Raw genomic sequence first — 576,716 nt, 5'->3', positions numbered from 1 at the left:
CTTTAATACTCTGGCTGTCCAGAAATGCTTAGTAGGCTGAAGCGCTTTGCTCACATTGTCAACACTTGGTCATGAGTGACCTGCATTTGTCTCAGGAAAGCAGATTCTACCTTTATTATTCATTAAAACAAAACAGTTCACTTGACCTGTAACATAAGCTCCATTCACAATGAGGCTATGCTAAGCCATTTCTTCACTAAAGCTTCATTATCATAGCCATCATTATAAAATCAGACACTTTCTTCTACCACACTTCAATTTTTATTGAGATCCCAGTATATACTGTAAAAAAATGAAAAAATGAAACTTTCAATTTTGAGTTGTTTGAACTTCAAATAATAAGCTGAAAGGGCATAAAACAGATTCTTGTTTCATTAACTTACTATTCAAAATTCAGGCTTTCCCTTTGTTTTCACGTAAATACGATCTTCAGTGGGAGCCAAGGTCAGTGCAGCATTTTCCACGAAACACAGAACTTCCTTTCTGATTGGTTATTGCCACCCCGTGTCAGTGCTCATTTGCGTAAAGTGAGCTGAACTTCATTGTGTTGCTCAGATCCTTAAATCCCCCAGTGATGCTGCAGTAGTCTGTAGAGGAAAATCTTCCAGACTAGGACAATCTTCTTCTGATAATGAATCTAGAAGGGTCGACTCTGAGAGGGTGAAGAACTTGTCTCTGGTGTCCATATTGTGATGAATAAAGACAGAATTGCAGAATTGCTGTTTTCATTACAGTTTGTCTGAGGTAAGAATCATGTTAATGTTAGCTTGGTAGCGTTTATTAGCCTACATATCATTGCTTAGGCTAACAGTCAGGATTAGTTGACACCACAGGAATTTTCAATGGTTGTAAGGTGCATTTGCATAATGCATGCCATGCTGTAGTGCATAAAACCATGATTTCTGTCAAAAATTGATGAGGTTTAGGAATATAATGTTGCAGTGCTGAGTATTAAAATATTAATAATAATAATAATAATAATAATAATAATAATATGTATACAGTGCTTTTCATACCAGTGGCAGCTCAAAGTGCTTTACAGACAGGTAATAAAGCTTAACAGTAATAGACATAACAATGACAGATCACGTTAAAAGTAAATACCAAAGAGATGTAGAATTTTAATTGAACAGCAAGTTAAAGAGATCCATTTTCAAATGTTTCTTAAACATGTGAACTGAGCTTGACTGTCTAATAAAAAGTGGAACTGAGTTCCACAGTTCAGAAGAATAATAACTGAAAGACGTCCCTCTACATTTTCTGTATTTTAAGGGAAGGTATTTGCAGAAGGCCAGTACCTGCAGATCTAAGATCACATGCTGGAACATAAACAGACAGACATTCTGTGATGTAAGCAGCTGTATTAAGGTCAGTTAGAGCTTTAAAAACGAGAAGCAGAAATTTAAAATCTATCCTGAATGATACAGGTAGCCAGTGCAGTTCTTTCAAAACGGGAGTGATAAGACCTCTCTGTTTGTTTTTGGTAGAATGCGTGCTGATGCATTTTGTACGAGTTGTAAGGGATGTATTGTTTTATTAGGTTTTAGTACCAACAATCAGTATTTCCATTTTTTTGATTATTAAGCTGTATGAAAGTTTGTGAAATCCACTGAGAAATATCTGACACAGCTGGTTAGTCTGTCTACAGAGTCTTGATCATCAGGAATCAAAATGTATAACTGTCATCAGCATAGCTATGAAAATTTATATTATGTTTCCTAATGACATCACCTAAAGATACCGCACAAAGAGAAGAGCAAGGGCCCTAAAACTGAACATGGAGGGACTCCACAAAAATGAAAAAATCTCTCCGATGAATGATTTCCCATTGAAACCAAGAATTTTTCAATGCATCAAATGTGATTTAAACCATTCTAAAACTGTGCCTGAAGGGCCTACCCAACATTAAAGGCGGTGTATTAGAATCTTGAGATCAACGGTATCAAAAGCTGCAATAAGATCCATTAAGACCAGAATAAAAGGATTTTGTGCATCAGCACTAAGACTTTACTTAAAAAAGGAAGATGAGAAATGAGTCTAAAATTATTTAGTATGGAAGGATCCATGCTATTATTTTTCAGTAGGGGCTTCACTAAGGGAGATTTAAAAGCATCTGGAAAAGCCCCTGTTGACAGAGAACAGTTTACAGTAGTTGAGACATTATTTTGAACACAATTAAAAACCCTTTTAAGGAATGAAGTAGGAACAGGGTCAAGATCACATGTGGACAAACTTAATTTGTTCATAAGATTTGTAAGCTCCTGATGACTGATAACACAGAAAGATGTCATCACTGATGTAGGTGGCTTATCAGGAAGGTTTCAGTCAGCTGAGTTTTGATCTGTCTTATTAAGTCATTTTATTTTGAAAATGAATTGCAAACTCTTTGCAGATTTTAGAAGATAAAGCACCATCCACCACACTAGCAGAACATTTAGCGTTAATTAGTCGATCTAAAAGGAAAAAAGGACTTTGGTATTAACTTTGTGTTCATTAATTACACTAGAGAGGTATGACTGTCTGAATGTTTTCATTGCATTATTATAGGTGGAGATCTGCTCTTTGAGAATATCATAATGTACCTGCAGCTTAGTTTTCCTCCATAAGCACTCTGATTTACGAGTTTCTCTTGAGCTGGTGTATTTCAACATTCAACCCCAGATTTTTACGAGTACGCTTGTTTTCCTTCCATTTGACTGGAGCTAGAGTGTCAAGAGTTTCCTTTAATATAATATTCAAATGAGACCAGATCATTACAGTAAGGAGTTGGAGCTGTATTTCCTGCACTATTATAAATACTTTTTAAAGTTCTCAATTGTTTCTGAGTTAAGGTAACGCTTTTTCAAATAGTTTTCCGACCCTTTCTTCCTTACTTCTACACTGACCTGAAAGAAAATACAGAAACAATCAGATATGAAAACATCGGAGATTTGGGACACGTTTGTGTTTAAACCTTTAGTGATTACCAGATCCAGGATGTGACCGAGCTTGTGGGTAGAGCTGTCCATGTGCTACTTCAATCAAATGTCTCTACATATCTGATGAATTCTAATGCATTATTGTCTGATGGATTATCACTATGCAAGTTGAAGTCTCCAGAAATAAATATTTTATCATAGCTTGTGGATACAATTGATATTAGTTCCAAAAAAGTACCATTTTGCCTTGGAGGTCTGTATATCAGAATTAATAACATGGAAATGTTGGTAAAAAGGTTGACCACAACATACTCACAAGACATAAATTCACCTGCAGTATTTGCAGTAGTTTTTGCAGTTAAGATCCACTATTATAGATGCGTGCCACTCCTCCACCCTGCCTGCCCTGTCTTACTGCATGCATTAATCTGTGGTTTTCAGGAGCAGCTTCAAGTAAAGTTTTCATGCTCTTCAATAAGATCTCAATTCAGAAGAGTTTTGCTATTTAGTGACTGTGGATTGAGTAAAGCAAGATTTAATTTATCGCTTACTGCTATATGTGTTCTGGGTGGACTCGTCTTTTGTAAAAAAAAAAACATTATTGGCATTTTGGCCACGCATGTTTATCTTTGATTTTCTAATTGCATAAGGTTTAATGACTCTAATGGTGTCCTGGAACAAATCTTCTTACTTTTTTTTGTGTTTTATCTGTCTCAGTATTGTGGGAATTGTTTGAACTGTCCTTAATGACCAGTTTAGGCATCCTTCTCCCTTCATAGCTAGAGGAAGCTTTAGTATTGCGACAGCACAGAAAAGGGGGAATGGCAGAAATTCAGGTAACATAGTCAATAGCATTAAAAGTATTATATCTCTACGTTCATGGACAGGATGATAGACCCACGGTGGCTGGGGTGTAGTCTGTCCCTGCGGCAGAGGGCTGATCACTCCCTGAAAGCACTCCAGTTACTCACGTAGCCTGCTGAACACCTACCTTCCTCTCCTGTAGGCGGTCAGAGGTCCTGAGATGAAGATCCTGGTAATGCTCCTTGAGGTGTCACTCTGACGGGATGAGATGTCGTTCACCCTCGACCTTCACCCATTGACCATGGTGCAGACGTCCTCATTTTTGTTTAGAGCCACGGGAAACCACTTGGACATAAAAACACAACAAATAACATTAACCTCTGGTTTAAGGATGGAATGCCCCTTTAAATTAGGTTTATATAATTTATTACATTAAACTTGAAATTTATTTGCATGTAATAGATATTTTGAATGTTAAAGACAAGCAGAGCATCTACAAAGCATCTACAGTGGACCCTCAAATTAACCTCTTAAAATCACGGGCTTATTACAAACTAAGGCTTATACAGTAACTACAGGGACTTCAGTGCAAACTGGTTGAGTTATTTTTAGGTCATAGAAATGAGAAATAAAACTTTTGGCCCGCTGACAGGCCCTAACCATGTTACCAGTAATCCTAAATTTGACCTGAACTTAACGGGGGAGGGTAGTTTTACTCTTTTCTTTACTTTTTCTTATGTTCCTTAATTTGGAAAGTCCTTCAGTAAGTCTCTACAACTGTTCAAGCTCTATACAAACTAGCTTATATAGCTGCACTGCAGTGACTCCAATTAATTGTAGCCGCTGCTGAAGCAGACATGACAGGCAGGAGGAAGCCTGTCAAAAACTTGGCACATCACTATTCTACTTCAGCAGGTATAAGGAGAGAGACATGCTTCTGTCTGCTGCTCATTTGTTCAAAAAAGGCAAGGCTGAGCACACAATCTCACAGTTTTCACACCTAGTTCGTGGACTCTCTTATTTCTCCAGAAGACCAGGACGGGTCAAAAAGGACAGAACGCACAAGTGCCTAAACAGACACGTCACTTAAAAGCAGCCAGAAGGACGATGTTTTTGACACAATTCCTTTGACAGAAGCTGTTAGCTTCATCTTCATCTGTTTGAGGAAACAGCATGAGATCATAGCCTCAATTTCAAAGCATTGCGTTCTCTGAAATAACATTTTCACAAAAACAGTGTGCCCTCTTGCCTTAAGACATCTGCACAGAGCTGAAAGAATAGGAGAGGTCTATTAAGAGACGAAACCCACTCAAAGTCTATTAATTTTTCCTTATATCACGTTTGTATAACAATACCTCATATAGTCAACATGGCAACATTTCTGGAAAAGAAAAAACACTGAGTTGTCTTCTCACAGTGGAAGGATGGACAGAAACACCTGTGGATTTTTCAGATCTGAAGCAAGAGTGGAGCTTGATTTTCTCCTCTCGTTCAAAGATAAAGCTTCAAGCACTGGTTATCTGATGGAGTTTTGGGGGTCTACATGGTTCTTTTTTCACTTATTTTTCTTAGCCTTTCTCCTTCCTCATGCAAGTTCATTATCTTCTCCTTAGAAATAGCTCTTGAAAAACAGAATAATCTCCATCTCCATTTTTTCTCCATTTTTTTGTTGATGTTTATGTTAGCACAACACCTGTCCTTTACATTGTGTCAACATTTCAGGACAAATGCACAAGCAGGAATGGTCCAAAGTCACTTGGAACAAAATATTGTTACATTAACTTCATATATCAAAGTTGGATGTGCCTTTCATACCTGAGAACACATTTGTCATTCTTTCTTGCTCAGTCCTTTATGAGTGACTGTTTAGTCTTTTTGACACTGTGACAATAGTCTAATTTTAACAGCTTTCTCAAACTATAACACAAAACATCTTTTGTCTCATACTGTCCAGGAAGTCCTGCAATGTGTTACTTGACAAAGCTTTTCATCTGTCAAATAACAGTTGAGGGAGTTTCAGTGACTGAATCTACAGTAAACACTGGAATGAACATAAACAGCGCTACACTCATATGCACACTCCAAAAAATAAATTGAACTTAAATTAACTTAATTCAGTTGTTCATATTTCCACTTAATTGAATAGTGTCAGTATACATTTGTTTACTTCAACATAAAGTTCAATTTTTTGGTGAACAAAATGGAAACATTTCAGTGCATCTTATTTAGGCTTTACTAGAATTAAATTCTTTTTGGATCAAAACTGTTTTAATTTACTGAAATGTACTTCTAGTAATTTTTGTCCATTTTATGTAAGGAACTATTTAAAGACAACACAATCCATTTATTATTGACATATTTCAGTTTGTAAGTGCAAAAGTTTGAATACTCTCAGTCAAATTACACATTGTGTTGATTTTCTAATTGAAAATAACACAGCCTCTACAGAGAACACACTTAATTATGGCATTTTTCTACACATTTTGGAGGACATTTTCTGTTAATGTGCTGAGTTTTATATATTTATGTTCATTTTATAAATGCATATATATACAGCTCATTAACAGAAATGTGTAGAAAATGCCATATTTAAGTGTTTTGCACATTTTTACATCTTTTGTTTTATTTATTTTTTGTGTTCATATGTTAAAGTCAGCAAATAAACAGTAAACATGAAAGAGTGGTCTCTGTAGAGAATGTGTGAACTTATTTTACTTCAATTCAACAAAACATGTAATCTGATCATGGGCGTCCACACTTTTGCATGTAACTGTACATTAACAGCTAAGAATGCTTTTTCCTTCTCCTGTAAAGTTACCATTTTGGAGATACATGGTGTGTCAGCATCACAAATGTCTGTCTAGTAGGATTGTTATCAACAGACGGCATCAATTAATAACATCAAATCTCAGCATCAGCCCACAATTCCCGTATCAGTGCATCTCTAGAATGTAATGGCATTTTATTAATTTATTTATTCAAGTCATTTGGGATCACTGCTGTTGGTCCATTCATCATGAAATGTTCACACTTTGTTCAAAATGTTCTTTAAATGGTGTAAAAAACTACAGAAATGAAAAATATTTTAAACAACAGCAATGATACACATATGATAGTACATGTTTATGAATGTGTCACTGCTATGACAGTATATGGAGGTTTCACATCTATATGAGCACAGAGGCAGCCATCGCCAGCATGAATAATTGAAGTGTGGAACGCTCATCACGGAGCTTTTCACCACTCATCACCACGACTGTCACCGGATCAAGAGCAGAGCAGCGGAGCGGAGAGCAATGTCATCATCCCACCAGCGTCCCTACGCTTCTCCTCTATGATCTGTGACGGACAAGGACAGAAAGCATGTCTTATGACCTTATCTGTCATCCATCAACTGATCTATTCTCGGTCTAGTCATTGGGCCACCTCTCTGACCGCCATGGCGTCGTTACCACCTAAACTGAGAGCTACGTTCAAAGATATGTTAGATCATTGTAAGATTTTAGCACCAAATCTATGGGTAAATGTAGAACAGAGAAAGAAAGAGAGTGGGAGAAAGAGTCTCTGGGGCATGTTCCTCCCTTAGGCTTAGTGGCTTCATTAGCCCTACATGTAGCTCTAACCTACACTATACTGAGCAAGAGGCTAAAAATAGCACATTTTAGAGAGAGAGAGAGAGAGAGAGGAGAGAGAGAGAGAGAGAGAGAGAGAGAGCACTCACTCATCTCATCTGTTCCCCTCTGTGACAAACTGTTCCTTTTCACATTCAGGTTGAGGCTTTCGCTGCAATCTAGGTCTCAAGTTCAGTTTCATTTACCCTGACATTTTTTCCTCCTTTTTTGGGTTAACCCTTTAAAGGAACACTCCAGCATTTTTAAACGTATTTCTATCTGCTGAATCTGTATCATATGGTTGATTACCACAGACAATTCTTATAACTGTACTTAGAAAAGAACAGAAGACATATTCACTTAAAACACACTGATGCAACTGCCCATTGACTTCTACTGTAAGAGTATTTAGATTCAGCAGGTTTCCTGCTCTTTTTCTAAGCACAGGGAAAGCATCAAAACGTGGTAATCCACAGTTCGCTACAGATGTGACAGATACTGATTAGGTTGAAAACACACATGAATAATTGTCATCATGTCAGTTTGATTTTGTATTCAAAATATGAGCGAAATCTCACCTTTCAGTGAAGCAGAATTATTCAAAAGACAAAAATATGCACTTAAGAAATTAACATTTTCCTAAAAACATCATAATCACTTTTTAATCAAATAGTTTCTATTAAAAGTGTGCTTTAATCAATGGGTTTTCTGTTCTTTTACTAAATGACATCAAAATGTCTGTCTATGGTGAGTGACCGTATGCTGCAGATGCAGCAGAAAAAAAAATGTTTTTTATTATTCAGTAACTGCTATACGTTACTACAAAGATGTTTCAGACCCTTTATTTCTTCATATTTACTTGTACATTATGGAAAACCGCCTCCAGTGAACAGGCTTCAATAAGCTCATGGCTCCATGACCTTGGAAAGATCAAACCTTGGTGTTCACTACAGTATGGTGCCAAATTCCCAGCAGTGACACCAGCAAGAAAGCAAAATTGTGCTGAAGAGCCTTCAGCCAGAAGCTGGTAGGTGAAAGTGTCCTTTGTATGAAAATATTTGAGAATCCCTTTTGAAAAGCAGGCCTGCAGTGTGCTCTATATCTGGGGGCAAGAAAAAAAACTTGTAAAGGATTTTAGAGTGAAAGCTGAAGCTGTTCATCTTAAATGCCACGCCGATGAGCAAAAACAAACTCACTCCTTCTGCCCTACAGTCAGATCTGACTTATTCTGCACTGGGACACGGTCATGTGCTTATGAGAGAGTGTAAGACAAAAACAGAGAAAGAAAGCAAGTGATCAACTCAGCACTAATAAAAATACTGGCTGGGATAATAACCATAACTGGACAACATTTACATTTACAGCATTTAGCAGACGCTCTTATCCACAGTGACTTACAAAAAGGGCTTTGTCTACCTAGAGAAAGTATCTTTGCTAGTTACAAATAGGCTAGAGAGAAAGCTGGTCCTGAGCTCAGATATTGCCCATGTTGATACCTAGAGAGAAAGGAACAGAACTAAACACTGAACAGTGCAATATACTTCCATAAGTGCAGTACAATACATTACAATAAATACAAGAAAGTTCATGTTTACTTCAAGGGAAAGGTAGCACTTAACACCTTTACACATTTTTAATCATTTTTTCAACTGAGACGTTTGCAAATTTTTTAAGCCAAATTTCTAGACTGCACTGTGAAAATGAAGTTTCTACCAGTTGCATTACTTTTACAGTAATTTACTGTACCGTATTACTAATAAATAACAGTAAAATAGCAACTATATACTGTGAGTCCACTTTCACCTGGATCACAACATTACTGTAATGTAACTCTGCTGTACACTTACAGTAATCAGCTTACAGTTTACTGACAGCAATCAGTATATTAATTCAGTATATTCTGTATTTTTAGATAACAACGGTAAAGGTAAGGAATTTTCTGTAAACATATAAATTAAAAATCTGACTTTTAATTTGACCAGACCTATAAATATGTTCATTACAGCCTAAAAGTCTTCAAAACACCAAAATCTGAATTGTCAAAATAAAAATAGCCAAAATGTTTTGTGTAAAATATGTGGTAGAGCTCAACCTCTGCCTCACTGTAATTTACTGTGTTACTACACAAAATATCAAGATGAGTTGATGTCACAATAAAATGATAAGCACAGTATTTTACTGTAAACAATTAGTATTAAATATTGTGTAATCTTGGCAGTAATTAAGAAGCAGATAAAGACCAGCACTTTACAAATTAAGCCATTGCCTCACATAATCCCTGTTGGTTCACACAATGGTGAGCTTTCTTTAATCTTGCATCAATTGTTCCGTCGCTGTAGTTCAAATGAATTCATCAGTGTTTTCCAAACCAATCTCTGTCTGCCACATCTGTAGCATACGGTCGATTACCATGGACAGTCATTTTCCTGCACTTAGAACAGAACAGAAGGTGAAACACAGTCAGAAGCTTGAGCATCTTCTCATTGATTTCTATTCTGAACGTGTTTTGAGTTTCTCCCAGATCCATTTCTCTGTTCTGAGGAACATGTTAAACTGATTGTCCATGGTCATTGACCACATGCTCAAGATGTGGCAGATAGGGATTGAGTTGAAAAATGCTGAAGTACTGTTTTAGTGTAATATTCCAGCTAGCATGCTGATCCTTAACTTCTTAAGTAGCTTCCTCAGAGGTAAACACACATCCACCTAGATTCTCTCATCAATATTTATGAACAGGATGTCTGTGGATTTCTCTCTTGTATTGTTTGTGTCCCAAATTCAGGTCTGTCATATTTTTAGGGGCTCATTGAGTAGGACATGTTATGAATAAAAGAAAACAGTGAAGAAGGCTCATGTAAAAGGCTCTTTTATTCTGTAAATAAAAAGGAGGCAGGCCTGTTCACCATGAATACTTCACTTGCAGGGCAGTGAACAAGACTATGCTTTGTTTTGTGAATGAAGAATGTGTTCCATGTCTGACAGTGTCCATTTACTCAAACAGTTTCAATGAAACCAAAACTCAGCTAGAATCACAATAAGCTGTCCTCCTCATCATTAATAGAACAGATTATAATACCATCCCAAAACTGAAAAATCCACACGTGTTTCTGTCCATCCTTCTTACTGTGAGACTTGTAGCTGTCAAGAAGCCATTATTGACCAATCAAGCAGAAAAAAAAGAAGAAAACTTGGAGATAAAACAAAGGAGCTGCTGGCATTCTCAGGACAATGGACTGACCACCACAGAGTCCAGACCTCAACATCACTGAAAGTGTTTGGAATTACTTGAATCATGAGAAGCAGCATATGCAACCAGCTTCTAAGACTGAACTTTAGAGGTGTGGAAAAATAGAGAGTGTCCTCAGCATAAATAGCAACACAGGTAGTCTGGACACAGACCAGACCACCTTTTACTTCACCTTCACTTTCAAGTTAAACTTTTCAGTGATAGAGAGATAATGACATAATGATGATAATGACTTAGCATAAAAGCCCATAGTATGTTGCACTATGTATTTGTGAGGAAAAACTCCCAAACACTAAAAACTTGCTGTAGAGTATGAAGTTTTGTTTAGACAGCTCCGTCACATCATTACCATCTGCCAACTGCAGTTACTGTTGCATAAGCTGCCTTTCTATTAACAGCTCCAGCTGAACTGATAACCCACCTTTACCCCTGAAAACCTGGCTGACAGCTTACTGTCTTGAATTTTTCCTGGTGTTTTTTGAACAAAAAAACATTTGCTTCATTTGAATGAAAAATTAAATTCTCGTTCTTTTTCTAGGCTGAGACTGGGCTAAACCACTGAAAGTTACATAGAGGGGCCCACTGGAGGGGCGACCGAATGCACTGCATTGGCAAAGCATTGCCGTTGGCACTGTATCTAAAACTAGTCTTTAGTTATTACTTATTGAGTAAAGTGTTTCAATAAAGAATATTTTAGTACGCCAAGAAATCATAAAGTGGTACAATCTTTGACGGCCTTAGAATCAACCAAATCTCTCCTCCACCTCGTGGCACCCCTGGAGTTAGCAAATGGTGGATGTAGATGTTAAGAAGCAGGAGAAAGGCTGCTACTTTGTCATAACGCTGGGAAACTGTGTGTGCGTGTGTGTGTATGTGTATATATGTGTGTGCGCATGTTTGCTTTTGTTCGAGGCCAGCATTTAGAATTTCCTCCCACGAGGCCTGACACGTCATGTCAACTTGTGTGTGTGCGCATGTGTATTGTGTACAATCTCTCCCACATAAAGTCTGAATTTAAATCAAATATAATCCCAAGGTCATTGGGCTTTCTCTCTCTCTCTCTCTCTCTCTTCTGCACACACACACTAATTGGCTGGCGCTGAAAAGCACCCCTGCTCTGACACCACAGCTGTAAACACCTCGGAAGCAACTTATCGTCATGACAACACATCATAGCAAGACGTCCCCACTATCTATCAAAGTGCCTATTTTATAATCAACTAGATCTTTGCCAACAAAAAGGGAAAAAACACACCACCAAAGAAAGCAACATCCATCCAAAACACACCGGTCATGACGGCGCATCTCAATTGCATCATTAGCGTGCCACCATGGCTGTCAGTGTTGACACTGGTGTTTGATTGATGGCTCCTAATCTGGCTTGTCTGCGCTGAAGATGTGTGGAGCCTCATTGTAACGTCAGTGCTAATGGGGAGATTAAGGCAGAACGGTCTGGAAAGATCGTGTTCGTTTTTCTGGATTTTGATCTGCATGTGAGACACATTGTACGCGTGAGGGAAACACTCTCAGATGCAAAGACAGTGACAGGATTAGCGGATATGCTTAGCGGGAGAGAGTGGAGGGAAACTGGATTCATTTTACAGTATGGGAGGAGGGTGTGAGTGTGTACAGTGTCTGGTTGGATCTGGCAACGAGTGCCAGTGTGTTTAACTCTTTGAATTCTAGGATTATTATTAAGTTATTGTTTTATAGCTTATTCAGTAACTACTTTGAATTATGCGGAAACTACTGTGAACCTAGAATGGAGAAAAGGTCAAACAGACAAAATGGCCATTAAATACAATTACAAACACATTCAGTGACGTTGAGGTCTGGACTCAGAGGTGGTCAGTCCATTGCTCTGAGAACACCAGCAGCTTCTTTGTTTATTTTGAAAATGTTTTTTGTATGTTAATGTTTCTCATTATTGGCTTCTTGTCAGCTACACATCCTTTCAGGCTCATAGTGTTGAGTTGTCTTCTCGCAGTGGAATAATGGACAGAAACACCTTTAGCTTTTTTCAGATCTGAAGCAAGAGTGGAGCTTGATTTTCTCCTCTCCCTCAAATATGAAAGCTTAAAGTACTGTTTATCTGATGACAGATTTGGTGATTCTTTATCGTTGTTTAGACTCCCATTTTCTCTATATCTGATCATTTTTTGAAAATTTCTGTTTTTTCTCTTTTTTACATTTGACTTTCCCTTTCCTTTTTCAAGTGGATTATTCTGTATCTAATTTCTACTGAAATAAAATGAAAAGCTCGTACATAATGATAGGAAAGTGAATAAATGAACGGTAGTCTGTGTACTGTATGCACAGTACTGTATATCGTTTCTGTCCAAAGAAAACCATGTATCTCAATTTTTGCCAGTTTTTTTCTACATCATTTCAACACAACAGCTGTGCTTTACGTTGTGTGAAAATTTCATGACGAATGGATGAATAGAAATGCTCAAACATCACTTGGCATAAAATTTCTTTACATTAACTTACATTGAAAGTTGAGTGTTTTTGCCTTCTCCTGTGGAGCTACTATTTTGGGGATACTTGTTTTTCTTTAAGACAGCGACGATATGTAGGTTATCCCATTTTTCTACTTAGGAATTTTCCTGTGTTTTCAATCTCTGTCTTCTACATTTGTTACACATGGTCACTTACCAAGACAGTAATTTCCCTGTGCTTAGAAATGAACAGAAAACCTGTTGACTCAAAACCTACTTACAATAGTTGCCAGTGGGACAATTTTGTCTAAATGACTGTCTGTGGTAACTGACCATATACTACAGATGCAGCAAATAGAGATAAGGTTGAAAAATATATCGAGTGGTTGCTGTGGAATCATATGCTTTATTCTAGACCTGTGTTTAATCTCCTATTGTGCTTAAAATTAAGATTTGAACAGACAAAGCTGATTCTACATCAGCAAAAAAAAATTCATTCCAAATGAAAGGATGGACAGAACGATCTGAGTTCGCCGAGTCAGGGTGCTGTCCATGGTGCTATTCTTTTCTCCAAACCTTCTGTAGCTCTGCAGAGAAAGCTTTTCAGACCATACTATAGGTCTATGAACACTTTCCATGACTTAATCATGCATTCTCCTGCAAAATAGCCTAGGTCTTTATATATAGAAGAAGGACGGAAGAGAACCAGCGGGGGGGCTATTGTCTGGAAGCCATTCAGTTAAATCCTCCTATTCATTCTCTCTCCAAAGTCAAGTGCTAACCCAAGCTATCAGACACATTTCCCCCAGTGTGGGGGAATGATTACCTTGCATTGGAATCCGTCCAGCGAGTATTTCATTCCGCATTTGCAGTTAAACACAAAGCAACCATTGCTCCCCAGACATGAGCAGCATTACATAACAGCCCACATCCACTTTGTCTGAGCTCTCCCTCGGGCTGTCTAGACTTTCGGGGTCATCCATCAATGCAAGCAGCCCCACAACAAAGCCTTTAACACCCCGTCTTTGATCATAAACCTTCACCTTGACTTTCCTCCGCCCACTGTAGTAAAGTGTTCACTACGAACCGTCTGCATTGAGCATGGGAGAAAAGGCACCTGCCTCTTGCCCCGTTAAGGAAGGGTGCATGCATTTGTCCAGGGATTGAGTATATTGATCTATGGAGAGGTTATCTGTGAGGGGGATTGTATGCTGCAGTTATTGTTGCTCTTGTACAAGAGCTTTGTAAGGTAATGGATGGGCATTTGAGGATGTGAAGAGAAGGGGGGGGGTAGAGAAGGGTGAAAACTTGGGTTTCTACGGTTGCCTCTGGTGTATTAAAGCAATAAGCTATGAGAAGATATGCGTTGCAGTGAATTTATGGTTAAGGACTGTTATTAGGCATAATGATAAGAATAATAATAATCTTTATTTATATGAAACTTTTAATTTTAGTTATACAATCTCAAAGTGCTTTACAACTGCAAGACAAACAAAACTTTGGAATGATGAAATAAATATCCCTCTGAATCCCTCTGAAAACCTCCTTAACTGCAGTAAAGTCACAGATAAAGAGACCAAAAGAGAAAAACACAAACCTTAGAAAACCTTTTTGACCGTGGTAGAATCACGGAACAAAACAACAAAAAAAGAAAAGAACAAAACCTTGGAAAACCTCCTTAACTACAGTAAAATCACAGAATAAAATGACAAAAAGAGAAAAAAGTACCCTCAGAAAACTGTGGTGAAAATCACAGACAAAATGACAAAAAGAGAACAAAAGAGAACCTGAAAATCTGCTTAACCTTGGTAAAATCACTGAAAAAACAGACAACAAAGAAAAAAGAGTCCTCTGGTAAACTGTAGTAAAATCACTGTATAGCGCATTATAATAAAATGCACTAGCATGCAGTAAAAAATTAATTTGTTGTTCATTAAAAACCCACTGAGCAATTCTTCCATTAAACAGTACTTTGCTAAGACAATGGTCAGACATTATTCCATGAACAAAACAATGGCTATTAATAACTTGGTACAATTCAGTTAATGTGTGCAGTCATACATGTATACTGAGTATTATACAATAGCCTTGAGTGTTGCTCAGCCAATCAGATTGTAGAACTGGAACTTGGATATTCATGAACACAAGTCTTTACCAGATAGTGTCAGATACAAAAACACATCAGAACACTTCATGCACTGCAACATGTCTATATAGTGAATGATGTGTCCGGTCCAGTTAGGCCATTTTCAGACCATATGGATTCCTGAGTTGTCCCTACAGAGATGCTCTCGCATGGTTGATGAGGGTAATGATGCATGACTAACATTACAGTAGACACAGATTACGGCAGAATGCAGCAGAGTGTGAGTGCATGTACAATGTGCATGTGCTCCTCCTCTTTTTTTTCTACCCTCCGAAGGCACTGCAGCTAGTGGCGGCGCAGCATGCAGCGAGCGCTCATAATAAAACCCTTCTGCATTAGTCTCATGTGACTCACTGTGCGAGCTCACATGCATGAGGAGTCATGCTCGGTTTAGAAACCTGCCTCTCTCTACCTGAACAATGGCTTCGGCCAGTATGAGTAAAACCTGTCTCAGGTCGAGGTAACCTCACTGGTAGTAGAGAGAGCGAGTCTTAATAGAGCTACAGAGAGATTACAGGTCTGACAGAGGAAGGAGAAAAAAAAGGCGAAGTCTCCACTGGATCCCGTCTTTGCATCACCTCATAGTGCCTCATGCTGAGGGCCCGGGCATTTATATGAGGACCCGGGGCCACGCAGACTCACCAAGCTCACGGCAAGGCAACCCTCCACAACAGTAAGTCAGACTATGAGCCTACTGAACTATACTAACCTCACCACGCTTCATTTGCATGTTTCTCAATATACACTGAAAACGTGCATGCATTTAATTTACTTCATTTAAAATGATCATTTCCACATGATGGGACACAATTTTGTCTTTCAGTTTACTTACTTTTTGGCAGTATGTGTGCAGATGTGATATATTTTATTCATGTGGAAATGATGTATGCATTTAAATCAAGTACATTCAAAGCATCACTGTATTTTTTTATCGCTTAGGCATAGTAAAATGCTTCAGGCAGTTGGTGTGTTTAATTAGAACGGATGTAAGAAGCAGACAAATGGGCTAAGACTGCAGCTATGTAAATCAGAATGCAAGCTTTTAAGTGGCGCTCAACGTGCTGGTTTTAAACGCTTTCTAGTGGAAATGGCTGAGGAAAATCTGGGTTTCCCTGGCTGGTTTTGGTTAATGTTCACAGAAAAACTCACTTTGTTTACGTATTCATTATTCTCATAGCTCTTATTGCAATTGTTCTGTTATTATTTTGCTCAATCACAGGAGGATGGGTTCCACTTTTGAGTCTTGGTTCTTCTAAGGTTCCTTTCTCTCAATCTGTGTGAGTTTTTACACTTGGCTTGTTTTTAGTGGCTTGGACCTGGATATCCACAAAGCTGCTTTGTGACAACACCCATTGTTTAAATCACTAAATAGCCCAATGAACTGAATGAAAACTGCCCACACTCATCAAAATAAAAGAGCTAAAAAGTGTTTTTTCTAGAGATGTCAGAAGAACCACTTTCGGTTCCTTAAAGACCCTTTCAATACACTGATCTTTAAAGAACTAGTTTTGTAATTGGAATGTCTCAGTGAGATGAACCTTTTTAAAATACATGGAATCTAATGTACAGTTGAGGTTTTTCCCCAGAATTCAAGCCAGGAACCGCTGAAGAACCCTGATTTTTGAGAGTGTAGTGCTGAACTGACTCATGCCCAACTGCGCAAAAATGGACACTGTTGGAATTCATTGCACACTGAGGGTCTGACTGGGCAGCTGGTGTCTTGCCTGCGTGTCCAGTTCTTGCTGCCTCAGATCGTCCCAATGCTGCAGAAAACTTAAGCTTCAGTGTTCCAGCATTTCTATTAACTGCAATGTAATTGGAGCCAATAAGAGCCAACGGCAGTTCATCTTCCTGCTGAAGGAAACAGCAGCGTGGTCGTTTGGGGGGGGTTTAATGTGATGTGCTTCAGCTTGAGAGGGGAGCTTCGGTGAAGATGAGGAGGAGGAGGAGGAGGAGGAGCGAGAGGAGGGGCAGCAGCAGGAGGAGGAGTCTGCACGAATTGGCCCATGGAGAAAAGCAGCGCACGGGGCGAACTCATTCTGGCTCCTCCTCCTCCTTCTGCGGCTCCTCCTTCTCCACCTCCTCCTCCTCATCCTCTCCAAAGCGCCCCTTGTTCTGGCCGTGATAAAGCGGCTGTCCGGCGATGTCCGTCGCCGCGGTGAGGATGCAGAGCGCCGCGACTAAGACCAAAGCTTCGAGATGAAGAGAATGAACGTAAGCTGTGCTCCTGTGTCTGTGTCTGTATGTGTGTGCGCGCGCGTATGTGTGTGCTTCAGGCTCGAGCTCGGGCTGCACGCGATCGTTTGGAGAGATGAGGAGGATGCAAAATGCGAAGTGTGTGGCGTTACAGCAGCCTGTGTGTGAGTGAGAGAGAGAGAGAGGTTTAACTGTATCTGCTGAGCTGCAGTTCTCTTGGAGGCTACACGGAGTGTTTACAGCGTGCGTGCACATGCATTAAGACTGGGGGGAGGGGGGAGTGAGCAGGTGATGGCATTTCTCTTGGCTCGCCGAGGGCAGCAGCGCTCAGTCCGATTAGAATGCGCTCATTTACTGAGTGAGCAGCATCAGCCGCGCTCAAAGTGAATTTCAGGGACATGTGCGTGCGCGTGCGCGTTTTTAGGGGCTGAATTATGCAAAACAGGAAAATGTTTGATGTTGTGAGGGCATTTGGCTGGCCAGGCGAAAAAACACAGCTTTTATTTGAAAAAAGTAAAACAGCAGAAGGTTTATTTTTGCTCAGTGAGGTTAAGGTTAATGCTGGGTTCAGCAGAGCGCAGCAGCGGCAGTCAGCCTGCATTAACACACTGATACACTAATACAGTAATACAGTAGTAAGACATGGATGCAAACTTGTGTGTGATGCGCATGTTTAAGTTTTAATTTTTATATAGTTTCTTTTACTGAAAGTGTGCTAAACACGGAGAATCCCTTGCCTTCTATGTGTTTCTGCAGCCGCGCTGGAAGTCGCCCCCCATGTGGCCGGCCGGGGTGGGCAGCAGGCTGCCGTGTCCGCGCGACTCCGCGCTGCGCAGGGCTGCCATCAGCGGGAATGTGCTCGCGCTGCCGCCACAGCACGTGCCCACGGGCAGGAGCGTGCGCGTCTTCATCTGCGCCAACCCTGACGGTAAGAGACACACACAGAGTGCATGCACTCACGCAGGGGGAGTGTGTGTGTGTGTGTGTGTGTGAGAGAGAGAGAGAGAGGGAGAGAGGAAAGAGTGTGTGTCCGTGTCTGTGTGGGTGTATATGTCAGTGTGCGCGCGCCCGTGTGTGCGTATGTGAGTGGTTGTGGAAGAACCTTCTTGAATCGTGAGTCACGCGGGTCGTAAGCCGCTCGAGCCGTCACGAGACTCCTGAGTCAAGTCGCTAATGAAGCAGAGTGGCAGGAACGAATCCGGGTGACTCGGACAAAAACACGTCGCTGGGTTTCGTAAGCCGTGCGTGAACGCATGTGTGTGTGTGTGTGTGTGTAAGAGCCGCGTGTTCCGCGCGCTGGGACGTGAGCTGTTGTGACAGCAGTCAGAGGCGAGTGGCTGCACATGGCACAGAATATGGCAGCGCGGGATGAGCGCGCGCACTGCTGCATCAGCCAAGGGCGCCCTCAGAGAGCCGCGCGCTCTCTCACTCGCGCTCATTAGGGCCATCAGGCACTCGGCTGCCTCACGCCGAGCTGTGTGTAGCGGAGGGCTGTGACGATACATAACCTTCAGCTTCGATATGGCTGTCGATTCTGAGGACAAGATTCAATTCAGCTTCCGATTTTTTACTGTCTTGATGCTGTAGAGCTCTAGCTGAGGGGTTCTGTCCCAAAACACGTTATAGACCACTTTCAAGAACGTGCTTTATTTCCTGATATATGTTGGAAGTGGGACTCTACACATACAATTAATACCAGTCTCATATTATGATTAATACCACCTTTATTAGAAAACAAAAAGTGTATTTTCCATTATACATCAATTATTATTCTTTACACAAAGTCATTCTGTTCAATATTGCTGCAAATGAATATGTAGAACTTTGGAATGAAACTCTTCAGTTACACACTACACAGATTGGTTTGGCTCAAGAAAAATACTAGACATGAAAAATTATACGTGCTAAAAATAATTAGCACACGCTTGTGCAAAATAGTGGTCTGATAAAACTGTACAGCTGAGCTAAAAACAATGCAAAAACCTGAAGTATATAGCATTTTCACACCACCCCCCCCTCCTCGACCAAAAGAATAAACATTTTACCAGGTCAGAAAAGTGCAATTTAAATATGTGCAAAGTCTGAGGCTGAGTCTGTGTTATAGTAAGCATTAACTATAACCAGGGTAGAAATGAGCCACAACTCACTGGAAACCTGTTCTGGGAGTAAAGGTCGAGATGAAACGGCATTTTAGCTCAGATCTAGATAAACCGCACTCTTAGGGAAACTTTACTCAGTTCTAAAGTGTGTGTATGAAATGAAGCACACCTCAAGTTCAACCTACAGCCCAATCAGCCAACAGAAAGTCACCGTGCTGTAGCCAGGGTCCGCCCACCCAGTCTCCATGGTGATGCCTGTCAGTGTGTGTGGAACATGAAGTCAGCCAAGAAACACCACAACTGGTAATTAAAGTGACGTTTTGCTTTCTAATTTTCCTCAAACCGTGGTGGCTTTTGTTGGATGTGCGGTCTACTCAGTGTAATTAATATTGTTTGATTATCTGTGTGTTTATGCTGAAAATTTCAGTGGGCTCAGTTTAAAATGTCCACTATAATGTAGCTAGTTAGTTAATGCAAATTGAATATAAGGTCACCCTGATACTGATACCCAGCTAGCCAGCCTGCTAATGTCAGCCATTCATTGCAAGCTAGGTGTCTAAATATTTGTTGGTTGATTGTCAAAATCCATGGATGGAAAGGCCATTTTTAAGGTGTACTTCAATGTGAAAATGCAGGCAATGTGAAAAATAGGCAACTTAGGATGGGTTTTGCACAAAAAACCTAGCCTGTCTGGCCCTTTTCACCCCTGAATCACCCCATCAATTTTTCCATGTTTTTCTTTAAAGACGGCAAATGAGAGAACATCAGAAGAGACTGAAAGACGTATTGTCGATAAAATTATAATTTCAGTATGCTTTTCTGAATGGGCCTTTTTTCAGTTGTATGATATTGTATTGAATTTGTTACACCTTTAGCATTTACACTCTTTCTTTGCAGTGTATCTTATGTATCTATTTCTAAAGCCAGAAAAAGCAGGTTTTTTGAAGATTACCCCAAAGGACAGGTAAGAACAAACACTGCTGAGGAACAGTGCATCAGTCATAGGTGCACAAAAGCGGAGACCATGCAGTTTTAGATTTGAATAGAAGCTGCGGGGAGACCTTAAAATAGGGCTTCTAATCTGGGAGTAAACATGGCAAAGGGAAGGGGAAGCTGGGTGGGGGGAGAAAGAGAGAGAGAGAGAGAGAGAGAGAGAGAGAGAGAGAGAGACAGTGGAGCGAAGTGAGGTGAGAATAAGACAAAGAGATTGAGGATTGCACTCTTACATTGGAACTAATAATAAACCTTTGGCACATTACTGCAGTGGGTGTCCTCATAGCTGTTAGAGTGCATCCTCACAGCTCTACACTGGCACCCTCTCTTCTCACCCTGCACCACCTGTAGCTCCACACACACGCCTGAATGAGCTTTCCGTTCACATTTCCGTACGCCAAAACTGCCTCAGTGCCGCACTGGAAGCTGAGTGCATGCCACTGTCGCACAACCTCGATTCACCTTCTCACCAGTCACCTTAACATCTTTATTGGACCCCTTATATCAGTTCTTATGCAATTTTATACTCATGACTAATGGGTAGCTTAATAAGATGCTCCAACCATTAGCTTAAATTACAGCAGTGATTTCATTGAGACACAGCAATAGCAAGTAAACCAGCAAATCACATTCTTTTTTAATTCATTTAAGCTCCATTTTTTTGCACAGCACTGCTTCACACCATCCCCCCAGACCGTCACCTTAGACTGTGTCAAAAAGCATCAGGAAAGCCGGAAAGGTCTTTGATCAAAATGGCAACGATCGCATCAAAAATGCAGAGGTGCAGAGACATAGGCCATAAATCCTTGCAGATTCTCTGGGTACTTTCTATCTGTTTGGCTTCCACTGTTTGCACATCTTTGTAAGCATCTGCTAAATGAATAAATGTAAAATATGTATTGGTAGAGATTTTCTGATATAGTAAATGGTATTTTGGGGCATTCTGCTTAAAAGCATGACGATGCAGCGAAACTAACAGAGCGAACGTGGCCTATTTCTTTCACAGATGGCCACAGTTTTCCTCACGCATCTCTATTTGAACACAATCCCGGCCTGCTTGAGATGAATAAAAACAAAGATTTGTGTTCTTAGACAGTGGAAATGGGCACAGGCAGAGAGATACACCCTTAAAAGTGAAGGTTCCAAAATGAATCTTAGCTTTGATGCACAGTTCTCAGGAAAAATATTTAATTGGTCTAGAACCTGTACATGTGGAGGATTTCAATTCTAAAAGTAGTTCTTTGAAGAATCCTCCATTTAAAGGTACTGTAGGGAGCCAAAAATGGTTCTTCTATGGCATTGCAACCCTTTTGGGCACCTTCATTTTTAATAAGGGCCCATATAATGGAAAAACAACGTTTTCTCATTTTTTTATGTTAAACGGTTTGAAATATTATAAATTGCTTATAAATGCTTCAAAACATACTGTTCACTCCCCAGTCCATACATGGAAACTAGGCTACAAAAACAGTATGAATGTATTGGGTTGGCACTGTCTACAAAAGCAGACACTCTTACATATATCCACCTATTCTGCATAGCAGATAGCCCCGCCCATTCGGGTTGAAGTTATAAGGAATGTTTCAGCCTAGACTGCTTCTTTTAGACAGGCACTATGCAGGTCAACCTATCAGAACAGAAGTTATTTTGCATATATCAGTCGTAAAGGCACAGTAACACAAAACTGCCTGTTTCATTCTAAGTGATAAAGTGAGGCTGGAAATTGGTCATATGAAATTAATTTTGGCTGTTTTTGGTACATAAAACAACACAGATGTTATAAATGAATGCCATGTAATATAAATGTAAAATACAAGAAAAATAGAAGATATGGGGCCAGTTAAAGCAGGAGCAGAGCTTCTCTCCTGCAGTTGCGTGACTAGAGGGATTCCCGGCCAGCAGTGGACAGCTTCAGGACGAGCTCAGTGGAAGGGATTAGAGAGCTGAAAGGAAAAAAGGAATGAGTGGTGAGGGAATGTGCAAACTGCAGAGGGAAACTGCAGGGTGTTATTATGTACACCGTGTGTGTTATATGTATGAATATTAAGTGGGCTCAGATTGGTCTTTCCTCTCACGTTTAGTCGTGTTCTTGTCTCTTGCTTTCTATTCAATGCTCATCCCGCTTGAGCACTAGAGGGTGCAATTAATTCATCAGAAATTCAGCCACTGAGGGATTTGAAGTCACCGCATACACACATGCACAACTCGTAATACAAAGAAAACTCAGGTTCTCAGTCCAGCCCTCGAGACCTTAAGCCAGTCTATGTTTGTGTTTTGTTACATTTTTACCTACAAAACACCATAGAATATTTTTTATATTCCTTTTTTAAACAAACAAAGACCATCAGAGGCTACTGAATGGTGATTACATGGCTCCAGTGTGTCAGAAATGGGGCTACAATTAACAGTTAGCTCTATAACTAACTAAGATATTGACTATTATGCAATTAATCCACTAACCAAACTATTATATCACCTGCTGTTTCCTCTCACTTGCACTGTTGCAGTATCATGATCATTCAAACACTTTTTAAAGGGGAATTCCACTGATTTTCTACATTTCTGAATAATTCAATCACTGAGATGTGAACAGAGTCATTGAGAGAGCTTTGATGTGAAATGATTAATTGTAGAGAAATGTACAGACTCTGATTCCTTTACAATAGAGGCGATAATGACCAGGGGTTGTGATCTACAATGTAGCCATTTTATTTACTATTTATGTATTATTCTGCTTTATAACACCCTGCATGTACCTCTCCACCCAAAATGAATTTTAAAAAATACATTTTAGACCAAAAACCTTTCATAAACTATCCTAAAACAACATCTTAAACATTAGGCAGCGTACATAACCATTTTGTGTACTAACCGTCTATGATGTAGCTTTCAGAGGCAGCAAATGTTTTAGATGTCTGGTTCCTATCACCACTGTAGTGAAAAATTCTGTGTTTCAGACGGAGATTGGAAAATGGAGCACTTCGCATCAAACTACTCTGACCTTGTTTACATGGCGATGATTCAATTGTGCAGAAATTTTGAAAAATTGGTGGAATTCCCCTTACAATAAAAGGCACATCACCCCCACCAGCTCCTGTAGTGAACCTGTGCTTCATATGAATATTATGGAATATTATTTTTAAATAAACAAAGTGTCAACACGATGACCCTTTTTCCACAATCAAGGTCATCAATTACTAATCAGCTTTGCTGGCTAACCATTGCAGCTGTAGTCAAGAGTTTAAACAGAACTAGAATCAGCTGGAGGACCCTGAGGGTTGTGTTGGGAACCTCTGTCATAGTAGGTCTGTTAAAATCTCCTTAATAGTCCTTTACCTTGAAGCTCCTTTCTCTGTTGCTATGATCCTGATCCGTGCTGTGGCCCCGCAATGCTTCAGTGTGATTTAATGTCTCGGCTGTGTGTAAGAAGGGTAGCAGCTGCAGAGCTGCAGTGGAAGTTGAAACGGCGGCTTTGAGGAAATGGGAGTAATAACATTTACACGCTTGTTTGGCTCTCCTGTTTCTCTCTAGGGCAACTCAGGGTGCTTAGGGTTTTATGAGCACTGCTTTTTTTCTCAAAAAAATGGAGGAAGGGATGTAATATTTAAGGTCTTCTTCTGTGGTCATTCAGCAGCACAATACAGGACCTGGCCTGTATTCATTATGGTTGTTAAACCAAGGTGCAGATCTGGGATCAGTTTTCCACTGCCTTTATCCTGAATAGATCTGCCTGTACACCAGCACTGTTAATGCATAACAGGAGAGCAATATGGACCATACAACTGTCTGTGTGTGCATATACACCAATCAGCCATAACATTAAAACCACCTCTTTGTATCTACACTCATTGCCCATTTTATCAGCTCCACTTACTATGCAGGAGCACTTTGTAGTTCTACAATTACAGACTGTAGACCGTCTGCTTCACTGCATACTTTGTTAGCCCCCCTTTACCCTGTTCTTCAGTGGTCAGGACCCCCACAGGACCACCACAGAGCAATTTGGGTGGTGGATTATTCTTAGTACTGCAGTGACACTGACGTGGTGGCGTGTTAGTGTGTGCTGCGCTGGTACAAGTGGATCAGACTCAGCATATATATATATATATATATATATATATATATATATATATATATATATATATATATATTTGTTGATCTATATATATATATATATATATATATATATATATATATACATGTTTGTCTACTGGTCATTAAATGTCCACACAATGTATAGAGCAGCCAGCATTTTCAGACGTTGTATAAATAGACCTGAAAAATGATTTGTTTTAAAAACAGCAGTGAAGTATAGACTTATCATCACTTTCACACAAAAGCCTTGTATCTCAATTTTGACTTTAACTTTTTTTACACAATTTGAACATTCCAGTTACCCCTTTGTGTGTCCAAAAATAATGCTCCAAATTTATTTGGAAAAAATCTTATTACATTAACTTCCATTACAAGAATGTTTTCCTTCTCCTTTAAAGTTACAAGAAACAAGATTTTGTTCTGACAGCGATATTATACTTGTATATAACATTTTTAAGTTTTTAATGTAATGTTAACAATCAGATGTGTGCCTGTCAGACACATGGACTAAACTGTCTGTTTCTGTTGTGGCGTCAAACATGAGTGCCATTAAACAGGTTGTTCAATATAAAATAAATAACAGGCGTTTTAAAATGACATTTCCTGTGCTTTTTCTGTGCATCTTGTGAGGAGGAGAGGAGGCCTTAGGTAACCTAGCCTATCCGAGATCAGACACTGTCAGTGTAAAGCTCATCTGTATGCATGCATGAATGCGGAGCACTCACTGCTCGTAAACGTGCATGCATATTTCCTCAGAGAGAGAGAGAGCGTTTAAGCTTTACTCAAAGCAATGAGTAAGGAGTAATGAAGAAAAATGCACATGCTTAAACACTCAGTTCAGATTTACTGAGGCTTCAATTTACTGAGGAGTTGCATTCTGGTTCTCAAAACACTAATAATAATAATAATAATAATCACACTTTGCCAGAAAGTGTTCTTTGGAGTGATGCCATAGAAGAACCACTTTTGATTCCATGAAGAAACAATGGCTGGTTCCTCATGGATAGTTCTTTAAATTCTTTAGGGAAACATTTTTGTAAATGATACTGTGTGTGTGAGTGTGAAAAACCTTTTTAAAGTTTAAAGAACCACCACATAAGGTGGAGGAAGAACCATAAGAAGAGCCCTTACACTGGTACAGAACCATTTACATTATGTGAAGGTTCTCTAAACTTTTAAAAGGTTCTTCACAATCACACTTTTTTCAAACATGGTTCTTTAGGGAACCGAAAGTGGTTCTTCTATGGCATCGCTTAAAGAACCCATTGTGGTGCCTTTTTAAAGAGTGAATAATTCATGTGGTGACTTTTTTGCATTAGTTGCTTTGAGATTTCTTTAAAGTCACTTTAATTAGAAGCTCTTTCAAGAGTTTCAGTAACAATTTTACTATCATATAAAAAGTTGCAAAATATGGAAATGTCATTATTTTTTGTTCGACTTATGTAACTACATATGGATCCTACAACGCTAATAATTATAGTGTTTGCTGTGTAGTTAGAACCTGTAGTTCATATGACCTTCTGACAGTTCCGGTGTGTTTTACGTTTTCAGAGGAAAAAAGGTGAGAAATGCACAAAAGCTTCACTTTAGACTGGGTTATTGTATGATGGTTAGCTGCATGTTCCGCTGAGGCCTTTGAGAGAATCTCATAGAGTGGTCTCTAAAAGTGTTCAATAAAGGACTGTTTTATTTCATTCGATTCTCCTCCATCCCGCGAGACTGAAAAGATGTTTAATGGCAGTCTTTTGAAGCTTGAATGAGGCTACAGGGCTTTATGGGAGAAATTGAAAGTCTCGTTCATTTATTTTATTTCTCTGCTGCCCTTCCCTCCCTCCCTCTCTCCCTCCCTCCCTCCCTCTCTCCCTCCCTCCCTCTCCCGTGCACCCCCCCGTTCCCTCCGCCTGGCTAACCCTCTCCCTCCCCCATTCAATCCAATCTAGTTCAATAATGCTTTATTGGCACTGTTCTCTCTCTCTCTTTCTCTCTCCCTCTCTCTCTATCTGCCCAGCTTCTCTCTCTCTCTCCCTCTCTTTCTCTCTCTCGCTTTCTAACTCTCTCTCTCTCTCTCTCTCTCTCTCTCTCTCTCTCTCAGGAATGATCTCACCAGTTTTTGCTCCTTTTTTCTCCCGCCTGTTTTACAACCAATCGTCATTAATCATGTCAAACGTTTAAGCCGTGAGATCCATAAAGTCAGAGTGAAAGCTACAGCTCCGGCCAATTCAGGCTCCAGCCTGCTGCCAGGGACAGCGCGCATGCATGAGTGAGAGAGATAGGAGTGGTAGCAGATACTGTAGTTGATAGATGTATTGTCAGAGAGAGCGATAGCGAGTGAGAAGGATATGAGCGGATGTGCCTCTTAACCTGTTGCGAGATTGCAGCGTGCGTGAAGTGGCACATTTACACCTTCCCTGACAAAAAGCAAGGCAACAAATCATAGACTTTTCACTACAAGACAGTCATATAAGAGTAAGACAAATATCGTCGCTGTCATATCAAAACCTCATAAGTTTTTTTTAAATTCCTTTTATGTAACTTGATAACAGCATCTGTCTTTCACATTTTGTGAAAATTTCCAAATTTACAGTAAATAAAATCTGGTTTTGTTAACGTACATTAAAGGTTTTTTCTTCTCCTATAAAGTTACCATTTCAGAGATACAAGGTTTTGTTACAACACTGATGATATAATGACCTTGTGTACAGAAACAAACAGACCTGCCTTCAGATATACTTCACCACACACTTGAAAACACATTGTGTAACCTGCTTTTTATTTGCCTCTGCAGTTATTTGTGTATTTATTTTGACTAGAGCTCTCTTTCAATACTCTTTCAACACATTCACAAACATCAGATTCATCTGCTTGTTGGGATCCAAAGCACATCCCATGTTACAAAATATTTTTCCACATGTTGCATGCAGTTACATTTGCACCAGAGAGGTCTCCAAATCTCCAAATCATACATAGTGCAGCTTTAAAAAGGCTAGCCAAGATCTCTAGACATTAGTCCAACAGCAGCAGATAAAGTGAACATTTTGATAAGGGTGGGCAATATGAGAATATTTTATCACTATTGTGATAAATTACATTAAAATATGCTTTTCTGAGCATGTCTTGGATATCATTAGTGCTTAAAGAACACTGATAAACTGTATGTTTTATTAATAGGAGTGCAGTGCAGGATGTAAAACATTGATTAAAATCACTGTACTGTAGTTTTAATAGCATTTTTTCTAATGTGGCACCACTGGTTCTTTTTGTCTCTTCCAAGTTATCAAGGCACGGCAAGAGAAGGCAAAAGAAGTTTATTTATATATCACATTTTACACACCAAGTCAATTTCAAGTGCTTTACATAAATAAATGTAAAAAGAACAGCCTCATCAGACCTCAGAAATACTGTGATATGTGTTATGTATCAGGATGTTATATTTATGCTATATCACCCAGCTCTATATTCCGATTGCCTTGGTGATCCTTTTTTGCCATTGTGGAGATGATCTTGCCCATGACGTTCAGTTCTTGGCTGGTATCAGATAAAGAAAGAAAGGAACAAGTAAATGACTTGATATTAAAACCAATATTATACCAATATTAGTTTTCAAAACTGCAGCCTTGCCTACATATCATTCTAGGTTGGCTATTTCTTCCTGGTAGGTTAACATGGTCATTATTTATGACATTTTTATTCTTTTGTATGCATTTTGAGGCATAAATCAATTGCGAGTGGGTGCTATAATAGTCGCTAGGTGACTGAAGCTGAATAATATATGAGCAGCTCCTACAGATCTCTCAGCTGCTTTAATGATGCAATAACATGCTGAATATCCCTGATGATGTATTTAGTGCAACTGTGTGCAATGAACGTGGGCCAGGTGAGGATAGATTATGAGAGAGAGAGAGAGAGAGAGAGAGAGACAGAGAGAGACAGAGAGACAGAGGGAGAGAGAGGAGTTATCAGGACAAAAGGTTCAAACAGACAGGGATCAGTTGGAAGGAATGAGTCGATAGAGGTTTCCACCACTCTTCATTGAACAGACTCACAGAGAACAAATATAGAATGTATAGGAGACAGAAATAATGAACTGAGTCTATAGTATAGAAGGGAGCTAAAAACAACACAACAGGGAAATAACAAGCAGAAGAAGAAGAAAGAAAGAAAGAAGAAGAAAATTTAAAACTCTGTTTAGACATATTTTACTACTGAAAGGTCAGATTGTGGTCAGTAGTGAGATTTAAATATTGATATTAGGAGCAATGTTGTGCTGATTTTCACTGAACCTGTTTTTTTTTTTCTTTTTTGAGATGCATACTTTTTGTTTCAAATTTTAGATTACCAATTTTTGTTATGAGTATAACAAAGACACTGTGATTATATTATGATAAATATTGTCGTAATATTCTTTTTTCATTGTTACATTTTGGTTGGAAACTAAAAGGTTAAAAGCTTGAAACTTTCAATCAGAATTTTTTTCTTCTATGGTATCTTTCTTTCAGAAGCTGAAAAGAAGCCTTACATGCTACATTAACTAAGCATTAGGAAGTGACAGTGGGGGGGGGGATTCAACCAATCACATTCTGTTTTACATGGAGCAGGACCAGAAAATGTCACACTAGGCCTTCTGGAAGTTGTAGATACGTGTTGTACACTGGATGTGAATATGCATAAAAATGCTACATACAAGGTTAAATATATGTTTCTATTTTGAGAAGGTTCAAATATAACATGGCTTCTCTTTCACAAGCTTCAGATTTCTATGTTTAATCTGGAATGGCCAAAAATGTTCATGTGCACCAGCGTTAGTATGGCACTAACATACAACTAAAAATCCCATAGAGGTGCTGACAGAAATAAGCATTAACATAGAGTGGTCTTGTTGTTGTTGTTGTTCTTCTTCTTCTTTTCTCTCTTTTTTTACCTTCATGGCCTGAACTAACAGCTTAGTTGTAACAGCACAGCACAGTCTATTAGTAATTGTGTAATGAGTCAGTTCTGGTTGTTTTGGCTCTGGAATGAGTTCCTGTGAGGTTAAAGTGCAGACTGTCTACTGTAATTTGAGAGTATTTACATTTATATTAGATGAACCATATAAGAACAACAAGCAATTTTATACAAAATGCTCCATTTCAGAGCACCATAAGTAACTGGACAGTTGGCTGTTTAGTTTTTCTTGGCCAGCTATGTGATGTTGAATTGTTACTTCATACACAAGAGAACAAACAAAAGATCTAGAGCTGATTCTGAATGTGATGTTTGCTGAATGGCTCTGATGTAATCCTTACACAGCATGCTGACGGGAAACAGTGGTGACCTATCAACATGTTTATCCAACTTTGGTTATGTATACATATGTTGCTTATCACTGACAGCATTTATTATTAAAAATGACATATTGTACTGCCTATTACATACGTAATGTACGCAACAGGCAGTGTACTTTAATATGCGTTTGACTAGGTGGCCTGCATACTGTTCCCGCAAACTCAAACGTGTTGTGCCTTATGCCTTCCTCATGACTCTTATGAGTCAGTGGCCTGACTGTATCTGAGCCGAAGGCTGATGCCTTACCCTTGATGATGTAGATATGTAAACACACGCTTGACAAACGATAAAAGAGTGGATGATAGAGATCATAGGAGAGTAAACCAACAGGTTTTGACTAGAGTTTGTCACATGGACAAGAAATGATCAAACGCAGGCTACATGAGGTAGAAAAATGTCACCTTAGAAAACACCACTGTTTTGCTGAACTAAAAGAGAGTCTTTGTTTCTGTGTTTTTGTGTTTTCTGTTGCAGATACGGAAGCAGAGAGAAATGCTCTGAAAGAACATGTCTACCCCAAACTGAGAGACTTCTGTAGAGAGAATTATGGCATTGAGTTCCAGGTAACACATATTTTTGCTATGTGCATGCACTCTTCCTGTCCCAGCAGAGCCGCCGGGGCTTTCTTGATCTCCTGGAAATAATATTACTGAGCTGTGCAGTGTCCACTTCAACCGCATTACTTAGAGGAATGGTATGACTAAGTCTTTCTGTCTCTTTTATACTCCGTCTCATTCCCTCTGTCCCTCCCTCCCTCCCTCAATCTGGCGCGAAATGATAAAGCTTGCTTAGGGACTACTGCTGGATATCGCCGCAGATAAGCACGGGACGCAGCTCTCCTTTTGTTTCGTCCTCAGGTCCCTCCTCTACTTCCAGCGCTTATGGAGGATCATTTACAATGCAAATTGTTTGCATTGGGCGAGCAAAGAGAGAGAAAGGGAGAGATATCTATCGAGGGTGTTTGTTAAACAAATCCAGAAGGGCTAGGAGAGACGGTGGCCAGCGGCTGAAGCAGATGCCAGAGATTGGACGAAAGCAACACAGGCTTGGGGCTTGTCCTGGGTTAGAAAGCTTTTCCTCCAGCCTCTCTCAAACTTATGTAAACAATTCATGGCCTATTTAATAGCATTTCTCAAAAATCATTGTATCTTCACTATCCTTAGACGTACTCAGTTGCGGCCTCTGCTGCAGAAGCCAGCTGGAAATCTTTCTGAATGAGCTTAGTTTAGCTCCAAGGACCAATAACTGAGGTCCAGGTTCAATATCTTCTGCTTTTTCTCTTTTATCCAACATTTTAATTCTTAAATAAGTATTTCCAGTTAATGTGACAGTGCTACATTATTCCTGAATGCTTTAGGGCTGCAATAAATGTTTGACACTATTTTGTAAATTCAGTAATTAAAATATAAAAAAAAATAGATGTCATTTGAATAAATGACACATTTACTGCGTTTACAAACCCACGCACTTTCATGGGAAAACATTTGTTTATCAAGCTAAATGCTAGCTTGTCACCAGAAGCAGCAGTTGCAAGCACTTGACTCATTGGTCTCAGCTGGTTAGACTCTCACAGTTTGAGGAAACAATGAGTTTTAACTACTGGTGCAGTCAAAAAAAGTTTTCTACTGCTCTGGATTGCTAGCTAGCTTGTTTTTAAGCAAGAATAAATGAACATGCTCATCACTCCCTCATTTATTCACAAGAGTTGACCATAAAGTTGATGGTTAAAAAGATTTTCGTTAAAAAGATGCTGTTTCCTCCGCTCTCTTGCGCCGTTCACTGCTGTTCACAAAGAGCCAGAAACCTGATCAGAGTTGCTAGATATGGTTTAGCATTTTAATGTCATACGCTATGGAAAAAATTAGTGATGTTTTTTCATTACCTTGTAGTTTTTGAACAAAATTTTATTAAAATACAAAACAAACATAATGTATGCAAAATAATGTAGATAATTAATTACATACTACTACTACTACTTCTACTAATAATAATAATAATGGAAAAACCTGTATCCATTCAGAAATTAAAGTGTAACGTCTTGAGCTTTTCTTGTTCTTATAGAATATTTGAATATTTGAGATAATATTTGATAGAATATTTGAAAAATAAAAATATTAAATAGTTGCTGCACTAGAATACATCCAGGTGCATTACCAGATCACTCATGGATCCCAGTTCTTTGACTACTATTTAAATGAAAGGTTCCTAAATGTTTCTTAGCTTAAATATACAGTTCTAGCAAAATCCACTAATTGGTGTAGAATTATAGAATTATTTATAGCGTCTACTATTGTGGTCCTGGAGGGCTGGCATCTAGCAAAGTTTGGCACCGATTTCTCTGCTGAAACACACCTACTAAAGCTGGCACTGAACAGATGAGTTAAACCAGGTGTGCTTAAGCAGAGAAATTGCCAAACTGTGCTGAACACCAGCCCCCAGGACAGGAACTGAAGACCCCTTCTTCACAATGTGTAAATTCTAAAACGCTTCTTCACACTCACATATCTCATTTACAAAAATTATTTCAGGAACTCACGATTGAAAAGGTCTTATGTAGCATTGTTCCAAAAATACTTCCTGGCATCTTTAAGAGTGACATTGGGGCTTCCAGAATTTGACCGGACAGTTCATTGTTTATCACTATACCTTTCTTAAAGCCTCGATTAGATTCTGGCTTGGGATTTGCAAGGCAATGTCTGTGACTCACATCATATGCTGTACGGATAGATATGCAAAACAGAGTTTAAAAGTTCAAAAAGGATGATCAATATTCACATCCATATGGTGGCATTTTTGGTTTACTGCCCATCAAGCTTCGTTTGCATTAGTAGAAAGAGTGAGAGAAAGAGAGAGAGAAAGAGTGAGAGAGAGAGAGAGAGAGAGAGAGAGAGAGAGAGAGAGAGTGAGAGAGAGAGACAGAGCGAGAGAGAGAGAGACAGAGGGAGGGAGATGGGGAATGAGGGGGTAGCCGATTCCCTCAGCTGGCAAATGTGATGTGGCAAATCGCGATTCTCTCTGGTCACCATTATTTGATTCTATTTCCTGTGGCATTCCTGAAAGGGACGGATGTTGGAGTAAATCTGTGTGTGCATGTGTGTACATGTGTGGTGTGTGTGTGCAGCAGTGAGAGAGAGAGAGAGAGAGAGAGAGAGAAACAGAGAGAATGCCTTAGGCAGTGTCCTTGTTCAGTTGAATCATTCCACACACACACACACACACACACATACATCGGGTGAGTTTAGCGGTGTGGAGGAGAACGGTTCTGAAAGCCACCAAGATGACAGAAGCGCTGTGATGGTGTTACAGTATGGAGAGAATTACAGCAGTCTGAGTATGGGGTTATATGGGGAGCCTCATATTGATATGATTATGTATGAGTGTATGGAAGCAGAGTGGATTGGTTATGATGGCAGTAGAGTAATACAGAGGTGATTCAGTGGTTTCTTCACTTCATTTCACCATGGTACCAAGTCTTGTTATAGGGTCTTTAGGCTATTGGAAAGAGAAATATGTGAGGAATGTATAAAGTCTGCAGTTGGTGGTAAGTGTAAGATGAAACAGAGGTAGAGGAAAAGAGAGAGAGGAGAGGAGAAGCTACTGTTAACACAGTATATCACAGCAGTAATCAGAGTAAGGCCGATGGACTTAGTACAGTAAACTGGTTATTAACTGTGTAACGACTTAAACACAGTATAAAAAAGACGTTCAAAACAGTGTATTGAAATTTAAAACTGTATCACTGATATGCCCCTCTGACTCTTCTCTCATTCGCTGTCTTTCATGGAATACACTGTCAATGATCAAAACCAGGCATCTGGATACATCCTATCAATGTTTATATTGTTTATAGCTCAGTTGTAGTGTTTTGTCAGATCACTGTTTTGCATAAGGATAAGCTACTTTGCTAACTTTTATTTTAAAATACAATTTATATTAAATTTAGTTTATATAATTAATATAATTTGTATCGTATTAGTTTTATTACATGCCTGTGACATTTTTAACACATAAAATATCAAAATCAACACAGTTCAAAGTTCAAATCATATCAAATCTGAACATCGAACCTCTATTGCTAATTTATCCTCACTACTATCATAAAACAGTGTATCCTCAAAATGGTAACTTTTTAGGTGAATTACTTTCGGAATATCTGGAATAACTTCAAAGGATGTTTGTGTAAAAGGAAATTCAATTGCAAGTCATTTTAGAACATTTCTGTTGGTCCATTTGTCATGAAATGCCTACACGATATACAGGGTAGCTGCTGTTAAAACAAAAAAACGATATGACGGTTTGTAATATTGCACATTACGTAGTATTTGTCTACTAAATAAATTACAAGCATCAATTCAAGGCAAAAGATTTTAAATGTTAATTCCTGTGGAAGCTGCAAATTAAGTTTTACACATGAGCAACTCATGACTGCATTGTTAACATTCAAGCCACAGGTTTCCCCTCACTGTCTCAACCCCACCAGAAAACATAAAACCACAACCATTAAATTTGCACACATTCTTCTTCCTAATCACATCAACACACATGCACTGTCACATGTATACTCGGACACATACAGAAGCACACTAAACCTTGTTTTCATATAAACAACACCTTTTAATGATGGGCTAAATAATCCAGGCAGGGAGCGAGGGGACCGCAGGCGCTAGCCAATCGCCACTAATGAACGTGGGCTGCCATGACGACGATAACCACTGTGTGCTGTGATTGCAGGCTTGTTGATACAGTCGGAGGGGGAGAGGTTTAATGGCTGTCTTTCAAAATTAGTCTGCAGATATGGTGTGTGAAAAAAATGAAACTAGGCCAAGAGTAACGCTATAGAGGAGGTGGCTCATAAGGGAGCGGAATTGGCGCTTATACTCCAGTATAAAGCAACTGCCCAGTGTCCTCTGATATGAGTGAACAGTTTTTCTGTTCTTTTACTAAGTATGGAGGAAAGTGTGAAAATTATCATCTATGATAATCAACCATATGCAAGATGTAGCCGATTGACACTAGGTCAGAAAACACTGAATATTCCTTTAAGCTTTTTAGGTTAAATATTGCTGGAGTATTCCTTTAAATGACCCATATCCTACATTTTTCGCATTGTTTCCCCTGAGGACCACTTATAATGTTTGTGTGGTTGTAGGTACCAAAAAGAGGCATAACACATAATTATATGACCATTTTCCCAACTCTCTTTAACCCTTAGAATTAAACAGGCTGTTTTTATTACTGTACCTTTACGACTGACATACGCAAATGTTTGAACACCCCCATCAATTTATATGTTGATGATACATGTGAAAATAAGTTAATACACATTCTGGAGGGAACAAACTTAAATATTTATTTTGCATTTTTTCTGCAAATTTTAGTTTAGTTTCTATTTACTTGCTGAATTTAACATTGTGGAAAAAAATAAAATATAAAATGTGCTATAACCTTTGCACAGGCCCATTTAATGTTTTTTATTTCTTTCCTAAGATGTTAAATTCAGTAAATAAACAGTCATTCTGCACTAAACTGTGCAGATACTGTGTTCTCTGTGTAAGATGTGTTAACTTATTTTCACAATTTGACCAGGGACACCCAAAAATTTGCATATGACTGTATGTAAATGATCATTATTCTGACTGGCTGCCCTGTTTTGCGACTCAAAAAGCAGTCTGGGCTGAAACACTCATAACATCAGTGTGAATGTGTGGGGCTAAACTGCTATAGGCTGAATAGGTGAATATATGTAAATGTGTTTTCATGATATCATATAAACAGTGCAAAACAGGATCTCTTTGCAGTTTTCTTTCCAAATGTGGACTGTATGGACTGGGGAGTGACTGGCATGGTTATATACTACATCAAACTCTTTTATGAAAGTGCTATAGACCTTTTAAGCTTAGGTTAAAACCCCTCAAAGTAGATCTTTGGAGTCCTCTGTGACTGCATTGACATACGTGAATAAATAAATAAATAAACTGGATTCTTGAAATGCATGACACATCACGGAAAAAGACTGAAAGAAAGCGTAAAATCTGGCAAAAAATGACAACAAAAAAGAGCACAAATGTATGCATATAAGTGTTTCTATTTTTCTATTCAAAATCATGGCAAGTTGTGTAAGTGCTCCATTTTCCTGTCATTTCCACATCAGGGCTTCTCCTCTATAGGGACATCAGATAGAAGATGATTGGAGAAGAGAAGGAAATCAGCCAAAGGGTGGCAGAGACAGAGAGAGAGATAAAAAGCGAGAAACAGATGCTCAGCTTGCTGGGGGTTTTGCTAGATTTCTCATTGATCTGCCAGCTTGTGTGGAATTAAAATGGTTTCAGCATACGGTCTTCAAGCATATCGATTAGTCATTTGCAAAAAAGAAATTAACATTTTCATCCGGGCATGAGGATGATTGATGGAAATCATGCACACTTTGAGCATTGTGCTGTTCTCCCTCAGCCTGGTTCTCCTCTTCATTCACAATGAATTATTAATCGACATTGACTCTTCGTTTTCCACTGGATAGGAGAAGATGGGTTTAATCAGGCGCTTCTTGTAGTTTAGGTATCGGTTACATTATTAGTGGACTTTGGAATTGTTAAGGCATTCTTTCTCCCTCTCTCTCCCTCTCTCTCTCTCTCTCTCTCTCTCTCTCTCTCTGTCTATCTCATAAATTGAAAAGGCAGGCAGGCTAGGTGGCTGGTTGCCATAGCAGTAGTCTAATTGCAGAGGCACTCAAGGCACAGTGCATTCTGGGTAGCCTAGCCTAGCCTTGTAAATCAGGAGAACTTTGACAGCCCTTTTAATTTTTCTTTCTCTCTGTCTCTCTCCCTCTTGTATTTCTCCCCCGGCCTGCTTCGCACATCTATTGCTTTTTATCTTGAAGCAAGCCTCTCTCTCCCTGTCTGCTCTTCACTACTGCTCATAATTGACCATGTTAACGTGTCATATTTCTTCTCTAATTGCCCCTAAATGGAGGCTATCAGTACTATAATTTGTCTGTTCTTAAAATGACACATCCACGTATAATCAGTGGCTGGAAGGGTGCCTAGCCAACACTCGTGAGCTCCACTGTGAGGTGATTTGAGCAGTAAATCATTGTATTAATAGAGTACTGTGGGTGTCTTAGACTGTAAAATGTTGTTTTGGGTGGGAAGAGATTTAATCTATTTAGGTCTTGTCTTGTACCGTGAACAGCCAAATTTACAGCCAAATTCTGTTAGGATAGTACAAATTTCTAACTCACTCTTCTAGTAATTAACAATTAGAATATGTCAAAAGTGGTTAATTTAAGAGACAGTAAACAGACTATGCTAACTTGTGCTATTGCTTTTTTAAAGGCTCATACTAGCTGAGCTTTAATCTATGTATTATATGCATATCTTAATACGTCAAATAAAAAAGATGGAAATGGAAAAGGCAAATGTCAAAAAGAATTGCTAAATGTGATAAATTATGACAGCAATATGTTTGCCAAATAAATACTGTAAATGCGAACAGAATAAAATCATAGGACTGATGACATGTTTCTGTATTTGTCCACAACAGCTGAATAGAAACCTGGCTACTGTTGGTCCAGGACCAAAGTCTTCAAATTAGTACCCAGAACTGAATCCTGGCCTGTATTTTGTAAACATTGCTAGCTATAGCACTAAGTGGCTGATCACTTATATCAGTAAGCTACCAGTCGTTGGTGGCTGGTGGTGAAGTTTGGGTACTATGCACTATGGCAAGGACAAAATAGCTAACATTATCAAGGTAAAATTAGCTATAACAGTCTCAGCCTCCCAAACGGAAATGGAGTGTCTGATATGTGTTTTATCATTCGGACAGAAAACAAAGTACTGTTTTTCCAGCTACATTCTAACCAGCAATAGCGAACAGCTGTCTGCACTGGGCATTATGATGAGAGTTCCACAATCACCTGCCCCTACATGCAACAGCAAAACAACAGGCTGTGATTGGTCATTTTGCAATCCAGTCAAATGGTCTCTTCTTGACAAAGTAGGCAGTTTTTGGCCATGTTATGCATTGAAAAGCACCAAACTGGCTTGCGAGACAACATTTTGGAATATTTATCCCCATATTGCAAATATTCTAACAGAAATGCAGTTATTTAAGGACAAAAACATCTAAACCATATTTGAAATTTCAAGCTGTGGATGTCTTTGATGACTCCTCTTCTTCCTCTACATATGACAGCCATGGCTGCTGAGTACAAACAGCGTGAACACTGCATTTATTCAGGTATATACAATACAGCACATCCTGTTTCATTTTCCAGTGTGGATGCACTACTTAATGCACTAAAAGTGGCTAGTCTGCAACACCTCGATTTGAGACCCAGGGCTTCTAACAGGTATGAAATGCTAAACTTATGGGTACAATGTTCTGCTTAAATCAGTTTGAATGGATGCTGTGATTACAGTGGATGCAATGGTAGCTTGACTGTAGTGACTAAAAGCACCCACATATTACTGTGCGTTTTATTGAAATCCCTTCACAGCATGTTAAGTAATGAATGGAATTAAGCACTAAACGGCATTCAATCATAACACACATGTATTGCATCCAGCTATCTACATAATGGGTTTCACAATTGATTAAGAGCTTAATGTCTCTTTTAGTCTCAGAATGAAATGTTTTGTTTAATGACTTAATTGCTTAATTAAGCAGACCTAAACTGACCCATCACTTACTGTACAGTAGTTAGAGCATTTGGAGTTTAGTGCTGAATGTGGTGCACTGGTATAGATAGACATACAGATTATGGACAGACATACAGTATGGGGTGTATAGAAGAGTAGCTTTGAATATTATGTATTCTAGTCAGCGATTAAGCTGTTAACTACAGTCTTTGCAGCCTGCTGCCTGTGATATATCTATATTTGTATTAGCCCTCCTGCTAAGGCTGCTCTGTTGGTTGTTTTCTCTCTCTGTTTTCTGCCTGGCTTCATCCCCAGCTCTCTAAGGCATACTCATAAATTCCTCGGCATAACCATGAAGCCTAATGATTATGCCTTCAGCAAATATGAATTATTCCTCACACTTGACATGCTATAAACGGTAGCAATGCTCCAAAGAGAAAGAAACTGAGCGATAGAGCAAGACAGAGGGAGAGAGAGATAGAGAGAGAGAGAGAGAGAGAGCTGGCTAAAGCCTTTAACTCCACAGTTAGATTCACATTTTAAATGATAGACTTTCTGTGGAATGTTCCCTAAAGTGTCTCTTGACCTCAGCACTAACACACGGATACACTACTTTACACTACTGATAGTGTATATTCGGTATCTCTTCTCCAAAGATGGGCATGGTTAAATCCTCTGGCAGCCTCCATGAGGGATTTACATAAAAATAAGCACACAAATCCTCGGATCAATGCTTGCTATGACACTGCACAGGGTAATTATTATGCAAATACATATTTGCCTTTCGTTATGAAGTTCTGTGTCTATTGGCCAGTCTTTTAAGCCTAAGCCTAGTCCTAGATTGGTTTTCTGTGGAGTTTCTACATTCAAAGTTACATTCTTTAAGCCAAAATGACTATTATTACCTGATTAAATCTACATTACAGGCTAAAAGTATGGAGCCAAGCAATTCATTTTTAAAGCTTCGAAAATGTTTAAAGTTATGTCAGTTTTCCAACAACAAACAAAACACATTAATTGCCATCAAGCATAAGCAAATAAGTTGTTTTCCCAAATATTCCACTGGTTTACAGCGATTTATTGACCAGTTTTTAAGGGGGGCCATAGTCTGTGTTTTATATTATGTGGACAGCTTTATACACACTGGATGCCACCCATAATCAAGCGTGTAAAACGTTATAATTTTCTCACCACAAAATGGGCAAAAGTGACACTGGGTAGGCTATTTTCCATTTTGAAAAAGCGAAAGAATAGAAAAGAAATGTAGAGATGTACAGTAGAAAATTGAAGGTGAATAGTGTACATTGAAATATCTCTTCTGAACCAAGAAGGCTTTCACCAGATATGTTCTTAAATATTTATCCAGCCCACTAAGGAACATGCCCCACCTAGCTATTCAAGATTTCTACATTGTTTTTCAGCTTGGACTAATTATGGGATCAAATCAGCTTACAAGAGCTTGAAGATATGATTTTAAGCAGGGATAAACAATGATATCATATTTGTATTCATATCAGTACTGGCAGATATTTTATAAAAATACTATCATCAGACAAATGTTTAATCTAGCCGATATTTCAAACTGATATTTCATGGCGTATTTATTGGTGTACTGGAAGAGTGGAGCGTTTATGCGACACTGGGTTATTGTGCTAAAATGTCAGCATTTTATTTATTTTATGCATTTGTAACCCTACAGAAGTAACGGTTATATTTCTCTTTAATGCTAATCCAGGTGGATGCAATCCTAACCCCTATTTTTATAAATCATGTATAAGTTCATGTATAAGATCTGCAGATGCACATAAAAGATCCTGGATGGCATCGGCCCACAACTCCCATATGGGTGCGTTCCTAATTTAAGGCCACAGTTTCAAAGAACACTCAGCAATGTGATGTGCTGAACTGATGTAGTCAGTTATAAAGACAGATTAGTAACTAATGCGGTTCAAATGATTAGTGTCGGACATCACTGTCACAGAAAGCACTAATCTGCTTAGATTAATTGTGCTCCTGGTTTATTAACAGCTCTCTGTTATGAGAGGGATCGAACAGCTTGTCACACTGTCAGCTTCGCTAGCTGCTTCTCCATAGCTGCTTCTACAAAGAGCTTCAGCTACATGCTCATTATCTACCTGTGTAGTCCCTCTCTCACTGGAAAGCCCAGACAAACTTCAGAAGATTGAGCTGGTCATTAGTCGTGTCCAGATGTTTCTGTACCGTGTTGCGAGTGAGTCTCTGGGGCTTTCCTGTCACTTCCTAATTGCCTGTTTTGTTAATACTTCAATTCTTCCAGCTCACTTTAAATGAAAGGTTGGTGTGTGCGTGTGTCTCCTTAGATAAATGAGGAATGTGCTGTCCCAGATGTGTTGGGGATAAAGGTTGGTTGAATTGTTCCCTAATGGTGAAGTATGGTTGGGCGGGTGGATTTAGAAGTCAGCATTTGTCATAAGAAACTATGTCAGACTTGCCTCAGTGAGAAGGCTGTTTCAAAGGTTAAATCACTAGAGAGGGCTAGGGGCTGTGTGTGTGTGCGCTTGCATGTGTGTGTCTTATTAAGAGAATAAAAAGAAACCTGGATGTGTGTGCAGAGAAAAAAGTCTCAGCCAATTAGAGGAGAGCTGACTGTTGTTATCTGCAAATCACAGTTCAAAACAGAGCCATGTAGCCTTTCCACTGACAGCCCATTGGTTGTTGAAATGCAGAAGTGTGAATGTCAGTCAAAGCAAATATTTATACCCACAATTCCCACAAAGCCAGAGCACACTGACCAAACAAACAACAGACAGAAATGCTTGATGGTGTGTCTACCTGTGTTTGTTTGTTGGGAGGCTCTAGAATGCTCTCTTTCCATTCTTACTGGTTCCTCAGTGTTTGTTGTAGAATATGTGGTCACTGTGCTCCAGCCTTAATGTCAAAAACAGTATGTTTTTTACTGTTACAGTTAATTAGTACTGATCAGCCAAATGAACCTGTGCAAATGGAGAAAAACATATATAGAACATTATAGAACCATGTAAATTGTGAAGAACATTGTAGAATAGATCATTCTAGAACAGAGTGAATGATGGGAAGCATTCTAGAACTGTGTGAATGAAGAAAACACTCTAGAACAGATGAGTGGAGGAGAGCATTGTAGAACAGTGGGGATAGGGGAGTACTTTCCAGTGTGAATGTGGAGAATATTCTAGAACCATGTGAATTGTGGAGAACATTCTAGGTTAGTATAAATGGAGTAGAATATCGTGAATAGAACATTCTAGATTAGTATGAATGGAGGAAAACATTCTAGGACAGGGTGAATGAGGGTAACATTCTAGAACTGAGGACAATGTTCTAGAACAGTCTGAATGGGAGAGAGTGTGTTGAGCAGCCTGAGTATGGGAGACCCTTTTAGAGCAGTGTGAATAAGGAAGAACATTCTAGAACAATGTGAGTAGAGAAAAACATTCAAGAACAGTGTGAATGGAGAACATTTAAGAACAATGTGAATGGAGAATGGCATTCTAGAAGAGTGTGAATGGAAGATAAATCCTAGACCAGTCTGAATGGAGTAAGATTGTCAAGCTGAAGTTGAAAAGGAATGTGAATAACAGACATGCGGTTCTTCAAAGTGAGCATGAAAGAAGTTCAGATTTTTAGGAGCTATAATAAGCTGCAGGCTGTTTCTCAGAGAGGTATTCACGTTTCCACAGATTTTGTGTATCACAGAAATCTGGAGTGTTCACTTCTTCAGATACTGATGTCAGACTCGCATGTTTTTGTGTGTGATCTTGGATGTGAGCCATAACTGTGCTCTTTGAATGAAACTTAAAAGCGAAAATAAATGGATTGCTGCCTGCTTTGGGTTTGTAGATTAAGCTGGAGAAGACAGATACACACACACACACACACACACACACACACACACAGTCTCCTCTGGCTGGTGCTTGCAGAATCACCATAAACCAAAGCTCTCTAACAGATCTGTACACAAACATTTTGAGGGGGCAGAGGCTCAAGTGGAAAAAGCAGCAACATGAACATGAATTAAACTGATTTTAATTTACAGCATATTGCAAGTAGTCTTATCAGGAGAGACACTGTAATCATGTTTCAGAGGAAACCAGTGTAAAGAGTTTTTCCCAAGGAAGCCAAAAATACTAGCTTTACTACCCAAACAGTGATTTGAACTCATCTCCAACATGCAGTTGTATGCAAAAGTTTTAATATCCATGGTCAAATGACATGTTTTGTTGATTGAAGTCAAAACATATTAAATGCATCCTCTATAGGGAACAAATCTAAAAGATGACACTTTTCTGTAAATTTTAGTGCGGAGTTAAACTGATTGGAAAAAAAACAAGACACAAAATATAAAATGTGCCATAATTTTTGCACTGGCCAAATGTTATGTTTTATTTTTTCACCAAATAAACAAATAATAAACAGTAATTGTGCATTGAAATGTGTAGAAATGTGTCCTCTGCACAGGATGTGTACATATTTTCTCAATCAACAAAACATGTAAAATGCATATGACTGTGCAAGGATACTATGTAATACTAAGTAATACTATCCTTAGTAATACTAAGGATACTGCATGAACATATACAAGGATACCCACTAAACTAAACTTTTTCCATTCCCATACTCCCTCAGACATTAAACCTCCTGCTGTGTACCCCCTTTCGCTTCTTATATATATATTCTTTGCCTCTATATATACATGGTGCAATGACAACATATCAGATACAACAGATATTTTTGTTAATGTTTACCTTAAAATGAATAACACTTAATAAATAAATAATTTTAAGGATGTTTCTGTTCTACTGTACTCTAGGTGTGGGTCACTATAGTTCCTGTCAGAGCTCAGGGTGACAGAGTAATCATAAAGGCTCAGCATTAATATGAGGGAACATAGACTCACCCAGCACTTTATTAGGAACACCTGTACACCTACTCTTCTGCAATTATATGTTGAGCCAATCATGTGGCAGCAGTGCAGTGCATGAAATAATGCAGAAATGGGCCAGCAGCTTCAGGTGATGTTCACATCAACCATCAGAATGGGGGAAAAATGTGATCTCAGTGATTTTGACCGTGGCATGATTGTTGGTGCAAGACAATTGAGTATGTCTATAACCGCTGATCTCCTAGGATTTTCACACACAAAGCGTCTGTAGAGTTTTTCCACTCAGAATGGTGCAGTAAAGAAAAAAACTGTAAGTGAGCATGGGTTCTGTGGACAGAAATGTCTTGTTGATGAAAGAGGTCAATGGAGAATGGCCAGACTAGTTTAAGCTGATCAAACAGCTATGGTAACTCATATAACCTCTCTGTATAAATGTGGTGAGCAGAAAAGCATCTCAGAAAGCACAACACATCGAACTTTGAGATGGATGGGCAACAACAGCAGAAGACCATGCCGGGTTCCACTTCTGTCAGCCAAGAACAGAAAACTGGGGCTGCAGTGGACACAAGCTCACCAAAACTGGACAGTTGAAGATTGGAAAAATGTAGCCTTGTCTGAATCTCAATTTCTGCTGAGTCACACAGATGGCAGAGTCAAAATCTGGCACCAACAGCATAAATCCATGGACCCAATTTGCTTTGTGTCAACAGATCAGGCTAGTGGAGGTGGTGTAATGGTGCAGGGAATGTTTTCTTGACACACTGGGTCTGTTAATACCATCATCATTCATTGCTTGAATGCCACAGCCTATTTGAGTACTGTTGCTAACCACGTGTATACCTTCATGTCCACAATTTACCCATTCCCATGCCTTCCCAGTCACCAGATCTGAATCCAATAGAACACCTCTGGGATGTGGTGAAATGGAAGATTCACAGAATGAAAATGTACCTGAAAGAATGGACCAGAATCTCAAAGGAATGTTTTCAACATCTTGTGGAATCGATGCCATGAAGAATTGAGGCTGTTTTGAGAGCTAAGAGAGGCCCTACTCAGTATTAGTATAGTGTTCCTAATAAAGTGCGGTGAGTGTATGTGTAAGAGAGTCTGTGGCTGAAAATAGTAGCATCATCCACTCAGAATATAACAGCACTACAAACACTTAAACAAAATGCTAATAGCTAAGCACTAATCATAGCAGCTACAAACTAAGAATTCACCAAAATTACGATCCAAACCACGTCTCCAAAAGTGTCCGAAAGTGACTCAAACTAACTCCATTGCTTGACTAACAAGCATCATGCAGACCATAACAACATTTAGTAAAGAATACTCACTTCATTCATGCACACACCAGTGCACTATAAACTAATTTAACTGTGCTGTTTTTAGTTTCTCCTGAATGTGCTGCACTCAGAAGGAAACACTTTCTCTTCTAATAAGCTTTTATGATGAAAGAGTTTGTCATGTGCTGGTTATCAGTGTTATCAGGGCTTTACTGATGGGATTCCAAGAGCTCTGGTGACGCATGCCTTCGGCACTGACAGGTTGGAGTGGTTGATACTGCACCAGAGGGGGGCGCCCAGGAGTGATAAAATTTGTGAACCCTGAGCTGATACCATGGTGGGAACACTGCACATTAACGTAGATTAAACGAAGATTACCAGCGTATTTTACTGCTTGTACGATGTGAGGCATTGCAGCACTTTTATCTCATTTACATGCACCGGTAGCAATTCATAACATGTTACAATCCTGCAAAAAATAAGCCTGAACTACTCTGGTGGTAATTTTCCCTGGTAAACCTTGTAACTGCTGCTCTAGGAGTACATAAGGAGGAAGACGACTAGCAGATTGACAGATTTAACTGGCACTGTACTAAAAACAGCCTCTTCTTCCTGTGGCAAATTTGATGTTTGGCGAATCCCCCTGTGTTTAGCTTGTAACCCAAATAAGTGAAGAGTAATTTGACATGTTGAGATTCTAATTACATTGAATTGATTTCTTTGCAAGCAGTTTTAGCTTTTAATGCTGTTTTTCTATTTTCAACAAATTTTACAAAGGAATTAAATTCACACGTGAAAATTATATTTTTAGTAAAAAGCAAATTTTTAATAGTCAAAATTTTTTATTTACTGATGTAGTTTTAATTTTCACATATGCACACTGAATTCTTGCTAATTAAAAAAGCTTGAATTTTTAGCAGTGAGAAATGACATTTTACGTCCTAAAATATGCACTGGTGCACTAATCACAACCACGGTAACTTTATGAATTAACTTTATGAAGTCTTTCTTACCGTGCCGCACGGTGTAGCATTGTCACCACCCAATTATAGGAATCTGGCCCATAAGCACAAATTTGAAGCCACAGCTGTGTTCTTTAAACAAAAGTTAAAATCATCTTACTTTTGCTGCATGGAATGCTGCATGGTCTGGAAGATTAAACTGGAGGGGAATGTAAACTGGAGAGGAATGCACATACATACTACACACTAGGGCTGGGCAATCTCGTCTGGCTGGTGCTTGCAGAATCACCAAAAACCAAACCTCTCTAACACACCAGAATTCAAATGCATACACACACACATACAAATCCCCAGCCGGAGTGACAGAGATTCCCCCTACAGCGTGTTTGCTGTTTGAATTATCTGCACCAGCGACACTGATTCTGACAAATGCGTCCAGGGACATCCCCGAGCTTGGCCATTCTGGTGCTCAGGAAATGTCCTGTCTCTCTTCATTACACCCCTGTTACCCACCCCCACACACACAGCGTCTCTGTCTAACACCCTCTCGCTCCTGTACACAAATGCACACATACCTGAAACCTTCTCAGGTGCATTTATATGTGTGCATGTATGTTGTATCCAGATGGCCCAGCTTTCTCTCGCTCTATTGAGGACCTGAGAGTGTAAAAGGCTCTGCAGGAGACTGGTACACTGCTGCTGGCTCATTTAGTGATCTGCCACTTTACACTTCCTACCAGCCTCTCCCTAGCTAACCCACACTTTCCTTTCAACAGACTACAGGCTGCAGAAACATGGCCATGGCAAACAACAAGCAACACAAATACAAGCCTGAGAGAGAAGAAAAAAAGCGTCAAATTGCGTTCACAAAGAGTCCACCCTCTCTCCTCTCTCTACCTGCTCATTTGACGCCATTCATTTCTAGCAGTGTGCTGTCAAATCTGTTCGTTATGTGCAAGCGCGGTTAAGCTCCCTGTTGAGACAGTCCCTGTAGATCCCCTTTTCTTCTTATCTCTCTCCACACTTCTTTCTCTTTCTCTTGTGTTTTTTCTCTCTCTCTCCCTAGCCCTGTTCTTTAAAGTAGCAATGTGCACTGCATGGGTTTGAAAAATATAACAAGGCAATTAAAGTTCTCCAGGAATAAGAGAATTAAATAGTTTTTTAAAGAAGTAATAATTATAATTAACCCATGTACTGTTCTCTACTGTCAACTGATTAAAGTCAATGTATTCTGTAATCTTTTTTCAGGAAGGGAGCCCTAAGCCTTGAAAATGATTCATTCTACCCTCTTTTTTTATTTATTTGTACACGATTTTTCTCATCTGCTTAGTCATGGCCAATAGACCTTCATTCTGTAGTTGATGCCACGCCCCTATTAGGAACTCCAGGTCTAAGCCAGATTTGCCATTGGGAAAAAGACACTACTGTCATAAACAACTATGTTCCACACCAATACAGTTTGCCGTACAACATTTTTCCTCTGAATTGCTGGATCCTCTGAATTCTGACACAAACCAGCAAGCTTTGTAAAATGTGATAGTTGGCAGCAGTAGCTTACAGTGTGATTAATTTGTGTTGTTATAAAAATAGTGTTTAAGTTAGCCCCTTAAAATCCCATGCTTATTATATACTTATTATTCAGTAACTACAGGGACTTCAATGCAACCTAGTTGAGCTATTCTTAGGTTATAGAAGTGTGTAATGAAACTTTGGGCCCCCAAGTGGACCCTGGCTACTGAAGGGGTTAAATAGTAGACTTCCTTTTGTACAATGTCATTTCAATGTGCAGGAGGGGTAGCTTGCTTTAGAATATATGCAGCATTAATCATGGTCTGGCCTCATAATTCAGAGAATCCAGCGACGTTCTGGGGGAATATATATGTAAGACAAAATGCATCTGGTTTGGAAGCATTGTTTACCACAGGACACAATAGTATCAATTTTTAAAAAAATGCCATTTCTTCTCTGCTTAGAGGAGCTTGTAGAAGAAGTAAAGCATGTAGTTTAATAAGTTAAAAACTTTCTTTTAAAGTGTAGACACTGGGGTCCTGCATAAAAGGGATCCAGATTCCTCTCTTGTGGACTAAATGTTGTACTGATGTGGATATGTAGGACACTTATGCTTTTTGTCCATTTGTTTTCCTCAGGTGGTGGACTTGTACTGGGGGGTTGACCCAGAAGAGTGGGACAGTCCAGAACTACAGAGACTGCGGATGAAGCTTCTGGAAGAATGTCTGAAAACGTCTGCAGGTCCATGCTTTGTTGTGGGTATATATGACTTTCTATCCACCCTTAAAAATGAAACATAAAACATTTGTACACATTATACCTCAGAGCACATTTGTATTCCTTAACTGTGAATACTCAATTTTACCTTAGTCATAAGGCCTAATTACCCAGCCATTGTTTTATATAAAACTGTGATTGGGTAACTAGCCCTTATAATAAAAGCACTTTTATATAGACATTGTAAATGAAACTAATGTACCTCATTTAAAACACCCCGCAAAAGCGAATTAAGCTTAATATACTGTCATCTAAATGTATGCCTTCATTCCAGGATGAAATTAAGCACAGCGTGTGTTAATACAGTATGCTTAGCTACCGTTTTTGTGAATATGGAGATCGATTACATTTATTTGCTTCTCTTATCTTCATGGCTGTTTGCCCACATATAGAGAAATGCAATAGATGTACATTATGAATAATGATTCTTCTGAAATTAGGCATACTAATAGGGAGTTTGTACTAGATGTTGGCACATTGCTGTGAGAATTTGACCACATTCAGTCACAAGAACATTAGTGAGGTCGGGTACTGATGATTAGTTCTGGATCACTCCAGTACTCATCTCAAAGGTATTGGATGGAGCTCCATCACTCCAGAGAATGTAATTCTCCACAGCCTAGTGCTGAGGGGCTTTATACCCCTCTAGTGCATCCTTGACATTGGCCATGGTGACCTTAGGCTCATGTGCTTTTGCTCCAGAGCATCCCATTCTATTAGCAAAGCTTTTCTAAGGAGATTGTACTGTACAGAACTGAATGTCTGTGTTAGCAATGGGCGGACCTTAAATTAACTGAGTTCACTAAACAGAAAGGGTGTCTGCATAAATCTAGGTAAAAGCTCTGTGGCATGATGATAACATGCAAGTTTCTTTTCATTTAAGTGGAGCTTAGTATTACAGACAGGCCCTTTAGGAGGCCCATATTAGCAGTGCATCACTTTAGTTCACTCATTCTGTGCAGCATGCATACACACAGACACACATGTACAAAAGTGATCACAGCTTCAGGTTTTGAAATTGAGAAAAGATCAATAAAACAGAAGCACACAAATACAATAGAGCTGGCCCTTAAGTGAATAATTTGATGTCACATTACAAAAACATTGTGATACTCTACAGTACTATGTAAAAGTATTACGTTAGCATCCCTTCCCCCCAACATGAGGGCTCACAGTGTTTTTATGCAGTCATAATTTACAGGTGTGGTGCACAATCAGGCAAATGAAAAGTTCCTCCACACTATCTGCAGATCTGATGGCAGCCTGTGTGACCTCCATTTCAGAAGCACGGTCCACCAGTTAGAGTGCTAGCTATAGGTTAAGGATAAACCTATCGGACACGATATGGTCATGATCAACGTGCCATGAGATGAAAGTCTGAGTTCTCAAACAATAGCTGCAAAATCTAATTAGATCTCCAAAATGATTGTTAAACAGACTTTTTAGACTTTTTACTCACTATTCAGAGGGTGGTCGGGAAGAGTGAAGTGGTCTGTTTTTCTTCTGGGGGTGGAGGGGGGCAGATCACACTGATCCAGCCTACTGCGTGTACCATCTTTAGCATCATTGATGCTGTCACTCACCACTGCAACTGGTGCTGGGTTGCCCCACTGTCCATCATTATGTGATCTGACACGCCCACACAGTTCTGAGCTGGAAGCAGTGTGGAATTTTTGAATCATTTATCTACTGTTTGAGTAATTAATGTGTATGTATTTCTTGAATATAACACTGGTAAACACTTTTTCTACAGCATATCTTTACACAGAATTTTCAATATTCAAACCCATGTTGACAGGGCATTAGCATGTGCAAGTTAATAGAGCAAGATTTTTTCATCCAAGTGATTATGGACCATTTCTATTGGTCCATTCATCCTGAAATGTTCACATAATGTAAAAGTCAGATGGCTGTGTAAGTGTTTTTGTGGGTGGTGTGTTCTTTTCTGGAAGAATACTTTCACTTGAATATAGATTTTTGGTATTCTTTCCGCCACCGGGGTGTGTGAGCGCATGCATTAAGACGACACAATTAATTGTATGCTAATCGAAATCTGTCTCTGCAATTAACGTGTTCTTTTAGCAGCGTGCCTGTTGCATCGTAATGGAGAATTTGTAGTTAAGAATGGAGCTGTTCATCAAACCAGTGTTGAGACAAGCCACAGGAGTGTTCTAGCCAATCTCACATGTTGCTGTTCAGCATCTGGACAAATCCCAGGTGCGGTACACAGCCTGATGAACTGGAGGTATTTCAGGAGAATGTGCTGCCACAAGTACCAATCATTGTCCTTCACATTTAATAATGGTAATCACAATATCACTGAGGAAAAAAGGAAACAGTTTTATAATAATCAGACTGCTGTAGGGTGTGTAGGTGTGTGTGTGTGTGTGTGTGTGAGAGAGAGTGTGTGTAGTCCTGACCGCTTTCAGGTCTAGTGCAGAGGATAGATCAGTGCTCAGGTGTGGATGAGATTGATTTTAAATGATTAAAATGTAAATGAGTGATGTAGGTGAGGGGGAAGAGGATAATTGGAGTCGGAGAGTGAAGTGGGAGGTGAGGCTTAGAGAGTGAGAAACAGAGCAGGGAATACTTCTCTCTCTCTCTCTCGCTCTCTCTCTCTCTCTTTCTCACCCACACATTCTCTGTCTACAGTCCTATTCGAGCTGGATTACTTTAACCTGAAGAGAGACTATAATAAGTGATTACCGAGATCTGAAATTTAAATCCAGTGTGAATCTGTAATGTCTGTAGTTCTTTGAGTCTGACTATGATAATTCTGGGGTAATTTACCTTCTCTAATTCACTGAACCTGCAGATCCCTCAGTAATAGTAGCTCTGTTATTGTTCTTCAGCAATAAAGATAAAGGGCTACTGGAGCTGGATTAGTTTTACCTGGGACATAATTTAAGTGAATACTTTCAAAATCCAAAATTTTAATCCAGTATGAATCTGTAATGTTCTTAGTTTTTACAGGTTTGACAGCAATAATTCTGGAGTGAATGACACTCTCTAATTCGTAATAAAAATGCACAAATACACATCCACACTTCTGTTTTTGAGACCAGAAGAGAAGACACATATAATAGAACACAATTTGACTTCTTTATCCTCAGTTCATATCTGCTGTAAACTGCAACATTTATGCGTTTTCTATTTATTTTTCGTTGCTGGCCGTGCTCCGTGTTGTTATTGTCAGTGAATCTGGCACTCTGTTGTGTAAAGCTCCACCTACAGGTGCATTCTTTCATAGATACTGTAGCTAGGTGGGAAAATACTGAATGTTGGCTTTCAAGATAACAAGTAATTAGTGAACAACTAAATTTTGGCATCTTGATTTTATTGACTTTTCATGTAATCATGCTAATGTTAGCATGATGGCAAATTCATTAGCGTGCCTAGTTTTGATTAGGTTAAACATAGTCCAGTTGGCTAGCATAGCATTTAAAACAGTCCATATCATGGAAAACATGTAAGACTTCCTTGTAGTGAACATAAATATTGGAATTTCAAAATGTACCGTTCACTCCTCAGTCCATATAGTCCATAGACAGAAAACAGCAAAAACAGCCCAATATGAATCCATTGTTTTTATGATGTCACATTATGTCATTTATCTATACTCATCTATTCAGCCTACAGCAATTTAGCTCTGCCCCTTCACAATGAGGTTATGATGAGTGTTTCAGTCTGGATTACTTTTTGAATGAGACAAATTACAGAGCAGCCAATCAGAACAGAGGCAATTTACATAAATCAGTCTTAAAGGCACAGTAATAAAATCAGTCTATTTATTTCTAACGGATAAAGATAGGTTGGAAGATGGTCATATGAAATTAATTATAACTGTGTTTGGTAGCAAACTTGCAAGATGCATACTTGGATAAATTACACAAATACTTTAGTCATGCTAATATGAGTCAATCTCCACAAATTAAGTTAAAATAATCGAGCTCAGTGCTACAGTCTCAAAGAAAATTCTCTCTTCACACTGACTATCTCTTTCTCCCTGTTTCTCTCTCACACACCCACAATAAACAATTCTCTCTCTCTCACTCACACACAAACACACGTACACACACTCACACAAAAACAATTCTCTCACTCTGTCTCTCTCTATTTGTCTTGCTATCTCTCATCTTGCTGCGTTGTCTTTCATAACCCTTTCCTGAACGCTCAAACGTCCCCCCTTTCGTTTTCATCTAGGCTTCTCATTTTCTCCCTCTTTCTCCCTCTTTCATTGTTGTTTTCACTCATCTATCCCTCTTGCTCTCACACCAAGAGGTCTTCACTGCTCTCTTATGTCTGTCCCTGATGTCCTTCCATATTTCTTCCTCACTCTTTCTAGCATCTCTCCACTGAGGCCCAAGCTCCTTTGGCCCCCTCTCTTAATCCCTCTTTTTCATGCTCTCTCTCTCTTGATCAGCTCTATGAAATGTATGACCTCCTTGCATGCAGGGCGAAGCATGCTAAAACCCCATTAGTTTGAGTCCTGGGTACAAGGTCATTTTTAACCATATGAAGGAAAAAATGACGGCTGCTGCTGTTGATAATGCAAGGTTGTCTGTAGATCATTAACCCTTAGAAGTCATCGTTATGGCCTGTGATAACTACAGCTTGGTGTAATTTTAGGTGAACTATTCCTCACTTGTAATTCATTGGAACAAGCAGAGAAATTCGGTTGAAACTTTCAATCAATACTATAAACATTCTTTACCGTTTTGCTGTGTTTGTCATTTTTTGACATCTAAACTAACAGAATTGTGTAGATGCAAACTTGTCTCTAAAATAAAACAAGAGTAAATAAAATTATTTGACCTTTCCATGTTTGGCCCTCAAACATGTGCTTTCGCAGCAACAGCTGCTAGGTTGGACAAGCCTTAAGGAAAGATGGAAAAGATCATATTCAATGTAAAGAGAAATTGTAGCAATTTTTGTTTAGATTCACTCCAAAACATTTAAAATGACACATTGTTGAGTTGCACCGTGTCATTGTAGCTAATGGAAACTACAACGGTTGGAAACTTTAGCAATGATCTTGCTCTTCGCTTGACTGCATGACAAAAAAAAAATCGGTCTTATTTTATTTGGATAGTCCACTATAGTCCCCTGTAGATTAACTAAAGATGTTCAAATTGTTAAAAAACTATATGCTGAAACTTGATTCTAAACAGTGGTGAGGTTAGGGTTAGGGCTAGGACCAGGGTGAGAGTTGGGTTTAGAGCCAGGTTTAGAGTTAAAGAAATTATAATCAATTTATTAGATATTTAGTTGAATGTAACTTAAAAGTAAATTACGTATCTACATTTACAGCATTTGGCAGACGGTCTTAACCAGAGAAACTTACAATTTAATCATTTTTACACAGGTAGGCGAAGGTAGTGTTAGGAGTCTTGCCCAAGAACTCTTATTGGTATAGTGTAGGGTGCTTACCCAGGCGGAGATTGAACCCCAGTCTACAGCGTAGAAGTCAGAGGTGTTACCCACTACACTACACCAACCACAGCTAAAGTGGACTATCTAAATAAAGTGTTACCAAAACATCTGATCTATCCTAACAGTGTGACCTTTCACAAAATGTTATTTGAAGTTAATATTGCACTCAAAATGAAACAACTGTCACATGCTACAATTTCTCATTACGCTGAATTGGACTTTTGTAAATGTTCTGTAAAGCTTGTCCAACCTGGCAACACTTGCTACAGTAGAACTCATCTGTGGTTGGAGCATGGATAGGTCAGTTACATAAACTATATAATTAGATTTAAATAACTACATAATGTAATCAGAATATGTAGTAAAACTACACTGTAAGGGACAAATTCTCATGCCAATAGTCGATATCTAGCCCAAACAACAACTTTTTTGAGTAAACACTTTTCTGGCTAAAGCACTCAAACATGTGGCAGTGCATCTTTCCTCTCATCTGCCTTCACAGTTAGTGAGCAGCTTCTTTCTGAGGCATTCTGTTTGAGCTGAGCCCCAGCTCAGAGACTGGGGATGCCCCAGCTAGCCAGCTGTAGCCAAAAACGAGCTTTGCTATTCCGCCAGAGCCGGAGGTCAGCGCTCAGAGCTGAGAGATTTCACCTTAAAGCCCAGACGAGGAGGTCCGGAGCAAGCAGAGGTTCAAAGAAAAGCTCTCTGGATTTCCGTGCCTTGGACACCACCAGCAAGTGCTGACCTATATGCAGCTGTGCAAAGCACTGATTCGCAATTGAGATTTCTTGGGCAGCGCTCCAGGAAAAGTTGGATCCTGCAGCAAAACAGGATGACAACAGACTTTCCCCGAGACCCCCCAAGTGTGTTTTTAGATACTTTATGTAGGTACATCAGTATCTGGAAACAGTGACAGGCGACGCCCTCGCCGCTGTTGTTGCGATGTTGCTGGGAGCTATGTATTCAGGTCTGTTTATTGTAAACTGGGGACAAAGTCTTAGATCAGAGCGAGCAAGAGGAGAGAGTAGGGGTTTGCAGTTGACAGTTCTGGGTTGCATGTGTCAGTTCGAGTCTCAGGAGAGGGTCTCTGGGCAGATTGGCACTGTTTAATCTGACTGTGACAGGCTGAGAGAGAGAGAGAGAGAAAGAGAGAGAGAGAAAAAGAGAAAGAGAGAGAAGAAGTGAAGAGATATAAACATAAAAATAAACATCAGTGGCGCTGAAACTCGATCTGGCATAGCCTCCACTTTTTTACCCTTAGACTGCAGCCATATTTAGTTTGTAATCTTAACCACACTCTTAAAAAAGATGGTTATTCAGGGTTCTTCAGTAAAGACAGTGGTTCTATGCACAACCATGAACACTCAAAGAATCTTTTACATGGTAAAATGGTTCTTCAGACTGATGAGCAGACTGATGATTATTATTAATAATAAACTCAATAAACAGTTCTTTCAAGATTATTTTATGAATGGCACAGTGTGTTTTACTAAATTGGTGCTGCAAAAGTGGCTCAAACAATCAGATTTTAGAACCAAGACTATCCGTTTTATGAAACATTACTTATTTATCAGTTGTCTAGTAATTATCTAATACATTATAGTAATTACTAAATAATAACTGAATAATAATCTTGAATAATAACTGAATAGTAAGCCTGCGTTTTAAGTGGTGGGGAGGTATTATCCAGTTAAAACAAGATATTATAAATTACTATGGAATGAATATGTAAAGTTATGTAGTTATGAGAATCAAGAGCTTAAGTGTGGACCCACATATAGACCCTTATAGTTTAAAAGAATTAAAGCGATTCTGGGTGCAGATGAGCTATGTGAGCTCCTCTTGCAGAGTGTACATCGTTTGAAGCAGATTGGTGTGTATTATGAGAGATTTTAAAAAGCCCTTATCTCTAGGTGTTTTAATAAAATCAGAAAGCAACAACCCACATCCCTGAAAAATATTCTGAAATTCTCAGAAAGTGTCCTGCAGGATGGGGCACTTCTGCCACACCTCACCAAAACACTTCAGCCCCTGAATCCATCCCCCAGTTTACCAAGTAACATCCAGAGGCTCCTGCAGCCACTCACTTCAGACAGAAACATCAAAGAGCACAGCTTAGAGGAGAAACACAGCTGACACACAGCCACTGAGCCTCAAGCAGAGAGACAGAGAGAGAGGGAGAGACAGAGAGAGAGGAGCAGGGGTGTAGCCAAAACTTCCATAATGGGGTGGTCAGGTTAGACCCTGTAAATTTATTGGGGTGGCAAAGGAAAACAGCAGTTCATAACATTCCTCTGAGTGTATATTAGGGCTGCATTATTAAAATAACATAAAATGTGTTGAATTTATTCATAGTTATTTCACTCAACAACAACAACAACAATAATAATAATAATAATAATAAGAGGAAACTATGCACTCTTCCTTCATCTTTTCCATCTGGTTCTCAAAAATCCTGGAGCTTTGTGAGCTGATGATTATTATTCCAAGTCAGATTTGAAAAAATATTCAGATGGAGCTAAAAGCTATAAAAGCTCCACTTCTCTGACTGATCGGCATGGTCGAGAACACGTGGTCACTGTAACCATGGCAACACAGACAACCCATGGCAGCTGGTATTTTACATTTTGTTTTTTTTTAATTCTGTTTTAATGTTTTATTTTCTGGCATAGGATTCAATCAAATTATGGAGGAAAATTTCTTTTGACCCAGAATGACTACAGTCACTGAGACAAAGTTGTAGATTGCTTCTTCTTCACCAGCTCATACAAATTTTTCATTCCACCTTAATTGTGTAGCAGTTGCAGGCACCTGGAGAAGATTCTGGCTGCAGACATGCACTCTCAGCCTGACATGCACTGCCAGCCTATTAATGACGTCAGTGCACGATCTGCCGCGGCAACGTTTTGGCTGTTTGATTAGCGTTGTCATACTGATAATAAAGGAATTAAATAGTATGATAATTTACAAAATAAAACCTGACATGACGATAAGACATTATGTTGGGTTTATTTTTAAGGACACAGGCTACTGCTGAAACGCATGGAAAATACATTAAATGGAATTCTTTAGCTATGTTATGTGCAGAAAAACTGCACTGTTTTAAGATCCTCTGTACTCGCTAAGCAGAAGCAGCCAAATGTTGACGTGCCGTTGAGCCACTTCTGCCATAGGCCACTGTAGTCGTGTGCCATTCTGTAGTCCACACTGTGCCTATATTAGGAACTGTGGATCTAAACTCCATTTCTCTATAGCCAGAATGAATGGGGTTTACGAAAAATCACCTCTGTCACACCCTGTGTTAAATATAAATCTTGAGAACTTCATACGTTTTGTCCTGTGTACATTTTTCTCCCAAATTTCGCTGGACCCTCTGAATTATGAGGTCGTTGAAGAGCCTTTGTACTAATATTGCTGCATTCGAGCTAAAGAGAATGAAGGAGAGAGAAAGAGAAAGGAGGGCGTGAGGATGATATAGAATGAGAGAAGGACAGAGAGAGAGAGAGTGACAGAGAGAGGAGGAAAGGGAGAGAGAAGAGAAGGGATGAGGATGAGAGAGTCTTAGAGAGGGAGAGAGAGAAGAAAAGGGGATTGGGAAAAGAAAGAGAGGGGTAGCGGAGTACAGTTGACACACCACTTCAAAGGGCAGCTGCAGTACATGACTGTGTATCACAAGCAAAGGAACGCACGAGATGAAAGAAACATTTCTCAGCTTATGCCATGCTATGCTCAGTTCTGCTCAGCACAACAAAACAGCACCTGTAAGCTGCACAGAACCCAGATATGGCTGAGCTAACCCCTTAAACTGCTGCCTCATTATTCAGTCATGACTGTTACGACGAGGTATGTATGTATGAGAGCGAGGAACCGAAGTGTGACCCCACATATGACACATCATGTGGACTGCTGGCCGGCAGACACTGTCAGGCCATCAAACGCTGACAGTTTAGTGTTGGTGGCTGACCCTCGCCTTTAGTTTGCGTGTGTCCCACACCACTGACTCTAGTCGGCTCTCATAGGCGCTGTTTTGGTCAATTCAACATGTATAACTAACACTACCTGTAGAGCTTTATAGTGACTTGGATAGAAACATGTATAACTAACACCAACTGTAGAGCTTATATTGACTTATATAGAAGCATGTATAACTAACTAACACTAACTCCAGAACTTTATATTGACTTATATGGAGGCATGTATAACTAACTAGCACAGAGCAATGGCAGCAGTATTTATACCTGTAGAGCTTTATAGCATGCACCAGATCCAAACTGTCTCAAGTAACACACAGCTGTGACCACATACTATGCTAATTATTTTCAGGAAATGGTATCCTGTCCAAAAGCAGGTGGTACAGCAGGACTGTTACACACACACACTCTCCCGCTCAAAGCCCAGTGGTGTAAATAATGGTGTGTTTCCCCAGCAGCCGGAAGCAGCAGGTTGCCGTGGCAATGGAGATGTCAATGACCTTCTAGATTAAGCATGACAATGATCTATGTTTCTGTTTCCCTCTCAGACACGGTGTAGAGTTCCACATTCTTCTAAAGGTGTGTATGTCATGGCAGAGGTACATCTCACACAGGGGCTTTACAGTTGCTCTTCCAGTTTTCCTTCTTTTCTTTCTAATCTTCCTATTCTCAGCTGCTAGTTCAGACAGTGGTATAAATCTCACTGTGCTGAAAGCGCAATGTGACCTATTTCCTAAAATACACAACACATGAAATGCTATGCTGGTATTTCCCTTCCTCTTACAACTTTGTTGCAGTTTTTTGCATTGTAGCTTATTTATTTAAAGGGACCATATCATGGAAAACTGTATTTTCCTCACTAAAAATAAAAGTATGTAAACATTATTAAAGTTTCAAAGCATTCCATTGGCTCCCCAGTCCATTCGATCCATATATGGAAGCCAATCTGCAAAACGGCTGGTTTTAAATACACTGTTTTTGAGATGTTGCATCGCATAAGGAGATTTTCAGCTTGGACTGCTTTTCGAATGAGTCACAATATAGGACAGTCAATCAGAACTTGCATATATCAGTCTTAAACCCATGGTAATGTAAACAATTCTGAGGAATGAAGAGAGGTTGGAAAATGGTCATGTAAAAATGAATTATGGATGTTTTTGGTACATAAAACCATACATGTAGGCTTCAGGGGACCAAATAAAATACAAGAATAATGAATGATGTCGGCCCTTTAATGCACTGTCCTTCCTTTATTATCTGAATTGGCTTCTAAGTCAGTGGAGTACCTGGTGCTGAAATTAGCAGGGAAGTATATTGAGAAGTATATTGTTCCATTAAATACAGTTACAACTCTCAGAGTGCTCTTGTTTCAGAGGCTGAAAGACAGAGGCAGCACAGTGCAGCAGAGGTGTTAAGCTTGATAATACTACACATAGAACATGACTTCAAATGCTAACGCAATATTCTGGACTCTAGTCAAATTTCTGGCAGTAGGTTATCCCCAGTTTGAAATGATAAAATATAGTGGTCTATCGGTGCATAATGACATTGTGATTTTGCAATGCAAAAATGTGAGAATGCATTGTGGAAAATGGGCATTCTATTAAAGGTGGATTCCTCACCCAAATTAGCACTTAATAAGTTACTTGTCATCTTATGTAATATGCTATATCATAGCATTGCATCCATCAGCCTCATCAGTTTTTCAGAATTAATAGTTTTGTATTTCTGTCCATCATTGTTCTCTCACTACAATACCCAGCATGCATTATGGATATACCTCATACAACCATTGGTTAATGATTAATAAATACAGATGTGAAATTTTGCTTCTTAGCAGTAACATCAGCTATCTGGCTTTTTCAGATAGCCTATGCTCAAGTTTCTGCCCCAAAGCAATTATAGCTTTTTAAAACGTCCTCCAACCTTCAAGATACATCACCACAAGGAGGTTTTCCTAGTCTTTAAACCAGAAAATCTCACTCTAGAGTACTGCAGCACTGCAGATCACAACAGATGAAGCAAAGATTAAATTTCACTTTGGCTGAAGTGTCTTTTTAATCATCTACTCTAATGCAGCTGCATTGACTGACTACCAAAGCTTGCAAACAACCATCACAAATCAGCTACTCATTCATATTTAAAAATACACAATGCTGTAGTATTAAGTGTGAAAAAGAAATTCCAACATAGAGGGAAACAGTCTGCTCTCAATAAGGAATAGGAAAAAATTATAATACAGATAAACTGTCCAGATAGAAAACTGCCCAAGACATGTTGCCTTATTGTGGTTTAGGTAGGGTTTTATAGTTGTACCAGGTTGCAGAGTTACACCCATGCCCTAAAGCCTAGCTCCTGATTTAGACTAGACCTTATCTGATGAGCACCTGAAAATGAAACCTGTGATTTTGTGTCATGGAATTGCCTAGAGCTGAATGTCCCAACCATCTTCTTTCATTTCACTGTTTGTCAAGGTTTCTTGAGGCTACTGCAAGAGAAACTTCACTGTTAAATATAAAGGTTCCTATGTAGTTCTTGGCTTAGATGTATGGTCCTAGGACAAAACTACAATTTCTATAGAACCCTTTACATGATGTGGAGGTGCTTTAAACTTAAAAAAGTTTTCACAATTCACAAAACAGTTCTTCAAAAGTGGCTTTTATTTAAAAGTTATTGAAAAGTGATTCTCCAAAGACCTCTTTCTGACACTTCTATTTTTTAATAGTATATAGTATTAATGCCTCTATGTGTATAAAGAGGTTTTGTGAAGAAAAAAGAAATGGGTGAATTATCAGTTCTGCTCTGAATCCTCTGTGAAACTAAGTTTGGAGTTATGGGGTGATTTGCCTAAGAATACAGCACCAATTGGGCCAATTTTCTGTTATTAAACTTTCTCTTTTTGAAGTTTTAGGTGCACTTTTTAACTTGCATTTTAAACTACATTTTTTTTTACTTAAAACTTTCCTCTTTCAGTTCTCCTCCCTCATAGAGCAGGGTGAGCGAGAGAGAGAGAAAGAGAGACAGGCGTTTCGCTTCGTCACCCCCACTGCTTTAATCTAGCTGGCAAAGCTCCATATTCTTAATACTCCTCAGTACCACATTCCAGAGGCATGGGTGATAAAGTTGGCAATGATAACATGTCTGTTTCACTGGGTGAGAGTGTGTGTGTATGCGAGAAAGAGAGAGAGAGCAAAAACAGCAACACATACTAGAGAATGCATCGATCTGATACCCATTGTCAGTATCAAGCGACACCAGCAGAAAAGGTTGGTGCGGATACAGAAAAAAGGAAATAATTTTTTGCTTTAAACAGCATCATTTTGCACACATTTGTACTGTACGTTTACATTTATACATTTAGCAGACGTTCCCATCCAGAGCAACTTATGATTTAATCATGTTACAGTGGGCGAATGCAGTGTAAGGAGACTTGCCCAAGGACTCTTATTGGTGTAATGTGGTGTGCTTGACCGGGCAGGGAATCAAACCCCCATCTGGGGGTTGCAGTGCAACTTATTACTCAGTAAAGAGTTTGTAGATGTAGTTATATGTAGATTTGTATGTTGTTGATTGTGTATGTGTATATCGTCGTGTAGAGTCGCAGAGTGTATGTCAGCAGTTTGAGCATGGTACTTTTAAATGAACATCTTAAGTGCTTCAACTAAAAACAACAATAGAATTGTGCCGTCCAGTAGCACCACCAGGGCTGTTTTGGATGGCCATGACAAATGTTCGGTTGGACTGAACCCTGAATTCTCTCTCGCAGGTGGTGGCTACAGCTAATTAGCAATGTAAACTCAACTATGAGGCATCTACTAGGCTTTAGCTTTAAAAGAGGTGAAAATCTGAAACTAAAGTGCAGAAAACTCAAAACTCATAGTAGAAAAAAAAACTCACTTTGCACAAGTTGAAGTAATAATGTTACATAAACAATGGACTCGTAATTTATCTCTAATATTATGCCATTCATATCTTTGAATTTAATGAACCATGTTAAGTCTTAAAATAATTAATGTTATATTGGTTCTATTCTGTGTTCAAAACTATAAGCAAACACTTTATAGCTATAGGGATTTTGATAGGTCAATTTTAAAACAGACTTTTTATAGAATATTATGTTGATTTAGTGGATTTGACTTATTTATTAATAATAAAGTGCATTTGAGCGGTCATTTTGGGTAGGCTGTTGACAAATGTGGGTGGGCCCTGGCCCGCTAGGCCCAATCTAACTTTTGTCACCAATGCCCATTGCCTCTTCTGCTGTATAGGGACATCAGCAGTAGGGAATAATCTTCACACCGACAGTTTGATCTCTGTGGCCAAAAATGAATGGTAAAGATCCAGTGTTTTAGGTGATGTGCAATCTAAAGACCTGTTAGACACATAGACTGGCATTGTGAATGTGTTTTGCTGCCATTGTTTAACACAGTTCCAGGAGGCTTGTAGGCTATAGTAGCAAAATTCTAAGCTTTCCAGTATCATTGTTTTGCCTCATTGATGACAGGCATGCCATAATGTGCAAATGAATCCTCCTAATTGTGTCTTCTCTAATGATTTGGCCATCACTCTGAAGCTCTCCTGTGTGGTGGAAAATGTGAAATGGATGTCCCTGCTGGTGTGTAATGCGATTATACGTGGATGGAGAATTATGCTGATCATAACGGGTTTAAATGTAATGTGAAATACTGGATGGCCATGTAGCAAATCTGAGAAAAGATGATCTGACAATGGCACTGGCTGTAGCACGTTTCATGACTTGTTTAATGGTCATAGCATCGTTTACTAGTCTCTTTCTCTTTTTCTCTCTCCCTCTCTCTCTCTCAGGGTTTGGTGGGGGAGAAGTATGGAAGTATTCGGGTTCCGGGGGAGGTGGAGTCGGCTGAGTTTGAGATGATCCTGGATGCGGCAGTGGAAGCAGGTCTGGACACGCGGCTCCTGGAGGAATGGTACTGCCGGGATGAAAACTCAGTACCGCCGGCATACTACCTCAAACCCAAAGCCCAGATGCTGAAGAACTATCAGAACTCGGTAAAGACAGGACAGGATGGGATGGATATATTTAGCATGTCTCAAGTGCTGTGATTGTGTTGTTAGGGTACTCTGGAACGATGCCATAGTAAAAACAAGGTCCTTTAAACACTCCCGTGTTTTTAGCCTATGTTTCATATGGTTTCTATAGCATACATTCATATTTCAAGGTTTGAGCACCCCTGGGCAAATTAAATGTTTTGTTGATTTTCCAAGTGAAAATAAAAGAATACATCCTTCACAGCAGTGGTCACCAACCCTGCTCCTGGAGATCTACCTTCCTGTGGTGTTTAGTTCCAACCACAGTCTGCCGGACCTGCTCCAGCTAATTAACTTCTTCAGAAGTCTTTGACTGGCTTTATCAAATGCATTAGGTAGGTGGGGGACAGCATGTTAGATGCAGGTTGGAACTAAGCTCTGAGGAAAAGCAGATCTCCAGGAGGACAGTTTGTGACCACTGCTCTACAGAGAACACGCTTCTACTGTTTATTAATTGAATGTAATATATTGGGAAAACAGCATAAAGCAAAGTGGCTTTACTCCAAAGAACTCTTTTAGTATCTTTATATTTAAGCGAGTACTCAATTTGTATTGTTATAAGAGCGGTATAACACACAAAAGAAGACAGAATAAGTACAATTTTCCTAGCTAAACTACATGTATTCAACTCAATGTCACTGCATTCAATTCAAGCCTATCAATGAGAAAAGATATGATATGAAACACTAGAGATCAAAAACAGAACTGCTCTGGGCTGTGATTTGCCATTCCAAAATCAGTTTGGCTCAAATAGATCATAGATGACAGCAAATCTGCTATAAGAAAAGTGAAAAAGCCATCCTTATGTCAGCTTGACAATTAAAAAAAAAATCGACTTCCTCATGGTAGCATAACATTACAAACTCAGCATGTCTGAGTCAGAGAGCAACTTTAGTACAGACTACTGCAGGACTCGAGGGATCTTCAAGATTCCCTTGGGAACAGGACAGAAAATAAATGACATCCCCTAGGACAGGACAGGACAAATACAGCAGCACTAGTGGATTAGATCCTGCAGGTTAGGAATTTAACAGGAATGAAGAATGAAAATCGGACGCATTTCCATAATGTAATTAATAATTGTTTTTCAGTGAAATGTACACAGAGAGTATTTTTTGGGTATTTGAAGCATTAATGTTAAGTGGCCATATATATATATATATATATATATATATATACAAACATATACACAAAGCTTGAAAAAGGATAATATTAGAGACATAGAACCCACAGTGCTGTACAATTTCTTCTATATCATACTCTAATCTGAGTGACTCTGGAATACATAAAAAAAACAATTACAAAAGTAAGCATAACATTACTTAACAGTAAGAACACATCATGTAGTGGTTCTTTAAACTTAAAAATGTTCTTCACACTCAACACATCTCAAAAAATCTCTTTAAAGAACCATTTACTATAAGGTTCTCTAGGGAACCAAAAGTAGTTCTCCTATGCTAGCGGTCTAATGACCCCTTTTTGGCACCTTCACACATTTCATTACACTTAATACCTTTATACACCCCTTTTTGTTTCGCACTCACAACTTCATATCTCACATATTAGTTTCATAGTATTTGAGTAGCTCAATAAATCATAGTACTTATGAATAATGAGTCCCTAGGCTTATTATTCTGTTATTAATCCTGAAACTTAATATTATGTAATATTATCTATTTTCTCATCTAGTAACTACTATGAAACTAATATGTAAGTTGTGTAGTTTTATAAAATGCATAGTTCTGCTTTGAGAGTCTGTGTGCCTGTTTACACCGTGCATCAACATGTATTTCATATGATGCATTTCAAGCCATCGGCTCATGTTTGGATTCCACTTGAAAAGCCAGGTGTAAACACGCAGGACACACTGTGATCAGATCATAAACGGATTACTTTACCACATTCCGAGGTTCAACACGATATCCATATACAATTATCTGAGTGGAAATGACTGTCTGAGTAGCGAGTGAGAGGATAAAGAAGGAAATGAAGGACAGAGGATACACAAGGCTAGAGTTATCACCAAATTAAAAGCAAATTTAAAATGTACATTCTGGGCTGATGAAATTGTCCAAGCCAAGCTTGTCGTGATGATCAATGTGATAAAGAGAGAAAAAGTAAACAAGAGTAAAACAGAAACGATGCATGTGTTAATGTGCTTTTTTACACCGGAAAGTACAACTGGATCTCATCTGGTGACAGTAGGCACGATATTTAGTTAAAACTGTAACTGTAATCCAGCCAAAGTATATCCACACGGTAAAAATGATTCAGTGTTTTCACTTAAAAACTTTAGATTTTTAAATTTTTTACGCTAATTAAAAACATCAGTTGCCTCTTAGGTTTTGTGAACATTTTATGATGAATTACTAGAAATAAAATCTTACTCAGTTAACACTTCCTAAGACAACACTATGCTTACAAAGCAAGCAACAACCTCAGCCAATCCGCATACAGTGTTCTTTACCTTATATGCCCGTACAGGATTTGAATCAATATTTGAACCCAGCTTGTCCATGCAGGTGTGGTTTTAGTTTAAAGCGAGTCTGACATGTCCCCTACACACAGATACATCCTGTAAATGTCAGTGTGTGCCAGGCAGGCCAGTGTCTCAGCAGCTTTTAGGTGGCGTGCTATGAAAATGGCTGACCCAAGAGAGCGAAGCGTCAGCCTGCGGGAGAGTTTATTAGCCTCATAAATTTAGTTTGTCTTTCATTAAACCTTAGTGAAAGTGCAGGCGCTAGCGCTCGTTAGTTCTTGCTCTGTTTTTCTCTCTGACGTTTGGTCTCCCTGTTTGTTCCCTCTCTCTCCCTGTCCCCTCTGTACTGTAGTTCTCTAGAACATGCACTCAGTTACACTTATATTCGCAGACAATTACCTTCTTCCTCTCTCTTTTGCCTCTCCATCTCACTTTATCACACACTCGCACTCAGACACGCACACACCCAGTCTCACATCATGGTGTGTATATAAATCAGGTCGTAACACACGGTGGCTACAGTTTGAAGGGGGTTGTGTGTGAGGCTGAGTGGCTCTGCTGGACTAAAATGAGAAAAGCAGCAGGGTCTCAGTTTCTACCTGAACTCAGCAAAATCACCCACTGATCTGGCCCAAAGCAGCCTGTCCCCCTTTCCCAAAGCAGACTGTCTCCTTCTCTCTCCCTCCCTCTCCTTCTCCTTCTGTTTCTCCTACTCGCTCACCCAACTTTAGTTTGAGTACAGGGAGTATTCCTATTAAAACTTATTACAAAATGTAAAATTTCATAAAGTCATGGTAAAACTTTAATATTCTAATCTCTAGGGTTCATATTCAGTTATTAATCTTACATTCTCTGCATAAAAAGGGTAACGTATTGATGTGTAGTACTAAAAGGGTTAGTTAGGTATAAAGGCATAAAGCATAGCATAACAAGGCATAAAGGTTATGCTTTGTAACAATAACAGAACCCTTCTTGGTACCATATACAACTAGTACATGTACATGTAAAATAAGTATTAAAATAAGTCTTTTCTGAGCTGCAAAGAACCATTTAAGCATTCAGATGGATCTTTGAGTTGTTAGGACTCTATATATAGTTGTATGCAAAAGTTATGGCACATTTCATATATATATATTTTTTTCCCCAATACCACTGAACCATTGAAGCACCATTTTTGAAAGCGTGTAGGAGCAGTATTATTCAGTAAATGAGGTTCTGACACTTTTTACGAAATCATTTTCTAGAACTTTTCCAGGAAAAACTCCAGGACTATTTCCTTGATTACATATATGACAGCTGTTGCTCACTAAATTACAATAGGTATAAATGGACACTCAAACTGAAAAAGAATACAAAGAATAGAAGAAATAATATGCTAAAATATGTAAAGAGCTTAATGTCCCAACTTTAAATCTTTTCATGACTTTTGTTTTTGTAAATTTTGTGTCAATCTGACTGAGGCTTTAATGGCCAAATCATCTAGGCACAAATGTAGTCTAATTCTTAACCAGAGAACGAATTATCTCACTACATTGGCAGATGATAATCTTACAACAAGCAAAATGCTATGCCAAAATAGTGAGATAATTTGACTTACTAAAATCGCTTAAAACAAGTATAAAAATGTCTAGAAATAATCTTACAACAATCTCAAAATGAGAAATATTAGATGTATTGAATACACTATGAGCAAAAAGGGTTCTGTATAGTACTAAAAAGGGTTCTTTGGCTTGTAACAATAGTGGAAGCATCTACAGCACATTCTCCATCAATCTGAAGAACCTCTTCACTATTCAAAGAACCATTTAATCATGCAAAGGGTTCTTTGAGTGTTAATGGTTCTATATAGAATCACTTTCTTTACTAAAAAACATTGAAGAACCTTCTTTTTTAAGAGTGTAGACTTAAGATAATTTCACTTGCCCAAATGTATTTTTTGTACTGTTCAAACAGCCATGAAGTCTCAGTTTAAATTTTAGTCAGAGAAGCTTGATCAGTCTGTTTGAAAATCGGCAAACTGCACTGACAGTGATTTCTTCCTCTCTCACAGATGGAGTCAAGCAGTGCTGCAAAGTCTAAGAATGATAAGGCCTGGAGGGCAGTCTCTGAAGAGATCAAGAAAATCTTCAGAACTGCAGTTCTACAACTACAGGAGAAGGGAACCATGAAGAGCGCACAGGCCAAGAAATTCCTCTGCTCAGGTAAGTCTGTTCAAGTCACCTCAAATCTGCATTCTTCTGTTGAAGGATAAGGACTGCTCAGTCCAGGGTTTTTACTGCTTCAACACTATCAAGGGCTTGATAACTAACAGACAGAGGAGTTGAATCGGGTCTGCTCTGTACTTGGCTCTCGAGGACCAGCTCACTCTAGTCTTAACATTACAAAAGGTATTTTCATTGCAGAAGTCAATAATTTGAAATAAACATAAAATGCATAGCAAAGAAAATAACTGACAGGGATTTAAAGTACAAAGAACACAGATGAATACATTTTTGTTATTATGTTAAGAGTCTATTTCAAATTCAAGGTCCAACAAACTTCTAGGGTTGAGCATTCAGCACTTTACCTACCTCTTCATTAACCTTTTAAGGCAAATGCAAAAAGCAGCTACTTGGCCTTTTTATCTTTTCCATTAATATCATGATTTGTCAGTATTTTTGTGCCATTTCTTTGTTGTGTAAAGAACATGATCAAACAAGGCTGCAGATTCATAGATTTTTATTTTGTTTGTGTTACAAACTACATTTTTGATCAAGCAAACACATCGGTTGCAGGTCGCATGTTTACTCTGGCTAAACCAGTCAATAATAAGTGCATTCGGTTGCTCAGAAAATATTGCAGTGCATCCAACAAAAAAGGCAGCATGGTGCTCCTTTTATATAATGATAGAGATAATGGTAGTACACTGGCAGTCACATGCTGATATATTTTGCTATGCTGAATGTGGACATGCACAAGGCCCAACTACTCTGGCGACGAATTTAAACAAGTTAAAGTGCACAAAGTCCAAGTCTCTGAATGTAATGCTGGTGAGACATTAAGTTTAATAGGGCTAACACACATTCCAAGAATGAAATGACAATAGTTAAAACTTATTCAAAATTTAATTAAAATAACTCTTTACTCTATGCTTTCAGACAGAAGCAGTGTTTAAACATATAGAGATGAAGAATGAAAATGTAAATGTCCCTTTATTCCGCTCTCCCTTTAAAGTTATGAGTGAATAGAAATCTCTGACATTAGGCAGCATTAGAGGAGATCTAATCAGACTAACTTAATTCATTCAGGTTAATCCAATGATCCAGTTAAGTCTCACCACCAGACCCTATTATATGGACTGTGGCTTGGTATAAAGAGAAAGAACAGACTTACTTCTGGATTTAAAAAAAAAAAAGTCATTTGTCTGCCCTAAGAACTCAGTTGAGCTATAGTAAATGGCTTTAGCCTCGTAAGAACAACACCAGCCTACCAGTTACAGTAGTTCCTGACTGAGGCTTTGGTGGCCCACTTTCCTGAGCATGGATCAAGCCCCTAATTGTTATACATGGCTTGCTTAAATGAAGTTTGGTTCTTAGAAACTTTGTCTTGTCAACTTGTCTTTGTCTTGTCTTTCAAATTTACATTGAAATTAAATTGTGTCTTTTGGGTTTTGAGTTTTGTTACACTTCAGAAAATAGACTAATGGGCCACTAATTGAGATTGTTGGGTTGCCTCTTGCTGTGCTCCAGTGTGTTCTCTCTGTTGTGTGAAGAGGGAGGTGACCTCTTTGTAAAACTTTCAACACTGACAGTTTTAAGTTGTCAAGAGAGGCCAGACATCTGTTTGCATGATTATTGCCAAATTCACAATAGCCCTCTGTAATTTTTATAAAATTGACTGTTAACAATCAGCTTTGCTATTGGTCACAAAGCACCACTGGACCACAAGTTACAGCAAGAGCACACAGACCCCAAAAAGACCAATATTCTATTGTTCGCAGTTGTTTTATAATGTGAATGGAGGAGAATATTGTAGACAGTGGTGAAATGGAGAGCATCCTAGAGCAGCATAAAGGGAACAGTGTAAATGTAGAACATTCTATAACAGAGTGAACAGAGGACAACATTCTAGAACAGTTTAAAAGGAGGACAACATTCTAGAACTCTGTGAATAGGATACAGCATTCTTGAACAGTGTGAATGGAGGGGAACATTGTAGAACAGTGTGAATGAAGAAGAACGTTGTAGAACAGGATGAAATGGAGAGAACATTCTAGAACAGGGTGTAGGGGGAGAACATTCTAGAGTCTTCCAACAATTATGAACAGGTGGAGTCCCCATCCAAATGTTTGGGTCCGTTGGTGCTTGGTAGCTTGCTTCGGCCTTTAGTTGAGCCTCAGCTAAGTCAAAATGACTAATTAATGCAGGAAACACTTGCACCTTGCTTAAGGGCATTATGCTTGGAATCAAACCTATGACCATTATGAATCTTAAACTAGCACACTGTTCCACTAACCACTTTGAAATAAGGGAAAGATATTAGGCTAATTACAATTCTGCTTTTTTCAAATGACCACTAATACTTCAGTGTAAGAAAAATCCATGTGGGACTTAATTGAGGTTGCGGCTTCCAAGGGGGAGCTTTTCCAGCCACTCTTCTCTCCTCCGTTCGTCCCCTCATCTTCTCGTTAACAAGGCAAGCTGTGAGCTTGCGATACTAAGCTGACAGGGTTGGCAGGCTATCAGTGGAACTTTCTCTTTGGAGGTCTTTGATAAGGCGCGGCAATGCTGGATTAAGAGATCGTATCAAATATGTTTTGCCTTAAAGGCGGCTTTAGGAGACGCATCTAATCACATGCTAAAGACTGCCAAAAACGCAGGGTGCTTTCATCTCATGACAGCAAATTGTGTATAAGGTTTTATAAAGATCCACTGAAGTGCTTTAAAACAACAAATGCTTCAAAAACATGAATGAAAAGCTATTCTTTTGGCAAGTAATAAGTCCTCTCTCTTTCCCTCCTAGCGCTAGAAGACGAACTGGACTTTGCTTTAGGAAAACAAACTCCAGCCTTCCTGAAGAAGTGTGTGTGCTACATTCGCAAAATCTCCAACTTCGACCGCTTTGCCAAGTTACCAGAGATGGCGCGCTATATGGACATTGTCACGAGTGGGGACCGCATCATGAGGAACCAGGAGGCCTACGAGAGGCTTCTAAAAGTCAGAGATGAGTTCATCCCCACTGTAGTTGCAGCGTCCAACCTCCGCGTCTATTCCTCAGTCACCCACTGTGACATGAAGCTGGGCTATTCCCAAGAGGTGGAAAGCCACTATGTGGAAGGCCTGTGTAAGCAGTTCTATGAAGACATGGTGGACATCATTCAGGCTACAGTACAACAAAACTTTGATACAGAGACCGATCCGCTATATGACGAGATCATACAGCACCTTTCACTCTGCAAGACCTATTCCTCATTCTATGTCTATAAGAGTGAGGCACTGGATATGGTGCTGGAGTACCTGTACCCCTCCAAAGGAGGGAGGATAATGCCCCTAGTGGTGTATGGAGGACCTTGCACAGGGAAGACATTGTTGCTTGCTGAGGTGGCTAAACAGGTGAGAGCCATATGTATCCATATGTACTTGTGTGCATGCATGTATGTTTGAAAAAGAACATGCTGCCCTGTATATTTGATGGCCATCTGGACACCTAGATGTATTAGGGTCATGTTGCAGAGTGCCTGCAAGGTTGCCTTAAGCTGTGCACTGCTCCCATGAGCTTAGTAATTGCTGCCACACAATAAGGCTGGGATTAAGATGAAGGTTCTGCTACAATGCTACTACAGTCAGCCTTCCAACATAAATGATGCTTGTGCCTCCACAAGAGCTCCAAGCAGTTTCTGGTACACATACAATCGTTTGGTTGTTTACTAATGAATTAAAAGAACAGTAATAATTCTGACGAATGTGGTCGTGTTTGTAGAGACGATGGGTGTTTACTCTGAGCCGCCAGTCTGTTAGCTACACATACCTTGTACGTACACTGAGTGGCCGTTTATCATATATTATTATATATAGGCATGTGAGATTGTGTGCCGTATATTATCATCTGATTGAAGCATCTAACTGTCGCTGATTGACAATAGTATTGTGAATGCCCATGTGGCAGTCAAGCAAAAACCACTTTCCCAAAAAATCGTTAATATCTCAAAGAGATTTGCGTGCATATGCACCACAACTGACAGGAGAAAGGAGCCATGATTATTGACTGAGAGCTCTTAGCCCTACCACTTTTTGTCCAGTGAGCCATTTCAGCGTGGCTGGTAATGTGGTAACACCACACAGAAACCTGCTTAAACCAGAGAAAATAAATACGCTTTCATTTCTGGTCAAAAACCTTTAAACTTTGTTCTTGGTGTGGCTTGGTATTTCTTACTATTTGTTTCTGTAGGTTTAATAAAACCTGCATTTACAGACTATAACTCTTGATTAAACACATAAAAAAGCTACTGCTTACTCATAACCTACAAGCTACTATTGAATCCTATTATTGTTATTAAACTGGACTACATTAAATTGCAAAATTTAGCCAGTCCCTGTTAGTCAGCTAATTTCACCCACATTAACTTTCCAAATTTCCTTGCTAATGTCAATTTGGATTTGAGATTATTGTGAATCGAATAGCCCTACCTGAATGTCCCTGATGGGTTGAGACTAACACTATCTGTGCATCATCTGTAGTCTCTATATCATCTCCGTATAGTCTCAGTCTGTTTCTGTGTTGTGGGTCAAAGCAGGTCAGGCCGATAGGTTGACATAGCAGGGCGCATTATAAAAGAGAAAGGTTAGTGTTGACATTTCCCGTCGCCCCTAGCAGCCCACCACAGAGCTCAGTTACTAATGTTAGCTCACAGACGATGAGTCTCAGGACCTCGACTAACTCTCTTGTGTAATTTATCCCTCTGTCTCCCTCTCTGTCTCTCACTTAGTTCTACTAATAGACACATTAATATTATATAATAAAATATAGTTTTTAGTTATTGTCAGACCAAATCTTAAGCAAACATCCATTCAAACACATGAACTACCAAGCAGATTTTACAGCCTTAGTGTACGCGTCATGGAAGTTTATGCAAATATGTCACTCCTTAAGAGGTCATGCACAGAACTCTTTACACACATTGAAGACACATATAGTGTACAAAGAGCAAGTATTTAAAACCAGTGACATCAATATGCAACTTACATCAGCAACACAAAAACATTCAAATAAATCATTTGAACATTTATAAGAACATTTATAGAAATGCAGTTCCAGCATAAGGATGATGACATCTTTTAAGCAGTGGGTTTGAGATTTCACTGTGCTGTTAAATTCAGCACTAAAAAGAGGTATTTATTTCATATCTGCTGACACCAAGTAATATTGGGGAGGACTGTGGGTAGACTAGTCTAATTTGTAATAGTAATCATGCAGGTAACATTAGCATACCAGCTAATGCCAAGGAAACAACCTGGTATTGTATTTCAGTCATGTTGCAGGGTAGGTCTATTAATAGTCACAGCTGTTTCTTAGGCTACTGATGATGGGTATGACTTTGGTTAAACATTTAAAAAGAAAGAAAAATGTTTTTTGCATTTCTGTCCGAATCCAATGAAATAATTTTGGGGAAGGGATGTGGACATATAAGCAAGAACTGTGGGTGAACATATTTCATTTATTAATAATTTATTTCATCTTCCTTATCATACATGTTTGTAAAAGTTATATAGTTGTGGTGCCTCACCACCATTATACTGCACATAGGGAAGGGACTGCCCATTGAACTGGCCCTGTCAATTCAGGCTAAGCTTTGGCAGGTAGCCTTTTTCATCGGTTCACACGCTGACACTCTGCCCCTTTACACTAATAAACAGCATTGTTTTTAATTCAGCTGCAACTTCATCTCCCCATTATTTGCCATCCTGGTTACAAAGGGATCTTTCAGCTTCAATGACTTTACTGAAAGGTATAGCAACCAGGAGACAAATGTCATTAACAACACAGCAGCAGGAATCAAAGCTTCAAGCAATAAACTTCAGGTATATTTCAGTCAAGTTTGATTCATTTCTAAATGAATCAGAAATAAAGGCGTTTACCAGAGAAGTGAAGAGATAAAGTAGATAATGTGATGGCCATCACCATCATCTCTTGTGAGCAGATCATATAACAGGAAAATTAGGAAATCAAGTAAATTAGCCATTTGCCCTTGATAAATATGCTCTGAATCAATTCAAATGATTCATGTTTCACTATCAAGTGAAATTATTTAGCTAAAGCTAAACCTCACCAGCTAAGTCAGCTAAACATCATGCTGTACCAGTGTTTTTCTCTGTCACAGAAGACCAACATGCCAGGCTACGGCCGTAAAACAGCAGCTTTTCTGGTTGCCGTAGTGTCCCTGCATGCTTAAAATTCCTACTGTGGTACTTTAGCAACTTTAGTTTTAGGGAGGCCAGTGACCCAGTCCCCCCCCCAATACTGGGTGTCCCAAAAAAATTGACATAATTTGAGATGTGAATATCTGAGTAACTACATGTCCTAGGCAAACACAATTAAATAAGTTTCATGGTGAACAATACAAGATTTATTTATCAAAATTTGAACAAGAAATTCAGAGGGATGTAGATTTTATAGCGGATTTCACAAAGCTTCACTAATGTAATATCTTCCGATACTGGATGTCGTCCAGATCCCTTTTCCCGGCACAGACAGCCTTCCTCTCTGAATTTTTTGTGCCATGTCCAAATCTGGTTAGTTGTTAAATTGGTTAGTTTTTACATTTTGTTAATTTTTTTTTTATTTTGTTAAAATTTGAGATCATTTGAGGGAGAATTGGCTATGTTACTAGACTATGAAATGATGTCAATTTTTTTGGGACACCCTGTAGTTGGTACCTATGTGGCTAACACCAAATGTTGAACTGTGGATGCTCTGATATTCAAGCACATTTCTGTAGTGACCCATAGTACATACCAGCTTTCAAGACGAAGTCACCAGCATCAGTCAAGCTAAAGCATTGCAAAACAATCATAGTATTGTATTTTGTCCACACACATGCACACACGTCTTACCCATGTGTAGTGTGTGCTCATTAAATATTTATATATAAATCCAGGGAGAGACTGCAGTGAATTGCAGTAATAAATGCAGAGCACAACACCAGAACACTTGTAATGAACACACACTCAATAAAACATTCACTTTGGTTTTCTTTCATGTGGGCATGTGCGCACAAACACAGACAAGGGGCCCCTTAGGCAGTCACAGATTTAGAAAGGCATTTTATTTTTATTGGTCAATCTCTCCAGACTGAAAAAAATAATGTTAAAAGTTTCCTAGAAACCGAGATCTCTCTTGACTGCACTCATGAATAAAAAAGTTCAGAGAATGAAGGAGTTCTGTGGAATTGGTTTAGGAAAACCATTGTCACAGTAGGGTAAGACATCTGATGCTGCAAATACTGCTTTTGAGAACATATTATTATTAGCTTTATTCTGCCATTATCCTTGTTTCCCTCTGTCACTGCTACACATAGGTCTTGTCAAGGACAGTTAAACTGGGTTTAATACATAATGGATGGTATTTAGTCAAGTTCTGTTTGCCAGAGTCAAGCTTTTAGGCATGTAGAATTTTACACCTGACTGCACTGTGTCATTACAGCAGCAGGATACAAGGTCTTGTTTAACCTTAGGCAAGACTATAGAGTTTCTTTGTTTATATAATGAACTCTGTGTTTTAAGTTGTGTAATGTTCTGAAGATCTTTTGGATCAGCATCTTTATTTTAACCCAAAATTACCTTTCTGAAATAGAAGAAATTATTTACCTATATGGTATATAATTTCACCTATTTAAGTCACAGAATCACCGAATGATTATTCTTTTTTGTTGTTCCAGGCCTACTCATGTCTTCAGAAAGAAATGGGGCCAGAAACAGATCCTGTGGTCATTGTTCGCTTCATTGGCTCCTCTGACCTCTCTACAGACCTTCGTAACTTTCTCCAAAGTATCTGTGAGCAGATTGCCATCAACTACCGCTGCTTGATCCATTTTTTACCACACAAGATCCAGGAAATGAGAGAATTGCTGGTTAACCTACTGGGAGAGTCATCCTTCCACCGTCCCCTAGTCATCATCTTGGATGCCTTGGAACAGCTGTCAGATGCAGACGACGCTCGCAAACTTTGGTGGCTGCCTATCCACCTTCCTCGAACAGTTCGCATTGTGGTATCAACCCTGCCCAACAAGCACGGGATACTACAGAAATTGCGTTGCCTGATTCATGATGAGGACTGTTACGTAGAGCTGATGCAAAGGGACCGCAAGGCATGTAGCCAGACACTCAAACAACAACTTCTGGGTGTCAAACGAAAGGTAACCTCAGGTCAACAGATATATGTAAATGAAGCACTGGCTAAATGTACACTGCCCATGTTTGTCAACCTTATTTATCGTGAGGTGGTACACTGGCGGTCACACAAAGATGTAGATGACAAGTCCCTGTGCTCAACGGTACATGAGAGTATAGAGCAGCTCTTCTATTCCATAGAGAGGAAGCTAGGGTCTCGCTTTGTCTTCCGTGCATTGGGCTACATTACAATGGCACGTGCAGGGTTGACAGAAGTGGAACTGGAGGACATATTGTCTTTGGACAATAGTGTACTTGGTGACATCATGGTCAGCTCAAATCTAAAGAGTCCGCTTCGAATCTCCTATGATCTCATTGCTCGACTAAAAGAAGAGCTGGAGGGTTACTTGGTGGAGAGACAGGTTCGTAATGTAACTCTGATGGTTTGGGCGAACCGGCATCTGCATCTTATTGCACAAAAACTGTACCTCAGTAATGAAGAGGATGTGCATCAGATGCACAGCCTTTTGGCTGAGTACTTCCTTGGCGCATGGGCAGGTGGTAGAAAGAAGATCTTCCACTGCGACAACAATCACTTTGCCTCATTAAACATCTCTCAGCATCGGAATCCTCATCACCAACAGAGCCTTCATGGGCATGACAAAGCATCTGCTGACAAGCACTCTTATGACCGACAATCTCCTGAACAACCCTGGGTGTTCCAGTGCAACTTGCTCGAGCCAGATATCTTCTTTGTCAATCACAGAAAAATGACAGAATTGCTGTTTCATTTGACAAGGAGTGGGCGGACAGATGACCTAATGTATGGTGTAATCATGAATTTCAGTTGGCTCTATACCATGATAAAAATTGGGCAATTTGACAAGGCCTTGATGGACATTGACATGGCTTACAGCTACACACAAGAAAAGGAGCTCAAGTTTCTTGCTAGCACACTACGCAGTATAAAGGTCAAGGTGACCAAGAACCCTGCGTCACTGTCTGCTGAACTTCAGCAAAGGCTTCTTCCTGTAGTTACATCCCTTCCCAAACTCAGACATCTCTTACTAGAGTGTGACAAGGACGGACCCAAATACTGCTCCATAGTGCCGCTCCACTCTTCCATGGATGTCACTTACAGTCCTGAGAGACTCCCGCTGTGCTCTAGCTACATGCAAATTGTGGAAATTCTACCCACATTGGCCCCCAACATTGTAATCGCAGCTCTTGAGGATGGCTCCATCAGTACATGGGATGTAGAGAGCAGACAGTTGCTGAGACAGATAGACACAGCAAGGTCAGTTGTTCTTGGTGTTAGGCTCACTACAGATGAGAAGTACCTTGTGGTTGCTACCACAAAAAACACACTACTCATTTATGACAACCATAAATCCTGTTTGTTGTCAGAGGTGGATATTAAAGGCTCAAAGCACTGTGGCATCACAGGAGGAGTTGCATTCATCAATGGGTTTACCTTGTCCAGCCACCATGCCTTAGCTTGGTTGGAGGCCAGCAAGGATGTCAATGTGATTGACCTGCTCTATGGCTGGCCGCTGTATCAGTTCCATTGCTGGTATGAGGTAACCTGCGTTGAATGCTCCCCAGATGGAATGTATGCTTTCTGTGGGCAATACCTAAACACCACTACCATTTTCCACCTTGGAAGTGGAGACAAACTTGCCACAATGACCTCTGAGTTTTCTGGGGGATTTGTGAAGTCCATCCTGGTTCTAGACACAATCCACCAAATGGTGATGATTGACAATGAAGGCAGCCTTTCTGTTTGGAATACCAAAGATATCACAAATCCCAGGCTTATGGAGGACTATGACTGTCGAGGGGATGAAAGTGAGGTGGTAGGGATAGAACTGTCAGAGGATCAAAGATCCATACTTATTTGCAAAGCAAGAAGCATTGAGGTGCTTGATACTAAGCTTTGGAAGATGGTAGAAAAGTTCAGGGCCAAGCGTAGCGAAAAATTTGTGGCTGCTGTGCTCTCAAAAAACGGCCAAAGTATTGTGGCATCCATGGAAAACACCTCATCCATATTTGTGTGGAGAAGAGACAGTGGTCAGTGTATGGCTAGTTTGATAGAGATATCAGGAGCCATTGTCAAGTTGATCAAGTCAGCACATCATAACTTGCTCTTGTCTGTAGCTAGCAGTGGGGTTCTCTCAGTTTGGGACATTGACATCATTACAGCAATGTCAAACATTGACAAAACAGGAAAACGAATCCAAAGTGTTCAGCTATCAGGCAGAGAGGACTTTGTGTACACAATGGATGGGTCCGAAGCCATTCATAAGTGGAACTTCAGCACAGGTTTCATTGAGATGGTGTTTAAGCATGAAGGGCTTGTGGAGAACTGTGTTCTTACCACATCCGGTGACCTCATGGTAACATCCGATGACAAATGTAGCCAGTACATCTGGCACACAACCACAGGAGAGAATATCTTCCGGATCAATGGCCAAAAGATATCCCAACTTCTCATCACCCACAATGACCAATTTGTGGTCTCTCTCTGTGAGCAAAATGCTTCTCGTGTCTGGAGACTTGCTACAGGACACAAAGTGTGCAACATCCTGGTAACTCTCCAGCATGCTCTCATCACCACAGCAAACACTTTCCTAGTTGGCACAACAAAAAACAAGCTGTTGGCCGTTAGCTTGTGGTCAGGCAGTGTATCCAAGAAGTTTATCTGTGATGATGGCATCACAATCATAAACTTTAAGCTAATTCCAGACAGTCCAGACTATGTAGTCTTCATCACGTCAACAGAGACTGTTTTCATATGGAGCGTAGCTGACGAGTCTGTCTGTAGAAGGGTGCAGCTACCAAGCAACTTCTTGAAGAACTTGGAAGACTTCCAAATCTCACCAAATGGGAAGCTGGGCATTGTGTCCAAAGGAGATGAGAACATTAATGTCCTAGATTTGCACAGTGGCAAACTCCGCCTTGTCCATGCTGCTGGCATAATATGGAGGCAGAAGCTGTCACGGGATGGACGGTACTTGGTGTACATCTGTTTCCGTAACTGTGACGAGGATGATGACGCAGGCGTGGTTTCTAGTTTAATTGTCATGCGACTCGCTGATGGGAAGAGTATTGGTACCTGTTCTCTCTACAAGACACCAACCTACTTGTGCCTGTCACAACGAGCACTCAACATTATCGTTGGCTTTGAGGATGGCAGCATCGGCACCTACACAGTTGTGGACCGTGTGGATGCAGCCCTTAAAATCAAGATTGCCACCTCCAACAGCCGCCAGATCGTTAACAATGCCTCACAAAAAGTGCGACCCAAGTGTAGCACCAATGCCTTCAAGACCGTTGCTGATTGCGTGTGGAGGGAGTCCACTGAAGTCTTCTCTAGAGATAGCCCCATCAATGTCTCAGACAGTGGGGAGCCAGAGACTACAACACCCACAAAGAAGAGTGAAGTACTGCAGTGAGAGTGCCCTCTTCAGGATGGTAGAGATTTATGTGAATGGGGCCAGATTTGGATGCAGTTGATTCTTGTTTACAGCAACCTTGTGACTTGTTCAGTTGCACAAATCCGTCCTCAGTTGTTGTTGTTACTGGCCATTTACTATAAAAGCTGCACTCAATCAAGCCACTTTCATTCTGTTGTCCCTTGTCGGTTGACATGACTCAGCATATTACATGTGTAATTTCAGAAATATCAGTGTTACATAGATCTTTTACATTGCTCTATTCATTCTGATGGGCTTTATCATGTTTTTCCTATGTAAGTACATATATTTTCAGATGCATTGTTTCATTCAAATCAAGCCATAATGTTACTTTATACAGAAATACATAGAAATGTTATATATTTGTAGCCATAAAACATTTGCTGCCACTTTTTCTTTTTTTAATGTTTAGTCATCTCTTTTTCTTAATGTCGTCTGGAAGTATATGATAAAGAAAACTTGTGTACATGTGTACATATCTATTTTGGCTGCTGCAATTTGTGCAACTCCTTAACAATGTTATGTTGTGCTTAATGCAATCAAAGAGAGTGCCTGGATTTTAAGACCTTTTTCTTATAAATACTAATGACTAAAAAGATGCAGGGAATTTGTAAAACAAAACTATCTTGATACTGATATTCATCAATACAATAAAACATACTACGATGAAACAAACAACAAATAAATCTGATTCATTCAAAGTTGCTGATCATCACAGCAGAATTATTTCAGGAAACAATGTTATAAAGGCTGTTTATAGTGTTATGTTATTGCATTTATTGTATTAAATTGAAAATAAGGATGGAATGGAAATTTTCGCAAGCTGAAAATGTTGCATATTGGTAGTTGGATTAAACCATTACTGAGTATTTAACATTTGAGCATTGTGTGTAGCATCTCGCCAGGAGTATCTACGCCTTAAAAAGTGGTGTCATAAGTTATGCCAAGTTTTGTTTGTTGCTGTTTTTCATGTCTCTAGTGAGGTAAAGTGTGAATGTGTGATAGTTGAAAAAGAATACTTTGTACTTTCATGTAATAAATAACTTGCATAGAAACGTATAGATACGTGTTATTAAAGACAAGGTTGACACAAGCCAGTTTTAGGGATTGCACTTTATTTTTGAACAGTTGTTTACCACAGTTGACTTCTATTGAGTGTAGGCTATGACGCAAATACTCATCTACTAACTGGTGGTTTAGTATGGCCTGTGAAGATTTGCATTTTGCCTTCAGTTATGGGTATATTCCGGCATGCTCAACACAATTATTAGTCATGCCCCATTCAATCTCCTCCATAACTCTAAGGGCTATTCCGACAAATTGTATGTTTACCTCTGGAATTGTTGAGAAATAGGCCCATTTTCGACTAATAACCTGTAGCATTATTCAGGTTTGCCACACTTCACCCCTCAAAGTGCAAATTTTCAAAACTCAGAAATATTATATGGTACTTTGCCAAAGTTTTTTCCTTTCTTGTGTTAAAATATTTGTGTTATCATTTGTGACTTAATTGAACATCATCTTTTATGGCTTTATTGTACCTCCCAGTGTGACTTATGTTAACTATAATAGAAGAAATGTATTATCTTTGCTAAGAAGTTTGAGAAGAAGTCCATATTGTATTGGAATGCTAGTTTTAGAGTATATCTGAATGTCACTATGAGAGCAGAACATGGCATATTGTACGTTATGTGACTTGAATGACTTTTAATTATATACATGTTTGCAAAACATAGTTGGCATACTGGTACTGAATGTGTTTACTGTATTCTTTGTATAGTCAGGACTGAATTCCCTGTTTAGAGATTTCTATATTTTCATAAATGTTGTACTTACATTTTGTTACAAAGTTGTTTTAAAGAAAAAAGAGAAAAAAAACTTCTGTCTGAAGCAATATGAACTAGTGTGTATGCATTGTTTGTATGAAACATTTTAATGTAATAAAATGGTTCTCTTTTTGCCTCTTAACTCGAGTCTTTGTCATTATACTTGTAGCCTTTATTAAGACTAAATACATGTTGATACATTAAACATTGATATCACTAATAGATAAATATTCCTAATGTTCTATTCCTTCTTTTCTAATTGCGTAGTAATTGTTAGAACTGCGTTTAGACAGAGTTCCAACACAGCACAAATACAAACCTGATATAACATGATTTGATAGCAATATAATTGCTTTCCTCCCCAGTGCAGTGAGCAGCCGACAAGCATGTTAATATTTTCCAAACACTGAGCAGGTGCCACATTATGTCAATATCATACTTTGCACTCAGCACCTGGATTCCCCCACTTACACAAACATACTAAAGTAAGCAAGCAAAGTAAACAAGGATCAGTCTTGATGTAAGGCACGTTGCTCACAGTTTGTAGTCTCCATAGCAACTGCTGACCTGAGAGTGGCCCAACTAGACCCTCCTACCATTATGATAACAGCCAAGTAGCACCGTCTTAGTTCTGAGGAAATGCCTAGGAAAAATGACCACACTCAACGAATTGTGTTCCTTTTCTCCGCAAAGTCAGCCTAGCATCTCATACATACTGCTTACCCACATGCAGACGCTGATATGAATATTTAAACAACTGGTATCACATAACCTTTTACAACTCTATTTATAGCTTTTACTTCCTCAGAGTTGACTGGCAATAAATGAATCACCAACCTGTAAGCACTAATTATATATTACACACATTAGCCTTTATCCTTGATGGAAATGATTCATCTGCCGGCTGATATCCAATACAAAAGCTTTAGTTGTACGCAAACGTTTGGGCGCTCCTAGTCAAATTACATTTTGTGATTTTGTTGAAGTAAAAATCCTTCAACTCACTTCTGCACATTTTATTTTAATGCACAATCACTGTTTCTTTGCTGAATTTAAAGGGGACTTCTACCAATTCAAATTGTATGCATATATAAATCATTGATATGCAAACAAAGAGAGGTTGCAGAGTGCAGAGCAGTTTGATGTGAGATGCTCCATTCCAAAGAAACTTGCCTGAGTTGTTTACAGTGGTGGTGTTAGGAATGAGACGTCTGAAGCGTTTAATGCCTCTAAAAGCCGCCTCACATGAAGTTATTGCACAAAATGGTTACAAATACGCTACCTGAAGCCTGATGATACTTTGGAAATAAGATTTTGGCCTGGAACCCATTTTCTAAAATACATTCAGTTTGTCTTACAACACCCTTCAATAAATGCAGGGTGTTGTAAGACAAACTAGTCCCCAGGCAAAAGTTAAATATAAAATCTCAGAAGACAAATGTAGGTTCACTGGTCTTTTTTTTTTTTTGCATTGTAGACATTGTGACCCAATCACCTGTTCCTATTACCACCAGTATAAAGAATTCTGAGTCAGTACGTTTCTCTAAAATTAATAATTTCACTGAATCAAACCACTCTGAATGATATCTCAATGATTGAATTATACAGAAATTATTGAAAAATCAATGAGATTCTCCTATATCACCTTGGGAAAAAATATAAAACATAACATGTGGCCTGTGCAAAAGTTAAGGCACATTTCATATTTTATGTTTCATTTTCTTCCAATTTGTTAATTCACCAAATAAACAGAAATTAAAATTAGCAGCAAAAATGAAAATGTCACATTTAGGTTTGTTCTCTGCTAACTTATTTTTACTTAAAAAATTAACAGAGCATGTAATTCAAGTGGGGGTGTTCAAACTTCTGTATATGACTGTGCAGCCATGTAGTACTGCATACATTCATTCCAGCGTTTACTGTAGATTCAGCCCCTGAAAGACCCTAGTTATTTGTCAGATGAAAAACCCTTGTCAAGTAACAGATTGCAGAAATTCCCAGACATCATGGGACAAAAGAAGTTTTGTCTTAAAGATTGAGGAAGGTGTCAAAATTAGGCCACAGCCACAATGTCAAAAAACTAAATGTACAGTCACTCCTAAAGGAATGCACAAGCAGGAATGACAAACATATTCTCAGGTATGAAAGGCATGTCCTGACTAAAAGGTCCCAGATGGTAATGTCATTTTCAGTTTTCGGACATGAGCACTCTTACGAATTTGTATGTCTGCATATTTTAATAGTCCACCATTTCAGTAGTAACCATATAATGGCTAACATGAGCTTCTTTTTTAATCAAAGTTAATCTGTCAGATAAAGTTCTGATTTGTCATCAGTATTTAGTGTTGGCTAGATAACTTAAGAGATGTAATGTTACTGACTACAAATGAAAAGTGTAATGTAATCTTGGACTATTTTTGATCTAACTACATTATTTGGTTTCCAAAAGTTTGAATTATATAGATACACATCCCCTCCCAGTTCCTTCTTCTCCTAAAACCACACGCAACTACTGTTACCAGTCACAGTGACACAGCTATTATGGAGATTATGAGCATGCTTATAAAGACTGATTTTTTGAAAATGCCTTAACAAAAATAATCCTTATAAACAGAAACACACTAACTAGTAACTAATCTGATTATGCATATTTCAAAGGTATCTTATTATTATTACTAGTGCTGGATTATTGTAGTCAGATTGCACAGTCCAAATAACATGGTCCATTATTAAACAAAACTGTTTTGCTTACATAAAAATGCTGCACTGTAAAAAAAATCATTCAATGTTTTAACTTAGAAAAATGTAATATGGCTGCTTTAAAATTTTGAGTTCTTTGTAGTTAATAAGCACATAATAAGCATAAAGTAAAATGTAGATTATTTGTTTGTTAACTTACTATTACAAGTTCAATTAATTCAAACTTTCAAGGCAACCAGTCTACTTACTTTTTAAGTTAAACATCAAATCATTGTTTACAGTGTGGTATTATAAAGTATGACATATTTAAAGTCTGTCAACCTTTTGCAGGCTGTTAAACCATATACCTCAAATGTCAGTACATGTCAGTTTTGACTGAGAAACTAAACCACCACCATTTCAAACTTATTTCAACTATGCACAGTGCTGAGACCATCATGGACAATAGTAGTGTCTGACTGAGCGTTTGAACACTGAGGTTGGTGTAGGAGTGGCACATTTACCTACAGTGTTTACCTAACCAGCCTGTTTAAAATCTAGTTTGAGGAAGAGCAGTTATTTTTGGTTCTACATGTAGCACCATCCTTTCACCAATATTTGTTCTTCCACTGTATCCTTTTTACAGTGGAATATTAGTGGTGTTCAGTTCGGCTGTTAGCTGACCTGCTTTTATCTTGGGATGATTTCTATCATTAGAATGGCTTTGGCTGACCATACAGGCAGAAAAATCCATATATGTGTTTATGAAAACATCTTTACTAATCTGCTGTCTAGAATGTGACTCAAATGCACCTTTATTAGGCAATAGTTTGTCTTTCCACACACACACACACACACACACACACACACTTACCAACTGGTGACGACAAGCCTGTGGCATCCTGTTGTTTTCTGGCTTTGTGCCAACATCTTTGCTCTTCATCCTAGAGTGTCACAAGGATTGTATTTCTATGAAAAACAGAAACGAAAAAAAAATCTCACATATCAAGTAATAAGCTGCCTGGAAGGCAAGTCAAGCTGTTCAATGTTTTGCAGTATTTCAATTTACCGCTATTACTCTACAGTGTCTCGAAAAAAAACAAAACAAGGACCTTATTTTCTTTAGCAGATTTCTGTGTTGAGTATTTAAAAGGCCCATATTCTACTTTTTTCTACTCTATTTTCCCCCTGAGCTCCATTATGACATTTGTGTGTTTTTTTGTACCATAATTCATTCATCTATTCATCCCAGGCTGAAACACTCTATACAACATCACTGTGAATGGATGGGGCAAAACTGCTGTAGGTTGAATAGGAGGCTTTATATAAATGAGTTAGTTTTCATGACATCCCAAAAACAGTGAATTCAAAACTGGCTGTTTTTGCAGCTAAGTTTCCATATATGGACTGACTAGAATGTTATGAAATTTTATCAGCATTTACATACTACATCACTACTTCAAAGAAACAAGAAAAATTCAGTTTTCCACACTATGGGCCTTTGAAGGCAAGAATGATATACTCATCAAAGATTTTCATTAAATTTGGACTGTGCCTGAAGTACACATTGCAGATGAAGCTACACTGATCAAATTCATATGTTTTCACCTGTGGACGTGTCAGGATACTGTTCATACTGACAGGAGGCCTCATCAGTGAATGATTATAATCACGTACTCATAGATTCACACAAAGCCCTGGATGGATGTAACTTAGTCTGTATTCCTTTGCAAAGAGGATGCTTATGATGTTTGAAATGGATAATGCTAGCCTAAGGGCAACACCTCTGAGAGGAACATATCAGTTTCCTGTTCCCCTTTTTTCATCCAATAATCCACAGGAAAAAGTCAGTATAGAACAGAAGCGCGAATAGGCAACAGTGTCACATAGAGACAGGATTTTAGGACTGTTGCACAACATATAGATCATCACAGCTAGAATCCATAGTATAAACAATGTACATCCACGAGCCATGTCTATTCAAGGCAGATTTCATGAAGGACATAAGGCATTTTTGCATTCACTGCACTGTTACTGTACTTTATGTCCTAGCAATGTTGCATTATTCATATTTGTACAGTCTATTACTGCACTATTCATATTTGCACAGTTACTGTACATTTTTTTACTCTGCATACTTATCATTTGACATATGCTGCTTAGTACACACCACCTACATTTGCATTCTCTCCACTCACTCTGTATATATGTTCATTACATTTATACTTGCAACATCCATTTTTTTTTACCACTCTACTGTCCTTATTTGTACATATCATAACTGTCAATTGTTTACTGTTACTTGTTTTATTTTTTTGCACTTTATATGTAAATTATACTGTATTTTGCACTTCTGGTTAGATGCTAAATGCATTTCATTGGCTCTGTACCTGAACTCTGCACAATGACAAAGAAGTTGAATCTAATCTAATCTAAAAAAATACTATCTATCTCCACTGGAAATGAATCATTTTGGGGAAGAAAAGTACTGAAATTTTATATTAGATCTACTTCACTTTACTTAGTTTGTATGTCAACACAACTTTTATATTTACAGCATATTTACTTATCTTTGATATTCATCTCAGCATTGCTATATTTCATGAAAGCAAGCAGTCATTTACATTACAGAAAAGATCTTACAACCTGCCACTAACTGGATTATTCATTATCTGTAATGAAAAAACCCACTACAGCTTTCAACTTTTCAGTGCTCATAATAGTAAGTTATTTTTTAATTATTAGCAACACTCTATTCTTAATATCCTTGTAGTTTTCCAGAGCCTCAGTCCACTTACTATGGCTGCGTACACTGTGATTTCCATGAGCTAGTGCAGCCTTAGCTGCTGTGTTATAAGCAGACTTGTGCAGAGAACTGAATACTCAGAATAATTGAACTGACTACTCAGAATAATTGAATATTCTCTCCCCCTGGGGTAGCATTCGTATTAATCTCAATGTTAGAGAGTACTGAAGGTCAAAGCACTAGAAAAACATGTCAAAGAAACTTTCAGGATGTATATGTGTCCTTTCATAGCAAGACTAAAATAAAATACATTTAGATGTAAGAATATGATGAATTTACTGCTTGAATACCCACATTAACTCACATGTAGATGTGACTTGGAGTTTAAAAAGGTTCAGTGTTTGGCCCATTGGAGCTAAGCATCACACACTGTGTACCTGTGTATCATTGACACTTTCAATGCAAATCTCTCACCATGCCAGAAATAAAGTAGAATGTGTGTTATGCAACTTCTGTAGCCCTGCTATCTTGCTGAAAGCAGCCTAGTCAAATTATTCATTTGGTAAAAATGAGTTTGTGGTAACTTACGTAATATATACACATGGCAGTATTAGACCAATGACGTATAAGGAAGAGATGGATGCTATTTGTTTCTATTCACCACATGTTTTTGCTCTGTGTATACTCCAAATGTTTTGGGGGCTATTTATGTAGCCCACAACATACACCATGTGTCCAAAAGTTTGACACCCCTTCTAATGAGTGAATTCAGCTACTTGAAGGTGCATGCATTACTGACACGGGTGTTTAAGTATGTACACTCACAGCTCCATAGAAAAGCACTGCCAATACAATGGGACGCTCTGCAGCATCTGAGCGTGAGGTCACCATGCTTAGTGCCAAGCGTCAGCTAGAGGGGTATAAAGCCCCCCAGCACTGGGTTGTGAAGCAGTGGAACTGCATTGTCTGGAGTGATGGAGCTCCATCCAATACCTTTGCGATGAGTTTGAGAAGTTTGTGATCCAGAATTAATCATCTAACATCAGTACCTGAACTTACTAATGCTCTTGTGGCTGAAGGCAATGAAATCCTCACAGCAATATTGCAAAGCCTGCCAAGAAAGCTAGAGGCTGTTACCACAGCCAAGGAGGCACAACCTCCCTATTAATACCCCTGATTCAGAGTCATTTTTAGGCTCTGAGTCTGGTTCTGGTTCTCGTAACTTCTTGCTCTGGTTAAAAAGGCTGTTGTCCAGTCTGCAAAGTCTCTGTCTGAACTTGGTTGACCTGAGCTGTCGCCAACGTGCCGTGTGAAGCCTTTATGCTCAAAGGGGCAGTTCTTTCCCCACCCGTATTCCGACAGACCCCGCCCAATTGTACTCGGATTTGCTAGTAGTACACCACCACCTCCACCACCTACGTAAGGACTGGCTAGTATTGTGTTGCCATCAACACATAAACGCCATCATAGTGCTGTATTTACTAGCGGGAACTCGGATTTTCTATGAACCCCTAGTTTCCGAGTTGGGAGAGTGTCAACAAAAAAGCAGTCACTGATAACCTGGTTGTATTTCATTAATTCAGTAGCCACACAGTAACATTGCAGACTAAAATCATACCCACAGGAAAAAAAACTGATATAAGCACACGTTATGTGATGCTTCTAACTGGATAAAAACATTATAAGCATCATCTGCAATTAATTTTGCTATACGGCAAAATAAGCAGACTCTCTTCGATGGCAGAAGCACAAAAGTGAATACATTATTTCCAGCGCATCTATCCACTCCAACACAAACCAAGTCGTACTCACGACCTCCGAAGTCGTAAGCAGGAACTTCCTCTGAGGACCTGAGGGCAGCGTTATTCTCCAATCCACACAGGATTGGCTAGTAGTTCCTGAAGCAGGCCGGCAGGAGGCGGGGCTTGTCGGAATACAGGTGGGAAAAGAAAGTACCGCCGCTCGGGGCCCTCTGTGTTTTGGATAGCACTCCCATCTGAAATTCAAATAGACGTGTCGAGGAGACATGGGAGTCCGGAGTCACCCGGGACCTTCCCTCCTCAAGAGGAGCGAGCCAAGGAGAAAACACAGCGAGCGGAATCAGAGCCGCAAAGCCGGCCGTGTGTGAGGAGGAAGAAAGTCAGTGCGATGCTCCTTACTTCCAGGAGAAGTCTTTGGACTTCTTCGTATCTCTTTGATTTTGTTTACCTCAGGAGACTAACCACAGGAGAAGTAAATGAACACTTGGGGTTATCCGTGAAAATACAGCACCTCCGGCAAACGCTCGCCACACCTTCATCATCACTCTAACAGGTAACCACCGCTGAGGGTCTGTAACTGAAACTGAGGCGTTCAGGCTAAACTTTCTGAGAGTTTTCCCCTTATTATGCTCACAACACTGGAGAGAAAGGACAAATACACTTTCTAATCATTTCTGACTCGACATTCTTCACTTGTCGAGCTCTTCTCACCTGTTGCCTCCATGTTTCAGCTCACGGTAGCACCGAGTGAAGCTGTAGGCTACTGACCGAGGAGTTCTTTCTACTGAATGGCTCACCACATTAGCCTTGCGAAGCTGTAGCTGCTTTTTGGAGGCTTTTGCCTTATTTTGTTTATTTTGTTACAACAAGTCGAACAAATGTTCAAGCCTAACCTTCCCAAAGGTGCAGCAGATGGCTGTAAAGGTTTGTGTTGCTCGAGGCTAATTGAGCCTGAGCGTGTTCAGGTGTTCAGCAGGTCGTTTTGAGAGCAGTCGGAGGATATTTCCTTCTATATATTTGTTTTTTGAGCTTTGAATCGTCCAGAAGTTTGTTTACGTTGGCCTGTCTAGTTAAGCAGCTCTTGTGTCGGCTCTGGTCAGACCTGTAGGACCAACTTGAGCTCATGGACGTGCCTGAGGGGAAGTTCCGTGCTCAGTGCTCGATTTCAGATATTATTGCCTCAGGCTCCTTGAAACATTTTCCTAATGATAATTTTAGATGTAATTTTAATAGTCTGCTTTGGCAAAGGCTAGAAAAGTACGCAGGAGATGTTAAATATACACTGCTCAGATGTAGACCTTTTATTATTCAGAGACCATTTCATACCACTGTAAAGGATTATGGTGGAAAGCTGTGTTTGTGCCTGTTACCTGCATTAGGCTTGTTATTTGCTGTTCGTTTGAGGGGCTGAGCAGGTAAATGCAGTTTGCCTGCATGTTTACTTTGAGAGACTGTTTACAGTGTTGTGGATACTAAGGTGTGGTCACTAGGGTGCTTTGAAGAGCCGAGCCGACCGTATACTATTCTTGGAAGAGGACGTTTGCATTAAGCTCAGGTACTTCAAGAGTTCACACTTTCCATGTATGCATATGAGTGTATAGCCTGCCCTTTGACGGGAAGACAAACATACGTTTCATGACTTTCAGGAAAAAGAACTTTGGTTTTCCTTTAACTACCAGCATACATTCATTATCAGATGCAAACACGGTTCTCTCCCTCTCTTTCTCTTCCTTCTCAGTCCTTCCTTCCATAACAAGCCTGGAAATGTGGGCAGCTTTATGGATAAGAGTTTTTACATGTTTGTTTCTTTGTTTGCTGAAGGAATCTTCTCCCCACTGGAGGTACCTAAATAAAACAACATTCTTACGGCATCATCTCCACATGATGTACACCTGCCCATAATCTTCACTTTATGCCTCCCATTCTTATAGTATCCTGGCAGTGGCAATCAAAACTGTGCAACAGGGCTAAGTTCCCCCTTTGACAGAGCTGTTGACACATTCTCCCTGTTGACACAACAGCTTGACCTTGATAAAAAGATCTTCTTAAGTGCACATTGTTAAACTGTGTTAGCATGCCTGCTACAACCAGCATGCAAATACAAATGGAAATGAAGTCCTTGTCAACAAATTGCGCTTACGTAGTTAGAACGTGCTGGTCAGTACTTTTGTGTTAAGGCAAAGAACAAACAAGGAAGTTGGACTGATGCTTACTGATGTAAATCGCCTTACAGTAATTAGAATGTTTAATCATAGATGTGAATGAATTGTTGCCAGTAACATTTTAAGATACAGCTGCTGTGTCATGTACTTCCTTACAGTCTTGGAAATAAGCAAAGCAGACTGAGAGTAGAGTACCCTCTTAAAGCTTCCAAAGAGGGCTTTTTGTAGGAGTGCCATCAAAGAACCACTTTTGATTCACTAAGGCACATTTCTGTGGGTGGTTCTTTAAAATTTCTAAAGTTTAAAGAACCTCCATATAATGTGAAATTTCAATGTCAAGCAAACGTTGTTCACACTTGTGTCTTCTGAGTTTTTATATGTAAATCTCTGCCAAAAATAGATATATTTCAGCCTAAAGCATACCTCACTATCATAAAACAGTGGCTCAGACACTGGTGAGTGTATTCATAACTGTTTTATATATTAGCTTTCGCGAAGCACCTGTCACCACCACTGTGAACAGTTCTGAGTCAGTAAGGAGCATTTTCACATTTCATTTTACTTTGAGTATATCTTAACCACATAATTACGCAGGAATTTTGAAAAATCACTGGAATTTCCCTTTAAGAGTGTAGAAAGAAGGTGATCTAAATATCAAGTAAAGAAACAAACTTTAAATTAAAAGGAAAACTGTCAAGATTAAAAAAATCTTCAAAAATCTGCAAAGTTTCTCCTCTTAAATAGCACAATTTGTTAAGTTAAGAATAACTCAGCCAGTCTCTGTTGTTTTCACTGTAGTTACTGAATAATAAACCATAGGTCATAATAAGCATGTCAATTTAAGGGGTTAAATCACATTGTTTCATGTGAAAACTGTCTACTGATGTATTATAACTCAGAAACCTCAGAAGAATGCACTGAAAAAGTGTTTCAGGATTTTAAGGTGGTTTCACACAAAAAAATCTGTTACCTCTACACAGTCGCTTTCTTCAAATTTACTTCTTTTGGCAATTATTGTGTTCAAGTAATACATTTTATTCATGTGTTACCACTTGAAACAGTTAAAAGCACAGTTGTTGGGCAATAATGTGACAGAGCCTGTACAGGATTTACTCTCTGTATGAATCCATATAGGCCACAGTGAGATCTAGTGTCAGTGTGGAGCATTTTCACCTAGACATGAATACCTTGAATGTAGTATGGCATGTGTTTGTCCATTGGAAGGACAAAACATAATTTCATGAGCTATGCAATACACAGTATGTTTTGACTCATGCAGACCAGGTTACACCACAGTAAGCTTGAGCTTGATGGTTAAGGACAGCGATCCCTTTTGTGTATCAACTGAGCAGATGCACACAGGAAGCACTGCTGATGAACGTCTTTTGTTTTGTGTGTTTAGCAGCCAATTAAGTGATGTGGACCCTCTCCAGAGGGCTTACTCTGTATGGCTTGGTCGCCATGAAACAAGGTCTTAGCAACAGACTCCAGGGCAACACACCTACCCTACCTGTCTTAAACACCAGTATGCTGCATGAAGCTTGAACAGGTCAATATATGACCATGACTTATACGCCGTCCTCAGTTCTGAATAACGCTGGATAATAAAGGACGCACACACACACGTATACACGTACAAAAGGAGAAAGTGGAGAGAGAGAAGCAGACTGTGGGTGGAAGAAGAGAAGAGCTAATAGACAGAAAGAGATGTGAAAAGAGGGAGATGTTAGACCAGTTTGCGCACCATTCAGATGAATCTGATGTCCCTGAACAGTCACACGTCAAGACAGTTGAAAAGCATCCTTAACCTTGAAACAGATTTTATAAATCTGCAGTGTAACACCCAGATCTAGGATGATCTTTAAGACCATTTCAGTTAGATATTTGATATTTCAGGTTCATCCGTATTCACTCAGTAAAATGAAACCAAGGCTTGAAAATATGTCAAAATGAAGTGCAATAGCATTTTATATTGAGGTAACAAAAGTCTGTATATATTATCTCTGTTTGATTAGATGACGTGTGCCATAGTTACATGTCAGCTTATATGACTAGAGTGAATCTGATCAGTGTCTGTTCACACACAGATAACCATTTGAAAAGCACTCCTAACATTTAGCAAACCTAAACTAACTTCACTACTACCATTTTTGCGGCAAACGTAAGGGCTGTACTGCTTTTCTTGGCCTTCTTTTGATGTAAAACATGTATATACCATGTTAGTGAATAGTGGAATTTCATTAAAACCTTTTCAGAACTTTATAGGAACTTATGAAGAATTGTTAAATATTATTTTTTATTCTGGCCCCTACTGGATTTACCATCCTGTTATTGCCAATAAATTTTATTGTCTTACATTGTGTCAGCTTCACTTTTGAAGTTCAGTAAAATCTAAATTTTAGGGTTAAACAGATTAACTTACATTTTTTAGCCCCTTAAAATCCGAGGCTTGTTACATCCTAAGGTTTATTATTAAGTAACTACATGAACCGCAATGCAAACTAGGGGAATTCTTCAAAATTTCTGCATACTTAAATGGTTAAAATGCAAACAAAGTCTTAAAGGCAGCATGGTCTGATGTGAAATGCACTATCGTAGAGAAACTTACCGAGTCAGGATTGTTCACAGTGGTGGCGATAGGAACCAGATGTCTGATGTCTGCTTTCAATGCCTCTGAAAGCTCCCTCACAAAAAGTTATTACATGAAATGGTTACAGATATGCTGCCTGATGATGTATTTTTGGTCGAAAGTGTATTTTTTTAAAACCATTTCTGGAGGACAGGTACACGCAGGGCGTTGTATGGCAAAATAGTTCCCAAAGAAAACTTATTTTTTTGGATTCACACCTATCAGTATTATAAAAATTTAGAAGACATGTAGGTTTACTGGTTGTTTTGTATAGTAAATAAAAAGGCTATATCTGCGTGGCAGACATCATAACCCTTGGTTCCTGTCACCACCACTGTAAAGAAATATAATTCAGTAAGTTTCTCTGGAACGGACCATCTTACATCAAAACAGTCTAAATGGCTTTGTTTACATCTCAATGACTAAATTATGCAGAAATGTAGAAAAATTGACCGAATTCTCCTTGAAGAAATGTTGTAATAATAGTCCATTTAAGGGGATTAAGTTAGAACAGCAAATTATTTTTACAGTATGTGGCAAATCATTTTTATAGTATGTACCTGCACATCTGACTACTAATCAATAAAAGTTCAGTATGAAACTTGAAAATCATTTCGGCATTTCATTACATGTAAAAGTTTTTAACCCAAACAGTTGACAAATTTGTGTTCAGTCCACTGTTACACAAAGCATAGGTTAGAAAAGACATCACAATACACAAATGGGGCAAAAATTCGGTGAATGAAGAATACAGAAAGCAAAGGAAAAGCACACAAGGTGTACAGAAAAAATAGCTCTGAAAGTGAATGATACACTGAAAACCTTTTAGAGTTTAACTAACTAAAAACAGCTATCTGCTTGACATCGCAATGAAAAAGAAATAGTTTTATGACTTACACTTTAATAACTGCTTTAATGAATTCCACGTGACATTAGCCAAACAACAACCACTGAATCAACAAGGAACAAAGCAGTTTTGCTAAAGTGAGCATAGAGAGCTCTTCACATGCATTAGCAAATAACTCTCATGAGGAAAAGATTCTTGCAGGTGTTTCAGAGAAAACCCTCTGTCAAAACACATCTTCTGTATTCAACAGCAGATTTTCTTTAATCTGTCTCCACAAAAACAAACGAAATGAAAACATATTGTTGATAACACTAACTGATTTGGGATTCTTTAGTGCTAAGGTGTGCTAGTGCTTGTACAATTGCATCGGCAGGTAAATGACTGTACCATCACAGGTATTTGTGCACTACAAACCAGTAATGTGAGAACAGCAAACAACTTTACTCTTTTTGCAGAAATGATTTACAAAAGCACTGAAAAGCATTTTGTTTTAAATATGTAAGCACACATGCTTGCCCATATCACATGTGCATGTGTGTGAGGGCTTAAAATTCCCTCAGGAGGAGAATAAAGCCTAAGGTAATGCTTCGTTCTGCAGCAGGATATAAAGCATTCGTCTCTTTCAGTAAGCCATCTAGAACACAGAGCTGGAGGCCATGGCTTGTGCCGAGATGAGAAATTCCCTCTGCCCATAAATTCCAACGGAGAAATGACTGCCAATGCTATAGGCTCCAAATTTCAATCTGCCTCACTTTGAGCTGGCAATCTTGAGCAATCTTACTTTTTTCACCTCTTTCCTTTTTCCAAGATGGAGCATTTCAATTTCCACAGAGGCCCAGGAGATGGTGTGAAATCCTTGATCTTTTTATATGTAATCTCCTAATCTGTTTCAATCCCTTGGTTATGTAAATAAAGAAGATGACGCAATCCGATGATAACCTGAAGCCTTTGTAAAAGGCAGGTAGTTGTCTCTCACAGAGTTTCCACTGAGTCATGATTAATGTCCTATGAAATATTGAAAGTTGACCGAAGAGGATTAGGTAGAGTAGCCTAAAGCCATACTCAAGTAAAAGAATTGTTAATTCTGTAAAATAATGACTCAAGTAGAAGTTGAGTTTTTAAAAAATAACTGGGGCAGAAGTACAAAAGTAGCAGATCAAAAAACTACTTAAGTACTGAGTAACTTACAGAACTGCTTAGAACTTCAATTGCTGTTGGCATAGGAACTAAAATATGTTAGGCTCCATTCTTCTCTTTTGTTCAGTCAAAAATAAAAAGACAAACTTCAGAAGTCAAAGCTTCGACCAATCACAAAGTGGGATAGATGCGGTCACGAACGTAATAATGAAATTAATTAGAAAAAAGAATTAGTAACTAAATGTTAACGACTGATGCAACTTTTTTCATAATATACTTGCATAGAAGGACAGTACTATGCGAAAGTGCAAGACCACCCTCCATTTATTTAATTTCCGTTCAAAATGGCCTTTAAATACAAATTAGTAATTTTTCAGCATCTGAAAAAAAATCTGAAAAAAACATACGTGTAGCAGAAACCTACACAGAAGCCTTAAACTAAATATAATATCAGTTTTTCAGTATTTAGTGTGTTTTGCTTTCAGTTTTTCAAATGAAATCTGCAGAGATATTTTTCTATACCTCCAAAGTTCAGTCGTTGGTTGTATTTTCTGTTTTTCATGATTCAAATAATCTCAAACACATTCAGTGAGCTCAGTGTTGAGGTCTTTAATAGTTGTTAGAACCCCAGTTTTGGAGACTCCTGGCTTTTCACTTATTTTCCTTTGACTTTCTCCTTATATTAGTGGATTATCTTATATCTAATCTCCTCTGAAATATCTCCTAAACAATTAATGACCATTAATAAATTAATTAATGACTTTATGAGCATTTTTACTAGAAATTAAATGAATGGTGGTCTCTGACTTTTGTACAGTACTGCATTATCATTTGAAAATACTCAAGAAAGTACAAATCCATCAGAATTTTATTAGAGTAAAACAGCACATATAACAGTAAATTGAAGTAGTTACTACCCTCCCTTGATTATATGATAGTGTAGTATTTATAATGTCTGATGGAATGTGGGTTTTTCAGTGTAGTTTAGAGTAGCTTAACCAGTTTCTCTCTCCCTCCTCCTCCTCCTCTCTGTCTCTCTCTCTATTGTGAGCTGTGTACTCTGTAGACATAATGATGAGGCCAAAAATTTGCCTTTGGCGTAAAGGGAAAAAGCATGTCTCTAAAAAGGGGCTGTATCCTTATTGTAATAAGGGTTACCTTTGTGTCAGCAAGCCAGCTGCACTATATCATAAAATCATACCCACTAATGTCAGTCATCTTTTATCTTAGCCTGTTATAATCGGTCTGCTGTCATAGTTTATAATGTATAGAATTTCAAACGGAGAAGGATGTGATGCTGTTCTGTTTCCTTGTTGCACCACGTAAGCAGCCATTTTACTTTAAATACCCCTCATGACCTCACCTTTTGTTCTCTCAGTTGACTCACAGTCTTTACCCTGTTTTTGACAAAACCAAGAACATTCTGCTTGGTTTAGTATTCACAAAGAGTCATTCTGGGGCGTCTGAAGGGCACTCCAGGACTGTATAGAATGGAAAGTGTTGAATGGCCAGTGCTGTTTAATGGCCGGTGTAACGCGCCATGCATCTGGCAGCAGATGAGGAAGTGCCCAGCTGCTGCAGTAATCCTTCTGTGATAACCAGCCCATGCTACAGCCAGACAGGTGTCTTGAAGTACATGCTTTAGGAGTCTAATCATCACTTTAGCCACCATATTAGACCTTTTCTAGAATATTCTGGTCCTGAGCAATCTGGGAACTTCAGATTGTGGAGTTTATTTTGACTTGGCCTTCGTCATTTATATTCACCACTAGCAGTGGGAGGAGCATTCTTAAAAAAAAGAGGTCAACAAATAGTTGTAAAGAATGTGTTTTTTTATGTAATGTAAAGGTTATTTACCTATTTAAGGGCTCCTCCTAGAACCTTTAAATTGTGTGGAATTATGTGGAAAAGTTTCTTCATACTGCATTTACAAAAACAACTCTCTGAAGAACCATTAATATTTAAATGTTTCTTAGGGAATCAAAAGTGATTTTTCAGTGGCATCACACAAAATGCTTTTTAGCAGCTTTATGTTTAAGAGGGCCTATCAGTGTAAAAGTGAACACTGATATGTCATTGTCCTATGATATGGATTTTACCACAACGCAGATACTTTAATAAGCCCCAACGCAGCGTATCATACACAGCCCTGCCTCCAAAGTAAACAACATGAGCTTGAATAACTTAAATAGTTCCTATGAACTCAACAAAGCAGTGTAAACTGTATCTTATGCTTTTTTGTTGAGTTTACAGCCTGTTTGCAAGTGGGAGGAGACTTCCTTATGAACTAATCATTATACTGTTGTTATTATTCTTGTTGTTGCTGTTATTGTTCATGTTTTGCATACTGTAATACTTAGGGCTGGCATTTCACATGCTTCGAATACACAGTATTTCCAAAAGAGTACTCGAATACTCAGCCTTATAATCACCCTTAAAAAGAGAGCTGATATTCCTGCCTGAAGAGGTCACATGACCGGGTTTAGTCAGAGACAGTTTGGATTGGATGCATGGCAGTACTCCAAATGTATTAATTTTAAATAATAAATAATAGGCATGTGCATTCACACTCATTTTGATATTTGAGTATCCATAAGAGTTCATGAATGGATATTTGGTTAACCGTAGAGAAGGGGGAAAAAACAACGGCAAACAGAAAAAAATGGATTTTGGCTGAAATTAATACAGAGCTGTGACTTACATTTTTAGGTGACAATACTGGTGTTGTACAAATGTTTAACATCTACAGAGGAATATGTTGTGGAGTGGCAAAATATAACATAACATACATGCTCACAAATATGAGCAAAACGTTTACATTAAGTGTTCTTTTACAGCATAAAACAGATTTGTTGTTTTCTTTGTCTTCTCACATAACGAATACCAGAATGGTGTTTTCAGTATTAAAATACTAGCACCTCGAATGGTTAACTGAGTACTTGAGAACATGTGCACATCCGTACTAAATAGATAATTGAATACCAACATAACAAAGAAATACTCAAGTATTGAAATGATTTGTACTAGTGAAAATATCATTATTGTCTGATGGGTAGAAAATATTGTGGTACACATATTGCCCAGACCTCTTCACCATCCTCTGACCTTGAACTTTAAATGGGTAGCCTTGACTTTAAAAAGGGGTGCATTATCCTGCACCTCATTATGATTCTTTAGGAAATGTTTCAGTACATCACAAATTCTCAAATGTTGCCCAATTTGATTTTATTTGATTTGGTTTTTTTTGCTTGGTTTTTTAAAAAATACACATAATACACAAATGTGACTGGATGAACTATTTACACAGTAGTGCAGTACAGACAAGAAGAACAATAGACCAAGATTTTTTCCTAGAGTTTTTATTTTAAAAAAAGCCTGAGAATTTTATTTTGAAAAAATAACAAAAAACTGAGCCCATACATTATTATATTACATTAATCAGTTGAATATTATTTTAATCAGTTGATACTAGCACTCCAGAACCAATTCATTTTATACCTCCTGAAAACAAAATAAAGTACTGAATCATCCAAAAATTGTCATTATGGCAAAAATGTCTTGAATGTGAATTCAGAATTTAGTTCAGGATGCAGATCTAAATGTACGAAATGAGGAAATCTTGTAGCAGGAGCTTTCTTTCTCTTTCTCTCTTTCTGTTCATCAGGAAGGAGTGAAGAAAGAAGGGAGAAAAAGAGCAGTGTGTCCTTGCTCTATTAGAAAGACACTTTCCCAGACTAACCCATCAATTATTTACCAGTCATTTGGCCATAAAGAGCAGAAGAAATGGCAAAGCCTGCAGGTAGAGGAAAGGTCAGCGCATCTGCACCGATTCTCACTCAATAACCACGTATTGATAGCACCGCTTATTGGGCTGGACGCGGTGGGGAACTATCCGGAATGTCACAGACACGTGTTTGTCTCTCACCACTTGGAAGAGTCCAGCCATGACCGCTACCTGACAGTTTGATATGTCAGAGCCATATGTCAAATCAATACCGGACATATTTTTTCCATCCCAGTCTTCCCTCTAAGCCCGAAAATAATGTTACTGAAAGGTTAGATGCATTGGGTGGGGGTTGTCCTCTTGATTTCTAGCTTGGAGCTATGTGGATTGTGTGGTCACAATGCTTCTATCGAGGCTGCTTATGCACTGACGCAATGGTGGTCACTGTTTTGCTTCAGCTGCAGTAAGGCTGAAGGGAAGTCTTAGCTTACTTAATGAATAGCATGTCACTGAGATGTTCAGCTCCAGTGAGCACTAAATGATCAAGCCACCTGACATCCCTGTCCGAATACACATGCTATTCTTACCACAACACTTTAATTGTACAGACATATATGCAACATTTTTGTCACTTTTACCAAGACTTAGTAGCCTCTTGGCTGGTTATTTATCAAATGTATGTTATGAAAGACACCTGTGCTCAAAAGATGCCCTCTTCTGTCTCTTCTCAGCTCCACTATCCAGCTGTCCAGATGGGGTGCAGATGCTGTAGGATGATAAAAAGGTAAGTCTGAACAAACAGAATTACTGATGGTCACTTCAGGCCAGTGACAAAACCTCTCTGTATCCTGCTGGATTTTGTAAATGTCAAGTCTGTCAGAGAGTTGGGTGGAGGAGAAAAAGGTGGTTTTGAAACACCGATGATTCAAAATTTGCAGTTTGAAATTGTAGTTTTTTTTTGTTTGATTTTGAATTGATTTGTATTATTTGTTCTTTGCTTGCAGTAACAGTGGTTAGAGTTTTCCTTCGTTTTCTTGTTTGTATGTCATTTTAAAACAGCTGTCAAAATCCTGTGTGTTTAGTTTTCTTGAAAGGACTTTTCTCTCATTCATTTGAAAGGAGGAATATTTAAAGATTTGATATGACTGCACACAAGCAGGTTTACAGCACATTGGCTTGTTGTTCAAGATCTAGTTGCAATAAAAGGGGATAAAATTGGATTCTTTTATGTACCAACTGACCACACTATTCATCAGAAAAAGATTGTCATAAATTGGTTGCAAAAATTATATGAAAGTCACTATTCAATGTTGCTATGCGGTTGTCTGCTATGCGGTTATTATTAAACACATCAGTGCAAAAAAAGAAATACTACTGTTCACTCTTGAGCCCTGTTTTTTTTTGTTTTTTTTAATTTAACCCGATTTTCTCCCCTATTTAGTCATCCAGTCCCACCCGCTAGTGGGGGGGGTGGGGGTGGACAGCCATCCCACCCACCCAGAGAGCGTGAGGCCAGTTGTGCTCTCTCGGACTCCCAGCTACGGATGGCTGTAGCATCACCAGGGATCGAACTCGCGATCTCCTGATGATAGGGCCAACGCTAAGATGGTTGCGCCTTAAGCCCTGTTTGAGCCAAATCAATTTAACCTTGGGAGGTGCTGTTTAATATAATAATTCCAGAGTGAATGACCTTCCATAGTTCTCTGAACCAGAAGCTCCTTCAGTCCTAACTAAATTGACCTAATGTAATGTAAAAAGAAAATGTGCCAGTAGATGTAGCCATATTGTTATTGTTATTGAGTGTTGTGGCTGCTGCTTAACACTGATGTAGGTTTCTGGGCTATGAAGTTTCAGTTTCATAGATACTTAATCACGTACGCATCGGGCACTAAAAACCTGACAAATGACATGACATTATCTCCTCTGGTAAAACTAATCCAGCTTTAAATTTGCTTAGTGTATATTAGTGTGCATCACTTTAATGAATTTAGCCAAGCCGGTGTTAACTGTGTCTGTAGCGTCTTATTCTGCTACTGTGTAAGTGGTATGAACTGTGTAGTTTCATTGTTTATGAAGCACTGTGGAAAGTATGCATAATGCAGAGGACACACACACGTACACGCTGAAACTGCCACCTAATTACTCAAGAGTGTCAAATGTCTGGGCTTAGCTTTAGCTGCCTCAATAGATCGGCTCATGTGCAAATACCGCACAAACGTGTGAGCAGACACACACACTTAACCAAAGAAAAACGTTGTTCCTCTGTATTTAATCATTCCCCTCCTTTATTCATGACCATATTAAATGCGTCTTCATTTTCTCATAGCAACAGTATTTCATGCACTGAGTGTAAATTAATGGCTTGCTTTGTGGCTGTTACAGTGTTTACATATTGTGTCAGCAACACAGTCCACTGTAGTTCTATAGATCCCTTTAATCTGCAGGGTTCAGGCCTGTGTGCTGTATACAGGGAGATCATCTAATTATTTTCAGGCTGTCCTGAAGTGAAAATCCACAAATCTCTCTCTCTTCACAATTACCGAAGAAAATGAAAGCTTGGGTCTCTTTAAATACACAGGACTCATTTTCCTCTCAACTTTGACTGGCCACATTAGTCTGAGTGTCATTACTAAGTTTGCCATCTAGCTCTTATTGGGAGTCTTTATGAAACATTTGTACTGCCTGTGTGTTGGTCATTAGCTCATATTTTAGTGCCCTGAACAAAAAATAAATGTTTGCAAGTCAAAGCAGCACTGAGTGACAAAGACAGTTGATGCAAGAGACATTAGACTAGGATATGTACTGTTTTAATACATGTCAGTTACACTGTATCGACAAAAGTATTGGGACACCTACATATTATACCTACAGGAGCTTTTATGACATCCCATTCTAAATCCATAGTCCCTTTTTCTCAGCTCCACTCTTCTGGGAAGCTCTCTACAAGATTTTGGAGTGTCTGTGGGAATTTTTGCCCATTCATCCAGAAGAGCATTTGTGATGTCAGTGACTGATGTTGGACGAGAGGGCCTGGCTCACAATCTCTGTACTAGTTTATCCCAAAGGTGTTTGATGGGGTTGAGGTCAGGACCCAGGACCCACTGCGCGCCAGTCAAGTTCTTCCACAACAAACTCACCCAGCCATGCCTTTATGGAGTTGCTTTGTGCCCTGGGGCTCAGTCATGCTGGAACAGAAAAGGGTCTTCCACAAACTCTTCCCACAAAGTTGGAAGCATACAATTGTCCAAAATGTCTTGGTCTGCTAAGGCATTAAGATTTCCCTTCACTGGAACTAAGGGGCCTAGACCAACCCCTGAAAAACAACCCCATAGCATTATCCCTCATCTACCAAACTTTACAGTTGGCACAGTGCAGTCAGGCAGGTAATGTTCTCCTGGCATTCGCCAAACCCAGACTCGTCCATCAGACTGCCAGATAGAGAAGCATAATTCGTCACTTAACAGAAACAGAAACAAGCTACGAGGCTAACAAGGGTTGGAAGCGTACAGCCCCCAATTTATCTTCATGCAAAGCATATGCCTAAAGCATTTATCATCTAAAACTGTGTTGAGTTGATAAGTAATCACAAGTATATTTTCTTGCAAAAGATTGGGCACCCATGGTCAAATTACATGTTTTGTTGATTTTCTAAGTGAAAATGTTACACATCCTCTGCAAAAAGGCACTTCTGTACATTTTAATGGACAATTTCTGCTAAATTTAACATATTGGTGGAAAAAAAACATAAAATGTGTCCTTTGCAAAAGTTATGGGACATTTTATATTTAGTTTTTTTTTTTCCAGTATGTTAAACTCAGCAATAAATAGAAATTGTACACTAACATTTGCACACGTTTGCCCCCTGTAGAGGATGTGTTAATTACTTTTACAGAAAATCAATCAACAAAACATCATTTGATCAGAGGTGTTCAAACTTTAGCATATGACTGCAGGTCCTTGCTTATAAAATACACAAAATATTGGCTTAAATTGGCTATTACTACTATTTTGAGCTGTGTAGCATTTTTTTGTCTGTTTTACATAACAAACAAGCAACACATAAACAAGCCTATTTGAGATTACTAAACAATGCAACACAGATTAAGGGAAGTGTGAGATGATTTAGGCAAGCAGTTTGCACAACACTAAACTGGTGTCTATAAGCTTCCATTACTTTCAAAACTAGTGATACGAACTTCGGAGACCAAACACGTCTGACTAACTTAATTTGTGATTAAGCGGGTGATTAAATTGTATACATTAGATTTTTGATAAAACCACAGACACACTTATAGTACAGATTATATACAGGCCCACTATACAATGATATAAAGACATATAGAAATATAGACAGAAACAACCATAATACAAACAAACAGGCATGTATGCTAATGTGGAGATCAACAGATTGACATTGGCCAAGTTCAGTGTCTTCACTCTCCTGGTGAGGCTTGCTGTGCCTAGCACTGTGGGTACTCTCTCTCTCTGTCTCCTTCTCCCTCTCCTTCTCTCTCTCTTTCTCCCCCGGGTGGTCGTGCGGGCTTTCGGTTGGTAGAGGGTGTGAAGGGCAGAAGGAGCTCCGCAGGAAATGTCTGACAGCCCTCACCACCATCCATAAATACACCAGCCCCCCGCTGCAACACATACACACACACACACCCCCCTGTGCTGGGGACCTGTACTGTTTTCCTCGCATCTCAGCCCTCATGACCCAAACTGCCTGTTAACAGGTGGGTTTCTGTGCTAGTCAGGCATGTGGGTTGTTGCATATTCCTTATTAGAGGATAAAAATACTTTGTGAGGCTTTTGAGATGTAAAGGTCATTGTGAACATAGTTACAGCAAAGACTAAAAAAACATATGTATTCATAGACCTGCAGATCACGATTGTAAGCTCATTGCACAGAGCACTAGTGCGTCAGAAAATGTGTAATGCAAACATGACTAATGCAAATTTTGTGTGCAGTCAAATCTACTGGCTTGACATATCAAGTCGTAAAAGAGGCAAATAGCCAGCTTTTTGTTTGCAGTAACAATGGTTAGTCTCTCTCTCTTTCTCTCTCTCTCGCTCTCAACTAATTAGGGGTGTTGTAACTGATTAGGGCTATAAAAATGCATTCATGAATCACCACAATTCCATCGGTTTTGGAATATTATGATTGATTATAATTAATTATAATAATATTATATTATGTAAACAGTACTAATTAAAATAGTGATATTTTCAAATGTAAACATCCAAAAACGACTTGGTGTACTCTATTTATTGTCAGTACTGCCCATTATGTATAGTTCCTTCAGGCAAGTTAGTGTATTTATTTAAACAATATTTATTTAAAAATACCAAATACCAAAACAGTTAAATCAAATTGAAATCAGAGGTTTCATGATACATTAAATAATTTCCGAAAGAGAATGATTGTGAGTCAGACATGTTCATCCCTGCAGTTAATAGATTATCATTGAACAAGACAAACTTGGCTGCTAACATCATTTTATCACCAAGCTGTATCAGAGTTTTACCTTGTGTTGTTTTATGTTGGTCAGGACCTGCACACAGGATTAAACTTTTATTACACACTTCTAAACTTAAGGATAACTCAGCTAGTTTGCATTGTAGTCCATGTAGTTATTGAATAATAAGCCTTTGGAAGTAAAAAGCCTGGGATTTAAAGGGCTAATCATCTCTCTTACTCTCTTGCAGTTACATCTATGACCCCTCGGTGCCTGTAGATGGCCAAGGGCTCAAGCAGGACCCGTCCAATAACTCCTTGGTACCTCCTTACCAATGTCACACACTGCCGGACGAGGTCAACCACAAAAAACAAGGTTTCCACAACCTGGGCTTCACCAGCAACACCAGCCCCACCAAACTTGACATTGACAACAACCACATCAACCGACTCCATGTTAACAACCAGGCTAGATCCAGCCTACCTCAGGCAACAGGGGGCGACTCTACCCTCTATATTCTGCAGCCTGAGGCAGAAAGAACCCCCATAAGAACAACTTCTACTGTTCCCAGTGCCCCTCCCATATACAGCATCCCAATGCTGGGAACAGAGCCTGGTAAACGAACGGAAAGGTTCAGAGACTCTGGCCTAGGGAACGGAGGGATGACGGATGGAATCGATGGGTCGGATGGATACTTGTGCGGACAGGAGGAGGAAGAAGAAGACAAACGGAGACAGAAGACAGCTGTAACTTCAGAATATGTTGGGGACACAGCCGATGAAGAGAGTGTGATCTCAGTGGACATTCACACTAGCAGCACCAGCCTCTCCTCAGCTGACACCAAGCTTGTGGTGGAGGACACTGTAGAGGAAGATTTGTCGCTTTCCAGGAGAGAGGGAGTGACAGAGAAAGAAACAGAGGATTGTATAAGTGTCACAGACTCTATGGTGGCCGAAGCACTTGCTGCCTTGGAGGCGGCCACTGCAGGAGAAGAGTATGACTGAGAACTGACTAATGGTCGTGGAGCCTGAAGTTGACAGAAATTATATATTGCTCATCAAGCTTTCATCTGAATGCTGGACATAGCCAAAATGATATTTTTCATGATAAAACATTTTTTTGATGGCTAAATATGAACAACACTTCTAAACTTGACAAATTGCCTGCTATTTGTTTACAAGAAGATGTGGATTTCTTATAAGATGGATTATATTTTGCCAAGTAACTAGCATGGAGTGTATTTTCAGTGCATACACTGGACTGTTGCTTTGTAAACTTGCTATATATATCTGCATTTTTTATAGTCTATACTACTACAATAGGCCTTACCTTTTCCAGTTTAGTTGTAGACAAGTCCCAATATTCTCTGCTTTTGCACAATGATACTACCTGACTAGCAGGACACTCATGTCTGCTCCAATGCATATGAAGGCTTTTCAAACCACTATTCACTGCTATGCACTTAACCACGCTTAGAGGAGAATGCTAAGCATTCAACTACAGCATGTGGACATGCACATGACCAAAGGGCTAGTCTGTCCTTCTCAGAATGTGACCAGTTATGTCAAACTTGGGTGCTTCTTAGGTGTGCCTTTCACCAGTGCACCACCAGAGAGAGCCTTATTCTCCAAGTAACATTACAAACTCAGCAATGTAAAGATGTCTGTGCTGTCTTGCCTTGTACTCTTAAATAATAATGGTGCTGCAAAGACTTCCTTGGAGCGATGCCATAGAAAAACTACCACTGGTTCCATTAAGAAACACTCCGCTGAAAGGTTCTTAGGGAACCAAAAGTGGTTCATCTATGGCAGAGGTCTTCAAATCCAGATCTTGAATCCTGCCTCCGGTCCCGAATTTTGTAATCACTCGTAGATATGACTCTAGGTGGCCAATCAGTTACATTGGTAGTTCAGTTAAGTTTCAGTAACTACAAAATCTAGGACAAAAAACTGGATTCAAGGTCCAAATCTGAAGACCTCTGTTCTGTTGTATTGCTTCAAAGAACCCTTTTGTTCACCTTTAGTGAACCATCCCTTCAACTTCACCAAAAAAAAAAAGTTTTTTTTTTCAAGGGTAAAGAGTAAAGAGAAGGGTTATATTTAGAACCATAAGTTCTATAAAGAACCATTTCATGCTTAAATGGTTCTTTGCATGGTGAAATCGTTTTTCATATTGATGGGGATTGTGTTGTATATATGCCCTGCGATGGACTGGCGAACTGTCCAGGGTGTATCCTGCCTTCCACCCAATGACTGCTGGGATAGGCCCAGGACCCCCCCGCGACCAAGAAGGATAAGTGGTTTAGAAAAAGTGTGTGTCTGTGTGTGTTGTATATGGTTCTAGAAATAGCCTTTTTGAAAATTATTCTATATAGCACCAATAGGGTTTTGCTATTGTTACAGTGTCAAGCTTATAACGATAAAACAATGCTTTTTGGTGCTGTACAGAACCATTTTTAAAAAGGTTCTATATAGAACCATATACAAACACGTTCTTCATCAGTATAAGAACGATTTCACCAAGCAAAAAAAAATCATTTAAGCATGAAATGGTACTATATAGAACTCATGGTTCTAAATATAACCATTCCCTTTACTGAAGAACCCTTGAAGAACATCTTTTTTGGATCTGACTGTTGACATTTGCCATGAATGTCAGAAAAGGCCTGGAGTGACCCCAGCTCGTCTGGGTTCTCTAGCTTTTTAAACTGCTGGAAGAAAACGAATGACCTGTTTGAAACGCACTCTGACCCTCTTCAGAGTGGAAAAGGCAGTACAAGGTTGATGCCTTGAATGTCTTGAATGTTTCTCTGGGAAAACTCTAGCAATGCCTGCCTTAAACACAGACCCTATCCTTTCACAACTGCCTGAAGTCACAGAGAGAGAGAGAGAGAGAGACTGCATCTACATTTCAATCATATTTTAATAAGAAAACTATAATCTGTGTTATTTATACTGCTAATTAGTGTACTGTTACTTGTGCATTTGATTTAGTTGGGCCAATGACAGTAGCTGACCTAAAGTACTTAGAGATTCAAAACTAAGGTTATCCAACTGAGGCCTGGCGAGTTTTCTGACTACTGCATCACTAAATGAAGGACTGATGAGTCTTTAACAGCACTGGATGTAAACATTGTGTTTCCACGTACATATATGGTCACTGTCGTAAGAAAACCTTTTATCTCTGAATCAGCAACTTTATAGGAAAACTATCTGTATGTAAACGTACTTGGAAACCACTTGAAAGACTGAATGTGGTTTTTGAGAGAACAATTTTTTATAAAGGAGATATGTAAGTATGAAGAACCCTTTTTAAAGAACCTCCATATAATGTAAAGGTTCTAGGAAAAACCATTAAATTGGTGATGATGAGAAGATTCCTTAAATCTTTAAAGTTCTTCACATTCACACATCTCTTTTTCAAACATGGTTTTTCACAGGGAACCAAAAGTAGTTGTTCTATGGCATCACTCAAGAACTCTGTGACCATTTTAAGGCTGTAGGTTTTCTTATGATTAAAATACAACACATAAACGTGAAAATATATTATCAGCTGTACTATTTTCTCAGATTCTCAAACGGTACTTTTGGAAAAAAAAATATGTTTTTGGAAGTTAATCTTTCATTCTGTCTTCATATTTTAACCCAAACCTTTTTTTTTTTTTAAAAAAAAGAAACAAACAGGAAATAAAAACTATGTAAAAAAAAGTATGTCTCTGCCCAAATGGCCACAGTTTTAGTTTTACTGCCTTGTGGTTGTATCATCTTTTTATTTGTCCTTTTCTAAATGTAGAACACTTCTTTCAGTTAATAAAAGGAGACAGTAAGAGGTAGGAATTTGTCACATGGATGACAGAAAAAATAAAACAATTGGCTGAGATCATAAGACTGGATATGTAATCTGCTATCATTAATATCTTTAATGAATATGCCGCAGGCCTTTTACAATGAGGGCAATGATAAGAACAGGCCCAAGTGTTCCGTCCTCTATGCTTGTTTGTTCAGACTTCATACGAAAGTGTGGCTTTGTATACACGGTGCACGAATGTGTGTAACATCTCTATGATGTGGCCCCATCGCCTAGTGCTGTTCTTTGAATGATAAAGAAGCTCTATGACAAGTTGCTCTACACTTTGCCTATTATTTTATTCTTTTACAGCACAGACATTTCAATGAATGTTATCTAGACACTTATTTTAAAATATCATTGTATATGGTCAAGGATGTCTTGAAAAATAAGAAACTGATGTCAAATTCAGTAAATAAAACTGTTGCAATGATGTCATTTGTGTGTGTGTGACAAGTGAGAAAAGACTATTGTGGAAGACAGTGCACTTTGGCTGCTTTAACTGATTTGAACACAACAGAAAATATGAAGTTATTAGCTTTATAGCATAATTCCACCTTATGCATAATACTCAGAACACTAACACTGGACACATCAAGGTAAAGGTTTGTAACTTCAAAGTAGATAATGAGCATAAAATTCCATGTATTTGGGTAACACTTTACATACAAAAACACCTTAAAAAGGCGAATTTTGGACACTACAAGAGTGGAATCACTGTTTAAAAGTTGTTTTCAATAGAAAACCAGTTTTGTTGCAGGAAATGTATAAAATGATTCTGTTAGTCTTGTGCAATGTCATGCAACTTCAAGGATTCAAATAGTGAGAAGCTATGAAGCTGTAAAATAAAACAATAAAAAAAACGAATGAATTATAAAAATCAATGATAAAAAATGTAAAAACAGCAAGAATGAAGTATAAAATAAAATAATTATCCAGAAAGCCTCATTTATCAAAATAGGAGACAAATCTCAAGGCAAACCTGACAAAAATACTGAAAAAAAATACTAAAAACTGAGAATGTCAGTATATAATTAATAATTTCGTTACTTCTTATTGACACTAAAATACTGGTGTCTAGTCTGTATTTTTTAAATATACATTATGTACGTTATTACAGATAATAACAAAGTTTTGGCCAACACTGATAGTGACATTATTCCTTTAAAAACTACGAAGTTATTAACTGAAGCACTTCCCTTAAGACGAGCATCTAAAAGTGGGCTATCATGCTGAAACTCCTCAAACCTCTCCACTACCCCACAGGAAGCAAGACACAGCTAACAACAACTTCGTCACATTACACAATCTGAGTGTGTGATATTTCACACTAGATTTATTAAAGAACTGAATCAGATTAATTATTGTTCCCCCTCTGATCTCCTGATCCAGCATATCTGCTGATATTCGCCTGATTCTATAGCCATTCATCTGCCACCATTAGTTGTTATTGCATATAACAAAAGTTGTGATTAACAAAAACTGTGGAAAAAGTGATTCCAAACTTCTGAACAGTGGTGTACACTGTGTCTTAATGCAGACTATAAAAGCGAATGAGAGATTGCTGTGTAAATGCCCAATTTGAATTATGGTTGTGGCACTATAAAAATGTCGAAATGTGATACTCTATTACACCTATTTTTACTTTCATACAAGTCATTAATTAATTGTGCTAATGTATGCGAAACTCTTCGGATGTGTGCTGTTAATGTCAGAATGAGTGAAGTGTCTCTTCCAGGTCCATGTGGGAGGGAGTTAATAATTCACAGGTCCTAAAATACTCCGAACTAATAATACATTACAGTCCGTTAACCATTCATGAGCTGCTCATATGCAAACTCCACACATGAATTAGTTACTTTAAACTTTTGGTCAGTGAGTAATGTGAACTGATATTGTTTTCATGGAAGTTCTACAGTAAATAACAAAAAGTGCATGCATATGCAATGGGAAGTTTATATATATAAAGAATAAGAGGAACAGAGTCAATAAAAATACCCATCCTAAATGCACAAATGTATACGTTTGTGGTCACTAGCCTTTTTCTGTTGAGAGCCAGTGGACGCACATTCCCTGAAGTCCAAAAATAGAGGGTTAATGGTTTGGAGAAGAAAGCCATTTGGTGTTTGAGTTTTGGGAATGAGCCAGTTTCCAAGGTCATCTGCACCACTCTGATGACCTATTAACAGACAGCTGTCATTTATTACCCAAAGTGCCCAGTCGATTAACCTGCTGGACCAGCATTCCTGGTGCTCAAGAAGTAAATTACGGAAAAAAAACAGAGTTGGAATAGAAAGATTGTATCACACACCAAGTTAGCTTTTAATCTTTTTAATGTATAATTTTTTTGTGGATACAAAAATGTCCATTAAGACATAAAATATGTTGTTCTATAACATGGCCTCTTTTAAACAGTGTAAAACAACTTTATTAGTGTTCCAACATTCCATTACATTTGTTCATTCTTAAACACTTTGCATTTATTTAAACTGTTTAAAATTGTCATTAATCGTCCTAATATCAACGAATGAATGAATTCAGGAATATATCACCCCCCAAAAGCTAAAATGGCTATGAAAAATGATAAATACAGACCAGTTAACATGTTCTCATTGGTAATAATATATAGATATTGCTAAATGCCCCCCAGACAGTCATACTGACTAGGAACATTTTTTCTTGTTTGTTTTGGTGGGGGCAGAGTTGAAGAATTGCTTTAACTAAGTTCCAAATACCTGCTTTGGCACAAAATATCTGGATACAAGTCTTTCGTCACATAAATCCACATTACTCATAATATGCCATTGTACAAGACTGGGCATATCAAGGGTAAAACAGACTTTTGCAGCTGTTTAAATTAGATTATGAACATGAAACACTGAATTGTGTAATTTTTGGGTAACATTTTAACAACAAATTTACACTAAAAACAAGGCAAATCTTAATTTTCCTATACAGTTTATATAATAAATAATAAATGGTTTGGCAAATTTATTTTGGCTAAATAATAAGAACGCTTTCAACCTGTCAGCAGCTCAAGTAAGGCCACTGTTACTCTTTCTGAGGTTACAATTTATTTTAAAACACTCGTGTCTGAGTAACTACAGAATAGCAACAGACCTACTTACTATAGAATGTGGGTAGACATATTATTTGTGTTTGTATATTGTATTCATTAAGTCACTGTATTAGCACATGATAGATGTTTTACTCTGTGAGGGAACTTGATGAGCACATGATGGTGAATAAGCAGGACATGCAGGTTGTAAAGATGAGGGCAATGCAGTGCAGCCAATAAATGTAATGAATCTCATTTTTCAAAGGTGCTAGTGAAAGCAGGTAGATAGGCCACTTTGTGCTCAATGGTGATATTATACATAACATATTTTACATAATAATTTTCTTTGCAAAGCCTTTTAAATGTACATATATGCATATTTTTTCTATAATATACTCTTTTGGTTTTTCATAGGAGATGTTCAGAAAAATACGGAGTGCTAATCATGATTGGAACTATTCCTGTCCCAACAAGAGGATATTATTTCTCATAGATAGGTAGATAGAGAGATAGATAGATACTTAAGTTAGCTGGCTTTAGATGAAGGATCATGACACTTAACATACTTATTTTAAGGCAGAAAAAGTTTGTCCTACGAAGGCAAAAATGAAAAAGACAATGAAAATGAACACAAACATATGGCAGACAGGTGCAATGGCGATAGTCCATCTTATGGGTCCAAGACTGTGTCTGAGGTCTGATGTCTTTTTTTTGTGCTTTTTTTGTTCTTCACAGTAACCAAAAGGAAAAACATTTCAACTTCCTGGAAGTAACCCACTGAGTCAGATGATCGATAATTTGTTTGACCAGGGATTAAGAACTGACCCACTCCTGGTCATTAACAAGGATGAATTGACGCCAACCACGGTTAAAGATGACGCGCGAGTGTTTGTAAAGGGACTGTTGGCATGGCGATGGAATAAAACTACAATGAACTGTACACGTTCCTTATCATTTTCCAGATACACAAACACACCCTGGTGGCAGGAGAGTGGAATGTAATAGTGCAGTTCAGTTTAAAAGGCTTCTTCTTTTCCCCCCTCATTTCCACCATTTTACCTCTCTCTTGCACTCCTGATACTCATATCGTCCCAGAGTAGGTGACTCTGTCCCTCTCTGCTGCGACGTCTGTGTGATTTTTGGTATAAAACGCATTTAAAATTCTCAGTTTTCTGTACTTGAAGCAGATGCCATGGCTTCAGTCATGTCATTTTTTAACAGCCCCCTCCGCCTTAAGAAAGAAAACAGCAAATGATTACTCTAAAAGGTCACATATTACACAGATGTACTGTCTACAGGTAAGTCAAGACACATACACACATCCTTACTCATTCATTCGCCCACCCAAACACACACATTCTCATCCACACTCTTGCATACACTAAGCTGCCAGTTTAATACAAAAAACACCTGCACTGGCATTCAAAAGTTTGAAATGTTTTCAACAATATAAAAGCACATTTGTTGCAGACCAGTGTCTCTTTTGCAACCTCAGAACTAGGAAGCTATAAATAAATATTAAGACATTTTTGGTGTGTCCTAAATGCTGAAGATTTTAAAATTACTGTGAAAGCTGTATAACATCAAGAATTAAGTTATAATAAAATGAACATAGAGAATTTTTCACACATAGAAAAGTGAAGATCAAATCTCGGGCAAACAATTAATGCAAATACACTTACGAGCCAAAACATTATGACCTAATAGGCTGTTGATCCTTCAACCAAAATGGCTCCGAGCCGCTGAGGCATGGACTCTACAAGACCTCTGAAGGTGCCTTGAGGTATCTGGCACCAAGACGTTAGCAGCAGATCCTTTGAGTCTTGTAAGTTGTGAGGTGCCACCACCAGCGATCAGACTTGTTTCAGCACAGATGCTGGATTGGACTGAGATTGAGAATGTGGAGGCCAGGGTAACACTATGAACTCTTCGTCATGTTTCTCAAACCATTTCCTAACAATATGTGCAGTGTGGCAGGGTGCATAATGAAAGAGGTCACTGCTGAGAGAGGCCACCACCTCACACATTGTCCAGAGCCCCACACACCCTTCAGTGGGTTGTCTTCTTCCCACAGTCCATCCTGGCGCCATCACTTCCTCAGATGAACGCTGCACACGTACCTGGCTGTCCACTTGAGGTAAAAGAAAACTGGACTCATCGGACCTGGCAACCTGCTTCCACTTGCTGTTTCAGAGAACCTCAAACCCAGTCTAACCATAATGATTTGGCCCTTGTCAAAGTCGCTCAGGTCTTCACAGCTGCCCATTTCTCCCACATCCAACATGCAGACTATGAGGACCGACTATTCGCATACATGTATAACATACACCTGACCTTGACATGTGCTGTTGTTACGAAATAATCAATGTTATTTGCTGGTCATAATGTTTTGCTTATCAGTGCAGATAATTACAGCATATTATTTATCAGTCAATACCATCCTATTCACAGATTTCTTGAAATACTGAAAAAAATATCTAAAATTTAAAAAAAAGTTTTGTGCATGCTGCTGAAGGCCTGAGTAGGCTCGTAACACATCGGGAGAACCATTTAACTTTGACAGCTTTGCCATGTATTAATAAAGGCTTCTTATATTTCCTCAAAGATGGAGCAGCCAGGATTATTTTTGCTCTGGGGGTTGTTTATATTTTTGGGATGCACATGGATTACATTACATTTACAACACTTACTGCAACATTCTTTCTTTGCATCTAAAATTACCTTTCGGCAAATAGGTGCAACATTTAAATCCACATTATACAAGTTATTATCGCATATAAACTATAAAAAATTGTGAATATGGCAAGTGATTCAAAACTTTTGAATGCCAGTGTACTTTGTATCTACACTCATTGGCCATTTTATCAGAAACACAGAACGATATATTCCTTCCAACACAACACACTCTACCTGTGTGTGTCCCCTGTGGAGCTCACCTGAGGCTGTGAGGGTGTGTTGCTGCTCAGTGGGCCTGCCTCCGCCTTTGCAGGAGATGTCGGCACACTCCCGTTGGGCTCAGTGATCAGCAGGGTGCGTCTGACAGGGTGCCTGGGGTCACTCTTTGTCACGCGGAACCTGAAATTAACCCCCAACTTTTAAAGCACTGGTTTGACAGAAAGTCTAATTACACAATTTTCCTATTACCCTAAATATAGTCGACATTTTACTCATTTAGTCTACTTCTTTAGCTTTGCACTGGAAGCTAATGCAGCAGTTTAGCTTCATGGAAATAGCACATTTATACATCTTCACTTACCAAATGCTGTCAAGTTGTTCAGATATCTTAACTAGACAGGATTATGCAGTTTCTGACACTGAATAATGTAATGTTATTTATAGGCTTCAAGATGGCTGCTACTACTTTTGTCCATTTTCTCTTTTAGACAACAGAATCTCTGGCAAGGTAACATGCCTGGATAGCATAACTTGACTAATCAACTACATTTGCAGGAAGGGGAAAACCGCATAAATGTAATTTCTGGTTGAACCACTGCCTTAAAAGAGAATTAGTCAATTATTCTAAATTTCTGCGTAATTCAACCGGCTGGGATGTAAACCAAGCCAACAAAGTGGTTTGATGTGAAATGGTACAGACTTGGAAAAAACAATTTCTGTACAGTGGTGGCACTAGAAACTGGGGTCGTGATGCTTAAAACACAAACATAGCCATTTTATTTACTATACGAAATGAACAGTGAACCTACACATGTCCTGAGTTTTAGATGTAATACAGATAACAATAAAAGTTTTCTTTGGGCTCTGTTTTGCCTTAAAATGCCCTGCATGTACCTCTCCACCAAGAATGGAATTTAAGAAACACATTTTGGGCAAAATCCTCATATTAAAACTATGGTAAAACTCAGGCAGTGTATACATAACTATTTTGTATAATAATGTTCTGTGATATGGTGCATTACAGGCATTAAACACTTCAGAGGTCTAGTTCCTATCACTACCACTGTGAACAATTCTCAAGAAAGGAGCATTTTGCATCAAACCATTCTGAATGATTTTTTTTTTTACTTTACACATCTTAACCACTTAATTATACAGAAAAGTTGGAAAACCTGCAGAATTCCCCTTGAAGTCTTATTAAAAACCATTTGAGCTTAAAACCATTAGAGGCTCCAGTAATATACCGATTTACAAACACAGAAGTATACATATAAATATATATTCACTTCACAAATAGTAATTAAATGAGGGAAATTCATTTAGATGTGCATTTGCACCCACTCATCCACACCCACTCAAGCTGGTCAGACTGATATAAATTCTCATTTATCTGAATGGACAAATGAAAAGTGTTCAACTAGCACTCAAAGCACATACTCTCCAGCAGAGAACACAGAAGCATAAATGATATGATGTCATTTAAAGAGAAGAAAAAGCCTTGAATGTGCATGTTTGCAGATACAACTATCACAATGAAAGGTAAAACAAAAACATATTGTGCTCCACAATATTACAATATTTATTATGTGATTTCTTTTAAAGATTTTCATGAACTCAATGTTGCAAAGCCTACATGTCTATATTATAACTGCTTTCTGAATTGGATGGGGCTAGAAAACAGCATGTAAAAGTGAATTATGACTGTTGTTGGTACAAAAACCTACACAAACATAAGTGAACCTCAGGAGAGAATAATAAAACACAAGAAAAATGAAATATATGGGTCCTTTAAAAGGTTGTCCAGTCAGGTTTATGCACGCACATATACTCAGCCAGCACCACAAACACTGCTTAAAATGAGCACAGTCATTTGCATGAGCCTGCTTTCCAGATGCATCCCTACTCACACACACACACACACACACACACACACAAACACACAAATAAACCTCCTCACACGGCGGGAATGGTAATCAAATAAAGGGAATTAATTTCCACGTTCAGGTGAGCATGACCCTGACATACACCCTCATTCATCTGAATGAACAAATCAGAAACAACTCACTTAGTATTCAAAACCCAATCTCAGGGATAACACACACTCCCATGCATTCCCTCCTCTGCAAATACGCCCCCATTAATCCTTTCTCACACACCTGCCCACTGACAGCACAGTGACCTCTCCAACGTGGCTGCGGCGGTCCATCTTCTTGTTGGAGCCACGCCGCATGAGTGGCCATTTCTTGTGGTTGCAGCGGTTGCAGATGTTCTTCTGCCCCCCGATTCCTCCGATGGTGTGCAGGTGGTTACAGGTGTGTTTAGCCGCTGAGGGAGGAGCCCCGGGTGACACTGGGGTTGTGGGCGAGGTGGGGGTCACTGGAGCACTAGAGTAATATCAAACATAAACAGAAAAAAGGGACAAAAAATTAGGAATTAAGAAAATGAGAAGGAGACTTAGAGGAAAGAGCAGCCAGACTAGCCACAAGATATAAACAATACTAGAAGCAACAGCAACAAAGATGCTTTGGCCATTGCATTTACTGATGCCTTTGATGTATTTATTGTTCATATTTACTTTATTAAAGTAATAGTTTGACAAAATATCAAATTTAAATCTAAAATATAGTCAATGAAATGGCTGCTACTACTGTTTTTAGCTATATAACATATATTTGTTACTTTTCGAAAAAAACAGTAGTAAAGATTCAATATCAGAAACCACATAAGCAAGTCTACTTAATATTACTCACCAATTTTATGTGCTTTGAATTAATTGCATGTGGTTTAGGCACGTAGTTTGCATGATGCTTACTAGTGGACATAAGTTTCATTGCTTGTTAGCTACATCAGTCTTGTAAAACCAACGCAAACCCTAAAGAAGTAAAATTCAGACACCAAACATGTCTTCGCTGATGACATCTGGGATAAGGGGGAACTTCAGGAACTTTCATTTCAATAACCGTCCATTTAGAAAATCCTCTGTATGGTTTAATATCGTTTAATATCCTGTGTTAGGACATTGTTTGGAGAGTAGCATAAGTCGATATTTAAGACTCTTCAGTTTCTCTCCCCTTCTCTCCATCTGCTAACAGTTAAGTGGAGATGCTGTGCTGTCGCTCTGCTGACTATCTGAGGAAAACACACCATGTTAAAATACACTACAAGACACTGCTGCATGTGAGCATATGTGTAATAGGTCCTCCTTGCATGGCAATATTTGGTCAGGAATATGTTGAGTAAACAACCACCTGCAGAAGCTGTGTGTGTGTGAGAGAGAGAGAGAGAGAGAGAGAGAGAGAGAGAGAGAGAGAGAGAGAGAGAGAGAGAGAGACAGCGCGTGAGAGGGAGAGGGAGGGCGCTATATACTTCCTGACACACTTGCACAACAGTGGGCAGGGGTAGGTGTGAGTCTTGAGGGTGTAAAGAGAACAGTAAGCCTCGAGAAAATGAACAACTCAGAATTCAAATATAAACAAACACTCTACATTACCTGTGAAAGTTTTGAAAACTCTTTGTCTTTTCAAGACTTGCCTACTTTATACCAATGCTGGTTTTCTCTACATCCTCATCCTTCCACGGCTCACTGTAAGCTTCTGACATCGTAAATCATGACATTTATTTTAAGATTTTAATCCTCAGGTATGACTGCCTTAGCTCTTGATTGGTTTCTGTCCAATCTAACTAACAGGCAACACTTAATTCTCTACACATATATACAAGTCATCCACTGCTCTGGTCTCTTAGATTACATCATTCACAGTCATGGTCTTGCACTTCACTGTTATGCTGATGACGTTCAGATTTACATTAGAACTGCATCTCCCACGGTTTCATCCCAGTCACTGAGTGCATGTATCAGAGATTTAAAACACTAGTTGCATAATTTCTTGAGTGTAGACAAAACTGAAGTTCTGTTAGTAGGCCCTAAACTTTGGCTTCACCTATGATTCATCACTTTTGAGCCCCATATTAGGTCAATCAAAAAGACTGCATTTAGTCATCTGTGACGTACAGCACGTCTCCGCCCTCTGCTCCACAGAAGTGACGCAGAAAGGCTGGTTAATGCTTTCAATCTCTCCCGCACTGAGTACTGCAACTGCTAAGGTTTGAGTGCTGATAAGTCACTTCACAGCAAGAAGATAAAATGTGAGGCATTTTTCACAAGGTAGTACTGTCACATACAGTGTTGTGAAAAAGTATGTACCTCCTTCCCAATTTGTTCTATTTTTGCATATTTGTCAAACCTGAATGTTTCAGATCATCAGACTACTTTTAATATTAGACAAAGATAACCCAAGTAAACATAAAATGTTTTTAATGTATGATTTCATTTATTGAATGAAAAATGCTCTTAGGCCCTACCTGGTCCTATGTGAAAAAATAATTGCTCCTTTAGGTACTAAATCAAACAGTTAACCAAATTCAATTGATTATTGGGTTAAATTTCACTAGCCACACCCAGGCATGACTACTGCCAGACCTGCTGAATCTAAACATCACTTAAATAGAACCTGTCTGGCAATGTGAAGCAGGCTAGAAGATCTCAAAAAGCAGCACATTCTAAAGTGATTCAAACACAGATCCGAAACAAAGTCAGTGAAATCTTACAGTCTGGAAAGGGTTACAAAGCCATTGTTACGGCTCTGACACTCCATCCAACCAAAGTGACAGCCATTATCCATAAATGGAGAAAACATGGAACAGTGGAGAAGCTTCCCAGGAGTGGCTGTGTAACCAAAACTTCACCAAAAGGGCATCGGCCCCCAAGACTTTTGGGATAATATTCTGTGGACTGATGAGTGAAAAGTGGAACTTTTTGGAAGACATGGTTCCTGTTACATCTGGTGTAAAGCAAACACCACATTCCACCATAAGAACATCATACCAACAGTCAAACATGGTGGTGGTAGTGTGATGATCTGGTAAAAGACTATAACAAGTTATCACAAGCGTTTGATTGCAGTTGTTATTACTAAGTTTAGGGAGGCACTTAATTCTTTGCATGGGTGATATAGGTTTTGAATAAATTAAATGATCATTTAAAAGCTGCATTTTGTGTTTTCATGTGTCGTCTTTATCTTATATTAAAATTAGTTGGAGGATCTGAGACATTTGTGACAAATAAGCAAAAGTAGAAGAAATTGGGTGAGGGGCAAATACGTTTTGACAGCACTGTATTTTCTCTTCAAAATATATATAGTTTTTAACATATTAAGTTATTACAAATGACAAAGAAAACATGCTCATTTAGCTATTAGAAGCATTCATAGCTATGTGTCCCAGGCGTGTCTTTTGCACGGGCTTGAATACGACTTGCACATTGGGCAAAATAACGCCACAAAGAAGGTGTATCCACTTTTCCTTGATGTAAAGCATCCAGAAAGATCCAACCCTATGCCCAACAACAGACTCTCTCTCTCTCTCTCTAACCCATCAATCAACTCTAGCCCAACCCCTCTGCCCCGCCTCCATCTGGCTGTGGCTCCCTGACTCCACCCTGCTACCTCTCTAAGTGTTCCTCTGGCTCTCCGCCAACAGCCAGGCAGGAAACGAGAGCGGTCTGCCCAGTGTCGCCGCTCTGAAACACCCATCCTGCAGCTAATCTGTCCCTTCCACTCGTCCATGCACTCTGTTTCTCGCTGTCCCTCATTTGTTCTCTCTCACTGCTCCATACTGTACTAATAATGACATCTTCCATCTTCCCCAATCTGCATGTGTTTATTCGTGGGTATGCATGGGTTTCTTAATGAACCATTTTCGTAAGTCATTCAGAGTGGTTATGTGAAATGCTACATTCTATCAAAACACTTACAGTGGTGACAGAAGCCAGACTATTTATTTATTTTAAACAGTAAATAAAATTGCTATATTTGTATGACAGACATTGCAACTACTGGTTCCTATCACCACTACTTTAAAAAAATTACAGTTGCTAAGTTTCACATTAAACTACTCTGAATGATTCTATTTACATCTAAACCATTGAATTATTCAGAAAGTTTGAAAATAGGTGGAATTCCCCTTTAAAACCGTATCTTCTTCAGATTCCGCGCAAGCCTTTCCTTCCTCACCTAGCTTATTTTTGTTTTTGCCTTTCTTTCTCCTCTAAAATTTCCTTCCCTTCCACCACACTCTTATACACCTGCATTCACTCCTCAAGGACGCACAGGCTCACTCTTGCACTTTGCTTGAGAATGGAGGTCAAGAAAAGAAAGACCTTGATGCGTTGGCCAACTCACACAGAGCCCACAAGTCTATTGAAAAATATCTGAAAGAGCATCAAGGCTGAAGGATCTTAAGGAGAAACAGAAATCATTTCTCCGCATCTGTTTGTGAGACTGTCAAGAGCGGTCTCTAAGGCCATATGCAAGGATGATTCGGTTTCAGACTGACATGCAATGGATGGAAATGAGCAGTTGTATAATATGAGCGGGTGATGCAAGCCATCACAATGCATGATGACTGACTTGAAAATATCCATGCATGAGCCAGTTCTGCCCGTGTTGTTTTGCATTTAGAGAAGGGAAAACAATGTAGAAAGATCTTGAACAATGCTGGCCCAACTCAAACTTTAGTTCCTACACCAATTTTCAAAGTTATTCATTCTTTTGTCTGCATGTTAATCTCATGCTTAGAGTATTAACCCATTCAATTGCAAGGGCTCATATGTAGGCCCGATTCCTCACTCTCATAACTATAACTTACGTATTATTTTCATGGTAGTTACAAAATATTTGAAACTGAATAAGGCCTGGAGTTTAAAGGGTTAAAATCTTTTTACTTAAAGTAAGAAGGGTTAAATGTTTTCAGACTGAAGAGTTTTAAAGAGAATGTAGTTTTCAAGTCAGCATAAAAACTCTAGTCTAACTCTAACCAGTTTAACACTTACAATAACCATATCCATTATTATACAGCAAAATCAGAAACCCAAAATGATTTGCTTCCTTCCAAGCTGTTGCTATTTTAAAGGTTACATTGCCACCTTGTGGCCACAAGAATTATCGCCTAGAAAATGAGCATGTTTTGCATAACAATGAAACGTCTTCCATTCAATACTGATAAATGAACTCCTATGGCTAAAACACGCTATTGCTTTTCTCCATTACCACCAGGAAGTATATGTTCAAAGAGGTTTTAAGTACATATTGTGTTGATGCATGCAATGCCATCTTACCCGTCAGAGTCTATACTGTTCTCGGTCACCATGGCCTTCAGGGCATCTGTGTTAGCTGAGGAGAGAAAGAGAGACAGACAATTGATACTGCAAACAAATAGTTTAATAAGTCTGTGGTACATTTGACAAAGAACTGCTTCTAAACCTGGGGAAACAAGGGCTGCTCCAAAAGAGAAAATGTTTAATGAAATAGTTGTGCTCCTGATTCGCCCCTAACACAATTAAGCTGGGTACTGCTTGCAATTATAATGAGAACAAAGAAACCTCAAGCAATTTACTGCCTTTATACAAATGAATGCAGCCAGAAGCACTTCTATTTGGGGATAATGTGGCATTTAACAGCTGAGGTTATGACACCAGTACCAGTATAGTTAAAAAAAATAAAAAAGATTCAGTATAGCAGGGGCTGCGACTTGTCCAGGCCAATAATAAAGTCAGATTTCAGGGTTTATTTTTAGGATGAAGACAACAACTATGGACAATTGAATCAAGAGATGGAAAAACATCTCTGAAAAGAACAGCTAAACCCTGAACAGCTCACATGAAGTCATCTTCAAAGGATGAGAATAGCACAGTAATTGAGCAAGCAAGGCTAAAAAGGTGACCCATCTTTCACAACACTTTCATTTCCCTTTGTTCACCCAGAAGAACACCATTACTCACGCCAGCAGAAGGCTGGCATCTTTTTGAGTGTGTTTATATCTAGTGAGGCCAGTGAATAGACAAAATGAGCCTACGTGTGAAAAGGGTATTATTTGAAAGCAGGGAAATGCATGGGAGTTTCTCATGAAGGTTTCGGTTCAACTGCGTAGGTGAGAAACTGGACGAGGCTGTGAAAAGATCAAACTGACGTGACTGACGCTGGCACACAAAGGCAGGCGGCTAACACACTTCCTGTCTAAAACTCACGAGATCTTTCTGGTTTCACAAATACAGAAAAAAAAAAGAATAAAAAAAGAGAAATAAAGAGAAGCAGAAAGGGAAACTTTTTTTCCTGATCTAAACTACACCATTGAACAGATGAAAAAAGGGAGACAAAGGATTTACTCTCTAGCATCTAGGGCTCGATTTGAGGAGGGATACAAGGAGAGGAAACTCCTCCTGGTCACACAAACAAAAACAAAATGAAAAAATAGTAGAAAAATCATTCCACTTGTACAATTACCATCTCTACATTCCACAATATATGTATTAATGTAGAATTATATATGTGTGACATCACCTATGACATTTAATATTATTATTTTAACTGTATCTATATTGGAAATTAAGGTCTTTATGCAATGAAAAAAAAATCACTGCAAGTTTGTCAGAAGCTTGGTTGTAGCTGATAAACTAAAACAGATTCCAAAACTGGTATTAAAACAAATATGGTAAATAAACATAAATGATTGCATGTCTGAAAAGGCTTAGAAGGAAACTGTATTTTGTTTAATAGATTTTGTGAACATAATAAGGGCAAGAAGTAGTTGTTGGTAATATGACAATGTTAAATTGTTACTAAATCTTTTCTGAGCCTATTGTGGATATCGTCTGTACTTTGAAAACACTGACCAATTGCATTTTTCATTACAGTGAGAGCATAATTAGTCCTGTTTTATTGGTTTTCTGTAGCACTGCTCCACTTTATCAAACCGCAGAAAAAACAAAATATCACGATACACATTGTGTTTTGTAGAAATGCCACCAAATGTTGTGATTTTTGCCATAACGCCCACCCCTAGCAAGAGTCATGTCACCATTTTGCTCCAAGTTCATGTACCTAGTCATTCTAAAGTGTATCTTGCTATAGGTAATCCAGGCTTTAACCAAATAAAATCATTTTTAAATGAACAGCATCCAAGTGTAGCATGACTAGACTGCTGTTGCTGGGTGGAGAGGTGAGGCAGCAACACACTGTCATTGATCATTATGAGTTTGGTCAGAATGTGATGGAGCGTGAACAGACCTCTGCTGATCCTAACTCCGTGAATAACAGCCAGAGTGACGCGGGAAACACGAGAGCTCTGTGCATGTGTGTGTGTGACCTGCTTTGACGTCAGCCTTTGTAAGCATGTCCTCATCTTTCCTAAAACTACCTTGCTCAGAGGTCAGTGTGAGCAAGAAGCAAGACGTTTAACCCACTGTGACCAAGGTTAAATGTGAAACTCCAACTTCCTCCTCAGGTCACTAAAACAACCGCTTTCTGTAGTGAATAACATGTAACCCCTGTGATTTGTGCTGAACAGACAGTAATGCCATGTAGAACACAGAACATGACATTTGTCCTGTTATTATTTTGTCAATAGGAGACACTTATGGTCATGGTGGGTATTACCAGTGGCTGAATTGTGAAACATTTTCAAGGTGTTAAAAGGTTCAGAAAGGGTAACGCTTTCATTTACAGTCCCTTAAGTTGTAGGTACAAACCAGGTAAATCTGAGGTACAAACTCCAAAGCACTAGGTAATTTTGATGGTGAGGTTTCAAGAGAGTTTAAATAAATTACACTGAAATGCCAAACAGGTTTTTGTTGTTAACCGGTACAGTGGTACAAACTCCACTATACTGTGTAATTATTTTGACTAAAAAGTACCGGGTAGTTATATGACATAATCATATCATTTCAGTCCTAATCACTTTTTATATTGCCATATATGTAGGTACCTAGGTAAAAAGAGAGTATTAATAGAACTCTAGTCAAGTAACCAATGTAGATTAATCATAGCTTCAGCTTATCTTACAGTAAGCCTGAGAAATCAGTCTTCCAACCTTTAAACACTGACCAATACACTGAATGTTTGACTAAGATCACAATAATAACTTGCATGCTGGATGGGATACAGACCTTAGGATACAACTGGCAGACTAGCGTTTGCTTCATAGCATTCAGTTTTTAATGTGTGATTCCCTCAATTTCAAGTTTTGAAAAATCTAGTTTCACATTTAAAGATGCACTCAATTCAGTACGTCTAAAGTGCGATTTAAAAAAAGCAACTGAAACTTTTAAAAAGTGCCATTATATAAATCATGTTATGAGGATTAAAAAAGAGTAAATGCGTTTAGGTCTCAGCATGGTTAATTGCTCAGAGCTCCTTCTGTGCTGAGAATCTACCACATTCAAACCTCCATCACTGGTGTAGCTGCAGAACAACAGAATAATTCAGCGAAACGTGCACTCATTCATTCACACACTCCTACCTTCATTTTTCATGATGTAGTGAACGATCTGGCCCACAGTGTCCGTGTTGCCCTCGCTGTAGGTGTCATTCAGTTCTAGACGCAGAGAGAATGAAGGAGAGAGAGAAGATATTCAGAATCAAGCCAGAAATGCTGATCAATTTGAGATGAATCAATCAGCTAGGTTTCATGAGTTAGTGTGAAGCAGTATGTCATCTTAGAAGATAAACAGAAGCCATCGACCAAAGTTCTGACAGTCAGAGACTTCAGCTTTGTTGCCTTTTGATCATTAAAATCAGCCCTCAGAGAAGTTACAGTGTGCATTTCATGTTGGGCAGTGAAATGTGCCATCATGCAGAATTGGAGTTTTCTGTGTGCTACAGTTTCCTATCGCTGTATAAAGACACACCATGCTGGCTCTTTGAATACACTGTGATAGTTTGTTTAAGTGTTTAGTAGGGAGGCACCAATCATGAATGTTAAAGGCCAATTCTAATACCGAATTCTTCACAGTCAAATTGGCTGTTGGGTGATTTTTTTTTTTAATCAAAGCTCACACTGTGCAGGCAAAATGAACAGATAAAACACATTTCTAGTACCTTTTATTAATAAAATTTGCAATATAAAATGACATTATTTGCCCTTTAATGGTCCAAACTGGTGTTTAAATGGCATTTAATTCTTAAACGAAAAATCAGTTGCCTAAGCAATTGACGCGAATAAAATGAAGTGCAAAAAAGCAAAAGGCAAATGGCTATTTACCACATTTAATCATGCATAATTATGCTACAACATGGTGGTGAAGGTAGGGCTGTCATGATCATGACATTTCAGCTGAAGCCTAAATAACTGTGATTGATTGTCTTTCTTGTTCATTGTACATAACTATGAATGTAGAAGCCTATAGTGACTAAACTGGCTGCTTAGCCATCTTACTTACTAACTGCTTCCTTAGCTAAAACTGGTAAGTCAGGTCAAAGGTTACTTGTATCATTTTCACCAGGTGTTGTCACAAAGCAGCTTTACAGAAAATCTGGGTCCAAGCCCCAACAAGGAAGACAAAGGTGACAGTGGCACAGAAAAACTCCCTAAGAGCAAGAGGAAGAAACCTTGAGAGGAATTCAAAAGGGGAACCCATCCTCCTCTGGTCGATACCAGATGGCAAAACAAAAACACAGGAGCAAAATGAACAGAGGATAAGATTTTACAGGTAAAAATGACATACTACATTGTTGTGTACCCACACTCACACAAATGTGGACAGCTACACACAATCATGTGTCAAAGTCAAAGCTTATATTTTTTCTTGAGAGCACAAACATAAGCAAAAAAAACCCCACTCATTCTTTACACACTAAAATCGTTCAAATGAGCTACATAGCTAATAAACAAACAAACAAACAAACAAACATTACTCAGTGCTGCCCTCTAAACATTAGAGCACCAGGTTAGAAGTCACAACTTTTTTTTGTTGTTGTCATAAATTCCATGATGCATCTTTATGAACACATTTACTGCTTTCTTTATCTGACTCATCCCAATATACCCACAGTTAGTTTGCTGCAGAATATGATGATTGTGAAATCTAACAATTGGAAAATCAGCTTAAATAACTGTGATAATCTCAAATAATTGTGATTAGACAATCATTTAACAATTGTGGCACGCCTAGGTATAGGTGTAGCAGCAGCATTCAAATACTGCTGAGTCACATTTATGTCATAAATTGCAACACAGATCGGCCAAAATCAAAATAATACACTAGTCAACTGTCAATCAAGTGTTTGGAACAAATATGTGATTTCAACTGTGCATCTCTAGTGCAAAGTATACTATTTATACATTCACTTCCTTAAAGTAGTTTATGACAGAAGCAAAATCAAAATGCACACATTTTTAGCTTTGCTGCATCATGTTCTTTACATATAAAAATAAACGACAACAGCCCTGATTATGTTCTTAATGAAGAGGAGTAGATGAAGGGCAGAAACAGACAGACGCTTTCTTGTGTCCGCATTAAATGGTTACATATCTAAATCCTTGTTTTGATATAAAATGAAAAAAAGTAGTTTCCAGTAGTTGAATAACTGTACATCTTAATGTGATGTCTACATAATACACCTGGCTGGCCACGTGTGCTGTTTTCAGGAGCTGCTCTCGAACACTGAGGAGCTAAGTTGATATTCCAGGAATAAAAGTACTTCTGACTGTTGTAGCACTGCAGAAAACATAACACACTCTTTCTCACACTCAAAAAGGATTCTAAAAGTACTCTCAGGGCTGCTGCACAACTTGTAAAATCAAATTCAGTGCTTTCTAAGACTCACACAGCACAAATAACACCACATAACAGCACACACAAACGCAAATACAGCATGTGTTAACGTCTTATTTTGTTCAAGACAGTTGAAGAAGAATACGCTTTGAGATTGCATGATCCTTACACAGTCTTCTCAGTGTGTTTGACTTTTTGATTTAATTTTGCGGTCCTCTAGTCCTTCATCAGAGGACAGTTTCTGTGTATTGTTCAACATATAAAATGACCTTTTCTTTATAAACTAAAAACTTGACTTAACTTTAATGAGGGATGTTCCAACTCGTTCCATTTCCATCCAATCAAAGTCAGCTCTGTTAGATCATCTATTAAGCATTCAACTTTTTCACCTCACAAGCAAATAGTCTTGTAACGTTTACGTGTGTACTTTATAGACTGATAACAAATCTAATCATATGGCATCATTAGCACAGAGCAAATTGAGGAAAACACTGCGCTTTCTAGTAAATGCTCTTTTACTTTGAACAGGCACTTCAACAGAGGCAGAGAAACGCCCGGCCCAGCATTCACAACAACATGTTCCTTTTAACTTGGAGCATGGTGCGCTCCGAGAGCCACTTTGCACAGCCACACCCCCTAAACTCCTCACAAAGAGCAGAGCCCAAGGCAGACACCACAATACCATGCTAAATTAAATCCCTCCACGTAAAACGAAATACTCTTCAACTTAATCATCAAGCACTCTGTAGTAACTGAGATCTAGTAAAAGATGATTCATGGCTTATGACACTCACACTTGCTTAGTAGTTTTGTGTGTGTGTGTGTGTAAATTTGTCATTTAGTCTGTCACATGCTAGTCTGCTTAACAAGGACATAGACTGTCCTACTGATTATTGTAGATAGATAAATTTATGACAATTAGATAAAATACAGTATTGCATTCACACAGAAGTTACAAGAATTTAAAATGATTGAGGATGAAAACACAAAGCTCACAGACTCTTTTCTATTGTGGTCCTCATAAAAGATACAAGATGACAGCTTGTAATAGTCAGACAAGAACAGTGAGTGAAAACTGATATAAGTAATACCAGTACATAATATCACACATTTAGGAGCCATTTTTTCAAAACACATTTAAAGCTCCCCTTAACTTTTTTTTGTTTTAATTTTTAGGAAGTCTGTTCCACATTTGTGGCCATCCATCTAGCTGCATAGTTGTGAAGATCTCTTTCAGTGTTAGAAAGGCTAGGTAGGTAGTTTGGTACTAATTTATTAAGAATTTTACGAGGAAATCTAAACTTCATTTCATTTACTTTTTTCTCTACCTGAAGAAGGTTGAGTTGTTTAAAATGATCTGCTTCCAAATGTGCACAAGGAGATATTTTCAGTACAACACTAATCGACTTATTTTGTGCCATCAATAATCTATTCTTAATAAATTTAGAAGAATGGCTACATTAGAAATTGGCTGCATAATCAAAATGGCCTTACATTAATGCCCCAGCCAACATTCTTAAAGTTGACACATTTAGCAGTCCAATTTTAATGAATGCTTTGTGAGCCACTGCATCCCCTGATAACTGATTATCTCAAACACAACTAATAATAAATAATAAATAAATAATAAATAATTCACTGCTGATTTGTTAGAAACTGGAACCTTTACTGTAAAACCCACTGAATTCTTATGCCTACCTCGAGAGCCAAGCAGGATTGCCTCTGCTTTCCCTGAATGAAGAGACAGTTTGTCAGCCAATCAAGTAGAAGGTTTTTAAAGCTCAATACTTAATCTAGTTTCTACCCCAGTTTTACCTTAATGAGACACTACAAATGCAGCAGCATCAGCACAAAGAAAAAGGTTGCATGAACGAGACATTTTCAAATCATTAATATACAAAAAATACATAAATAAATAAATAAATAAATGCTCAAGAACACTTCCCTGAGGCACTCCACATGCAATATCCCTGAAATTTGAACGTTTCTATTTATTTCTACCCTTTAAGTGTGTTAAATATTATCACGCAGGAAGAACTTAATGGCCATCTCCCTAAAATCTATAGCTTTTAATTTACATAGCAAAATGCTGTGATCTACAGTATCAAAGTCCAACATAACCATACCACAGAAATGCCCTGTCCTCCTTCCTAATAATATTAGTCAAATACAACAGACAAGTTTCTGTGGAACGGAATCTTCTGAATCCAGACTCTAGCCCGAGACTGCAGACCATACAACATACTATGGCTTGTGATGAATTCTTCAATCTGCTCATAAATGATCGTCTCCATAACCTCGGACAAAATACACAAAACGTAGACTGATCTATAATTCCCTCCTTCTAGCTTACTTCCCTTTTTAAAAAGAGGAACAATTCACGCAATCTTAAATTCCTTTGAGACCTTTCCCAAATTAATAATATGGGTAAGACACAGTGTTATTGCTTTTGCAGAATCTTGAAGAAACCTAGCAGGAATCTCATGTAAACCAGTTGCTTAACTGGGTCTATTCCATCATATATTCATAGATTTTTACACCCCATGCATGACTCGCACATACACTGTCTGACTGACGTACACACAAACACGCCCACACACACACTCCACCATGTCCTTCCTATTAAAGTGATGACCCCTACTGAGCAGGAAATGTTTGAACATTTTTCATTAAATTCCTTATAAGCAACAGGACTGACAGGCTGGTCTAGCTGAGCCATCACTAGAACCTCAGCAAGACGTCATGGAAGAGCTCACTGAAACCACACTACCTATTTTAAGTCACTAGCCATCATAAAATGAACCAGGCCTAACTTCACTTCTGTTGCATTCCATTTCAAAAAGCTGACTTGGGATCAGTTTTCACAGTTCATAGGGCTGAAAGATTTATCGTTTTTATATCGAAATCACAATTTTTAATATAGGTTTATAGTCTATTATCAACAACATCAATACAATGTAAGTTTTAAGCAGGGAACCTAATAACATAACTACTTGTGAATTCCTGACGCACTGTGTTAAGAGTTGAAGTCTCAAGCCAGAAAAAATATACGCTGATCGCTTCTAGCCCAAAAAAGGCCCATACCACAATTTATACCTCAATTATAAACAATTGCAATTTAAATCATAATCGATCAATATTGGTCAGAGAAAATTGCAATTAGATATTTTGCCAAAATCGTTCAGCCCTAAAAGTCCACATATTGTGTTCAGTCAAGTATTTAAAATTTTTTAAATAAATTAATAAAAAACAGAACACCAAACTAGAAATGTATCCTGGAAAAAACACTGAAATTCACAACCAGAACTGTCAGTACATATTCCTCTAAAACATTCCTACAACTGCTGTATATTGCAGATTAGTATGGATGTAATAATACAAAGCAAATGCTACTTTAATCAATGTTTAAGTCCACACCATCTGCTCTAGACATGTGTCTTACAGCCATCAAAACACAAGCCTTTCTGGCCTGTCACATTTTATTTTCTAGTAAAATCCTACTTCCCCATTTTCTTGCATTGTAAGGTATATTTAAAATAACAATTCACTTAAGTGTGATGATCTTACTGGTGTGGTAGCTGCAGAGCAGCTCCTGTGCTGTAGTAACAGGGGCTACTTTACTTTGATACCGACAGCAGTAAAAACTTCTGACTGTAATTATGTCAAACAGATCTGCTGTTTGTCCTGTCAGATTTAAAAGTTAGAAAACTGTTTTATTAGAAAAGGGGAAAAAGAGCTGATATTCCCACCTGAAGCAGCTATGTGATGCCACTGTGTTAGAGCAGAGTAAACTGGACGCATGGCAGTACTCGGGTAAGTGACACTATCCTTATTTATTTCAGATGACTCATCCATGTTAAAGTAACCTATTACGTATTTTTTGCTCTTATCATCTGATAATTTAAAGTGCCAGCCCTAAACACAGCATATTGTATTTTATCGTTATATCGACTGGCATGTTGCCTTTTGGCTAGCAAGTTAGACTGGGGCAAACATATCAGCTTGTGGCTAGAGCATTAGATTGAAACAAAATCACAGCTTTTAATTCGAATATTGCACTTTCACAATACTGACTGCGCTACTGAACTTTTAATGGAAACATTAACATCAGACACATTTTAGCAATACCTTATTTTTTCACTATAACGCAACAGATAAGGGGATGTAAGGGTGCCAACATTTAAAATTTTTGTTGTGTTCATGTTATGCACTTCTTTTTTTTCTAACCTAAAGACCATTTAATTTTCAATAATCACGTTTTACACCAGTTTGCCGTCTATATGGATTATGAGTAAACATGGACTACAACAAGGTTATGTGTTAAAAACTCACAACATTACTTTATCAAATACAAACAAGTTCACTGTGGACTGGAGGAAAATTTAATTGCAGTGGGAAAATGATTATGATATGTTGATACTGGCAAAGGTCCCATTTTCCCTTCCCTGTGGTTAACCAAACATCCAGCTTCTTACTGATGCATGAATATCAAAATTATTCAGAACGGGCAAGAGATATGCCTTGGGAAAGGTACTCAACCCCCCACTGCCCCAGGCAGCGCTGCTCTGCTGGTGGCTGTGCTGCTCCCAGACTGCGCATAGTTAGGCAGTAAAATTACAAATTTCCCTTCAAGGATTAATAAAGTACATAACATAGTAAGCACGTCTATTGACACAAATTAGATTAAATCACACCTTAGAGAGTGAAGATGGCCCATGTCTGTCTGTATGACAGTGGAACTTGTTTTGAGAAAATATGATAAATGGCTAAAAACACATCAGTGTAGTACGTTCTAACAAATCTTCTAATAAATACAGATTACTGGGTAATACTGGGTAATAAATGACATTACCAGTACACTGTAAAACAATGTTTGGTGACTTCAATCTAATACATGTACTTCATGTGGTATCAAGCATCTTATCTGGTTTTAGTGAAGTCAAATAAATACTTTAAAACAAAACAAAACAAAACAATAGTTCAGATGGACAAAAGCTATATTTCGCAATCTAAATCTCACACTCCAAATCGACCTCTGCTTGACTTGACTTCTTTAGTCAATCAGAATAAGACCAGTCCTGGCTGAAATCCGGCCAGGATTTTCGTGTTATGGTGCACGTAATCAAAGCGCTGCTCAATACTTCTAACATGAGCTCTACAGCTGGAGGTCAGGCTTGGGTCCTGTATGAAGTCTCCAGAGATACAACTGGCCATGTTCTCATTGAGTGAGTAAGTCAGCAGTGATACACATACGCACACATGCTGCCTGACCAGCAGCTTGAAAAGACAGAATGCTCATGCACTGGTCAGCAGGTCAAGTGTCACGATAAAGCAGAGGCCCCCACTACCCTGGAAACTGGTTACGAATACATAAAAGAATAGAATAAAAGGAAAAAAGGAGCAAAAATGTTAATGAGTAGGGATGCACAAAGTTGTTAATGGGAATTTTGGGCTGGAGCCAATATCTGATATTTTTGATGTATATATATCAACCAATGTCAATACATAAATATTTATAAAATGAAGACATTGGAACTAGCTCCACGTAGATTATCAGTACAGAGAAATGTAACACTTATTTGTAGAGGGTTAAAAATGCAATAAAACAAATACAAATTCATACATTTTTCCACAGTGGCACCTATCTATTCTGCTCCTCCAGAGAACAATAAATACAATATCAAATATCGGTCAAATCTAAACATCGCTCTCATGGCGATTTGTTTTAAAACAAACATCTGCCGAGGACAATATTATTGTGCATCCCCATTAATGAGTATGACAATTTGCTTTCATTTTGTATAAATTATAAATTAAATTATAAATTGTATAAATGATAAATTAGGGAACTCTTTACTTGGCAGATGTCATATGCTATCATGAGTTATCACGTTATATTTCGGTAATATAACAGTGTCATGGTACTAGTCCTGTCACAATTATTACACAATCACTTGATTGCAATTATTTGAACTTTTTCAATTACTTAAGCTGAGCACAATTATTGTCCAAAGTTGTTAATGACTGTATGTTTATGTCGCCACAAACAGAATGTGAATTATGTGCTTTTTCGATCATTGGGTTGAGGCAAATTCATGTAAATAAAGGAAAGAAGAAAATGCTTTTATTGATGTTATGGGTCTAACAAAAACAACAAGTTCTAACTTCTGACTGGTGCTATAACACATTTAGAGAACGGTAGTGAGTAATGTTTATTAGAGCTCCAACTGTTTCTGTCATCAATTGGGAGCTACTAGGTATTAACAGCTAGGAAGCAACATAAGCCAATTTGGCTTTAAGCTTGTACTGTAATAGCTACACACTGTAAACTAAGAAAAGACAACTGGTAATTATTTACACAATTATTTCTATGGCAATTAATCATCAGCTGAAATTTGATGATTGTGACAGGCCTACATGTAACCATTACCAGTAAATGTCATGACAAATGTCTTAAGGTTTGATGGCATGATGGTGAACTAGAGAACAAAGGAGAAATGAACATGTGATAGAAGCTGTCATGACATCACACATTATGGCAATGGTGATCGGTTACTGATAACAGTAATGACATTGTTATATTACTGAACAAAATTTGTCAAGGCAACTCGTGACAGCATACGACATCTGGCATGATATGTTCATGGCATGGTTACGTAAATGTTATGTAGCTTGGTTCAAGAAAAGTGTTACCAAGAGCTATTTTATCAGACGAAAAATAAAAAAAATATCTTAGAGAAAGAATGCGCAGACGGGAAGGAACAGGACGAACAAATGGAAAACAGAGAGAAAGGAAAAAGACAATGGTCAAAATGGGTTGTGGACAAAACACTGATTTGAATAAGGAGTGTATCTGTGTTTGGGGGGTGTGTGTGTGTGTGTGTGTGTGTGTGTGTGTGCAAAGGCTAAGCCACAGGGTGTGGTAGTGTTGTAATGTGCAATGTGTAAGCTCATTCAAAGCCTACCACTATCAACAACAATTATACAGTGCAATTACTATTATATACTCCTTTAGAATATAATTCATATGCCTGTTCTTCAATTCTTCCACATTACTCTTTAAAAAAAAACAAAAAACAAAAAACAAAAAACAAAAAAAAAAACATTTTCCCCACAAATGGGGCGTAGTTTCCTGCAGTAACGCTCCGTCTCGACTGATAAGCTCTAGACTCAATTACACATCTCATAACCAATCACTGCCTTCACAATGTCAACATGCTGTACCACTCTGTTCCAAATGGCCGTTTATTCCTCCCAGCCAAACCTGCTATACCATCATCCAAAAAACACAAAAGAGAAGGCAGCGTCATTGCTAATTACTGTATACACAATCACACAATCTAACTCTGTCTCTCTCGCTCTCTCTCTCTGTTTTCTCTCTGTCTCAATAGTGCAGGTTTCCAGTTACAGCAGGTAAATTTCTTCACAATTGAAAATCTAGGTCTATCACTCCTCTGTTGTACAATACTTGTGACATTCATATCAATGGGCTGCAGTCATTAATGCATATCAATGTCCTAAAAAGGAAACTGTGTCAGAAAGACGAGAACGATTTCCTATCTTTTTTTTATACAAACACACTCCACCCTTCCTTCCCACCCTAACTCAACGACCATGTGTCAGTTTTAGATCATCAGAAGACTGGTCACTATCATTCACAAGACAACTAATTAGCATTATCCAACACAATGACAGATGGAAAACCACTCTAAGATTGCACTCTATCCAGTGTAACGTTTACAACAGTCATTTTGCCATGTAGGTCTTTCACAGGAAGGAGTAAAAGCAAAAGGAGTCACACATTTCTGTAAATCTCCTCCTATGATTTTCACTATGAAACACAACAATGTTGAGATGAAGAGACAGCTCACCACCAAAAAGCTCACCAAAAAAAAAACTGTATAATTTATATAATGTGTAATTTTACAGTTTCCAATTTGCCCCAAATGTAGTCAATTAGCCAAGACATCTTCAATGTCCAAAGATGGTCTCATTAGTTTATAATAAAAGTTTATAATAAAAAAATGTGGATGGCACAGACTTCCATTACTTGTTACTTTGCTGGTGCAAATCTAAAGAAGCAAACTTCAGACACCAAACATGTCTTGGCTGATCTACAACATTTACATTTTGTGTAAGAGGAAAATTGTGTGAATTTTTTGTGGTGAAGAATTCCTTCAAAACGGCCTACAGTGAACATTTTCTTTATATTCTAAATTTTATTTTTCCCCTTAGAATATCTGAACACTGTTATGCAGCAAAAATGATCATAATCTGTTTTGATATGACATTTCAACCTCTTTAAAGTTTAGTTTTTTTTTATCTTAAAACTAAACAGACCATTTTTGCTACTGTGCCTTTAAGACTGATACATGTACATGGCCTGTTCTGATTGAAGTTTAGACTGGAATTCTTAGGGATCTCAGAAATAATAAACTTTGGTCACTCCTTTTGGATGAAGTGGTGCATTTGCTTTCTGACAGGCAGGAACAGGACAATGTTTAATCATCTTTGCCTGCATCTTCCATTCCAACAACTCTGCTACAAACTTTCTGCAGTAACAACACCTCTTATCACTTCAACATCATGCTAAACTGCTGTAGGCTGAATGGGCCATCATATGCACAACTGATCATGGTTGCTGTAAATTACTCTGAATTTAAAAGGGGCTGTTTTTGCTGTCAGTTTAAGAGTAAACTGTATATTAGAAACTTTAAAAATGTTTACTTTTATTTCAAAAAGTGCAAGGAAAATTCGGTTTTCCATGATATTGGCTCATTAATGTCTGCACAGACATCTTCTCCCCACCTTCTTCCTCCAGGTGCTTCTCCTCTTCTCCCTCCAGCTCGTCATCCTCTTCAGCATCAGTGGTGCAGCGGTAGCCCTTCTTCTTCAGCACATGGCAGATAAGCACGCCCAGCAGGCCCAGGAGGAAGAAGACCAGCACTATCACAAAGGCAATGTACCCAGGGGTTCCCGTGTCAAGATTCCCACTGCCCAATGTGGTGTTTGCTGCAGACAGATAAACACAAATCAGAGCAGTATTAGATTAAAATTTGAAATTTTCTGAGAGGGGTGATTTGACCGCATCAATTTTGGCATGTTATAATTCATTAGAATCAATTTTAACACTATTCAGCAAACAATGAACTCATTATTTTGGTCTGAATCTTTAGTTATTTATAACTATATACATGGATTCTTACTGTCTCTATTGCCTGTATTGTTCTTATTGTCTATATTACACAACTGTACGTAGTAAACAGTTGTTCCATTCTTATTTGTGCATTCAGTATATTTAAAAAAATATAATACTTAAAAATCTAAAAAATTCTAAATACACCGAAAATAATTTCCATGAGGCACTGAATACTTTCCTAAAGAATCATAACTGATTTGAATTGTGAGGCCACAGATTTGTAGGCTACCTGTATCACTGAGGATTTCGAGCTCTCGTACACATAATTTTAATAATGTATTTTCTTATTTAACAGTGTAAAATGTTACACAAATGTCTTTTAAGTCTATTCAGGTTTAAAATAACACCTAACCATTAATCCCATATTATATCCCATATTATATCCAACAATCTAGAGAGCAAAGGCTAACTTAGGCCATGCTAAGTGGAAAGTCATTATCTGCTTCTGCAGAACTGGAACAGTATCCCACATGAATACTGCTCAGTTGCTGACGAGCAACTGTACACCAGCAGGAGGTCATTAAGGGTCAAAGCATGATGGTAGAGCAAACCGTGACATTCCTGAATCTACTAACACACATACTCTCCACCCTCTCTGTGTGTTTTACAGGCAGAAGTGTGTGACAGTGTAATGGACAGAGAGAGACAATGCTGTCTAATAGTCAGGGCTGAAGAACTGTACAGTAGAGTGTTGAAGAAAGTGGACACTATGCTGACTCAGGCCTCTAGTAACACCTTGACTGTCCTGTTGGGTTCTCCCATTACCTTGTCCTTTTCTCTTTTCCTCTAGTTTTTCTAGCATTCAAAAACACTGTGAGAAAAAGGGTATGGTACACATAGAAAGAATGTATAAGTGTACCCCAACGGTCTTAAGTCCTAGCTGTGTACCTAAAATGAGATTTAAAAGGTACACTATATTTATTTTCCGAGGGAATAACTATTTTTAAATAGGAAAGTAGGAAACCGGAAATTAGGAAATAATCACAAAGTGACTCTTAATAGAGTCAATGCAGCTTAAAAAAAAAGAATGGCAACAGAATATGCTTATAGTCACTGTCCAAAGAAAAACAAGTATCTACAAAATGGCAACTTTACAGGAGAGGGGAAAACATTCTTTACTTTTAATGTAAGATAATATGAAGAGATTTTATTTCAAGCAATTTTGGAGCATTTCTGTTGGTCCATTCATCATGAAATTTTCATACAATGTGAAGGGCAGTTGAGTTCAAATTATGCAAAAAAAAAACCTAAAAACTGTAAATGGAGATACTCTTTTTTTGGACAGCAATGTCACCCAAGATAATTTTTGAGTGCTACTCCATTGACAGTTTTTCCGAGAGTGAAGGTATTATGAGTTGCCAGATCAGCCCAGAAATTCCATATCTGTGCATCCCTAAGCAGAGCAAGACTATGGAAGGAGTGAGACAAAGAAAGAGACAAGGCAATGGCAGATCCAACTGGAAAATCAAGGTCTAACCACAGGGCTTAGTCAGCATAGAGTCCAATTTCTTCACAATACTTTTCCCTTTCTTCTAACTATACTCCATACATGATGAGCACTGAGTGAGACAGGATAAATGGTTAATAAACAGAGCACTGATTCATTTTACATAAGCAGTTACATATCTAACACGTCTCAAGCGAACATGACATTTATCACGTTTCCATTTACATATGTAGTAGATACTCTTATCCAGAGTGATTTACAAAAAGTATGTATCAGCCTTCACATTAGGTGAGACACGTATTGCTATAGTACTTGAGTCCAGCCTCATGTTTCGAGGCCACAAACGAGCAGTCCCGGTCTCGTCTTAATCGCAACCTTATTTGGAGGTATCAAGGTAACATGGACTCGAAAAAAAGTTGTCGAGATCAGCCGAGTTTGACGCCTCTGTCTGATGTAACTGGAGGCTGAATTATTATTAAATATCAACAAAAGCACAATAAAAAAGCTAACACGGATTAAACCAATCAGATTGTTTTCTTCTGACTCACCTAATGTGAAGGCTGATTTGGCAGCTACAGACAGCTGGATGTCATAAAGAGTGCAGAGGCTGAAGAGAGGAAAGCTGTAAAACGGAATTCTGGCTCAATTCAACAAGTTTAGATATCTATTTACTGTGTTTAGTCTCAGAGTGATGGTATAAGTTGTTGGGTTTCAAGGCTTTATTTAAAAAGATCCCTGAGCTGTAGTTACTCGTTTTCAGTTCTCACACACATGAAGCACAGAGCTACATATTCAGAGCTGTATTTACTTCATTTTGGTTTTGCTTGCACTGAAAATATATAACTACTGTTTAAACAATGAGAACAATGAGCGCAACATAAATGTTTTATTCTTGCAAATAATCAAAAATATTTGTCATATTTAAAATTAAGCATGGTTAAATATTTGTATTGTAATAAATTTTTGCATAAAGAAAAAAATGCATTACTTCCATGGCCCACTGGGCCCACAGGTTGAAAGGCACTGCTGTACAGGTTTTAATAAAATCTGCTTTCATGAGCATTTCACAGGGGTTCTGAAGTGGGTACTTGAGATGTTGCAAATTATTCTTAGGGTTTCTTGGATGTTCAGTACAACTTTCAACCCAATCCAGTGAAAAAAGTAAGCAAGAAAGTGAGGCTTAGAGTGCACATACAAAGAATTGCAAAATTTCAAACTTCAAAAATTGATATCTAAAAAAGTACTTGGAGTGGAGCTATAGGATTTTGCATGGTCTCATGAATTGAAGCTTTAAGTTTATTTTTTCAAAAAATTCCACGAGCAGACAAAGAGTCCACATCAAAATCCAACGTTGGACCATTTCCCTGGCCTATTTTTGAGTAAAAAACAATGATTTCAAATGTTAACTACAGTGATGATTTAAAAACTAAGCCTACAGTCCTGTGCTAATTTTGGCATTCGACTGGCGTTCGATAACTCGAACAATTAAAATAATTCAGAATGCACATCCCTAGCATGCAATGAGTTGAGATAAAACAGAAATTTTCCCAATTATCTGTGAATAATATTTCACCTCCCTCAATATAACAGACCCTCTTATTCCTGCTTTTTTTCCTGCTCTGAGTTGGATGAATTCCACCCCATTGCAGGCCAAGCCCAAATCCCTCAGCATCCTGTGGTTTTGTTTGCAATGAATTTCAGCTCTTTTGCCTCTTCACTGCTTACTGAGAGACGTCAGTCAATTCTCCAAAAGCAGCACTCACTCACAGATACAGATGAGCAAGCACACATTTACATACCCAAACTTTATGAAGATGCACATTCTGCCTGAACCAGAACATTTCTTATTTAAATACACTAGGCTCTCTGCTGCACTGCAGATAAGAGGTCAATTCAATCCCTGATCAAAGGTCATGCACTATATCAGTCTTATGTACGGACCTGTCCTGTTTGTCCGTCTGAATTCTGCTCCCAGTCTCGTGCTCATTCTTCCAGCGAGTCAGCTGAACACACTGACAACGAGCCCTTTGTAAGCCCATGTCTGTCACTGCACCTCAGCATGACATGCATATGTGAAGTGATGTGTCTGCCACTACAAACAGTCTTCATGCAGACAGGCATCTGAGTTAACGTTCAGTACGGGTGTACGAGAGGTAGAGCCGGTTACTGATATTCAGTACTTTAAATGTACCGACCAAATGACCTCAACTGAAAACTCCATGTCATTCAATATCAAATTTCAGCGTCAGTGAGCGAACAAGCACGCTTGGTCCAAAATGACATTCCGACACACATTATTACCGTCAGCGATTCTTGATTAGTCTGTGCTCTACTGCGGTGAGTAAATATACTCTTTCCACCACCACACACTCCAGACTGCTTTAAACACATTTTCAGACTTCAATTAAAAAGAAGGTATTGAAAAAAGTATTGTTCAGAAATCTGTATCAATGTATCGATATTCGCACTGATTTTGAACAAATTTTAAACAATATCAGTCCTAATGATATAGATTACGGCACAATTCTCATTTATGAGTATATTGTGAGTATGGCCAGTAGTTTTAGACCACTGAACAACTGCAGGCATCATAAAAAGAGCCTGTAAACAACAACAATAACAACCAGTGAAAAGCAGCTATGTAAACTGCACAGAAACAAGTAGCAGATAGGATAATTGAACATTATGCCACTATCTTGTCCGTAACTTTTTTTTGCAACAATTTTTTCCCCAATTGTATGATTGTACTTACTCATTTTTTCTAAATATTGATACTATGATACATCAACAGTAGTAGGCAGTACAGACAAATATGTATATAATGGTATAATTAAAGTCACTGACACATTTGGTTTATCAGAAAATGCACACACACACACACACACACACACACACGCTACTTCATTAAGTACACCTCCTTGTATCTGCACTTTGTAGTTCTACAATCACAGACTTTAGTCCATCTGTTTCTCTGCATACTCTTTTAGACCCCTGTTCTCCAGTGTCCATTTACTGTCCACTCTATTAGTGGTCCACCTTGTAGATGTAAAGTCAGAGACGACAGCTCATCTATTGCTGCACAGTTTGTGTTGGTCATCCTCTAGTCCTTCATCAGTTGTAACAGGATGCTGTTGGCTGGACATTTTTGTTGGTAGACTATTCTCAGCCCAGCAGCGACACTGAGGTATTTAAAAACTCCAGCAGCACTGCTGTGTTTGATTCACTCAGACCAGCGCAACACACACTAATGCACCACTACCACGTCAGTGTCACTGCAGTTCTGAGAATGATTCACCACCCAAATAGTACCTGCTCTGTGGCGGTCCTGACCACTGAAGAACAGGGTGAAAAGGGGCTATCAAAGTATGCAGAGAAACAGATGGACTACGGTCTGCAATTGTACGAAGTGCAGCGATGTGGTACGTGGAGCTGATAAAATGGACGATGAGTGTAGAAACAAGGAAGTGTACTTAGTGAAGTGGTCTGTCAGTTTATAGACTGATAAAAGCATTTAAGATGCTTGAGTAAACCTATATTTGTAGGTTAACAGTGGTAATTATTCTGGGATGTCCCATCACATTAAACTAGAAAAATCTTTATCATTATTATTATGAAATAAATTTAAACATTTTTATTGTGAAAAATATCAAAAACTCAACCACACACAGATAAACCTATGTCGGCACTGCTCTTTAACCCAGAAATTAACACGCAGAAGCTACTCTGGCTTCTATGCTAAATGTTGTCTCGTGCCTGAATGTCTCATTCATGCTGAACACTCGTGCTTACATCTATGCCTGCCCGCCTCTGCTGGAATTTGGAAAATAACAAGTAATTTATGCTTACAATACAGATAGCTGAGACTGAGGCACCATTTGATGCATCTGAAGCATCCATGCAGGCGGGGTGAGAGCAAACAGAAGCACAGCTAGTAGGCTGGTTTCCATGCTAGGCTAAAAAGCCTGGAAACCATGTTACACACCTATGCCCACTGCCTCAAAAACAAACTAGACTACCTCAGACTGTAACTGACTACTGACAGCGATAGGTGATCAATTGATTATATTTTTGGTATACTGCCCACTCCCCCATGTACTGAACAGTAGTGGATGTGATGGCCTGAGTAAAGACAGAGCAGAAAAACTGACATCCCTTTGAGTTGTGACTCACCTAAGAGATCAATAAACATGTCAAATACCCACTGAACACTATAACCAAATAGGGAGAGGCAAAGGTTAAGAGGTCAGACTACTGTGACAGAAACAGTAGCTATAAACATCTGTCAATTAGACATGTTAAAAAAACTCTGTATTCTTGTGGATACACTGATGCACAGTGATCATGATTTAAATGCAGGAATTTTGCTTTACATTAGGCTGAATGCCATTTTTTCACCAAGTCCATTTTTTAGGTTTGAGGTTTGAACGCCGAATGTAGTTTGCCAGCCTGCCAGCTCACAAACTCTGTGTTATTAGGTTAACTTTTCCCAGTTCCCAAATTTAAGACAACACTGGATCGTGTAGGTTCTAATAAATTGCCTCTTCTGCGATTTGAAAATTGCATTCTTTTAAATTGTGATTTCAATATAAAAATGACTAATCCTTCATGTCAACAGCCCATTTCTGGTCACAAGACTGCAGGTTAAGTAGTAATGTCGCCAAGTGTCAATTAATATGGCAATACAAAACCAGATACAATGAAGAATTCCCACATACAAGTTTAAAACAGATTGTTAACCAACATAATTTGGAACAGGTTTTATGATGTACTGCAAGAATGCATTGAACAACCAGCATTTGAGCCACTCTCCTGGACAAAGCACTGAGAGGAAGCACCAGTGATGTACACATGACGACCTAACTGCAGCCGAAGACACTGTGAAACTTTTTGGGACTGTAAAAATGGCAATGTCACACACAAAAGGCAACAGCCTACTGTGTGGAGGGTTAAACCACTTCAGCTACTTAACTACAATGGTTAAAGATCTCAAGGGCCGATACATGGATGGTCAGCAAGTGCTGTACAAAGCAGAAGGTCCACAATTTACAATCCATCCTAATTGCCAGAAGAGGTCTGAGCTGCCAGCTTTAGGAGTCTGACATAAAGAGCTGTGCATGACAGGACCAAAATGTAAATGAATGACCATAAATAAGATGGTGATATCGTTATCGTAAGTTCTGTCACGATACACAGTGAGTGCCACCATCTATACTGACAGCCTATGTTAGCCAGATTGGTTTCCGTTGTTACTAACGTTACTGGTTGTATGTTATTATGATAACGTTTTCCTTAGGTTGGTTTAGAACATGTTTCCGAATCTAAGAAGTCAAATATACACACTGTAGATAATATCTTTCTAGACATGCAGTGGCCTCAAAAAGTATCAGGACATTAATGCCATAGTTAAAAATTAAAGAGTCTATAATCAGTTTGAGTTTGAGCAAACATAATTTTATTTCATATTTTATTAAGTAACCAAAATAACATCATTCAAGTTTACCAGTGGTTTTAAATAGTGCCCACATACCACTATATAATAAGGAGCTGAACAATAACGACATCATGGCAGAACAGAAACTGCTATAAAAATTAATGATTAACAATTAATAAAAATTAATAAAAAATGTCATCTGTGTCCAGAGTTTACTCCGATTCCCTCTGCATATATTTTGGCTACATTGGATACTGGGTTAAACAGCACTGAGCTTTTTACAGCAATCATGCTGTAAAAATATCTTTTTTTCATCACTTTTATCAAATACTTTTAAAAAAAGTGCAGTACTGGCTACTGAAACTAACAAGTTGGGCATATTCTTAAATAACCTTTAAAAGACCACTAAGCACAACATATACACAGAAACCATAAGAATATAGCTCTCTGACAATTTAGCCAACACATGAAATAAGCCTTTAAAACAGGACAAATACACTGGAGTGGATCACAAAGCAAGGACATGCTCTCTCACACTCTCTCTAACTTGAGATGGCAATTAGTCTATAATGACATAAATCAGTGGATTAGCCGTCCTCTCCAGCGGGCAGCTGCAGCAATGACACATCAATGACACAAATAAAGGATTCAGAAGAAAAGCAGAAATAGGAACTTTCAAGCGATAAACAACAGGCCACTGCTTCAGTTTTCCATTAAAAGGCCACTTTCAAGGTTAAGCGCTATATGAGGTGTAGGCCCACTCCTATTCCGTCTCCACAGGCATAAAGGCAGGAAACACATGCCAAGCTCTTGGCAGGATCGGTGTCTTATGCAATAATACAATGCACCGTATAGCAAGTCAGTGACATGACAATTTACAATATAATAGTTCCAGCAACCTGAAGAACAGGGTAGCAACACTGCCTTCTAAGTTTTGCTCGGTTACAATTTAGTCATTCACATTTAATTACTACTTCCCTTTTCTGTTTAATTTATGTAATAGCCTGTGGCATAACTAGGACCTGATAGGCCCCAGTCTCAAAAAATAACCATGCAAAAAATAACTTTCAATGAAAAAAATAGAAGAGGACAATATAATCTGCTTGTTCAGTCTCTATTATCTCTGCCACTATCACTCAAACAAGCTCATGCTCTAAAGCACATGTGTCAGGCTCCGGTCCTCACAGGCCAAAACACTGCAGACTTAAGCACACTGCCTCATTAAACACACCGAATTCAGCTCATTAGCTAATTAGCAAGGCCTTCATGAACTGAATTCAGAGTGTTAGATGAGGGTAAATGCTAATCTCTGCAGCACTTTGGCCCGAAAGTCCCCAGTTTGACATGCCTGCTCTAAAGGCATGCCAAGCACTACCACCTTATGCTAATTTTTCATGGCAGACTTTTTAAGATTGTATTAAAATAAGAAACAATTATTATACAACATGTTGCAGTGGTGTGAAGGACTGTTACCATGGATGAGCTGCATTATGAATGAGAGGGAGATAAACAGACGTTGAGGCTGTCTGTGCAGCGTTGATGGAAATTAACTGCTGATGTGTTGTTAATGAACCAAATCTTTCTATGCTCACTATATAAGTATCTAGGAGGGTCCCAATAAAGATTTTAGGTGGCCCAATCACCATGAGCCCTCCTTTGCCACGGGTCACAGTGTGACTGCCCCTCACACCATCACCCTCAGTAGTTACTCCACTGGCAAAAGAATTTGTACTGCTTTGTTGTGACTTTGAAGCTTTAGCATTTTATTCTTATTTTAGACCAGTGCTAACAGAGAATAATAGAGCCTAATAAACTTCAGCCTCCATGCTGATGGATGCTGGATGTTCCACCGCAGTTCTTTAAGTACTCTATTAGTGTTTTACAGGCTTCTTTTGTACTTTTACTCAAGTTGTGTTTTGAAAAAGTGCTTTTACTTCCACAAGTTATTATTCCATTAAATAAACTTGAGTATGGGTTTGCGCTACTTTACACACCTCTGCTTAGGTCTGTCACAATCAATTGAATTTCACAGCAATATAAACATATAATTGTGAAAGCTAACAACTGTGGAAAATAATTAAGATCAGCTAAAATAACAGTGATTCTCTCAAATAATTGCAATCAGGCAACTGTGTAATAACTGTGACAGGCATACCTTTATTAGGTAAAACTGCAAAAAGGTAAAATCAGAGAGATGAAGCTGTGCTGTCACCTAGGGCAGTACTTTGAGGATTCACGCCGTCATTAAATTAGGTGTTCTTTATGTCTCAAATAACCTGTTAAGCTAAAGTATATTTTCTATTTTGGCTGGAGGAGTCGCACTAGGAATTTTAAAAAAAAACTTCTGAGAAATTATTGAGAAACTTATTGATACATGTCAAGGATGGAAGATCCTACAGAACATTGGACGGTTGTACACAAGAGTAAATTACATTGTGCCAATACACCAAATCAAAACAAAGAACTACACATACATGCAAACTTTGTGGCCTTGACCACCACAACAGAGTCTACAGAGAGAACAGCTGAGAGGACAGTCAGTGATGGGGGACACTTGGCGAACTTTTTCCTACAGACAAGCCTTGCTGTAGCTTACTTTGGTGCAAAGCAGTCTGTCCCGTACATGCATACATATATATACACACACACACAAACTGCGCCATGTATCATCCTGTTTAGAGTTGGGCTGCACTGTCTCAACTACTGCAGTCTTTCCTGACCACAGTCTGTAAGAGGGTCCTGGCTAGATGTGGCCTGATCTGGTACTGACACGATGTTGGCTACAAAGAATAAAAAGACATAAAGGCTACTTACATGAAGAATCCGCCATCTGCCTCCAGGAAAGCTGTGGGTTTGCTCAGCCGAGTCAGACTAACTGAGAGAGTCCCTGGTGTGTTCAGAGCGCAGTGTCCGAGCGGTGCGGGTCTGCAGTGCTAGTTAAGTCAAGGCTGCAGGTTTGCTCTGGTTTCCTTATTCTCAACGAGCTACGAGGAACAGCCCACTTTTAACGTTCAAGCTCGAACATCACCACACCCCCACAGCTCGAGGGTCCTCTGAGGAACGACCCGTTTAAAATATAAACGACATACAAATTAGACACAAATTACACTGGCTTTGTTGTTAAGAACAGTCGTGTTTGTGTGTGTGTGTGTGTGTGTGTGTGTGTGTGTGTTAATGAAAGAAACACACACTGGCGGGTACTACACGTCTCCTCCACAGCAATAGATGGTGGTGGAGGCAGAAAAACGTTTCCTGCGAAGCGTAGAGTGGAAGGAAGTTGTCAGTGGGGAGTGATGGGAAATGTAGTGCCACCCGAGCAATGGCACGTAAAGACTCACTTCCGTTAAACTACGTTGAGATTTGTGGAGAAGCTTAAAGTATTGTCTACCATTACTTCTAATGAATTTCATAGATACTTTGTCCCACATCAAAATATTTTAAGGAGCTATCTGATTTAGTTCACCAGTGACTGGAAACTGACAATGTTGTGTGCTTAGGTTTTAAATCTGCTAAAAGGAAATTGTTGGATGTTTTTGCAACTGTAGACATTTTCAGGTCATGGCAGATAAATTTTCAGGAGGATAAAGGATGATTAGTGTCATAACACACTGACAAATGTGAATTAGTTACTAAATGTACTGAGCTAAAGTAATTTATGAAGCATATTTAGGGTTAAAATACCAATTTTATTCATTCACCCACACCTGTGATTTTAATTTCCAGATATAAAAATACATTACTGAACTATCTCTTGTCAATTAAAACGCCACTGAATAAATGTTCAGTCAAAAGCCTTTTCTAATACATACTGTTGTTGATCAGTCATTTATGTCTCTTAATATGTATGTGCCCCTACCACAACACTGACCAAATGACCTAAAATAAAGTTGTTGTTATTGTTTTTTTTTTTTTCTCAAAGACAAACAACTCTACTTTCAATTGTAACATAAGTTACATGGACAAGAGTGCTGGAAAACTAACCTAGGTGTCTCTGGATTTGCAGAAAAGCAGAGCAAATATTATCTTAAATATCTTTAATGTTTAACCTTGCCATACAATTTATAACTACTGATTTAAATTAGACTTTAAAAAAAGTTTTAGATAGATACATACATAAATACATACAAACACATATCGCTGGTATCAGAACAAAACCTTGTATATCACTTTTTGACAATTTGAAAATATCTGTTGCCCTTTACATTGTATGTACATTTTATGATGAATGGACCAAATGAAATTGTCCAAAATGTCTTGGAAAAAAGTCTGGTTCCACTGATTTACATTAGAAGTGAAGTAAGTTATTTTTCTTCTCCTCTAAAGTTAATCATTTTGGAGATACAAGGTTCTGTTCCAAAAACAGCGATATATATATATATATATATATATATATATATATATATATATATTTTTTATCTCTACGCTCATTGTCCATTTTATCAGCTCCACTTACTATATAGGTGCACTTTGTAGTTCTACAATTACAGACTGTAGTCCATCTGTTTCTCTGCATACATGGACCCTCACAGAGCAGGTACTATTTGTGTGATGGATCATTCTCAGCACTGCAGTAACACTGATGTGGTGGTGGTGCGTTAACGTGTGTTGTGCTGGTATGAGTGGATCAGACATAGCAGTGCTGCTGGAGTTTTTAAACACTATGTCCACTCTATTAGACACTCCTACCTTGTAAGTCCACCTTGTACATGTAAAGTCAGAGAAGATAGCTCATCTGCTGCTGCACAGTTTGTGTTGGTCATTCTTTAGTCCTTCATCAGTGGTCACAGGATGCTGCCCACAGGGCACTGTTGGATGGATATTTGAAGAACTGGATATAAAGAAGAAGTCTCAGCCATCCAGCCAACAGACAGGGTGTTTATAAACTGTGCAGTTAACAGGGCTACAGTCGACAATTGTAAATCTATGAAGTGCACCTGTATGGTAGATGCTTCTGATAAAATGGCCAGTGAGGGTGGACTTTCCATTTTGTACACCCCCCTGTACGTACAAGACATTCACTCTTAGGTCCAGCGTCTGGCTATCACATTTGATTTTTTCCCCATTTCAAAAACACCGATCCCTTTAAAGACTTACCGCTGGAGGGAGGACACACTTACAAACAGCTGACTGATGCATAAGATCAGCAAGATGTGGCAGTAATTTTTATCTAGAGTATGAGACCAGAGAGGTCTAAAAGAAGAAATTAGTGCACAATGTAGCGCCACCAAGGCAGATCAATCAGCTTTTTCAATTTAAGCAGTTCTCCTAAGGAATTCCATACCTTCTCCACAACAAAATGCACTGACTGTAATTATTTTGCACTTCAGTTCATCTTTGCTTGCAATAATCGTATTATAATTAAATGTATCAGAATGTTGTGTTGTTTTTCTAGCTTGTACTGTGAAATTTTAACCTTTGTTTAATATGTTTTTAAATGTGTGTTGTGTTGCGAACATGCTGTTTATTTAAATGCATCACTTGTTTTCTGGAAGCAGATGAAATTCAGATTGTGGATAACTTCAGGACAAACGTATAAACTGACCACTGAGAAATAAATGGAAACATAAAAAAATTACCACTTAAACAAAATCACTTGCTTTTTAATAAAACACAAGATGTTAAATTTCTTTATAATTGGTATAAAATAAGGACACAGTTAGAAACTTCCATAAGATTTTTATATTGGGTCAAGAAAGTTACTACAATAAATAACCAAAAGGAGAAAGAAACAGGCTAAAAACAGGTACAAATACAAACTGAGGTTCACCTGATCAAACCACACTGCACCAAAAAATGTTGATGTTACCATTTTGTAGGCACCCTCAGGGAGAGCTGTCAGTATTACATAAACTGCAGCCCAGCTGGCCGACAATTTGAGGCTGTACATAAAGCCTCTCAGTTTGAAGATATTGAACCTGAGTCTTTCCTCAGTATGGACTCTCTCTCTCTCAAACACGCCATGATTTTCATTTTATCTAAACGGCATTTCACTCATTTTGTGACTACCACTTTGGTGAATCTACTGCATAAGACGACTTTTCCTTGTGGCAGAGGACATTTTTTTATACCTGTGTCTTGTCTTCCTGTCTCATTGGCACAAACAAAACAGTAGCTTCAAGTGAATTCAAACCATGGCTAGAGAGTTCAATTAACTTTCTTTAAAAACATGTCGTGTCAGACTATCCACTTCCATCTATCCATCCAACTATCCGTTTCTCCGCCTTCTGGAGCAGTTTTTCTAGCCGTCCTCCTTTCCTCCTGTTTTGCTCAGCTGTGATAGAGGTTAGTCATCAAATGTATTAGTCAAAGGAAGTGTGAAAATAGACACATTAGATGCATGAAGAAACATTAGCATCAACAGCTCTTTAAGTATACTTACATGCTTTTTGAAGAATGAAGAAAATCAGCAGCATATGAACAGAAAAAAACAGCATATGATTAGAATTCGTCTGCTTTTAAAACAATTTAGTTCAACTGAAATAATGCAAATCACAAATTACCTTTATAACATCAACCCAATTCCAACCTCTGGGCAGTTCACCCTTGTTATCTGTTGATTGCAAAGAGCAATTACATGAATGTATATAAAACAGTCCATCCACATTGACCAAGCTATTTGCTCAGTAGTTTTAGATAAAAAAAAAAAACAATGCTGTATTTAAGATCAAAAGGCCTTATTCATACTTGTCTTACTCAGTCTACAATTCTGCATATCATTCTTTGTATAAGCTTACCAGTTCTCCCAATCATTTTCCGTTTCTGCGCCTTTGTTAGCTGTTCTTTCTTCTCCTTTTTCTTTGTGACAGAGACTGGACTATTTGTATCGGTGTTTGAGGTCAAAGTCTAGGCAGAACAGAAAAAGCAGTTAGGCTAAAGCACAGTTTAGCAAAAGAGAAATAGCATCCTAAAGGCCTGCCATTAAAGTGATGACCAAAATCAAATTACAATTTTCTTCCTATCCCAAATGCAGTCAATCGGACAAGTTATGTTTGGTATCTGTAGTTTATGGCAGCCGCAAGGCTAATGTAGCTAATCAGTAATGATAGTTAAGCTTAGTGTCATTATCCAGATTTGCTTATGTGGTTTTTGACACTGTATGAAAAACTACAATCTACAAAAATGGACAAAAGTAAGGCAAAATTCAGGTGTCAGTGCGGCTGCTACTACTGCTTTTAGTTCAGCGTTTCAAAGTTGCAATTTTTTTTTTGGTTAATTTTTTTTTTGTGAAAAACAATAAAATATGGTGTCTGTGCGCTGCTGCTAATCACCCTGTAAAAACTTGAAATGGTGTTCGGTTAATACATACATCTAACATTAACGTCATTAACGTACATTAACGTCAAGACAAAGTCCAGCTCAATGTTCAGGTCTTAAATGCAACATCAGCGTTATACTGAAGAAGATCTGATCACAATAGTAGATACGTCACATCCCCAGAAGACACGTCTCTCACCAAGAGGAGAACTCCAAGAGGAGTTCTCTTTGAATACTTTTAACTTGCTCAATCATCAGATTCATCCGCTCAAGGAAGGGATCAGAAGCATTTTGACATTACAAATGTGCAATTACACATTTACACCAGAGGTGTCTCAAAATCCCCCCAAATTACTTAACATAGTTTTAAATTTTAAACATGTGTTCTTTGTTTTTCTACAGTATTTTATACAATCAGTCACACATCAGTAAAACTATTTGAAATTACTAAGCAAACATAAAACACCAAACAAGTCTAAGTGGATTTACAACATTTTGGGTAAGGAAAAAAAAATGTTTTTGGACAAAAAAAAGCTGTCTAAGCAGCTTTTTACAGCAGAAGTATTCATGTTAGGTAAGACACTGACCACGGCAGACATTACAGGCTGGTGATTTTCCATGAGCATCTCCTGGTTTTCTTTGGCCCACTCGAACAGAGTGTACATCATTGCAGTGCCAAGGTTTACCTCCACCTGCTCTTGTAACTTGGAGATTATAAACTGCTTGGTCTCTGCAGAGCTAAAGATCAAGACATATCCAGTTTACAATGAAAACCTGATACCACAATTTACTGAGATAATAAGTGAGAGAATGTCTTGCTGCATCTGTAATCTCTATTTCATGAAGTCTACACATAACCTACGTAATCCCAACAGTCATCATAACCATAAACTCCAGAAAGAAGAGCATAGGTTTTACAAGTGAATTGTGATGATCAGAGAAAATAATTTCAGCTGGCTTCATCTTTAAATGATTTAAAGTTCTGCAGTATTTCAAGCATGGCAACAAAAAAGAAAAATGGCCACAAAAACAGCAATGTGAATACAACTTACAGTCTGTTGTTGAAAAAGGCATCTAAGGACAAATGAGGTGCAGTTTCAGGATACGTCTCTGGCCACGAGACATCCAGCAGGAATGATTTGGATTCATCATGATCTCCTACCTGCAGAAGATGATATACAGAGAAGTGTTACAATTTTACTGTGGACCAACTTCTTACAAACACAAGAAAATGCCAGCTAACATAATATGTACATATCAACTCTACGTACTAGAGGTATTGTGATATGCACATTGATACGCAGATGATATTCATAACATTTCTAAAAGAAAAACTACAAAAGCAAAAAAATCCCACATAAATGTCTACTGGATGAAGAAACAAGCAAACAACAGTATGCTTAGCTTTAATTTATGAATGAAAAGTAAGAGATGAAAAAGAAAGGGACAGTGGCGTGAAAAACAGATCAGTACTTTTCATCAATACTCAAACCTGTGTAAACAGCCTGGGGCGTACAGTGGCATGACAAAGGAGAATACCAGCGAACTACATCTTACTACTACGCACAAGTGACTCTAGCCAGCACAGAACAAAGGTTTCTGGAAATACTGTAACTTTGAAACTGTTTGGAAAATAGTTTTGAAATTTGCAAGGACAAACACAGTTACCCTGAACTGGAAGGAAACCGGGCTGAGCTCTTTGAAGCAATCATCTCCTTCATAAATTGAACGCAGAGCCTCCAACTCCATCTGCAAGAAAAGGTATTAAACATTAACTAAGAACATGTACAGAGTAGTTTTTGACGATATATCTCCATACCATGTATACCAATATGCTGTGATATTGCTTTTCAGTGTTCGTGAACTTTTTTAAGAGACAAATGAAATTATATTTATTATATACTACAACTACATCCATGACATTATAGCAGTGTCTCTGTTGCAAAGCAGTTTGCTTCCATTTTGTGCACTTCACTCATGACAGTTAAATGCTGTGTATGCCATTTGCAGTTTAAGATCTATAAAAATGAAAAAAATAGTGAACAGTCTGAGTAAGTTTAGCCCAGCTTCTCCAGCAGTGGTACACAGTCCCTAATAATATCTGTTTGCGGAGCCACAAAGCCACAGTTTCACGTCAGCAGGTTCAAGTCAGTGGCATTCAGCGCATGCACCGACATTTGGTTTGGTTTTTCTTAGCGAGTTTGAGGCTAATCGACATTTTAGTTTTTGAACGTATATCTGCTGAAAAAATCCATAGAAACCATGTAGTGTTTTGTTTTGGTTTCCGACTTTGTTTTGGCTTATGGTTTAACCGGTTCGCAATGGCCGGTTCGTGTATTGGCAACGGTATCGCTTCCTGAATGGTAATGTGCATGGCAACACATACAACCACCACAAACAGTCGCTGTTTACATCAGAGACGTTATAAGTAAGGAGACCAGTCGCTGGTTGAAATACGAGTAGGAACGTCCGTGACGCTCAACTTTCGCATAAGGACTTTGTTTACATGGCACTATCGCGCTGTCCTACTGCGCATGCGTTCCACTGGCCTGAAACTACTGGGGTTAAACTATGGGTAAACTATGGGTGTAAACCAGCGGCTCCGCAGTCAGACCCTCTCACACAGTCTGGGCAAGTGTAGCCTGGCTTCTCCAGCAGCATTACATAGTCTAGGTAAGTTTAGCCCTGGCTTCTCCAGCCGAGGTACACAGTCTGGGTTAATTAAGCCCGGCTTTCCAGCAGCGGTACATAGTCTGAGTAAGTTTAGCCGGCCTTCTAACTATCTGTCCTACCGAGCATGCGCGTGTAGTATTTTAGCTAACGTTAGTGTTTTAAATGTATTATTGTGCTTTTAATGTTAATTCAGTACAGACTCAGCTTAATACCCCTACTTAGCCCGTGATAAGAAAATTTAGGCTGTCAAAATGTCTTCATTATTCTTTTCATGCTGGTAAAATTTTCTGATAAAGACTTTAGGCTATCAAACTATCCTACCAGTATATTTCAAAGCAGGTAGAATATTTATTTGGGTGACTTAGGCTAGTAAGATAGCCTACCTACGCTTTTATGTAGGGAGCTACCTATAAATATGTTCTACGGTAGGACTTTCGGACAAAATGGCACAATTTGTCAGAACACCGGGGAGGAGCTGAAGAGAAGCTGTAGCGCCGAGATTAGCATTAGCTCACCCAGTAGCACTACCCAGTTAACTAGGTACCCTGGAAGTTTCAGCGTGGCTGCTGAAGGTTCGGTGTTGTTGTTTGAACACTGACCGTCGGCTAAAGCATATATTCAGCTACTCAAAAGTCTGGCTGCACGTCAAGATCACCTGGCTGTCTGGTTAACTTGTTTAGCTATCAAATGCTAGCAGGCTAGCTCTCTCACCTCTTGCTCCTCGTTGGCAGTCATGTTTTATTCTTTAGAAGTCCGTCAGTCCAGCCGTTTAACCTTCTGCTTAACAAACCCAACTAACCAGCTATTTCTGTGGTCTACAACAAAGGTAAGTTTTATACGGACAGCCTGAAGAACTCATGCTGTCCACCAGATGAGGCAGTTTTTCAGTGAACTCTGCAGCCCGGCTCAGATAAAGCTCAGAGGAGACACGCAGTACTGCCTCTACTGGAGTGGAGGGGCAATGAGGCAGCATGTGGGCTACCTCACACTGTGTACTATACTCGCTTTATTTTACCACACTTTAATGAGCTGCACTCCACCCTACCGATTCCACAATGAAGCCAGACAGGTCCTATGTCTCTCAGTTAGATCGTACTGCGTTAAGACTGTGAAATATTTATATATGTTTTTTATTGTAATTACTAATTTTTAAACATACAGACAATATGCAATATCATAGATATTCACTAGATGTCAGCCAAGGTCAGTTAAAAATCGCATTGTTTTTTTTCAAAGGGCTCTTTTACACACACACACACACATACATATACACATATGCATATGTATGTGTATACACACATTGTCGCTGTCCAAAGAAGTATCTATTTATTTGTGATTTTTACTTTTTCTGCATCACTTGAACACAGTTGCTGTACTGTACATTGTGTCAAAATTTCATGATAAATGGACCAATGGAAATGATCCAAAATTACTTAAAAGAAAACCTCATCACACTGATTTACACTAAAGTAAAGAGCTTTTTTGCCTTCTCCTGTATTATTATCATTTTGGATATCAGTATGCAAGGTTAAAATTCATTATGTAAGGTTAAAATTAGGATGATGATTTCTTCAAAAGATGATTTGTTATTAGTTATGTGTGAAGGAAGCATGGGGCTTTTTCATTTCATGGGTCAAATTCTTTCTTTGAGAGCTTCACCACCTGCTGTGCTCAGCCCAATCAAAACGTAATGAGCGAAACAGCAGGGCAAGAATGTCACAATAAAAAAACAACTTTCATCACTTTTTTATTAAAATTCACCTACCATATCCACATTTGTGTCTGTTTCATCAGTCTGGAACATGTGCGCTGTAAACCACCACACATATTTAGAGTATGTTTAGTTTTAGTCCATAAAGGAATCTGGATGGAGATCTCTTTTCTAGAGAAAAGATTAAAGCTAAGCTAACCCACTGTGTATAGTGGAGATCAGAGGTTTCACATTGCCCAAGTCTGATGGCCCTGATGCAACATCGGCTGCAGCACAGATTTGTTGGTCTAATTTCCAGTCTACTTCACCCTGAACCCAAACAGCCCTGAAACAGGCTGTCTGATAGCTTAATGACTTTCATACAAGACACCCAAGCAGAGTCACTACTGTCTTTACCTATTTATCTTTGCCAACTTTGCAAGGGGTAAAAAATCAGCACAAAAGGTGGACTTACATAGTCCATGCTGAGGCAGTTCTTTTTACAGAGGATTTTGAAATAAATAATGCAGTTCAGGTCCCCTAAGAAAGTAAGACAAGATTTTTTCAAACTCTGGACAGTTAATTGCACTCGTAAAAGATTTGTTACTGTGAACAGAACCGTTCCAAAGACCTCACAAAAGTTGACAGTGTGAGAATCACTTATGAAAAGCTGCAGTTCCACATTTAGAACATTGTGATTTTGCTTGTGAAATGTATTTTCAGTTCATACAATTTAGTTAATTGTGCAGGTGCATTAGAGAACATTATAAACTTGGAACAAAAGTGCTCTGTGAACGTTTTCAACATCTATTGTGAATCCATGATACATTTCCCTAAGTGCATGAGCATGGCGTGTTCCAAGGTGTAAGGTGCAGCTTGCAGGAGCACAGCCACACATTTCTGCCAACTCTGATGGTGCTTCTACTGGTTTGTTTACAACAGTCATCTAGATGGCATCTTTACAATAAATAAACCAATAAATAAAAGTCAGTGGGTCAGTTGTGTGACTGTCATAACAGTGTCCCCAAAGTAGCTGCAGCTCACTGAAGTGACTGAGAAAGCTAACTCCCACACTAAACGAGGAGTTCAGGCTAAGTGAGCGCTTGAGCTTAGTAAAATGTTATGACTGCACTTTGTCAAGTATTTTGCAATTGCCTGTCCTTTGGTTTTAAAATCAAGCAGGTATTCCCGATTACTGTGCAATCTTTTATCAGCTTTTATGACCCCGCTTTGTCTCTGGAACTGTCCCATTCAGGGTAAAATCCATCAGCACAAGATGAGTAAGATCAGATCCTCTTTAAGCACATGCAGCTTTGAGTGAAAAAATAAATAGAAAATATTTCAGCACAGCACAGCGCATGTTTAAATGACACTAATATCACTTAAATTGCAGTTAATTGGTTTATATGGTTTACCAAAAATGTCCCACTTTTCTTGAATTGAGTTTACACTTGTCCTTAGTTCAGCTTTCTCCTTGTGCCCTCACAGGCAGCCATATGAGATGGAATTAATGCTCTATGATGGTAGATTATATGATGGTAGATCACATTTCATTCCCAGTCTGATTTATGTCAGTTTAAAGGACCCATATTCTACATTTTTCTTACATTTCATTTATCCCTTGAGGTCCACCTGTAACACTTTTGTGATTTTATGCACCAAAAATGCATAATTCATTTTTCCAAACGCTCTTTATCCCTTAGAATTAAACAGGCTCTTTTTGTTACTGTGCTGATATAAGACTAGTATAAGTGATCTCTGTTCTGATTGGTTGTCTCATTCAAAAAGTAGGAGAGCTAAACAGTCATAACTTCAGCTTGAATGGGTGGGGCTAAGCTGCTGCAGGCTGAATAGGTGCGTATGTAAATAAGTTGGTTCTTGTGACATCACAGAAACAATAATGTCAAAACAGGGTGGTCTTTGCAGCAAGGTTTCCATATATGGACTCTAGTCCTCGAGTGCCCTTAAATTTGGTTTTATGTGATATGGGCCCTTTAATATTATTACACAAGTCCGCATTTACAAGTTTTCAGATCATATCAGGACATTAGCCTTTGCTTCTCAACCGGATTGAAAAGAAAAACCCTAAACTGGGTTCCCAAATTAGCTACTCACTGACTCTGAAAATCAGCTCCCTGTAAACATGTACTTACTTTTAACCCCTAAGGACCCGTATGTAGGTCCACACTTAAGTTCCTCACTCTCACAACTCGAACACCCTATTAGTTTCATAGTAGTTACTGAATAGTAAATCTTAAGATTAAGAACCGAGCGATGCGCCTGGTGATTAGGGGGTTTTACTGTGTCAGAAGTGAGTAAATACTTAATCTGAGCCTGGAAAGCTCTCAAAACCGCTTTATTCATCCATGCGCGTGCACCCTGGATTGCCGCGTGGTTGAGCTGCCGCTCAGAGGCAGTTCAGAAGTCCTGAAGAGGCTCATCACTTCTACACGTTACCGTGAGACGGCAGGGCTTCTCTGAGGGGAGGGGAGGGGAGGGGAGGGGAGAGGAGAGGAGGCTCCGGTCCGTTTCTCTTTTCTCTCACGCCGGGGAGAGGAGAGGAGAGAGAGAAGCGGCAGTCGGCTAGTGGCCGCAGGGATGTACACCAAACACAGGCAGAAAAATGGACACAGCTTACTGCCGAGAAACGTGCGAATCCTCTTCACTGTGCTGCTGCTGAACGGCTTGTTGGAAAGCGGGGACGGCGAGCTGGGAGCCGGAGGAGGTGAGAAAGGCAAAAGGCTGCTCGAAAAGTTGTCCGGTTTAACATCTACCAGTTGCGCGCAACAGATGAGGTGGTCCGCGAGGCTGGAGTTGGCGTCTTATTTGAATTTTCCGTTCCTCCTTAAATGGTGTGGCAGTAACACTCGGGGGTCTGTACAGGCTCCGCTTAAGCGGCACCATTTAAGGTGGAACGGAAAAATAATTCGAAAAACAAGCCAACTTAGGCTTAGTAACTTATGCAGTTGGCGAGAAAGAAATCATACTAGTACTCGTTGTTTAGCCCGCAGGAAAGTGTTTATGAGTTAGCATGTTTAGCGGCCAGTGAAGGCTGGAGACTGTCTCTTCATTGTGTGGCAAAGCCATAAATGGATGGATGTCGATTACATTGACGAGAGAGAGAGAGAGAGAGACGCGGGTTGTTTTGTTCCCTTTTTCACTCTGAAGTGGGTAACTACATGTCGTTAGTCTTAGACGAGCTTAGCACCTCTGCCGCAGAGCTCAGTGAAAAGGGAAAACTGTTTGGATTAATTCACCGTTTTACTGTCCAGCGGCGGCCTGAGAGCTGCAGTAGGAGCTCGTCTCCTGCAGTTTGACGACTTTTAAAAAGTGGTACTCCGTCTGTTTGACGGACAGTCACTGATTTAACTGAAGGAAATTCAGCCTAATCAAGTCGAGGTTGTTCAACAGTCTGAATTGTACTCACTTTAAAAGTTATAACCTGACCAGTATCCGTTAGTCGGCTTTCTCACCAACAAAGAAAAAACGCGCACCAGGTTTTTTAGCGTTGGCAGTCTAAAACGGTCATTATCGTTAGTCGTTGCTAATGAGTTTAGGCTAATCCTTAAACCCATTTAGGCAGTTTCTACTCTTTTTCTGTATGTGAAATGTATGTATGACTGATTAATTACACTCACAACATTGACAACAATGCCTGCATTACCTTCATTTACTTATTTTACACATTACACATCAGTAATAAACAGATTTTATTACTTCAAAATAAAATGCAATTGTTAGTGGAATGAAATTTAACCTTTCAGTGCAATTTGTTTGGCTTTCAGTTTTCTTTTAACCAAAGTAAATACTTTATTTAATATTTTATTAAATAAAATGTACTTTGATTAAAAGACTCCTATTCTAGTTTTTTTGTCTCTCAGGTCCACTCATGTATGGTGTTATATACCTAAAACCTTACGTACCAAAAACGTAATTCATTTTTACATGACTGTTTTCCAACTTCCCTGTATCCCTTAGAACTGAACACGCTATTTCTGTTCCTGTGCCTTTAAGATTAATATATGTAAACAGCCTCTGTTCTGATTGGCTGCCCCGTACTGCGCGGTATTCAAAACGCAGTCCAGGCTGATACACTCTTTATAACTTCCATATGAATGAGTGAGGCTAACCTGCTGTTAGCCGAATAGGTGGATATACGTAAATGTATTGGTTTTTGTGACAACATTGAATTAAAAACAGGCTGTTTTTGCTGTTTATGCTGTGTTCGGGTATTAGGGAAAGGCTGTATGTACCAGATGGTTAACTTGTAAATCCGTTCGGGTGCTTGTTGAAAGACATGCCCACCACATGGAAAAATAAAGCAAGGATGTCTGGACAAAACATATCCTGCTGTTTTGCTTTGTCAGAAGGACATAAATCCAATAGAAAGGCTTCAGCTGTGTTTTTTTCACATTTTCTGCCAAGTTTACTGTTTTTACCAGAAAGTTGGTGGTGTGTGTCACATTATCTACACACTTAAAAATGATGGTTCTTAAAGGGTTCTTTAGAAAATGGTTCTATATAGAACCATGAACACAAAGAACTAGGGGTGCAGGAAAAAATAGATTCTTAGATGCATCGCGATGCGGACGTGAACGATTCTGAATCGATTCACAAATGTCAAAAATTGACTTTGTAAATATTTAATTTATAACATAATGTTGACGGAACGCAAAAGGTTGAACCTTTAAGTGGGTAAGTGCAACGCCCAGACAGTCTGTGGCGGCACATAACAAAACCACAACTGAATGAGCGAGAAATCCGACCAGCTCCCTCTACATTAAAAGCCAGGTTAGGTCAGGAGTCACAACACAAATGATAAGAAGAGACATTTTGTCCTTTCAACAAAAATCAAACCACCTTGGGAGCCACAACATTTAATGTCCAGTATGTTTCAGTATGTGATAATGTCCTAGTATAGACTAAACAATATAAATGAAAACGCAGATCTACTCTAAGCTTTAGCTTTAGCCGCTTTCCTCCCATCTCCGCCAGAAAACTTTTCCTCAAAAGTTTAATAGTTTCTTGTAAAATGTCTCTCAAAGCTCGACTGTTTTATGAGGCTGAAGTCGCTTCTTATTCGAATTTTCCTGTTCCACCTTAAATTCTGCCTGCGGTGCCAGAACGTAAACGCGGCACTATTTAAGGTGGAACGGGAAACTTCGAAAGAGAAGCGACTTCAGCTGTGCGACTTTTTAGTGTTTGACAGTTTCTTGTTGCAGATTTAACGTACCAGGAAACCAACTGCGCTGCTTATAAATGCGAATTTGCCTCCAAATGTTCATCTGTCTTTCGCTTTTCCTTTTTTGTTCACTATTCGCTCTGCGAAACCTTGTTGCTAGATGACCTGCAGTCTGCACGCCAGTTCTCAGTCGTTGCGAAACAAGGCTTACGTGCTATGTTGCACACGTCCCGTCTCGAAGATATTTTACTGACACAGCGATCCCCCAACTCTCTACAACGAGACCAAAACTGAAGTTATAAAATTACTGAATTAAACAGGTAGGACGGCTGTAACGTGCTGCGTGGACATCTATTACCACTGGATCTTATTTCACCCTAACAGCGCATTTTTTTGCAGATGAGTGGCAGCAGCGTCTCTTGGGCTCCAAACAAGAGCAGTGAATGAGAGCCTTCCAGTTCACTTGCCACATCACTCCCATGTGTTCTACTGATAAAAGATATTGGAAGTAAATGCATTATGGATCATTACAAATACTTTGTTTTAAAACTACCAAGTCTTCAGACAGTAAGAAAATAGAAATCATGTATAGAAAAAAACGATGCATTGATAATCGTTTTATAATCGCATCACGGCCCTCTGAATCGTAATCGAATTGTATCGTGAGGTGCCTAGAGATTCCCACCCCTACAAAGAACCCTTTGCATGATTAAAGGGTTTTTTGCATTATGAAATGGTTCTTCAGATTGATGGAGAATGTGTTGAATATGGTTCTATATATAACCTTTTTGAAAAGGGATCTATATAGCACCCAAAAAAGGGTTATTCTATTGCTATGACATAAGTCTTGTAAAAATAGAACCCTTGTTGGTGCTCTATAGAACCCTTTTCAAAAAGGTTCTATGTAGAACCATGTTCAACACATTCTCCATCAATCTGTAGAGCCCTTTCACCATACAAAGGGTTCTTTGAGCATTCATGGTTTTGTATAGAACCATTTTCTTTGTTAAGGAACCCTTGAAGAACCATCATTTTTGAGTGTGTAGCAGTTTCCTGCTTGTAAATACAATGTTCTCGACTGTTTGAGTGTGATTTACACAAGGAAAATTAGGTATTTTCCAGTTTCTGGCACCGCTTAAACATAGCATTTGTTTCCATATATGGACTTTGTGGACTAGGGAGAGAATAGTATGTTTTAAAACTTGAACAATGTTCAAAAAACAAGTAAAATATTGTTTTTCATTATATTGGCCTTTTAATTCTTGTCCAATTTGCATTGAAAAAAATACTTAGAAGCAGCACAATTCTTTTATTTTAAAGGTCAAACAACCTTGTTTGTTCTTTTTTATTTTTGGGTCTTGATTGTACACTCAAAATAAAGGACAAAAAATAATGAAAGTATATGTTAATAAAAACTGTTTGTTTTGATCCAAAGAGGATTTCTTTTGCAAAGAAACCCAAGTAAATTGCACTGAATTGTTTCCATTTTGTTCCATCAACAAAGGAATTTTATACTGAGATAACAAAGTCTGTGTATACTGACTCTTTTCTATCTGATTGAATGGAAATGTGTGGGATAATCAAATTAAGTTTATACAACGTTTATTTCTCAGTGTGTACTGTGTCTCTTCCCATATGTTGCTATTCATGCTCAAAAATCTAGCCAGTCTGTTCTCTGATTCCCACTTTGATGCCCATTCTTCTCCAGTTAGTTCAGTACTTTCTCACTTCCAGTTCCCCATATTCAGCACTGTACATGAGCCGCAACTCCCCAAGATTTGACCTGGGACTCTGGGACTTCAATTGAAGTTCGCTTCCATTTTTGTCAGCAGACTTTTTAATGCATTTCTAACAAGGCTACAGATGTTATCTGCTATGCTTGCGTACAGCATTTACAAAGGCTTTCATAGAGTAAGCCTTTATGCTTACCTTGCCTCGCCTTGCTTTGCCTTACAAGTGATCATAGTACCACTCTAAATAACACAAGGCATTAGGAGCTCGTCCTCCGCTGCCTGTTCAGATCAGGCTGAGATTACACAAATGATATCTGTGATAAAACTGATAATGCCGTGATGCGTCATCCCAAACGGGCTGTTAGGTTTGGTTGAGAACTTGCTCTCAGGCTTGTTATGCTGTTGCATTTTTAGAGGTCTAATTCTCTGACTCATTCAACCCCAGTGCTCTCTGCATGCATACTCTGCTATTCTGGAGCAAGAGGAATTTTAAAATGGGACAAGTACTCTTGTCCATTGGGCTGATGAGGAGGTCTGTGCTGTACTTGCTCAAAGAGCTGGAAAGCTATTAGTGACCTGTTTTTAGGGTACTTACTTTAAGAGCCAGAAAGCTACTAGTGATCTTTCTTTTTAATGAGCTAGAAATGATTTCTTCTCTGTATTCCACTGTCAACAAAGCATTTATGAGAATAGCTCAGGTCTATGTCATTTCCGTTTATTTAGAATATTTACATAGCATTACAGAGCTAAAAAGAACAGTCAGGCTTTTTCAGCAGCTTTCCCATGGAGCTCACTGCTCTGCATAGCCGCTTCAGTTAGTTATGGTGCCATTACTCATTTATATGCCTTATGTTTATGCGATGAGAGGCAAGATAGATGACTTTTGGGGTTTCATCAGTATGTCTAAAAAGCCCCTAATTTCTAGAATGTTCCATTAGCCACTGGCCTATGGCGCTTTTGTCTCAAGATAATGACTCCACATAAACCCTCTCCAATATTAGATATGGTACACGTTCCCTGTGAGAGCAGTTAAGAGCGGTGTGGTCTGAGCAATAGCATAACGGTATTCTTTTTTTTTTTGTACCTAATCATCTAGGATCAATTTGGTTTATCCATTTTGAAAAACTAAGGCATTTATGAATATCCCATTTTCGCGATGGACTTTTTTGCCCTGCATAAACATTCGCTATGAAAATCCATTTTTGCTTGGTGTATTTATCAAACACGCACACAGCTACAAAATATTGTTTTGACTTTTCTTATGAACAAAATCCTCTATTTTAATAACCATTATTATAATTCCTCAATACAGATTGGATGTGCAAACTGCTGTATTGCTGTGTTTGGTAGCTCTTGTAGGAGGAGTACAGAAGGATGCATGAGGCAGACTGGATTATGGGCAAACTGGTTCCCTTGTGCTGCACTGTTGAAGGAAGCGAGAGAATGAAATAACAGATAAATACACAGATAGAGAAAGACACTAAAAGAGAGTGCAGAGAAACAGGGAGTGAGCGAAGCAGAGGGATGAAAGAGGGAAATTGGAAGAATTTAGAGTATTATTCGTTTGTGAAGGTGCCGGAGCAGTGTTGGTGTGGTTTTGTGAGCTGTCAGTGTGGAGTCTGGTCCCTGGGGCGCTTTGAGATTGCACTTGCTTTAAACGGCACCCTGGAAACAGCGATAGAAACAGCTTCATTCAGGCCATCCTCTAGCACTCCTACAGCAAACCCCATTCAAGGCCATCCCCTTACATTCCAGCACCAAACCTCGGCCAGACCATCTTCTCGTGCTCTTGGACCAAACCTCATTCCAGCCAAAGATCCCTTTAACCAATGTAACATTAGTATATTCCATCATATTTACACCACATCCTTAATCTTTTGCCCATAGAAGTAAAGAGTGATTACTTTTGTTTTGCTACAGTATTCAGTTGTAATTATGTAATTACACATTTATATTCAGTTTACATTCTGTGTCAACAGATTTGAGTCGAGCAATGACAAAAACGCAGCAAAAATGTAAAGGTTTTTTCTTTGTGCCAAACAGTGCACTGCTATTTTATCAAAAATAGTTTTTTATCAAATTCAAATCATATTAAAATTTTGCCTCTTCTGCTTGTGAACATTTATGTGGTATTAATTGAAATTTGTTTCAATGAGAATGAGAAGTAATTAATATTAAATAACATGCTTTTTGACTTCTAAGGGTTATTTTTTTAAAACTTCTGACTCTGCTATTTTTTGGTGCTTTTGGTGCTGCACTGTTTTTACTCTATGTAGGCCTGCATGATGTGCACAAAATTCCCTATTATGATTATATTGCTAGATATTGCACCGTTAATGATTCTGATTTGTTTCGAGTGAGTGTTCAACGTTTGGGTTGAAAAACGAAATGTATTTACCATACTGTGAAAAAGTATTTGCCCCAATGTGTTCTGTTTTTGTGAATGTGTCACATTTAAATGTTTCAGATCCCGCAACTAATTTTAATATAAGATGAGACAACACAAGTAAAGACAAAATGCAGCTTTTAATGATCATTTCATCTGTTGAAGATTTATTCAAAACCTATATCACCCATGTAAAAAAGTAATTGCCCCCTTGTACCTAATAACTGGTTGTGCCAACTGCAATGAAATGCTTGCGATAACTTTTCTCTTCTTTGCAGAATTGTTTTAATTCGGCTACATTCGAGGGTTTTTGAGCATGAACTACCTGTTTAAGGTCTTGCCACAGCATCTCAATGGGGTTCAAGTCAGGACTTTGACTTGGACACTACAAAACCTTAATTTTGTTTCTTTTGAGCCATTCAGTAGTGGACTTACGTGTGTGCTTCGGATCATTGTCCTGCTGCATAACCCAACTGTGTTTCTAGCTTTAGGTCACAAGCTGATGGGCTGACATTTTCAAATGCGAGATGAGCCTTTGTGTTCTTTGGTCAGCAGTGATTTTGACCATTTCGACTCGCTCATTGATGCCATTTTTGCCCAACATCTTTCTTATTGTGGAGTCGTATATATTGACCTTAACTGAGGCAAGTGAGGCCTGCAGTTCTTTAGATGTTCGTCTGGGTTCTTTGTGACCTCCTGGATGAGTTGTCATTGCGCTCTTTTTGAAATTTTGGTAGGCTGGCCACTCCTGGGAAGCTTCTCCACTGTTGCAAGTTTTCTCCCTTTGTGGACAATGGCTGTCACTGTGGTTCGCTGGAGTCCAGTGGCTTTGTAACCCTTTCCAGACTGGTAGATTTCAATGACTTTGTTTTGCATTTGTCTTTAAATCTCAGAACGTGGCATCATGTGCTGCGTAATGAGACCTTTGAGCCTGCTTCACATTGCCAGACAGGTTCTATTTAATGATGATTTATTTTGATGTTTTGATTCAACAGATCTGCCAGTCGTGTAGGGGTGTGGCTAGTGAAATTGAACCCACAAGTCAGCTGAATTCGGTTAACTGGTTGATTTAGTAGCTAAAGGAGCAATTACTTTTTCCACATAGGGCCAAGTAGGGCCAACAGCGTTTTTCATTCAGTAAATGAAATCATCATTCAAAAACAGCGCTTTGTGTTTACTTGGGTTATCTTTGTCTAATATTAAAATTGTTTTGATGATCTGAAACATTCAAGTGTGACAAATATGCAAAACTAGAAGAAATTGGGAAGGGGGGAATACTTTTTCACAGCACTGTGTAAATCACAAAATTACACATTGAAATGCTGCAATTTTCAAATTGTATGAGCTACAGTTTTAATTACAGCCTATATTATCAACACCTGTGTTGAAAGAGAAAAAATTAAACCTACTAACATGAAGCTTGTTAGCTACCTGTAGGTGAGTTAGATGAATAAGAAGCTTGACAACACAGGACACATGATAACTTCAAGGCAGAAAAGTAGATATGTTGGCGCTCTTCACCAAATAAATGGGCCTGGACCTCAATTTGTAGAAAATAATCGCAGTTTAAATTCCAGTCACAGTATTCTTCAGACAAATTGCAGTTAGGTATTTTCTCCAAATTGTTTAGCCCTGTTTACAGCTAATTCAAAATCAGACTCATTTGCGTTAAGAAATTTGAATAGCAAAAATAGTTAAAATGCCATTCCTGCTTCCAAGTTCTTTTTATAAGCCAAAGCAGCAGTGGGTAAAAAGAATAATATATGCTCTGCCTGTGTGCTTAAGTGGTTCACTTTATTTAGCACATTGTGACAGGTTAAAAAGCTCATTTTGCAATATCAGTATTGCACAGGCCAGGACCATAATAAACAAACAATACATTGTGCAACCGTCATTCGAAGTCAGTTCCTCTCTATAAGCAATTGACTTACTCATTTGCTTATAGAGAGGAACTCAAGCCCGGTAAACTGCAGATTGAGCCTTTTCTTGTGCAACAGGAGGGTGAGATTGTCGTTCTGCTAGCAGAGAGCATTGCTTTTTAGTCGTTTTCTCTGAGAGGATGTTGAAAAGGAAGTCCTTGAAGGGCTGTTGATGTTCGACTGTTAAGAGAGCTTGAATTGCGTTCCCTCCCCACTGTCTCGCTCCCCTTGATATTGAAGTAATGATGAAGGGATCTAAGAGGGAGTGGAATGTCGGAATCGCCCTATCCATTTATCTCATTGCTCTATAATGAAGTCTGTGTTGATGATCAATAGGTAATCATAACCGCCCGGTTGCTTTTATAAAATTTAATGAGTTTTCCCTGGGAGAGATGTGGGTTTATGTGCTTTTGGACCCTTTTATTTGACATACTGACTAATGTACACATGGAAATATTTCTCACTCTAAAGCTGAAACTGGTTCACTAGTTCTTGGTGATTTTAAAAAAAATTCACTTCCTGCCATTTCCAAAGAACTGACCTATATAATTAGATACTCATGACCTTCCCATCAGGTCCTAAATCAGGAAAAATTTCTCATGCAGTCAAGATTATTATGATGTCAGTGTAATTCAGAGTTATTTGGACTTCCAACTTTTGGTTCCTCAGTTTGAGGAGTTGAAGAGTTGCTTGGTAGAAGAAAGTGAATGATTCCAGCTGTGAATGTTTTCATGATAAATTATGTCGCAATATGCTTTTCTGAGTATATCATGGGTATCATCAGTACTTCTAGACCATTCAGCAACTGTATGTGTCAAAAAAGTGTTTTTCCACTGTACGTTCGAAAATAAGAACTCACTCAAATGGGAACCAACTGGCAAATGGCTCTAGCTCTAGTTGATTTTCCACCTGCTTGTGAGACAGCTGGAACCATCATAATAACATAGAAGTTACTAGTCTTATTCACAAAGGTCCTGATGTGGTTGCAGGTTTTCATTCCAGTCAAGGAGACTCACACCTGATCCCTCCTGGTTCTTGTTTAATCAGTTGGTCTCAGTTGAATAGTTATATGAAATGTGCTCTTGGCTGGTTAGAATGAAAGCCTTGAGCCATATCGTTCCTTTACTGGTAAGAGTGGTGACCCTGCAGTAACCACTTAAGAGTAATCTAATTTGGCTAATTAGCTATGTTGCTTGCTTAATTGTTAGCTTAATTTAAAATTAAATGGCATTATGAATTGCAAATGATATGGAACAAATATATTGCAATGTTTTGTGCACACATGCTCACAAAAATGCTTACATTTACACAGATTACACACACTTGTTCTATGGAGACTATCATAAATGCCAATAAATTTGCTTTAACTTTCTAAGTAGTGTACCTTAGTGATAGCTTTATAAGGAAATAATTATATAAATTGCAATTGGTACATCAACATACCATTCTAGTTTATATCCTGGTGCACTTACTGGTCATGTAATAGTGCTTGGTGACTTTATCGCTACCTGGAAAAGTTAATCATTTGTAAAATTGTCATTGGCCTGCAAGCGTTACCAAGGCAGAATATAACACTCTGAAGTAGCATTAGGTCCTGTTGGTACCAATATTTAACAGGTACCAAAAACCATAAAACTAGAACCTTTGGCAGCGGACAGTTCCAGTTTTCTTGTGCCAAAACACACATAAAACAGCAACAAGTAGTGTATAGTAACCCAATGTACTGACGGATTTTCATAGCCCTTTTTTAAACTGATGCTAGTGTGTTGTTTTTCCAAGTTCTAACTTGTTAACAAACATCAGATAAACTTAATATCGCCATTGACCCTCCTGACAGACTCAAATTATTTAATCATAGCCATTGCTTTTCCTGCATTTTCCCCTTTTCTGTATCTTATACTAATGGTCAAACCTTATTCTCTGCTCTTATTGCTCTTGTGTTATTGTTTTGCTGTCCAGAAGAGGATGGGTTCCCCTTTTGAGTCTTGGTTCCTCAAAGTTTCTTCCTCTTGTTCTTAGGGAGTTTTTTTGCCACTGTTGCCATTGGCAACGCTCATGGGGGTCTTAGACCTGGATTTTTCTGTAAAGCTGCTTTGTGACAGCGCCTGTTGTAAAAAGTGCTATAAAAATAAACTTTGACTTGACTTGACTTGAATACCATGGTACATGTAGTGACAATGTGTTTAAGTATTGTGATGTTACATTTTTGCTGTATCGCCCATCCCTAACAAAAGAGAGAGAGAGACAGAGACAGAGAGACGTGGAGAGAGGGAGAGGAAGAGTGAGAATCGCCTTTCTCATGAAAGAAGGATCTCTAAAATTTCACCCAAGTCATGTAATTTAAAAACCTGGTCAGAGGAGTGAGACCACTTCAGAGAATCTCAGTGGAAAGTGGTGCACAATTGAATACCCAGGGGAGTGTGGATGTGTCAAGAAGAGAAAGGTCATTCTTTCAGTCTTTCTATGTTTGGCTAGCAGTTAGCCCCAATCCTGCTTTGGCCTTCTCCGAAATCTCTTTCTCTCTCCCTCTCTCCCCTTGTTGATGGCACAGTGTCATGTGTTAGCTCATGGCAAACGCTTCTCTTAAACCCATTAGGTTTGGTAAATGGTTTTCTCAGTGGGAGGTCAGATGTTGGGATGATGGAGCATATACGTGGAATATTGTTCACTAAGCAACAGGTCATGCTGAGACCTACAGCTATGACTCGGCTATTGTGTTGACTTGTGAAATATGCATTGCTGAGAAAGCTATGAGCAAACATTAAGACTTTATGATTGACAGGTTAGAGTGATTTTAGGGGCTGCTAAAAACAGATAAAAGAAGAGATGTGAAGGATCAGAAGAATAAAGAGATGAAAAGAAACTAAAGAGAATGTGGATCTGAGAGAGACTCTCATGCACGCCTCTCTTCGATCAATTCCATTGCTTCCTTTTTAGTCGCTGAGGTATTTCATCAACTCAGGCCATAAATGGATATTGCAAGGACGGTAATGATCTTATTTTTCCACATTTGTGCTGGTGACAGCCCTGGGTGAAGAGCTGTTATGGACAGATAAGCTTGAGTTTGTGTAGGGAGGGGGAACGCTTATGTGTTTCTCTTGGCAGTATGAGCTGCCCATTAAACGTGGCTGTCATAGGGAGTCAGAGAAAGAGCAGGAGAGAAAGAGATTTCTTGGCCCATGGTAACCTGAACTCACCTTCATCTTCTAAAGAAATCTGAGAGCAGTTATTGATATTCAGAAAGAAGAATACCCGATTTATCTCCACTGTTGTTGGAATCCCCAGGTTTGGGTATTCAGCCTCAGAGTCTAATGCTCAAGTCAAGACGCGTATAAAGGCTCCAAGAATGACAGTTCTATGAAATGATTCATGTTGTTGAATATTCCCCCTAATTGCTCATGATTAATAGAACCCAAAAGTTTGACCCATTGACCACAATTAAATTTCTCTCCAGAGCTGATGAGTCTAATAGCAAGCCTAAGCCAATTAGGCATTGTAGTGAGCAATATGGATGAGCTTGACCTTAAAATGTGGTTCAAGGCGTCTTTGATTTCCAGAAAAATGAGTTCTATTAGCCTAATTTATTCTCATATGCTGCAAAACATGCTTTCTAAGTCCAATAATTTTAAGATGATTATGTGACAAATAGGTTATGAAAAGACTGACAAGGCAGTGAGTAATAAATGTATAAATGTAAATTGAACATCATTAGTCTTTCTGCCCATGAAATCATGTGTGTGACTTTGCTTCAGCAGGGAAGGACCGAGGGCGGAGAGTAAAGGCCCATTGGCTGACCAGCAACATGGTACTGAAAGATACAGAAGCACCTCTACAGGTAAGGTTTACACTTTTAATCAGTCAAGCAGTTATTTCTTTAATTGAAGTATCTGTGTCATGTAAATATATTTTTATTCACTTTTTAAAATAAAAGAGTTTAATGTACACTGTAAAGAAAAATCTGTAAAAAAGGGGTAAAAAGTCCAACAGCAAGGGTGCCAGACAAAACCTGTTAATAAACAGTAAAAATATGTTTTCTCAGTGATGGTAAAAATCTGTAAAATTAATTTAAATTAAGTTGAATTCTTAGATATACTGCCTTTTGCTGTTATACAACAGCTTCACTCGTTTAACTAGTTATTCTGACATACAGCATTTTACCATAACAATAACAACCATTAAGATAAATGCAAATGTCTGTACTAAGGTAATAATTTGTTTTTGAGATTTTAATTTCTATTGAACAGTTGCAGTGTTAAGATACATACAGAATATGTATGGTTTACATGTATGCAGTTACATGTATTTAATCTTCTTTTTATAAAACCGGTATTGACCATTACATTTTACAGTACTTTGACAGTAAAATACTTTTTTTTACGTATAATGTAAATCATATAATGTCTACACCTATTAAGCCTACAGAAGTTTAGACCCTTTCATTCACATTGAAATTTTAGCCTTCACTGCTTTCTGAATGAGGCATAGAACATGGCGCAGCCAATCAGAACACAGAGCACATTACATATATCAGTTATAAATTTGCAAAAAGCAGACTGTTTTTTTCTAAGGGCCAAAAAGAGGCTCGAAGATTGTGATATAAAAAAGTGAAAAAAGCAAATAAATGTAGGATTTAGGCTCCTGAAGAGGTTTGTCCATTGACAAAAAATGAAGAGTCAGACTTTTTTTATGACTTTTATGTTTACTTTTATGTTTTATGTTTACTTATGTTTACTTTTTGCACATAAAATTACTGAAAGATTCACACTGAGCCTCTCTTTTTGAATCTTTAAGTGTGTTCTAAGAAATATGAACCCTGTTCTTCCATTCTCTAAGCATGTAAGTGGAAGCTGCCTTTCTGCAAAGATTTGTATGTCCTGCTGTCGTTTCCGCTCTCCCCGGAATTGAACCCATATATCTGAGACTGTCTTCTGCTTTTGTTCAGTTTCTTTTTCTTAGAAAAAGAGATGTGATTATTATTTCCTGTGAGAAAAGTGCTTCCTGCACACAGTCAAATCTATAGGCTTACTACCCTGTTTCAAGACAGGAGATGGCTAAGACTGTCCACAGATGCGAACATACACAAATATAAATACTCACAGACACATCTGACACAGACAAAACCAATTCTACCACCTCTTGCCTGTCATCAGAGCCTTTCCTCACATATTGACATATTTACTAGCATAGATTGAGTGACCTTTGCACACTTCTGACCTACTGGACTTATTGGGAAGCGCCAAACAGCCTGGAAATGTCAGACTAAACAAAGATCATGAATGACAAAAGGAGACGATGTGTATAAAATTCATATGACACACGTTTTTGCACACTTGCAAGAATATGTGACATTCATATGGCATGTCTAAGAACGTATGGATGCCACTCAGTATTGGTCTCTGTATGTGGGTGTCCACAAACATGTGGCAGAGTTGGGATGAATAAAAGAGATAGGAGTGGTTTGGCCTGCGTGCGTGTGGTTGTGGTACACTACATACCTGATTTGTGTGGTCAGAGTGCTCATTTTGCCCTAGTTTGGTAACTGCCTGTGGCCCAGATGTTGATGGAACAGAGTGCTGATGTTGAGTATTATTAAAGTAAACCCAAAAGGCAGCTCCTTTTGTAGCAAGGCTGTGCAATCAATCTTGTAAACCAAACACAGCACTTGTAATATATAACAAATCACAAGTAATAACTTTTCTTTTGTTTATAGCTTTTATAGTTCTGAATAGTGGGTAGATTTAATTTGCATCAGGATGACTGCTTCATCTGGCAGTGAGGCCAGAGATTACTGCTGGAATGACTGTGTTCACTGACAGCTATACACAATGAGAAAAAGGCTATATTTTCATAACAGATCTTATTGCTCATTTCTGATCTACCTTGACGGTTCACATTCGTGTATGTAAGTGACTCATATCTGTCTGTAGCATGAATAAAGTACTGTGCTAAAGTCAGAGATGTCCGGTCATTTATTTAATTTTTAAAGTAATAAAATCTAATAAGGATAAGCATAGAGAAAGTCCAAAGACTATGAGTGAAAAAATTGGGCTTCCAAACTGGAGTTTTGAATTTTGGAAAGGTATAGAGAAAATGGGACTCCTAGCAATTGTACAAGACTTTGTAGACCACCTAAACTGGCATCATCAGATTAACAGTACTTTAGCTTTAGCTTCAGAGAGAGAGGAGAAAATCAAGCTTCACTCTTGCTTCAGATTAGAAAAAATCTATAAGTGTTTCTGTTCATCCTTCCGCTGTGAGAAGGCAACTTAACACTATTAGAAAGAAAAGGATGTGGAGCTGACAAGAAGCCGTTATTAAGAAAAGGTAACAGATAAAAAACAAGCAAAGAAACTGCTGATGTTCTCAGAACAATGAACTGTCTACCCCAGAGCCCAGACCTCAGCATCACTGAAAGTGTTTGGAATTACTTGGATTGCGAAACGCAACCAACTTCTAAGACTGAATTTTGGAGGTGTGGAAAAATATCCCTGTAGATTTCTTTGAAAATCTAAAAGCAAGTCTCCTGAAAAGCCAAAGGATAGACACACTAAATACTAAAAAATATATATTTAGTATATTTAGCTTTTGTGTAATTTTCTATGTTTTCTGCTTTTTTTGCCCCAATTCTTACTTTTTCACAGTACATTTCATGCCTGAAAGGACCAACATAGTTATGTCTTAATCAGTAACATCACATGAATGATCCACATGTGTCATAAACAACAATAACAGTGAATGAAACAATAACAGTGAACAAAGTCGGAGCGCAAGCCTTCAAAGATTCTTGGCTCTGAATAGCTCTTAGCTGTTCATGATTAGGGCAAGAAGGTGAAAAAGGTCAGATTCTTTTTTGCTTTTTCAGTTATTCCTGGCACTAACTTCAAGTTTGCTGCTGTTGCCAATACTGGATGAGGGCGGCAATATGTGCATGCACAGTGAAAAAAGAACATCAATCCGATTACTCATTATGGTCGTGTGGCCACAATTTGGATATGTCTGATGTAGGACGGTAGATAAAGGTGACTGAGTTAAAAAGATGAGATTTTTGCATTCACTTTTGCGCTTTGCGTTCATTTTTGAGTTTTTGTGAAAACATCAGATCTGTGCAAAATATTGGATTTGTGCCACTTCAACCTTCAATGTGAACAGAGTGAAGGTCACACAGTGTCCAGTTCATGGGTTGAAATGGACGTAGACATAGCTGTATGCAAGTGCTGGTTTACCAGACATGGATTAAACTCTGTCTTAGACAAAATCGAAGTGCCACAGGTAATTACATTTTTTTAACTTTTTTTTGACTTAAGGGAAAATGGCCCTAAATATAAGAGCAAAGTAAATGTAATGTAAAATCAAAGGGGAATGATATTCAGTTTACTCAGTGAAGAGATCAGACACCCCCTCTCTGTAGTTCGTAAAGCCTTACGTTTTTGCAGCTGCTGTGGTGGAGTGGAAACATATTGAGCACAAGCCACACCTACCTAACTGTGCTGGGTGCGGACTGAGGCCACCCAGCACTGCTGTTCAAACGAGCGCAGTAGGAAATCACAGGAACATCTGTTGTCTGCACTGCACTATGAGGGCATCTGACCAGTCACCCAGATGCTTGCTTTGTTGAATATTTTGTGACTGTTCTGTTCTACTTTATATCATGAACAAGTTCTAGAGTGTACTGAATGCTAATTATCATTAATTATAGGCCCAGGATCACTCAAAATAATCTGTGTTGTCATTTTTGTCCAAAAAAGGCAATGTTCATGTCTTCTTTGCTAAGAATAGCAGTAGTCAGTCATAGATTTGAGCTGTAATTCTTTGAATTGCAGTCTCTCTCTCTCTCTCTCTCTCTCTCTCTCTGTTTTTCTGATTCTCACTCACACTCTCGCAGTCCCCTCTCTCACTCAAGTTCACTCAAGCAGTTGGCCTCACACATGCACTCACAGATCATGAGAGATTTTGGCCTCTTGGCTGGACTTGTTGCTGTTCTGCTGATGAGGTAATGAGTCACGGAGCTGTTTGGAGTGGAACTGAATGCATGTCATGCGGATGTAATTTTACGCACACACACACACAGACACACACGAGCATGCTCCTCCCTGAGAATAGGGGCCAGAGAGCAGGCTGTCTGCCAGACTACTCAGAAACAGAAAACCGTTAGAGAGAGAGAAGTAGCCTCCCGCTTGCCTTCTTTCCAGTGTGCGCTGGGATTAGAGCTCCAGTTTTACTTTTCAAATGCGCTTACAAGTAAACTCTCCCTTACTCTAACTCCCTCCCTCACTCTGCTCTATTCATGGGTATAAATACAGTTTCACATGGAGCATTATTTATTGGGAATATACTGACTGTGAATTTTCCTGACAATTTAATCTTCCTGTGGATGTCTTAATTTATTTTTATTTTTTCATTTTATATTTATATTTTTAATTTTTTGGCCAATTTAAGTAGTCAAAGTGTTCTTTTTTGAATGCATCAGACACTAGAAATTGTTTATTTGCTTTTTACCGGTGGCCAAGACATTTGGTGCTAAATGAATAAACTAATAAGGACCACAAGTCCGGTGACAGAGTTAGCTTGAATTATTTATGTCATAATGGGTCAAAATAAAAATGAATTGGCTGATTAATGATCACTTGTTAGGCGTGAATATCAGTTGATTCTGACCTTGGGCAATTACAGTTATGCATACCTACCATTTATGACCGGTATTATTTTTAACATCCCTTATTATGTTATAAAACTTATAAATACAGTGCTGTGCAGAAGTCAGAGGCCACCCTTCATTTCTTTAAACCCTCGATGACGCTAAATCTTGATCTTTTTGGCATGCAGTATACCTGTACAGTCTATGTTCTGTGAAAATTTTTCCCATGGCCAAAATTCTCTCTCAATGTAAACTGGGCAGTCCTAATCTTGATTATAGCCTCCAATCACATGGCTGATTTGGGTTGTCCTGCATGGCTGATTTGGGTTGTCCCTCCCACACCAGTCAGCCATGTGATTGGAGGCTTTAATAAAATTGAGTTCCTTTATGGTCTCTCTGTGTTTGAGTCGGAGAAAGTTACAAAAAGAAAGTCAACGACTAAGCGAAAGCTAATTTAGAATGCGTACCTGGCCATCAATGTATCTCATCCATCTGCCTGTCGTCTGTTTGTTTGATTGTCTGTTCATTCATTCAGTTGTTCAGCAGGCCACACCAGCATTCCCTGGAAGCAAATATATCAGTAAAGTGAACAAGAACCTTACCTTCTTTAAGACATTGTATTTTAAAAGCAGAATAATGTTACTAGTGAGTCATGAACAGAGTGGAGCCATCTACAATCCCCAGTGTTTATGCAGAGCTCATTTCACTCATTTCTCACCACTTTGCTAGTGCTGTTGTGTTAGTTCTGCTTCCGTGACATAGAAGGCTGGGAGTGTTGGACTGAGGGTGCTTAATCACACAAGCTCATCAGAATATTAGAACCACACCCATCATATTTTTGTTGTTTTTCTCATTCAGTCTTTGTTAGACAGGTATGTTATTACAACACTCAGTTTTAGTATCATACAGACATTTTTAATATTTTATGTTGTGTTCCCTAGGATTTTAATTTCTAGTCAAAATGTACATTAAGTGCAAGTTATTTTTAGGATACATTTCTGTGAAGATATAAGATAATTTACTTGCACAAAGAAGGGGAAGTCTAAGGTTTCCAAAACTGGAGGTTTTTCCACAGATGTTTCTGTACATCCTTCCACTGTTACAAGACAACTCAGCATTGTGGATCTGAAAGGATTTGTAGCTGTCAAAAAGCCGTCACTCAGAAAAGGATACAGACAAAAAAGAGGAAACTGTAAATCAAAGAAGCTGCTGGTGTTTTCAGAACAATGGACTGATCAGACCTTAGCCTCACTGAATGTGTTTGAGATTATTTGGATTCTGAGGTGCAGAAAATGCAACCAACTTCTAAGACTGAACTTTGTAGGTTGTGTCCCTGCCGATTTCTTTGAAAAATTGAAAGAAAGTCTTTTGAAAATAACAAAAATTGCAATAATGACAAAATATTGAAAAATGTAATAGTATATTTAGTTGTTGAGGTTATGTTGAGTAATTTTCTATTAGATGTATGTTTTATTCATTTTACCTGATTTTGAAAAATGAAAAACCTGTATTTAATGATCTTTACAATGGAAACTAGATAAATGCAGGGTGGGGTCTGACTTGCACAGTACTATATGTTCCTAGATTAAACAGCGTAAGGAACAAAGACAAGCTCCTTGCTTTCCATTAATTTGCACCACCATCATTGTAGACTACAATATCATCATAAATCAAAGAATGACAATGTATTGAAGGACAGTATCATCAAATATCAAAACATGTCTTGATTACATTCATGTTGAGTTATTGGGGGAAATGAGAGACTGACTGATAACAGTTGACGCGTTATAATAGTTCTTATTTACTTTTTCTGATCAATAAAACAGAGGTTTACCTTCAATAGTTGAAAACCTAGTACCCTTGCAACCCCACAGCTTCTCAGATCCCTTTAGAATTCTCTTTGACATGAAATAGAATCATAGCCTTGCCTTCCACTTTCTGTTTCCCTGAAATGTTGACCAGGGTCCAAGAAGACGAAAGAGTAGGAGATAAACAGACAAAGAAAAAAAGAGGCGGAAGGAGAAAGAACAGGGATGGGTAGGAGGAGAGAGGGAAAGCCATCAGTGCAGCTTTTCACTTTTGTTGTTTTATCACGTGACTGGCAAGGAACTATGATCATATATAAACATTACTGCAGTCAGTATACAGAGGGGACCAAAGCCAGCCAAAGAAAGAAAAAGAAAGACAGGCAGAAAAGAAAGACAGACTGCAAGGTTATTTGGGAAGAGACCTGAGGAACAAAAATAAGCACTCTTGACATCCGCAATCTGCATGTATACACCCCCCACCCCCTCTCTCTTTCAGCCTATTTCACTTCTCCTGTTTAGTGTTAGGCAATAAAATCATCTGTATTGGTATTGTTTTTCCACAGCAATACTGATACTTAGTTTTATCAGTATGAATAGAACAAAAGAGCAAAAAGTTACCTATATATGTGATTTGCTTCAGATTGTTTTGATAGAACTGTTCAAAATGCATGAAATCCAGTGGTGAACTGTGACTATTAGAGCGAGACCCTCAGTCTGGACCATAAATGTCAAAACTCAGTCAAAAACTGGGACGAAAACACCGTTCCCATGAACATTTTTGCTCTATATACTTTATTTGAAGATGGTAACAGACATTAACATATATTTCATTATATGTTACTTTTACATTATATGTTACATTATATGTTATTTTCATTGCAATGTCTTTTTCAGTAAGGAGCCCAGTCAAAAAGCTGCCGGTGTTTTCCATTTCAAACAACTGAACCCTGGTTAAGCTACCATTGGTATTTACAGTCAGGGGCATATCTAGGATTTCCAGAAGACCTACAGCAAGATTTTCTCCCAAAATTTGTCCCACCCAAATGTAAATCAAATGTGATGAGTTGATTCCTCTGTCACATTCTAATTATGTTAATAGTTAATCTAATCGGTAAGGCTGTCTGTCCAGCTCCTGAAGGCCTAACCAAAAGGCAAGCAAGGTTGGCTGTATCTACCTAGATACCGCAGAGATAAAATTTAAATGGACAATTTTCTGTTTGATGTTTCATGATTTTAATTCTACTGTTAAAATCTTAACAAAAAAAAAAGACTTGTACTATGATACTTGCAGAGTTTAAATGCAAAAAGAATGATGATTCTATTAAATAAAGATCAACTACAAATTACACACTTTTTTTTTTTTTTACTTATTCCACAGATATCATGCAGTCTTCTCTTCAGGCCTAGAAGGCCCTAAGGGTTCCTCACTGATAAAAATCTAAAGAAATAGTATACGTTTTATTTTTGAAAATCTGATTTCTGGTTGATGTTTATAATACTGTGTAATATTTCGTTTGGTGTAATTTTTAAAAGAAACAGAACAAAACAGTCCCTATGTCCCTTCAAAACAAGCTATGTAAGACATTCTTTTAGCATAGTATAGCAGTACTCAGCAACTTACTAAAATAAACTCAAATATCATCTAATACAATATGTTAATTTTATCATTGCTGCCCAGCAGTACTTCCATGTCAGCTTATCTACATATATGGCTCCCTGTTTGGTCTTCACTCTCTGGTTTCTCAATCCTTGTCCATTTCTTTCTCATCAAACACTGTTCTCTTTCCTTTACCATGCTCTGAATTGGTTTCACTTCATGAGCAGTCCAGGAAATCTTATTCGGTGGAGGTGCTATTTGGATTAGGGTTGAAGTTATGCCCCACTTAGACGCTCATGTGTTGTTCAGGCCGGCGCTGTTTGTGCTCCTCAGGACAAGCAGTGAAAAAAAGAGGCTGTGTTCTAGTTGTGTGTTTTTTTTACTCCCTCCACTGGTCCTGAGCTTGAACACATTTGACGTGTATGTATTCATGTTAGAGCTTTGCACAAAAGAAAAAAATGTGTTTCAGAACTGGCTAGTCGGTGTTAGCGTATTATTCTGTGTAAATAAGTGTATGTGTGTGTGTATGCGGTGGTGAGTGTGTTTTTATTCATTCAAGTGTGTTTGTGTTTACATTGCTCTGCTTGGCCCAGTCATTAACAGCATTGATAAGCTACAGAATAACACAGACTGGAGCAAGTCTGTGGGCACTGGCTGAAAGGCCTCTTTTGTGCAAGCCAAGCTAATCTTATATAAAGTGACGAGAGGAGTGTAGCAATGAGGCCAGTGAATGCACAACACATACACGGGAGGCTAATAGAGCTTGACGAAGGACAGCTAGCTGGCCATTCCAGTGTTCAGCACTTTTACGTAATGTTTTCTTTTTTTTTTTGTCTCTTTCTCATTCTGCACTGATAAGTCAAGCAGGTCAAGCAGCGACCCACTTTTCTGAGGTTATGATTTGTAAGGGGAGAAATGAATGAGGTTTTCTTTTAGTCACTGAAAGGCTTCCTATTGCATTGGAGTCTTTGCACAAGTTATTAAGGAAAGCTATGAAATGTTAGCAGAATAACAGCAGCCTCAAATGCTGTTGATTGTTTCAGTGAATAAAGCCAGTGTGTGTTTTAAAGTGCTTAAATTGACTCAGTACTATTCACGAAACACTCCAAAAAATGTAGAATTGCAGCTCATTTCTAAGAAGATGGACAGGCTGTGATTGGGCTTGAATTGCAGCTGTTAGGACTATGCAATCTCATCTTTTTGTGAGACCACTGGAATTCAAAAGTTGAGGCTTCATTGAAAAGACAGCTCAGAGCTTTGGTGATGTTTTAATACACCAAGGTGAATGGGATGACTTTTAAATCTGCCCTACAGTGTCTGTCGCCTACATGTTTCTGTGCTCCTTCTGCCAAGGTTGTGTATGTGTGTGTATGGTCTCCCACACAGTCTTCTCTCCCACTCTATATTCCAGAACTGTTGGAGGCTAAATGTAAAGCTTAGCTAAACATTTGCTTCGCTACAATTATCATGATATGCTCTATGTTTGCTAATTTCCTCAAGGAGTTTATTTGGAAAGGGTGCAAGGCAGTAACAACCACAGTGTTATAAACAAGTATATATATCATCATACGCAGTCTCAAGGTGCTTGGTAAGGTCTAGAGCTGCTACGATTATTCAAGTTAATGTTATTATTATTATTACCGTTGATTAAAAACTATTTTCTTGACAAATTGGTGATGATTGGTTAGCAGTTTACCTGTTAATATTTAGGGGTAGACATTGTCTACTGCCTGGTGTCAGTGGCCACAACATTTCACATATTGGCCCAAAAATGCAGAGCCTGAGTGGCCTCTTGATATTTTTCCATTCTTTTTTCCCTTTTAACAAACTTGTTGGATTGGAACTTCTTGAATTGATTAACTGTGACCATTGTGATATCTAACATGATGGTGTGGTGACCATGGTGGTTCGCATGGCATCACGGATGCTGTTCCGCTGGCTGAAGTAATATCACTCTATGAAATAATGTTTTATGTAAAACAAGGCAGTACATAAGCTGATGTTACACGGAGAGGACACCTTTTCCTGCATAGTGTTATATGTATTTTTAATGAATGATTGTTTTTTAATAGCTTCCTATTTTATCTAGTTCCAGTAAGCACTAGTATGCTCTTAAAAATGAGATGCCATAAAAGGTTCTTAAAAAGAATGTGGAATAACCACTTGTGGTTCCCCAAAAAAAAAAACTTCTTCTTTAGAGAACTATTATGGTCAGGGGGATGTGTGAGTAAGAATAACCTTTTTAAAGTTTAAAGAACTGCCACAAACTATAAAGGTTGTTGGAAAAACCCTTGGTTTTGTTGTAGAACTTTTTTTCATTATGTGAAGCTTATGTAAACTTTAAATCGTTTAACACACTCACAGATCTATTTCTCAAACATGGCTCTTTAGAGAAACCAAAAGAGTTTTTTTTTTGCTGTGGCTTTGCTCAAGAACACCTTCATGGCGCTTAAAAAAAATGTGATTTTCTCAAATGCAGCAAAAACTCTGGACTGTAGTGAGAATAGTCAACAATTCTTTATTCTGAGGAGTCTGGAGTTAGGCTGTATACCTTCGGAAGGCCCTAAATCAGATCTGCTGATTTAAAATTGTTCCACAAACCAGTGGAAAAAGCGCAATGCTGCTGGCAAATGAGCAGCAGAGGTCCAACACTGCAGCAGCTTCTTCAGGAACATAGTGCTGAGGCGGAATCTGGGCTTGGGTTTTAGGGCAGGGTGATGGGTTGGGGCTCATTTTTCAGTGTCATTTGGAAACACGGCGGTGCAAATTTGCCATATTTCTCCACTTCGAAATTCTCTTTAGAGACAGCGCAACACAAAGCATGAATGATGGTGGGTCAGGCAGGGCTGAATGTCATGGGGTGGCGGTGGTAAATATGATCTGGGAGTAACAAAGACAGACAATGGCAGACAGGTCATATTAAATAGGTCTGTGCCAGAACTGTCTCTGCACCAGGTACTGTTCTGTGTGCTTCAGCGGACTTCCAGCTGAGCTACTTCAAAATGCCAACTGAACATAATTTCTCATTTTCCTCACTCAGAATCCCTCCTTTTCACTGTTTTTCTAGTGCTAAGGATGTTGTGCACTGTAAGACTAAACTATGCAAGTAGGCTAGTAGCTATCTTGCTAAGATGTTATGTATGTGTTGCTCACAAGCTTATGAACACACAAAATAATGGTGGTTATGTAAATGAGAGTGGTTTTGGGCAGAGAATTATGTGGCCTGTTAGAGGAGAGAGGGTTGTTTTAGTGTAATTGGGTGGTGTGAGTGTCCTTTAATGAAATTTCTCAGTTGTCCTTGACTGCTATTGTGTGTTATAATTGCCCCTAATCATCTTAAAAAGGATCCCATGCTGTCAACCCACTTAGGTGACCTATGAGCGTCAGTGAAAGCTGAATACCCATCACTCTTACTCCCTCATTTCAATACACAGCCCTTTTATAAAACCTCCCAAAATTGCAGGAGTGTTTTTGTATTTTCACTGTGATAGCTAGAAGGCAGCGTAGGTTGGTGCTTTATTCTCATTGCAGAATTTACATTTTAACTTTACATCCTGCTTTGACTGTTTACCTCTTTGATGCTCTAAGAGATGTTCTACACTGCTGATCCTCTAAAAGTGATGCTTCGAGCGTGGGATTCCACAGGGAGCATGTTTTGAATGGATTATTTTTCAGTACATTAGGTTTTATATATATAACCACTGTCAGAAGAAAACCTTGTATCTCAGAAATGGTAGGCTTATATGAAAAGGAAGAAAATGTTCTTAACTTTAATGTGTGATAATGTACTGAGATTTTATCCCAGGTAATTTTCGGAGCATTTCTATTGTTCCATTCATCATAATATGGATTGAAACATTAATATATTAACGTGAGGAAGATTTCCATGCATATATTTTTGTCTAAAGATTTGTAGACACCTGCTTCTGTGTTCTGAAATGAAGGGTTTTAGTAGGAAGTTTGTCCTCCCTTTGCTGCAGTTACAACCTCTACTCTTCTGGGAAGGCGTTACACTAGATTTTGGAACATGCTGTGAGTATTTGATTGCATTCAGCCTCAAGAGCATTAATGAGGTCGGGTACTGATGTTGGACACCACTCCAACTCATCCCAAAGGTATTGAATGATGCTCCGTCAGTTTAGAGAACACAGTTCCACTGTTCCACAGCCCAATACTGGGGACTCTGTAACCCTTTAGCTGATGCTTGGCATTGGGCGTGGTGACCTGACATGGATATATCATTGAGCTTTTGCATCTTTGGTGCTATATAAGGAGCCTTTCTTGTCTATGCAGTGTGCCTCTCTCTTGCTGTGCGAGCTCCAGCTGGGCTAGGTGGCTTAGCGCTAGTATGGCTCCCCCAGCAGGGTGCAGTCCTTCAGGCTGGTGAAGCGGCTCTACAGCTCAGTGTGTGCTCTCTGTCAGTGGGCACCTTGTACTGGGCGCCAGGCTCTGCGGATCTGCACTCCTCTTTCATTTGTCATGCAGACGTAATCATGTCAGCAGTGGAGCGACCGAGTCCACCCATATAAATATTTATCCCCTGGCAGTGGAGAATATTCAGGCGCATCAGACTGTGTGTTCACATTGAGGTGTTGGTTGTGGTGGCTGGAGAAAATGATTTTTCTCCAATTTCTGTTTTAAATGTAGTTGATTGGATGTCTGTCGAGGACGATACGAACTGAGATTTCGCAAAAGCTCATCTGCAAAATATGTCTCAAAATATGGAAGTCATTTGGTGACCAGGAAGAAGAATAATTCCAGTCAGTTATCTTTACCCCACCTCACACCCTTTATTCTAGGGCTGTACAATATGGACACAGTACCATTATGCTGCATATTGTAATTGTGATATGCCTTGCAGTATATTAAAAACACGTTGGTCAATCCTTGGTGTGATATAATGTGATATGGTAAAAATAGAAATCCACCTGCTTTAGTTTTGACCAAAATGATTTATGTAGTGTTTGTCAGATCACCTGAATGGCTTCATTTATCTTAACAACCATATAAATTCATCTAGATCAGCGGTGTTCAATCTTGTGTACAAAGGGCTGGTGTGACTGCTGGTTTTCATTCCAAACAAGCAGAAGCACACCTGATTCCACTTGTTTAATCAGTTGAGTCTTCAAACAGTTGACCATGCATGCTCCTACTTTGTTGAACAAAAACGTGCAGCCACATCAGCCCTTTGCACACAAGATTGGACACCCCTGCTTTAGATGTGAGGCTGGTCAGGATGCTCATGGTGAAAAAAGAGGACGCCATTTGCAATATCACATTGCACAGGCCAGGGTTGCACTGATTAACAAACAATATTTTGCATAGCCCTTATTCCAACCAATGTCTCTTCAACTTTTAGGGATGAGATGGTCTGATTGTAATATCTGTGACAAAAATTATTACCATTTTTGTATTACTACCATATTGTTACAATATACTCAAAGTGTTCAAAATGCTCTAATACACACTGTGACCAGCAAATTGAATGTAAGTGAAAATGCCAGTGTTTCGCAGTAGTTGGCTTTTATAAGGGCAAAAATTAAACATTAGACATTAAAATCAGTTCACCATATTATATTGATAGACTTTTTAAATGAATCTCAGAAAATCGTCTACAGTTGAAAGAAATATGAAAGTATTGTCAGCAACACTTTTGTTATCAAAAGTTTTTTATGTTAAAATTTTAGCACCTCAACAAAACAAAAACAAACAGTAAAACAAGAGCAACTGACAACTGAGACAAAACCAGGGGGAAAAAATGCAAAAAGTAATGGAAGTTACAAGGACATTCATCACCTTAATTGAGTTTGTCTTGCAGTTCAAATGCTGCATAAAGTCTAGACATGTGATGCAAATAACATTTTACTTTGTATTACAACTTAAACCAAGATTTGGATTAATTCATAGTACATGTGCATGGATTACATGTGTAGTTCATTTAGATTAGGCCAGGTAAAACAGAATTTATGTAATTCCAAAAGTATATAGCCTCAGGACATTCCCAAAATATGTGAAAGAATGTATCATCAGAACTACGTCTGTGTACTGTACTCTAAATATATAAATATGTCATCTTGGTCCATGTTTTGCCAGAAGACTGTAGTGCTAGGCTATTTTCTTCCACTGTGACGCTGTGACAGTAATCAGCGTTATCGGAATTTTAATTAGTCTGGTCTTTCTTGGGTTTTATACTTCAGTATTTAGACAGGTAACCGTACCATCCCTACTCGAGACCCTCTTCTAATCTCCCCTGCTCTTATCCTCTTCCACCTCCTCCATCACATCCCTTCTTCCCCCTCTCCTCCAGCACTGTGAGGCCTCTTAGAATCACTAAGTGATTGCATACTCAAGGTACGATCTCATCTCCCCCCTCTCTTTCTCTCTCTCTCTCCCTCCCTCGCTCTCCCCCATCTCAACCTTTTCCCAGTTTGTGTTCGAGCCTGAATTGCTCTCAAGGCTTCTCCATCTCCTCTCTCCTCTTATCCCACTGAGCCGGGCTCTTCAGCCCATAATATTCTCACTTAGATCTAAATATACAGCGCTGTACTTTCAGCGCATTAAACTGACATTAATTATGCATCTCTATATTAAATACTGTCCTAGGGAGTGCTATTAGCCTGAGTTAACTCTCAAAGTTCTCTCCATGTGCATTGCGTGAAGGCCTATGAGATATACTGTATCTCAAAAAATAAAAGTTAGATCATTTTCATGAAGCACACATTTTGATAGGATTAAAACCTTAAGCACTGCTGTGCTATGGTAGGCCTACAACACAGGTAATCTCATACCTTAATCTGACATACCAGCATTATAGCAAGGAGATCATCCTTAAAAAACATGTTTAGACTTGTCCCTGATAATTCACTTGCAGCTCAGTCAAGTCTGGGTTGTCCATAGTGAGGCTGTTTATAGAATGTTCTAGGCATTTTGGTTGCTGCTGGCTCGAAAGCATTTCTATCCTCCTCTCTTGTTGTATCTCTCCAGGCTGGAGGGCCGGAGGGGGGAAGAGCTTGTCTATTGATGGGGGCTTCTTGGAAAAGGGATACATGTTTGATGAAAACCCTCAGCCTCCTACTCAATGGCGCTCTTTTTATCAGCTAGCACAGCTAACCACATGCAATGCATATAGAGCAAAGAGGAACGGAATAGCTAGCAGCTAGTGCTCGTGTGCTCTCTACAGTGGCTTGTTTTTCATAATGACTGAGTTTAAGTGTATTGCTGGCACTAAAATAAGTCAGTTTTTGCCTGAAAGGCAATGTTTTGTTCTGGTTGATGAGTGGGGAAAACACTTTTTTTCCCCTCACAGTCCATGTTAATTTTGGTTGTTTTGATACTAAAAAACCTTGTTGTCAATGTGTCTTGGTCATGGCATTTGGAGAGCAACATTATAATACGTGAGCATGGTAAATTAGTTAATAAAAAACATATTGGGTTCTGTTTTCCTGGGGCGATTCTCAAAGACCACAGACTGCAAATAGTAATTGGATGTAATGAGCCTGCTAGTTTCAGTGGGTTTTCATTGTTATATACCGTATATATGTAGTCAGACTTTTTAAAAAAAAATTGTGGACCATAATTTAAATGAAGTGAACAGCAAGAGAAAAATCCTGCCTGATAAGGACTGTATAAGCATTTCACACTGCATGCTAAATGAGGGTTGAATGGCCACGGCAACATAAACAACCCTTCAGCAGCTTTTATTCTGTGGTAGAAGTTGAAATTTGAGTTTGTGTAAGATATCAGATTACAGGGGTAAAGTTCTGTTCAACCAGGAGTGACTGCAGTATCTGTGGTGATACAACAAACTTTGTAGAATGTGAGCTCTCTGCCAAGCAGCTCTAACATCCAGCCACGTTAGTGGGAGAGAAGGAAAAAGACCACCTCCATCAAGGTGCTCTACAAAACTCAATTTTTACATTTTGTGAAATTGTGGGACTGACATTTCGTAAAGTAGAGCTTAACAGTGATTTTATCACATTTAAGGATTGGTTCTAAAATTCTAGATAGGTTACTCATTGGTAGTTGGTCAGGCACTACTAAAGAGACTTGTGGTTTGTGTGGGGTGGTTCTGTTTTAAAGGCCTGCTTATGCAAAATATGCTCTTATTCTGATTGGTTTGAGGGATCACTTGACCTCTGCAGCTTCCAACATAGTCCCACCCAGCTTAAATCCAACAAAGAAAAAAACTGCCAAAATCTCTCATTTTAAGCAACACATATTGCTATTTGGCACTCATTGATACATACAGGAACCCATAGGTTAACAAAATATGTTGACAAGTCTTTTAATTAGATATATTTGTACCACTTTATTTTGACAGAGTCTGCTATAGATGCTTTGTGGATGCACACATTGCCTTTACATATTATTCAACTAAATAATTATTAAATATTAACTGAACTTTCATTTGAATATAATAGATTCTATAAAATCTAATCCTTGATCTAAACCTAACACTAACCTTAACTTCAGCCCAGAATCTAAACCTCTAGGTGATTATCGAAATAAAGTGTGGCCAATATACATTTCCACCAGAGATTCTTTTTCAGCGCAGCACAGTCCGTCAAGGTTGCAGCTGTGTAATGTTGTCCTAATATGTACAGTTAACCCCTTAAAATCCCAGGCTTGTTACGTAGGATTATTGTTCAGTAACTACAGGGACTTCAATGCAAACTGGTTGAGCTGTTCGTAGAAGTGTGTAATGAAACTTTGGGTCAAATGATAAAATTAGCTTTTAGGAGTACCTTTTTTAATTGAACACAACCTGGACTAATGGATGTCAGTTAAGAGTTTCTCTCAAATGGGTGTCTCTAGTGCTGAGAAGCTCAAAAAACCTTACTTCCGCTGCCTCAAGCAAAAAGTCCTGTCCAAATGAGTGTGCAAAGCAGACCAGAAAGAGGAGGGCATGGTCATTAATTAGGATCCCAACCCATCAGATTACTCCAGTTACACACTTAACCAACTGTGCTAAGCTCAATGTCTATTTCCAAAAATGCTTCATTAGAGAGGCAGCCCTCACTAAATATGAGTGTGAGAGGCGTACCAGAGCAAATGTTTGCCTCATTCTATTCGCCATAATGTATTCCATTACTCTACTAAACCAGAGCAAATTAGGTGGACTGTTGAGTAGAAAGTGGTAGTCACGCCATGCAGTGAAGGAGAATAGAAAAGCCCATCTGAGTCTTACATTTTTGGCACAGCTCTGGAAACTTGTGAGCATGAGTTTGGAGTATTTTGAGGTTAAAGGTATACTCCAGCGGCTGTCAACCTAGTTTTTCTGCCACATCTTCAGTATATGGGCAGTTACTGTGTACAAAGATTTTCTTTCACTTAGAAAAAACAGAAAATGTGTTTCCAGTGAATGACTATTTTATTTTTTTACTAAGTACTGGGAAACACATTGAAATTACTGTCCGTAGTAATTGACCTTATGTTATAGATATTACATATTGACAGATTATGTTGAAAAACCCTTTAAGACCTTTCTTCAAGCCCTTTTTTAGGTTCATCAGATAAGTGTATTGCTAGTTAGCACTCTTTTCTTGTAGCTTGCAATTAATTTGTTTTTTCAGCTCTGTTATAAAGGATGTCTGTCCTATAACTGTACGTAATCATATCTATCTACTACAACACAGTATGATAACTATAATTATCAAGGCCGTTATTGCATGACCCACTGGAATTGCTGCACATTTCCAGCAGGCATTTTATTGGTGGAATCACAAAATGATCTGACTGTGCTGGGTCAGGAGAGGCTCCTTAGTATTCCAACCACAATGACTGAAATTCCCACAAAAATCCCATCACCCCATTTTGTGCTCTCTTTTTTTCATGGAACTGTTTGCTGCTCCAACTCTCCCACCACTACACACTATGCATTGTGCAGGACATAAAATGATCAAAATGACTGAAGACAGTATATTGTAGCGACACTCTTTGAACACTCATGAAAAGATAACAATAAAGCGAACAATAACTGTCAGTTATGGAATCAACAAGTTCATATCTACGCCTACAAGTGAAATCATTGATTACTTTGACATTATAAGTTGAATAATATCATATGTCAGTTATCCTATAACGACATTGTGAGTGTTAACAAAGGGGTGGGCAATATGACAACATGTTAATGTTCTCATGATAAATTATGCCACAATATTTTTTTCTGATTATTTCATGGGTGTCAACAATATTGTCAGCAACATCAGTATATATCTTAAAAATAATGAAAAAAGTGTGCCACTATTTTTTTTAGTAGTGCTACAATAAAAAATATGACAAAAACTATGAGTACAGTGATTTTTTTAATGTTTCACAGACTGTGCTGCACTAAATCCAATTTAACAGGAAAACTTATGCTGTCTTTGTAATGATTCATGCAGTTTTTCAGTGTTCTTTAAGTACTGACAATATCCACAATATGATCAGAAAAGTGTATTGGAACGCAATGTGGTGTAATTGGTCAAGATATCAATAAATATTGTATACCTCTACTTTAAACAACAACTACCAGTGTAGTAGCTACATAAACTCTGTAGTAACAAGTAGCTGATTGGATGTCAGCCCATTGTGCCTTTATGTTAATTCATTTTTACCAAATGCAGATCAGTAGTTGTTGAATTAAACAAAAGCTTTTGTACTCATAGTTTCTCATAACCTTTTTTTTTAATGTGGCACTATTGTTTTGCTGCAGCATTTTGTCTGATCTAACTAAAATATTATGATGCCTATTGTGTATTCTGAAAATGCCTTAAAGTATCATCATGTTAGAACTCTGCCTTATCACCTTCCCTTGTGTTAAAATGTCTGTATGCCCATGTCTGTATGCTCTATGTGTGTAGGAGCAGTTTCCAGTGAGGGGTGAGATTCTGGTCTCAGCACGGGATCTGGAGCTGGTGCTGGAAGTCGAACGCAATCAGTAAGTTTCCCCATTCAGCTTGAAAACGCATTGCCAAGACATGACATTTGGGAATGTATGGATACAACTATAATAAATAAGATGTTTTATTTATAAAGTGTCTTTCACAAATATAAAAAAAAACATGTACTACAAAGTAACAAGAAAAGTCTTCAAGGGAGTTTTGAAGGAAGAAGTAGAGGTGCAGTCTCTGACTAGCATAGGGAATTCTGAAGTTTAGAGGCTAAAACAAGGACATGTATAAGGACACGTACAGCATATGTAGCGTACTGCTCATCTGTCGGCTTCAAAGCCTTAGCCGTTGGTTCTCAGCAGGAACAGACAGTTGCCACGCTACTTGGCAACATTAGCTTAGCCCATTCTTCAGCTGTCACTGTGCTGCCAGCTTTTGATGAAATATACTCTTTGTTAATAAAGATTGAGGACGACAGCCCTGGTATATTATGAGAAATATTCCTTATTGTAGTTGAAGGCAGTTGAAAGATGTATGAGTAAGAGAGTAACTGTGCAGCCAAATTTAACCCTTAGAAGTCAAGAGATATTACATTAATTTATACATTCAAATACACCATTCGAATATAATTATTCAATAACATACTTAATTACATAGTTACATAACAAATTACATTTACATTGTGTACTAACAAGTTCAAAACTGCACTTGCAGCTTTCTTCCAGTCGTTTTAATGTCAAGCAGTGACAAAAACATATTAAACATGTAAGGTTTTTCTTTCTGCAGAACAAGATCGTACTCACAATGATAACTTTTCATCAAATTCAAATCATAATCAAAATTTTTATCTACTACTTACAAACACAAACATATCAATTGAAAGTTTAGAATATGCACATTTGACAGAATTTCCATGCTTGTTTTTCTCAAGCTTCTTGTTAGAAATGATTAATATTGATACATAATTATTACTGGTGAGAACTGTGACTCCTAAGGGTTTAATGTTCTCTGTTATTTTCATAAAGACAACAATGATGCTTATGTTGCTGCATGGGGCCCAGCTGCCTAATGAATGTTAATAGGAGGAAGCTGTATTACTGTGCGAGATTTCATCTGATTCTGGGAAGGCAGCCCGGACAGTGCAGGAAATGTGCTGGACGTTAGACGGACTGTAAATGGCTTCAGTTGTAGATCACATGACAGGGAAAAACAGGCCAGGTACCTCCATCACAGGCTGATTGATTAGCCAAATGCTGACAAATAACCATGGAGTTCTGTTGAGAATGGCAGCAAGGAAGCCTTGGAGGATAGATTTGGTTTCTGCAGAGACTCAGGGCTCGCATTAATGTCACTTGGCAGGGTATATGTTTGTGTTAACCCCATGTGATGACTCGTTTTCCCTCACTGTCTCGTCTGCTGTGGTTCTTGAAATGTAGGTCAGGACATACACACTCGTACACGGTCACGGACTGCAGCCAGAGGCCAAAAGGAACCCCAAAAACCTTTTTTGGACTTTTCAAGTCTAAGTACTTTCCCAAGCAGGTCAAAGTGAAGTAGAGAGATGTTAAAAGAGGAGACAGAGGACAGAGGGATGGCTAAGAATTTAGATCACGTCCTAACTTTAATGGGTCTTGGGACAGGGGAAAAGGCTCCAGGCCATTTGATGAATTGACTCCAGTCAAGATTTTTTTTTAACCATTTCCTGCCCTATTATCTTCCAGTATAGTCATAGCCAATTCCCAGCAGCTCTCTCCCCAATGCACATCATCAGGTCTGGGAGAACAGTGAGTATGTAGCCCGCCATTACTGAGCTAATGGCTGCACGCCTCCGCACACTTGATGAGTAAACACTAATCACTTGACCCTGCCATGTGACCATTCAGATCCCTGACCTGACTTACACTTTCATCCCAAAAGCACATTCAAAAATAAGTAGAGCAGCATACAACTAGCACATAAAAGAACAGGAAGCTGATATATATATTGAGACCACATGGGCTGTGACGTAGGAGTGAATCTGCTCCAAAAATGATCTTTTGCTCAATTTTCAGAAGAACTGCACCAGCCCAGAGGTTGTTGCCTAAACCCATATACAACTATTGTTAAATATTAAATAATATTAAATATTGTTACTTCAGTGAAACAGTGACTGACGTAGCCTAGCCAAAAAATCAAAAAAGGGGTACACCTAGAAAGAGTGCTTTTGTTCTCTTGCTTGGATGTATCCTCTGCTTGGTAGGGCAGCCTTTGGTTTTAACTTACACTATTTGCTAGTCTCTGTTACCTTCATGGTTGTTCTACTGTACTAATGTACTTAGGTATGACCCCCAAGTAGGCCCGTTTTCCCTTGTAAAGAAACACAATATAACCTTAAGGGCTTTGTTGTGTCTTTGAGAATATATTTTTTATTGTTTGAACCTTGGGGGACTAAAATGTGTCTGGACAGTACCCTTTTTTCTGACAGTGTACCCTTTCTGACATTATAGTATAGTACATCCATCCAGTAATGGATGGATTTGCTAAGAATTAGTTTTTGTTTTTTCTAAAGTGAAATGATAAAGTTCTAAGGTCAGAAATGTGAGCAAGAGCAAAGCAGTCAAATTGTTAAACCAACAGAACTGAATGAAACCAAATGCAATCAGTAACATCAGCAAGAAAGGCTAAAGTTCAACTGAGAAAAAAGTAGATACCTTTTGTCAAAAATACACTTTCTTCATTTGACCATGCTGAGAGAAGCACAAATCCATTAAAACTGTACTTAAGTGCATGTAACTGAGTAAAAGTAATTAGTTAATACCCACCTCTGCACCACCCCTCTATTACTTCTATCATTGATATTGGCTTGTGTTTCTACGAGTCCGTCTCTTGGCAATATCTGTTTTCCTTTACAAAACACATTAGTAATTTCTTTAAAAAACAAAACATCATTTCTATGCTTTTTGCCTGTTTCACTTAAATGAGTCAGGGGACTTGAGCAAAGCGCTCTGCAGTCTCTGGGCTTTACTGTATGCTTTTAGTTAATGATATAGAGTTTGTTTTTCTTGAGTCTGGGATTAGTGTGATAAGTCAATAAATGCTGCATTAAGTCAGCTAATCTGAAGAATCGAAACAGTAGATGAGAACAGCAGCCTTGTATTAAATGTGTGCATTTTTTAAAAATGTTTCTTGGGTTAGACGTACCGTTCTAAGGAAAACTTTAATTGATATTGAACCTTCTTTACACACACACACATCCCATTTACAACAATCCATTGAAAGGTTTTTTAAGGAAACAAGAATGGTTCTTCTGTTGCAGTAGACCAGCCCTGGTCCTGGAGATCTACCTTCCTGCAGAGTCTAGTTCCAACCTCAGTCTACCACACCTGATCCAGCTAATTAACTTCATTAGAACTCCTTGACTGGCTGAATCAGATGTGTTAGTGTTAGGTAAGGAGGGGGCAACATGTTAAAGCTACACTGTGTAGTTTTTGGGGCCATCTTAATTGAAAATGTGCGCTTTGGACCCCCTCCCCGAGTGGATGAATCTGATTGCAAGTGCACTGAAAGAAAATACAGAGAACTCAAAACTTGGTCAAAACTTGGTGATGCGTGTGTCTTCTAGATTTGACATGGCGTGCATGATAATGCAGTGTCCACATGACAGTAGATGCAGGTTAGAACTTCTCAGAGGAAAAAATTAATTGCTCAAATGTTGGTCATTGATGGCTCTATAGACAAAATGGTAATTCTCTCAAAATTCCATAGAATAAATAGCTTTAGACAAAAAGAGGACATGAGATACAGGAGGAAGAAGGAGAGGTAAGAGCATAGTTGCAAATAAATCTAAGCACGATTTGTGACTTTATTGAGATCTCTACTAAAACTCAAGGAGACAGGCGCGAGAGGTATTTTTCTCAGAAAAATAAATCTGAGCACCAGAAGACTTAGGAGTCTCCCATTGGGTTTCCATCTGATCTCATTGGGCCAATTCACCAGTGTTTCACCAATGGGGACATTCACCAATGTTTTCATATTTGGCATTTGTTCATAGGTAAGAACATAATCTACACACAGTCAAGAGCACAAAGGTGTGAACAGTTCTGCTGTTTAAGAACACATCATGAATCTCACTTTTTCTTAGAACCTTTTTCAAGAACAAGTTTAAGAAAAAACTTAGGAAGATATTGATACATGAGGTCCATTGCTGTCTAGAAAAAAACTACAGAGATATTTTTTTTTCCCTATGGGTAAACTATTGCAGGAAAGTAGATCTCCAGGAGTAGGGTTACTGACCATTGTTCTGTGGCATCACTCCAAAAGTCCATTTATGGCAACTCCACTTTTAAGAGTGTATGTATAATAATATGCGTAATATATATACTGTCCTGTTCACTGGTTAGTTTGAACACAACTTAAATGAAAGTTAATTTGTGGGAAAATCAGCAGGGGTTGTGGTGTGCCCTTTAAGACATTTGAGAAAGGAAAGTCGAAGAGACCAATATAATCTGACCTCTGACGTCTCCCAGCTCAAGTTCAGAGGTCTGCAGTCTGATGGCTCTGAGGCACAGAAGACTCCTAACCTGACCCTAAGCGCGGTCTATTAAAGTGAACATATTAAGAGTCTTGTATTTGTAATGCATTTTTTAGTTACAATTCTTGTGCGTGCATTATCATATCAATAGGAACTATCATAACAATTGTTCATATCTTTCATTTGTTTTGATTGGAAAAAATCCATTACATCTTAGATTCTTCTCCCTATCTTTCACTTTTTTACATCCGAAAAAGACAAAGTGAGCAAAAGAGACAGAAAGGAAGCAGGCTTTTCAGTGAGGCACTAGGAGGTTGCATTTCATTTTAATTTCAAATTCACGCACAGGATTAGATTACATTGCTCAATTTATGGTAATGAAGAGGTTTTGGCATCTATTATGTCCTCTCCTGAGATGGCTGCACTGTAGCTGTAACCATGCATGTAGGCAAGTGTGTGTTAGCGTGTGTATGTGTGTGTTGTGTGTCTTTGTGTGTCTGTGCTGAGTATGTAAGTGGATGGCTAGCAGACAGTTTACAGTGAGCAAGTGAATTTCTGGGGTATAATCAAACGGCATCTAAGCTTTAGGCAGTGGTTTTAACCCCGAGTAATGAGTTTTAATCTCCTGCGAGTCAGACTTTACACGATAACTTTTAAATTGGATTTTTTTAAAAGCTTATTCCACTGATTTCCTTATCTTTAAATGGAATCAGTCTCCTTAGAAATTAAGTTTGCTTGAACCTGTCTGCACAGTTGGCATTTAGAGTTTTATTGTGATTTAAATTTAGCACAAGCCTTTGATTGTGTGATGTAACTAATCTTAAAAGAGGGTAGTGGTTGCCTGAGCGTTTTTTTTTAAGAAGGTGACCTGGAGTAGTGCCTGCTGTGCTTCAGAGGGAGCATCAAAAAGAGCATTTGGAAAAGTGTAGAAGAGGTGAGGAAAGTGCTTCAAGGTAATGGCAATGTATAAGCACTTATATAAGACTGCAGGGGAAAGAGAGGGGAAAGGAACGAGAGGAGAGATAGAATGGCTAAGATGAGAGGTGTGTAAGAGAGCGACAGAGGTAAGGAAGACTTGAAGTGTGAAGAATGGTGATAAAGGCAAGAAGAGAAGAGAACAAGCGGAGTGAGGAGCATGGAGTGAAATGATAAGGAGTGAGAGAAGACAGGAATTGAGAAGCAGTGAAGAGAAATAAAAGGTGGTTCCGCTGGTCGGTTGCATAAGACAATTGTAACTTTCCACATTTGACCTCAAATGGTAGCTTAATTAAAGCCAGTGACCTACATAGTGGAAATTCTTCCCCCCATGGCCAAATACTAAAATCTTTATTTTATATAGTAAAGTTCAGGGCTTGACTTGTATTTTAACCCAATCTCCAGAAGTAACAGTGAAAACTGTCCACATCAAGGCCTCCCCTTGTAGCAGTTTGTGTTTGACTGTTAATATGTCAGTGTTTGCTGTGTTCACACCCTGTTGACAGATTTATGTAGATTCTTAGCCTGTGGGTGTTAAGTGTGTCACGTTTGCGGTAGCCTTGCAGTCACTTCTGAACCAAGTGTGGCCATCTGTTGCCTTATATAGTGGTAAACTCAGTAGTTTTCTTAAGAATTCTTGATAAAGAAAGTTAGCTCACCGATGTAAACAATGCCAGCGAGCGCAGCCACAGTAAGCACTCTTTAAGCTGAAAAATGAATGTCCTGCCCAGCTTAGAGTAGGAAACAATGCAGGATCTCACAATGTATGTATGTCTCCAGTTACAAATTGTGAGTATATGGATAAAAAAAACAAAAAGAAAACTAAACATGTCCCTAAGTAAGAATTAGATGTTTTTTTTTTATCAACCAGCTTGACAGAATGCTAAAAGGCTAACAGACTAATCCAGTAATATTCAGTTATTACTACAAAGCATATATGGATGATAAAAATATGTCACTGGAATGTATGTTACAAGCTTTATGTTACAACCTATGTGTTAGAATGTCTATGTATGGTATTGAACTCAGTGTGAAAAAGTGAATATACACCACCATTAGATTGGCATTAGCATAACGTGACAAATAACATAGCAAATGCCATAAGGGGGTTAGCGGAAATTGTTAAAGCGGATAAAGTTATGTTGGTACAGTACAAGTACTAGTGTGTTCTATGCTGTATTTTATGTTGGAGCATGTTTATTTTATTTCTAATACACATCATATATGAACAACCATGAGCACAATATTTTTAAAATTTGTTTACCCATCTTTTATTTTAGTTGATATTTACAGCATAAAATCTTTGGCACATGTCTACTTTAACATAAGATTTGGCAGTGATCTTGAATCTTGGTCATTCTTAGGCCAGCTTAAACAAGAATTTTCTACCCAGGTCAGTTAACGACACCACTGTTGATTGTAAATCTATACTAAGTTTATTGACTAGATTAGCACTCCTGATTCCCAGTGTAGTCTTTGTGGGGATTTATACCCCCCTTTTTGTCTGTAGATCCTGCTGACCTTTAAGATAATGAGAGGATGGCTGTGTGTCCCTCAGGATTCTTATCAGCATCGGAGCTGTGGAGTCCTTTCTGTGGTTGTCCATGGGGGTTGGGTTGGATTGTTCATTTGAAGGAAGACCGTCTTTAAAACCTCTCTGGAAGAGAATGGACCTGGGCAGTTCCATTTGTGTTTCCAAATCCCAGAGCATCTGTATCTTAGTTATAGTTTGTAAATAATTATATTAATGATGGGCTGCTTTTTGCAGTAGATGTTATTTGCTAGACTGTTGATTAAGGCCAGGCTTTACAAAGCAGAAAGATCATGTGATATATCAGAAGGCATCAATGAGTTCATCCATTTCTGCTAATGAGTGCATCTATTTCAGCTAGTTCTCCAGCGCAGGAAGTAGCACTGACGCAAATAAATTAAGCTATAAGCACTGCTTAGCGTAAGTGTTTTCCAATACCATCAATTCTAGAGAACAGTTTCTTAGAAAAGCTAAAGGTAAATAACAGGTCTAATGTGTCTGCCTGTGGGTAACGGTGTTGTGAGAAAAGTGCCTATATGTTTTTGTTTTCGCACTGTTTGACTCACAATGACTAAGTGTTTATAAATGCTTTCTTTGGCGCTGACAACAACATCTGCACGTCTGGCCCAAGGAGACTGACTCATTTTGGGGCTCTGTGCCTCTCCCAGTCTTTCTGTATAAGGCAGATTCTGTCCCGCTCAGAAGCAGCAGACGATGTTTATGTAATATGACTCCTCCCCATCTGTGCTTCTATATTCAAAGGAATGGTAACTTGTCAGCCATAACATACTGTCGTAGTTAATAAGGGCTCAGTTTGGGATAGTATTTCAGTTGAATGCACTCTAGCAGTGCCAGTCACTGTTCACTAAATGTAATATATGAGAAAAAAGGCCTGTAATTGCAATATTTGAGGCAACCATGAAACTTAGTGCTTAAAGGGTATGCTAACTTTAGTATGTAAGCACTCAAGTTTCAAAATGTTCAGTCCCCAGTCCATATTTCAAAAAAAAATAAGCTGATATCATAATAACTATCCTATTTACATAAATCCCTGTCGTCAATATTTTGTGATGCCATTTCAGCCTGCAGCAGGTTAGTTCACGCATTCACACTTATAAGGAGTGTTTCAGCCTGGAAAGAATGGAAAAGGGTCATGTAAAATGACTGTTTTTGGAACATAAAGCCACACAAACGTCATAAGTAGACCTTGTGGAAAAAAAAGAAAAATGTGGGATATGGACTCTAAGTTAAAGAGGCTTACATTACAAGGTTGAAGTGGCACAAATCTGATTTGAATACAAAAATATGATTTAAAATCTGATCTCTGGTCCAAATTTTAAATCTAATCTGTGGTCCAAGACTGGATACATGTCTCATATATGGTCATTCATTTCAGGGCTGAGGTCACACTAATGAAACATATGGGCCACTTGCAAACACAAATCTGAACCACCAAGGCAGACAGATCTGACCTGAACAAAAAATCTCACATTACGGCCTGTAATGTGAACATAGCCATAGAGAAGCGAGTACCATAAATAACAGCTATACTTGAAACTTTTTAAGTGATTCATGAGAAAAGGAAAACGTGAGAACGCTGGTGTCAGCTGCAAGTGTGATATATAGCTTGTAAATGATACTGCAAAATGAAGCGTTTTGAATATTGCTCAGCTGTGCTGGACAGTGTAAGTGTTCTTCCTGCCAGTACAAACTGTCACTGTAGTACGTTAAGTCCTCGCTGTGCCAGAGCCATGTGAGCGGAACACAGTTCACTGTTCCAGTCAAATCTAACTGCTCATCCAGAATCATGTTTTTGGATGAGAAATCCACGGCGGAACGGTTCTCAGAAACCTTCTTCAGCAGTGACTGTTTCCAAACTTTCTGGCTGCTCTGCTTGTGTAACTGATCCTCTGCTGGAAAGGAGGCTTTGCAGTACAGAGAACTTGGAGCCTGTAGGTATGGAGTTTGTGTTTTCCTCACTGGGGAACAGTGCGTATGATTGTTTGAGCATGAAGCCAGCAGGCTTACAGTGCGCAGCTAACTCACTGTATTGTTAGCACTGAAATATTTATAGTCCCTCCCCCACCCTGCCCCCAATATCCTGCCACGTCTCTAGCCTTAGCCCAAAAGGAGCACTCACGGTGGAAGAGAAGAACGAGAGAAAGAAGGAAGGAGAAAAAAGTGAACTTGGTTTTATCGCCTTCCTTCCTTTCTTTTTCTTTCTTTCTTTCGTTTTTTTACTGTCTCTCTCTCCCTCATTCTCTCTCTATATATAGATCTTTCTCCCCCATTCTTTCTCTCCCTCTCTCCCCATTCTCAGTGTCTGTCTCTCATTCTCTCTCTCCCCTAATTTTCTTTCTGTCTCTCTCCTCCCCTCATTTTCTCTCTCTCTCTCTCTCTCTCTCTCTCTCTCTCTCTCTCTATTCCTCTCTCTTTCTCTCACCCTGTCTCTCTCTCCCCCTCATTCCCTCTACCCCTAATTCTCTCTCTCTATGTCTGTCCCCTCATTCCACCTCCCCCTTACGTTCCCTCTCTCTCTCTCTCTCTCTCTCTCTCTCTCTCTCTCTCTCTCTCTTCCTCTCTCTGACTCACAGCTTTTGTCTTAACTATTATGGTTCATGTTGTATGAGCTGATTGCCCACAGATGGTGCTGCTTAAAAGAGGGAAGGAATGTTATGCCCTTAGTGGGTCACTGGGTCATTTCTCTACACATATACTACACATCTCTCTCTCTCGCTCTCCCACTTTCTCTCTCTCACTCGCTCGCTCACTCACTCAGATTTGGCACCATTTCACCTTCAGACAGCTTGCAGCTGGCCTCTCTATGTCCACTGTGTTTGAAAACCTGGAAATGAGCACCATGTTTTGACACAATGAAAAAGAGAACATTTGCTGTACAGGATGTCACTGTGTGTGTGTGTGTGTGTGTGTGTGTGTGTGTGTGTGTGTGTGTGTAAAGTGTGCTTCTTGCTGAGCTAATGTTCTCTTTATCCCCGAACTGATTTATCATATTGTCCTGTCTGGGCGGAAATACCCCACCGCCGTAGATAAAGTTATTTGTTTCAATAAACATCACAATGTGATCTGCTAATCCAGTATAGAGCATTCCGATATTCTGTCATCCGTCACTTTGACTTCCAGCAGAGCTTGTCAAAGCTGCAGATGCATTCAATAATACAGTCGGGGAAAAATAGCAGACTTTCAAAGATGACTGACAAAGAAAACAAGGCAAAGTATGGGTTTCTATTAAGTCACCCCCAAGCTCTCCAAGAGTCAGTCTCTCCTAAATCTGTCTAACATTAAATGACGCCTTTTGCATTTTCTTATTTTTCTGTAGGGTTTTCTCTAAACGAGAGAAAGAAAGGAAAAAGAGCAGTCTGGAAAGATTTTTTTTTTCATGCCAAGACAGCTTGCTAAAGGGACAAAGCATTAGACGTTCACGCATTCAGATTAATGTTTGGTAAAATGTCATTTACCGTTTCCTTATTTGTATCAACAGAAATAAATAAATTGTGTTTATTGATACCAGTATGTCATACTGGTATCAGAAACAACATAAGCAAGTCTATTTACATATTCCACTTTTTTCAGCTTTCAGCTTGAGTAGGTTTATGTACCAGCAGCAGTCGGTATTTACTTTTACATGACCATTTACAACCTCTTTTTATTTGTTGAAACACTCCTTATAACTTCAGCATGAATGGGTGTTAAATAGGGACATGCATTACAACTAATTTTAGTATTTGATTATCCACAAGAGTTGATAAACAGATGTCCAGTTAACCACACTGAAGGAAAAAAAAACATGAAAAACAACCAAAAATAGGTATTTCGGTTTAAGTTAACTGAGGGCTGAAGGTGTTACAAGGCTAAAAATCAGTAGCACAAAAGTGTAGCAGTGAGCAGATAAATACATGTTTTTTATTCAAATAAATAATAAAAAAATGTAGTTTTTGTGTTGGATAAGTAACAGTTCAGATGTCATCAGGGCTGATGAGGACTTACCATTTTACATGGCATCTTCTCTCTTCAATGGACAATATACCAACATGTAGGTTTGTCACAGAAATGTGTTTTCACTGTTTCTGGACATAGCTAATGTCAGGCAGAGTAGCCTATTCAGCATTTAAGCTGCACTACATCTGTCATAATTAACTATACGTCTTGGCAACATACTCATGTTTAGGCACTCCTGTTTCAGAGTGTGATATACAGTCTCCTGTAAAACCATTGGAATATCAAGGCCAATTCTTTTGTTTTCGCTTTGTGCTGAAGACATTTGGGTTTAAGATCAAAAGATGAAAAGAGAAGACGATAGATCAGAATTTCATCTTTTGTTTTCTGATATTTACATCTAGATGTGTTAAACAACTTAGAATATATATATTAGCTTTTGTTACAGCCATTTTTCAACTGAACAAAAATATTGGAACATGTGACTGACAGGGGTTTCTTGTTGCCAAAGTGTGCCCTGTTAAATTTATTGTTTAAACAATAATAGCTCTGAATGTTGACTCTTGGTTTGAGCCCTGGGTTTCACCTTTGAAGATTGGATTTGTTGTTAAAAATGAGAAACCAACATGAAGACTGAGAGAAGAAATACAGAGACCATACCACAAGATGCAAACTGCACATCAGCAGTAAGAATCTGAAGGCCAGATTGGAATTCACAAAGAAATGCTAATGGATGGATGCTACTGATGTTATATTAGCCTTGTAACTAAAAAACTAAAGAAACAAACCTTAGACACCAAAAAATATTACTGATTGACTGAAGGGAAAAACTTTTTTATTTTACCAGAACCCCATAGCTGATGCTTGCTACCGTTACTAATAAAAGTAACCACACCTCCTATGTGGTGAGCCGTTAAAACTGGGTTGTGGTGCACCGGCGGTAGTAGATGTGTGGTGAACATGAGTTTCATTTTCTATTCACACCCACATAGATTTCCTGCTTACACCTGTTTTGTTGCTAAGCAAAAAGGAAATGCAGCCATTTTCAGTACTTTGTAAGGCATAGTGGCAGGCCTTGTTATTGCATTATGAACTGCTTTTGTATGTAGCCCTCCACAAATAGCAAAACAGGAGAGAGATGAATGACGTTTTTTGCCCACTCCAGTACATCTCACTCCAGCCTGGCATTTCCTGTTTACCGTGCCACACACACACTGGCTTTATTAGGTGCGGTAAACAGAAGGAGAAGGGAAGGTGGACTGAGCTGTGCTTTCATACTCCGCACTAAAGAAAGATGGTCTGGGCTCTCTCAGGGCATCCATTCATTTGGAGGAAGTAAACCGTTTCAAATGAGGGTGGTGAGTAATTTCCACATACTGCTGATTAATAAAGTGCACCTGTTTTAATTCTGGCAGAGAGATACGCACACACTCTCACACACACACTCTCACACACACTCTTACACACACAGTCCCACACACAAAACTGTCCTAGAATCTTCTGTGCAGCTGCACATAAACAAAGACATTAATCTACAAAGCCCACTGGACAGCTCTTCCAGACTCAAAATAGCGTTCAAAATAGCGCTGTAGAATACACACACACACACACACACACACACACACACACACACACACTTTCAGTATCTTATTTTCTCTACTCAGTCTCTTGATTTCTGTAACTGTATGCTTTCTTACCAAGGCACCACCCTAGCTCGCTCGCTCTCTCTCTCTCTCTCTCTCTCTCTCTGATCATCAATGCAGAACACTAAATTAAATTATTTAGCGGATTATGAGTAAAGAAAAAGAGTGAAAGAAGTTACAATAAGTGATAATCAATAAGAACAACAATGACAACAATCACAATAATAATAATAATAATAATAATAATTATCTCTCGTCTTTTTTTCTTTCCTTTTTTGTTTTTTCTTTTTCTGTCTCTATATTCTCTTCCTCTTTTTTCTCTCTGGTCTCTGTCTGGTTTTCTCTCTTCTCACTCTCTTTCTTTCTCTTTCTCTTTATCTCTCTCTCTCTCTCTCCCTCTCTCTCTCTCTCCTAGGCCCAACTTCATGCCCCCAAGATAAATTGATTGACACTTTCTCTCCTTTCGGCCTCTCTCCCCGTCTCTCTCTTTATTCCCTCTTTCACTATCTCTCTCCTTCACTATTTAACATGCCCCTAGCTGGACTGATCATCATCATCATTAGCAGGAGGAGCAGATTACAGCACAAACACTCTCCCCCACACACACATACACATGCTCTTACAGAGAGCAGCGTCCGGTTAAGAAGTGTCGCGTGGCTCGGGCCTGCTCATTAAAAGGAATTACATCAGCTGAGCAGAGTTTAATTCCAAAGAAGCCACTATCTCCTCCTGCCCAGCGCTCATATGCTGAAATATTGAGCTCCAGGCTTGGCGCGGAATACTTTTAGCCCCATTAAAGCACAAGTGCAACCAGAGACACTACTTGCCATTCCACATGGATAGAGCAGAGGTGTCTAACCTGCAAAGCATGATCCAACGCAGCTGTGTCACAACAGTTAGCCGATAACAGTGATCTGAATGTAAATACAGTGTGAGGATAATTTGAATGTTGAATGTAAATGTGTTTTTGGGTTGGATTTATCAAAGGGACAAATTATGGCCATATAGTCTTTGGTGGCTCTAAAAAAAGACCAATTAAGCATAATACATGAAATATATGTAGCAATACCTTCCTCAACAGATCCTTTGTTTACCTAACACATTTAATAGATGCACCAAGTGCCACTTAGAATTCTTGTATTTGTTTTCACAAGCGAGTACATTTTGTTCTATATGTACCATATGATACATCAAACATGCATTTGAATTTAAACATGGAGTATTAACTGAAAATAAAGAAATAAATAAAGAACTTACTCAGTTGTTAACTTGTTGATGTGGTAGTTGCAGAGCAGCTCTATAATTTATTCATTTTTAGCATTTTCCATATACTGTATTTACAATAACTGTTTTATCAAAGGCCTTTGCTGATTAAATTTATTGTGGGCTGTTAGGATGCTGTTTTGTGTCTTAAAGAATGGTGATTGATAGATAAATAAATACCAATATAACAGACAAATACTTGAATATTCAAATTATTCAGCCCAGCCCAGCTGGTTAATGCTATTAACCTACTGAAGTGTTATAATTACTTTCTGTTTTGAATCATTTGGAGACTTCTGTACTGTAAAACGCTCCTCTGGTGTTGATCTGGGAGCAGGCTGGCTCTTTCACTTTGAGGCCCATGAAAAATGTGACTATTTCTGCTATGTAATCTACTCCTTTCCGTTAATGATGTGATTTCTCAGCAATGCTATTATATGTATTTAATATGTAAAAATGTGATCTAACAAAGCCATAAATGTGTACATTTATATTTAGTTTGGAAAAAAAGCCATACATCAGTCATGTTTCATCATTAATCTGAATAAGTGAATCAGTAATAAGTGCTTATGGATCCATTTGTAAAAGCACTCTGAAAAAATCCAGTGTATCCAACTATAAAGGAAACCTCATGCATCTTTTGTACAGTGATAGAAAACACTGTAGCACACAGAAAGCTCTGATTACATATGCTGATCTTTTTTACTACGGGCACTGTGGACATGCATGTGCCATAACCCCTGTGGTGGCAAATTTACACGAGTTAAAGAGGCCATCGCCGAAGTCAGTGAGTCGCCAGTGAGACATTCGCTTTGATAGGATTAAGTACAGGATTGGCAGAGAAGAAGCTGAACCTAAATCAGCAGGAACGCCACAGGAGAGCGTATGTGGCCAGAAAGCAGTGCGTGATAGTGCGCTCTACACAATTTAAAGTGCTTTGATGCTCTCAGCAGCAGAGGGCTTGTTGTTGCTATTATCTGTCTTCCCTCTGGTTGTGTTTGGAGAGCACATAGCTGTTTACCCACATGCCTTTGGGAGCTGCCGCTCTCTCCGCGCTAAGCCTGGGCTAATTGGAGGAGCTAATCAGAGGCTTTCTTAGACCAGGGTGTTGCTGGGCTTTTGTGCAGCTGAGAGCAGGTGAAACTGTGGGGCGGTCCCCTTGTTCTGCTGCTGGAATAACACACTGGGAGCACTGCCCACTGACCTTTAAAAGAAGTACTTGACAAGTTAACCCATTGAAGGAAAAGTTCACTGAAAAATCAACTACTCTAGCTGATGTAAGCTAAGTCCAGAAACAATGAAACTCTTTTTGTCAGACAAATAACATGTTGGCACATTATCCACTGAAGAGAAAATAGCTCCTGTAGCCCTCATCAGTATCCGACATGACACCAGTTTCTTCTGTTAGCTCAATAGCTTGTCTGAAGAGGCATTCTCTGTTACTCATTCAATGTGAAAACCTACCAATTTCCCTTGACTGTTTTTGAATAATAAAACATTTTCCAGTATATTCCTCTGCATGGTGCTATATTGTTGTCCAACACCAGTGCATTCTAATGCAGTCCATTACTTTTTTCGCAGGGGTTGGGGGTAGGGGTTGGTGGGATTGTGGAGGCATTGTCATTCCTTACCTGCAGTTTACTAGATATCTATTTATGAACTCTTAAAGATGCTCAAATATCAAAATTAGTTGGAATGCACATCCCTAGCCACTATTCTATAGGCTAATAAACATAACCAAGCTACAATTAGTGCAATTCACCCTGGTCATCGAACAAAATCGTAAAGTAAACAGTGATTCTATCTGAATACCAGACACAAGTTGTTACCCTCTCAGTCAGAGAAAAGAACCCAAACTGAGGTACGGTATCTAGATACCCTGCTACCTTGCTAACTTTAGCTTTTAGCTTGTTATCCTTTTCATCTAATGATTCATTTCAGTAATCCATTCTCTCCATTGTAATGAAGATTTGAGGACAGTTACCACTGTTATGTGGATATTTAGGATATTTAGCTTCCTACACTCTGAAAAAAGTTCCCACGAAAGGTTCTTTGAAAGATGCCATAAAAGAACCATTTTTGGATCCATGAAGAACCATCCTTGAGAAAAGAGTTTGTGAGTTGTGAAGAACCTTTTATTGTATAATGTAAATGTTATTTACCAATTTAAGGATTTTTCCTAAAACATTTACTTTATGTGGGGGTTCTTTAAACTATAAAAGGCTTGTTCACATCCACACTCATTTGCAAACATGTTTTTCAAAAGAACTATTTATTGAAAGGTTCTTTAGGGGACCATAAATAGTTTTTCTAGGGCAACGCACAAAGAACCCTTTTTTGCACCTTTGCACCATTTTCAAGAGTGTGTCAGGAATATTAGCTATCTGCTTTCTTTCTGTATTCACCAGCTAATGAGAAAAAACAACAGTTTAAAACAACCTGCCCTCAAAATTCCAACCCACCTTCTAGATACATCGTCAGAAAGGTTTCTTTGCTTTACTTGTTAGATATTATTTTAACTGTAAGTTAAAATGCAAAACTAAAGAAGCAAACTTCAGACACTAAACACATCTTGTCACAACACAAACGCCTTGACCGATTTATGTTTCTGAATTTTACCTTTATGTCTTGGTGTTGTTCTATTTATTAATTAATATATTTGTTTATTAAGGCTTTTTTTGTTTCTTATTGTTAAAAAGAGTTCCTACTTTAAATATAATGTTAGTTTTGTACGTTCAGGTCTTTTGCTTTAACCTTTTGTTCTAAATTATTTTTAATCTTTCTCTATAAACTCTTGTAAAAGAGGGGTTGTTTCCTGAGTATAAAGGTTAAATGAACAAATGAATGAAATCGAAAAACAGCATTCTGTGGTTCAAAATGTCACAGACCTCCACTCCTCATGAACTTCATGCCTTCACACTAACACACACACATCAGTCTCCCAAATCACAGTGGCAGTCTGCATTGACATCGCAGCTCGGCGACGAAGCATTATTTTGCGTTTGCTGAGTGCTAAAGGTCATGTTGTCTGGTGATTGCTACAGTCATATTGGGAGATTTATTTCAGTCCTCTCTACATTTCTGACAGCTTCAGACTTCTATTCATTGTCCTGTGTCATATGATTTCACACTCTGTCGTTTTGGTGTCGTTTTCATGTTTTATTTTCCAGTGTTTCGAAGGTTTGAAAGCTGCAGTGCAATTTCATACAACCGAATATTGGATTTAAACCTGCTGTGAATGTAAACCTGCTGTGTATGAAAGCGCTGGTCACGGATACAGCATGTATTAGGAAATGGCAATTCTCTCTTCTTGTTCTCTACACACACACATAGATAGATTTTCTATTCACATATAGTTGTTTACTATTAGTTGTCGCTCAGTTATTGCAGGAAGTCCTGCAATGTATAATTTATTTTCCATTAAGATCGGCACTGGCGGGTAATGACTAGTGCACAGGGGTGATATGTCAACGGTTGTGCTTCAGTCTCTACCAGCTGCACTTATGATGCCTATTTATTTGTGGCTGTGGTGGGGAATTGGGCATCATGCAAATGCAGCACTATTTTAGCCAAAAAGCCATCTATCACCCCCACCGCCATGTCCAGCAATCCGAGCCAAGAGATTGCAATTACAACAGCTTGAGCTTGATGCTCCACTGCCACATATGTTATAGCATAGGGGTGTGTGTGTGTCTTTGTGCATGGGTGTTTGTGTGTATTGGTGAGGGGGGAGTGGGCTTAATGTCATTACGTCTGCATGTACGCATTGATGTCCACTCTACAGTGTTTCTGTTTGTGTGTATGTAGCCATATATTTAGCTCAGTTTGGGGACCGATAATCCTATTATGAGAAAAATCATGGTCTTTTTGTCACCATGTGGACTGGGCTGGTTAAAAAAGGAAAATAAAGGGCTGATATTCGAAAAACATAAATGTTGACTCGCAACTCAACTCACTATTAACTAACTCATGAATTGACTCGAGACTTATAGCTCAGCACTGTAACTCGCTCAGTGTCATGCCTCTCTCCGGCCTCTCTGAAACTATGGCCAATGGGCCGCCCAGGATTCCAATTCCCAGAACTCCTTGCCGCATCACATGACTCTGGAGTCTCACCGATCCACCTGTCAGTGCTCCTCATCTCCGGACTACTGATTACACTCACACCTGTTCCTTGTTTACTTTGTTAGTTTAGTATATAAGCCCAGGTTTATAGCTTAGGTTCCTTGCAAAGTATTGTCACATGTATGTGCATACTGAGTGCTGCACTTGTGTTTCTGACTGCTATCCTGTGTATGACCCGTTTTCTGTTTATTAACTCGATTCTAGCTATACCCTTTTGCTCTGTTTTGGTTTTCTGATTTTCGGCTGTCTGCTTCTGTTTACCAACTGTGATTTTGGACAACCTCTTTGGTATTAAAGTTCTTAACTAAAGCCTCTGCTGTGAGCGTCTGGTTCCGTCTGCCACCGTTACAATCAGTGGCTTGATATTTGCTACATTCAGTGGATGGGTAGCAATGCTTATGGTGCAGTTTAAGATAGATGTCAGTTTAGCAACAGAACCTAAGCTATCAGTTACCTATTGCCAGAAAATCCTACCAGCAGTGTGACTTTCCAACACATTTATACAGTATAATCTGAACTAATCATAAGAATAAGAAATACTACTACTCATAAGAAATATTAACCTATGAAAATACTTGAATTACTGGACTGTTCCACTGTGTCCAGGAATTAAATAATGTTTTTTCCTGGACAGGCAGCCAAAAACCTGGACAATACAGGGAAATTCTGGATGGGTAACAACCCTCAGAAACAACATGAACAAAATAAATTCAATTAGGGCCACCAACCTTAGTGTGGTAAAGGAATAAAACATTTGACATTTAGTATAAGTTTCTTTTGTACAATGCCATCCCTCCAGCTAATATCGAGTCTAAACTAAATTTCTGTCCTTAAGACTCGTGACTTGACTTGCATGAAGAATCATAATGCTTATATGTATGTGTCGAAAATATTTTGTAATATGTGTTGGGGGGCTTTGTCATGTATATGTATGTGTTTATATCCATTCTACAACATATTGTTGCTTTATTTTTATTTTCTACATCATTTGGAGACCAGCTGTGCTGTAAATTATGGGAAAAATTCATAATGAATGGACCAATAGAAACACTCCAAAAAATGCTTGGAATAAAATCTCTTTACATGAGCTGACATTAAAAGTAAAGAATGTTTTTGCCTTCACCTGTAAAGTTTTGATTTTGGAGATGCTTGTATTATGTTGGCTGATATGTGTGCTTGCCTGTGTGTGTATAGGAGAGAGAGAGAGAGAGAGGAGAGAGCGAGGTGAAGAATAAATGTGGTGATTAGGCTGCAGAGCAGATCCTCACATTTTCCACTCCGTCTCCCTCTAATCATAGCCTCTCTCTGACAGGATCACGGCCGTCTCTCTCTTTTTCTCCCCTCATTCTGAAGCCTGAGCACCACACCACTGTACTGTAGCTTGGGCCATTCTCTTCTTATCATGCTTGTGTTTTGTGAAAGCATGATGAGAAAGATTTCACTTCTAAAGTGGAGGATTGATGGAATAGAGGAGAAGTGGTGGCGGCTGGGATCAGCATGCTCTCTGATCAGGGAACGCTCTGCTTTGAAGCTCGGGGAGCTTCTAAAGGGGGGAAGGAAAGTGTTTTGTAGATCGGTTTCACATCTGAATGTAGAGCAAGTATTAGTCAGAAAGGTGCAAGAGCACAACGCCCATTCTTCATCTTACTGGACCGTCCAGTTGCTGTTGTTCATGGCCGTCCTTCTCGTAACATGATGAATTTGGCTGAGGAGAAGGTAGAATATTGTGGCCAGGCAAAACATCTTATCGTTGCAACAAAAGGTTTTGATCAAAATCACATGGTTTGCCAAGACCGTGGCTCTCTGCTATAGAAGAAATATGTTCAAGAAGATTGTGAGCGATAAGGCTGTTTGACCAGAAAAATATTCTGGGCTGTTTTCAGTGTGAATGTTTTCATGAGTAAAAATTAAAGTAAACAGTTGTCTTTGTTTATTTCTGTGTGTGTGTGTGTGTGTGTGTGTGTGTGTGTGTGTGTGTGTGTGTGTGTGTGTATGTTAGGGAACTTCTGGGAAAAGACTTCACTGCAACTCACTATGAAGACGGCCAGCCTGTAACCCACACAGCCAATCACTCTGTAAGCAAAGATTTATGCTCTCTCTTTTTCTCTTTCTTTATCACTCCCTCTAGGGTGCAAATTACAGAGGGTTTGAGAGGATTCTAACCTCTTAATTAAGACATTAACCCCACCGAAAGAATAAAAGAGAATAGAAAAATACAGCAAACACTGTAAAAATGGGTTAACTGCCTTGTGAATTCTTTTGCCACATCAATTTTTGTGTAGCGTGCTGCTTCGATATATGATAGTGGACTTCTTGCTAGCTAGACATTAGATCGGTACCATAAGCATATTTTTATACGTGTACACACACACACACACACACATTTATATATATATATAGTGATGCCCCAATACTGACACCATATTGTTATCAGCACCTATACTGGCACTTAATCGCAGTATCGGTATGGACGATGGAGATACCGATACCTATGACCGACACCAACTAGTGTCCACTAGACTCTGTCGGTGAGCTGTATCATTCAGCAGCGGGGTCTCGCGGCCCATTGCTTCGACGAAGCCATAAAAAACACAGAGTCGCTGCTACTGACACCATGAACGACGGTGACATTTACTGAACTCCAGCAGAATCTGCCACTCAGAGATGTAGGGATTAAACAAGACGCACATATGAGACAAAGAACTTGAAAAATTTGGATGCAGAACAATGTGTAGCACCGTTTTTGGCAAGCCAGAGAACCTGCTGTGTACTTATGTGTACACACCACAGGTTTAACTATAAATTGTATAGTTCTCTTTTCAACTATTTTGCACAATAAAGATATTTTCATTTACTTATTTACTAATTATATAATAGTAAATGCTGAATATATATAGTAAATAAACAAAAAAAGGTTTTCTAAAGCAGCTAATATATATAATTCTGCAGTAAATGCCATTTGCATCAAGTATATATAATCCAACAAGTAAATGCCATTTAGTCAAGCTAAGTATATTCCATTTGGGACAAAGAACATAGATTTTACCAAAATAAAATATTTTAAAAATGTAATTGTAAATATCAGGACTTATAGGTTAGTTAGGTTAGATAGAGTTAGCTTCGGTGTCAGCACTCGGTATCGGCATATATTTAAGGATCATCTCTCTCTCTCTCATTTCAACAAGATGGTGATCCCAAACATACAGCCAAAAGAATTCAAGAATCTTTTCTAAAAAAAGGAAAGGATGTTTGACAGACCTAGGCAATCTCCTGACGGAAAATGTATAGAGATTTTTGAAATTGCGAGTCCAACAAAGGTACATTTGTAACCTCAGGGAACTGAAGGTGGTTTGCTTAGGGGAACGGGCCAAATTTGAAGTACAATGCTGCCAAAAAGCTAATTGCTTCTTACTGTAGATGACATACAAAGTCAAAATACATTATGTGTGTAAATTTCAGCATTTGTATGTGCTCTGAAAAATAACAGAAACAGAAGTGTCTGAATACTTGTTTCCCCAACTGTATGTTTGCTATATCAAAAATTACACTGAATCAAGGCACCACTGTATCGTAACAAATCAAATTCTGAATTTTGTGAATAGTGACACCCCTACTGTCTATCTCCCAAGCTAGCTGTAAAAACTACAATGAGTTTTGTATTCCATAATTGCTCTCTAAGAACTGTCTGCGTCAAACTATCTGGCTAGAATATCAGTAACTAAAGAGAATAAATTAAAATGAATATTGTTGGGGAAAAGGCAATGTATGTCATTGTATAATTCACCCTCTGTCTCTCTCTATCTCACTATTTCTCTCTCTGCATTTATCTTTCTGTTCCATTTGTCATTAATGTTTCTGTTCTGACTCTCGTCTGCTCTCCCTTCTCCCTCCCAAGGGCATCATTCTCACATAAGCCACATGTTCTCATGACCGTATAGTTGAAAGACAGCAGAGCTGCTCATAAACTGATAGCACATGCTCTTCACTCACATACGCTCTCACATTTAGCCATGAACACTAAATACCATCGAGGGCAACCCATTCTGCTGAGAACATTCTTTTTGCTATTGTTGAAAGCTTCAAAACACGCAGTTCAAAGTCACAGCAGACTTTTTGTTGGCCCTTTTTTTCACAATATTTTTTTGCTGCCGACTGCAGTTTTATTTGGGCCATTTTATTGCACACTCTTGCAGAAAGGTGTGAAGAGTTGTCACCTGTGTTCTTGTTGTACAACAGTGAGGTGTGAGCTGCCAGGTTCAATTAAGATGAGAAAATGATGCACCGTAGAGTGTGTAACACATCCTGCACACATCTGGCCTTGATGCCCTTGCAAGGTGCATTTTTTCGGTCTGTGTATGCGAATAAATATCATGCGAATAAATAGGATGTGGCTTCAGATTTTTTTTGCACACAAAATTTTGAAGAGCAAGGTTTCATGAATAAAACCCTCCCACCATTTTCAACCATTTTCAAGAGAAAATAAGTTCTATTCTAAGAAAGTGGAATAGAGTGCATGTCTTGTTCGCTTTAAACAGTTCTTCAGCAGTTTTCAGGATGACAGCAAATTGCCATGATCCACATATTTATGACCAGTATGTTCAAGATGGAACATTGTTCGTTTCTGGGAGTGATCAGATTGCCTGTCACTAAGCAAGGAGACATAACTTAATAAAATCAAAACAAAGACAAAAACGATGAAGTGCTGGGTGCAAGTATAAAAAGCTAACAAGAAATTACAGTAAATGTTTTAAAATCAAAATTTTACACACACACACATATATATATATATATATATATATATATATGTATATATATATATATATATATATATATGTGTGTGTGTGTGTGTGTGTGTAGTTTTGTCCTTTTGTTTGATACTTGAGGTAAAAAAAAATCCATATTATGAAACAAATAGATTTGATTCCAGAGTCTAAGCTGCGTATGAAGTGGTAAAAAAAGCAATGACTTGGTTGTCTGAAAATTTGAGTTCATTAAACTTACAACGCAAATTATTGTGCTGAGAACTTACTGTTACAAGGGAACTCAACATTTTAAGGCTCCACTTTTTTACATTAAAACATCAAACCATTTATTACTGTGCGAGACTGCACACATCAACTTAATTATGCTTTAAACTTATTATATACCATTGTGCTGCTGGATTATCTTTTGCCTGTGAAACTGAAAACTAATAAATAATGAAAATAATAAATAAATTGGGACAAAATAGCAATACACATCAATACCTTTACTATTTAAACAGCATTTCAAAGTAACATTCAGATAAAGTACATTCAGAATATATAGGACAGTTTCTATTTGTGGCCTTTACATTTGAGTTTCACATCAAAACAAAAGACAGTTGTCATGTAAAAATGTAACTTTTATACCATCTTTCATATCTGAGCTAGCAGTTGCTTATAGATGCTTATGATTTGTTCACTCTCTTTAGTATTTGGAGCTTTGAAGCAGATCCTTGAGCATACACAGCACCTGCTTTGTAGTTTCAGGTCTTTTTTAGCAGAATGGGCTGTTATCTAGTGTCTGCATCTTTGAGTCACACTGGCTAAAAGAATTTTTTTTTTTTCTGTTTGTACTCAATGAGTGTATTTCCTTTTTTCTCTTTGTCTTCTTGTGTGTCTTCTATGCTAACTGATATTAATATTGTTAAAATAACCCCTACCCACATGTGCACATGCATTCATACCTATTCAGGGATAAGGACTGGTTGTATTTTTCAGTGTCAATGAAAAAGTAATACGTTAGAGGAAATCAAATGAATGTGAGTCGTGCCGTTGGCAAATCACACTGTCATCACACAGAGCCACACATTATTAGAACTCAATTTTATATGTCAGGCCTGGATATTAAAGCCAATTCAGATTTATTCTAATTCGCTGGCATAAAGCAAGTCGGTAATTAGACGATGCATGGCTGTGAAAATGTTAACGTGCTTGTGGACAGAGAGGAAATGTGTGGCCTTTGGCCAGTAGTCATTATTTCATATTGAATGTCTTCCGAGCACTACTCTCTGTCTCTTTATTAGGAAACATCTGCTTCAGCTGTTAAAGGGGAGGCTAAGCAGGAACTGCAGCTGTTAATTTCAGTCATGTGGCTCTGTTATTGCACTGGCCTGAAGACACTGCCCTCCTTTTTTAAAAGGGCTTGGTCTGGTGTTTTGTAAGAGGAACAATTATCCCCGTATAAAAACGTTTTTGATGTCTTGTTGCCAGTTTAGGTTGCGTTTGATTTGAATAAATCTGCATAGTGTCAGTGAGGTGACTCTAAAATGTGTAGGTGTAATGATATACAAAATCACAGCATATTAACACATTAACATATTAACGTTGCCCTCAGCAAGTGAAATGCTTAGTTAGGACAGCAGTGTTAAAAAATCACTGGCTCAGTCGGGCAAGCAAACAAGCTGACGTTTTTGGGGACAAACTATTCAGGGAACAACTTGATGTTGCTTTCATTCACTTTTATGTCCAAACACCCTCGCACCATGGAAAAAATAGTTTAATCCAGTTGTGCATCAAATTAAATCTAGCAATCTCATTTTACTTTTTGTTGGTGAAACACACACACATAAATAAAGGTAAAATTTATATTTGTATATAATTATATAATGTAAACTGTAGATATTTATGATTATAAATACAATAATGATAATAATAACCAATAGCTTTTATTTTAAGAATTACAAAAAATTATTCAGAACAGTATAACCTCTTTACGGAACAGTAAACTTTCAGCTCACTTGCCCAATCAGGCAAGTTGGGGAAAACTTGAACTGGTGTATTGGTGTTTTTTTTGTTTGATTGTTTGTATTTTGTGTTTGTTTGTTTTTTCCACCGTAAGAAGAAAAAAAATGGCAAAGATATATACAGTCATGGGCAAAAGTTCTAAGTGACTTTTACATACCACTGTACACACACATATATAGAAATATAGGTCATTTAATTTTTGGGTGAAGTCCAACAGCCAAAACAAGACTGCAGCACTTGGTAAAAGTCTAATGTCACTGTCAGATCAAAACTGTTTTTAACGTTATTTTAAAAGTCCCAGTCCCCTTCACATTGTGCAGATATTTCATTATGCAGAGACAAATAGAAATGGTCCACAATCACTCAATCAAATCCTGTCACATGAAAAGTTAAAAACATATATTTTCCTTCTCCAATAAAGTTACCATTTTGGAGATATGATGTTTTGTTGCGACAGCAGTGATAATTAACATGTAATTTCATGTGCATGTTCAAGTACATGTAATTTACTTGGAAGACAGAAATTTCATTGTGAGAGTATAAATGGTTTGGGGTGCAGCGCAGAGGAGCAACCGCCATATCTAAAAAAAAAGGTTATATGTATCGTAGCACCCTCACTAACATGAGAAACAAATGAAGAGATTGTGAGACAAACATGACAGCTGTGGCCCCTGACAGTACCCTGTGTATCCAGAGTGTAACTCCAATCCACCAGCAAGTACTCATGCTGCGTACACTGCTTAGAATCCATGTCCTTTGTACTGGTAATACAGTGTGTGTATCTCTTCCTAAAAATCTCGAGGCATATCCCCGTGTTCAGTTTGGTCTGATTGGCAAATAGCTAATTTGACACTAATGTACAGCATTTACTGCATAATTTAGTTTCTGTTCAGATTGACTCCGCAGGCAAGAATGTAATGAAGACACAGTGAATTGGGGTTTAACTACATCATCATTTTAAGGCGTCTTAATTGATGTACTATTGGATTAGCAACCAGGGCCAAATATTGGTAGGTTTGCACAGCACCTTTAGACAGGGAAGTTGGAAGTTTTTCATAAAACCTCTCTGAATGTATTCTTTGCTGCTCTCTCTCTCTCTCTGTGCCTCACCACACATACACACACACACACACACACACAAACATACAATTCCCAGCTGTTCAGAGTCTGCAACCTTGTGGTTATAAATGTCAGGCACTTTACCACTGAAGTCTTATTGGAAAGCTCACAGGACTCGCTATCATTACGTTGTTTATTTTTAAGCCTGCTGTTGTGCAGGTTCTTCTTTTTGTTACACTGTTTTTAGTCCTAAGTGTTTTGGTGGTATGCACATATAACTAAAGCAGTTATAAGTGCTATATTGTTTCAATGGTTGTTATTGTTTAAAGGGGAATCGCACCAATTTTTCAAAATATCTATATAATTCAGTCATTCAGATGCAATTCTGAAAAAAAAATTCAGACTGGTTTGATCTGAAATTGATTGTGGTTGATTGTAGAGGAACTTACTGATTTTCTTTACAATAGTGGTGATAGGAACCAGAGGTTATGATGTCTACAACACAAACATCACAAATATAGCCAGTTTGCTATCCAAAACCACCAATAAACAAGTGTGTTCTGAGTTTGTATATGTGGATGACACAGTGAAGTAGTGGCAAATCAAAAAAATGATATTTAGGTTTGCATTAATCAAATGAATGAAACCAAAATTTCTGGGTACTCTACGATAAAATGTCTTACAAATGTGACAGCTTGTTTTGTTCTGTTTTCTTCTTTAAGTAACACCAAAGCAAGTCTCACATAGTGTATTTCTATCAGCAGTACAACAGGAATCTCACTGTTTTGTGGAATAAAATATGAAAATAGTGCTTGTATTCTAGTAAAATAGCTAAAGCAAAATCAGTATTTTTGTGTGACTCCCATATATACTGGTAGAAAAAGAACCCGTTTTATATGAAGCTTGCACCTTTAGAGACCTCCTAGGTATACATTAGTCTGGAACACTCCTGTTGGTGCAGTGGCGACTGAATAGCCAATGAGATACGCAGCAGTCTAGATTGTCAGCCAGTGTCTCCAGTGACAGCTGATTTGTGTGTCCGCTGCGCATGAGTGTCCCGCCTTGCTTCCTCTCTGTTCAAATAAATGAGCTAATTTCACGCTCCAATCGTTCGAAGGAGCTCTTTAAATAGCCAAAGACGCTCACGCACAATTTGGATCTGTTTCAGAAAAATTAAGTGGAGCAATTATTTTCCAAATGCTAGTAGAAGACTCGGGGGGAGTGATTATTATGAGGGCGTACCCAAAAGATGTCAAAGGTCGATAATAGCACACTTTTCTGTTCCAACTGAGACACCGTCAGCATGTCTGTTGATAAAAACAGGGTGGAAAATCCCGTTTTATTTATAAATATCACCACGAGAGCAGCTATTGATTAGACTGTTCCACCGGATTATTTTAGTTTCAAATGTCACCCCAGCTGAAAGGCTTCTGTTTTCTGTTTTCAAAAGAACATACTGGATCTAGACATGTAGCATTGATTTCTAGCCCTGCTGCCCCAACCTCAAGGCCTGGCTCACCAAACTCTCTCCTCATTTCTCTCTCTCTCTCTCTCTCTCTCTTTTTCTCTCTCTCCTTCTAGGACCATTGCTTCTATCATGGGCACGTTAGAGACCACTCCTCGTCCTGGGTTGCTCTGAGCACATGCTCTGGAGTAAGGTATGTCCTGGATGCTTCTACTAATTTGGTTCTCTTGGTTCCACACGAGGCCACAATGAGTTCAATTCATTTGTGTCTCATGAATTTCTGTGGTTGATGACACAAGCTAGTGGCAAGGAAAATGCATGAACTGCTGTTGTATTGCTGCTTTGTATTGCATTAGTGTCACAATAGTTGCATGATTGTTTACGAGTTATGTGCATGTATGTGTGCCTTGGGCCCAGTCACATGCAGTTTTCTGAAGAAAGCATCCGTTTTCACATACAAACACATGCACATAGTCATATCTTGTGAGGATGTGGGGTTACAAAAATGATTTCTATTCAACATTTTATATATTGCACTGTAATAAGTCCAGTTGCTCAGTATTCGACTGAATTTACCTCTCATTTTTTTAAGTAAAAGAGTTTAAAGTAGTATGTATGGTAAACTTTCAAAACATCCCCTTTACTTCACAGTCCATATAATCCAGATATAAAAATTAAGCTGCGAATACAGCCCATTTCGAATTAATTGTTTTTGTGATGTCATACATCCGTCTGCTAAGGCTACGACAATTTAGCCCTGCTATTCACGCTGAAGTTACAAGACTGTTTCAGCGCAGGCTGCTTTCTGAATGATACATAATACAGGGCAGCCAACCAGCTCTGTTGTATTTACTTATATCAGTCTCAAGGGCACAGTAACAAAAACAGCCAGTTTAATTCTACGGGATACAGAGAGTTTGGAAGAAAATCATGTAAGTAGTATTTATGACAGTAAGACAGCAAAATGCACAAAAATATAGGATATGGGCCCGTTAAGTAAGGACAATATCCACAATATACTTTGAAAAGCACATGATAAAATTTAGCACAAGAATGATAAAATATCGTCATATTGCCCACCACGATAATTTCCATAATCTATCAATTGGTTTATTACTAAAGGAATATTTGATTAATTAAGAAAAGAAAAGGTGTAGCTATGCTCTTTCAAGCACAAAACACATACCCTATAGTGTAAATCATATTTACAAAAAAGGGACTTTTATCAAAAGCATAACAACCGCTCTTCTGCATCGCTCTTGAAGGTGCTATTTTAATCAGCATAAAGGGGGGGGGAGAAATAATAAAGAAACATATTTTACCCTCTAATAATAAAACAAAGCTAAATCAGAATCAGATCTAATCAGTTCTAAAACAAAGATAAATGAATTAGCTTCCATATACACTATAAACAAACCTGATATTACTTACCACACAGACAGCTTGCACAGTCCTGAAGCTCATTACAGCAAAGAAGCGCATGAGGCTGGCATTTTCATGCAGATTCGTTCAGTGGTAATGGAGTAGCATCGTTTAGCCATGCAGTTTAGACGAACATCAAAATATAACTCTTTAATAATTCAGCCAGCATTGTTTATTTTTTATTCACCAATTGCTCAGTGAAAAGCAGAAAGTGACATTATTTTTGATTTGTGATTACAGTTTTAGCGTCTTAGTTATTCACCATACTGAGCTTCTGCTATGAATACAGAATGTTCTGTCCAAGTTATTCATGTATATCAGTTCTGCTGCTGAGCTAGGTGAGCAGGTACAGGTAACCGTCTTTTAGATGATGTTAAAGTGAAGTGTTGGCATGTTTTTGAGATGTTTCGTGCACGACCCCACGCTGTAGTCTCTGCCATCTGTTTTTCCTTTTTGAATCAAGTGATATAAATTGGAAATTCAAAAATCCCCAAAGCAAAGTTATTAATAACAAGATTTGTTGCCATTTGTTTTTTTTATTATCCATGTTATTGATGATGATGCTTATTTATTTTTTTCGAGGAGAGATTTGAACATGGTTAAATGAACACATTGACATACATTAAATGAATAATTATTATATTAAAGGGCCTATATCCTACAGCTTTCTTGTATTTTATTTTGTTCTTTGAGGTCCACTTAAAACATTTATGTGGTTTTATATACCAAAATGATTGTATTTCATTTTTACCTGACCATTTTCGAACCTCTCTTTATCCCGTAGAGTTAAACAGGCAGTTTTGGTTCTTGTGCCTTTAAGACTGAGAGAAGATAAATGATCTCTGCTTGCAATGTGGTTTATTCAAGAAGCACTTAGAGCTGAAACACACCTTATAACTTCAGTGTGAACAGCTGAACTGCTGTAGGCTGAATAGGGTGGTTGAATGTAAGAGTTGGTTCTCATGAGATCACAGAAACAGTGAATTCAAACATGCTGTTTGCAGTTTAGTTTCCATATATGGACTGGGTAGTGAATGGTACTTTTTGAAACTTTGACAGTGTTTACATATTACTCCAAACTCCTTTATTTCATAAGATCAAGGGAAATTTGGTTTTCCATGATAATGGTCGTTTAATAGGAATTGTGTTTATTCTAATGCTTAAAGCTCAGAAAAAGACACTTTTTATACAGATGATTAAATGTGAGCACAGTACTGTATGTGACGTGAGTTACCAAAAAGAAACATTTTTGTCTGACATTGTAGGTCAACTCTGTTTTCCGTGGACATTTCTCTTAAAAATGAATGAATGAAAATACAAATATCGGTGCTTGTTTCACCCTGTGCTAAACTCTAGCTTGATGTGTACCTTGTATAAATGAGTCTTCAATTGTTTTCCTTATTTCACAAATTGCCCAGACATTACTGCTGAATTTGTGCCCTCTCTGACCTCTAAAACAAGTCTTAGATGAATTTACTATTCTAAAAACATGCTATGTTTATCAGTCATTTTTGATATTTCACATTACGAAGCACCACACTTCTACAAAGGAAAATTGTCCTTTTTATGGAAATTCTCCGTAGTGACCTTGAACACTCAAATACTGATAACAAACACAAGCATTAGTTTGCACATATTCATCCGTGTTTCACATTTCAATGAGCAAGTTTGTGTTCGTTCATATAAACAAAAAGCTTAAGATGACCAAGGCTGGCCGTTGCCTCCCTCTTGAGTTAAATCAGTTGGACCCTACCACTATGCTAACTTCCAAGCGTGTACTAGTGCTATGCATACCGATCCTCACATAGAGAGTTAAATTTATATATGTGGAGAATAGCAGCCATTGAAAAATAAAAGGTCATGGAATATAAAGCAGTCAAAACACAGTCATGCATAACAGCCAGAGGCAACTCTATTGTGTATTGTGCTATTATTGAACACACACTGCTGATGTTCAGTTCCAAATTCTGGGTTTTGGTTGAGCTGAATCATATTCGAGCCAGCATTAGAGAAGGGGGTTATTGGCGGGTTCCATATACAATGATTGAAAAACACTGTGTGGGAGAGAAAGAGCTTGGAGAGGTTTGGAATGAACGCCATAAAGCAGTGCTTAAGTCGTGCATATAAAATGAAGTGAGTTCATCCACAGTGACTGAGGACACACTCTACACCAGTCATCACTCACCAGACATTCTCTCTGTTCTCTACGATGTTCAGACTATTAGAATGTATTTGATAGTGATATTAAAACGACAGCGTTATTAAGTGCAAACTGCAGGAGGCTGTCTCTAGAGATATTGCCAAAGGACTTTCAATTAACAGACAGAGAAAACAGATTGAGTAATAATAGTTAATTCTGAAGCCTTTGGTAGAACCAGAGTAGTAAAAGTTTTCATTTCATCTTTTGTAGACTCTTTTAAAGGGTCCATATCACAGGATTTTTTTTTTTTTGCTTTTTTTTGAATAAAAGTTGTATTAAACATTGTTAACATTTCAAAACATATGATTGTCCACAGTTTCATACAGTACATATGTTTTTGTGATGTCATCCCGCGACCCAGAAGGATAAGCGGTTTAGAAAATGTGTGTGTGTGATTTCATGAAAACCAATGCATTTACATAGAGTTGCCTATTCAGCCTACAGTAGTTTAGCCCTGACCATTTGGGTCGAAATTAAAGGAATATTTTAGCCTGGCCTGCTTAATGAATAAGGCACAACATAGGGCAGCCAATCAGAACAGAGATCATATACATAAATCAGTCTTTAACGCAGAATCAAAAAGAGCCTGTTTTATTTTAAGGGATGAAGCGAGGTTGGACAACTGTAATATAAATATATGTGGCAGTATGACGTTGTTGTTATATTATTATGATTGTTTTTGGCACATAAACCAACACAAAAATCAAAAGTAGACCAGAGAAAAAAAAGGACTGGTTTTGTTACTGTGCTTTTAGGACTTATGTGTAATGAGTTCTATTCTGATTGACTGCCCTGTATTGTGCCTCATTTAGAAAGCAGACCAGGGTGAAACACTCCTTATAACTATAGCATGAATAGGCAGAGCTAAACTGCTGTAGGCTGAATAGGTGGATATAAGTAAAAGCGTTGGTTTTCAAGACAGCACAGAAACAATAAGGAGCACCAAGAGAAAATCATTGTCCATCTGGTACCTGGCAAAAGATGTTGATTCTGATTCTAAAGGAATTTAAGACAGTCTGTTTTTGCAGCTTAATTTCCATATATGTATCTCATGGATTAGGTGAGTGGGATTCACTACATTTTAATACTAAGTGTTTATGTCCTACATCAGAACCTTTCACTTCAAAAAAGCAAGGAAATGTTGGGGAAATTGTAACACATCATATTTACATTGTTGCATAATCTTATTACAATTTCAGTTTCTTTGGAGTCATGCCACTGGAGTCAGTGGATTCGAAAATGTGTATTTCACTGTAGCGCTGAAGAAATGAAGGAAGAATTAGAAAATTTGGCGCTTATGAAAAGAAATGATTTTTAAAATATAATAAGGGTCATGCCAAAGCAATTAAAAGCAAAGCCAAACTTGCCTGAGGCCTTAGTGACCAGAATCTGCGTCAAGCAATGTTCAACATAATTTGCCCCTGTTTGAGACTTTGCCAGCTGGTTAAGCAAGACGCACTCAGAGTTTTAGGCCTTCAAGCATAAACAGAATTTGTCTTCAGTCAATTACCAAATAAATACGTTTGGAGAATGTTAATAAGCAGCGAATATTTTAACTTGTTGCTCAATATTTCAGATCAAATTTAAGATTTCTACGATTGTACCATGTGTGACAACGCTTAAAGCATCTCACTCACTACAGAAGATGTGATCACCATGAGTAACATTGTTGTATGACACCTTTAAAAACCTCATTAACCTTCAGTGTTGTTGCTGCTATAGGGGAGCATCTAAGTAATGGTCCATGCATGGCTTTCTGAGTGGCTTTTTCACTCACTTTGATTGGAAAACATATAGCTACCATTACAGTAAAGCCCACTCCACTCACGACCAATTACCAGTCACACTGGGGCCAGATAAAGGACTCAGAGTTATTAAAATTCCACTCACTACACTGTGTGTGTGCATGTCTGCATGTACGTGTAGTAATTGGAAGAGAGAGATTGTGTGACAGAAACAGCCACCGTTAAACATTGAATTGAGTGTCACCAGCAATTACAGAAGAGCCATTTAAACTTCTAGTTACTTTACTTTTAATTGTCATGATTTAGTACTTTTGCCAGAGGGCAAAACCATGATAACCATCTGCTCTTTTAGGAGCCCCCTGCTGATGGCTAATAGAAAAGCAACACTTTTGCTATGTCTGTCGCCCTCAGCGAAGTGTGTTATAAAAGAGTGCTGTCTGGCTGTTAGACACCTTTTTGACATGCTGTCTCTAGGGTTGTCATTAACGAATATATATTATTAATCAAGTAATCTACGGATTATTTTGATGATTAATTCAGTAATCATTGCTAAAAAGGCTGAACCATAAAACTGACTGAAGTGAACAATAACAAACTGTGGATTGTCTTTTAACTCTTTCCTTTGAGGTCCACTTATAACACTTATAACACTTGTCTAGGTTTAGGTACCAAAAACAAGAATTCACTTTTACATGGCCATTTTCTCTTTATCCTTTAGAATTAAACAGGCTGTTTTATTGCTGTGCCTTTAAGACTGATGTGGAAAGCAGTCTGGACAGAAATACTCCTGATGTCTTCAGCGTGAATGTGCAGGGCTAAACTGCTGTAGGCTGAATAGGAGGATAAATGTAAATGTGTTGATTTTTGTGACATCACAAATTAAGTGAATTCAAAACAGGCTGTTTTTGCAGCTTAATTCTCATATATGAAACTGGGGAGTAACTGATATATTTTGAAATTTTACACAGTTTATGAAACTCTTTTACTTAAAAAAGCAAATAAAATGTGTTTTGTGCATTTATTGTGAAGGAGTACATGCAAGGCATTTAAATTATGCATTATCATCATGCAGATTACTAACCAATCATTGCTGATTTATTGAGAAAGTGAATTTTAATCAATGTTTTTTTTGTAGTTTAATTGAGTAAATGTCCCAGTGCCCTAACTGCCTCTTATTTCTTAGGGGCCTGATTGCGCTGAGCTCCAACGAAACATACTACCTGGAGCCAGAGGGAGAGCAGGAGATTCTCCACCACACTTTCTACCACACGGATGACCTGCCAGTCAAAGGTGGCACATGTGGACATGGCCTTCAAACTGGACATGAGAACCTGTTCGGTGGTCCCCTTAAACCTTTGCATCAAAGGGTTAGTTACTCTATGCAATACCAGAGTTTTATAAATGCTATTATTAATGTTATTATTATGCACTTATCAAAGAGACCTATATTCTTATGAGCTTCTTACTCATAAGAATAGCTTCTTCTGTTACTCTGAACTGCTGTCCCTGTTAGTATTGCATGGACACATCCATCGATATTTGCATATAGGAAAAATGTCATTTGGAAGGCAGTATTCTGGAAGCAGAGTGAAAAGCTTATCCTTTTACTTCTGAGGCAGAATGTGACCTTCTGTTCTTTCAGCCTCTTTTCTTTTATTAATGTTATTTCTTCCTTTTTTGTGGATTTTTTTATTGTGTTTGTGTCACAAATGATCATTTTGATAAAACAACCATGAATAGGAATTAGGGATGCAAATATTGACGAATTCTTTTGACTGCTAAGCAGTTGTCATTAGTCAGTGATTAATCATTGAACAGCAAGCCTAAAATCAAGCACACGACCCATCAGAATTTTAATTATGAAACCAATAGTTCCAGTTCTGAAATGTGATTGCCTGTGGTGACAAGATATTAAAAAGTTCTGTATATTGACTGTGGAATGTAGTACTGATAGATAGGGCCATGCATAAATGTGTATATAAGTAAATGGCCTGAGATAATAAACAAACCTTACATAATAACCCTACTCTTCCCTACTGTACATCGTTGTAGCTGTGCTGTCGTCCTCTTGAAAAGTGGTCCTGAACACCACCAATGCTCACTTAATTTTTTGTAGGCATATCTAGTGAAACCAATTGCCTACAGTGCCCTCATGCACACAGTGTAAAAACATTCATAAATTTGAATAATAAAACTACCTATTCAAATAGAAACTGTTGTTTCTTGGAAATGAAATGAAACGTAAATGAACGTTTTATTTTTTAACGTTACAACGTTACGTTTTTTTAACTGGTAGGATTGGTCGGTTAACCGCTTAAATCCCTAATAAGAGTACACTTCACACTTCAATTGCCTTTTATTGTTACTCTGGTGAAAGAAATAAAAATTAAGCGCGTAGAGATCTGAATTCTATTTTCACTCAGAAACTACTGCAGCGTGTTCAACAATAAAGGCATCATTATGTTTCTTTTATGCAGTGATAGAAAACACAGTAGTACACAGAAATCTCCAGTCATTCATGCAGTTCCTCACATTATACTATGAGTTAAAGGAGACAAAGATAAGAGTTAAATTATGAAGCACCAGAAGCACCTATCTCAGCATAATATATCTGTGAGTCTCTTTAGATTCGTAACAATGAGTCATCATCATCGAACTGACTTTCTTCGCTTCATGGCTTCAATTGCATGCGATGTAATAAAAGAGGCATTCTCTCTCACACACGCAGTTGAGTGACAGTATAGCCGTGCTTTCTGTGCTGCCATGGTTATGTTCTTATTGAACCAGGACCACTCATGTACAGGAACATTTAGTTCTGCTGAGAAAGGGAGCCGCTTGCTCTGCGATTAACTGCAGGCAGTTTTTAGCCATTTTGGGACACATTATAGGACCCCACACTCAAAGCTAAACTGAGGGGCTTGGTGTTTTAGAGCCTGCTTAAGCCCAGTTTAACCGTTAAGACCGAAAAAGAGCCTGACCAGAGCTAGTGATAGGTGCAAGAGTCAGGATTCTGGCATCTGCTGTGTGTTTGTCATTTTTTATGCTTGCTTACACAGTAATCCTGTTTCCTTAGGGAAGCAAAAGCTCCTCATGTTTTCTGCTCTAAATAAGCAGCACAAGGTCAGCCATAAGCCAGTAAACAGAATGGACCCATTCTGCTGTCTTCATTAGTTAAAATTGCTTGGATGTGTCATATTCAATTCAGTCGTTAATATTTGGGTAAAAATTTGGGTCTCTGTTGAGAACAGCAAGTATGACATTCTGATGCAGGCATTTTAAGTTAATGAGCAGTGCTTTGGTCCATTGTTTTGGCTCACTAGAACCCCAGGAAACCAAACAGCTCATTTTTTCAAGGAGAAAATACACAAGCCTGAAAGTTCGCGAAACAGTTCTAAGCTGTGATGCTAATGAGAAGTTCTGAATGGTGTTTGGTTGCGAAAGACGGATTTCCCTCTAGATCTTTACAGACGCAGCAAAGCCATTCACATAGTAGATTATTCCTGACTGGATCATGTTTTTTGGCCTGCTGTTGGGGAAGATACATCAAAATCTACTCTCATATTCTGAGATTGAATCAATGACTCACGTATGCAAATCAGACTAATTACTTCTTCTCTTTCACTCGTCTTTTGCTTGAAAGACATATTTTATAGAACACGCTCCAGCTCACTCAGATTTAAATGACCAGCCTTGGCGGACTTAATGAGGCTTTGAGATGAGTGGACACTTTTCATTACATCTTAGTAAAAACAAGCTCGTCTCCATCGTGCTGTGGGACAGTGAGACAGAATCAGTCTGGCAGATTAGTATAGATGGAGATTCTGGGAAATGACACAGGAACAGCAGTACTGCTGACTCTGTCATTGATGGCCACTCTATAACAATTACCTTTGTTCAGTGGCATATTCCAGGGCCTTTCCTGCATTCACTGCCTTTCTAAACATCCTTTCTTCCTCTCTGGTGTATCTACTTCCTATTAAATTCAGTTCATTATGATTGCCATGAATGCTCCATCCGAATGGCAGTGCAAACCAAATGTTTATACAGAATAAGCATATTGTGGCTGCCATATAAGAACCTCAATTCAATTTATTTTCATATTCTTACTTGATTTGAAAGTGAAAAGCTGCCTTTTACATTGTGTGAACATTTCATGATGATTGGACTAATACAAATAGTGAAAAATTGGAACAAAATCTCATAGCTTTAGCCAATAGTTTTTAGTTTTATATACAAAAGTTTTTATTCATTTAAGAAACTGTATTTTCTAAGTGAAAATAACTACAGGTAACACACTTAAATATGGTCTTTTCTATTATGGTCCAATATAAAATGTGCCATAACTTTTGGACAGGCCACATTTTATGTTTTATTTTTTATCCCAATATGCATCAGTAAACAAACTGTAACTGTGCATTAAAATGTCCAAAAATATGTTGGTGTTATTTTTTTATAAAGGATTTGTACTTGTTTTCACTTAGAAAATCAGCAAAATAAATCATTTGACCAGGGGTGTTCAAACTTTTGCATATGTTTGTCCAAAAATATCCAGAAACCCCTGCTAATTACTGAAATCAGCTACTTTAAGGTGTACCTATTGCTAACACAGGTGTTCAACTGTGCACACAGACAGCTTGTATAATCTCCACAGACAAGCATTTTCAATAGAATGGGATGCTCTGAAGCAGCCTCACATGAACCACACATGAATCCTTTTGATTCCATAAAGAAACATTGGATGATCAGGTGACTTCAAATGTCTAGACACAGAGGGTCTGGTGTAAATTTATATGCAGTATTGTGTAGGCCTGTGCCTGTTGACGGTTAACTGAGTGACCACAGTTACAGCCCCCAGCGATGGTAAAAACTCATTTTCAGCCAGTTTAAAAACCTATTGTACATTTATTGATTGATTTTATTCAAACCATAACAAAATACTAAGATACCCACACATGAACATAATAATTTCTTTTGTGTTTGTGAAAATATTTTTACTAAGCATTTTCAGTTTAAAAACAGACAATCCAACAAACAGACATACGCGAAGACGCACAGTTAATTAGAAATAAATTACACAAGATCCTGGCCCAAACTTTTTTGATAGAGTCAATTGCCACAAACCAAGCACAGTATCAGCTTTTGCTTGATTCAGTCTGGCAGTGGCCTTCTCCAGTACCATGGCATCCATAAAATGGAGCAAGAATGTGGTGCATGCTCTGTTCTGTACAAAACTTCAAAATTGCTTTCTTCACTGCTATCAGAGAAGCCATTACTATTTTCTTTTGACTGGATTTCAAGTTAAGTACTGAAATATCTCCAAGCAGAAACAAAGCTGGATATGAGGCCAGGTCTACTTGTAAAAGCAGTGAGCAAAGAAGCTGTCGTTTCCCAGAGATGCATCACTGGAGGGCACTGCCAGAAAATATGAATAAATGTTCCGAGAGAGTCTGAAGAGCATTTAGAGCAAAGTTTATCAGTGGAAGGTTTCATTTGGAATACCTGGTAAGGAATTATATAAAATCTGTGTGCAAATTTATAGTGTGTCTTTTAAACATGTTGGGTGATATTGTCCATTAATGCCATATGTATCGTACCATCACATAGATTGACAGATTGATAATATATTAATAATAAATAATAATAATAGGTTTCATTTATATAGCACATTTCACAATCCCAAGGTCGCTTTAAATAACAAAGAACACAAAAAAAGAAAGAAAGGTAAGACTAAGCAGTAAAGGAGAGAGAGAAATGCTGATTAAAAATGAAAAATCTTTAGGTCAGATTTGAAAGTAGAGAATGAAGAGCAGTTACAGAGAGATTGAGGAAGAGAGTTATGCAGATTATGCAGGGCTTTGAAAGTGAGACGTAGAGGGTAAAGATAAAGTGAAGATAACTTTATACAGGACAGGACAGTGTAGAAGAGAGCGGATGGGGGCGATTTTGCATAGACTTTACAGGGGGACCAATGAAGAGGGAGTTACAGTAATCAATACAAGACCTATTGAAGGAATGAACCAATGTTTGTGCATCATTATCAGTCAGAAATGAGCGAAAACGAGCAGATGTAGAAACCCAGCTGTTGAGCTGGGGTGTTTGAGCACACACAAGGGTAGGCACTGTGTGCCAGGGCAGCAGGCTGCTCTCTGAGATTAATTTTTATCAAATAAAAGGGAAAGCAAAGGAAAAGAATACTTGATTTAATTCAATGAAGGATCAAAATTAGTCAAACCGGGTATTGGACTGTAAATACAAATACTGGACTTCCTGAAGGAGAGACTGACATTTATGTTTATTGTAATTTTAATGTTTGTTTATGTTTTTTTTTTAATAAAAGCTGAGATAAATCATTTTACCTGTATTCTGAGATGCCTAAGATGTTACAAAAATACTAACATACAATCCAGTCTAAGGGGCTACTTTGAAATTAATTTTCAGTACTGCCCATCCTGTTATGTTACTCATATCCATCTATTAACCCCTTAAAATGCCAGACTTATTACATACTAAGGCTTATTATTCAATAACTACAGGGACTTCCCCGCAGACTGGTGAAAGTATTCATAGGTTATAGAAGTGTGTAATAAAACTTGGGGCCTGTCAGTGGGCCCTGGCCATGTGAGAGGTTAAAGTATTTCATACGCCTTCCATGGTGAGCATAATATTGAAACATTATGTATGTAAAAAAGAAGTGAAAGTGTACTCTGATCTGACCAGAGTAACCACTTACCCTTAAGTCTGTTTACTTTTACAGGTGAAACGAAATGCCAGGGGCACGACCAAGTACATGGAGCTTTATATAGTAGCTGACAACGCACTGGTAAGCCCATGATCCTTTTGCACCCACAGCTTTGTTAATTACAGCTTATACGGCGGAGGAAATGATATGCACTGTTCACACCCAAAACTCAGCAACAGCTAATCTGAGTCTTAGAATGAAGGGAGAGGAAAAGCAGACTTGGGCTTTGAATGTGATATTAGCAAAGGTTTAAGAAGGATTGCCTTCTTTATGTACAGTAACCGAGCCAATAGTATTTTAGTAGTGTTTGACTTTCTCTCTTCCTCTCCTTATCTCTCTTCTCTGTATGCTCAGCAGTGGAGATACTGTTAGTGTCAGTGATGAAAAGAGAGCTACCAAGCAGTTTAATTATTTTCACAGAGTCGCAATTAAATAGTTAGATTTCCATCCTTAAACCCGCAACCCATAACATTCAGTCAGCTGTTTAATAGTCCATTTATTATGTAAATATTTTATCAATTGTCAGTATATCTCTTTAGACCAATGCTGATCTAATTTGTCTTGATGTTGCCCCTAATCAGCTGGTACACTACCAGTCAAAAATTTTGGATCACTTTTCAAATTAATAATTTTGTTATTTTATATACATTTATATACATATAAAGAACAACTTACATGCATACAGTGCAGATTTAAATACACTTGACAGTGATTGATCTGTTCAATAAGTATTTTAACAACAAGAAGTTATTCAAGGATAAATAATATACCATAATTATTTATTTAGATGATTTTTTGTCAAGTTATCTGAGTTGAGGTGTGATTCTCACATCATGCAGTCATTTTTAAATGATCTGCATATCTGATCATCATTCTCTAAAATTTCCTTTTTATTAATGAATCAATTCTTTTAATTATTACAGATTTCTACTCATTATTTTCAATTATATTAATATGCACAGCACTGGTATATTAGAAGCGTGTTATATGTTTATATGCCACCATAGTAGTTCTTTTGAACAATGATTCCAAAAGTTTGAATAGTAGTTTATTTGTCCTTTGGTTGCGACAGGTTTCATAATGTCTGTTGAAGGGTACATGACATAGTTCTTGTATCTTGTATTTTGTTGTGTATTTTTAACAGTGCATTTTAAACATACCTAAATATTTATGCATGCTTAATAATTAAGTATTATAATTCAATTTATTAATTTTGAGTGGGCATCAAACAGTGTTTATCTCATTATGTCTTTCTGTTTTATTAGTACAAAAAGCAAAACAAGGACTTTGAAAAAACTAAACGAAGAATCATGGAAATCGCCAATTACGTTGATAAGGTTTGTGTGAGCAACAATTTATTCACTGCTTTCTTGCTGTTTTGTTGCTGACTCAGTGGGTGGAACATTTAAAATTTGGAAATGTCTGTTACTCTGCATGGATGAATTCATGTCACTCTCTTTTTTGTCATAAAGCTGCAGCGGTAATAATCCATAAGTCATGCCACTTTTAACAACATAGTTAAAAGTGTTTTCAATTGGTCAGTTCTACAGAGCTCTCAATATCCGAGTCCCTCTGATTGGTCTGGAGGTGTGGACAGAACGGGATCAGTGCATCATCAGTGAGGAACCCAACGCCACTCTGTGGTCTTTCCTTCAGTGGAGACAGAAGCTCAAGTCCCGGAAGAAACACGACAACGCACAGCTCCTCACGTTAGTCTCACTCTCTAAAAATGTTATCCTTCATTATTTCATTCACATCTGTGTTTGTTCATTAAGCAGGGGAAGTGTAACAGTGCTCTCAGCCCACCATTTGAATCATCTAAATACTGGGTTCACAATTTATTATTCTCACAGTATTTATCCTTGTATTTTGTATACTTTGGTATATTTGTTTCTGTTCAATTTCACCTACAGTATTTCTGTAAAGTTATAAATTAGGGAAAGAAATCCTGCAAATGTATGTAAACCTTTGTATTTCCTTTTCTTCCATAGTCATATCTATATATATATACATACACTACTGTTCAATATTTCAACAGTTCTGCAAATGAGTGAATAAAATGATGAATCATAAACTGTCATTATCTTTATATATTCATTTTTTGTCATCTGCCTTTGATCTCTACTTTTGAAATATGATGAATTCTGGATATTCTTGATGCTATACAGCTCTTCCAATCATTTGATAATCTTTTTCTCCATCACTCTGGACACTCTGGATAATATAAAAATTTGCATACAACTGTAACATTTCTTAATTTTATTTACAGATTCCTAGTGTCCTATTAATTATTTGCAACCTGTGAAGTTATAACCATTTTATTCAATGTTCATTTTTATTTATATTGAAAACATCAATTCCAAACTTTTGAATGGTAGTGTATGTTTTTCTGTAAGCACACTTAGACATCCAATTGCAATCTTATTATTAGCTTTGAATGCCTGCGATGTTTCGTTGACCAGTAATTGCAAACATATATTTACACTAATTCACCACCACACTCAAACACGTAGCTTTAAAAACAGATTCCACCCCCTCTCTTGCTTTATCGGTGATCGATAACTGCTCCTTTCTTTTTGTGCGCTCACATCAGAAGCTTCATATGACTCCACAGTGATTGTACATCTGCCGCATGGCGTGATCACACTCTCATGTTTATTGATATGTTTTTCTTTTCTTCCTGCCAGCGGGGTGATATTCAAGGGCACCACCATCGGCATGGCGCCCCTGGAGGGCATGTGCAGTCTTGAGAACTCGGGCGGCATCAACGTGGTAAGACAGCACATGGACATCTTGTTGGACTTTACTCTTATACGGTTATAATCGTTGTGCATGTGTGTAAGTGTGCGTATGTGTATGCGTGTAATTCTGGTGTACAAGGGGGTCTGATTAAGAGATCAATATCTCTCACACAGCTGATTAGGCTCTAATGGGCTCTATTAGCTTGCTCAGTAGCAGAGAAGAGGCTTTGTGGAATACTAATAGGGAGCGATGGATGCTAGTTTTGCACTAAAAGTGCACAGATTCATGTTAATGAAAAAATGTAGTGATCATTTCAGTGAGCATAGCATTTATAATACTTTTTACCCAATAAGGCATGTATAATGTCGAATGTAAGTGTATTGTTTGCTGTACACAGGAAACATGTTATGATGTATGATTAACCCCTCAAACCCTTCATACCTCATGCTTCAGTTTGCTTCAATGTAGTAACTGTATAATAACTTTTACAGTGAATAACTGAATAAGCCTAGGGTTCAAGAGTTTCTCTGTGACAATGATTTCTCAACTGCACTCGCTCTAGATTAAATATCACAGGTACAATATCATTTTCAAGACTCTGTAGTGAGGTGCCAACCTCATAAAGGCGGGGGAAGTGTAATACCGCTGCTGTATTTCATCTTTGATCTCATAAAGACAAACGGAGATGGTGTTGATGCTGCTGTTCACAAAATCAATGCTACAGGCTCATCATCACTGGGTTATCAGATTGTGTCCCCTACAGTGAAGAGAGAGGGACAGAGAAAGACAATGTCACACAGAGATAAAAGAAAGGGCATTTTGTTTGTGCAGGCTTGATATGAATTGTGCCTCCTGCAGGACTAAAGCAAATCCCAGCCTTTTCTAAGACTTCTTGTTAAAAAACATGTCTACAGTTTACCTGCTAAGCAATAAAACTTCAGAATTGTGCCATTGCACAGCATTATTTCCACCTTTTTAACTCTAAGAGCAAACATGCTGCCCATAATCATTTGTAAAGTGAAGAGGCAAGTGCATGCTCTGTTTTCTCTCACACTTACTCAGAAAGATTGTTCGGCACAGGCATTTAATAAAACCTGAATGAATAAATTCTGCCTAAAAAAGAACAATGCAGAATGTTACTGACTTGTTAAATGTAAATACTGAATTAATTATTTAACTGAATTAGGGCTGTCAAACAATTAAAGGGTCCATATCCTGTATTTGTCTTGAATTTTATTTTTTCCCTTAAGATCCATTTATTACATTTGTATGATTTTATGTACCAAAGTTAGTCGTAGTTCATTTTTACATGACAATTTTACAACTTTTCGCTATCCCTTAGAATAAAACAGGCTGTTTTTGTTTCTGTACCTTAAAGACTAATATAAGATGAACAGTTTCTGTTCTAATCGGCTGTCCTGTATTGTGCCTCATTCAAAAAGCATTCAGAGCTGATACACCCCTTATAACTTCAATATGAATGGGCAGAGCTAAACTGCTGTAGGCTGAATAGGTTGATAGATGTAAATGTGCTGGTTCCCATGACATCACAGAAACAGCGAGTTCAAAAATAGGCTGTTATTGCTGCATGGTTTCCATGATTGGACTGTATGTACTGGGAAGTGCATGATATTTAGCATGGTATTAAATCTTTTGAATGTTTACATCTCTTTGAACTCCATAGTTAAAAAAAAAAGCGAGGGAAATTTTGTATTCCATTATATGAGCCCTTTAACATTATCACATGCCTCTCTGTAGTTAAACTATGATTAGTCACATTTGTCTCATTTGCTAAAATTTGACCCTAAAGAGAGTTACAAAAGCAGTGCTTTTTTGTTATAGCTATATGCATAGATTAATAATTATTTTCAATAATTCAATAACATTATGAATGCAGAGTTTATATCAACCTGAACCTGAAAATCATGTGATTCCCATAGGATCAGTGGGGTTTGTAGTTTGACCATGTTTACTGTTCCTCTACGACTGTAGCACGCTCACTTTCATTTTGCTATGTTATGTCTTGTTTCAAGGGAAAGTGTATTTTACCACTTTGCCGTTGCTTTTGTTAATTTGCTGTTCATTGATTTATCCATAATTCTTTCTTGAGCCCTGTCCAGTGTAGTCTGCTGAATTACTGATATTGCCAGCATTAGCGGTGGATTTTGCCTGTAAATGAAACTTCAGACTGGATGTACTTTGCTGTTCATGGCATGGCAGTAATTGAAAATAACTTTGTTTTTATCAAGAGGGATAAGCTGGCTGCAATGAAAGCTGCCATTTCAAAGCTGTATTAGAACTAGATGGCTACAATCATGGGTTTCAGAGTGGAACTACAAATGGTTTGAAGGGTAATGCTAGGAAGTTGTATTAACAACACTTCAAAAATTAGTGGCATTTATCATTTATTACATTTACACATTATTAACATGTTGACTTTCACATCACTAGCTTAAATACAATTCTGTAAATTACTGGGACAGTGCTAGTTTCACTATCCATACCTTTTGTGGTATGGTTATTTTTATGATATAGGAGGTTTATCAGAAAGTTTTTCTTTAAGGAAGAAAAATAATAAAATGCTTCCATTGAAAGATGACCAAGGCTAGACGGGAATGCAGCCTGAACACCTTCAGAATCCTAAGTGGCTTGTCTAACTCTAATGGCCTCTAATAGCATAGGGATATGTTGTAATCTCTGTAAACTTAATCACCATTAACAGCATATTCCAAGTGGCCGCTTGCCCCATAGCAAGTGTCCATTCCCAGCAGCTGCAAATAGCAAATGATTGATGTGGAACTGTCTAATCGCCAAGTGGAGGCTTCCAACTGCAAAACTGACTCATATGTACAATGAGTATGCTAGACCACGTATAAGCACAGGTGCCCCTGCACAAAACTAGACTTGAGTAAGACACTGGAACTTTCCTAACACAAGCCAGTTCAAATCCTGACAAAACTCTGCCAGAAGACTAGTTTTAGGAATCATTTAAGTAGCCTGGAACTTCATGAGACTGCCTATAGTTTACAAGGACCATAACATGCTATTTGTTTTATGGTCCATGTCCTGAAAAAGCCATCCCAACACTGTCAGTCCCTTTGAAAAAAACACCCTGTTCCTACTAGAACACTCAATTTCTGCTGGATTGAGGTCAACGTGCTGTACATTCTTCCTGTACATTTGCCCAAGAATCATATTTTTGTCATCATATATTCAGCTTTTATATATAGCTACACTACAGGCCAAAAGTATGTAAACACAGAAATGTGACTTTAGTCCACCCACTAGTTAAGTGTTCCCCAAATGATGCTACCAAGCTGGAAGGGTGAGGACTAGCATGTGCTTTCTCTGAGAAACATGAAGTCAGCCACCTCATCTTTTTGAACTGCTGTTAATGCTTTTTCAACATGCCTGGAGGAGAACGCTAACTGCCAGTTCTGTAACGTCAACTAACAGACCCCCACCTTGGCTAGCACTGGACTGAGTGATTGAGGGAGAGGGAGGATCATCTTACCCACCCAGAGAGAGTGAGGCCTGTTATGCTTTCTTGAACTCCAGGACATGGATGGCTGTGGCATCGCAGGGTTACATTTGTGTTACAGCCTTTGGCCTGTAGTGTACACTTAACTTGATTAAAAAGTGTACATAATTTCCATGTGAATAAAATATATCAACACAGTTTTACCTTCTACTTTACTTGCCTTTGGCAGTAATTGTGTTATGTGATATATTTTACTTATGTGGAAATCACGTACACATTTGAAGCTTTTAAATTCAGTGCGTCACTTTATTTCAGTGTATATTCTGTAATTCCTACAGGACCATTCAGAACTGCCCATTGGGGCAGCTGCCACCATGGCCCATGAGATTGGCCATAACTTTGGCATGAGTCACGACCATGAGGGCTGCTGCGTGGAGGCCACAGCAGAACAGGGAGGTTGTGTGATGGCAGCAGCTACAGGGTAAGCACCATCACACTCCTCTGTGCTGGGCAAACTCTACTGTTTCCACATGCTGTAATGGTCTGCTGCACTCTGCCAGAGTTCGCTCCATCTATATTCGCCTTTTATCTTGTACTTATCTTGCCATTTCACATGCCCGACAGGCATCCATTCCCTAAGGTATTCAGCCGCTGTAGCAAGAAGGACCTGGACAACTACTTTCAAAAAGGAGGGGGAATGTGCCTGTTCAACATGCCGAACATGAAGGACCTGGTTGGGGGAAAGAGATGTGGGAACGGCTTTGTAGAGGATGGAGAGGAATGTGACTGCGGAGAGCCAGAGGTAACAAACACACGCTCTACGTGTGTCTGACTCAAACAAACTTACCTGCTTTTGATTAATCATAAAGTAAACTAATGCTGAGCCAAAAGTGGCAGTTTCTGCCTTTTAATATACTCTTATCCTTTGAATTCTGGAGTCCATCTTTTGTATAGTGACAGAAAACGTGTTGGCACACAGAAAGCTCTGTATGCTGAAACATTTTATTATGCCAAACGTGGACATGGACACAACCAAGCTACTCTGGAGCCAGATTTCAATGAGTTAAAGAGGATATTGCTGACAAAACATTAGGTGAGGTAGAATAAAACATGGATTATATAAAAATGATAAGTGTTTACTCATTTTTTGCAAACACTTTGTATTACTGACAACACTTTTAATCAACAAAATGATGATTGTAAACAAACAATAATCAATTATTATGTGTGAATCTAATTGGAATGCTTATTTTTTTGAGTAATTATTTATGACTAATTTTTAGGATTTGTTGTTTTTGTGAACATTGGGGGAAAAGTGGTAAATCAAATGTTCTTAAATGCAATTACACAAACTGTAATGCAGAAAATAGGATGCACAACAATGAATGACAGAAATGTGGTGGGGAGAGAAAATCTCACCTTCCTGCAAAGCTGAAATTGGCAGGCTGTCAGTGCTCATATCATGGGTGGATGGGTTGCCATCTGGTGTAGGTAGACTTTAGTTGAGACTCCAAATCCTAATTATACATTAACACCTGGACTCTTCTTATGAATCTTATATACTGCACTATCTATATCTACTGAGTATTGTGCTGAAAGAGTTGTTGTTCATTGTGCACAGCAGTTCTTCCCAGTACTTGTGCTGGTGGAACTACCCCTGCACTTCAAATTTTAGTGTTTCCTTGCTCTAACACAGCTGAGGCATAGCATTACCGAATCATCAAGCCCTTCTTGAGCTGAATTAGGTGCGTTTGGTCTGGGAAACCACAAAACAAAGCAGTACATGGAGGTTTTTGTGATTGGAGTTAGAAAAACACTGCTTTAACGTGTCCTTTTAAGGTTATGAAAGGTCTATTAATCAGCTAATGCATTCAGTGAGGTTTAGGGCTGGGCAGTATGCTTTAAAAATCACCACATTTTTTTCAGCCTTTTGGAAAATAAACAGTTGATAACTTAATATTTATGCATTCTCTCTGAAGTCGCTTTGAAGACTGTTTAGTTTTTTGTAATGGTAGATGATCATAAATCGTTTGTATTAGTTCCATGCAATCTACAAGTAATACTGTTTGGGCTAGTAAACAGGTTAATGAGGTTTCCCCATCTCTCAGTAAAATAGGACTTAGGACGTAGCAAGCACTTCTGTACAGACTTGGGGAGCAAATGTAACAATTAATTATACAATTAATCATGCAGCCCTAATGCTCAAACTGGCAAAACACAGGGGAAGATCACAAGACTTGTAACAGCCTTCAGGTAAATCAGATGCCTGCATGAAATGTGTATTAAAATAACCTCATAATTAACGGTTTTCTCCAAAAAATAATCACAAGTATATTGCAAATATTCAATACATTGTCCTGCCCTAGTCAGGTGTGTCTGGAGTGGGATAACACTAAAACGTGCTGCACCTGGTGGGAACCTCTGACTTACATATGTAAATAGTACAGATTGCAAACAGCACATTGTAAGAAATTGGTTAGAAAATGTTTGGATATTTCAAGGACACCACTTATTGTGATCCTGTGCGCTTTCTGCTTGTTGTGCTATGAGGAAATTAATGTTTGTATTGCTGCAGTGACCCTCAGGCCACCTTTCAACACGCCACACTTATCTGGCTGCCCTAACCTCCAGCTCCAGACAGATTTATTGGCGCTGGTCCTGCCATGCAGTTGTTGTGGGTGTGTTAATTACTCCTAATGGTGCTTAGTCGCTCATTGTTTCTGTCACCTGCTCTTTTTAGTTATTCAGGAAATCTCAGAGAAAACAGCGGCAGATGTGGAAACTTTGCTTAGCCAGTGTGCATGTGCTGTGTTTGCGAACACATCTGCATGTGCACACTACACTAAGCATTTTAAAATTCACCCATGCGCATGTCTTTGTAATCTTTTTTCCATATGTCCACCTCTGCTGTAAAATTGATGTCTGTCAAAAGCCCTGAGCGTATGGAAGTAACCCCACATGCACCCCAGTGAAAATGCAGGTGGCAGGCATCATTTAGCATCCGACTCCCAGAGTTCAGTCTTTTTTTTTCCTTGCCATTTCTACTTCCTCTGACACAGCGATCAAGAAAACTATTCCGTTCACCACCCACAGTCTATGTGCAGGCGGCATGTATGTGTGCTGGATAAGGCCTGAGCTAGCTGTGAATATCTCAACTTGCACTAAGTGACTGACTGTGTGGGTACAGGGTCACACATTTATGCGCTTCAGCAGCCAGTAACAAAAGCAGAGAGGTGGCTTACGTGTGTGAATGTGTGTGTTTGTGTGTGTGTGTTTTCATCTTCCTACAGGAGTGTACGAATGACTGCTGCCACGCCAGTAACTGCACGCTGAAGGAAGACGCTCAGTGTGCCCACGGTGTCTGCTGTGAAGGCTGCAAGGTGTCCAACTGTCCTCACTCTATTTATGTCTCTGTCTATCCTTCCTCTTGGCCCTTTCTCTTCCTCCACTCCATATTCTCTTTCTGTTCTCTATCGCTCTTCCCTGTCTGTTTCCAAGTCTCCAATTGTCTCTCTCTCTCTCCTTGTCACAGTCACATACACATATTGCTGTGTCTCTGGTTCCTTTCCATCATTTCTTGCCCATTATGCTCTGACCTCACCTGAAATCACGTTCTTATTCTATCCCTATTCATTTTAGGCATTATCATCATATCATATTATTAAAAAGACAAAACTCTTGATCAGGATACTGTGACTTTTTTCTATCTCGAAAACACCTTATGCTTTTTGATTATATCACAATGCACCATTGGGGTGGGGAAAAAAATATTAACTCATAATATCATGTTTCACTTCCCCCTCCCACAACCCCCACTTATCATGAAGTGAGAACACTTAGCTACCTCAGAGACCCCTTTTCACTCTGAAATACATCACAGTATGAAAGGAATATGCATCATATCTGATTCATTTTGACTTTAAAACTGTCTCCTCCCTCTGCTCTTTCTTTTTAAAGTCAAGGTAAATTAGAAATCATTATGCACGGTATCAGGGAGGGCCAGCATTTTCTTTCAGTGGTCTCTGACTGACTGAATTGTGCAATATTTTCAAGTGAAGAATCAGTTAGTCATTTAGAATCCTTTTTCTCTTGAAAAAGAAAAATACCATTAGATGTGCAGTGTTTGTGTTACTTCCAAATGCTTGCTCCATAGTGTATATTCTGATAAATCATATAAACACATCCATTAATATTGATATCTGTATATCTGACCCTCTGCCCCTCAGCTGAAGCAGGCAGGCACTATGTGCCGTGATCCGGCCGGTTCATGTGATCTCCCAGAGTACTGCACTGGAGGATCACCTTACTGCCCCTCTAACGTTTACCTGCTGGACGGCTCCTCCTGCCAGTATGGCAACGCCTACTGCTATAATGGCATGTGTCTTACTCATGAACAACAGTGCCTGCAGCTCTGGGGCTACGGTGAGAGCACACACCTAAAATACTCTACTATATACTATACTAGTGTGTTTAATATTTTACTGTAAAGTGTGTATTCATGATACATTTTCTGCTTTATGTTGAAAAAATTACATAACATCTTTAGTATTTTTATGTATTTATGTATTTTTATACAATAGTTGAACTAATATAGTAATATGGATTTCATACTAAAACAATACTGTAGTGATTATATGAATGGTATCAGATAAAGCATTCTGTCTCAATGGATTGATTGTAATGGTAGCTTAAACTTGGAAGTTACATTGTCCATGACTTATTGCTATCTTATGATCTTTATTTATTATTTTATTACCATTTGAAAACACCAGCATTTTGAAATGTTGAAAAGCAAACTTTTTTTTTTTACATTAACAGATATTAACTTAAGAATCTTTTTCCCCATCTCCTATATAAAGTTACTGTTTCAAAGATACAAGATTTTCAAAAATAATGACCATTTGTTTGTCTGCTGTAGTTCACAGCATTTACATGTGGAATAATAAGACAGGTTTGCAGGCAATCACAGATCTTGGGTTGGTTTTCTTGCCTGCTGTGTTGTCTGCTAAGCTAAATTCTGGAAGTTGGGACTGGTTAAATTTCCCTGGGTCCTGGTGGGAAGACAGCTGTTTAAATTACTTAGAAGAAGGCAAGTCATTTCCTGAAATTTGAAGCTGACTGGAGCATTATATCCCTCTGATGGCTGATTGAGTGAAGCGCTGATTTGGGGTGCTTGTAGATGACGCAGCTGTCTGGGCATAAGGGTTTTGTTTACAAACATGAAATAGGTCTGCAGATTTGATTCATCAAGAATCTGGATTTGCATGTTTTGATTCTCTGGCTTCATTTTAGTCGTATCAGTTCTTTGTTTGGTCTGGTTGCAGAAACATAGTTTAGACCCAAATCCCCTAAATCAATCACCTTCCAACAACAAAAAAAATCCTCTCAAGAAGCACCACTTTTGCTCTAAACAGTAATTAAACACTTTTGGGATTTTGTCAGCCTTGCTGATGAAACGCTGGTTAAAGATTGTGGTGGTGAAACTCCTCTCCAGCTGGCTGTGGCATCCAGTCCAGTCAGGCTTGTAGTTAACAACACACAAATCAGACCGGACACGCACCATTATCCTTAGAGTCACCACATGAATCGCTTAATGTGTGTGGTGCATGACAGATATTTTCATATCAGCACATGCAGTATTAATGATGATACATTAAGCAACGGGGAATAATGTTGATGAAATGGCAAAATGTTTAGCATGTGAAGTTAAAATATCTCACATCTGGGCAGTAATTTTTTTACTGGCCTTCCTAAGAAAACAATATATCCTCTACCACACAGCGGCATGGATTCTAATAAAAAAGAGAACTCGTATCACCCCTGTCTGAAAGAACCACACTGGCTGCCTGTATCTTGTAGAGTAGATGTTACAGTTCTTTTACTTGTTCTTGAAAGCTCTAAATGACCTTAAAGCACCTGCATACCTCACAGAGTGTCTGTTTATGTTCCAAAATGAAATCTTAGATCTGCAGAATCTGGCCATCTGCAAATACTGTCCATAAAATAGAGAAAAAACATGGAGAGGCCTGTTTATGTTACTATGCATCTAAACTGAGGTACTCAATTCCACCTTTTATTAAACAGTCAAGCTTATGACCCACACTGACCCACAAGATTTTTTTTCAGAGGTTTTCAACCTATTCTTATTTTGCCACATCTGTAACGTACAGTTGATTACCACGCACAGTAGTTTCAGTACCTTCCCCTGTACATATTAAAAGAGCAGAAAACCCATTGACTCAAAACATACTAGTGGGCAGGTACTGAAGCCTCCAAGTGCAGAGAAACGCATCCATATTATTGTCTTGGTGCATGTGCTGTACGTACTGTTCGCCACAAAGAAATTAGATTGAGAAACACCTTTTAAGTAAGTGAGCATGACAGTGTTGCAGATTAAGGTTGAAAAATGAATTTGATTTGTCCAGGTGCACGGCCTGCACACGATGCCTGTTTCCAGGATGTGAATGCAGCAGGAAACGCCTTCGGAAACTGCGGCAAGGATGCGCATGGCAACTACATGAAGTGTGAGAAAAGGTAAGGGAAATGATATGAGCACGCATTAGCATAAGGCAAAGAGATGGTTGATCATGGTGAAAGTTAACTGATGAAATGATTCTACTCTGTTCTACTCATTTGAAACCTAAGCATTCCTTATTTTCAGGCAGATAATGGAGGCTAGCTCTGTAATATTATCTCCATTGTGATATTTGGCAAGTCAGTGTCAGTGATGTAGAATTATCTCCTGCAGTTCGGCTGTTCATTGTGCTCACTTCTGTAGAGGATAAATGAGGAGAAATCTGAAATTTGCTTGCGTAAAACCGTCTCGATTTAACTCTTTCCCACAGTGATGCCAAGTGTGGGAAGATTCAGTGCCACAGTGCTGCCAAGAAGCCAAAGGGCACCAACGCTGTATCTATCGACACCACCATCCGCACAGATGGAATCGAGGTGAAGTGCCGTGGCACTTATGTGTATAGCACCCAGGATGGCCAAGGAGACCTACCAGATCCTGGCCTTGTCATGACTGGAACCAAGTGTGGAGAGGGCAAGGCAAGTAAAGCAGGTTGAGCAAATGTTGCAGTTTTAGTGGAGCTGCGAAACTGACAACAAAGCACAATGGAGTTCAGTTTTCACAACTGTTGCTGCCATGTCATAGTGGTGAAATAAACCAGATGTTGATGTTTTGGGAAACATAAGTGCAGAACAGCTTGTAGTTGAAGTCTAGGCATACCTGGAAATGTACAACGAAACTCAAACTGACAAAATGCAGCATTAGATGACAAACATTTATCTGTGCAAAACACTTCATAAGATGGCATCGTGGATACCACAGCCATTGATTGTGTATTGTTGTTGTTTATCTCAGTCCTGCAGTGAGGCATGGAATGATGTTTTATTCATGTCAATGCAGCATAACTCTCAATGATAATAATAATAATGCATATTTTAGTCACTGCACTTTAAAGTGTAATTTTCACCTCTAATTAAGATGAGGTTTGAGCAACTGAACTTGAGCTGATGCTAAAACTAGCACTTGATTGAAGAAAACTAATACTAATGTTGTTTTGTAGTGTTAGTTATCATTAGCCGTGATATTAAAACGAGCGTTAGAAAACACAGTAACCCAGAAAAAGTTAAGCTTGCCTTAGAGCCTGTTCATAGTTTTGACATTGAACTGTGATTGTTGTCTTCCACATAGTTAAATCCAAAGCTTTTTCAGCTTGAGAAAAATGAAAACAGCTCCAGATAAACAGCATAGCATGTGTCTGAATTACACATTCCACAGCAACACCATTTCTTTCAGCATCTCTTAGCCTAATAATTCTGACTAATTTCTGGCAGCCCTGTTCTCACTTGAGATTTGTGCTAAGAATGTTTCAGTGTCATTACTTGATAAATTAGTAAGGCAGCACTGGATATGCTGGTCGATATGCTACAAGCAATTCAGAATAAAAGGTTAATCTAGGTTAAAAATCACAATTTAATATGAATCCTGGTGTGCAACACTGGATGATAACATACATAGCAATGATAACATGTTTAAGAAATCAGTGGTTGAAGGCTGTGAAATTACATACAACAGGGTGAGATAATTTCATACCTATTTACAGGTTTATAGGTTCAAGTATCTTGTCAGTGGTTAGGATATCATGTATCATTCTTCATGTTTAATGTTGGGAGCACCATCATGTTTATCAGCCACCAAAACTGAGTGTCTCAATTGTTTCCATGTTAAAGCTATAGTTTTTTCCGCTTTTCCAGGTGTGCAAAGATCGCCGGTGCCAGAACGCCTCTTTCACTGAGCTGGAGGCTTGTATAGCTCGCTGCAATGGTCATGGGGTAAGATTTCCTTTGTGAAGCACTTGGTTATCCCAAATAATGATTTTAAAACTGGTCTCTTCCTTTATGATGGCAGTCCAAACTAAATGAAACTTAACTCACCAACATTATGAGCATAAACTTTAGTATTCTCCCCCTCTCTAAGCTCTTCTTAACCCTGACTGAGTCAGGACAAATTTCACACCTCTAAATCCTTTAATACCACCCCCTGGGCCGCTTAGATTTCTGCCCCTGCTGGCACTCCTAAAGACGAACATTTTCTTACATCAGCCAACCTATTGCTAAGTTGATTCGTGTGTGTTTTCGGTCAAATGGTCCTAAACAGCCTTCCAGCAGCATAAACACCCAACTCTGTCTTCCTTAATCCTTTCGCCTTTCCTCTCTTTCTCAGTTTTTTCTTCCTTTCTCTCATTTTTATTTCTCACTTGTTTACTCTGTCAGGTTTCAAAAGGGCAGCCAAACAAGAATGGGCTTTGAGGGTGGATTAGTGACTCGAAAAAGCCCTTTTTTATTATTCATTTGCATTGTCATTTGATTCCTATTGATCCTGTGGCTTAGCAGCAGTTGCGGATCGTGAGCAAAGTATGCAGCATTATTGCAATACCTCAGGCTTCTGCTTTTTTCCTTTGTAGGCCTCTGGATTTGGGTTTATATTAGACATGAAACGAGTTGTGAATATGAAACATTCCATTTAGAGGGAAAGGGAAGGGATTGTTAGTATATACCTTTTAAAAAAAGAACAATGGCAATAACAGAAAAGCAGTAGAATAGATTATATGTAGATTAGAATTGACTGTTGCAGCCATTTGCCGTTAAGGTAACAAGCCCCAAATGTAGTTGATCAGCCAAGATATGTTCAGTGTTCAAGGTTTGCTTCTTCAGTTTAGTGCTGGACAAGGCTAACTTTGCTTACAAACACTGGAAGTTAATAGTCATCAATTTTTTTTCTGTAAATAGAGCCCTAAAACTTTCTCAACCTGCTTAAACTGCAACTAGGTTTTCATTTATGTCAGTGTGGTTAATTAGAGAATAGTCTGACTTACTATGAATTATAAAATTTAAAAAAGCACTGTGCAGTTTAACGCTGCAGGCAGCTATGTTAGACATTGGTTTTGTGCTGAATCCTGCCTCCCCCACAGAATCTGACTCTCCTTAGCGTGCATCCACAGAATGCAGTAATATGGAGGCTAGATTACATTTGACATTGCTTTTGTTCATATTTTAAAACATATATCTTCTGTTTGAAAATTCAAGATCAAACAGTTATTCATGAATAGAAACAACAGAAATTAGAAACATTACAGCGTCCAGCGACAAACTTAAGTTTTGTTCATTATTATAGTCCAAAGTAAGTCATACTGTGTCCTAAAACATGTTGACAAGACTGCACGGCCTTAGTGAAGAGCTGGTTGTGGTTTGAGCAGGTTGAGAGAGGCTTTGGGGATGTATTTACGGAAAATGTTTGGGTACTATTGACTTCTAGTTTTAGCAGCATTAGCCTTGTAGCTGTAGCAAATTTTTATAGCAACAGTGTCTTGGCTGATGGACTATCTGGGGTAAGTGGAAATTTGTGTAAAGTAGTTTCTTCACCAAACAGTTTCTTTAATTTATAGTAACACAAAGAATTCTCTTCTATTGAAGAAAGCAGGCATATCTGCACTTGTGCAAAAAAAAGCATCTCACTAAATGGATTTTGTGTGTTTGTCTCGGGCCAGCTGAACACACAGCGATACAACGAAAAAAGCAGAAGGCAGATGAAAGTCATGCTCAGATCAGACTGAAGGTGATTTCTATTTGTCCTTATTCACTGTAATGTGCTGGTTTGTATGCAGGTGTGCAACAGTAATGGGAACTGTCACTGTAACCGCGGCTGGGCGCCGCCCTATTGTGACAAACCTGGGCTGGGAGGCAGTGTGGACAGCGGGCCGGTGCAGTACGACAGTGAGCTTCACCTTCACTCCTTCTACCATTCTCTGCTTTCTCTCCCTTTCCTCCCTCTGAAAGATTAATATCACCATGATTTTATCTCTTATTCTCTCGCTATCCGGTCTCCCATCACTCTCTTTCTCTCTCTCCCTCACTCACTCACCTTTTATCAGAATGTCACCTTCTCTATTAATCTCTATCCTCCCAGTGTTTCTGTTTTTTTACCTATCTCAAGGTGACAAGGGCTTTGACGTTTTTGCTAAATTTCAAGCTCACGTCTCAGTAATTTATAATACGGTATGTTATGGTTCTGTGTAATGATTGCCTGCAGACTGTTATTTTGATATTTAGGGGTCCACACGACTCAATGAAAGTGGTACTTAGGTCTGTCTGAAAAGCTCCTCTCTGTATTTGCTGTGTGCTCTCAGGTCAGGTGGGGCTGGTGGTTGGCCTGCTCTTTGCTTTTCTGGTGCTGCTGCCTGCTGTTCTCATTGCCTTTTACTGCATCAAGATCAAGACCTCCTATTACCACAAGTGGCTGTCACAGAGAGAAAAGAACAAGGCTAACAGGTATTACAGTCAACAGGGCGATGAAAGTGGTTCTGTGAGAATAAATGGAAGAACTAAACGATTTTGATCAAGGAAATTTATGACAGATTCAGGTTATCCGACTCTTATCAGACCAGGACTTCAGAAATGAATTATTACGATTATTCAGTTAGGACAGCAGCAGAAACAACCAAGTGTTAAGATGTTAGGAGAGGAGCCTAATTCCCATAAGATGAATGAGGTGGGTCCAGTAAACTGGTGGTGAACATGTGAAGTTTGTGCATGAAAGACACTACAGTTCTAAAAGGGTACAAAGTCAGAGTTCAAATCCCATTTCAGACTTTTAAATGAATTGGACCGTAGACTAAATCATTTAGCTTTGAACGACCCTGCACTTTCTGTTTATTTTATTAAAATAAATGACTGAACACTCAACATTCATACCACTTCTGAAACTTTATTTAATGTTTTGTTGTTGACTGTTTTTGTAGTGACAGTTTTAGCTAATTTTAACCATAGCATAGAAACATTAACCAGTATATGACTAGTTGTACTTCGTATAATCACGAAAGTGACATGAAAACATGGAACAATATTTTGTCAATCATTTTTTTTTTATAAATTAAACTCTCAAATCTGAATCTTTAAACTAAAAGAACTCAAGATAATCTTGAAAGATTAATTGTCCGTATAGTGTTTAAAAAGGTTATTTGACAAGAGCAGTATGGTATAGAATATTATAGTATGTATTGTCCCTATAGTATTTTAAAAAGGGTATTTGACTTGTAACAAGAGAAGAACTTTTTTGGTGCTGTAAAGAAACATTTGTAAAAGGTTCTTTAAAGATTCAAATACAACAGATTTTTTACAGTTATATATATAAGTTGCAGTTATAGCCAGTAATAGCAAAAACCTGTAATTCAATATTAACTATTTCTCACTAATCGCTCACTGAAGCACAGTTTTGTTATGCAGAGAGAAAAATGTCTTGACATTTTTGCCATGGTTTTGTCATTGCTCAGCAAACAGAAAAGCTGGTGATACAGAATTTAATCAAATGTAAATGTAAAATTCATGGTGTAAAGTTATTGTTATTAAATATGTAATAAAGTAATTGCATTTGAATAGTGTAGCAAAAACCCTAATATTTCTCATTCTCTAAGGGATAGTCCAGGATTTGCTTAGAGTGCTTCCATGTAAGATGATGTTTCATAATAATAATAATAATAATAATAGTAATAATAGTTATAGAGCTTTTTTATGCTGTGACAGCTCAAACTGCTTCACAGACAGGTGATAAAGCTTGACAGTAATAGAACAAAGTCCTATTTGTTTAGTACTTTTAAAGAGTAATGTTCTTTAAAAGTCTGCACTGTTTGATTAAAGGTGGAATTGAGTTCCACAGTTTAGAGACATAATAACCAAAAAATACCAGTATTTTGTAGATGTGGTACAGAATATTGCCACTTGAACAGAGGGTGAACTAACACACTAAAATCCGATGGGAACAGTTTAATCCAATGTGGTCTTCATGTGGTCCAGTGCAGTCTATATGTAAGTCAAGATGTTTGTTGGAGCATACTTCAACAAGTGGAACTGTTCTATCTTCAGTTATAGCAGCACACACTGAAACACAAACAGTTCAGTCCTCAAAAGATAATTCTAATAAACTTTCATATTCAGACCTAAAATGTCCTAGGCATATGCTGCTGTTGTGGATAGTTCAGAGTTTCAAGGACTACATGCTCTGTTTGCTGGAAGGCATTTGTGTCGCTGGCCTTCACAGACCAGTGAGAGTTTAATTTATGTTTGGAAAAACTCTGCTGAAAAAAAAAATAACATTCAGAATGCACCAACATTTCTCTATAGAGTCCTGTGAAATAGACTGAATGTCCTTCAGAAGTCCTTTTTCTTGTCACATAACTCTGTCTGTTTGTGTGTGTGTGTGTGTGTGTGTGTGTGTGTGTGTGTGTGTGTGTGTGTGTGTGTGTGCGCGTATGTGGCGTCTTACCTCAGTAGACATGAGAACTCTATAGAAAAGGGAAAGAATGGACACTTAAACCCGGCTTTCCATCTGAAAGTGGTGGGACCCTCCAACAAAAGCACCAATCTCAAGGTACAGAGCAGTAACACTAGTGATTAAAATGCAGCCTAACATTATTATTATTTTGTTCAGAGATCCTGTCCTGTTACCACAAGTTACTGACCATCTGCTGACCAACTATCTATTGGTACTGAATTATCCAATTATTATCCAGTTATCCAAGGAAAATAATTTTAAGAGACAAATACTTTTACCTTGGTGTAGCATTAAAGGAATAATTTTGTGAAAGATCAGATTTACACAGTTTTGCATTTCTCCCAATGTAGTTGATCAGCTTAGACATGTTTGTTGTCTGAAGTTTGCTTCTTTAGTTTTATTCTTGAGCTGTCAGGCTAATGGAGCTAACATGTAATAGAAGCTTATATCAGCCAGTAAGTACTGTGCCAACCCCCTTTCCTCAAAGTCATCTAGTAATCTACAAAAGTATAGACAAAGTTATCTTATTATCAGCCAACAGGGTAACTGCTACTACTGTTTCAGCTACATACATCATTTTTAGAGATAACAGTAAGCCGTACAGTGTCAGAAAACAAATCTATTTGAGACTTAACAACTCAACGTGGTGTGAGGCAAATGTATGATGATTTAGGCCTGCAGTTTTTACAGTGCTACACTAGCATTGTTGCTCCAGACCACAAAAAGCACAAACTACAGAACTCAACTATCAGATATAGATATCAAACGTAAGATTGATTACATTTTGAGGTAAGGGGAAATTTGAAGAAAGTAGATTTTTTTGCTACTACTCTAATGATTATAGAAATATTGAGTATTCATATTTTTTTCTCTTTAGCTACCTCACACCAGTAAGGAGGTTCTCCCACTCCGACCAGGCCTCGCTTCTAACGGCACCCAGCCAGTCAACGTTGTCCGTCCCCTTCGTCCCGCCCCCTCTCCGCACCTTCGCGATGTCAAAGTGCCTCGGCCTCCCCCTCCCATCAGCAAACCTCTGGAGGCAGCCAAGTCCAGCCCTACTGCTCCCAAACTCAGCCCACCCAAGAAACCCCTGCCACTCAACCCCACACGCAACCCAGTGGTAAGGACCCAGTCCATTCTTTGATTTGTTCATGCAGATTCACGAAGAGGGCTACTAGTTCTGCACAAGCGGTCTGGAGATTTTTTTTTTACTGTTAGAGGTTTTCCAGGATCTGCGCTGCAGTTTAACACATTTAGTTTATCTGCTGCTTGTCAGGCCTTCATGATTTCACACAGGTGTGTTAAGGCCTTTTCACATGAGCGTGATTGATTCAGACATCAGTAAATACATTGAACAAATTAGAATGTGCATGTAACTGATGTCCTTGCACACCACATGTTCACAGATGGTGAAAATGTGAAATTTTTTATTCGCCCTCTATCCAATTTTTGTACCTTTAATAGGCGACAAGAACTTGACCAATCACTGTTAGCTCTACTGTTGGCATGGCGACAGCCAAGAAGACTATTCAACAGTACTTTCAGAACATTTGATTGTCCTTTGCTTCATCATGTATGGTGCTGCATCACCAAAAACAATGACACACACAATGAGTTGCGTACAAAGTTTTAGCATCCAGATGAGATGATAAAACTCTTCATGCTCTTTTTACTTTTCCAAATGAAAGTAGCCTCACCATTTGCCCACGGTTTTTGTGAGGAGCTAAGGATGTCTTTCTGTCACTTTGAAGACATTCTGCTTGTTTGTTTTATTCATGACTGCACAACACGAAGAAACCAAAAAAATAAAAAACTGTTGCACCAGCTTTGTCAGAACATTTTTGTGACCATTTATTTAGTGCGTAAAGGCCTTCACAGCAGGGAACCACTGATGTGTGCAGGCCAGTGGGTTGAAAAAGCAGACTTCCAGTGTTCTTATGTCACAAGTGCAACAGTGCAATGCAAACTCATTCCCAAGGCTGCAAGAGGGCTGTACTTACTTTGCATCGCTCAGAATTGTCATGAAAGCTAGAGACAACAGATGCATGTCTGTTTCCATGCAAAGGTACATTAGTGTGCATTTGTTTGTCACATTGGATTTAATCCTTTTTTCATTTGACCCAGGGCTGAGCAATATCACAGTGTTTATTGTGTTAAATAACTTCACAATATGGCGCAATATGCTTTTTATGTCATAGATATCGTCAGTACATCGCAGATGTTTTATTACAAAGAGAGAATAATTAGGCCTGGTTAATTTAATTTAGTGCAGAACAGTAGATGAAATGCTAAACACACACACACACACACACACACACACACACATTATCTAAGCCACTTATCCTTCTGGGTCGCAGGGGGTGCTGGAGCCTGTCTCATTATATTCATATTTTTTGATAGCGCTTTTTAAATATGGCACTACATTTTCTGTTCCAACTTGTCAGATATCAGAAAAGCTAAATATTGTGACATCATGTGTCCTGAAGTCTTGAAGTATCATTGATATTACATATTAGCCATTTTTTCAATTACTGCTGCAAGTTTTGGATAAGACTAAATTTTCATTTAAACTAAGAAGAAACTGTACACACGACCCGGTTCATCTCAAAATACCCACATTTACAGTGTTATCAGTTTCAAATGATTTGTATCATGGATGCTTGTTTCACATTGTGAGGATGGACCAGCTGTAGTTGTACTCTTTCTTCCCTCCTCGCTCTTTTCCGATTCTCTTTTTCTCTCTCTCTCTCTCTCGCTCAGGCATCAGAGCTATATCCGAAACCTTCCCCCACACCCCCCCAGAGGCCTCTCCCTGTGAGCCCTGCGCGAGGAACCCAAGCCAAACCCTCCAGCGGGGGGCTGCTGGTGATGATGCCCCCTGCTGTGGGCTCCAAGCCCGTGGGCAAGGTGACCGCCATCCCCCCTCTCAGAGCACTCAGGTGAGAAAGCCCCAGCGCACCACTCTTCAAGTATTTCAGTAATGAATGTGACATTTCCCTTATGTCTATGTCATGTGAGCATAGAGGTCCTTCAGCTGAGACACATAATCAGATAACGCACATGACATGAATCTCCTACAAGTCTCCTGTACCTGACCTAGATGGAAGAGTCCAAAATACAATTCTGTGTCCTTTTAGTATCATTTGTCAAGGACCTTCGAAGTGGACAGGGTCCATTCACAACACTGCACCAAAATAACACCGAACAGGGATAGATAACCCCGCAGCCACTGACCTGACTGGCCCACAGCTTTCAATCCATTATCTTCTGACACAAAAGCTTCCAGTCTAAGAGAAAAGAAACAGCACCTCCATTCTAGACTTCTATCAGTTGATCACTAACCTTCTACAATCGCATCAACAAAGTCCTCAGAGATCAGAGTTGCCATAGCAAATAGAGCTTAAGCTTTCAGATAAGAGTGCTTTTACGTCTCTCCATGAATATCTGAGGCTCTGAGTAGAAGCTGCCCTTTTATGCAGATGAAAGAGCAGGTCTGCCTGTCTGCATCCAAATCTTAGGCATTGGGGGGAAAAAGCTTTGGAGGTGGTGCTTCCACCAACGTTGTGCAATAAAATATGGATTACAATGAGAAGCTGCAGTAGCAATCGGTCGTTGGTGCCACCATGACTCCTAAGAATCAGCCACACATTGTGAGAGCTGGATTTTATTTTGATAAGCTCAGTGGGGTGTCCATCTTGTATTCTGTGTTTTGTGTGTGTGGTGGTGGGTGTGTGAGTACACACAATAGGCAGTTATTATTTTGCTTCTCTGTACATGAGCATAGACAGGATTGGAATGGAAAAGAAGTGATTCAGCTGAGTTTCGAGTCAAGGTCAGCACCAGAAAGATGCACAATAATGAGGCCCATCACCACTGCAGTGCATCATGAAGCAAAAGATCAACATAAATTCTAAAGAAAGTCTTGAAGAATGCACAGTTTATTTATTTATTTATTTTAAAGGGGGTAGTATGTAATTCAAAGAGCTGCTAGTGAAGTGGCCCTGTTCACTGATTAGCTTGCTTGTCCACAACTGAGTAAGGCATGGGATCGATATAGTTATGTTGTGGCTATGACTTAGTAATGCATGGGAACAATATAGTTAAGTCTTGGCATGAAATAGTAAGGCCTGAGAATTATATAATCAAGTCATGGCCATGACTTGGAAAGGTGTGGGAACCAAATAATTCTGTTTTGATAGTTTGAGTGTGGCCACAACTCAGTAAGACATTCACAGCTTTCATAAAACCCATGATGTGTCTGAATAAATGTGTTTCTGTTTTCTTTTATTTACATGCACTTGCTTTACCAGATGAAAACACACCCAATTCACGTTCCGTTTGTTGCTGTAAACATGATTGTGAACGCTAACAACTATGGAAAATAACTGCAGTCCTAAATAATTGCGAGCAGCTAAAAAAAGCTGTTTATCAGTTGTGACAAGCCTAATTACATGAAACATAAAAATGTATCCATGTAGGTTTTAAGTGGTTTACATGATGTTTAATAATACATTATTATGAAGATACGTTTTAAGAAACCAACATATTGTTCGATATTTTTTTTCTCTTTCAGACCTGTTCCAGGACCCAAGCCAAACACAGTCTCACAGTCACCTTTTCGAAAATGACCTTTGTAGGATCAACTGTAAAATACAGCAGCCAGCCTTTTTTGCACTATATAAAGGCCTTTGATTAGAGACCGACTCTGGTACTAGATTGGAAGAGTAGAAGGACAGAAGAGTACGGTGCTAAGGCCGGAATTTCCCAGGCCTCACTTATTTAAGCCAGAGTACAATCCAGCCCAACATAAGAGGAGACGCAGTTTTGCATAGATGAAAATGCAGACTGAGACAAGATGATTCTGGTGGGCCATCACATTGCCAAAACCTTGATTTTTGTTGTTTGTTGTTTGTTTTGTTTTGTTTTTTGCTTTTTTAACTTTACAGTTTCCTGTTCGAAGTGTTGATTGTTCTATTATGCCATTGTCCTGTTTACATTTTTTGTCATCTGCCAAAGATGTTGTTTGTTTGTTGACTTAATTTGTTCTTTGCTGTATGGATTTTTGCATTTGTTATATAAAATACCCCATTACAAGTTTTTACTTAAAACAGTGCTGTTGAGTATTTGTGATGATGTATTCGTACACCATAGACGGGAGAGACATGCAACAGACAATGCATGATCAGGCTGGAACCTGTAAAAACTTTACATGCAATGCTATGCTGGTAACATATTAGCACTCATACTTTCCTCTAGAAAATTTGTCTCAGGTGTAAAGGTGCAACACTCTTCAGCAAAAGGGTCAGGTGACATCTGAAAAAGGCCCTTGCATGTAGGCCAAAATGTCATGTTTTAACCAGATAAGTTACCCTTTAGCTGAGGATAGAGTGAGTGTTGAACCATTACACCTCAGACCCCCCTTCTTGAATTTTGGTAGCAGGTGGAAGCACTTTTTCCCTTATCTGGAAAACTAGTCCCATTTCTGACAGAATTCATTGTACATGTTCACACGTTTACTGACAGAATTCAGAAAGCGCCCAAATGCTGTTATTTTTTTTTCTTTTCTAAGTACAAATCAAAATGATTATCTACATTATCTACATTAATCATATGCAACAAATGCAGCAGATGAGGTTGAAACCCTGTGGAGGTAACAGAAGGGTTGCTGAACTAAACCCAGACGACCACACATTTGTAGACATGCGTGCTGTGCCAGACAGAACCCCAGCCCCTCACTTCAGGCAGAGGCAGGAGAGCTGGAACTGTCCAGCTTTAGAAACAGCAGACAGAAGACTTGGGGAGAATAAGGGCCAGAGCACGTGGGGAGTGCTAGAAGGAACTGGACGTTGCACAAACTCACTCTAGCCAGGCTTTTCTGTCCATAATGGATTCCAGCGAACAGAAAATGAAATCTCTACAAGCCTCCATCTCTTCTCTCTGGAGAGTAATGTATTTGGAGAGTGCGAAGCTTCGGAGTGGTCCGGCGGGGGAGCTAGATTTATTGACGCAGACGTTTTCCAAGCCATTACCAAGACGCCCCAACAGCCCCCAAGGCGGGACCCACTGCGTTGGTGATGTGATCTAAATGAAATATGGGCTGTTTGCCAAGATGCGGGAAACTAATCATAAGGTCCGGCTCTTAAATGTGATACAAGAATGGATGTGTGATAGCAGAGTCTTTTCATGAGAAGACCATGGACAGCCAAATGTCTGAGTGGACACTTGCCAGACATAGCCGTAAGGCTACTTAAAAGGTGAAGCTATGGACCATAACTCAAGCGTGCACAAGCTTTTGACCTACTCAGAGCAAAACAGCCATAGTTTAGTGGAGCATTTCAGTCAACCAGGTGTGAATGTGGGGGTCAGTAAACACAGTTTCTTGGGCTCAAACTTCCTCCTGGGAACCACTGAGAAGCAACACAGAGCTGCTCCTCACTAATATTAAAGCTGCACTTACTGCCTTACTGGTGTGCAGTAGATACAGAGAGCAATAAAACGCAAAGTATATATATATTATTGGATAACTAAACCAATAGTTTGGGGAAAAATCAAAGGCCATTTTTCCACTATCCCAAGTGAAGTTGACTGGCCAAGATATGTTTGATGTCTGAAGTTTGCTTCTTTACTTTTGCACTGGAGTGACGAGGCTAATGTAGCTAATAAGTAATGGAAGCTTTTGACAACCAAAAGCATTGTATATTCAAGATAATCGCTAACACTGTTTTTAGCTCTGTACTTTTGCATGGATTTTTTGGATAACATTATGGATATTATAACATTGTGGATAACATCGCTGTCCAAAAAACATTTAAAACATGATCCAAAATGGTAACTTTACAGGAGAAGGCATTCTTAACATTAATGCAAGTTAATGTAATTTCGTTTTATTTTATTTATTAAGTCCTTTTGGAGCATTTCTATTGGTCCATTCAAAGATTGCTGCTGGAGTTTTGGACAGCAACAGTAAGAAATGCTGTTTGAGGTTATTTAACAACTCAATGCAGTGAGGCAAATGTGTGCTTATTTCAGTACACAGTTAAGACACATACTAATTAATGGGGTACAAGATCCCTGTATTTATTAACTACTTTGTCCTCACAGATCCAGGGTGGAACTAAAGAGGCGAAAGGAAAAATTTTTATCATACTTGATGTTTCACCAAAGTGTCACTTTAAGAGAGGATGAGTAGTGTTGGTTAGTATTCATTTGCACGACACTGTAGCAGCTGTGTGGCCATGAGTCTCGAACGCATTCAAGTTCTGACACTGAAAACACTCGAGTCCTATTAAGTGCACCTATAAACCAGATTTAGTGACTGTATTGCAGGGGCATGGAAAGAAAACAAGAATCCACCACAGACGAAATGTAGGCCGACTCCCTCATTTGTTGTTTCACTCATTTGGTCTGCTGAGGAGTGAATCAACAAGCAAGCAGAGATGGGTACTAGTTACATTTACTCAGTTATATGTACTCAAAATCTTAATGGATTTTCAATTTACACAAGTATATATCTGAGGAAATTAATCTACTTTTCACATTTTAGTCATAAACATTTATTTATAAACAGCTATTTTTGTTTTTATTGTGTTTTTCTGTACTTTATTACGTTCCGTTGTGAGTGGTCACTCGGGTTTGTTGTCACACCTCTGACTTTTGAAGTTTATCATTTTATTTTAGACCAAGAGTGCACCGAAAAGAGAATAGAGCCTAACACACTTCAGTTCTGACAGATGTTGGAAGTACTAATAGGTTCCACTATCGTTCTATACGCCATGTAGTTTTTACTGATACTCCGGGTGTTTTTGGAACGGTACTTTGACTTGAACCACTGTTTCATAGAAGCACTAATTCTTTTACCCACTTCCACAAACAAGCAAGTGAGCTACTGCACAGTACGGCCCTGTCCCATTTCACGCCTTGCCCTTCCACTTAACTCTTACCCCTCCATTTCGTGTGTTCGTGCTTAGGGCTAGGGTGTCCCGATTAGTGTTGAGATAGAGGGGTAGGACGAAGAGTTGAAACTCCTAACGGAGTGTTTTTTCAGAGGTACAGTCCAAACAGAGTGGTATGAAATAAAAGAAAAACCGACATGAAGGCTGCGCAAAGAAACCCACAAATGTAAGCTAAGTATTTTTTCAGTTACAAAATAGTGTTAACCAGTGTATTTTCTACGGAGCCCCGGAGATAAAAAAAAAATAATTTGAGCGAACGTTTAGCAGTTCGTACGCACGTTTTCTTTTATTCGTGTTCACGATTTCTTAAATCGTTCCCTCGTTTTCTTTTAAACGTGCGCACGTTTTTTTTTACTTCGTGGGTACCTTTTTGTTTATTCGTAATCACGATTTTCTAATTCGTTCTCTCGTTTTAATCATTGTCATATTTCATTTTTAACTGAACACACGTTTATTTTTTGATTCGTGCGCAAAATCAATGTAGTAGATACAGGTCGTTTTATTTGTCCGGTGCAGAAACAGCTAACAGCTCCCTGAGACTGTCTCACGGGTTTTGATGAGTTAGATTGATGAGATGATGGACAGAGATGCTCATCAGGTCTGATTTTGATTTGGGCATTATGAAGAAACTGCAGCTCCTCTTCAAAGCAAACGGCCCTCAGATTCATCAGTGCAGCTGCACTTTGGTGGTGAAATGAAGGAAGACAACAAACTACAACCACAATCTTCACTTAGCGCTGGTTCTGCTCCCGCGATAAGCTGTAGTGTTAGAGACCATCACACAATTACAGTTACAATTGTTTGATGGTCTCTAACACCGCAATTTGACCGGGAGCAGAAACACCGTGGGCCGTTTGCTGTGAAGAGGAGCTGCAGTTTAACCCCCCCAAATCAAAATCTAACCTGATGAGCATCTCTGTTCATTATCATCAATCTAACTCATCAAAACCCGTCAGACAGTCTCAGGGAGCTGTTATCAAAATACAAACAACGTGCATTCAGTTAAAAATAAAACATGACCACGGTTAAGAGAAAACGAGAGAACGAATTAGAAAATCGTGATCACAAATAAAAAAAAAACGTACCCACGAAGTAAAGAAAACGTGCGCATGATTAAAAGGAAAAGAGGGAACGATTAAACAAATCGTGACCACGAATAAGAGAAAACGTGCGTACGAACTGCAAAACGTTCACTCGAATTATTATTGTTATTATTTTTTTTTACCTCTGTCCCCTCCGGGGCTCCGTAATTTTCTTAGTTTAATGTCGTTTCAATGTTTTATGGTCATTTTCTTCGTAGCAAACTTAAAAATTGCTAGTAGTATACTGATGTCTTGCTAGCTAGCTAGCTAATTTTAAATGGTGCAGCAGTATTCTTGTGTCTTAGGCATCAGAACTGCTGCACCATTTAAGGTGGAACGGGGAAATTCGAACTAGAAGTTGGCGAATAGTTGACTCCAGCTCCATATCACTGAAGGATTAGGGGTGGGCGATAATAAATAATTGTCGCACCCCCCTTTGAAGTCATATGCTGTCCTAAAGTTAACTAAAGACCAGCAGCGAGGTTGCTGAACTTTACCGCTCCTCTGCTGTCACTCCAGACTGGCAGAGCACCGCTAGTAGCCTGTTAATGAAGTAATGTACTTCTTTATTTGAGAGTTTTCCCATTTCAAAGAGTTATATTTCCACCACTACAACTTGACACTCAATTCCAAGGGGCAAGGTGACACTCAAAAACCAGGGAGAGGGGTAAAAATAAGAAATGGGGTCATCCTTGGGGCTCAGGTAAAGCATATATCCCACTAACATCTTTGGAGACACAATGCTGAATGTCCTGCAACACTTACTCCAGCGCTGCTGACTGGTCTCTTTTGCTCACAGATCAGTCCAGCGTTCTGTGTAGAGGGACTAAGTTCTGCTTCCTCAAAAGGACAGGCAGCTCACATTATCCGAACTTAAGACTAGAGTAAGTCAGGCCTCAAATTGCCTCGTAATTTCTCTTAACTTTGGCCTAGAGGGTCCTTTTATTGTTTGCAATAAGAGGACACTTTTAGTGGGATATTTCTTACAGCCCACTTTTACAGCATATTTTTTCCTCTGCTGTGCGGAGGTTGTCTCAGCCCTGATCTGGGACCGGCGTCGCCCATTACAAATGAATCTGCCAAGAAGACGAAAGGTGGTTGTAAAAGGGCAGTCCTGTAGCAGCACTGTTTTCAGACTAGAAGCTGTTCTTATTGTGCTATTATGTTCAGCTTCCTGCAGGATGTTTTGATGGAAGGTGGGCAGCTGGGAGAGAAGAACAGTCTCAGAGTCGTTAAGTGAAACACCCAAAGGAATCAAATACATTACATTATGTTGTCAACATATTTCAAAATATATTTAAAAAAGAGTGCATTATCAATGCCATAGCATTTCATGATGAATGGATCAATAGAAATGGCCCAAAATTATTTCTTGTTGCCTTAACTTGCATCATAGTTAAAGGGAAATTCTGCTGATTTTTCAAAATTTCTGCACAATTAAATGGTTAAGATACAAACAAGGTCATTCAGAGCGGTTTTGTGTGAAATGCTCTGTTATAGAGGAAGTTACATGCCAGAACTGTTCACCATGGTGGAACCAGACATCTTATATATATATATATATATATATATATATATATATATATATATCCACACAAATATATGGATATAACCTAAAGAATTTTTTTTTCCCAGATCACTTTTTCCCATTATCTAAATTGCTTATCATTCTGTGTGGCGGGGCCTGCTGGAGCCTATCCCAGCGGTCATTGGGTGGATGGCAAGAAACACCCTGGGCAGGTCACCGGGCAGACACACAGACAAATACAATGAGGAACACACTCAGAAGGCACATGTAGGTTCATTTTGGAAAAATTGAAAAAAAAGGCTATATTGTGTTGTATGCATTGTGACTCCTGGTTCCTATCACCACCACTGAAAGAAATCTGGTCGCTAAGTTTCTCTTCAATAAACCATTTCAAGTCTAAGCAGCTAAAAAAAGGGATGCTGAACTTCCATTAAGAATCACAGTGAGAAGCATCTATTTTAGAAAATGACGAGTAAGCTGTGTACTCTGCTTTATCCTCACAGCCTACTTCTATATATAGCCTTAAACTCTTTTTCTCTAAGGCACAAATGTAACATCTTAACCTCTCCGAGTGTTGTCACCAGCATTCAGCGCTTCTGAATCGCAGGCCCTTGAAAAGCTTGTGTTGATTTGCAGCGTTACTGATTCTGCTTTGCCTCGCCTCACTTCTTTTCATAAGGCACAATAAAGTTCCTCTGACAGCGAGTGTCTGGTGAACACTGGAGCTCAGCGTAGAACAGAAAATCTCCTGTCAGCAGAAAAACTCATCACCCCCCCCAAACTGACGAGCACCTTCACACTGCATTCATTTTTTTTTTCTTTTCTTGGAAATAAAACTTGCGAAGTGGTCGGGCCATTTCCAGCTCTCTCTGCTGACCTGGCAGATCTAACCCAGCTCTGTGCATTGTATTGTATTGGTTTTAATTAAATTCAGTTACTCGCTTTCTCCGGCTGCCCTACAGTCGATGTCTCCGGGGTCGGTGGGAGATGGGGTGTGATTAATTACGAAGAGAGAGAGAGAGAGAGAGAGAGGTGCTAAGCCAGGTGCCACAGGAGTTGCATAGAACGAGACACAAAGTCAGCAGGCAGTGTAATGGAAAATCAAAGTGGAATCATTCTTCCTCTTCTCATTCATTTACTCCTGCTCTCTGTGTTAAAGAACGATGGCCCTTCTTGGCTGTGGCAAAGCTGGAGAGTGGCTTATTTCAAACCCATCAGAAGATTTAGGAAGATGGAGGAAACTACTTCACTCAGAAAAAAGGGTAAAAGGAAACTATCCATTGAAATGATATTTTCTAAGTTGTATACCCGTCTCGTCTCCAGGATTTTTATTTTATTGTTATGTTTTGTGAAGGTACAAATACGTACTTTTCACCTGGGAAAAACTTATTTAAGGTACACAATTGGCCCTTAAAAGCACTGTTGTACTTTTGAGGGTACATTTACATTGTTTGTACCTTGATGAAGGAAAAATGTACCAGTGTTTGATATGCCTTTTAGCAGGTTGACTCAACTTCATTTGAATATCGCCTGGATCTTCTGAACAGATTAAAGTTCACATGGGCTGCTACATTTTGACACCACTGTGCTGATGGAGAATCATTTAATTAAAGGTGTGATTTGCATTTGCTCAGGTGTGGGAAATCTTTTCAAAATAAAGGTGCTGACAAGGGTTCTCTGGAGCAATGCCACGGAAGAACCCCTTTAATTTCCCAATAACCTCAGGTGGACAGTTGCTGAAAAAATTAGTTTTGCAAATGAGATAAGTGTGAAGAACATTTCGGCCAGTTTCCAGTTTCTCAGACACAGATTGAGTTTAGTCTTGGACTAAATTGGTGTGTCAGTTGGAAATTCTTTTTTTATGCAAGGCTTAGACTTAATCTGGAGCCTATTCCAGCTGTCATTGGACGCAAGGCAGGATACACCCTGGACAGGTTGCCAGTCCATTGCAAGGCAGACAGATTCTCACGCACACTCATGCCTAGGGGCAATTTAGTGTGTCCAATTGGCCTGACCACGTCTTTGGACTGTGGGAGGAAACCGGAGCACCTGGAGGAAACCCACGCAGACACAGGGAGAACATGCAAACTCCACACAGAAAGAACCCTGGTCATCCAGCCAGGAATAGAACCCAGGCCCTTCTTGCGGTGAGGCGACAGCGCTACCCATATCCTACATTATTCTTGGATTTTTTTTCTCACCCAAAAGCCACTTAAGACATTTTTGTGGTTTTATGTGCCAAAATCAGTAGTAATTTATTTTTACAAGACCTGTTTTTGTACATTAAACAGGCTGTTTTTGTTACTGTGCCTTTAAGACTGATGTATGTAAATGGTCTCTGTTCTGATTGGTTGCCCTGTATTGCACCTTTTTTTAAAAAGCCATTTGGGATGAAATAGTCCTTGGGTGAAGTTAAACTGCTGTATAGGATGAATAGGTGACATAATGTTTTGGCTTTCGAGACATCACAAAACAAACAAATTCAAAACGCAGCTTAGTTTCCATATGTTTTACATTAGGTGTGTTTTGAAACTGACAATGTTATTATATTATACTCTATAATGTTTTATATTATATGAAATGGAATATGTATAATGGAAATTGAGTTTTAAGACTGGACTGAGTGCAGGAAAATAGACAAAACCTCCACAGGTTAATTGAGAAGCTGAGCTCAGTGCTGTTGCCAGTTGTTTAATACTATGGATTTTAGCCATGCCTCTTGGGAAGAGGTTTATTGGGGGCTTTCTGTTACCACATCAGATAAATGTGTTTAGTTTTAGTTTGAGATTGTACAAAACAAGTTCAGAAATGTATTAGGCAATAAAGTGGAGCTGAATAATGCATTACAACTTACCCAACACTCAAGGAAAACCTTCCCTGTGGATTTGTGCTAGCATTTAAAAAATAGTGGGCACACTTTACCTTTTGAGAGTAGGCAAGAGCAGAACTTGGCAGACCTTGGATGGAGCTCTGTTCTGTGCACCATCATATAATTAAATCTATTTTTAACATATAGATGAACATATATATAAAAGTGCACTAAGCTATTTGAAGAGCACATTCTGGCTTGACTGCTGTACTTCTGTTCTCATTTTGATCCTTAGAGATGCATCTTTGATCCTCAGAGAGAAGTCATCACTATTTCTGTGCTGGCTACAGATTGAGCACAAAGCCAGGAGCGTGTTATGATGCAAACATGGCTAACTTTTAAAACACTGTGCTGGCTGACGTATGCACGTCCATTTTTCAGCCTGCGGCACTGTAGGTCCACTGTGGTCCACTGACAGGTCAGCTGCATGCTCCTGGAGCCACAGCTCAGGGGTAGGGAGTGGACCTGCATGGCCCTCTAGAACTTTCTTAAAACTTTCTTAAAACTTTCTGATGCCAAACTGCTGTAGGTCTGGTAGGTCTGCTGTGTGCTGCCAGGGGTACTGAATTATGATAATATATTTCTGCTGGGGAGATGACTTTTGTGGCAAAAGACATATCTAATATTAATAATACTATATCATTTCTTTCTCAATCGTAGCTGTATGTGCATAACCATAATACATATATTTCACTTTATTTTCTCGTTCAAGCACTACCAAGCTTCCAAAGGGCTGTAGCTACTGCCCTGGCTGAACTACTAAAATGCAATGTACAGCAAAAGCACCATGGCAGAGCACACCCAAGAAAATAGAACTGCGTCTAAGTAATGCAGTGCTTTAAATTGTTACAGCAAACAAAATGCAAAATTTTATTGACAAAATGTCATTAAAATAGAAGGTAGGTGACAAAATAAATGCCCACATATAAAATAAATGCCCACATATAAATAGCTCTGAGTAAGATCTTGGCTTTTAAATTTCAGCAAGCTGTAATGCACAAAGCATATTTAATCCCACACTCTTAAAAGTAAAGTTTCTTAAAGGCTTCTTGGCTTATACATTTAGTTATAGGACAAACTTGTCGTTGGTAAACAAAAACCCGTACATTATATGAAGATTCTTTAAACGTTAAAAAGATTCTTCCCACTCAGTCACTTTTACAAAAATGGTTCTTTGAAGAATTCAATTGAAAGCTTATGTAGGGACCCAAAAGTGGTTGTTTTTTCTATGGCAGATTTTCCCAACGTGGTCCTAAGGGACCCCACATTATTGCTCCAACACAATACACAAGACAGATGAGGGAAAATGTGGACTGTCTGATGGGAACCGAGGACCAGGTTGGGAACCACTATTCTACGAGATTGCAGAAGTCAACATCAAACACATCAAGTGTAAAATAGGATACAAAGAGTTAATATCATCATTATTGTTATACTGTTGTAGACGCCCGTATTTAAAATCAAATAAACACATGACAGCCATTTTAGATTTTTATTTTCTTTTACATTCTAACTTTTATTCAGTTTTCAAAAATAATAGCACCCTCACCACTTCCCACAATTATGGACAGTGATATACTGAGCTGTATTCAACATTTAACTCATGCTCAAGAGAATGTACAGTATATATTAATAACTGATGTTTACCATCAAGCTTATAAACCTGAATGTTAGTATGCTATTGTAAACCTGATCAAACCTGCCTCTGTAGGCTGCCAATTTGAGGCTGAATTGGAGACAGCAGCAGATGGCACCCAGAGCCTGTCAGCCTCTTCAACCAGAGAGAAAAAAAAACAGAACAGCTGATCACTGAAGTGACTGTTCATGTGAGAAAGACAATGCCAGGTATTTTACCATGACTGTGCCACCACAACACCACATCTATAGCTTTAGAAACAGTTTTACAAATATTCTTTCCACACAGTATCAGTTTATCCAGGTCACAGCACCCTGAGCTCCATCAGTGAGCATCCGCTGTTTTCTTTGCTGCTTTGTGGAAAGAGCCTCAAATTGCTGCAAATAGAATGACCATCTCCGTATTTGGTTCATTTGGTTTTAAGCTGTACGTCCTTGATCATGACAAAAGAATTTTTCCGAAGATGTGATGACAGCCAAAGAGGTTAAGGAGTTCTATCTCGACAAGTTTGAAGAAATAAGTCATCAAGTTTGAAAATGGTACCGTTTCACAGGGCTCCTACTGGCCGGCAGAGCGGACATTATCTCCAGGGTAATACCACTTTAGATTGGAAATGGATAGAATATGTGCAGAGCAAACAGACTTTTATGACACCATGTTTGCCACAGATAAAATGTTACTTGCATCTTGCTGCAGTCTGGTCACTAGGGGTTTGACAGTGCTGATGACACACGTGCACCTCCTTGTGTTTACCTAAGGTGTGAAGGTCCATCTTGATTTGCAACAAAATGAATGTCTATGTTGTCATATTCAGGTAGAGCGTCTAAAAGATCCCATGTGTTCAGTCATAGTGGAAATTTGCAAGGATTCCTGCCCTTGTCAAGATCCAGGACACATTATATTGCCTTCCAGGATCTGTAGGAGATTCAGAATGTCATGTTAGCAGCCAAAGGGGGCACTCATGAGCGCCCTCTAAGTGCCTTAGGTGCAAGCCTTTGGCGAGGACTGCATCAATGCAGACTCAGCCATGGCCTCTTATGCAGAATTCCTTGAGACACAGGCTAGGACCCATCAGAGTGGATTGGTTCATTTTCAACTGACTGACCACTATGCAGAGAAGGAGGTATTCAACTCTGAAATAAAATGCAATCATTTATTTATTTAACTTGTCATTGAACTGCATTATAATTGTAATGTAGATTGAGCAACTGGAGATGAGAAAATGAGCTGACTAAAAATAAACTAATATGTCAATAACAAAATCTTGCCTGGTACAGTATACCCTGCTAGAAAAACCAACATAGTGCAGCATGCCTGGTCACCAGTAATACCAGCATAAGATGTGTTTTGGATGCTGGTATGCTGGTCAACCAGCATCACTCTGCTGGGTGACCAGCTTAGACCAGGATGGAATTTAAAATCAGTACCCTTGAGGACTCTTGCCCTATATGTTTGCATGTTGTTGACAGTCTTAGGAATTTATTCACAGTTTGACAAACTAGATGCTCCTAATGGCATTGCTGTTATTAGCTGTTACGGTTCAAGGTGGACATTTGATTCTTCTTATGTTGATAACTACACGATTTACTGGACTGTGTATGTTTAGCACTGACATATTACTATGTAACTAATTCAAATGTATAGAAGTTTTGAAGTTATATTGAAAACATATTGAACTTCCTGTTGTTTTGAAGACTTGTCAGACATGTCAGAATGATGTGCGTGCAAACAGGACAAATGAACAGATTTTTGCTCAACTGAGTTAGGTAGATTTGATAATCTTTGTATTATATTTTACTGTTGTTTATGGGATTTTTTTACTCTCATATTAATAACCTTATTCATTACTATCAGTAGTCCACAATTGAGTATTGCAGTCATTTCATGACCTTTTTATTTTTTGTTGTATAATCATGAACATGCAGCAGCCACACATAATATAGCACGGTTTAATAAAGAAATGTATGAGTGACGTGGTCTGTTGTGAAGCTGTGAAAGTCCATACCACCTTGTTATTTAAAGTTGCTGAAGTATCAACTGGGTGAACCCACTCCAGTGCCACTCTGAGACCTGAAACTTCCTCAGTTTTATTTAGTTGAAGGATCTATATGGCTTACATTTTATTACTTTTTGTTCCCCTGAGTTCCACTTGGAGTTCCGCTATGGTTGTGGTGGTAAACCACATTTACATGACCATATTTTACCCCATATTTATACCTTAGAAACAATCAGGCAGTTTTTTCTTAGAGCACTGGTGTGAATAAGCGGATTAATCCGCTGTGGGCTGAATAGGAGAATATATGTAAATGTATTGGCTTTTGTATCAAAAACACTGAATTCAAAACAGGCTGTTTTTACAGATTACTTTCCATATATGACTGTATGTATGTAGTTGGTCTAGGAAAAACACTTCAATAGGTGCAGAACTTTTACATTTGGTGGAGGCTTTAAACTCTAAGACACAAATGATAAACTTACACATCTCATTTATAAAACTTCTTCAAAGGACTGTCCATTGAAATGTTCTTTAGGGAACCAAAAGTGGTTCCAAAGACCCATGCAGGTACACTATATGCACTATAAAGTATGTGGACACCTGACCATCACACCTATATGAGCTTGTTGGACACACCATGATGGAGTTGGTCCAGCCTCCACTCTTTTGGGAAGGCTAAGTCAGGTGTTTAGTGGGGTTGAGTTCAGGGGTCAGACTCTGTACAGACCACTGGAATTCCTCTATACCAAACCCGTCAAACTGTGTCTTTGCTGCAACTGCTAGGCCAAGGCAAGCTATTTTATTAAGCTCCTGATCCACAGATCTTGTGATGATTTTGCTTCAAGAGGCAGTTTGAAACTGTAGTGAATGATGCAACAGAGGATAAGTTGCCCTGCTCTGTGAGTCAGTGTGGTCTACTGCTTTGTGTCTGAGATTTTGTTGCTCATAGATGCTTCCATTTCTCAATAATAGCACTGACAGTTGGCCAGGACAGATCTAGCAGGGCAGACATTTAACAGACTGACTTGGGGCAAAGGCGGCATCCTCAGAGAGTACCAGGTTTAAAGTCACTGAGCTCTTCGGTATGACTCATTTTACTGCCAATGTTCATCTATAGAGGTTGCATGGCTATGTGCTTGATTTAAAACGCCTGTTAGAATTAAGTGCAGCTGAACACCTCAGTTCAATAATTAGGAAGGGGTGTCCACATACTTTTGACCATATCGTGTACCTTCATTTTTAAGAGCGTACCTTTCATGACTGTAGTTTAGCCTGATAATGTACAGTCATCATTGAACACATTAACAGTTTTCCTACAATACAGTGGTGTTCACACCACAACAAACTTTTTAGGAAAGCTGGTCATGAACAGGCCGTGCTCACTCTAAATTGCTTCTGTGCAGCTTACCAAGAGAATGACTCCTTCTGGACGTGTGAGCCCTCTATCAAATCACAATGAGCTGTTTGTTGTTAGGTTGAGTTGATTGTTGTGGCGTTAGGCCATGAGCTGCAAAGGGTTTTGTATTCTGTCCGAGTTGAGGTCCGTTGGGTTGTGTTTTGAGATGCTGTATGCACACAGTGCCTTCACAGATATGCTGGTAGAATACCATTTCTGAGATATTGCTCTTTGGGAATGCTTTTTTTCTAGTTTCAGCCACTGTTGCTCATGAAACAGAGATAGTTAAGAACAAACAAGCCCATTTCATTATTTATTTGTTATCCAGAACAAATAGATAATTAAAAAGAGTAATAGTTGATGAGCTTGTTTGTGTTAGCATGTGTTCTTTAGCTCTGTACATCAGCACATTGGATTTGAAATGAAACAAGCTAGGTGGTTAAACTGTACAGTAGCTCTTCCCTGGCCTATAATTTAGAAGTTGCTGCTTGCCTTCGGTGAGTGAAATGCATGGACAGTGGTGTCCAGGCTGGGGGCACTGAAGTGAATATTACACTTTTTGGCCCAAAAAAACTCCAAAGATGCTTTACTAGAGGGTGAAACACTATTCACTGAGCTTTCAGGCATTTGGTTGGATCAGAGGAGTTAAGATGCTTCTGTACATTTCAGAATTCCTCCTGCTGTCACCATTGGCAGTTCATCATCTATAAAGAAAAATGAGCTAGTTTCACTGGCAGCCATATGGGCGTCTGCCACTTTTCCCGTTATATCCCATATGGAAAAGAAATACATAGGCAAGAATTTTTTGTGTGAGATACATTTCAAATACATTGTTTCATTCCAAAATTTATTTTAAACACTAAAGCACATTAAGCAAAAATAAATATTTAGCCATTTTCATATATTTTCAAATGTCAGCATAAATAAATGTATAAATACACAACATATATTTCTTCTTCATATGGAATGCTTTGATCGCTTTATTTTCCCACATTTTTATTCATTCTATCATTTTAGTGAAACTTTCTCGTCTGTAAGACGTCCAGTATTCAGGCCTTTTAAATTACTGCTTAGCACTAATGAGGTTAGTAATAGCTTGTTCTGTACTATTAATAATTGTGAGGTTAGCAATAACTTCTTATAATTTACCTTTAGTTTTGGTGAGGTAAGCAAGAGCTTCTTTATTAGTAATAGCTTTTTTTATTTACTTCATATCACTGGTGAGGTATAGCTGTTTTATGTACTTTTAGCACTCGTGAGGTTAGCGATAGCTTTTTTTTAAATTTACCTCTTACCACCGGTGAGGTTAGCTATAGCTTTTTTATTTCCTTCTCACCACTGGTAAGGAATAGCTTTTTAAATTTACCTTCAGCACTGGTGAGTTTAGCAATAGCTTTTTAATTTACTTCTTAGCACCCGTTGGCAAGCTTTTTAAATTTACTCAAGGCACTGGTGATGTTAACAGCTTTTTTATTTACTTTTAGCACAGGTCAGCAATAGCTGTTTTTTTACGTCTTAGCAAACTTCTTAGTTCTTAAAGCTTACTTGTGATTTGATCTCGCTAACACATTAGCTTACTGTTCTTCACTTTCTAAGTCTTCCATAAATTTGTTCTTGGCCTGTTCAACAGTTTTATTTAATAAAAAAAAGTATTTTCCAATCATCTGCTGAACAGATTCTTCACTACAGCTAAGCTTACCAGTGTGTTCTTAATTCTTTACAATGCAGCAAACAGTTAACTCTGAAACACCTCTTGTTTTGGTTCTGTCTTTATTGTTTTTCAGCGTTGCGGTGCCCTGCTTTACTGTCACTGACCTCCTGAAACAACAGCATCAGACTCTAAATGTAAGTGCCATTCAGAATCAACCCTAGGCTTTTTGTTAGCTCAGCAATGCAACTGCACACAGCAGGCCAAGAAACAACAGCTAAACACCTAATTACTTGTAATCCTCTGAAATGGGGGATTACGCATAAAAAGGCCTGTGATTCGCATATGGTTCACCTGTGTAATACCTGACATTTTGCACATTAACATTACAGTCACTGCTTTCCATCCCTGTCCATTTTACTTAAAGTCGTCACTGTATATAAGCCCAGTGTTTACCTAATGTTTTATCATCATGTCATTTCTGGTGCTCATGAGCTTGCATTAGCTTATCATAGCGCTCTAATGACTTTAGGCTTATCTGCAGACTGCCACTACCACTCCTATGCAAGAATAATTACCTGTGGAAAACCAATTAACTTTGCATTGTAATAGACCCCAGATTACAGACATAATTAATTTTCAATTATAAACAAGCACCAACAAAACGATCATAGCAAGACTACCTCAGCAATTGGGTTCATTTGTGTGTCAAGTAAATATTTTGCGTACATGCATCATCTTGAAGTGCGGCCATTATTTGGCTGGAGGGGGGAAAAAAACACTCAGTTTGTCAGGTTTACATTTACGTTTAATTTTCTTTGATCGTGTTCAATACTTGCAGTCATCCAAAGAATGTTCGTGAACAGTTCACACAACAAATCACAAAATGAACTATACATCCAAACAGCTGTACATGGATTGCAATCTGGAGAAATCTAGAAGCATGTATCATCATGCACTGGTCCCCTTAAAAGAGTAAAAGGATATTCATTCATTCATTGCTATGAGTTGTTGGCATTTTGAGCGGAAGGCTGCAGGGGCAGGCCTGTAGATTCTTGGCGGGAGGAGCGGCGGGGCCCGGACAGTGGTAGGTCCAGCAGGGACTGGACTGTGACGGCGATGCGGTTCAGACCCTCTTCCTCCAGGATCAGCTGAGATGGACACAGTGAGTCCTGGAGGAGTTTGGAGGACACAGGACACATGAGCTTGAAATTGGCATGTGGAATCATGCAACTCATAATGAGAGACTTGGGCACTTCATATGCACATGCACATGGTCACTAATATGTGGAAGAAAACATTGACATGGCTTTGCATTGAACAGGCTGCATTTGTAATTCTCAGATGCAGTTCTAAGGACCCCTGCACTGCAAAGTGTACTTTCCCTGCTGTTTTGGCTAAATGGTTGAGGCGTGTTTGGCTGTATTCACAGCCCAAATTCAGTTAAATTTGCCTATGTGTGGAGTCAGATTGTTTTTTAATGACATCTCGTTTGAACAGCAAAAACACATAGAATCAGAATTTTACAAATCCAGTCTAAAACACTTCTGTATGCAGATTCAAATGTGTTAATGGAGACGTATTTTAGTCCGAATGTTCACTTACTCTGCCACTGATGATGGAAGTTGGGGCGGAGCTACATGTTTTATCCACTTTTCAGTGGCTGCCATTTCTCACTAACTCTAGCCTTTCTCAGTAACAATCTATTATTAGCTTGTCACTCTATTATTAGCTTGACAATCCATGATTTTTCACTAACTACAGCCCATGGTTCTCAGTAACTGGCTCTTATATCACATTAACTATCTACATCCATTTGCCTTTGAATCAGGATGTGACGCATTACATTATTCCATAGCAGTAATCACATGAAACACTGAAAATATATAAAGTAGTTTTTAATGCCTTGTATCTACATTAATGCAGTGGTTGTCAAATTCGCCCACATGACTCCCCAGATGGTCCACATATTTTCTCCAACAGTCAACACATCAAGAAAAATGGCCCGTCTAGGGGGGACTAGTTTGAAAACCACTGCATTAACATGATGGCTGATCTCTACATCGCTATATATGATGGGCCAATAGACGGCAGGGCTAGATGGTTAACTCCACCCATATTTAACTCCTAGGGACACATATTTTACCCTGTCCCAACTGGTGCACTTGCATATAAGGTACCCCATTTCTCAATTTTCTTTAACTGCCCTTTATTTATGTGGCCTTTGACAAGGGCTAAATCAGTGCTAACACAGCAGTGGTCTCATACTCGAAATTCCTTGAGATACAGGCGAGGACCATCAGAGTGGAGTTTTAAGTAACAGACCAACATGGTGAAGAAGATATGCATGTGTGAGTTAAATGCCTTTGTTTATTAATTTTATAATTCATTTTAAGCTCTTTTAAAAAATGACTCGCTAACAACTTAGCCTGTACATTGCATGAATCTGTCCCAAATGCACTCTTATTCCTGACCCCCTTAAGCTCTCTTGCGCTATAGAGTATGGTGCAAAGGTCAGAGACCACCCTTCATTTACTTAAATTCCAGTCAAAACAGCCATTAAGTTCGGGTTTTTCCTTTTTCCAGGTATTTATCCAGGAGATATTTCTGAGGACATTAAATATAAGATACTACACCTACATAAGGAAGGGAAAAGTCAAAGGAAAATAAATCCAAAGAGTTCAAAAAATGATTAAAAGATATAGAGAACACAGCACTCAACCACGCAAGACCTGGTAGACCACCAAAACTGTTACCATCATCTGCTTTCATTTCAGAGAAAGAGGAGAAAATCAAACTCCACTGTTGGTTTATCTCTGAAAAACCTGTGAAGACAACTCAACACTAAAGGATGATAGGATAGTCTGAAAGGATGTGTAGCTGTCAAGAAGCCCTTACTTAGAAAAAGAAACAGACATCGTTGAAGCCTCTGTGTAATTTCCTATTAAGCGTTTTCTGCTTTTTTACCTGACGCTGAAAAATGAATAACTTACTTAATGGCCGTTTTGACTGTATTAAATAAATTGAGTGATCTCTGATTTTGCACAGAACTGTATGTCTGCATGTTGTTGATGTCGCCAAAGTACTTGAAGAAGGATAACAAGGCTCAGGGTGCCTTTTGACATCATGATGCCACAAGCAGTTTTTATAACATTATTTATGATATTGCACATGAGGGTCCTGCACATTAATGGATGATAGTGATTCTATTTAGTTATTTAACTGCACTATTTGTAAATAGAATCACTATCATCCATAATGTGCAGGACCCTCATGTGCAATATCATAGCTCCTATATTCATGCTTCTTTATTTTACTTTTTAGTTAAAATTATATATTTTTTATTATTTTAAATTGTATCACTTAAATTATATAGCCTTTTCCTTTATGATATTAATCTTGCATCTTATATCAGCTTATATTTTTCTTTTATTCCTATTTTAATGTTTTTTGTTAATGCACTGTTAAGATTGCTGCCCAATTTCGTTTGTGCTCATTGCAATGACACAGTACCTTATCTTATGATGGTGGTATGCAGTATATGAGAAATGTAGCTCTTATATACCGTATGAAAATAACTAAAGTGCAGAGGCCCCCACAACTAGTACTGAAACATCTTAATCAGTCACAGGATTAGTCAAGAAAAGACGTGCAAAGCAACACTAAGAGCATGCACATGACCTAATCCCAGTTCATTTCCTGTGGTGAAGTCTACATGGAAATGTAGCCACCTGTGCATCTGTACAGCAAGAAAACTGTGGCTTCTCTCCACACTGCGAAGCTGGAGGAGGGCATTCCGCATCACTCAGAAGCGCAAGATATTAGAACATGTCACAACAAGATTCAAACCCATGCACCCTGTTTCTGTAATTCAGTCCATTCTTATAGCAAGAATGAATTAAACACTTACCTTCACTGTAAGGAAACAGTGGCTACAGATGTAAAAGCTATTGACAAAACCCTGAGGGAAGACTACTGGGTGAGAGAAAGATGAGCAGAGAAAGGCTGAAACAAACACAATTGCAGGCGTAACACAATAGAAGAAACGTTACATAAATGCACACTGAAAGCAGCACACAAAGTACAATCCTTTTTTCTTTTTTAATAATTTCTTTACAACAAAAAAAAGAAACAATCTATATAAACTTAGAATTGACTTCCTTAAATACATAAGCAGGATATAAATATTACAAAATACATCATCTTTGTTTCTTTAACAATTTCTCTTAAGATCAAAATTCAACCCTAAACCAGTGAGTTTGGTGCTTTTGCAATTTGCTTCACTACATTAGACATTTTGGTTGAAACATTATTGCAAATCTCTTTCCAACAGAAACTGACCATGTGCATCTAAAGTAGGTGAAAGAAGATGAGCAGGGCAGTATATTTTCTAAGAGAATAATGTTCTATACTAATGCAACATCCCTATTCTGTACAGCTAGCATAGCTCATCTATAGCAGCTGATTTACTGTTGAGATGAGCCCTTCCAATAATTTCATTTCTGTACACTGAAAATGTGATTAAAAATCTGCTATTTCAGCTGTGACTTTACAGTGGAATCTGTAGAATGCTCTATAAATATTTTGCATCCATACATATTACGTGTTTAAGCTCCTTTAAAATGTGCTTAAAACATTAAACACTTTATTGCGAGGGGTTCTGCGATAATTAGAATAAGTGAAAATTAACCCATTTCTGCACACTCCGTTCTCTTCCCTCACATTCCCATTCTTTCAACCTCCCTTCTGTTTGTCCTTGCCTTTCTCTCCCTCTCTCTTCCCTCCTATGTGCCCTTATCACTCTCTCCAGATGAACGTCTGCTCGTTAGTCAACTGTCTGCAAAGCTGCTAAATCACATTAAGTATGCAGGGAACACAAAAGCAACAGCAGCATACAGTACTGGGGGAACATGGTTACTCACAACACATTACGGGCCTAAAAACAACACTACTGACACATTTAGAATCCGGCAACAGAGGCTTAGGAAGGTTTTAGCGTAGTGTAATTCAATGGAGATCTTAATTTGAAGCATTTTTACACGTTTCATTAAAATGTGTCATTTGTAAGTCACTCATATGTATGCAGAAATGCAGAAAACATCAAAAGATACAAGCCCATATTTACTGATCTAGAAAATGTTTTTACCTTTAATGTACTCGGAAATGCTTTTACATATAGTCGTATGTGAAAGTTTGAACACTTGTAGTCAAATGACGTGTTTTTTTATTTACTATGTGAAAATAGCTCCACATCCTCTACAGGGAACAAACTTGTATATTACATTTTGCAGGAGAATGCCAAACACAGTTTGCTGCGTTTAACATACTGGAAAAAATACAACATAAAATATAAAATGTGCCTTTTTGCACAGGCCACATTTTTGTAGTGTTCCCCCCAATACTGTAATTTTGGCAAATAAACAGTAATTGTGTATTCAAATGTGCAGAAGTGTGATCTCTTTAGAGGATAAGTTAATTTATTTTCATTTAGAAAATCAACAAATCGTGTAGTTTGATTAGGGGTGCCTAAACCTTTGCATACAACTGTATATCAGTCTTTTCCTGACCACCGTAGGCAACTATTCCAAACTCAGACATATTTAATTAAGTGTTAAAGGCCCCAGAAAATCTGAAAAGAGTTCAAAGGTAAAGATGTGATTGGTATATCAGTATGTATTCATGTTATGAGCTCTTGCTTCACCCAATACTGCTGCTCAACACAGGAATGCATGAATAAATAAACAATAACTTAATCAGTTACTTGTAACACAGTAAGCTGACAGGAACAAACATAAAAACAAAAAACAACACAGCTTTCAAACATTACTGTATTCTGTACCATAAGACATAGAGATTAGCTTTGAGTGCAGTTATACAACACCACTGCCCCCTGGTGGTCACAGTCAAAAGGACAACAAAGAACCGCAAACATTTCATTCCAGTCTCTGAACCCGGCAACATTTGAAAGAAGTGTTACTGTTAAAATTTCATAACTGACAATCAATAGGAACTTTAACTATGTACACATTGTGCCAATATGAATATGTAATAGTAGTGAATGGGCCCTAAAGAGACTGGAACAGACACTAAAGTAGCTTTAGTCAGACACTGGAGGCACTTACATTTGCAAGCACTAAGAGAAAGTTTAAACTTTGAAGCCCTTTAAACAGGTGTGAGGAGACTTTACTATTCACGCCAGCATATTACAGGACAAAAGCAGTCTTTATAAAAGACACTCCTCCTCGCGTACAAAATACTACAGCATCCTGAAAGACTGACTGAGCGTATGCTAAGGCAAAGCGGTGGAGAAGCCCTTTGGAAAGTGGACACTAAAAACAGCTACAATTTTTAAAAGCAAGCACTCATTTTCAGATCAAGTTCATAGAGTCCTGATGGACCTCATAGCTTTCAGGGGTTACACTGATGCATTTAGTGTTGTTAATTTGTGAGTTTAAAATCATGAGAATAGATTCAACAAAAGTCTCTGTTAACAGACAACAGCAAATTCTTAAACATAAAGGTGCTAAAAAGGTTTCACGGAGTGACGAAACACGTTTGGGTCTTTGTAGAATCTTTCAATAGATGAGTCTTTAAAAAACACTTTTGTACATGTGTAAGTGTGAAAACCTTAAACATAATGTAAAGGTTCTATACCACTTAAAGGGCCTTTCCTAGAATCATACGTCCAAGCCGAGAACAACTGAGGAACCTTTTTTTTTCTTTCTGGAAAATGTAAATTATGTGAAGGTTCAAATTTAAAAAATATTCTATACCTACTCAAAGTTCTTCCTAGAACCCTACACCCAAGGGAGGAACCATTTAGGAACCCATATTTTCAAGAGTGTACTAAACATTTCAATTATGTGAAGGGGAATTCCATCAATTTTTCAAAAATTCTCCATAATTAAATATAGTAAAGATGTAAACAAAGTGTTGTTTGATATGAAATGCTCTGTTTTGAGAAACTTTCCAAGTCAGAATGTGATGGGAACAGTAGTGGTGATAGGAACCAGATGTCCAAAGAGTTTAATGCCTCTAAAAGCTCCCTCAGAGAATGTTATTACATGAAATGGTTATGAATACACTGCCTGATGTCTGAGACATTGTTTTATGATACTCTTGAGAATGTTTTGGCCTAAAACATGTTTTTAAAATATATTAAATGTGGAGACTTGCATGCAATGTGCTGTAAGGTAAAATAGTGCCCAAAGAAAACTTTTTTCCAGATTTATCACTATACATACACTAGACACTATGACATAAAAATTTACAACACATATGAAGGTGCACTGGTCATTTTGGATTGTAAATACAATGTCTATATTTGTGTTGCAGATACTGTGAACCCTGGTTTCTATCAACACCACTAAAGAAATGTTGGTAAGTCTCTCTTTAATGAACCATTTCACATCAAATCACTCTGAATTGCTTATATCACAAGGACTGAATTACGCAGAAGTTTTGAAACCTTTACAAAAGTAATTTTTTAAAGAAACATCCATTGAAAGGTTCTGTAGGGGAAGCAAAAGTGGCTCCTCTATGGCACTGCTCCAAAAGAACCCTTTTTGGCACCTTTATTTTTAAGAGCATATCATGAAGATTAATTTTGCAGCCGTTTCTGTAACAGTATTCTACATTTTATATACAACTCTGGTAAGAGAGATAATCTACAGCATAAAACAGTCACTGTGTTCATTCTGTGCCTATTTACTGCAGTGTAACAGTGCAGTACTGGGTTTAAGTGTGCACACTGCGTCAGTGCCAGGCTATGTGGATGGCAGTGCCCTTACATATGCTCATTTAGTTTTGCATTTCCATCCTGCTCCGTCCTGTGGTGAGCAGCATATGCCTCATAGGTCACAGCTTGTGCCAGCTCTGTGGAAGTGCACTGCTGGGAAGCTTTGTTAATGTGTGAAAGCGACACACACTGATTAGGACACAGTCGCACACTCTTGCATACACACACACGCGCACGCACACACAGTCTATGCAGTTAGGTGCTGGTAGAGCAGGTAGAGCAGGGCCATGGCGAGGCAGTAGAAGAGCAGGAAGCCGGTGGGAACGATGGAGAAGGGAGAGGGTGAGGGAGATAAAGCTTTCTCCTCCTCCTTCAGCTCCTCCTCTCCTCCTCCTATCGCCAACAGAGCCTCCACACAGCGCTGTACTGCACGCAGCTTGCTGCACAGGATATCAGACGCTAAACAAACCTCCGTCTGAGAGAGAGAGAGAGAGAGAGAGAGAGATAGAAAGAAAGAAAGCAAGCAAGAGAGAGAGAAATGAAAGAAAGAAAAGAGGGAGGGAGAAGAGGGAGAAAAAGGGGGAGAAAAATGGGGAAAAGAGAGAGAGAAAGAATGAGAGTGAGTGAGAAAGACAGTGTAAAAGAGAACAAAAAATAGAGAGGGGGAGTAGGGGAAGAGAGATGAGTAGAGGGAAAGAGGGGCACAGAGAGGGAGAGAGTGATAGAGAGGGAGATGGGAGAGAGAGAGACAGTGAAAGAAAGATAAAGAAAAAAATACAAAAAAGGACAATAGTACGGGGGAGTTGGGGAGAGAAGGAAAGAGACAAAGAGAGAGGAAGAGAGGGAGAAAAAAAGGAGAGAGGGAGACAGAGACAGAACGAGAGAGAGAGAGAGAGAATGTGGAGAGGAGATAGCGGAGTTGGAGGAAGGGAGGGATGAGGTTATGAGGGAGCAGAGAGAGATTGATGGAGGGAATGTGAATTGAAAGCCAAGAGAGAGAAACAGCAAAACGTGTTGAATGAGCGTAAAGCACAATGCATCAAGGACATTGAGTGCAATTATACAATGACAACAAAACAAACAAAACAAACAAGTAGAACAAGACTCATACATTAACAAGCCACACACTTCAGACAACACAGCACAGAGAAAAGAGTGCAGAAAACAAAAGAGAGTCAGGCAGGAAGACAGGAAGTTCATTTACCTCAGGAACACCCAACTTGCGGCAGGCAGCGATGAAATTTTCAACGTTGAGGCGACATTTGGCAGCGCTCAGTTTTGGCTTTGAATGGAACAAAGTAAAAAAAAACAGCGTGATTTGACTTGTCTGGTAAAATATACATGATTTGATCAAAAATGATCCATGATAAGCATCAGAATATTTACATACAGACGCAATGTACAAGAATGTGTCGCATTTAAAATAGTAAAATGATTTTTGAGTTTTACAATGATTTTTATTCAGCATTTCACATTCTGTGCTGCACTGCATCCAATTAAACAAGACCAACTATACTCTCTTTGCAATGAAAATGCAGCTGGTCAGTGTTTTCCAAGTACAGACTATATGACCAGAAAAGCACATTGTTCATCAAAGGAACAAAATTTATCTTGATAATGATAAAATATTGTTATACTGCCCACCTTGCATAGTTTCACAGTAGTTAATGAGAAATAGTAGTAGTTATTGGAGGTAATTTTAATAGGTCATAGGTATTAAGATAATAACTGAATGATAAGCCAACAGTTTAAGAGATTAAACTAGAGAGAAAGATTAAGATTAGTGAGAACTCACCACTGCGGGGGAGGGAATGTGGATGATTGACACAGATCGAGGGCGTACATGATTGGCTAGCTGGCAGAGGACTGTGCCGTTAGACAATGCTTCCCCCAAGTCTTCAGGAAGAGTGATCTTCAGACGAGACTCCAGAGACTGAGAGAGAAACAGAGGTCTGCAGTTAACTAAGGATATGCATGTATTTTAAATAGTGCTGTCATTATCAACTATACGCATAATCAAGTAATCTGCTGTTTATTTTGATGATGAGGGGAGAATGGGATATATCGCACTAGTGGGTAAAATGAGCCACACTTTATTTTTTCACTGTATTTAGGCAACCATAGAAATACCCATGTGATCACAGATTCAGGAAGAATAGTTCATTTCACATGAATTCTGATTAAGATGAACATGTGAAGAGATTGGTGAGCTAACCAGAGCAAAAAAAATATGATTTTTTTATGCCAAATGAAATTATAAAGGGTTTAGATGTCATTAGTCTTGCATGTAAGAAGAAACAGATAGACTTAGAATACTTTTACATATTAGTTTATGGCAGTATAAGCCTCAACATGAGGTCATAAACGAAGAATAACTGTGAGTCTGAATTCATTTAAGGAGCAATTTTCTCAGAATAGGGGTTTGTGGGGTAAATCGTGCCACTGGTCTTATGTATATTCACTAAATATAATTAGGTAAAATGCATTCATGCATGTTGTACGGTAGTAATATAGCAGAATCTCCTTCATGCCAAGAAGCCACAAATGTAAAACCAGTATGCAGAGTCCCATTGGAGGATCTGAGAAGCAGCAATCAGAAGGGAAGTCTATTTGGTCTGCTGCAGAGGAGGAAAGGATAGAATGACACTAAAACGATACACTGAGAAACTTGTTCAAGGAGAAATTCCCAGTCCAGGTTATTACAGACTAGCAAAGGCTCATCAGATTTTTGATGAAAAGACGGAGGAGCAGGTTCACCAGTTACTTTGTTCTCTTTTAAATCATACCTATAAATTACATAGCGAACGCAACCTCTCTTCTTTTAATACTACTGCTTTGATTAAAATGAACTAGATTGGAGATTCACTGGAGTGATTTTATTTTGTTTTTTATATAGGTAGGTTATTTAAATGTGGCACTTTTTACCCCCATTAGGCTCAACTTTCCCCCTCCCTGAGCTCAAGTTACCCATGTATGCAACTTTTTTTAATGGGTCATACTTCTAAAGCTGTAATAGCTGAACATAATTTTTTAAAATCTATGGATGCACAACAACCCTAAATATACATAGAAACTACTATCTGGAATAAATACACATCTGTTTTACTGTAAAATCTGCAAAAGAATTATAAAAAGTGGCTTGTTATGCCCTGTTCTCCCTTAGTATGCATAGCCCAATATAAATTATTAGAAAAGAAAAGAAAAGAAAAGAAAAAAAAAGGAAAAGAAAAGAAAGACAAAAACTGTGTGTTAAAGTGAACCTGACAGAGAACTGGCCGCAAATGTCCTCAGTGCTTTCTGTGTTCACAGTGTGAGTAAACTTTACAGGGACTCTGATCTCTTTCCAAGCCTATTTAGCATTTACGAGATCCCAATCTACTTGTTCACTCCAAAACTCCTTTAGAACTCAGACCCCACCTGGGTAAAGCCAAATTACGTGTAGTGTTGTTCAAGTACATGATGCAACAGATCTGATGTTCAAAGCCATGGTAAAATACTCCAGTAGCACCAAGCTATTAAAAACCATTAAAGGTTACCAGTGTTCATGAAATCACCCTTGATCTAAATGATTTGGCATTTTTGTTTTCATAATGCACAAATAATCAGACCAGTAAACAAACCACAACAAGCTGTACTGAGACCACCTCAAAAGCATTCACCTCAAGAGGTAAGAGGGTCCAGTAGAGATTTTTTTTTCATTTCAGCAACAGTTTCTTTCAGATCAAACAACTGAGTATAAAGTTTATGTAAACTGGAATGCGGAGCTGAGCATCTCGGTCAGTGATTGGTGGGGGTAATAAAACATTATATCAGTTACTTTTCCCCACCCATTGGTGCACAGTGATGTCACCAAAATTCAGAAGACATTTTTGAGGTAGGTAAGGAAGATTATGGAAAAATGGGAATTAAGTCTCTTAAATGATATGATGTGATGAATTGGGCTTAATATGACCAGAGACATGAACTGAGGTAAAAAGAAGGTCCAATGATTTCAGGTTGACTCTCATCAAGTAATCGCATTCAAAATGCACTATAAAATGAAAACAATAACTGAGGGTGTATAAAGAAAGGTGTTGAGTCGAGCTGTCAGCAGGACAAACTGAATAAAATGTGAGATGGATAAAGTGAGGAATGAGGAGATGTAACGAAAGTGATCTTTACCTTGCGTAAGTGAGAGACGTCTGCTCTCTCCTCTCGTGGTGATTTGAGCGTAGAACGAGACTCACTGCGACCAGACTCAGCCAAACACTGCACAGAGCCTGAAAGAAACACAACAAAATACAATAAGTATAACAATACCAGTGGTCTTAAAGAGGGCTTCATTTATGCAGGAACAAGTTGGACCCAGATCAGACACCTTCCAGATTAGATCCAGCATCTATTTTAGTGGATCGGACACCTTCCTCACATGTACAGATGTATCTTTAATAATAACTTTAATAACAAAATTTTCTACAAACAATTAGGCTGCATGTAAGTGAGTGTGTGTTTGCACCTGAAGGCTTGACATTGCAGCGTGAAGAAGTACGGAAGAGGAAGCTGTTGGGTTTGGGAGTAGAGCCAGTGGGAGAGCAGGGCTTAGTGGAGGGAACATCTGAAAACAAACCAGAAGAAACACCTCAGAAAAAAGCTTTCATGCTGTGTGAGGATCTCATACACACTGATGGAAGACTGATCTCTGCGTAACTGTTTGCAAACAGTGCAGCATTCTTTACCTGTGCGGCTTGCTGAGCGCTGCAGGGATACTGACTGAAAGGTGGAGCTCATCTGATCCGCACTCTGTAAGAAGAGCTATCACTGTCAACATCTTATTAACTGAGTAACCTACAGACTATTCTGATGATTAACCAAGTTTTTTCAGCTCCCAAAATAATTAGCTGTTAAACTGAGAAGGCTTTTAAAAAGTCTTCAGGTAAAAAATGAAAACATCATGTAGCAAACAATGCATTTAATGTTTTTTTTTTAATCAAGCACTGAGGTTCAGCTGAATAACTGCCCTAAATGAAATGAGAGAGAAACACAGAGATGAAATGAAATGAAAGAGACTGACCGCACATCTCTGTCTGAGTCCATTAACAGAGGCACTGCTTTCTGTAGACTCACCACTAGAGGGAGACAGAGACAGCTTAAGTGTTGAACAGGTCACAGAAAAATCCAAAACACTCCTATATAGAGGATTCATGCTTTCACTTAACTATTTTTACCAAAACCCATTTTTGTCCAACATTTCATCTTGTTAGGACAGTATACCTACGACAGCCTGTGCCTCACACTGGACTGTGTATTAAAAAGCAATAATTTAATGATACTGACCAATTTACTGTACCAATGTTATAATACAACAGTACAGTATTGAAAGACTGTGTTGTTTTTTTATATAAACAAATACATAAATATATATATTTTATATAGATTAAGATATTTTTGAGCGAAGTGAAAGATTTAGAGTTTAATTCTTACATAAAAAAAACTTCATTCAAAAAATGCTGTCTAACGTTTTCATGTCCAAAAAACAGTTTCAGTCCTCAGGCGGAACCTTATTTTAGCCACACCCCTGCAATTTAGAGCAGGAAGTGAGACTGCATCCCTGCCCCTAATGGCCACAAGGTGAGCAGTTAGATCACACTGTTTTGAAATAAATGTGTCTCCAAGTCTGGAAATCAGTGTGTAATCTTAAGAATTGTCACTACTGATACATATTTTCTGCAGTGACGTAAAGTTTTTGTGCTGTGATGAAAAATATTATGATTTCATGCATATACAACTGTTCAAAGCCGTGTTTGTTCGTCACATCTTGGCTAAAGTTTTTAAGTTAAATTAACAAAAATTGTCAATACCGAAACAGTCACTATCATTCAGTGAAGTTCGTCCATGGTCCATAAAATTTTAATCAGTATCGGAGTCAAAGTATAGGCATTGGTATCAGTCTCGAAACATTCAGAATGATACCCAGCCCTACTCCCAAATGTCAGTGGCTTTCCTTTTGCTACCAAGGCTGGGGTGAAACTGACAGAACTCAAACTAGAACAGACATGCTTGCGCACATTCAGTCAACCACAGAACACAACGCAGGCCTCAGCTCTCTTACCCTGAGACACTTCCTGTTCCTGTCTGTTTGGCTGTCACCACCGAGTGACTTCCTGTTTTCACTGCCATCTTCTGCAAACTGGAACAAAGTAACACACTTTAAAAATCAAAGAAATCTAAATAAAGCTGCATCAAAACTAATAAGGGAATCTCTAGTTTAGTATAACAGTGTGTGGCACTATCCACGCACTCGCCGGTGTCGTCGTGTGAGCATTATCAGTGTTTTGTTCTGTTGGCACAGTTAGCTTTCGATACCTATCATTCTGCTTTGATGCATGATGCAACAGACTAATGAAGTAACATTGTGAGTCATCAAATATCTGGTTTCCTGCAGAGCTGAACATAATGTTATGCAGTGCACTTTATGTAATTATTTATGGATTATTTAATGTAGGAATCTGTGTTTATTCATCCAGACATCAACCCTCCTCATCCCAAGCAGCTCTCTGTACTGTTTCCTGATGAGGTGTATTTCTCCCTTTGGGATTCCAGTTATGTCTCAGAGTATTTTATCTTTCTGTAACCCAGTCAACCTCCCTGCACTCACGTGCTGTCCCGGGCCCTCTCTCGCTGCTGCTGCGCTCGTTCTCTCTCCTGCCACAGCTGCAGCGTTCCAGGCCTTTTCTTCTCCTCCAGCGTAGGACTGGATGGAGAGCCTTCTGCTGAGTCACTGCCCACACATCTCCTGCAGAGACAGACAGAGAGAGAGAAAGAGAGAGAGAGAGAGAGAGGGAGAGAGAGGGAGAGAAGTGGGAGAGAGAGAACATTGTTAGGTGAAGGGCACAATGTTCCTTTGGCTGTCCAATATGTAAAAGAACGCCACAGCTTGACATGGTTATATTATAGTTCTACTGTTATATTATATTGTCATACTTAGTATATGCTGTGCATCAGGCCTAAATTTTGGATCCAAGCCTAACAAAAATCTGCCCAAACCTACTGTTTCAGTCCCACCATTTTCTTTCACACACATCCACTGGCCTTGTGAATCTCACAACCAACAACACAAGTCTAGTGCAACACATTCAAAATTCTCTATGGTTAAAAAAAGGACAGAGGAAGGATAGGGAAGAGATAAGTCCTTATAGGAAAGTCTGTCATACAAGACCTCTCTCTATCTCTAAAAACTCAAAACTGAAGGTCAACTTACCTTACATTCAAAAATATATTTAAAATCACTGTTAAAATCTGACAAAAAGGTCATAAACAGTTTGTACCCTTTGGTTCAAATAAAAGCACAAAAACATGTTTTATGGGTTGTTCTAACTACTGCACTTGCACAGGTCTCCACAACCAAGAGGGGCTTTTAGCACTTGCAGTTTTACCAAACAAATGGGTCTTTTTATTGGCTCTTTCTCTGTTCACACACCATGTTGAGCATTCTGAGCTTTCCCATTCATTTTCCAACCAGTGGCCTGTCTCCTCCTTTATAATGTAAAACCTAAAGCAGGGTTAATGCTAAAATCCATTAAAGGTGGATTTCAGAAACCTGAATGTAATAATCAAATAATCAGCAGGACATTAAGAAGCTAGAATGATGCATCTAGAATGATGAATATAGAAAGCTGTACAGCATCGAGGATTAAACTAAAATACAATTAACATCCAGAATCCATCATATTAAAAAAAAGTGGAGATCAAATCCCATGGGCAAAAATCTCAACGTCACAAAAATTGAATGCAAACAGATAATTACAGTGTATTATTTAGCATTTTGTTCACTTCTTGTTTACAGAAATCTTGAAATATTGAATAAAATATCCAACATTCAATTTTTGTCGACACTTTATAATATTTCAATCCACAGTAGTTTAATTACTGTGTATAAAATAACAAAACATTTTAATATAGAAATTGGTTTTAAACTTTTAAACAGTAGTATATATAAATGTGTGTGTGTGTGTATTGACTGATTAATAGATTCATGCATGATAATTAGATTTAAATGCTACAGCAACGTGCGATGGCAACACTGATTTAATATGGTCATGCCAATAAAGCTTTGTTGACTTAAGAAGAGAGCATATGAGAGAGAGAGAACAAGAAAGAGAGAGAGAAAGAGAAAGAAAGAAAGAGACAGACAGACAGAGAGAGAGAGAGAGAGAGAGAGAGAGAAAGAGAGAGAGAGAGAGAGAGAGAGAGAGAGAAAGCAAGAAGGGTGGTGCAGAGGGAGGGCCAGAGATGATGAACAGAGAAACCACGCCCTTAAAAGAATAACCATGACTATGAACCTCCAGTCATCAGAAATGCCAGCAGCAGCATTTGGGGGTTTTTAGTCTTATGACTGGAACTGTGAAAAACAGCTGAACAAGAGGACCTGCACACACAACCATAACCCAGTCCAGTCTCAGCCTCTTTTACACTGGAATATGAAAAGAACAACACTGTGCTTATATCAGCACTGTGAATGTGAACACGCTGGGTTGATGGCAGAGGAAATCAGCAAAACCTGGATTTACATATGGCAGAATGGGGAACTGAAAGAAAAGGTCTGAAACAGTGATTGAACAGTCAGAGTGAGCCTTCATGTTTGTAGTGTAAAGGCTGAACGCCTGCTGCCAGTATGGCTAGTCTTTAGTGAATAACCTACAACCAGTGTTTGCAGTCATGCCGTCATGGACTCTGAGAAGAAACCTAACTACACAAAAAAACCCACTGTTGACTTTTCCCAGATCCGCAAACACACACTGAGAGGTTGACCTTGTCAAACACATGAAGGAAAACAGGAGGGGGCAGGGAGGAAGAAGGGAAGAAGATAGGCAAGAATCCTTTTTCTCTAATGAAATGTTTTTGTAAGTAAACCCCATGTGATAAACAACAATTATTTAAAAAGATTCATGTAATTCAACTAACCAAAAGCATCACCAGGCTTCCCACAAACTGGCTATTACCCATAATGATGAGGTCATGTTGTCATTGCAGAGTGTACATGGAGATTTACCTGCTGCCTACGGAGTCTGGGCTTTGGGAGGGTGTGGTCCTGCTGCTTTCAGTCTTCTCCTGAAAAACACAAACCAAAGGAATGATACACACTCCTACACAGTGAGATACAGTGAAAATTTGCCATTTTAATAAGATTAGCCATTTGAAAATCCACATTTTTTTGAATGAATACTATACAAACATCCAAGAAAACATATTTAAAATGCTGTTATGAATAAATAACAAAATTATGGAAGTTTCAACACTCCTTTATTGCATTTGGTTGACTTTGTCATCTTCTTGCTTTTGGCCTATGTAATTTGATATACTATCAGTTGCCTGGTAGAAATGTAACAATAACACACATTACATTTATCATCATCATCAAAACATATAATCAAACAAAAGAAGCTACTCTAGATCTTAGAACAATGGACTTCCCACCCCAGAATTCAGACCTCAACATCACTGAATATGATTACTTGAAAGGTGATGAGCAGAAAATGCAATCAACCTCTAAGACTGAACTTTGGAGGTGTAGAAAAATATTTGACAGAAAGTCTCCTGAATGGAAAAATGGAAGCTGTAATAAAGGCAAGGATGGACACCCTAAATACTGAAAAACTGTTAGACATGGAATGATGTTAGACATGCAATGTCAGTGTCCTCCTGACCTGTGGGGGTGATGTTTGTGGAGGACTAGGAGGCTCCGGCTTGCAGCTCTCATCCTCCTCTTCTGTTACACTGTTGTCAATAAAATCCACCTGCTCTATATCTCCATTCACCACTGAAAGAGGACGGGAGAGAGAAGAGACACAACAGAGAGGCCAGTACTTCCTATATGCACTTTCAGCCAATATGTAACACATTGTAACCAACTTTTTTATATTTGTGTTTGAGATGGTAAGCACCTTTGGGTGTTTTCAGCAGCCTATCTTTCTCCTCTTCTTCCTGTAGATTTGTGTGCTCACGGGAAATTTCAGGCATTCGCAGAGATCGCTCTGAGAAATCATCAGCAGACTGAAGAGAGACACAAACATGCTCACTTTGCTTAATGTATAATTAAGCAATAGAACACAGGAGGGAGTGAGTTACTGTGAATAACATCATGGTTTCATTTGGTCACAGGCAAAAGCCAAAGGAGAGTACCACAGACCATCACAGTGATATACTCCCTCTCGCATTCTGTTTCTTTTATACATTTCTGCAAATTAAAGAAAAAACACAAAGCAAACAAACCCCAAACTTTGTATCACTTGTGCTTTAATATTGGCAATTCCTTCCGCCAACAAAAGTAGTAGCCTTTTGTATTATGGCTAGAGTCAAAAAAGGTTCAACTCCACTTTTTTCTGGTTTTGTTCTAGCCATTCTGTATAGTATTTTTGCTCATCTTGTTTGCCAAACTGTATTCTAATCCTGTCTGGCTAATTCCAGCTCGTTTAGTTGTTCTGCTATCATAGAAGTAGACCAAAAATCTTGCTTAGGAGCCACGACAGATTTAGAATTTACTCTTCTTCAGAAATCTCACCAAACGGGCTGCAGGTCAAATATTATCTTACAGAGGTTATGTTTGAACAGCATCCTATTATCATATCTAACAGCATGGGTAAAATGCTTCTCAACAATCAGACTGTGTCATCAGAACTAAATGTATGACATTGTGATAAGACATAAGTCTTATGTAAACAAATCATTAGAGCTGAAATGTAGCTAAAGTTTATTAAACTGCCATTCTCCTAGTCCTTACCTCATTTCCTGACCATCTCTTGCTGCCACTGTCCACACTGTTGAAGCCAGAGTCCAGCCCACTATACTGACCAAGAAACAGCTCCTGATCTGAAAGACTAGAAGGAGAGAACACACAGACAGGGATCTGGTTCAGTGCTCCTCTTCTACTGATATCCGTCTCATCTTCTCTAAGCTCCTCCAGTGACATCTGTACATTGTTTTCCAGTCGTGTTCTCATTTGCCACTACTAAAAAACAGTGCCTCAAAAACACATTTGGTGGAGACTGATTCAACTCTGTAAAGAATATGCTTATGAACTGAAACTAAGAATTTATGATTAGATACAAAATACTGATCAGAATGCTTTGAGAGTGGACTCTTGACTGTTAGTTATTCTCTCAGCGACTAAGATTAGATCGAAAATTCGGACGAAAAATAACAATTCTGTGAGATCTGGACAACATTTACAGTGCCCACAGTTTACAAGAGCAAATTTAGGATTTTGGAACCAGGGGTGGATAAAACATAATACATCTGTTTTAAAAGTAAAAAACAAAAACAAAAAAAAACAAAAAACAGTAAAAGCAGTAATAATCTTACATAGGTATGCAATATAAAAATGAAGGGCAGATGCCAATATCTGATAGTTTTCATGTACTACTGATGCCAATAGATTTATAAAATGTTAAAACTGGGACTTAATCCACCTGGATTAGCATTTCAGCAAATTATTACATTTATTTCTGTAGGGTTAGAGATGCAGAATAAAATGCAGCCCAGTACAACCTAAACATTCTTCTCATCTGGGCTACAACACATACATCAAATATGGGTTAGAAATATTGGTCAAATCTAAACTTCTGTCCTACAAGCAAACATCTGTCTACAACAACATGATTCCAATATCTTGCATCCCTAATATTACACAAATTCTATATATTTTTCTATTTGAATAAAAGTACAAAAGCACTTGCTTAAGAACGAACTTAAGAATCAAAAGCAAAAGCACTTGGAGTTATTGTAGATATTGTGTTATATTATTTTGATTAACAAGTTTGCAAATGCAAGTACACAAGTCTCCCAAATAGAACTTGTTAATCAAAATAACACAACACAATGTCTATTACAACACAAAGTACTTTTGATACTGAATTACATTCACAAGCAAATATAATTGTACTTTAACGCAAGTATAAATACTTGTACTTAAATAATATTTTATCAAAAGTATTCCTTTTTTTACTCAAGTATAGAAGTATTGTCTTGTCCACCCACGCTTAGAATTCAGCCAAATGCCTTGTGTAAAACTGCAGCATAAGAATACTTATTCAATGATGCCAAAACTTAAACTGATAGAAATACACCACCTGCCACCATCAATCTCTCCCTCGATCAGACATTCTTCAGTTAATGAAACATTTTTCCACCACCAGCACTGCCACCAAATATCTTTCACTCTCACATCTGTTTTCTCCGCCCCCCCATCCCTATGTCCTGTCTCACCAGCTGTTGAAGCCGCTGGGCCGCAAAGCTCTCTCCAGCTGGTCCTGGCTCCTCTTGCACGCCTCCATGTTCAGGTACTTGAAGATGTGAACCTTCCCTTTGGAGCAGATCTGGGCCGGGGGCATCTGCAGAGGGTTATTGTCCAAAGAGATGGTCTGCAGATGCTGCAGATGCCGATAGCATACTGGAACATGGGAGATGCGGTTGCATGAAACATCCAAGCGTACGAGCGGCAGCTCAGACAATTCTGTGGAAAAAGGGGTACAAATGAGGTTGCTACATATAGTGTTTTCTATTAGGGTCAGGCAATAATAATGATTATATTATCGTGATAAATTACATTCTATGCTTTTCTGAATACATCAGGGGTATCTTCAGTACTTTAAGAACATTGAACATCTGCGTGTATCATAAAAAGGACAAATTTAGATCATTTATAGCAAGTCTGTAAACAACAACAACCAGTGTAATAGCTATATAAACTGTATAATAACAGGTAGCTGTTTGGATGTCAACCCATTATGCAATTATTTTATTATTTAATCAAATTATTTAACAGTTGTTAGATTTTTCATCCTGTTCCTTTTAAGCAGTCTATCTTACAAACTCTGTTTGTTAAATAAATAAATAAATAAATAAAGCCTTTATTTATTCGCTGCCATTTGCTTGCGAATTTTGTCTGCTCCGACTAGGTTTCAAACCTCAGCTAAACCAAATATTACAAAGCATATCATGTATCGTGAAAATGACTCCTGTGATGTTATATTTTTGCCATATCGTCTAGTCTTATTTTCAGTGTTTGATTGTGGCTGAAACCTCACAGTAAATGGTAATGCACTGGAGACTTGACAAAAGCTTTAGTAAGCCCAGTCCTGTCAGCAGCATTGCCCTTAGGCATTGGCAGGTACAGTAAAACAGGTTGCTGACTGTTGTCTAGCTTCACGTCCCCACAGAGATGGGCCTTTGGTGTGCATATAATGTATGAGACAATGATGATCTAACCCTCTGGCAGGGTGGTGAGTTGGTTTCTCCTCAAGTTCAAATCCCGTAAACACTCCAGCTGACCCAGCTCCACTGGCAAACTCTGCAGCTCATTACAGCTCACATCCTGCAGACAAAGAAAACAAGGAGGCACAGCCTGTAGAAACCAGCAATTACAGTATTTCAGATCCGATTTCCATTCGATATTTAAACATTAGCTTTTAAGGATATTACCAGCAACAACAAAAACATGATGTACTTCGATATTAATAATTTCTCACTCACAGCCCATTGAAAAAAGTAGAGAAATTCTGTTGGAAGCGCAGATTCTAAACTTTCAATCAATCCAACATTTGTACGTGTAAGAAGAAGAGATATTTTGTTATGATTTGAATTTGATTTGTTTTGTGAAAAGAAAAACATACTGTAGGTTTTGCCACATTTTTAACATTTCTCGATATTGATGGAAAAATGTCAAAAGTGCAGATTTCTGTCAATACAAAATGTAAATTAAACATAAATGTAATTCATTGCGTAAATATTTATTTATACAACTTGAATAGTATAGCAGAAAAAAGTAATTCTCGACTTCTGAGGAACAAAGATTAAATTAGGTACACTGCAAACAGAATACATCAACAAATGTGAAGGGGGAATAGAATGAACAGAAAGAAAATAGAAACAGGTAGAATGAGAATCACAGAGAGAGAGTGTGCAAGACAGAGTGAAGGAGAGTGAGAGAAATCTGACACAGTGGTGCGAGTTGTACATACCAGTTGTCGGAGGTGTGTCAGAGTGTGTATGGAAGCTGGGAGGACTGATAATTTGTTGTTGCTGATGATAAGGACTCGCAGCAGGGGGAGCTGACATATGGACGGGGGCAAACTGGACAGCTGATTACGACTGAAACACACATACACAAACCTATAAGTTCACTGTGCGTGGCTTAAACATCCATCAAAACAGCAATGTTACAGTCATAAGCAGGGTAAACTTTTAAAACATTACTGGAGTAAAAGTGCACAGCAGGCTTTGGTGATTTCCAGGAAACACAGTACAGCAGGGTATTATTTTATATCGCATGCATTCACCAGTTACAATACCTTCTACAATCAAATCTAAGATGTATTTCTGTCTTATTTATGTATTAGATGTTAAAACACACCATTGTGCCTCCAAAAATTCATCAAATTCTAGCCTGATGTTGGAGTAATTCTGATACTTAAGGTATAAATATCAAGCAAATAAAACACATACATATAGATAACATGCTATAGTATACAGTAGCATACAGTAGCATACAGTAGTGGAGTATTTCTACCCCTTTACTCTCCAATCCTGTTTGTAGCTATCTGAAGAGCTGACAAGCACTTAAAGGAATAGTTTTCTTCATACCTCAAATGCAGTCATTCAGCCAATGCATGTTTGGTGCCTGACGTTTGCTTTTTTTAGATTTAGACTGGACCTATTAGGCTAATGTACCCAACAGCAAAGCACTGTGCAACTTGCACATCTAAATCATCACACGCTTAACCATGTTGAGTTGTTAGATAATCATCAACAAACTTGGTTATGTGGTATCTGGCACTGCATGACGTGGTGTTTTTTTTTAACAACTATCGAAAGTACGTTGCATAGGTGAAAACAGTAGCAGCGACCATCTTTAACCTGAATTACGTTAGCACTTCTGTCCGTTTTATTTTTATTTATTTATTTATTTTTTTTGTATAAAAGCTTCCATTACTTAGCTGCATTAGCCTTGTAACTTAAATGAAAAACTAAAGAAGAGAATTTTGAATACCAAACATGTCCTCGCTGTTTGATACATTTGGAGTACTTCTGTATACTTTTCTGCCAAACTATTGATTTAGAGGTCGACACCTGACACCAGATCACTTGTAATTAACCTGTGAATAAACATGTGAGTCTGTGAGATACTGCTGTAGCCAACGGCCAATAAGATCAGTTGTGTGAGTATGTGTGACTTTGATGTAGGTAAGGCCCTGTAGACTGTGTGCAGCTGTGTACCTGAGGTTGAGGTAGGTGAGGGCCTGTAGCTGACAGAGCGACGCGGGCAGAGAACGCACACAGTTGTGGTAGATGCTGAGTGTCTCCAGAGAGATGAACTGGCACAGCTCCTCTGACAGCTCACACAGCCGGTTCTTCGACAGGTCTGAGGGACAAAATGAAGATGAAATGACAAACTGATATTTTCAATTTAGTCAGTACAGCATCACCAATGTGACCCAGGCTGAATGCTCATCCAGAACATTTACATCAGCAGTCAATATTGGTAACACCAAATAACACTGGTAATATCAAACCAGTGCTGATATGGTGGCGTTAATCAACAATCATAACATTATTAACAATATCATCAAGCAACAGTAAGTGAAATAGAACAGTTTGCAAAATACATGGTGTAGTGTATAGAGGTGGGCGTTACTGCAAAAATATAATACTGCGATACTTCAAGAAATTTTCACGTTGTACGATATGCCACAGTATTTATTTATTTAAAAACTATGAATACAACAATTTTTATAAAATATTTCACATACGGTGTTGTGCTAAATCCAGTTAAACAGGACTTTTGCACTCTTTATAATGAAACATGCAGTTGGTCTGTGTTCTATGAGCACTGACAATATCCACAATATGTTCAGATTATAATACAGTGGTGTGAGAGAGAGAGAGAGAGAGAGAGAGAGAGAGAGAGAGACAGTAAGAGAGACAGTAAGAGAGACAGTGAGAGAGAGAGAGAGAGAGAGAGAGAGAGAGAGAGAGAGAGAGAGAGACAGACTGAGGTCAAATCTATTGTGCTGCTCGGGCTAGTCCACACATGACGACCATTATGAGATTTCATTCAATGACAACAGTCCAACCAACAGAGAGGAGGAAATACACCATAAACAATCGCACACTTATTGTTTAACACCACTGCACAAGTTCATTCTCAATGCTGGAGATGTTTTCAATTTTGCGTGCAAACAGAATTCACTGACAGGAAAAAACTAAACGGAAAGTAGAAACATTCTCTGGAAACGAACAAAGACTTTTTGAAAGATTTAAGGAAACTGTACTGTGTTGCTATTTTCATTTATGACAGCACACTGAGTGTTGCCAAAAATAGCCACTTTTGTCCAATAATAAATCCAAACTATTTCAATTTCCTACATTTGCCTCCCAGTATGACCTCTTCTGGATCTTACTGCTGCCAAACAGAGGAGCTATATGATCTCTCTTTATTTCTCACACACCAAGTCAAACTCCTTTGCATGCTCTATTACTCCTCTGGAGCTGTGTGTGTTTTCTGTAGTTTCTCACAGCCTCGCTCCCACATGTGTGCACACATACACACCCACACACACGCCCTTTCTTTCTGTGTGCCTCTGGTCGCAGGGTCATGGTGTATTTATGGAGAAGAGCGGATGTTAATTACAAGCCCTGAGAGAGTCCAGAACCACCACCGTCATTACGACTGTGTGTGTGTGTCTGTGTGTGTGAGTGAATTTAGCAAAGCAATAAGTGTACAGTTCAATAGTAACTACTGCTAGCGTGATGTTCACAGGGCTAGAAATGTCTATATTGTATATTGTCTGGTGCCCTGGCCACAACATTTCACGTTTTGGCCACTAAAATGCAGAAACAGAGGCTCGAGCAGACATTTGCTTTGGAATTGTTTTTATTTTAAATCTAGTAGCAGAATCTTTACACATTCACAAAAATTCACCATTAATAACAAAATAACTACTTTTTACTAGGCCTGGGCAATTTCGAAAAACTAATAGCACAATATTTTCTTGTTAAACACACATGATCTGCCGCAGCTTAGACCTACTTTCTATAATATCTTTAGCTTAAAAGCTTTTTAAACAAACTGATTTGATGAAAATCTTCAATTAACTCACATTAACTAAAAACATTACGTATATTAATTAAAATTAAATCTTAAAATTCTGGTAATAAAGTATTTCACCTCTTGTTTTGAAAGATGTGACTGCAAACAGACATGCATTAGTGAGATCCTCCTGTGTAGGTTCACGGCTTCGGGTTACTCTCTCTTTATTCATGCACACAAGAGTGGCTTGCTACGCTAAGAGTTCCCCCTTGTGGAGAAACTTCTGACTGCTAAATGTGCTTGAGTGAGTGCACATTTTTATTAGTGTAACTTTCTAATGAATATTTCCTTTTAAACAGCAAAACCTGACTGTTTTTTGGTAATGAAGCATGTTTGTTAATTGTAAATACATGCATATATAATACAATGTTTCTAAAATTTTGATCACAGTTTGGTTATCTTGACTTACTTTTGGCCTCTAGCTCTGTGATGACCACAACAAACAGATAAAGAATGTATTCAAAGAGACAGCGTGATCATGGAACAATAGGTGAACAGTTGTGTGTGAGCGCATGTGTCCTTGCTCTCCTCTCCCTAGACTCTCAGTCCATGTCTTTTGTTCAGCTGTTTAATTTGGCAAGGAAGCGCTTCCCTCCTGCCCCACACATGCGCACACACGCTTACTTTCCCAGTTCCATAAGGGATTGTGGATTCCCAAGAGTAGAACAAATTTCCCATCAGCTCTGCTGCACTTTGTACCCATAACACCCAAACATGGTAGAGATTAGAGCAGACCAATGAGGTGACATTACAGTCATGCAGCAACACAACTCACAGAAGAAAACGAAGAGCTTTATTTGCAAAGGCAAATCCACTTATTCACTCGTACAAAATGTGCAACACAAAAACTACCACAGAGGATGCAGAAAACAAAAACAACAGAAAACCCGCTCACTCAAAACATATACAACAGGAGCTGGTGGTGCAATGATATGGGAATTGTGGGCCGATGCACATATCCAGTATTTCTCAGGTATGTGTCTGCTGATGGCGATATCGATATAAACATCTATAAAATAGAGAGTCTGGGACTCAGTCTTTTAGTTCCTTTAAAGTCAACATGAACTGAAAATCAGGAGCATTCTTCTTCTTTTAATGCGCTGTATTTCTGAGTAAAACAGGATATTCAGGAGGGAAATAATTAGAAGCGAGACTTAAATATTCATCGGGATTTCACTGGATTGTGAAAAGCGGGTGTTCCAAAATGAACATGGAGACCCGAATGCTAGTCTACAATCCATCTTAGAGAACCACTTACTTCCTGCAACACCTCTGGCACCTGCACTGGAGGAAGCAAACAAAATCCTGGGAGTACAGGAGGTGCAGAAAGAGCAGAAAGAGGGGGAACATGCCATGATATTATTGTTTAGTATAATTTTTCCCCACCCCTGGTGTACGGTAATGTAATGAATTTTCAGAAGGCCTTTAAAAGTGGGCTAAATTCACTACACTTCTGTTAAAGACTACAAAAAATAAGAATTTTATCTTTTAATTGATCAGATGAATTGTGCTTAATATTACAAAGGACATGAACAAACAATGTAAAATGTCTATTTTGATTTCAGGCTAACTTTAGCGTGCAACAGATGAGTCAACTCTGTAGAACCATAAAAGGAAAACATGCTAATTAAACATATAAAAACGTCCTACAGATTCAAGTTTAAGACAAAAATGGAAAAAGGAGCAAGCAGCCTAATTCAGGAATTGCAAATAAAGAACATGCAATCTATTCCAGAAAAACACAGTGAACACCTCACACATGAGGTCACCAGAACTGCAAATCCTCTCACAAAATCTGACTTAAGAATACTAATTTAGGCAAGACACAAACTCACCAGCACTCCTTCTATTTTAACACTGTCTCAAGAGTCTTCCAGTTTCCTTTCACTTGGTGTGCGTGCCTGTATGTGTGTAGACTGGTGTGTGCGTGTGTGTATGTGTGTGTGTGTGTGTGTGTGTGTGTGTGTGTGTGTGTGTTAGTTAAGACTCACAACAGATGCAAAGCCATCTTATGTTACACCAGAGAGAAATAACCAGCAACAAAAAAATACTCCCATAAGCATTACATGGATGGATGGATAGGACAGAAAATGAGAGAGAGAGCAAGAGAGAGAGAAAGCAGAGGAGAGAGAGGAGAGAGAGAAACAGAGAGAGAGAGAGAGAGAGAGAGAGAGAGAGAGAGAGAGAAAATGTATGAGTGTGCAAAATCCACTACATAAAAAACACTCATTAGAGGGCCTGATGTTGCACACTTTACGTAGCAGACCTGAGAGACAGAAAGCATGTTTGTAGGTGAGCAAGAGGGAGACAAACCAAAGGAGGGAACCACCTGCCATCCCACACACACACACACAAATATAAACTGGCTCCACCGCTTGTCCTCCCTAGAAGATTAGTTAGAGCTGATTAGGCAGAAGGATAAAAAACTCCTTGTACTCCCTCACTGTTACTGAAATAGGCACAGACACATGAGGGAGCCTGTGCCTGGAAACTAATCACACATCATCAATCCTAACAGAGATGGAATATCTGTATGAATGGGTACCGGTACTGGGCCAATATCAACAGAAAATGCTGGAAGGGACATCGGAGAGGAAAAAAAATGAATCTGATCCAATCTAGCCTGAAATATCATAGGCTCACGTTGTGTGATCTGATGGTGTTAGTAGGGGTGGGCAAAATGGCAAAAAAAGATATACATAAACATTTTCACAACACACAATAAGGATCAGGATATTTTGACACACTGGCACACCGTACACGTAGTTCTACTTTTAAAAACAGCAGTACAATGATTAATATTCATAATTCTTCATAATTTATACTGCACTAAATCTAACTAAACAGACCTAATTACACTATTTTAATGAAACATGCAGTTAGTCAGTATTCTTTAAGTACTGACGATATCCATGATATCCAGACCCACATGGTGTATCACAATAATAGAATTTATCACAGTAATAATAAAATATCATATTGCTCACCTATAGTTGTTAGCTGTGTATATATGTGTGGGAGTAATAGCTCACTTTTAGATGCTCATCATAAGTGACGTGCTTCAATTAAATCAATTTTTTCTGTGTCACAAAAAGTGGTATTGTGTTATCTCTAAAACCTAGTAATCATACACATTTATCACATTGACCTTCACTCTCAATCATCAAGACTGTGTGTTTTGTATATTGTTGTAAACAACAGTTCGAAAGCAAAGAGTTCTATTTCATTAAAAGTGCAGAGGCCTTTAATGTTCCTGCACACAGGTCAAGATGAATAACACCAACAAAGACAAGGAGTGTATGATATACGACACAGCCAGTGAAAGAAATACCCTTTAAAAACAAACAGTCGTCTCGTAGATCACAACTGACTGAGAATTCTGATGGTCATCCTTATTCACAGAACCACAAATGCTAGCATTCTATTTCATTCCTGATGATATCCAGCATTAGTGCAAAGGGCAGTGGATGACAAACACTAAAAAGTCATAAAGAGTGGAACACATCAACAGCAAAACAGAGATAGCTCCTGGTATCATTGCTGAGTTCGCTGAGTTCATTGCAGAAGATGAGGCCACAATGACTTCCTGAACAAGAAGAATGCACAGGGCGTTGAACAAGGAGGTGCTGCACAGACATTCACCAGGGAGGCACCCTTTGGCACTGCCCAGGATGAAGATTATAGTCTGAAAAGGGTGACAAGACTCCAGCCCTGCTGTTAGCTGCTGAATGCATCTGCACACCCTAGAAATGATCGCCATCACTCAGAGTGAAAGCCTGTTTGGAGAGAGCAGCCTTTTCCTCCTTAATACCAGTTATTATTTGTTAGAAGTTCACATAAACCGTCATTATGTCTTGCTTGACAGTGAAGGAAGCCAACTGCACAAAATGATATCTTAGCAAGCAACAACATCTTAAATTTAGTCATGGTATGGTTGAATATTCTTACAATGTCCATACTGAAAAATATATAATATATAATGATAATTGACTAGATTTCACAGGATTTCATTTGCTATTATATGATTTGTATAGTCCATTCAATGATTCAATGATTTATATATTAAGAGAGGATAAACTAAAGAAAAAATGCTGCATTAGCCATAGTGCGACCCTGGAGCGGGACTCTACTGCCCCCTTGGTGGCTCCACCCTCACCATGTCATCTGACCTTATCAAAATACAGCAGTGCCACCAAACTGGCAGGAAGTGTCTCAATGCCAAGTGAGCAGTGTGAAACTCCAGCTGTTTGATTTGTTCTAAGGCAGCGGTTCTGAACTCTGGTCCTTGAGGCCACCTGACCTGCACATTTGAGTGTTTTCCCTGCTTCAGCACAGCAGATTCAACTCATCAGCTAATTCCTGAGCTGCACTTCTGTGTTAGAACAGGAAAAGCTAAAATGAGGAGGGCCGGAGGCCTCTAGGACCAGAGCTGAGGACCACCGTTTGAGGGCAACTCCTTACTGAAGCTAAACCACCATGTATCAATCTGCAAAACTCATCACAGTGTGCAAACGTAAGCCCGGCAGCCACAATAGCAAGGAAGATAACTGCTATAGCTGCAAACATCAAGCCTAATAAACACAAGAAAGTGAGAACTGCAATGTGGCTGCACACCCTGACGTAGGAAATGAACTCTACTCCTGACTGACAGTCTCCCTACACTTGACAGGCTTCGGAAAACCCAGTGTATCCATTAATGTTTGTCCCCTTTTGGGACATATGTGAACGCTGTTTAGATAAGGAAGAATTCTCTCTTTGATTTCCATGGGAACTGTGCACCCTACACATACCTTGTAAATACCAAGCATTTAAGAATTAAATGAGTCTGCAAGCTAAAAAATGGCAGCAGTTAGATTAAGTGGCAGGCTTCCATAGAGACCCCTCAGTAGCTCTACAAAGCTAGCTAGATGTCGCAGCTACCACTAGAACTGAGCAGGAGGAATTAGCTTTTGTGATAAGGCAGCAATATTGGGGCTAAAAACCCACTGCAGAGAGACCAGCGGAATGGTAACTTTGGTGTTAGTGAGGGGACTGTTCTGCGGAAACCAGCAAAAGGAGACCATGGCACAAGTAGGCCAGTTTCTACCCTTTGGAGACCAGCAGTAGGACCACCCCAGCTAGTAATATCAGTGCATGTGAAGGAGCTACTCTGGAAAAATCAGCAGAGCAGAGGAAGTTGATCTTGTAATCTAACTAGCAAGGGGCTAGAAATAATAAAGAACAAGGATGCTGCTCTGGGGAAACTTGCAGTAGGGCATCCTGAGCTAGCACTGTTGGTGCTAGCCAGGGGTCTACCCATGTTAATGAAGTCACTGTTCTTACAGCCTGTAAGCAGCAGTGCTAGCATCCAAAACCCAGAGCTGTAGAAAACCAAAATGATTTTAGTGTGTTTTAATTCTTTTGTTATAATACATCCTTGTATTTTCCAGAAATAAATTCAGCTGTGTTAAAGGGGAATTTCCTTTGAAGACAGCTTACATTTTGTGCATAATTCAATCTCTGTGATATAAACTCTAAACAGTAATTCAGAGTGGTCTAATGTGAACTGGTGGATTGCAGAGAAATGCATCAATTTCTTTACAACAAACGTGAAAGGAACCAGTCGTCATGGTATCTACAATGCAAATACAGCCACTTCATTTGCTCTACAATATGTTTAATAAACCTGCATGTGTATTTTGTAAGTAATGCTGATGATGATAAAATAGTGGTACGAAACACTTCTTTGGGTACTATTGCATGTAATGGCCCGCATGTACCTCTCCACCATTAATTGATTCTAAAATGTTGTTTTTAGGTCAAAGCTGTATCTAAAAAGTAACACAAAACAATATGTCAGACATCGAGCAGCATTTTTGGAACCAGTTTGTTAATTAATTGTGAGGTAGTTTTAGTGGGAAATTCAGGTTCCTTTCATAACTACTGTGAACAATTCAGACTTGGCAAGTTTTCCAGAATAGTACAATTCAAATCAAGCCATTCTGAATAACTGTGTTTAGATCTTATTAATGTACAACCCCGTTTCCCAAAAACTTGGGACGCTGTGCAAAATGTAAATAAAAAACAGAATGCAATAATGTGCAAATCATTTAAACCGTGCATCCACAAATGCAAGTTAAAACTATACCTTACAAAGAAGAAAGCATACATAAACAGGGCCCAGAAACACCGTCGCCTTCTCTGGGCCTAAGCTTATTTAAGATGTATTGAGGCGAAGTGAAAAAGTGTCCTGTGGTCCGATGAATCAAAATTTGAAATTCTTTTTAGAAATCGTGGACGCAGTGCTAAGGAGGAGTGGGACCATCCGGCTTATCAGTGCACACTTCCACAGCCAGCATCCAAGATGGTATGGGGGAGCATTAGTGGACATGGAATGGTTGATTTTCATCTGTGAAGGCACCATTAATGCTGAACAACATATACAGGTTTTGGAACAAAATATGTCATTTTCAAGGAAGGCCTTGCTTATTTCAGCGAGACCAGATCACATTCCAGATCACATTCTGTGCATATTAAATATTTTTTAAATATTTTGATAAATATATATTTCTTCTGTATGGATTGGCACACAAGGAGTATACAATGTGCTTTGCTGGTATTCAGTAGAAATAAAATACAACTTTTAAGAGTTAGAGCAGCAAACTAAAGTCATGTCACAAGGATTTACTCTCCTACCTGCTGCCAGTGAACTGCAAACATCCAACAGCATGACACAGAAACCTAACACTACAAGTGTGCATGGCAGATTAAGAGACGTGATGCGTCATGGTTTGAGTCACTGGTTTAGAGGGAGGAGTGAGAGACAGAGGGAACACAGGGGGTGAATGAGTAACAGAACCATGACAATGCCAGGGAAAGCATGAAAAAGACCCTGAAATGAGGGAAAAAAAGAAGAAAAGGAGGGGGGGAAAGGGGGTGAAAGAACAAAACACAGGGCAGTGTGACTCAACTGAACTGCCAATACACCACTGAAGGCAAAAGAGTGTGAGAATGTGTGCGTTAGCCAGAAAGCGATGCGAAACCAATTGTTGCATGAGACAGGCCAGTATTAGATTTAGATAAGAGAACACATTTCTCCCTTTTTCAGTTTTCTTCAGTTCTCTTTACCATGTAGTCTACCCTCTTTAATCTTTCAAGAGCCACTAATTGAAAACTGTTCAAAAACAGCAAAAGAGGTTTACACTGCAACATTCTTAAACAGCAAACTCAGACTTCTTATAGGTAAACTACCCTTGTCTGAGGTAACCTAATGATATTCCAAATTTGCAACCCCCAGAACCCCTAGAAAAAAGCCCAGTCATATGACCATAGGTACATGCAAAGCAAAAGCCCTTCCCCCGCTCTCCTCACTTTACTGTGATAGGATCCACCCAGATGCCTACTTTTGATTACTGACAGAGGTTTCCACTAAAGATGGTTAATGAGAGACCCTCGTAAGACACAGAGAGGCGTATTGGTGATACAGTTTCAAATTTCTTTTGTTACAATTTAGGTGCACTTATGTATGTTACATAACAAAAAAAACAGAATTATTTGTTCATTAAATCTGTCATAAACATGCCTACTTCCATCGTACAGCAGTGCCACAGTAGCCTCTAAAATGAGATTTTCTGGTTTAAAAGATGACGAAAACCCCCCTTCTGATGATGCATCTAGAAGGTGGGAGGAACTTGTTAAAAAATGCAACGGCAAACACTTGAAATGTTGCTGTTTGAATGTTTTTTCCACAAGCAATGAGAATGAAGCCAGATAGCTAACATTACTTCAATAAAGCCACATTTCGCATCTGTATTTATTAGCTACTACAACAGTCACTACACTAGCAGGCAGGATTTCTTTATGGCAGTGGGGGAATTCCCAATGGTTATATGAAACTGATGAATGAAAACAAAACACAAAATTGTGAATTCTGTCAAACCGATGAGGCTGAGGAGTGCAACGCTGCACTTTAGAATATTAATATAGTATGACAAATAACATATGAAATGCTTGTTTGAGGCCAGACTATATCTTTTTAATTTAGGCTGTTAGGCTAAATCTATTGGCAACACATCAAAATCATGCTCTACTCAAACAAAGCATGCCAAACAGCTGAGATAGAAAAATCCACCCTGGAGAGTACAGTAACACATGTGGGCTTGTGTCTTTCTGTAGAACACCAAAATAAATTTCCCAAGAGCATCTTAATGCTTGGGGAGTACACAGACCTGTTTGTGTTAAGCGTTGCCAATGACAACACCAGGCTGCCCTGAGCTTTGTGTATTTGATGATATCACTTGACAGCTGAGACTTCCTACAGGAGCCACCATAAGGCAGAGTTCTACACTGCACTCAGATACTCAATGAACAGAGGGTCTACAAGCAAGTCTGTGTACGTTCAATAAAGCAAAACTCAGAATACAGTGTATTCTTTGTCTTCAACATCAATGAGGGCCTCCAAATATTTAAGAGGGCCCACTTTATCAACAGAACAGGCCCTTACGGCCAAAGTGTGTACGTATCAAAGTATTTATTAGTTGCCACCTGCTACGTCAGCTTCTTAATGTAAAAAAAAAAAACAAAATAAAACGAAGCAAAAAAAAAACAAAACAAAAAAAAAAACAGATCTACTATGGACAAAAGTAGTTCACATTCAGAATAGAGGCACTGTATCAGCGCCTATGCAAACTCTTCTGTGTCAGCATGCAAAAATGAAGCCAGCAAGCAGGGAATGCCAAAGCTCTGACTGCACATACAAAAGGCTTGTTTATGGTAACATTCTAGCAACTTAGGGTGTACAAATACAAACATTTTAAAGTTTGATGATTTTCAATTCTGAGGTCAAAATTCAAATAAATTTTCAATATTTTATGAGTTAAAAATACCTTTATTCTACTCAGCATTATATCTCACACAGATTTTACTCAAAAAATAAACATTTATTTATTTAAAAACAAAAGCCAGCAAAGTGGTTTGTCCTTGTAAGGATAAGGATCTTGTAAAACAGTGTGACTGAGCCATAAACAATATAAAAATACACGGGACGGGCCTAGATGCCTACTTTTGATCACTGTTGGAAGAGGCCAAGGGGTGTTTCTGTGATGTAGTTCTAAATTTTGATATACCGTTTCAAACATTCATTTTTAATTTTTAACGCTGCTTTTAAAATCATTACACCTTGCTAGCAACACTTCCCTGCTCACTCAAAAGCTAACACAAGACATAAAGGCAGCAGCAAGTACAGATGTGAATGGGGTCCAATGTGTCTCAAAGACACATTGTGATTTGATCACTCAAACCACCTTTATGGCAGACAAGTAGAAAAGGTAGAAATATTCTTACAACTCCATTTCCAAAAAGGTTGGGATGCTGTGCAAAATGTAAATAAAAACAGAATGCAGTGATGTGCAAATCATTTAAACCCTATGTTCAATTGAAACTAGTACCAAGTACAACATATCAAATGCTGAAACTGAGAAATTGTATTGTTTTTTGAAAAATGGATGCCCATTCTGAATTTGATGACAGTAACATGTTTCAAAAAAGTTGGGACAAAGACAACAAAAGACTGGTAAAATTGTGTAATGCTTAAAAAAACCTAGTGGAACATCTGATAACTTATTAAGTGAATCAGTAACATGATATGGGTATAAAAACAACATTCCAGAGAGGCTGAGTCTTTAAGAAATAAAGATGGGGAGGGGTTCACCACTCTGTGTAAGACTAAACAGGCAAATAGTGCAACAATTCAAGAATAACGTTTCTCAATGCAGAATAGCAAAGAACATTGGAAATTCATAATTTATGATACACAATATCATTAAAAGATATAGAGAATCTGGAGAAATCTCTGTATGCAAGGGAACAGGACAAAAAACAATATTGGCTGGCCATGATTTGCAGGCACTCAGGTGGCACTGGATGGACTGAGGTGAAGTGGAAAAGTGTTCTGTGGTCCAATGAACATAAAATTTGAAATTCTTTTTGGAAATTATGGACGCAGCGTCCTCCAGGCTAAAGAGGAGAGGGAGTATCTGGCCTGTTATCAGCACACAGTTATGTCAGCAAGACAATGCCAAACCACATTCTGCACATATTACAACAGTATAGCTTTGAAGTAAAAGAGTCTGGGTGCTACACTGGCCTGCCTGCAGTCCAGACCTGTTACCTATTGAAAACATTAAGCACATTATAAAACTAAAAATATGACAAAGGAGTCCCTGAAATGTTGAGCAACTGAAATCCTATTTCAAGAATGGGAAAACAATTCACTTTCAAAACTAACTAAACTAATTGGTGTCCTCAGTTCCCAAACCTAAACAGAGTGTTGTTAACAGAAGACTTGATGCAACACTGTGGTAAACATGCCCCTGTCCCAACTTTTTTGTTGCTGGCATTAAATTCAAAATGGTCATCTATTTTTCAAAAACAATACAGATTCTCAGTTTCAACATTTGATATGTTGTCTTTGTACTATTTTCAAAATTAAATATAGGGTTTAAATGATTTGCACATCATTGCATTTTGTTTTTATTTACATTTTGCACAGCATCCCAACTTTTTTAGAAACAGGGTCGTATTTCATTGTTAAGTTTGGTTTGAAAATAAAAGGGTTAAAATCTTGAAATGCCCAGTGCAAATATGTTCAATCAGGATTTTTATGGATCTAGGTAGATAAAACAAAGCTAGCTCTCCCATTGGTTAGGGCTTCAGAAGCTGGACAGAAGGTCTTAGACATTAGATTAACATTAATTAATTATAGAGAAAACAACCAATCATGCTTTGATTTACAATGGGTGGGACTAATGTTGTGACTAAGAACATCACTCTAGGTCATCTGGAAGTCCTAGATGTGTCAATGAGCATGAACGCAAGTTGTAACCTAACCAGGTTTCAGTTCATTTTTAGAAATAAGAAAAAGAGGCTGCAACTCTGTAAAAATATTAATAATACTACTAATACTAAGGTAAAACCTAAGCAGAAGTCTTCTGCAAGCATCAAATAAAACTATTGGATGTCTTCTGAAAGCTTTATATGTCCATGTTTATTCTGCAACAGAAAAAAATAGTTTTTGTGCACCATTGTTACCTTAGTACTAACACACTAGAAACCTCACAAAGGCACTGGCATTATCAGAGAGATGGTTTTCTTGTTTTTGACAGTTTTAAAATTTATGGTCCAACCTGAAAACCTAGTTCTAATAGTCATGGTTCACCACTGATACCAGGTATGAACAGGACCAAACTGTTAACTTTCATCCATCAAGACAAAAAAACTGACATAACTGATATTAGATCAGAATTAAGTGGTCAGTCAACAATAAACAGCTCCTAGGTTCACTGTTCTCTTGCAGTAGCCAGGCTTGTCAAATGAGCTGGGCCTAATTTAATGCTGCAGTCTCAGTGCTAATAGCAAACAAACCAGTTCATCCAGAACAACTTAAACCACCTCTGATGAGGCTGGATGTTGTGTAATGTAATGACGTCCTACCTCAAACAAAAAGACTATTATAATCAAACAAGTACAACCTGCAAACTGACATACTGGCAAGAGAAAAGATCTCACATTCAGGCAGTGCTTCTAATATAACTTTTTGTGAGATATTTCTAAGATCATTACAACATTATTATATCTAGACATTGGTAGAGAACTTTGTTTCTACAAGATTTTTCAGTGTATAAAGTTTATTACATTAATGATGTTTTTACTTGCCAAGACATTATTTCTGACAGCATTATGTCTAAATTTAGCATCTCAAAATATTAATAAGTCATTTTCTCAAAATACTGACTTATTTGTGAGAGATGGAATTCTGAAATTCAATGTCAAAATAACAATTATTACATTTCATGTATATTTCAAAGTAAATCATTATTATAACAGCAAATTTAAATAACATCTTTTGAGATAGTAAGTCATGATTTCAAGATATTAACTCAAAATGTGAAGACTGCAGCCAGAAACAGAGAAGGAGAAAGACAATTTCAACCAATCTTTTCTTCTCTACTTGGTGAGAATGGGCTTCCATATTGAAGAGAAGCTGTATAACTGAATTGGCATTCTTTAATTTAAGCCATCTTTGTATTAATGTGGAGTGAATTGAAGATTTGTATTTGTTTCATCCTTTTAAGCTGTGAATATTCCAGAAGTAATCTGGGCACATCACTATCATTCACAGGAAAGCCATTTCTCACACAGACCTGAAGAATCAACCTTGTGCAAGTGAACATGTGGTTAGAGGAGGCATCCGGTTACCATAGCGACCAAATCATCAAATGTCAAAACAAGAGCAAGGCTGTGAAACAGTGATCATCTGGTCTGCCCCACGATGAAGCATACTTGATGCTGGTTCATATGTAAAATCAGTGACTTCTGTGAATATGATAAGGGTAGAAACTGGAAAAAATTCCTTTTTTGGGCAGAATTGATGTGCCTGCTTTAAATGAGAAACAGACGAGCTTCAGAAACACAGTTTGTGCCTTCTGGAAAACAAAAAGCACAAACCTGAGTCTTAAAACCCACATCACAGCTCAGGATTCCATAGTCAATAAAAGCAGGTTCATGGCGTGTCACATTTTAATGGAGTGTTGATATGAAACTTGGAAGAGACCTTTAAAGGATTCTTTCTGAACAGAGTGCTTAAGAGCAACATGCACTGAGCTGCCACTCTTAAAAACACACCAGGCCAAGCTCTTCAACTTTCACTGCTCTAATCCTCAGCGTATTTCCCCCCTTTAGATAATATATGCCAAAGGTCTGGTGTGGCCCTCTCTCCATCCACACACACATATACACTGTAATCACCCCCTATCCAGCACCCCCTGTAGATTCTCTAATGCCTAATGGGTGGTGCTGAATACGCCATCTGGACACACCAAAGTCAAGCCAGCAGGAGAGGAAAGGGCTTTCAGTTACATAAGAGAAGAGGCCAGCGTTTATTGTTCACAGTCATCAGAACACAGGATTATTTGCACTCTTAGGGTGCGAGAAAGTCTGTGTGTATTCTGTGTATTAGGACAGAGGTGTTGCTGGATTAACAGAACATTGCACAATAAAACGCTGATGATTATCAGGAACACAAAACATTTAAAGCATTCAGGGAACGTTTAGATAACATTCAGAGATTAACTCACATGCTTACTCATTTTCTTATTATTGCTTTTGTTTTCTTCTGTCATTATACGTGTATGCCTTGCCTGTGGTGTATGTACATTTGCAATGGGTGATATAATGTCTAAGCTGGTATTGGTATTCATTGGAGTCTTGAATGAAACTTAAAAGGAAGCTTCACAACTCTTTAATTTCTGCATTATTCAGTAGCCGTAAAAGCCATTCGGGGTGACAGAAATGATATATTTTAGAGAAACTCAGTGAGTCACATTTCTTCACAGTGGTGGTGACAGGATGCCTACTATGAAAATATAGCCATTTTATTTACTATCCAAAACCACCAATTGATGTGTTTTCTCAGTTTTTATATGTAAAATTGAGAAAGGTTTTACTGGGTACTTTTTTTGGAAAAAACACAAAAGATAGTAAGTCTCCTTTCTGGAAATGTGGTTTCTGTTTGGTTAATGTGTACAGGGTTCTGAATTTTATGACTACAGCATCAACACTAGTGTAGATCCAGGACCAGCTTTCACCTTCAAATGCAACTAGGGCTGTCAAAATAAAATTAAACAGTCAAATATTCATCAAATCCAGTGAAAATGTAGAAAATGTCTTTTCAAATGTTTAAGGTACCTTTGCTGTGGCTGCTCTTAAGGTCCTGGCCAGTATGGGAATACTTGCAAACATCCAACAGCTCTTTACCAACTAACTATTCTTAGACAGACAATAAGCAGAATGATGCAGAATGATGCTAATATGACACAAAAATACAATCTAATATGAGGAAACTCAATGGTCTGCTTTGAATGCGGATGTGATGTAAAACAGTAAGCTAACAACCACATAATATTCATAAGGTAGCAAAGTAAGCTGCTAGTTAAGTTTTACTACAGTTGGTGAGACCCACTGGTTTATGACACTGAGGTTTTGATGATGCTTAATATTTTTTTTTGAGCACCCAATTTTTTGTTTAGGAGACACAACATTGTATTATGTATAACATTTAAACTTTGCATATTTTCTAATATTTCTCAAAAAAATGAAAATTCCAGTTTAAATTATGATGCCAGCTAACAGACCTATATACCACCCCTGGATTCAGTCACAATGCATCAACAAAATAGCACTAACCCTGATGCTTTCAATCTAATCTCACTAATTGTAAACTAAAACATGCACTAAGCCACGGCACAGATGCTTTCTTGTCCTTTGGGTCGGATGGAAGTAATCAGATTCCACGCCTTTCAAATCCAAAGTGAGGTGAGGCAGCCTTGATTGATGCGATTAATATGATTAACCAAAATGGGAGCTCTCCCTTGGCCATTCCTTCTCTCCATACAGGACAAGTTTCATTAAGAAGGCCTGTTAAGACCGGACAGCTTCTACTGTGAAAAACAGAAATAGATACATTTAACAATCAGGCCTATTCAAATTTACTTTCTATTCTGAGCCAATCTGGCTAGTTAGTAGTAGTGGGCGATATACCACTTCATCTATACCAGTTAGAATTCTTTAAAGGTATGAGTTTTGTCCTAACCTTTATACCGGTCTGCCAAAAACAAGCACTGATAACACAACGTCCATACAGTGCAAAACAGGCTTAGTGCGTTTAGCTGAATGGCTGAGTCAGGCGTGAAAGGAGTGAAAATTTGAAGGAAAAAAGGGACTACTGCTTGATCACCTCCAGCTTTGTACATACATTTGGGTGCTGGGTCGTTCTCAGCACTGTGGCGAAAGTGATGAGGTGGTGGAGTGTTAGTGTATATTGCACCGGTAAGGGTGGATAAGACACAGCAGTGTCACAGCAGACACACCTACCTTGTTGGTCAATCTTGTAGATGTAAAGTCAGAGACAACAGCTCATCTGTTGCTGCAGTTCTGCTGGCTGGATATTTTGGTTGGTGTACTATCCTCAGTCCAGCAGTGATATTTTGAGGTGTGTTAAAAAATTCCAGCAGCACTGCTGTGTCTTATCCGCTCGTACCAGCACAGCACACACTAACCTGCCACCACACCACCAGGAGTCCTGACCATTGAAGAACAGGGTCAAAGGTGGACTACAGTCAACTAAGCTTCACATTGTGCACATAACCTACCCATACATCAACACCAACACCAATTCCTGAACAACATCATGAACTCTTAAAAATAAAAGCTCCTAAATGGGTCTTGGCTTGGATGTACGCTTCTAGGACAACCCCTTAATTGAAATCTGAAGTTTTTGGTTACTCAATAATGTTTTTTGAAAGGGCCGTCCATTGAAAGGTTCTTTAGGGAACCAAAAGTGGTACTTCAGTGGAATAACTCCAAATAAAAAACTTTTTGGCACCTTTATTTTTAAGAGTGTATATTACTCAATACATTGCCCAGACTGTCCGCTGTTGTTATATTACCTAGTCCATTGTGACTGCAGCAGTTACATGAGACTTTTCAGGAAGACTTAAATATTCCTTAAGGAAGAAAGCTAGTACATGAGTTAAAAGCAAAAGCTTATGAGTTAAAAGCAACCTCAATCGATTTTTCAATCCATTAGTTGATTACAACTAAAGTTTTTCAACAGTAGACCTGTTTTACTGATGCATTTACAGTTTGCTTTGTTTGTTGACACTCAACTGTTTACAGGACTTGATGTTTGTTCACACTTATTAGCATATTTGCACTTTAGTACCCTGAACAGGGCTTTAATATTATAACATATACTGATGCGGAAAAGCAGTCTGTGTTCATTCTACCCTTTCTAAATGTACTGTGAACCTGTTATGACCACAAGGAAACAAGGCAGATTTGCACAGGACTGTTTGTGATGGTAGAAGAGCGAAGGAGCTTTCCGCATTGAACTAATCTAGCGTGACGTGAATAGCTCAGAAAAGCTGCTGTGCTTCAGTTTGTGTGCTAAGAGAATGCAAGATTATCTCCATCTCTCTCAGAAGGCAAGTCTATGTCAAGTGAAAGTGTTATTCTTCAGCGCTGGGGCAAATTATTACAATTTTTTTTCAAGACTGTCTATTCTACGGATGTCAAGCTGTATTTCTTCCCCTGAAACTGGAAAGGATTCTATGGACCATCTGTTGTGCTTTTGAAAGAGAGAGAGGGAGAGAGAGAAGGGGGGAGGCAACAGTATGTAACTAGAAAAAAAAAGAAAAAGAAAAGCAGAAGCTGAAGAGGGAGAGCCCACATCCGGCAGCAGTGTAAAGGAAATGCAACTGCAAGGGGAAGCAGCAGAAGACACTGTGCAACCCTGTGTGTCTTAAACGCTCTACATGCTCTTTCACAGCTGGTGAAGCCAAACATCACTCACAGTCTGCACATACATGTACTGTGAGTTTACAAGTATGTGAAATGAACGGAGACCCACATATGCTCCAGTAAAAAGAAAAAAAAAACAACCTCTCACAACTTACAGCAAATTCGTTCACATGGTACACACATGTAAACATGCAGCACACACAGAGTACTGTGCAAAAGTCAGAGACCACAGCCATTATCAACAAGTCATTCATTTTCCAAGAGATATTTCTGAAGAGATTAGTTATAAGATCATCTACTCCATAAGGAAGCGGAAAGACAAAAGACAATAAATGAAAAAAAATAGTTTCCAAATCTGAAGTTCACAAAATAATTTAAAGATACAGAGAAAATGGGACTCCGAACAATTGTGCAAGAGCTGGTAGACCACCAAAACTATCATCATCAGCTTTCTTCTTGGAGTGAAAAACAGGCTCCACTTTTACTCCAGATCTAAAAATATCCACAGGTGTTTTTGTCCATACTTCCATTGTGAGAAGACAATGCTGTAAGTCTGCAAGGATGTGTAGCTGTCAAGAAGCTCTTACTGAGAAGAAATTTTGCTAATCAAACAAAGAAGCTGCTGGTGTTCTCAGAACAACATACTGACCACCCCAGACCTCAGCACCACTGAGTGTGTTTAGGATTACTTGTATCATGAAAATCAGAAAATGTAACCAACTTCTAAGACTAAACTTCGGAGGTGTGGAAAAATATCTCTGCAGATTTCTTTAAAAAACTTAAGCAAACCAAAGAGAATGGAAGCTGTAATAAAAGCAAAATGTGGGCACACTAAATACTGAAAAAACTAATAATATATTTAGTTGTTGAGGCTTCTATTAAAAACATATTTTATGTTTTTTTTTTATGCTGAAAGACACATAATTTGTACTTAATGGCAGTTTTCACTGAAAATTATATAAATGAAGGGAGGTCTCTGAACTTTAGTACAGTACTGTATACACACAAGTGAGAGTGTAAGCATGACAGAAAACAGACGACCAAGGCATATGACAACACACACACAGCTCTTGACTGAAACCAGTGTCAGCTAAGTAGCACAACATCACTGGAAAAACACGCTTTAGCTGTACGCCTGTATGCTAAGAGCAGCTTTGGGATCAGTGCAAGTCAACCCCTATCGAAGAGCTAGTACACAGTAATGTTTGTCATTTCAATAAACCTTTTTTTCAATCTCAGAGATAGGCTTAGTCCATATTGGCCCTCCTCCCTATTGGTTTTCTGCCCTATAATTTCTTCCTTATAATTTCTTCCAAAATTTCCTCCAAAGCTTTTGAAAGTTTAAAGAAGTACACACTCAAGATGGTTCTTGAAAGGCAATGGATCTACTTAGAACCATGATTTATATATGTAACCATTTTGCACTTAAATTGTTCTTTGCATGGTGAAGTGGTTCTTCAGACGGATAAAGAATCTTCTATTGTTACAAACATGACATTGTAATAATAGCAGAACCCTTTTTTGGTGCTACATAGGACCATTTTCAAAAAGGTTCTATATAGAACCATATACAACACATTCTCCACCAATCTGAAGAACGATTTCACCATGCAAAGAACTAATTAAGCATGAACTGGTTCTATATTCAACTCAAGGTTCTAAATAGAACCATCGCCTATAACATTAAATTACAATTACATTACTATTACATTGCCTATTGCCCATTACCTATTCTAAAGAACTAACTTTAAGTTTGTAGATCAGCAAAGCATCAATTTCCCCAAAGCCCAAAATGTCATCCATCAACAAGATTTGATGTACCAAGTCTTCTTTAGTTTCTCCTGGAGCTGCAAGGCTAATGAAGCTAACAAGTAATGGAAGCTTCTAGGCACCAGGTTAGCACTGTCCAAACCACATGCTTAAATCATATACCTGCCTTAAACTGTGTCAAGTCTCAAAGAGCTGTTTGACATAGTTATACACACAAAAATGGCATCAGTATGCCTAAATACAGTGGCACCAGTCATCCTAACACCTAAAATTTGGTCCCCAATTTTGTTAAAGTCACTATGAATCAGAAATGTACATTTTCCTTCCATACTATGACGTATGTGAGTAAAATGCAGCATCAGGCATGCTTTTTGAGTTAGCTGAGCATATGCACTTGGTGACATGTCAGGGTGGTGGGACGGGAAGGTGAAACCTGAATTTTTTTCTCTGCCCACTGGTGCATGGTGGTAAGCATTTTAAGGTGGGCAAAAGAGGAAGAAGATCATGGGAAAACAAGAATTTAACTTTTAAATGATACAGTATGGTGACTCGTGCTTAATATGACCAGAGACATGAACTGCCAAGCTTAAAAATAGGTCCATTTTGATTTCAGGTTGGGTTTAATAGTGAAGTATGAGTTCCATTACTTTTTAGCTACATTAGCATTGCAGCTCTAGTGCAAAACTAAAGAAGCAGACTTCAGGCACTAAACACGTCTTAGCTGAACCGCTACATTTGGGGTAAGGGATTTTTTCATTACATATACTGGTTACAGTCTTAACTAAAAAAAAATCACAAATCATATATAATAAGTACTAGGTCTATACATTTTGAGGAGACTCTGTTTGGAATGATCACTATTTTGAAGCAAAAGAATGATGAAAATAGTAACCTCTTATAAAATACATAAAACAACTGTTTATGAGCATCACTGTACAATATTTGTGGTCAGTGTTTCTAAAGTGGCGTTTCAAGAGAGCTGAAAATGTAGCAGAAACGGCTCAGGGAAAGTTTCTGAAGTAATGCATATAAGGTCTTTAGCAGATTGAACAGGCTCCACAGTATAGACAACTTTATTCCTCTCATTAAAACTATGTGGCGTCAGGAAGCCTAGAGGAGCGGGCAGCACAAGCTAATCACTTATCATCTCCGCTCCATAGTAAGAGCCTGAGCCTCTTTGTTTAGAAACCTTTCAAATTAATGGGGAAGTAGTTTGACATGTCAAAGGATGATGTGAATTTACTGCATTAGGCCTCAGTTTAATGCTTCACTGACACACTCAGCCTAGCACTTACACTGCGTGTTCAAGTTAAAAGGCTATAAAAAGTAGAAAAGAGCAATTTGAACCAACTTTTACAACAGGATTTACTGGAATAGAGTACACCAGGCTGCTTGTGGCCACATTAAGACTCATACTGACAAAAGACACGTACCAATGTGAAAACCAATGTGGACAAACAACATTTCCATGTCTGTATCTACCAATACTGATGCCAAAACATACATTTTAGATTTATATTTAAGAACATATATGGATTTTAATCAGTTTTACAAATTACAAACAGCTGACCGATTGGTGTACAGCCACAACTGTGTCCATTCATTATGAACATGCACTAATAAATGCATCATTATATCATAACTAGCGTTAATGTTGGGCAAATCCTAATATGTAACCATTACCAAGTTTTTGTTTTATCATCCGCCACTGATTTTTTTTTCCAAAAGCTGTCAGACTACATTTGTAAGTCTTAACATACAAAACAATTAAACTAAAAATATGACAAAAGAGATGGATAAGAACTGAAAAACAGCTGCAATAAACTCTGAGGAACAGAGGAGAAAAGAGAAAGGGATAGATTAAAAGCAGCACTCAGACAATGTAGGAGGGGGTCGTGTGGAATGGACTCCAGTCCGGGGGGATGCAGAGAGAACATAACAATGGTAGCAACCCATGAGTCCATTTCATTAAACCCCCACTCCCTCCCTACCCAACCCCTCTCTCCTTCTCTCCCCCCTTTTCTCCCTCTCTCTCCATCAGCTGCTGTTGAGCTTAGTTGTGGTATGGAGGGTCTCTCTCCCTCTCGCTCTTTCACATTCTCTCTCTCTTGTTATCAAATGCTTCCTCTGAATGAGGGACTCTGTTGTGGGCTGCATGCTCATGCCCCAGGCGTGGTCACAAGTGTACGGGAGCCAGACGGACACAAATATTTATCGACCGACACGCACACTCACAGACTCACACAGTACTCCAGTATCTACCTCTGCTTCTATCTCCATCCATTCATCTTCCTCTGCTAGTCATACAGGCCTTAGTTTCCTCTGCTAGTCATACAGGCCTTAGTTTCAGTTCACCTACCATAACATTTCATTCATTTATACTTATTCTGGTGCCTTCTTTAAAATAATATTCCAGGGCTTTTCAACATAACCTCCATCTGCCGCATCTGTAGTAAATGGTTGATTACCACAAAAAATAATTTCAACACGCTTCTCTGTTCTTTGCAATTAACAGAAAAACGTTGACTTGAAACACACTTATAATGGAAGCCAATGGGCAGGTGCTGAGGCAGAAGCAACTGCTCACTGGCTTCTATTATAAGGGTGATAGTTTTATGATCTTTACCAAGTGCAGGGAAATTGTTGTCTGTAGTAATCAGTTGTACACTACAGGTAGGTGGCAGCCTTAAGCCGATAACTACTATTATCAAAATCGGAATATTTAAAATAAGTATTATGCAAATTAGCATTCTTTTAACATCCCCAACTAACTGACTGCAAACATACTTTGACCTTGGAAATATGAAGTATTAGGCTATTAAACAAGCTTGTTGAGAGGAAGGGTGCCAGTGCTCCAGTTTGGCAATATTTTGGTTTCCAACTAAACAAGTGCAGAGAACCACCGTATGTTAATAGTGTTACATGCCATCTGTGCAGAATACAGTTATCATAATAAATTATTAAGTAATATTAGAAGCTAGCCCAGTTGGTAATTACAATGGTAATCATATTATCATCAAGGAAACCATAAGCTAGAGGGAAGGCTCTGTAACTCTAACATATGGCACATCACAACAGAATCTGGTTCATAATAGTATTGTCTTTTGTGATAATTCTGCAGACAATAACTGTTTGTCTAAACTTACATTATTGCCCAAGCTTAACACGCAGACAGAGATTAGGTTGAAAAATGCTAAATCGTTCTTTGAACTATTACTGTCTGTTCTAGAAGAATATTTATTTTCATCTACTTTCAGTGTTTCTTTTTCTCTCTTTCCTCCATTCTGCATTTGTTTCTAATTCCCATATCCCGCCTCATACCTGCTTACACCCAGTCGCTCAAAGCAATAGACTAGCATTTATTGTTGCTGCAAGAACAAGTAAACAGTGGCTTTATTATTAATGTCCAGTAGCAGGGTGGGGAGGTGTTTGGGGGTTCAAATCTTATGAAACCAAGCTTTGTTCCCCAGCACACCACATACACATACAACTGAACCTCTGACCTTCCTGCAGGGGGATGTTAGTTCATACTGCAAAGCAATCTTCAGGAGAGAGCAAGAGAGAGGGAGAGTGAAGGAGTGTGTGTATGAGCGTGAACACGTGTAAGTGTCAGTGTGCATGCGTGATGGGAGTTCAGTAAAAGAACAAAGAGTGGGCCCCATTCTCCCTGCACCCATATGCTGCAAGACACGTGGGCCCGCAGGGCTTCACAAGACTATCGTTTGTCATTGTGTTAATTAGCATAACCTTAATGCCTGGCACTTAAACTGACACTTTCAACAGTTTCACTGGGTGCCTTAGAACACAGTGGTGCTAGGCTTATAGTAAAGAAGAGCTGAATATACTGGGAAAGGTGGTGGAATAGCTGTGAGCTATAGAGAATAGCTTGACCAAACATGCTAAAGTAGGTGAAAAATGAATGGGTGATTAAAGAGTGGTCCAGATTAAAACACTCCTCATAACTTCAATGATGATGAATAGGTGTATATGTAAAAGTGTTGGTTTTTGCAGCTTAGTTTTCCACTGTATGGACTAGAGAGTGAATGGTAAATTTAGAGATTTTAACAATGTTTGCATACTACATAAAGCTCTAATACAAAAAAGGTGAGGAAAAATTCAGTTTTCAACTATATAGTCCCTTTAAAGCACCACGACTCAAGACTACGCCTGTTTAACCATCATTCATAACTCAAAGAAGAACCTGGCAATTAGCTCCAGCCCATGGCATCGCACAGGTTCACATCAGGAGCCATTACTTATTATCTCTCAGAGCAGGGTGCCACACTGAACAGCACATTGAAACCTAGGAGAAAAACCAACTCCAATAAGTTCATCTAACACAATAAATTTGGAAATCTGAGGCCTGATTAGTTGTGTGAGTCTTCCACTGCTGCTGGTTTGATCCAAAGGTGTTAGGAAGGGACTTTCACATGGTGGGCAGCGTTGCCACAGCAACATGGTAATCTATGTGGCAATGTTTAGGCGGTTGCCAGAGATACTCCAAAAGATTACACACAATTTAACATTTGCGAAGGCTCTATCTGAGACGGCACCTGACAAGCGTAATCTTGCCCATCAGTCAGTCACTGACTCGTCCATCTAGTCACTGTCTGGAAACAAGCAGCTGATGGCAGAAAAGGGTGCTTTTATCTGTAAGAAGGTACATCACAAATTCCAAAGAGATGCCGAGTCATACTGTAGCCCTAAAAAAGTGTGTGTGTGTGTGTGTGTGTGTGTGTATGTATGTATATGTATATGTGTGTGTGTGTCAGGCTTTTACATCTTCTGCATTATTTAGAGCTGCCTCAAGACCTTCCATTAAGAGGAAGCTCAAGAAAGAAAGGCACACAGTAATGAAGATGATAAAAGACAGAAAGACATGATAACCAAGACCGAGTAGATAAAATTCAGTTTCCATCAAGGAGGTGATTTGCTTTATTCAAACACAGTGCAAATATACTGAAGTAGTAAGAATGTGAAGGCACATTTGTACATGTGAGCACTTCCTCATTGAGCTCAGGCCTACACCATGAGGAGCAGATGGCTGTGTATTGAGAGCATCACGTTGTGTGACAAAGATGCACTTCGACCAACTCAACCATGAGACATCTCTATTTCAAAAACCTGGTTGTTCAGCAGTCCTTCACCTTTTTCAGCTTTATCTGGACATGTGACATCAGAGCTCATGCAGAGGTTTAGCTGTTAAAACGTTGGGTTAAACAGCGTGTAGCAAGATGGCCCTATTTCGACACGAAACGCTTGATCTCCACTTCATCACAACAACAGGAAGGGAAGTGAGCTGAGATGTTTTTGAAGGTACCAAGCGAAGCAAGAAGACCAAAAAACACCACAAAGTTAACACGACGTGAAAAAAGTGACGGAATATAAAAAGTCTTTAAGTCTCTGAGGGTGAAAAGTACAGAATACATGCACTTAACAGCTGAAGTTGGTGTCTTGTTCGATTTTTCGGTTCCACCTTAAATGGTGTAGCGGTACATTCGGGAGGCTGTACAGGCTGTTCAGGCGCCAGAACGTTACCGCTGCACCATTTAAGGTGGAACGGAAAAATCGAATAAGAAGCTGTCGAGGAGTTAAGAAGCCAACTTCAGCCTCGTGTAACTTACTGTACTAATGTTAACACCACGGAGTTCGCCATCAAGCTAGCTAGCAATAAACAGACGACGAGTCACTCGGGCTCGCTTTAGCGCTGGGAGGCACTTCTCTTTTACAGAGAGAGAGAGCAGGTGAAAACTAGCACACAAAGGAAGTGAAGTAGCGTTACTATCTCGTCGTGTGACAGACACTACCTCTTTCTCTCGCTCGTTCCTGTCCGGACGAAGTCTGCTTACCTGCGTGTGTAATGTCGGATAAGTCATAGTTCTTCGCTGTCCGGGGAAACTCCTTCAGTTTTCGGTTGGATAAGACTAAGGCTCCGCTCGCCGCTGCCTCCTCCAGGGATTTCTCCACGCTCCTGCTGGCCGCTATTGTCGCCGGCAGCTGGGACCCATCCCCAGCAGCCATGAAACACAAATAATCCCCCGATTTTACTTTTCTCTCTTTTTTCACAGCTAAAGGGCGCTCTTAAACTTTCATTTCCTCGTGCGTTACTTCAGCAGCGATGGGCACTCATGAGGAAGACGGGTGTAATCCGGAATCAGCGTTAAATCCAGCGTGCAGGATTTGATAAAGTTAGCCGAGGAGCCGTCCGCCCGGAGTTAACTGTCAATCTGGCGGAGCCGCAGAGAGAGGAGAGAGACTGCCGAGGGAGGGGCAGGGGCGTGGTAACATCGGCTGGAGGCGTGGCCACAGGCTGAGTAAAGGCTAGATTGACAGGCCCGAAACAGCGAATGATTATGGCTGCGCCCAAAAAAACATAATAATAATAATAATAATAAGAAGAAGAAGAAGAAGAAGACTGCATCTTTATTTGTATAGCACTATATGTTAGTTACAATATTTGAAGTGCTTTATAAACGAATATAAGTATAAACAAATTATTGAAAAAATCAAACACCATGGTGTGCATAATATACATCTGAATCTATAAATATAATACACATGAAATAATATCACCATTACAAACTGCAAACAAATAGGAGAGAAAAAAACTCCAAAAAACTAAAGGCACATGTAAGCATAACCAAATATGATTTTAATCTGGATAAAAAAAAACAACAACCATAATGCTTGCACTTCTCATGTACGACATACATACATGCTATACTAATGAATGTGCTACTAATGTTGGTGCCCTATTTTTGACATACTATTTAATATGATAGTCTTGATGATTTTAGATTGCAGACTATGGCTGGGAAATTGACTCAAAACTTCTGGAGTGTTCTGGAGAAAACTGTATTAAGGCAGATGCCCCGGGGGAAAAATCAACCTAATCAGCATCATTATTTCATGATGTGCCACATTTAGCCTACTGGCTAATTTTCTGTCTGCAGTGCCTGGGAAGGATGATATGTGAACATATAAACACAGGCAAAATCAAAACCACAAGGCAGCATTAAAAGATACTGAACACAACCAAGCACATAAAGCACCAAACCAGGCACACAAGTCACAAAAAGACTTATCATACATACCAAATCAACACTAATTTGTATACAATACAATTGATTACTATGTTGGGACTTTTGGTTTAGGCCAAAATAACTATATTAAGCAAATAATCCTGGACACAAAACAGTGTGGTCTGGGAGAAAGTGTATTTAGGTAGAGACGTGGAATAGAATTGGTTAAAGTCAGAAACATGTAGTTTGAAATACAGATGAATGGTCATTGTCAGAAAGCCTATCTACTATAGGCTTAGGCCACTACACTACTGTGTTAAATGACCCTTCTCAGACCCATTAACATGCACAGCTTTACATAAAAACTCCATTTGCCCATCTGTCAGTCTTCTCACTCAGCAATGTTAGCCCTTTGGCCTCCACCCACTCAGTCCCACACACACATATACTATACATATTATAGAGAGAATTGTGGATAATCATAGGCCTGCCACACAATGCCCCTGATAAAGCATTAGGCCTGTCCTTTTCTGTGTGCGTGCATATTCAGTGTTCTCATGCTTTTATCACAAAATAATTATTTCTAAATAGAGCATAGTCAGCTGAGTGCAAAACCTTCTTAGCATTTTTTTCTCACTAAACTATGGCTAAACCAGTGTATTAGCACACAGCCATAAATGCTAATCTCATAATCAGTGGATAAAAAGCTTTTAGCCTATCCTTTGCCCAGAGTCACACTGTACTCTGTGTATGTTCTGAGGAAGAAGCATTTAATGAAAAATAACTCATACATTTGAGATGTTTTTAATGTATTGTTTTTACATTTCCGTAATGGCTTGTAACGGTGCAGTCTATGAGTAAATGTGTAATAACACAGTTCTGGTGGTTTTGGCTCTGTATCTCAGCACAATGAATTTTTAACGAAATGATGAGTGTGAGGTTAAAGTGCAAGCTGTCAGCTTTAATTTGTACTCACATCTATATTGGCGTAGCCATACACTAATCACAGGGCTTTTATTACTTATGGCCTGCACTGTATGTTCATGCTAACTTTAAAGTAATTACAGGATATCTATCTGTTGTGTGATTTCAACTTAGACCAGGATGAAGTGGGTCAGTAAATCATCAGCAGATCCATTACTCCTCAGGGAAAATGAAAAGAGGAACAGAGGGATCAAGGGAGCACAGAGGAAGAGAAAGAAGGAGGAAAAGAGCGTGAGAAACGGTGATGTCATCCTGACCTTCATTAAAGGGCCAATATATACAATTTTCTAATTTATTTTTTTCCCTTGAAGTCCACTATAATAAAGTTTGTGTAGCTTTATGTGCCAAAATGGTCACAAATGTGTTTAAATGACCATATTACACAGGTTGTTTATGTTATTGTCCCTTTAAGACTGAGAGAAGATAAATGATCTCTGTTCTGGTTGGCTGACTGTAGTGTGCCTCATTCAAAAAGTAATTAGGACTGAAACACTCCCTATAACTTCAGTGTGAATGAGTGGAGCTAAACTGCTGTAGGATGAATAGGTGGATGTATGTAAATATGTTGGTTTTCATGACATCACAGAAATAATGCATTCAAAACGGCCTTTTTGCAGCTTTATTTCCATATATTGACTGCATGGGCTGAGTAGTGAGGTTTTAAAGCTTGTTTGAAACTTGTTGAAACAATGTTTACATATTACCTCAAAGTTCGTTATTTAAAAAGGTGAATGTCAAAGGAAAATTCTGTTTTTCATGATATGGGCCTTTAAGAGTCAGCATTGTGTAATCTTCAAGGAAGAGAAAAAAGTAAAGAGGGTGCAAAGGCATGAACATGCTACTATCTGTATTCAATCCACCAAGTCCTTAATGAGGAGCTAGCCAACACTCATTCATTAGCTCATTACCATGTTTGATGACATTACATCACCGGTTAGTTATGTAGGTCACTTATGAATATTCATGTGGAGAAGTGCCACAAAATGAACTTGCTTCCGTTGTTTATTGGGAGAGGAGTGGGACAGAGGGATGTAGGAGACACAGGCAGTGATCTGCCATAAGAGAGTGTAATGCATAATGTATGGTAAAAGGCAGAGAGAGAGAGTATGGTTAAAAGGGAGTTTCACCAATTGTTCGAAATTTTGGCATGACAAAACTGTAGAGATGCTAACAGAGTCATTCAGAGAGGTTCGGTACGAAATGAGATATTGTGTTCTTTGTAGTAATGGGGGAACCAAAAGTTGTGATGTCTAAAATGCAAATATAGCCATTTTATTTGTTGTTGTAAACGCGTCTTCACAATTGTTATATGTAAAATTGATAATGTTAAAACAGAGGTAAATCTAAAATTAGCAAGTTTTCTTTCAGTGCTATTTTACATGTACCTCTTGACCATGAATGCATTTTAAAAAATAGGTGTAAGGACAAAATCATATCTCAAAACGACTGTAAAACAATGTCTGATTTCATGTAACAACTTTCTGTAAGGGAGCTTTTACAGGCATTAAACTCTTCAGGTATCTGATTCTTATCACCACTACTGTGAACAATTTGGACTTAGTAAGTTTCTCTAGAAGAGAGCATTTCAAATCAAACTACTCTGCATGATTTGAAAAATCGGTACAATTCCACTTCAAATCAAAGCTACATATATAGTCTTATATAGTGTAGTACAGTGCATGCATGCATTATGACACTATGTAGCTATGTATGTGCAAGTGCTAATAAATGTGGTACTGTTGCAGATGATAGTTTTGTCATATGTTGTGCACCGTAACTTTCCTTCTCAAAAATACGCGAAATGTAAAATAGAAAAATGCTAAACAAATTAGCTTTTTAAAAGCACGGTCCACTGATTCATTTGAGGGAACATGCTGGTCCCTTATGGCTTGTATTCTGTTTTTGGGTGAACAGTCTCTAATGGAAGAATTCAAGAAAGGGGCCCAAGTTCTTAATACTAACATTTCGCCAAGTTAGTTCAAAACCCTATCACTGTTAATTAGTTATCAGTGCATCACAGTATGTAGATAACATAGTTTAATATTTCATGGTTGATTTTTTTCCTGTTTTTACAAAATCTTCCCAACATGTAAACATACATGAATAATGTTATTGATCAGGACTCCACTTAAAGTAGTTTAGGAGGTACAAAACCCAGCAGCAAAGTCAGAGTTAGAGTTCTGAGGGCTGACATTTCAAGATTAAAATCAAGTGCCCACAGCCCCCTGATGAGAGTCTGAACCCTACACAAGTTTTATCATATATCACGTTATATCATTAAAGGCTGTTACAGATTAACAATGTTCACCACCAAAAAATCCACCAAAGACACTGAAGAATTCCACACCATGAGGTCATAATAAGGTGAATGGAATTCTGTTTCTGTGGTCATAATGGCATGTTAGAACTCTGGGGATTGATTTTACTCAGAGGTCAGTGAGCAGACAGTTGTACGGGCAGCACAGGATTGTTTCACTCTCTTCAACCTGGCAAATTAGGTCTTAAAAAGAAAGAAACAATGAATAGAAGAAAGAAAAAAACGTTGCACATAGAACGGAGGAAAAGGACCTCTGACAGGTCTACAGCACCACCTACTGTGAGTAACTGAACTACACTCAACTTGAAATATAATCAGAAATAATTAGTGATAAGCAAGTTTTCAACAAGTGATTTTTTTCTCACCAAATAATAGCTTAAAAGGAGGAGAACCGTGACCCCACCTGGGCAAAACCCAGCAGTCTCAATCCTGTCATTGCCACCTGAAGTGGTAAGAGAAATGTCTATAAAAGCACGATTTCTTTTTTGTTACGCTAACAAAGTCCTCACTTGGTTTGGATTTAACAGATAAATCTCATTTACACTGTTTTTTCCTTACCCTAAACATAGTTGATCGGCCAAGAGATGTTTGGTGTCTAAAGTTTGCTTCTTTACTTTTGCACTGGAAATACAACAGAAGTCTATGTTGGCCAAAAATATCCTTTTTATGTTTTTTTATGATTTGTGAATTGTATTAATCTCGTAGCTCTAGTGCAACACGAAGCATGGCTGATTGGCAATCTTGGCTGATTGGCTATGTTTTGCATAAGAGGTAAATTACATTTCTTTAAGGTTTTTGTCTGATAAGAACCTGCATTACTCATATTCCATTATTATTCACAGCTTGAGAACATCCTAATTAGGCTCTCAGTGCCTGATGTTGTTTCCTTTGGATCCACATGCCGTTATTTTCACAAGCTGAGCCTCAGCCAGGCTGTGTGGAAGAATTTGTACTTTGAGAATTTGAAAGGTCCTGCTCCTTCCAGGAATGATGAAACCAACTGGAGGAGGCTAACCATCCTGAAGAGTGAGTCTGGTTGAGAGTCGAGGACTTTGTCATTAACTATTGGCTTAAATGACTACCCACAGCAAAGTTTAAAAATCAGTGCTCTGTGTTAACCATCTAAATTGCTATACCTCTTTTGCGTGTAGTGAGCCAGGGGCTTGTCCTTCAGCGGGTTAGAAGTTCTTCTGGCAGGGGTAAAGCCCCTTTGCACCATTTAAGAAGTCGGCAGCTGACCCATTCAATGTCATTCAATGCTCCCATGGCGCTGGGCTTCCGTAGGGTGGTGCCCATACTGGATCACACAGTCCTCTGGGACTACAAGGGCACCATCTTTGTCCTGTTCACCCCTCGGCGGAATGTGATGTGGAGGAGGCCCTTAGGCTATTCAATACTGTGCAACGATGCCAAAGACGTAAGTGCACTGTACACAAGTCTACGCATTTATACCTGCATACTGATGATTAAAATAAAACCTTCAAATTACAAATACACACACATACACATACACACACAAACATATATACAGTCTCCTTTCCAGTTACTGGCACCCCTGGCAAAGATCAGTAAAAAGTGTTATGAGAAATTCACCGTTTAGTGTATTAGCTTAATCTGACACTGGACAATGAAAAAAATCCAACCTTTAGTTGACATAAATGTATTCTGAGAAAAAAAATATTCTTCATAAAGATTTTTTTAATAAAACCATGTGCCACAATTATTAGCACCCCTAAGGAATTCTTGGAAATGAAATGGAACTGAAGCATTTTTCCATATATTTAAGTTCATCAGAGTGTCTAGGAATTTTCAAGCTCTAAGCAGCCTTCCCTTTTCAATGGGGCACATGTATGAGGTAACACAGAGGTCAAATTCCATTCTTCAGCATGGGAAAGACAAGAGAACACACAATTTAAATAAAGAAAAAGTGTGTTGGCCTTCATAAGTCAGGAAATTTAAAAAGCTACTCATCTAAAAATGCCCATATCTGCAGTTAGGGCAATAATTAAATAGTTCTAATCAAAATGAACTGTAACAAGCATGCCTGGATGAGGACCCAATTTTATTTTGCCCCCACATGCAGTAAGGAGGATGGTGAGAGAGCCAAAAATACCCCAAGGATCACTGTTGGAGAGTTACGAGAAAAAGTAGAATCTTTACTGCAAAGTCTCCAAAACACCACCTCCATGACAAGAGGTTATTTGAAAGCCGTGCCAGGACAAAAGCCTTTTCTGTCACCTAACCACAAATTTAAGTGTCTGGAGTTTGCTAAATGCTACAGGGACTTTGACTGGAACCGTGTTTTATGGTCAGATGAAACAAAAATTGAGCTTTTTGGCAACAAACTTTCAAGGTAGATTTGGCATAAAAAGGAGGATGACTACACTGAAAAGAGCCTGATACCCACTGTTAAGTATGGTGGAGGGTCTGTGATGTTGTGAGGCCGTTTTTCCTCCAAAGGCCCTGGAAGCCTCGTTAGGGTACGTGACGTTATGGACTCATGAAATAACAGGACACTTTAAATCAAAGTCTGTCTGCCTCTGCAGAGAAACTATAAATAGGTTATCATTGGATCTTCCGGCAGGACAATGAGCCAAGACATTTGTCCAGATCAATGCAAAAAAAATGTTTACTGAACACAAAATCAAGCTTCTGCCATGGCCACCTCTGTCCCCTGATCTAAACCCCATAGAAAACCTGTGGGGTGAGCTAAAGAGGAGAGTGCCCAAGTTAGGACAAAGGACAATCTAGAGAGACATTTCCTGCTCTGTATTCTCCTACTCACCTCATAAGATGTTATAGAAGAACACTAAGTGCTGCTTTATTTGCAAAGGGAGCTTTGTACCTATAATTGTTCAAATGAATTATTTCTTGATAAGAATAAATTTACTTCAGTTTAAGGTTGGATTTTTCTTATTTTCTCAGTGAAAGATTAAGCTAATTCACCCAAAGATAAACCATTCTCCAAAATGATTTTAGAAAAGTTCAGGCTTTTCTATCTGAGAGCAATACAGACAAGCAGAATTGATTACTGTAATGCTCGTCTTACCTCGATCCTAAGAAAACAATACATCCCTTACAACTTGTACAAAATGCAGTAGCACGCATCCCGACAAAAACAAAAAAGTGAAATCTAATCACTCTTGTTTTAAAAGAACTGCACTGGCTGCCTGTTTCTTTCAGGATAGATTTTAAAGTTCTGCTCCTCGTTTTTAAAGCTCTAACTGACCTTAATACAGCTGCTTGCGTCACAAAATATCTATCTGTTTATGTTCCAGCATGTGATCTTAGATCTGCAGGCACTGGCCTTCTGCAAATACCTTCCCTAAAATACCGAAAACATGGAGAGGCCTTGTTCAGATATTCAGCTTCTGAACTGTAAAACTCAGTCCTGCCTTATATTAGACAGTCAAGCTCAGTGCTCACTTTTAAGAAACATTTAAAACATATGTCTTTAACTTAGCATATAACTAAAATCCTATGTCTCTTTAGTATTTGTCTTAGTATACTTCTTCTTCCTCACTTCTCCCCAGGCAGCTCAATTCAATCATGTGCAAAATGTAATTAACCCACAAACCCGTGTAAAAGTCCATAAGAATGATCTAATTCCATTATAATTGGAATCATTACAGACTGTTTCCAGTTGGAATATCCAGTTACTGTAGTCAGTGTAGACAACAGTAATCCAAATAGTTTTAGGCAATTGTTATCATACATGGTGTTCAGTGCACCAGCATGTGGGCTTACTGTCTCTTCTCTGTGCCCTAGTTTGCTGTGGACCCCCGCTGTAATCCCATATACCGACAGTATATCTACGTGCTAGTGAGCCGAGAGGTCTATGGTAACCCCCCAGAGTGCATGGGACCCCCCTGCCCCACGCATCATGTGTGACTGTGTGGAGGTTTTCCAGTGGGACACCCACAAGAGGGTCTTCCGCATGACTTTCCATTTTTCTCTCAACTTCACGCAGCTCCGCCTGTGCGGACCGGAGAACAAACGCACTGTCCTGCTGCTGACCGGTTAGTTCCAGGTTGCATGGTGGGCCGTAATATTTGTGTATGATTGGTTTGACCCTGTCCATGAGCACAAGTGGAATTAGAGCAATGAAATTACCACATAGTCCTTTCATATCATTAGTTAATTCAAAGCTTTACAATATTTTCAGTACATACATATATATATATATGTGTATATATATATATATATATATATATATATATATATATATATATATATTTATATTTGATTAGTAAGAATGGCCCACTTCTTTGGAGAAACTTAATCTGTCTTTAAAGGTTTCCTTAAACATAGATTGTTTTAAAATAATCCCAATTTCAGTAACTTCACCAAAAACCTTTGTTTTTTTTATAGTATAGTGATGTTAAGATCAGTCGTTCAATCTGTTCCTCACCTTTGATTAAACTGATTTGTTTATTTTAGCTTACTTTCAACCCTACTGATTTTGCTCTATTCATCTTGTTTTTTTCTCTGAAAAGACACTGGAAAAGTGTATGCCATGTCTATGAGTGAGATCCAGCTCAATAATTCATGCCCCTACACTACGCAACTGACTCTCAAGAACGTTAGCAAAATACTGCCAGAGCTGCCAATCAAACAGATCCACACCAGTTTTAACAGCATTTTGTATATAAGAGGTAAGATTCTGCACCTTTTTGAAAAGCACAGCAAAAAAATACAACTGTATGTTTTTTTTTATCCAAAATTGTACAACTTCACATATCCATTCATTCATCCAACTTCACAATTTTTAATTTATTATTTATTCTATTCGTTTATTCAATTTATTTAAGCTTGGGTCACACTGAAGAGGATCCTCATTTTCAGTGTGGCCTAGTGCTGCCAGGAACTTAAAAAATAAAAGAAATAATTGCATAAGTGGTAGACTTGTAAAGTAATAAAACCCATTGATAAACAATAAGACAAGAAAAATACTAAGGTGAAAAACAGAACTTGAAGTAAAACACAAGAAGGATAAAAAAGTCAAAACAATAAAACAATTTAAGAAAGGAATCAAAACAAACAGCTAAACCATTGAACTAAAATAATCAACTAAAACACAAAGTAATTAGACATGAACAGTTTAGGAGAGACGAGCAAGTAGAGTGTCTTGTGCCGTAATCCAGTTCACTGCTGCACCTCAGCTAAAGCAGATTTACTCAGATCAGTAAAAGCTCAGGGGACCTGATATGTGATAAAGTCACTAGAGCAGGTTTAGAGACCATTATTCACAGTGAACAGTGGCATCTGGTGTTTTATAGATAAAAAGCAGCCAGTGTGTTTCCCTTCACACAGATAGAGAAGGCCATCCAACTCTATGTAGTACACAATGATGAGTACTGTCAATCTTAGCAAAAAGGGTTTTGTCTAGTACTGTTAAAAGGTTGAATGACTTGTAGCAATAGTGGCACCCTTTTTGGTGCTATATAGAGCCATTTTAAAAGCATCTTCAAAGAACCACAAACAACAAGTTTTCCATCACAGAGAAGACCCATTTAACCATGCAAACAACCATTTAAACATTCAAATGGTTCTGTGAGTTGTCATGGCATTATATAATAATTACCTTTACTTAAGAACCCTTGAAAAATACACTTTTTTAAGGCTGTACAAGTCTTCAGTGATGAATCACAGAGCAGCATAAAAACTACTATATTGTTATACACTGACATTACTGATATTTGCATCAGAATACGTGAAAGTCTAAACTCATCATCATAGCCAGTGTTAATAAACTGTGCAAAAGTAAGAGGCAATTCATTTATTTCATTTATTCAGTCAAAACAGCAATTAAGCAAGTAATTCATTTTTCAGTGTCAGAAAGTATACAGAAAACATACATTTAACAGAAAATTACACAGAAGCCCCCACTACAGTAAGTATCATTTCAAATCTATTTAATGTGTCCACTTTTTACAGAAAGCATAAAAGCATAAAATACAACCAACTTCTATGACCAAACCTTGTCTCCCAAAAAGTTTTTATAAAGGCAAAGGGTGAATGGACACACAGAAAAACTGATATTTAGTTATGTTATATATATGTTTTCAGCTTGTACTTACTGGCCATTTTGACTGGAAATTAAATGAATGAAAGGGTGATCTCTGCATACTCATGTGCTTTCTGCCCTGGTTTACAAATTCCTAGCAGAAAAAAAACAGGATTTATGGTTTTGTGTTGATTTAAGAAGAATACAGGTTTATGGATTTATGGTGATTTATGGATCATTACCAACACTAATACATACAATAACATAGATACATAGATCCACACATCAGCATAGCTACATGGAGGGCATCATGACTTCATGGAGCTGACATTCTATACTGTATATATACTATACTGTAAACATAGCATCGTTACTTACAATTGCAATAGTCAGTCACATAGTAAGAAAAGTAAACATAACTTCTCTCCTTTCCTTGTTTGTCTCTTAGCTGATGGCTCAGTTTTCATCGAAGTACATTCTATAGGAACATACTACCAGCTGTTTGGGACTTACGCAGGACATGACACCTATGATGCTCAAACTGTTATCCCACTCATGCTGCCATATAAGGTATCTCTCCTCCACATAAACCATATAAACTGAACAACTTCCACTTTTTAAGTCTTCAATAAACTTAGTGCAAGTTATCATTTTATTGCCAATCACTGGTTCCAATGTCTGCAGATCAGATTGTACTGAGTGATATCACAGTCTGTTAGTGCTGTGTGTTAGACTGGTACTTACATCATCATATGCCTCACTACCTCAATATGTTCTGTAGGTGGTGAAATGCTCCTTGGGTCTTTCGCACCTCTGCCTGCTGGATGACTGTGGAAGGGTCTTCATGCAAGGATGCAACCGCTATGGCCAGTTAGGCACTGGAGACAAGATCGACCGTGGCGAGCCCACTATGGTAGTGTGTTTGTTAGCAAGTTCAAGTTAATATCCCATCACTAAGTTAACATTAATAAAATCCTTTAAATACTCTACCTCCATCTGAACAGGTGATAGTGTCCATGGCTCCAGTGGATGTGTGGTGTGGACTGAACCACACGCTGGCCCTGCTACAGACTGAGTCTGGAGATAAAGAGTTGCAGGGCTGCGGCTGTGGATCAAAAGGCCGTTTACCTGGCTGCTGGACAGGCAGCCCTGTGTTTGTGAGACTCAGCGTCCAAGTAGGTAACTTGCAAGCAACATGAGAGTCAAAGATTATTCCATCAACAGCACAAGCGTTTTTTCAGTTGTTGTGAGGCGGTCATAGGTGCGCGTATATCGCTGATTTTACTTCAAATGCTGCTCAACCAATCAGATTTTAGGATGGGAATTATCCGTTTTATAAGAATAACTCATGACCGTCAGCTCGTTTTTTAAGGACGCCGTTTATCGTTTTTTGCAAATGTGCTTGTCGTATGTCCTGTATGGACAGGTTTGAGTCCACACTTCTGACTTTTTTCTGTTAATCAAAAACTGACACAAATGTGGCAAAAAAGTTGTTTTTTTCTGAAAAACAAGACTGTACACACAATTATAAATAGATGTTAAAAATAACTAACTTGTTACTGTACTGTGCAAAAGTCAGAGACCACTTTCATTCATTCAGTTTCCAGTCAAAACAGTCAGTACACAAGCTTTTTATTTTTCAGTGTGAGAAAAAGGAAACATATATTTAGGAGAAACTTGCTCAGAAGCCTCCAACAGTACAGTGAGTGTGTTATCATATCACTATAAGTATTTACTTTATCCAATATTGCTACTCTTCTATCCTTCTCATAAAACCAAACATCTTAAAACCAACAAGTTACAGCTCTAGCCTTCCAATAAAAAGCCCAAACTTCAAAATCACTGAGTGTATTTGGAGTTACTTCTAAGACTGAACTTTCTTTGAAAAACTCATCTGAAAAGAAAGGAAACTGTAATAAAGTCAAACGGTGGACATACTAAACACTGAGAGAACGTAATTATTAAATTATTAAATAAATGAGGGGTGCTCTCTGAGTTTTGCACAATACTGTAAGTTTTAAAAATAATTATATAAAATGTAAGAAAAGGCATTTCAAAGCATGTACTCCATTGAGTAACCTAGCAGGGTTAGCGTCTATCTATCTTTCTTTTTTTACTCTTTCTCCGTCTTCCTCTCTCAGGTTCCACGCGCTGCAAGTTCACTTTGTTCCTCCAAGGAATGCCTTTTCCTCATGTGCTCCCATGACATCGCTGAGCCCCCTGCACCTCACTACATTCCACCTGGAACAGAGGATGAGAAGGACATTGAGAGAGGACAGGAAGAAGAGAAGCAGCGAATGCAGATTCACCTCACTCAGATGAAAAGCTGTGACAGTGCCAAAAGGCAGATCATCATGCTGCAGAGCGCTGTCAAACAGCACCTGACAGGCCTAAGTCCTGTCCACAAAGACTTCTTTGACACTGCATTGAGCATAATCCTTGACCACTGTACCAGAGCCAAAATGGAGCCAGAGGAGCCCTCCGAGGCATAAAAAATCACACTTGTGTGTTTTGCATACAAAGGCTAATAAAAAGCCTGAAGCCAAAATGTATTTTTGAGCAAAGTGACCAGTGCTCCTGTATTTTGGCAAAGAATAAAGGTATCTCGCATCCCTAAGGTGTGTCATAAACTGATATAAACCATAAACTGATCTTAGAACTTGATCAGAACTTAAATAATCCTAAATGTTAGAAGCTCATCGTTGTGCATCTTTAAAAGCAAATTTAATTTTTTTTTCATATGTTCTGCCTAATTCAGTCAATGAGATGTAAACAAAGCCACTGAGCAGTTTGATGTGCAATGGTTCATCGTAGAGAAACTTACTGAATGAAAGAAACCAGGAGTTTTGCAATGTCTACAACACAAATGTAACTATTTTATTTACTGTCCAAAACAACAAGTTATCCTACATGCATCTCCTTTTATATGTTATGTTAATAATGGTAAAATAGTGGTAAATTTAAAAAAAAGTTTTCTTTGGATACTTTTGTGCCTCACAGCATGCATCTCTCCACAACTGTTTTTGTAAATATATATTTAAAAATATGTTCATGTAAGACCAAAACCTTATCACAAAACCATTGTGAAAATATTTGTGTTTGTTAGCTTGTTTTGGAGGCATCAAACTTCTCAGACCTCTGGTTCCTATCACCACCACTTCTGACTGAGTTTCTCATGTTTTACATCAGATTGGTCTGAGTGACTTTGTGTACATCTTAATTATTTAATATACAGACAGTCAGAAAAAAATCCAAAAATCCTTGGACTGCCCCTTTAATTTGAGTTAGGTTAGCTAACTTAGTTAAAAGACAGAGGTTCATCCACTATTTAACAGTGTGGAGTCTTTACTCTTTATCTTCAGCAGTATTGCACATTATTATTCATTCATTTTTATTCATATTTCTACGTAGAGGAGCCCGTGCAGCCTGCTCGTTGTTAATGTCCTGCTGAGATCCTGAAAAAACTACAACACCCCGAACAACCACTCGTGCATTCTACGTCACCAGTCAACAGCACGCACTGCACTTAGAATAAAAACACGCATTTATTTACACACGAATTCAGAGCGGAAGGATAAAAACACGTTTCTTCAAATTCTCGGCACCGAAAGAATCAGAAAGGTGGGTTTGGCCTTATTACAGCCTGGCACGTTGTAATATTCTCACACATACTGTAAAAACCCGGAGGTAAATATCAGGAGGAGCAGGAAAACAACTTTAACCTTGCCTCAGTGCGAGGCGCTAGCTAAGTTAGCTAACCTGTCTAACTGAGCTGCGGCCGTGCTCAGCCTGAAGAGGACAAACAGTGGACTGCCATTCATTAATTAACCCTCCTGTGACCCTCAAATTTACTGACATCTTTTATCCCTCAGCAGTTTAAACCTCCGGGAAATAACAAAGTTCTGGGGCAATGATGTTTCCCTCCCATGTGGTGTGAACTGTCAGTGGTTTGCAGTGGTTCTGCAGGTGTGGTTAGGTTCGGTTAGGGCCCTAAAGCAGAGGGAAGTTTTTTTTTAAATTATAATATTGCATGTTATACTGAGCTCAATAGCATCCTAAACAGCCAAAGCAAATGTCATTTATGTTCTTATAGAACACTGATGCGTACAAAATGTGTACATGACACTGAAAACAATTAAATTAAGAAAAGTCATTAGATATGAAGAAAAACATTTAGAGACGTTAAACACTGAATGGAAAAGATAATACATATAGTGAGATAACTTCACTTGACAAAATAGCTTAAACACATCCTGCATTTTCTTTCTATTTTATTTTTCTCCTGAGGTCCGCTTATGACATTTTACGTGTGTGTTATGTAAATGAGCTCTGTCCTGATTGACTGCTCTAGATTCAGTGCCTCATTGGAAAAGCCGTCCAGGCAGAGACACTCCTTATAGGTCATTGTAAATGGGCGGGGCTAAACTGCTATAGGCTGAACAAGCATATATATTGGTTTACATGACATCACAAAAACAATTAATTCCAAACAGGTTGTTTTAGCAGCTCAGTTTCCATATATGGACTGTATGGACTGAGGAGTGAACAGTACATTTTGGAGCGTTGACAATGTTTACATACCACATCTGGCTCTTTTATTAAAAAAATGTGATGGAAGTGTGTTTTTTCATTATATGGGAACTTATCTAGAAATAGCTTGAAAAGTTTTGTAATATTCATACAACAATCACATGAGAAATATTAAATTCATTGACATTCAATTCATTGATATCAGAAGATTTTACCTGTCACTATGTTTTTGCAGTGGGAAGTAGAGTGCCATTTGCAATTAAGTTAATGATGTGAGCAAGAGAAACCTGAAATAAATGGAAGGAGGGAAAATTTAATGAGGAACATAAACGTCCAAAGAAGGATTTAGTGTTTGTTTTGTATAACAAAGTTCTAGCAAGTCTGTACATGTGAATATATAGAGAATGCAGCCTTCCAAACATGAGGGTTGGTGCTTGGTTAAATTGATCAGCCCCGTGTTATGGCTGTGGAGGCTGTGGGGGCCTGGGGTGGGTTTCTCAGTTAGCCAGATAACTTAAGGTTACAGTACAAGAACATGTCTACTGAACAGTCTCCACTCTGGGCTCCTGCAGATGGAATTTGACTCCGGGTACAGTGACCGGCTCCAGATGTTTGCGCGCACCATGGCGCTCTGGTACAAGGAGTATGAACACTCACGGTCCAGACTGAGGAAGCGCACAGTGAGGGTGAGTGGAGTCCGGCTTCCCGTGGACCGCGCATGCGCACACTGGATCTTACATCTGCTGGACTGCGGACCAGCGACCCCTGCTGACAGAACACTTCACAATGCTGATCCGTCAGAGCTGAGTGAGTGCTGCAGTGAGAGAACTTGCAGAAACATTGTATGCTCTATCTCTCTTTCTCTATCCCTCTTTCTACGTTTTTTAATATTCAGGGCTTTTTTTATGATATCACAGCTGGTTATATGAGGGCTGTGCAGCACCACGATGGCAGCATAGTAACTGTGGTGCTGGGCACATCACTGCTATAGGCACATATACGCTTGTTTTTACTTATTTGTTCGCCTGTTTGAATGAAAGAGCATTTGTTTCTGACCAAGCTGCATAATCTGGGGTTATCTAAATGGCTCTAGAAACAAACCTTTTGAATTGAATATTTGTGTTAAGTGTGATAGCTCAATGTAAAGTTAAATTATTTATCATTTATTTGCTAAGAAGGGAGGTTACTGTGTTGACTTGCACCGGTTGCAATTCATTTTCCAAATGCGCTGTGTTCTGATAGCATGATGTGAGGTTATAGCCTATTGCTGACAGGACTACAGTCATCGTCAGACATATTTTATCATGCTATTGCAGTAAAAACAAAACTATATCAAGGTTACGCACACACAAACAAGAACACAGGTTAACAGCAACAATCAACACTCCTGACAAGCACAGTTTTACCCCAATAAACATGACATAAATTAAATCAGACAGCTAAGATGAGCATAACAAAGGTAAAACACTAGAAAAATGTACCATCAAGCATCCTAAACTAAAGCATACTGCCACAGTGGGCGTCAAATTTTGTTTCACCATAGCTTGCCTTTGAAATAGTTCAAACTGCCCACAACAACGCAGCAACTTTTCTTTAACTTTAGCTGACATTTGTAATTTCTCACGTGAAAACCCCAGGCACATCTTTTCTATATCTGCAGCTTCAAATTTAAAGTACGTTAACAGGAATGCTAGTGCTCGACTGAGTTAGTGCTCGACTGTGTTAGTGGCTGATGGTGGAATGATTGCTAAGCAGCGAAAGGAGGAAAAACTAAAGCGGGCAGGGAGGTGTCAGGATTCTGATCGTCCGTTAGGTTGAGTCAAAACACCTGTTTAGATTTTCTCATAGTTCCTGGTGGGGCCCCCCCTAGTAGCTCTGGCCCCTTGGCACATGCCCATTAACCCTACTGGATGATCCAGGCCCTGATCACAGGCCCCTTTGAATGTTTACATTTTAATGACTGGAAAATGCAGAAGGTTTGAAAATTATTAAGATCAGTGACCTCTTTTACATTTTCAAATGAAAGATGCAATTTTTTTTTGTGAAAACAAACTTTGTGCTCCTGGATTCCTGGAGGACTAGGCAAATGACCTAACAAGGAGGTAAATACAAACACACACACAGGCACATACAGACATTATGTAGCTGACCTTAGCTAATACAACACCCTTACAATGAAGATTGACTGTTTGCTCAGACTCAGACAGATGTATTGATTTTTTTTAAATTAAATCGTCTCTGTCTGTCCCTGTAGTGTGTTGTGACGGAGGGAGCGTGCTGCTACTGACGGACTCTTCCGGTTTGCTACTGGGCTTTGATATGTTGCCGTGGGGTTGGTCCAATTCGCTGGATGTTGGGGAAACAGCGGGCAGTGATAATGAGGGTGTGGGTGCCATCACACAGAGGATGCTGGGATTGCTCCGATTCTCAATGGAGGCGCCACTGAGCGGAAGGTTGCCACGACGACCACAGACTTTGACAGTTAGTGATAAGAAACTCCATAGGTGAGCACTACAGTACACTGGAAAAATGTGTATGTCTGCAAATGTGTGTGTCTTTTCCACATTCATATTCAGATATGTTTTGAATTTCACCTCACTAATTTTTGGCAATATCTTTATTCACGTGGAAATGACGTATGCATTTGAGTGAAGTAAATCTATTTAATCGCTTTTTTAAAATGACCTTATCTGCCTTATTAATGAAGTGATATGTAGTCATCCAAAGTCACAACATGTCAGAAACAGCTGTCATATGGTGCTAAATATGACTCTTATCCCTTTCTCCTCTTCTTTCTCTTTCTGCCCCCCTCCAAACCTACTTGTACCTTTAGGTTACTGAGAAAGAGAGAGAAGTCTTTGTCTCGTCTGAAGGTGACGCTGAGACCAGAGGCATTTGGTGGCTGGATGCCCACTGATGTAGACAGGGAAACGGGGGCGCCACGCATTAAAGCATTTAGCATGCGCTGGCCCCCCGCATACTACTGTCATGCTTGTAAGAAACAGTCTTTCCCCAGCCGGCTGAAACCATGGTAAGGTGAAAAGTTAGAGAGAAGAGGTAGATGACAGAGGTTTACTAAGGAAAAGAAGAAAAGAGGTAAAGAGGTCTCTTTTGTGGTGCAAAGTTTTAGCAAGTATGGATTTTTTTAGTTTTAAGAGAAACGACAGAACAAAAAGTTTGAGTAAGATGCAAATCATGTAATACACTGGGTTAATAGTGGTACGTGTAAAGGTTTTGAGCCAGGGGCAACATTCCAAACATTATGAAGGTTGTGTATGTGGCTTATGGAATGTACTGTGTGTGCATTGTTTTGCAAGAGAATGCATGTGAGTGTATATACACAGTGAAAGTGTCTTAATTATGCTTTGGATTGAACTTGGTCATGTTGAAACAAAATGTTGAGAAGGTTGGTACAGTTGCTCAATGCCAGGTGATATGAATGGAAAAGCAATTTATTTTTCCCTTTTAGCTGTGTATATAAGTGTATAAGGTAATACTTATGTACAACAATGAATATAACATTCTCTACATCTGCCATTAAATAAAACTTTTGCTCGATATACAAATGTAGTTCAACGCCCTGTAAACTGCGCATTTACATGAGGAGTTCCAGTCTTATCAAGTATAAATCTTCAGCTTTTATTTGTCATTATCAACAAAATTCACTATTTTCTGTATTTTCCTTTTTGCTGTGTTTCTGTTTTTGCTCTTTGGCCTTTCCTTTTGTATATGCTCTCTCTCTTGCTTTTTCTTTCCATCCTTCTGGCTCTCCTGTCTTCTAGTCCTGGCTGTAGGGCAGTGTTGTTCTGTCCAGATGAATGCCCTCCATCAGCTCACCATCAGTCTTCACCGGACCTCAACCGCTCTCACAGCTGTGAGAGATTGACCCTTTACATGAGCCACAGGGTCCAGCTAGCCAACCTGCCCTTCACTTATGCCAAAGGTAGGGGGCGCCACACACGTACACACACATATACACACACACACACTCACAGACAAAAAAAAAAAACATATGCATACTGTCCATCTAGTGTATTTTCACTGACTCACTGTAGCTAAATATTGCAGTGCCTACATTTAACTCAACCCTAACCTTAATCTAAGGTCCTTTTACATTTTCCTAATCAAATATGCATTTTTTATTTTAGAAAAGGAGAAAAAAGCTTATTATCCATGCTGGGATCGGCCAAATGTCAAAATAATGTCACTATTTTCATTTTCTCCCATCATCTTGGGCAAATTCAGTTCCCATAAAGAGCTGAATACACCCCTAACACACAAATACACACACATAAACACAAACACACATGCACAGACACAAACTAATGCGAATTTCAGGATGTTGTAATAAGAACACAAATGGTCTTTTAAAAACACAAAACACAAGGGTTTAGCCAAGGGGTGGTCAACTGGTGTAAAGCATGGTCACTTTACTGGCCTCCTCAGTAATGGAAAGACAGACATTAGCTGTCCTCAGTGGATCAGTCACAAGAGAAAAGTTGTCCTACCTACCTTGTGTGCATGATTGATGTATAGTGAAAATCTACCATTAGGACAGTTACTAATCAGTCACAAGAATCCAATGATGCTGCGCTTAATATTCAGTATATCTCTCTGTGATAGGCTGCCTAGCTGAGCATACAGTTGAGGTAATGCTGTTTAAAACTTTAATGTTAGACTTGTTCATTTTGCTTAATGAAGCTAACTGGCTTTATACATTAGGAAAACACGGTTAAAAGAGATAAATAAATTTCTATGTCAGTAAACCACAGTTTGATACACATCATGCTCTCAGCCAATTAGAGAAGGTATTATTTTGTATAATATTTTTTTCACAGAATGTAACAGAACATTATATGTAGGCTAAGCAAAAATGACTTTGTCATGTTAACTAATGAAATGTAAGCTCAGTACAAGCAGTGTTTAATGATGTAGGCAAGCTTTCCCTCTGAGGCAAATCCAGTGCTAGATATAACATTGTGCTAATACTACAGTAGGTTGTGTTTCAGCCAGCCAAAGATTTTTCATTCTTAAAGTTACTTTATACTTTCCTGTCTGGCTAACTTCCTTAGCATTAAACATATAAGTATCATGTATTAAGGACAGCCTATTTGAGTACACTGTATGGCTTTATTACATGGAATATTTTATTTAAAGGTAATTCAGTGCATCATATTTTATGTTATTTTAATAACATATGCCTAATATATGTGCAGAAGAACATTATTAAACACAGTTTTATTTAATTTCTTTCTTAGCATTTTGCCACTCCAATAAAATATATGGGGCTAACCTGACCACCTCATTTTAAAAGTTCCGGCTACGCCCCTGCTTTAAAGTAATAGTGGTAGATTATTGATAATTGCATGTGTAGCTATAGAGTAAATCATGGTGATGGTATGATAGCTGTGTTTTGAAAGACATGAGTTATGATGAGATGATATGAGGAAACTGATTTGTGCCTTCTTCAACTGTTTTTAAGAAACAACGACCGAAGACTTTGATTTAGAGCATTTCTTGTTTAAGAATAAGTTAAACAGTGGCTACTGGTTGCTTTGGAGCCTACTTGTGCGGTCCCCCCGTTTTGAGCTCCATTCAGGAATGGAACAGGCCAAAGATATCTGGCTATCAGGTGGGCATATTCTAAAACCAAGTACAGCTGTTATGACTGAAGAATGATATGCTGTGCTGTTTGTTTATGTGTGTGTTCATTTAACTTTGTGTTTTTCAAGGTCACTCGGAACCGTATGGCCATCTGAAAGAGGAAGCCAACATCTTGCTTGGTCAAACACCCCTCAATTCCCCTTCCCCCAGCTCACCTTTAGGTAGGAAAATGGCACACAATTAATATTTCGGTAACATTCTGCTTATGTAGATGTATGCAGACTTAAAGCAAAGTATTTAATGCCAAGTATTTTTTACAATTAATTTGTTTTTAATGAAAACTAAAAGTAAACATACTGTAATATCCCTCTCTTTTAGTGTCCTGGAGTCAGTATTTTAGTTGGAGGGCCTTGAATCTGGCATCACCTGTGGCTCCTCTGCTCAGCTCCACATTATCTATATACTACATCATCACCTCTTTGGTGCCACAAGACTGTAAGTGAAAATATGTGTGTACGTGTATATTTAAGCCTGTCACCACAGCACTGAAAACCCCTTCAATAAAACACTGATAATCTCTTAAAGAAAGTGTCAAAACAATCAAACAAACAGTTGTAAGGTGCACTAATAACCTGCTAAACCACAGTTTTGTTTTTGTAAAAAACAGGGATTTATGCAAGGCTGTCTAAAGCTCGTAAATAGAGTTGTCATGTGCTGGGTTGTGTAGTAGTTTGATGGCTTACTGGGAATCCCCTCTATGGTAATAACACTAGTATTTTTGGCTGCCTCTGTTTGGTTTCCTCTGAAACATGATTGGACTGTCTCCGTTGATGTACCTTTAGAAGGCTGCACTAAATAATGTTTGTTCATTTGAACTTGAGCTGTCTGTCATCAGCTGGAAGCTAATAATTTTGACAGCTAGGAAGTAAGATAGCTAATCAGCCAATTTGGCCACATTAGGCTTGTATATTAATAGCTATATATAGTGATCAAAAAAGACAATTCTGTTGTTAATTGTGATTATTTATATGGCAAGTAATTGTCAGTTGAAATTTCATGGTGCACCAGCCAAATGTTTCGGTTTGTTGGTGGTTGTCGGGTTGGTCATCTCTGGTGTGAACATTTGAACAGTTCTGAATCTCTGAAGTGGCCTCATACTCTTTAGATCCAGAGCTGAACATTCTGAAGAAGCAGTCTTTGAAGATCCACATCATCGAATCCTACAGAGAGTTTCACACGCTCATGATTTTTTGGGTGAGCCAGACAAACATCTTCCTCTTTCTCTTTATGGTCAACTACCTCTGCATATCATTTGTATTCTTACTTTGTCGATGTCAGTTTTTGGCCTGTTTACTGAAGAGAAGTGAAACTATTGAAGAGAAGTGAGAAGAACCCCAAACAGAAGCAGTGCTTTGGCTGAATCAGTTGCTTTTTATCTTCTTCGATAGGAGCTGTCTGTGCTTCTTCCACACATGACTTTTGAACTTGCATTCGTTGGAGAACAGCTGCCACAAGAGAGTGATGAACAGCAACTCTATTTACAAAAAAAGGTCCATAACCACACTGAAACAGTCACTCAGACATATGGCCCACGCATACATACTTCTGTTCTCATAGCTTCTTTTTTTATCCACTTAAGTCATTGTGTCATTATTGGAGAAAAGACAGCCTATTATTTTCTTTCTCTGTGTATATATATATAGTGTGGTTTATAGTACAGTACTGTACAAAAGTCAGAGACTACCCTTTCATTTATTTCATTTCTTGTCAAAACTCTCATGATATGGGTGCGTGTTAGCACCAGTAGTATGGGTAACTTGCACATCTGTGAAGGCACCATTAATGTTGAGGGGTACATATACATTTTAGAGCAACATGTGCTGCCATCTAGACAACATCTTTTTCAGGTACATCCCTGCTTATTTCAGAAAGACAGTACCAAGCCACAATAACTGTCCCAATGTTTTTGTAACATGTTGCAGGCATCCAATTTAAAATAAGCAAATATAAGAATAATATACAAAAAATGGTGAAGTTAATTAATTGAAACATTAAATAAGTTGTCCTGTACTGTTTTCAATTGAATAAGTCAAAAAGGATTTGCAATTCATTGCTATCCATATTTATTTACATTTTACCTACTGTCCCAACTTTTTTGGAATTGGGTTTGTAAGATAATTCACAAAGGAAAATAAGTGAACAGTTAATTTTTTTGTTTAAGTTTACAAAACTCAAGAGCTCAAGACATTATTAAAAATATAAAAATGGGACCTCTAACAAAGCAAGACCTAGTAGACCACTAAAACTCTCACTATCAGATAAACAGTACTTAACGCTTTCATCTTTGAGAGAGAGGAGAAAATCAAGCTCCACTCTTACTTCACATCTGAAAAAATCCTCATGTTTCTATTTAACCTTCCACTGTGAGAAGACAACTCAACACTATGAGTCTGAAAGAATATGTAACTGCCAAAAAGTTATTACTGAGAAGAGGAAATAAAAACAAAGAAAAGTTGCACCAGAACACTGAAACTGGACATATGTGGAGTAAGGTTTAATGAAAAAGTTTGAATTCGTTATTTGAATTACTTTGATCATAAGACAGAAAATGCAACCAACTTCTCAGACTGAACTTTGGAGGTGTGGAAAAATATCCCTGCAGATTTCTTTGGTAAACTGACTGCAAGTCTCCTGAAAAAAATGTAAGATGTAATAAAGGCAAAGCGTGGAAACACTAAATACTGAAAATCTAATATTATATGTAATAGTACAAGTACTTTTCTGTTAAAAATGTTTTCTGCAGTTTTTCTGATGCCGAAAAAAGAGTAACTTGTTCTTTACGGCCATTTTGACTGGAGATATATATGCCTGTTCAACCATTAGTGAATATGGAACATTTGACTAGACACACCTGAAATTCTTTCTCTATTTCTCCCCACAGAGTGATGGTGTATCTCTGGTGAGTCCTGCTCTAGGTTCAGAGGAGAAAGCTGAAAAGAAGAGTATCCGAGTCAAAGCGTACAAAAGAGCCTACCACATGCTCCAGGGCCCCAAACCAGACCTTGTGATTGGTGTGTGAAAAACACAAAACTGTTTGTGTATGTTCTATGAGAAAAAGGCCTCGAAATTTTGAATGGTGTGTTTGAACAGACACAGCATTCTGTGTTTTCAATAGCGGGAAGGAAGCACAAGAGCCCCTCCTATGATCTCCATTGTTTATTTATGAATCATTTCTTTATGATCTCTTTGAATGGGCCCAGACTTCCAACACAACGCTAAACAATACAACACAGCTAATCCCTTTGCAGAGGGACCATTCACAATGTGTTTGTGTGTGTGTGTCAGGATTCAGACCAGCGATTCCTCTCCATGACTCATGGCTCAGCACTCTCCCCCGACTTCAGGTAGCACACAAACACCCTTTATCTTCAGCATCTGCTGAGTGTTCTGTTACTTATTGATTATTTACTAAGGCCTCTGACTAACAGAGTGTTCTTATGTACTCCAGTCCATGAGAGTTCCAGCCTATTTCTGTGAGCTAAGTGAGTTGAGCTGTGAGTCCAGCAAGCAAGTGATGAGTTCTGCCACAGGGGGTGCTCTCTCACACCCTACTATTAACCCCTTCCGCTGTCCTCTACGACTCTGTGGAGGAGACAACTTGCTACCATGGTGAGAGGAACAATCCATTCTATTAGTGTGTTCGGATAGCCCCCTGAAAAGTCTGAAAACAGTCACGTCAGCAAACCGTAACTACGCATTTTCTGCATTCAGCAAATAGTAAATTTAACATGTGAACTTTATGTATATTTGCTTGAATGTACCAGCACACTACCCACTAGTGTGATTTACCATGTTTACATTATAACTGGCTGCTGTGTAAATTCAGGTAATATGGAACTTGTATTATCAGCTTTATCAGCCATTTCGCTGCAACTTCCTCAGAAATTCACAAGTTCACGGGTTTATGAGAACTGTGGCAACACATTGTTAAACGTTCAAGTTCCTCAGTTCACATTGATGCAGCTTAGAAAGAAGACTTTTTTTTTCCTTCAATAGCTTCCATAGGCCTAACTGTCCCAACCTGTCCTTACTGCTTTTTTGTTTATTTTCTTTTTCTTCAGGTACTCCAATGCTTTCATTTTTCATCTCCTCTATAAGCCTCTTGTGCCTTGCCCGCAGCACCCCTCCATTACCAATGGACAAGCAGGTGGTCAAACTAATCCACAGGAACCAGCCAGTCAGAGAGCAGTCACTGCAAAGCACAGCTTTCCCCCTGAACTGCGCAAGATGACCAGGAAAGAGAAGAAGCAGGCAGCCCGTAACATGCCACACAAGCGAAAATAAGCATGCATACACAAAGACCCACACAAACAACCCCAGCAGCTGTCATGCACTTACAAATATGCTTATATAACAAAAACGCAATAGAATTAAAGTACTGTTTTATGTGGCAGTATAATGTGTTGTGCTAGTGCTAGTGGTGAGTGAATATACATAACTCCTACCCCCACTCTGTAATCCCTACAGCACATTTAGGCCATATGGGTTGCACCTACAGTATACCATATGCGAAAATGACATCATGCTATATAAGCCCTAAAGTTGTTTACCAGTTGCGTTTGTGTTATGAAAGTATGAAAGACTAGTTATAGTCACAGCTGTGATAACTGCCATCCAGCAGAGGTGAAGTCTAGATTATCACATAAACTAAGCAACCACAGCCTGGAAATTTTAGAAAGGAATGGAACACAGTCTGTAAATTATCCTATAATTCTCATAGCAACTTTGTATTCACTTTAGAAAAGGTCAGAAGGGGACACGCTGTGGACACTGTAAAAGATGCTGACAATATAAACTGTTTGCATCAACTGCAATACAGATTCCCAAATCAGCTGACATGGACCTTACATCTTAACCTATGACCATTCAAGAAAAGCACAGCACAATTTATTATAAAGCATGCTCCAGACTCCTTCACATGTTTGTTGGCCAGTCCTCAGAACAGCTGGCCAATGGAGGACCTGCAGGCTTGCCCTCAAGGCAAGGCTATTTCACGACCCACTGCCCCTCGCAGGGGCCACCTGGCACGCGGACAAGGGGCGGCAGAGGGCTGGGGAAGGAAGGGGGTCGCCTGGATGGGGTCATTTTATTTCCCACTTCTTTTCCGACAAGCTCCGCCTACGTGCGCTAGGATTGGCTGCTCGCAAGCAGCCCGCTGATAGCAGGGCATCTTGTGAGGATGAACCACTAGCCAATCCTAGCTCACCAAAGCGAGGCGCTAGCAGCCAATCCTAGCCAAGATGAGCGGAGCCGTGCTGAAAACAGGTGGGAAATAAAATTAGCTCTCCTCTGCGCGTGTTTTCATTGGTCCCCTGTGTGGTGGCGCACGATTGCGTCTCACAGTAGATTTATTATTAATTATATTAACAAGGAGCAAGAGCAGACCCGCTCATCACACAGTGTGCACAGTTTAACACAGTAAAACCGGGCACCATGGACGTGCTTTCGGACCTAATGTTATCTGAATGAGTGAAATGAATAAGAGAGCGCAGTCTGGCAGGGGAGAGCGCTTCATGCGACTGCAACCAGGCGAATAAATCCTGTCTATTTCTGTCCAGGGCTTTCACGAACGTCACTGGAAAGTTGCCAGGAGGAGAGAGAGCGAGTGAGGCTGAGAGAGAGAGAGAGAGAGAGAGAGAATGGTAGTGAGCTATTACTCGCATGTTGGGTGGCTATAGACAGCCACAGTTTGTGAGCTGCCCGGCAGGACGGTAGGTTTACCCCTAGAGGGGGGAGGGGGGCGCACACAGGCTCCACCACAGCGCATGGGGCACTGCGACCTACCGGCAAACGAACAGTCAAGGACAGGACGTGTATGTGTAAGCACCTAAAGAGAGACAGAGAGAGAGTGATAGAGAGAGCTCCAGGCCTCATTCTGTGGGCTGGGTATGAAGACAGAGAAGATCTCGTTCAGGATCGGACTGTACTGGAATAGATGAGAAGGACTGTGGCTCGGACTGCCATCAGCGCAAGTGCAGGTTTTCGGGCGCTGCGATACAGACTGTGATCTCTCTCGCAGCGTTTCTAACCCGCGCTGTCTTCGTGCGCCATCGCCGGAACCGCAGTTGCACGAATGTTTTGTACGATGCGAGCCGGCGCGTGAGGAGAAGCCGGCGCGCGCCGCGTTGCCCCCTGACCCAGTTTTTCCCTGAATGAGGTTCAGCAGCGGAGAGATGCCGCTGAGACCAGGCTCGCGGTGAAGCGATGTGGAGCTTCAGCACGGTACACAGGCCAGCTCACCGGCTCCGTTTCAGCGCGTTAAAGAAGCTACCGGCTCCGTTTCAGCACGTTACACAGGCCACCGGATAGATTTCAGCACGTTAAAGAAGCTGCCGGCTCGGGTGTTTTGAACGCGCCGTGCAAAGGAGCTCGTGTAACGCATACGAAACACGAGCCTCGTGTCAGGGCAGAGTGAACTCGACACTGATAAGGACTCATCTGCACTGGAGAGATAAAATATAACCCCTTGTTATAACCTCGTTGCGACGTTGCTGCTAAAGGTGAACAACAACGAAGAGGATAAACAGAGACTGTGCGGACGCTGGCCTTTGGATCCCTAAAGAAAAATGAGCGTTTGGGCTTTTTAAGCTCCAGCCCAGCGGTTTCTGTGCATGCTGTGGGGGATTTATACCTTTAATTAAGGCTCAGGAATTTTTGGCCAACTGTATCCTAATCTGCACATACAAAGTCTGCTTTAGGTGGATTATAATTTTGCTGCACATGCATTTGAGTAGGACTTTGCAGTAAGATCAAGACTACTGACTGATGTTTGAATGATTAATACTTATCCTGCTGAGCAAATGCAACCTTACTGTGGAACAGCTTAATTCCATGATGTGATATCAGTGCAAATTATTGTAAAGGAACATGATGAAGGTGACGCCAGAGGACGAGAACGGTAAACCCCTGTGAGTTGCTGCAGTGAGCCAGTCCTGAGTACGAGATATCATGATGTGGTCGCTACCTCTCCTCCGTCACACTGATGTCCCACCAAGAGTGACAGAAAACTTCATTCTGTCGGGTTACCGCTTCCCCGACTACAGCCTCCTTCAGTGCCTGGTCTCGGCGTTCCGCCCCACCAATGAGACCGGAAACTTCTGGACTCATTTCCTCCCCATTTTTCTCTTCGCCTTTCACTTTCTGGAGATATTCAAGTGGGAAGGGGCACCAAACCCTGGAGACCCCTTCTTTTACCCTGCATGGACCTACTTCATCGGGGTCTTCTATCTGTTACTGGCCAGCAGCATGGCACATCTTCTGAACTCTATGTCATTGATTATTCGGGAGATTTGCTTCTTTGTGGATTATGGAACCATTAGTGCATATACTGTTGGTTCCTCACTGGCTTACTATTACTACATTCATCCACAGGCAGGGATACCAAAGATTGGGGTTGGGGCACAGAATGCATCTGGGACACAGTCAGAGAGGGGTGAGGAACCTTCATCACCTCCTCCTTCCTGCACTACCTCTTCCTTCTACAGCTCTCTCCTAATTTTCCGCCCATTCTTCGAGAGTTTGTACATCCCCTGCTCCTGTATGATAGCTATCGTCTGTGTCATAACTTGTTGCAACACCAGGCAGCGCTGGAGGAAGTACCGCTACATTGTGCGTACTCTCGTCTTCCTCCTCCCATTCTTCATCTCATCCACGCCGGTCTTCTACCGCCTTCTCAGCCCTTCCCCATACCCTCCGAACTCTCCACCGCCCTCTCCTTACCCGTCCTCCACAATGGCTGCCTTCTTCTACCGCCACTGTTTCTGGCTGGTGGTGTCTGCAGTCTTCAACATCAGCAAGATCCCCGAGCGCCTGTCTCCGGGGAAGTTTGACATTTGGGGCCACAGCCACCAGTGGTTCCATTGCTGTACCTTCTTGTCCATCCTTGACGAGCTCCATATGATCAAGGTGGAGATACGGGCCCTGTTGCTCCACCCTTCTCTGGTTCTAGCACCCACAACGCCTACTCAGCTCCCTGGTCCCACTCTCTGCTCCACCTATGGTGTGATGATGCTGCTGCAAGGGTGTATAGCCTCTATCATTGTCTGGTTTGGGTGGTGCGCCTACCATATTTATGCTCCCGAGCAAAAACGTTTGAAGGTGCATTAAGAAGAGCCATAGAACTGAATTCTAGCTGGCAGTGGCTGTTATTTAACCACACGGGGCATGAATCCTTTCTCCATTTTACCATTTCACAGTCTAGGATGGCCACTGTTGAGGCTACAGGGCATCATTTGACACAATTGCATATAACTGTTACTGTCCATGTACTATCAAATATCAATATGAGTAAGGTTTATTACGAGGCATGTTGTTGCTTCCATTGTAGGTTTATTCAGAGGCGTTCATTTGACTGATTGTCTTCAAGTCTTGGCTTGGCCATTTTTGTCCCTGGGGGAAGTACAGTGGTGCTTACAGGGCGTTTCGAGAATGAGTTGCTAATTCCATCCCAAGTGGGCTCCACTAGCGCTGGACAGCATTAAACGCTTTCAGAGTTTCCTGGGGAGACATGATATCATGCTAATGCTTTTAGTTGGTATCTCTCTCTCAGTCTCTCTCTGGCAGTGTGTCTTTATCACTGATACATACACACAACCATGCACACAAACTCACTTCCTCTTTGTTGCTTGTGAGCCCTTCAAACAGGAAGTGAAGGAGCCGACAAGCTCAAATTGCTTCAACCACAGTCTTTTAGAAAAGAGGCAATGAGGGGGGAGTGGTTGATGCAGCATATACTCGAACAATATCATGTTCTTCGGCCCATATTTTCAAATGATGTTCTATCAGCTTGCTCTCATTACAAAAAGAAATCTGAGAGCTGGACAATATATGGAAATCTGTGCTATGCTACTGAGCTGTTGTTATCAGTTATAGACTTGAATCTACAAGATACCATCGAGACAGAAACGTCTTTACATATTCAGTACTGTAACCTATGCATGGCTCTTGATTGTACATTAGGTGTATAGATTATAACATAAGAAGACGAGGTTTGATGGGAGGATTACGCCTTGAATGTTGGGTGAAGAAGAAGCCATAACATTGCTTACTAGACATATCAACATGATCTCAGCAGTGTTTTCCACTGCTTAGCGGAATTTGCACTCAACCAACCAGATGCTTTCAGGAAGTGGTGCATTAAAGGGCATATCAGTGAATAATTTAAGAGAGTTTTGCCTGTTGTTGCATTAATTTTTAATCTGTCATTAATGTTGCTTGTTCATTCCTTTGTAGATGACAGTCTCGTCTAGTTTTTTACATTTTGCCCTTCTCACCATCACTTACCTGTAACAGCTGGTTCTGAATACTACTTGAACCTTTCTGTAATGGTAGAAAATAGTGTAAGAAATGCCACTGTGACGACTAAGTGCTTTTGTTGTTGGGGTTTCAGTGCTAGACTTGTTAAGGCTTGCGTTCAGCAAGAATTCTAGGTTAAGAGTGCACATCTAGGATCAGATTCCTCCAGCGCCTATCTGAGTCAGGACATGTGACTGAAAGAGTAAAGCAGCACTCTTAACCTGGTATTCTTCCTGAATGCAGGCCTTGGTTGAAATAGTCTTTCCAGTGGGTGCGCAGCTACTGGATAGCACGTTACTGAGCATTCTGTCATAAAGCTATCACATTTTATCAATAACAGTCTATCTTATGACTTTTCTTTTGAAAGTCATGGCACACAGCACTTTTTTGTAACATCATGAAGTTATTTTTATGTGTTCACATGTTGTCATGTTATGTCTTGTCAATGCATCTCTGATAGCTTTATGACAGCTTGCGTAGTGTGAAGTCTTACCAGTAGCTGTTACTGTGGGTACATTTGCACAGTTTAAAAGCCTAGTCATTTTGAAAATAGACTCTGAGTTTAGCTATGTCTGTAGATTTCAATTTTGAACGTGCCTGCTAGGTTTGTGTCATTAACTTATGACTGTGTATAGATTTGAATCAGTGGTGAGTCAGGCATCCTTATTGTACACTAGAGTATTTGTATCTCTGCTGTCTGTTACTCATCCTCATAAGAAAGAGCATTAGAATAGTTGCTATAGGTGTATGGAGTCAATGCTAAAACACAGAATGCCATCATGCTTGTTTTATAGATTTTTATAGGGTGACATACATCCTCTCTTTCCAGGACATGTCCTCTTTTTGGGACCTAAAAGGGTGTCCAGCTTGATTTTCTACATTGTCTAAAATGTCCAGGATTTGGATTTTGCTTTTATGCTGACGTGCATTCTACAGTCTGCCCGCAATGTCCTCTTTTTTGAAAACCAAAATATGGTCACCCTAGATTTTCATAGATTATATCTACACTGCCGGACAAAAAAAAATTGCTTACATACACTGATGTTTATTGAAAGGAGGAAATCAACCAACAAAATGACTGGATATTTCGAAGAACAATGCTTGACACCATATTGCTTGTCAAGTGATTTAAGTAGTTTGAGGTGGAGGGAGTTCAAGTGTGATATGCATAGGATGACTAGATTTAGTAGAAAGAAATTCCATTAAATTATTTTAAAAAAACTCTATGAACGTATGACAAATTAGTATTGTTATTTATCAGTAGTTGTGCTTCATGTGCTTCAGCCCTTACAGCGGAGCAGTTAAAAAAAGGAAATAGGTCTGTAAAAAACAAAAGGTTGCTTCACCACTGGTTTTAAAATTCATTGTAGGTTAGCTGGGCGAACCAACTGGCTGGTTTCCTAGACTTGAGTTAAGCCTAGACTATATTGCATAGCCAATGATGAATCACCACTGGAAATTTCTTTTAGTCTAAGTTCAGGTTTTATCTGGGTCTGCAAAACTGGCCGTAGATGGTATGGCTGAAGAAACAGCTCAAAAATGAACAATGTGATATGGTCATGAAAGTTAGAAAGGACCTACAACATACAGATAAACATGTATAGTTCTTCTAGTTTCTATACATTTCCATTCATATATGTGCATCATCGATAATCACAAAAAACAACCTTTGAGCAATTCTTTTTGACTGCCAGTGTAAGGTACAGTTCAGTCTTATCTGTTACAGTTGAAATTCCATGCCCATAAAGTCCAGATCCTGCTACACTTGATGGGATCATAGGGCCTCATTCACCAACCGTCCTTAAGAACCGTTCTTAATTTCTTCTTAAAACCCACTTACGCAGGTTTCATTCATCAAAGTTTTCTTATTTGGGATTTCTTCTTAAGTGAGAACAGAATCTACGCACACAAAGGTGCGAACAAATCTGCAGTTTAAGAGCACGTCATGAAGCTGACGTAGACTTTTTCTTAGGGCCTTTCTCAAGAAAAAGATGCTGGTGAATGAGGCCCATAGTTTTTGGTTTTGTTACAGAGAATAACGTTATGCAAGCCATGTATGAAATACTAAATTGTCACTTGATATGTGTGTCTGTAATGTGCGTGCGCTATGAGGCAGTGATGGCTCTTTGAACACAAATTTTATCCTGCATCTTACTTCCTTTTTACATCATCGAGTAGGTTTGTGGTAGCACCAACCTTGTGACAAAGCTTCACCAATCCACACAAAGCAGCTACTGATTCTGCAAGAGGATGCTTCTGCTTCAAAAGACTGATTTTCTTTTGCATAGCTTACGCATTTAATATGGTTGGGTAAAACATGATTTAGGGTCAAATGCCTTGTGCAGAGAACATCAATGTCTTTGTCTTTGTACTGCTATCATTGTTACAAGAGAGGGACCTCACTTTTAAAATATGTGAAGAAATGCATATGCAAACATATACATCTGTTTGATTGTACTTGTATGAATTCTGTACTACTAGTAGTAGGAAAAATGAACATAAACAATACTCAAAATACTCAGCAAGGGACACAGTCGAGGAATTAATTCCCTGTAAAACACCAGCTGTCTTCTTAAAGAACATTTAGGGCACTTACTTAGACTTTTGGTGCTTGGTTGGAGCAAAAATTTGTGGACCATTTGTGTCCACAAATTTTCTCATAGGTCAGTATTATCATAGTGTGTAAAACTGATATAGGTTCACTGGACACTGTTGGTCCAAAATGGTCATTTATCACTAAATGGTCACTCATCAAGGTCTCTGGTGTAAAGTTCAAAGACAGAAGCAGTTTTATAACTACTAGACTGGAAGAGTTCTAGCTCTCAGGGTTAAATGAATACAGGATTGTTGTCAGAAGTCACTTTACATGCTATGCTTTATGACTGATTTAGATTCAGTCTTATTTATGATTTACATATGTAGATCATTAGAGTTTTCTCTTAATGACTGAGATATAGGCTACCTTTAGATTCAGAATTAAAATAATTGTATTGGTAGTTTCTTTTTCACTGTATCAAGAGATTATAACTAGGAATTAATAAATTTAGCACTTGCTGGATCAAAAATGGTGTGTTTTCCTTCTAATGAATACATTTGTGTTTATGTGTAATAATGTATGGATAGGCAAAGTGCGGTACAATCCAATAACTATTTCCTGATAATGTAATAACACCAACAACATTGTTATTAGAGATGACACAATAACACTTTTTCTTTTCACATTCCGATATTGAAACCTTGAGCATTGGCTGATACCGATACTGATCCACAATCATGAAATTTTATTTGGTGATTAGTTACCATATAAATAATTGCAGTTGGCAATTTGATTGTCTTTTTTGTTCACTGCATGCAATTATTAAGGTACAAGCCTAGAGTGGTGAGATTAGCTGATTAGCAGTCTTTCTTGCTGGCTATTGAAAATTAGTAGCTCTGATGACACAGTTTGACTGATGACACAGAGCTCAGGAAAACAAACATTACTGAGTGCTGCCCTCTAAAGGTGTCAAGCACGAGCCAGTAGTTAGGACTTTTGTTGTTTTTCATAAGACCTGTGACATGTCGCCATGAAATTTCTGCTATCTTTTATTTACGTGTATTTGCTTCAACCCAATGATGAAAACTGACCGTCTTTGTTGCGACGTAAACGTGATTCTGAACGCAGTAATACTTTACTGAAGGGTGGTGTTTTTCATGCTGCATGACATCTGCATAAGCCTTTCATGACAGCTGACATAAACTTACATAACCATTTATAAAGGCTTATTCCTACAAGCATCAGCTATCATAACACTTTCTGAGGTAAAAGGATATCAGAACTGACCAAAGAGCCTTTATGACAACTACCACTTCTTCGAATAAGCCTTTATAAATCTTATGTATGTCAGTGTCATATGTCGGTGTTTTGTAGCGGTTTCCTTGCGGTAGAGTGTTCCTGTGAAACTTAGAGGGGAATTCCACTAATTTATCAAAATCTCTGATTTATTTAGTGCTTTGAGATGTAAACACAGTCATGCAGAGTGGTTTGATGTAAAATGGTTCATTGTAGAGAAACAGATTTCTTTACTGTGGTGGTGATAGGAATAATACACAAATACAGCCATTTTATTTAGCATCCAAAACCACCAGTGAACCTACACATGCCTTCTGAGTTTTTATATGTAATGATGATAATAGTAAAATAGTGGAAAATCTTCTTTGGAGACTATTTTGCCTCACAATGCCCCGCAGGTACCCCTCCGCTATGAATAGATTAAAATAGAGAGATTAAAATACATTTTAAGGCAAAACTTTAGTACAAAACTGGCATCAGACATCAGACAGCATATATCTAACCACTTCCTGTGAAACCTTTCTGTGAGGGAGCTTTTAGAGGCATTAAACTCTTCAGACGTCTGGTTTCTAACACCACTACTGTGAACAACTTTGACTCGGCAATAGAGCGTTTCACATCAAGCCACTCTTAATGACAACCATTTAATTATGTAGAATTTTTGAAAAATCTGTGGAATTTCCCTTTAACAGACATAGAAAATGATTGTGATCAGCTTACATAATTGCGATCAGGCAATTATGTAATAATTGTGACAGGCCTACTGATCCGACACTACGAAGCTTCAAAATCAGCTATTTTTAAATGAAGCACTTCACTTCAGATGAGCATCCAAAAGTAGGCTATCATGCTGAAGCTACTCAAACACTCTGCCACCCCAAAGCTAACATCACCACATCACAGAGTGTGAGCGTGTGCTACTCAGACTAGATTTGTTACAGGATTGGATTGGATTCATTCTTCTCTTCCGTCTGATATCCCATCCAGCATTTTCTGCTGATATAGGCCTACAGATACCCGATATCAGAGAGGTGATGTCTGTAATTATTATGGCGATTTTAGTTCTTACGTCTTTTGTTTTAATGTACAGAATGTGGCAGAAGTGCAGAACTCACTTGAGGGCATTGTGGATAATTAAAATGTTTACAGATATTCTCAGAGCAGAGATAAGATGGCTGTTGTCTGTCCTCAGCTCTTCATTGTGCAGGTGCCCATTTGTGTAGATTTGCATTTGTGTGTGTGTGTGTGTGTGTGTGTAGGTGATTCAGTTGTGCTGAGTTACAGGAGCAGCTGACAGACTCAATGTTTTGTCAGAACAACCTCCCACTCACTCACTGTCTGTCTCTCTCTCTCTCTCTCTCTCTCTCTCTCTATCTTGCTCTCTCTCTCTCACACACACACACACACACATACACATACTCTTTCACACCTGACCCTTCTTTCACTTTCACTCTGTCTTATACACACACTCTCTCTCTCTCTCTCTCTCTCTCTCTCTCTCATTCATACACACATACTGTTTCACAGTTAACCCACTTTCAGTGTCTCATACACAAAAACACACTCCACATTCATACACTGTAAAAAGTCATACAGCTTTGAAACCTAAAAAAGTGAGTAAACCAGGTTAACTTGAAATTCTGACCTTAGTGGATTATTAATATTAACAGAGGAATAATTATGTTTTATATTTGTCAACTTATTAAGTCCAATTAACTCAAAATTTCAAGTTAACCCGGTTTACTTACTTTTTTATATTTTAAAGCTGCATAATTTTTTACAGTTTAGATTCTCTCTCTTTCTCTCTCTCTCTCTCTCTCTCTCTCTCTCTGTCTCACCCCCTGCCCCCATCTCACAGTAACATAACACTAAGGGATGCTATAGTAGAGCGGAATGAGTGTGGAATGGTAAAAATAGACAGCAGTGTGGGAAAGGAGAGAGAGAGAGACTGAATGAATGAGTCTTAGTGATGATGAGAGATAGTCATTTTCCATTACTTATTGTTTTGACTTCATTCCAACACTGGACTTCGTTGCATGCGGCACCATCCATCTCATCCACTAGATGGAGACATTGAACTAGGCCTCAGTTCCTAATGACTGATTATAATCTGGGCCATAGCTACTCAAAAGCCCTGAACCAAATGGAGCCTTTAGCCCTGCGGACTGCAAGTGAGCCATTTAGGACTGGGCTCGACCCCTTGTGGGGTGTAAAGGAATTGTAGGAGGGCGCAGGTGAGGGGTGAAATGGGAAAACAGCAAAAAATTACATTAAAAAGACTTTATATTGAGACTATTTTTAATTTTGTGATCTGTGAAACTGACTTATTTCTCATTAAGTATAGTAATGTTAGTTCATTTCATTCAGTTAATAAATTGTCAAATTTCATTTCAAGTTAGTGGGAGTTAGTGGCAGCAGGTCAGTTAGCTGCCTTTCCAAAATGGAACGTTTAATTTCCAAAAGAACCTGTTTTTATACACTCTTAAAAAAGATGGTGCTTCAATGGTTCTTTAGTAAAGAAAATGGTTTTATATAGAGCCATGAACACTCAAAGAACCCATGATAAGGGTTCTTTGCATTATGAAAGGGGTCTTCAGACTGATGGAAAATGTGCGATGTAGAGGGGTCTATAGAGGACCTTTTTGAGAAGGCTTCTATATAGCATCCAAAATGGTGCGTTACAAGCTTGACATCATCACTATAGAAGAACCTTTTTGGGGTGCTATATAGAACCCTTTTCAAAAAGGTTCTATGTAAAACCATCTATAGCATGTTTTTCATCAATCTGAAGAATTCTTGCACGATGCAAAGAATGAACTCTGATGAACTCTTTAATCATGCAAAAGGTTCTTTGAGTGTTCATGGTTCTATATAGAACCATTTTCTTTACTAAAGAGTTTAAGAGTGTAAGTATATAGTGCAGTAGTTTGTTAGTGAGTGTGTTTTTGTTGAAGGGTGCTCAAGTTCTTAAAAACTGGGACGGAGGCCTCACCGGGGAAAAAGATTGAATAGGTATGTTTTAGGCCGACTCTGATAAACTCATTTAGTAACATGAACAACAGATTTTTTTTACATTTTTACAACACTCTTAGCAAAAAGAGTTCTATATAGTACCAAAAAGTGTTCTTTGGTTTGCAACAATAGTGGAACTTTTTTGGTGCTGTATAGAACCCTTTTCAAAAAGGTGAAAACCACATTTTCCATCAATCTCAAAAACCCTTTCATAATGCAAAGAACCCTCTGAGTTCTTTGAGTGTTCATGGTTCTATATAGTACCATTTTCTTTACTAAAGAACCCTTGAAGAACCCTCTTTTTAAAGAGTGTATAGCTAAATTAAACAGTATAGATAATTAAACACTAGTGTTTTCATATGTAGGGAAGCTTATTCATGTTCCTTTTTAGCACTTTTTAATAAACAACTGATGTAAAGCAAAAGCATGTACTTAAAATCGTAGTTAAAATCCTTTAATCACAGAATTTTTATAATTTAAAAAGAAAAATACGTTTTATATCATGATGTCTGTGTAGCACAAAAACACAACACAACAGTGTACTTTTATATATCACCACATATTTTGAAAGGTGACTTAAATCTGTCAGAAAGTCTGAAAAGATATAAGAACAAACCCTGATTTTGCTTTATAGGTGAACATTTAAGAACAGTTCACAACATTTGAATCAATGCAGTCTTACTGTTTTACCCTTCATGAACATAGAAGTATACAGACATCTTATGTCTTTGATATTCCATTGAGACCTGAATTGCATGTTGAGGTCAATAACACTTAAAAGTGAAGACTCTTTTCATTCCTCCAGGATGACTGACAGTCTGTTGAAAACTCTTATACTAGTGATTTATTTGTTAATAGTTGTAATATGACTTTGATTCTGACTGTTATACTTCAGGATGATTAATACTGGCTTCTAACCTGTTGATTGGTAGAGTAAAGGTGAGGTCAGCATGGTTTCTTTGCAAGATTGACCAGTGCCTTGTCATGAACTGCCTTATAAAGAAGGACAAAGCTGGATGGGTTCAGAATGCCACGCCCCTCTTCATTCACCTGACCCATCAGCACATAGTTAACTCCTGAAATGATAAAGAATCAGATAGTTAGACTGACACTTAGCCACAAACCAAACAAAGTGTTTTCATTTAAATGAATGAATATATTTGAATATATATATATATAAATATTTAATAAAAATAATGCTTTTCCTTGTCCTGAAAGCTATATGGCATCAGTTGCATAAAACGTTTTCTAAGCAAGCTGTTAGAGATCAGTGTGATGTACCTTTACGTAGAGCGGGACATTTCGAGCAGGGAGCAGTTAGAGTGATGGACATGATGGGTCCTCTTTTGGTGATTTTAAGTCGGCCTGTTTTATAGGCTTTGATAATGGACACGTCCACATCAACACTGCCACCGGAGCCTGGGGTAAGCGAAGTGATCTTGCCCGTCACCACTGAGAGAGAAAAAAGAGTTTGGGGTGTGAGAGCATGATATAATGATAATGCCCTTATTGTGTGTATAGAATTTGATCAAAATTTAGAAATTTAGAAGTATATGAATATCTGGCATATCTTTCACATACAACCAAAGGCAAAATCTCTTTGATGTGTCAGTGTAGAGTGTTAAGCAAGTGTTTACAGACAGACAGAGAAAAGATAATGCCATTACTAAGCATATAGAAATGAACTGAAATTCAGAAGTATATATACAAAACTACACAGTAATACACATCTAGCACATTTTTAAAAGATGACCAAAGATAATTTCTGTAATTTCTAAGTATGTATATGAAAGAAATTCTTCCATAACTTCCAGTAGAATTTATAGACCGATTCTCCTGTAAAGCTACCTTGTGGAGATATGAGGCTTTATCTAGACAGCGACCATTTACACGAATTGTATTATCAGTATCTTTAGTTGGTAACTAAATGTCAGCACTGTCTCTGTTGGAAAGTCTAGATTAACAGGTTTGAAACTGACTCTAATAGTGAGAAGTGACAAAAGTGAGAGGTCTATAAGGAGCAGTTTTACCGAAGTGGCTGGGACAGAAGCTGGTCAGAAGAGTGCCGGTCCTCTTGCATGGCTGTGCACACTGTGGATCTCCTACTGGTGCTGAGGAGAACAGAGATGAATGAGCTTATCACACACGTCTCCTCAGATTCGTCATGTATGTACAGCAAAATCAATTTCGTGAATACCAGAAAAACAGTTCTGTAACTGATACATGCACAAAATGATTCTGTTGCAGTGCTACTATGTTACAATTTCATAACTTTCAACTAATTAGTTGGACGCTGTAAAATATACAGAAATGTTAAATGTGTCCAGAATGATGAACAAAGCTGTACATGATCCATAATGGCTGAAAGTGCTGTAAAACACAGGGAATGAAATGAACATCCAGAATTTAGAATTTGAAACATAGTGATCAATAACTTCTTGATGTTCCCAAAAAAATGTGAAATATCAAATCTTGAAATGCCTTCTGTTGTCTAGTGTTTAAGTCCACACTGAATAAGTTAATATAGAATAAAATAACAGTAAGAGATTCCAAACTCTTATTAGATCTAATTTCTCATCTTTCATTTTAGTTATTATACATGTTTACTTTAATATGTCATGTTGAATATGTGCTAGCACTCTTGCGTATTTGTCTGGTTAATGTCATACATGCGCATGTTTGCCAAGACAGACTCCTCACATGTGGACCATACTTGGTGAAATAAAACTGATTCTAAAGAAAACCACTACAGCTCAGATCTACTCACTTTTCTTGGTTCCTGTTGTGCCTGTGGTCTTTGGTTTAGGTGATGTTTTCACTCCAGGCTTGGCTCTAGATGCAGGTGTTGGCTTTGCTGGCCTAGAAAGTGGTTTAGCTGTGGACTTAACCCCAGGCTTCAGCGTTGGTTTAACCTTAGGCTTTGGTGTTGGTTTAGTCTTAGGCTTCAGTGTTGGTTTTACTGCAGGTTTTGGTGTGACCCTAGCTGCAGGCCTCTGTGCAGGTCTGGGCTTGGGTTTGGGTGTGGGTCTTGCTGGTTTCGGCTTGCTTGTAGACCTGACCGCTGGCTTGGGAGGAGCTGGTCTGGGGGGCTTAGGCTTCGGTGGCCTAGACGGAGGTTTAGGTGTCGCTTTAGGTTTAACAACCAACTTAGGCTTGGGTGTTGTTCTGGGTTTAGACGCAGGTCTAGCAGGTCCAGCTGGTCTAGCAGTGGGGATAACAGGTAGAGGGTCAACTCTTGCTCCAGGTACTGTATCCAGGTCTGCTGTGGGGGTTCGGGAGCCTCGGGGGATGCTGGAGTAGTGCAACATGAAGCCTGAGCCTGTCACACTCAGGTCAGACACAAACTGCACCAACAATTCATTCCCATTGCTCACGATCCCTCTGTGGCAAAGAGAAAGCATGATAAAATGTTAGTATTGTTGATACTACTGCTTTCATTCAGACTGTGTTCTATACATCTTTAGCATTTACTTTAGCACAACTTCATAATACTTTAGCCTAGTATTTAGTTCCTTTCAGAGACACATTTTGCAGAAACGGTGTACACATATAGAAAAAAAGTGCATAATTGCACACAAAGTGATTATTAGTGATACTCTTTTTGATCCAGGTACCCCAGCTTAGTATTGAATACACTGCACTGTGTTTTTAAAAAAGTCAGAATACTGTTTTATGTTTTACTATTACTTTTCAAGTAAGTAAGAAAAATACCTGCAAAGGTTTAACATAAATTAACTAATTAATTAACTAATACTACATATTAAAACACTCAGCTTCAAGTTCATTTAAATGTCTTCCTTATTATAAAGAAGAATCTTTTCCAGTTTTTTGTTAAAAGCACATGTTTGACATTGTTCCCAAAGCAGTGCTTTTGTAAGTTGTTTCTTCAGTTCTGCATTTTTGCAAAGAAAAATGGAAAGACCTAAAGAGATTTGAATTTGATGTTCAATTACCCCATACAAAAAATAATTTGTTGAAAACATGTTATAATACATTCTAGTTATAGTGGGTCCAAAAGTTTAAGACCATATTGAAAATGTGGGATTTTGGGAAAATTTGGGATTGTTTTGTAACTGGAAATAAACAGATTTTTTTAGAATAAAAAAAAAAAAATTAAAAACAAAGAAATGTTATAAGCAGGTCACTATTCATTCGTGGCATTAAACATGTTAAGGCCTTTGTTCCAAAAGGTCAGATGTTTTTAGTCCTATCTCTTTCATCGATTTGATCTACTCATCAGAAACTGTTGCACAAACTTGTGGAGTCCATGCCAGCGTGAGTGCTCACTGTCATTGAAGCAGAGGAAGGACATAGCAAATATTGATATATTTTTGAAGTTCATGTAAATTTCTCATAGATTTTACTTTTCTCTCTATCTGTTATGCTGATAATATAATAAATTGTGTATTAAATTATCAAGGAATGTTAAATAGAAGCATTTTCACTAGCAGTCTCAGACATTTGGACCCCAGTGTATGTTTTGGAATATGTTGTCAACACCTAACAACATACATCATTTTCATAGGGGGTTGCATACCAGGGACTGCAAGTAAGGTGTCCCCAGTTTGCGTGAGCAGTGTAAATAAAAGTCATATAGAGTACTTTGCATAAGTCTTAGGCAGCTGTTAAAATTGTTTAAAATTTTAATCTGGACAGTAAGCTTGTTTTTTACATGTTAAACATGATGTAACGTTACATTTCTTGTTTTATTTTGGTTAAAGAACAAACTTTTGGTGCTTGACTTCCCTGTGCAGCCCAGCCATTGCATGCATTTGTTAAATTCCTTTAGCAGCACCCCGATTTAATTTAATGAAGGACTGAAGGAAAAACTGATTGGCTGAAGCAGGTATTGACTGTTCATTGTAAATAATGGACTTCCTCGAGGAGAGGTCAAATAAAATCAAATCAAATCAAAACAAATCAGCTTTATTGTCATTTCACATTTACACAGGTGCGAAAGTAAGTGGAAATCTTAGGTGTAAATGTGTGTAAATTTTGCACCTGTGTAAATGTGATATATATAGATATATATTTAGAGGCTAATGTGCGTGTATACATATATATATATATATATATATATATATACACATATATATATATATATATATATATATATATATATATATGTATACACACACATTAGCCTCTAAATATAGACACATATACACAATATACACCACTATGGCACAATTTCCAGTAGTTATGCACAGTAATATAGTTATGAAATAAAAAGCTATGATATGTACAGTTTTTACACATTTCCATTTGTGCAATTTATGAGTCTGAGGTAGATAAATGAAATGCAGGGTACACAGGGGATAGAATACTGATGTGTACATATCCAGATTATGCATGACATGAGTAGATGTTCAAGATGACCATCTATATGTGTTTGTAAGTAGTTAAGTCAACACACTGACAGACACATAATGACAAGGTGTTGTTTATTTATTTATATTTTTCTAATGTAGTAGTAGTATTTGTTTTTGAACAACTAAATGTTTACTGCCCAGATAAATAACTTTACTTATCATTTGATGGTGTAGAACATTTAAACAGTATTTTATGTACAATGCAAGTTATCTACCAGTGGCACACGTAGGCACAGTGGTGAGCTTTCAGGTTTTTTTTGTATAGCGTATGGTTTAAAAAAAGCTAGGTTTGAGAAACAGTGGGAAACAAAACGTCCACAAAATTTACAAAATCTTCCCACTATGCTGCTGACCCAGCGCAAACAAAAACAGCCTTCCTTTTCCTGTTATGGGGCATCAGTAGCTACCACATTCTCAGAGAGAGGAGCATGCTCTTACACATGTCCAGACATGCTGCTCTAAAAATAACTTTAACCCCTTAAAATCCCAGGCTTATTACATACTAAAGCTTGTTCAGGAACTACAAGGACTTCAGTGCAAACTGGTGGAGCTGTTCTCAGGTTATAGAAGTGTGTACTAAAACTTTGGGCCCACCGGTGAGCCCTGGCCATGTTAGGGGTTAAAAATTTTGAGGAATGACTCACCCTGGCACTCTCTCTCCACAGAACTTGCCTATACGTCGAGAATCGTCCGACTCCCCTCCGTTAAACAGCGCCACATAGTCGTAGCGACAGTACATATCTGCCTCAATGTCCAGCTTTTCAAACTTCACCTCAATCACCTGCAGGAATGATTACATGCACATAAACAAACACAAACAAGCACATGCAGGTTTGCCTATAGTGTTGGTCTTAATGCACATAGCTGTGCTATGTAGTTATGTAACTGTATGTACAGCATTGAGTTACTATGAAAGGAAAAGGCGTAGCAGCTACAGGCATAAAGAGTCTTTCATACAACGTTTTATGAAACTCTCTCGCCCTCTATCTCTCTCTCTCACTCTCTCTCGCTCTTGCTCCATAAACACACACTTTCAATGGGGTCTCTCAGTCTCAGGCAACGCACACATACATACATGTATACACACACACACAAACACACACACACACACACACATATATGTTCATATGAACAACCACATACACACTCACACTCACACAAACCAATAAACCAGTTCAAATGTTCTCTTGTCAAATCAGATCTAATCTAACAGCTGCTGTTAAAACCAACAGAGAAGAACATAAATCAAATTCACACAGCCAAGAAACCAAGAAACCAAGAAAGAGCCGACACGAGAGAAAGAGGCGTGAAGTGAGGCTCAGCATGCTGACCATGTTGGTTGCCACGGTGATGTGCCAAGAGCAGCTGATGCCTGCTGGGTAATGAGAGTCCGGCCAGTTCGGAGTCTTCACGGAACCCTCAGGCTTAGTTAATTTGCCTCCACAGAACTGATTCTCTACAGAGAGACAGAGAGATAACAGAGTGAGAAGAAAGAGAGAGGGAGGGAGGAAGAGCAAGAAAGAAAGAAAGAATAAGTGAGACAACAAGAAAATGAGAGAGGAAAGAGATAATGAGGGAAAACCATATAAGAGAGAAAAAGAGAGTGAGGGAGAGAGGAAAGAAAGAGAGCTTTGGTGTGAGAAAGATTAAAAACAATGGTAGTACTGATGACAGAAAATCAACAGTGCAGCAAACCAAATGTCCAACCATCCACGTGCGGTTTTCCTCCACTGAAGAAGGCCAGGAATCCTCTTCCTCCTCTGCTGGAGTCAGACACCATCTCCACCATCATGGTGTTGGAGGTGGAGATGAGTGCTCCCGGCCGGAACGTTCCACAGAAACGGCCCAGTTTCTGTACCGTGTACGAGTGACCGTTATACACATCCACGTAGTCATAGCGACAGGTGGGGTCAGCCTCAAGATCAAAGATTCTGAACTGGAGCATGACCACTTGACCTTCTGGGACCTGCAAAAAAAAAGATTTATTTTCTTTTTTGAAGACTTAGTTTAAATGATTTTGGGGATTTTTGTGAAATGCATGGTTCTAAAGTCAGAAATGGCAAAAAAATGACCACCTATGAGCTTCTATGGAGCACAAAACAAAAAAAAGTCTGCAGCATTGCTTTTAAAACAGGGCTGCCCAAAGTTGGACTGTGAGAAAGTTACCCTAACCTCACCCCTTTCTCTGAGGAAAAAAGTTTGGGCACCCCTGTTTTAGAAACTCTAATGTACTGCTAATGCAGCAGGTCAGTATACTCCATCTGTAATATTTTTCCCATCTCAAGTTAAGACCTGGGAAAGTATTATTTTAGAACTATTTTGAAGATTTTAGAAATAATTTAACAGTTACATTTAAAAAATTACAATTGTTTGAATGTTATGGGTAGTGGTTCTGGTCAGTCTTGGTCCTAAATAACACTGATCTGCATATTTTAGAATCTCCTGCTCTCAGCCCTTTCTAAGGTGAAGTGAATGTGAAAACACTACAACATGCAGAGAGCAGTGACACTTCAGAACCAGGACTGAGAACCACTGCTTTACAGCTTTGCTTTGCTTCTCTCTCTCAGGCCGAGGAACTCAGGAAACTGACACTACCACAACCAAAATACTAACTAGCAAGCCAATAGCTAAATAACACAATGCTTAAAATTTCAGTGAATATGTTAAAATAGTTTTGCATAAACCATACAATTACTCAAAGACATGATGTCATTGAACTGTTTTATGCTTGCAGTTGCACAAGACACTGGGTGCAGTTCTGTGTCCAGTGGAAGCTTACTTTTGAAGCATCCATTTCACCAAAAAGAAAGGAAGAAACCTTCCAAAATCACCTTTAAAACTGTTGTGAATGGTAAAATAACAGTAAGGCTGTTGTGTTTAGAATTCATTTCTTAGTTCTGAGAGGTGTGAGTAACATCCGCATCACAGACGCAGGAAAATGTTTATATGTAATTTATATGCAATAAACAACTTATTACGATATTGAATATCAGAATACAGTTAGAAGATCAGGGTTGGTTCCTGACTTCTAGCTGTATGGATACGTTGAATTTCATCAAAAGCACGTTTGATTTAATTTAACAAAAGACTGATTATTTGAAGCAGATATTGGCTGGTAACTGTAAATACAGGACTGCTACGAGGAGAGGTCTGGAAATGGTTAAGCTAATACACACATCAAATCATCAAATCACAGTGTATTGTTTTTTGGTAATTTGTATTTATTCTAATGTCAGTGTTTTTGAACCAGTAAAGGTTTGCTGCCCAGTTAAACAGCTTTACATATAATTTTTTCAGATGTCTAAGACTTTTGCACAGTTCTGTATATGTGTAATTATGTTTCTACAGCTGTGATAAATGTGTTATTACAGAGATAAGAGGGAGAGAGATGAGAGAGGAGGAACTCACAGTGATGTACCAGGTGCATTTAGAGTTGGGTTTGTAGTGAGTGGGGAAATCTTCACTAGCCACAAAACCTGAGTCTGTTACTAAATGACCCCCACACAGGAAGACAGGCCTACAGAAAGAGAGAGAGAGAGAGAGAGAGAGAGAGAGAGAGAGAGAGAGAGAGAGAGAGAGAGAGAGAGGAGAGCATCATTTACTATGTTTGGAGAAAAAATCTCTGCACGTGGCAGCAGTGTTGGCAGCAGTGTTGGCACCAACAGTGGCAATCTAGGAAGGTGGACTTACACACAAACACGCACAAGTACAGACACGCAGACGGTTAACTCTGACCAGCATGATGTGAGCTCAGTCACTTCACCAAGAGACAGAGTTGGGAAAAATACAAGGGGTGCTGGGGGGGGCGGGTCTGGAACCCCCTAATTAACCTCTTGGACCCCCAAATGTCTTAAAATCTAAATTCTGAGTGGGATCCCTGACAATTAACCTATTACATGATGCTGTTCGTTCAGGAAAAATAGACGCTTAAATATAAATTCAGCGTAATGTCACTGTTTAGGGTGGAGCTTCTGTGAACTTCTGTCTTTGGTGTTCTTAACTAGCTAGAGAGCAGTGGTCTGCCTCAAGGTGGCGCTGTAGTAAAATGGGTTACCCAATGGGTTAATTATAGCCTAGCAACTGAAACTATGCCCAGTATACCTCTGAAAAACTTTACAATATACCAAAGCAAATGTGTAAATCTGATAGCTTGCCCAGTTTCCCAAGTTTGGTGAAAAGAGTGAATTGTTACTCATTTCTCAAACTGAAGACAAAGGATTGGATGTGTAAGATCTCAGTTAATGTGTGGAAATGTGCATTACCAAATTAGAAAAAGGCAATACCAAAAGAGAAGTTGAAATAAACATTTTGCTGCCAGTGAAGCTAGCATCAGCACCGCTATGGCAAGTAAGTTAGCAGCCAGCAAATTCTGGAGTAGCCAGCCCACATGGGAACCCCCAAATACCAGGGGGTATTTCACATACTGACTAAATGTATTTAGTAACATTTTTCCAACACATAAAAATGGTTACATATTGTGGCGTGAGAGCACGCCTATGTTCTGTTTAGTATTAAAGTAATAAGTAGCCTATTCAGAAAATGTTTGTGCATGTTAATTTTATTATTCATTTGTGTGATTCACTAGCAATTTGCGTGCTTGCTTCTTTTGCATGGGCTTTTGTTGTGAAGGGTAGGCCTAGGAACTGCCAGGGCTGTGCATTGTTGTAGCAAGCTAGAGAGAACCAGCTAACAGTAAGAGTGGTAAGCTAGCCTGAGAACTGTGTTTTCCGGGTTAAGTCAAGCAAAGCTGAGTTATGGACCAGAACTTTGAGATGTCCAGTTTCTTGTGAGCACTGTCCACATCACAGTGTCATCTCTTTCCAAATTAAAACAAGTATCTCCAAAATGGTAACTTTACAAGAGATGGCAAAACGTCTTTACTTTACTTTGAATCCACATAAAAGATATAGATTCGTATCTTTTGTGATACGTGAGTTGTCATATTCCACATAAATGTAAAACAGATGCATGAGTCCAGTACAACACCTATGCTAAGCTTATCACTCATGAGCATGTCCACTACATCAGTCTCGCGGGGTCAAACATCTCGTAATGAGAACGTCTTGGGAGAATGGGGGCTGAATGTTGGTGGTAATGTTGACAGAGTGGGATTTAACTGAAAGAAATGTCCAAATCAATCTTACAACTTGTGAAAGCACGACTTAAAATGTATTATGACGGTGCGGTCGTCAACACTGTCCGACAGCGACAAGCACATTGTTAATCTATGGATTAACATAAGTTTGCCTGCCTGAAAAGTCCCACCAGAAACTCCAATTAAGCACATAGATGTGTGCCATGTGTGCAGAGAACACATTACTTGTGGTAAAAATAAACATTTAACAAACATAAAAACAGTTCTTAGCTAAAATAGTTAATAATCAAGCATTGACAGTGTTCTTTTAGATAACAATTTTAAAAGTTTTCTTCTAAAAATGTAAAATGTAAAAAGTAACTTTTCTGAATACTGCCTTTTAAAATGTTATGTGGACTAAATACAGATACTTCGTTTTTTTTTTTTTTGAAGACATATTTCCAATACTGTCCCAACACCCTCAACAGAGGAAACCTCATCTCTCTTTTTAAGACAGATACCACACATACATGTCTCGTTTTACTTTGAGCGGTTTCATTTAAGTGAGTGATGTACTTGTTTCCATGTAATGAATTTTAAGGCATTTTCCTTGAAATAAAACACAACACTGAGGAGTTATTTGCTAAACTGCCAATTAGGGGCCTCATAAAATCTTCACTGAGTGAACTCACACACATACACACGCTCGTCCATCATACACTCCCTCACGCATAAATGCTTCAAAAGATATAAAACAGCTCAGTTTCAGATCTACATCAAACAGGTTCATGCTTAATCAAAAGCTGCGCTGTTATCAAACAGACTCGGCTTTTTAAGGCCTTTCACACATTCAGCTATAACTGCACTGAGACTCAGATGTGGTGCTTTGGCTGGAACACCACCCCATTTACCCACAAACATGCTGCTTGGCATAAGCATCGCAAAGCGGCCTAGAGCCCCATTGTGAACTCTACTGTTTTTCCTAATTTATGCGTTACAAATGGGTCTTTCTTTGGAGGAGTTTTTTAAGGAACAGAAGTCAGTGAGAACTGCCAGCTGTTGTGTTTTTTTCTTTTTTAAACTTCAAGAGAAATTGTCTGTTCTCAGTTGCAGTTCACTTTTCAGAGGATATATATTTTTAGGAGATTAGATATAAAACAGTCCACATACATAAGACCCCTGTCTTATGCAAGTGGACTGTTTTATATCTGATCTCCTCAAAAAGAGGAGATTAGATATAAGACAAACAAGTGGAAACACAGAATTGTTGAAAGTTATAGAGAAAATGGGACTAACAACCGTGTAAGATCTGGTAGACCACCGTAACTGTCACCATCAGATAAACAGTACTTATAGCTTTCATCTTTGAGAGAGAGGAAAAAATCAAAGCTCCACTCGTACTTCAGATCTGAGAAAATCCAACTCAATGCAATGAGTCTTAAAGGATGTGTAGCTCTCAAGAAGCCATTACTGAGAAGAGGAAATAGACAAAAAAGAAGAGAAGCTGTTGTTCAGAACCGTTCACCTCAGAGTCCAGACCTCAGCATCATTGAATATGTTTAGGGTTACTTGAAATGTGGAGCAGAAAATGAAACCAACTTCTAAGACTGAACTTTGGAGGTGTGAAAAATATCTCTGCAGATTTCTCTGAAAAACTGAAAGAAAGTCTCCTGAAAAGAATGCACACTGCAATTAAAGCAGAGTGTGCTGAAAAATAGGATATTATGTTTAGTTGTTAATGTAATTTTTTGCAAAATAGATGTTTTCTGCTTTTTTCCTGATGCTGAAAAATGAATATCTTGTACATTGGTTCCTTAAAGAACCTTCATTCTGTAAAGAAATATTTTTCTTTTTTAAATGTGAACCAAACCTCTTTATAGTTTAAAGAACCTCCACATAACATAAAGGTCCTAAAAGCTTTTCATAAGACTGTACATCCAAGTCAAGAACTGGTTAGAAATCTTTACTTTTAACCTGGGTGGTCAAAGAATAGTAGTTCTGTACTTGAGTAAAAGTAGAAATACTCTGATAAAATATTACTTAAGTAAAAGTACAAGTACTAGTTTGTGAATGTAATATGTGAAAGAATCAAATGTAAAATGACTGACATTGGTGATATTTTGTTATGAACAAATTCGATTTAGACCTGCGTGACTCCAGACAAGAAGACAAAATTTCAAATACTTCAAAGTATTTTTGACTACATTCACAAACCAGTAGTTTTGTACTTTTACTTAATACAGAATATCTGTACTTTTACTCACTTTACTGAAGAGCAGCATTTGTACGGCCACATGAAAAACATCAGCCTTTCACGACAACTGATATAAACCTACATAAACATCTATAAAGGCTGATTCATCAAGTGCCAGTTCTCATAAAGACTGTATTAGTCTTTTTAATGTCATTTCGCCTCATCAGCTTGATGGAATAGGCCTTTAAAAAAGTTTATACCTTATGAGCACTGCCCTTCAGTAAAGTCTTTCACCGAGAGTATTTCTTCTTTTACTCAAGTACAGATCTGGTCAACTTTGTCTACTGATGTTTGAGTGTTCACAAGCAAAATTCAAAGTACAATGCTCATTTTGTGCTTAAAATGAACACAGATGTGTTAAAAAGGGTAACACAGGTAGGTGTGTTGTTATTTAATACTTTTCCCTTTACATTTTAGAATGCAGTCTCTTTCAGATAATTCTGGTGAAGCAGGTGTTTTAAGACGGTAGTGGCAAAGACAGACAGAATTAAACTTTTTGGAGAACTTTTTAAGGAACACAAGGAGTTCAAACAGTTGTAACAGTTATACAGTGAGCACCCAGTCCAACACACACACGTACACACACACACACACACACACATACACACACACCCTCGCGCACACATATATAAACATAAACAGGGCAACATGAATACCTGCTTAGTGCATGCATGCATTCGCACCCACACATACCCACACATACTCTTACCTGGTGAAGTTGGTCTGGCTTTGTCCGTGAACCCATCGCAACCCCCAAAAACAACAGGCCCAAACACCACACACTCACACCACCCCTCATCCTTCCTTTCAGAGAGGAACAGACGAGGACAGAGTGACAGAACACGGCAGAGAGGAGGAGACTTCAGGGACGTGGAGGAGGAGAGAGGAGGAGGCTTCATAAATGCAGGATTGAGATGAGGAAAGTGAGAGAGAGAGAGAGAGAGGAGAGAGAGAGAGAGAGAAGGGAAGGGAAGGGAAGGGAAGGAGTGAAGGGAAAAGAGGAGTGGAAATGTAGGAATGGCCCCCAGATGGCACTGGATAGAAGGATGAAGAAAAAAAAACAATTAAATCAAAACACCCAAACATGCATCTAATCCAAGCCTGTTTATTGTGTCTGGCTTTTCCACAGGCTTGTATATGTAAGTGTGATTTGTGGGGAAAGCTGTGTGTTTGGACTGTGTGCTGTGTCTCCCTGTGTTTGTTAAATGGTCAAGGATCCAGTATTCAAACAGTGATAGTGAACACTGATGTTTGTATGTGGGAGTGAAAGTCCACACTGCAGGAGTAAGTGCTTAACTCTTTTCCTATTGGCTCTCTGCCCTTTTCTCTCTCTCTCTCTCTGAATAGAGCCACTCTGAACCCACTTCATACATTTAACAGGAAGGCTTTCAACCTGTAAATGCATTTTAATGGAGACCTCTACTACAGTGGAAGCCCTGTGTTTAAAATATGGTTTCTTTTCATTTTAGTCTTTTTTTGTTTACTTCATTCTTCACAAAAAAGGGTTCTATATAGTACTAAAAGGTTCCATGACTTGTAACAGCAGTAGTACCCTTTTTGGTCAAGTAGAACTCTTTTTAAAAGGTTATTTGCAGCACTGTATCATCACTGTTGGAACAAAGCCTTGTATCACCAAAGTGGTAAATTTACAGGAGAAGAAAAAAAAACATTCTTAACTTTCAATAGAAGTTAATGGAGCAAGATTTCTTTTTCCAAGTAATTTTGGAGCTTTTTATTGCTCCATTCATCATGGAAAAAGGGCAGCAGCCATTTTCAAATTCTGCAAATCAAAAATTGACAAACAAGTTTTGTTCTAACAGTGATGGCATGGTGCTGGTGCAGTAAAGGATCCTAAAAGAGTCTTTAAAGGACCATTTCCGACAGGTCCTCCATCATGGAGATTATGTTTCCTTTTCTTTTTTAGTTGTATAGCACCTTACATACTCTGCTGTTATTCAAAGTGCTTTACAAATGAGAAAATGCAAAGTCATTTAAAGCCTGGATTTAAAAGTTTAGTGTCTAATGCTCTTTGTCCACTAGATCCATTTAAGAGCAGCATAGTAGCTAAACGCTGTTTCTCCATGTTTAGTCTTCACCTTCCGCAGGACTAACTGACTAATTTCTAGTGATCTGAGAGTTCTGCTCAGCTCAAAGCACTGCAATGTATCAGATAAATATGCTGACCCTACATTATAGGGTGATTTATAGACCAGTAAAAGCACCTTTAAGTCTACTGGAAGCCAGTATAAGGACTCCTAATGAGACTCTGGCAGCAGCATTTTGAATCATCTGAAGGTTTTTGATTGTCTTTTTGGGGAGTCCGATTAGAAGACCATTACAGTAATCGATTCTCCTAGAAATAAAAGCATGGATGAGTTTCTCCAGGTCTAGTTTAGTTAGAAAATCTCTGATCTTGTTGATATTCTTAAGGTGATAAAATGCTGATTTAGTCACTGCTTTGACATAAATGCTAATACACCAAGGTTACATACTATTTCTTTAGATTTTATGGCTCTTAAATTAAACTAGTCTGTCCCTCTCATTGCTATTCCGAAATAAAAGAATCTCTGTTTTATCTTTATTCAATTGCAGAAAGTTTTTCCCATCCAGGTAGTGATGTGTTCAAGGCACTTACAAAGTGAGTGAAGGGGACTATATTTGTTTGGGGAGAGGGCCAAGTAGATCTATATATCATCTGCGTAGCTGTGGTAAGATATCCCAAAGTCTTGTAGTATTTGGCCAAGAGACAGCATGTATAAATTAAATAGGAGTGGCCCAATAATTGAACCCTGGGGGACACCACAGGTCACTGGCACGCTCTCAGAAACATTATTTTCTATTTCCACAAAGTAGTCTCTTCCTTGCAGGTATGAACTGAGCCATTTTAAGACAGTTCTCAAGTCTATCTATGAGAATTTTAGTGTCAATATAAGTCATAGAAGTCATTTCAGGTTCTATATAGTACTGAAAAAAAGAGTTTTATAACTAGCAACAGTATCAGAAACTTTTATAGGGCTCTATACAACAGGTTCCCCATTATGAAGACTATGCACAATGATAATAATAATAATAATAATAATAATAATAATAATAATACATGCAATAGAAAATGTAATAACTGTACATCATAACTTTGTGGAGGTGACTGTAGCAGGATTAGAATGGCAGACATTGGGCTTGTTTAAGATGAATTGTGCCTCACCTTGGCTGTCTGTGAGAGTAGCCGGTTGCAGTTGGGGGAGAAGTCGAGAAGATAACGGTCAAGTAGCTCTTGTGGTGTTCACTTATCAGACATAACATTTCTTTGAATAATATAAAAGGGGAATTTCACATGTGAAAATAATAACCACAGACACTACACGCTATGTATGCAGAGCTGAGGTTTGAGCTCTGTCGTCATCAGGCTGTTGCGGGTAGCTAAGTGGTGAGAAACTGCAGCCGCCTCACTAAGGTGAGATTAAACTGATGTGAAGACTTACTGTCATGCACCGCACTGAACCAGGCGATCAGTTTATGCAGCTCCACGCTAAGTCCAGCCTTTTCACTGTTAAAGAAAGGTTCTACGGAGCAAAGTTATAGAAGAACCCCTTTTGGTTCCCTAAAATGTTTCAAAGTTTTGGTTCTTTAAATAATCATTTTTGTAAAGACAAGTGAGTGTGAAGAACCTTTTCAAGTTTAAAGAACCTCAACATAATGTAAAAGTTCTATACCAGTTAAAGTCCAAGCCAAAACTCCTTTAGGAGCCTTTAGAGTGCAGTTTCTGAATTGCAGAGGACCATTTAAGCAGCACACTGTTTCCTTTAGTTGCCATGGTTCTGTATAACTTTTTTACTAAAGGACCCTTAAAGAACCCCTTTTTCTAAGAGCATGTTAAGAACTATTCCACTCATCTTTTTTCTGCTTTGCTCCTGTAGCTGGGTAGAAGAGCACAAACCAAGGCCACTGGCACCAGCACCATGTGATTAAATCTGCCTTTATGACCCCCATCCGTCTGTGTAATAATAATCATCGTAATTGTTCTTGTGTGTGTACAGTATACTAAAATGAAATGTGAATGCAAGCCCACTCTGCTCATACTGCTTGTGCCACAGTGTTTGTGCCAGTAAAGCCACCATGTGGCCAGTCTTGGGCTTTTTAAAGCTCGCTGCGCATTCTTGTCTTCAACTAGATGAGAGTGAGGTTTAGAACAACAACCAAAAAAAACATTTCACTTCCTCTCTTTTCTTTTAAAGACTACAGTGCCTGTTTCAGTGCATTGTGTGATTGCATTCTTCAGTAATCAGTGCAAATATTGTTTGGAAACACTGACACACCACAGAAAGTGTGAACAAGATTTGATTTTATTTTCTTTTTTCATACAAAGAAATTCACAAAAAAATACTTACAAACTGCTCAGGACCACTGAAGCTGAACACGACATGATTGAAACAGAACAGAGCGACATAGAGGAGAAAAGAAAGATGTTAGAGAGAGAGAGAGAGAGAGAGTCTCTCTGGTCCTAAGCAATCTTCTTAAAGTCAACTGCTGTTTTCGAAGTCTATTATTTTCTTCTCTGATTGCCAAGCTCGTATAACTAAAGCAAGCCACTACAGTGAAAAGGGGACCACACAGGCACCACAGCGTCCATTTTTAGAGGCCCTCTAGGCTAGGAGGGTCCACTTTACTGGCCAACATCTTTGCTCCTCTTCTTTCACAGAAGATGTCATTGGCTACAAATGCCTTTGAGAACTTTCACTGTTAGCATGAATGTGGAAACAATCAACTAATCAGAGCTGGCGATAAGACTAGACTGTGGCAGTTTTTGTCCAATCATTCATAACCAGCTTTTTGAAGAACTTGTCAGAGGAAGCTGCAGTTAAAATGGCTTCTGCTGCCAACATGTTATGAGCAACCCACTTGTGGATTAAACAGATATAGCACGGAGAATACAAACAACAGAGCCGACACCAATGACGTATAAAAATATTCATAAACCTCCAAAAATAAAAGAAACCTGTGGATCTTTTCTTGAATAAATTTGGTCGAAATGCATGAGTAAACTGCAGATCAGACGTCCGCGAAGGCAGTGATACTGACCCAAACGCCTGCAGATGCACAAGGCTGCATATTTTCGCCCCTGCTAAACATTATGACATATATCTACTTGTCAGCTGATTTTACTAACATTGTATGTTCAAACTAGGCTGGCCAGAGCGAGTCTATGTTACAATATACAGTCCTGCAGATCCTCAAGGCTGGAGCTGAAAAGAACATTATAAAAGGGTCTTAAGTTGATCACCCCACTTTCCCTATTAAATCAAATTATCCAAAAGGTCATAAATTCATTTGAAGAAAGTGACTCATGGCAGCGTGTGGAGCAGTGATGTCACAGTTTTACAATAAAGTGGCCTTTTCGTTTCACATTCATTGTCTGTCAGGTTTTCTGGCTTTAATCACTACTGATTTGAATTCAGCTATACAAATAAATACTGAGTTTTTATTTGTAGAAAAACAAATAAAATCTTCACTTTAGTTTAAGAGCACATGACACAATGACATAACGCTATACTCCAACATGTCATTGGTAACACTCAGAACATACTGTAGTGATGTAGTTCTTTTTGTTTTGAAGAGCTTTGGCCCAAAGGTCAGTAGGCTTGGCCTTAAGGCTGTAGTCCTCTTTTAAAAGCACAACATACAATCAGACTGTTAACCACGACCCATTAAAAAGAACAGTGTCATGATTGTAAGTGTGCATTTCCAAAAGTACCTGTTGCCATTAACAACACCTGCGGACATCATCAGCAGTGAGTTTGGAGTCCTTTTTCCCACCAATCAATGGCTAATGACATCACCTCAGTGGCTCATGTCCGTCACATTGCCCCCTTTGTCCTCCTCCATTTGTGAGGTAACTTCCTGCTCCTCGGTCGTCATTTCTTGGTCATTGACGTGCATCATCATGACGCCGCTTTGTTTCTCTTCCTCTTCTTCCTCTCTCCACTGCCCCATCTCTCCGTCTCCCTCTGCCTCTCCCTCCTCCATGGCTGTGTCTGGCTGGGTGTGTTTGTCGGCAGCAGCGCCCTCTTCTGTCACCTCGAGCACACTGCATAGCTCCATCTCATGGATCTCCACGTCAAAAGGGGCGGCAGGCGGCACTGACGGAGGAGACTTGCAGCCCACACAGGCCTGGAGGAAAGGAGACAAAGAAGATAATGTCAGTCCACGTGACAACTCACCAATGGTGTGTTTTACATAAAACATGTTAATTATATTCTGGCAGCCTGTCATGTTGCTTAGGATTATAGTATATTATCTGTACATTTCAATTGATACATTTAGTACAGACGTCCCAATCCAATCTGTAATGGTACTAGCTTTGTTTAAGGGGTATTGCTTTAATTTAAAAATGTCTGTATAATTAAGTCGTTAAGATGTAGAGAAGCTTTCTGAGTCAGAATTGTCCAAAGTGGTACTGGATATCCAAAGCCATCCATTTAATGCCTCTAAAGGCTACCTTACAGATAATTATTACATTAAATGCTGCTTGATGCTTGAGACATTGTTTTTGCCATGGGTTTGAAATAAGATTTTTTCCCATGGTATCTATTCATGGTGGACAGGTATGTGTAAGAGGTTGTAAGGCAAAACAGGAGAGAAAGAAAGCGTATTTTAGATTTTAGATTTGGAAAACAAAACGGCTGTATTTGCATTGTGATCTCTGCTGCGTATCACTACCACTGTAAAGAAATTAACTCTTTCTCTATAAGTTTCTCTATAATGCTATAATTCTCTGTAAAACGTCACATCAAACCCCTCTGAATGACTTTGGTTACTCAACAATTATCTCCACAATTGAATTATACAGAAATTTTGAAAAACAGAAGTAATTCTCTATTAAGTCTGATCAAATTCCATTTCTTTGCTGAGGCTATTTTACCTCATTGTGCTCTATTTACACCACTTTCTTAGAATTGACAGTGACACAGACATTATCCACAAGCTGTCACAGTGAGACAAGTTTTCATAAGTTAACAAGTGTTTTAAATTTCTACAGTGTGGAATATCTACAATGTCAGTGTTTTTACTGTGGTTATTGTAATTGGCAACCTAACATATTGTACCTAAATTGGATTAGTTTTAGTAACTTTTATGTGCTTGAAGTGTAAAACTGTACTAGCTATAAAAATACAAATATTAGATTGTCACTTCCTCAGCATTAAAGGACTGGGGGACTGAATATGGTATCGGGGAAAACAAAAACTTGACTGGCAAATCTCTATAATGCAAAATTATGAAACTGCAACCGATGTACTGTAAAAGCCCAGAACAGAACATTATGAGATACTTTATTATAAATGGTAAGGTGTTGTACTGCAGGAACTCACAGATATGTTGATGGCGCGTGGCAGGCGCCCCGTGCGGATCCAAGGGTGCACCTGACTCAGTTCTCGCTTCTGCTCCTCAGTGAAACGGGGCTGATGCTTCTGCATGGCTCTCAAAGCGATGCGGTCCTCACGTAGAACAGTCTCTCGGTCTCTGTCACACACAGACACAGATTTATTAAATATACCTGCACCATCTGTAATGCAACGATATAGTGCTACATCATGCAATAACATTGGGTTTTGCAATGATGTATCAATACATTTATATAAGATACTGCATGCCTTCCAACTTGCAGCAAGGGTCATAGATTCTGCTCCTGAAGGGCCACAGTCCAACACAGTTTGGCTATTTCCCTAATCTAATACACCTGAGGTGCTCTGTATCATACAGATTGTGGTGCTGCATTCTAAAGGGGTCTTTCCATTAGATGTGTGTGCTGATTTATATATGTTACCTGATGGGCAACTGATAGGTCATCATAATCTTCTCGTCTGTGTCAGCCATGAGCAGCCAAATGGGGTCCTGCAAAACACACTTGATGAACTGTGCCTCTCCGTCGCCCCCTGCTGTCTGCTTTCGAGAGTGGTCATTCTCTGATGAGTCTATGCTGCCAAAGTACTTGCTGGTGTGGCTGCTTTGACTGCTTCCTTCAAGAGAACCAAGAGAAACATTTGTTCTTGTATTAGTTATTCAGCTCAAGCTCTGAAATATCATACTGTGAGTACTGGAAAGATAAGTCAGTGCAACCAGACTTTAATCAAAAAAGGGGCACAACTACTAACCATGCCTGTAATAATGTGCATGGCAATTAGGTTACATTAGACTTAACTAAACAGTAGTAAACTACAAATGTGTGCACTTTAAATTCCTAGCAGTTATATCAAACCAGTGACAAGATCTCATTTTCATTTTCAAACATGCACTAGCGTAGGACTCACTGGTTCCACTCCCTGAGGAGCTGCAGCCATTGGAGCCAGATCCAGATGACCCTGAGCCAGAGCCTGAGGACCCCGTGCCTGAGGAGCCAGACCCCGAGGCAGCTGAGCCGGTGCCTGAGCGAGCGTCCTCCTGCAGCAGCAGGTCCAGCAGGTCACTGGAGGTAGACATGGCATCCTGGTTCGACTCATTGGCTTCTCCCTGAGGAGTTTGTATACAGTTAACATACAGTTAACCAGAGGCAGTAAAAAACAAATGCTGACACATGACTGGAGGTCAGTGAGGAGAATTCCAGTGACCATGTAATTCATTACATTACCTGCATAACTATATAGTTATGTAATTATATTTAAATACTAAAGCAAATTGACAGTAATAACTGTAGACTTCTGTAAGGTTAAATTGTTTACTGCGATCATAATGTTTAAAGTGGGTAATTATGAGGCTCTTGCTGCTGAACTATATTTGTACTCTAACAGGCCAGTGCTTTGCCTTCTGTAAGTTCTAATTTAAAAACACAATGCTTAAGTTTTTGTTTCATTTTTAGGCCCAAGCAGGTGATTTTTCTTACATTTTCATTCTCTTTGGAATCCCCTGCTGGACTTCTCTGATTTGTTGAAGTTTGTGCCCCAGCCCCGCCCCCCTGTCCTCCCACAGGAGGCGTGGCTTGTTGCCCTGAGGCTAGCGCTGACACTGCCTCCAGCCGGTTGGTGGGTGATTCCTCCAGCTGGAGCAAATTGAGTGGGGAGGAGCATCTGGACTGGAAGAGGGGAGATTCAGCCCCCTCTCTTTCAGCCCCTCCTTCTCTTTGGCTGCAGGACTGGGGCGTGCTACAGCGGGATGGGTTTGGCTGGGCTGATGTGGCTGCTTGAGGGGCTGCTGGAGGGGCAGTGCTGGCTGCTGGATAGGGAAAAGCCATGTTTGGGTTGTAGAAAGGCTGGGGCATGGCTGCAGGTCCAGGCTGGGCTATGGAAGTGCCCATTTGTGGAAACATGTAGTTTGGCAGTACCAACGCCATCATTGGGGGGACCATGGGAGGTGCCATCTGAGGATTCTGAAGAGGGAAGTGAAGGCCAGGCTGCATGGAGGGGTCTGCGACGGGCTGAGAGAGGGGTGGATAAAGGGGGTAAAGGGGTAACATGCCCGGTGGGTAGGGCACAGATGGGAGACTGTTCTGTGAGCCAGCAGAAGGAGGCCAGGAAGAGGAGGTGGTAGGAGGCCCCAGGGGAAAAGAGGGGTTAGGGGCTCCATCTTGTGCAGGAGCTCCAGTGGAGAGGCCTCCGGCTGGGCCTGCACGGCCTAAAGAGCTGCCCTGTTCTGAAGTTTCTTGATGTTTCAGTCTCTTGCCACCTCTGCCACGCCTTCGACTACTGCTGCCTACTGCAGGGTAATCACGCGAGCAACGCACACCTGAGATACAACAGGGAGACAGAGCGAGATAAACAATCTGTAAGTCATACAAAACAGGTGCTATCTTGCATAATTACATGTTCTATTGATTCTGAAATAAAAATGCGTTAATGCAGTTTAACATATTGGGAAATAAAAAAAAAAAAAACTTTATTTAAGTAACTTTTGCACAGGCTACATTTTATGTTTTATTTTTTAGGAAGTGTACTTATTTTCACTTAGAAAAACAACTAAACATGTACCACGGTGGCACAACGTAAACTATGACTTAACAATGAAAAAAATCGATGTCAGTAATTTTTCATAATCTATGTAACAGTAACTGATATCACCTCTGTTAGCATGTTTATAACATTACCTCTATTGAGTGGTGTGGTAGTGTGGCGTCTGAGTGCTGAAGCTGGGTCGAACACTCGGAGCTGACTCAGATCCCTAAAACGACACATGAAGTTCTGTTCCTCTTGCTGAGTGTGAGCAGAAAGCACTTCCTTGGTCAGTCCCAGCCTTCCTCCTCTCCTGCCCGCTTCCCTTTCAGCTGTAAGTGCAGGACTGGGTGGAGTTGGGGGAGGAAGCAGAGACGGGGTGGCTGCGATGGTGGGCGGGGCAGGGGACTGAGGGACAGGTGGAGCAGGGACAGGAGTCGTAGGAGCTTCTTCCATTACAATGTCTGCGACAAGGAGATAGAAATTTAGTCTAATAATAAACATATGGTCATGGTTATAAAAACATGTTATTTCTAGTATGTATACTACAGGTCAAATATTTTAAGATCTTTTAATGGACTAATGACCTCAACCAATATTTCAAAGTAATCAAGACAGAAAATTTAATGCAAATAAATGAAACACTGACACACAAAACTGACCCTAAGACACTCACCTGACTCAGGAGGTTTCTTATCTCCCACGTGGACGATGGTGCTGCTGAAACTGCATTGAGAAGTGACTGATGCTACACTCTCTGCCTTAGTGTGTAATGTCAGGGCTGGAAGAGGTGTGTTCTCACCAACCAGAGCTACGGATGGAACTAAAGTGCAAACATACAGACATACATGTAGACACAATAAAATAAATAACATTTTCACTCTTTACACCCACTGAATTCCCAGAGCCACACTCTGCATCACAGCCCTCCACGCTAAAATGTGATCTGTACCTTTAGTGTTGCCGGGCGCATCCTGCTGCTTGTCATCATCAGACGTAGAGGAGGCAGTGCAGGAGGAGGAGCCACACTTCCTCTTCACCGTGTTTGGGACATTACAGCTCTCCAGATACCTACAGTCACATGGACAGTCAGTACTGCATATTCACAACAGCAACATCAGAGCACTGGTGACAGCTATAGCTAATGGAACTAAAAATGATAGACAAGTTGAAAGAAAAAGAGACAGGTGTTGCTGGTCAGAGATGCACTTGCTGCAATCAGTCATGGCTTACTGAGACTGACAGCCTTTAACAGCTTGTTTCTCAGTGTGTAGCCTTACATATTTCAGTAGTGTGACTGCAACAGGAATACACTATTGCAGAGGTGTAAAAATGCATCAAGAGGCATTGATCTTAAGATGGTATTAGAATGTTAAAATGGATTAAAATAATATTCCGTATTATGCACTCTTATTTTGGACAAAACAAAATTGTCAGGGTATTTTAACACGTAAAAAAGGCTTGGGACAGTTTTGCACAACCACAACCCTATTTTAGCATTAAAAAGGGCCATTTTTATTACATAAGCATGGCAGACCTTGGTGTATGGTGTTCTGTGTGTTTTGAAAAATTATTTTAGCTTATTCTAAAATAATTTCATCAAATTATTGTGAAATTTTAAAGTGCATTGAATCATTTACTAAGGGACTGTAATCAAACTGAATCACTATGAGGTCAAAGATGCCCACTGATTACACATTAATGCGCACACTTACCGTATGATGCTATCCAAACAGTTGATTTGCTGGTATGAGTATGTGGAGGGTGGGTCCTTTCTCACAAGCTGGGAGGGGACTGTCTCCTTTGAGGGTGGAGCCACACCTGGACCAGAATTCGCTATTGCCCGCAAGGAACCTAGTTGTTTCAATGTAGAGGGAAAGAGAATACATTCAGCGAACATAAACAACTAGTTCTCCAGACGTCTTCTCAGAACCCATCCATGGATGAATAGTTATGTTTGTGCGTGTACCCGTGGCAGCGTGTTTTCTGGGAGGAGGGCGGTTGCGGGATTCGATAAACACTTGTTGCCCGCTGGTCTTTACCATGTGAACGTCCTTACAGATCTGCTGGAAGGTCATCTGCTCACAAAACAGAGAGAAATTACTCAGATTTTATTGAATAGTTTTCTGTGAGTCTGAAGGCATGGATATCTTTTCTCTTTGTGTCTCTCTAATACCAGCTATGTAGTGCCCTTGTGTAGTTCATCCTCACACAAACAAATCACTTCAAAGGATGATGCATTCTTGTTTTACAGACATAAAAAATTTGAAATGATTCACCAGACAAATAATGGCTGTGCTTAAACTAAAGGATCAAAGATGTTTGCAAAGACGTGCTTTGAGGAAAAAATACATCTAACAACATTCTGACATTTTTCATTCACACTAGCTGGCTGTGCTAAGGATTATGCCCTCCACAATTGAGGCTCAGGGAAGGTCTTTTTCTATGCAATTTTTGGAAGTGCAACAGGGTTCAAATAATTCTGTTTGTATCAGAATGATCCATCTGAATGAACAGAAAGTACTAGCATTACATTTGATCCCCACTCCATTAGTTCCTCTATGTTATGATTATAGAGATGTATTTTGTGTAGGCGGACTGAGTGTGTGTGAGTGCTGACCGGTTTGTGGAGCTGAGCAGGGTCCTCCAGCGCAGTTCCGTTGCTCTCGGATGATGAGGCTGCGCTGGGCTGGAGTTCGTGTGAGCCGTTGCTGGCCAGGCTGCTGTAGCCCTGAGAGCTGCCGCTGTGTACAGGCTGTACCAGCAGCCGGTGGATCTGCTCACTCAGCTGAGCGATGTCTGGAGCCAGAGTCCGCTCCTCCAGAGCCCGCGGCAGAGTGAACACATCCTCATTCAGAGGAGAACTGGAGGAGTGGAGGAAGAAGAAAATTTATGTATGAAAATGTATGACATTCTTCATGTTGGTCTCAAAGTTACAGATCTAATCTAATGAATCTTGTAAAATGACCTTAAATCAGACATTTATAACTTTATAATCAAAATATGTTCATTAAAATAAATATCCATAATAAAATTGTAAAACCATGAATAGTTGTTAACAAATTTCAAATTTTAAATAATTAATGTTTTATTAACAAGTGTCCTTAAGTAAACTACTTCTTAATTATCTTTAAACAATGGCAACAACAGATGTGAATGATATCTGAAGTTATGTATCTGAAGGTATAGTCAATGCAGCTAAAAAATTACAGAAGTCAGTGCCATGCAAAATTGTTTTAGGTGACAGATTTTTATTATATTAGGCTCATGTTTCCAGTGCAAAACTAAAAAAGCTAACTCTGAACACTAAACGTGGTCTTGGCCAATCGACTACACTTTGGGGAAAATTGTGAAAATTTAATTTTTCAGTGAACCATTCTATTAATTGGGAATTCCACCAATCTTTTCAAAATTTCCACATTATTAAATCGTTAAGATGTAAATAAAAAGTCATTCAGAATGGTTTGATGTGAAATGCTCCATTCTCGAGAAACTTACCAAGCCAGAAGTGTCCATAGTGGTGGTGATAGGAACCAGACGTCTGCAGCATTTAATTTTTCTAAAAGCTACTTCACCTAAAGTTATTACGTGAAGTGGTTACAAATATGTTGCCTGATACCCGAGACACTGTTTTATGAGGTTTGGCCTAAAACATATATTTTAAAATCCCTTCATAGCGGAATGATACATGGAGGGCATTGTAAATGAAAATAGTCACCAAAACAAAATAGTTTTTTTTGACTTACCACAATTTTACAATTATCAACATTGCATTTAAAAACTCAGAAGACATGTTTAGCTTCACTGGTCATTTTGGATAGCAAATAAAATTACTATATTTGCACTGTAGACATTACAACTCTTGGTTCCTATCACCACCACTTTGCAGAAATCTGAATCAGCAAGTTTCTCTACAACGCATCCTTGCACATCAAAATACTCTGAATGACATCTCACGAACTGAATTATGCAGAAATTCTGAAAAAAAAAAATCACTGGAGTTTTTATAGAAAAGATGTAAAATTCTTGACAACTTCTCTAAAGGATCTACCTACATATGCAGAGTAAGACAGTGAGATTTTTCTTAGGCATAGCCAAACGTGTTTCTAACAACCTGGAAATCATTTAAGGTACATAATAACATTGTTAAAGGCTGCGTCCAAAACTGAATACTACCATACAAAATCATATTTCAAAATAGTACACCACTAATAGAAGTGCGGTGGGGGTGGGGGTGGGGGCAGTGTCTGTCATACAGCGTGGGTGAGCCAATGAAAAAGAGAGACCGCTCAGGCAACTGTGTGTGAAAGATCCAAGTAAATACAGAGTGAGTCGTGTGTATTTATAGTAAATGTGAGTGTCTGAAGGTGTAAGGATATGGTTGACATGCTGTGAGTCAATGCATAATATAAGCACAGAATATGAGGAATATGAGTCTGAGGGTATCATAATGAGTCATATTACAGTGGAAGAGGTGGAAGCATTAGTTTCTGGGAAACTCTTTGGCTCAATTTGCTTGTACAAGCAGGTGCACATGACCGTGCATGTGTTTTTGAGTATATATTTACATGTGGCTGGTTTGTGAGAGATAATGTGTATGTGTGTGCATGTAGCATGAATATGCACATGCCTGTGAGTGAACATGCACACGCTGTGTGTGTATGGTAAATGAAGGTGTTGTGGAGGTGGATGAGTGGGTGCACATGTGTTTGGGGGGTAAAGGTGTCACAGATGGTTACAGGCATGTATGGATGAGAATGTGTGCATCCTTACGTTCGGACTTTGTGGCGTCCCACGATGAAAGACACCTTTCTGCTCCATGGGTTGACGAAGGAGGACCAAGATGTGTCTATTGTCAGATACTCTCCACTGCGGGCACACATCCGCAACGGAGAGTGGTCAAACGGCTGACCTGCAAACTGCAGAACTGCACAGAGAGAAAGTGTGAGAGAGAGAGAGGGAGAGAGAGAGAGAGGGGAGAAAAGGACTACATTACGGTTACACATTTTCAGCCTTACACCTTCTCCATTAACCTCGGTTCCCCACGGCGAAACAGCTCCTTATATTTATTATTTATTTCTCACTCAAAGCTCCTAAGAAACTATTCTGTCGAAAGAGTGTGTTCTAAATTTTCAATCGATACAACCTTTATGTTTGTGAACAGAAGAGAAATGTTGTGTGACAGACACATTATGCTCCTATTTAGCCTTTTTACACGGGTATGTGTACAGTTTTGAGACTATTTTCTGCCGCTTCCTGTGAAAGGCACACCACTAGGCTTCAAATTTTTCACTTGTGACCGGTTTTAAAACACAGAAACGTTCTGTTTTCTCGGCCATGCTGTGTCACTTCTGGTATAATACAAGCTTGCCTAATTTGAGCAGCTGATGTTTTATGCTCTGTATGTGTCAGTAATGAACATGCAGTAGGCTAGTCAAAGTTAGCCTAATTCAAAGTAATAACAGGCTTATTTGTTTTTATACTGAAGTATAAAACAAATATTCAAATGTTGGGTGTAAGTAAAATATTCATAAAATATTCATGCTGACTAATGTGAGGAGCTGTACACAAATGATGCGGAGCAAAAAAAACAAGAGACACAGAGAGAGAGAAAGGCTCACTCTTCTTGTGGATTGCCACCATCATGGGTCTGTCCTCAGGGTGGAGACAGAGCAGGACTGGAGTTCCCACCAGGTCCTGGGGCAGATAACCCAGCAATGGCACTGCCCGCTCATCCACCTCTTGAAACAGACAGCTTGGAGTGTGGCTGGTGGTGAAGATCCTCTTATCTGGAGGAATACGAGGAGCTGAGAGAGCGAGAGGGAGACAGAGCAGAGAGAAAGTAGAGGGTGGGGTGGGTTGGGGCAGTGAGAAAAGATAACAATTAGTTTATTATAACATATTAACCTGTAAAAAATTGATCTTTAAAAAACAAAAACCAGTTAAAATCAGTTTGTTCAGGTTTCACTATGACAAGCGTTCCCAATTCTAGTTCTGGCCATTTTGTTTTGTGATTTCCCTGCTTTAGTTTACACCAACTTAACCTGGCAACTAACCGCTGAGTTTAATCAAGTGTGCTTGTATGGGAAAAATCACTAAACTGTGCTGAATTAATGCCCCCCCAGGACCAGAACTGGACACTTCTCCCACTATATTGTTCAATTTCAAGTGCTTATGTGAGTAAATATGTGTGTGTGTGTGTTTATATGTGTGCATGTGTGTTACCTTCATATCCTGAGTGCACTCTCTCGGCAATGAGCAGGCAACAGGGCTGTGGATCTGCCATGTCTGAATCGCGCAGTGTGAGCAGATAGGGGGTCAGTCTGAATGGGTAATACCTCATATCACCACTGGAGGAGCTGTCTCCACTGATCCTACAGAACATGGACTTCTCCTGTGTACAGTCCACTGGAGGAGAGGCTACATGCGAAGAAGAACAACATGATGTGAGTCATTTTCTAACATATGCTAATGCACTCATTCAGTTTTTGATTACTTGGATTCTGTTCCCCTTCTAACTAAATTTAAATTTAAATATTAAATTCAAAATAGTTTAGTTACATTTGTGCATTCTAACTATTGCATCCATTGTGGTTAGATATGTCATTTTTGAAGGTAGCTGGTTGAGTAATTTCTCAAGTTATTGTGATTAGAAACTACACAGAAAGGACAGTAACGACACCATTAGCGTTGATAGAAAAAAGCTGACAGATTATGTACTACTGTTTAAATACCGTTCATGGTTTGTATGCTGTTGAGCCAGAGCCAAAAATCAGCATTCTTTGTAATTAAATGGAATGAGCGCTTAACTTAGTGACTAACACAGGCAAAACACACACACACACACACACACACACACACACACACACACACACACCAGAGCCAATGCAGGAAGCCCATGCTGGTAGTCTACAGGGGGCAGTGCTGCTGTAGAAAGTGCTGACGTCCTGAGGGGCGAGTAGTTCTGAAAACAGTGTCCCCAGTAGCTTTTCTGGTTTACTGCGTAATAAAGACGAACCCTGCGGGGAGATATACACCACTTTTCCTGACAAGAATGACACGGCCATGGAGAATGTGTCCTAGAGGAGGGAGAGAGAGAGGGGAAAAATAAAGATTCAATCTTTTCATATGTACCACTGACTTCTTTAGTATATTTTTGAGTCTGTGTGTTTTCTGTTCTTTTCTATGTTTTCTAAATACAGGGAAACACATCATAATTATAATCCATGGTAATGGTGGACAATATACCACAGATGCGACAGATGGAGATTAGACTGAAAAACACTGGAATATTATTTTAACATTATTCATTACATCGGAGGTTTTGCAGCTAGAGTTTTTCTGTCTACAAGGAAGTATTTATGCTCATAATTACTGTGTATAAACAGTCTCAAGTGCACTATAAAACTGACGGAAGGAGAGAAAAAGGGGAATGAGGACAAATGATATCCCAAAGGGTCAAGAGAGCCAACATAATCAAGCAAGCTGCCACAGAATAATGCCCTAATGTTCCTTTTTCAGAATGGCTTTCAGTTGTATGCACAATTGCCCTTTTCATGCTCTGTCCAGAAAATTGTAGTGCACTATTTTTTGTCAAAATGTGGACACTTAGAGTGTGTTATTAACTATGTTGGGATAAATCAAGTAGAGCTTTTTTGCTGTTTAATTGAGCTAACATTAGCATGGTGGCAAATTAGTTTTGTTTCCCATCTCCATAGTTTCGATCAGGTACAGTAATGTATTCCAGTTCAGTAGCATACCATACTAAACTGGACTTAATGTTGTAAAGGCTAACCTAAATTCATGAGGTTCAATGCGATTTTTATCAACGTTCTGTAAAGCTTGTCCAACCTCGCAACAGTTCCTGCGAAGTAATGTATTTGAGAGCATGGACGGATGAAATAACCCATTTCTTCTCACTGTATCCCAACTACTGTTGGACAGCCAGCCCACTGAGAGCTCAGACTTCACCACTTGACATATTCTAGTCTGCAAATCTAGACATATACTTGACCTGTACAACATGCTAATGGCCAGACACAAGCCTTGAAAAGGCCAGTAAATAAAACAGTAATAAAGACAGGAATGCAAGTTATTTATGGATGGCTCACTTTAGTCAAGGAGAAGCAGAGACAGACAGAAGAAAGGTGGAGAAAAGGAGAGGAAAAATGCTAAAGCGGGAAGGAAAAAGGGGAAAAGTCAGAAAGTGGAGCTGGAGAAACGTATAACATTTACTGAAGCATAAAAGCAGCTATTTCTGCCTTTTAAACTTTTTCTTAATAATGTGATTTCTCAGGTCATGATCTAACAAAAACTCCTTGATCTGAATTACATTCTGAATGTGCTTGCATGCTCACTTAGAAACTATCACAGTGCATCTTACACTAAAGGCAGCATCACGCATCTTTAATACAGTGATAGAAAACACGGCAGCATCCAGAGAGCTCCAATCCCACATGCTGAACGCTATGCTTAACCTGGACAAGCACGCATCCCAACTACTCTGGGGCAGAGTAAAAGGTGACAAACACAATGTCTCTGAATGGAGACAAGAGGTTCAGTAAGGTAGGGTTAAAGAGACAGGGAAGGTGCATAACTAGCTTATGGAGATAAGCACTCTGCGTAAGTGAAATGACAGTCTAACGATAGTCTAACTGCCTCTGCTTGTGTTTTAATAACGTGGACCTATTTCAATGCTGATCTAGGACCATCTCCTCTTTGCTCATACAACAGCATTTATCAGGGCATGAAAGACAGAAACTGGTTCTTTTTTAATACGCTGCTTTAGGAGATAAATCGAAAGAGCCACTTCAGTAAACAAGAGACTTTAATGATTATCGACTCGTTGGGAGAATTTCAGGTCCACGTGGAAAGCAGAGAAAAGAAAATGGAGGGAGAAAACAGGGAGAAAGAGAATAGGTTCATATGGGGTCGGTGACAGAGAGAGAAAGCTCTCAGAGAGAGAAAGAGTGAAAAACATGAATGAGATGTGTAATTGACAGAGAGAGGGGCATGGAGACCAAAAGCAGAAATGAGGAAAAATAGAGCATTAAGAGAAAGAAATCATTGTAGGAACACGTGAGTATGAGTGCATACATGTGAGTGTGTACATACTGTGTTTTTCAGCGTGTACTCAGAGGTGATGTTGTCAAGCTCTTCGATGGTAAAGGTGGAGAGATCCAGACTGCAGCCATGGCACTCTTCAACATTCCACTGGTGATAATACTCCTGATTGGCTGGAGAGAATATGCATTTGTTTTAGATTTTTCAAATCATTACTAGGGAAGCACCAATATGGAAACTGTGGGCAGATGCTGATATCCAATATCTGATATATTTAATGTACACACATTTCGATGCAGATACATGAACATTTATAAAATAGAAGAGAAGAAAAATAGTAGAAATTGTGACCTAATCTGCCTGGATTAGAATTAGGGAAAAAAAAACGTTTATTTCTTAGAGTTACAAATGCAGTTAACTGAATAAAATGCAGACATTTTAGCACAGTAGCCCATTACCACCTAAACCAGGGGTCAGCAACATGCGGCTCCAGAGTTTTAACGCTAACACAGTTTTAACAATGAATGGTCTTAAACACTGGAGTTAATGTAGCCCACAACTTCTAATTCACCAACTTTTAACCCTAAAACACAGAAAACAATCTCGCCTAGTTAGTAGCTAATGAAAAAGAAAGATTTAAGATGAACATCAATAATTTGGTGACAAACAGACTAAATTGCATTTATAAGCACTCCAGCTGGTTTCCTGATATGTTTAATCTGCAATGAGAAACTGTCAAACACTAATAAGTCGCAAAGCTGATGTCAGATTCTCGTTTGCCATCTTCTTGTTCGATTTTTCCCATTCCACCTTACATTCATTTAAGGTGGAACGGGAAAATTAGAACAAGAACCTGCGAATGATAAGCTGACTTCAGCCTCGTAAAAAGTTGAATGTTGAGAGACATTTTACAAGAAACTATTTCCTTTTGTTTCCTGTCAGAGATGTGAGAAAACCAGCTTTGTGCTAAACCTTAAAGCAGAAAGTCTGCGTCTTTTGTTAAGATTATATCTTTAGCCTGCACCAGTACATTGGCACATACTGAGACATATTTACAGCCAAGATGGTAAAATAGATCTAAAATGTTGTGGCTCCCAGTGTGGTTTGATTTTTGTTGAAAGGACAAAATGGCTCTTCTTAACATTTGGGTTTAGCCCCCTGACCTAAACATTCTGCTCTGCCAGAGAGCAACAAATACATCATCAAATATCGGTTTGAAATATCTATCAATTCTAAACATCTGTCTGATGCTGAAATGTTTTATTATCTGCAGAAAGCGATATAATTCCAATATTATTGTGCATCCCTAATCCTTACTTAGTTAAGTCAGCTGACATCCAGATGTATTAGATGTTTTCTTTATTAAATAATAGACAAATATTCTGTGGAAAACCTGGCCACTTCATCCGAACCTTAAGAAAGTAAATTTGTGTAATAAACTAAAAATGCCCACCTCTCTCTTTTGTGGACACACAGGCTATATTTACATTGAAGGGCAGATTTTTCTGCCTAAATGTGATACAGATCTGATTTTTCCAAAGTTGTGTGGAATAAAATTTGATCTTTAAATTGTTCGCGTTATTTTTTTTTTTCTGTGACCTATACAGTCATATCTAAAGGTTTGGTCGCCCCTAGTCAAATTATATTTTCATTTAGAAAATCTACAAAGATTCTGCACACTTTAATGCACAATTACTGTTTATTTGCTGAATTAAACATATTGTGAAAATAAAAAATGACTTGTGCAAAAGTTGTGGGAAATTGTTTTTCCAGTATGTTAAAATTGTGCACAAATATTTGCAGTGAACTGCGAGTCTATTCCCTGTAGAGAAAATATTAACTTATTTTCACTTAGAAAATCACCAAAACACATAATTTGACATGAGGTGACCAACCTTTTGCATATAAATGTATCTGAAATTAGTCTGAGCAGCTCATACTTCTAAAGTGACCAGCATATGCAAAAGAACAATGCTTCCTCAGGAATACACATCCAGCTGTCCCCTATCTTTTCTTAAGACAATACACTCCTTTCACATGACGTCAAAGTCTGCTGCTAAATTAAACTGCAAAGACAAAAACAGCACACACTAAACCAATTACGCATAAATTTTTGAGTAAAAAAGGTGAATTTCTGTTCTTGTTTTAACTGTGGAAGCCGATCAAACAGAGAAAGAGAGTTCAGTTTTTTTTGGATATCTGTCATGAAGAACAACAATGCTTGGAAAGGGAAGCAAACAAAGTGCCAAAAACGATGAAGAGACTTAGTCCAGGTAATGCTTCTTTAACTCATTTACTTATATCCTTGACGTAAACCTGATTCTGAATAGCTGCTCCTTGAAACGCTCATTTATCAACACTACCCACGCCTGTCTCACTCATCCTCCAAAACGAAGGACGCAAAGCATAACAATAGTAACCATTTTGATGATGTTACTCTAAGAGTTCTACTCCCACCCCCACAAAATTATGATGAATGTTGAGGTGGAATTATTGAATTCTGATCTGACTGCTCAGACATCTGCATTTATTTTTAGATCACACTTGCACATGTTCAAAGCACTGTAGTCATCTTCCAGGGTGGACAGTATGTCAACAGCAGCTAATGTACTGATAAAATGTGCATATGCTTTCCTTCTCCAGCAGAATGTTCAGTGTGTAAGGAACTTACAAACACAAAATATGAATCAAGAAGGCATAAAGATCAAATTGGAGCAAAAAATCTGAACTGAACAATGAGGTTTGTAACATCAACATAGCCATACCCACACAAACGTCCCTCACCTCTGACTTGTTTGACGCAGCTGAGGGCGTATTTGAGGGCATTGAGGGTGCTGGAACGGCCCTTGGTCTTCCTCTCAGCGGGCAGGCGGATCTTCAGCTCCTTCAAAGCCCGCATCAGCTCCTTCTGCGTCTGTACGCGTGCTGACTGGTCACTGCTGCAGCCGCTGGTGGAGGGGTGGTCCTGCTCTGAGCTAGCGCTCAGCAGGCTGTAGGCCAGAGAGCTGCTTGGAGGAGAGGGGCTCTGCGAGTTTGAGCTGAGAAAGAAAGAAAGAGAGAGAGAGAGAGGGGGAGAGAGAGAGAGAGAGAGAGAGAGAGAGAGAAGAGAGAGAGAGAGAGAGGCAGGCAAGAAAAGGACACAGAGAGAAAAGGTTATGGTTAGTAAAGGTAATCATGTAATCATGTCTTTTCTTCTAACAAGTCTTCAGGGACTTTTTTCTTTTCCATTTAATTACAGTCAAAGACATCAGTTAACAGTTGACCTGAGTGACCTTTTCTCTTCCATTTCTTTCTGTCTCCTTTTATCTCTATTTTCACCAACCCTCCTCATAAATCTCAATGCTACTCTGCCAGTCAAATGTTTGGGGACATTTGTTTACATTGTTTTATTTTTACTGTTACTTTTCAATTAAATATGAAAATATCTGTAATACCTATAAAGGGCTGTTAACATAAACAGCTACTCATTGACACTATTAATAGAATATGCTATCAGTATTGGTACATTTTTCACTTCACTTCATGTTCATCAAAGTGCCGTCCTTTGTATGAAAAGCAGCTTTTGCCTAAATAGTGTCTTCACAGTTTTCTTTACCAAGCTGTTGTTAAAAGCACATTCTGGAACTCTTTTGATCTAAAGGTGGTTTAAACAGCTGAAAGATTTGAGCGCTGATAAGTACTTTTATCAGCTGTTTCTTCAATTTTGTAAGAAAACATGCTAATTCATATAAGAAACAGCTAGGTGTCCCCAAACGTTTGCCAATCAATAAATTAAGTGGAATTTAGACAGGTAATTATGTGACTTTATACAATGTTACTAATAATAATCTTACCTTTTGTTGCTCTCTGTGGTCTCCAGCATCATGCCAGAATCTTTGCCATTTGAGGAGCTTTGGTAACTCCTCATGGACTGTCGTCCTCTGGAGCCGTTCTCTCTTTCCAGCCCTCCTTCGCTCTCCCTCTCTCCGGAGTCATTGCCGCTGGACAATGCGTCCATGTCATCTGAATTTGGCCCCCGGTTGTCCCCTGACGAACCAGCGGGCCCCGAGTCGGCCCCTGGTGACGATCCCGTCCTGCCATCAGCTGGATTGGATGAAGGAGAGCTGCCACTCATGGTCGGTGAGCCGTTCCGTGGCCCCGCCTCCTCTTCGTCCTCCGCCCCACCTGCCCCCTGCCGAGTGTCATTGCTGGGGGCGGAGTCAGAGTTGTCATCATTCATAATATGATCAGAATAACAGGTTGCCTAGGTGATAAACTCACCTACGCCTTATGAAAATAAGCAGTTGAACTAAACTTTACTAAGTTGGACTGCACGAACTGCACAGGGAAAACATTTTGTTGCGATGAAGCTTCATGAGTGGGTTTTGCTGCATGGATTTACAAATGTTGTTGTAACACACAAGTCCATTTTAGGCTCAAAAGCAAGTAGGTGAAGAGCTCACAGCCTCCAAAGCTCTACAATAAAATTATATGCTTATTTGTGCAAAAGGTAAATAAATCGTTAACTCCAGAATTGATGGAGTCAGAAAAACATGCAGGCAAGACTCTTGCTTATGAAACAGTCTTGGCTGCAATCATGCAGCCAGATGGATGCGAACAGAGCGTGAGAAAGAGACCAAGTGAGAAAACAGCGTCTGAAACCCAAAGCTCTCCGTCTTCAGGATCTGTCCATTCCTCTCCTCCTTCTCTCTGTGGTGCTCTATCCCTTGTTCCAGAAGCCACGTGCAAAGAGAGAAAAGAAAAGAGAAGGTGCATGTCAATTTAAAATTGCACAGGCTGGAGGTTTTACCTGTTTTTGTAACCCCCTCATTGTCTGTTATTGGTCTTTTACAAGGCCATCACCATGAAGTCCACCTGCTTTTTCACAAACAGCGGTGGTCAGCTCTGTCCGATTTTGTTCGATGGACAGCCACAGGGACTAACTAACCACTGCAGCTAATGATGGAAGGTTTTATCTTTTCAAATGCTAAGAAAAAAGTAAAAAAAAACAAAAAAGAAAAAAAAAAAAAAAAAAACCAACCACGCAAACTCACACTGGCAAACACATGTTCGAACACCGTCATTTTACACTTTAGTTTTTCCTGGTCTCCTTGGTTACATGTGCAGCTCTATTACTGAGACTTTATGCCCCCATTCACCTCACATCCCTCTAATTCTCCACATCTGTGGCTTCCATCTACAGAAGCTTTAGCCATTTTCACATTTTCAAGAGCCCTTTTTTCTGAGGTTAATTATGAGCAGGTAGGCTACAGAGTGCTACAGAACACAGAAAAGGATTACAGGTAATAAGAAATACTCAGAGTACTCTGGGTGCTTGATTGAGATACAATAACTAAACTGAAAGATAAAGCTTGTGCCTCAAATAACGGATTCTGAGTAAAGATATAATACATGTACACACACACACACACATACATACATACATACATATACACATATATATATATATACATATATATATATATATATATATATATATATATATATAAAAACAGATTTTTACCATTGTTGAAAAAACACTTATTGCTAATTAACATGAGGATATATATCCTCATGTTAATTAACAATAAGTGTTTTCTCAACAATGGTAAAAATCTGTAAAATTACAGTCATAAAATTTTTAGAAATACTGCCTTTTACTGTAATTTAATAACTTCACTACTTAAACTAGTTATGATGTACAGTATTTAATCTAAATAATAACAATAGTAACAAAATATATGCAAGTATGCAAGTGTCTGATTTAAATGTGATAATTTGCTCTTGCAAATTTACATTCTATTTCTGTAAATTAATAATAGCAGTGTTATATGTATGCATGTGTGTGTATGTTTGTGTATTTGCCATCTTTTATTTCAGTACTAACAGAAATTGTCCCTTCAACACTTCAGTCTCTACAGTGAATAGGTTCAATTACTGACCACAGGTGTCCTCTAACCTGTCTGTAGCACTTTAATGCTTAGACTATATCTGCACTCTCCTAGTGTGGTCCATTGCCCCTGCTAGACAGGTTATTTCTGAGTGGTCCCAAAGTGGCCCAGGTCCCTCACCTACGCATTCAACCATCTCTATATAACTCTCAGAGAGACGCTTAATCTTTTAAGCTCCATGGGAGGAGCTAAATTGAGTGCCACAAGCCTCTCTTCCTTTCTCTCATTCTGTCTTTCTCATTGTCGCTTTAGGATCACTGGTGACGTGTTCGTGATCCAGTGCCATTGCGGATGTTTCTTAGTTTAGGGTTGACTTATTTAGCTTGAAATGCAACCTTCCTGGAGAAGATTCTATTGCATATCCAGATAAGGACAGATACATGAATAGCTCAATATTTCATTCTATCACTATAGTCATGCAGGTCTCTAGAGTAATTCAAATAGAAGCTGCTCTCTGCCTAAAGCGGCCAGAGGTGCATCAGTGTTTGTCCACTACTTTAACACTCAGACATTGTAGTTATTGCTGCTGAACAGAAACATGATGTTATTTCATATGAATCATTTCTCACTCATATCTTACTATTATTTTAGTACCGCTTAACAATAAAACTAGCATTATAGAGCGTTGATGAATAGTTTAAAACTAGTTTATTAATGGCTACTAAGTAGGTCAAATACCTCAAAAATCATTATTAAGCAGATTCATTACATAATTAACTACGTAATTACCTATGTAATAAAGTTATTAAAATGAAATACTATAGCAAGATAGCAGTTATAATGCTAGACTTCTCAGGTTTAAAGCAGTCCAAGTGGAATCAGTCCTGCATATTCACCAGTGTACTCTACAGTAATTTCTGCTTGAAAATTAAAAGCACTGAAAATAGGTTGTCCGCAAAGGTACAATTCAGACCATAAAAGTGTCAGTGCTCATAAACCTGACATGATGCATCTGAATCAAACTATGCTATTTATTTCAAGAAGAGGATGTTCATGGAGAGAATGTTGAGCCACAATGAACATGCAACAGCAACTTTATTGACCTCCTAATCATGTGAAACGTTATTTTGTTTTGAGCGTTAAAGGAATAGCTTGGGAAAAAATCAACACAATGTACTCTTTGCTTCAAACGTAGCAGATCAGTCAAGGCATGTTTGCTTCTTTGGTTTCTCTAGTTTTGTACTGGAGCTATGATGGTGATATTATTATTTTGCATAGCTATTCATTCCATTGAAGCTTGACCTTTGTCTGTCCACCATTTCAGATATATAAATATGTTTGAGATTACTTAATAACTTTGTGTGCTTTGAAGCAAGTAAGCATGCATTTTGCACAATGCTAAACTAGCAGAGTACAAACTTCTTTTACTTGTTTGCCACATTAGCCTCTTAGTTCCAGTGCAAATTTAAAGAAGCAAACCTCAGACACCAAACATGTCTTGACTCATCCACTACATAAAAGGAAAGTTGCTTTAATTTAATTTTTTGCCAAACTCTTTCTTTACCAGCTGCAACTATTCAAACTCAGGGTGTGGTAGGGTTTGGGGGGCTTTTGGAGTTGACTGTATGTTATCGCTTGGTCTATTGAACAGATTTCTGAATGGCCAGTACTGATATGACAAGCTCTTTCTATCAAGCCCTTGTGGTTCAGAGTTGACAGATGTCTGGCGGGGAGAGAAGCTGTTTGGTTGCACGACAGCCCGGCGCGTGTGCTCAGCTCGTCTTGGCCGGAGCAGGGCTGCTCTGAATGCATGTGTGGGTGTGCTCTTATGCACTCATGCACACTTCCAACCTCCAGTCTGTACCAGTTCACACACCTTACAGAACCATGGAGTATTAAAGCAAGAGCTTTATTGCAAGTGAAGACCCCAAACACCACACCCAAAAAACGCTCTACCCTCTGGAGTCTAACAGGAGGTACTGCAGCCTCAAAAAACAGACAAACCAATGTATAGAACGCATCCAAAGCAACAAACACACACTCACCTACACACCCTGGCACTCTGTCAGAACCAAACCACTGCTGCAATCATATGCTACACATTAGGTACACAGGCATTGTAATGCCATGTTGCACACTGCATTAATGTTACAGTGCAGCACTGTAACAAACTAATGTTACGTTAGTTCATTACAATGTTACACTGTTACATTACAAAGCGATTATGATGCCATACTCTTTGAGAGTAAAACTTTTCAGTAGTCCTCTAATATGACTCCTATACCCCTGTGGTAGGGCTGCATAAGCAGTCTAAACCCTTAAAAACCAGTAATCATAGAGATGAGTATAACTCATAGATGCTGCTGATCCACAATTAAAAGTCGCATATGATGGAAATGCAAATGTTCATATATGCAATTCTTCCACATAATTTTTACATATATGGAAATTAAGCTGCAAACGTAGCCCGTATTGTTTTTGTTATGTAATGGATATCACATTTACATACATCCACCCACTCCTGCCTACAGCAGTTTAGCTCTGCCGGTTCACACTGAAGTCATAAAGAACGTTTCAGCCCGGACTGCTTTTTGAATGAGGTGCAAAACAAAGCAGCCAATCAGAATAAGGGTCATTTACATACATTACTCTTAAAGGCACAGTGGTTATGTAAAATGTGATTTATTACTTTTTTGAGTAAATGAATATAACGAATAATATAAGCAGACCTAATTTATCATAAGTTACAAGACAAATGCAGTATATGTGCTCTTGAAATATTACATAAAAATAATAAATAAAAATATCACTGACTCACTATAAAATACTAACATCAACAAATCTCTAAATAGCTCTACGATAAATGCCCTTTCTCAACACAAGATAAGCACACAGGTAGAGAGAGAGAGAGAGAGAGAGAGAGAGAGAGAGAGAGAGAGAGAGAGAAACTACTGCATCTACTCCAAAATTCACAACGCAGCCAAGCTTTTTCCCCTCTAGAAACAATAACAAATGAACCAGCAAACCTGGCTCTGAGGCCACAAAAACATTCACAGACGTGCAGCAAGACAGCAAAGCCATTGCGCTCGAGAAAACACACGCTACCTGCTCTGAACCACGACGTCGTGATGCTGATGCTGTGAGAGAAACACGCGCAAGGTCTTCAGCAGCATACAGCGCACACGCGCACAGTCAACGACACGGACTCAAGGAGTCTGCAGCCCACGAGACGCTTGAGGAGGAGGAGAAGGAGGAGGAGGAGGACATGGAGTGGGCAGGTGCAAACCCAGCCTGTCCTTACAGAAAACACTATCTTTAACATCAAAAACAGCAGAGACATGAAAAGCTTACAGCTGAAACAGATATTCTATATAGCACCAGAAAGGGTTCTTCTATTGTTACAAACTTGACACCGTAACAGAAGAACCCTTCTGGTGCTATGTAGAACCATTTAAGCATGAAATGGTTCTATATAAAACTCATTGTTGTAAATAGAACCATTCCCATTACTTAAGAGCTCTTGAAGAACCATCTTTTTAAAGAGTGTACTATAGATTACACAGTACTGCAGGAACACTATAGGAGGTGAACAGATCACAGATTACTGTAGAGATCTTACACAGCACTACAGAAATCTTACAGCTTCTTACTGTAGTATTACAGAATATTTTGTAAGGCGATGGTTGCAGTGGTGTTAGAAGAACCAGCTAAAACATGAGAAAGAAAAAAGAAGAACCAAAGACCAAAAGGAGAACTGGACCTAATCTGGTCAACATCGGACAGTGAAGGTATGACATAAGCAGAGCGCATTCATAAGTGAGATTTATATGTGAGATTTAGCCCTGATGCTACATGTATCCTACTGAGACGCTGCGGAGCGGACGGTCAGCGTTTCCAGGTTTAAGCAGACAGATACTACCCAGCCCTGCCCTGCCCTGCTCTCCTCCTCGCCCTCTCCGCGCCTCCTCCACACTCTCCCGGCTGCCGCGCGCTCCTATTGCATAAACGCCACACGCCGCTGTGCGCGCGTTGATTGGCCGCCCGCCGCGCGCTCGCGCTGCCTCCACGTAGTTCTGTAAACACAATGCGCACGTGGCCTCGGCGTAGATTTCGTCACGCTCAGCACGACTCTGATTGGACACAGAGAGCTACCAATGGACGCGAGCGAGTGAGTAGGTCATAACAGCATCGCAAATGGACAAGAAACTAAAGATCAGCACCACTGCGATAATGGTTAACCTAAATACTTCAATCCAATGAGGTTCCTCTTTTTGACTTTTGCTGTCTTGCAAAAGTTTCTCTACAATAAACCATTTCACACCAAATCACTCTGAATAACTGTGGTGAGAGCTCGAGTTATGATGCAGTAATATTGAAAATAAAATGTTGGTATTTTCTTTTAAGCCTTTATGGGGCTATAAGCTGCCTGGTGCTTCTTAAATCAGCCAATGCAAAGAGTGTGAATGATGCATACACACACACACACACGCCTCCTCAGCTTCAGTTTTCTCCCGCAGTAATCTGTAGTGTACACTAGATGGCTCTTTACTTGTGACACTGTTTTATTTTAGATGCAGTGTGTCCTGAGGCGAATGCTGTTGTTGACTCAATCCATTCAGTGCTCTCCACTCTGTGGGCAGAAATAGCGTCTGCTGGCTTTACTGTTTTTTTTTTTCTAAATAGCCCTGGCCCGGAAGTGTGTGGGGGCTTGAAACAGTGAATTAAGGTGTTATTTTCAGCGTAGGGCATATTTTTCCTAATCACTATGGGGCAATTACACAGACCACATATATTAGAGAGGGTTAGATAAGGCATGTGCCTGTGGATTACTACAATGCTTTCTTTGTAGAGCAGACCTATTACTTTTGCATATCGCAGCATTAAAAGGAACAATTTAGTTTGATTCATCTTAACTCTATACACATATAATTTAATGGCAAGTAAAGACGATGCAGGACACGCAGTGTTCTGGTATTGATGAAGCTCAGACTTTCCTCTGGTCTGGACTCAAGTTTGGCATTATGTGAGAAAACATATATGTAAATGTCAAGTCTCCATAAAGTCTCCAAGCGCTAAGAAACACAGACCTCATTAAAGGGGAAAGCCACTAATTTTTCAAAATTTCTACATAATTAAATGGTTAAGATGTAAACAAAGTCGTGCAGAGTGGTTTGGTGTGAAATGCTTTTGCTCCAGAGAAACTTGCAAAGTCAGAATTGTTCACAGGGGTGGTGATAAGAACCAGACCAAGTTTTGTGATAGGGTTTTGGCCTAAAGTGTCTTGTAAATTTCTTTATGGCAGAGGGCTACATGAAGGGCATATTAAGGCAAAACAGACCCCCCAAAAAACTCATTGTTTTCAGATTTTCCACTATTTTACCATCATAAACATTACATATAAAAGAAGACACATGTAGGTTCACTGGTGGTTTTGTAAAACAAATAAAATGTCTATATTTGGGCCCCTATCACTACCACCGTAATGAAATCTGAGTCTCTAACTTTTTCTACAAGGGACCATTATGCGTCAAACTACTCTGAATGACTTTGTTTAAATTGCAATGATGGAATTATGCAAAAATGTTGAAAAATCAAACGGATTCCCCTTTAAGTAGTGCAGCATCATTGCATCATGCCTATTTCATGTGCACATTAATAGCATGTTTATCTGGCATCAAATTGGTTTACTTTTTGAATAAAGAAATGTGAGTGAAGTGGAGAAGATAAGAGTAATAGATCTGGGCAACCCACTGATCAGAGTGATTACTAATGGGATCATCATTGAGATTTCACATAATAACCACTTCCCATGTGATTTCCAAGAACTCTCATTGAAATGGTTTAGACTTGCAGCAGCATAGAACTGGCATATGGAGAAATATGTTGATCCCTTTCTTTGGGTGCAACAACTCAAATATTATTCTACATCCAAACCAACCTATTCCAATCCTTTCTATTGTTTTGCAGATAGTTTATGTCAATCAAGCATTGCAGAACTCTGAATAATGACTGAGATCACAAATGGAAGGCTTTATAATATGTTTTTTAACAGAGTCCAACTATTTTTTGTATCTTCCACTTGTTCTCAGGTAAGGCACTTCACACAGATCCTCTACTGCAGAAGACAGTCTCTTACTAAACAATGAATCAACTCAATTATCAGTATGACACAGCTGGGACCCACTGAAGAAAACAACAGCCTTTTGGATCTCCTCTCAACAGTAAAAAGTGTGCTATAATGGTCCCCAATGATTAATCTTCACAATGATCTGACTCATCTCTAAGCGTGCTCACTTTGTCCATTTAGAGGGTCTCATTTAATTGCCTGCAGCAGAACTTTTACCCTACTTTTTACACTACACTTCTAAAGCCTGGTGATTCATTCACCTCTATCAACAAGACAAGACAGAATCAGAGCTATAGAACATGAGGTTTATACCCCTCTGGCTGATGCTTGGCATTGTGCTTGGTAACCTTAGGCTCATGTGAATTCGCTCCAAAACATCCCATTCCATTAGCAATGCTTTTCTGTGGACACTACACAGAATTTGGGTGTACTAACAGAACCTCTGTATCAACAGTGGCTGCATGTAAAAGTAAGTGAATTCACTAATTAGAAGGGGTGTTTGGATACTTTTGGACACACAGTGTAGTTCCTTTATGTCCTTCGCTTTTTCGCTGACCTCTACTCAGCTCTCTGTAGCCCCTATAATATCTGCACTAGTCAGGGCCACCAACCCGAACTGGAATGGGGTCAATGGTAAGAAGATAACTTGGCAACATGTCTAAACCAGCTCCTCAACTCATTGCTCAACTTTGCAACAGCCATATGACAGCTGCAGAAGTAGGACAGCTCAGCGTCCATATGGGAGAACTGCACACAAATGCGTATCAGTCCATGTACGGCACATTTAAGACAGTTAGCCTTAATTTCTCAGAGCTATTAATTAAGCTCCTGGATTGACCTGTTCAAACAGCTGTGAACTGGGTTAGCACACACCCACTTGGAATCTGCCTAGTTATATATCCCTATCAGACAAAACACACAAATTAAAAAAAAAATTAAACCTAGTATGAAGGTAATGTACTTATGCCACACATTTCGATTCAATGAAATTGAGCAGAATCAGTTTCAGTATTTAGTGTGTCTCCCTATGTTTTTATGACAGAGTTTATCCTTTTTGAGACACTTGCTTCCAGTTTTTCTAAAAAAAAATGCAGGGATATTTTTCCACATTTTTCCAAAGTTTAGTCTTAAAAGTTGGTTGCATTTTCTGCTTTTCACAATTTAAGTAATCAAAAATACGTCTTTAAGCACAGTTTATCTGATGTTGGTAGTTTTGGTGGTCTACCAGGTCTTGTATAGTTGTTAGGAGTCTCATTTTGTCTATATTTTGAAACCTATGAACTCCAGTTTTTAAAACTTTTTAAACGTACTTTTCTTTGGCTTCTGTCTTCTTTATGTAAGTGGATCATCATATATATAAACTCCTCTAGAATGTGTCCTGAAAAATGAATAGCTTGTACTTAATGGCCATTTTGACTGGAAATTAAATAAATAAATGAATGGGTGATCTCTGAATTTGCACAGTACTGTGTAATGTGGCATATGATGATTGTGCCAGGTATAAATAATAAACAATTAACAACATTAATATATTTAAGTGTGGATAAATTTCAGGCTCTTATCAGAAAAAAACTACTATTCAGAGCACTAACTGCAAGGTTTAATGAAACCAATCAGGGCACATTAGATTAATTAGGTGTCTGCATGGCATCATGGCTGTGCTGAACTTTTATTGTGCAGCCATTTAGAAATGCACAGTGGTCTGTAGTTGTAGCAAGTTAGTGCTATTAAGACAATTGCCACAGTCATCACTAGGTAGGTTCATAAGTTGTTCTGAAGAACTGTATTAGAACTTCTATTATGTGTGTACTTTGGCAGAAAGCCTTGAGCTTACTACAAAAAATGCAATTCTATCAGGGTTTCAAATGCACATATATCACATTTGGGTAAAGATTATATGTCATTATCTAATATGAACAAATACTTTTTGCCATTATTCAGTTGAAAGTCTTTCTCCTCACTTTAAGGCCCCAATTAGAGTTGTAAACCAAATAAAAAGTAGGATCTTACTGTCTTCTTCTTTATGCATTTATCACACTGTCAAGCTACTTCATCTATGTGTATGAATAAAACATGGCTTTTCAGTCACAAAAACTGCAGATGAAAATCAACTGCAGATGAATAATGCATCTTCTGCTACAACAAGCCTGAAGGACGCTTACAGCAAATTACTTCATTACAAAGACACATTAGGCAACGGTAAAAGTTATTACTGACCACATTTCCACACATTCTTTTCATGACATCTTAATATTATAAAGACTAAGACACTTTAGCTCATTTTAGTAACCAGCTGAAATAGTTTAACCCTTTGTCCATAAATGCAAACTTAGTCCTTGGACAAAAAGGAGGTCAGGCTTGAAAGGTACAGATGAACCTTAAACTTGAGGTCAGCAAAGCAGACATGCGGTACATGACGCATGTCTCATTCAGTTTGGGTCAAATTGACCGTGAATGGACCTCTGATGCACCTGTGTAAAGAGGAAAAGTGACCGCTTCACAAGAACAAGACAAAAAAATTGGCTCTGCACATGCCATGCATACCATGTCACGATCTCAACCGTATGTGCTGAAATCACTAAAGCCTGTCATACTTTTGTTTTCACATTGCATATGAATTGCATATCAAATTTCACTCATGATCACAAAAAAGCAAGACACTTTCAAAGGAAGTAACCTGTCTGGGGTTTGACCAGGTCACTGTGGTAAAACACGGTTTGATGCCAAATGAGGCACATTCTCAATGAATCCAATCAACTTTAAGGTACTTTCCTCTTCTACATACTAAAGACATGAGATATTTTCCTGTTTTTCTCTGTTTGGCCTGAGTTTATAACCCATGGCTCCTGCAGGCTGCCCCCATCTGGAAATATCCATCCATATACACTCACGTGATTCACAGGTGGTCCTCCTTGTCCACTATACATTATGCCCAAACACGCACGCTGTTAGCAATCCAATATTAAACATTATTGACTAGATGAGTTTGAGTGTTGATCACCATGCATGTGCTGCAGGTGTAGTTACTTAGAACCACAGCCAAATCAATTATTTGTAAATTAACACTTACAAGTGTTCATTTGTGCTGAAGTGGACTTAAATTAACACTATAGGCGTTAAATCAACACAAATTTTGCTACGTGCTCCCCTGCATTCACCTGAACATAATCTAGGATGGCCTTGTCTCTATATACTGGATATGCAGTGATAAAACCATAGAATATCTTTGCTCATCAGATTCATCATTCAACCACTTCATCAATAAACAAATAAGGAAAGAAACAAATACTTCCTTCAGCTAATAAACATGATCTAAGCCAGTTATACACTGTTTGTCCCACTTGTTTTCTACGTACACTGGGCTTGTAGAAGAGCTCTCATAGGGCCATGTTGTTGTGCAATAGGCCACTCCTGTAGTCAGTAAACCCTAAACGCAATCTAAGTCAGTGCTCTAATGTGATGTAAACGTAAAGAAAAGAGTAATAAATTAAGCTAATGTGACTCTTCTTAATCATTTAACAGCATTTTGGTTGACTGGGTAAGCTTTAAGCATCACCTGCATTCATGAAACGACAGGCACCCTGCACTGATATTCATTTAAGGCGTAAACGTGCAAACCCACAGCAGCCACCCGAGCCCTGCCACAGGACCCGACCCAAGGCGCTGTCTAGAACTGAAACTGTCTATGCTACACGTCCTACGTGCACAGCCCTTTAGCAGACCTTTAACTACGATTATACTACAAAACCGTAGCTTTACTGCAGCTAACTGGCCATAAGCTTTTCAAAAGCGTTAACACGACGTTAGGCTAAAACATCAGCGTTACATCACAGCGGACAGACCTCTCAGCCTAGTAAACGATAGCGTTAGCCTTACCTCCTTAAACGAACACAGCTCCCCGCTCCTAAACGCTCACACACACCAACACTCGCTTTTTCTTATCGTTCGCCACCTCGGAACTGATTTTGAAATGTTCGGTTTCCAACATGTAGCTGAGGTTCTCCTCGGTTTTGTCGTGCATCTCTCGCTCTTTCTGTCTCGTCACTGAGTCGTTATTATGCTCTCGCTTCCCCATGCTACGGCACACGCACAACTACACGTGCTTCTGCATCTGTCTCCAGGCTACATGCATACGCGACTCCCATTGGCCGCCCGCGTTCTCGAATTCCAGCCTATTCACGCCCAGACCGTCGCTCATTGGCTGGCCGAGGAGCAGCTCGGCGCACGCGTCTCGGCGGTCACGTTGCAGCGTGGCTGCTCCACAGAATACGTAATGCGCGCTTGTTGTTTGAGTCCGACTGGAGGCCGGTGTGTTCCTAATACAGGAGCCGTAGGAACCAGTGAGGGGTAAAGTGGGACACACCTATAGGCCAGCATCACTACAGGTCGTGAAAACCCTCACCAGCAGCTCAGGTGACCTTATTGTTATTTAAAGGACCAATATCCTATATTTTTCGTAGAATTTTCAAGCGTTTATTTTTTAGTTTGATGCAGCAAAAACAGTCATAATACACAACATGACCATTTTCAAACCACCAACTTCTCTTTATGCCATAGAAGTAAACAGGCTGTGTTTGTTACTATGAGGTATGATATATGCATATGAGTCCTGTTTACTTTGGCTGCCTTGTTCTCAATCAGAAACCAGTCCAGGCTGATGCACTTATGTATAATAACGCATAATGTGTGGGGTTTACCTGAAATGGCAGATGTAAATGTGTTGCCACATATGACATCACAAAAACAGTGATTTTAAAATGGGCTGTTTTTGTAACACACTTTCTGACTGGGAAGTGAGTGGGAAGGCACATTTTGAAACATTAATAATGTTTACATACTTGATTGAACTATTTGATTTTAAAAAAAGCTGAAAATTGGTTTTCCATAACATGGGCCCTTTAAATCTGTGTTTTTGTAACTGCTTTAGCTCTGGGTTGTGTTATGCTGGTTATAAAAAGTCACAACTCATCAGACAATAAAAAGTAATATTAGAATCAAATTACAAATTATAGTGTTGGATAAATGTGGGCATCATTCTCAATGTATGCAACAGTGCGCTGGGTCTGCGTAAAGATGACCTGACCCTTCTCATCTCTTAGGGGCAGTGCGACAGTTGGAGATATAAAGTGGGATGCTACTTTCACATCAAAATGCATTATCAATGACCCATTATCAGAAGCTGATATAAGATTACACGCTAATATATTATTTTTATTTTTAAAACCAAAGAAAAAGCAATTAAATAAAGCTTAACAAACCTATACAACTACAACCTAAAAGTGCCTAGATCCCACATTTTCCTTCTAGTTTTATTTTTTCTCCTGAGGTCAACTTACAACATTTATGCAGGTTTATGTACCAGAAAACAGTCACAATTCATTTTTACACGATCATTTTCCAACCTGTCTCTATCCTTTAGAATTAATCAGTCTGTTTTTTGTTACTGTGCCTTTGAGACTGATATATGTAAATGAGCTCTGATCTGATTGGCTGCCCAGTGTTGTACCTCATTCACAAAGCAGTCCACATAGTTACTCCTTGTAACCTGATTATAAATGGCTGGGGCTAAACTGCTGCAGGCTGAATAGGTATACGAACAATAGTTGGTTTTTACATGATGATGTCACATCAGTCAAAAACAGCTATTCCTATTCAGCACATACACTCAAATAACAGGCTGAACTGAAACTGTTCTACAGATCCATGTAGAGTGTGTTGTACATGGTTCTATATAGAAACTTGAAAATGGTTCTATATATCACCAATAACCCGTTTTGAAACTATATAGAGCCATAAACAACACATTCTCCATCAATCGAAAGAACCATTTCACCATGCAAAGAACAATCTAAGCATGAAATTGCTCTATATACAACTCTTGGTTCTAAATAGTGCCACTGGCTTCACTAAAGAACCCTTGAAAAGCCACCTTTTCAAAGCGCTGGGTCGAGCGTCCTGAGACGTGACAATGTCACTCTCTCCAGTTCAGTCAGGTATTTACGGTAGCCCAACAGTACGTGCATGCATGGATCCTCGTGCCTCGGGAGCTGGCGTCCGGTGACGTCATCGGTCTGTCCAACGCCCACAAAGTCACGCGGATGGCGGAGTGGTGCGGCGCGCGTGCGCACTGCGTGGGTCTGTGGGTCCACTAGAGGAACTGGCTGACCCCTGAATGTGTGCATTTCATTCCTGATTCTTATAACCGTAGACTACACGGATTTTAGATGAGAAGCGTTTCACTGTGGAATAAACACCAACTCTAGTCTGATCTTTTTTACGCCGTATTTATTTTCCCGCATTTAACGCAGTAACACCGCCATCTGCTGGACTAATAGCGTAACTTCATGTAGGGCATCAAATTGTAGTCCTTGCACGTTTTAGTTCAGAGAAGTCTGTTTAATAACATACCGAAAACAACATATTTGTCTCTCACAGCAAAACAAATCCACATTTCACCCATTCATGTGCAATAACTGTCCAAAAACTTGTAGATATCTGCTCGCTCAACAGTTCTTCTGACATCAACGGTGTTAATAGGGGGTTGTCCCTCTTCGCTGCAGTAACAGAGTCTACGCTTCTGAGAAGAGCACTACATGGTGGAACATTGCTGTGAGGATCTGACTGCATTCAGCCACAGGAGCATTAGTGAGGTCAGGTACTGTTATATATATATATATATATATATATATATATATATATATATATATACTACACACAATATATATAATATATATAATATTACATTACATTACAACTCATAGGATTTTGCTGTTCTTATTGAAATGGGGTGAATTGGATGGTGTGTGCTGCAATAGTATTATCATTGGTGACCTTAGGCTCATGTGCAACTGGACTGTACCATATAAACTTCTGCAGTTATCTACATCATTACTTTATAGGTGAGTATGTAGACTAACGTGCTGACATTACTGAACATCACTGAATCTCATTCCTTTCTTAATTTAATGGAGTGTCATGGCCTGTTACAGATCCCTCCAGTGTGATTAATCTCCAGGGTTGTGCACTTCTCTCCTTCATCCTCAACCAAACCTCTCCTTAGGAGCTCTGCAGCCAACTCTGGTCTGCCGATGCGGGTCAGGCAGCGGGCCAGTAAAGGGAGTTTTGGTGTGGATGAGGGCAGGGCTCGTCTCCAGGTGGCCAGGATGTGGAAGGTCTGCTGAGAGAAGCTGTCTGGGGCTCGGAGTCGGGCCAGCTGGATAGTCGAACGGCGCAGACGGAGGCACATGACCAGCAGTGCTGCATCTTCTTCGGACAGCTCGCCACAGAGCCAGGCTAACAGCTCATCACAGAGTGGTTCTGGTGATGGAGGCAGAGGGTAAGGAGATGAGAGAGAGAGAGAGAGAGAGAGAGAGAGAAGGAAGGATAGAGAGAGCAAGGGAAGGAGGGAAGCAGGGTGGGAAAGAGGGAGAGGAGAGAAGGAAAGATACTAGATACATAAAGACAGAGAGAAAGAAAGAAAGAGAGAGAGAAAGGGGTGGGGACAGAGGGAGGTATGGTGGCAGAGAGGGAGGGGAGAGGAGAAGATAGATAAAGAGAGAGCGAGAGAACGAGAAGGAAAGAAAGAAGGAATGAGAGAGGGAGAAGGGGAAAGGGATAGATAGATAGATAGATAGATAGATAGATAGATAGATAGATAGATAGATAGATAGAAAGATAGATAGATAGATAGATAGAAACAGGGAGAGAAGGAAAGAGGGAGGAAGAGAGAAGGAAAGAGATTGAGAGAGATGGAGAGAAAGAAAGAAAGAAAGAAAGAAAGAAAGAAAGAAAGAAAAAAGAACAGCAGAGAAAAAAGAGAGAGAAAGAGGGAGAGAAAGGGAGCGCAAAAAGGAGAGTGAGAGAGAGAGAAGGAAGGAAGTGGAGAAGGAGAAAAAGAGAGTAAGAGAGGGAGAGAGAGAAGGAAGGAGGTGGAGAAGGAGAAAGAGAGAGACAGAGGGTGGATTTTGATTAATTGTACTTTACCTGTCTGATCATGCCGTAAGACTTTTGCACTCACTGGTCGAGACAGAGTTTTCACAGTCTGAAGAAGAAGAATGACAGAAATCTTTATCATAACCAAACATTCCGTGTAATGTGCAATGTAATCGTCAGGGACACTTAAATTCAGCCCAAGGGAAAATATAAGCAGACTAATCACAGCCTGGATTAGACGAAATAAATGTCAACAGTTTTGGATGTGTCTTCTTGATCAGGCACAGTGTTAGCTATCTCTTGTATGAAGTAGACTGATAAAGTAAGGCATTGATTTTACTTCATTCATATGACTGAAATATATTACATCAATACAGTTACTGAGAAAAGTCAAAAAGACAAAATTGTGTTGGTGTAATAAGCTTTATTACTGCAGACATTGTACCTCTTCCCGTGTAGAATATGCTATCACCACCTTATTACAGTCCTGATATGTACAATAGCATGAAGTAAGACATTTAGTGTGCTTTCACCTTTGGAAGAGTGAGTGACAGCTTGCAGACGGGGTCCTCTAAGCTGTAATCTTCAGATATGACCGCTCTGTCTCCTCTCCAGACCAGCTGATCTCTGGGGATTCTGTAGAGAGTAGCTGTGCCTTTGTAGTGAGGTGAGCTGTAGTTTCCAAACTGGTCCTGTTCTTTCAGCTTCAGATAGAGCCAGTTCCTCCTCTGAGTGTGGAGCGTAACTGTGTGAGGCACTGCACTCTGATCACCTTCACAAACAGGCATGCATGGACAAACACACACAATTAAACAAAGGCTCATAAATATACTACACTATATACAACAGTTATACCCAATGGACAAATCTGATTGATTGAGACATGTTCTACCCATGCTGCTATTTGTAATAACAACTATTTGTAATTTTCATAATAACTGTATCATTCCACCAGTTACTAACTTGTTTTATGATGTAGTTAACCGTTATTATCTTCTATAAGATCATATTCATTTGGTCAGATTCTGAAGTGTGATAGCAGAACTACATCAAATTTTTGCTGATATTCACTAAAGCTAGAAAAAGTTCAGTTTCTAATTACCTCAGTCAAAGGCATCACACTCGGCTTATCTCGAGAACAATTACCTTACAACCTTACTGAGACCGAGACAAGACTGAATCCTAAGAATGTTGAGACTGAGACAAGACCAAGACTGTTTATTTATGGTCTCAAGACCTCAAGTCCTACTACGCTATAAATTATAGCTCCCTCTCATGTTCCATTGTTTAAATTCACAGGAATGCCACATAGCTCATAAAGGATTTGTTCAAATGTGAAAAGAAAAAGTTTGCCAATCCTCTTGCCCCAAATGTAGTTTAGTTATTCCCGGCCCAAAGTTTGCTTCTGTGTTTTTGCACTGGAGCTACGAAGCTAATTCCAAAAAAGAAATGGATTTTCAAAACACATATAACAGATTTTTATAGATATAGACTCTATAGTCATAGAGTGTCAAAGACAACTTAAGCAAGTCTACTAGAGGTACCTAACTACAGTAGCTCCAGTGCAAACTAATAACTATAATAATAAATATCTAGGCTCATCAGTACATTTAAAGAAAGGGAAAATTGTGCAATTTTGATTTTCACTAGACTATCACTTTAAGGAGTTGGAAAATGTCTTGACATTGTCAAATGGACATTGTCTGATTCATTAAACATCTTTCTTGTAATCAGACAGTAGAATAAGGGGAGTTCTAGCTTTACTACAACTCCCTCTATTCCCCTGTCTGGTGTATTGTAGCGCTGCCTTCATCTTGTTGATTGATGAGAACAGTCCTTGGACTGTTCTTGCTCATTGTGCAGACTTCCATACAGCTCTAACACAATGCCACATATTTCTTTCCTTAGATCAAGCATGGCTCATTAAGTACCTGTACTGGTAATGTTCCCGCTGAATTTCAACAGCAGCTGCTCTCCCTCCCTCATGGAGAATTCAGTAGAGGGCTCTGGAGGCCCACAGTAAGCCTGTGCTTGGAGTTCAGCCAGCCCCCAGCTCAGCTCTCTACTGGGCAGGACAGCCAGGACCGCACTGCTGGGGTCCTGCCGCCTGGTATGGAGGACTACAGTTACAGCACAGGTACTCACTGACTCCTCCAGATCTTCAGCAAAGAAAGTCAAGTAGAAAGGTCTCACAGAAGATAGTAGACGAAGGACTATCAACCTAGAGAGAGAGAAAGAGGAAGAAAGGGTTACTCAGCAAAAGCTTCAGTGTTGAATTAAAGGGGAATTCCACTGATTTTTCAAAATTGCTACATACTTCAATGTGTTTTGGTGTGAAATGGTTAATTTACTATCACCAGTGAACTCACATGTCTTCTGAATTTTATATGTAATGTTGATGAAAAGTTGTCTTTGGGTACTATTTTGCCTTAGTTTACCCTGCATGTACCTCTGCCATGAGGCCAAAAGCTGATAGTAAAACTTTCATACAACAATGTCTCAGTCATCAGGCAGCACATTCTTAACCATGTAATAACATTCTGTGAGGTGTTGAAGACTTTAGACATTAGCAATTTAATTTCTACATTTGCATAATTATCTTAAAATGTAATTATGCAAAATAAAAAAAACACTGGAATTCATCTTTAATAACAACACTGTCCATGTCCAACTGGTTTCAGGTAAACAGTGTGAAGGCCACAGCAAACTGACTCAATATTCTCCAACAAACACTTACATTCCAATGTTGGCAGTTGGCCGCTGTTTGTGAATTAGAACTGGAAAAACAAATGAACCAGTTCAGCTGGATGTGAAAGCAACTGAAATGGTTATGACAAAATGACTTGATGACTGAGACATTGCTTTATGATAGTTCTGAAAGAAGGTTTGGGCCTCAAACCTGTTTTTTTTAAAGTCATTCATGGTGGAGAGGTGCATGCCCAGTGTTGGAAGGCAAAATAATACCCCCCCAAAAAAACACTTGTTTTAAGATTTACCATTATTTCACCATCACCAAAAGCTTAAGCAGAACATAAAGGTTCACTGGTCATTTTGGAGAGTAAATAAAATAGTTATATATGCATTGTGAGCATCACAACCCCTAGTTTCTATCACAACCATTGCAAAGAAATCTGAGTCAGAACATTTCTCTACACTGCATCTGTCATGTGCAACTCCCAAACTGGCCACCAGAGGTCATCCTCTCCAGAATTCTGACTGTCACTCACCCACACCTGTTGTCAATCTCCGTTCATCAACTCCCCTATAAATATTCACACTCTTTCCACTCCTTGCGAAGCATTGTGGGTGTGTCACTACAATCCTGAGCCTTTTCTCTGTAACGTTTTGACTTTGTGGTTTTTTTTTTATCTTGGCTAGCCCTTTTTTGAATCTGAGTTTTGGATTTTGTCTTGGATTTTTCTGTCTTGGATCTGTTTTGTCTTTTTGGCCTCTGACCCTCTGCTCTACCCCGATTCTGTTTTTGGACTGTGTTTTTGTACCTTTGTCTGTCACAATAAAGCCTGCTCATGGATCCTAACAACCCGCCTAGTCCAGCATTGTTACAGCATCATATCACGTCAAACCACTATCAATTACTTTGTTTACATCTGAGTGATTGAATTATTCAGAAATTTTGAAAAATGGGTGTAATTCCCCCTTTAACAGTGAATTCAGCACTGGGAATTTAGCTGTTTAGAAAAAGAAGAAGATCCTAAAAGGTCAATACTCCTTACAATGGTAACTAATTATACTGCAAATTGCAAATTGAGCATATCTGACTATACTGCATGTGTAAATGCATTTAAATGCAAATGGTTAGTAGATACCGCTCATAGTTCTCCATGAGCTCAAAAGAGACCAAGCCGTTCTGGAGGTTCCTCACGCTGATTTTATCTAGAACATTCCACTGCTCATCTCTCCAGCCCAGTACAGCCAGCTGCTCTTTAGACAGCTCTCTAGACGACTTCATGGAACCACTCAAAACTCTGCTTGAGAAATAAATAACAGAGATACATGATTGTAAAATGATGACATCATGACCAAACAGTTATGGAAACTGCTAGCTATTATTACTAAGATTTTATGATTTTTCACTCTCTTGTCTTGAGACATTGTCTTGTCCAAGAGACTCAGAGAATTATCATATTCAAAGTAAAATGTCCTCATATCCCGAAAACTTTTTAAACGGGCTCCACTTTTTAAACTGCCCCTCCTGAGGAGTCCATACCTGATACGATGGGGAGAGAAGGTGTCAGGCATAAGAGCTGTGCTGCTGGGACGAGTGTGGTTGCTCTCCTCTCCTGTCTTCCCCTTGTCAGGGTTAGGTGGACAAGGCAGGGTTATAGTCAAAGGTTGTCGTGGGGTTAGTGTTGAAGGGTGGCTTAGGTAAAGTAGAGGGCTAGTGGTGAGGATGGAGTGGTAGGAATCATTCTTGCACTTCAGCGTAGACAACAGCATAGCATCCACTGGCTGCACCTGATGAGTGAAAAGGGCTCAGTTTGAAGAGCAAGCTTTTTCAGTTTTGGGTTGTATTGAATGGAAATCCACCAATTTTTTAAAGTTTCTGAATAATTTAGTCGTTAAGATGTCAACAAAGTCATTCAGCGTGGTTGAAATGTGCTGTTCTAGAATGTTCTAGAGTCAGAACTGTTCACAGGTGAGCATTTAACTCCTCTAAAAACCACCTCACAGAAAGTTATTACATTAAATGGTTAGGAATATGTTGCCTGATGTCTGAGATATTGATTTACAATAGCTTTGAGATAAGAGTTTGGCCTAAAACATGTTTTTAAAAACCCATTAATGGTGGGTAGGTACATGCAGGGTGAGATAAGGCAAAATAGTATAGAATGAAAACACATGTTTTTGGATCTACCACTATTTTATCAATATCAACATTCATATTAAAATTCAGAAGATATTGTATTATATAAAATGACTGTATTTGTGTTGTAGACATTGTGACCCCTGGTTCCTATCACCACTACCGAAAAGAAATCCGAGTTGATACTGTCCTCCACAATGAATCATTTCACATTTAAACCGAATGACTTTGTTTACATTCCGTGATTGAATTATGCAAAAATTAAAAAAAATTGGTGGAATTCTCCTTCAATGGAGTGATTGTTTTCAGCAAACACTGGGTAGCCGGCAGGCATGTGCCAAGCAAAAAACATATTTGAACTAGGCTGAACTCTATCATCCTGTTTTAGCCATTTATCATCTGTCAGTCTTACTTTGGCAGTTCCTCCTTGATTCATGCCTTCTTCAGAGATCGTCATAAGACCTTAACAAGTTTGAAGATACTGAAAGTGTGAAGGTTCATGACTTCACAGATACTAATCAAGCACATGGGTTTAAAAGAAATGTTTCACCACATTCTGATCTGAAAACCTTCAGACATTTGTTGAGGCACACATTTTAAAAGTAGTAAAGGGAATTGTAGATATTTAAAGGAGAATTCCACTGATTTTCTACAAAATTTCAAAATTTGATTTGTTGTGAAATGGTTAATTGCAGAAAAATGGATTTCTTTACAATAGTGGTGATGGGAACCTGGGGTCACAATGTCTTTGATGAAAATATAACTATTTTTTTGTTTTGCTATGCAAAATGACAAGTGAACCGATGCATATCTTCTTAGTTTTGAATGTAACTTAGGCAATAGTAATGTAGTGGTTTCATCTGACTACTACTTTGCCTTACAATGCCCAGCATGTACCTTTCTGCCATGGATGGCTTGAAAAAATAAGTTTTGGTCACATCTTGGTCTCACTTTATTTGGATAGCTCACATTAGATTAGCTATAGATGTTAAATTTATTAACAAACTCTCTGTTAAAAGTCAGTTAATTCTCAATCGTGTTAGGGTTAGGATTAGTACCAGGGTTAGGTTTAGGACCAGGGAGAGGGTTAGGGTTAGGTTTTGGGTTGCAGTTAAAGTACCCCAAACGCTGAAGCAATGAGCTATTCAAATAAAGTGTTACTCAAATCTTATCTCAGAGCTATGTTACATCAATGTGTCAGGCATCAGGCAGCTTTTTCATATCCATTTTGTGTATTAACGTTCTGTTTGGTTCCTATCACCACCACTGTAAGCAATTCAGAGTTATTTTCTCTACAATGGACCATTTCACATCAGTCCACTTTGAATAACTTTGTTTATTTCTTAATGATTTCATTATATATAAATATCGAGAAATCAGTGGAATTCACTTTGAAAAACACATAACTTTTTTAAAAGTACCACAGCTTGGGCAACCACTGGTGTGTTGAAAGATCCAGGCAGGTAGTCTAGGCATATTCTGGAGTCCACACTGAGTTTGAAAGAGAGACCTCTCTTTGGGATCGTGAAAGTCTCCCTTTGCAAACGGGACATCACCGCAAATACACCAAGGGTATACACCCGCACCACTGCAAACGAACCCTGAGAGAAAAAACAGACAAAAATGCAGACAAATTCACCTCCAGCTGTAGCAAGCTGTGTGGTCAACTTTGAATTCATCACTCAATTTGTCCTCTAACATGAAGATGAGGTTTAGTGAATCTTTCTTTAATGATAAATGTTTAACTAAAAATGCTTATGTAACAATGTACATAACAGACCCTGTGACCTCCATAGTTGCCCTCTGTGGCTGCAGGAGTGATGTAGCTGACCCTCTGCTCTTGGTCCACAACCTTCACTGTGATCTCACGGTAGTTCCCTCGGTAAGAATTCCGAAAAGGCACAGCTATGGTAAGAGGGGCGGAAGCACATTTGGAGCTGCTGGGCTTTTCAATCCTGAGCACGCTGCTTACCAGTTCCTCTGATCCGGACACCATGAGAGAGCTAAGGCCATCCACTACCTTACAGGTGATGACCTTTATAACTTCCAATGGGCCAGTTATGTAGCAAACAGCTTTGGAAGTAGAGCTGGCCAAGTCTGTTAAACTGTGACAAAGAATACTAGGTTAATCAACATTTTAATTAGTTGTGGGGACTATTTATATCAAACCAAGTGATAATGTACAGTAACATTAATAAAAGAATTATTAATAAGAAGAATTATAATAATTTATAATAAAAAAAGAAGAATTATAATTAATGAAATATGTTTAGTGATTTTATAAAAGGGCCTAAAATTGAACCTTGAGGGACTCCTTCTTTTTATGATGAATGATTTCCCAATGAAAACAAAAACTGTCTATTCCTGAAATATGAATAGTGACCAGACATGATAGGAAACTTCATAATATATATAAGGTAATTTTGTCTGGGTTTCATTTTGCATCTTATATACTGCAAATAATACTGCAAATTATAGAGACTATCCAAGAATCTTCTCTGTCAAGCCAACACCATACAATTACAAACTAATAAATACATAAGAGGTCATACCCTATTGTGGCCCAGCTTTGTGTCCAGCTAACACAGTCTTTCTCAGATTGTGTAAGATGTCTGCTGCTTTCTTTGGCTTTTACTATTTTTTCCCCTGGTTCTTTTTCTGGTCCTCTCTTCATCCCTCCATCTGCTTCTTGGTGAGGACCCTGGCCATCATTTCTTGAATTCTTCACTACTTCAAATTGCATGGCTTCCTTTTTCTGCGTATCTTCTCCTCTTACAGGCTCAACTGGGCTTTCATTAAAGGACTGATTTGGGTTTTGATGCCCATTCTTTCCTTCGTACCTAGCATAGCTTTCTGCTTCAGTGTTTGGGGTACTTTGAAGGACACACTCCTGGGTATAGGAGTGTGAGATATTTGAGGTGTATTCAGTGCAAGTCTCTTGAGAGACACAAGGATCTTCAGAGGATGCTTGTGAATGGACCAGATTATCCTGAATTATAGTATTGGCACAAATCACAATATCCTCCTCTTTTGCTTCAATATAAGCTTCTGTATACCCTAGCTTGGCTTCAGAGAGAATGCTGACAGCTCTGTCAAGTTTGCTTGTGACTGAACATAGTTTCTGCTTAATGTTCTGCACATCTTCCAGCACATTTAGAATGACATCAGTAATGTAGGCGTGCTTGTGAGGATTAGATTCCCAAGAGAGGCCTGAAGAGAAATAACATGAGCTTTTGATTTTGCAATAGAGAGCAAATTAGCAAAACACAAGTGCATATGAAGGGCTGAGAATGAAACACTCTCTTGAACATGACTTACCCATTCGTGATGCTTGTTGAGTGTCTCTTTCTGGAAGCGTGCATTCAGAATTTGATTCCCTCTCTTGCTCTGTGAGTGCGTGTGCTGTCATGTTCAGTTCTCCCTTGTAAGAATCCTATTCTGTGTGTGTGCAACACACTCCACTCCTTCAGGAGCCAAAAAAGCTTCTTAAGAACCCTTGCTGAGTCTTCATTCTCAAGCTCGGGCCGAGGCCCCTCAGCACCCCTGGTTCTCTCTGAATGTAACAGCCCTTGTAGTCTCTGGGTTGTATCTCGCAGCAGGCTCAGAAGTTTATCTTCAGGACACAGTCCAAAGTGAAAATCTGCCCCCACCATTCTGCATCAGGAAGTTTATTTCTTCCAGAGTCTGTTTTCAGAAGGTCTTTTGACCACAAGGTGCAGCTTACAACTAAGTGTCCTTGGTTCTGATTTTCTTTCTCTATCCCTCTTTCTGTGACGTAGTTAACGTGGCAGCTTCTGTCTTTGTGCAAACCTGGGAGTATTTACAAATCTGGTGCAGTAAAGAAGAAGTGGCCATGGCAATAGAGGGTGTGCCTGAAGACAAAGGGGGCCCTTAGCAACTGAGGACCCTAAAGAAGAGTAATGTGCTGGCATATGAATGGCCTCTGCTTTAATAGGCTGGACAATAGGGTCCTTTTTAGCCCTCTTCAGTTATTGCATTCCACTTTTTACTGTTCATTTTTATTTCCTTTTTTTTTATCTCTCTTTCTCTCTCTCGCTTGCTCACACACACACAAACACATACACACACAAGCATGATCTAAAATCAACATTTGCATGTATTTTTCCAATATCATAATCAAAAACCAGCAGAAACCTACAAACACACACAACACCCTAAAACCATTTACTGCATATAATACGATATATATTGTTGTTGACATATCAAATCCACACAACTGATTTTGGTTTTCAATTTTATTTACACAACTGGCAAACATCAGCTTTACTTTGTTAAAAAAATATATTACATTTTGTGATGAATGAAGAGAAATGGTACAATATCACTTAGAATGAAACTGCTTTATATTAGCCTTCATTAAATTTAAGAATGTTTTTGCTTGTCCTGTGAAGTTACCATTTCAGAGATTCAAAATTTTTACAGCAGCGACATTGTGTTAAATTTAGAGCTTTGTAGGCCACAGACAGGAGAACAGCACTGCTTGTTTCTTCTTTGCTTAATCTTTCTCTCTCCAAGTCTGTCTGCTACATTTAACTGACCACAAATGACCACAAATGTCTGTTATAATCTGTTATAATAAGAAGCCAACACCTTTTATACATGTAATGCAATACATATCTATACTCACTACAGAGTTCCAAACTGCCTCTGGAAGCAACATCAGCACAAGAACTTTGCGTCGGGAGCTTTATGAAATGGATTTCCATGGCTGAGCAGCTGCACACCTTTGGGATGAACTGGACTATCGATTGTGAGCCAGGCCTTCTCGTCCAACATCAGTGCCTCAGGCACTGTGCCTGACCTCACAAATGTTCTTTTGACTGATTGGCCACGGACTCGCAAAGGCTTCTCAGAAGAGTAGATACTGTTATACCCGTAAAGGGGGGACCAACTCCATATTAATGGCCATGGTTTTGGAACAGAATACCCAACAAGCTCACATAGGTGTGATGTCAGCTATCTACATACTTTTGGCCATATTGTGTGTGTGTACATATGTCTTGTCTTTTAGGGTTTATCATTATTTGTTATTACTACAGGGAACAAACTTAAATATGGCATTTTGCTGCAAATTTTAGTGCATAATTTCTATTCATTTGCTTTCACATACTGAAAAAATAAATATACATTCCAAAATGTGCCATAACTTTTGCATATATTTGTGCAATATTTAGTTTTTTTCCCAATATGTTAAATTTAGCAAATAAACAGTAATTGTGAATTAAAATGTGCAGAGATGTTTTTTGTAGAGGAAAATCAACAAAACCCAGCAAAACATGTCATTTCAAAATGAACAAAACATGTAAATTGACCAGAGTGCCCACTCTATTGCATACAGTTGTTTATATGGTTATTTGAAGAAGTAAGTACACCGCTTGAAAACTTTAGATTTTTTCAGCATATATGGACATACAGATATCCGGTCCTTGTCTAAATAAAGTGGACAGATAAAGGAGATATAATTTAACAAGTGACATCTAAAATTAACATTCTTGTCATCAAATAAACAGAAATGCAATTTCCTTATGTGGAAAAATTAAGTACATTCCTACATATATATATATATTTCACTTCTTCAAATACGTCAGACTGAAATCAGCTGCACCCAAAGAGGAACTAATGATGAGAGAATATCTTGGAAGAACTTGTCTTATTTAAACCTAAAAATATCTGGTCTGGTTTGCTCTTTGTTACCAGAGTTTGGAGTATCATCATGCACAGATCAAAAGTGCTCTCTGAAGCCTTCAGATAACCAAATATTTGCAATTACTCTTTCCACTATCCGTAAGATCATCTACAAGTAGAGAAGTTTAAAAGAACTGCCAACATGTCCAGTCATGAGTAGACTGTAAGATGCTAAAAGAAGTCTCCAAGAACCCCAAAATTTCATCACAGGATCTGAACAGTTTTTTGTCACTGCTGATGTAAAAGTGCATGTATCTACCATTAGAAAAAGACTGCACAACTTTGACCTACATGGGAGGTGCACCAGGAGGAAGCCTTTGCTGTCTAAAAAAAAAACATTGCGGCAAGGTTAAAGTTTTCACATGACACAGTTGAAAGAATTCTGCATGGAGGAATGGGCAAAAAATTCTTTCAGTAGACTTTAGAAACTGGTAGACAGTTATAGGGACGCCTACATAAAGATGTTTTTGCCAAATGGGGCAGTAGCAGTTACTTTTTCAACAGACAAAAATGACATCTCAGTTAATTTTTTTAAGTAAATGATAAAAGTCAAATTTGCTTTTGGTTCTGTTACATTATGGTTATCTAAACAACCTGTTTAACTGAAGATCAAACACTGATATGTCCACATATGTCAAAACATTTCATGAAACATTTCATGAGGTGAACATATTTCTTTATTTATTGAAGGAAAAATGCTGTTCAGCTTTAACTGGGCCTATGTGAAAAATGAATTGCCCATTAGCTACTAAGGTACCCGGTTAACCATATTCAATCGACTTTTGGGTTCAATTTCACTAGCCAGCAGACAGCAAACAGACCTGTTGAATTTAAACATTATTTGAATAGAACGTATCTGACAATGTGAACCGAAGCCATTGCTAAGGTTCTGGGACTCCAGCGAACTACAGTGAAAGTCATTATCCACAAGTAGAGAAAACTTACTTGCCTCAGTTAAGATCAATGTACACAATTCCACAGTAAGAAAGATGCTGGGCAAAAATGGTATCCACTGTGTGTGTTTGTGTACACACACACACACACACACACACACACACATATATATATATATATATATATATATATATATATATATGAACAAAAGGGTGATTTACCACAGATTTTCTTGTTATCTTTCGGTACATTCAGCAGACCTGTAGAGCTGGAAGATAGTGACTTGGGGCAAACAGAGACAGACAATCCATGATATGTGATGGTGCTATTCTATTTCATACTTTAAAATCTATCCTAAAAGAGACTAGAGTCATATGTTTTCTCTTGAGTGTTTTGCTATTATAACCCTGGCTGTGGCATTCTAGGCAAGCTGCAGCTTCTCAATTTCTTTTTTTGGCAACCCAGTAGGCAGAGTGTGTTAGCGCTTAAACCACTGTTAACAGGGGAAATGCATGGCCTCTGGTCCATATGCTTAGAACAGTTTGGTGAATATTTCATAGACACTGAGAAAGCCCTCATACTCATTTTGCAGCAAATTGTTTACAGACATGGAGCATATTTTACTATCCCACTAGGTATCAATTTACACTGTGTCAACTCTAGACTATAAACTGAGTGATAACAAAGCTTTTACTGATAATGAGCACGTCTGTGCATGCTTGTGGAAAACAAACATACTAATACACACTCACACAGAAGTGCATGTGGCTGTTATTTTTTAATTAAATTAAAAAGTGCCATTTTGACTATAATTTGATATCATGACTCTTGTGTACATTTATTATATCTGGGTCTTTTTCCAAAATAAATCTAAAGGAGGCAGAGCGAAACCTGCCTGGCATTATGATGCTGAAGCTTTTGAAGAACAAAACCCTAATTGGTTTACTGTGTTTACAAGTGCATTTGCAGAAAAGTATATGTCAAGTCTGAAAAGATCACATTTGAAGTACATTTTGGCTTTAAAGATGTCAAAGAAAGGATGAGACATAAAAACTGTTTAAATGCACAGAGCAAACTGTATCAGCAAGACGTCTACTCTTTTAACTTTGCTGATGTGCAGTTTAGAGAGCCTTTGTACCACAAGGCAAAGTTTTTGTGGTTTTTGGGCAGAGGTGGTGCCATATACCTAAAAGTGGTGGAGCAAAACGTAAAAAAAATGCAGCTGGCTGAGTGACAAAATACAGCTAGGCCACTGACTGAGTAACTAAAACTACCTTTCATATCATTTTAACAACAAGTCTCCATAAACCTGTTCATTAACAGTGTCTGTTTTGACCCAGCGCTTCTGTTGATTTCACACCTAGTTCATTTGCTAAAGTCTGAAGTCTGACATTGAAGTTTTGCAGGGATACAAGTAATCTGTTTACCTCACATCTGCCAACATTTGAGCCAAAACAAATCCTACTTTGCATGAAAATACAGATGTCTATGAGTATCACAGTCAAAGCAATCAAAATAAATCTTACTTGATTTCTGCTCCTTTATGATTCGTTTGTCAATTTGATTGTAACCAATCAAGTCACTGATGCAATACTTTCTGCAATCCATGTGCAAAATTTGTGCAAAAAATGCTTTGCTTTTACTTTATCATCTGCCGTTATAGCAGCAGCTCACACTACAAGAACAATATGAGCGTCCGTCAAGAGTAAAATGTTAAACAGCTGGATTATGCAGACAGTACATCACCGATGTGCACTAAGCATACTCTGGTATTCAATTCACTCATTTGATTCGCACCATCATAAACATTCCCACCAGCACATCAGACATCAGAACATCACTCTGGTTAAGTTGTTTACTGTGGACCCGAGTATAGGTAGAGTGTTCACACCTGTCAAAACAGACCAAATTAAAGAAAAGGTTTGATAGGTCTACACCAAACGAGTTAGGTGAGAAAGAGTCCTCAGTTAAGAAATATTCATATAAACTGATATGTGGCAAAATAAACTGTGATCCAATATGTTTGATTGTATGTACTGCAGTAAAAACAGTTAGTGAGCTGCGGCTCCTCTTACTGAATACAAATGCTTTAATGTTTGTGAAATGTCCGGCCTTCCAGCTGAAATGGAGATTTTGATGGGCTCTACCGCAGAGTTTGACTCTCTGTTCGTGCCTATAGGTTAGAGGTCTGTGCAGTTTAGGTAGGGTGGAGATTTTCTTTTTGATGTAAGCATCCTGAACTCAATCAGAAAGTGGTAGGCATTGCCTAAGTACTTTGAAAAGTGGTTGGGTTAAATGCTTGCTTGCCCCTATGGTTCTTGTGGCTGTGAGGGCCAATAAGCACTATACTAGTTAAAACATGCACACTGTAACATTAGTCACCATAACATGAGAAAGAACAACATGTTTAGATATCATGCCAAGCTCCAGGCCACACTGCACTGTGGAGTTTAGTGCTTTCCCTGATTTAACACATTTGACTCGATCCACTGGCTAATTACCAAGCCCAGGATGAGCTGATTTAGGTACGTACTAAATTCTGCAGCACTGTGGCATTCCAGGGCCTGAATTTGCCACCCCCGGTTTAGAGGACCTGACTCAAGCTCCTAAATAAAGCACAAGTCCTTAAAGTAATAAATAACTTGGAGGTTTGGATGGGCGCCACTTTTAGAGATGTCTGGATTCCTTAAATTCATGTTTCGCAATTCTGTCTTTTCCCTGCCTCCAACATATTTGACTGAGCATGTTTGTAGAAAACCAACAGAAGTTAATATGCTGTCTTTCACTGACTTCACTGATTGTCATAGCTAAATGTTGCTGTGCCTTTCTTTCACTTTTGTGTTAAAAATCCTTCACAGTGAAAAAGATTTATAAACAGCATGTGTTTGTGCACATCAGGGAAAGTAAAGATGATCAGAAAAGGGGACATATTACAGACCAGGCCATTGGTGCCAGTGCCCAGAGGCCTCTGACTGCTGGGGTCCCTGGTTGGCCTAAGACCACAAGGTCTGAGGTGGCTCAGATACAATCCACTGCACATGACTTTAGATGAACTAATAGCTTTTATACCATGCAAACAAATAACTAAATAAAATAAATAAATGTAGAAATGTTATCTGTTCTCAGGCCCCTCAGGTTTCATATTATTATTGACTTGTGGGATTATGTTGTTGCTATTCAAATAGATGTTTCACACGGTGTGTGATAGTGATGTTAGTGTTTATCCACCATGACAAAAATCACAAAAATCTTCAAATCTTGCACAAAAAGCACAACTTTTATGGTAAGATATATAATAATGCTCATAAAAACAGCTCATTCAGTAGCTTTTCAAAACAATAAAAATAAACTTACTTCAGGATTTGCTCAAAATGCAAATAAACGTAATATTGTTTAATGTGGAATTCCTTTAATTTTTCAAGTTATGTATAATTGAATCGTTGAGATGTAAACAAAGTCATGCAGATTGGTCTGATGTGAAATAGTTAATCTTATAGAAACCTACCAACTCAGATTTCTGTACAGTGGTGATGATAAGAAGCAGGTATAGTGATGTGTACAAATGCAAATGTATGCATTTTATTTATTATGCAGAATGAACATTTGTGTTTTTCTGAGTCTTTTTATGTAATGTTGAAGATGGTTAAATAGCTGTTTTTTGTGGGAAGTCCTATTTTGCCTTACAATGTCCTTCATGAATGGCATGGATATATGTTTTAAAAATGTTTTACAGTTAAATCATATCGCTTATCCACTAAAAAAGCATCATAGGTGATGGATTTTTAACTATTTTTTGTGATTATTTACTGTTAGGGAGCTTTTAGGGCCCTTAAACTCTACAGATGTCTGGTTCCCATCACCACCACTGTGAACAAATCTGACTCTGAGGTTCTCTAGAACGAAGCATCTCATATCAAATCACTCTGAATGACCTTGCTTAACCATTTAATCATGCTGAATTTTTCCGCTGATTTCGAGCACTTAGTAAAATTACCCTTTAATCTCAGTTTTCTGGTCTTTTTTCAGGTTTTTTGTAAGTGCTGTTGGTTGTAAATCTATTTAATCTTTGTCTTATGTTTTATTATTAGTTAATCAGAGAAACGGACGACCTTTTTCAGCTGCCCCAAAATCTCACTATATTGTTAAATTAACTAAAAGTTATGAGGAAAAAACTCCCAATACGCCTCTAAAGGCCAACGCGACAGTACACATTACTAACGATGTGGCGCCATCGCGTGGTCATCTCGCGACACTGCAGAGCGAGAGGAATTTGAGCAAGATTGAATGAGGAAACAAGTAACTTTGAGTATTTTACGGCGTGTCCTTGCAAGACTGCTCGTTTTTATGGTGGTCTCAGGCATTTTAATGGACTATGAGGCAGTTATAAACACATGTTAATTCAGTTCAGCATATTTGCGGTGTTGGTGTGGCTGACTGGCTTGGCTGCTGGACAAATAAACTGTAGAAAAAAAGCGTAGCCTGGAGGCTTAGCATGATTCAACACGTCCTGCAGAGAGCGAGAGATTTCTGTAGACAGACTTGTCGATGCCAGAGGCCCGTCAGAAACCTCCTGGTGAGCTTGAAAGATATCGTTACTAACCTACACACAAATCTAGAAATCTAGTGGCTATTTCTTTTTTACTATGTAAAAAGACTCCAGAGCGCTGGTCCGGTTTGACTGGCTTGGCTGGATGGTCTCCATGGTCTCCTGTGGTCAGGCTCAGGTGAGTTGAAGGGGCGTTGTTGGTGGTGCGGCTGGATTTCAGAGGCGTGGGCCAGAAACGCGACCACAGGACACAGAAGGCGGAACGAAGTCCTCAGCGGGCTCCTCTCTCTTCGCACCACGCTGAGCGGCTGAACTGAAAAGTGGAAACGGGTGGGTGGAGAAGGGACGCGGTGAAGCTCAAGCTCAACAGCTCTGCAGCACGGCAACTAACGCAGAAAACGGCCTTCTTCGACTGAGGTAAGTTAGCGATGCGAGCAACAAGTCTGAACAAAAGTTGCTCTCTCGGTTTCAGTTGAGGTTGCTGCTGTTGGTGTGTGTAAAGGCCGCTCCAAGTGTGATAACGAACAAGCAACACCTTGGTGTGCTGGGTGTTCTGCTAAAAGTAGCCACAGGCTCTTGTGAAGTAGTCCGCTCGCTCACCTGTCCACGCTAAAGCTGCAGTGTGTCACTTTCAGGCCGTTAAGTCTTCTAAAGTGTCTGTCTGTAGGTAACGTGTTTTTTCCCTTGCAAACACTGACACAGTCACTCTCGGACAGAAACGGACAGCAGCCGGTTGATTTTCTGCTCGGCCCATGATTGAACTGACTGATCGTTTGTGACCGCATCCACTGTTTTAGCCTTGGGTTGAATTTGATATGCAAGTTGTTGAGGAGCTCACCAGGAAACTCATGGTGCCTGAAGTGCGTGGCCAGTGCTTGGACTTTGCTCTTGGAGTGGCTGTGGCTGTGAGGAATAAGTTGTCAGGTATGCATGACTCAAAATGTAAATGTAACCGAGGCCTATCCTATACAGTGTGCTCTGTCTATAGACATGGGCTGCTTACAGTTTGATATGGAATCATATGCTGGGCTACAATACATGGACCTTGTTTTTAGGGATGCTCTGATATAGGAATTGTGGACCAATGCCAATGTTTTAGATTTATTACTTTAATACCACACTTGTGCAAAAGTCAGCCACTTCCTTTATTTCATTTCCAGTCAAAACGGAACGGAACCAGAAAGTACAAGGTAGTACAAGATAATCCACTTGAAGGGGAAAGTCAAAGGAAAGTGAAGAAACAATACAGAAAAAAAAACGATTAAGCGAAAGAGAGAAAATGTGATTCCTAACAGCCGAGCAGGACCTGGCAGCCCGCCAGTGCTGTCCCCATCAGATAAACAGAACTCTCATCTTTAAGAGAGAGGAGAAAATCAAGCTCCACTTTTTTCAGATCAGAAAAAGTCCACAGGTATTTCTGTCCATCTTTCCACTGTGGGAAGATGTCGTGTAGCTGTCGAGAAGTTGTAACTGAGAAAAGGAAATGGACAAAAAGAAGAAAGGGCTTAATTCACCAACTGTTCTTCATAAGAAAGTTTCTTTTTAAAACCCATAAAGATTCTGACGTTCACCAGTGTTTTAGTTGGGATTTGTTCTTGAGTAAGAACAGAATCTACACACTCGAGCACAAAGATTAAGAACATGGTTTAAGAACCTGTCATGAATCTGACGTAGACTTTTTCTTAGAACCTTCCTCAAGCTAAGTAAAAACGTAGGAGGATATTGGGGAATGAGGCCTAAAGTTTGCAAATCAGAGAAGCTGCTGGTGCCAGAGTCCAGGCCTCAGCATCACTGAACATGTTTGGGATTACTTGGCTTGTGAGAAGCAGAAAATGTAAACTCCTAAGACTCAACGTTGGATATGTGGCAAAAAAGCCCTGCAAATTTCTTTAAAAAAACAAACAAACAAACAAACAAAAAAAAAAAACTGAAAGCAAGTCTCCCAAAAAGAACAGAAGCTGTTTACTCCAAGGCCCAACAACAAATAGTTATTTCTTTTTAATTATTTGCTCTGCCAAGTTGCTTAAAGGTTAGAAAATTTCAGGTGAGAAACTTTTGCTTCTTTTAATGTTAATAGAACCAAAGGCTTAAATCGACTTGTTGAAGGGTGGAACAGAAATACACTTCATGTTCGAGTCTGTCCTTGGCTTTGAACCAGCAAGCTTCATACCTCAGTTCATCCACCACTGCTGGGCCCGCTTACTTGATCTGGTAGACTTGACAGGTCTGACCAAATACAAGAACAAGGACAAAATAGTCTGTTTATGTTTGAAGCTGGGTTGTTGTTGTGCTGTGTGAGAAGTCTTGAGGAATTGTGGATTTGATGAGATGTGTTGAAGTGCGGTGTTTTGTGAGGATGTTCCATGCCTCAGACCGAGCGGGCACCACTCCAGTGCGTGTTGGAGCTTGCCGAAGGATGCTAGCAGAGAGGAAAATATCAGAGGCTGTTTACTTTAAAGAATAAGAGGACTGTCAGCATACTCTAGAGCTGTGTTCGAAATCCCTCCATATTAGAGAAATGTTGCACTATTCAGAGTGTCAGCCATGTTGTAGTGTTTTTGAATTCTCAACGATAGATTAATTATTCAGTTCTACTGGCAGTTTATTATATAGGTACAGCTGCAGTGAATAGTATACAAGTTAGCAGAGCATGTACTCTGAGATACTGTAAATACCTACTGTACTTAATGTGATCATAGATTCTTCCAGAACTTTGATAAATTGTTTGCGGGATCAAGAGGTGCGATTTAAGTGGTAGACATTCAGCCACCTTCAACACCACCAATACATAAAAATGTATCACTTCATTAGTGATTATTTTCCCACAAAGTATACAAAACTGAAGAGATTAAGATTTATTTTGCTGTGAGGAGTGGTGGTTACATATCAGGCATTTTAAAATGTTTATCTTCAGAAGGTACACTTTGATTCATATTTGAATGAGTAACAGTTCACAATGCTCAAAGGTATCAAGCTCAGAAACATTATTTGACTGCTTCTAAGGCTGTTTGAATAATTGTATGTGAAAGAACACGACAGCTAAGAAGGGCTGGACAATGTGACGATATTTATCATTATCGTGATAAATACATCACAATATGTTACAATGTGCTTTCTGAGTATATCTTGCATATTGTCAATACTTAACGCTAACACGTTTCATTGCATAGAGAGCATAATCCTGTTTAATTGGATTTTATGTAGCACAGTATGTGAAATGTTGAATAAAAATTGTTGTCATAGTTTTTGATTAGTATATTTAGATGTGTCACTACTGGTCAGATGTCATAAAAAAATAAATATTGTGACGTTTTGTGTATTATGAAAATTGCTTAAAATATTAATATTATACATACTAATAATATTAATATTAGTCTGTGTTTGACTCCCCGGTCCAGGGTGACCAAGGTCCTTTTGTGTGGAGTTTGCATGTTCTCCCTGTGTCTGGACTGTGGGAGGAAACCCACATAGTGACATGCAGTCAGGCCAACTGGATATGCTAAATTGCCTTGAGGTGTGAATGTATATGACTGTGTGTATGCCCTGTGATGGACTGGCGACCTGTCCTGCCTTCCGCCCAATGAACGCTGTGATAGGCTCCAGCACCTCCCGCGACCCAGGAGGATAAGCGACCTAGAAGATGAATGAATAAATGTTAATATTATGTTTTTGCCATGTCACCCACCCATGCAACAAAGAATACACATTTTGGCTGTTTTGACCGATAGCCAATTAGTGTAATTAGTTTAATCACGAGTCTGAAATCAAGAATGCGACCCACAAGAATATCAGTTATAAAACTTTAAAATCTAACACCTGACGAGCTGAGCCACTTCTGAAACCATTGTAAAACACTTGATATATACACTCATATGTGTGCAAACATTGGCTGAATTCGATGTTAATGCCCCAGTGTATTAAAAGAATGTTCCTTATGTGAACCGTGATGCAAAACTAAAAATGTAATGAAATGAGTGACATACAATGATGGGCTACAGGAAGTTTACCACGTATTATTAGCCCAAGTTAAAATGAACATAACTGCCATGATGAGGGCTAGTTTTGTCTCCGTGTATCTCAGTACCTCTTGAAAGTAGTTTGGCATGTCCTTCTATATAATCTTGCACACTGGTTTGCGTCACATTTGTCTTATCACTTGTGGATGTTTACTTATATGTGGTGCATCACTGTAGTTACGGTCTGCAACTCCACTTCATCTTTTTGGTAGCTGTATTTAGTGGAACCAGTTGCCTTCAGTGCTCTCATGCATACAGTTTAAAAGCACTCCACAACTTGATAAACGTCCTGTTTGAATAAGAACTGTTGTTTGTTGGAAATTAAATGAAATTAGGCTTTTTTTTAAATGATAGCATTTGTCAAACAACTAGCAGTTAATCAGTTAACCATGTACATCCCTAATGACAGTATGGCATATAGGCTGAACCGATGTGGTCAGTATTTTTATGTACGTATATCGGCCACAAAGGTACAGTAAGGTAAACAGCATTGTTAGTTAAAAACCCGTTTACCGAAAAGGTTTTAAAATGATTGGAAAGTAGTCATATAAAAATTAATGTCTGAGACATAAAGCAATACAAATGTCATAAATGGACCTCGGGGAGAAAAAAAAAAGAAAAATGTAGGATATGGGCTCATTAAGCCCCTCGTGAATTAAGTCAGGTCTACAAGGGAAGTGTGCAGTGTGGTGGTCCTCCAAGAGTGGAGCTGGAACAGTGTGTTGAGAATTTAAATGGAACCATTTCATGCCTGGTGTACATGCTTGGAGTTCATTGTACTAGCTTGAACATTTGGCCCATTGTGTGTTGTCTTCAGCTTACGGAGCCATCTCAGTGTTTCCGCAGTCAGCTGTCTGATTGTTCTAAATGGCAAATAGCGTTCGGTTGACTTTTGCTGAGATGGCTAAATGTCACAGAGGCAATTTTGCTACATGCTGGTGTTGTAAACCATCCATTTGCAATGTAACAATTGAAGGGAAATATTAATCTGCTCCCCAGGCCTTGCAGTTTGCAGTTTATGTTCCAACTCAGCCTTGGTTGAGGTGCAGCCTAAAGGCTTCTTTTCGTGCCAGTCATCAGACGAAGGTTAAGGACAGAATGCTATGCCAAAGCCACAAGCTGTTTATTGTCAATCATTCTTCTTCTCTAGGTATGTGTGTGTACTGAACAGCTGTAAACTTTAACTGAGTTCTGAACCATAACTGTCTACAACCCTTGAACACCATACATTATTTCTTAAATATGTGGAGAACACTTGTGTTTAAAAGTAGCCTGTCTGCTAACACCTCAAAAGAAGAAGTGATTTGGGGAAACTGAGAAGCAGAGACAGCAGGGCAGTACATTTGTAAATAACAGAAAAGATAAAACTCAGTGCATGCCCGGTGCTCTCAGGCTCCAAATCCTCAAGAAATATACTTTGAGATATTCAGCTTTATTAATGTGTGTATCTTGTTGATTTTTTTTTTTTGAGGCTCACTCTGTGTTCAACTGAAATAATTTTTCATAATGCAGTTATTATCTATCAGGTTGCATCTCAGAAAGCCAGATTTACCGTTGTTGGACGTCAGAAGCAGCACATAAGCAAAAACCCCAAAAGTTTCCTAGCGTTGTGGCTTTCAAAGCATAGCTTAATAGCTGCTGGTAGTGAGCATGTATGAGCTGTGAGCTGTCACAGAGTGACTATAGAGTGGTTGGGTTAACCACGGATAGAGGGACGCATTCATGTGTCCTAGTTATTGACCGACCCCTTTGCCATCCTCATTGGCTTCAGGGGCCTTGCAACATTTTCACACTGGGGGAGGGAGGATGGAGGGTGCTGGCGGGCTAGAATTCGGTGGCTTTTGTGTAACTGAATTATACCTTGCTTCTGAGCACATTTGTGGTTTACTTTTGGTTCATTGCTTCTTGATTTCTATTAGCTTGTGAACAATTAGGACATATTTAGTTGCCTACTGCTGTTGAGCGATTCTTGTGTGGGTCCACAATTTCATCGGTCCTCCCATTCTACATGATAAGACTCTGAACATAAAAATGATATTTTCACACAGGCTTTAGAAAATAATGTGAAAAATGAGATATGAAGCCACATGTTGAAAAATAGGGTATTTGCGACAAGTGGGTTATCATTGCTTTAAAGCAAGCCAACTGCTCACAATCAGTTTTGCACTAATGGTTTGGCTAAAAGTGAAATTTACTCAAATTTCCCTGAATGTAGTCAATAAGCCAAGATGTGTTTGGTCTCTGAAGCTTGTTTCTTCATGCACTGGAGAAATGAGGGTAATGTAGCTAACAAGTATTGGGAGTTTTATTCAGATGATTTATCTGTATTAATTTTTTTTGTCTCTTAGTTTAGGAGGTGTGCAGTCGTATAAGGATAGTAAAATAATTCAGAGGAAAAATAAAATTTGCCAGTTATAGTCACTAATTCTGTCAAGACTTACTGGTCTAGAAAGTCATCTAATAAGACTGTGGGTGGTGGGATGGGAGTGTGGGTATACAGATTAATATGTACAATCTTTTGTTGTGTATACAAGGTTTGATCTTGTTTGCATGTTTATATAATAGTGAGAGACTGTTTAGCTGCTTAACTGTTAAATGAAGTAAAAATAAATTTCTGTGTTAATATGAAGCAGATAGCAAAAGAGAAATACATCACAGTAAAAGAAATGTTACATAAGGGTATCAGTAAATTTATACAGTTTGGAGACTGTTAATGTAAGGTTTACTATCTCTAGATGATGACACCTGTGTTGACAATAGGTTGTCATTGTGCAAACTGCATGCCTATACCACCACATACTTGCCTCAAAAGAACTAGTTTGGTTCCACTCTGACATTTGTTAGTGGAAGAAAGTGTTTCACACTAATTATTTGTCATTTTTTCTGTTTATTAACTTTCTCTAAAAGGTTCCTTCTTTTTTTCTCCTGCAGAAAATTCTGCATTGTGATCTGGCCTCCTACTCATGGCACCGACTCTGCGGGTCTTCATTCAATGCTAACCCTTCCTCTCATGCTCTTAGTGCCATGACCTGCTTGGATGGCATCCCCCTCTCCTTCCACTTGGACCCCACTGAAGAGATCTCTGTGTGGCTCTCCAGTCTCCACTTGCCTCAGTATGCCTCCAGCTTTACCCAGGCGGGGTACTGCACCCTGGGAGACTGCAGGGGTCTGACCGAGGAGAAGCTCCTGGACATGGGGCACTTCCCCACAGGCCATCGGCGGAGAATACTCCGCAGCCTGGAGGTTTTCATGGGTGGGGAAGGATCTGAGGGGAGGAAGAAACCTGTCCCTTTACCTAGAAATATTTTCCTTAAGGATGGCAAGAGAGTAGTGAGATGCGAAGGTTCACAGAAAAGCAGCACTGCAGAAAACAAAATCCTGTCCGGAACGCGGAGTCTTCCTGCAAGGACTTGTGAAGAGACAGTGACTAATGATGACTCAGGTGGACCAATCACACAGTTTTCTACAGGTGTCCCCCACACACTTCCAAGGAGACTACCAAAAGTGGCTTCCTCAGGCTCCAGCTCTACCTCTTTGCACAGCAGCACCGAATCACTGTCACTTTCCTCCCACTCTGTACCTTCTGATTGGGAGAACTCAGAGGAGCCTGCTTTTTCCACAACAGGGCATATTCCAGATGTGAAAGGAGACTTCCCCTCAGAAGAAGCCCTCAAAGCATTTCAGGGAGAGATGGTGGATAACGATATATATGAGAGCTCTTACACTGTTAAAAATATTGGCCCCAGAAAAACTCACTCCTACAGGTTACGACACCGGCCTGTGCCAGAAATCCCAGAACGCACCGTCATACCGTCACATGACTGGTAGGTCAAAAGCACTAAGCATTCCGCCTCTGTAAATATACTATATTTTAATGCCTGTGACATGAGTATCAGGCCTATGGAATCTGGTCGAAAAATAATTAATTCATTTTTGTTAAATTATATTTTTATAAAAAAAAAAGCTAACATTCAGTTTAAGGAATTGTTTGTGAAAAAAAAATCTAATTTGCACAATCTTGTACTTACTTCAGATGTATCTAACCAAGACATGTTTGGTGTCCAGATTTTCCTTCTTTACTCTGAAATTGGCGCCAGAAGTCAACAGTCACCCAATGTTTTTACGTAAACACATGCCCAAATCTTCTTCACTGTAAGTCATACAGTTGGCTGAACTGCATTGGTAAGTGACCTTAATGAAGCCCTGTATGCAGTGTATTTACGGAAAACATTAGGGTGACCATTGACCCGTAATATTTGTTAGCCGCTTTAGCCTCATAGCTCTAGCAGTAAATTAAAAGAGCACAATTTGGACATAAAACATGTCTTAGATGATTAACTGCATATGGGAAAGTGGAAAATTGTGTGTAATTGTTTTTTTACTAGATAACTGATTTCATTTTTTAAATAAAAACAGCTGATGCAAGCCAAAATGTATATGTTAAGTTAACACATTTCGTTAATATTGTGTCCTTGAAAGGTAGGAGGCTGAAACTTTAGCATTTGCTGAGGTATGGCATTCACTATCAGTCACTACGTTATCCTACTTAGTTACTATAGCTTTAATTAAAAGTTGATAGTGTATGAACTTTAGCAATGTAGGTTCAATATAGATTCACTCTGATTATGTCTGAAAAAGCCTGAAAAATATTTACAGCAGACCACTATAAACATTCCAAAGGCAATGTTACAAAAACCAGTAGATTATAGGGCATGAAGGAACAATATCAATTAATAATTAAAAAGCCTGTTGCCTGCCAGACTAAGATGAGTTTGAGGTTATGCATGCTTTATAAATATTGGATGATTCACTAATATACTCATATTTGTGTTTCCACTTATGAATGTTCTTTAATGTCTTCTTGAGGTTGTATGTACGTTTTATTCTGCACTTGTGTGTCGTATTATGCACACTGCTACACTGGAAAATTGAATTTCCCTTTGAAGATCAGTAAAGATTATCTTATCCTCATGCATAATACACTACTGCTGATTTTCACCTTCATAGTGCGCGTAGACATTACCTTTGGTTGCGTAAACAGGAATTGCATTCCGTGATTAGAATAGACTAGTATAAGGTATTTGTTATTCCCTGGAGTGTATTTCTCTGAAGAATCTAATCATTATCTTAGCCTCATACTTACTTCAGAGCCAGCAACTAGTTTATCCTCTAGCTTATGACTCTGCTGATGTGAACCAGTGAGGACTAAGAAACTGATGCCTGCTGTATGTGTTTGTGAGTAACTATATCAGTCCTCTTACTAATCCACAGGAGTGTGTGTGCGAAAACCAGCACTGAGCAGCAGAGTGGTGCTGAGGCCCCCAGCGGCCCAACCGGAAGACAGAAAGGTACGCTCAACTTTATTTCTGCTTTATTTGCTTTTTATTTAAGAAATATTTCTTTTTATGATTCAGCTGTGCCATTGTTTAGCCCACTGAAAGAAAAGATGGTTTGCGATATGTCATGGGAGGAAGAGAGGGGGCCAGTTCTGTTGCTGTCTCTACGGAAACCGCTTCTCATCTCCTCATGCATGGAGAGGCCTAGTTTGCCAAACTCTGAAAACTATATAAAGTTGTGCGTGGCTTTGAAACACTTCTGTGGCTCTGTGTTTTGGGCCATGTGGATGCATGAATAAACGTACAGGGAGAGGTTTTTTCCATTTCCTGCAGGAACCGTTCTGAAATTGTTTGTGTGAGACAGTTGCTATAGAGGCTGGGGCAACTGGGAATTTGAACTGAAGCTGTCTGCAAGTGGACTGGTGTATTTCTGTGTCTTAATATTTTTAATATACAGATACAGTCTCCTGTTTCGTCTTAAGCTCTGGAGGATGAGGAATGAGAGAAAATGGGAGGAATGTAGTGAAAGAAACAAAGATGAAAGTGCAAATGGATGGAGGCTTAGTTAAAGGAAGTGCAGTATGTGAATTATGGTATTTACTGAGAATTGGTTTAATCATTTTAAAATGTATATAAATAATTATAAATTGTAAAATGAATATTACAGTAAATTTTATCCATTTACCCATTACATAATAATTTTATACCCTATATGGCCAAAAGTACATGGACACCCCTCCTAATTATTGCATTCAGGTGTTTCAGCCACCCTCATTGCTAACAGGTGTATAAAATCAAGCACATAGCTGTGCAATCTCCATATTCAAACATTTGTAGTAGAATAAGTTGTACTGAAGAGCTCAGTGACTTTAATCGTGGCACTGTCATAGGATACCACATTTGCCACAAGTCAGTCTGCTTTATCAGCCCAGGACAAGTGTAAATGCTATTAGTGTGAAATAGAAGTGTAGAGGAGCAACAACAGTTCAGCCACAAAGTGGTAGACCTCACAGACTCACAGAGTGGAGCCACCGAATGCTGAAGCCCAAAAAAATCGCCGGTGTGTCAGTATTGAACACTCTTGCTCTGTTTCTACCATTTACTGCCATCTGAGTGTATACCATCCACACCACACTTAGCTGTTTCTTTTCTTTTTTCTTAAGTTTCTGTATAGTGTATAATTAAGGCTCTGTCGAATCAAGAAATTTCAACATATAAAATATTGAAAAGTCAAATCTGGACCTTCGAAATTGGATCAGACCTGAAAATGTGTTTTCGTATTACCCTTATAATGAAATAATTGGATAATACAGAGGACAGTGCAGAGAGAAATGGAAGGGAGAAGTGAGAAGTAAAGTGAGAGTGTGGTGTGCAGTTGGAAGGTCAACTGCAGATAATGATAAATGATGACACCGATCTAAAATGACTCCTGTGCCACTGGGCTAAATGATCTGATACAGTGTCTGTCGTAGATAACATACTGCAGTCTAGATCAGACCCCCTCTGGTCTGCCCTTATCTAGCAGTGGGGTCCTGTCTATTAGCTGTGTATCTATGAGCGTGTCCGTCTAGGGGGAGCAGTCTGGAATTTCTGCTGCCCCTTACTATCACTGTGGAGATATGGTGGTCATTTGTCACCTTGACAACCAGTCACCCAAACCGCAGCCTCTCTGCTAGGCTTTCTGTACGTTCTCCTCTCCTTCTTCGTCTCCGTGTCCTTCTTCTTTTTCTTCATGTCGTCCTCTTTCCCTCTTCCTGCATCTTTCTTTCCATTCTGGCTGTATTTGCACCCACGTATAAATCCATTCGTTTTGTTATAAATCATTTATATGTCTTTCTATTGCTGATGGAGAGAAAGAGAAAAAACAAGTAAACACAGGTTTACTTTTTAATGCTGATTATTAGTGATCTGTTTATACATGTTTATTTGTGTATTTCAGCCCCTCTTCAAAGGACACTGACCCCAATCACTCCCTATGGTGAGCTTTACCTCTACAACAAAGACAGTGCAGAAGACAAACTAGTAAGTGTGCAAATAACAGTTAAACATTGTATGGATAGTCCAGTTTCTTTAATAAATTTGCTTTAATTTGAACTACATTACCTTAGTTTAACTTCAGTGAATGGACAACACCATGGATATTTGCTTTAGGTCCTCTTTATTAGACTGTAGCTGAATATTGATTTTCACTTTTAAATCTTCACAGGTATTATGTATAAACCCTTGTCCCATTAAGTCAGCCAGTGAAATCATTTTTCAGTTCAGTGCTACATTGTCTGTTTTTCCATTGTACTCATACCCACTTCCTTAAGTTTAATTGATGTCATAGTTTCAGTAATGTTTTGACGTTGGCCATAAATGTCGCTGCAGAACCATTTCAGTCATTTCTGTTTACACTTGTACACGAAGCATTCATAAACGATACAGCAATGCTGGTTAATGCATTTATTTCTTTACTTGAAGGACATGGGAGCAAAAGAAGTGTTCAAACAAGAAGCAAAGGAGAAGCTGAAACAGAAGAAGTCGAGGTAGTGCATACAGCTCGTTTTACACCCAGCTCTTATGTGTTAACCACATTTGCGCCGCTGCTTTAGTTTTACTCTTGAGATGTACGTCGATGATAAGAGAATTTTTAGACAGACGCTCATGTTTAAGAGGTCCTGTGATAATATATTTAAAATATATGGGATAGAATGCTAGTTTTTTCTGTTTGACATTCATTTAATTTAACCTTCATTTAATAATGTTATGTTTTTTTGCATTGACCTCACTCATTCTAATGAACCTCATTGGAAAAAAAAACACACACATACGCACTCAAGCTTCCTCTCTCTCCCCTTTAAAAATATACAGGAAGCATCACACCAGGCAGAAACAGAAGGTGACGGAGAGTGCGAACAGGCCAGACTTTTCTCGTCGGGGCAACACTGCTGTCCCCGATGATGATTATTCGCTGATTCAGCCATCCCTGCCGAGTCAGGACGTGGCCATTGAAAGTTCTTCAAATACAGCTATGTCTCCTAAGCTTCTCCCACAAACTCCACCGCCCCTTAAGCCCCTCCCACAGACTCAACCACCTGCTAAGCCCCCTCCACAGAATCCAAGACCATTGGCTGGAGTTCATCCACCAGTGGATGTGAGGGCCATCTACAGTGAGCCAGTGGACGCTCTCTCTGGACTAGTGAAGCACACATTTCCTGCTCACAGTGAAACAACTATCTCACCGTACGCCTGCTTCTATGGAGGCCCCAAAAGTTCTGTCAAAATGGGCTGGCTGGACAAGCTCTCTCCTCAAGGGTGAGGAATAAGCCTGGCTGATATGTGCTTTTCTGCTCTTTTGCCTTATGACTTAAATCCCATTTTGTATTGTTACTGTCATAACAACCTTGTATCTTAGACATGATAACTTGACAGGCAAAGGAAGCACATAACTATCTATGTCTTTCCTGTTTATTTCTTTCCCTACACTGAGGTCCACGTTTGTTTATTTCTTAGAACTAAACAAGCTTTTTGTTTTTTTTTGCTGTGACTTGAAGACTGATATACAGTGCTGTGCAAAAGTCTGTGACACATAAGCACATCGTTTAAAATGATTGCTCTTGGTGATGTGTTTTTTGCCAGTAAAAACACTAATAGATGCACATAAACAAATACAGTTAAACATAACAAGAATTTCTTATTTTGTTGACATGTTGAGCTAGTTTATAGAACAAAGTTTGATTTGAGATATGAATCTGTTAAATTCCATCCCCAACACGCTTGATTTAACTTGAAGTACTGATTAGCCAAACTGGGTGTTGGAAGATTTAATTCTACATTTAATACTGGACTGTCACAAGGAGACGTGTGGAAATGTTTGCACGACCACACTGAGATATATAAAATAACTAATTATTGTATTAATGTTATTTATATTTATTCCAAAGTTAGTGTTTTTTTCTGAACACATAAACACTTACAGGTTAGGTTCAATTTAGAAATATAAATCACATTTTCTCCAGTGCGTAATACTTTTACAGAGTACTGTATGTAAATATCCTGTGTTGGCTGCCCTGTGTTTTGCCTGTGTTTGAAAACTGTTTAGGCTGAAATACCCAGAGCCTAGCCAATTCCTGTTTCTCCCATTATATCAAAAACATGACTGCAAAACGATAGAGGGCACCTGTGAACAAGTCTGCTATGAATGGGGGTGAAAGGAGCTAAAAACAAAAAATGTAACTTATTTCTAGGCATTTATGAGGGAACATTTAATTTTGGAGAGTAGAAGGATATATTCCATTTTAAAAAATCTATCTAGCTTTAAACTAGCTCACAAAATCTCTTTCTACAGCAAAAAGATTTTGGGCAGATGCATGCTAGCATTACTACTACTGAGTGCTGATTGGTTGGTGAGCTGATCAGCTTATTGACTGAGTGAAACAATTTGCACCCACTAAAGTTGTGAATGTACATAAGACACAGATAGAAAGTCCTATAACTGGAGTTCAAAAGCACTCAAAAATAGGCCAACAGTGTTATATATATTTTATGTTGGTCTATGTTGAGAAAATGACTGCATTTTTCAGTATAAAAATGGTTAAGCATGTACAAACCACTGATTTACACAAAAGCTCCACAAGAGCTCATTCATTTTGGACTTGCGCCAGACAAACCTGGAAAATACTACTGAGTGGCATTTCTTCTCACTAGAAATTCATTGTGAATGGGTGGGGCCATACTGTTTTAAACTTTACTGATTTTGAACCTTTGCCATCGGTCTGTTCGTCATGAAACGTTCACTAAATATGACCAAAAGAAAAAATGTTATATTATGAAATTATATTATGAAATTATGAAAGTGTTTACTGAAAGCATCACAATCAACGTGTGGTTGATAATCAGTTGAATCTTAATAGTATTTTGGTCACAATGAATCAGTGCACACTCTAGACCAGGGGTGCACAACTTCAGTCCTGGAGGGCTTGTATCCTGCACAGTTTGGTAGTGTCCCTACTCAAACACAGCCCTAAACCTGGCAATTAAGAGATGAGTGTATTCAGGTGTGTTTTAGCAGGCAAATTACCAAACTGTGCCTCCAGAACTGAAGTTGCACCCCAGTTCTAAACAGACACGCTCTAAAGTTAGTCCTAAAACTAGCACACTTTCATTATGGATCTGATTTCTGAGAAAGAATTAAATTAGCAAGTGGTTGTGCAGAACAGTGGGTATCAAACGAGTGAGTGAAACTGGTTATAAGCTGCTTATGTACACTTTGTATTCATTGGAACCCATCTAAAGATTGCACGTGTTTTGTGGTGGTTTCTATATTTTATCTTCCTTAGAATAGAATTACTGCCCAAGGTTTGTTCACACCCAGCCTGAAACATACATGGTTAGTGATGCACTGTCATGCCAGGAAGTGAGCGATTGTAAATGATAACGAGATAGGGGTTGTAGGTCTGGTAATTATCATGTACAGGTGACATTTTAGTTACAGTTTCCTTAGCTATTATTAGAGGATATAAAACTAATAGCATTTCCCAGCATGCTCCTCCTTATCATGCTTTTGCTCTTGATATTCCACAATACAATATCATAATATTTTCACCATTTATCACAAGATCACAGATGTTCCTGATTACTGCAGTCTATTCTAAAAGAATGTCTTACAAGCCTAACATAGCCTGTTTTAACTGTTTTTTTTTTTGTTTTGTTTTGGTTTCTTCTCTTAAAATGATACTGGAGGAAATCCTGCATAGTGAGTCATTCCACTACCCGCTCATCTCGGGCCTGTCCGGTCACGTCATGAATTTTCATGAAAATAGACAGTTTAATTCATGCAACAATGCAGAATTTCAAAGCTGTGCTACATTCATTCATATATTTATTTGTTTGTTCATTTATATATTTATTTATTTGAGTCTTCCCCATCTAATTCTAAACTGTATATTCTGATCAGACATAGCTTTTCTTAATCAGGAAAAGTTTTGAAGAATAAAAATAAAAAAGAAGAAAATCTGACTGAACAATTACATATCATAGATGAAATACTGCAGTTTCACATAAAAAGAGCAAACTCCAATAAATTAGCCTGTTATGGACTTTTATTAATATGAAACATTGTTGTATTTTTACCCAGATAAAATTTTATCTCAGTTCAGTCATTCTAAGCAGTTAAACTCAATACTTAAGATGCAATTTAGAACTGGATGGGGCAAGCTTTAAAAAAAACCCCAAAACAAACAAACAAAAAAAAAACTATATTTTTTTACATATTGCATGAATCAAACAGAATATATTTATTTATTTACATAAATGGAAATCATGACATTTCTGGAAAGGCCCTGGGTGGGTTAGCATGGAATGACCTTAATGTACTAATATCATTGTGGCATTAAGGGGGAGTTTTATTGAATAGGATGTTCTCATAAATATAATCCTTGTTATAGTCATATGCAAACATTTGAGCGCTCCTGGTCAAATTACATGTTTTGTTGATTTTCTAAGTAAAAATAAGTGAACACATCCTCTACAGAGAGCACACGTCTGCACTTTTTAGTACACAATCACTGTTTATTTGCTGAATTTGGCACTTTGGAAAAGATAATAAAACATGAAATGTGGCCTGTGCAAAAGTTATGGTACATTATATACATTTTATGCTTTTTTAATATGCAAATAAATTGAATGTGTGGACTAAAATTTGCAGGAAAATGTTCTATTTAAGTTTTTGATTTTTACAAAGTTTCCATATTGTCACTTAGAAAATCAACTAAGCATGATTTGTTCATGTTTGTCCAGACTGTGTCTATTAATAGCTCCAAAACTAAAAATAGTGCGTAAACGATAGATCAGTCAACAGTGTCAGTTCAGTTCTGGCTAAGTAATGTAGATTCATCTCATGAAGATGCTGAGTCATTGTGAGTTTTGTGAACTTTTGTGAACAGTTTAAACTCAACGTAACAGGAACTCCATTTTTCACTTTCAGAAACTGCGTCTTTCAGAGAAGATGGGTCAAGTTTGATGGAGAGAATCTCACTTACTATAACAATGACAAGGTCAGTGTATAAGAATTGGCCTCAAGCACCTACCCATCTCTTTCTTTCCAGTGCCTAATTTTATGCACGCCCACGCTCCCCTGTAATATTTCTCATTCGGCCCTTGTGAATGAGTGTAGTTCCTGCTTCAGTGTGGTTAAGGACTGGGTGACGCGAGTAGGGACGCTAATACCCTCTTTCCCCTCCATGGTTCTTAACAATGCTTTGCTCTTTCTGATCTCCAAGAAGACCCTAAAGATGGTGACTAGGAGCTAGCACTTCCCCTCAGCCTTTTAAATTAGAACATGAGGCAGTTTCAAAGGCTCTAAAAGGCCTGAATATCCTCTATGATGACTTGCATGCTTTTTGCAGAGCAGGAAGTTCACATACGCAACTGCCCATCCATCCTTTTCAGTGCTTTTAGATATTGGCTCATTCTGTGAGGACAAAGCAGCACTGGTATATGCCAGTTAGCGAAGGAAGTGGAGGATGAAGGTGACACTGATAGGAGGAAAAGAGCACCACTTTTTCTCTGGTAGAGAAAAAGAGATGGAGGGGGTGGTGGGAAAAGGTGACATTACTCCATGCTAGGCTGAGCACCTGTCTGGACTGACCTGTTACGCTACTTTAGCCCTCTTTAGCTCCTGTAAATGAGGGTCATCAGCGGAACTGCTTCCTGCTTCCCTCAGCATCCCTCACTCCATCCTTTTTTCGCTGCCCCATCTCTCTGCGTCACCTTATTTCTCTCGCTCTCTCCCTCTCTTTCACCCTCTCTCTTTTTAAGAAGAAGCAGGGTTAGTGTTATGCTTAGCAGAGGAGAAAAGAAAGAAGAGGAAGCAAAGGGAGTAAAGAACATTGCAACTCAGCAACATTGTATCTCTCCAAGCTCTGGCTCTAAACTTTTTCGCTTTCTCCGTTTTTCTGTCTCCTTCAAAATAACATGCATGAAACTGCTTGAATGTCTTTGTAATTGTTCTTCTTTAATTGAACACCCACTTGCTGCCAATCTGTTTACATCTCTTTGCACAAATGTTTGTTTTTCTCTCGGCGCGTCAGTGTCTTGTTTGTTGGTAGTGCGGGTGTGCGTTTAGATAAAGTGTTTATAGGCGTCCGTGTCATGCCCTTCGTGTGCTAGCACTTTTATGTTCTGCTGTGGCAGCGAGGGCCAACATCACAGTCAATGACGTGAACTCCATGTGATGTAGGCTTGTTAATCAGTTGCTAATTATAGAGCAGCTTTGTCTCTCCCTCCTTTTCTCTGCCCTGTGGCCTTTTATTTATTGGGATGTGGACACACACAGCTGCATTAAGGATCTGTGTGTGTGTGTGTGTGTGTGTGGGTGGGTGGGTGGTTGGTTCTGCAGCTACAAAGTCCTTTGGGTGAGGGTCACTCAGGTCAGAAGAGGTTCTTGGGCTACCTTGCCATTACACTGTGAAATGCATCATGAACTTGGCAAAGAGCCAGTTTTGGCAACATCCAAATTGGGCCAGTCAGAATTGTGAAATATTAACTGACAGTTAATTGGCAGACAAAACTCTGAGTTAGCAATTTTATTGCCGTTCTAATTTAATTGTCTGTTTATTGTATGCAGCTATTAAAGTAGAAATTGACTGATTTAGCTAACTTGCTTTCTACCTGTCAGTACTTAGTAGCTCCCAACTGAGGACAGACACAGCTTGAGCTCAAATAAACAAACCTCACTCACTGCTGCCCTCTAAAGATGTTGTAGCACCAATCAGAAGTTAGAAGTTTTTACTGTTTTTATAAGACTATGTCGTGTCTGAGTAAATAGGCGTTCTGCTTTCTTTTGCTTACAGACAGTTCCTTCAGCCAGCTGATAAGTTTGATAATTTGCACCCAATTTACAATCTGTTTATTGTGACATAAACATATGTTTATGAAAGTTAGCAACTGTAGAAAACAAAAATAAAATAAAAATTATTTTAAATAGCTGCAGTCAGCTTGATTGATGCTACTTAGCTACTTCAGATAACTTATTTTTAGTCACTCTGAGTCATTGTGACTATAAGGCTGTCACAAAGTACTGACTAAGATATACCTTCCTGATTAATCTGCAAAGATTAGTTGGCAGTTTGCATGATGAAGGATGGGCTATATTAAATTATCCTACTGATATGTCTTACAGTAGCAGACAGGCTGATGGACAAATCCATTTATATTTCTTTGTTCTCAACTTTTTAAAAAAGTTCCTGTTTATTTTTTTTATAATTCTTTTTTAAAGTCTGTTTTTGTTTGCCCTCTTTTAAAGCTGATTTGTGGGTCTCTCTATCAATTATATAAGTTGTCAAGTAAAGTGGTTTTTAATATGGGCTTAACTGAAGAGTACTATGAAAAGTACAGTGGTCACCAACCCTGGCCCTGGAGATCTACCTTTATGCAGAGTCAAGAGCTGTTTCTCGGTGTGTGTTCTTGCATTCTCATGTTTCTGCTTGATGTCATCATCTGCTGCCCAAGTTGCATTTCCAGTAATTAAGAACACCAGTACCAAGAATGGTTAAAGTAACTGGATGTGTTCTTGATCTGCCCTGAAAACCAAGGATGACTTTCAAATGTGAGCGACCAGAAAGTCAAATCATTCACTGCGGCATCATAGCACCTGGCAGAGGATACTGACCCACAGCTGTACATTTATATGTTCTCTCTTTTTAAGTAAACAGTGCTCTTAAATCTACTTTAAAATGAGGAGAAAAAGATGTTAAAAAGAAATAGAGGCATTAGACCTTAAAGTTGTCAAGTCTTTGCTCTTTTAGTACATACAATGCCTAATTTGAAAACTTTCTCCTCAGCCTAGCTCTCCTCAGGATCAGTGCCTCAGCTCAGCAATGACGGCTGTAGCAGCACCTTTTCCCTCTTCATTTCTCCTACTCAGATTGTCCCATACCCTGCAGTTATATGAATTCATTCAAATTCCAGGCTTTTAATCACCGTTTATCCTGCTGTTGGCTCATGACCATTTTAACAGAATTACCGCAGCCATCACGGTGGTAGCTGATGAACACGAACGTTCATATCAAATTCTGTTTTGTCATTTTGTGTTGTACAAAAGAGTTTGGGATTCTGTGTTTAATATTGAAAATTTATCAGCTACTAAATAATAGCTTAATGCTGGTGAAATCAGACTCGTATATGTGTGTTCTCCGTTCTTGCTTCGTCATTCGTGCAAGGTAACAAGAATGTTCTTCCCAAGAACACAAATCCATTCTTCGCATTCTTGGTATTGACAAATGCCCTAGTTCCAACCACAATGTGCCAGACCTGCTCCAGCTTATCAACCAAGTCCCTGATTTGCTGGATCAGATATTGGAGTTAAGTAAGGGGCAGGGCAGCTTGTTGAATACAGGTTGGAACTAAACTCTGCAGGAAGCTAGCTCTCCAAGACCAAGGTTTGAGACCACTGGTTTATAAGGAGCCTGTGTACCACTCTTGTGATGATGCTTACACCAGCACTTCTGTGGGAATTTCGATGTTAGTGCCAAGCTAGCAGTAGTGTTCACTTCACATACTGGGTTTAATCTATTTAGGCAAGCTCTGCTTTAACATAGACATTTGGAGCTTGTAACAGACATTGAAGTGCCAAATTCTGAATATTATTGGAGTAGTCTGTTAGTGTGTTAGCCTTTATGCTGCTCAGCCTAGATGTAGTTAAACAATACCTTTTACTTCATATACAACTTTACTTCATGTGCACACAATTTGTAACAGCAAACATTTGCTTCATATGTGTGAAATTTGTAACTACAAACAAATGTACATTCATGAGATCCTGCTGATGTGAGCTTCATTATTCAGTGATGCACACAAAAGTGCAGACGTTTATCATTTCCATTGCAAACTAATTGCTAAGCTGATGCATATGGCACATACATTTGAATCAGTTTTAATTGAGTAATTGCGACAACCCTAAAATGATTACTTGATACTAATGATATTAACATAATGAACTTTAAAATTGACCATCATAAGAAACTTATTCTCATATTTCAGCTCTGTTCTTATCCTTATATTTGTCATTTTGGCTGCATTTTTTTTTTGCCCCTCGCTGGTCCTGCATCTCCTCTTATTCTCTAAGGGGAATCTGACGAAACTTACCAGACACAGACAGTCGGTCCTAATCGCCACGCACCCCGACAGCACCTGGTGATGTCATCAGACACAGAAGGCTCGTGAAGGCGTGGGAGAAAGGGCAGGCACATACTCTCACTCGCTCTGTTTAGGGCCCCGAGGGCCCAAGTAGCTCACTCCCTGTGGAGTTTACCCCCAGTTTCATCAACCTTATCTCAGTCCCTAACACCAGGGGGACTCCAGGGACCCTTTGACAGTACTTTTGGAGGGGTGTGTGTGTGTGCGCGTGTGTGTGCGCGTGTGTGTGCGTGTGTGTGTGTGTGTGTGCGTGTGTGTGTGTGTGCATGTGTGTGTGTGTGTGTGTGTGTTTAAATCAGGGTTTTAGAATGTCACCTGTCAGTAGATTGAAGGTGAGAAAGGGCTGGAGATAGAGATTAGTTCTCTGTCTGGCTCTGAATTAAGGCAAAGCTTTTTCCCAACTGGCGTAAGTAGCCACCCCAAATCCCTCTGAGAATGCTTCACTCACTCGCTGTGTTGTCCCCTTAATGCTGTTTCCTTTAAGCACATGCTGTAATGTCTTAGCTGTAGATCAGGGTTCTTGCAGGTCCTTAAAAAATCTTACAAAGTCTTACAAAGTCTTGAAATAGATTGAACAAATTTAGGGTCATTAAATGTCTGAAAAGGTTTCATTTAAGTAGTTTAAGTTCATACCCAATGAGGGGGTTGAAAGAGTCATTATGTATACTACTACATTGTGTGTGTGTGTGCATAACCATGAACTTAATGTTACTATAAACTATGTCGGAATAGTCCGCCAACCAAAATTATCTAGGCCACAGTGGTCCAGTTGTTGAATGGACCAATAATGAAGGGTTAGAGGATGGTAGAACTGAACAGTCAAATGCACTGAAAAGACCATGCAAGGAAAAGAGAGAGGAGTTGGTGGAGTTGGATAGGGAAACAGTGGAGAGGGCTACCGAGTTGCTACATGACATACATATGCTGTCTCAAAGCATATACAGTGCTCAAAGCGGTCTTGGGACACCACTTCAATCACTTAAATCATAATGCATTATGGAAATTGTGCTTTACCATATGTAAGTAGTTTCAGCAATATCCTAACTTATCAGTGCATACTTTGGGTCCAACTGCACAATAGCAAACTAGAAAAAAAAATGACCTAATTCTCCATTTTACTTCCAAAAAAATGTTGGGAGACTAATTTAAATGCATGTTTAAACTAGAGAACTCAAATGCTGCTCCTGGAAAGCCACAATCTCATTAACATTCTTAAATATAATGCTTTAGTTGAATGTCAAATTAAAGTTAAATGGTCAAATATCTGAATCTGTCAAAAAATGTTGGCTCTTGGTTACAAAATGTTGTGAGAGAAAAAATCAAGAATGAAAAATGTGTGGAAAGAGACTGAAGTGCTCAGATCTTACCTTTCTCTGACCATTCAGAAGAGAAAATGCAACAAGCCTGGCTGAGCATCACTTGCACAAAGTCATTTACTCTCTACCTAGAACACTTTATGCTATCATTTAAAAACAGGGACAAAATAATAACCTAAATCAAATACTAAATACTAACACACATGAAGAAAAGAGACACTGTTTGTCCCACTTATGTTTGAGTGCTTTTATTTGCCTTTCTTATGTTTGAGTGAATTACCAGGATCGTTGTGAGTTAGTAAACCTGGTTATTATATCTTTCCTGATAGATACAAAAGAATAAATGATAATTGTAGCTTGAAAAGTAATAAATGACCAAAACATAAGTTGTATTGAGCATCCCAAAACTACTTTTGAGCACTGCATCAATGTTTGGTCAACATATCACATAAAGATATTATTACATGCCACTTTTGAGCTTGTGTGCATTGCTGTATGGTGTATTATCTTGTATTATTTTCCTTTGTTGAGGTCTTAAAGGTATTAAAAACATTTGAATTTGATTTTAAGAATGGAGTAGCTTCTCTGCGGATGTTTCCGAGTAGAGGAATCGTCTTCACGTTCGCTGCAGGATGTATGCGCAGCCTGTGATGGCTCTGTCAGGCTTGCTCCTGGCAACATTTTGAAGTTATTGCTCATAATGATGCCAAGCAGAATGTAACTTGGAGCTGTAAATATGATCCAAAGGGACCTTTTTTTTTTTTTTCACTGTTTTGCCTGTAGTACCCCCTCATGTCCAGCTGGTGTCCCCATGGCTCCACAGCAGAGGCAGTGCGGAGGGAGGTTAAAGGCACTGTAGCACTCCATTTGGAAGCTGCATAATTAGTCTAATGTAGGACCAGCTACACTAATCCTAATCTTAACCATTATGGAATAAATGGGGAAATTGGTCTTGGATCAGTGAGAAATTAGGCTCTCTGCACCAGCACAAACTACAGAACTCATGTAATTTCTCTCTGTGAATTCAGACGTGTCTCTGAGTCAGGCCTTTCAGCTCCATATTGTGGCATCTTCTTGTCGTGTATGTTTCAGGTTTATTTATAGTGTGCTTACATACAGAATACTGATCGTGCTTGTGCACATGCACGCCATGTATGCGGTTGATTTGTGTACCCGAGACTTCTGAGAGAATCTTCTGTTGTATGTCAGATGTCACAGGCACTGCTCACTCTGAGGGACTAAAGGTGCATACACAAACTTTGTGCACTTTTAGGGGTAGGAGTCTGTAGACGCCTCACGGTTCAGTTCATAAATTTAGAAGTCAGTCTTAGAAGTTGGTTGCATTTTCAGCTTCTCACGATCCGAGTGATCTCAAACACATTCAGTGATGTTGAGGTCTGGACTCTTTTTTTTTGTTTCATTTAGTTTTTTTTCTGTAGCGGTGTATTGACAGCTACACGTCGTTTCGGACCAATAGTACTGAGTTGTCTTCTCACAGTGGAAGAATGAACAGGAACATTTGTTAATTTTTTTCAAATCTAAAGCAAGAGTGGAGCTTGATTTTCTCCTCTCTCTTAAAGATGAAAGCTTTAAGTACCGTTTATCTGATGGTGGCAAATTTGGTGCTCTACCAAGTCTTGCAAGGTTGCTACGAGTCCCATGTAAGTCCCTATAAGTTTTAATAATTTTTTGCACTCCTATTTTGGAAACTCCTTTTTTTTATCATTATTTTCTTTTGACTTTCCTGTGCAAGTCGATTATCATGTCTAATCTCAGAAATATCTCCTGAAACATGAATATTTTGTACAGAATGGCCATGTTGGCTGGAAATTAAACATATTGCTGCTGTCGGAAGAAAACCTTGTATCTCCATTTTTGTTGTTTTTAAGTTTTTGGCATAATTTGAAAATGCCTGTTGCCATTTACATAGTGTGTAAATTTCGTGAAAAATGGACCAAAAGAAAAAACCCAAAATGACTCGGAAAAAAAAGTCTGGTTCCATTGACTTACATTAAGAGTAAAGTAGTTTTTTCCTTTTCCTGTAAAGTTGTCATTTTGGAGTTTTCTTCCAACAACAACGATATGAAAGGTGGTCTCTGATGTCATTTGTATAAAGTATAGCAGATATTATAACTTATTATATATAGTGTAGCTCATAGTGTTTGTTTTTCACATGATATGTTGGGTACTGATGAAATGTTTCATTAAGGAGAAAAGACCAAAAAAGCCAGGCTTTGCTACAGTATGCTTCTTTATAATGTGTCTGGGTACGTGAGAGTTTATGAAACTCAGAGCCTACATTTATTATGATGTTCTGTGAATTGATTCAGAATCTTTCAAGTGAGAATTGTAATGCATCTAAAAATTGATTCGTTTTTACACCTCTAGCGTTTACGTTTTGGGGGCCTGAGGGGGGGCAGTTATGAGCCATTTCCACTATCATACACCACGACCTAAAACATCTCTAAACTCATAACGGCTGCTTTGGTGTTGTTACGCATACACACACGCATGCACGTACGCGCACTCACACACTCGCTATTTCCATGTCATCCCTCTGACCTCAAAAATAATAATTAAAACGTGTAATTAACGCTAACCCAGATAGCGCCTAATTATCAGCACTTAGCTTCCGAAAAGACGCGCTTGCGCATCCCTTTTCACCCATCCCTCTCTCCTCTGTTTCTCTCCTCTGTCCAAATTTAGATGGAGGGAGACTCATTAGAATGCTGCTAAGTTCGTGGCCCTATCGCCGTAGCAACGGGAGAACTGCTAAATTGGAGAGAGAGCGAAATCCCACAGAAAGGCGATGGCCGCCCCGCACCATAATTAGGGTTAGCTGTAGCCGCCATTGTTAACATCATGCCTTAATTTGAGGAGATGGCTCTCTCCCTGACCCCTCTTTTTTTTCATCGCTCTATTTCTCACTCTGTCTGCCTCATGCACTCGATTGCCCGCCACCTTCCTCTCTCTCCCTTGGTTATTCTCATTCTCTCTCTCTCTCTCTCTCTCTCTCTCTCTCTCTCTTTTTTGCTATATATTTCTTCACTCTCCGTGCCTCTCCCATTGTTCCTTTATTTCCCTTTTGTGCTCACTAAGGAGGGAGTCCCTTACTCAATCTTCTCCACTATTTCTGGACAGAATATTCTAGAAATAGTGCAAGGTCATCATTATAATTAAGAGGCAGATGAAATGTACAAATGATCCGATCTCTCTCTCTCTCTCTCTCTCTCTCTCTCTCTCTCTCTCTCTCTCTCACTCTCACTCTCTGTCTCTGTGTGTCTCAGTGTCTCTCACCCACTTTCCTTTGTATGTGTATCCATTGGTCTCTCTCCTTTTGCTCTCTTGCACTCTTTTTTCTTTCTTTCTCACTCCTCCTTTCTATCACTTTCTTTCCCCTCCATCTCTCTCTCCCTTTCTCTCTCTCTCTCCCACTCTGTCTATTGCACTCTTTTCTTTCCCTTTTTGTTTCTTATCTCAGTCTCTTCTCTCTCCCTCCATCTGTCTATTCCCCCTGTTTCTCTCTCGCTTTTTTTACTCTCACCCACTCGGTTCCCCCTTCATCTAATTCTTTCTCTCTGACACACATGCATTTCTCTCTCTCTCTCTCTCTCTCTCTCCTCTCTCTCTCTCTCTCTCTCTCTCTCTCTCTCTCTGACACACATGCCTTCTCTCTCTCTCTCTCTCTCACCCTCTCTCACCCCCTCCCCTTTTCTGTGTATCTATTGGTCGCTCTCCTTTTGCTCTCTCAAACTCATTCTTTCTTTTTCTTTCTATTTCCCTCCTTCTTCTTATCACTCTGTCTTTTTCCTCTCTTTCTCCCACTCTGTCTATTGCTCTCTCTCTTTTTTTTCTCTTTTTGTTTCTTATCTCAATCCTTCTTATCCATCCCAGTCTATTCCCACCATCTCTCTCTATCCTTTCTCCCCTATATCTTTTTTTTTCACCTGGCACACATGCTTTCTCTTTCTCTCTGTCTCTCTCTCCCTCCATCTGTCTATTCCCTCTCTTTCTCTCACGCTTTGTCACTCTCGCCCACTCTGTTCCCCCCTTCATCCAGTTCTTTCTCTCTCTTTGTCTTTCTCCCTCTTCTTTCTTTCTTTCTTCCTTTTTCTCTTTCTGTTTTTCTTATCACTGTGTATTCTGTCCCTATCCCCCTATCCCCTATCTCTCTCTCTCTCTCTCTCTCTCTCTCTCTCTCTCTCTCTCTCTCTCTCTCTGAAGATTAAAATGTGCTCCTGTGTATTTGGTGTGGAGCTGTCTTGGAGGTTGGAGATTTTCTGTGGTATGGTTGATGTTGGAGTGGGAGAAGGGCAGCGCTGCTGTTGTCGAGAGGCTAACCGCGTGGTTAGATCTGAGACTGTGGCTAGGCCTCAGAGCGCACTGGTAGTGGCTTTTGCTCTTCTGCTAGTTTGAAGCTTACAGAGAAAGAGAGATGGAGAGAAAGAGAGCAAACACCCTCTCCCTGAGCAAGCAGGCCCTGCCCCCCCATCCCTCTGAATCACCACACTATAAATATGTGAGAGGTTGGTTTACAGGCTGGGGACTCGTATTAGCATTCGGACCTGCTCCATACCTGTGTGTGTGTTTGTGTGTGTGTGTGTGTTTGTCTATGTCTATACATACATGCACAAACACCTATAGAGCGAGTGTGTGAGTGTGTGGTCTCACTGTGTCACTCTTTTAGCAGGTTGCTGGGGGGGGGCAGGGGCTGCTGTGAAGTAGAAGCTTCAACTTTAGCAGTAATGTGTGTTTTGTGTGAGTGGGTATTTGAGTGGTTGGTGGGGTGTAGTGGGTAACAAGCAGCAGACTCGGATTTGTTTTGCCCTCCTGGACAATCACACCACACTACACCTATACAAGTGCACAGACAAGACTCCTAACTCTGTGCTGACCTCCCTCTGTACCATGATTTTAAAAACACAGTGAGTCGTTCTGGATAAGAGCATCTGCTGAATGTATCAGTGTAAATGAATTTGTGTCTGTTTTAATGCTTTTAGTGTACTGAAACTCTAAATTCTCTCTCGCTCTCTCTTTCTCTCTCTCTCTCTCTCTCTCTTCCTCTTTCTCTCTCGCTTCTTTGCTCTTTCCTTCTCTCACTTGTTTCCTTTCTCTCTGTATCACTCCTTTTTGTTTCTCTCCCTTTTTCTCTTTCGTTCACTCGTTCCTTTGCTCTCCCCTTTCTCGTGCTTTATCCCTCTTCCATTTTTTCATTCTCTTTCTCTCCCTCCCACTTCTTCTTTCTTTTAAATTATTTCTCTCATTCTTTTTCTTTCTTTCTCTTCCTCTCATTTTCTGTCTCTCACCCCTTTGCTTTTTTCCTTCTGTCTCACCCTCTTATTCCCTTTCTCTCTCTCTTTCTCACTCCTTTTGTTTCTCTCCCCTTTTCTCTCTTGTTCTCTGTTACTCTTGCTCTCCCCTTCTCTCTCTCTCCCTCTTTCCCTCTACCTCACTCCCTTTCTTTTCCATTTTTTCATTCTCTCTCTCTGTTTCTTTCATCTCTCTATACCTTCAACATTCTCTCCTTCTTTCTTTTAAATTCCTTTCAATTCTTTGTCTCATTCTTTTTCATTCATTTCATCTCTCTCTCTCTCTCTCTCTCTCTCTCTCTCTCTCTCTCTCTCTCTCTCTCTCTCTAGGAGATGTACTCTAAAGGTCTGGTTCCTCTCTCAGCTGTGAGGCTGGTGCGATCTGTAGGAGACAATAAGCTGGAGGTGGTCACTTCACAAAGAACATTTGTGTTTCGAGCAGAGAAAGAAGGTAAAATTCTGTATTTTCTTCTCCTCTATCCCTCTCTCGTCCTCACTCACTGTGGGTCTTGGAGTTTTACATTTGAAAGTAGAAAGTAGTTTCTTTAAAACCTATAAAGCTTTAAAATGATTTGTTTTAACTGGAGCACTTCTTAGGAGGAGCATCTATTCTACATTATTATAATCCACTGTACATTCAGTTCAGCTGCACTGACTCTGGAAACACTTTCAGGTTGGTGCACTGATGTAGTTTTACACCCCTACCACACCCTTTTTCTCCTCCTTTCTCTTTTCTTTTTCCTTCACCTCCTCTTCTTCCAGAGGAGGCAGGCCTCACTCCCTGCACTTCCTCTCGTAAACTCAAGGTCTTCTGAAGGACGTCCTCACTCACTCTTCATCTGAGGTCCTTCTGTGGAGTAATGGAAATCATTCCACACAGGCTGTATTTTGATGTCACAAATATTCAAGTAATAAAACTCAAACTGTGCAGAAGAGCTGTGTTTTAATATGAGTCGTGGTTTAATATGAGTCTGGGTGCAGGAATAATTCTAAGGATCAGGAAAAAGTTTAATAGATGACAGATAAAAGAATCCATGTCTATCAGATCTTCACATTACAATGTCTAGTTTCAGACACTGCCTATCAAATCCACATTTGTCATTAACACTGCCTTCATACTACTCATTCAGACTGTACTGTATCATTCCTCTGTATGGGACCCTCTCACTCTTTCAGTTAAATTTACATCACTTTTTTTGTGTGAATTATAATTAGAAACTGTTTTAATTCTTACTAATGATAATATCAAAACTAAATATATCCATCTGTATGTTTTACATAATACACACAGTCAGAAACATCTTCATTCTTAACCCCCCCCCTCTCTCTCTCTCTCTTTCTTTTTCTTTCTTTTTCTTTCTGTTTTTCATTTTTCCTCTCTTTTCCCCCACTTTCTTGCTTTCTCCCTTTGTTTTTCGTTCTTCTCTCTTCTTTTTTCCTTTTTTTTCTCGTTTTTTCTTTGTTTTCTTGTTCTTTGTTTGTCATTTTCTCTCTCTCTCTCTCTCTCGCTCTGTTAACAAAACACCATGCTCTGTTGGTTGTGTTTCTCTATCCTGGGTCTTGTCTGGTTTGATGGAAGCTTTGCTCTCCTCATCATTACTGTTTGGTGTCGGCCAGTCAGCGGCTTTCACACCAGCTGAAAACACAGCACTGGTAGTGATGAGGATGATGATGAAGGCTGATGATGGCATAATTTTAAGTATGTTCATTAAAGGTCCTGGATGAATGCATTATTTTCAGTTATGGTTACATAGGTCTGAGTGATTGTTTATATGTTTAAGAAGTGTTGTACAGGGAGGTTATCAGTGGTGGCTGAGCATGTGACGCATTTCAATGAAAACAAAAGCTTCGTCTCCATGTTAGACCTTAACCATGAACAGTAGAGAGCAAGGCACAAACTAATATGGGGTGAAATGGACTGTTTGACTTGTGAACAGATTTATTAGAATGATAACCTGACTGTCTTTTTTCTGCTTTTTTCTGTCTATGTGTGAGAAAAGGGATACGATTGTTAACAGTTGCCTGCTAACCTGCACTTTGCCTTGTCTTAAAGATGTTAAAAAGTTGAATAATACATGTTATAAGCAGCCTTTCAACAAATAATAAATAGTGTTCCAGACAATATAATCATAAAAAAGATTTATTTTTATGTCCATCTTTTGGAAGCAAAATGGACGTCAGCGAAGCGACAGTGGGTTTCTGCAGACCACAGTGTGTGTGCATGCATGTACATGTGTTTGAGGGGAAATAAAATTGTTCGTGTAACATATTTTTTGATCTTTATGTTAATTTAACAAGATTCTGTTTTAATTTTGGACCATTTCTGTTGGTCCAATCAAATGTTCACACAATGTAAGAGGCAGCTGGTATTTCCTAAAATTTAATTTGTGGTGCTGTAAATTTGCCTATTAGGTATAAATGCTCTCTGTCTTGCACTCTCTCTCTCTTTACTTCTTTAGCTCTCTCTTTCTTTGTGTCTCTCCTTCTCTCTCCCCTTCTCTACTTCTCCAACTGTCCCTCTGTCTCTTTCCTTCTGTGCTTTTCGAACTGTCTCTCTCTTTCTCTACTTCTCTAGCTGTCTCTCTGCTTTTCTACCTCGCTAGCTGTCTCACTGTCCCTTTCTGTCTCTCCTTCTCTGCTTCTCTAACTCTCTCTTCTTCTCTACTTCTGTAGCTTTCTCTGTCTGTTTCTCTCCTCTTCTTCTCTCTCTCTCTCTCTCTCTCTCTGTTTCTTTCTGATATTGTGACCTGTGTATCTCTCTGTAAGCCCTTCCATAAGTCTAGGTGTGTATTTGTCCGGACTTCCTTTCTTCTTTAGTAGCAGCGCGTGTCGTGGAGGCAGAGAGGCGGCCTGGTCAGCACATGCATTTTTAAACAGCTTTACACCAGACTGAGGGAGACATCAATCTTAAGACAAACACGAGAGAGAGAGGTAGAGAGAGCAAGCAACAAGCGGCTGTAAAGGCGGAGGTGGGCAGAGGAAGAGGAAAGGGCTATGACTGAGTAGTAAGAGAGGCAGAGAGAGCACATGGTGAATAATTTAGACGCATAGCAATATGTGTGTGTACGGGGTTTGTGTTTGGGAGCATACACAACTGTGCAGAGTTTTTCGTTTTTCACCAGGCTGCAGGTGCAGAGGTCTCCCCAGGTGAGTGTTGGCTGGGAGAAAGCAAACTTTAGAGTGTTGTTAGGGTATTGCAACTGCAAAGCATTCGTGTAGAGGGAGTCAAAAATAAGCACTTTTTAAAAATACAACACCAAAAATTACAGATGAGTCATATTGCCAGTGCCTCATGCGCGCGCACACACACCCGGCTGAGTCCGATTTGCCTACGAGGGTACACTTTTCTGTACATCCACATTGTTTGCAGACTTTCCATATATATCATCGCCATCCAAAGAAAAGCAAGTATCTCCAAAACGGCATCTTAACAGAAGAAAAGCAGAAACGTTCTTTCCTGTATACAGTGCAGACCTAAGAGATATGTGTAACAGAGCATTACACAGAAGCCTCAACAACAAAATATAATATTAATCTAATAAATATATTTGCCTTCAGTAATTAAAAAAAAAATTGAAAAGCAAACTTTTATACAGCTTCCATTGTTTTCGGAAGACTTGAATTCAGGTTTCTTTTTTTGTGTTTTTTTTTTAAGAAATGTGCAGGGATAGTTTTATACACCTTTAAAGTTCAGTCAGAAGCTGGTTGTATTTTCTGCTTCTCACAATTCAAGTAATCCCATTTAAAATTTAGTCTGCAGAACCTTACTCCACATCTCCGATCTCCAATTTCAGCGTTCTAGTGCAAATTTTTTGTCTGTTTCCTTTTCTCAGTAATGACGTCTTGACAGCTACCCTTACCCCGACCCTTAGCGTTGAGTTGTCTTCTCACAGATGGACAGAAATGGCTGTGGATTTTTTCAGATCTGAAGCAACAGTGGAGCTTGATTTTCTCCTCTCTCTCAAAGACGAAAGCACTAAGTACTGTTTTATGATGGTGATAGTTTTGGTGGTCTACCAGGTCCTCAAAGGTTGTTAGGAGTTCCATTATCTTTATATCATTTAAACGTTTTTTTTGAGCTCCAATTTGGGGAAACTTCTGTTTTTTCATTTATTTTCCTTTGACCTTCTCCTTTCTAATGCAAAAATATTAAAAATGTTTTGGAGTTGCATATTGTGGCCTTTTACAATGTCAGCATTGCTATAATTTTTGTTCATTTATTTGAGGTTTATTTAATAGGAGCGAGTATATGAACATTAAAGGTTGCATGGAATAGCCTGATTTATTGTTACAGTGGCCATAAGAATTACTGTGAATACATATGAGTAAATTTAACCATTTGTGGTGTGTGTGTGTGTGTGTGTGTGTGTGTGTGTGTGTGTGTGTGTGTGTGTGTGTGTGTGTGTTTAGGGCCTAGCTGTCTGCACAAGGTTTAATAATAGATTAGTGCAGTGTGTTTGGGGTCTGGTGGGGTCATCCAGCACAGCAGCAGTGCAGTGATGTATGGAGCTGAATGCATCAGTGTATGAGCTGTATTTCATACTCCCTCCTTATGGAGAGGAAAACAGGTCTAGGCCAGACCGTGTAAAGCAGCAGAAAACCACCATGTACAAAACATCCAATGGGAAAAATGAGAGAAGTTTCTCCACACATATATATATATATATACCTTACCCACTGGAACCGTAGCACCACGTGCTCACTTTAAACTTTCTCCAAGAACACTGCTGCACCATGATGGAGAAGGTGTAGGCTTCTGCCACTCAGACTCCTGAGTTTTATGGCTGAAGAGTTTCATGTAGGCCTTCTGTACTTGCGCTTGTTGGTGCTGTTACTATTGTTTAAAAATGCAAAAAACATTATTTATTTTCCTCACATAGCCTTTTGTCCCTCCTTTGCTGCAGTAACAGCCTCTACTGTTGTAGAAAGTTGGTGCAGTAGATGTTGGAACATTGATGTGTGGATTTGATTGCATTCAGCCATAAGAGCATTAGTGAGGTCAGGTACTGGATCACAAATGCCTCTCCAGCTCATCTTAAAGATATTGGCTGGTGCTCAAAAACTCCTTAGAATACCACTGCTGGGGGCTTTTTACCCCTATAGCATTAGCATTAGCATTGGGCTCATGTGCAGACTTTCCGTTTTTTGTGGCAAGGCTGTACTATGGAGATTATACAAGGTGCATGTGCACAGTTTAAAGTAGCTGAATTCACTAATAAGAAGAGAAGTTTGAATATTTTCACATATAGTGTAGTTTTACTACAGGGGTGCCCAGTCCTGGAGATCTACTGCCCTGCCGAGTTTACCTCCAATCCTCGTCTAACACACCTGATCCAGGTAATGAAGGCCTTCAGAGGCATCTGAACATTAGAGCCAGGTGTGTTGGATCTAAACTCTCCAGGGTGGTAGATCTCCATGACCAGGATTGAGCATCCCTATTTTACTATAAATCTGCTCCATGGTGAATAGATGCCACCTGCCTAAATTTTCTGAATTTGATTATGTACATCTGTTTTCTTCTCTTTCTCTCATGTATTCTGTTTAATTGTTTGTTTCAATGTGAACTCCTGCCAAGACAAAGCAGTTATAAATGGAATCTTATTTCGCTGATAAAAAAAATCTGATTGTGATTCTGGTCACGTTCTGCCCTTCTCATGTAATGTGTAGTTTATATTTGAGTAGAGTCTAGGTATGCAGACTTGTTCAGTTTTCATGGTGTAAAGAGTTTTAGTTCTAAACTTTGCACCAGTGTTTTTGCTGACTGTGGGCAAAAACTTGAATCTATCCCAAAAAGTATTGCACTTGGAGAGCCGCACTCTGAACACCTTGTTTGCATAAAATTATTATAATCTCTCACATACTGTCTCTCTCTCTCGCTCTTGCTCAGTCTCTCTCTCTCTCTCTCTCTTTCTCTCTCTCTCTCTCTCTCTCTCATAAACAAACACTCATTCTTGTTTTTCTCTCTTTGTCTCTCCTCTCCGTCTCCTTTGTCACACTCACTCACTCTTGTTTCTCTGGTCTGTCTCCTCTCTTACTCTTGTTTCTCTCTCTCTCTCTCTCTCTCTCTCTCTCTCTCTCTCTCTCTCTCTTTCTTTCTTTCTTTTACACACACACACTCGCTCTTGTGTGTGTGTGTGTGTGTGTGTGTGTGTGTGTGTGTCTCTCACACTCTCTCTCTCTCTCTCTCTCTCTCTCTCTCTCTCTCTCTCTCCCTCTCTCTCTCTCTGAGCACAGCAGACACCAGGTGTTGTAGACCTTCTGAGAATGGGGGGTGTCCAGCTGTTAATATTTCTTGGCTAACGTGTGTGAAGCCCCTGTGGTGCCATTTAAACGTGCCTCAAGGGACCCCTTGTGCTACACGTTTCCAATCAGCACACACATATACACACACTCTAGCCAATGAGACTCGAGGGTGTTTGCATGCAGCCTTCGTTTGCAGATTTGAAAGTTTATGAAAGTATGCCTGCATTATTAGGCCTCTTCCCCTCCATTAAACTCCCATGACACCAGGTCTCCTGCTACAAATACAGGAGGAAATGTGCATAAAAAAGCATATACTATATTTACACATGTATCTGCTCGCATTCCATTCACTGGGGAGCATGAGACCCAATATAATCTAGCTCTCTCAGTCTGCATCACTTTCTTGCTCTCTCTGATGCATGCTTACACACACACACACACACACACACACACACACACACACACACACACACACTCTCACGTAACCGCTTTTCCTCCCATGTGTCACCCTCTTAGGAGAACGTCAGGATTGGCTGGAGGTTCTGCAGTCTGCTCTGAAGTCCCGCTCCTCTATTTCCCACAAGCCCTGCAAACACAGCTCCAGCAAGAGCGGCTGTGTGGAACTGCGCGGCCACAAAGGCAGAGTGTACCTCAGCCTCACGGGAACCAAAGTCAGACTCTGCAAAACAGACCAGGTAGATTTTAGTTCAGCCATGTATTTATCATATTCCCCTATTCAAGACAGAACATCTCTTTTAACTTTCTCCTTTATTTGTACAAATGTAAGGGAATAAGGGTGAGCACTGTGATGTGTCTATGAAGGGAAAGTATAGAAAGGAAATAGTTTCAGACTTGGGTCCCCACAGTGTATAGAGCAAGCCAGCCTGAGCTCTGCCTCAGGTAACGTCAAACCAGTGAAAACTTATAGGCACATGTTCACTGTACCTATAAATCACACATAACCAGCTTTGGTAAGACTTTCTATGAACCATTTTTTCTGAATGCATTTATAATGATGTTTGGTGACCTAGACCTTCAGTTCACGCCAAACATGTTAAGGCTCGGTCCAAAACGAGGAAAGAAAACACCTTTTACGAAAATGCTTATTTTTGCTTAGTGCCCCTGTGAGATTTTAGTAGTGTGTTAGCACTAAGCTAATATAGTTTGACAGTTTTGACCATTTTAGATAAAATGTGCATATTTGAAGCTTATAAGATATGTTTCATGTTTTAGTTGAAGCAAGTAACAGACATAGTCATATAAGTATTACTTGTAGCTAGGGGTGGGAATCTCTAGGCACCTCACGATTCGATTCGATTCGATTACGATTCAGAGGGCTGCGATGTGATTTATAAAACGATTATTGTTTCTCGATGCATCTTTTTTTTTTCTATACAGTGTTTCTGTTTTCTCACTGTCTGAGGACTTTTAAAACAAATTATTTGTAATGATCCATAATGCATTTACGTCCAATATCTTTTATTAATAAAACAAATGGAAGTGATGTGGCAAGTGAACTAGAAGGCTCTCATTCACTGCTGTTTGGAACATAGGAGACGCTGCTGCCACTCATCTACGATGAAATGCGCTGTTACGGTGAAATAAGATCCAGTGGTGATAGATGTCCACGCAGCACGTTACAGCCGTCCTACCCGTTTAATTCAGTGATTTTATAACTTCGGGTTTGGTCTCGTTGTAGAGATGGTGGGGTCGCTGTGTCAGTAAAATATCTTCGAGAAGGGGCGTGTGCAACATACCGCGAAAGACCTGTTTTGCAACGTGCAGACTGCAGGTCACATAGCAACGATGCGTTATTCGCATTTATAAGCAGCGCAGTTGGTTTCCTGGTATGTTAAATCTGCAGCGTCAGACGGTCAAACACTAAAAAGTTGCGAAGATGAAGTTGCTTCTCTTTCGAATTCTCCCGTTCCACCTTAAATGGTGCCGCATTTACATTCGGCGCCTCAGTCAGAATTTAAGGTGGAACGGGAAAATTCGAACGAGAAGCTGGAGAATGAGAAGCGACTTCAGCCTCGTAAAACAGTCAAACGCTGAGAGACATTTTAGAAGAAACTATTGAACTTTTGAGGAAAAGTTTCCTGAGGGAAAGGGGAGGAAAGCGGCTATAGCCGAAGCTTAAAGCAGAGCAAAGTAAATCTGCGCTCTCGTTTATATTGTTTAGCCTATACTAGGACATTAATACATACTGGACATTAAATGTTGTGGCTCCCAAGCTGGTTTGATATTTGTTGAAAGGACAAAATGTCTCTTCTTAACATTGGGGTTGTGACACCTGACCTTACCTGGCTTTTAATGCAGAGGGAGCCGGTCGGATTTCTCGCTTATCCATGTGTGTTTTTGTTATGTGCCGCCACAGACTGTCTGGGCGCTGCATTTACCCACTTCCAAGTTCCACCTTTTACGTTCCGTCAACATTACTTTATAAATTAAATATTTAGAAAATTGGTTTTGACATTTGCGAATCGATTCAGAATCGTTCACGTCCGCATCGCGATGCATCTAAGAAACGTTTTTTCCCCGCACCCCTATTTGTAGCAGTTTTACAGTGATTCATTAAGAGCCCTGACATAGAGCTGCAGATGTTTTCCATCTGACTGAAACACACTAGGCTACCACCCGAAAGTCAGTTACATATCTAGAACTTTCAGAAGGCCTAGAATGATGTTTTTTCCTCACAAAATTGGTCCCACCCATTGATTACGCTGTCAGTTCCTAATTATGTTAGTGGTTAATCTGACACGTTAAGACACTTAACTATTCAACTAGCTACTGTTACTGATGTACAAATAAGGTCAAACAAAGCTGAAGCGCGATGAGCTTGAAGTTAAGAATATTGTGGCGGCTCTTTGTGCTTTTTATGAGAACGTCGCCGCTCCCCCGTTTCAGTTTCCTAAACGCTTTTGCCGACCGTGCTAACGTTATTCCTCCTAATAAAAAAAGAACTTGGAAGTCGAAAGCACTGTTTTCAGTGTAGATGAATGTAGCGTCTTTATACTAGTTATAGTGAACTATGCTGGCTGGCACTACATAAAATGATAGAAACAGACAGTTAAAACAAGTTAAGACAGCTCTGGGGTTGTCTTAAAGTTTTTAAAGAAGTTTTGTCTGGTTGGGATGTTTCTGTGATACTGTTTTCTTATCTGGAGTGAGGATAAAATTATGAGCTTAAGAACTGTTGTTCTGTGAAAGGTTCTGTCCTAAAATCAGTCCTAACTGAAGTTGTCATGGTGACTAAAGAGATAAGATTTCAGACTTAAGAAGTTTCTGTAACACCGCCCCTGTAGTCCTGTTTCCAACAAAAACTTAACAGTAAATTAAGAGAATTACTACAAAACCTGCAGAGTTATATACTGTACAATTGTGATGATCATATTAAACAAAAACGAGATAAAAACGACAGATGTTAGAAGGCCTACAAGGCCCTGAGAGTTCCCTCCTGGTTATATGGTATACATAATACCATATAATGCCTGACATTAGCCTGTATAATTGCTCATGAGCAGTGCTGTGTTTTGTTTTGTGTTTTGTTCTGTGCCGTGTCATGCAGTGAAATGTCACAATTAACACACAAATTACATTCAAGGACAGACACATATAACATATACAGATGAAAGAGTTTGCTTGTAATTAACATTATACACTTAAACGTGTGAGTAAGGGAAGTAACAAAATTCTTAAAATAAGTAGCTAATTAATTGAAGAAAAAAGTAATTACATTCCAATAACATGTTGCTGTACCTTGCCACCCTTAACACTGCTCATTAGTAGGGCTGTCAAATATTAATTCATGTTTGAATATTATTATATTATTATATTATTGTTACATTATTATATTACATTAATATTATGTTAGAATATATTATAAGAATTAGAAATGCTTCAGGCAATGTTTTGTTACTTTAAATACATTGTAATTGTTGTTGTTATTGTTATTATTATTATTATTATTATTATTATTATTGCTGCTGCAGTCTGAATAAATTTAAATCCCCCTGCTCTGGACAGCTTGCTAGCCAGCCTGCTCTCATTTATTCTATAAAATAAAAATAAGCGAGAGCAAGTTAATTTGTACTGCCCCAGGTGAATAAGATGACTAGAACGAAGTGTCTTAAGCCGAGTATTTCCAAAGAGTCTGGTGTGCAGAGCTGGCTATGGATGCCACCAGTGACATGCTAGCTTTTAGCTTAATAAACAAACAATTATTTCCTCACAGAAGTGGCTAATTTTATAAACACGATAAACTTTTCAGGTATTTGAATGGCTTTACAGTTTTTCAAGATTTGATTTTAACAGTTTTATCGAATATTATTAAATAATTATTGCAGCCCTACTCCTAAGTATACAGTACTCTTATGGGCTGATATTTCCATGCATCACAAAATACTATAGCTTTATAAAGCATTATCCAAGTAACTATAACTATGTATGAGCACAGCAGGCTCATGCAGCGCATTTTAAGCTATTATTTATGCTATATAAAACATTGTTAATGCATTTATAATGCATTATGAATTCAAGATTCATAAGACCTTGGCTTATTTTTTCAAATTAGACTGGGACTTTCTCTGTATCTTTCTCACTCTCCTGCATGTGCAGGCACACCCCCCCTGCTGTATATCATCTTTACCTTTCATTACTTCCTGCATTATCGTAAACCGAGGTCTTTTGTCTTAATTTTTCAAGGAAATTTCTCTTCGTCAGCTGATAAAGAGAGAGAAAAAGGGAGGGCGAGTGGTATTAAGTGGAAGAAATGGAAATTGATTGTATTGTTTTTGTTTTAAATCCCCTCTCCGTGGTGGACGCGTGGTCAAGCGGTGGGAGAAAAGGCAAGAGAGGGGACGAGGAGATAGATAGAGAGAGACAATGATGGAGGGAATGTAGAGGGAAGTGAAGACAGCGGGGCGAATTGAGGGATGAAGAGAAGGTGAAAGAGCATGCGATGGAGAGCGAGGGAGGGAGCGAGCGAAAGAGTGAAGTGGGTGACTCTGTTCATGTTCACTGGAGTGGAGTATTTAATTTAACAAGATGAACGAGCTTGCTGTTGCGTCCCCCCCTCTCTCTTTCTCTCTTTCTCTCTTTCTCTCTCTCTCTCTCTCTCCCTCCTTGGGGAGTCAGGAGCTCTGCCCTGAGCGTAGGTCACCCTCGTGCCTCCCAGAGGGAACCAAAGTCACGGCAAACAAACAAAAGAAGCCGCTGCTCGGCCTCCGTTTAGTGCCACATTGATCCCCTGCTCAGCTACCCGCTCAAAGAACCAGCAGCAAAGGTTTGAACTCAAGTGTAAGCAGGGTTGACACAGCAAGCTACCATCAACAGGCTAAATTATAACTTTTGAGGGGCCATTTTAGCAGCATAAATAAATCTGCGAATCATGACACTTTTGTTCAGTGGAGGTGGGAAAAAAAAACATATGAAACCAGAAAGCTCTCGGGCCTTTTTCATTGGGGTAAGGAGTCGGTAAAAAGTGACAGTTGAAGTGCCTTGCAATTGAACAATGCATTATAACTGTACATGCTGCGTTTCACTATATGAAATGGTGTTTTATTTTTGGGTCCTTCATAATGGCTGTTCTTTGTGTCCTGAAATGGCTTGGCATATGAAGGGATCGTAAACACAAATGCCTTCACACCCTCATGCTCACATGTTGATGTGGCCTGTTCTTGTGTAATTTCACATTTTCTTTTTATATTGATATGAACTGTGTGGCTCCAGAGCGCCACACTTATTGACTAAAGATCTTTGTACGAACAATATGTAAAAGTCTTCTTCAGTATCTTAAATGTGCCTGTTATACTCTTTCTGCATGCTAGATTCCTACACTGCATAGTGTAAAGAGTAATTCTAGATGTTCTTCGGGTGCATGTTTTCTGGTTTTATGAAAACATAAAAACTTCATGGTAAACAACAAACTGTATAGTCCAAAAAAAGAAAAAAAACACTGGGATGCACTGATTTCTGGGCAGATAATGCTAAATGGCAATTATTAATACATCAGTTAGCACATCATTGTTTTTAAACTCATGTTGGATTACTGAGAAATTTGTTTGCTTTGTTGCCTATAAAGAGAGGATAACAAAAGTTAAAAAAATAGACAAATAAATAAAGAAAAATAAAGTTGATAACGTAGTTTTATTTGAAATACAAACCCATTTCCAAAAAAGCTTTTATCCTATCAGCTTCATTTTTTAAAAAATATTATATGCTTATTCTGAAACTGATGCTTGCAACACATTCCAAAAAAGTTGGGACAGGGACAATTTAAGACCATTAAGATGTGTGTTTTTTTTTTTTTTTAAACATTTCACAAACAGGTGACAATCATGCTTGGATACAAAAAGGGACATGCAGGCCTAGTCATTTGAGTAAGGATGGGTTGAGGCTTGCCCCTCTACCAAAAAAAAGTAGTACAGCTGTTTAAAAACAGTGTTCCTCAATCAAGGATTGCAAGGATTTTAAGTATTTCACCCTCTACAGTGGATAATAGCATTCAAAGAATCAGAGGAATGTATAGAAATCTCTGTTCATAAAGGAAAAGGCCAAAAACACAAATGAATGCCAATGACCTTTAACCCCTCAGACAGCACTGCATTAAAATCTGTTATGCTTCTGTGATGGAGATCACCACATGGGCTCAGAAATACTGTTATCAGTAAACAGTGTCCATCGCTGTGTCCACAAATACAAATTAAGACTGTACTGTGCACATTGGAAGTCACATATCAAAGTCCAGAAATGCTTCTGACTTCTCTGGTCATCTGAAATGGAATGATGCACAGTGGAAATGTGTATTGTATTCTGATGAGTCAGCCTTTTAGATATTTAGATATTTATGGGAATAATGAACATCATGTTCGCTGGGTCTAAGAGGAAAAGCCATATTCTGTCATAGGGGTATTAGTAGGTCACTTGCACATCTGTGAAAATGCCATTAATACTGAACACATTTTGGAGCAGTATATGCTGCCGTCTAGATGCCGTCTTTTTCAGGAACACTCACGCTTATTTCAACGTGATGGCAACCAGCCACATTCTGAATGTGTTACAACAGCATGGTTGCATAATCAGAGTGTGTGCTAGACTGGCCTGCCTGCAGTCCAGAACTGTCTTCTGTTGAAAACGTGTGTCTTATTAAGCTCAAAATATGACAGTGAAGGCCCTGTAGGGTTGCACAGCTGAAGACTTGTGTTACAGAAGAATGGCAAAAAATATGCTTTCAAAACTGAATTGGCTGTTGTCTTCGGTCTCCGAATGATTATTAAGTGATGTTAAAAGATGTAACGTACTGGTAAACTTGCTCCCATCCCAACTGTTTTGGGATGTGGAAATAACCAAACAAAATGACCCAGAAGGCTCAAACCCTCATTTGTGTAGAAACATAAAACAACCCAGCAATTTTACTAATAAGTAAAATTATATATGACTAAGACACGGTTTAGTCTGATATTGTGTGTATGTCCCTGTTGAAGGACTTTAACTCTGGAGTGGCCATTGCTGTAGTAGACCTGACTGCTGCCTGTGTTAAACATGTGGATCGCAGAAGCTTTGAGATCAACACTCCTTTCAGATCCTTCTGGTGAGTGTGTCTATGTTTGTGTGTCCTGCTTATAACTTTAAGTACATGCAGTAGCTAAGTGTTAAAAACCATCAGCTCTTTTTGAGATTAACAGGTAGGTAAATCCCTATTAAATTAATAAAGGTAGCCTTTTAAAATGACCTTCAAACCTTCATAAGCCTCTTAGCAAGCTTCTTTAATATCAATTCACTTCATGCTTATAACCACAAAACAGCCCAAAAACCATATTTTTCACTCAAGGTAATAACCTGCAGGTTGCTCTCATTCTTTTATATACTCAGAATGCCCTTGGAATTTACTCATATAGTTTGGAATTTAAACAGATTGTTCAGTTGGATGCAGAAGACTGCCTCTTTTTTTATTTTTATTTATTAATTTTTTTAAAGACTATTGATTCTGTTAAATACTCTTTCATTTAATATCTTGCAGGGGATCCTGGTAGGTCAGTGGTTAGAGAATGTAGCTGTAGGTGATGCGGTTATGGGTATGCAGCTGATGACTGCTGTAACTAAGCCTCAAAGCAAACAGCTTGATCTCAGTTAGCCCTGCCATAGTTGCTTCAGGCAGTAATGTCAGCTAGTGAATCTGGTCTAAATATATTGTAATGTAAAAGGGGAAATTCCCACCATTTCATGCATAATTCCTGCATAATTCAATTGTTTAGATGCAAACAAAGTAATACAGAGCGGTTTGATTTGAAATATGCGGTTCTAGAGAAACTTGCCAAGTCAGAATCGTTCACACCGGTGTTAAAGCAAGTGTCTGAAGAGTTTAATACTCCTAGAAGCAGCATCATGTAAAGTAATTATACTAAATTGTTGCCAATGTGCTGCAAAGATGACTCCTTATTAAATTATTAAAAGAGTCACTTATAAGCCAAAACATGCTAAACTTAAAATTCTCACTTTGTGTTTTTTTATTAAGAAATATTAAAGCTCTACATGCAGGTAATAATTATGGATGACCACATTTACATGCAAACTTGTTTGTCTAAGGAGATGAAACAAGTGTTTTTGTTGCAAATTTGAAATACGATATGTATTTCTCTTCAAAGTGCTGCAATGTCAAAATAAAAGCCCCTTCTAACAAAGTGTGACAGCACACCAGAATAAAAGGCCCATGCAGGAGGGCTTTTCTAATTCTCTGGTGCTTCACGCCAGCTTCGTCAGCAAACACTATTTCAGACTTTTTTTATTTTTATTTAGTTAGTGTAGGCTAAAAATATCAAATGTCAGATTTTGGGGTGATTTTGACATAATAAAGTGATAATTAAGATGTCCACAGTGATCAGTTAAACTTAGTAGTCCAAAAATAAATTAGAAGAATATGGTTGAAAATGATATTCCAGTGTGCCTCATTTTAAATGTTTTCATTTGAAAAGTGTGGTTTGGAATTAACTCTTTCAGTGTAACGTCACATTATATGAGGTATACAGATTTTGAGCTGAAAGAAAAAAAAATATCAGATCAGTACTTGGTGTCAGCCAATATTGATTCAGGGATCTGAATCGGTATTGGGAGACAAAAATTGTCGATTCAAAATAGTACCCAGAGAAACCTTTAGATTTTCCAATATTTTACCATTATCAGCATTTCAGTGGTCATTTTGGATTGCAAATAAGATATATTTGTGTTGTAGACACTGTGACCCTGTTTCCACCACTGTAAAGAAATCTAATCTGGGTCAATAAGTTTCTCTAAATGGTAGGGATGACAATCATCATATGAATGATTCCAATTAACAATGTATTTGTTTTTTTTGTTGTTCTTTGCTTCTTAGCTGTCAGTACTTAGTAACTCCCAACTGACAACAGAAGCTGCTTGAGCTCAAACATTACTCACTGCTGCCCTCTAAACATGTTATAGCACAAAGTCAGACGTTAAAACTGTTAAGACCTATGACATCTCTCAATAAACCATGCAAGTAAAATCAACAAGTAATATTTGAGCAATAATCAGTGCCCCATTTCAAATCAAACCACTCTGAATGACTTTGTTTACATCTTACATCTTTTTCATCTTAAAACATGTAGAAAGATCCTGACATACCATCGTTGCACTGCTTTAAGTGCTGTGGAGCTTTGTAGAATGGAAGATTTGTCTCATCAGCTAGGCCTTAGCTCTGCTTTGTAGTTCATCTGCGTAGGGTTGCATATTTTGCAGAAGTGTGACTTTTACCTATTTTAGTCTATTAAAGTATCACAGTGTCAGACTTCCACCCTTTTGTTTAATTGATCCACTAGCACAACTTGGATTTAAATTGAAAGTGTGATTAAAAGGATTGGAAAAAAAAAAATTACAGAGTGCGCCAAATAAAAGTCTTTGAAGCCCTCTTTGTCTGTACTCTAGAGTAACCAGAATACGTGATTGCTGAACCCGATAGTGTGAGATTTATTAGCGCCAGATGAAACACTTCTGATCCTTTTAGACTTTGTTTTGGTATCACTTCTTATAGTCACTCCCCCGCTGTGTTATTTTATTATTATTTTTTTTCTTTCCTCAAACAGACTCTCGCTCATTACCGTTCTGCTTCTCTGATACGACAATCTCAGACACTTTCACTCATTATTGATCTGTTTTCTTTCCTCCTTTGCAACTCTCTATTTTTTTTTTTTCCAGCAAGTGAAGTGGTTGTACAGTAGCGGCATTGATGACCTTCGACCCTATGCAAACAGCCCTCTTCAGCGAAAGCGGCTGTTAGCGATGACCTAATCCATGATGTTTGGATGTTTGTTTTTTAATGACCCTTTTATAGTCGTTCGATAAGGCGTTAAAAGATGCCTTCCTTTTCTGTCTGGCTTTGGCAGAGCTGCACTGGCTAAGGGTTTTTTTTGTCTCTGGCTTTTGTGGACTGTAGCATGTATTGATCTGTTTGTATTTGCTTGCTAAACATGGAGGCCTGCGTCTCTGGTGTTTAGTGTAGGCGTTGTCAACATAATTGGAATTTCTTGCTAAAACGAAGCATCAAAAATAAACCTGATCTCTTGGATTCATTAAAAGTAATGGCTGTGGAGGGTCCCATAACTGCGATTGATTTTGGATGTGGAGTGTTTACTGGATTGTATATTTGGAGCTTATTTGGTCGCTGCAAGTCATTTAGAAAGCCCAGGTGACAGAATACATCACGAAGGAGAGCAGAGTGAGACACACATACATGTACAAATGCATTACTGTGTCCTTCCCCGTCTTTATCTCATACACACACTCCATCACAGACACAGTATCAGGAGTGAAAAAAGACAGTAATCAGATTACAGGTACATTATAAAAATAGAGTGATTACCACCAGGATTACATTCAAATGCAAACTCCTCGTCTTGTACCGGTGTTTGCCGTTTTAATGATAAGTATGTTGCACGAGTCGTGTAGATTTTAGAGTTTTTAATTTGGGGGAGGGGTGAGGCGGTGCTTCTGCCAGGAGAGAATTCTGAAGACTTTCCCGCCCAGCAGCAGTTTACAGGGTTTTATGCAGCCAATCTGAACAATTTTTATTAAGTATTTTATTTTTTATTGGCAGAACTGAGATCTGCAGCATTTTCCTGAAGATATTTGAATCAGGAGTTTAACCTGGATTTCCACGTTGCCAGATTCCACAGCAGCAGACTGATTTGATCTGATCAGGCAGTAAACTCATTATTCTCGTTTGTGGCTTTGTTAAATCTAGTTTGACTAACTATAAATCACACTTTTGAAAACCTTAATAGTTTGAAACATAAAAAGAGAGTTAGTTTCGTTTTCACTTGTATGATTTCTTCCTTCAGTAGTTTTCGAATGATGTATGTAAAATGTTAATATGTCTCAGGACAGCAGTATAGTTTTTAACTATTTTGAATTATTTTATATCAATTACTTGTTCCCCTTTGTTTTAGTCTCAGAACTTTTAGTCTCAGTATACAGATTTTTTTTTTCATTTTCCTTTTTAAATCACTCCTTTTTTTCCTAGGGAGCAAAACTTGATTTCTGGTTTTTAAGGTTACAAATTTGTAATCTGTCATCTTTTATATTATTATTATTTTTTTTATTGCATACAACTTCTGTCTGTCGTTCTCTTTTCTTTTTCCCTTTTCTCTTTGTTTTCAATTCATATCAAGTTTTGCTTTATTGTCAAAGCATTGGATCTATCACATATACATTTAATATACATTTAAGATATGACATGCACACAAAGAAAAAGAAAATGTTAATTATTAAATATATACTTATGACACTCCCTCTTTACCTCACTCTCTCCCCCCTTTCAGTGTTTTTTTTGCTTTCTCTCCTTCACTGTGTCTCTTGCTCTCTATCTGTCCATCTGTCTGTTTCTCTCCATCTGTCTGTTTCTCTCCATCTGTCTGTCTGTCTGTTTATGTATTTTTCTGTCTTTCTCCCTTTTAATCTCTCTCTCTCTCTCTCTCTCTCTCTCTCTCTCTCTTTCTCTCTCTCTCTCTCTCTCAGCTCTGGTAGTAACCGTCTAGCAACTTGTATGTCTTTAATTAGTCCATAAAATCAAATCGATAACAAGGAGTTTTAAAAAAAGATCAATTGTCAGTTTCACAGCGGAGTCGGAGCGTGAGCGTGAGGAGTGGATCGAGGCAGTGCAGGAATCGATTGTCGAGACACTGTCCAATTATGAGGTGGCCGAGAAGGTTTGGTTCAACCAGTCGAACAGGAACTGCGCCGACTGCAAAGCGCCAAACCCTGAGTGGGCCTCCATCAACCTCGGAGTGGTCATCTGTAAAATGTGTGCAGGTACACACTCTGAACAGAACACGCACACACAATATTGAAGTAAAACAGTACAAAAGTGAATGTAAATATTACTGTCACTGCAGACAACCTCAAACCTTCGCATGCTGCACTGTTGCAGGTTAAAAGTGCAGTTCCACACTCTCTTAACTATATAACTTAACATAAATTGTTGGATTAAAGGGATATTTTTCAAAATAAAAGTGAGTCATTTTGTATTGTACAGTTAAGGATAATGATGTCTCTAATGTAATGTATAAATAACATGCACATATGTAGAGAAATATATTAAGCACACATTACTTTTTTTTGATGTCTTCTGTGCTTTGCTTTCAGAATGTTTCACTTTTAACTACAGTATGCTGAAGAATGGTCACTATGCAATTACATTTAAAATTTACTGTGTTGCCATAGTTACAGATTTATTATCTAATGCAATTGCTCAGTTCCTTTTTTCCAAGTATACTTTTCATTTTGTGTGAAGTTTCTGTATCAGACGCCTTGAGTTCCTCAAAGACATCTTCTACTGGAAAGTTTCCTGTCATATTGAATTTTGGCTGTTTGTGATGGCTCACATCAATTATCTGTTTAGGGGAAGTCGCACCCTGAACTTTTCACCAGCCTCATAGTCTGTCCATTAAATAAGCCCTCCTAGTTAGTGGTGTTTACATAGCAGGCATAGTGCATTCTTTTGAATTTCTTCAGGACATTGTGTGCTTTAAAAGTACAATTCAAGTTTGCACTTTGCTAGACCACTCAAAAAAAGATTCAGCACTCAAAACTGAACTGTTAGACAGATCTATTGACCAGCACAGGGATGTGGTACAACAAAGTATTTAGTGTTCTGAGAAGACATTTACCAATCACACATGAACCCCTGTTTCAATCCCGCTTGGGTATTATTATAACCGCTTGGGTATTATTGGCCAGAAATAAATGAGGTGTATTCTCTAAATTCAGGAGATACTATATAACTTACAACTCAAGGTTGTTCCCTGCAGTACTCTCAAGCAGTGTTAAATAATATAACTATTTTTAAATTATACTTTGTTAGCCTCCCTTTACCCTGTTCGTCAGTGGTCAGAACCCCCACAGGACCACCACAGAGCAGGTATTACGTGGTTGGTGCATCATTCACAGCATTGCAGTGATAGTGACATGATAGTAATGTGCTAGTGTGTGTTGTGCTGGTTCGAGTGGATCAGACACAGCAGCGCTGCACTGTGCACGCTTACTGTCTATTCTATTAGACACACCTATCCTGAAATCCCTCAAATTATAAAACTCAAATAATACCTGCTTTGTAAGGGAAAGGAGGCTAATAAGTGGACTACAGTCTGTTATTATGGATCTGCAAAGTGTTCCTTTATGAGACGTTGACCTGATTAAAATAGACAATGAGAGTAGATCCAAGGTAGGTGTCCACTAATGATCAGATCACCTAACATGTATAAGAAAGGGCCTGTATTGTGAAATTTTCTGCCTTTAGTTGAAAGGCTTTGATGTAGTATATAAACATTGCAGAGGTTTCAAAACATACTGATCACTCCCCAGTCCTTGCAGTCCATATATGGGAACTAAGCTGCAAAACATCCTATTTTAGAGTCATTGTTTTTGTGACGTCACAAAAACCAACACACATACAAATTTCCACCTATTCAGCCTACAGCAGTTTAGCTCCGCCCATTCATGTTGAAGTTAAAAGGAGTGTTTCAGCCCAGACTGCTCTTTGTTCTGATTAGCTTGTATTGTGCCTCATTCGGAGTTCGTTTAAATATCCGTCTTAAAAGAACAGTAACAAAAATACCCTGATTAATTCTAAGAGATAAAGAGAAGGGAAATGTCATGTATAAATGAATTGTGACTGTTTTTTTGTACATAAAACCACACTAACTAAGTGGACCTCAAGGGGAAAATGTAAAATGAGAGAAAAATATAGGATATGGGCTCTTCGACAGAAGATGTGAACAAGGCCTCAATTAATATTCAATTTGAGTTCCAGGATTAGTGATCATATAGCTGAAGGTGGTCTGTACAGGGACAGCAAGACCTGACGGTGTCACTGTGTGAACAAACACTCTACGCAAATAGTACAGCCCGGGCTGGACGTGTAGTAGAGATGGTTTAATTACTTTTGACTCTGTCAATGGTAATAAGGAGAGAGACCAAGAGAGTAAGTGGAGGAGAGAGGGAATCTAATGAGAGGCTAATGATTAGACAAGTGCACATTGTTTTTCAAGAGGGAGAGGTAAAAATGCAACGAGAGAATGAGAAAAATGAATTGTGCATTGTGTATTTCAATTATAGTGCATGGGGGGCTTTGGATACAATGATGTAGCGAAGCTATTTTTGTCCAGGGACTAAGTAATTTATGCTTTGAGAGAAGAGACCACTAAAAGAAAGTAATTCAGACCTTTTTCAAATGTTCTGATGCCCCCCTTCAACTCATCCATTTCTCTCCCTGTCTCTCACTGTTTTTCACCCACACACAGTCTCTTTCTGACAGATATTCAGGTGTTCTTAGCTTGGCTGGTCTAACTGCAGTAAGTTCTCCACATCAAATACTGAGATAATGGACATTTCTCTGGTACAAACTCCAGTTACCATAGGAACACATAATATAGACATTTTCCTTCTTGACCATTCCCCCCTTAACCCTTGAATTTTTACAGAGACGGTTATTAGATTAGTTTTTCCTGTTTTCTGTTGTAGGAAAGCTGACCGACAATGCACTTTTGTGTTCAGGGGAGATGCTAACTGTTATTTTTAATTGACTGTAAATGTATTTGTAATTAAATCCTAGTTGTTTTCAGTGAGCAGAATCGATGCAATCTCAGTAAAGTATTGTTTTTCATTATTTGCATGCTGTTCTATGTTTCTGTGTACATTCAGATGCTAAATAACAAAGTCTGGCGTGAATGAGAGCCAGCCCAGCGCTGTTTATGGACTGATTAAAATTAAAACCAAACGTACAGTGCGTGAACATGCTCCTCAGCCACTTCAGGTTTTGGACAGCTATAACAATCTTTGAGGGCGAATGAGTTCTGCATTACCACTAATTACACGAGAGGATCGCTTAATCCATATTCATATGTGTTCCTCTCAATGTTTAATTCATCTGTTTCTCTCATAAACAACAGCGATGACGCCTCAAGTTCAGCTAAACAAACACTGAGACCAACAAACACAATTAATTACGCATGATTCATTAGCAATTAATGCCTTTTTCATGCCTTTCATTTGCGATTAGAGCTGTGACAGTGAGAAATAAGGGCTTGGAATGGATGGGATTAGTGTGATAATGAGTTCCAACTGAAGCTGACTCTGTCTGTATGCTGGCTGGGTTGCTGTGCATTTCCACTCTTTATACTTTCATATGTCATACATCTGGACCAAAGGAAAAATATTGATATTTTCTAAAACAAAGTATATAACCAGTTTGATGGGGCTTAATTTAGAATTTGCAGGATTTGCTCGTGAGGTACATGTCAAACATGACCATTAGAAACCAAGATTGAAATGGTGTTGCCCTGTAGCTTTTTCTTTGCATAAAAATTGCCTTAAAGGAGTAATTCAGTGAGAAATGTGAATGGAGCTTATAGTAAGTGAAAGCCAGGGAGGACCAGTTAGCTATGATTAGCTTTCAGTAGCCATTAATAAACTCAGCATTTTGAGAGATGGATTAGATGGTTTAGGATTAGGAATAGATGTTTAGTTTGGTCTGCAACACTGCACAACACTGCAGTACTGCTGTAGGAGCTCTTGAATGGCTCTAATCTAAGTTCAATGCTGCTACAGTAAGAATTGATGTCACAGTACAGTGAGCGATTTGCATATGTTGTTGCTGTTATATCAAAACCTTTTAACCTTTAACCCATTACATTGTGTGAACATTTCACAGTGAATGGATAGAAATGGTACAAAATTATTTTGAGTTTTATTTTGTAATTTTAACAAACATTAAAGTTAGTGCTGGCAGGCATTAAAAGTTCAATATCATGATATTTTCCTGATATATCACAGTTTTATGGTATCTGATGGTTCTTGAGGTTGCATTAATAAAGTAAATGAGTAAATAAAGTGTTGGTAGTTTATTCTAAAGGAGTGCATTGCAACTCTGACGTAGCTTGCTTTGAATGGCCTATTTTGTTCTGCTCCTCTCAAAATTGCAACTAAGGATATTTTACACAGTGTATATTAATGACACAGAAAATAGATTTCCAGAAAGGGAACAAAATTTTTTTTAGCCATGTATTTTGAACAGTTCTTTGAAAACAACCCAAAGCACCCAACCAAAGAAATACTTTAAATAGTTTACTGAGTTTCTATTACATATCAGGACGTTTTAAAACTGAAAGTGTTACACAACACTGACACACCATTATATTTGTATGTGTATATATTATCGTATGCAAAAGTTTGAAAAACTTTGGTCACATTACATGTTTAGTTAGAATGCTTAAATATGGAGGAAATATTAGGAGGAAAAAACATAATTATAAATATTAAATGTGCCTCAACTTTTGCACAGGCAGTATTTTATGTTTTTTTTTCCCCCAGTATGTTAAACTCAGCAAATAGGGACTGATTGTGAGAAGTGTGTTCTCTGTAGAGGATGTGTACTTGACAACAGGTAATTTGACCAGGGGCACCCAAACCTTTACTTTTGACTGTATTTTTATTACATGTAAATTAAGGATATATTTTTTCTTTCTCCGATATTTTACGAGATAGTTTACAAAGTTTTGTTACAATAGCATCAAAACATGTTTAAATATATTTCTTTTAGGTCAGCACCGCTTTCTGGGCTGCGGTATCTCTCAGGTCAGAAGTCTGAAATTGGACAGCACCATCTGGACCAACGAACTGGTGGAGGTAACTGCTGCATTTGCCATAACTGATTTTCAGTCAGATACAGATGATTTGGACAAACCGCTGATGTATCTGATCTTCTCCTTTAATGTTAAGCTGTTTTTAGCTGTTGGAAATGAGAATGCCAACAGCTTTTGGGCTGCGAATCTTCCACCGGAGGAGGAGCTTCACATGGGGGCAACACCAGAGCAGCGTGCAACCTTTCACCGTAGGAAATACAGGGAGAGGAAGTACAGAAGAATTCTAAAGGGACTCTACAGCCAAGAGGAGCTAAACCAGGTGTGTGTTTGTATATATGTGTGTGTGTGTGTGTGTGTGTGTGTGTGTGCGCGCCTGTGTCTTCCATTTGTACTCTGTAGATGTGTTTATGGTGGCCTTTGACATTGTGTTATTTTTCCCCTGCCTTGTTAAAAGGCCCATTAGCACTGTGAGAGTGTGTGTGCGTGTATGTGTTTGCATGTGTGTGTGTTGCTGTCCCAGCCTACCTAGTAGCCCAGGTGTTAAATTGGGGTTGCCATGGTAACTGGTTACTACAGTCTTTTGGAATGTACAGACAAGGTTATCGCCAGAAAATATGCAACCTAAAATCTGGCTCCAAATGTTCTCATGTAAACAAGCCAGCCAAGTAATCAGTGCTTTGCACTCCCTCTATATCAAAGTAAAGTCTGCCATCACACACATCACTAGGCTTGTGCCAGCAGCAGAGTCCTTTTGCTTGGATAACTCTGTGGAAAATAACCAACTGTTAAACTCGGGTGAAGGTGTTGGGGGGGGTTCCTTTGTTTTATCTTTTTATCCAGTAATGTTATGACGGTCCCTTATACTTAAGCAGATGCTAAAGCAAGCGCAGTGATAGCGCGCGAGTTGAGGCTTAATCTTTTTCAAATAGAACATAATAAAAGTGCAGTTCAGTAAAAGCTAGGTTTGTAGTGTGAGCCATCTGTAATTTGGCCACTAAACTGTAATTAATCTCATAATAAAGAACACAATTGCAAATGTGACACAAATTCTCACTATCTGAGAGTTTGTTGCTGCTTAGTTAAGCCTGATGCCTTTTTCCTGAGACCTGAAGAAATTTTGTCTGTAGTTTGAAACCTTTAAATGTATGTCATTCCATTGATGGCTTTATGTAGGCATGAAATCTGCCTGCTGTGTTTAACCAGTGCAACCCAGAACAATCACATCTATGTTTGGTACGATAAATTGGGTATTAATGTAGGATATCACTTCAGTCAACATGTTTAAAATTTCAGTTTTCTGTACATGTGAGAATCTTAGTGTCTCACTATGAGTTAATAAATGAATGATAGTTTAAAAAAATCTATAAACAAGTTTTTACCATCTTTGTGTACTGTGCCATGGTGACTCTGTGAACCGTCAGTGGGCATAGGCCTCGTATATCTAGGATCTCAAATGACAAGTATTGTTTCTCTTTGCCTTTGCTGTGTGTGTGTGTGTGTGTGTGTGTGTGTGTGTGTGTGTGTGTGTGTGTGTGTGTGTTTTGGCTGGCTGTGCTGAGTTTGTCCTGGGTAACCTCTCTCTCTAAGTGTTGAAGAAGCTGTTTTCTTCATTGTCAGCACAAACTCAGATCGACACTGCTTTTGTTTCGAGAGAGAGTGAGATAGAGAAAAGTAGATTATATGTATGGGTGTGTACAAGTGTGATGAGTGTGTGAGATGAAAGTGTTACAGAAGTTTCTGATGGTGCTGTTATAGAAAGTTGTATGCAGAGGTGAAGCCTGCTTGTGTGAGAAAGAGAGCAAGCAAAAGAAAGTGAGATAAGAGAACAAAATACATTCTCTGGTCTTCGTGTGATTTTATATATATATATATATATATATAATATATGTGTGTATATGTGTGTGTATATATATAATAATATATATATATATATATATATATATATATATATATATAGATATAATTGTAACAGGTCTAATTGTACCCAATTGTACTGTGATTTTGAGGAATAAAGCAGCTGTTGTTATGGAGTGTCAGGATATGCGGTCATATAGGTCCCATATCGTCTCTGCCAGACAAAAACCTTTTGCCACGTCATTTTGGGCCATTTTTCTCTCTCTCTCTCTCTCTCGCGCTCTCTCTCTCTCTCTCTCTCTCTCTCTCTCTCTCTCTCTCTCTCTCTCTCTCTCTCTCTCTCCCCCCATATATAGATATAATTGTAACAGGTCTAATTGTACCCAGTTGTACTGTGATTTTGAGGAATAAAGCAGCTGTTGTTATGAAGTGTCAGGATATGCGGTCATATAGGTCCCATATCGTCTCTGCCAAACCAAAAACCTATCTCCAAAATGGTACAGGAGAAGGAAAAAAACTTTTATCTACGCCAAACCGATCAGTGTATCTCAGAATTAGATACATAGAATTTTTAGCATTTTTATCATACAGCATATATAAAATTGGTCTGACTCCTGACCCCACAATTCAACCATACTGAACCTGAAAATATGTGCACCGTTATGCCCCTAGCGTGCATGCCTGCAAACATATTAAAATTAACATATGAACACAAGGTACATGTTCAAGCACTCCTTATTTTTGCTGTAACAGCTGTAATATATAATTGCTCCTTTCATTAAAAAAACAACGAGCTGTAAAAAAGCACTGTAAAAAGCACAGTCAAGAAAAAAGTTAGCTCTGTTTTTCTCTAGCTTCCTACAAAATCTATACACTTCACCTTTTATAAATGAAGTGCTTCAATTCATTCCCTTTTTAAGCTTAGTAGCTTTTAAAGAAGAAATATTGTATTTGAATTGATTGATATCAGTGTCAGAATCAGAAAAAAATAGCCATTGTACCATCTCTAATGGGTATAATAAAGGTGGGTAGTATGACTATGTCATCATTATCATGCTAAATTTTGTTATCATGATGAACAGTATGCTTTTCTCTGCATATTGTTTATATTGTCTGCATTTAAAGAACACTGGGAAACTGCATATTTTATTTCAAAGAGAACATAATTAGTACTGTTAAATTGGATTTAGTACAGCGCTGTATGTCAAACGTTTAATAAAAGTCATTGTACTCAGTTTTTTTTGGGGGGGGGGGCATGTCACTGAAACACACAGGTTGAGGTGAAAAGAAAAAAGTCTATGAAGAGTTATAGGATTTTTATTTAAAAAATAATCTAACATTATAATAAAGTCTTTATCAACCATTATATCTCCCACTCAGTGTGCATTACAGTGTGTCTCACTACATAATCTGATTGGTCACTACTTAGCTCATTTGCAAGTTTGTCTAGAACGAGAGAGCAGATTGATGTGCATTAGTGGTTTAATGTCCTTTATATGTGTAAATTGTTGGCTCTTGCCTTGTTATAGGGCTGTCTGAGACATTATGATGTAAATAAGCCAAAATAAATCAGATGAAAACAAGGCAGTTCATTTTGCATGATGTCATTGTTCACTCACATATATGCGACTTAAAACACCTTCTCATGTCTCTGCATGAAAATGTTTTTGAATATCGTGAAATGATATTTTGGTATATCGCCCACCCTTTGGGTATGAGACTGTGAGTATGTGGTTGAAAAACTCTGAAAATGAAATCGTAGGTCATTCCTGTGAGCGTGTGTTTATGTATTGTTATTGTGAGAGTAAATATGAAGGCCGTTGTAGGAATCGGCTGGCTGGTAACCCTTAAGTTATGTAAGGTTGCATAAAAAGCGTGTGTGTCATTGTCTGTGTTTGTGCGTGCGGCTGTCTGTCTGGAAGTCCTTGTTCTTCTCCGGATTAGGCCTGTTTGAGGTGGATCGATAGGGTACGCGAGCTGCAGCTTTTCACATGAAAGGCAGCATTACAGCAGCTCTCTCTCAGTCTGCGTCTGGAGCCATCTGCACTCTTCTGTTTATCGACTGCCTCCTTTCCCATCACATTTTAATTGGACTGCCTGCATTCTTCCTGCGGATGCCCTATTTCCTTTCAAACGCTATCCTAAACTATTATTTTAAGTATCTATGCCAGGAAAATCAGTCTCTTTCAGGTGGGCAACACAGTTTTAAATGCTTCGAGTGAATTCCTGAGCACTCTACCAAGCGTCACTAGAACAGATGCACTTTTGTAAAGTCAGATCAGGTGATCTTTATTTATGAAGCACATTTAAATAATGCCCAAAATGCTACACAATAAAATCAAATCATTTTAAATGAAAATAAGAACAGAAAAAGAATGAAACAATGCAAATGCAGTCAACAATGTTGCCATAGACAGGGTGGTATATGAACACCTCTCTAAAGCATTTTACCAAGAGATTACTCAGCTAGCTTTTTTGGTGTAGCACTGCAAAACTTAAGGTTTTATCAGAAATTGTTGGTGGGCATGTTGTTTTTTTGTTTGTTTGTTTGTTTTTTGTTTTGGTATTTTACATATTTGTACCCATCCAAAATTAGGTGTCACCAAACCGAATATTTGATAAGGATGTTTTAATAGTCAGTTTTAAATAATTTAACATATATCAGGCTTTATGTTAAGGTAAATATTTGTGATCGTATTAGTCACAGTTCTATATTGGGAATAATGTCATACCCCACGCAATGTTATTGCCCTGCTGTGATGTCAGCACTCATCAGCACTAAACTCTTTCAGCTGTTTGAACCACCTTTGGGGTAAAAGATTTTCCATATGTGCTTTAACAGGAGTTAACAGGAGGAAAAGAAATCATTGTTTAGGAAAAACCTGTTCTCCACACTAAGGAATACACTTTGATTAACATGAAGCTGAACATTACAAAATATACCCAAAGTATTAATGAATAGTTGTTATCAAACCTTTTGCTTGTAGTTTTTAGTGAAATTGCATTGACTATGATGATCATTCATTGTTTATAGTATTCGAAAAGAAGGCAAGGCGTTCTTAAATTTAAAATACGTGTGTACACATTTTTGCATGTTTGTTCATCATCCATTCTACAACACAGTCTGATTTGTTGAGAAGGGGTTTTCACATTAACTGTCATTGTGCTGAGCATCGGCTGCTAAGTAATGACTGATTTAACTCTGCATCTATTGGTTACTATGATTTTATACACTGTAACTACATTTCATACCACACAAAAAAACGTAGATTTGATATATAATTTCTGCAAGATACTATTTGACCTGCAGCCTGTTTGGTCAGATTCTGAAGAAGAGTGAGACTGCAGGCCTACATCAAATTCCGAACCCATCGTTGCCCTTAAGCAAGTTTTCCAGTCAGCAGCTGTGACGGTGGGACAAATAAACAAGCTGGAATTAGCCAGAAACAAGATGGGATGCAAAATGCTTTACAGACGAACTGGAACAAAACTACATTTAGGTTAATCTGGCAAGTATTTGAATTATTGTTGAAGCTGAGCTGAACCTGATATTGCAACAGTTTTATGGCTCTACGTGTACCACAGATGGATACTACTTTTTTGGCGGATGGAATTGCCAACAAAAAGGCACACTTGATAGGACATTTGACTTCTTTGTTTTTACTTTTTTCTTTAACACACTCCCTCTTGTGTTCTGTTTCTTAATTATTGTTCACTGCTTAATGATGTTGGTATTAAGTTGTGTATTCGTATCAAAACTTCTGTATGTGTGTCTACATGTATGTGTGTTTTGTATGTGTGTGTATGTGTGTGTGTTTAGGCTCTCTGCTCAGCGGTCCTCCAGTCCGATGTGTTGGTGACCATGGCCCTGGTGTTTAGCGGGGCAGATGTGATGTGTGCTACAGGCGACCCTGATTACTCCACTCCATATCTACTGGCTCAGAAAGCAGGACAGAGGCTACAGATGGAGTTCCTCTATCACAACCAGCTCTCAGGTGTGTGTTTGTGAGGGGATGTATTGTGCTTCTGGTAATGTTTTGGTAGCATATTCCCCCCTTAGAAAAGGCAAAAATAAAAAAGCAAATGATTGCTATTGTAATAGCATCCAGTGTTTGTGCAGAAGGTTATTGGTTTGGGTTGTGTGCCACAGGCCTTTGACTTATGCTGTGTTTCGAAGGCGAATGTGGGAGGTTCTGGCTTGACATTTCCAACTTTCGATCATTAAGCATCCCAGTGTCCACAGCACAAGATGATGTGTAAATAAAGACAAAGGCTAAACTTGAGAAGCTGATGTTTCAAAATCAGTACACACCTGTGTCTGTGAGGATAACACATTTATTATCATTGTCTTATGACAAGTTGCATTAATGGTGAGTTCAGTGTGTGGACTGATTACTGATTGGAACTTGGGTGGAACATCATGTGGAGTTTCCGAGATATTTGGAATGCAGAACTGCTTAAAGGCCTTATTTGCTCCATCCCTACCATTACTATCATTGGGACACACCAGTCATGAATTTTTATAACTGATTCCAGTTGTTTTACAGCCATGAATTTTTTTTTTTTAATTAAATCTGAAGCGCACATTATGTGGCCTAAATGAACACACGAAACACATTAGCACATTTCCAATACTTTCTGCTAACCAAAGTTGATATAAATATATTATGAATATAAAGAACAATATTGGCTTTTTAACAGGTCAGCTGGCGTTTTAAATTCTTAAATGAAATATCAGTTGTCTGTTTAGTATTGAAAGTAAGAGGCAAGTGGCTAGTCATGCATTCATAGGCTTCAACATTTTGGTGTCACAGCAGCATTCAAATACAATGCACAGAGTGCACTTAACTGCCTCACATTATTTACTTCGAAATTACAAATTGCAACACAGATTGCCCAAAATCAACATAGCAAAAGTAGCAATAGCAAAAATAGCAATAGCAAAAATTCTGTTTGCGCACCCCTCTGCCATAATGCCTCTGGTGAGAAAGGTGTGTAAACCTAATAAGGGTTTGGATGACTTTTTCTGAGACCTCTTTCTATAATGCTGTATTGCCCAACTTTATCCTCTGTACTCAGTATGTCCAGTAATGCACTCAGGCACTGTCAGCAATTTTTGCTGTAAAGCCTCATTTTACTTATTCCCATGTTGACTTGAGACTTGAAACTCCAGCCCTACATATGTACAATTAGTTTTCTTGGACATAATGTGATTTATGTTCTTAAGCACTAACTTGAGGAGTCTGTGAACAAGGCCAGGTTTCTCTGGGACCCTGATTGGGCTAATTTATTCACAGCATCTGCCCTGATTGGTTGGTTCTGTTACCGTTAATGGTTCTAATTGGCGTTCAGGGTCACCTGGTTGTCATAGAGACAGGCTTTTGTCACAGGATGACAGCAACACCCCCTGCCCCGCACCCTCCACCCACACACCCTCTACTTGAGAGATCATTTCCTCCAAAAGTATCTCTAATTAGTGTGTGTGCGCGCGCGTGAACTTGATTGGATTGAGCTGTTCCTACACTGCTCATTTGAGGCCTCTTCAGGAAGTGTGCCAGCTAGCCCAATTAGTCCACCCTCACCAAACACAGCCCCAAATGTTTTCCACTGCTCTGTCAACATTGTGATAACCTCCCTAACAGTGGAACAGCACTGGGGCGACACAGGGACCACCTTTGTGTCCATATGGAGCTGCGGCCTCATTAACTGAATCATGTAGATGTTTGTGTGGACCTTGCTTGCATAACAGAGTGGTGTTGTAACAGGTGGTTAGGCACATACTCATGTGACCATGCATAGACATGCATTTATTTTGCTTTGAATTGTTAGTAGAAACTAGAGATGTGCCTGCTGTGGAATTTTGATGTTCAAGTATTCGTTAATGAATAGATATTCAAGATAAACACGATAAACTGATGCACTGATGCTAGCTAAAAAATTGAGAAATTAGCAGCTTACATAGGTGTGCATTTAAAGCATGTCTTATATTCAAAATTAGCCAAATGAAAATCTTTCAGTCACTACACTCGAGTAACAGAGACTACCTTGAGTGAGGTATTGAGCTAGCACTGATACCGGAATGAGCCAGTGTAGTAATAGATGGTGAATACACATCCTTTACATAGTTTTCTTCTTTTGGAATTTTCTTTTCAGTAAATAATTATAATAATAACATATTTACTCATAGCACATAAATAATATATTAACATATATAAATAAATAACATATTTTATTTATAACTCTTCTCATACTGGTGGCAGTTCAAAGTGCTTTACCCACAGGTGCAAAAGCTTAACAGTAATAGAATAAACTGTGAGTATTAATTTAAACAATGACACAGATCAAAATGTCACATGTTAGTTTGTTGAGGTAACATTGAGAACATTGAAATATCCTTTATCATTTTGGTTCTATTTAATTCTAGCTAGATTAATTAGCCTAGTAGGAGCCACACTATTCTCGCTAGCCAATTTTCTGCCTGTTGCTAGAGAATCTGGTGCATTTCATCCCTTAATGTGAGGAAGAACCACTGGCAGTTTGACTGACCAAACCAACCACTTTAAACAGATACAAATCCAATTGTTCAAATCCCTTCAGGAGGTGGTCTGAGACATATTTGAACCATGTTATAGCCATGTAAACACATCCGTTTCTCCAAGACACATTTGACAACAAACCCCCTCCTAGTACCACTGAAACGCCTCCCCATACAGTACATCATTGGGCACATGATCTGCGTCTGCAAGGAAGATCATCACATCGAATTAAATGAAATGCTTAACAGTAATATGGACAGACACTACTGTGCAAAACAAGCTGCAAATGAAGAGGCTGAATGGATAAACAATTGGTAATTGGTTGCCGCGTAACGAGCAAATTTGCATATTCCGTCCCACAGAGCAATCGACTTTCAGTCTGACTGAGACGCATTTAACTACCAAGTGTATCCAGGCCAGATACTAGTCACATGAAGTGATCAGGTGTAAATGGAGTTCAGCTGATAAAATCCCGATAGTTGAGGCCAGCTTAATGTGCTAAAGATACAAGTACATGTAGGTGGAGCATCTTAGACTAACACAACAGCTGCCCTAGCTCTGCCTTCCCAATCATATCCTTAACAAGGCATGCTTGGCAACGCTCATGTTAAGACTAGTGGATATACAAAGATATATTGTATTATACTTTGCCCTTTACATCACTGTTATAACGTAACACTGTTTCACTAATTGTCAGCCTGTATATGATAACACTTTAGGTGTTATCAGTGCTCATAAGGCTACATGACTCCTACATACCTGTCTGTCATAATTTCACCTCAGTATTGTCTTCCTATATTTATTTCCAGCTAAAAAAATGATTGAGTACATTTGAATATGCTTATTTAAATGCTAAATATGCATGCAAGGCTGAGTAGTGAGACCTCCAAGTTAGAGTTCTAGTCATTCTACCTCATTATGGTTTCTAATCCCCCTCTTTTTAACGAAGAGAGAGAGGTTGGAGGCTGGAGGGGAGAGGATGGAGAGATCCTTCAATTAAAAAGGTTTTTCAATTAAAGTTATTTGAACTTGCGCCATGAAAGGGGGCTGGAGGTGCTTGATAAAATCTCGCAGGTATTGCCGGCCCTCCCGAAGAAAATTGAACCTGTGCATAGCAGCTAATTGAATCCGAAACCGATAAGGTTGAACACTGAAAAGATGTTAAAAGCGAAGGATGTGAGAGGAGGGTGGAGAGGAAGGGGTAAAGGAGGAGGAAGAGAGAAACGGGGAGGTTTCCAATTTTCACCCTTTAAGTTTTCTGTGCGTTGAAAAGTTTTGCAGGTGTCCTTGCTGAGTAACCTTGCGAGAGGAAGAATAAATATGTGCATTAGGAATGTGTAAATGAAAAGAAGGAAAAGGAATCCAAGCACCTGGAGGACGTTTGCTGGTTATCTGGAAACTTCTGGGCCAATCCTGTCTTCCTCAGGTTGACTTTGTAGTTTTTTTGGTCTGTGTGCTCTAAACAGGGACAGGGGAGAATAATGAACTGGCTTGGAAACGGCTCGTTGATAATGGGATTGTGCTGTATACTGCACAAACAGAGATACAGCTCCCAACACTTTATTGGATTATTCCTAATCAGTGCTTTCTTATTCTCTATCTCCCTCTCTCTTTCTCCCTGTCAGAATTTGCAAAGCTGGAGATGGTGGGTGACAGTAGTTTTCCAGTAGATGCTTCCTCTTTCATGGATGGGTTTCTGTACTGTTCAGTCAACATGCTCAAGAGCACCTTGGACAGAAAAGGAAGAGATGGTGAGTTTGTGAGTCTATCCATTCAGACATCTAAATCATATTCAAGCTGTTGGGCATGCATTGATGCTGTTAAGTATACTCATCTATTGGGCATTTACATTGAGCACAAAAAAAAGAGAGTCCATGAGTCTATCCATCTGTGCTATCCATCATAGGCTTGTACTAGATGCGGGTAATATGGTGATGTGTTGTAAATACAGTCAGGCCCATGAATATTTAGACATTGACAAAGTTATTATTATATTAGTGGTCTACCGCTGCATATTGGTATTGGTGAAACTAAATACTGAGTATGAGTTCAAAGTGCAGACTTTACATCCAAATTGGATGAACAGTGTAGAAATTACATCCATTTTCATATATAGCCTCCCATATTTATGCTTGATTAGATTGAGGTCAGGTGACTGACTTGGTCATTGCAGAAAATCCCACTTCTTTGTCTTTAAGTCTTGGGTTGCTTGGATATGCTTTGGGTCATTGTCAATCTACCGTGGCTGACCAATGAGTTTTGAAGCGTTTGGGTGAGTCTGAACTGGTAATATGGCCCTGTACAGTACATCTTGTTGCTTTTGTCTGTTGTCACATCATCAATAAATACAAGGGAACCAGTTCCCTTGGTTAGGTTTAGGATTAGGCTTAGAAAATTCTGAATACATATAAATAGTTACATATGTGTATAATGTGCATGTGTATGATAAAAGTAATACGTAAATGCAACAATATTTTATTCTAAGCTATTTTGAAGTGTTTCCATTGGTTCAGTCATCATGAATTGCTCACACAATGTAAAGGACAGCTGCTGTGCTCAAATGATGTCCAAATGATGTGAGTCTGAACTGGTAATATGGCCCTGTACAGTACATCTTGTTGCTTTTGTCTGTTGTCACATCATCAATAAATACAAGGGAACCAGTTCCATTGGCAGCCACACCTGCCCATGTCATAACACCATCTCCAACAAGCTCGACAGATGAGGTGGTATACATTGGAATATGAGCATTTCCTTCTCTTCTCTATTCTCTTCCCTTTCCATCATTCTGGTAGAAGTTGATCTTTGTTTCATCAATTCTGGAACTGGTTTTGGCCATTTCTAATCTGATCTTCCTGTTTTTGAGGCTTACCTATGGTTTATATTTTGGTAATTTAGGTATTTTATGGTAAACCCTCTGTATTTGCTCTGGTGAAGTCTTCTCTTGATTGTTGACATTGACACAGATACACGTACCTCCTGGAGGGTGTTCTTGATCTTGCCAACTGTTGTTTAGGGATTTTTCTTCACCAGAGAAAGAATTCTTCTGTCATCCACCACAGTTGTTTTCAGTGGTCTTCTGGATGTTTTTCTGAACTCACTAGTGTGTTCTTTCTTTTTAAGAATGTACCAAGTAGTTGGTTTACAAGTCATATACATACATGACATACACTTCATATGACTTCATTAGTATATTAGGGTAATGTCAGTAGCTCTGGAACACTGAACAGCTGCTTGTATAACAGTAAGATAGAGAGACTGTAAACCATAATCAGTGTTGTGTTATTTCATTAACTGCATAGTAGTAGGTAGCTATTGGAATGCGTTTTTCTTATTTTATTAGTTTATTTTGTACCAGTTGTTTGATCTTCCCTCCTGCTCCTCCTTAAATAGCCTACTTTTATTTATTTTTTATATAAAATTTAGTCTTTTTCAAAAAATCTTCAAAAAATGGAATATTGTGATTTATATTATGCATTGTGCACCCATTCATATAATATATAACCTTTCCACTTTCATCTTAAAGCACTTTTTTTTTTCTCTGTTTATCTAGACAGGTATGCATTATCTGGTCACTAATCATCTGCTCTGTTTACTCTTTCATTTCTCTGGTTGGAAATAACCTGTAAGAATGCTTTGGTAGCATTGGCATCTGGTGAACAATGTACAATGTGCACCTGTACACAAACACCCTCCCTCCCACAATATCCCCATAAAGGTTTTACTCTTCAGAGAGCTTTTAAAACTTTTAATCTGTACTTTCTTCTCCTCATTCTCTCTGTTGCACCTACTGTGCTCCTCTCCAACATCTGGAGTGGGCATCTGGGCCTGCTGGTAATTAGAGATGGGGGAAGCTCTCCCCAGGGAGGAGGGCGAAGGAAGGACCCCATACCTAGCTACCTGCACTCATGATGGGCTAGCAGGAGCAGCTGGAGTCCTCCCAGTCCTCAGGAGGGGGTCTCTTCCTCTGCATTCTTCTTTTTCACTTCCCCAGAGGAATCTTTATTGCTACAGCATCCTGCCTGCTCTTCCTTGGTCGTGTGTGTTTCAAACTTTTTCAGGACAGAGATGTCCTCCCTTTGTAGGAAAGCCACAGAAAAATATACAGATACAAAATGGCCCTGACTTTGTAGAGTGTTTTATAAAGAGCAGCATGTTTCATTGTTTAAAACTAAAAGGGCAAAAGCATTTCTTTTCTATTACTGGAGGAGAGGTTAGGTTTAGGATTAGGCTTAGAAAATTCTGAATACATATAAATAGTTACATATGTGTATAATGTGCATGTGTATGATAAAGTAATATGTAAATGCAACAATATTTTATTCTAAGCTATTTTGAAGTGTTTCCATTGGTTCAGTCATCATGAATTGCTCACACAATGTAAAGGACAGCTGCTGTGCTCAAATGATGTCCAAAAAAATGGAGATACATGTTTTTGATATAACAGCAGCAATATATAATACATATCAAAACTAGGACTGTCAGACGATAAAAATAAATATTTGTCTTATTTACTCACATCTGATCCTAAAGAAAGTTGTTTATTTTTCATTTAAAAAGCAGTGTATATTAAAAAACGGGAATTCATGTAAATGCAGGGTGAACAAAAGAGAATATGATGAACACAGTGAAATTTACATCAGAGAGAGGAATATTGGCTGCATGTTCTAGTAACTGGAAATAACTTTCCATTTAAAAGCTGCATTTGAATGAGAGGCCTACAGTCATGGAGGCATAGCAACATACAGTGCCTAGCAGTTGGGCTTCAGCCTGCACTTTTACAGATGGTGGAAACCAGGAAGATGAATTAACAGTGTCAAAAGAATTAATGTTGTTGATCATTTATCGTGTTAACCTTTTAACACATTAACACCATTAATTCTTACATGTAATGTGTGTGTGTGTGTGTGTGTGTGTGTGTGTGTGTATGTATATATGTGTATATATGTATGTAATGTGTGTGTGTGTGTGTGTATATACACACACATTACATACATACATACACACACACACACACACACACACACACACATATATATACACACATATGTATAGTATGTATAGTGGTACGTATAGTAGTTACATATACATATGGACATGTTACATATAGTTAGTGTATGTATCGGTGCTATTGGGACAAAACATTGTATCTCCATTTTTACCGTTTTTCATTTTTTAATATAATTTGAAAAGGCCAGTTACCCAATATGATGTCAAAATTTTATGATGAACAGGCCGACAGAAATGGTCCACTTATTTGGAAAAATTATTTATCCATTTACTTCCATTAAAAGTTAAAAACATTTTTCCTTGTCCTGTAAAGTTAACTTGTTGGAGGTAACATATAATACATATAGACATACTATTACATGTAGGTAGTCACAGTACTGTGCAAAAGTCTTAGGCCCCTAAGCACATTGTTTAAAAATATTTATCTAGGCAGTAAGTTTGTGCTTGTAAACGCTGCACATATCATTAGAATATGTGCAACTTAACATATAAGATAACTGATATCTTGTGAGTTTGAATAACAAAGTTTGGTTCCAGATGTCTCCTGGAAGTCACCAGCTACCACACAAATTTATTAAATTAGAAATCTCCAGCACAGTTGATTTAACGTAACGAAGCACTGATTAGCCAGACCAGGTATTAGATGATAACTACAACAGATAATACTGGATCTTCTTGAGGAGAGCTGTGGTAATGGTTAAACGGACACATTGACATATGTAAAACCACTGTGCTCATTATATTGAGTTTTTTGTACATATGTATGTGTGTGTATATATATGTATAGACTTACATATGGTAGTCACATATATAATACATATGAAGGTGTTTTTCAGCTGTTTGAAGCCATCAATGCTGAGTGGAAAATACTGACTATTCTTTATGTAAAAGATTGTCTGCAAAATTACACACAAAACCAACATTTAAAGAAAGGGAAAAGCTATCCTGTATTAAGTTACTTTATCTGTGTTTTTAATGATTTGTTCTTAAGACACACACATTATCTATGCCGCTTATCCTCCTGGGTCATGGGAGGTGCTGGAGCCTATCCCAGCAGTCAGGCAGGAAACACCCTGGATAGGTCGCCAGTCCATCACGGGGCAGACACACAGACATATACATTCTCACCCAAACACACACTCGCACCTAGCGGCAATTTTGCAGCTCCAGCTGGCCTGACTGCATGTCTTTGGACTGTGGGAGGAAACCGGAGTACCTAGAGGAAACCCACACAGACACAGGAAGAACATGCAAACTCAACACAGAAAGGACCCTGGTCGCCCAACTGGAGGATCAAGCCGAGGCCCTTTTTACTGTGAGGTGACAGCGCTACCCACTGTGGCATTTTGGCAAAAAATTTGGCCATTTTTTTTTTATTTATTAATTTATTTATTTTGCCCAGGAGTGTGTGTGTGTGTGTGTGTGTGTGTGTGTGTGTGTGTGTGTGTGTGTGTGTGTAAATTAAAATGATTATTACAGTTACACTGCAAGTTGGAAAATAGGCTGGACCTCAGTTTGTCCTAAAAGAAAAGTCCTTGTCCTAAGAGAAAAGTTCTTAATAAGAATGTATATTCCACATAAAATATTAAAGAGGGACTTGGGTCCTGTTACTTTGAAGCCTTATATTGTTAGCAGTAAGTGTTGTCAAGGAGCAGTGTGAATGAACGCATAAAGCTTTTGTTTTGGAACAAGAGACTTTTCAACCAGTACTTGCATCATGTGCTGCAGAGAAAGTGTTGTATACATCTCGGAGCAGTGTCATGTACAATATTCTGTAAATGAGGCGTTGACAAGCCAGTGCATAAAAACAGGGCTGCGAGTCATGGAGTGTAGCACTGCACTCTTTCTCTGCACCTCTCTCCCTTATTATTTATCCTCCCCTAATTCATTTTGGCCTCTTTAAGTGGGCGAGATTAAAACCTCCATGGTGGCTTTGTAAAAGCTATGGCCAGTAAATAGCATGTTATTTCATCTATTATAAAAAAAGCACGCGAGGGTTTGGCACTGGTAATGGCAGCTTAAGTGTAGTGCTTCCGCTGAAAATTTCAGCAGTGCTACTTAAACAATGCATTTCGCACTCCGACTTCTTCAACCAAGGAGAAACGCTGTGCCTCGGTGTTACAGAAGGAGAGTGGAAGGTGGATTTTTATTTATTTATTTATTTATTCCTGCTTTCAAGCCCGTGCACCCAAGTTGCCTCAAAGCCTTTTTCGCTAATGGTTTGAAGCTCTATGGATAAAACCTGTTCTTAATAATTCATAAGCAGTTCCTGAGGATTTTAATAAAAGAATGTTTGGCTGGTTTGTGCATAGAGGCTTCCAGTTGCTTCCCTGAACTCATCTATTTAGTTTTATTATTTTGTTTGTGGCCAAATGTGTTGCGGAGTTTGTTTTGAAAGGAATAAAAAGAATGAAATTTGAGAACAAGTTTAGGATGCGGCCTAGAATATTCGTCCCATTCGCATCTAGGAGGGAAAAAAACAAAAAGAGGTGTGTGGTTTCTCACTAGTTAAATTTTTTTCACATCCTCCCAGTTCGGTGCCTAACCTTGAGTGAAAAGGCAGGTGGACTGTTATCTTCTGTCAGCTTCTTTTAGCAGACTGAGCATTTGATTTTAGCATTTGGGTTTCGTGTAGGAATAAGCTTGTCTCCTTTATCTCACTTTCAAGGAGAGGAGAACACACACGCACACTCTGTGGGAGGTGCGCAGACACGTTGACACACACTGTCTGAGTTGAGTGACAGGTGTGGAACTGAAACCTCTAATTTCTGATTAGTTTATCTTTTCCTGCTGAGTGCCTCTCTCTCTCCGCCTTTGTTCCCAGTAGATGTGTTCTGTTCTGTGGTACTTTACAAGGTCAAAGTTCTAGCAGCTCTATTGCCTGTGATTTTTTTTTTTTTCTTCTCTCTCTCTGTCCTTCTCTCATCCAATCATGCCTCCTGCTCCTCTTCACTCTTTACTTACACTTGAATTTCTCTTTTAGGTTCATTGGTTCGTCTGATGTTTTGGAGCTCACTGAGGTGGAGCTACCGCTGCTGCCTGTTAACATTCCACCAAGATTTTCCTCAACAGCCATTTCACAGCCTTGTAGATAAGCAGTAGGGCCAGTGACGGTTGCTTAAATTTAAATATACTTTAAATTAATTGAAGGAATACTATCTGCTGCATCTGTAGAACACCACCACAGACTTCTTTTGGCCTCTAACCGGCCATCATTAGTCAGCCAATAATCGCGAGCCTGAAATCAAAGACGTGTTCCATCAAAATATCAGTTATAAAACGAATAGTTCTGGTTTTGAAATCTGATTAGCCGTGACATGTTCAAAGTTGTTGTAAAATACTTGATATATGGACATGTATGAGCGCACACATCAACTGAATTCTGTATCAGTGCCCTGAAATATTAAGTGTTCTTTGTATGGACTGTGAAATGTAGTACCCATATATGGAGTCAGGCATAAGCATGTATTTGAAGTAATTGGCCTGAAACTATATTAAACATGCTCTACTCAAGAACCCAGTTTTGTTTACTACATGTTTACTACAGGTTCTTGACTTTATGACCAAAAAATACATAGTTAATGAAATGACTGGAATACACAATGATGGGCTGCTGAATGTTCAAACAAACAATAAAGGCCATGACAGGGACAGCTTTGGCATAATATAGCACAGCAGATTTTAAAAGCTGTTGCTATTAATCACGTCTTTCTTTATTTTATTTATGTAGTTTTGCACATCCATTTCCTCACATCGTCTCTCTTTGAGAATATGGATGAAACAACCATCTGTCTTATAGCTTGCGGATGTTTGCTTCTCATATGGAACGTCTATGGAGTGCTGTTGGCCCTTTTAAAAAGTGGTCCCAAACACTATTTTTAGCTACACATTTTGTTTTTCAGTTGGCATATCTAGTGGAACCAGTTGCCTATTGCACCATCATGCATACAATTCAGGAAGATTCCTCAACCTAAATAAACTATTCAATAATAAACTGCTTGCCGATTCAATTAGGAAGGGTATTTATGAGAAATTTGGAAATGAAATAAAATGAAAGAATGAATTTTTTTTTTTTTTGCACAAATGCGACATTACTATGTTCTGTATTTACTGTATTTACTGTATACTGTAATCTGTTCCAAAATACATTTTAAAGAAGTCCTCCCAGCCCTGTGTATCTTGTGAATGTGGTAAACAGAGATTATGTTGAAAAACACTGGAGTATTCTTTTATCCATGGGTCTTTATGTCCAGATACATTCTTAAAACTGTCAAACGGTTTCTTTGGAGCAATGCTATAAAACAACCACTTTTGGCTCCTAAAAGAACCTTTCAGTTGAGTGGTTTCTAGGGCTGTTATGATGACCCCAACGCCACAACGACCATGAACACATTGCCACCATGACCATGCATATTTCAGTTTTGTTTTTTTTGTTTTTTTTTTGTTTTTTTTTGTCCTCGAGAACACAGCTAAATGAAGCACATTTTAGAGCAAAGGCTTTGTGGCCTTTTGTACCAGTTGTGTGCATTTTAATGCCTGGTTTCTGCTTTTCACTTCGTGTTATGTGAACAGTAACGGAAGGCATGTGTACTGTGATCCAGAAAAAAAAAATGCTGCTAACCAAGAGCTACATCTCACTTAGAAGCATGTATAAAATGCTTCTCTCATTCATGTATGCAAACTTTTCATCACTCAGGAATTGCTGGTGTAAAAACATAAGCAAAAAGGTTCCACATCTCTTTTGCTATTAAACAAGCTTGCCTTAGCCTAACCCATGCTGTTGATATTTTATATGCAGCGATGCACAGTGTGCAGTAGACTAAGCAAAATTTAATTGTTAGCCTAATGCACAGATATAAGGCCTATTCTTTTGCCACTGTGTGAGAGAAGGATGTGGAGACCAAATGTACCTCATTTTTTTAAATAACAGTTTTATATAGTGTGTAAACATTGTTAAAGTTTCAAAACGTATCGTCCATTTCTCAGTCTTTACCGTGCGTTCACACCAGCAGTGACACAATGCTACAAAGCAGCCGGAATTCATTCATTCATTTTCAGTCAGCGATTTCCAGTGACAGGAGGCTGCATGTACACTGGCGACATGACAAAGTTAAGCTAAGTTTAATTTTATGTGAATTAACAGCAAAATGATGTGGATTTAGCCAGAGAACTTGTAGAGAGGAGAATTACCATTCTGTAATGTCTTCTGGGTTTTTCAAAAGCTAGAGGGCGCTCCCGAGTGAGTCCAAAATGAATGGGTTAAGGTGGAGCATTTAAGCAAAATCATAGTTTATAAATGCTTAAACATTTTTAATGTAAAACAATACATTAATGTCCAGAATACAGAACAGCGTAAAATATTTTAACACTGCTGTTGAACTTGAGTTATAGGAGTTTAAAACAGCACCTCGTGTGTTCATGACGTCAGAGAGCATGAACAGCCAATGCCCAAAACCTGTTTGCTGTAGAAACAAGGAAAGAGACAGGTACGTTTTCTTTGATTTTTAGTGAAATGCATCCTTCTGCTTTCTTAAATTAAAGGAAACTTCTGGGCAAGTGATTAGAAACCATTTTAACTTTTTTTAGCCGTTTAGTGCCATTCACCCCGATTCACTGAGAAATCGCTCGTGGGCACCCTCTGGCATTTTGGAGTCATTTTTTTAATGTAGCAGGGGAAATAGGAAGTGGCCAGGCTCCTCATAAATCGGCTCTACCAGCGATTTTGGCAACAAATGGCAAGACGTCGTTGCTGATGTGAATGCAGGGTTACAGTCAGTATATGAAAACTAAGCTGCAAAGCCCATTTTGAATTCACTGTTTTTGTGATGTCACAAAAGACTAAATATTTACATGTGTCCACCTATTCAGCCTACAGCAGTTTAGCCCCGCCCATTCACTTTGAAGATATGAGGAATGTTTCAGCCCGGCCTACTTTTTGAATGGCTGTCTTGTATTGTGCCTCAATCAGAACAGAACCCGTTTACATATGTCAGTCTCAAAGACAGTAACACTAACAACCCCCTTTACATCTTTAAGAACCAAAAGTGGTTCTTTTACAGTATTATTCCAGATAACCCTTTTTGCACCTTTACTTTTAAAGCTGTACAATTGCTGAGATGTTCTGCATGTCTTGTTGAGGTCAGTTATAGAAATGCACCCTAGACTTTTAACTGGGTGCTTGTTAGGGATTCTCCTCTATATAAACTTGAAGCTTTCAGAGCACCAGGGTTTGAATACTTATGCACCCAACATATTTCAATTTTTGATATTCATTAAAATATCTGAAGACAGACAACTTATTTTGGCTTTGAAAAAGTAGTGATAGAGCATACAATAAAAATCTTGATTGGGAAAATGTGTTTTATTTCAAATGTAGAAAATGTTAGCTTGCTGGGGGGATTGAATACTTTTGCAAGGCACTGTAAATGAATACTACTTCTCATACTTGGCTCAGTCATCTACAGTATTTCTAATTAATGGCTGTTTAATGACTTGTATGTTCCATCAGTGCTTTGCAGTGAGCTTGCTCTGAACCCGCATGCCTCTTGTGTGCTACTCCATTGCTCATTTGGGGAAAAGTGAAAACAGCCACATCTGCCCCTTTATAAATCATGTAGCTTTGTTCAAGTATGCACATGTGTGGGTGCAGAGCTTCCACACAAATGTGCGCACACACACACACACACACACACACACACACACACACACACACACACACACTGTCAGAAGTCAAAAGGGCAACACAAAAGCAAGACATGTTTTCATTGACTGCTGCCGTTAGTAGCTTTGTGCTTTTGAGCATGGACATTTTCTGAATGAAGTCCAATTCACTCATGTTGATGTCATGCTCCATGTGATTCATCCTTCAGCAACAGAAGGTCTCAGTGAGCTCTGTCTGTATAAATATTGAATCGAATGCATTTTAAGCACATGCTTGAATGGCTAAGCGCTCATATGCCCCTTCCTCTCCTCTGTTTGTAGTCACAGGCGAATAAACATTTAGCATTTTCGTCACAGTCAGTGGTTTAAGTCTGTTAACAGTCATCATGGCGTTTTTAGGGAAGCTTTGAAAAGCTTCTGCTTTAGCTGATCTCACAACACAAATATACTGCAAGGATAACTCTATAATGTAAGTGAAGTTATGTTTTTGGTACAGTGTACAGTTTTTCACCTTCTTAATGGAAGGTGCTGGTCATGTCCCTTTACATAGTATGGTTTCAGGAATGTGTTATGCAATATTCTCTCTCAAAATATGGCTTGTCAATATGGTAGAAAATATGATCACTATACTTGACTTTATTTATATACATACAGCATGTATTATTAATTTTTTTCTTGGATAAATTTGAACAGACACAGTCCACCAGCAAAACATGTAAAAATGCCGTACTTTTTCTGGAATTTTACCTTTTTTTTCACTCTCTAATTTGGTCATAGCCACCTCACACGTGCTGACTCTGCGAGAGTGATGACTAGCATGTACTTCCTCTGAGTAATTGTCGGTACTGTTACGCCGACTAGTGATGGGGAGAAAGAGGGCCATCTTACACAAACAGAAAGAAGGCGGCTAATTATGCCCTCTTGGACTCCTGGCCACAGATGGTTGTACCATTGTGAGGGATCAAACTTGCATTTTCTCGTTGATTGGGTCACCTCTTGCGTGGTTGTACCACTTGGGACATATAATTTATCAGAATGGCAAAAATGTTATTTCATGTCTTAATTTCTACAAGGCTGAATTTGGCTACTTATTCATCAGCTTTGTGGGACCTGTACAGGCACCCTGAATGTAACTACTGCACTATTTAAAGCAACATTTTGTAACAGATTTACATTAAAATAACAGTTTCAAAATCAAAAAAAAATTTTGATCGTACACAGACTTATAGTAGGGAGAATGACCATTGCCATGAGGAGCAGGCATGAGACCTCTTGTGAGAACTGAATAATACTTTATGCCCTCTCAAAAACCTACAGCCATAGGTCTTTAGCTAGCTATGAGAAGATAGCTTGATATTTTCACATGGACTTCATGGCAGAGGCTGTGAAGAGACTGAACTTTGTCAAAAGAAGCAAGGAAGATGAAAAGCGAGAGTGACCAAGCGAGAGTCCAGACAAGAATAAATCTGACCTCAGTCCCAATTCAGGCTAGCATGCAAAGAAATAAATTCATCTCATGCCAGACATTTTGGTCATTCCTTGTCAATCTCACACCAAATAAGCCTGGAAAGTTTGTAACTTTGCTAATCTTTCTTAGCTAGCTTGTAATAAATTACATTGTCCAATGTATATATGCAGTATAGCCTATATCATGTTGTGAACAACATTTTTATTCGATTATGCACATTTCCACAATTAAACTCTTAAGTAAACACTGTGGCTTATGTGGGTTAAAAATGCAAGCAGTATTTTTGCAAAACTAAAACTCAAAAACACTCAAAACTTGTCATTCATTTTCTGTTATTCCTTTGTAATGATAGTGTCCATCTCTGATGTCAAGATTAATCATATTTGTCTAAAATCATGTAAAATTACTCCACCTTCTCAGTCGACAAGGTTCTTTCACTTCTGAAGTTGTCTTTGCCAGTTCTGTGTCCTTCAGCTTTTCAACAAATGCATGTGTACAGCTGTTAATGAGGTGGGCTCAAAGTATGATTTGTATTTATGACAAGTGAAAAGTGAATTACGCTCCGCAACTGTAGGGGGACCCCAGTAGCAAAAAATACCACTGCTCAGCTAATGCTGCTTAAATTTGGAATGGGAAATTCGAATAAGAGTAAGCTTCATCGAATTTCCCAAGTCATTTGTCTTGTACATGCATCCTGTATACTTGTGCTCGTGACCATCAGACACTGCTAGAATTTGGAAAATATTGAAGTCCTCATCGGTCTAGCATCCATGTTAGACTAAGGCTAACCCCAAAAGGCTGGTCATTCCTTTATGTGCAAAAGTGCACTTTTATAAGTTCATGTTAACTTTTATTTATCATGCACCGTTCCTGGCAGAAATTGATTTGAATAGAAGTTATTAATCCTAGTCCGCGTATTTTCTCTAAATTAACTTGCATCATTTAAAGGACCCATATCATACCATATTTCATTTAAATTTTTTCACCTCAATTTATAACATTTTCTTGGGTGTATGAACTAAAATCAGTTGTAATTCATTTTTATATGACCATTTTCCGACCTCTATTTATGTGTCTGGTTCCATTGACTGACCTTAAAAGTAAAGTAGGTTTTTTCCTTTTCCTGTAAAGTTGTAATTTTGGAGATATAAGGTTTTCTTCCGACAACTAGGAAATAGTCTTTGTTCTTTTTGCATCTTTCTAGTATGAGACAACACACTATACTTTGCTCATCCTCAGTACACAGAGCAAATAACAAAGAACAATAACCTGACCTTCTGCTTCTTTTCATGCCTGGTCTTTGTTGGTAGGATATTGCAGTTTAACACGTTATATATCCCCAGCCTGCTACACTAATCAACAGTAATTGAGAATCTGTCAAGAAAGCAGCCATTGTTTTGTTTTGGATTGATTTTTGGTGCCATTTTGGGTGGGAGAGATGCAGACAGATAGGAGCTAAGAGGTGATGATGAAATAAATACCAGCAGATGATTGAACTACAACACAGAGCGATACAGAGAGACAGCCACATGAAGCGTTTGTTGATAGTAAATACCATCTGTCCCTTCTGTGGTGTGTGCAAGTGTGTATATGTGCAACAAATGAGAGTCTGTGTGTTTCACTTTGTTCAAAACAGTGCGTATGTGTGTGTTTGTGTTCCTGCCTTTAATTGCGACAGGTATGTCACTTTCCAAATGCCATCAGTGGGATCTTTTGTCACACTCTTTCCCTGCACCTGTTAATTTGTGACACCAGCTCTGTGGTTGATGAATGCTTTTGTTCGTTTGCTTCAGTAAAAGTTGCAAATATCACTTGTAGTGTTATTTACTTTATAGTTACACACTCCCCTCCCTTTCTGTTTTTGTCTCTCTCTCCTTCTGTTTCTTTTACTTAGTTCAGTTTTCACTTCATGCTGATAGTTCAATCATGCTTCTTCATTCTCTGTAAGCTCAAAGAGCAAAGGATGAACTCCATTGCTGTATATTTCACTTGTTTTAAATATTAAATAAAATAGCTATGTTTGCGCTGTATACATCACAACCCCTGGTTCCTATCATCACCAATGTAAACAGTCAGTAAGTTTCTCTATGGTGCACCGTTTTGCATCAAACCACTCTGAATAACATTTTACACTGTCACAATTGATTTTGAAAGGTCAGTGAAATGTTGGAAAATCAGTGAAATTCTGCTTCAACAATCAGTGTTGGGTGAATTTAGATGTAGCCTACACTCAGCACTCAGTCCCATTTCACTATCTAATAAGTTTAAACTAAAATCCAAAAAAATGAAAAATATTGTGGGTACTATTCTTTACTTTGTGTCTTTTACAGTTTTACAGACGATCCTTCAGTAAAGTCTTGTACTCTTAAAAGTGTTATTCTGATCAATGCCTGTTAACAGTTATCTGAGGTGGTTGTTAAACAAAGCCAGGTTCTTATGTAGGGCAGACCAGGCTGTACAAAGTGCAGAGCCTATATAAAAAATCTGATGTTTTATGAATTGTTTCATAATCTTTCAAAAGAGAATGATAATGCATCTAAGAATTAATTGTTTTTGCAACCTGTATCAGCCGCCAGCATTTACTAGACGTTTTCATACGTAATATAATCAAGAAACAGCAATTGCAGTTTTATTAGCCTATATTAATAGCTGTGGAAGCTGTGGCTGGCCTAATGGCATGTTGCTTTTATTTAGCATTTATCAACTATTTATCATCAGTTAAGGCTACTATAACTAACTGGGTTAATTTAACCCCTGTTTGATAGTTATGCCAAAGCTTGTCTTTGAAGTGAACAAGGGCATCATACATAAAGGGTTAACTTTCCGTTGCAGCATTTTGGGTTGCACCTTGCACAGGATGCTAACAAGCTGACATATATAGTACGCGCTTTCTCTGCATGTTTTCAAGCTGCTGCTAATTCAACGTTACTGGACAGCTTAACGTGTTTGGAGTAGAACGCTAACTGCCATGTTGGCCAGCATCACACTGAGTGATGGAGAAGAGGAAGAACCATCCTTCTCTCCCAGAGAGAACAAAGCCAGTTATGCTCTCTTGGACTCCTGGCTACAGATGACTTGGGCATCACTTAGGATTGAACTCCCGACAATAGGGCAAAAACACAATTGCGCCGATCAGAAGCCCCACCAGATCTGTGAGCATGGCTAGCATATTTTGGGGGAACCACTATCCTGTTAGCATTTGCTTGTAGTGTGTATCACTATGACTCACATGGGGTAGAAAGGTAACACTGCTTTATAAACAATAGCATGAGTCATATTGAGGCTAGCCCGTGACACACTCATTTAACACGTGCATTCAGTTTATGATGAGCTTTTAACAAACCTTTAATGCATAATACGCTCCCCCCTTTGCACCTTTATAGACAGAGGCAGCACCTCCTGTTAGTTTATTAAACCATCTTTCACTCTGTGCCATTAAAAACTGCATTCAAGTGTGAATCATCAGCATTTTCGTGATAATTGAATGTTTATGAAATGGTTTCATTTCTAAAATCTGAGCCTTGTTTGAAGACCTGCAAAATACTTGATATAAACAAATCGGTTAGTCTTAATCAGAGTAAAATCTCTATAATGGTGTGTGTGTATGATGACAATGAGAGTATGTTTAGGATACAACAGGAATTTGACTGAGTTGCTATGAGTAGCTCTGGTTAACTTGATTGCTTGGTAGATATGCAGCCAATCGTGATCATGAAATTGTAGCTGTTTTTATTGTCTGCTGTTTTTGATTTACTGTGTGCAACTGTTAAAATACGAGACTAAAGAGGCAAATTAGCTGTCTTGCTTTGTAGCTCTCAGGGCAGATATAATAAATAAACATAATTCAGCGCTGCCCTCTAAACGTGTTTTAGCACCAGTCAGAAGTTTTGTTGTTTTTGTAAGAAACATGATGTGCCTTAGTAAATGCATATTCAGATTTCTCTTACTTAAATGCATTTGCCTTAAACCAACTATCAACTGTGGAGAATAATTGCATTTAGGCCAAATAATTGCAATCAGATGTTTATGTAATAACTGTGACAGGCCTACATGCTGGAGATGTAGGCGTGTGTCGGTATGAAAGATTTTAGCATGATGATTACCCAACATTTCATCACAGTTTACAATATCATGATGTAGCATAAAAAAGATTTTTTTTTAAGTATATTTTTAATTTCTTTAAAAAATCTTCTGAATATGTTATGTTTAAATAGCAGTATTGTGCAATATTTACAAAAGAATTATAGATAAATATAAAAACACTGTCCACATATTGATGCTCACTGTGTATCAACACCATACAGTACTATTAGCAGTTAGGACTGGAGAACCCTGCCATAGAGCCTTGAGAGCTTTACTAAGAACTTTGAAGTTGCTCCAACAAAGTGTAAACATGAAAGGTATAAAGTACCACCATGTACATGCCATGCCAGTCATTATAGTCCAGTGCTTAATGTGGAAACCTTTACTTTGAGTAGTCTCAGTTTATCAAAATAACCTTTGAGAATAATGCTAATTTCTGTGAGCTGGAATTTGAGATTTTCTGTTATATCTCAACATCAGGCTAACAACAGTGGACCGTTTTTTCTTCTCCAAGCTGAGTAGGGTGCGAGTTTTCACCTTTTGAGGGTGAAAAGTTCTCTATCTGCTCCTCCTGCCTTGCTGTGGATGTATGCATGTTTTGATTGTTTACAGGCTCTGCCATAAGGAGGGTCCACATCACATGATCATAAGGTGACAACACAGTAGGAGTTTGTCTGTGCGTCTAATTTGCTCTTCTAGAAAAAAATCTCTGGTGAAACTGCAACTTGCTTGACTACACCACAGTAACAGTTTCCACAATAACATAATAACATTACCATGCTGGTTCAGTAGTGGGTATATCAAATACCGAACTCCATGTCTGTGGAGATGGTATGGCATTTTTAAAGGAACAGTGTTCTTTCTGCCTTGTTTTATGAAGATGATGGAAAGCTGTTATGCTGTCATGTACATGATGATGATGATGATGATGATGGAAAGTGTGTTTGTGTGTGTTTGTTTGTTGCAGACATGGCTCGACGCTGGTGTACGTTGGAGGGTGGCTACCTCAGTTACTATGAGAGTGAGAAGAGTGCAACAGCCATAGGGAGAGTGAACATTAAAGAGGTGGTGAGCCTGGCCATCAGCAACACAGAGACCATGACCGGAGCAGGGTACTCTTCTCTTCTCTTCTCTACTCTTTCGTACACTTCTTTTGTCTAGTCTACTCCACTCTTTTGTACTCTTTTCTACTCTTCCCGCTTCCTGTTCTCGTATCTTCCTGTTCTCGTATCTTCCTCTTCTCTTCTCTTCTCTTCTCTTCTCTTCTCTTCTCTTCTCTTCCTCATATCAATACATGGTGTTTGACCACCTTGCAGAGGTCATAGGTTATAAAAACATTTCATCTGCCTTCTCTTAACACACCTACACAGCTCAGTTTCAGCAGGAGCTCTGCTGTAAAAATATCCTCTTCCCCCAAACAGCATGGAGCATAGGCCACCACTGTAGCAGCCATTAAGAAAGTAACCTTTCACCTCTCAGTGCATTCTCTAGTGTTATAGTCACCTGCAGTAAGAGCAACGGACAAACAGAGATTAATAGCCGTCCTCTTTCCCTTCACAGGTGTGTGTGTGTGTGTGTGTGTGTGTGTGTGTGTGTGTGTGTGTGTTGGTGTTCATTCTGTAATTCTCTCTCCTCAGGGCAGTGTTCACCTTTGAGATCTACCTGCAGTCTGAGAAAGTGCTCATGTTTGGAGCAGAGACTTCAGACACACAACTAGACTGGGCCCACGCCATCACTAAGGTTACACACACACACACACACACACACACACACACACCTGCAGTACAATATGATGTAATATAGTATTCACTTCATGTTAGTAAGTAGTGAGCTGATTTGAATATTCCTTAAAAATCATCTCTTCTCTTTTCTTACAGAGACTGTTTCTCAATTCTTGTCTTGCCATCTTGTCTCATCTTCTCATCTCTTCTATCCTCTTCTCCTCTTCTCTTTCAAAATTGTTTTTATTTTAACAGACATTTTGTGATTCATTTAAAGTGTACTCTAGCTCAAGGTTACACCTACTGTCTACTCTTGGGCCTCTGTTATCTGTTCTTAAAGTTGGATTACAAACAGTGGGGCCAAAACTCTAGTGAGGAAGGGCCAGGGGTACTGAATTATTAGAACTAGGTACTGCCCATAGCCCATGTTTAACTGTAGCAATGCACCATTTTTACACCTCACGCCCACCATAAAATTGATGTCACATTTTTATTTCTTGGTGCTTATAATTGAATCTCGAATGCCTCTGTATGTGCATTAGGCATTTGGTCCCCACCCCCCAGCCCACTTGCACCCCTCATCAAGACACCGCCAACATGCTGCTAGGGCCTTAAAAATGTGTTTAATGCAAAGAATGTCCTCAATCCTTCAGAACATCATTTCTGCCTTTCTATTAGTCCAGACAAAGCAACAGTTGATGATTTAAAAAAAGAGTGTGTGTTTATGGGCGAGAGTAGCATTCTACATCCTCTATTTGCATCTGACTTATATAGAGAGGTGTCAGTGTCTGTGTGGGAGGGTTTTTCTAGCGGTGAGGTTTTGGCTGCTAAATGTTGAATGAATGTTTGTCTCTGTCCACCCACTCATACTTAAAGTTCTAAGAAAGCAATGCAACACCAGGGTTACCTAGAGTTCTTCTCTGCTAGTAAATGTCTGAAAATGGCTATGCCTGGCTGTGTGATCAACTCAACTCCAGAACTCATTTTCCATCAACATATTCTGTTGGTATCTATTGACTATTACTTGACCCCACTATATTTCTGTCTGTCTGTTCCTGTTTCTCTTTGTCTTTTTTAGTGTTTTCTCCCTGTGAGGGTGGAGTCTTTGCTGAAGAAGGACTGTGAGCTTGTTGGTCGTTTGTACTACAAAGAGGGTCATGACCTTTACCACTGGCGAAAGGGGTGGTTTTCTTTGATCGGCTGTGAACTGTTCTTTTGTCCTGAAGACGAACATGTAACCGAGGGGCTTCTACAGCTCAAACGGCTGCAGGAACTCAGTAAGCACACACATACACACAAAGTACAAGAGAAAATCTGTTTCAGTGATTTTTAAGTCAGAACACTTTTTGTAATAATTGGAGAAAGTCTACTCATATTCTGGCAGCTGTCAATGCAATACATGATCAGAAGATAAAATTGTGGCGGCCCCAGGCTCTGTGAACAGGAGGAAGAAATGAAATGGACACCCAATATTCAAGCAATCAGGACAAGGAGGTGTATCTCTCCTGCTTATCAATCATGTTGTGAGTCTCCAGCACATAGTGGGGAGCCAAAATAGAGAATCGCAAACTACAGTCCTGTGCAAAAGTCAGAGACCATCTTTTATTTATTTAATTTCCAGTCAAAATGGCCATTTAGAGCAAATTATTCATTTTTAGCATCAGGAAAACAGCAGAAAACATGTAGTTTTTGTATAGTTTTCATTCATTTCAGGAGACTTGTTAAGAGTTTTTCAAAGAAATCTGCAGGAATATATCTCCGACACTGCAAAGTCTTAGAAGTTGGTTGCATTTTCTTCTTCTCATGATCCAAGTAATGAAATTATAATTGTGAATTCATCAGTCCACAAAACATAACAGATTTAATGACTAGCACATATGCTAGTACCAAAATACTGTTAGACACAAAAAATAAACAGTGTAAACAGCAATGCCTGACAACAAATAAAGTATTTGACGCTACCTTTCTTTTACCTTTCTAAGAAAATAAGCAACTTCAGCATCACTTTGAAGTTCTCTGTCCTTCATGAGGGCTTTCCGACTGGAAAAAACAATGCGGATGTTTACTCTGGTTCTTTGCCAACACTCGTCTCTTAGTTTTTCTTCCTTTATCCTTTGTTTATTTAGCATTTTTTTTTAAAACTCTGCCTACTGTTACTTGCAGAGTAAAGAGTAGCGACGATCCTTCATTATTTTTTTTTTTCAGTATTAACCCTTTAAACTCCCAGGCTTATTACATGCTAAGGCATATTATTCAGTAACTACAGGGACTTCAGGGCAAACTAGCTGAGCTGTTCTAAAGTTGTAGAATTGTGTAATAAAACTTTGAGCCCGCCAGTGGGCCTTGGCCTTTTAAGGGCAACACGCAGCTCACCTGTCAGGTACTGCATTAAATAACCTATGTGAAAGTGATTAGCGTAGCCTTAGCAGCTTTAACCAATGAGCATGCAAATATTTCTCTTCAGCGGCATGTTTTCCCAGCTGTTGTCGCATGATCTAACCATGGCATTGTCCATTGTTTTCTCCAACGCATCTTTATGATAAAATGGTTCTTACAAGCCTATGATGTGATTGCGGACTTCGTCTCAGGTGAGTCCATGTTAACATAAAGATAATGACAAATCACTTTTATACATAGCATTTTTTTGCCGTTATATACGTGTTCTGTTTTTTGACGATCTGAAAAAGGAATAACTTTTACTTAATGGTCATTTTGAATCATACATACAAAAAAGTGGTCGCTGATTTTGCACAGCACTGTAGCTGCAGCCTGAGTTCTCATAAGACCTGTTGTGACAGCTGGTTAGTTCTTTTAACCGTGATAGCTGTATTGACCATTACACCACTGTCTATGATGGCTCATAGTGCCAAACAAATCAAGAAAAGAACATGACCCGTCTAGAGATGAGTGAATATTGGTGTAGCTTTCCAGTGCTGCAGAGAGCTCAGGAAGTTGAAGTGCATGAAGAGTGACACAGACCTTGCTCTGTATCTGCTAGACAGGTAATTATTTTGCATAGCACATCTGAAGCTAACAAAGTGCAACAACCAGACAACTAATTTAGCACCAGCATTCAGCTGCTATGGCCTGGACAGGAGGTGCATGTTCAGGTGTTTTGAGGACAAGGCTTTGGAGGGAACACTGAAGGGATGGACTGTATTTGTTTGGATGTAAAGTTCCAAAACAATCAGTTACACCAAAGTTGATAACCCATCCTGTAATATGTTGGTTGCAGGAGCATTTTCAAAAGGTATTCTTACCTAGTTGAATATTATGTTGAAGTTGAAGTTGAATATTATGCATTTATTTAGCTGTATCATTAAAATGTAGTTACTTAATTACATATTGAGTTACATAGTAAATTACACAATGAATTACATTTAGATTCAGTATATATTCTTTATTGACAGGTTAAAGTTTCTGGTTTTTCAGTGTGAAATGGACAAAATTTAAGTTCTTTCTGTAAAACATGTTTGTGCTCATAGTGATAACTTATTTAATTTTAAATCATTATATCTGTTTCTACTTACGAACACAAACATGGTATTGATAAAGTTTAGAATGCACACTTTTTGTCAGATTTCTCCACTTTTTTCAGTGACTTATGAGTGAGACATAGATAATATTGAATTACACCATCCTTTTCTTATTGCTGTCGATAAATGTCACTTCTAAGGGTTAAAAATTTGGATTTAAGTGTATATTCGCAACTCTTACAGCAGATGCTACTGAAGATTTCGGGGAGTAGGTATCCAAGGAATAACTTGATATACACTGATTCTCCTAATCATGTTGTCAAGAGCCAATTTTCTAAAGCATTCCACTGAAGCTAGGCACTCAAGGCATTCTCCTGTGCGCTCTTGTCAGTCTATTGCAAGTACTTTCCTCATTGGCATTCCTCTTGTGAGCCACTTTGACTCCATTCCCACGTCTCTGAAACGTCTCCTCGTCTAGTCACACTTCCCTGAGCGTCTCGAAGGGAAGCCGCTGGTGCCAATAGCGGCGACACTTGGGCGGGTTTTATACTTCACACGCGTTTGGCAGCTGAGGACTAGATTTGCAACATTTTCAATCAATTGCACTAGAATGGGAGCTTAGAAAATCGATCATTTTATTTTATATATATTTTTTTTCAGATATATAATCCGTTTAAGGCCTAACTGTGGGTCAAATCCATAAAGCTCTTGCACCCGTGGCGGGATTACGAGGGTGCCGTCTCGTTTAAATCACGGAGCCTTGAAATGGAGTGTGTCACATTAACCAAGCATCTCCATTGGGGTCTCAGATCTCTGTGGGGCCGGAACAGAGGACCCCAGAGGGCTGAAGTCTGTGACATTGGATTAGTGTGCAGACAGGCCAGCGCTTTGTAGCTGACCTCAGCCTCAGCATCTGTGCAAACTCTACAGCAGCGATACATTCCTCTCTTTAACACAGACTCTTCATGTGACAGCAGTATAAAACAAGCATTGGAAGATTTAAAATCTAATTCTTCCAGACAAACTTTGAGCCTATATTATGCAAGTATTATGCATAGATTTAGCGTTCCCTGTAATTTCATATGGCTGGCCTCATGCACATAGCCCATGTGCAAAGTTTTAATAATTGGTATTGTTCCAATCAACATATGCATTACAAAATCTTGTTTGGTTAACCTTACATTTATGTGATAGTATTATGAGAGTAGTATTATAAGAGTTCTGGTTCTAAGATTTGATTGGCTGAGCCCTGGTTTAAAATATTCAGTGTGCATTCATATGACTACACACATCAGGTGAATTCTGTAGTGGTGCACTAGGGTATTAAAACCATTGTGCTGTTCATAGAATAATCTTTAACTGTTATGGTACTTGGCAACCATAACCTGCTCATAAAGCTATGTTGCTTGGTGGAAGAATTGTTTATTGGCATTATTATAAATGAAAAATAAAATTATTTACTATTTATTTATTAAGCAGATTGTATTTTGACAAAATATGACAAAAACACAAATCTTATATTTTTCAACAGAAAACATATTTAACAGAAAATTACACAGAAGCCTTAAACAACTTAATATAAGCAATTTCTTTGAGTATTTAATGTGTGCACACTTTGCCTTTATTACATCTTACGTTTGTTTCCAGTAGACAAGCTTTTAGTTTTTCAAAGAAATCTGCAGGGATATTTTTCTACACTTCCAAAGTTTAGCCTTAGAAGCGTTGTCTTCTCACAGGGGAGGGATGTACAGAAACACCTCAGATCTGAGGCAAGAGCGGAGGTTGATGTCTTTTTATAAAAATCTCCTAATTAAAAAATGAATCATTTGCACTTAGTGGTTGTTCTGACAGGAAGTTGAATGAAGAATGTTCTCTGATTTTTGCATGTTACTGTAATTCTTTAGTTTTTTTTTATTTAAATGTAAAAGTTTTGTTCTGGAAATAATTTTGCACATAGGCACTTCACTATTTTTATTTGTCTCAGAAACACAGTTCTGTAAGATTATGAAAATGCATGTTCAGTTAAATACCAGTTTGACTGGTTGAGTATGCCGAAGTTTAATTTTAGTTATTTTTTTGTTACGCCATGTCTCACATTACTGACTCACTGCGAGTCATGTGGCCAACAGGATTTCTTATCACAATTTCAGAAAAATTAAGCACCAATGTATCACTCAGATATTTTTCAGATATATATTGATTTTTATCATCAATGCATGCAGCATTTTAGCTCTCCATCTCCTGCTTTGGTTGTCCAATTACCCAAAAAGCCTTACAAATCTCTGTGAGGTGTGTGAACATGCATGCACAAGTGCAAGAATAAATAATTCAGTCATTTCAAGTGACCAGCAATATGCAGTACTGTCCTTGTAATGTCCTTCTCCCTCAAGATGGCCAGTAATTCACTGTCTTTCTGGCCAGCCTGATGCTTTGCACACCTGCTGAGGAGCTCAGTTGGTTGTTGTTGGCTCAGCTTTTCTACTGCGGCAAAAGTCTGATTGAAACTCAAGAACTGAAAGGCGCTGAAGCTGTAAATCAGTTACTGAAACTTCTTTTGAAATTTATTTACAGAAACTCTTGTCACTTATGTGTGGCCTTATGTTGACCTCAGGGACAAAAGGGATAGCTTCCAGTTAGTCAATGTATAACCTGTTGTATAAAATGACTATCTATTGTATAAAATCACAATTCGAGCACATGTATCCTGTGCGCCAGCGCTGGGCAGTATTGTTAAAATGCAGTATCTCAATATTTTGCAAATATACCACAGTATCATGTGATATTTATGTCTGCATTAATAAAGTTCATGCTTATCATGGTATTTAGTGATATGTAAGTTTGTTGGTCAAGTCAGTCATGTTTTCTTAATACTGGCACTCTATACTAAAAGAATATCTTACTACCCCGACTGTGCTTTTATATTTGCATATATATATATATATATATATATATAATATAACTTTCTGTTTGTACCATCAGTCTAATTGATCTAATCTGGTTAGTTTAAGAAATTATATGGGCCATTCTAACAAATGAAATTCCTTTATATTCTCTATGGACAGCATGAATGCACATATTTGTAGGACTGGGGGTAAGGCTGGAACTTTTCAAAATGAGCCTGGTGCCCCCTAGCAGACCCACAGGTGTATTGCGCTTTGTGTTCTGACCACTGGCTTACTATCTTTGTGTACTGTCCGTGAAGCTGTTTGAACCTGGCACCCCAACACTTACTACTGCACAACAAGACCGTTCGGCTTAGTTTTTATCACCAGCACAAAACGCTGTAAAATTCCAGGGGAGTAGTGCAGGATGAAGGGACCGTTATTTGTTCATTTTAAACAGCGATAGTGAATGTTTGCCTTTTTCAGATAACAACCCGTAATAAAGCTTGTGTCGTCAATGATTTATTTTTTTTAAGCTCGCCCTCAATAAAAATTGTAAACAAAATTGGCCGTCCTTGAAAGCTTGCCAGAGTTAATTAATGCACCTTGTTTTAGCACCTCCCTGGCTCTGCGCTTTCTATTGCTTTAATGCTGTATTGCTTTTTTTAAAGCCAGAAGAGAAGATCACAATCTTGATTTAGTTTTCTGCTGTGGTTTAGCTCGTAAGTGAAGAAGGTTACTTGTTGCAAAGTTGTTGAAGTTCAAACCTTTATCGAGTAGATCCGTTGTTTCATGTATCCCCAGCATACTGCATGAAGGCTCTGTGGTGTGGGGACGGAGAGAGAGATTGCGTGAGTTAGGAAGAGATACAAGATATTTAGAATGAGAAGAGCAGGAAAAACAAAAGATGAAGAGATTTAAACTGTCATAAGGTGTGCACTCAGGTGTTGGAATAGGTTGTTCAGTAAATAGGCTGGGGCATTGCGGGGTGTTTGTGTGTATTTGATGAGAATGGCCAGACAGCGTTAGACAGCCTCCTCCTGTACGTGCTGGGAGAAATAATGACCAACGACACAGAGCTTTCTGCCCCGATTGCTCCAAACGGGGGTTTTACTCAGAGCCAAAAGCAAAACAATAACAATATGCACCGTGTCTCTCAACAAGACAACAAGACTCTACCATAACTTTTCACCTCAAGAATTTAAGCTGTGTTTTTCTTCCTTACTCCATACAGCCTCTGTGTTTCTCTTTTTTGTTTGCACCTCATGTCTATGACAGTATGTCTCCTCCTTTTGTACATGCATGAAGTTGTGATGAGGAAAATGTATGAACCTTTTGACCTTTTTAAGATTTATTTAGATCTAGAATAGATAAAAATAATAATAACCAGCGAACACATTTTACAGCTCCACATCTGTATTAAACAAATGGTTTAGCAATCAAGGTTATTGATGGGAAAAAATACAGCTCTGTGCAAAAGTCAGCGATCAGTCTTCATTTATTTAATTTCCAGTCACAGTGGAAATTAAGAACAAATTATTATTTTTCAGTGTTGGGGAAAAAAAAACAAAACAAATTTTACAGAAAATTACACAGAAGCCTTAACAACTCAATGTCATAATTAAATCCATATAAAAATTACCTTCAGTGAATAAAAACAGTGTAATTTTCATGTTTATTCTGCTGCTATGTCTCAGACGAGTTCATGCTCTGAATGCCATTCCTCCCAGTAGCATCTAATGTTATATGCATGTTGGACTACCTGTTTGGATTGCTGCATATTATTTGTCAGCAAAGTTATTTATATTGTAGGTTAGATGAATATAGTTCGAAGAGCGCAGGTTTGGTTCTTGACTTCTTGCTTCAATTCTATCAGCAGCACAGCTGTATTAATTTATTGATTATATAAACTAGGTACTGGATAGTAACTGTAAATACTGGAGCTCCTCAGAGAGAGCTTTGGAAGGGATTAAGCTGAGGCACATCATATTACAACAGGTTGTTTATTTGTATTCATTCTGTTAGTGTTTTTGGAACAATTAAACACTTATATGCCCAGATAAATGGCTTTACGAATCATTTCCTCAGATGCCTGAGACTTTTGCACAGTAGTATGTGTATTATAATATTATTGTTTATTTACATTAAGAAATGATTCCAAACTGTTAAACTGTATGAATGGATCATGTGACACCAAATGCCCCATCTAACTATGATATCCATGCATGAAGTATGACAGTACCATGATCAACCGAGTCTCCTAAACATTTCCATGTAAATAATGCTCTATTCAAAGCTCATTGATACCTTGAATCGGCCTGAGAAGACACTACAAATCAAAGTGTATTTACAAAGTATACAAAGTGTCACACATAATCAAAGACGGTTCTCTTTGTAATCAGTTACAAGATGGCTTGGCTAGGAAGCAGAACTAAATTTGTAAGCATACAGGTTTGTGGTGGATTAATTTGAGATTTCCTGACTGATGTAAACAGCCTACAACGGTAGCCAGGTCAGTAGAGGAGGCTAAAAACTGACCTGTTGCCCTGTTGCTGAATTAGTTATCCTGAACACACTCTCTCTTTCCCTCTTAGCTTTATCCTTCTGTCCTCTTTTTTGTCCAAGTTGTGAACACAAACTGCGATGCTTTACACTAGTTGACTACAAGGGAGGGGTGGTGTGAGACTGCGACTGACTACGGGCCCCACCATGGGCCCCTCCGCAACTGCCCCTCTGGTAGTTGTGCCACTGTGTCCAACATCCAAGCATTTTTTTTGGAAACTTAGGGTACCTCCCATGAACACCACTCTTGTTCAGTATTTTTCTTAATGTTTTCTCATCAGAACAGATGTTATCAAATGCAAAAGATGCCTGCAAGTCATTCACTGTATTATGTAGTAGTAGTATGACTTTTAGGAGTTTATGTACAGTAAGAAGTGATTCCAAACTGTTAAACTGTATGAATGGATCATGTGACACCAAATAGCTCATCTAACTCCGATATCCATCCACGAAGTATGACAGTACCATAATCAACTCAGTCTCCTAAACATTCCCATGTAAATAATGCTCCATTCAAAGATCAGTGATGCCTTTAATCAGCCTGAGCAGAAACTGTTGTGACTTTTAGGAGTCGTTTGTTCAGAAGTCCATGTATTTCAAAAAACATCTTTCACAGCTGTACTTTTACCTCCCTGTGTTAACAGCTATCTCTACACATTTGGAAGGAGAGGAGAGGGTCCAGGTTCTGCTCATGGTCGAAAGTGGCAGGTAAATCCCTTGAACTGCTAAAATGTTATAATATTTAAATGTTTTTTGTTGTTGTTTTCTTGTGGGTCATGAATCTTCTCATGTTTTTGTCTTGTCTTTTTGTGTGTGGCAGAACCATTTACATTCGTGGTTTCACTAAGCAGGACTTTGCTCTGTGGCACTCTGCTATCCAGTTGGCTGCTGGGAGGGATGGCAGGGCGCTAGGCAACCAGCAGCTGAGTAAAAATGACATCCCTATTATTGTCGACAGCTGTGTTGCTTTTGTCACGCAATATGGTAATTCATATTCATCCCCCAGTACATTTTTTTAACTTGATGTGAAATAACCGTGAGCAGAACATTAGCATTAAGGCCTTAACATACAACCTGTTTGAATTACGAATGAAACATTCATACAGTGAGATTTCAAAATAGACATGCTCCAAGACCTCTTGAACACATGTCTGACAATGCTGTTCTGCAACACTGCAAAAGTTTCAGAACAGCTCATACTCAAATTTGATTTTCAAATAAAAATAACAGCTGATAGAGTTTGTTTCTGTGTAATAGAATTGAACAAAAACAAAGACTATAAACACAGATCAGCTACAGATCTGTTGGACTATCAGCATTTGGGAGGGAATTGCTTCACAACCTGTCAATCTTTGATCTGTAATGGTCGATACCTTTTTCTTCTTAGACCATACTTCTTTATACTTTTCAAAATCAGATGGGCCAATTGCAGACTTGTCTGCATGTTCAATAGAACTACAGTCACTATTTTGCAAAGATCTGTTACATATTCTTGTTGTTTTCTCATATAAAATAGAGTGCCATACAACCTTACATAACAAACGGTGCATTTTTTGTCATCCATTAAACAAAAAAAGGCTTCACTTTAGTGTGCCAAAGCCCTTACACTCAACATTTCAGTTTCTAAATTGAAATAATTATAGATTACGCATTCAGGCTGCTTCTAGACCACAAGCTTCTGTTCAAAGATTGTTTAGTGAGTTTCTGTGAGACTACATATTTATATGTATGTATGTGTGTATATATATATATATATATATATATATATATATATATATTCTTTGGTTCTCCAAGCCTAACTTTGTCCTTTGACACTTGATTCCAGGTTTATGTTATCAGGGCATCTATCAGAAGAATGGTGACCCCAAACGTGTGGCCCAGCTGCTTGAGGAGTTTACCCGGGATGCTCGGAATGTCAAGCTTCGTATTCAAGATCATCGGTTAGAGGACGTCACAGACACACTCAAAAGATTCCTGTCCCACTGTGAGGATGCCCTGCTGGCCAAAGAGCTTTACCCTTACTGGATTTCTACCCTGGGTTAGTACCGTAAAGTGACAGAAACATTGCATTTAACACTAGAGGACAGGTTCACCACTTTTTCTGAATCTATGTTTATGTATTTTTAGGGCTAATGACTGAAATAAATAATTGAGATTAATCTTGTTGTTTTGTGCAGTTCATCTTGATTAATCACACGTGTTGTATTTGCTCAGATATGACCCTAAATAAAGAGGTATTAAAATTAAAAAGCAGTGCATTTTGTTACAGCTATATGAGTGGACAAAATCCATTGGTTCCTAACTCTGGTCCCGTAGAACCCCCTTCTCTGCACATTTTTATGTTTTCCTGACAAAACACACCCACGTGAACTCAGGAAGGGTTTGTTAATGAGCTAATTAGTTAGATGAAGTGTGTTGGGAGCGAGGAAAACACTAAAATATGCAGATATATCTCATATATACAGTCAGTGAGTCCAACTCCACCACAATGTCTCTCACTCTCGTTCATACAACTTGTATTCTTGTCACAGTAAAGGCTCTCGAGGGGGACTGTAGCTTTCCACTTTGCTGTTATCAGTATGTTTGATTTATTCATAGGTGTCCCATAAAGTGTCCAACATAGTCTGCCGATGGTGCTTAAGGAATCACTTTAAAAGTCATATAAATCTGTATTTGAATGAGAGGGTGACAACCACAGGTTCTATCATAGCAACACACAGCACACAAGCAGCTGGGCTTCAGCCTGCACTACTACAAATGGTTTGAAGGAAAATTTGTCAGCGTGTCAACATTAAACAAGTTATTTGTGTTAATAATTTATCGCATCAATGTATTTTTAATGCCTTTCGTAGCTAATTTAATTTTACAGAAATTCCTTTAGTGAAATACGGGTGCATTATAGATTGTTTTATTTGCACCTAAATGACAAGCTCAGTTCATCCACTTCATGTTTCTTACCATTAGATCAGTGAGGGATGGTGTCTCTTTTAAAATGTAATATGTTTTGGTTGCTGCTTTCAGATGAAGAGAATGAAAAGGACAGGATTGAGAAGTACTCCACCTATATTCAGAGTTTACCCAAGATAAGCAGGTCAACTCTTGCTGCGTTGCTGCAGCATCTGTACAGGTATACACACACACACACACACACATACATACATTTAGACAGTAAAAACCCAGAGTACAAAACTTCCACCCCCGTAGTTTTGTAATGAGCTCTTTTGAACAAAATTCCTGAGTCACCAGCAACTCTTGACAGTATAAACCTACATTCCACACTTTCCCTACGTTAGGTGCTTTGAAGTCTGCTTTACAAGCGCTCAGTAAATATGCTTTCCCATAAACCCTCAGTGGGCTTGTCAGATTGCGTGAAATATTCCGGATTTCACTCTAATTGTTTGGAGAAAGCTTAATTGGCCCTGTTGGCAGATTTGGATGGTGGCCTAACGTTTCCCCGATGATGCTACACACGTATTGTTTTGTTTTCCTCACAAACGGAAACGTTTCAATATTTGTGCCTTGCTGTTTAGTGTTGCTTGTGTGTTTGTTTGCGCTTCTGTGGGTGTGTATGTATGCAAGCTCATACTTGTGCATGTGGGTAAGTGTTTCAGTGTGAGCCTTGAAATAGTGAGGTGTGTTTATTGTGTATTTATTCTTTGAGTGAACTTGCTTATTTATGCATCTGTGCATATTCATATGATTGACATATGGGAGAGTTAGGTTTCTGCGTCAATATTTATTCATGTACTTAATGTATTTCGTGTTTGTGCGCTCCCTAGGATCCAGAGCTGCTCTCACATTAACCAGATGAAGGCTCAGAGTCTGGCATGTGTTTTCTCGTCCTGTCTTTTCCAGACAGAGGGACACACACCTCAGGAGACACGTGTGGTGGAAGACCTCATCAGTAACTACACTCAGCTTTTCTCTGTTAGTTTCACTTCACAACAGCACCTCACATTATTCACCTTCACTCACACCCAGTGTGTAGAACTAGTGTCAGGCTAAAGCACAGCTTAGGGATAGGAAAGAAGGCATGACAGTAGCATTTTAACACATTTGAGAACACAAACAGGTACTGCTTAGTTAAGTGTGTCACCACCTACCCCTTCACAACATGCTAACTTAGCAGCCATTTGAGATATCAACAAACTTCAAATTCCTATTTTAACTGTGGAAGCTTTCCAACAATGCCTGATGTGATATTATATGTTGTATATTCTTGTGAAATCTTATATACACTACATCTGCAGAGTCATCTGCATTGATGATTTTTGAAAATGTGACTGTTGACATAGCGGTAACAGATTCAAATGCAGTAAGTATATTTCAATGTGACTTTTGAAAAACTTCAAAATATTTGACTTCAGAGAAACAAGATTTATTTCACCGTGGCTGCTAGAATGCTGCAGATGCTTTTTGAGGGCAGTCATAGTGGGCCCAGAGACACCTGAGTAATTGAATCAATGTTAGGAGAGTGATGTGACTTCATACAGTGAGTTAGCAATGCGTAGTAAGAGAATAAACTAAAAAAAACGCTGAGAAACACAAAATAATCATACATATACTCAACACTTCCACGACTTCCAGTGGCATATGCGTTTAATAAATGTTTGATTGTGCATATTATTAATTTAACTTGTTTTGTTCCAAATATTTTTAATGTTTTTTTTCAGTAACACTGGTTTTGAGGTTTTTCAGTTCCTTAAACATCTGTTTTTGTAACTGGTTATTACTGGCAAACTGAATTTGTGCTGAGTCAAACTGTATGGACAGCTTAATAATAGTGTAATATAACACCAAGTTTTAGTAAAAAAAAAAAAAATAAAATAAAAGCATGACCAGTCAACTTCTTTTAGCCCTAAATTCTAAAGCCTTAACTGTTGGTAATATACACTCCCTGGCTGCTTTATGTACAGCACCTTGTGTCTACACTCACTGTCCATTTCATCAGCTCCACTGAGCATATAGGTGCACTCTGTAGTTCTACAATTACCAATTGTAGTCCATCTGTGTGATAGTGTGTGTGGTTGTTGGTACAAGTTGATCAGACACATCAGTGTAGCTAGAGTTTTTTTGTGTTGATTTACTGGAGATTAGGCTCCAGGCCTTTTTTCTCCAATAATGCAAGCACATCTATGTTATTAGAATGTTATTAGATTAAATTTCCCCACTTACAACCTGCTAGGACACAGTTAAATAATGTAGAATATAATAAAAAACGTAAAATTGCACTCTTTTTAGATTGTGATTTTGTATATACAGACATATGCAAAGGTTTGAATACCCACAGTCAAATTACATGTTTTGTTGATTGTTGTTGATTGTAAAGTGAAAATATGTTAGTACATTCCTCTACAGGGAACTTAAATTTAACTTTAATTTTAACTTTAACTTTAACTTTAATTAATTTGCTAAATTTAACATATTGGAAAAAATCAAATATAAAGTGTGCCTTAACTTTTGCACAGACTCCATTTTTGTGTTTTATGTGACAATAAAAAAAAGTAATTGTGCATTAAAATGTAAATTTTTTCACTTTGAAAATCAACAAAATGTAATTTACACAGAGGTGCCCAAGTTTTTGCATACAGCTGTAAGAAATAAAAAGAATAATGATTTAGCCCTAACGCTACCATATCACTATCATGTTAGTGTCACTGTAGTGCTGAGACTCCACCACACAGATGATACCTGATTTGTGGTGGTCCTGTAGCGGTCCTGACCATTGACGAACAGAGTAAAATTGGGCCAACGCATTACACAGAGAAACAGATGGACTACAGTCTGTAATTGTTGAACTACAAAGTGCATCTATATGGTAAGTGGAGCTGATATAACGGACAATTAGTGTAGATGCAAGGTAACTACGTACCTGTTGTTGCTGCTGTAAATGTTAATGTCATAGGAGAAGGACAGAATGTTCTTAATTGTATTGTAAATTAATTTAACAGGACTTTCTCACTAAATATTTGTAACTGTTTTAGTTAGTCCATTTATCATACAATATAAAGGGCAGGGTGTGTTTACACATAGTAAACAGAATAAACAATGAACAAAATGGAGTTACAAGGTTTTGGCATCACATCAACAATATATTTGTGGTTGTTTTTCTTTTTAGACAGTGAATACTGCTTGCAAAATATTGTAATGTGAAGCTAGGCCTTTTCAAAAACAGAACATCCTTATATATAAATATCCCAGTGAATTATCCCAGAATTTCCTTTAGTTGAAATGCCAGAGAACATGCAGCCCTTTGCCTCAGTAAGCAATGGATGGCCTAAAGCAAGATAGCAGGAGAACTGACTTTACAATTGCTTTTACCCATGCAGAATTACAAATACGCAGTCTTGGAGGAGCCGAGATGGAGGATCATCCTTTAGAGCATTCTAATATGTGCTTTGTCAGACTGGAAGAGTTCCTAAGAGTTCCCTTTCTAGCATGAATTATTCCCCATATGTAGGACACTTGAGCACAATCTATCAGAACATTTCTGCTTCGGTACACTAAGAAAAGGGGACAAATATTGATAGAACACTCAGACACTGCAGTCATAGAGTAATCAGTAGAGTAGAAGGTGGTTTTTGCTGTTGAGCATTAACTTTTGCCTGTAAAATAGGATTTGAAGTACTATGCAGTGCTAATTCCCCCTTGGCAGATCCCAGTCTCCATCAGTGTGAGATGTGAGCTTTTGTGTGAAAAATAAGCATCAAGCTGAACTAAAGATTGGCATTTCCATTAAAAAAAGGCACAACCCAACACAAAGCCAGAGGAAATGCACATTGCAGGTTCTTCAGACAGAGAATAGTCACTATTACACAAAACAGTATTGCATAAGTCCTCATTATTTTGTATTCTGCTTTACAGACAGTAGATAATAATACAAAAGAAAGTAGTTTGGGGTAAAATTCTCTTCTGTCCTAAAGAAATACTTTTTGATGTTTGGGCCTAAATCTCAGGGCTGGCCTTTATTTCCTATACTAATACATTAATGAACTTCTAATCTTTTGTCGTACCCCTTTTTAACAGTGCTTCACTGTTGTTTGTTGAGAAGTCCAGTGGGTTTTCTGTGACACTGGGTTCCCCCTGGCTGGTTGTAGAACAGAATCATCTTTTTGATAAAATTAAAAATTGTTTATATTTGGCCTTGCATGCAGTCAATACATGGACAGATCACATTGTCCATTGTGTTGAGTTTTTTTAAAAATTAATCTGTCTATTCAAAAGAGCTAGATCCAGGTTTGATTCACATCACAGTCTTTAGATTTCATGTTAACTGTCTAAAAGCCAAGTGAATATGCGTTTGTGTGAATATTAAAATGAACTCTTATCCGTCCTGCATTTTTCTCTGATCGGTGGACTTTTCCAATCATCTACAGGTGATCTATGCAGATTTGCATATTTCAGATAAACATGAAGTGCAGTAAGTTAATTATTTATAGATCTTGACTTTTAGGCCAGTGAATGTCAGTGACAGATATTTGCTCATATTTTCATGTATTCATCAGCAACAAACAGCTATTTTCATATTATTTACTTGACCTCAGTCATCAAAGGCATTCTTATTATTAGAATAATTTAGTTACAAAAAAAACTTTGGTTTCTTCAGACCATAACACTTTTGACTTTAAGCACATAGACCTTTTATATTTGCTGTATATAAAACTATTGTTAGATTAAAAGGACAACATTTCGTTTCATGAGATAATAGATGACAAACTGGGTTGTAAAGCGTACTGGACCCACTAGAGTTATGTCTGTTTGCATACATTTATATGAGACCATTAAGACCATTTAACAGAATGCAAACCCATTTGGCGTTAAGACCAAGCTGTTTGGAGTTTAGTCCCTCCTGTTTGGAATTGATCCAGCCTGCAGGAATGCATACTTGAACTCGAAGTGTGATTAACCTTTGATTGGAATTAAAGGAGAGTTCCACTCAGAATGTCTGTATAGTTAAATGGTAGTAAACAGTCATTCAGAATGGTCTGATGTGAACTAATTCATTCAAGAGAAACTTACAGAGTCAGAATTGTTCACAGTGATGGTGACAGGAGCCAGACGTATGAAAGACGTATAAAATTGTTGTAAATACACCGACTGCCTATATTTAGTAAGATGTTGGCCTAAATGTTTTTCTTTCTTTTTAATCCGTCTATGGTGGAGAGGTACACGCAGGGCGTCTAAGGCCAAATAGTCCCGTCCCGTCCCCCCCACCAAAAAAAAAAACAACGAAACTCACCTGAACATACATCTGTAGGTTCACTGGTCATTTTGGATAGTATAAAATATATTTTAATTTATATGTTTATATATATATTTGCATGGTACACATCTCAACCTGTGGTTTTTATCATCACTTATCACTTCTTTAAAGAAATCTAATCCAAATCTAAAGAAATCTTCTTTAAAGAAATTTAAAGAGTCTACAAGTTTCTATACAAAGCACCATTTCACATCAAACCACTCTGAATGTCATTAAACTAAGCAGACATTTTGGTATTTCCCTTTGAGTCACAGACAGATTCAAGTACCAGTGACTTGGTTAACCGCACTATTGAAGGTGACTATCCCAATTTGGCATTAAAAAAAAACAACTTTCCAGTAGATTGCTTATTGAAGTCTGTGTGCACTGTGCTGTTGAACTGTGTGGAAGATGTGCTTCTGTGTGGCACTGTCTTTTACCTACTGTTTATCGGTGCTCATTAAACTAGGTCAATGAAGAGCAAGTCAGGCAAATGGAGAGAGAGAACCGCTTAATCACGAGGTGGAAGGACACTACGGTAAGTCACCCCTTTTAACCCCTCTGTTAAGTGTGTGTGTATGTGAAGTGGAGAAAGAAAATGTAAGAGGGAATATTAAACTGCGCCACTAGATGCTGTATTTATGTATTTATTTTTTAAGCATGTTTTTGTATGTTTTTCTGTAAGTGTAATTGCACCACATGAATATGTATTTGTGTCAGTTTTTGACACCATCTTGATCTGTGCACGTGAATTTTTTATACGCATGTATGCATATTCAAATATATGCATATAAAGACAAGACAACGTGCAATACTGCTAGATTTTATGCTAAAAAATATTTGCCATATCCAACTTACTGGCATGAAATGATTTCCACTATTTTCTAAAAAAACAGACCAATTAAATTGTGTGATTTATTCAGACATCATAAAATTCTAACATTTTTTTTTTTTTCTGATCTTGCACATCAAACGTTTTTTTCAGAAGGTGTAAGTTTGACATTTTTTATTTTTTGCTGACTTGCACAGGCGACATGAACTCATTTAACCAATTACTGTTATTTCTGGCATTGATCTGGCAACGGCCAAGATGATTGGATTGATTGGAAGTGGGGGTGCTGAGGGGGCTCCTGCACCCTCAGATTTCAGTATTGTTTATCTGTGACTGCTAAAAATAATAATTAAAAAAAAGAAAAACTGAACATTGATATAATCTGAGGTTTGTCTTTGTCTTAGGCCTGTCACAATTATTATGTAATTATCTGATCACAGTTATTTGAGCTGATTGCCGTTATTTTCCACAGTTGTTAGCATTCACAAAAATATGTTCATCACAGCAAACAGAATGTGAACTGGGTGCATCAGTTACTTTGAGGCATATACTTATGAATAAAAGAAAGCAGAAAACACATTTAATGAAAAGTCATGGATCTTACGACAACAACAGAAGTTGTAACTTAAAAATTGTAACCGGTGTTTCAACGCTTTTAGAGTAATGTTTGTTTTATGAGCTCAGGCTTTGTTTCTCATCATTGGGGAGCTACTAAATATAGTTAACTAGGAAACAGGATAGCTAACAAGCCACTTTTAACGTGCTTTAATAGTTGCATACAATTCACAAAAAAGACAATTCACTGATTAATTGCAGTTATTTATATGGCAATTAATTGTCACATAAAAAGTTTAATGATAACAGGCCTAGTTTGCTTCTTCACATCACATGTGGTACTAGCATCTCCAAAGGCGGTGAAACTGAGCTACAAAATCCAAGCGGAATGAGGCTTAGAAACTCTTCATGCTATTTTCACTTTTCCAAAATAAAAATAGATTTCTCAGTGCACCTTTTGTCCATTTTATGAGGAGCATAGAATGTCTTTCTGTGCTTGCAGGTACTGTCTGTTTGCTTTTACATTGCACATCAACAAGGTCAAATAAAAAAAAGCACTGCATTCATGTATAATTTTGATTCAGAAAATTATTGTCTGTGCATCACAAACACAATGTGTCATAACTTTTGCACAGGCCACATTTTAAGTTATATTTTTTTATCCCCAGTATGTTGAATTTAGCAAATAAATTAACAGCAAGAAGAATAAACAGTAACTGAATGTTAAAATGTGCAGAAACATGTTCTCTATAGAGGATGTGTTAACTTATTGTCACTTAGAAAATCAGCAAAACATAATTTGACCATGGTGGCCAAACTTTTGCATACAACTCTATGCGTGTATGTGTTCTTCTCCTGCAGGTTTGAGTGGTATTTTGCCCTTTCTTGCTGTTAGTTTGGGCTTGTGCACGGCAATGAGGAATCTCTCGGCTCAGGCTAACGTTCCTGCCGCCACGCTTTATGCTTTTTTTTTTTGCTTCAATGGCAACAGTTTTCTCAGATAACCTGAAAACAAATAAATCTTCCCCCATGTGCAGTTGTCCAAGTCCAATAAGTTGTTTGTTTATTTATTTATTTTGTATTATTTTATTTTATTTATTTATTTTCCAGTGGTGAGACAAGAAATTTTGGGTTGAGTGCAGCCATGCAAAATAGAAGGTCAGTTCTTCAAAGGGTCAGTTCTATTACTGTCCCCTCAAGTCATGGGGAAAATTAGAAATCCACTAAGACAAATGAAAAGAGGAAAATGCCCAGAATGGGCAGCGGAGTGTTTAGCAGAGAGCGGAAGGGGGGCTGAGAGAAGGGGGTTAGGTACTTATTTTGAGTGTTTTATAATATGCACATGTGAGAGGCTGATCCTGCACAGCACACTGTGACGCTTTACTATAAAGCAATGGCTAGGTTGAAAATACATACTGCTCACACATTGATTGTGCCTAAAGTAGTAAGTATTATGCAGTATGTGACCAATATGAACCTCTCCAGTACTCCAGAGATACCCAGATGACCTACTGCTCTGGACAAATATTCCAGTACACGGGCAGGACTACACTGTGTGGTCAAAAGTATGTGGACACCCCTCCTAAATATTGAGTTCAGGTATTTCAGCCATACCCATTGGCTAACAGGTGTATAAAATCAAGCATGTAGCCATGCAGTCTCCATTCTCGAACACAGTAGAATGGGTCTTACTGAAGATCTCAGTGACTTTAGACATGGCCCTGTCTATCTGACAATCCAGTTTATGAAAGGTCTGCCCTGGTCAACTGTCAGTGCTATTATTGTGAAATGGAAGCATCTAGGTGCAACAACAGCTCAGCCATGAAGTGATAGACCGCATAGACTCACAGAGCAGTGCCACGGAGATCCACACTGCCGCTGGAAGGAACATCAGCACAAGAACTGTACATTGAGATCTTCATTAAATAGGTTTCCATGGCTGAGCAGCTAAATACACATGCCCCGGTGTGCAAAGTGAGGTCCATAAAGACATGGTTTGACAAGACCTCAACCCCACTGAACACCTGTGGGATGAACTGGAACGATGATTGCGAGCCAGGCCCTCTTGTCCAAGTTCAGTGCCTGGCCTCACAGATTCTCTTTTGACTGAATGGGCACAAATTCCCACGGACACACTTCGTTATCAGCATTATGTCACTGTGATACACTCTACGCTACAAAGTCAGTTATGTGCTGTCATTTCACCCAGAAGAGTGTCCTACTTTTATTTTTCCACTACCTAAAAAAATCAGTGCTACCGAATATAGGTGTTGTCAGCTTGACATCAAAAGCACCTTTATGACAGATGATACCTGTTGAAATAAGCCTTTAGAAATGTTTATGTAGGTCTGTGTCAGAGCTTCTGTAGGTTTCATGTAGCTTTGTGAACACTGCCCTATAGTAAAAGGTTATTACACACAGCATGTAGAAGCTGCCTGTGTTGTGTGTTTACAGTGTTTGTATGTGGGGTGTCAGTATGTGCATCATGTGTCTGTACTTTACTCACTGTGTATCTACGCATGTTTTACTTTCAACTGGTTATTTCCTTCTTTTCTGTTTTCTACGGTAGGTATTTAGATGAATGAAGCCGCAGAAGGCTCAGTGCCCTGAACCTCTGCTTACTGGTGGAGTGTGATGCTGTTGAGTGATGTGCGACTCCAGCTGTACATCATTTAGATACACACACAGACAGCAGTGGGAGCTGAATGGAGCTCTGATTACGCTTTGTTAGCTTCACAATTACTGCAATGGAGTCGTGCGACTTCTTTAGTAAATGTGCATAATTTTCTTTCTCTCTTCCCTGCTTTCTTTGGGTGCATCCCCTGTTCTTTCCTTCTTTCTTTCTTGCTTGTATTCTTTCTTTTTTCTGTTGTCTTCTTTCCTTCTTGCCATCTTTCTTCCTCTTTCTTGCTTTCTTGCCATCTTTTTCTTTTTTCTTTCTTTCCATCTTTTTCTTTCTGTCTTTCTTTTTCTTTCTTGTCTTCTTTTTCTTTCTTTCTGTCTTTCTCTTTCTGTCTTTCTTATCATCTTTCATACTTGTCATCTTTCTTTCTCTCCTTCTTTCCTTCTTGCCATCTTTCTTGCTTTCTTGCCATCTTTCTTTTTCTTTCTTTCTTGCGTTCTTGCTTTCTTGCCATCTTTCTTTTTTGTCTTTTTTTTCTCTCTTTGTCTTTTTCTTTCTTTCTTTCTTTCTTTCTTTTTTCTTTCTTTTCCTTTCTTTCTTTCTTCTCTCCTTCTTTCCTTCTTGCCATCTTACTTTCTTTTTCTTTCTTGCCATCTTTCTTTCTTTCTTTCTTTCTTTCTTTCTTGCCATCTTTCTTTCTTCTTTGCCATCTTTCTTTCTTTCTTTCTTTCTTTCTTTTTTCCTGGCCTTCATTCTTTCTCCTTGCTTTCTTTCTATTGTGATATTGTGGGGAACAGAAAGGGGAGACAGAGGGGATGGGTTTTCTGACCATGTCTGCTGTATTTAGTTGATTGTTTTAATACCGAAAGAGTAGAAAAGTGCCTTTGGTTTCCTACAGTTGTGATATCCTGCTGATGATGTTGATAACTCAGCTTTCAGTCTGTTTCTTTTTTTTTTCTCGTTGCTTCGCTACAATAAGTAATACGTTTTATTAAAGCATCATTAAACATTAAGTAGAATAAATATTACAGCAGTAGTATATATGGACTGCTAATGGAAGATGAAGACACATGGCAGTCTATGAGCTGGAAAATTCCTGTAGTGGCTGGCTAGTATTTGCAGAATTTACTTCTTATTTAAGTGTTGTGACAAAACAGAAAAGGCTAGCTGTCTCACCACTGTTCAGCAGGTAGCCAGTCGTTGACCATTCAAACTTCAAAAATCCTTATTTGTTCTTTTTCTACTACTAATAAATACCCTGACTGTGCTGTACAGTGTGTTGCTGCAGTGGCATATGTTTGGATGACTCTTTATATAATGTGTGCCTAGTTGAAATTGTGCAGTATTTGCAAAGTTAACTTGCTTCATTCTTACGTTATGGACTCCAGTGTTAATAAGAATGTCTGTCTGTTTAATTCTAATGTGAAACAAATTCATTGTGTGTCTACAGTTCTCTCCAGCTGGTGACTTGATCTTCGAGGTCTACTTGGGAAAGAAAGAGCCAGAAAACTGCTGTTTAATCAAGGTGTGTGTGTGTGTGTAAGAGTGTGTTAAACCCGGGGCGATAACTGCCACCAACCAAATCAAAGAGGAGTTAATCAAAGAAGTGTCCCATTTAATTGTGTGAGTAATTGTGTTTTATCAGCAGTAGAGGAACGCTGCAGGTAATGCACTTACACAGGTGTGAAACCTCAGCAAACTGTGTATGTGTCTGCCATTTCCATCCTCTTTTTCTCAGCATATGATCCTTCATGTATTATGATACATTATGACATTGACGATGACGATTATATGATTATGACTTCTCTATATGTTAGGTCTCTCCAACCATGAGTTCCGATGAGCTGGCTGAAAGCACTCTAGAGTTGAAAGGCATAGAGGCAGACTTGCAGGAACTCTGGACCACATTTGAGGTCATCGAGAATGGAGAACTAGGTATGACTCATGTTTACACGTACTTACGGCCCAGAGCACACAGACCCTAACGTTCTCCAACTGACAAAGACAAATCCAAACGTTGAGTTGGTTTGTAGTTGTTGGGATTTTCTGGAATATTCCATGCATGCTGTCCTAGAATATTCTCCACTGATCTCACTGTTCTTGAATGTGCTTCTCCATTCTCACTCTTCTAGAATGTTCTACATTTTAGAACAGTGAGATAAGCTGTGATCGAAATGAATCGGTACAACCTTACCGTACGTTAGTATTGCACTATATAAATATGAACTATTAGGTTACTAAAGCGTCATGAAACGCATACATCAGTAATGTATTTCAGATACTTTATCGTAAACTTGTATCATTATTCACCCGTCACTTAAACAAATCAACATTAATTACTTAAATGAGGCTGAGATCGGCTTCTAATTTGAAGCCTTAAACACAGGCCTCAGTGTTTTGAAAAGTGCAGATGATGAATGGGGGAAAAATTACAACACTTGATAAGATAGACTATACATTTAATTCTTGGTTGGAGACTTACAACATGATGTATGCTATATGATGAGCAGCAGGTAGTCAAATGGTCTTTGTCATTCATCAATAAAACTTGTATAAATTGGAGTGAAATGTTCTCTTCCGGCTCCATGGTACAGTGCACAACAGCAGCACATTACACTGGACTAATTAAAGTGCAGATACATGGCAGTATTAAATGAATGCAGAATATACAACAAATACACATGACAAATACAAATAATGTTAACCAGACAGCACAATGAAACATTTTGCATGCATGGTTATCTCATATACACTAACCAGGCACTTAATTAAGAACACACCTTGTATCTACACACTTTTCAATTTTACTTACTATGTAGGTACACTTTGTAGTTACACAGTATTTATGCCTTGTTCTTCAAAGGTCAGGACCCTCACAGGACCACCACAGAGCAAGTATTATTTGGGTAGTGGACCATTTTCAGCACTGCAGTGACTCTGCCGTTGGGGGTTGCGTGTTTGTGTGTGTTATGCTGGTACAAGTGGATCAGACGCAGCAGTGCTGCTGGAGTTTTTAAACACCTCAGTGTCACTGCTGGGCTGAGAATAGTCCACCCATCGAAAATATCCAGTCATCAGCGTCTTGATGAAGGACTAGAGGAAGAGTAACACAAAATGTGCAGCAACACATGAGCTGTGGTCTCTGACTTCACATCTACGAGGTGAACCAACAAGGTGTGTCTAATAGAGTGGACAGTGAGTGGACACAGTGTTTCAAAACTCCAGCAGTAGTACTAGCTAGATCCACTCATACCAGCATACATGCCACCACCACGTCAGTGTCACTGCAGTGCTGAGAATGATCCAACACCCAAATAATACCCGCTCTGTGGTGGTTCTGACCATTAAAGAACAGGATAAAAGGGGGCTAACAAAGTATGCAGACAAATGGATGGACTACGGTATGAAATTGAAATCTAGAACTGCACCTATGTGGTAGGTGGAGCTGATAAAATGGACAGGGAGTGTAGATACAAGGCAGTGCACTTCAAGAGTTCATTTGTTAGAAAGGGTAAACACCATCCTTTAAAAAATAAGCTGATGGTCATGAGTTATTCTTCACACACAGCGCATTCTGAACCCTAAATATGTTTTCTCACAAAAGCCATTGTTGTTCAAGGCATTGCAAGTTCAGGTTTAATAGCAGAAAGAGTCAAATGCCAGCACTGTTCTCGAGCAGAACCAGATAAATCCGTTCAGCAAATCAGCATGCAGTATTCGAGTCAGGCAGAATCTCAAATGGCTCCTTTACAAAGTGCGCTACGTAGATCTTAAAATATTGGCTACTGCATCTAAACAGGGCACGCTGTGCACACATGGACATAAAGTGTAGTGTTTGGGTGTTAAAGCCAAAATTTTATAACTCAGAAAGTGCACTATATAGGGAGCAGTGAGTCATTTGAGATTCAGCCTTAGGATTTTCTGAGGTATGATCATTAATGGGCTGTTTTTGTTGTAATTTTAGGCACTTTACATAATTGTTTTACGTTAAAGAATGTCAAATATTGCACTTATAAGAAACTTTATCTATTAAATACCTTTGTTAAACTCTGAAACATGAAATAACTATTGGCGTTATTTACAAACTCTTTTTAAATCAAGTTTAATTGTGCAAGTTACCTGTATTCTGTTGAGTTGTTTGTACTTAATCAAAAGTAGTGAGACTTGCAGTGCACTTTGGTATATATTTAGCTGATGTAGTGATCTACGGTGTTCACTAGAAATTATAAGTGCATTGTGGGACATTGTAGTGATCTCAGAATAACTCTAAAATTGCATTCTGTGATACAGACACTAAAGCTGTGTCTGAAACTGCCCTATTCACTATATAGTGCACTATTTTGGGGTTCCTCCACTTTGTAGTGGTGTCTGAAAACAATATGCAGCAGATCCAATGCACTCAAACAATCCCACAGTGCACCACAATAAGTAGTGTCCAACTGATGTTTCCTAGCGGACAGGGGATATCCATAATGCACTGCGTTGTTTGTAATGAGCAAACCCGTATAACAGTGTCCAAAATCGTTTCACTGCCATCACAAATTTCAAATGTTAGGGTATAGAGATTAGGGGACTTTTTCAGACATGGCGTAAGAGACAAGTTGCTGATGTTTGTAGTGCCCTAAACGCAAAAAGGTCACAAAACTCACATTCATTGTTTTAGAATATTCTCCCTCATTTAGTTTTAGAATGTTCTCCCCATTCATACTGTTCTAAAATGTTCTCCTCTGTTCACACTGTTGTAGAATGTTCTCTCCCCATTCATGCTGTTCTAACCTGTTTTCCAAAATTCGCACTGTTCTAGAATGTACTCCATTCATGCTGTTCTAGTATGTTGTCCTTCATCCACATTGCACTAGAATGTTCCCTCATCATTCCCAGGGGTTTATTTGGCTTGTCAGTTATTTTTCTAGAACAGTATAAAGTCAACTGCCAACACTGGAATGTTGGTGCTTGTTGGGGAATGCTGGGTCACTGTGCTCTGGGCTTTAATAGAAGCAGGTCAGCATGTTACTGAGCCCAGTGAGATTTCAGTTTCTTTATGAACATCAAACCACTTAAAAGTCAATGGTGTTGGTTACAACCTTTTAAACTCTGAATAATCATTTGGCAGTGCCTTCATATCTCTAGCAGCTGTAGTGTTGCATTAAAAATGGCCATGTTATATACATGAGTGCTCAGCCTGTTTATTAGAATCATTTCCTCCTGGTTATGAAAAACTATTAACTGACTGTGATGGGATTGAAGCTGTGGGGGGAACAGAGGGGGAGTACACATGAGGCTTGCCAGTAGCGTGCACTGTGTTACCCCCTTTTGCAAATTAGGACTGGATAATAGATCTATTTTGCACTTGAGTGTGTTTTCTAATCAGGCTCAGATTGGCTGAGGATAATTGCAAATTTGCACTATGTAATTATGTGCACATGGAGGCCAGAAAAAAAAAACGCAGCATTTAATTTGTAATAGATTTTTTTTTTTTAAATGATGGAATTTGCTGATGACATTTAGGATTGGAGTTAACTGATGTAAGAATTGCCACAGTCGAGGAGATTAATTTTGTGGAAGATTGGAGTTAAATTGTTAAAGATGCCACCCACTGCTAATATCTTAGACCCAGATGCATTCATACACACATGAACACACACAAACACAAACCAAGCAAGCAGCACACACTTTGGAATGTTCGGTGGCTGTCTACTTTGTTGAGTGCCATAGTAAGGAATGAAGAAAAATAGTTCAAATGTGTTTCTGAAATCTGTAGTTGAAATTGATCTGTCCATGCGCCTCCCACTAATGCCTTCATCTGTAGCGACTGTTGCTAGGTTGGAACTTCACCCTAATAGGAAAGTGGACGATGAGCATTTTTGTCAAATTATCTGCCAGGTGATGTTTATTTTGTGTGTGTGAAAGGTCACATTATTAGGACAGATTTTTTGTTGTTTTTTTTTCATGTAATCTAGCTAACGATAGTGTGGTGGCAAATTTTCATTGCTGTTTCCAACCTGCCTACTTTTGTCAGTGTCTAGGAGAGTCAATGTTGTATTGCTCTAAACCAGGGTCTCCAACTTAAATTACATAGATACCAAATAAGGGGACATTTGATAGTCTTCTTTAAAGTGGGCCGGTTGAAAGTTTTCATTCATCATTTTACCTAACAAACTAAAATATGGGAAAAAAATGTATTTGAGCACATCTTGGTCTGTGTTTATTATTAACAATGCTTCTGTCACCACAAACTACTACTACTACTATTACTTCTACTACTATTACTACATCTACTACTACTGCTACTACTACTACTACTACTAATAATAATAATAATAATAATAATTAGTAATAGTAGGTGTGTATAAATAGATTAATATTTAAATAAATTATCAGAGAATTTTGTGGGACTCTTGTTGTGATAGCATTACCGGTCCTGACGAACAGCAGTGAAGGTATTGCGAATGTGGTTTCGTCAAAACAGGAGGTTAATTGTGCATTCTCAGTGTAGTTGTTTGATAATTCCATTCATTACTTAATTCTGACATGCTGTTTCTTCGCAATGAACAAATCCAGAAATGCAGATTTAACTATCAGTCCAAATTAGAATAATACCTAAGTTAGTTATAGGCAATATTATAACCATGCAATGTGCAGCGTTCATGCTGCGTCAGGTTTTCATTTGTTATATTTTGCACACAGCACATTTTTGCTTTTAACATATTAAGCTTCACCCTAAGCTGCTTTTATTTAGCCTATGTTAGGTACCCAGCTACAGTGTTGGATAAGTGAAGAAAGTTTAGCTGTCAGATTCTGTAAAACAGTTTCTTAGAGAGAATGGCTTTGTGGGTGGAGTCAGTTGCACTGTCTCTGTATCACTGGTGTTTTGTGTGTGTTTCAGAACGTCCATTACACTACAGAGAGAAGGTTCTGGAGCAGGTTTTAGAGTGGAATAATCTGGAGGACCCCAGCTCAGCTTTCGTGCTGATCAGAAAATTTCCTGTGTTCAAGATGTCCCATTGTAGTTCAGGTAGTGAACTCTGTACCTCTTCACTAGATAATCAAAGTCTCTCCTCAGGATCTCTTCTATAGATAATATTTCAAGACTGTAGGTTTTCACCACATATATTTACAGGTTTATTTCCATAGTTTCAGTCATCATTTCAACAATTTAATATTCTGTATATATATTCTATTCTATATATCTTTTCTGTAAGACCTTTTTTTATCCACTTTCCTCTTTTACCAGCGAATTGAATCATTCGGTACAATAAAGCAAGACTAATTTAGCAGTTGCTTACTGCTGCTCCTTCAACCATTCCAAACATTAGTAATAGCAGTCAGGAGAGCACCTTAGACTTTAATAGTCTATTATTGAACCAGCATATCATATGCAACCTTTTACCCACACAGAGTAATAGCTTCCCTTTCACACCTCACTAAATGATATTAATATCTATTAGTCATCTCACAGAGTGATTACTGCAGTAACTGTCACTCCCAAAGCTATTCAGACACGTGGGCTGTGCCCTTATCAGATCTTTTTTAATAGTCACGCTAATTTCAGGACTCTCACTTGAGAATGTGTCTTGGCTGATGTGTAAACTGCTCAATGCCACATCACCACTCTAATAATTACTCTTTATGATTATGTCTGCTGCTGTTTGTATGCGTGGGTCTTTGATGTATGTGTGTGTGTGTGTGTGTGTGTGTGTGTGTGTGTGTGTGTGTGTGTGTGTGTGATCTGTTAGAAGACCCGATGGACGTCGCTAAAGCCGAGCAGTTGAAGTTCAAAGATGGCTCCACCAAACTGCTTTCAGGTCACAAGTTTCAGGACAGATATCTAGTACTGCGGGACAAGAAGCTGCTACTCTACAAGGACTCAAAAGTATGGGTGAATCTTGTTTCTTTCTTTCTGTTTTTTTGTCTGTCTTTCCCTCTTTTGATTCCTACTCATATCTTCTAATCTCTGTTTCTTTCCTTCTTCTCAATCAACTTTATCTCAATCCCACAACACAAGCAGAGTGTACTAGTAAGACAGTCTATCGTTTTTCAGTGATTTTCTTTATTTCTTTCTTCCTTTCACATCTCTCTCTCTCTCTCTCTCCCTCTCTCTTTCTTTGCACACTTCTCTGCCCTTTATCTAAATCTTCCTTCCTTCCTTTGTCCCTTTTTCTTTTTTTCTTTCTTTCTTTCTTTCTTTCTTTTTCTTTGCACATTTCTCTTGTACCCCATTCCCTTATTCTTTCTTTGCACACTTCTCCTCCCTCTCTCTACTTATTTCTTCCTTCCTTCCTTCATCCCTTTTTTCTTTTTGTTTGTTTTTTCTTTTTCTTCTTCCTTCCTTTGCACATCTCCTCTCATTCTCTCTACGTTCCTTCTTTCTTTGCACACTTCTCCTCCCTCTCTCTACTTCTTTCTTCCTTACTTCATCCCTTATTTTTCTTTCATTCTTTTTCTCTTCCTTCCTTTGCACATATCCTCTCACTCTCTCTCTATATTCTTTCCTTCTTTGCACACTTCTCCTCCCTCTCTCTACTTCTTCCTTCCTTCATTCCTTCCTTTATCCCTTCCTTCCTTCATCTCTTTCTTTCTTTCTTTCTTTCTTTCTTTCTTTCTTTCTTTCTTTTCATTCCTTTGCACACCTCCTCTCACTGTCTCTATCTCTCTCTACATTCTTTCCTTCTTTGCACACTTGTCCCTCTCTCTACTTCTTCCTTCCTTCCTTCATCCCTTTCTTTCTTTCTTCATACATATTTTCTTTTTCCTTCTTTTTTTCCACACTTCTTTCTTTCTTTCTTTTTTCTTTGTTTCTTTCCAAATCTCCTCACTCTCTCTCTCTGTACTTCTGTCTCTCTTTAATTATCGCCTCTAACTCCAGTCCTACCCCATAACCAATCCGAGTGTTTTGGTGGAATATCTGAGTGATTCAGCCTATGGCAGTATTACAGCAGTAGCTCTGTCTGTGTTCTGTTTGATCACGATCAGTAGCTCCAGCAGTATCTTTGTTCACCTGCCGAGGCGCCACCACGGCTCTCTCACCGATTTTCACGCTTTAGTTTGGCTGTTCATGCCAATGGTGTTCGATTTCCTTTCAGATGAGCTAATGATTAAAAGACCGAGATAGGATGAAATTAGCCGCTCTGGGCCAATTGGATGGTCCACTTGCGATGCGTTGTGGAGGGGGAGATAATGCACCTGTTTCTGCATTTTGAGAAGTAAAGATGTGTAGAGCTCTTTCTTTCCCCTGGAATTAAAATGGTAATTAAAACAGTTCCGGTTTTGTAATTTGCGCTGTGTTGTTCTGCCTGCCTTTAAGACACGCATACGAGCGCATTTCTGCCTCCGGGACACACACACAGCTCAAGCTGACACACAGCCGCACCGTGCAAAAACAGTTCTGTATGTTAATAATTGATATTTGAAAGAAGTAAGCGCGTGTGCGGGGAGGAGGGTGAAGACACTTTAAACGTAGGCTGTTCTTTTCTTAATTAGTGTAATATGTGACTGTTTCAGAATGTTCTCCTAATTATCGAGTGAAGAAGATGGAAATCAGCTGTGAAGCAGAAATTTAATTGATATTCTGATGCCTTTGTTTTTCAAGTTTCCTTTTCTTGGGCAAGTGAGTGGGCAAAAGGTTTGTGTGAGAGAGAATCTCATTTTATCATTGCGCTCTTCTCTGGCTGCGCTGTGTTGTTCATTATGTGTGAAATGCATCCCTTCAAGGCAACATTACAGTCTTGTTGGCATATGCTAGTTTAAACAAGGCCCTTGGGCTTGGAACTGCTGTACACAGGATACTGGCGTTATTTTCCTCTTTTCAAAGAAATGAACGTGGGGAAATAAAAGAATATCATGGATAGTTCAGCTAAGCCGCTTACGTTCCGGCTGCAAGTCTGACTCAATTCCAGCACTTACAGTGATAGTTTGGGGAAAATGTGGCACAATATGATGGAGCCATTTCCGCTGTCATCTCCTCAAGCAAAGATGATGTTATTACCCACCAGATATAATCAACCAAGGGGGCTACAGCCATATTGAATTATGGAGAATTGTACAAAGGTACATTACTTATTTGCAGAGTTCATATGGCTTTATGTGGAGCACAAGTGTAGATGTGTTATGAATCATATTTTTGTGACTTTTCTGGGTCAAATTAGTGTCTTGATATTGTCACATGTAATCCCTTCCCCAGAGCACAAAGCCAGAGAGAGAGGTTCCTGTGGAGTCTGTGAAATGCTATCTAGGCCTGAGAAAAAAGCTGAAACCAGCAAGCAGGTAAGGATTCTTCTTATTCTTATTTCTTATTTATTTTGTCTGTAGGAAATTATATAGTTAAACATATATTTGGACATCACTAGTGATTACTGAAAAACTACAGACACATTTGCTTTTGGACAAAGCCTGTTTCCTACCAATCCAGACTCGCCACTATACTCTGTAATACAATACCAAAATGTAATCTGTATCTTCTACTGAACACTAGAAAGGCCATAGTGGTCACTGTGAAATTTACATGCCTCTTTCTACCTCAACAGAGAATTATATTAAAAATAAATGTCTGGATGACTAATTTAAATCAAGACTTTTGAAAGTCATTCATAAATGAATCTATAAGCACCAGTACTAGTACTATTACAGAGACCGTGCAACTCTGAAATCTTAGCTTATCTGTTTAGTCACCATGACAACTTCAGTTAGAACTGAATTAGGATGGTAGCTATTACAGAACAGAAGTTCTTAAGTTCATAATCCTAGCTACCCTACAGTGGAAGAACTGCTAAAAGCCCAGTCAAATTGATGGTCACAGGAAATTTGATGAAATGTTCATATAAACGACTTAAAATTCTAAAACTAACTGCTATTCAAAAAACTAGCAAATATATATTATATAGATCTTTTTCTATAGTTTAGTTTAGTATTTTGTGTAGTCTAAATGAAGTTTATTCAGAACAGATCGTTTTGCTGCAAATTGTGCATTGTGTGGGCTGATGCAGGGCTAGAACCTAACTGAACATAATCAGTTGAATGCAGGGCACATTCAACGCTGCTGCCAGTGCGAGAAACATCACTTTTTTTTCCTGCATTCCTCAGATGAGGCCTAATCATCTTGGGCACCTCACTGTGTCCAGTTGCTGATGAAGTGTTTGCGTCTCATCGTTGTCTGGATTTAGTGCTCTGATTTGTTACTGTTTTATTCTCTTCTGGATTGTACTTTGCAAACTATTTGCCAATTCTTTGCCAGATATTCTGTAAATTAAATCAGATAAAGTGAGTAGGCTCCTGAATCACCGCTGCTAAAATAACGTCTAACCTGCTTGCAGAGGTGAAAATGCAATTTAATGTGTAGAAGCTGCAAATGGCCTTACAAGGTAGAAACACTAAGATTAGTATTATATTTTTTTTACTAAATATGCAATAATTTGGTAAACAGTGGATATGGGGATTTTAATTTGATCAAAACAATCCCATCTCAAAATTTTGAAACAAATTGGCCATTTTGGCCTTTCTAGTATTAAAGATCTGTTTTTAGATGCACATGGAACTCAGAAGGGTCAAAGTAAAACAGATAGTCAGAACTGATTTCGCCACTCCGAGAGACATATTAATATATCTGAGAGTTATTAAGATCGATTCGCAATTATTTTTGTGTTATCCTCTGTCCTCGTTAATATCACTTGGTGCCTACTGCTGTCTCAGGCTCTTGTGCCAAAGATGCATGGCCCTCTCAGCTTAGTTCAAGTCCCTATCTCAGAGAAAGGCTTTAAAGGTTTCCCTAAAACCACATTTATATCTCACAATAACAGAATTGATTAAACGTAATTGGGTTTTAACAAATACAAATTATCCATTTTGTCCTCTCCCCCTGGGAACACGGCAGCAGTAGATTTGTTTTATTTTAATCATTTTCAGAGCAGATCAGAACATTTTACCAGTTATCATTTTAATCAATTTCTCTGAATGCGAGTGTAACAAAAACCCGATAACTATGTGTCTGGAATTATAATGCACGTTTCACATTCAAATGGGATGAGAGAGAGATGGATGGGAGTGTACAGAGATGGGAGAGATTAAGGAAAAAATCGATCCAAGGCATTGAGCACAGTGCTGGGAGAAGGAGAAAGAGAGGTGAGAGAGGGAGCGACAGGGCTGAACATGTAGTCACTGGGTGTTTTCAGACAGCAATGTTTTCTTTTTTTACTAGTGCAGGAATGAAGGTTGTATGATGTGATAAGACTGAAAAGCTTGTGAGAATGTGATACTAAAGGAGCGTTGTCCGTAACAGCCAGTCATCTCAGTGAAAGAAACAGATAAAGTGCTGGTGAATAGACGGAGACAGAAGAAAGCATAGGTTGGCCTTGAGCCATTTATAATGTTTTTCCTATTTTGCTTTTTACAATCCCAGCTAAATCCGTGAGCGTAGCACAGGTTTTGAATGTCATAACAGCGGTAATATGTGGAAAGAGTCTTGTATCACCCCCCATCATTATAAATTGTGATGTAGCTGTATTTTGTTTGTGGGTTGGTTCTGTAACTCTGTCTTCTTGGGTTTTATGTCAGGTTTTTTGTCACGAGGCAAAGAAGATTAAGACAGTCAAAACTAGAACTTCTACCACCATTCTTGTTCACCATTCTGTATTTGGCCCAGTTTTTAGGGGTACATAGTTCAGAGCAACCAAACTCCCTCCTTGCCCTGTCCAGGGGTTTTGAGGATGCAGAGTACTGTTATACACAGCCTTTCGTGTACAGTTTGGATCCATTAGTATCATGCGCTGAACTATTGCCAGAGAGCAAAGAGCAGGGAGGCCTTCCCTTAGCCCCAGCTTTTATTCCACCCACCAGCTCTTTAAACTGCATTTAGGTCTTATTTAGTCCGCTGTGGAGGAAGCTAAGCTGAATTTTATGGTTGCTTAGCGCTTTAGCAATCCTCTGGGGGTCGCGTTCTGCGACTGTTGGAAAGAGTTGAGAATAGACTTAAATCGATATGGGGTCCTTGGTGAAATGCTGGGAGGCTAAAGGTTTGTTTGCTTTTTTCCCAATCTCTCTCTTTCTCTTTTTTTCTCTCTCAACAGTTGGGGCTTTACTGTTTACACTCAAAAACAGCAATGGTAAGACCAGTTCATTTTGGCGTAATTGCATACGTTTTTAAGGCCTAGCACGTAGGAGGCATTCGTCTTTTTAATAAGATGCAAAATGCTACAGCAATGAAGTTCAATTTTGACCTTGTATTCCCCTAATAAGGTATTTCTGCTGTGAAGGAAAAGATTCTCAGCTGGACTGGGTTATTTCCATTATCAGAAGCAAGGTGAGCTCGCTTACATTGTCACTGTGTGAATGGGTAATTAAAGTGCAATAACTGTGTTTCTGTGCCGATTACTAATAACACAAACAGATGTTTTGTTCTTACATTTCCTAATTACATTTCTCCTTCGGAGAAAAGTATGTTTACTCTCTTTAACGCCTTGCAGGCTAAAATTGCTCATCAGCTAAGCAGTTTCCTTTCCTTGCAAAAATATAGAGGGGGAAAAAAAGGGATAGCTACGTGAATAAGGGGAAAGTTTTCGAGGTCATTCTCTGCCAGCATAAATCACATTATCCGGAAAAGTCTTTTAGCAGAAATAAGGTCATGTAGACTGCCACAATCACACTGGTTCCATCACCCTGTTCTCAGCAGCTGAGTGCAGCTACAGACCAAAGGCCTGAGTCAGCTCACCATGCATTAATAATAGAAACGGAGGGCATGCATTGGCGGGGAGGCTAGCAATGATTTAGACATTGTCTAGATCCCCCCTCCCACACCCTTCCTCCTCCTTCTCTGGCCAAATGCTTCTGCCTTATCTGCCTCCCTCAGGTCTCGTACTTTATTGTGAGCTTTTGTCCTTCTTTTTGTGGGTTTGTTCCGATCTGGCGATACAGCTTTAAAAAATAAAGAGCTCTGAATAGTTTTTATTGGAAATCTCTTAAGTGTAGGCCAGGCTTCTGCAAACTGAGAAAGCAAGAGAGAAAGAGAGAGGCAGACAGAAACTCAGAGGAAGACAAATGTGTTTGAAGCTCTTTAGGTACTTTTATAAGCATGTTGTAGCAAATCTTTCTTTCTGTAGGCAGCGAGTGCTGGAGACAACCCTGCAAGTAGACTAATTGATACCCTCAGACTGAGGCTCTTTCACATTCTTCTTCTATCTTTTTAACCACCACTCTCTGAGGCGTGGTTTCCATAGAAACTGCTGAGGAACAATGTAGAGGTAAAGGTACAGGTAGATGAGCCCTTTTCTGCTGCTAAAACGAGGATGTATATACCAGGAACAGGTTCAGAGGCCACAGAGTCGCAGGGAAAAGTACAAGCTGTCTTAGCAAGCAAAAAGAGGACGTTCCGGTTGCTCAGGTACTGGTGCAAAATGTTCCAGTACATTTGTTCCTACATCATTAAGGTCTTAAAGTTGCTTTTCATTAGAGCTAAGATTTGAGTTCTAGTGTGTGTAAGGCTGTAGAGGAGTTTGTCAAACTGTGCTTGTTTTGACGCTCTCTGTCTCAAGTTTTCTGACATGGAACAGTTTGCTTGAGCTTTTACACTCGACGCAGAAGAAACACTGAGCCGTTTTGTATTTTCTCTGCTCTAACATACCTAGTTTGAGAGAGACTTTATATTTAACAAATAACAGTAACTAACTTTAAAAACTTTAGAAACCAGAGAGCCCACCAGTACTGGCATTTGACACCCTTGTCTAATGGAATGCTTAATTAAAAATGATAGTTTAACTAACAGGTAAGGAAGGTTAGAGGGACCAGTTAGTATTATTTTATGTATATACCCAGTATATATATGCTAGTCACCCCCCTGTATTATCTTTTACTGTTTATCATCCATGTCAAATGTTACATGGTAACCTGTTTCATTTCTATAAAATGTATGTCCTGTACAAAAGTCAGAGACCACCCTTCATTTATTTCATTTTCACTCAAAAAAGCCGTTAAGTACAAGTAATTATTTGCACAGTACTGTTTGAAAATGAAGTGCACTGTAATACTTAGATGTTATCTAATGACAACTAACTCATTCTAGCATTCAGATATTATTAGCAACGTGCACAGAAGTGTTGTAAATGTTAAGATTCACATGCCAAGAGAATATCCTTTTTCATATTCATTTTTGTATATGCATTTGTATCTTGGTCTTTTATCATACTGCAGTATATCTTTTGATGTATTTGTTTGTATAGCATGGAGGAGACTTCTGGCCTAAATTCAAAAACAGGAGCAAGCATTCAGTTCATCAGAGCAGTAGAGAGCATGGTTTTACTCACCGGGGCTTAGAGAATGCAACAAGAAGACAAAGCAAGGAGGTCAGTATCAAAGCACTCCATACTGACTCTAAAACTTATTTCCTTTCTTATGTTTTTGAGAAAAAAATTCAGTGCTCAAATAGTGAACATTCATCAAATCGTTCTCCCCTTCCTCCAAAGTAGGGTTTCCACTTGTAACTACAAAATGTGACCGTACAAGTCAAAGAAACCAAAGGTGACCATAGCCATCTCTTAATTTTCTTCCACAGGATAACAGGATGATGCCCAGGAATGTTACTTTCAAGACCGAGAACTCGGATGAAGCTAATGATAAGTATAAAATTGCTGGGCTAGAGAGCCATTTAAAGTATAAAGACCTAAAAGGGGACTCCAGAGTGGCCACAACTGGAGGAAACTACCCCCTCCCAAGAGACAGAATGGCCTATGATAGACCTCCCCAAATTGAGCATGTACCCTCGCACCCAGACACAGGTAATCACACCAAACCTCCACAAAAGAAAGCTATGCTTGCCTATGCTCCAGGACAGATGCCACAGAATCTTCTCAACGAACTGAGCACTGTCCTTAACCAGGCAGGACGCATTCCCAAGGAAGAAAGCTGAGAGGATTTAAAAAGAAATCCTTGCTTGTACTTCCACAAGGCAAAGTGGAGGTCAAAAGTGCAAAATGACTCTCAGATCTCAGACGGACAAAATAAATCTGTAAATAATTAAATATTTATATCTTGCATGCTCTGAGTGGCTAAAACCAAAGCATTTCTCTCTCTGACTTTAACCAGCCTCAAGAAAACATTTCACAGTGGCCAGCAGGCCAGTCTAGTGGTACATTGCTGTTGTGATGGCAGTGAAAGTGGCTGTGTGTATTGTCCAAGGGGCTCTCACACTGATTTATAGGTCAGTCGTCAAATGTAGCAATATGTGGATGTATATGCCGCTGATGTCACATTTATTAAATGGTCTTGTTTCTGAGGAACATGTAATATAACTAAAAAATAAAATCAGTATTACCTACAGACAAGGCTTTGCTACTTTTAGACATGCAGATATAAGGCAACTATTGACATAATGCTGGCTTTTCTCTGCTTAAATTGGGGTCTAGTTGAGGTCAGTTCAGACACTACTTTGATGATCTAAAACCATTGACCGGTTCAGAGTTTGTTATATTTTAATACATAGAGTATTTAGAAAGGAAGTGGCCTTTTCATAAAGGGAAAATGCTTTCCCTTTTCCCATTTCTGCTGGTATTAATGTTTCCTTAACCTATTTTTCCATCAAAAGAAGTATGTTTTATCATAATGTGTTACAATAAGCAGAATCCCAAGTCATCCAAAGCCACTGAATGATGAATGTTCATTTGAGATGGTACACATGAGCTTTTGTTGCCCAGTTTACTTTAAATATTTATCATCAGCATTTTATGTAGATGATGCATCATTTAGCTGCTGCCTGTGTTTCATGTTCTTTTAAAATATTCTAATCATGTACTTACAGCTGTTGTCAAAACCTGTAATGTATTGTAAGACTCTGTGAGATTGTATAAATAAATTAAGCTATAAATTAGTCGTAACATGTTTCTTTTGCCATTTTGGGCTGTTCTGAGGGTTTCAGTGTTCTTTTTCGTATGAAATTGACATTTTTACATGACTAATTACGGTTGAATCAGCACCAATACTAGATTGATATCTGCAGCGATACTGACACTTACATGCAATATCAGCATTGGAAATAGACAATACTGATACCATGAAGCAATTTCTGACATGCACCTGTGCTGCTATGGGTGTGGGTTGACAAGCAGCAGTAAAAATGCTCATGCTAAAATCTGCATTAGCCCCTTACCTAAATGGCTGAGTCAGACTTCTTTCAATAATCCCCCATCTTCCATTGTTCGGTTGTTTACAGCCTGAGTTAATATTAGTCCAGGTTCTTATTGACAGGGTGAACATTAGAGAGACATATGAAAGGAACGGCCAGTCTCTTAGGGTAACAGTAGTGTTTAGCCTTGATTTATCCTTTAGCATAGCAGCCCACTAGCCCTGCCCACAGAGCGTCTCGCATCAGTTTTGACAACAGCGTGGTCTCACGGCCTGGTGCTCCCATCAGACCGAGAAATCCGCTGAAAAGAGCTGGTACTGATAGATTCTGGTACTGATGACTGTAATATGCACAAACTCCAGCAGAAGCTGACACTTGTAGATGTACGTGTGAGTGAACATGATGCATGTATAAGCAAATGACTTGAGAAATTCATATAAAAAAGCAACATTAAGCACTGTTTTTGCTGAGCCAGACAAGCTGAAGCGTGCTTACATGGACGCACCACAGGTTTATCTGTATATTGTTCAGTTCTATTTTAATTCTTTTGCACAATAAAAAAATTTACATTTACTTTGGTCTTTGTTATGTCTTTATAAAAAATGTTTCTTATTATATGTTATATTTTTGTAAAGACTGATATATTGAATACATATAGGTAACAAGCAAAAATAGATTTTTTTAAGCTTCTAATATATATACAGGACTTAATGGGCTAGTTACATTCAGTAGAGTTTGTATTGATAGCTCTTTGCATCCTTAACCATGATTATTATGCTTATACTACGCATAGTTTTTTTTGCCCCTCATCATATAAAACACTAGTGCTTTCACTCAGCAACGTCATGTTTACACTGAAGGATCTGCTGTATTATAAGTTTTATGTGTAATTTTGTGTTCAGTATTATGTGTTATATATGTGAGGTGTGTTATCAGTGTACGTTTTATGTGAGCTGTACCTGAGAGGACAATAGGAGGACATTGTGAACAGTTATTCCTGGCTGTCTATGTGTAGGTTAAGCTGTTGCTTCTGTACCTAATTTGGCAATGGACCAGGCAACAATGTGCCTGGGTCTATATAAACACGGCCATTTTGTATGTCGAGCGGGTCAGCATGGCGTCTGTAAACCGTGCGCATAAAAAAGAAATAAAGATCCATGCAACAGACGCAAAGCTGGTCTCCTGATCCGGGTTCTAATTAAGAAAGAGAGATCTAAAAATTCTACAACATGAATGGTAACTCTATAGCCTCCTTACCTGAATGATAGCTTTCAGCCATGTTTGCTTTTACTCTCCATTGTCTGCGTTCATGAGAATATCTAGCAGAGCAGGAGGTATTATTCTTAGACACGCTTTACAGGCCCTGATCAGCCAGAAAGGTTTGTGTGACACACCTGTGCCATTTCCCTCGTTAACTTCTTTTGTTAGAATTAATTAGCATAGTTATAAATGACAACCTGGAGACTCTGACACCTCAAGCACAGCCAGATGTCGCGATTTTCAAAGTACAAAGAAACATGTCACTTTTGTGCTTCTGTCACTCAAATGTGTTTGTGTGTAAGGAAGCGAGACTGTAATATATGAACATGTGAGCACTATGTGTGTGTGTGAGTGTGTAAAGAAGAAAAACTGTATGAACATGTAAGCAGTGTGTGTAGTTCTTGGCTGTTAACGCTCGACTCCTTTGCTGCACGGTGTTTTGCATATTCTGCAGCTATTTTCCTCCTTTGAAGGTTACCATATGGCAAGAGTTAAGCAAGTGAGAGAGCTGATATAATTAAAGGTGTTACACACCCCACACTGACTTTGGCACTATGAAGGAGGTTGCAACAGTAGCTCGGTGAGACACCTACATGTTCATGTGCAGCGTACACGTGTGCTCCTGTCACAAGTAAACGTACTGATCTGAAGGTGAGGTTCGATATTAGAATCAAATAGAATTGATGATAATGCTGTTTAATGACGTGTGCGTTCTTTTTTGGCCATAAAAATTCTCAGGCCATTTTCAAACTTTAATTTTGAAAATTAATCTAATAATTAATTAATTATTAAATTTGAAAATAATTATAATTTTCAATAAAAAACTTTGTTGTATGGTTGGTGTATGGTTTTGCATTTTGTATTTGCTGTAATGTCAGTATTGTAATACTGTGAACATGGTTACATACAGGGGTGGATTTAATTCTTCCTAAAATATTTTTCTATCGCATTTTCACATTGAAACACACCTTAGATATCCTTATCATTCATAAATGTTTATAATCGATCAATAAATGTTTAAATCCACTGCATTTCCTGCATTAAAAATAGTAGTACTTCACTGTTTTTTCGTAGAAGCTTGACTTTACCTTACATCAGGGAACTCCGAAAGAACAAAAACTCTCAAATTCTTTGTGACTGATTGCTGCAAATAAATCTAGGTCTCTGTCCAGACTATATTATCATTACAGGCCTTATTAATGCTTTGATTAAACACTGGGGATTCCCTCATACAAAAATGCTTTATTTGAAACCTAAACCTCCTTAAATCTATTCAACATTATTTTTCTTAAATACAGATGAAATCTTTTATATGCAAGAATATTTACTAAGAACAGTCTGGAAAATGGAACAAAATCTAGCTCTTTGAATGTTTAAAAGCATCACAGAATTTGTTCAGAAGCAAAGCGAGACATTCTAAAACATTAAGCTAAGAACACCATAGAAAAACACCTCCTAAAAGTTAATGGCACTTTTGGTTAAAACTACTGTTAACTAGCAAAATAACACTCAAGAATCCAAACAAGCTTTCCAACAAGACACAGACTACACAGCAAATCATCAAAACAACTACTGCTCCAGAAATAAGAAACTGCCTCTTTCTTTATGTGATCTAGACTGTCAAAAATGTTCTTGGTCCAGTTACTTTTACATTAGAGACATTTATGTTTAGATATGTAACTCTATGAATGGCTGACATAAGCAGGCTGGCTGGGTATCAGCCATTATGCTATCTTATGTTAACATGCTAAAATACAGTGGACATTTTAACTTAAGCCCACTGACTGAAATTTTCAGTGGTAAACACACACATTAGATAATATTGATTGCATCAAGTAGATTACATGTCCAAACAAATGCCTCCGAGGTTTGAAGAAAATTAGAAAGCCAAGCAGCACTTTTATGACTGATTGTGATGTTTCTTGGCTGGTTATACTGCCAGTAATTTTCTGTCTGAGCCTGAGACGACCCAATCCACATAGTCAAGTTTTGTATACAAAACCAACCCAAGCCTGATAAAATCTGTCTGAACCAGATCAGCCCTAACCACATCATCGAGTTGAATCCAAAACTGACCGAAGCTCCAGAACATTGTTTGATCCAATCCAGCTCATCATCTCCCAAAGCCAAACAAAACCTGATATTTCTGTAGCGTCAATTAAATCAGTTGTAAACGAGTAAATTAGTGAGTAGACAAAATAAAAACACAACTTATTCAACACAGAACAAATTAATTAGATATAAACATCCTTTTGGCTGCACTAAACTGAAGTCTCCTGACTCAATTTGCTGTGTTATTTTTCATGCATCCATTTTCTCATAAGTGAGGGCCTCATGGACTTTGGTGCGAAATTTCTATCAACAACACAAATGGATTATAAGATGTTTTAAGGTCTTGAAAGTAGCGGTACGAATAACTAAAAAACTAAAGCAGGGGGGAATGTAGGGTTAAATCTCGGGGAGGCAGTCTGTGAGAACCCAAACATAAAGTTTGAACCTGACCCAAGTCTGATGCATATTTTGGAAATGACATCTGAACCAGACATGAGCAGTTGGGTCCCATCAAGTCTGGTACAGACTTGTGTTTGTGCATTTTTTTGAAATAATACTGAACCATACTGAAAAAAATCTAATCAAATCAAGTGTGTGAAATTTGAAGTGATTTTCTAAAGAATTGTAATTGGTGCAAATCATTGCAAGGTCAAATATGTAAGTTGAACATGACAAATTGAAAAATACCCTGTTTTTGGCCAAGGAACGTCACAAGTACTACTACTGAGCAACTCTGGCTTGGAGCTGGACTCAAACAATGTTAGCCAGTGTTTTACTTGAATTAATTTGCTATTTTAATGTATGAAATGAAACAGACCTTGTCCAAAATGTGTAGATAATTCTTTCCATATCCTTCACAATATTGCTACATCAGTGTTGTGTAGTCACCCAGGTTTCCTGGGCCAGCCTTACCATAGATGAGGCATACAAGCCAAGACTCATAGAACAAAACTAGGCCTTTAAAAAAACACCACCTCAGAAAACTCAATTTAAAAAAAAAAAAAGAGATGAAGCCAATATGATTCAAACATTTGCTCATAAAAGATGCAGTGTGTCTCTGTAAGCTATTATTTCTGCAAGTCTTGTGTTTGATCAAGCACAGGCCAATTCACCTTTTTTTTGGGACAGAAAAAAAGAAAGACAAGTCTCAGCCACCCAAGCCACTGAGTAATTGACACGTCTTCTGAACTCATCATTTATTGATCTCCTTCAGCTGATTCTGCACATATTGGAGGAGTCTACCAAATTAACTGTAAATAAAGAGGTGATAAAGAGGCGAAAAGGGCCTAAGAGGAAGCTTTGAGTGTTAAAGAATGTGAATGTTGACCCCAAAAGCTTAATGAAACCTTTATAAGCTTATCTTAGTATGCTATAATATATAATAACTACTCCATATTCTTTTGTTTTCCTTTGGTGGTTGTTTGTGTATACGTATAAGCTAAGTATTACAGATAAGTGGTGTCAGTAGTATGAGTACTAAAACTGGACTGTCCTATCCTGGTGCTTCTGCAGCATTTGTTGAGGTCTTTTTTCCTGTTTATGCACACTTGAGCTGAAGCTGTTCATTTCTTCTTTCTCTTATGTAAGGTAAAGTTAAGCTTCTTCTTTCACACAGTGGAGACTCTAGCATGACTTTCTTGGGTGTACCAGTTCAATCTGGCAGTTCCTCTTTGACGACCACCATCCACTACAAACCTCCACACTCTCATTCCTTCTTGCAGTACAATGCATCACATTAAACCACTGCTGAGTATAACAACATCAGTATAATAGCATCACCTGCCAAAGCTATTCACACATTTGTTATGGAAATGATAACTTTCTCCCGAAATGAAAAGATATGTAAATATTTTCTTGACTGAATTTCCCAAACATGCCATTTTCTATTGAGATGAAGGATGCTCTTACCAACAAACTCCACTGCTACACTGTGGAAATGTTGTCAGTTCAACCTAAGAAAATGACTTCATGTGGTAACAAGCAGTTTAACTCCACTGGGATAATTTGAATGAATCAATGCAATGGACAGTTTTAGTTGAGATGAACAAAAGCAATTAACATCAATTTAAACCCCCCCCCAAAAAAAACCCCACTTCAAATCAGCTTCTGTCCTGTTCCACTTTTTACAATTTAAGAAAGAGAGATGCTTACCTGACAGATGTCAAAATGGGCAAAACATTACTTAAAAACTTCTTTTCCTAATATGCTATGGGTGTAACAAAAACATCTAATACATAGATATGAAGTAAATTGTTTGGCAGGGAATAATCATGGGACTGATGTATGCAGCTAATCAAAATGTGGTAGATACCAGATTATTATTACGATCAGTAATAACTGACCACCACTCGTCATGTATTACTGCATGAATTGTTTATAGTATCTCCTGCAATAGATGCAATCAACTCTACACTGAAGAAACAGTGTTTTGTTGAGCACCTTCAAAGCCTCAGAATATTGTCTGTACACTTCAACAGCAATAGGCTGAATATAAATGCCATCATTGGTAACATTGTCCGTTGTTATGTTAGCAGTGAGATGAGAAACATGAGAAAAAAGAAACTCATCTACATATTTAGTTCATTGTAACTTCTTGGAATTAATGTACTGCTTTAAACATCTTGAAATTTGAATATCAGTATCTTCCCCCCGAACAGCTTCAGAAGAGCTTTGCTAGCAGAGCTGATGAAGGACTTCAGTCTGAAACGTCCTTTTTCTTAAGAAACTTTGTGCATTGTGCCAGAAAATTCCTACCCCCCAAATAAACATATACACAGTGGTGCCAGTTATTAGGTATCTTGTACCTGCATTCATTTGCCATATTATATACAACGACAATACAGGTGCACTTTGTAGGTTTACAAATACTATGAATTTATCAGCCACCCTGCGCCCCCTCCATCTTTGAAAAGGGACCACTATGAGACAACCACTGAGCAGATAGTACAAACCTCAGTTCCAGAAAGGTCCAGGCAGTATGTGGAGTGCTGAACAAAAAGCAGTGGTCAGAAAATTCAGTTTGACCTTAAGTTTAAAACAATACAAAAACATGTTTTACCTTAGAAACTATGTTTTTTTTTTCAATAAACATATGTTCATTTCACATTTTATGCCCAAAACACGTTATAAAAAGTTGTTACATGACCTTTCCGTTAAACAACGCTTAAGAATTGTTTCCAAAGCGGACATTTTTGCCATTCTTACATTAGATACATCTTCCGCTGCACAACCACGAGAGGCCTTCGTTGTTGTATTTTATGCTTCATAATGCGCCACGTTTTCAATGGGAGACAGGTTTGGAATGCAAGTAAGACATTTCACTGGATTCCCTGAATCATTTGATGATATTATGCACCATAGAAGGTGAAATACCTAAAGTACATGCAGTCACTCTTGAAGGAATGTTGTTTTTAAATTGTTGGATTACTTGCTGATGCATGTTTTCAGCAAAATGGCAAACCTTGACTCATTCTTTCTGATAAACAGGTGATGCAATCATGCTTGGTTATAAAGGAGCACCCAATAAAGGCCCTTTAAGATGCTTTTTGAATGCATTCTTAAACTGCCCCTGTCCTAACTTCTTTTGGAACTTATTACAAACAATAATTTCAGAATGAATAGTGTTAGCTGGTAAATTAAACCAAATTTCTTCATACCGTTTTTGTTTAAATAAAGGTCAAAGCAGATTGACACATCACAGCTTTCTGTTTTGCATTTTACATACTTTCCCAAGTTTTTGGAACTGAGGTTTGTATTTCTGTGGTGGACCATGCTCAGAACAGCAGAGACACCAACTCAGTAGAAGCATATGAAGTGTGTGTTGTACTGATAGTGTGTGAGGCACAAGGTTTTCAAGTGCTGTGTACTGTATATAGTGTGGATGTGTATATATGTCTAAGTGAGACCAGGGAGGCTTGTAACATAAGCTAAGTTGTAACAGCCTCAGTTTTACCAAACAGAAATAAGCTACAGGGGTGGTATCACTACTGTGCACACGCAGCACCTTCCTGAGCTGACAGAAGTGTGAAGGCACTGTCAAACTGCAGCGTGCTCATGTAACAAAATTCGATTTTGAGGTGAGAAAGTAAAATCTCACAATCTATAGCTCAGTTAGCACTTATATTAATAGTAGTTAAAGGGGAATTCCACCCAATTTTTTAAATTGTTAACATGTGGTAATGATAGGAACCACGGGTCACAATGTATACAATGCAAATATAGCCATTTTATTTACTATCCAAAATGACCAGTGAACCTATATATATCTTCTGGGTTTTTATATGTAATTTTTATGATGGTGAAATAGTGGTAAATCTTGAAAAATACATTTTCTTTGGGGACTACTTTGCTTACAACCCCCTGCATGTATCTCTCACCATGAATAGATTAAAAAATACATTTTTGCCCAGAAGCTCATCTGAAAAACTATTGTAAAGCAATGTCTCAGGTATCATGCATACATTGCATATTGCATATTTTACGCTTCAGAGGCATTAAATGCTTCAGACGTTTGGTTCCTATCACCACTACAATTCTGACTCTTCTGGCAATTTTCTCTAGGATGGAGCATTTCACATCAAACCACTGTGAAGGGCTTTATTTAAATCTCAACGATGAAATTATGCAGAAATTTTTGAAAATTGGTGAAATTCTCCTCTAAGTGTTTAAACAGATATGATCTAAATAAGCAATATTTCTAGTTAAATATGATGTGTAAAATCTGTGCTAGTTTAAAAAAAAAGGCAATGTTGTGACTGACAAGGACAGGGGTGAGTTGTAACACACAGCGTAATGTAGGGAGACTGACCAGAGAACAGTAGGCCCACTCTCATTTCTGACATTTCTAATAGGGTAAACTGTACCTGTCAAAAAAAAAAAACTCATCATCTTTAGCTTCCTTCAGTCTTACGCTAACACACATGTATACAGTGTTACGTGTTTAAAATGTTTAGGTATAGAATAATAGAAGGGCTCCCAACCTTTGCCAGCTCACACCCAACACAACCAACCAAAGAGGCTTTCACAGCAATTTAACCAGTCCAGTCATTTAAAACGCATGTAAATACAACACAATAATTATTGTAGCCTATCAAATTTCACTGGGCTGTATAATCACGCAGCACAATAAACACAAAATTTGTTGATTTACACTGAAAAATACTGACATACTAGCTATGTCTTACATTGGTCATCATCAATCACTGAGCTTTTGGTTTTATTTTTCCAAGTAATAAGCACAACAATATTTTTGTTTTTAAAGTTATCAGTTTAGTTAAATGTCTGTATATTGTAATGAAGTTTTTCAGTTTAAAATTAAAAAATAACTGACACCAGCCACCCTAGCAGTACCACCACATCCCACTTGGGCCTGCAGTCCACAGTTTGAAAACTGCAGGACTAATAGGTTCAAAATCAGTGTTGTCCAGTGTTTCCCACTCTGAATTTAAGAAAAAATAAAAGAAACAAATGTACCTCAATATATTATTATATGAATTGTACTTCACCTACCCATAGTGGAGCAGGTTGTAATGACAGCACTCTTTGCATTTGACACAGACTTGCTTGTTTTGTGAATAAGCAGTAAATTTCTATTATTAGAAATGTACAATAACTATTTGTTATTAACAGTAACTGTTGTTATTATGGGTATCTTGTTAAAAGATAGGTAAAGCACATGTACCCACTGAGTTACAGAGGTTGAAACAAGGTGTTACAATGGTTCAGAGTCTCCCCTGTAGCAAAATGCACCACGCAGAATTTAGTTTTGTTCCCAGTGCCACTTCTCCATTGTAATTGTAGACCACATTACTCCCTATGTGTGCGGGTATATGTGTAGGTGTTAGAGTGCCTTTTCCTGCCTGCAGAACTCCTTTACTTCATCTTTTCCAGACTGGACTGTCACTCTTGATGTAATCAAACTGTGACAATAGTGCCCACAGCACAAACAACAAAGCCCAATCTCACTCTGCTTCACCTGGATATCGGCCACTCAAATTGGGGATGCGACTTTATCGGCCTAAAGCTAGTGGGCTGAAATTACCATCATGGATTGGCAAAAGCAAGAGTGCACTGGAGGCAATGTTTGAAGTGATATGGAGGGCTGGTAAAATGGAGGAGCACAGTCTTGCCTCAAATTACAGCAAATTGCATTCATCACAGCCTGTTTGTTTGTCTGCTTCTATTATAGCCTGATATGGTAATTTACTGTATCATTCTCACTTCATGAAATTGGCTCTCTGGGTCTTCCAAATGCCTTCCTTGGCTTTCAGAGGTTAAATACCCATTGTTAAGTTAGGCAGTGGGATACATCTAATCAAGATGTAGACTGGGCATGGAGGAAGCCAGGCAACATATGTGTGTGGCAAATGGATAATGAGGCGGTATTCTCTCTGAATTATTCACGGGTGGGAAGAGATTTGGGGGAGTTATGAATCATTATGAGGCTTATCATATCAGGATTAATAAGCTTGATGATATCACACCATTTGTTCATTTGGCACAGGACTCAGATTTTGTATCATAATATGCATCGCCGCAACACCCCCGAACGCCCCCCGCACCCCCATACCGCCCCGCCCCATTATGCCTTTATCTGATGTAAATATAGCGACCCTTGTTGGATGGCGAGATGTCTGATTGGCCACATAACAGTTAGTTAATTAGCAGCTGAAAGACAATGCAGGGTTGATGTGAGATAATCTCTGATCACACATGGAAAAATACTCACAATGAGACAAAGGCAAGCATCTGTTCTTGATCAAACATGTGAATTCTGTTCTCTAAATTTGGCATGTACTCATTAGCGATGTTCCATTAAAACAAAGTATTTTTAATTATGTGTCAGTGGAGATGTTCACAAGTCACTTTATATAAGTCTCTGCAAGTCTGAGTCAGAAGTCGTATCTTTGAGATGTGAGTCTGAGGCACCTTGTGTCTTTGAGGTGAAAGTCCAAGTCATGCCTCGAGTCCGTGAGCTGCGAGTCCAAGTGAAGTCTTAGGTCTCCGGGATGCGAGTCCAAGTTGAGTCTCGAGTTTCTGAGGTGTGAGTCCTGAGTTTTTTTTTATTATTTATTAATACTGTTTTGCCAGTTTCACTAAAACATCCCAATTACTGGTACTTAGATTATGATAGAAGGTTATTGATTATGACTGAAGGTTATAATAAAAGGCTCTTAATGTGAAGCCATACTGAACCTGACACACTGCTTGCTGTGAGTATGGCAATGCAGTAAATAGCTGAGCAATGCAGTCATACCTTTAACAGGCAAAGGCACACATTATGTCAGAAATGAAAATTTTCATTTACTGCAGTAAGCTTTGCTATTTTTTCCTTAAGATGAAATCACATGACTATCATATGACTCACCAAATTTACACAAATTCACATTTGTTCCAAACGTAGGCATTCAGCCAAGACATGTTTGATGACTGTATGTCTTATTCTTATCTTTAAAAATAGATAACAGTATGTTGTACCATGTCAGCAACCAAACAAGCAAGTTTGTTTGAGATTGCTTAACAACTTAACATGGTTTAAGGCATGTAATGATTTAGGCATGCAGTTTACATGATGCTAATTAGTGATTTATAAGTTTACATTATGTGTTAGATACATTAGCCTCATAGTTCCAGTGTAGAAACAAAGAGACAAACGTGTCTCTGCTGACTGACTACATTTGGGCTGAGGGGAAAATTGTGCAAATTTGATTTTTGGCTGAACCATGACTTTGTGTGAACGTGTAAAATAGTAATAATGTTAGTTTTGTTTCAGTTACTCAATTTTCAGTGAAATCCTAAAAAAGGGCCTCTGATGGGGCCTCTGGTCAGGAAGCTGTGCTGAAATGTTTAAATGCTTGTTAAAATGTTATTGCGGCGAGTGCAACAGTAACAGTGACTCATGGGACTGGTGCAGTCTCCAACATCACTTTGTCACACTGACTGCATCCGAGATGCCCTGTCAATGCATTTAGCAAACAAACCCCGGCTGCATTTATTCTCTGCTGTATTTACTCTGTCAGATATTCTGCCATCACCAGCCTGACTAATGCCTTAACCTGATCTGTCAGAACATTCATCACCATTCTCTTCCTTTTGCTCTCATTCGTTCAGTCTTGCTCTCTCTTTCTCTCTCTCCTTCTCGCTCCCACATGCCCATTCACACACAGTCACACACAAAATTGTTGCTTGTTTTTTTAGAGACCAGTTGTTCTCGAGGCAGGGAATAATAGTAACCCACCTTTCTAGTGACCGCTGTATTTCTAGATTATGGTCAAAACATCCTGTTGGGAAAGGAAGTGTTGTTCATTACTGCTTTAGGCTATCTGGTTATCATTTTATGTTCCATTAAATGTCTATGAGACATTCTGGGACAATGTGCAGTTTGCAGCTGTCATTACAGCTGAGTGAAGATGAAAGTATGGCAAGAACAGGAAGCTTACAAGAATAAAGCTCTCAAAGTGCAGTGCTTCAGAAGACAATGTGGCTTTTTAATGACTCCTTGGAAAAGCCTAGCTGTTATTGTTTAAATCCGTGCCCATAAATTCCAACCAGACAATGAGTTACCAGTTGAGGTTGTTGTTGCTGCTAATGGACAATCTTTAACAGGTTTACACTATATTCTCTTCATAACCGTAAATATTCTGGTTTCAGTGGAGTAGACTGAGCAGGTCAGCAGAAAGCTAATAGACTAATGCTTCAATAATAAAAGAGAGACTTCAAAGCTGTGTCCCATTTCAGGGGCTGCATCCTTCGAAGTATGTGGTCTACAAAGGCGTGTCCTTTGAAGGCTGCATAGACCTATGAAGGCTGAACCGAAATGAGGCAGTCTGCTCTACGACGGATTTCCTGTTTGCGTCACAGCACTGCTGTTTCCGCCCTTACCGCTGCATCATTAAAAGCCGCTGCTGTCAAGTTCTTTTAAAAGTTCTTTAAAGAACGAGCCAGAAACTTTGATTTTATTTATTTATTTATTTATATTAATGTATCAGAGCTGGAGATCCCCCTTGCTCCCTAAAACAAAACGAAACGTTAGCATGAGCAGCTGTTGCAAAGTTGGGCAAACTTTACAGAATGTTTGCAAAAATCCCATCCAGCCTAATGAAAACATTTTAGTACAATAATGCAGAAATTTAGAGGGCATTACTGATTTCAAATGATATTTTGTACATGTGGAAAAGATCAGTGTTACAGTAAACTGAGGTCATGTTTGTTGTGTAATCAAGCTAAGCTAGTGAATATGAGGTCCAATTTAAATTCATTTGGTTGAAAGGGATCTTTGTCCATGTTCTGTAAAGCTTGTCCAACCTTGCAAGAGTTGCTATGAAAGAACACATTTGTGAGCAGAGAATGGATAAGTTAATAAATGTAGTTTATTATAGTGTACTACACAAGTATTCTAGGCTACTGTAAGACTGCAGTTAAATGATATAAGGTGGGAAATATTATAGAAGTATTATAAACAGCACTATGTGACTGGCTGAGTTTAAAGTTTGATTCACTAAATTGCCAACTTATTGTGCAAACTGAATGTAGCCACACTCACTGCTCACTTGTGAGGTGCAGGGTCTAAAAAGAACAGTGAAATAAGGGAGCTGTCAACAACCTCGAGAAAAACTGCAAACAGAGTTCAGTAAGGAAGAGATAGCAGTGTTATTAATTAAAGTTCTGTTCCTTCCTAAACATTTTACAGTTTGTGAAATGATAACAGCTACATGAAAACAGGATGGTCAAAGTAGACCCATGCGAACCCAACCCATCTATGAGTCAGCATCGCTTTGATTATGATTTGGCAGTGAATTTAAAATAAACCTTATTTTGTTCAGAGCATTTATCTGTGCCTGCTTAGGCTGCACTGGCTTTTAGCAAACGCTCTAGTTTTCTCTGCCAAAGTGACTCCAACTCTCTCTCTCTCTCTCTCTCTCTCTCTCTCTCTCTCTCTCTCTCTCTCTCTCTCTCTCTCTCTCTCTCTCTCTCTCTCTCTCTCTCTCTCTCTCTCTCTCTCTCTCTCTCTCTGGGCCTGCAATGTGAGTAAACAGTCTCACCACTAACAAGACTTCTCCCCGAGTCTTAATTAGCGTTAACCCCCACTGTTAACACCCAGACGTGCTATCCAGGTCATAAACAAGCCAGGGACAGTGGTGACTGGGCTGTTGTTTATAGCTCTGTATTTGCCAGAGCTTAATGAATGGAGCGTTAATGGTGAGGAAGGCTGTTGATTGGGTAATGGTGGGTAATCTTGGAGCTGGTTAATAATTGATAGTGTAGTCTCATCTTATAGAGGGCACACACAGTCTGTTGTCAGTGGAGGTATTGCTGTGGCTTGGTGTGTATGCTTGAGTGCTCTTAGACTTCTAGTTTGCTCTAATTATCACACATAACTGAAAGAGGTGCTAAATGGTTGTTTGGGTTTCTGCTGCTGGTCAGTGTCTGGCCTCTTCATACACACCATCATGCACTGAAATCTCTGTACATAGTGTTTCACACTATCAAACACAAAAGCGTTAATGGTATTTTTTTTCAGTACCAATGTTGCAATATTTATGTGTGCAGATGACAAGGGACAATGGGAAATAACCAATGACAGCATTTCAGAGCAACATTCTGGGTCAGATTTTATGAATTATTTACTGTATTGTAGTGTGAGCACAGCTGTTTGCTGGAGCAAGAAAAGATCAAGCATATGTAATTGGTAGAGGTTCTTGTGAAGCTCAGCTCATTGATCCTCTGTCTTAGGGCATGTGCAGAGATTCTAACATACTAAAGCCTCTAGTAAACATTGCACAATGTAGGAGTAATTAAAATAGGACACAGAACAGAAGGGCATGCAATATGGCAAAAATATCATAGTTAACATTTTCACGAAACACAATATCTGTTATGATTTGTTTTTTAGAGGTTTGTGAACTAGCTGCAGTGAACAAAGTGCACCAGCAGAACCACATAAAAGACTATTGAAAAACTGACCGCAACGATGCCAATAATGTTTTATTGATATGGCGCCTTTCGTGCATTGTACAATTTGATGTAGCAACAGCGGACTGACAAACAAAAACGTTTTACTATATTTCCATAAGCCAACCAGTCTGATGTGTAATTCACTTCAGTGTTTCACATATAAAGTCATTAATGTTAACGTTTAAAGCCATGAAAAGAAATTACACTTACCACCACAATCGGCACACACAACCCTGTAGCAAGTCCATGCAGTTTACTGGCTAACCTACATGATGTTAGCAAACTAAGGGAGGGCCAGCAATTTGATGTCCTTTAGAGATATCCTGTCTCTCGTTCACATACAGCAGATACAGGTTTTTCCTCACATATTATCATCTTGTTTACTTACCCATATGACACAAAGCAGCAGAGCACTAAATACAACATTGCGTTGCATTTACATGTTTAGCAGACATTTTTTCCTGCAATATATGATGGTAGGCAAGTTAGTTGAATATGAATAATTTGAGTATACATTAAAGGTTGAAGATTTTCAGTCTCTACAGGGGTCTACATATGAATCAAAACCAATTATTTTTTTTATTAACAGTTGTATGCAAAAGTTTGTATACTCAGGGTCAAATTACTTGTTTTGTTGATTTTCAGAATAAATGAACACAACCTCTATAGTAAACATACTTAAGTACGGCATTTTTTGTTCATTTTAGAGCTAGATTTTAGATTTTAGATTTCTATAATTTGACCAGAGCCCCCAAACTTTGCATACTACTGTATCACTGTTTTACAGAAAATTAAAAATGTAAAAAATATTGTATGTTTCCACCTTTGCTGTCTTGTGGAGTCCAGTGGTGAACCATGAGTATTAGTTAGGCCTATTACAGTCAAGCCATTAATGTAAATACTGGGTCAAAATATGATGATCATGCCAGCTCCCAAAGTCCTAAACAATGAGAGATCTCGCTTGACTCTATCTAATTAAATACCACAGAAAAAAGATTCTGATTGAATACTTGAGTGTAGGATATTTCAGGGATTTAACCCTTTTATTTCCAACTAAAACTCAAAAACTGAGCAAAGCATAAATTCAGCCAGGTTGCAGAGTAAAGCTCAGGCCCCATCTCATATCACCAGTTGTTATCAGCTGATCTCAATCAGCTGACAGCTGAGCTGATCGCATGCTCTGCATACAATTGGCTAACTTCTTTAAGGCACTTATTTAAGCTGCTTTAGCGTGCCTATTCTCACTGCTTTCTCCGCAAGCCACTTTGCAGTCTTCTGCTGGTGGGTGGGTGGATTGCCTGGTAAGGTTGTTTTGAGGGTCTTTCTGCTGCTCTTGGACTTTCCAAGTGTTCAACATGGAAGGGCAGGGAGGTCCCAGAACATATCTATACCGCCAAACGTAACTACTGCAAATGGATATTACATATGTAATAGGCACTTCTTGTAGGGTATTTACAGTAGATACAGTAGCCTGCTGCTTCATGGAGTAGTAGTAATATGGCTGTGCACAGTAGTCTGTGTTGAGCACAGCATGGGCAGCTGGCTCAGCAGGATAGCTATTCTTTAATGATGCTAAAGAAAGTAAGGGCTTTATTTTCGTTTGGTTGTGAGATTTATGTGTTTTGTAAACTGTTTGTGTCTCTGGAAACATGTAAGGTGAAGTTGGCTGCCTGAGCAGGTTTTTCAACAGAGAATATATCTGTAGTTTGGTGGGATAGCACATGTGGAAGTTGGCATTTTACTATCCAGAGGGGTGATGTGACATTGCATCTTGGTGGTGGTAATTTTTGTCCACTTGGATTGTGGTGTGTTTGGCATCCAGTGACACAAGCTTGCCTTGATTGTTTATGAGAACAGGCTTATGTTGCTGTTTTACTGCTCTAAAAAAATCCTTTAATATTACTCCTGAAGTAAAAGTTGTTGATAGAGTGACTCGCATCAGTGTAAAAGCTTTTCAAATTTATCGGGTTGCTCTTTATTCCTCTCAGAAAACCTGGGTTATATTGTTTAAACCATTACACATACATTGGCTAAATTTGTCAAGATGTTTATTTAAGTTGCTTTAGGCCTGCTCGTTCTCTCCACTTCTTCTGTAAGCCTCTTCACAACCTTCTGCTGGCTGGAGGTTTGCCTTGTATGGTCATTTTTGGGGGGGTCTTTCTGCTTCTCTCTCTTTCTTGGGCTTTTCATGTATGTACATGGTAGGGTATGAAGGTCCCCTATGCTGCCAAATATAACTTACTGCAAATGGAAACAAAATATTTTCTTTGACAAAGTGGTCCTGACTGAAAGTGGGCAAAGCATTAGTTCAGACAGGCCACAAAGTCAAGCTCAGGCCTGAATCTCAAATCACCAGCTGTTATTAGCTGATCTCAATTAGCTGACAGCTCAGCTTATCACCTTCTATGCATTCGATTGACTAAATTTGTTAGGGTGCTTATTTAAGCTGCTTTATCCTGCCCATTCTCGCCTCTTCCTCTGCGAGCCACTTTGCAACCCTTCTCCACCCCAACTCCTCCTTCATACTATGTCTGACTTACTCAATGTCATGTTGTCACTGATGCCTGCTCTGTTCTGTACCCTGGGGGGTCTTTATGCTGCTGGGAGGTCCAGAACAGAGACATACCTCCAAATATAACTTACTGTAAATGAAAACAAAATGTGTTCTTTGACAAGGCGGTCCTGACTAAAATGAAGTAAGATTACAGAATCAGTTGTAGTAAGCCTACAATACTTGCAGAGGGCCAATACAAAAAGCATGGTGCTTATGTAAAATGAAAATGAAGTAATAATGTAAACACTTTTTTTTCCCACAGGAATCAGAGAAGGTCTAGAAAGACTTGAGGGTTCCCTACCAGTTGACACGCAGCAGAAGACAGTCATTGATGTAGCCATTGCTGGGAAAAGATCATGCGATTGAAACAAATAATTGGTCTAAATTTTTCTTATGATACATGCAGCTGTTAGTGTTTTAGAAGCACCGTCAATATCCATGATAAGCGTATCATGATGTAATTTATCACAGAAACGATAACACTGCTCACCCCTGCACAGAACAGTAGTTTAAAGGAAGAAGATGAGAAAGAAAAGGAAAGTGGAGTAGGAGATCAAAAGCGAAATGGAAAGAAATAGAGAAGCTCAGGAAGAGGAGGAAGCAGCATGAGCAGAGAAAGTGGAGCTAAAATAAGTGAATATAGCAGTGATGAAACCTCCGGTGCCACTATGAGACAAATAACCCCAGCGGAGCAGCTCCTGCATTTATCAGGGCTGGGCTTCAGCCTCTTATCTTAATGAAGTATTCTGTTTACACCTTGCTACCCGTGTCTGCCCCGTCCCTACCATAACTCTCATGGGTTCCAACAGGAAATACATTAATAAATGAAGGAAAAGATGCTGAGTCACAAAGGTGTCCGCTGCAGAGAGAGTCTGGCGCTAACGTACATGGTCATTTCTTACATAGAAACACTAGGCTGGACCAGCACAATAGAAAACACTGAGAGGTGGTTTCAGTAATTTTCCCATTCTGGGGTGCACGTGTAGCTTTTGTACATGCAGAATGGAATGCGCTCTGCACCGCAAGCAGTAATCAGCCGGGCTTTGTCCCTCACGGCCTTCATGTTTTCCCTCATTGTTCAACACCGGTGGTGTCCCATGTGCAATCATCACTGCACACACGCATACACATACACAGTTTTACACTTGCTAATATGAGAACAGGCTGTTCCTGTTCCTGGCCCAAATTTGTGTGTGATTGTGTTGAAATAATTGGTTCATTTATTGCCATCCAGGAACACCAGAAAGACAGAAGGAGATGGAGAGAGTGACGGCTTCTACAGAGCAACAGGATAAATGAGGATAAATCGGGAAGATTAGTGCATGTGCTAGTCTACAGAGCTTACAAAGTGCTGTCTGATTAAAAAATAAGATTCTTTACTCAGGCTGAGAAAGTGAGGTTGCGGGAGGTAAAATAAGTAGTTTGAAATGTGCCATAAAATATGGAGACAAATTGAAAAACAACGCACAACCAAAGCAACCAAAATTTCTATGCTTTTCTATGAACAGCATGGCCTTTAAACTCATTTTTTTAAGAACACAAAACACATTTTTAGAGTAGCTTTTTAGAAACTAATTGCATCAATACAATGCTAGTCACAGTCTATCATCTCCATGCACCTGGCAATGTTCGCTGTACACATCAAACTCAAATCAACAAACAGTTCTGTCTATTCACATGTATTAGCTCATGGTCGATACAATAACAAGATCCTCCATTCTCTTTAGCTTAGAGAGAATTGCAGCATGTAGCTGCATGGATGAATCATGATGAGTCAATTATGCTAACATATAGTTGAAGTACTTTTGGTAAAAGCATGCTAACAAGTGGATTCACACTGACATGATATTCTCCTAGGCTGCTTTGACATCTTAATCCTGAGTACAGGGGATAACAGGGTATTTGTTGAGCTAAAGAGCTCATTATGCAGACATTTTAGAGAAAACTGTGGTTGCAGAGCTTTTAGTGCTGATCTGAGACCAGCTTTGCTGTTTCTCTGGAAAATAGGTAAGACTGAGATGTTTGAAAAGCTGGTCTGACATCAACCTGAAAGGAAGTTCTACCAGGGCTGTAAAGATATGGAGGAGATGTAGAAGATTTAAAGGAATTAATGTTTCAGTGATGGGGTCAGTAGTTTTCTGTCAGAATGCTTTTGTAATATTATTTGGTAGAATATTGCTCACATTCAGGCAGCCAGTAAATATGCTCTGAGGAAAAATATCTGCTTTCTCTGGCTGCCCCCAACCAAAGTTTCTATGCTTTTATATGAACAGCATGGCCTTTAAACTCATTTTTCTAGAAAGACAAGCTACATTCTTACAGTAGCTTTTTAGAAACTAATTGCATCAATACAATGCTAGTCACAGTCTGTCATCTCCATGCACTTGGCATTGTTCGCTGTACACATCAAACTCAAATCAACAAACATTTCTGTCAATTCACATCTATTAGATTATAGTCAATGCAATAACAAGATCCTCCATTCTCTTTAGCTCAGAGAGAATTGCAGCATGTAGCTGCATGGTTAAAGTCAATTATGCTTACTTATCGCTGCTCTTGGAATAAACCTTGCATCTCCATTTTAGCCGTTTTTCAGCTTTTGACATAATTTGAAAACAGCTGTTGCCCTGTACATTGTGAACCAAAAGAAATGGCCCCAAATTACTTGAACAAAAACTCAGGTTCCTTTGACTTACGTTAAAAGTAAAGAATGTTTTTTTCTTCTTCTGTAAAGTTATCATTTTGGAGATCAAAGCTTTTGTCCCGACAGCAGTGATATAGTAGAAGTACTTTTGTTAAAAGCATGCTAACACATGGGTTCACACTGACATGATATTTTCCTAGGCTTCTTGACATCTTAATCCTCGGGTACAGGGGACAACAGGGTATTTGTTGAGCTAAAGACCTCATTATGCAGAAATTTTAGAGAAAATTGTGGTTGCAGAGTGTTGTAGTGCTGATCTGAGACCAGCTTATCCATTTTTCTAGATACTGAGTAAGATGTGATGTGAAGTTCTACCAGGGCTGTAAAGATATAGATGATATGTAGACGATACAAAGGAATTAATGTTTCAGTGAGGGGGTCAGTAGTTTTCTGTCAGAATGCTTTTTGTAATATTATTTGGTAAAATTCTGCTCACATTTAAGCAGCCAGTAAATATGCTCTGAGGAAAAAATATCTGCTTTTCTGTGGCTGACCCAACTAACCATGTTGCATATTCACAACACATGCACTCTTATAAAAGGTTCCTGAATAATTATTTGCTTGGACAGCAAGTTCTTAAAAAAAACCTTTCATTGATATTTACCTTGCATAATAAGTACAAGGCATCAGTGCATTGGGTATCCTAGATTTAATTGACTCTCTTGGAGGTTAAATGCTAACACTTTTATCCCAGTTATTGATTAATATCTTAGAAGTTTTGTGTATTACTTTAAAGTGTAATCTTGTCATGGCTGCCGTTCATCCAACAAAAAGTGGTAACTCAATGTGATCATCTTCAATCAGTGCTGGAAATGACTTGAGTATAACTGCAATCCTAGTTTTAATCAACTCTGCATGAGGTTAAATGCTAGCACTGTTATCCCATGGATTGATTTATACCTTACAGGTGGTGATCTTCCTCACTTGCTGAAAGAGACTCGAACAATACTGCCCATTTTACTTTTTATTTATATTGTTTTTCCACTCTTAAGCGCTTTGACTTTAGTTTTCCTTCTGATGTTATTTACTTCCTTTATTACACAAACACACTGAATTCCCTTTGTGTATGAAATGTGCTATATAAATAAACTTGCTTTGCTGGACACCCCAGCCAACCTAGCCCTACGCATTACCTAACCCATTGGTTGGAAACCTAAATGTTAAGAAGAGCCATTTTGTTCTTTTAACAAAAATCGATCAGCCTTAGGATCGATTTTAATGTCCATTTGTTTAAGTAGCGTTTTACCATCTTGGCTGTAAACATGTCTCAGTATGTGTTAATGTCCTAGTGTAAGCTAAAAATATAATATAAACAAAAACACAGACTTACTTTGCTCAGCTTTAAGCTTTAGCTCAGCCATAGCTGCTTTTCTGTCATCTCCGGCAGGAAACTTTTCTGCAAAAGGAGAATAGTTTCTTGTAAAATGTCTCTCAACGTTCGAGTTTTTAACAAGGCTGAAGTCAGCTTCTCATTCGCCAGCTTCTTGTATGAATTGTCCCGTTTCACATTTCACCAGAGTGTAACTGCTGCACAATTTAAGGTGGGACGGGAAAATTCGAATGAGAAGCTGACTTCAGCTTTGTGACTTTGTAGTGTTTGAGAGTTTATCACTGCAGATTAAACGAGCTGAGTGCTTATAAATGCAAATAAGTCCATTAGTCTCAGAATTATCGATGTTCGTCTTAAATCTCTCTCTTTGCCATTTCGTTAGCTACTAGGTAGGCGTTGCTATGGTGACCAGCAATCTGTGTGCTAATCTTAAAGGGTGAAGTAGCAGTTGTACATGAACTCCAGCATTTAAGACCATTTATTGTTAAAAACTGCATTAGAGCGATCAGCAGAGCTTTATTTTACTGCACAGGAGGATCATTTTATTTTTACCTAAAAATCTAATTCTGCTGTGGAGCTGCAACAGGGCACTAAAAGAGCTGCATGTTGCCGACCCCTGACCTAACCTAACCCCATCCCAGCCTGTCCAGTTTTGCCCTGGCTGAACTCTGGCAACCCCAGTTATTTGTGACTATCACACAACTGAGTTAGCATTCAGGTGTTTTGGCCCTACGCAGCGCATACATGCATGTTGGGGACACTGATGGGATGGACTGCGTCTGTTGAGGTTCAAAACAGCTGGCGTTGGGAGCGACAAAGATGCAGGATGCATGTGCAAGTCCTGTGATTTATTAAAAACACTGAAGGAAGTGAAACTACAAAAGTTCCTAAACAAATAAGGAACATGACAAAATACTTTGACAGAAAGAAAACAACAAACAAAGACCTAAACTGGTTAACAAATGAGAAATAACCAAAACAACACCTGTGAGAACAAAATGCCAGGCAAACACAAAGCACACAACCAGGGGTATATATACATATGGAACAAAACAGAAACGCCTGGCACTAATGAGAGGGGGGTGCTACAGATTACAGACAGGTGAGACAGATGACAAGGAGGCAGGACCAGGGAGAAGACAAAGACCAGAACAACAACAAAAGCATGTGGCCGCCATAAACGAAAGCACATGGAATAAGACACACCAGGGAAGATAAAGGCAGACACCGACAGAAACAAGGAAAGACAAAGCAGAGCAAAACAGGATGTTACGCTAACTTTCACAATGACAAATATGAATGATAACTGTTCAGCAGAATAAAAGAACATCTCAAAACAAAACTTTTAATACAAGTTAATGTAAAAAGTTTTTTGTAAGTCATTTTTGACTATTTCTTTTTCTCTGTTCATCATGAAATGTTTGCAATCTAAAGGGCAGCTGGTGTTCTTGTAAAAATAAATTAATTAATGAATAAATGAGGTTTTCATCTGAGTAGCAATATCATTTATTAAAAAAAAACTAAGGGGTCCAGTGATATCAAAATGGAACATGAAATCTATGCAAATGTGTGGGTTGAGGGTGTATGTGAGTATGCAACTGTGTGATTGTTGAGTGTGTGTGTGTGTGTATGGTGGAGTTTATGACATGCTGGAAGGATGACAGTAGCAGTGAGTGTGCTGGCACTGTTTTGTCTGCTGTCTGTTTGGATATGAACACCAAGCTGAGACACAGATACCCATCAACATCCTGAGGGGAAGAGAGATGGGTGAGAGAGAGCCGCCAGAGCGGGAGACACGCACCCCAAGGGTGGACTGGATGTCATACAAAGATGCACATTCAAATACAGACATACAGATGGTCTCACATACAGCTTTCTGTTTTTTTACAATATGGATCTAAAATAAGGATCAGAGTGAAATCAGCTGAGGAGAACATACTGCAACAATAATAGTTAAACAATACTTGCTTGGTAGAAAATGACATTTACTTTTTGTTAACCTTATGCCAAATGTAGCTAATCAGTCAAGACATGTTTGGTGTTTGAAAAACAAAGTTTGCTCTGTAGATTTTGTACTGAGGCTAATGTAGCTCTCAAGTACCCTCTCAAGCTCTCAAGTACTCTCAAGTATAATGTAGTGGGTAATACTGTTGGACTCTGCATAACAGCTGGGGGTTCGATTCTCCACTCAGGCAACTCAATTCACCTATGTTACATGATTAAAATTGTAAATTGCCCTGGATAAGAGTGCCGGCCAAATGCCATATGTAATGAAGCTTATACTCCACTAATTAGCAATATACAAACTGCATGGCTAAATCACGCTCGCCTCAAACTGCACCGAGTTGTTAAGTAATCTCAAAAAGACTTGCTTATTTGGTCTCTGACACTGTATGACATGCTGTTATCTAAAACAATGAACAAAAGCACATCACGTAGCTAAAAACAGTAGCAGCAGCCGTCTTGAAGTCTGATTTTTGTCTGTCTTTTTGTACACGCTCAGGCAGATCTTGTGCGAGAACAGCCATAGTCATTGATGTCAATGTCCCGATGTTCCTAACTTGCTTGTCTGTTAAAGTTGATTCTTGAGAGGCTTTTATGTAACATGCACATTCTTTTCTCACCCCTGCCCCCTTTCACACTCACACACACACATCACACAAACAACGGTGTTGTGCTTCTGTCATAGCTCTACACCTGTCAGCACATGGATTTGTCCACAGGCTCTGTTCACTTGCCAGCGACAAACAAAAATCACCTCTTATCACTCTGCTTGTCCTACTAACACTCTCCTTATTTCTCTCTCTTTCTCTCCATCTCTCTCCCTCCTCGCTCGAATATCTACTTTTGTCATTTTTGCTGGCCAGACATGTGTCAGCATGTGTCAGCTGTATTGAACTGAGTGTGTGTGCGTGTGTCTGGGACATGAGAGAACAGCCGTTACTGGTCGCTCAGAGACCAGAGGTGTCTTAAAGGCACTGGCTCTGATGTGTCCAGCGGAACAATCAGAAAGTGTAATTCTGAGGAAATCCCTTTGTTTTTAACTCATGTTAATCTCAAGCTGCACTATTTAGTGACTCAAATCAAGTACTTCCATAGTGCACGGGTCTGATAAGTGGGGGGAACAACATAACAGCTGCAAATCTCTTATATAAAAGTAGGTAAACAAAGCACAGCAAGTTACCTCATATCTAATACTTTTGTGTTAGCATTAAAACACAAAACAAACAATCTTTGTTTGAGCTTCTTTGTGGCACAGCTCAGTGTGCACACGGTGCGTTTTCAAATGCAGTCACCCTGTATTTTAGCTAATAATGGCAATGCAATATGGATTGAAAACAGTAAGAACAATAACAACTATTAGTGTGCTTTGTTACTACATTAGTGTGAAGTGGATTGGAACAAGGACTCTTATTACTGAAGGAGCTCCAGGTTCAGTGAAATACAGAAGGCCATTCACTCCAAAATTACTGTCAGACTTATAAAAACTATATACACTGTACTGGGTTGAAATGAACACATATATTAAAGTAACTGCCCCAGGCAAACCTAAACCACTAAATATGACTTTACTTACTCTCAACCAAATGCACACACACAACACAGTTGCACACATTCATGACAATATCTCTCTTTCTGTTCCCCCCGCCCCTTTTTTTCTTTGTCTTTTTTTCCTTTTCTAAGACCCATGCAGTCTTATACAAAACACAATTAGTGGTCAAATTACAAACTTAAATATGGTATTTTCTGTAAATTTTACAGTATAATTTCTATTTCTTGCTGATTTTCCCCCAGTGCATTAAATGTACCAAAAAAAAACAGTGATTTTGCAATTTTGCAAATGTGTATAAGTTGGTATAAGATATGTTGTGTTCACTCAAACAAAACATGTCACATGACCAGGAGTGCCCAAACTTTTGCATACAACTGTACGTCATGCTTTTTCTTCTATAAGCAACAAATAAACAGATGCCAGACCAAAAAAGCTAAACACAAAAAATGTGTTTCCAGACATGATGACTCATTGTATACTGAAGGGGCTATACTGTGTGAAGTAGCAGTGGTAAAAACAAGTGAGACTATCTTGAATGTTTTCAGGTTTCCAAGTGTGTGTTCTCTGCATCATCTAGCTCTCAATCGAAGTTCTCAAAATTCTTTCCCCTCCCTTAATCACACTGTATCCCCTCATACTTCCAGTGTTTGCTGTAGGCAGGGTCCAAACTCACAGACAGCCTATATGTGTGTCTTTAGAAGATAGAAGAACCAATTATATTATAGACTATACTGGATCTCATAGATCACATTTAGAGTCAAGCAGTTGTTATTGTGTTGCTGTATGTGTTGTAGCATCAAAGGCGCTAAGTCTTACACTCAGTCTCTCAAAACACATCAGGTTTCATGTTTTTATTGAATCAAACATCACAGATCTTTAGCAAACACGTGTTCACATGAGTTTGTAAAAGCAAATGTGTTTCATTAATAATAACTCGAACTGAGTGCTGTGAAAATGAAAAGTCGAGGCAAAGCTGAGCAGCTGAGTGAAATGTCTTTTGACACGCATTCATAGCTGCCACTTACTGTGTCTCTCTCTCACTCTCTCTCTCTCTCTCTCTGTATGTGTGTAAAGGATGCCAGTTTCCCTTTTAACGTTACCAAAACCCACAAACTGATTGTTCCCAACATGGATTGGATGTTCAGATCATAATTAGGATCAGAGAAAGCCCTTGCTTTGTTCACAGAGAAATAAAAGAGCACATGGAATTGCATGAGCAACATCTGGACTCTTTGATGAGTCCCTTTTCACGTAGCGAAAGTGAGCTGATTGGCGAATCAAGCCCCCCTAGGCAGGCTCTCAACGTTATTGAATGCTTCCGTTTTTAAACACAGTCTTTCTCTTGATGGGGGTTTTTAGGAGCTTTCTTGCTGTGTTCAATTTGTGCCTGACTAACAGACAAACTGAATTCGTTAGCGGACGCTGGGCGGCTGGCTCGGTGCGATCAAGGCCTGCATTTGGAGAGGGAAAAGTGTGCGGGGATGAAGGCAGTTATCGCACAATTAGGGGAGCGAATTAAACGTGGCAGAAACAGTCAGCATGCCCGAGGGGCTCTTCCAATCTCCCCCTCACCCCCCTCACCCGACTCTACTCGCCTTCTTCTGCCTGCTCGCCTTCTCTCCCCAAGACTTTCCCTCTTCTGTTCACTGTCCTCTGCATTGCATTTGGCACTACTGCTTTCCACATGGCTCATCTCTCTCAGCCCCCTCTGCTTGTCTCTTTTCAGCTGTCTTTCTCTCTCTGCTGTCTTTAGATAGTTATTTGTTTGTTCTTGTGTATTTTAAGACTGAAATGGCCTGACTTTGTCTCTTAACCAGAGAAAAAACAGGGCTAATCTATCTTTAAAATACTAACATTTTCCCTGACTTTGCAAAGTGCTTCTGACAAAAGTAGAAGAAAGTAAATGGCTTTCTACATATGCTGTATACTATTTGTGCCTTTGTCACTTACTTTTTTATTATAGTTTACAGGGGTGCAAATTTGGCCTCACAAGTGGAGGAGACGAAGTTCAGGAAGGTATAGCCTACATGCAGCAATGTAAACAATACTCTATCTTAACAAAGAATGCCTACAATTACAATTACTATATTGTAATGGTGTCTAATGGTTTATATTTCACTATGAAAACACAAAAACAAACTCATACAGGCAGAGTAGGTTAGTGCTTAATTTCTGGTTTCTCTATTCTTTCTCAGTTGATGCATTTAGAGACATGTAGTGCTCATTTGGAGAACTTTGTAACAGTAGGTCATGTGTGTCTCACTAATGAGACTCCTACTGTTAATGACATGCAAAGACTGAATTTGCTCATAGTCCTCCAAACAAACTACCAAAATAAATACAGAATCAGAAACCTCTCTAGTAGTAGACTAGTAGAGTCTTTCTCAACAGATGTGTGACTACTTCCAAGCTGTTGGGCTGTAGACATCGTGGATCATTCTAATGAATTGAATCAAAATCAGAAGTTTTAACAGACTCAGGCTTTAGACTAAAATCATTTTGCTTTTAAAGATCTTCTGCCTTAATTATGTTTATTTTATTAAAATAAATGATTTAATATTCCATTTTGTCACTACCAAAACAATCATAACACTTCAGAAACTTTTCTGAAATATTTTTGTAGTGACTGTATCACTATTATTATAATTTTACCTAATTTTAAGCAGAACTCAAAAACACTGTCCAGTACATGATCAGCAAACACAGCTTTGAACAGTTGTACACACATAAAATATTATCATATTTTCATTAAAACAAAAGAATATTTACTTAACTGCAAATAATATGTTTCGTTAGTAATGATTCTTAATGTTACACATTGATTTTTAGACTTTGGACCACATCTACTTCAAAACAGTGGCTGTGTTTACATGCAAAGATTTATTCCAATCCGATTGAATACTTTCCGATTACAGATTTAGATTGAGGTGTTCATTTGCTCATTCTACTCAACGATCTGATGGAAAATCTCTGTTTATATGCACACTATAAGTAATCAGGTCCAAAATGATGCGCATGCGTAGAGTACTACGTTACAGTGACGGCGAGCATCACGTGAGGTCCAGTCAGAATGAGACGAGTTTCCAAATTTACTACACATGTATTAAGGACGCGGTGAGAGGAAGACATCGTGTTCTGAGACACATAAGCTGGATGCCCGTCCCACCACTGTCTTGTAAAGTTCAAAGCGTAAACTTCGACCAGTTTCTGCTCCCGCCAATGTCGAATGTTATAAACTTCCACTATGACGCGAATGCACATACGCAGAACGTACTTAAACTTTCCGAGCTATTAGCCAGATTATTAACGGATTATTAAGATGCATGTAAACATGGCTAATGAGATCTAACTGCTCACCATGTGGCCAGGGATGCAGTCTCAGTTCCTGCTCTAAAATGCAGAGCTGTGGCTAAAATAAGGCCCCGCCTGTGGACTTAAACTCTTTGTGTTTAGGTAGTGACATTAAAAAAACAAGTGACAAAGTTTTTTATTTAAAAATGAAATTCATGAGTTTCATTTTTAAATAAAAAATTTAAGGGTTGGGTTTTTTTGATACAGCCACCTCCTGATAGAAAATACTTCATAAATGATGACTGTATAGTTACAGTATGTTTAGCTTATTACTTTATCTATTAATGCCTTGGGTTTAGACACATCATAACATAACCTTTATTCCAAGGTATCTAAGGTATACTGCTCAATATATTTTTTAAATGATTTAGTTATTTATTCATTTATTTTACAACAGGACTGCAGGCTGATCAAATTCAGTGGTTTTGTATACATATTTATACTTATACATACATTTTTTAATAGCCCAGACAGAAACAAAACATGAAAGGAATCACTCAGTAAAATTCTATCACTCTTTCTTTGTCAGTGTCTACCAGGCCTCAGGTGGGTTTGCTTCCTTGGTCTGCTTGCTAAAGTTACTGTGTAGATAATGTGATTAAAACAATACTGAAGTTAATCTAAGATGAAACATCCACACAACACCACCTCAACATTAACACTAGTTTCAAGTGAGCAAAAAAGTTGCTCATCTAAACTCCAGATACCTTCACGAGAACATCAATACCAAGTGAACATGGAGAATAGACTGGCTACAGTCCCGAAGTAAACTCTGAAAACATCCTCTACAGAGAACAAACTTAAATATGGCATTTTTCAGATCTTAGTGCACAATTTCTGTTTATTTGCTGGGTTTAACCCAAGTCCTTATAGGAAAGCCTGTCTTCTCAATGGCCATCTTGGCAACGTCGACAGTCACACAAGACCACATTCTTATCTCTTTGAACTGGGAGAAACCAAAAATCCCCAAACTAAAAGCCACATTAAAGTTTCAAAAACATATCTGAAAAAAAAACTGTGACAAAGACAGCGTACACCGTTTGTACAGTTTAGCTCAAATAATGCACAAACCCCACAAAATCTCCATAATGAGGGAGCTCTTTCTGCATGTGGCTTAACCAGCAAGCTGATTGGTTCTGTTTATTGAAGGGTGGGATTTTCCCCAATAAACAGACACCTTGGTGAGCATTCCAAGCTTCCTCATTCATTTTCCAACCAGTGAACTGTTTCATCTTAATATCTCTGGTTTAACATACTGAAAAAAAAAACAAAAAAAAAACATAAATATGAAATGTGCCATAACTTCTACACTTCTTCTTTTTTCCAGTTTGTTAAATTTAGCAAATAAACAGTAATTGTGCATTAAAATGTACACTTAGAAAATCAACTAAACATGTCATTTGGTTATTGCCAAGTGAAATGAAAGTCAGTAATTGTCTTGATGTAACATACTTCTGTCGTGTGGTGTCCACAATTGAATTTGATAAATTCAACGCATTTTTTCAGTATCTAATAGAGATGTGAATAGAAATACAGAACACAGCACAGACTTGTAGTGTGTTTCTCCTCTTAGCTCTCACCTTAAAGCCCTCTACTTCCTGAGGTCCGTCTGAGTGACGTGTGCGTATGTGCAATATGAAAGTGGAGGCTACTTTATTTCCAATGTTGTGCTGACATTTCAGGTTGACCTTTACTCTAAAACGTGTGCAGCCAAGGCAAGGGATTCCATTAATGAGTGATTCTGTGCACTTTGCCCATTTTAAAGTCCATTAAGTTCGTTCGCTTCCCTGCATATAAAATCCAGAGCATTGTTCTCTGCAGACTACCCGCAGCTAATTGTTATTCCAAATAGGGTTTAGTGGTAATAAAACTACATTTAGAAATGCATGGCGCTGGAAACTTCCAAGGGTTACAACGATATGAGCTTTGCCTCCAAAATAAACAAGAAAAGGGTCTACAGGGAGGAGTAATTCTTTAGGCTATGCACTGTTGTCTATGCAGAGCAGGATGCCATGCTAAGCTATTAGATTAAGCGAAAAAAAAAAAAATCCCATAAAAGGCCTGCAAGACTTTTCCTAGCCTGCATCCTGATGAGTTAGCAACAAACTATGGGGCAGAAATGCAGATTCATCAGGTAATATCCCTACAGGGATTCAGAAAGTTTTAGACTGTGTCTTTCTCAACAAATCAGAGCACTTTCAGGTTTATATAACATCTGCCAAGCAGCAGTTTTCCTGTGATTAAAGGTCATTAGGAGCACTGAAAGGCTTGCAGTCTGCCTGAAATAAACACTCTGGATGTGGGTAGCCCATCCCTAACAGTAGAGTCTAGCTCGTTCTTCTAATGCCACATAAGCAGAGAAAGAGTGTGTGTTGAGTTCTTGCTCAATCCACACTTTACCAAATGAGTCACACAAGAAATGCTATGGAGCAAGCAGCCCTGTAACTGCTGTTAGCAGACAGGGGGAAAAGGTCGCTTTGGATTTAATGAGAATATATGCCACAGTCTCAGTGCAAACCACAATGAGAGTGTAGTGAAAAAACACATAGCATCAAGAGCAAATGCTGTTGGTAACAGTTTATTTGATGGCTAGCTACATGGGACTTTTATAACATATGCATAAGCACTGAATGATGTACTTAAAAAACAATACTTTATGAACAACTTATGCTATAAGCATATTGCAAGATGACTTGAGATGTTTTATGAAGTAAATAACATTGTATTGATATTAGAGTCCTGAAATGATGTACACTTGTTCCATAGCAGTGTTGAGAAGCGTTGTTCCCACAGTAGAGGTCTGAGTAAGAACACTGTATCAATTCTATAAAAGATTTTAATGCCCGTAAACTAAAATGATCATTTTCATACAGGAACATATCACTTTAGTTTAAGGGCATCTTTCATAGAACAGATATATATGGTGGTTTTAACTAGGCCTCCTAGTTCAAATTTGAGATTTTAAGATTTTAAGACGATTTGAGAATGATGCTTCATAACAGTATTTTATTAGCGTTTTATGAAGTAAACAACTTTGTATCATGTCAATATGAAGTTGTTTAATTCATAAAATATGTCATCATGCTGACATTAGCTCTTTGTAAATACCTAGGTATTGCTTTTTAAACACTCTTTAATGCTGGTGTATGTGTCACAAAGTCACAAATGAATGTAGCCCTTTAACTAATGTTGTACCATGGCAGTTAAATTCCTTTTCTTTTCAGATTTGAAATTAATTAGGGAAATGATTTAAAATGCAAATCACAGTTTGCTCAGAGTTCTCACAATATCAACACAAAAACAAAGGGGAATCAAATGCAGTGCTGTCCAAGGTGCTGAAGTCCAAACTGCAACCAGAAATCCAGTTTCTGCTTCAGTTTGTATATATTGGTATGTATGATTCTCTTCACATCCCCTACTTGATTCTGTTTTGCAATTTAATTGGTCCACGCTCCATGCACTAATACATTCTTTTGTGACAACTGTTGCAAGGTTGGACAAGGTTTACAGAACATTGGCAAAATTTTTCAATGCAATGAACTGACGGTGGGTGCGGATCTGTGTCATGCCTTTGAGTTTGCAGTTTAAAATGCTATGCAAATAGGCTGTGTTGTTGTATTTTTGTAGCTGATCAAAAGCAGGCAGTTTGGAAGCAACAACAAATGTACCACTATGCTGACCTAAGCTAGATGTACAACAAAAAAGCTACAATCAGTCTATGCCAACAGTGGGACTTTTCACACAACAAAAACACATACAAAAAATCATCATTTGAAATTAATACCATTCTCTAAGTTTCAGTATTTATTGTGTGCAGTAATTTCTCATTAGGTTTAGGCAGTAATGAACTGTAGCACTAGGCCTTCACTTTAGGACATAACCCCATAAAAAAATGAGGAAAAACCACCTTTACAAAGATGCTATTTTCTGTTAGCATCCCTATGGAATTCTGGTAATATGTTAGCACTAAGCTAACAGTGATTAACCTCAATGTTTTTTTGGCCATTCTAGATTTAACACAGACATGTAAAGCTTGTAAAAGACATTTTATTTGAAGCTTGTACCAGATATGCTGCTTTACAATTCTAACAACTGACTGAAATGCATTGGTCAGGCTACCACTTGTACTCACACTCAGTGACTTCCACAAGACCCAGAGTGAGTTTTTTTTCCTTACAATGTTGGTCCCATCCATTGGAAATCAAGACATGGTTGGTTGATTCCACTGTCAGTTCGTAATTACAATAGGGATTCATTTGGCATGTTAAGCCTTCAGTTCAGCTCCTGAAGTCCTAACCAATGGGAGAGCTCAGTTGGCTGTATCTTCAAAAAATAATTAATAAAAAAGCCTAACACCAACCAAAAGTTAAACAAGAAATGAATGGTACTGTACTAAAAAACTAAATGAACTACATGAACTAAAAATTACAGACTGGATTTCTTTCTATACAGAAATCATTAGGCCTTCTCTAAGGTGTAAAAGGCCCTAAAGGTTCAACACTGGGTTTAGATGTAATGAGATTTTTTGCAAAGCTGCTTAGAAGATGTGTGTGTGTGTTTATTTACTGATGTTACTGTAAAGCTTGTACAGGTACATATTTGGTGCATATTTGTTCCTTTTTGTAATCCTAAGTACTTTTCAGAATCCTAATGTTTTAAAACAGAACAATAAAATAAAAAGCCTGGAGTCAAGGCAGGGTGTGTGGAGTCAATACAACTTTAAAAATATATTTGCAATAGAATATTGCAGAGTTATGTTCCCTAACTAAAGGCACTGAAGACGTACCCTTGAGGGTACCACCACAGTTACAATTTTATACCTTTTTTCCCTGAGAGTACACAGAAGAATGGCAGAGCAGGGATAGGTCAGTTCCTCTTAATGAACTGATATGATCCAGACAGATCTAGGAGGAGGCAGCCAGATAAACAGAAAGCAGTAAACAGGGCCAAGGCTATTTCTTGCTGGAAAACTTTCAGGATCAAACCAAGTACAGATCAAATGGAAGAAGAGAAGAGAAGAGAACAGCAGATCAGCTAGTTTTACTTTCTCGTTCTGTGCTTTCACCTTCTTCTCTTCGGGGTGAATATGAATTTGTGTACAGAAATGAAGGCCTTTGATTCATATTGCAGTAATAGCACACTGTCGGAGAGGAGTGTGGAAAGAGAGAGATTATATCACTTTATGCTACTGGAAGACTGAACACAGTATGTGTGTGGCTAGAATTGAACTTTTCTATTCAGTTAGAGAGAGCAGACAGTGATCTGCTCAGACTGCTGTGCTCCCTCAACTCATATACAGTATATCTAATTACAGAACTATGCTTTCTTCAAGCTGTGTGTAATATAGCCTACTCGGTGGTGCTTCTCTGAGATTTTGACATAGTGATCATATCAATCCATTACCCTGAAAGAGAAGAAACTGGGAACCAATTAAAAGAAAGGAGAAGGCAATACACAGCACCAATCTGAAACACAGTATCAATATTGGACTGAGACTAGCAGAAAATGCTGAAAAAGGAAGAAAATAACAAATCTGCTCTGATTCTCTAACAAATGTAGCTTGAATTATTACAAAAGTTCTTGTGGCACCACACAGCTTGGAGTGAGGTGAGGTAAGGTTGGTCTTGTAATGCCAGCAGTAGACACATGTAGCTGACATTAGGGCCTACTAGCTAGCTAGGTATTATACTAGATTTACAATTCCTTTCATTTAAATAGTCCTGTTTTGCATGCATTTGCACTGTCAGTAATGTAGCAGTATCTATGTATAAGTTTAACTGAATGTAAAAAAGGAGTGTTTTTGTATTTGTTGGTTATGTACTTGTTCCTGTAGAGTGCTTGAGCAGTTTGAACACGGTACTTTTACTTGCTCATCTTAAGTGAACGGCATTAAAAATACAAAGAACAACAACAAAACTAGTTTTTAAGCTTAGAATTTTTAAATTAATATAAGTATCAGTGGAAAAGAAAACGTGGGACTGGGTCATCTCTATACAATGTGTGGCTTTCATACTGCTGAGTGTAGAATTTCCTTTTGTTGTTTCCTTCCCTCCATACATGATGGAAAAACAGAAAATCAGTCTTCGATCTGCAGTTCATGATAGGGAGAATAATGGCACTCAGACGCTCAAAACAAAACAGACAGGTTAATCAGTCACTTGAATTTGTCACTTTTCCGGTCCACTGCTAGATACACAGAGAAAGATGATGGAAGAGGAATAAGGAGAGTTGAGTGAGAGAGATAGAGAGAGACTCAATATAACAAAAACAGAAGCACTCAGTAAGTGCTGAGCCAGCATTCATGGCTCAGGATATGATTTGACAGCTATAAAGACAAAAACAGTTTAAGCTTCATCGAAGCTCTCTCTCTCTCTCTCTCTCTCTCTCTCTCTCTCTTTGCGTTGTCATGCAGGCTCTATCTCTGCAATGTATTCCTTTTTTTCTCTATCTCGCTTTCTTTCTTTTTCCCTCTCTTTGTCTCTCTCTATTTCTCTCTCTTTGCGTCTATTTCTCTCTGTTTCTATCTCTTATTCTGTCTCCCTCTTTCTCTCTCTATATCTTTCTCTGTCTCTAATCTATCCATACTTTTTCTTTCTTTGTTTGTTTTTCTTTCTTTCTCTTTGTTTTTCCTTCTTTTTCTCTACTTTCTCTATATGTCTCACTCTCTGTCTCCCTTTTCAAATTATGCAGAAAAGTTCACTGAGAAGAAATGGAAGCTGTTTGAAGTTGAGAAAGGGATAAATCTTCTATTCAGAAGGAGAATGAGAGACTGACTGACTCTGCTTTCTGAGATTCTGAGAGGAGTGCTGAAACCCAGTAACACTGACCACCTGCACCTTTCTTCCTTTTGATAACTCATACATTACAGTATTTTTTATCTATATTCTAGAATATACTGACAACATATAACAATATATTTTCATTTTCATAGGAGAAGGTGCTAGATCTCATAGTTTGTGCACAAGATGAACCAGAAATAGTTAATTTCAGGGCCAGTCGGGCCTTAAAGGTGCTGGACCAAGACAGTTTTCTGTTTGTTTGTATGTTACAGTTTCCATCATATTAGTTAGGAATGCACAATCAGAATCGGCCAAGATCAGAGTCGGCAGATATTTGCTCAAAACACAAAATTGGCAATTCATTCATGGCCAGTTCATTGTTATTATTTTATTTTTTGTAGATCTGTGTTGCAGTTTGATGGTAAAAAATATGAGACAAGTAAGCTGCAAGTTACAACTTGCACTGTATTTGAACACTGCTGCTACTGTGTACCAAATGTTGTAGCGTAATTATACATGACCTATTCTTAAATAGCCAGTTATCTCTTACTTATCTCTTACTTTCCATGTAACAGTTTAATCGATTCAGATTATTTAACACTGAAAAAAATGGCCAATTAAATGGCAAATAATGTTGTTTGTATAGCAGCTTTGGCTAATGCAAAGTACTGAAAATGTACTTATATGTTTTAGATGTTCTTTTACCCACATAGTGTCAGCTTCAGATTAAAAAAAGGCTAATAAAAATTGTCCAAACAATCGGCCATTGGTCAATCTCGAGGTAATCAAATCTGAATCAGCTATTAAAAAATCATGATCAGTGCATCCCTAATATTAGTCAAATGTTATCATATTATAAAGATATGAAACTAAATCAGTAAAGTGTAATAATGTCATGGATTTCTCCTTATTGTCCTTGTTGTGTTCTTTTCTGAATGTCTCTTTTTTCTGGTGATTATTAAAAGAAAGGGAAAAAACAACAACAAAAAAACTTCTGAGAAAATACAAAAGTTGAAAAGAGCAAGCATACAATTAACTCCATTTCTGACAACACATAAGTGTATGTGAGAAAGAGAGAGACAAAGAGATTGCAGTGAAAACAAATGCGAGGCCTCTTAATGGAATGACAATCCTGACTGTGAGGGAATTTTAAATATACTGGTGACCTTTTGCGCCTGCATGTGTGTAGATCACTTTTAATTCCCTCTGTCTGTTATGAAGATGTAGTATACACGACCCTAGAGACGAGCTTTAGATATGAGATTTTTATTATGCTGTAAAATCTATTAAGCAGAATCTATTAAACCTGGTCCGTTCATGCTCATTCTGGACCAGTAAAGAGGATAGCACTGAGACACATTAACATACTCTATGTTTGCCTGTTTCTACTGCAATCAAGAGGTAGGGGAACAGGTTGGTTGTCACAATTTTCTTTTACTCCAAAGGGGAGTTGTCTAGAAAGACTAATATTTAAAGGTCCTTCTGTGATTCTATAATATTCAGAGACAGGCTTTATGTTCACATCTTCACACTGGTAAAACTCCAAAATATAAAGTAAAAAATGTTACCTAAACATCTGTGAGAAGCTTTTATTGCATGTGTACAGGACAAAGCTAATGTGCAGCATTGCTAACTAGGTGCTCACATAACATAGGAAACCCCTTATGGGCACTAGTGGTAATTAGTCTTATGCTAGAGTTGGTAATCTGATGAACAATAGTGTAAGTAGTGGAATAGTGGAATAATGTAGTAGGCTGTACCTAATGCATGCTCATAATTTTAGCTAATTTAGTGAGTAAACGCTGGTCAAGACATTAGTCTTGTTCATTTTGTTTAATCAAGCAACTAACATTCATTTTCTACATTAGGAAAACACAGCTAGAGCACAATATGGAGCACTTAGAGGACAGTGGATTACACAACTGTAGATTGACGATTTCTACAATGTTCAGCAGAGATTAGAAATGATACAAGTAGGCCTGTACTCTGGGGCAGTTAACCCAAGTTACCACAGTAGCAGCCCACAGTGAAGATAAGAACTCATTTACCATCAGTTGAAAAAAAAGAAATTTAATGAAATCAAATCTTTGCCACATAAAAACCCAAGTGAAGCCGTTTTTTCACATTTTCAATCATGATGTTACCTTACTTTGCTGTCTGGCTAGGCTTCTTATCATTACTTTTACTTTTGATTTAGCATTTAAAATGTATGTGCACATTTATTATGAACAGATTCAATACATCACTTTAGATGTTTCTTGAATTTAGCCTTCAGTTCTACTTTAGGTTCTATTAATATATATTAATATGTTGTTTTCATTCATTTCAGTTTAACGAGAAATTAACTTTGGTGTAGTTATTTATTAGAAGTTAACATAAAGTATAATGATTGTGAAAGCCAACTTTGAGATGGGGTTGGTTGTCACAAATGCACAATGTTTCCAAAACCAAATGTCTTATCACACCAATTAAATAAGTGCATAATCCTCCACTTGTTCTGTGCTGGACGCTCACAACTTTCATTATATTTGGGTTTGGCTGATCCCAGTTTGTTACTTTGCGAGACAAGAGAGCCAGAATGAAAAGTGTGACAACCAACCCTGTGTTTCACTCCTGAAGATACTTTTTTGGCTCATAATGCTTACCCAGATATTTGGTAGAACTGGAGCGAACAGGTGCAATGGAAACAGAAGAGAGAACAAAAGAGAGTTTGAGTGAAGAGAGATGGAGGAAAGCATGCCACTCATAAACACTGGACAAGCCTGACTAATGAGTTGCCAGTTCTGTCAGTTGTCCATTGAAGGATGTGGTTCAAGTCTGAGAGAACAAAACATGACATTCTCTCTGTGGATCAAACTTTAACGTCGCGTTGGTTAAGAACCAAAATGGAAAACTGAAGAACAAAGATCCAACAGAACAACAACAAACATCACAGAGAGCAAATCTTAGTGTCTATACTCACACACACTTCCATACACTGCAGTGGCCTAGCTGCTCAAAAGCCCACCATTGTCTAAGAAGTTTTGTAGCTGGAAGCGTTTCTGCGTGCCTCGTGGGTTAGCGTAGCATGCTAACTGGTGTAATTATGCAGGATGATGTTTAATGTTCCTCATCCCTGCTGCTCCATGAATCCCATACTGGGTCTTAATGAGATACTGTTTACTCAAGAACACACTGGCTGATGCAAACATGCTAGCAGCTCGGAGACGACTTATGTAGTGAAAGTCGTAAAGACAGCAGTCAGTGGACGTGTGAATGAAGCAGCAGGGCTGTGCTCTACTGGCTGAGGGTGTGTGTGTGTGCTGTGTTAGTCTTTAGGAAGCTTTTTGAAGTTGAGTAGCGGGATTACGGCAGTGCTTCCTCAGCAGAGGAAGGGAATTTAAATCTCCCACACACACACCCACACAAACACCCATATATGGATCATTCTATCGATTTGGTTCAAAGTCAGAGTTCAAAACACATTTCAGACTTTTAACTGATTAGACTTTAGACTAAAATCCTTTTGCTTTGAATGATCATATGCTTTAATAATGTTTGTTTTATTAATATAAATGAACATCCCATTTTGTCCCCACCAAAACAACAATAACACTATTGAAATGTTTCAGTGTAGTGACTGTTTCGGTAGTGACAATTTTAGTTTGTTTTCAGCAGAACTCAAAAATTGAACAGTTGTGCACACATAAAATCATAATATTTTTTATTAAGACACAAAACAGCTTACTTAATTGCAGAAAATATGTTTCAGTAGTGACAATTCTTAATGTTTCACACTGATTTTCAGGTTTGTGGGACACATTTACGTCAAAACCATGTGATCTAACTGCTCACCACGTGGTCACGAGGGACAGGGATGCAGTCTTACTTCCTGCTTTAAAATGCAGGGGTGTGGCTAAAACAAGACTCCGCCCACAGACTTAAACTCTTTGTGTTTCAGTAGTGACATGAAAATGTTGACAGCATTTTCTGAAGGAACTTAATTAAACTCATACTAAATATAGATCTTGCAACCTTTTGACTTTTTGATGTGTTTTCACTTAAGCAGGAAAACAAATGACAGATATGCCACATAGTTCATGAAATGAAATTCAGGCACAAATTAAAACCCATTGGGCTGTGTTGAGAGAGGTGTGGTGAAGGAAAAATGAATGCTCTATGGACAGCAGTGTACAATGCATTTACTTTAAATAATTAAAAAATCTTTAGGACAGTATGACAAAGCAATGTGTTTTTCAAGACTAGAGGATGTACACGATGCTGATAAATACTACACTGTCTTAAAAGAATTGTCAATGGGTGTTTTGTGTTGATCAGTGACACACAAAACTATGAAAGCACAATAGGAAACATACAGTAACTCATAGAGAGTTTATCAGCATAATTTAGCTCCTCTAGTCTTGAGGACGACCTCACACTGCTGTGTCATACTTTCCCTATGCTTTTTTGTTACGCATCAGTGTATGACATACATGCACATGAGCAATTCTTTTTGACCGATAAAACACACACACCCACCCACACCCACCCACCCACCCACACACAGACACACACACACACACACACACACACCTATCTTTCTCCTGCTGACAGTCAAGCCAGACCCTTGTGTACTGTGTTGCTTAACCTATCTCTGCATTTCAATTGACCCTTTCCTGGCATGAATCTCAGGGTCTCGCTATTGCCAAGTGCATTTACGAGCAAAGCAATAGATCTTTCCTTCTGTTCTCTCTCTCTATCTCTCTCTCACTCTATACTTATGCCTTAGGCTAGACTGCATTGTCATGCAGGCTGTATCTCAGCAATGTATTTCTCTCTCTTTCTCTCTATCTTTCTCTATCTCTCTCTCTCTCTCTCTCTCTCTCTCTCTCTCTCTCTCTCTCACACACACACACACACACACACCCACACAACACACACACACTTTCTCTCTCAGTCCTCTCTATCTCACTTTCTGTATTTCTCACTCTCTCATTTTCTCATGTCTAAATCTGTCTCTCTCTCTTTCACCTTTTCCACCTATCTCTCGTTCTGTTTCTAGCTCTCTGTCTATCTCCCTAAACCTCTCTCTCACAGTGAGAGACAGAGGGAGATCTGTCTCTTTCTCTCTCTCTTTCTCTTTCTCTCTCTCTCTCTCTCTCTCTCTCTCTCTCTCTCTCTCTCTCTCTCTCTCTCTCTCTCTCTCTCTCTCTCTCTCTCTCTCTGTCTCTCTCTCTCTCTCTCAGCGTATGCCCACACATCCAGTCTAGTCAGTATAGTTGGAAAGGGTGTGGAGGCAATTCGCTGTCGTACAACATTGATGAGAGAGAGAGAGGGGAGAGAGAGAGAGAGAGAGAGAGAGAGAGAGAAAGAGAGAGAAAATGAAGGAGTGGGCTTTGAGATATTGGACTCATCCATACTCTGCCTGGCCACTCTGCCCACGGGCACAACACAAAACAAAGCATGATGGGAGGAAGTGGCCATCCGTGTCGCCGCATAACAGGGCCAGGGGAGAGAGAGCCATAACTCACTCACACCCTGCAGATATATGTCTGATTGTGTGTGTGCGCGTGTGGGAGAGATATGATGTAGGGAACGAGAAGTGGAGAAGGAGGGAAGGGCTGAAGGAGGAAGAAGAAGGTAGAAAAGACATTGCATCAGATTGAAGGGAGGATGAAGACATATTCGAGCAGTAGAATGAAAGAAGCCTAAAGGCCCATATGTTTGCTTTATTTTATCCTCCTGAAGTCCACTCATTATGTTTGTGTGGTTTTTATATACAGAATACAGTCCTAATTCATTTTTACTCGACAATTCTCCAACATCTCTTTATCCAACAGAGTAAAACTGTTTTTGTCACTGCGCCTTTAAGACTGACATTTGTAAATGAGCTCTGTTCTGATTGGATGCCCTGTATCTAAAAAGCAGTCTGGACTGATACACTCCTTATCACTTCAATGAGAATGGGCTGAGCTAAACTGCTGTAGTATGTGAATATATGCAAATGATCTGGTTATTGTGACCTCACAAAGACAATGAATTCGAAATGGGCTGTTTTTGCACCAAATATGGAATAAAGAATGAATGAAATGTTTTAAAACTTTGAAATTTTACCAGTGTTTACAAACTACATCAAACTCTTTCATTAAAAAATTCAGTGATAGGGACCCTTTAAGGCTTAAGCAAGTTCTTTGGTAAACTGTGTAAAGAAGCTCTATCAGCAGTATCTACAGCATGCAGTCGATTGCCTGAAGTATCTTCCCACTCACTTCTATTAGAAGTGCGTCAACAAGTTCTGTGTTTTTTCCAAGTTAGAGGAAATGACTGTCTGTGGTAATCGACCGTACGCTAGAGA

The 576,716-nt window shown here is 38.7% G+C and overlaps 13 protein-coding genes across 17 annotated transcripts; 7 read left to right on the top strand and 6 right to left on the bottom strand.

Moving 5' to 3' along the window:
• Window positions 1-30,187: 30,187 nt before the first annotated feature.
• On the top strand, window positions 30,188-79,045 carry LOC118825649 (NACHT and WD repeat domain-containing protein 2). Its single transcript, XM_036596376.1, has 6 exons — window positions 30,188-30,435; window positions 47,804-47,920; window positions 62,171-62,374; window positions 66,943-67,093; window positions 69,894-70,483; window positions 74,806-79,045. Exons 1-6 carry the CDS (start codon window positions 30,235-30,237, stop codon window positions 78,709-78,711), a joined length of 5,169 nt encoding a protein of 1,722 aa, XP_036452269.1. The 5' UTR covers window positions 30,188-30,234; the 3' UTR covers window positions 78,712-79,045.
• Window positions 79,046-87,930: 8,885 nt separating this feature from the next.
• On the top strand, window positions 87,931-106,014 carry zgc:194930 (uncharacterized protein LOC557813 homolog). Its single transcript, XM_036596377.1, has 3 exons — window positions 87,931-88,296; window positions 98,974-99,026; window positions 103,946-106,014. Exons 2-3 carry the CDS (start codon window positions 98,995-98,997, stop codon window positions 104,697-104,699), a joined length of 786 nt encoding a protein of 261 aa, XP_036452270.1. The 5' UTR covers window positions 87,931-88,296; window positions 98,974-98,994; the 3' UTR covers window positions 104,700-106,014.
• Window positions 106,015-109,856: 3,842 nt separating this feature from the next.
• rell1 (RELT like 1) lies at window positions 109,857-145,378 on the bottom strand. Its single transcript, XM_036597164.1, has 7 exons — window positions 144,993-145,378; window positions 134,910-135,113; window positions 123,848-123,922; window positions 120,669-120,723; window positions 115,651-115,878; window positions 113,536-113,674; window positions 109,857-111,830 (listed from the first exon to the last, which is right to left on the bottom strand). Exons 1-7 carry the CDS (start codon window positions 145,006-145,008, stop codon window positions 111,807-111,809), a joined length of 741 nt encoding a protein of 246 aa, XP_036453057.1. The 5' UTR covers window positions 145,009-145,378; the 3' UTR covers window positions 109,857-111,806.
• A 2,459-nt stretch (window positions 145,379-147,837) lies between these two features.
• rwdd (RWD domain containing 4) lies at window positions 147,838-153,030 on the bottom strand. Its single transcript, XM_036597505.1, has 8 exons — window positions 152,817-153,030; window positions 151,101-151,181; window positions 150,485-150,594; window positions 150,020-150,170; window positions 148,913-149,021; window positions 148,679-148,728; window positions 148,558-148,560; window positions 147,838-148,449 (listed from the first exon to the last, which is right to left on the bottom strand). The coding sequence occupies exons 1-8, from the start codon at window positions 152,838-152,840 to the stop codon at window positions 148,417-148,419; spliced, it is 561 nt and encodes a 186-aa protein (XP_036453398.1). The 5' UTR covers window positions 152,841-153,030; the 3' UTR covers window positions 147,838-148,416.
• Window positions 153,031-156,125: 3,095 nt separating this feature from the next.
• Window positions 156,126-251,490, top strand: adam19a (ADAM metallopeptidase domain 19a). Of its 3 annotated transcripts, none has more exons than XM_036596594.1 (23): window positions 156,126-156,520; window positions 168,768-168,850; window positions 187,897-187,973; window positions 207,927-208,002; window positions 215,335-215,411; window positions 221,769-221,952; window positions 227,340-227,405; window positions 228,590-228,661; window positions 228,867-229,033; window positions 230,012-230,096; window positions 233,886-234,028; window positions 234,172-234,349; window positions 236,838-236,927; window positions 237,774-237,969; window positions 239,973-240,081; window positions 240,393-240,597; window positions 241,810-241,887; window positions 243,720-243,828; window positions 244,242-244,383; window positions 246,382-246,478; window positions 247,260-247,502; window positions 249,143-249,321; window positions 250,956-251,010. In XM_036596594.1, exons 1-23 carry the CDS (start codon window positions 156,394-156,396, stop codon window positions 251,008-251,010), a joined length of 2,838 nt encoding a protein of 945 aa, XP_036452487.1. In that variant the 5' UTR covers window positions 156,126-156,393. The 3 variants fall into 3 exon arrangements, with proteins under 3 accessions (XP_036452487.1, XP_036452485.1, XP_036452486.1); XM_036596592.1 differs by having other exon boundaries at window positions 156,127-156,520; window positions 246,379-246,478; window positions 250,956-251,490; XM_036596593.1 differs by having other exon boundaries at window positions 156,127-156,520; window positions 168,771-168,850; window positions 246,379-246,478.
• Window positions 251,491-267,112: 15,622 nt separating this feature from the next.
• On the bottom strand, window positions 267,113-315,704 carry lrch4 (leucine-rich repeats and calponin homology (CH) domain containing 4). Of its 2 annotated transcripts, none has more exons than XM_036596261.1 (18): window positions 315,304-315,704; window positions 289,477-289,621; window positions 288,222-288,351; window positions 287,470-287,575; window positions 286,468-286,714; window positions 284,984-285,080; window positions 284,148-284,256; window positions 283,911-284,023; window positions 283,256-283,314; window positions 280,862-280,999; window positions 280,316-280,393; window positions 279,278-279,332; window positions 278,943-279,006; window positions 278,723-278,821; window positions 278,389-278,486; window positions 276,023-276,160; window positions 275,432-275,509; window positions 267,113-267,661 (listed from the first exon to the last, which is right to left on the bottom strand). In XM_036596261.1, the coding sequence occupies exons 1-18, from the start codon at window positions 315,473-315,475 to the stop codon at window positions 267,491-267,493; spliced, it is 2,097 nt and encodes a 698-aa protein (XP_036452154.1). In that variant the 5' UTR covers window positions 315,476-315,704; the 3' UTR covers window positions 267,113-267,490. The 2 variants fall into 2 exon arrangements, with proteins under 2 accessions (XP_036452154.1, XP_036452153.1); XM_036596260.1 differs by lacking the exon at window positions 267,113-267,661 and adding an exon at window positions 273,999-274,702.
• A 1,876-nt stretch (window positions 315,705-317,580) lies between these two features.
• On the top strand, window positions 317,581-328,276 carry LOC118825386 (F-box only protein 24-like). The gene is made up of 10 exons (XM_036595972.1): window positions 317,581-317,691; window positions 320,153-320,227; window positions 320,620-320,803; window positions 320,929-321,194; window positions 323,631-323,796; window positions 324,274-324,432; window positions 326,233-326,354; window positions 326,566-326,697; window positions 326,789-326,959; window positions 327,926-328,276. Exons 1-10 carry the CDS (start codon window positions 317,581-317,583, stop codon window positions 328,274-328,276), a joined length of 1,737 nt encoding a protein of 578 aa, XP_036451865.1.
• Window positions 328,277-329,295: 1,019 nt separating this feature from the next.
• Window positions 329,296-340,811, top strand: LOC118825587 (zinc finger MYND domain-containing protein 15-like). The gene is made up of 13 exons (XM_036596258.1): window positions 329,296-329,405; window positions 330,887-331,121; window positions 332,569-332,818; window positions 333,148-334,257; window positions 335,797-335,946; window positions 336,047-336,139; window positions 336,297-336,413; window positions 337,084-337,172; window positions 337,367-337,468; window positions 338,860-338,989; window positions 339,264-339,322; window positions 339,427-339,587; window positions 340,040-340,811. Exons 4-13 carry the CDS (start codon window positions 334,044-334,046, stop codon window positions 340,260-340,262), a joined length of 1,338 nt encoding a protein of 445 aa, XP_036452151.1. The 5' UTR covers window positions 329,296-329,405; window positions 330,887-331,121; window positions 332,569-332,818; window positions 333,148-334,043; the 3' UTR covers window positions 340,263-340,811.
• Window positions 340,812-341,006: 195 nt separating this feature from the next.
• paqr9 (progestin and adipoQ receptor family member 9) lies at window positions 341,007-348,336 on the top strand. Its single transcript, XM_036596259.1, has one exon. The coding sequence runs from the start codon at window positions 342,927-342,929 to the stop codon at window positions 344,082-344,084; it is 1,158 nt and encodes a 385-aa protein (XP_036452152.1). The 5' UTR covers window positions 341,007-342,926; the 3' UTR covers window positions 344,085-348,336.
• A 4,218-nt stretch (window positions 348,337-352,554) lies between these two features.
• On the bottom strand, window positions 352,555-365,703 carry pcolceb (procollagen C-endopeptidase enhancer b). Its single transcript, XM_036596256.1, is given in 10 exon segments — window positions 352,555-353,192; window positions 353,398-353,568; window positions 354,147-354,227; window positions 354,884-355,497; window positions 358,133-358,269; window positions 358,820-358,944; window positions 359,196-359,454; window positions 360,897-361,005; window positions 365,526-365,569; window positions 365,571-365,703. Coding segments are annotated over 10 exon segments (1,716 nt in total). The 5' UTR covers window positions 365,616-365,703; the 3' UTR covers window positions 352,555-353,061.
• A 3,435-nt stretch (window positions 365,704-369,138) lies between these two features.
• per1b (period circadian clock 1b) lies at window positions 369,139-399,898 on the bottom strand. Its single transcript, XM_036597692.1, has 19 exons — window positions 399,667-399,898; window positions 387,627-388,498; window positions 386,578-386,831; window positions 383,845-383,966; window positions 381,608-381,809; window positions 380,956-381,150; window positions 380,352-380,537; window positions 379,504-379,657; window positions 377,351-377,594; window positions 376,700-376,808; window positions 376,446-376,584; window positions 375,683-375,801; window positions 375,407-375,553; window positions 374,886-375,194; window positions 373,689-374,527; window positions 373,120-373,318; window positions 372,636-372,828; window positions 372,181-372,331; window positions 369,139-370,981 (listed from the first exon to the last, which is right to left on the bottom strand). Exons 2-19 carry the CDS (start codon window positions 388,010-388,012, stop codon window positions 370,652-370,654), a joined length of 4,278 nt encoding a protein of 1,425 aa, XP_036453585.1. The 5' UTR covers window positions 388,013-388,498; window positions 399,667-399,898; the 3' UTR covers window positions 369,139-370,651.
• Window positions 399,884-412,200, bottom strand: dthd1 (death domain containing 1). Its single transcript, XM_036595971.1, is given in 14 exon segments — window positions 399,884-400,153; window positions 401,808-401,999; window positions 402,778-402,814; window positions 402,816-403,107; window positions 403,774-403,831; window positions 404,256-404,494; window positions 405,654-405,943; window positions 407,550-407,708; window positions 407,951-408,198; window positions 409,969-410,148; window positions 410,328-410,652; window positions 411,100-411,757; window positions 411,866-411,971; window positions 411,973-412,200. Coding segments are annotated over 14 exon segments (3,282 nt in total).
• Window positions 412,201-419,877: 7,677 nt separating this feature from the next.
• On the top strand, window positions 419,878-535,591 carry zmp:0000000660 (arf-GAP with Rho-GAP domain, ANK repeat and PH domain-containing protein 2). Of its 2 annotated transcripts, none has more exons than XM_036596401.1 (33): window positions 419,878-420,110; window positions 426,641-427,533; window positions 428,981-429,057; window positions 430,985-431,067; window positions 431,509-431,573; window positions 431,899-432,342; window positions 436,013-436,082; window positions 447,179-447,299; window positions 453,608-453,786; window positions 460,576-460,682; window positions 465,213-465,412; window positions 470,199-470,284; window positions 470,378-470,560; window positions 475,916-476,090; window positions 480,257-480,382; window positions 496,820-496,964; window positions 497,490-497,592; window positions 498,652-498,850; window positions 507,138-507,201; window positions 507,314-507,477; window positions 508,319-508,531; window positions 509,515-509,620; window positions 510,273-510,420; window positions 515,205-515,273; window positions 520,196-520,270; window positions 520,563-520,680; window positions 525,632-525,760; window positions 526,485-526,618; window positions 528,926-529,008; window positions 531,804-531,839; window positions 531,973-532,036; window positions 533,949-534,071; window positions 534,281-535,591. In XM_036596401.1, the coding sequence occupies exons 2-33, from the start codon at window positions 426,734-426,736 to the stop codon at window positions 534,632-534,634; spliced, it is 5,043 nt and encodes a 1,680-aa protein (XP_036452294.1). In that variant the 5' UTR covers window positions 419,878-420,110; window positions 426,641-426,733; the 3' UTR covers window positions 534,635-535,591. The 2 variants fall into 2 exon arrangements, with proteins under 2 accessions (XP_036452294.1, XP_036452293.1); XM_036596400.1 differs by having other exon boundaries at window positions 526,482-526,618.
• Window positions 535,592-576,716: the final 41,125 nt, after the last annotated feature.

This window comes from Colossoma macropomum, unplaced genomic scaffold, assembly GCF_904425465.1.
Source record: "Colossoma macropomum unplaced genomic scaffold, Colossoma_macropomum, whole genome shotgun sequence".
Lineage (NCBI taxonomy): Eukaryota > Metazoa > Chordata > Actinopteri > Characiformes > Serrasalmidae > Colossoma > Colossoma macropomum.
This window is presented reverse-complemented; position numbering and strand designations above follow the sequence as displayed.

Coding starts and splice junctions, on each gene's coding strand:
- LOC118825649 (XM_036596376.1), top strand. CDS start 30,235: ATGATCAAACGCAGGCTACATGAGGTAGAAAAATGTCACCTTAGAAAA. Junction 30,436..47,803: donor ATTATGGCATTGAGTTCCAG/GTAACACATATT, acceptor TGTTTTCCTCAG/GTGGTGGACTTGTACTGGGG. Junction 47,921..62,170: donor CTGCAGGTCCATGCTTTGTT/GTGGGTATATAT, acceptor TCTCTCTCTCAG/GGTTTGGTGGGGGAGAAGTA.
- zgc:194930 (XM_036596377.1), top strand. CDS start 98,995: ATGGGGTGCAGATGCTGTAGGATGATAAAAAG. Junction 99,027..103,945: donor TGCTGTAGGATGATAAAAAG/GTAAGTCTGAAC, acceptor ACTCTCTTGCAG/TTACATCTATGACCCCTCGG.
- rell1 (XM_036597164.1), bottom strand. Junction 123,923..134,909: donor GAAGCACCTGGAGGAAGAAG/GTGGGGAGAAGA, acceptor CTCTGCGTCTAG/AACTGAATGACACCTACAGC. Junction 115,879..120,668: donor AACAGTATAGACTCTGACGG/GTAAGATGGCAT, acceptor ATATTACTCTAG/TGCTCCAGTGACCCCCACCT.
- rwdd (XM_036597505.1), bottom strand. CDS start 152,840: ATGACTGCCAACGAGGAGCAAGAG. Junction 151,182..152,816: donor CTGCCAACGAGGAGCAAGAG/GTGAGAGAGCTA, acceptor CTTTTCTTGCAG/ATGGAGTTGGAGGCTCTGCG. Junction 150,171..150,484: donor GCCTTTTTCAACAACAGACT/GTAAGTTGTATT, acceptor CTTGATCTTTAG/CTCTGCAGAGACCAAGCAGT.
- adam19a (XM_036596592.1), top strand. CDS start 156,394: ATGTACACCAAACACAGGCAGAAAAATGGACACAGCTTACTGCCGAGA. Junction 237,970..239,972: donor CCTGCAGCTCTGGGGCTACG/GTGAGAGCACAC, acceptor TGATTTGTCCAG/GTGCACGGCCTGCACACGAT. Junction 243,829..244,241: donor CGGGCCGGTGCAGTACGACA/GTGAGCTTCACC, acceptor GTGTGCTCTCAG/GTCAGGTGGGGCTGGTGGTT.
- lrch4 (XM_036596260.1), bottom strand. CDS start 315,475: ATGGCTGCTGGGGATGGGTCCCAGCTGCCGGCGACAATAGCGGCCAGC. Junction 284,257..284,983: donor AGAGATGGTCAGGAAATGAG/GTAAGGACTAGG, acceptor GTCTCTCTTCAG/TCTGCTGATGATTTCTCAGA. Junction 278,822..278,942: donor GCGCTCAGCAAGCCGCACAG/GTAAAGAATGCT, acceptor GTTTGTTTTCAG/ATGTTCCCTCCACTAAGCCC.
- LOC118825386 (XM_036595972.1), top strand. CDS start 317,581: ATGAAGTGGGTCAGTAAATCATCAGCAGATCCATTACTCCTCAGGGAA. Junction 320,804..320,928: donor GAGGCTAACCATCCTGAAGA/GTGAGTCTGGTT, acceptor TTTTGCGTGTAG/TGAGCCAGGGGCTTGTCCTT. Junction 326,355..326,565: donor CACTCATGCTGCCATATAAG/GTATCTCTCCTC, acceptor TATGTTCTGTAG/GTGGTGAAATGCTCCTTGGG.
- LOC118825587 (XM_036596258.1), top strand. CDS start 334,044: ATGCTCTCTCTCTTGCTTTTTCTTTCCATCCTTCTGGCTCTCCTGTCT. Junction 336,414..337,083: donor CTCTTTGGTGCCACAAGACT/GTAAGTGAAAAT, acceptor CATACTCTTTAG/ATCCAGAGCTGAACATTCTG. Junction 337,469..338,859: donor AACTCTATTTACAAAAAAAG/GTCCATAACCAC, acceptor TTCTCCCCACAG/AGTGATGGTGTATCTCTGGT.
- paqr9 (XM_036596259.1), top strand. CDS start 342,927: ATGATGTGGTCGCTACCTCTCCTCCGTCACACTGATGTCCCACCAAGA.
- per1b (XM_036597692.1), bottom strand. CDS start 388,012: ATGAATGATGACAACTCTGACTCCGCCCCCAGCAATGACACTCGGCAG. Junction 376,585..376,699: donor CAGAAAACACGCTGCCACGG/GTACACGCACAA, acceptor TGAAACAACTAG/GTTCCTTGCGGGCAATAGCG. Junction 370,982..372,180: donor CACGCGCCATCAACATATCT/GTGAGTTCCTGC, acceptor CCTTTCCTCCAG/GCCTGTGTGGGCTGCAAGTC.
- zmp:0000000660 (XM_036596400.1), top strand. CDS start 426,734: ATGACCTGCTTGGATGGCATCCCCCTCTCCTTCCACTTGGACCCCACT. Junction 432,343..436,012: donor GACAAGCTCTCTCCTCAAGG/GTGAGGAATAAG, acceptor TTTCACTTTCAG/AAACTGCGTCTTTCAGAGAA. Junction 453,787..460,575: donor GACTCTGCAAAACAGACCAG/GTAGATTTTAGT, acceptor TCCCTGTTGAAG/GACTTTAACTCTGGAGTGGC.